Source organism: Ictalurus punctatus, chromosome 9 (genome assembly GCF_001660625.3).
Source record: "Ictalurus punctatus breed USDA103 chromosome 9, Coco_2.0, whole genome shotgun sequence".
NCBI classification, from domain to species: domain Eukaryota; kingdom Metazoa; phylum Chordata; class Actinopteri; order Siluriformes; family Ictaluridae; genus Ictalurus; species Ictalurus punctatus.
Window position 1 is genome coordinate 16,716,209 of NC_030424.2, and position 528,730 is coordinate 17,244,938.

At 38.4% G+C, this 528,730-nt stretch overlaps 18 protein-coding genes and 1 non-coding gene across 39 annotated transcripts; 10 read left to right on the plus strand and 9 right to left on the minus strand.

Moving 5' to 3' along the window:
- Positions 1-13,825: 13,825 nt before the first annotated feature.
- Positions 13,826-70,293, minus strand: col12a1a (collagen, type XII, alpha 1a). Of its 4 annotated transcripts, none has more exons than XM_017476262.3 (66): positions 70,137-70,293; positions 67,873-67,976; positions 64,466-64,582; positions 64,234-64,374; positions 64,018-64,071; positions 62,990-63,253; positions 62,331-62,495; positions 62,027-62,200; positions 61,632-61,922; positions 60,911-61,513; positions 60,115-60,393; positions 59,701-59,973; positions 59,186-59,455; positions 53,050-53,319; positions 51,280-51,546; positions 50,662-50,854; positions 50,395-50,519; positions 48,415-48,564; positions 48,202-48,321; positions 47,899-48,063; positions 47,394-47,540; positions 46,729-46,871; positions 45,722-45,851; positions 44,507-44,652; positions 43,518-43,647; positions 43,279-43,415; positions 41,134-41,263; positions 38,373-38,512; positions 38,145-38,277; positions 37,937-37,957; positions 37,707-37,846; positions 36,579-36,708; positions 36,100-36,239; positions 35,746-35,875; positions 34,599-34,741; positions 31,724-31,853; positions 31,478-31,620; positions 31,260-31,389; positions 30,711-30,830; positions 30,472-30,618; positions 30,274-30,390; positions 30,007-30,159; positions 29,858-29,932; positions 29,618-29,757; positions 29,374-29,497; positions 28,066-28,209; positions 27,778-27,942; positions 27,646-27,684; positions 27,387-27,525; positions 26,522-26,664; positions 26,252-26,361; positions 22,093-22,245; positions 21,579-21,656; positions 20,984-21,070; positions 20,474-20,527; positions 20,136-20,231; positions 19,788-19,841; positions 19,339-19,392; positions 19,042-19,095; positions 18,668-18,739; positions 18,485-18,520; positions 18,327-18,393; positions 18,039-18,221; positions 17,412-17,489; positions 15,828-15,998; positions 13,826-14,674 (listed from the first exon to the last, which is right to left on the minus strand). In XM_017476262.3, the coding sequence occupies exons 2-66, from the start codon at positions 67,940-67,942 to the stop codon at positions 14,523-14,525; spliced, it is 9,339 nt and encodes a 3,112-aa protein (XP_017331751.1). In that variant the 5' UTR covers positions 67,943-67,976; positions 70,137-70,293; the 3' UTR covers positions 13,826-14,522. The 4 variants fall into 4 exon arrangements, with proteins under 4 accessions (XP_017331751.1, XP_017331752.1, XP_017331753.1 ...); XM_017476263.3 differs by having other exon boundaries at positions 13,826-15,612; XM_017476264.3 differs by lacking the exons at positions 43,518-43,647; positions 44,507-44,652.
- Positions 70,294-70,891: 598 nt separating this feature from the next.
- Positions 70,892-75,327, minus strand: LOC108269438 (cytochrome c oxidase subunit 7A2, mitochondrial). Its single transcript, XM_017475315.3, has 4 exons — positions 75,253-75,327; positions 73,692-73,781; positions 71,220-71,304; positions 70,892-71,080 (listed from the first exon to the last, which is right to left on the minus strand). The coding sequence occupies exons 1-4, from the start codon at positions 75,268-75,270 to the stop codon at positions 71,022-71,024; spliced, it is 252 nt and encodes an 83-aa protein (XP_017330804.1). The 5' UTR covers positions 75,271-75,327; the 3' UTR covers positions 70,892-71,021.
- On the minus strand, positions 72,854-72,956 carry LOC124628536 (U6 spliceosomal RNA). The gene has a single exon (XR_006983109.1). It is a non-coding gene; the product is annotated as a U6 spliceosomal RNA (small nuclear RNA).
- A 5,468-nt stretch (positions 75,328-80,795) lies between the features above and the next one.
- Positions 80,796-86,848, minus strand: tmem30aa (transmembrane protein 30Aa). Its single transcript, XM_017476728.3, has 7 exons — positions 86,408-86,848; positions 85,899-86,012; positions 84,803-84,910; positions 84,622-84,709; positions 84,245-84,385; positions 83,042-83,254; positions 80,796-81,783 (listed from the first exon to the last, which is right to left on the minus strand). Exons 1-7 carry the CDS (start codon positions 86,654-86,656, stop codon positions 81,590-81,592), a joined length of 1,107 nt encoding a protein of 368 aa, XP_017332217.1. The 5' UTR covers positions 86,657-86,848; the 3' UTR covers positions 80,796-81,589.
- A 3,627-nt stretch (positions 86,849-90,475) lies between these two features.
- Positions 90,476-110,479, minus strand: LOC108270246 (filamin-A-interacting protein 1). 7 transcript variants are annotated; one of them, XM_053682521.1, is made up of 8 exons: positions 110,409-110,479; positions 107,912-107,984; positions 107,304-107,603; positions 99,189-99,474; positions 97,143-97,316; positions 96,737-96,915; positions 91,671-94,461; positions 90,476-90,956 (listed from the first exon to the last, which is right to left on the minus strand). In XM_053682521.1, exons 4-8 carry the CDS (start codon positions 99,465-99,467, stop codon positions 90,747-90,749), a joined length of 3,633 nt encoding a protein of 1,210 aa, XP_053538496.1. In that variant the 5' UTR covers positions 99,468-99,474; positions 107,304-107,603; positions 107,912-107,984; positions 110,409-110,479; the 3' UTR covers positions 90,476-90,746. The 7 variants fall into 7 exon arrangements, with proteins under 7 accessions (XP_053538496.1, XP_053538497.1, XP_053538494.1 ...); XM_053682522.1 differs by lacking the exon at positions 110,409-110,479 and adding an exon at positions 110,030-110,264; XM_053682519.1 differs by lacking the exon at positions 110,409-110,479 and adding an exon at positions 108,114-108,205.
- Positions 110,480-113,322: 2,843 nt separating this feature from the next.
- On the plus strand, positions 113,323-125,116 carry LOC108270105 (transmembrane protein 87A). The gene is made up of 20 exons (XM_017476446.3): positions 113,323-113,770; positions 115,527-115,584; positions 115,771-115,871; positions 116,791-116,907; positions 117,036-117,080; positions 117,335-117,382; positions 117,542-117,695; positions 117,807-117,868; positions 118,114-118,297; positions 118,384-118,483; positions 119,123-119,216; positions 119,327-119,398; positions 120,758-120,866; positions 120,958-121,016; positions 121,112-121,215; positions 121,424-121,497; positions 122,309-122,373; positions 123,148-123,209; positions 123,833-123,863; positions 124,005-125,116. Exons 1-20 carry the CDS (start codon positions 113,666-113,668, stop codon positions 124,044-124,046), a joined length of 1,686 nt encoding a protein of 561 aa, XP_017331935.1. The 5' UTR covers positions 113,323-113,665; the 3' UTR covers positions 124,047-125,116.
- A 1,156-nt stretch (positions 125,117-126,272) lies between these two features.
- On the plus strand, positions 126,273-142,099 carry vps39 (VPS39 subunit of HOPS complex). 2 transcript variants are annotated; one of them, XM_017476443.3, is made up of 24 exons: positions 126,273-126,888; positions 127,735-127,800; positions 127,902-127,966; positions 128,111-128,153; positions 128,340-128,434; positions 128,797-128,895; positions 129,016-129,108; positions 129,730-129,913; positions 131,069-131,189; positions 131,366-131,486; positions 131,784-131,913; positions 132,512-132,654; positions 132,762-132,902; positions 133,081-133,222; positions 134,591-134,677; positions 135,058-135,131; positions 135,750-135,966; positions 136,244-136,372; positions 136,482-136,584; positions 136,755-136,800; positions 137,152-137,325; positions 140,201-140,335; positions 140,552-140,643; positions 140,745-142,099. In XM_017476443.3, exons 1-24 carry the CDS (start codon positions 126,816-126,818, stop codon positions 140,824-140,826), a joined length of 2,655 nt encoding a protein of 884 aa, XP_017331932.2. In that variant the 5' UTR covers positions 126,273-126,815; the 3' UTR covers positions 140,827-142,099. The 2 variants fall into 2 exon arrangements, with proteins under 2 accessions (XP_017331932.2, XP_017331934.2); XM_017476445.3 differs by having other exon boundaries at positions 137,176-137,325.
- Positions 142,100-148,727: 6,628 nt separating this feature from the next.
- Positions 148,728-181,141, plus strand: galnt16 (UDP-N-acetyl-alpha-D-galactosamine:polypeptide N-acetylgalactosaminyltransferase 16). The gene is made up of 15 exons (XM_017477238.3): positions 148,728-149,089; positions 155,918-156,099; positions 157,212-157,310; positions 157,464-157,531; positions 161,926-161,991; positions 162,795-162,916; positions 167,859-167,946; positions 168,239-168,323; positions 169,978-170,081; positions 175,085-175,211; positions 175,305-175,397; positions 175,531-175,614; positions 175,738-175,861; positions 177,081-177,197; positions 179,860-181,141. Exons 1-15 carry the CDS (start codon positions 148,880-148,882, stop codon positions 180,001-180,003), a joined length of 1,713 nt encoding a protein of 570 aa, XP_017332727.2. The 5' UTR covers positions 148,728-148,879; the 3' UTR covers positions 180,004-181,141.
- Positions 181,142-184,433: 3,292 nt separating this feature from the next.
- On the plus strand, positions 184,434-242,603 carry numb (NUMB endocytic adaptor protein). 4 transcript variants are annotated; one of them, XM_017476160.3, is made up of 11 exons: positions 184,436-184,652; positions 218,609-218,748; positions 226,391-226,465; positions 231,831-231,863; positions 232,516-232,590; positions 234,838-234,978; positions 237,314-237,518; positions 239,044-239,337; positions 239,545-239,688; positions 239,821-239,982; positions 240,412-242,603. In XM_017476160.3, the coding sequence occupies exons 2-11, from the start codon at positions 218,623-218,625 to the stop codon at positions 241,137-241,139; spliced, it is 1,983 nt and encodes a 660-aa protein (XP_017331649.1). In that variant the 5' UTR covers positions 184,436-184,652; positions 218,609-218,622; the 3' UTR covers positions 241,140-242,603. The 4 variants fall into 4 exon arrangements, with proteins under 4 accessions (XP_053538522.1, XP_053538523.1, XP_017331649.1 ...); XM_053682547.1 differs by having other exon boundaries at positions 184,434-184,652; positions 239,545-239,982; XM_017476161.3 differs by lacking the exon at positions 231,831-231,863 and having other exon boundaries at positions 184,437-184,652.
- A 5,509-nt stretch (positions 242,604-248,112) lies between these two features.
- On the plus strand, positions 248,113-259,432 carry exd2 (exonuclease 3'-5' domain containing 2). Of its 4 annotated transcripts, XM_053682668.1 has the most exons (10): positions 248,113-248,481; positions 249,477-249,884; positions 249,965-250,221; positions 252,360-252,486; positions 252,662-252,954; positions 254,124-254,230; positions 255,042-255,177; positions 255,331-255,702; positions 257,752-257,840; positions 258,152-258,290. In XM_053682668.1, the coding sequence occupies exons 2-9, from the start codon at positions 249,498-249,500 to the stop codon at positions 257,831-257,833; spliced, it is 1,761 nt and encodes a 586-aa protein (XP_053538643.1). In that variant the 5' UTR covers positions 248,113-248,481; positions 249,477-249,497; the 3' UTR covers positions 257,834-257,840; positions 258,152-258,290. The 4 variants fall into 4 exon arrangements, with proteins under 4 accessions (XP_053538643.1, XP_017331652.1, XP_017331654.1 ...); XM_017476163.3 differs by lacking the exon at positions 257,752-257,840 and having other exon boundaries at positions 248,115-248,481; positions 258,152-259,432; XM_017476165.3 differs by lacking the exon at positions 257,752-257,840 and having other exon boundaries at positions 248,115-248,481; positions 249,477-249,869; positions 258,152-259,432.
- A 251-nt stretch (positions 259,433-259,683) lies between these two features.
- Positions 259,684-269,274, minus strand: si:ch211-168d23.3 (BRD4-interacting chromatin-remodeling complex-associated protein). The gene is made up of 12 exons (XM_047157671.2): positions 269,234-269,274; positions 269,008-269,050; positions 268,642-268,707; positions 266,917-268,398; positions 266,585-266,809; positions 266,016-266,475; positions 265,812-265,921; positions 265,599-265,651; positions 265,183-265,331; positions 264,909-265,003; positions 263,639-263,741; positions 259,684-262,046 (listed from the first exon to the last, which is right to left on the minus strand). The coding sequence occupies exons 1-12, from the start codon at positions 269,272-269,274 to the stop codon at positions 261,400-261,402; spliced, it is 3,474 nt and encodes a 1,157-aa protein (XP_047013627.1). The 3' UTR covers positions 259,684-261,399.
- Positions 269,275-275,426: 6,152 nt separating this feature from the next.
- Positions 275,427-282,812, plus strand: LOC128628788 (serine/threonine-protein kinase pim-1). Of its 2 annotated transcripts, XM_053682648.1 has the most exons (14): positions 275,427-275,524; positions 277,596-277,734; positions 278,146-278,208; positions 278,300-278,414; positions 278,742-278,838; positions 278,923-279,025; positions 279,112-279,252; positions 279,344-279,524; positions 279,837-279,931; positions 280,815-280,940; positions 281,241-281,291; positions 281,597-281,972; positions 282,062-282,238; positions 282,327-282,812. In XM_053682648.1, exons 2-14 carry the CDS (start codon positions 277,603-277,605, stop codon positions 282,488-282,490), a joined length of 1,821 nt encoding a protein of 606 aa, XP_053538623.1. In that variant the 5' UTR covers positions 275,427-275,524; positions 277,596-277,602; the 3' UTR covers positions 282,491-282,812. The 2 variants fall into 2 exon arrangements, with proteins under 2 accessions (XP_053538623.1, XP_053538624.1); XM_053682649.1 differs by lacking the exon at positions 280,815-280,940 and having other exon boundaries at positions 282,327-282,806.
- Positions 282,813-293,949: 11,137 nt separating this feature from the next.
- LOC108270096 (serine/threonine-protein kinase pim-1) lies at positions 293,950-299,440 on the plus strand. 2 transcript variants are annotated; one of them, XM_053682942.1, is made up of 15 exons: positions 293,950-294,266; positions 294,860-294,954; positions 295,062-295,125; positions 295,254-295,392; positions 295,801-295,863; positions 295,952-296,066; positions 296,394-296,490; positions 296,565-296,667; positions 296,754-296,894; positions 296,985-297,165; positions 297,488-297,582; positions 297,878-297,928; positions 298,232-298,601; positions 298,691-298,867; positions 298,956-299,440. In XM_053682942.1, exons 2-15 carry the CDS (start codon positions 294,891-294,893, stop codon positions 299,084-299,086), a joined length of 1,791 nt encoding a protein of 596 aa, XP_053538917.1. In that variant the 5' UTR covers positions 293,950-294,266; positions 294,860-294,890; the 3' UTR covers positions 299,087-299,440. The 2 variants fall into 2 exon arrangements, with proteins under 2 accessions (XP_053538917.1, XP_053538918.1); XM_053682943.1 differs by lacking the exons at positions 294,860-294,954; positions 295,062-295,125.
- A 4,999-nt stretch (positions 299,441-304,439) lies between these two features.
- On the minus strand, positions 304,440-312,371 carry LOC108270099 (ERH mRNA splicing and mitosis factor). The gene is made up of 4 exons (XM_017476436.3): positions 312,279-312,371; positions 309,678-309,765; positions 309,449-309,569; positions 304,440-305,004 (listed from the first exon to the last, which is right to left on the minus strand). The coding sequence occupies exons 1-4, from the start codon at positions 312,279-312,281 to the stop codon at positions 304,902-304,904; spliced, it is 315 nt and encodes a 104-aa protein (XP_017331925.3). The 5' UTR covers positions 312,282-312,371; the 3' UTR covers positions 304,440-304,901.
- Positions 312,372-314,934: 2,563 nt separating this feature from the next.
- ubr1 (ubiquitin protein ligase E3 component n-recognin 1) lies at positions 314,935-336,933 on the plus strand. Its single transcript, XM_017476437.3, has 47 exons — positions 314,935-315,059; positions 317,939-318,204; positions 318,556-318,634; positions 318,723-318,833; positions 321,008-321,135; positions 321,302-321,440; positions 321,556-321,618; positions 321,731-321,854; positions 322,208-322,315; positions 323,062-323,150; positions 323,249-323,347; positions 323,641-323,798; positions 323,889-323,988; positions 324,073-324,201; positions 324,432-324,612; positions 324,767-324,828; positions 324,966-325,076; positions 325,769-325,834; positions 325,936-326,037; positions 326,332-326,395; positions 326,566-326,690; positions 326,823-326,875; positions 326,986-327,088; positions 327,186-327,234; positions 327,768-327,922; positions 328,093-328,192; positions 328,287-328,390; positions 328,480-328,560; positions 328,917-329,098; positions 329,426-329,625; positions 329,716-329,809; positions 329,962-330,114; positions 330,535-330,632; positions 330,720-330,813; positions 330,922-331,070; positions 331,170-331,225; positions 331,317-331,413; positions 331,533-331,600; positions 331,758-331,905; positions 332,085-332,175; positions 332,303-332,439; positions 332,538-332,646; positions 332,758-332,811; positions 332,898-332,975; positions 333,495-333,665; positions 333,982-334,083; positions 335,871-336,933. Exons 1-47 carry the CDS (start codon positions 315,015-315,017, stop codon positions 336,010-336,012), a joined length of 5,217 nt encoding a protein of 1,738 aa, XP_017331926.1. The 5' UTR covers positions 314,935-315,014; the 3' UTR covers positions 336,013-336,933.
- A 1,658-nt stretch (positions 336,934-338,591) lies between these two features.
- prph2la (peripherin 2-like a) lies at positions 338,592-340,918 on the minus strand. Its single transcript, XM_017475628.3, has 3 exons — positions 340,338-340,918; positions 339,976-340,222; positions 338,592-339,628 (listed from the first exon to the last, which is right to left on the minus strand). The coding sequence occupies exons 1-3, from the start codon at positions 340,916-340,918 to the stop codon at positions 339,365-339,367; spliced, it is 1,092 nt and encodes a 363-aa protein (XP_017331117.2). The 3' UTR covers positions 338,592-339,364.
- Positions 340,919-350,253: 9,335 nt separating this feature from the next.
- Positions 350,254-351,021, plus strand: LOC108269659 (uncharacterized). The gene is made up of 2 exons (XM_017475622.3): positions 350,254-350,743; positions 350,846-351,021. The coding sequence occupies exons 1-2, from the start codon at positions 350,314-350,316 to the stop codon at positions 350,971-350,973; spliced, it is 558 nt and encodes a 185-aa protein (XP_017331111.3). The 5' UTR covers positions 350,254-350,313; the 3' UTR covers positions 350,974-351,021.
- A 5,440-nt stretch (positions 351,022-356,461) lies between these two features.
- LOC108269529 (transmembrane protein 179) lies at positions 356,462-360,331 on the plus strand. The gene is made up of 4 exons (XM_017475474.3): positions 356,462-356,833; positions 357,723-357,860; positions 358,439-358,517; positions 358,645-360,331. Exons 1-4 carry the CDS (start codon positions 356,532-356,534, stop codon positions 358,825-358,827), a joined length of 702 nt encoding a protein of 233 aa, XP_017330963.2. The 5' UTR covers positions 356,462-356,531; the 3' UTR covers positions 358,828-360,331.
- Positions 360,332-361,440: 1,109 nt separating this feature from the next.
- c9h14orf180 (chromosome 9 C14orf180 homolog) lies at positions 361,441-379,052 on the minus strand. 3 transcript variants are annotated; one of them, XM_017477137.3, is made up of 10 exons: positions 378,655-379,052; positions 377,028-377,058; positions 375,234-375,320; positions 373,578-373,701; positions 367,820-367,850; positions 367,569-367,677; positions 366,341-366,495; positions 366,123-366,240; positions 365,593-365,619; positions 361,441-363,905 (listed from the first exon to the last, which is right to left on the minus strand). In XM_017477137.3, the coding sequence occupies exons 1-10, from the start codon at positions 378,805-378,807 to the stop codon at positions 363,700-363,702; spliced, it is 1,041 nt and encodes a 346-aa protein (XP_017332626.1). In that variant the 5' UTR covers positions 378,808-379,052; the 3' UTR covers positions 361,441-363,699. The 3 variants fall into 3 exon arrangements, with proteins under 3 accessions (XP_017332626.1, XP_017332627.1, XP_017332628.1); XM_017477138.3 differs by having other exon boundaries at positions 373,578-373,698; positions 378,655-379,051; XM_017477139.3 differs by lacking the exon at positions 365,593-365,619 and having other exon boundaries at positions 378,655-379,051.
- Between the last annotated feature and the right edge of the window lie 149,678 nt (positions 379,053-528,730).

Genomic DNA, 528,730 nt, shown 5'->3' on the forward strand with positions numbered 1-528,730 from the left:
ATTACATTATCATTATGTAAGTGACTATATACTGTATATACTGAGTTTATTACAAACATTCTTAAATTAAAGCAGTCCGATGTTATTAATATATGATGCATACCTTCAATGGTATGCAACATTCTGATAATCTGTATGGTATGTTCATTTAAATTATGTAGAACATTATTCACTTTCTTGCTCTCTGTTCCATAATAGATTTTTTTGATTGCCTTTGCTTGTATTTTAACACTGTAGGAAGTGTTTGCTAACAGTGTTGTACATTTTTAACTGTAACAGTGACCCTGGGGTAACAGGGTAACACCTCACTGTACAAACCTACACAATGATTCATACCATCAAAGTAAAATGTAAATTTTAAGGGGAACATTCTCTCTACTTTATGTTGCTAGAGTAAACTAACGAATGTGTTCATCAGGAAACCATTTTCTTAAATCTAATTGCTGATAATGCGTTAGAGAGACAACTATTCCATCAGTTACACCTGAATAGTATGTGAACAGTACTCTTTTAAGTGAGGTTAAAAGAGTTGAGGGAGCAAAGATTTCTACTGTTTCTACAGATAACACGAGGCATGCACTGTGGTGCTGTGAAAGTACTTATATGTTTAAAAGTAATTACAATTTTAAACTATTAATATTTTAAAACATTTCTCTTTTAAATTTATATACATTAATAAATATTTATCAAATCAACCATTAATCAACCAGCCAACCATCTTTATGCAAGTTCTCACGTAATGGAGGTTAGAACAGATGCAAGGGCAGATAACAGCTTTATTATAGACTAGATAGGCAGACAAATCCAAATCATGAAACACAACCGTGGTCAGAACAGGCAAAGAGTCAGGCGAACGGCAAGATCAACATCAAGATCAAGATCAAATGCCATGAAACAAACCACGAGGACCAAAGGTTTGGCACGGTGATAACACTCAATACTTCGCAAAGTACATAGATACACGAGGGGTTTAAATACCAAATGTAATCAGAGGTGAAAACATAAGGGAAACAACCAATGACAATACAGGGGTGGAGACAGGACATAAACCATAACAAAACACACATGTCAAAAGTAAACAAAGTCAATGTCACTGAAACCCAGAAGCGCGCGCTCGTTGCGTGTTCCAGCACTTTGCACGAGGGGAAATCATGACACAAGTATTGAATATTAGCCTCCTTTGCTCTTACCACTTTAAAGTTACTTCAATAAAAAATAAATCTGTAATAAAATTGATGAAATTCAAATGAATGAGGATTATGTTGTTCAATTTTGCTAACACCACACATAGCTCTCACCTTTTCCTTTTTGTAACTGAGAGACGAGATATGCTTGAGTACATGTAATTGTAGTTGCTTTCACTCAAGCAAGATTTTGACTCCTTCAACTTTCAGCAGAGTAAGACATTGTAAGATTTTGTAAGTATTATGTTTCTTTGTTGTTGGTTACCCCCCTATTGCTCTCCCTAAATATATCACCTGCCATTTCCCACCCACCAACCAGCTCTTCCCTATCATACAACAGCTTCTTTTTGAACTGCTGCTCATGTGCTCATGATGCGACAACACACTTCATGCGACAACACAAAAAACTATCTGCCCTCTTATGCATACATGAGTATGTATTATTGTTAAGCAAATTATTTTGACTGCTCCTTCTATTTCAATCATCAAAAGTATGTTATCCTAACATTGTAAAAGTAGAGTTATGGTTCTTTATGTACATTAAGGACACGCCTTTGGTCTTCAATGGCTCTCAAGTACAGATGTTTAAATGTATGATATTTGTTGTGCATGCAAAAAGTATATAAAGGCCTGTGCAATAACCCATTTCCAGTCTAACTTTTCAGTCTAGATTTCTTACATAGTATATGTATTGGACTGAAACAATGCAAAATCATAGCTTCAGTCTGTGAAGGAGAAAATAAAGTGTATTACACAAAGAAAACTTGATGTAGTGTTATATCACTCTACCTCCTGCAATGCTGATGTACTGTTGGTGGCCGTATAGGCTGAGAAACGTGTCATAACGCCTCTCCCCTTGTGCTACATATCTGCCTGAATTTAATTGACTGGTATGTGTTAATATAATGTTTTTTGTAATAAAATTCTGCTAAACATTACTCACACAAAAAATGGGAACTATCATGATTAAATAACTTCTTGGGAAGGTAGACTGCCCTGTAGGTATGCAAGGTTGTTTTTTTTTTAACATTCAAGTAGCTGTCTTTTCCACTTCCTCACCATAACCCCCTCAAATACCAGCACATATGGGCTTGATTAAATTACTGGCAACAGCTAATCTGGCCCAGCCTTTCACTCCAGACAGATCTCTGTGGAAAATATGCCTCAAATTATTTTATTTATTTATTTATTTTTTAAAATGATCAAACTAAGGCCTTAAGCTTGAAGCTCAAAGACAGAGTTTGGTGATGTTACTGGTACTATGTATTGTTCACTTCAGTAGCTTTATTTACACATTAAAGATGGAGATCTCTAATGTCTCATAAGACTTTTACATATTGTGAGACTGTGAATGGAAGATAAGGATTGTAACTAAGAAGGCAAACAAATTTTAAGCAATTTTCAAATTGATTTTTCAGAACTGAGGTTTCCTTTTAACACTATTTGATGTCCCTTTAGAGGGTTCTTATGCCAACTATAAGTCAACCCACTGACTCCATCTAAACACATGCCTTCTTAACCACGCCTTTCAAGTTACGCTTTCCCAAATGTGTTCTAAGTAAACACATACAATTTGCTGGCTTGTACTCAGGCTTGTACATAAGGTAGTGACTAATTTATATAAATATTGAATAGGCATAAGGGTTTACATGAGAGTACAAAAAATAGAACAGATATGAAAGGTGAATGTCAAGCATGTTGCTATAAAATGTTGTAAAAATGTTGTTCTATATCTCCCCCTGTAACACTAGAACTTGAGCTAAGGGTACATATGCAAGGTTTAATAAAATATATGTGCTAGAAAGCTATACAGAGAGGGATGTAGCATATAGCTCATAATTGCACAAACAGCATTAATGACAAAACCACACAAGCAGTAATTATCTCAAGAAGTTCTTACGTATTCCGAGGTGTCTAACTGTGAAACAGGTACACACTGAAGGTCAGGGAAGATAAAAGCAACTGCGGGATTCTGTAAGGTGGAATGTAAACCAAATTCTATTCAGATTGTGTTTGGATAGAGTGCACTGTTATAAAACCATATCCACAATCCTATTAATCAAAATACAATTAAGGATTTGGTTTTGTGTCTAAAAAAAAATCATAAACCATTTAATAGTTGTGCTTGTCATATGATCTGATCCCAAAGATTGTAAGTATCCATCATATAATTTCACATTTAGTTTCTAAATATTTGTCTCCCTGTAGAGGTGTTTAACTTTAAATGAGTTTAATGAATAATGAAGTTATCCACATCAACTTAAAAATGCAGAGGGAATTTAAGATGAATTTTAAAAAAACTTAAGCTGATGCTTTAAATGGTTAATCGATGAACTTCAAAAAAAAAAAAAAAAAAAAGAAAACAAATAGTTTCACCCTGCATCATTTAGCAGCTGTGGCTCAGATTGTTAAATTTTATGATGCTACTAATAGTTACTTGGTAACTTTAGGGGAAATGAGGTCAGGGATTGGTTGTAAAAATAAGTTCCCAGAGAATATGGTACTACTCAGTAATTGGCTCAAATTTCTGTTGAATAAACGTCCTGTAGTCCTGATATTGAACAGGTTTAATCAAACTTGACCAAGCGATAGATAATTAGCTGTCTTAAATCTGATTCTTTTAGAAACAGCTGTAAGCTTCTGATATTAACTCATTGTGAATGCTCTTGTCTCCACCATGAAATGTTATGGTCAAGGCTTTAATGGCATAGTTAGGACATTTGTTATAACATATTATATGCTTACTAGAGCACCATAACTAATGTATAATATGTGACATAAGATTATATTGTCATGTAAGGTTGTATTGTCATGAGATACATATGAATATCATAAAACATTAACGCTGCAAAAAATAAAATGTGATATTGTGATACACAATTCAGCCATAACATTAAAACCACCTGCTTAATATTGTGTAGATCCCCCTTGTGCCACCAAAACAGCTCTGACCTGTTGAGGCATAGACTCTACAAGATCTCTGTAGGTGTCCTGTGGTATCTAGTATCAAGAAGTTAGCAGTAGATACTTTAAGTCCTGTAAGTTGTGAGGTGAGGCCTGCATGGCTTGGACTTGTTTGTCTACTACATCCCACAAATGCTCGATCGGATGGAGCTCTGGGGAATTTGGAGGCAAAGTCAACACCTTGAACACTTTGTCATTTTCCTCAAACCATTCCTGAACAATTTTTGCAGTATGGCAGGACACATCCTGCTGAAAGATGCCACTGCCATTAGGGAATACCGTTGGCATGAAGGGGTGTACTTTTTCTGGAAAAATGTTTAGGCAGGTGGTATGTGTCAAAGTAACATCCACATGAATGCCAGGACCCAAGGTTTTCCAGCAGAACTTTGCCCAGAGCATCACAAGGCCAGTGAAATACACGCACACAGCTGTCCACATGATGTAAAAGAAAACATGATTCATCAGACCAGGCCACATTCTTACATTGTTCCATGATCCACATGCCCACTTGTTCTGATGCTCACATGCCCATTGTAGGCGCTTTCGGTGGTGGACAAGGGTCAGCAAGAGCACTCTGACCGATCTGCGTCTACGCGGTCCCATACACAGCAAGCTATGACATACTGTGTACTGACACCTTTCTATCATAGCCAGCATTAACTTTTTCAGCAATTTGTGCTACTGCAGCTCTTCAGTGAGATCAGACCTGACAGGCTAGCCTTCGCTCCCCATGCGCATCAGTGAGTCTTGGGTGCCCATGATCCTGTCACCAGTTCACCAGTTGTACTAACCACCCCATACTGGGGACACCCAAAAAGATCTGCTGTTTTGGAGATCCTCTGACCCAGTCGTCTAGCCATCCTAATTTGGCTCTTGTCAAAGTCACTCAGATCTGCTTCCAGCACATCAACTATTAAAACTGATTGCTCACTTGCTGCGTTATGTATGCCCCCCCCACCCCCCCCCCCCCCCCCCCCCACCCCTTGACAGGTGCCATTGTAATGAGATAATCAATGTTATTCACTTCACCAGTGATTTTAATGTTACTGCTGATCGGTGTATATGGCAACAAATATGTTTAATACATTAGCAAAATATGAATGGCAGATGAAATACATTAATGTGGGTGTATTTTAAACTAAGGTAAGTGGGGTAAGTGGAGATGCAATCAGTATTAGTATCAGTGCAATGCTTTCCTTTATAGTCTATAAATGTGTTAATAAGTAATCACTGCAAGTACATACTAAATATTTTAGTCTCTCAACAGAAGTTCAAGTCTTTTTTTCTTCTTGGTTCTGTTTGATAGCCTTATGGAAAAAAGTGTCTTTTCTCCATTGCTTCACCACTTCCTGTCTATCTTGCTTCTATATTTGGAGATAAGGCTTTACAATGTGAGTATGACACTTTTTTAATAGCTCAGTTTAGAAACATTTGTAGGTCTCACCACAAGACCTTTCCAGAACATGTCGTTCATAGATGCCTATTTAAACTTTATAAGGGCTACAGAATTAACCAATTACCAAAAGTGTTTGAACAGTCAGCACTTTATCTGGAAATGTTTTATATCTAATGATTTTGGTATGCCTTTTTGCATCTGGGAGGCCTATTTGTCATCTGTAAATAAATATTGTTGGATTTTCTTTTAAAAGGTATGATGAATTCAGTGGAGTTACAGTTATTAAATGAATATATGCATTGCATCCAATTTTTTTTGCATCCAAGATTCCAGTATTTACAGTGTTGTCCAGTAATATTGGCACCCTTGGTAAATATGAGTAAAGAAGGCTGTGAAAAACTGTCCTTAATGTTTAACCTTTTGATATTTTGTTCAAAGAATTCACAAAAATACTCTACTCTCATGGATATCAAACACTTGCAAACACGACACAGGTTTATAAAATAAATAAATAAATAAATAAATAAATAAACTTATTGGCGCTCATATGAATTCGTGTGAGATAAAATATATTTGAAGTATATTCCGTTTGATCCATCCATCCACCCATTTTCCATACTGCTTATCCTTCAAGGTTGTGAGGAACCTAGAGCCTATCCCAGGATGCATGGGGCACAAGGCGGGGGACACCCTGGACAGGGTGCCAATCCATCGCAGGGCACAATCACATGCACATTCACACACCCATTCATACACTACAGACACTTTGGACATGTCAATCAGCCTACCATACATGTCTTTGGACTGGGCAAGGAAACTAGAGTACCTGGAGGAAACCCCCGCAGCACGGGAATCGACCCCCCAACCCTGGCAGTGTGAGGAGAACATGCTAACCACTAAGCCACATGTGCCCTTTTCCCATTTTTTTGTGACTAGGAACTTCTGGGTGACTAGGAACTCAAACGTCTTCAGTTTGCGAGACACTACTGAACTTCAAATGGGATTAGGTTCTATGGTCAGATGAAACCAAAATATATAATGTTCCAGTATGCCAATGCCCATGTGCACAAAGCGAGCTCCATGAAGAAATGGTTTGCCAAAGTTGGTGTGGAAGAACTTGAGTGACCTGCGCAGAGCCCTGACCTCAACCCTACTGCACACCTTTGGGATGAATTGGAATGCTACTACATGCCAGGCCTCCTCGCCCGACATCAGTTTCCGATGTACATGCACTTTCCAAAATAGCAGAAAGACTTCCCAGAAGAGTGGAGGGTGTTAAAGCTTTTACTTAGTCATATTTTCATTAATTGTCATATAAAAAGCTGGATGGTCTGAGGGTATGATGTAACACTACTCTGAAATGAATAATCCTTACTGTGAAGATTTGCATGTTTTTTCCTGTATCTCTTGTGTCCAAACCAGAAAATTGTGGATGAAAGAGCCATTTCCTGGAACTCGGCAAAATTCGTAATAATAAAAACACCTGGATGTCTGTTCGATGCACTATTGTGCAAGATTAACGTCATTGATTATTTTTAGATTCTAAGAATGGCTCAAATTGAAATGTTTAAGAAAAGGAATTATAACAGTATTTGTCAGTTGTTACGCTTGAGATGTTCTCAGGAAGAGCTTCTTGCAAGGTTTCCTAACAGCTTATTGTTATGAAAGTGTTATAAACCTATAGTTATTACCTAAGTAAGCTGGATGGTCCAAAAACCAGGACCAAAACCAAGTGACCAGAGGGTCTGCTGCTGACTCACTGGATGACATTTTAGGAATGAATGCAGAGGAAGGGGGAGTTTTGGGGGTGGGGGGGGGGGGGGGGGGGGGGTGTATTTCACTGATAATATCTAATCCCAATTGCTGTGGTGAGATCATCTAAACATTTCTTTGTTGTAAAGAGCCACTAGTAGTTTTCCTAAATCACAGATGCTTCCTGTCTCTTAGCTAACACACAAAAGGCAAATTTATTCCACCTGTAAGATGGAACACTCTTATTAAATTATTTTAAAATGATTAACATTTTGTCTTTGATGGAACATACCAAATAAAAATACAAGTAAAAAATTCATAATTAACAGTAATGTGTATAGTAATGTTTGTCATTTAGAGTTTTTACACTCCACACAACCCCCAGATATGAGTGAAACATGAAGATCAGCTCTATGGGTGAAATACTTTTTGCAAGTTCACATGGGCCTTGTTTAAACTCAGAAAAATAGTTCTTAGTAATCAGGCCGTTAAAGGTATTTAGGTCAGAAGAGAAACAGGATAAGCGTGGGTGATAGACAGCTCAGGAAAATCTGTGCTCCATCATGATTATTCTATATGCTGTATAACTTTATAGCAAATTAACCATGATCCATGGTTATGAATTCAACACTGGATTTCTGACAAGATATTCAGTATAAGTTGAGGTTAAACAGAAAAAAATGATGATATGGGACAAACATGACAACACTGGATTGATGTTGGATTCTGGGATATAGATATTGAAAATTTGGACATGATTTTTTATTTTTTTTTATTTACAAATACTCCTTCAGACTTCAGGGAGTTCAGGACATATCTTTTTTTTTTCAACTCCATAAATGATGAAAATCAGAAATTTCTGAGGTGTCTGGAACTGCTGTGGGGAGATTTGCTTGGAAGATGACCTTTCAGCAGCACTCCCACAGACAAACCACCAGAAGGAGACCAAGAGGATTTGGGAGGAAAAAATGCTTCCTGACTGTTTTTTGAATTGTTTCCATGGCCATAATATGGATTTCCCATTACAATCCAAATGATCTACCACTGCTATCATAGTTTAGCCAGTTTAAATGAGATGTAACATTGTTTTAATAATGCTACATCACAACGCATAGGAACTTAATTTATGCTTAGAACATATGTAAATACTATTAGAATGATATTTAAGATCAGTTTCTATGTATCAAAGGCCATTAGGGTGTATTTATTCTTATTTTCTTGCCTTTTCATGTATTAGGCCTTTTCATACAAACTGCTATAAAGGACCTACTGACTGCTATTCACTCTGGATGGCTGGTCTTTTAAATCAGGAATGAAAGCTTGTCACATGAAAGTAGGTTAGACAAGGGATGCCTGTGATCCTCCTTTAACAATTTGGGGATGGGGGTAGGGTTAGGGGTATTTGTTTGAGACAGCTTCAGTGGCCAGTCACTTAGCAATGTGTTTTACAAATAAAGGTTGCAAAAGATTGACTCAGGGGGCTCAAAGAGGGTATAAATTCTGCTGCAGCCAAAGTAGTGGTCGCATTCTTATCCTAGAGAAACATTCTCCACAGGGAAAACTCAATGCCATATAAAGTCTACACTTATCAAACAGCAGAATTTAAAATTACCTAATTCTCCAAGCACATAGAAAAACTGGGTTACTTCCTACTGTTAAAATTTGAATGGGCTGAATTTTGGAAAGCAGCTAATATTGGCAAAAATCTTGTTTTGCCAAAAAAAAAAAAAAAATCTGCCAATAACATATTTTGACATACTTTTTACTTTAAGAAAGAAAAAATACATTATTACAAAATGGCATGGAAGTGTCTTTATTGATGCTATTTTCTTAGCTTGCCTTGATTGCATTGCTTAATTTAGTCAATCTGCCTAAAGTTTGGGAAAGCATCACATGGCCTTTTTTCAACTGTCCAGATTTGGTGAAAATGTGCCCACTGTAGCCTTAGATTCCTGTTCTTTGCTGACAGGAGTGGAAAACCAATGTGGTATTTTGTTCATTTGCCTCAAGGTTTGATGTGTTGTCGACTACCCAGCTGACAAAAAAGGTCCCCAGGACATCCCCTAAATGGCCTCTACAAACGTCCCCTGAACGTCCACGTGTAGGATCCTCTTGACATCCTACGGACATTGAAGGGGACGTTCACAGGACATCCATCAGCCATTCAGGAAGCTTAGGGGACTTTCGCTGAAATGAACACATTCAGTAGTGTTATGATTTATGTTATGACTCTGACGTCCTCGGAACATCCGCCAACGAACGTTATAAACCAGACCAAATGCGCATCTAATTGGACGACCCCTGTTTGCTGGGTACTCTGAGATGCATTTCTGCTCATCATGGTTGTAAAAAGTGTTGTTTTTTTAAGTGCCTTTCTGTCAGCACAAACCAGTGTACCTATTTTGACCTGTCATCAACGAGGCATTTCCCCCGCAAAACTGCCACTCACTTGATGTTTTTCGCACCTCCACTAATATTGGCATCTTGTGTAAAATCTAGAGACTGTTGTGTGTGAAAATACCGGGAGATCAGCAGTTTCTGAAATACTCCAACCAGCTCAACTGCCACCAACAATCATGCCACAATCAAAGTCACAGAGAACACATTTTTACTCAGTCTGATGTTTTTTGCACTGTGCTGCTGCCACTTGATTGGCTGATTAGATAATTTCATGAATGAGCAGGAGTACAGGTGTTCCTAATAAGTGGTTGGTGAGTGTATATTTATATGTTGGGAAGTGAATTTACATGATCTCTTTATCTTCATTTGTTTGCCCGCCAATATATATATATTTTTACCTGAAATACGTGAAACTGAAATCAACAGAGGCTGACAGACAGTTGGTAACGGTTTTTTTTATTTTTATTTTTATTTTTTTTTATAAACCTTTCATCTGAATCTTCATACCACAAATGAGTTTAGGACAATTTCAATACGTTTGAGTTTTTAACATACATGGAGGTGTTGTTTTATGTGTTTTATGTGTTTTAAAGTTATAAGCCTTAGGGTTATAGTCACTTTGATTGATCAGTGGCTGTTTTTCTATTCTAATATTAAACTCTGAGAGTCATTCAACACAGTATTTCTGATTTAAAAAAAAAAAAAAAAAAAAACATCAGCTGGCATGCCAGTTCTCACGTACTGCTTCTTTTCCATGATTCACACATGATGCCATGATTTGGAGTGAAAGAATTTTCCACATGGTGCTGGTTTGGTTAGAAGCATTCTTTTTGAGCTCATCTGAGCTAAAAGCAGCACATCAACAAGCCTTTTGAGCTAAACACACACTTTATTTGACAAATCTATCTAGTACTAAATAAACTGGCAACTCACCAACCAACCAATATAATAATAATAATAATCCCCATCACTGATTACAGCTTGTAGAAGCCACTAGGACAGGTTTGATGCCGTAATGTCTCAGAAAGTGCTGAAATAGGTAGCAAAAGAGCTACATATCATTCAAAGTAGACAGTTTGGAACAAAATTACTTTGTGAAGTCTGAACTTTACGGGCTGGTAAAATGTTGGAAAATAGCTCATATTAAACAGACGTAATTGATTGAGAGCACATGTTTCTGCGGGAACTTCAACAAAGACACAGACCTTTTTCACAGGCCTTTTTTCATTATCATATTTATTTTATTACCAAATTCAGTGTCCAACCCTGAAGATATGATGGAAAACAAATGTTCAGATGCATGTTTGTGTTATATACCCAGCAGTGGTTTGTGACCATAGATTTTGGTGGGGCAGGACAACATCATGCTTTGACTTACAGTCCCCTCTGTATTGCATCTGCAAGTATTGCACCTGCAAGGCTAATTCCTTTGTTTTTGCTATATTGGGTTTGAGATCAAAAGATTATAAATATGAGAATATGAGATGATCGATCAGAATTTCAGCTTTTATTTCCTGATATTTACAACTAGATGCATTAAACAACTTAGAACATGGTTCTAAGAACCTTTTGTTTGAACCCAGAAATTGTTCAAGTGATCAAAAATAATGGAACATGTGACTGACAGGTGTTTCTTGTTGCCCAGGTGTACCTTGTTAGATTGGTTGTTTAAACAATTAATACCTCTCAATTTCTACTCTTGATATGAGCCCTGGGTTTCACAGGCCATTTTGAAGCTGGGAAAGGAGGGAAAAATCGATCATATACATTGCACAAGGATTGGACATAGCCAATGCAACAATTTGGAATGTCCTGGAAAATAAATAAACCACTGGTGTACTGAGCAACAGTCACTGAATAGGTCGGACAAGGAAAACAAAAACAGCTGATGACAAAATCATTGTGAGAGCTTTGAATAAAAACCCAAAACAACAGTCAGTGACATCACCAACAACTTCCACAATGCAGGGGTGAAAGTATCACAATATGCCAGAGCCATATCTCCCTGCAGTTCTTGCCTGGTTTCCCACTGAAGTTAAGCAGGGTTGATTCTGCCCAGTACCTGGATATGAGACATTTTGGGGAAAACTAAGGTTGCTGCTGGAAGTGGTATTAGTGAGGCCAGCAGGGGGTGCTTACCCTATGGTCTGTGTGGGGCCTCATGCATGTATTTCGGATGAGACGTTAAACCGCGACCACTCTCTGTGGCCATTAAAAATTACACTAAAATTAAAATTCCCCCATTCTCTATCATGGGCCCCCTAATAATCAAAATCTCTGAATTGGCTACATGACTCTCTCCTCTCCACTAATAGCTGGTGTGTGGTGGGTGTTCTGGCACACTATGGCTGCCATCGCATCATCCAGGTGGATGCTACACACTAGTGGTGGTTGAGGAGGTCCCCCCATACTATGTAAAGTGCTTTGAGTGTCTAGTAAAGCACTATATAAAATGTAATTGTAACTAACTACAGTCCACCATTCAAAAAAACAACTTCAAGGGAATAAATATGGAGGCCATACAACAAGATGCAAACCACTTATCAGCAGTAACAACTGGAAGACAAGAATGGAATTTGCAAAGAAATATGGCCATATGGAACCATGATTAACCTCAACCAAAGTGATGTTCAAAGTTTGGAGAAAGAAAGAATCAAGACAAAACATTCAAGCTCATTGGTTAAGCACAGTTTAGTTATCATGACTTTGGCTTGCATGGCTGTTCCTATTCTTTTGCTCACTCAAAAATTTAGGTGATCTGCCATGAAAGGTTCTAAGTTGTTTAACACATCTAGATATATATATATAGGGAAATGAAAGCTGAAATTCTGATCTATCTTCTCATTTATTTATTTACTTATTTATTTTTTCCCCAAACAGTGTACAGCAAAACAAAAGAATTGGCCTTGCCATTCTAATACTTTCAGATAAGACTGTATCCTACAGGCTATCTAGTGAATTTTTAGAGCTTTAACTCTGTAATAGGCAGCTGAGAGTTGACAACGTACAGTCATCCAGCATACAGTCTAGCAGTATGTTTGAGTGCTTAAAAATGCTTTTTTTTCCTACTGTGTTTGATAAGTTGGCGTGATTCCCAAAGAGCAAATATCATTAACCAGAGTTGCCTGGTTTCAGCAAAATGTCCAGACAAACTCCTCTCAAAACCATGAGAAAGACCTCAGACTAGCCCAAATCCTCCACTTAAATTTTCAGTGAAGAAGTCCATTCTTATGTTCATAGAGTGCCCACATGTTGCTATTCCCATTTTTGCCCAATAGGTATAATAACTCTATAGAGCTCAATAGGGCTGTGAGCATGCTGCCACATGTTTCTGTAACATTTAGAATGGTGAGTAAATCAATGAAATATACTGTACATCTTCAGATACTCAAAATAGATAAAGAGAATTTCAACAGAATTTAAAATATATGGACTGCAATTGAGGGCTTTATGAAGCTTAACAATAATCTATGATGGGGCTCTGCCCCATCTGCCTCATATATTGTCCATATATACCAATGATATTAGCTTATATTACAACTCATTTTAAATGTGTTGAGCAAGATTATATAATTCTACACATAAAATAATTGTTCTGAAATTGTCAGTGTCCTTGATTAATTTACAAAATGCCTTTGATGGAATGTTTCAGTCTCATCAGAAGACATTCCACTGTGATGAATTAGGGAAGTGCCTTCACCTGTATATTGCTGGTAATTGTATGCATTCATGTAAATAGGTATTGAATAATTGCTAAATATGGTTTTGATGCACAAAACAGACTCTACAACTGTGCCAGAGGTTTGCATGTTACTGTCCATACTGAATTAGTTTGTCCTTATGATATCCATGATCTGGCTAAATAAATTCATCACAAGACTTGTAGTGAAAATAATTTGTGTGAATAACCTGTATCCCAAAACAAACTTTGACATGAATTCAGGAGCTGTATTCATGATTTTGTTCAGAAACCAAGCTATTTCAAGGTCTAACAGAAATTGTGGGATTTTTTTCTATTTAACTTTGTGAAAATTTGTTTATTGTTTGCTTATACTTGTTGTTTGCTTATACTTATACTTTGCCGGTAACTCTGTCGTTTCAGAAGAGATAGAACAGATCACTGACACACTTTAAACCTTTTCAGTAGTTTTATTGAAAAATGCCTCTTCTGATTCAGAAATAAATAAGAAAATAAGGCTGTGAAATTCACAATGTGCAGTTAAAATGCAAATGAGCAATTCTATGAACATAGTCTTGCAACAAATTCCAACTGCGTTTAACATTGATATAAAAAGGAAAAAACTATATTCTGATCTTAAAATGTACTTACTAAATATACAGCACAGTCATGCAATTCTACCTTTGGTAAAAGAAATGAGCTGTGAGTTGGTATACAACAGATAAATATTTAGAATAATGAAACAAAAGCCAGGTTTAACAAGGTTTTGAGTACGAGTATGTAATTACAACCAAAAGCCTTCAGAGTTGTGAAGGAAGGCAAAAAAAACTGCACTGTAAAAATTGAGTCGATAAACTTGAATGATCTGAGAGATTTCATTTTGTGTGAGTCTCTACATCTTACCTTTGATGTACCGAATACTGATCTCATGGTTAGTGCATTAAACAGAGCCTCATATAAACATAAAATGAACTTAAGTTACAATCACAAAATAAATTGGGGAGTGAGCACATGTTTTGCAATGATGGATTGAAGATCAACCTTACATCTACTTTGTTAAATTTGAACATGCATGAAGACTGATCCAATGCATTTAGTTTTGAATGTCCTTCATATGAATAAAATATAAAGATACTTCTTCATTGGTTTATGTTTTTATCCTTTTAGTTCCCTCTGTTGATAGCGATCGCTTCCCACGCTGATTTCGTAAACCTGGGGACTGAATCTCTGTCACAGTATCTTCTGATGGTTCCTCAGGGATTGGCACTACCTGGGGTTCAGGCTCAGGCTGGTAGGGGCCTGGTTGGAAATATTATTCGGCCAATGGAAAATATGCATTGTGGGTTTTAGTAACTACTATTTGGAGTTAAATGGAAAAAGTTAACTTGAAGCTGAGACGCGAGTACAGTCATTGCTGCTTCTATACCATGAGTCTAAATCTAACACCTGGTATAGAAAAAAGAAAAACTAGAAATTATAAATTCAAGTGGTCACATCATGTAAAATAGACTACCACTAGCTGTGAGCTACCTATGCTGTGAGCTACCTTTGTTACAGCACATCGAGGTATTATAGCATAAGATAAATCACAATAAAAAGACTCATTTGTGAATACAGCATTCTGCAAACAAAACCAAGAAAATCATGGCTCCGAAAAGCACATGCTATATTATTAACCTGAGCGGAGGCTGTATTCACCAATTAAAGCAACGTAAGAAAATAATAACAAAATAAAATATATAAGGTTATGTTGGCAGTCAGTATGAAGCAAGCTAAGAGGCACAAGCTTGATGACAGATATTAACCCATTTTAGAATACTGTGTAACTAAAATTAATTTACATGGTTTATATACAAATACCTCATCTGTTATTATCATTGCTGAACTCAGCTATACTCATCATGGTTAGTAGTTTTACATGCTTCTTCCTTAAAAGGAAGCTCACTCTTGCTGTTTCCTGCTTTGGAGTTCAAGATGCAACCAGGCCACAGGTATGTAGCCATCACTGTCACCTGCCTGATAAGAGTAGCAGTGCGCTGGTGTTAGTGGCAGTCCAGTCCAGTCTTTGGTTTGATTTGGTTTTAGAGGTGGTGTGCAAATGTTCATTAATCAAATCCATGGTTGTTATCCTTAAAAGCTTATTAGAAAGTGCGCTGATCTCTCAGACACAGGTTTGTTTTTTCAGGATGTCAATGCTTAAGGAGGACACGCAGCATACTATGCATACTATGCAAAACCTGAAAGGGGTTAAAGATGGTGTTAGTGCAAAGATACTGTTTGTTTGTTTGTTTGTTTGTTTGTTTGTTTGTTTTTGTGTGAAATAAACAACACACATGCCATTCTCTAATTATTCAGTCATGTTTCAAACAGTTAGCCAACTATGGTTTTTCTGTTAAAGACAATTAATGCATGCTAAATGCTCAGCTCTATTCCCTGTAACTGGCACACTTACCCTGGTATCCTCCTCCATTGTATGGAATTCCGACACACTGAGAGGAATCACAGTAACCTGGAGGTCCTGGTGGTCCTCTGATACCTGGAGAACCTGAGCGTCCTGATGGCCCACGTGGCCCATCTGAGCCTGCAGGTCCGGGAGGGCCGGTCTGGGATAAGCCTGGTGGTCCTGAAGGAAAGCAAAAAGCAGAAAATCATCAGAGACCCACTGACATCATACTTAAAATTCAACTGGAAGGGGAAGGGGGAAACTGGTTTCTAGCACTATAATTTAAATATTTTGACTGCTCAATTAAAATGGAGCAAGGGTGGGCAATCTCCAAGGATTTCCCCCCTTACTCCTTTCTGTCTAGACAGTGCAAAACCATGTTTGGAATGATTTCAGACCCCATTTTAGTCTGAAGTCAGCACATGTGTCAATGAGGCCCCCTGAGAAAACACTTCCTGTAACAGCTGGATTGTGACCCTTTGCAAAGGTGATAGTTGGGCTTCTGTCCTACTTCATTTATGGAGAGTTAGTTTGGCTGGATTTGTGCAAGAGGCTTTAGAGCATTGCCAGACATTTGCATTATTATTTGTCTTTCAGTGATAGAAAACCTGGGACCCTGAAAAGTACACAGACAGGGTGACTATGTAGGCTAAGCTACCTCAGGGCCCAAATGTCCTATTAGATCACTAGATGCTAAATCATATTTGAGTTAGAGATTTGTTGCTACAATTAAGCTTTATTTGATTGTTTGTTTGATTCAGCATGTAAAAATTAGCACAAGCACGTCTACATCATGTCACAGCAAATTTTCCAATTACGATATCATTATAGGTTCATAAAATGTTTATGTTTAGTCATATTATCATTTTTAAGTCATTAAGGAGCCCACAATGACATAATACTAAAAACAGTGGCCTGCTTTTATTTTGTGCTTTTCATGCAAGTCCAGATCCCCTGCTACTGATTAATACAATAAAAGTCTGCCTCGAGCTGTGTTTGAGAACATCTGTGTGGCCCTCTTAGGCAAGACTGACATAAATTTAAAAAAGAAAATGTTTTTCTGGAAATACTTTGATTACATAGCAGAAAAAAATTACGATGCACAGCTGGCCAAATTGAGGTTCATACGGTATAACTAAGTAAATCTCAGTCCTTCACATTCAGCGCCATCCTTGAGCTAGACTGCTTTGAAACAAGCAGACAATTTCAACTCCCTAAGGGAGAATCATGATAGAGGCTAAATGTACACCAGCAGCCACCGACACTGAAGAATGGTTCTCATAGAGGTCAGTGAGTAACTAGAGAACTATGTCCAGTTACGTTTGAACTGAGAACAGGCATGTGGCCTTATTTCCATTCCAGATATATGGTGTAGAATTGGCACTGAATATTTTGGAAAGGTAAAAGAATTAAACCTGTTGGGTTTATCTACTTCTGTTAGCTCCAAATGTACTAGTCTAGCTAGTCGATTTTGGGTTGTGAAATCATGTATCTTGAGGAAAGGGGATTTAAGTACTAATACCTAAATACTATGAAGTATCTCTTTTCAAAACTGGCATAGGAAATGATGCATTTTGTTCGCTGTATACCCACCAGGTGGTCCAGGTGATCCTCTCTGTCCTCGAGTGCCAGTACCTGGAGTGCCTCTCTCACCCTTCTCTCCTGGCGGCCCTGCAGTGTTGGAGGTCAGAAAAGATTCAACCAAAGATTTTCACAAAAAGCAAATAAATTAACATACATAGGAAAGGCACATTAACATGGACTGTATTAAGACAAAGTGGAGAATTTCTCTCCACTATGAATGGAGAGAAATTCTGTGCATCTATTAGTTCAATTAAAACTAGACTAGATGCTGCAAATCTAAATCTAATTTTACTTTCTACCCACCAACATTATCTAAGGAGAGCAAGTCTCTACATGTTAGAATTTTTTCTTTTACTTTTATACCACATGCAATATTTTACTGAGTAATAAATCTATAAATGCCCAAAATCCTCTCCAGCCACTGGACATTGCATTTACTTAACCACAACTCGACAGTAATGAATGGCATTTCTCCAGATATTTAAATGTACTTTGCACAACAAGAACACAGAAACTTAATGGCCCCTATCCTTTTATGGTCCCTAAACCTCACAAGTAACTCACAAACAGCTCCCATCACTGCAAATGTCATTACAGAAGAGAACCTTCCATCAATCTGCATAATAATGAATGTACCTATTTCGCCCTGAGGCCCTGGTAAACCTGGGCTTCCAGGGAAACCATTGCGTCCGGTTTGACCTGGTTCTCCACGAGGTCCCTGGTTCCCAGGAGGGCCTGGAGGCCCAGCAGGACCAGGATTGTTGCTGCGGTATCCAGTGGGGATCTGGTTGAACATCGTGTCAATTCTGCTCATTTGTCCTATGGAAAAATGAAGCATTCGTCATTATAGTAAAAAATTGCAACATAATGTAGCTGTTTCATCAATAAAACTGTTCAAAGAAGCTTAACAGAGTCACGACTTACTGTTAACTAGCTGCTCACAGACTTGTCTTGCAATGGATCTCATCATGTTTTGGGAAGTAGCATCTCCCTACAGAACAGAGGCCAAGCAAAATAAATAGAAATGCCTCATTGTGCTCAAACATCTGTTTTCTGTTGATATAAGTGACACCAACACATACCCTCTCACCCTTTTCTCCTTTAATGCCAGCGGGTCCCTGTAATTGATATGATTTACAACAGTCAATGAGGTGCACAATAATATTAGCTAGACATAGATATAAGACTAGTTTTGCTCCTCTGATTGAATCACAGGAATGAAGAATTCATCTCATTAAATACATTCCATCAGAATCTATACATACCGGAAGTCCTGGCTCTCCAGCATTCCCTGGTTTACCAGTAAGTCCTGGAATTCCAGGGTTTCCTGGGTTTCCCTGAAAAGATTTTTAAAAAAGTCTACTCATTCATGTGTATACATTAATAGATACTGAATATCACAGCATAGAGCAAAGAGAGATTTATACAAAATACAGTGTACAAATATGTAATTCATACTTCTGCTTAGTATGCACAAACATAAGATAGGTTGACCCAATACAGGGTGCAAGAACCTTCAGTCTTCGTAATATGTAAATGGAGATCTGGCACACTTGTAATTGCAGTAGACTGAAATAATTGGATTAAGAGGGAGACTCTGTACACACACAAAAAAAAACAAAGCCTTGATATTACACACCAGTTGTCCCGGTGGGCCTCTAGGCCCAGATGGGCCTTCAGGTCCCGCTTGTCCCTGTGCAAAAACCAAAGACCATCATAAACTGTGTAACATGAGCATGGAAACACCTCAGGGAAGAGATAATCCAATCTGAAGAAATGTTTAAACATGTCACAGAGAAAAGCCCAAGATAGCAGTCCAAGTTTAGTGAGAGCAGACATAGCAGAACCTATGCTGGATATGTAATCTAAAACAAAGCACTCAAAAATAATCTGTGTATTAAGCAGCAAATGGGCCTTCAGCTTAAAAGACTCTTACCCTTGCTCCAGATGGTCCAACAGGACCGATAGGACCTGGAGCACCGACAGAGCCCTGGAAAAGGATGAAGAATAAACATTGAAAAAATAGTTCCATGCAACAGACTGTAGTCTTAAACCCATAATTCACAATTTTAATGTGTTGATATTTCTTTATATGAGCTTCATTAACAAAACTGTAAAAACTAGTAACTGTAACAAACATGCACCATAACAACACATTATGGTTTCTTTATTAACATGTATATTGAAAGTGACATACAATTTATTCAGCGCTGTTGAGTATATATCAACGCTTCCTAATGTACCATGTAAACTTGTGTTATCAATCTTTAAGGGCTTCCCCAGAGGGAGAATCCAAAAAACCCTTGAGGATGGTAAATGAAACTTTTTTTTTTTTAAAGCGTGAAGACCAAAAATCAAATGGGCAACATAGAAAGAAAAACTTACTCTCAGGCCAGGTATCCCAGGGTCACCAGGATCTCCTTTTGGTCCAGGCCGTCCCTGATAAATTACAAAAGAAGAAATGTACTTTAACTCTCTAACAATACCTTTGCTCCACTCAATTACAAACCCCACAGTTCAAAGGGGAGACAGCTGAAAGAGCAAATGAGTGATGCCTTTGTTAAAATAAATGGGTCTGTAGTTCTAATCAAACATCAGGCCCAGGCAATACAATTCAGCACCTAGTATCATATATTCAATCTGCCTGAGAGATAAATTAAATGGGGGGTGGGGGTGGTGAATAAGTACAAAAAGTCAGTCTGAACAAACATCAGAATTGTGTGTATAACCTACTGGTTCTCCAGGAAGAGATATTCCATTAGGGCCTTGTGGACCTGGTGGTCCCATTTGTCCTGGGGGGCCCTGCTCTCCACGTGGGCCCATTGGACCCTGGGTGGAGAAAAGAGATGTATTGACCCACCATATTAATCAGATGTTTTTACTGTCCCACACAGGGTAAGATTACCACCAGTGCTATCTTGGTTATGTTTAAAAGACCTACACAGCCTACACAAATTAGTAAGGATTGGGTTTGTTAAGGGATTAACTTAGTAGGAATTGATTGTTTTCAGGGGTATTTGGTTCAGGACCAGGAAAATGGTTAAAACACACTAAGAAGAAAATGTGTTTACCACAGAACCGGTCTCTCCTCTATCGCCACGTGGGCCTTTTGTACCAGGACTGCCCTGAGAAAAGAGAAAACAGCCAGGTTCCTGAACTGAACAGCAGAGGATTTGAGCACTAAACCATATTGTCAGGAGGCCTCTTTAGAGTTAATATGCTGCCCAGTTTGCATTCTCAAAGTCATTACTGCAGGTTTGCAGAAATTTTTTTGCTGTTTTTTTTGCAGGTTTGGCTTGCAGCACCTCTTCTGATACATCTGTAAGCCGCCAGCTGCTAACCCACACTGTGATGCATGCTTATAAATATCACCATTGTGCTTGTGTCCAAGCACAATAACACAAAGAGGGGTTCCTTGTTTTATACCCCAGGACTTAATGCAAAAAGCAGAGAATACAATTACAGTATGGGCATTCCTGAAATGCTACACCTCTCTGCCTTCAGCATCAGAGGTTAAATTAGCAGCAGTAGCACAATGACTTTCAGGACTGGGCAATGAAACATGAATATAATGGGTTTACCGAAGGGCCAGAAGGTCCCGGAGGCCCTATGCTATCCTGAGCACAAGTGCAGGAGTGGGGAAGTGCTGGACATTTTGCTTCATCTCTCTGAAAAAGAAGGAATGAGAAATGCAGATAGTGCAGTTTCAATCATGTTCTAAGCATAAATAAGAAAAAGAGAACTTCATATAGAAACATCAGAAAGTTCACAAACTAAACTGCATTGTTTGCAATGAAAATAAATATGCAAAGGTTAATGTACTACAAAATTATGAGATGTAGACCGGCAGTGTTTTATTAATTTTTTAAAGCTGCAATTGCCGTTTTAGCAGATGCAACAGACTACAGAAACTTTTCATTTTATTTGCTATGGCACACTGTACAATAAACCCAAAATAACTTTACTGACAATAACATCTACACAAATGCAGTCATTTACAGCATGTGCATGATATAAAAATAAAACTCTCCATTTCCCTAAATAGAGTCTGTTGCAGGTTTACTGACTGACCCTGAAGTATAAGAACTACAGTAACATTCAAACTGAAAATAGATATACAAGACAAAGAAAGGAGCAATCCTCTTCATGGATAATCAATATTATGTATCCTCTTACTGTTGCTGGCAGGTCACAGCATTTGTCTCGACTTGTCCATCCCAAGCTGCAGACAATATCAAACATCTGGAGCTGGAACTACAAGAGAGAAAAAAGAGAACAGGAACGGATGTTACAGATGGCTTCCATTGAGCTCCAGGGTTTAGGAACAAAAAAACATGCCCACATGCACATCACCCACAGTGTGTAGGAAAAGAACACAAATGAGCACAGAGCAGCTCAGCCATCAATATAAACTGCTCCATTTGCAAGATCTTGCTTAGCCTCACTATAAAAATAGCAGGAGAATAGGACTGTAGAACTGAGAGACTGACTGTGTTTTATTATATTCTTAACCATTCCACATGTGATGACACATAGAAAGTGTAATAAATCCACAGTCTACAAAGGGATAATTGTACTTTCATGGAATTCTCTTATTTTATCATCTTTTCAGCAAAAAGAAGACATGTGGCTTAACTATCACACTGATTTTGCACAGAGCTGTATTAAGTATTGGGTATCTTGTACTTACTGTTGCTGATTGTCTCCTCATACCACCAGCCATTTTACCAAGAACTTCATAGCCATCTTTGGAGATGTTGCCAGACTCTTTGATTGGTTTCTCTTCAACTTCTTGGCAATCAATGTTCAGCTTGATGTTTTTCGGTGAAATAGTGATGTGAAGCTGCAATGTATGACAGTACAATTCAGCAAAGTACTTTTTTTGTGCAAATGCTGAATATTCCATTATAGACACAACAATCTGGGGGTCAGTTTTAATTTTTAATGCCACCCTTACAGATCTAGGTCAAAATGTGAAAGCACTACCCTTGACCTTCTTGTAAAGAACTTAGAAATACTACAGTAATATTAAAGTAAAATCCTGCCAACAACTTTATTTCCAATAGTGTTTTCTCCTTAACATATAATCATGTTAATAATATGTTATTCTCTGACATGAAACATTGCACAAGTGTTAAAAAAAAAAAATGAAAGAGAAATGCTGTCCTCAGCATTAGTTTTAAACTAAAAGGTTTAGCAGCTGCTATTTTCCTGTTGCATGTACAAAACTTGAGAGTTCCCATGCACTCTAATTTTCCAGATGCTTTTCTCCATACTGTTCTTGAGGTGTTCTTAAGGGTTTTTTTTTTTATTCTTTAAACATTTACTGTCAAGCACAGCAGAACCACATCTTGATATTATGCCTTTTTCCCCCCATTCTGTGGCTGGCCATCAAACACAACTTTCTTATACCACTACATTTTTCAGTTAAAAAGGCTGGCAAGCATCAAACCAGATTAAATTCTTAATTTGCATCAAACAACACCAAGCCACAAAGTTAGGTCATAGATCTTGGCAACATGTTATATTACAGTAATCATCTTTGGCAAGCAAACCCACTATTTGAATGCCCACTAGGAGAATGGTCTGAGGTTGGAGTTTGGATGTAGGCATCATTATGCATTATGAATGTAAGTCTTTTTACTATATATATATATATATATATATATATATATATATATATATATATATATATATATATATATTTCATTATTATTAAATGCATAGAAAGAAAGCCTTTTAATCTTTCAGATAAAGCTTTTTGAATGGACCAAATTGCTGTTTAAATGTAGACTGTAATAACACTCTTGGTACGGCTTTATACTATGCAGCAATAATTCCTCCCCCACCCCTTGCCTGCTACTGTGGGCATACTTCAATGCAACATGTGGTTTCATTTTGACTTTCTGCTGTTCTCTTTCATTCTGACTCCCCTGTCAGTGCTCCATAAGCCCTATCTGCCTCCATTTCATGATTGCTGGTCTGGCTGCCTACTTTATCCCTCCATCTTCTGAATTTCACTCAAAGTGAAATAACACACCCTGTATCGACCACCTATCATCAAATCAATTCCCCCTCAACAAGGAGTTCAACAAAAAGCTTGTATTTCCTTTGTTTGTATAAGTGGTTTCACAAGTCATTAAACTCACTGGTAAGTTAATATAAGCAGATCGATTTATAAAAGGGCACTGAATGGAATAGAAGAGAACTGTTCCTTGCTTTCTGGTATCGGACATGGTTAATCAGAAGGGGGCCTTTTAAAGCTTATTTGATGGCTCTCTGTCTCTCATTGCTTATTTTAAAATGAATGTGAATGCTGGACCAGTTTGTAAACCAGCTCAATGAATGGAAAATTGGAATCTCACTGAAGATAATAGTGAGGCAATTGTAAGATTCTGCTGGGAAAGCACACAGCCAACCTCTGAAGCTGCTCAATTCAAGAAACGTGAAAACTAGCAGCAACAGAGTCCAATATCTGAGCAGTGAATTGTTCTAGTCCTGTGGAAAATGTCAACCCAGCATTGGTTTGGCTTTGGCCAAAAACTACACGCCTGCAGTAAAACCTGCTGGCTTAAGAACAAGAGAGACCCTAAAAACTTCCCTAAAGATTTCAGTGGAGAAAAAGGTCATGAGAATAAGAACAGTCTTGCAAATATCATCACCAGGAGGTTTAACCATACACCCACCACAGTTACACTGTTAAGTACTATGTTACTCCGCCATAAAATAGCCTGACATGTCCTGTGTGTAATTTATACATCACACCCTTTACAATTTACTAGCATATTTGCAAATTGCAAATGGGAAAATTGTGCCATAACATTAGCTCCAACAGGATATTTCCCCGTTACCTAGGACTGTAAATGAAGCAAGCATTTAATTCATTTTACAGACATACTATGCTTTTGCCACAACCAAGAGGCTTTCCTGCTGTTTAACCAATCTGCAATCTTTTAAATACTAAATACAGGCATCTCACAAGATGATTTCTGTAGTAATACAGGGATTTCACATGATTAAATCTCTATGTAACAGTCGCTTCCACAATCCAGGAAAGTCACTAAATACACAGTAATCCACAGTAGAAAATCACAGGGCTCTGGTACTAGCAGTAGATCACAGCCTGCTAACCCACAACTAAGTCCCAATCTAGACTTGAATCAGACATTACAAGTTCAGAGGTTGTAGGAGGGACTGTAATACAGGAATTTAGCCTACCACTCAGGGAATAACATCAATTAAAAATACACTTACTGAGCATTTTATTAGGAACACCTGTAAATCTACTTATTCATGCAATTATCTAATCAGTCAATCATGTAGCAGCAGTGTAATGCATAAAATCATGCATGTACGGGCCAGCAGCTTCGGGCATTTGTTCACATCAACCGTCAGAATTGGGAAAAATGTGATCTCAGTTTTTTTGACTGGTGACACACAGGCAGGTTTTAAAATTTCCATAACAGCTGATCTCTTGGGATTTTCACACACAACAGTCTCTAGAGTTTACTGACAGAAACTCGACAGTAACTCAGATAACCACAACTTTTGCTACAGTTGTGGTGAGCAAAAAAGCATCTCAGAATGCACAGCACAACGGACCTTGAAGTGGATGGGCTACAACAGCAGAAGAGTAGAAGACCACTTTGGATTTTCAATTCTGTCAGCCAAGAACAGAAAGCTGAGGTTGCGTTGAGCACAGGCTCACCAAAATGTGACAGTTGAAGACTGGAAAAAACGTAGCCTGGTCTGATGAATCTCAAATACTGCTGAGGGACACAGATGGTAGAGTCAGAATTTGGTACCAACAGCATGAATCCATGGACCCGACCTGCCTTGTGTCAACAGTCCAGGAAATGTCGTGGAGGTGGCGTAATGGTGTGGGGAATGTTTTCTTGGCAAATTTTGGGGCATTAATACCAATCAATCATCACTTGAATTCCACAGCCTATTTGATTATTATTGCTGACCAAGTGCATCCCTTCATGGGCACACTTTACCCATCTTCTAATAACTACTTCCAGCATGACACTGCACCATGTCACAAAGCAAAAGTCGTCTCAAACTGGTTTCATGAACATGACAATGAGTTCAATATTCTTCAGTGGCCTTCCCAGTCCCCGGATCTGAATCCAACAGAACACATTTGGGACGTGGTAGAACGGGAAATTCGCAGCATGAAAATGCACCTGAAAAAACTTAAGGAACTGTGTGATGCAATCATGTCAACATGGACCAGAATCTCAAATGGATGTTTCCAAGGTCTTGTGGAATTCATGCCATGAATAACTGAGGCTGTTTTAAGAGCAAATGGAGGCCCTACCCTGTAATATTATAATGTTCTTAATAAAGTGCTCTTTGAGTGTACGGTTTATAAAGAATTACATTAAATGTCCAGACTGAATACTTTTTCCATTGGTCCTTAAAATTGATTTTACTGATCAAAATTTTGGGGGGCATATGGAATTCTATTTTTACATCCTATCCATCATTGTTATACACCTTTATTTTAATAATGTGAATAATAATAAAAAAATAATAAATAGTAAACTGTTTAAATCATGCCATAAAATCAATGCCTTCTGCAGGGCTAAGAATATCATAAAACCTACAACATGTAACAATACTAAACAAACAAAGAAAAATTAAATGAAATAATATTTTAAGATTTTTAGTGTTCTTGAAATTATTGGATACAATAAGACCTAATTCAAGTATACTGATGCTGTCGAGTTTTCCAATACACTGTGTGAAAGACACAATGATTTATAGCAATTACTGCATTTTCAATTTTCAATGTTGATCTCATGTAAAACACTGTCAACAATCTGATATAAAATAGCCCCTACCTTGTGGAAGCTTCCATGAAAGATCCTCTTAACTTTTTCATTATCAAAGGTAACTTTCTGGAGCTCGCCTCTAGTATCCTTGTTGTAGAATGTGATGACTTTGCTGGAAGCTGAAAACAGAAAAGTAAAGGCTTGGACAGATAGCCCTGCTCTAGATGCCTAGACAGACATGATAATAAAGATAATATAAAAACGTATATAAAGATGTAGGAAGGCTTTGCCAGGTATCAACAGACATGCAATATAATGAATGAAGAAAGTGGCACTTACGGTTAAGAGTAAGACCAACTTCAGGGTTGTTACTGCTATCTGAGATTTGCCACAAGTCAAATGCATCCTTGGGGGAATCAGGGAGCAACCGGAAGAGAAGTATGAGGGTGTATGATGGAGGCAGTCCATCTGGATGGATTTCCCTTGAAAGGAAACAAAAGACTATTACAAAATCTCAGGAAATCCTATATAAATAAATAAATAAATAAATAAATACTTAAGATGAAGACCAAATTCTTCATGATGCTACATTGTAAAAATGTAACTGTTAAACCTGTGAGCATATTATCGTTTCATGGAATGCACAATGTCAGCTGATTATTAAACGAAAACAGGATGCTATGTAAAGTCTCGTCTCTGGCTGTAGTGGATCTGCCACAAATCTGAGTATGGAAAATGGAAAATATGTCCCGCAATATATTCCCACCAAGAAAGGGGAAAAAAGGCTCCTTAAATAACATACAACATATTGAAAGTATTATCCAATTATCATCTAAAATTGCATAGTTGTCTACCCACTCACAAACACCAATTATTATGGACAAATTAATGTATCAAGCTTTGGCTAGGAACCTGGAGCAGCTTCATAAATACCTAAAGGTTTTTAATAGACTCAGTAAACATTACTTCCTTACCTCTGGGTTTCTAGATTGCTCCCACCATGATACATTTAGTATGGTTGATAATGTGATGATTTTATATGCATGCAGTATTTCTTTTCTCCACCTTATTTCCATATTTCCAGCAGCTACAAAGACTTTTGAAAAGCTACAAAAACTTTGAAGATTGTTAAAATAACAGTGGTACTTGGGAACCGTTGCAGCATGCAACAGAAGCAAATGCACACAGTTCACAGAGCTCATACTTTGTTGGTTGGGAGATGAATGCATCCTTATGAAGTCGGTAGGACATGAAACTGTTGAAAGTGCCCGGATCCATTGACACTCCATTCATGGCAGCGAAGCTTCGGTCAGTGATGTTGAAGGCCTCAAGCATCCTAAAGCCTGATTAAAAGAAGTTTAAAAACAAAGAATAAACACTAACTCACCAAAAGTAGCTTGGTGTTCAATAGCAGTATATGATTCTTCATAATTATCAGTAAGAAAATAATGACAAAGTTGTACCTGGTGATGTGAATCCATCCAGATAAATCAAAGGACATGCTATAAGAAGAGAAAATACCAAAAACACCATTGTCAGGTCATTCTAATGAGAAAATAAATGAAAACAGAAACGCATCTTAAAAAGTGTCATACTTGATGTTGCTGTTTCACAGATGACCGTAATGAGGTTGTCTTGTATCTTTGCGAATGCATCATAATCATCAACCACAAATATATGTCTTTCACTCGGCTTGCTTCCGATATTCCTTAGTTCGGTCATGTCCACATCTGCGACACCTACAACAAACACGCTAAATCCTACAGGGAGAGAAGACAGCATTGGCTTCAGAATCTCTTTCACTTGAACTTTCCTTACTACGTTCTAAAAATACAATCCCACTGGCAGGTTGTACAATGTTGGTAACACATCTATGCACTTACCGGATAGTTGCAGTTTGGCAGCACTCTTCTTAACATCATCCTGAGAGCGGCCATCAGTCACGACCACAAGAACCTTTGGAACGTTCCTCCTCATACCACTGTCTGAGGTGAAGACTTTCTCTCCCACATGTTTTAGAGCAGCGCCTGAAACAAACACAGCCCAGTTTTCTTATAAAAAGCTTAATAAGTCATAGCACTGAGAACGACAGCATACTGTAGGTATGTGGATCGATAAATTAGGATAATTGTATGGGAACCCATCACATGCATCAAATGAAAATTTCTGTCTAAATTCTAACCCGAAAATACTGAATTCAAAACGTGCCAGACAATGATAAAATCCACTAATTTAATTTTAAATTTTGTCCATGCTTTCAATGTTACTTAATCAAAAAAATACAAAACTCATTAAACGCAATTATTTTCAGAAAAAGAGGCACAAAGTGTTAAGAAACTCATGAGAAATTCACACAAATTTGAATAGTTTGGGCAGTGTGCTTGGATTTATTTCAATTTCACACAAATAAAGCTGTCAGAAAAGGGAATGAGCTCTCCTAAGCTTTAACTTTTCAAACAACAATCCTGCAAATGACTATAAATTAAAAAATATGTGAACAATGCTGACCATGATTATAAAAACATATAAGCAGACAACAAAGGTTATGTCAGTCCCATTAAATATTGAAATGCTTCGCAGTACATTTCAGTTATTGCTGGGAAGTGTGCTTTCATTTGTGCCTAGGAGAGGCATAAAAGGCCCAAAATGCTCATTCATGCTCAAACAATTTCCTTTTCAAAAAATGTTGTGCATTTCTAACATAAAAAATACATGTTCATGGGACTTATTGTATCTTACCATGTAACTTTAAGCCTTTTCATTTCATCACAGGACCATTTAAAACTCTTTCCATTCTCAATCTCAGTACATAGACATGTCCTGTGGAGCGAGATGCTAGTAACTCCTACGTCATGGGTTTAATTCCAACATACTGACTTTCACACCTTTAAAAATTCAAACCTTCAACCATATTATCATTTACTGTATATAAGAATATTAATAATTTTTTTCAAAAGAGCAACAACTTGTAGGCAGTAATGGCTCAGTGGTTAAAGTTCTGAGCTATTTACTGGAAGGTTGTAGGTTTAGATCCCAGGACTGCCAGAATGGACTTGGACCCTTGAGGGGAAAAAAACGTAGCTCTATGCTTGTACTGTGTCCTCTGTAAATTCTAAGTTGTTTTGGATAAAAACATTTGCAGAATGAATAAATGTTATTCTGTTTTATTTATGGTTCGCACAGACAGTAACCTGTTTTGGTGTTTCCTCCTCTGTAGCTGACCATCTGCACTGCAGACAGAGCCATTCCCTTGTCATGGTATGTGTTCAGCTTAAATTCTGTCTTGGCATCATCACTGTACTGCACAAAGGACACCTGTTTTCAGAGGGAAAAAGTAAATTTTCCACCACAAGCTTGGACAGCACTTAAAACCAAGTCAGCATGAAAGAGTTCGGTGCACACTGTTAATTATGAAGTTGCTGACAGCTTGGTTACCTGCATGCCTTCATGACTGACGACATCAAATGCTCCGATCATGCTGAACACAAACTGGAGCACTTTACTAAAGCTCTCATCTCCAATACTCCAAGAGCCATCAATGAGGAACACCAGGTCAGCTTTAGCACCTTTGCACACTGGATTGTGTAAAAATATTCAGTGCAGTGTATTAGAAAAATAGGAAGAAGAAACTGTGCACTAGAGGTTCATCAGGAAAATCAACGGTATTATTCTTACCCTCCAGGGCAGCAGGGATAGTAGGAGGTGGAGGAGGAGTTGGAGGCAGTGTAGGGGGTACAGTGGGCTTCACAACTAAGAGAAAAATTAAATGGTTAATAGATCTGGTATACAAGAGCATGGTTATATGTTAACCCAAGTTTACTTACGAGTGCGCTCTTTAGTGCTGACTCCAGGTCCCTCCATATTGGGTGTCTGAGTGTATACGGTGGCGTTGTACAATGCATCTGGGCTCAGGCCATCAAAACAGTACTGAGTCTGCGCAGCTGTTACGGTGACCTCCTGGGCCCCACGGTTAGAGGCTAAAGGGATGAAAGCAAGAGACGGTAAAATACTGAAATATTTTAGGCGGAAACAAAAACAAAAATTGTCAAACTTGGCAAAGCTTTGGCACTTTTCTAATATGTTGAACTTACAGTCAATGGGGTTAATTTGAATTCTGTAAGAGGTAGCAGCTCGATGTGGAGACCACCTTAGGCAGAATGAGTCATATCCCACGTTGTATGTTGTGAGGTCGGTAACGTTCAGGTACACTGGGAGGGCAGGAAAGTAAGAATATTACCATAAAAGTATCTTAACTTCAAAGTCATGTTTATGTGCTATTAAGTACATACAGGTCTTGCCCTGGCCGACCAGAGGGCCGCTCATGCCAGCGTCGTACTGGGCAAAGACCTTCACATCATATGTAGTGCCAGGCTCAAGGTTGTGAAGGATTTGCGTGGCCACATCTCCAACGAAAACCTCCTGAGTCACATCAGTACCTGTAATTTACAAAAATAGAAATATTCCTTAGTTTGTAATTAACAGGAAAATGTGACCAGTGACAGCACAATTAGACACAGAATTCGCTCACCCTCTTTTGCGTAGGTGATCTTGTACCCATTAACCTTGGCAGGTGCAGGGTCCCATGAAACACGGAAACGAGTGTACCATTCATCTGACACACGCAGGTTACGTGGTTCCATAAGTCCCACTATGGGTAAGACACAAAAGAACCAGACTGAAAATCCAAACAGTGAATAATTTAAAAGAAAGAAAGGGAATTAAGTTTATTGCTGCTTTTGTTTCCAGGTTTAGTGTAATTATGGTATTTGTATTCAGCCTCTTTGTTCTCAGTTCAGACGTCATAGCCATTTATTACAAATTTAGGAGAGGAGACATTTTTGGAGAAGAGCCATTCCTGAATGTCTGGCAGAAAGTTGTTGTTGACAGCTGTGAACATTGGGATTTTATTTTTTTTGTATTTCAGTCTGTAGTCAATGATTTGCTGTGTTTATTCCTACCAAAAGCTTTATTTAGCTGTATTTTTTCAAGGCATACTGGATATGTGTGTTTACTGTACGCTTTGGCATAAATGCATGTCTTAATGTGTGTGTGCATGTATATATTTCCAAATTATTACAAGTGTGTCCATCTCCAGAAAGCTCCCCTCCAGGACCATCTTGGTAAAATGCCATCACATTGATCCTATAAGGTGTGTCTGGCTGAAGGTTCTGCAAGATGACATTGTTTCTGTTGCCAGGAACACTTGTCTATAAATAAAATAAAATACAAGAAAGTTATCAAAGAGTCAGTTTATGTGCCAACTGCTATTATTACATGCTACAAATTCACACTTACAAACTCCTCAATGGGGTCCCCAGTGGTTGGTGCATAGCTGATGCGGTACTGCTGCACAGGTCCCACTGCATGTTCCCAGCTCACACTCAGAGTGTTAGTGGTGGGGTCGTAGACACGAATGTTCCTGGGAGCACTGCGTGGCACTACAACCAGAATCCAGTAAATAAATGTATAATTCAACAAATTGTACTTAGTGATTAGAAGTTGTTCAGGTCGCTGAATAAGCAGATCAAGACAAGAACTAACATGTTGTGCCGGTGTCTTCCACTGCAGAGCCCTCTCCATCTGCATAGAGTGCAACCACAGCAACTGAGTACTCAGTGTCTGGCAGTAGCTGCTCCAACAAGGCAGTATGGGTATTCCCTGGAATAAGGACCTACAAGGCAGAAAAAAATACTTAGGCTTATGGATGGGTAAAAGAGTAGCAACTTTACCTGAAACAATAAAAATGCATACGTTTGAAATTTAACACAAAACATTAACAGCATAACAAAGAAATGGCCAAGCTGATGATAGCAGATTAGACTCTTATAGGATAGGATATATCTGACACCAGCTTTTCCCCTCTCAATCAGGAAAGACTCAGAAAGATTTCAAACATGCCAGAACAAAACAAACTTTGCCATACTAAACTAAACATTTCACTAATAAACCTTTGCCTCAGAAGCTGTACTCTTACCTCAGTATGTTAATTATTACCCAAAAACCCAGTCTACAGCAGAACCACTTCTGAGGTAAGCTATTCATTAAAGACTAGGAACCTCTGTTGACAAAATTTGTTTGTGTTGACTTTGAAATAACTGTTTGTACTTACTGACATCTGTCTACCATCGTCCCATCCCCCCGCCCACAATTTGTTTTCCCATATGTAACAATTGCAAAGTGAGAAATGATACAAAAACATGGCTTTGACAATTTAACAACAAGGTCTGTGTTTGCCTAGGGCAAAAAAAATATTGTTTAACTTCAGCCATACTAAAGTTTCTTCAAAACACATGGTGCAGAAATAAGCATAAGAATAAGAGAACCAAGTGACAGCAGTTTCTAACAATGCCTGGAGACATTTCGTTTTCATGTGCACACAGCTTCACGGCTACTTACAGATACCTCTGACTGGAGGCAATTACCATAGCCACACTCAATTGTAAAGCATCCTATGCACAGCTAAAAACAATTAGAGAACACACACACACACACACAATATGCACATAAGATGTGGTCTTTTTTATGGCATGGTTATGTTAAAACTGCAATTAAAAGAAGATTTTTTTTTTAATCCCAAGGAAAATCCAATATGTATTAGAATGAAGCAACTTGCCTTTACTAGTTTAAATGGTTTTGCATTCATTTCAGTTGGTTTCAGTTGGACTACATGAAGCAGTTAGACCAAACACCAGGTACCAACTGAAACCAATTTAAATTTCCCATCCAGCTGGAACCTTTACATTTCTAAGATGTGGTTTCTACTGGAATGTTCCCTAGAGATCTAAAATGACCATATGCTGGAAATCCGGAGTAATGCCAAAGAACCTGTGGTATAAAAGTTATATTACTGTTACCATGTATCACTGATATTAAAAGACAGGTTAAAATAAGGTACTATTTCACCCCAGTGCGAATGCAACCGTGGACTATAACTTTTAATTTATTACATTTTCAAAAACAAATCTATACTTTTGCTACACCTCATTAACCTAGACAGACTTTTGCAAGCAAAAAAAGCTGTCTATTATATACGGTCTTATTTTTTTGCCATCCAATCACCCATTTAATGGTGATGGAAATGGCGTAAGTTTCTTGGTACTTTATGAAAAATTATGAAAAGATATCTTGCTCACTGACTGCACCCAGAAGGGAAATTATTTATTTCTACATCATCAGACAAAACATCAAGTGGAAAAGATCATCTGAGGTAGGAAAGTTGTAAAACTGCTAAATTACGATGATGTACCCAAGTTTCCATATAATACATCAAATTTAAAATATGATTTTCAGCAGCAACCATTTGGCCAAGCTGACAAGCTGTAAACTGTTGCAGCTTAGACAAATAGCAGAAAAATATCTGGCTCATTTTTAGTAGGTAACCTTTAGTTAACTTGTATGATATGTTAAAAATCATGTTTAATACAATTAAACAAAACATATGTAAAAGAACATGGGATGCTCATGTTAATTATAAGCAAGTAAATTTAATACATATTTACATATAAGGTCAACTACTTTCAAACTCCTTCTTGAGTAGTGTCCTAATAGGTTAGGTATTATTCAGGTTTTGCACAAGTCATCTTCCAGAAAGGTATGTTTACTTTTATACTAGTATGACAGTTGGATGCATTATACAACATAGTATAACCCCGTGAGTGATTGCTGAGGGGAAATTAAGCCTCAGAAATAAGCCAAACTATTATCTGGCAGTGTAGCTGAGGTCCAGTGTTTAATAACTCAGTATCAGTGACCTCCCCATCGATGAAAGGGACTCATTTTATTTCCCTGCTGAATTACAAATTTAAAAAAAAAAGCTGTCATACCTCTGTTGAACCTGGCAACCATTCACTTTCTAAAACAATGTCTCATTGACATTTAAAAAAAAAACCAAATACTCATACTGCTTCAGCACTCATGACTTGATGTTGTCAAGGTTTCAGTCAAAACGGAAATAGGCTGTGAATTTATTGCAAAACAAATGCAGCAGTGAGAAAAACGACAAATCTCTGGAGGCTAAATATGTCAGGTTTTGTCAAACTTAATGCAACGATTATGGAAAACTCACTCAAAGTTCTTTTTTCTTAATAATTCACCTCTTAGATTAAAAAAAAAAGGTTCTGGCTTCAGATAAGAGATGCGTGTCTTTTCATAATGTACTACATTCCCAAACGCCCGAAGATATCAATTTTGTGCTCAAATATTATAGTTCATATTTGTGTATAGCACAGCATTCCTTAACACAAACAATTTCAGTCATATGAGGATAAATCGGTTATTAGCTATGAATACAACACCCAAAGCATAGGAACTAACCCATAATTTGCCCAGCTGTCTTAAGTGAGATAACATGCAAAGAGGGATTTCTACTTTCATTTTATTTACTAGAAAAGCATATATGTAATATAGTCTGACTCACCGACTGGGAAGGACGTGTTCCTGTTAGAGGAGCGTAGACGACCCTGTACTCCTGGACGTCACCTGAAGCAGGCTCCCAGCGCACATTCAGTGTGTTTGTAGAGGGGTTGAAAACCTTAATATTCCTGGCAGGCGAGCGTTCCACTATGGGATATATACAAGAGTATAAAAAAATAAGAAGGATAGGAAAAATTTCATGCATCACTTTGGAAACAGTTTCAGCTGTTTTCATAAAGAATTATATCAAATAAAGCCAGGGAACTGCATAGCAATGCATGTAAGTACAAAGGTGTTTGAACAAAAAGGCCAAAAAAACAAAAAAACAAAATAAAAACCATAACATTTAAAATGGTATGAACACATTTGCTAATGTGTAACTTAAAGCATATGCCATCGGTATTTGTGTAATTCGGCAGTCTACCACATTAAGTAAACTGTGCTAAAGTCTGGCAATGACGGTACTGCATTTAGGAACACAGCACAAGGATTAGTACGAATAATAAACACAATTACACAATTCCGTATTGTAGCGAAATGATGTATAATGCTCATTAACACAAGAACATTTGGGGATCTCAGGTTTCGTTTCCGTGTAGATTGATTTAACTCATGAGGCTTTTATTAAAGATTACATAAGGGAATTCTTTCCAGTAACTAATTCCATGCTACTGAAATTGTAACTACAACAACACTGTTAATGTTGCGCAAAGACTGAAAGCAAGCACAGCAACAAAAACCCAACATAATCAAAATGTGGAAAAGAGCAGGGCACATTAAAAGCATGAGAACCATCCTTCAGGTTGTAGATAGTAACAGCAGCCTTTTATGTCCTTGCATCTCTCTGGGATTTCCATTTAGGGATGGAGATTATTCATGGTTTGTCTGAAGCTCTGCACAGTCAGTACAAGTTATTACAGACCATAAATTGGAATTCATTACATTCCATTCTGAGACACATACAATGGGCCAACACATGGAAAATTTCTTTAGCAGTAATCAATTCAGTAAAGCAGTTTTGCTTTTGGGGTTATACAGCATACTTATCTATAATATTGCAACAACTGAGCATTATTTATTTATATATTATAACAAGAACAATCTTGTTGTAATAAAGAAAGGCTAACATGCTAAATTATTTACAGACTCACATGTCTTTCCATTTTCAGACAAGCGTTTGCCCTCGCCAGCAGCATATACTGGAACTACAGTGACAGCATACACAGTGTCGGATTGTAGATTCTTCAAGACTGTGCTAAAAGTGCTTCCAGAGACTTGAACCTAAGAAAAACAAAAAGAAAAAAGAAAAGAAAACCAAGAGGTTCATAAATAGCCGTATACTTCCTATATGTGCTTGCTAATATCTAATATATGTCATGTAAGCATTGATGATTGTAACACTGAGTAGATGGAATGGCACGTTGTTTTTTTTGTTTTTTTATTCCAGAGAAAGAGTTAGACTTTTAATATGCAACTTGTGAATAGGAGAGGCCCTGTGTATATACCATATCTTCTGGTCCCCCTGGCACAGCATGATAGAAGATCCTATATTGGCGCACATTGCCCTCAGCTGGCTCCCATAATACATTCAAAGAGCTGGTGGTGGGATCAGTGACTCGAAGGTGACGCACTCCTCCCAGGGCCACTACAAAAACCAGGGTTCAAATGTTTATTGCAGTTTACACATTACCATTTACGATTGAATGCAGATATACGTATAATAATTAATATTGTCCACACTGTAAAAAATGAAAAGTTGACTTAAACTTAAAATTTAAAGGCAACTGGCTGCACATCTTTTTTGAGTTTACTCAACTCAAGGTTAAAAATTGAGTTAAGTGAACTACTTTGGTTAAAAGTTGAGTAAACTAAAACAAACAACAACAAAAAAAAAACTGTGCAGCAAGATGCCTTGAAATTTTAAGTTAAGTCAATTTTTCTTTTCTTTTTTCTACAGCACATTAAGACAATACAGGACACTTACATGTCTTTCCTTCACCAGATATGTCTTTCTCCTCTTTGGATGGATACACAGCTGTTACAGTGATGGAGTAGGGAGTGTCGGGAGTCAACTTCTGCAGATTAATGGTGTTCTTCTTCCCACCAATCTGAGTCTGTATGGAAAAGCAAGACAGCCACCTGAAAAAACATCTTCTCAGATAGCCATCCATTTGTTTGATAGATGTATTAGGAAGTCCAATTCAGTGGGAAAGTTTTACTCAGTCTCAGCACAGGGTGTTTAGATATCTTTAAGCAACCTTGGGAGAGTCAGCATGCCCCAGATAAGGTTATAAATGTGAGACGTTGCCTTCTGTCCATAAGCAATGGTATCTGTGAATTGTGCACTAAAGGGAATGCACTAAACAAAACTTTAAAAAAAAATATGTAAACATTTAAAGCCTCTAAAAAATTATTTATTTTTTTTTAAACTGAACTGATTTGTTTGCCGGTGCTTTTTTCTTGAACCTGAGATGGACACTCAGAAAAGTTTACAAAATCCAAACAGCCTCTGCTAAGATAATGTTGGGGAGCTGCCGATAGACTCTTCCCTCATACCCTTATCAACTACTCTGTATTTTGGACAGCTCAGGAATCCTCACAACTGCCCACACACGAGCATCTGCCATATCCTCTTCTAGTCCTGTATAAAAAAAAAAACTCTAACTGCTTCAATAAGGAGAGGTATGATGAACCTGCAGCTATACAACATTAAATCATTCTCCAATTCTTCAAGATGTTTGATAACAAAACTGTCTGCTGTTAATGTTACCTACCACAGTGTTAAACTACGTGAAGCTACTGCAGTCCATCCAAAGCTTTAAACACTCTACAGCTGATTAAATCCTTATGACAGATGCTGCTCAGTGTTATAGATCATCAGCCATGAGAAAATGCATATACGTATAGCGTAAAAGCCACTATGGTTGTTCCATGTAGAATTTTTTCTATTATTAGTATATGCTTGTTATTATAGGACATAATGGTGCTGGTTTTACAAATGTTTTAGTTAGTTTACAAAATGTAGTTAGTTTAAGCAAACCACTATGCATGCGCTCATGTTCCATAAATGATTCTAACATGAAATTATTAGATGATTTGAAAGGTGATTTACCGACTGTGGCCTGCCTCCTGCAGTAGGCACATATGTGATCTTGTAGTTCTGGACTTTGCCAGGAGCATGATCCCATTTCACTGTGAGGGAGGTGGTGGTGGCATTAAACACCCGCAGGTTCTGAGGAGGACCACTGGGAGCTGTGGAGGAAAAGAGTCAGATTTGATTCTGCATGTCATATGATAATCACAGTCTTGCTTATGTTTAGTTTGCAAGATCAAACTACTTACCAGCTGTAACTATCTGGGATACTAACAGAGGTGGAGAGAAAGGGAAAGAATAATGCTTGTTAAAACTTACAAGGTGTCATTTTTATGTATTATTATTATTATTATTATGTATTTTGTTATGAGAATAACAATTGAATTTGACATTTATAATGAAATAATGCTATTCATGTTTCTGCAAATGAATAAAGGAATAAATCTATTTGCTTACATGTGCGCTGGCTTCCAATGAGGTCCTCACTCTCTGATTCATCTGGGTAGATTGCAGTAACCAAAACATCATACAGTGTGTCTGGTTCTAGGTTTTCCAAGAGATGAGTTGTCTCCTCAGCACTCAAGATGTCCTAAAGACATGCAATACATTTTAAATGTGACTAGTCACATGCCGAACAACATAAACAATGTCACAACTTCACGGTCTCTTATTGGAGGTTCGTACATATACGTAGTTGTTCTCTCCTGACTTCGACCAGCCGATGCGGTAGAGGGCTACGTCAGGGGCGCCGTGCTCCCAGTGAGCCCTAAAACTTGTTAGAGTGACTTCAGTGAACCTCAGATTCTTTGGTGCTGGTACGACATCTACAACATTGAGGACAAAGAAGAAAATCAGTTCACATACAGGAAGAGAAATAAATGTTTCTATACAGGCTGATTTAATCACTTTGACATCATTTACCATAATCATTAGCACAAAAGGCAAATATTTCGGTTTTACTTCCAATTCACATGTTTTAGATTCTTGGCTACATTCTAACAATAAATTTTGTACTTCCACGATACGTATACAGTGAGGGAAAAAAGTATTTGATCCCCTGCTGATTTTGTACGTTTGCCAACTGACAAAGAAATGATCATTCTATAATTTTAATGGTAGATTTATTTGAACAGTGAGAGACAGAATAACAACAAAAAAATCCAGAAAAACACATGTCAAAAATGTTATAAATTGATTTGCATTTTAATGAGGGAAATAAGTATTTGACCCCTCTGCAAAACATGACTTAGTACTTGGTGGCAAAACCCTTGTTGGCAATCACAGAGGTCAGACGTTTCTTGTAGTTGGCCACCAGGTTTGCACACATCTCAGGAGGGATTTTGTCCCACTCCTCTTTGCAGATCTTCTCCAAGTCATTAAGGTTCGAGGCTGACGTTTGGCAACTCGAACCTTCAGCTCCCTCCACAGATTTTCTATGGGATTTAGGTCTGGAGACTGGCTAGGCCACTCCAGGACCTTAATGTGCTTCTTCTTGAGCCACTCCTTTGTTGCCTTGGCCGTGTGTTTTGGGTCATTGTCCTGCTGGAATACCCATCCACGACCCATTTTCAACGCCCTGGCTGAGGGAAGGAGGTTCTCACCCAAGATTTGACGGTACGTGGAACCGTACATCGTCCCTTTGATGCAGTGAAGTTGTCCTGTCCCCTTAGCAGAAAAACACCCCCAAAGCATAATGTTTCCACTTCCACGTTTGACGGTGGGGATGGTGTTCTTGGGGTCATAGGCAGCATTTATCCTCCTCCAAACACGGCGAGTTGAGTTGATGTCAAAGAGCTCCATTTTGGTCTCATCTGACCACAACACTTTCACCCAGTGGTCCTCTGAATCATTCAGATGTTCATTGGCAAACTTCAGACGGGCATGTATATGTGCTTTCTTGAGCAGGGGGAACTTGCGGGCGCTGCAGGATTTCAGTCCTTCACGGCATAGTGTGTTACCAATTGTTTTCTTGGTGACTATGGTCCCAGCTGCCTTGAGATCATTGACAAGATCCTCCCGTGTAGTTCTGGGCTGTTTCCTCACTGTTCTCATGATCATTGCAACTCCACGAGGTGAGATCTTGCATGGAGCCCCAGGCCGAGGGAGATTGACAGTTCTTTTGTGTTTCTTCCATTTGCGAATAATCGCACCAACTGTTGTCACCTTCTCACCAAGCTGCTTGGCAATGGTCTTGTAGCCCATTCCAGACTTGTGTAGGTCTACAATCTTGTCCCTGACATCCTTGGAGAGCTCTTTGGTCTTGGCCATGGTGGAGAGTTTGGAATCTGATTGATTGATCGCTTCTGTGGACAGGTGTCTTTTATACAGGTAACAAACTGAGATTAGGAGCACTCCCTTTAAGAGGTTGCTCCTAATCTCAGCTCGTCACCTGTATAAAAGACACCTGGGAGCCAGAAATCTTTCTGATTGAGAGGAGGTCAAATACTTATTTCCCTCATTAAAATGCAAATCAATTTATAACATTTTTGACATGCGTTTTTCTGGATTTTCTTGTTGTTATTTTGTCTCTCACTGTTCAAATTGACCTACTATTACAATTATAGACTGATCATTTCTTAGTCAGTGGGCAAACGTACAAAATCAGCAGGGGATCAAATACTTCTTTCCCTCAATGTATGGAAATGACTTGACAGTGAATTACATTTTTATACTTTTATCCGAGCTCCATTAAACACTTCTCTTTTTTTTCATTTTCAGGTAGAGGTTCAACAGTCATTTTAATCACTCTATACTGAATCATACTATATAAGCTTATTTGGTAATGTTTTTTTTTTTGCTGAAAAATAATTTTATAGTAGTCCATGTATTGACACTGATTGAGATGATGTAATGATTATGCTGAAATATGAATTGTTTCCAGTGTTTGTGTTAGTAACTGCCATTATGTAATGTCTCAAAATGACCTGTCCATTCAATATGGGAAATAATTTTTCTAAGCCTTCAGTGGAGATAAATGCACATAGTTTCACACACTGTTTTATAGGTCTTTAAGTGAGACTGACACAGGTAGTTTTGACCGGTAGTTAAGTGAAGCTTTATCCATAAAACGATACTAAGTTTGCACTTGAAATATATGTGAATAATGTTATTTAAATCATTTCATAAAATAACTATATTTAAAATAACAATATATTTTGATAAACTGTCATGTGAACATTTAACATTTGAGAGTTTTACTGCAATAAATCCCTCAAAATCATTACATACATTTATCTAAAAAGCATTTCTGTGATATGCAAATGAACACATTTAATGATTTATATGACCACTTGCATATTTACAAGAAAACCCGTGTTGATATACACTACATGCTTCGTTAAGACATGAGCAAAGGAAAAAAGTTTTATTCAATTTGACATTTACTCTTTTTACTTGAAATCATTTATGGTGTTGTAAAATCCAGAGTACATTACTAGGCATTCACCTGTGATGGCCTGATTGAGCATTGGGTTTCCGGTTCCAGAGTCATATACTGGAGTGACAGCCACGTCATATTCAGTTTGAGACTTTAGATTATCCAGGCCCTGTGTTGTCACGTCTCCTTCCACTTCAAGCTGCATATAAAGGGATTTTAAATCAGAAATTTTAGGGTTAATAAAACCTAAATAAAATGAGAAATCTTTTTTGATTTCCAGTGGATATAAAAAGTCTACACACCCTGGTTAAAATTGCAGAAACAAAGTTAAATCATGTTAGATGTTGAATGTGATATAGTTACCAAAAAAATAGTGAACTGAAAAACAAATAGAAAAGTTTTAGGGGGAAAAAGAAAGAAAAAAGCTTACAATAACTTGCTTGCCTCTTTAAGTCATACCACAAGTTTCTTTGTTGACTTGGATTTGTGCTTTGGGTATTTATCTTGCTGGGAGGTGAACTTTTTCTTCATCTTTAGCTGTCTAACAGAGACCTGCAGGTTTTTTGCCAATACAGATTGGTATTTGGAGCTATCCATGATTCCCTATATCATGACTATAGTCCCAGTTCCATCTGAACAGAAGCAGCTCCATACCACCACCATGCATCTCTGTGGGTATGGTGTTCTTTGGGTGATAAGCTGTATTGTTTATGCTCCCTAACCCTATTGTCAATTTTGGATAGACTTCCTTTTCTTGGTAATGTCACTGTGGTGCCCCATTTTCTCTACTTGATGATGGTCTTCATGGTGTTCCATGGTACATCTAATGTTTTGGAAATCTTTTTGTACACCTCTCCTGATTACTACATTTCGACAATGAGATCCTGTACATGCCTTGTAAGCTGTTTGGGGAGCATGGCCTCAGCAGACAGATGCAACCAAGTCAAGAAAATCATACAGAAACAGCTGATCTACATTCTTTCTTTATATTTATTATATTATATTATCTTTATTATATCAGAATCACTTCACTGATGACAAGTGTATAATAATTACTTTTGAACATGAGAGTGTGACTGGTTAATTAACAGTGAGCAGCGTCACCTGCCCCATTATAAACTGATGTGCACACTTATTCAACCAGGTTATAGGTTTTTTGTTTTTTGTTTTTTTCCCCAAAATGTTTCTATTTGTTTTTCACTTGAATTTCATTGGTTGCTATATTACATTCATTTTTTTTTTTACATTACAAAAATGTGCAATTTTAACAGTGGTGTGTAAAAAAATTTATAATCCATCATAGTAATTACCTACCAACATTACAATGAGAAATAGGGTCTAACCAATTGAGAAAGATCTGCACATGAATGCACATAAAGGCTTACTAAAAGTCAGAATGGCTGAGAAACTAGGAGTGACCATTTGTTGAAAATTTTAGACAAATTAATCCAAAGCTGAAGCCTTTCGGCTTTGAAAGACGCACTTCCTGCAAAACAGTTTGTCCTGAGCTCTTAATCCAACTTCTTTTTCCAACTTCTCAAAGGCTTTTTGCAGGACCTCAGTTTGAAAGAGGGTGTTTACTTCATATTTTCATTCAAGTACTAAGAGTAACAAGCAGTAACATGCTCTGATTTATGCCTCAGGATGTAGAGTGCTTCTCTGAAAGCATGGCGAAATAAAAAAGTTTAGCAATAAAACAAAAAAAATGAAAGAGTCCTTTTTGTTTAGCATTGGTTAGACTTAGAGTATTTATTTATGCTAGTCACTTTCATAATAGCTAGGTATTAATTATTATATTTCCTTTTCATCTAGTTCTGTTTGTCTCAAATTGTATCTGATATCATGTACCATTTTTGTTTTACAAATATGACCAAGCAATTTAAATGTGGTCATTCAATATTATACAAATGAAGTTGTAAGAAAAAAGAAAAAAGAAGAAAAGGCACTAACTTTAACCTCCGCTGCAAAAATTTGTATCTTATGAAGCACCTTTGTAACATATGAAGTAAGCTATGCAACTTTGAGGATATGTTTGACAAACACCAGGTTTTTGTACTGCTTTTCACACAATATTTTCACATTCTTTTTTGCAGATCAAAATCTTGAAGGGTTATTGAGAATAAATAATTCCTGAGGAACTACATTTACTAACAGTCTCGGTACCCTTTCATCATGATAAGATATCTGTGCCAGTGTGATGGGCAGTGAGCTCACCTCTTTACTCTCGCCTTCGGCAGGTTTGTAAGTAATTATGTATTTGCGTACAAGCCCAGGTGCAGAGTCCCAGTTCAGAAGCATGCTGCTGTGAGTCACATCCATTATCGTCAGCTCGCCGGGTGGAGGCAGCGGCACTACAAGTGGGCAAAAGATAAACACAAGCAAAGAAGAAATGAGAACCTCAAGACCATGCCAAGCATCCCTGCTTGGAGCCAGCATGCTCTAGCGCCACCTACGGGTCACCCCTTCAGCAGTGAGAGGAGAGTTGGTCACTTCGCCATTCATGGTTAAGAGTGTGATGGCGTACGCTGTGTTGGGGAGAAGCTTCTTCAGCTGGACATCCGTGACCTTGGCTTTCACACGCATCTGTGAAAGTTAACCACATCAACAGTGAAAGCAGTGATGGTTACTACAGAGCAGCTATGGGATAAATCCAGGAGAATTAGTTAGAATAACTGGTGTAACAAAATGCATGTCCTCCCTAACCAAGGACATCAAATTTAACCCAAGAAAGGCTTATGATTCAAATAGTGAAATGTAATTAATTTGTGAATTGCAAGGATATAGCCTTCCAAGAATACGTATTTTACCTAAATCAATTTCAGGTACAAGTATGTCTGTCTATGTATAAAGGAATACGGTGGGTCCTTGGATCTTTAAATGTAGTTAGACAAAGTATCAGGAACTGTTTCAGATACAAGCCAACATTAATATTAAAATCTGATTTATTTCCCAACTTCATTAAGTAACAGACAGCTTCTTGGAGGCTTATTACACTAACAGTGCCTTTCTATATCCCTCAAAGAGACAATAAAATTTGTGGGGTTTTTCTTTTACACATTTTACAAGCAGTCTGTACAAAATGTGGAGCGATGGTATGGCACTGATAATGGCCTACAATGTTTCTATCTCTTTACTGTCTTTTGAAAAAGGAATGACATTTCACAGAAGTCAGTGAATGTTTTGTCTTTAAGAACTCTTTAATCTTGAAGAACTAATCATCAGATTGGCAGCTCTACTCTGACCATCGATTTCACTTTGTTCAGTCTAGATGAAAACACACAATCTTTCTTCTGCTATGTTGAGGCACTAAGTTAGTAAATAGTACTAGCTAGTAAAGACTACTATGTCCACAGCATTTGATGTAATGAAAGAGCATATTTAAGAGCTCTGTCTTGACTGTTGTGCTGTAGTGGGGGTAGATTAAATGAGGCGCAGATCATACCTCTTTCTTGGTGCTGGGTTCAGTAGCATTTATAGCTGAGTATTGCAATTTGTAGCCAGTAGCTCCTTCGATTTTCTCCCATTTCACCTTCATGGTGGTGGAACCAACTTTGTAGATGGTCAATCTCCTTATAGTATTTAGGGGCACTACAGAGGGGAACACATCTTTTCTCTTTTTCTTTAGATCCTTTGTCCCTGTCTAACTAAACCCTGAAGCTGACAGACGGCACAGCTGGGCCAAGGCACACATTCTGCATGATGGTTACATGGAGGACAATGAATGGATGGCAGAGAGGATGATGGATGAATGGCAGTGGATTTTGCATACTTACATGATGGGTAATGAATGATGATGACAGACAAACATAGCACGCATTAATACCACACAGAAATGGCAACATTAAAGCACAGCACAGGCTAAACAGTGGTATATAAACACAACGGATATCAAACACAAAAGGCAGGAATATACCAATGACAGATTGCTGTACCATGCAGCATCATGCTGTATATATTGATAACATTCATTGCTCTGTGAAGGGAATGATGATGGTTTGGTTAGGATAAAGTTCACAATATCAAGCATAACACAAAACCAACATAAAAGCAACATCCACATTCCACTGTACAGCTTTTCATAACATTTTATTAGTCTAAACAATATAAAATTGTTCTAGAAAATCCTTAACGAAAATAAATAAGTTACTATAATTTCTAAACAGTCTACATGGTTTACATCCATATTTGACTGGAAATATGCTCAAATATGGCATTGCTGTGACAGCATGATCAGATCACTCAAATAAATAAATTGTTAAAAATGTTGTCTTCAGATTTAAACAACTGACCATAAATTGGATTAAATGTGCTTTTGAGAATTTCTCATTTTTTTATATAAGGGTAAACTGTCTAAAAGTAGCACTACTAAAATCTGAATGAAAAGCAAAAGATTTGCTATAGCAGCAAACAGTGGTTCACATTTAATAAAATTAAATAAAAAAGGGGAATCTAAGCAAAAGCCTGAATAATATTTCCAATTTGAAAGAGTAACCCAATGAGGATAAACACCAAAGTAGAAGAGATTAAGTAAATTGCATTAATCAGAATTTAAATTGTCATAGATCCATTTTTATAAATAAGAATAAAAACTTTGGCTGAGGCTTTGGCTCAATTCTTTTCAAAAGCCATTTGTGGTGGAACTAAAGTTGGCCCTTACATGTGGTTTCTGTGCCGCTCAGGGGCTCACTGCTCTCGTCTCCAACCACAGAGTAAACATTCACTGAGTATTTGGTCAGTGGATCGAGACCTTCCAGCACCACAGTATTCTCATTGCCATCCACAAACATCTAGGACAGGGGGACACAAAAGAGAAAGAAAAAAATACAGTTACCAGAAAGTCACCAGACAAGCAAGTGACACGAGTCCAAAACAAAGAATGTTACTTAAAGCCACTACTGACAATTTAACATCAATCGGAAATCAATTAAAAATATACCAGAAAATACTCATGCTGCATTGAAAATCCTAAATACCATTATGCATAATGTGGAGGTGAGATATGCTAAACAATTTCAGGCTGAAGCTCTAGTTCAGTGAGGTTTATTCTGTAGCATTTTAGAGTCCAGGGCTGGTGGTCTGTTGGATATATAAGAGCCAAGTCATGTGGACAGGTGTAGACTATTTTCCTTTTTCTGAAAAAGAACAAATGCTCTGTGCACAAACCCTAATGTCTCAAGCCTTCCCCGTGCTATTTATGACTAGCTACAATGAGATTAAGTGTAATAATGAATGAATTAATGAAAACTTGGAGGGTCTTCAGAGAAACTCTTGTTTCTTCTGCCAGTAAAAGTGGAAAAATACCCCCACATGGCTTGCCCAATTGAGGAGGTAAGTACTACTCCAACAAGCAACGCACATAAAACAATTTGGGAATTCCCAGCTCTCCCTTGTAAACTTGTATACTGGTCTGCATAATGGCTTTGTTCATGCTTCACTGCACTCCATTTAAAGCTCCATTGATATTGAGTAAACTCAGAGTGAGTCTGCAGGATTCAAAATACTTTTGTTTGCTTTTTTGTACTGATGCCAATCACTACTGACAATCTGCTTTAAGGTAAAGAATGTTTTTGAAAACTCTCTCAGTTTTGTTTTCTTTCAGAGGTAGACACGTTTACTCAACACTCAATAGTAAAAAGTGGATTTTCTTGGAGATGATTATGATACCTGCAGCGTTTTTCCTCCAGAGACTGGAAAGTACTCAATGCGGTACTTTTCAACAGGGCCCTCAGGGTCATTCCAGGTGGCACGGAATGAGTAGTAGGTTACATCAGAAGTCTCTAGGTCAGTGGGTGCCGTTGGTCCTCCTCCTGAAATGGGTAATGATGACACTTTTGACATTTGACTACTTTAATCTCTGTATACACATGTCTGTCCCACTCTGTATACACATGTCAGGACTGTCTAGCAACCTGTTTTATTTAAAGACATGAAGGGAAAAGTATTCCTTACTAGGTCTGAGAGCTTTGACTCATTTCTGATATAGACTAAAATAAAGTATGTTATTATCAAATCGTATCTCAGTTACCCATGAGGCTTAAACCAAATACATCTAGCATGAGAGAGACTATGAGCTATCCTTATGAGAAATTTGGATGTGTGACAATCTCCCAGATTTCCCCTATTTCTTCTAATATTTTACAGCTGGATGAAATATCAAGATTCTGTTCACCATTTCTTCCTAATCACATAAAATGATCTGTTCCATCACAAGGGCTAATAGGCATAAATGGGTCTTTACAAAATGAATGTCTTGTGCCAAAACATAACTTAATACACCAGACTATGCTTTCTATATACAATGCTCATAATACAGCTGTCCTTTAAGTTACCTGGGCCTTTGACACTTGAACACAGGTTGTTTGCCAGATCGTCAACAATGTCCAAAAGAAAGGAGAAATCCATCACATTGTACATGTGGATTTCATCAGGATCAGAGGCGATGGTGCGTAACTCGTTCTCATCAGCATTCTTCACACCTACACACCCAAAGCATGTCAAGAACATTAGTTCCGTTTTGCTAGACCAGCAACCAATTAATTTACAAATTAAAGCCTACATGGAATATTCAGATAAAACACAGATGATTATAAACGTGGCTTGCATAGTTGCTTGCACATCTATTAAAAGTGGTAGGTGCACAAACCTGAATTTAAACTCAACTCATGAACTTAATAGTTAATTATAAATATAAATACTTAAAAGTAATTATATCTTTAATGCTGTGTTTTAAAGTTAATTAGTTAGTTATATTTATATAGTACTTTTCAAAGTGCTTAACATCATCTGTGTCGGAGATGGATCTCCTCAAAGGTAAAAAAGCAAAGGTTTTCTCACCAATAGCATAGAGCTCAATGCCACTGTCACGCAAATTTTGAGAGTTGGCAATAATGTCATCCTGCGATTTGCCATCAGTGATGAGGACTCCGATTTTACGGGAGTTTGGACGCATGCCCACATTAGCTTTGAAATTGTTCTGCAGGATGTAATTCAAGGCAAGACCTGTAGAAAAGGCAAAATACTGGTCATAATAACAATAATTAGACCTAAGCCTTTATAAAGCTTTCAGAATCTTTTAGCTCTGTCAAATTAATAAATGAAATGATAATTGGGAATATTATGTAGGTATATAAAAAAAACCTGTCATAGTGTTTCCTCCTTTGTAAGGCAAGTTGGCCACAGCCTCCATCAGTGAGTCTCTAGTTCTATGTGCATTCAGATGCCACTCAGTCTTTGGATCTCCACTATACTGGGCCAAACCTGTGTATAGAAATGAACACAATCTCCCACACCTGCCTCCGGATACACATCCAAATCTGCAACTTGAGAAAAAAAAAAAAAAGACACCCTTACCAATCTGGACACGGTCTGGGCCGATGTCAAAAACGCCCACCATGCGAGCAATGAATGCCCTGATGGTCTTGAAATTCAGACGTCCTATACTCCAGGAGCCATCAACCAGCAAGACGATATCAGCCTGGGCAGTTGTTTTGCACATTACATCTGACCAAGCAGAGGATAGAAATATTAGATTGTAAATATGCAGAGGTGCTGTCATTGCTACAATGTAAATTTAAATTTAGAAGCCACTTATGAGAAAGAAAATGTTGTGATGGGGAAGGGAGGAGAATAAAAAACAAAACAGAGCAAAGGGGTTTCGGACACCAAAAGAGACCAGACCAGCAATATAAATAGTTGTTTATTAATAATATTTTCTGTACATTATAAATGCATCTGATACATTATTTAATAATGACACATAACACTGACAATTAATTCTAAGATTAACATTGAGGAATTTTATAGACTCCATCATAACCAGCTGAAAGACCGATCTTCAAGAGTTACTTTCATTCCCAGAGCTGCATCTCATTTCCACTTCTGTAAGACACATGAAAGTTGTTCCACTGGCATGAGTCTTTCCCTGCTCAGGAAGAATGCAGCTGCATGGAGCTCAAAAACAAAACAAGCTAACACTGAAACCACAATGCAACAATTTTGTTTCATAATCTTGGCACAAGGCCATAGCCAGGGGATTGGGAGGACTAATATTTCAAAGTGTTTTTAAAAAGCTTAAAAGGCTTCCTGAGATTTTGCACACGTCATGTTTTCTGTATTTTGTGTTCAAGCTTTCCTGTTGTAAATAAACAAAACAATCAAAGGCTATCAAACAAAATAGATATCCCCCCGCCATTAGCAAAATATATGTGCTGCTTTCTATATAAATAGTCCCAAGTGCATAACACATTAAATGTGCAGATATATGATCCACAGTATTTCCTGTTATTTTTTGTTTCTTTTTTGATGATAATTACAAAGCTTACAGCAAGAAGTTACATATGTTAAGTTATATATTGTGTCATTATCTTAAAGTGCTGTCAGACTGTTTCTCTGATGGAACTAAATAATGAGATGTTGGCATTTGAGCAATCCAGGTGGAGATAAGACTCCCTTGAGTGTTTTAAGGTTACTCAGGAATTTTAGCATGTGCAAACACATGGCCTGCTTTCATCTCCTTCTGACAGCACATGATTTAAATGCAACATTATATGTTCAACAGCCAAGTACAAGACCCGTAGGCATATCATATCCTAATTTTTTTCCATTCCGTGCTGATTCTTTAAGGCTGGTGTCTGTTATTAAATGAGATGTAAACTCCTTGTGTTTACAGGACTGAATGTGTTTACAGATTATATTGCTTAGGAAGCATAATGTAAAGTATGCCTTTCTTCTAACTTACACATTTTTTGCTCTTATCTCTAGACTCACACCTCACACATGTTCATTATTATAATTATTATGATGATTATTATTATCTTATTATGACCTCAGTAACAAACATCAAGCGAAGTGTGAGTCTAAAAAATATGCCTCAGTCTTATCTTTGTTCAGATTTCCAGATCGTGCAAAAGCTCAGGCACTGGATCTGCTCCCAATTAGGAACTGCATTCCACACTCAGGTCATCAATCTGAGCTCAGAACTTTCAACTGCACACATCAGACTTCTTCTTACTTACACACACACGCACACACACACACACACACTAGATCATGTTTAGACTGATAACTGAGCAGGCAAGATTGTTTCATATCTGCTCATAAATTAAAAGCCGTCTGATATTAAAAAAAATTCACCATATGTAGTCAGTAGTACAGTTCCAGACAAAACATGTTGCGTAATGTGTACAGATAAGGCTATCAAAGTATTGCTTGTTGTTGCTCTGGTGATATTTATAACCACATGCAAATGCTGCACAATTAAAATCTAGATTTCTGCTGCCTCTAACCCTCTGCAATCATGTGTAATCTGAGTGGCTCAGGCAGTCACACTACCTGGAGGATTAATTGGAGGAGAAGTAGGCTCATCAGACAGAGTCGTCTTTTCTTCTCCAGCCAAGGGCATACTCTGTCCACCATCAAATACACCAAACACACTCACCGAGTAGTTGGTGCCAGCTCTGTGGTGGAAAGGAAAAGCATCTTAACTATCTTTTTTACAAAGAAAACAAATAAAGATACATATGAATGAATGATCCATAGACACCACAATGTCCAATAGCTCCAGGATGTGAGGAACGATGGAGAGATTTAAGCACTTACCTTAGCTCTTCCAGAACCACTGTGTTGTCAAAGGGTCCAACAAGAAGCTCTCCCAAGTCTATCTCATCATCAGTAGGGTGGAAGGTCACCTTATATCCCTTTACATCTCCAGGTGCAGGGTCCCATGACACCCTGAAGCTGGTCTTAGTGGGCTCAGATGTTTGTAAATTTCGTGGAGATTTGTATGGTGACACTGGAACAAAGATGGGATGCAAAATGAGTTGGTCAAACTGAAATGGGTAAAGAATTATACGTTAATATTTATGTCATATGCATACTTAATTTCCACCTTCTAAAACCTTGATTAGGTTTTATGAATACCATTCAGATAGCATGTATTTAAAACTATTATGTTAGGGTGAGGCAAAATAAATATTGCATTGCATTTATATTTACAAATAGAGACAACTCACTGACATCTGTAACATTAAGTGACGTGTTGTTTGTGAGTTCTGTTGTGGTGAAATGGCGGCTCTGAAGAACAAATAAAGAACCAACTATCTATCTAACTAATAATAATAAGTAAATAGTAATAATAACTGCAACTCTTTTGTTTTGCTTCTCCCACATTTCCAAGTAAATCCACTTAAGCCAATGATTAATGATGGGCAAACGTACATGTGGTTCCCGTTCCTTGCCTTGCTTTTCCATCTCCATGGCTGTAGACAGGAACCACTATGATTTCATAGGTGGTAATGGGCTGTAGGCGCCGCAGGACAATGGTTGTAGTGGCACCTGAGGTTTTGGTGACCATTGGCCTGGCTCCATCATGAGGCTTGTATGTCACCCTGTAATTAACAACGTTGCCTGGCGCTGGCTGCCATGTTGCCCGCATGCTCTTCTCGGTCTCCTCGCTTACAGCTATGGCTCTGGCTGCAGCTGAGACTGGAGAAGAAATCAAAAGCAATGTATAATTATTACATTCTGTGATGACCTGTGCCAAAACAATTTTATAGCCATAACTCTAATATTCAGTCAGGTACTTGACCACATTTTTATAAAACAAAGACAGATTTCATCTTCAGGTGCTGGAAAAAAAAAAAAACTCCCTGGAAAACCAAAATGGATTTCTGGTGAAAATGCATCTGCCAAAATGCCTGCAATCCAGCCAAAAAGACCATCCAGTAAGAAAACATGCATCAAGTGGTGCTTCAAGCCAAACCTGGGCATTCAAAGTCTGCCCACAATGTTCTCTTTCCATACAGTGACTCCAGGTCTCTGGTGTAGGAAAAAAGCCAAATTAATTGTCAGGGCCTTAAATGATTCACTGAATGCTTTCAGACACTGAATGCTTTTCCAAAGTGGGAGTTTTATGGGTGGAAAATACAACTTCCAAGTTTCTAAGAGCATGGCCTGACCGAAACAGACACAATATGTTACTGGAAAGACGCTGGACATAAAAGTGGGAAAAAGGCTGACCATGGACATGAAACACAGAACTCCCAAAGTGCAGTCAGTCATGTTTTGACTTTAATGTCGCCTGGCAGATTTGCTAACATCAATAAACAAACGGGCATGCACGGAGTTTTACATTCCTTAGGCTCATGTTCCTTTTATATGCTTTCCTCATTTTGGCCTGATAAGTGAAGTAAGCCAGAGAAGTGCTTTCAATCAATGGTGCATTTCTAAACTCTACATTGAATTGGTGACACAGAGCAGGTATGACACATTACATCAATAGTTCACACATTTCTACACCAAAAAGGTCACGCGCATGAATTACCAAAGTGGGTATGTCAGTGGCAATTCAGAACGAGCAGCTGTGCCAGAAACAATGACGTTATTCTTGAACTTGTGAAGGGAACCATAAGTCACACTCACTTTTTCCAGAGCACACTGGAAGACCGGACTAAAGTTTCTTAAAAATCTTAAGTCCTTTGTCTCCTGTATTCAACTCAGTCCTGTATCACCATGGTGCAACAGAATGCAAGCATTATCTAACTGAACATTTTTTCCTCAGCTGTAATGGTGTTTCAGGCAAGTGATATCTTTGTGTAGTTATGTCCTTTTTAAAATCCTAATTCAGATACTAATCAATCCTTAAAGAGAACAAAAAGAAGGTATCAAAAGAGGAAATTGAAACCTTGGATTTATAGGAATATGACAAGTTTATGATTTTATGATATTTATTTATTAGGTCAAAGTAGATACAGCTTTTTAATTCACAAACAAACGTATAAATAAGGTCTCAAAGTATATCGCAGTCTGAGATAGGAAATGAACTCAAAGTTGCGCATTCTCTGTTCTGTTCATTCAGTATCATGTAATACCGTTTCTTCGCATGTCCTGAGGTAAGCTCAGAATGAGAGGCCCCTCTCAGGCTAGGGGTGGGAGGAAACGAGTGCTGTTCCTCTGCTGGATGCATTATGCGGGTGGGAATGGACTTACCATCTGTGGTTTCTTCTCCCACCAGCGGCTCTCCTTCTCCAAGGCCATAGGCGGCATAGACAGAAACCTTGTAGCGCGTCTCTGGTGTCAGCCCCTCAAGCACGGTGGTGGTGACATCACCAGGCACTGTTTTTTCCCCAGCCTCATCAGAGAACAGGGATTTCCAGGTGACCCGATAATGGCGAACCTTTCCAGGTGCTGCTGTCCAGAAGACAGCAAAGCTGGACTCGGTGACATCCTTCGTGACCAAGTCTTTAGGAGAGCCAAGGACTGGGAACCAGCAGGCAAGAGAAGCAGGCAAAAATATTAAAAATAGATCAGTATAACATACAGAAATAGAGCTTTACAACAGAGGACTTTATCTTGTACAAAGGAGGACAAGCGCTTAATCAGCTTGCTTCATATGTCACAGAAAGATCATGACAATGTGATGAGTTGATGCTGAATCCACAAGCATCATTAATTCTAAACCAGTCCAGCTTAACTCTTTGACATTTTTACAATATAACATTAAATAATACCCCAAGAAAGCTCTGCAAAACTAATAACTCCGTCGGTCACCAAATCTTTCAGTATTCTATGCTCAGTGCTATTTTCCATTCTAATTCGACCCATAAAACACAAATGCTACTCTTTTTCACTCTCCCATTATACAAAGCACCCCACCACCACCCCCCCAACACACACACACTTTTTTCCCCTCACTTTCTCAAGGGGAAATCAATGAGAAGAGATTTAGGGTAGTGTTGACTGGATGCCATTGATTATTTGGCAGTATGTGGTGTCATGTATAACATTCTGACCACAGGGTGGCTACCTGTCTCCTACAGCCTTTTTTTTTTTTTACCTCCTACTGAGTCCTGCTCAGCTTACAGACACTCGCTTGAAGGCCATTTGGTGATTCAATTAATGGCTCAGGCAATAAACTACATGTTCCTACATCTGAGAATGTGTGATTACTGTATGGTGAAATTATTAATATAAGAAAGAAAGAAAAACCTACGGGTCCAAATAATAAAACCGAGACATGCAGTTTCCTGCTTTGCTCTTAGTGAGTGAAAAACCTCAGCATGTGGCTATTCATTTTGAAGTTTGTGATTGATTTTGCTCACTAGGTGGTTAGGTTTACTATGAGATATAATCCTGGTGTGGGATGTAATGAATTCTAAAAAGCACTGTTGGTGAATTCCCGGCTCTTGAGGCCCATCAGATATAAACGTGCTACGGCAACCGTAGCTGCCAATGTGTCTAGATCCAAACTTGGTCTCGCATCCAAGTGCAAATTTCTGACGTTACCAGAGTACTTCAGAGACCAAAGCACATGATAATGACTCCTGCAGACAATAGTCCTTTTTTCATAAATATTATATAGAAATAATTAAACAGTAGTGCATGTGATTAAATGCACAGGTGTGCTTTTTAGTAACTTTGCAGTGAAGCATTCAAAATCAAAGCAAATCCGAATTAACATACAAATGAAGAGAAATTCTGCAAAACACAATCATTCACCACACCAAGTAACCCATTTTCAAAAGCTTCAACCGTTTCTGAATGCCAGACTGAAATATAGCTGTTGGCACTGCTGTGGACATGATCAGCAATGAGATGATTCCTTTTGGAGAAGTTGTACTGACCAGCTGGAAGTAACACTTGGACCTTTTGTTTCCTCTTTTAACTGAGCACACATTTTCCCCACAAACAGTAAAAGCAGACCACGTCAGACTCATTTAAGACTTCCTGATTTATGAGAATCAATAAGACCACAGCAGGTCCTTTCTGTTTCATGGCTTATTCTTAAAAGACCTAAGCCCCCAAACAAACCACACAAATAACCAATGCATTCATGAGCCTGCCAAGAGCTCTGGATCAGCTGCTAGTGTAGTTCAAAAATCTAGCATTTGAAATGAGCACAGATGAACCCAAGATACCCATAACAACATACAAATCATACACAGGACTTCCAGATTTTGGAGACAGTATACCCAGTGATAATCACAACAATTCTGAACATATGAATTCATGTCAGGTTTGCTGAAATCTTTTAAAAAGGTCAAAAAAATCTATTTTAATCCAGGCAGAGGGCTGTGGGTTTGGGCTAAAACATTCTCCTCTTTCAGTCTCCTTTTTTCTCATTTCAGCAATTAATCACATGGGTGAAAACCAGACAGCCCTGGACTGAGGACTCAAAACCTGGCAAGGACAAAAAGCTGGAACCATCACAGCCCAGTTTCCACACAAATGGAGTGTGAGGAGAAAACTGAATCAATGGAAATATTGTTACCATATCTATTGTTACCAAATCAACATATAATAGCATCTTAAACACTTAAATTTAAATAACAATAAACACAAATAGCCAAACCAATTATTGTTAATCCAAGCAATGAGTAAGGTATTCAAAATAAAGTTTTAACAAAAGCACTGACCAGGTAAATATAGCCTAATAACATACACTCTTAGAAAAAAGTTTCCACCAAACAGTTTCTACTTGGAAACCTCTCTAACAAACACATACAGTTTTAGGGTAGGTTTACACAACAACGATGTACTAAAAACGGAAAAGTTTCACGTACAGACGACAACATTGTCAAAACGATATCCGTTCACACGCATCAATGAAAATGACTAAAATTGCTGCATTATGCATGACGGGTCAGTAGCTGGCGATGTCACTTTGTAAAGAAACACTATGCGCATACAAGCATTCATGTCAACGTCTCCGCCATATTGATCAGGGCAAGACTGCCCTATAAACAAATACAAGTAAATAGTGGAGCTGCAGTTTTTCTGCATAAAAAGCACAATAATGTTTACATTTCTCAAACGATTTCAAAGGTTTATGATCTACGGGGAGTACAAAAAAGTTCAGTCGTCAGTTACTTAGAATCTCGATAGTTAGACTTGGAAAATTATTCATTGTCATAAGGAATTAAGAAAACTCACTTGTTAATCATAGATTTGGCTTATTTTTCTTGGTTAATAAATACTGAGACGTCCCTAATGTAATATAATTTAATGTACATAAAATGTGCATAAAGTTTTTTTTTAATTGTGGAAATGGATTTTTCTGTCTTCAACCCCATCTTTTAGCTTTTCTTATTCTAAGTCAGAATTCTGTTAACAAAGCTTGTTCATTTTTAAATACTGGAAAAAAAAAAAAATCTAAATAGTGCAAATAGTGAGACACTGGCAGTCAGTCTGCTTTCTATATTTTATTAGCAATAAAAGGATACTGATATACTCCAAAACAGACAATTACAAAGATAATTATAATATTTTGAATACCCAGCGTCGGTGTAGATGTGGGTTAATAATTTGGCGTATGTAAATGAAGTACTCGCGCGCATGCATATAGACTGAACATGACGTCATCGTTTTTCACAGATTCTCGTTTTTGTACGTTTAACGGCATCGTTTTCAAAAACTTACACTTTGAAATCCGGCTTCAGTTTGCGTTTTCAGGCCCCAAAACAACGTTGTCGTGTTAAAGAAAAGCCAAACCGTTTTTAGTTGAAAAGATCCCCTAGATGGACAAGATGAAGGTTTTTACATTTAATAATTTTTTTCTAGAAGTATACTATAAAAAATGTAATTGCTTACATTGTAGTTTATAAAGTAAACTACAAAAAAAAAACTTAATTCAAGCCATGAATTTTCAGCTGCTTTCAAGAAGAAGCAAGGTCATTCAGACAATTGAGCAAGCTTAGTTCTATTGAATAACTACTTCCAAATGCCTTGGAATTCTTTTACATTTTAATACATTATCATACATGCCTGAAGCCATTCAGGTTTGGCTTTTCTTCCCCCTCTTTTTTTCAACCACTGCCAACTGGTAACAGTATTCATTTGTAACAGCAGTCAAATGGTCCTGTACTACAAGTTAATGAAGTGTGTTGTCCACTGGGGACCTATGTAAGCATGAGGAATTCTCCATACAACCACAAGAGCTTCTCACAGGAATTTTTCCTCATTGCACTGAATGTCTCTTGCCTCCCACAAAGAGTTCCAGGAAGTTTATGGCATCTAACACAAAGAACGCTGTGTTTGCTACAGTGACATTGAGGTAATGGGGCTTAGCATTTAGAGCATCATATAGAAATGAATCTTCTGACCCAGTCTGCAGGGGAAGCATCCAATACCGACTCAGCATAAACTGCAGTTCATCAAAACTTCTGAAATGTGTTTTGGTAGAGAGAGTGGTGAAAATATCAGGCACAGAGAAAAGAATGAAGGAGCAGTCTCAAACAAAGTTCCATGATACATGAAACATGACAGAATTCTTGGATTTCTGAGACTCCCATCAAAGGAGCTGGTTTAAATCTAAGAAGCTTCAGACATTCTATAACCACAAAGCCATTTACTTTTTAAACTATGCTTAGTTTGAGGGTTTAATTTGTGTAGTACCAGAGTCATGACTTCCTGGTGCAATAAAATTCATCCATGGTGAAAGAGATGCTTGACTGCTTGTTTCTCACACACTAACAAACATGGGCTGTAACTTATATGTGATGAAAACACCAATCACTAATATGTAATGCATAACCAATATGAAAACCAGAAGCACCAATATGTAATTCCAATTAAATATAAACTTGTGTAATATACAATATAGTAACCAACCCCTACCAAATCTGATTAAGACAGGTCAACATTCAGGATACATCACTACAAGTGAATGTTACCATCAATAAGAAATCTACTACCTGCCACCATTGAATCTATGTTTCTTTACCCTGTTGTACATCTCCTCTCCAGCTAGGTCTAGACCACCTAATGGCAAACTGATTATATGAACATCTGTCTGTAATCCAACACCAGCAACACCTACACAATTTTTCCCTTTCACCACATTCACTGCAGAACATAAGCAGGTTTGTGTGAAATCCCACTAGGAGAAACCCAGGGGGCATGCAGGGAAGTCCTTAGTCAGCCAAAGAGTCTCCATCATTTCAGCTGAGTCAGACATGACAAATCAGTGGCTGACCCTATGCTGTGGCCTCAAACAGAGGAGCTATTGTTATAAGATGACCAATACCAGACCTTGTTTGACCCTGACCATAACCTAATGCCATATAGGGCTGCTATATAGCTGAAACAGATGTCCCTATACCTCAGTATTTGTTATTTCAGTCTGGGCCATTCATTTGCAACTTCACAACCACAAATAAACAAAGCAAGTTTCACAGAGACCAGGGAAATTGCAAATGTGTCTAAAATAGAACTGCCTTTCTATAGAAGCTTTTGCAACAGCCAGAAGCAGGAACATGAAAATATGTGTTCCTCCAAAAAGAATACTCTCACTTTATGGGACTTACTCCATCCTAGATTTCCTAATAATTGCACATGTGTAAGGCAAACTGCCAATATGTTTACTGGTCAAGACTAAGACTAAATAGTATGAAACTAAGATTTCAATATATGCACACAACCCTGTGTATCTTCTTGGTTCCACTGGGGAAATTTAGTTTTTTGTGGTTTCCAAAGAAAATGTATATTTTTATTTATTTATTTGAGGTATTATTATCATTGACCTGACCATATTCAAGACTTGTGGTCAAGAGCAAGACAGAATGGAAAGAATATGTCCTCAACACTAAGAAGAGGCCATGATTATAATCGTGATTGTGAGATAAGAGTACAGTTTTGAGATTTTAGTGGCTTCTGCACAGCTAAATGCAATTGCTACAGAAGCTGGGTATATGTTTTCATCTGCTGCCCAATGCTACGTTATTAGGTGGTTATTTTCATCATCCAACCAACAATGACGAATAACTCAATGTCTTTTAACCCTCCTATTATGTTGGGGAAAAAAGTTACATCCATTATGTTATGGGTCAAAATGACTTCCACAGTTTAAATACATACAAAAACAGCAAAGAACAGCTTAAAACAGTAAACCTTTAATATGGCTTATCAGAGACAAGCCATAAGAAGAAATATTTGTATATAAGTTTATGGCCCTAAATGAGGAAAGTAAAAAAAAATTCAAAGAGAATTTTGAGAAAGAGAAAGAGAAAGAAACCACAGACATTAATCAGTATTTCAAACAACTCAAATGTGGAAATGGGTCAAATTGACCCGTAACATAACAGGATTGTTAAAGAAGACAGCCATCAGGTTACCTTTCATCTCTTACCTTCCAGTGTGGTGCCTCGTCCCAGAAGTGGATCTCCCAAGCCAGACGAGTAATGGGCACTAACAAAAATCTCATATTCCGTGTCTGGTAGCAGGTTCTTGAGCATGGCAGTTGTGGCATCTCCTTTAACAGAAATCTCTTTCCTCTCGCCACCTTCAGGCTTATAAGCTATGTGGTACTGAAGCACATTTCCAGGAGCAGCCTGCCAAGAGAGCTTCATGGTGGACTCTGTCTCATCAAAGACCCTCAGATTCCGTGGTGAACCCTTAGCTAAAAGAAAATCATCACTGTGTATTAATAAATTGATAACTAAAAATTTCATAGAGCTGAATAAGACTGAATGAGACCATGTATTTTTATTATACAAAGAAAATGCCATGGGAATTTAGTCCTGCTAAGATTTAATAGATTTTTTGTTTTTTGTTTATTGCCCCATAACAGTGTAAAACATACATAGTTACAGAAGGTTGTTAGAGAACCAAAACTGTGAAATCTCACACATCATCAGTGCTGACCTTCTTTGGTAGTGCCGCGAGTATCCATCGGGGCACCCATGCCAGATGCATATTCAGCATGAACAGTCACACGGTAGGTGGTGATAGGAAACAGCTCCTGTAGTACAATGGTAGTCTGGCTACCGTCAGTCACTGCCTCCAGCCTCTCTCCACCACTGATTGGCTCATAGAACAGCCTGTAGCGCAGAACAGCCCCTGGAGCTGCCTGCCATGAAACTCTGAAACTGTCTGTGGTCTCCTCAGTTACTCTGAGGTTACGGACCGCTCCCTGTTCTGTGTTGATCAAAAGTGCAAGTCAGTTGGATAAACGTGTCAGAGTTGTAACCTTAAATATAACCTTCAATTCGCATAAAATAATTTTTTTTCCGGAGCTTTCTATATTACCTTTACTGCAGCATAAACATAAGCCCGTACCTTCTAAAGTGGTCTCTTCGCCTGTTAATGGAAAGCTGTCTCCTTTATCATACTGGGCAAAGACATCAACCTCGTAGGTGGTGAGTGGAGTGAGATAAGGCAAGACGGCAGTGGTGGTATCACCAGGCACAGCCAGAGAGATGTAGCTGCCTGTTATATCAGCAGCTGGCCGGAAACGCACCAGGAAAGACAGTACATCCGTGGAATCAGAGACCCAATGAGCCCTGAAACTCCTGGACGTCACCTCAGAGAATGATAAGGACTTTGGTGATAGCAAACCTGGAAGAAAAGTTACAATATCATCAGTCAAATTAACTTGAGTTACAATAAAACATGTGAAAGTGATCATTTTGAATAGGTTTGAGTTGATTTTCTCTCTTATATGAGTTATTTTAGTCTTAATATTAAGGAATCGCAAAATTATACCACTAAACATAACATGTTGCTGTTTGTTGCTAATAAAGTGGGTATTCTGTTAGTCCAGAGATTTAAGGACTCAGAACAAAGAATTAAGGACTGAGCTGTGGGCATGGTGTAGTAAAACAGTGAGTTATAACATTTGTTATATAACAGTACCATGAGCTATAGACCTCTAATTCACAGCTGTTCAAGGCATGCTCTAGTAGGAGATTTAAAAATCAATGTCTCTATTTTGGACCTGCCAAAAGACAGTGTGGACAGCTGGACAAGATAGGAAATTTCCCAAACTGTAATACAGCAAGGTTTGTCCCCTCCCCCCACCTCCCTTCCAACTCCATACAAATCACTGGCTAGAGTAACAGTGATGTTTCCTTACTTTTCTTCTTGATGTTAAGGAGCTCCTGCTCAATCCTGAGGCAGATGGACTGTGTCAGCTCTTTAGAGATCCTCTCAAAGGCATCAAAGTCCTCCACTTCAAATACGTGATTCTCAGCAGGGGAGTTGGCAATAGCCTCCAACTCAGATCGCACTGCATCCTTAACTCCCACAGCGAAGATCTCCACATCTGTACTCCTCAGGTTGGCAGCAGGGTCTTTGAAGGAGTCAGAGGACTTGCCGTCGGTGATGAGCACCATGACTCGTGGCACACTAATACGGGCACCACGACTTGACACAAAGATCTTCTCCCTCACATAGGTCATAGCCTTGCCAGTGTTGGTGGAGCCTCCACGGTAGGGGAACGTGCGAATCGCCTTCACCACAGCGGAAATGTCATGGTGTTTATTGAGCGCAAACTCAGTGTGAGGATCCCTGCTGTACTGCACCAAGCTTATCTGCACTTTGTTGGCACCAATGTCGAAGGAATTGACAAGCACCTCAAGGAAGGATCTCACTTTAGCAAAGTTAGCCAGTCCTATGCTGTATGAACCATCAACGAGCAGGACAATGTCAGCTTGAATGTTAACATCCAGTGAACAGTCTGTAAAAATGAAAATGAAAAAATATTTTAGAACGCATAGAAGGACCTTCATGGTGGAATAAAATTGCTTTTCTATATTCTTATTAGAAGGTTAATGTGTAGTATTTGTTGATCTTACCTAATGAGACCTTGATAGGCTGGGTCTTCTCCATTGCCATCACTGGCTCACTTGGTGTAAAGTCTTTAAGGGCAAATAAACTAATCTCATATTCTGTTTCAGGGGACAGGTCCCTGACATTTACTGAGGTCTGGGTGGGTCCTGTGTACAGCTCCTGTCTCTTGCTTCCCGCAAGCATAGGCATGAGCTGCAACTTGTAACCTGTGATATCACCTGGAGATGCATCCCACATCACTCTCATGGACTTGGAGGAGATCTCGGTTACTTGGAGGTTTGAGGCTGGTTCAACAACTACAGAAATATATCCAAACATGGGGGTTGAAAGATACATATCATGAAGATGACTGTGACTTGTATATACATGTATATAGCTACTTTGTTGTGTTGAGTCGTACCTTCTTCTCCACTCGCAAGGGAGCTGAGCTGGTCCTCCACCCCAAGGCACACCTGTGTGATAAGCTGCTGCTGCACTTCTTTAATTAAGTCAAAGTCTAAAACACTGTAAACATGTGTGCTGTGAGGGGTGGAGGCTATTACTCTAATTTCGTCTTCATCTGCACCTTTGATTCCTGAACAGTAAACAAAGTGCTACATTGAATATAATGCAATTGGTTATGTTACATTTCATTAAGAGTTCTTTAATAAACAGCTTTGTAATCAACATAATATTCTAATAACATTACAAAGAGTCAGACATACCCAAGAGAAAAACTTCAACTCCAATGTTCCGTAACCTTCTGGCATACTCATCGACAGGGTCTTGTGATTTTCCATCTGTGATAATGATGGCCACTTTGGGAAAAGTTTTCCTGGCTCCCGCCACTTCAGTGAAAGTGTTTTTCACCAGATAGTCAATAGCTTCACCTGGTAAAAAAATTAAGATACTTGTTCATACCAATGTTCAACAGTAGTTCATTATGAAAGAATACAGTGCCATCTGTAAAATGTTATGCCATACTATAGCCATCCATTTTCTGTACTGTTTATCCTTAATGGGTCATGGGGAGCCTGTAGCCTATCCCACGGCACATGGGGCACGAGGTGGGGAACACCCTGAACAGGGTGTCAACCATCACAGGGCACAATCGCGCACTCACATTTACACACTGCAGACACGCCAATCAGCCTACAATGCATGTCTTTGGACTGAGTGAGGAAACCCCCAAAGCACGAGGAGAACATGCAAGCTCCGCACACACAGGGCCATGGTGGGAATCAAACCCCCAACACTGAAGGTGTGAGGCAAACGTGCTAACCACTACACCACCGTGCCCCCTGCCATATTATAAATGTTGTTATATGTAAAACATATGGCATATTTTGCTATCTAGCAGTGGTCTTATGCTCATATAACACACCTGTCATGGTGTTGCCCCCTTTGTAGGGCAGGTTTCTGATGGCTTGGAGGAGTTCTGCCCGTCTAAAATACTGGTTCAGGTTGAATTCAGTTCTGGTGTCTGAGCTGTACTGCACTACAGCCACCCTGGTCTTGACATCTCCAATGTCGAAGGCTCCTGCCACGGCTCCAATGAAATCCCGGATGTATTTGAAGTTTTCCCTACCAACACTCCAGGAGCCATCCACCAGGAAAACCAGGTCTGCTATAGCACTCTTTGAGCACTCTGGAGGAGGCAGAGGAAAAAAACACTTAATAAAAAGGCCTCGTTTAGTTATGCATCATTTAAAACTATGGTGAACAAGGGAGATTTTTGTGTGTGTGTGGAATTAACCATGGGTAAGCAAATAAATATGCATAAATTGTGTACTTCCTGGAAAATGACAAAAAAAAATCCCAAAATGTATGTTTATCCCAACTGAGCTTTTGTTTTAGCAACAACTCATTTCTCTATTTGATTATTCTAAACCCAACCAGATATGTGGTGTAGAGCTTTATGAATGGTTCTATTGAAAAAATCAGTATGAGTCATTAGTAAGCATGCTGATGTCAATCCTCTCGGCTCTATTTAACCGACATCACGCAGCTGTCTATGACACAAAAAAGTATTAAAAGTATTAATAAAATAATTTTGATACTGTAAGGCAAGAACACATATGGATCAGACCCAACAAACTCACTTCATGTGCTGGTTGTTAGGTTTTAATGACCTCATACTTCTATATCCATTAGGTACAAAGTGGAAAAAACTTTGCCTAAATGCCTGAATGTCTGAGGTGGGGGGTGTAGCCATGGTTCTAAAAAAGCACCTAAATTGAAAACCTGCTAAACTACCTGCTAATCACCAAGAGCAGATGGAAAAAGTGCAAAATATTCCAAGGAAGAAATAAAATGAAGTGCTTCTTCAGTGGAAAAACCACCAATGGAATCTGCTCAGTTAGAAAGGAAAAGGTTTTGGCAGTTGTTTGTCATAAATCTAGACGAACTTACTAATGGAATCCATAACCGGTTTCCTTGCAGTCCCACTGATGTTACTGGACTGAACTGAAAAAGAAAAATAAAGTCAGCTTTAGCGATGAAATCACACTTTTTCTGGAATGATTTTAGTTTACATTGAATTCTCTACCACAGTTCTCAATCAGAATAATTTGCCAATTTTGGAGGCAAAAACTGAATCTGACAGGATCATACAGTTTTGATACTTACTTGTTAATTGGCCAAATATAGGAATGCTTTCATCTACACCATCATAAGAGCTGATTGAAACAGAATAATCTATGTCTGGTGTAAGGTTTGTAATATTAGTGCTTGTGGCTGAGGCAGGAAGAGTGAAGTCTTTCAAATCATCTGGAAAAGAGAGAAATGAAATAAATAGAAACTAGCAGACACATACAAATGGCCGATCATTTTGAAACAGGATGGAAGACTGTTCACTTACCTATGTCTGATGTTACTTGTATTCTGTAGCTTTGTATTTGAGACAATGACCTTTTCCATGACATTTGCACTGTGTTTTCATTTAGAATTTTAAAATTTAAGTCCGATGGAGGCTCCACTGTAAACATAAGGGTTATATGTTAGCACAAACATTAATCAACACTAAAAGATGTGTTAAATAAATGCAAGTTATAAAGAGTATATGTTCATAAGAGCAATCTCAGCAATCCCAACAACAAACACTTCAAGGCTGAAGCTGATTCGTTCACTGTTGGGTAGGACGACAAAACTAACAATAGTGTTGGTGACAAAAAGGCAACATGACAACAAAAGAAAAGGTGAGAGAAGCCATTTTTGAGCAAAATGGCCTTTGCTTGAGTTGCCCAACCTAGAAACTTTTGGTCAGCAGTTCAAGCAGGAAGTCTAAACACACTTCATTCTAAACAGTTCATTCACCAAACCCCAGTGCAGACATAGAGTGGACCATCCAGTACATGCTATGTGCAATCAATACCAGGCATGCCCCTTTATCCATCAGTCAAATCGAATCCAACTCATACAAACGCAACACTCTCATTCAAGATATTGATTATACAATGGAATTCATGGTGTTTAATCAGGTCAAGGGGGCTCGTTCAGAAATTAGAACCATATGTTATATATACAATTAATGTGTGTATATATATATATATATATATATATATATATATATATATATATATATATATATCAAAAAGGCTTATGTAAACATTAACAGACAGTGCATCAATCCAGTATATCATCCATTGCAAACCATTAAAAAGAATACACAATATGTCATGAGAGACTCTTGTGTACTTCCTTTTCTTCGAGCAAGGTATACAGAAGACGGCATGAGGTGATGACACAATGCATAAATGCTCACATGGAGAGTACAAAGGAGAGTGTACATCATAAAAAATATATAATAATAATGGTCAGCCAATCTATAATATAAAGTGATGTCTAATTAAAAAAATAAAGAAAGAAAGAAAGAAATAAAAAAAGAGTGAAAGCACTCCTCCTGTGACTGGATCTCATGAAGTCACGCTCGTGTGTGTGAGAAAGTTGTTGAGGAACAACTTGATGATTTGGACATAAGTTTCCGTGTACATGAGGGACCACACATACAGAGACCATAATATATTTCAAAATGACATTCTTCCACAAAGGAGCTTTACATGCGGTCTATGCTAGCATTTTCCAAAGGAAAGTACTCTAACAGATGCATACCAGCAGTCTAACATCCAAGATCAAATCTGTATGGAAGCTAGACATGCTTATGTTAGTCTTCTCGACATAACATCCTGTGTGAGTGAAGGAATGGGGAGAGAAAGAAATAATTTATTCCATAAAACTAAATGAAAGCATAATATAATATGTGTTATGTTATAAAAATTGCTAATGGGTGTTAATAGATTTGACATTTGCTGGGCCAGTGGAACTTATAGGTTACTTCTATCCTTCTGTCTGAAACGTATAAGTATGTTTTAGGTCAATGACTTAATTAATGACCAGGTCTGCTTTATCCTGTATCAGTGCTTATTTTAGTATGCAATGATTACCTCTCCATGAAGAGGATATTCTGAGTTCCATGCAAAGACAACAGGAGGGATGGTGTTTGGTAGCAGGATAGGAGCATGCATTGAAAGGTGGGCAGTTGGTACATGGAATCTCAGAATATCATTCTAAAATACATGGTGGGAAAAGCCAGAGCTCACAAAACATCAAGTGCACAGGCAGACAACAACAAAACACAACCTAAGCAACAAACTTGAGATCATGGAGGCTGCTGGAAAGGTGGCTCACCAACCTGGCGCCTCAACCTCAAGAGGCCTGAGCAGATTCCCCTCGTGTCCGAACAGGCCCCATCTCAGGCCCCATCATGAGTCTTCGCTCATTCTCAGAAATCAAGCCGAGCATTCTTGCATGAATGAGGCGTCAAAACCATAACACTAAAGTCTTAACTAAGATGGCCGACATACTTGAGGGAAAGGGGCTCATTGCGCTTTAACAGATGTCAGCATAAAATGATGAATCTAAGTGAAGTTTCTGCGATCTAAACGGAAAAGTATTCCTGTCAGTAGCACACCGCTGCCATTCCTTAGAGAGCGTCTGGTCTGTGGCAATAACCTCTAGCCGGCACGCCATTCTTTCTGGCTTGCACCCGTTGCCAGGCAGCTCGGAAAAGAAGCCGGGGTCTTCATGAGAAGTCGGACAGATGCCAAAGTATTTCCGCAACATGTGCTGACATTAAGCATTACTGCAAATGAACTTTCCATATGGACTGCAACTCTGATTTTTTTTAATTGCCACAAAAAGCCTAAAAAAGACTCTTCGCTCTCTGTGGACTAATTTGGCCTTCTCCTCTTACATCTTTCCATTCTGTGTCAGAAAATATTTTGGAGAAGATATTTGATGCCTTCACTTAAAGATTTTCAAAGGAAAGAATAAAAAGTTTCTATTCTGAGTAATAAATAAATTCAACTTAATTTTAGCATTTTCTTTTTCCTGAAAGTCATGTTATAATTTTCCCCACAAACAATTTCTGTACACTTAACTGATACTATGTGGCTGCTTAAATTACACATCTATCCTTAGATAAAACAACTGCAATAGTTCAATAGTGAACACTTTGTATTAAATGCAACTGATGGTGATATGAGTAAATATTTTCGTTTCATTGAATAATTACAGATGTCCACAGTACAATATTTGGATGACATTTTTTTTATTGGTATTTGTTCCATCTTTCCAAATTTTTGTGAAATGAAATCCTTTTGAACTGCCACAAACAGCTAGCCCAGACTATTCCAGTAACTCATTAGACAGGAATTGACTTGTAAGTGGAGATTATTTGTCTGACCAAACCGATGACCTCATGTGTATGGTATTTCTTAAAACCACTGGTGGCCTGACAACTACCAAATCAAAGCTTTTTGTTTATATACAGTTTCGTAACATTCACTCACATCAATTTTTAGCTAGTTGATTTTTTGGCTCTTGTTCATTTTACGTAACTAAACTTGAGTGGCATATATTATGAAAACAAAGGAGGAAATAATGAAAAGAGGGAGAGAGAATTTTGATCTTATATAGCTCTGTAATGTGAATCGAATCAAAGTCAGGCCTTGGATATAAATGATTTATTTGAAAATACATCAATAATGCATGAGTATATTTCAATAAAGCAATGAATAAATAAAATAGTGGGCGGGGGGGGGTGAGAGAGAGAGAGAGAGAGAGAGAGAGAGAGAGAGAGAGAGAGAGAGAGAGAGAGAGAAACCCTTTGAAATGTGAAAAGAATACAAAAAGTTCAAATTGAGAAAAGTGAAAATAAAATGGAAGGTAAAGAGAGAAAGAGCGAATGCTGTGATGGGATAACCGTACCTTGAGCCTCCGCTACATTCAGTAATATTGCTAGGAGGGCAACAGTGCCCCACAACAACCTTCTCTTCATTTTTTAGCAGGGAGTCAGCAGCACATGAATTAATCTGCAAAGACAAGATTCCCATTCAGCTCAGAAAAGGAACTGGAATAATAAGACATTTCATGGAAAGTTAAGAGCAAAGAAAAAAGACATTGACATCCTGAGGCTGCACTGACTGTAGATCCAGGGCTTTGCAATTTCCAAACAGGAAATATGTGAAAAGAGTTTTCTGCTGGAAAATAGTTTACAAATGAATATGCAGACTATCCTCTATGACAGCTATGTGTGGAAATAAGCAGCAGGAGTCACACCACATTTTTCCTACTGAGGGCCAGATGGAAAAAAAAATAGACACAGGAATGGGTTACACTGGGATTTAGAAGTCCCTCCTTACATGAGTGCCAACAATGTGGGAAGAGTTGTGTTCAATTTATCCATTATTATATGGAGTTCCCAACTCATACTGAATATAGCCTAATGGAAATGTGATTAAACAAAGTTTTTGAAATAAACGTTAAGAAACATGTTTTTACATGTCTGCCAGTTTTGACATTACAATTACATCAAAATACCTTCTAATTCTTTTCTGACCCAAATATATATATATATATATATATATATATATATATATATATATATATATATATATATATATATATATACATATATATTTTTTAAAGATAAATACTTATGTAATTTTATTTTAAAATGAACCCATTTTGTTTTAACAGCTTGAATAGATATTGCTACAGCAGTTACCAATTGCTTTGTCCGAAGGGAAAGACTGTCATTCTGAAGCGAAATCATCCCTCTATAAAGAAGTCTAAACTCTTAGAACATAATTATAACCATTATTCCTTGCTGTGATTTAAATTTCCACCAAATCACAGAACCAAAACTAAGCACCACTTACCGCCCGACCAAGGGTGGGGACGCTCCACACCACTGAACTCCCCCACTTTAAACCACACAGACTGTTTTCAATAATCAAAATGAAGAAATATATAACAGGCCTGTTTGATTGTCACTATTGAGCTGCATTGCATTATAGCTGAATCCTATATTAGGGGAGTTTAAAACACTTGCATGAACCGTGCTGTGTAAATAAAGATGTTACATAATTTCTGTCAGTAGTTCTATTCAATAATTATTGCAACTTAAACACACTTCCTTCTCTTTTTGTTTGTCCAACCAAGAACACTATTTTTTTTAAAAAAACAATACAGTACTTACAATTTGTAATCCTATATAATGAACCTCATTAATATTTTAAAGAGAGAAGAAGAAGAAGAAGAAAAGGAGGCTGGTGCCTTTTATATATTCGGAATCACGTTAAAGACATGTTCAAATTAAGATTTTTTTCTACTTTAAATTGTTATATATATATATATATATATATATATATATATATATATATATATATATATATATATATATACACACATATATACACATACAATCACACACACACAACCACATATTTCATCCAGTCTAAAGGCTTTGAAAAGGCGCGCAGGCTTTGAGTATTCTCGCAGCTCCTCAGCGCCCCCTTGTGGATCTGACTCATAACGCTGAATGTTCATGTCCATTCAAGTTGAACAAAAACCGTAGTGACCTGACCTGACCTACACTAAACATTGGATTTTATTATATTTTTTAAATACATATAAGCATTAAGCATGTTAGTTGAATCCTGGAAGAATATTCCTCAAGTTTAGATGTTACATTACGATTGAATGGTCAAGAACAGAAAAAATATATATTAATAAATTTTCAGAAACATGATGCAAGAACAAAAAAAACACCGGTACCTAATTCCACAATTCAACTACCTATAGACGAATAATAATATCTCATATATATATATATATATATATATATATATATATATATATATATATATATATATATATATATATATCTCATATATATATATATATATATATATATATCTCATATATATATATATATATATATATATATATATATATATATATATATATATATATATATATATATATATATATATATATATATATTACACTTGCAAACAAAACTAAGCCAAATATTTGTCGTTTAAAATTCATTGTCTGTTTTCTAAACGTGTTAATTATGCTACTTTGACCGGGACAGTACGTACAGGACAGTAAAGGAGAAGGTAATTAATTGATGAGGCGGTAAAAGGGGAAGGTGGAATAAAATGAAAAAGTAAAGCTAATCTGACCTGGAGATGAGGATGAGGAGAGTATTGAGGAACAGTGGGCGCGCGCTCGCGCTGTGTCGCTTCAGTCCTGCTGGCCGCCGCGGTCTCGCGCGCCACAACCTCTTTAAGGGAAGAAGCCTGTTTCCGAGAGGGAGGGAGTCTGCTAGCACAACCTGCTACTTAATACAGAGGGGTTGTTCCCAGTCGACTTTTTCCACCCGTAGACCCTTACGAAAGGCTTCAAGAATGGCCTCCCCCCCTTCTCTTTTTAAGGGCTTTCAGACACGCAAGGCTTACTGAAATGTGGAGCAAATGAGCTAAGGGAACTTTATTGCCTCGGCTTTTGTTTCACAAACCACATAATGTCTTCGGCTAGTAAATAATACCTCCGATAGTGTAGCTTACTGTTTGGGCATCTTACATATCTAATACGCATGAACATAACCTATGTGCAATTTAGTTTTTTAAAATCCGTTTTAATAAAGTGTTACCAATTAAACTGTATTTGTGTATTAACTTATCAAAATGAAAACTTCACATCCGCATGTTAATCATCCACTGTGTGGTGAAGTTTATATCAAACCTCAACCTTCTTGTTCACAAAATTACATTAGCAGGCAAATAGGGTCCTCTAGAGGAGAGTTTGTGCAAGTTTTGTTTTCCTCTCAACAAAAATATACTGCACAGTTTAGTACAAGTTGAAAGATGTTGGATTTAGTTCGGATTACTAATGCATGATAAATCTCTATGTGAAGACATCGAACACACTTTGCAGAGAGAATTGACAATAGTTTATTACATAGTAGATATCCACAGAACAATGAATAAATATTGATCCTGCGTACACACAAAAAATATCTTCACAACTGGATAAGTGTCATTGAACACATCGATGAAGGAACTTCTTTATTCACTCTTCTTAGGCATTGCTGCTTGAAACAACTCGTACAGGACGTATCCAGTCCCTGTAGAGAAAGAAAAAAAAGCTTCATAATCCATTCATTCAGGAACCATTTACTCACATATCTCTCCATCAAGGTATTTGCACAGGATACCGGCCTATAATTAGAAACAGCGATAATCAGTTAATAATTTAAAACTCACCAAAGACTGTGAGGGCCATTGTTGCTGAGAACAGGAGGGCATCCTTGGGACCTCCCTTCAAGTGAACAGGCAAACCATTGTCCTCCTAGAAAACCAAAGGGTGTTTATGATCTCACACTACACTGGTATGCTTCATAGTACAGACTTAATGAGCACCGCTCTGTGAGCGCACATGGTGGCATGCAGGCAATGAGAAGCTTCTTTATAACTGCTATAATTACAGGAAATTAGACAGAGATGTTGATCTTATATCTCTTTCATTTCTGGCACCTAACAATTACAGAATACTTAAGGGCGTGTCCAGTAATGTTCTATGAATTCATGTATATCGGTGGCACTGAACTAATCAAGCACAAGATTCTGTCTCAATTCTCTGCACCATGTACTAATCGAAATGGAATAAGTTTATAATAGCAAAATCCAGCCAATTGAGCCCTGACCAAAGGAGAACAGGGTGTGTCAGCATCTAAAATGACATTACTGCAGTCAAAGAGCAGTAAGTGAAGCTTTCAGTCGTTTAATTTGCCTCTCATTTTGAGCATCACGTCACATGCAAGGATTAGTAGATTCAGCCCGTTCTACATACAAAACCCCTACAAGCAAATCACACATCTACTGTATCATACTTATCTGATTTCCTACAGAAAGAAAAAGAAAAAAAAAACCCCACACATACATACATCAATCCAAAAAAGTTAACTTTAGCAGTAACAGTAACTAATGAAAGAATGTCCTGCACTACATGTAATACCTGTAGTCTAAAAAAGCACAAACATTATAAAGAGTTTAAAGATTGTTTCACACATTAAAATGGCATAGTTTATAACCAGTGGGTCATAGAAAAGTCTCAGCCAAGTGAATATTCCTTTACATTGCTGAGCTATATACTAAATATTGATTGCATGTGCATTTAATTCACTAGTCTTGCTAAATCAAAATCCCTGACTAGAACCACACCAGAGCACCATTTTCCTTGAGAAATTCTGTTAATTTAAACAATGGTTTGATCAGGTTAGCCACTGAAGGCACAGGTAAAGTAAGAGATTGGTTGGCTATAGCACTGCTCACACTGAGAACTTCCACAATTAATATGAACTAACTTCACATTGACAGGGATACCCACATACAATACATGTAAGGATAAGCATTTCCAGTGGCTTTAGTAACCAGTCAGATCACTAAACACCGTACAGAAGTTCGCAGAGCTTTTTTCTGATTGTTGCGGCCAAAAATGCTCGATTTTGCTGCGGCTTTTTTCAATATCAGTGAGCTTTTTGTGCTTTTATTTTTTTAAACTACTTGAACTGGCAAAATTGCAATTGCACAAAATTGTTCATTTCTGTGATCGCAAATTCCTGGAGGGACTGACTCTCTTTGATCACTTAATAATAAGAGAACATCATGCAGCAGGTTAGAACAGAAAACCTGAGCATCTTCAGCAAATATCATTTCTTCAAATTGGATGACTTCCAGGATCATTCATTAGCTCCTGGAACTATGTTCTTTGAACCAGTCATTGCCACAGAATGTCATTGTGTCTCTCCTCCCCACCCTGCCCTGTTCACTGTATAGCGCACTGTTTTGGGGGTCTACCATTTCGTAGTTGTGTCCAAAATCAGAGTGGAGAATATTGGCCGAATGCTTTCAATCCCACGATTTTGCTTGTCATCCTTGTGAAGGGGCCACGCTAATCTTCACTGTATCGTTCCAATTTCAGTATATGTGCTGCAGTAGCATGAATAATTGAAGGAATAATTTCTACAGTGTGTGTAAATGTCTGTCTACATCACTGAACATCAAGACCAACAGTCAGGAATATGAAGACATCCTGAGGACTGCCCTAAACATTCTCTAAACACCCCCGAGCACCGCAGGTCCGTACCTCGACAAAGTCAATAAAGTGCACTATATTGGAGGAGCACCACAGGGATTATGGTGAGGTTTTGGACAGGGATTAAGAATGCATGTTTGGGCTTAAATGGGTATTTGCAACTAATATGTTCAAGATGATTAAATGTTAATGCAGACGTACACAAAAGCTTTCCTGTATGAAAACTGACTGGTACACCTTGAGGGAATCAAATGGCAGGAGTAAGAGGCACACAATGAAGACATCAGATGGCAATGAGAAGTTTCAGGACCAGAGAAAGGTATGCAGAAAAGTCTACATTTACGGCATTTAGTAGACGCCTTTATCCAGAGCAACTTAGATTTATCCCATTTATACAATTAAGCAGTTGAAGGTTAAGGGCCCAGCAGTGGAAGCTTGACAGTGCTGGGATTTGAACTTATGATCAGTAGTCCAACACCTTAACCAATGAGCAACCACTGAGCAAATTATATTAATCAACTTACGATCATTGTAGAGACAATGACACTGCAAGATTCACATTTAATATCAGCTGCCTTGATCACAGTACTTATTCAAGACTTACCGAAAGACAAGTCTCAACCTGACTGCCCAACACTCACCTGAAACATTTTCTGCTTGGCAGCAACTTTGTTTTCAACCTGCCTGAAAGCACTGGTGGAAAAAGGTCGACCAGCAACCTGCCTCAGAGTCTGAGAAACAACAGGAATCATGAATCAGTTAGTTGGGTTGATGTGTCAGATTATTTGTGTCAAATTATTTGTCAGAGACAATCAGATAGATCACACAAAGTCTTTAAACGGCTGAAGTCTTACACCCGTTTTATATTAATCTCAAGCTGCAGTTTAAATTATCCAAATGAAGTAGCCCCTTTCGCACTTTTAATGCAAACACCATGCTCATTCTATGCACAACCACAAATAACAAGAACTGCTTTTTGTCTCACAGTAAGCAGATCCCTGTCTACTACTGGCAACAATGAACTCTTTAATGGTTAATAAAAAGTGTGATAACAGTAGAAAGTAAAAGCCGTCTTTGTAACCTGGTAAAGAGCAGAATATACAGAGTATACAGCCGACCCCTTATTAACAGAAACTTTGCAATACAAATCATGTACATCATTTATGTAATTAATCTATGCGGCTCCTAAACAGCAATACTTTCTATACACGTGCACCATATAATAAATAACAGTATTTATATTATTACTACTACTCTCATACATCATATATATGATATACATACATATTTACACACACACACACACACACACACACACACACACACACACACACACACACAGAGTACTGCACAAAAGTTTTAAGTACAAACTTCTACATTATCAAGTCAGTACAAAAACATTAGTTTTCCAGTACAAAATCAAACGTTACAGAAAAATGTTCATATGCCAGTAAAGAAAGCGGCAAATTAAGTGGCAAGAGATTTTTCAGACAAGAAACACAATGAAGGCTGCTTGGATTTGCTGCATAAATAAGAAGCAAGTGCAACAGTCAAAGTCTACAGAAGAACCGTGTCTGGTTCTGCAAAATACTCAATAAAACTTAAAGCTGCAATAAAACTTACAGCTCATTTCCTTATGACACTGCACTAAAACTAGCTTAAACTACTTTTTATTATTTAATTTTTTTGTCACACCAAATATTGACTTTGCCTCATTTACTACTTTAATTTGTTTTAATTCTGTTTTATATTTCTTGCACATCATTTTAGTTTCAACAATCTGTTGTTTTAAATGTACTTTATAAATCAATAAACTAAACTACTGCTGTTGTTGTTGTTGTTGTTGTTTACTGATCTTTACGGTATCGTTTTAAAATGTAGAAACATTTAATTTCATTATTTTTTGAAGGCATGTTTGCTCTACAGCATTTCTTTGCATGTGCCTAAAACTTTTGTACAGTACTGTATATATTTATAAAACCGGAGTGAACCACAAACTCAGCTCAACATGAGCTAGTAAGTTAGCTAGCCAAGTTTAGCAATCAGAATTGAAGATGTAGGAAATTCTCAGCTCTCTAAGTTTATTTCAGAATAGACCGGTCGGCTAACAACTAAAAATAAATAAATAAAATAAAATAAAATAAAATAAAATAAAATAAAATAAAAATAAGCTGGTAATATACTAAAACAGATAGCACTTACCGTTAAGTACCTAAACATGATTAAAAGCTAACACTACAAGGACAAGGATAGCTTCCGGTTATTCCCCAGAGTTCTTAGCGAATATACAATGTCCGGTTTCCGGAGTATTTATGTGAGTGTCGCCGCCTAGTGGATCAAAGAGCGAGTGCATGCTGCACGCACTAGTCACTACCTTACGTTATACAAATAGCGAACTGAAAAGTCTGTAAAATAGGTCGCTAATATATAATATTTTATTATTTAATACTAAAGTTGATATTGATTTTCACACAATTCTTAAGTTATTTTTAAATACTAAAACCTTTTTTTTTTTGTCTCCTTGGTACATTCATTATTTCCTACTTCCTGTTTTAGCACTGCTTATTTTAGTGGCAATCTGACCTACTCATTTGCCATAAAGTCATAAATCCAAATGAGTTCAATGAATTAATTATATTTTTCCCAGAATATTTCTAATACTGTCATAGGCACTGTTCAGGAATATGAACTACCACCGCCGTTTGCTATACTGTGCTTGATTCAAACTTTAATTATACAGTATAACAAACATGAATAAGAAACGTAAATAACCTTCATCTCCCTTGAATAGATAAATACAAAGACATCATCAAATGTGATGAATTGTGTCTATACACTAAAGGGATTCATTTTAAGGTTGTGATAATGGTACAAGATCAAATCTGAGATGATGAGAACATTAACATTGCAGGGTTATTCATTGGCTGGAGAATGCTCCAACAGAGTTCCTTACACACTGACACCTGATTCAACTCACCAGTCAATTACCTGGTTTAGTAGGTGTGTTTGAGCATGAAAATCACTGGAATTCAAAGTTCAGTCATGCAAAATCTACAGGCACTGAGAGCTGTGGAAAAAGGTGACAGGGTCAGAAGAGTCATCCTTTACATATATTCTTGACAAGTGTGAGAATGCATGTGTGGTGTACACCAGTAGAAAGGTACCGGCCTGATGCTTGGCACTTACAATTAGTGGGGTCTGATGGCCCTGTAATATTGTGGAAGGCATTTTAGCAGCATGGTTTGGGTCCACTTGTACCCTCAAAAAGAAGGGTCACTGCAAATCAAAACAAAGTTGTTTTGAGTGATTACCTTTATCCTAAGATGAATCATTTCTATCCTGATGACAGTGATTTCTTCCTGGATGACTTCGTGGTTGTTCCCATCCATGAGGGCTCACTGAACTCAACTCAACTGTACACTCATGGGATAATTGGAACGATGTGTTAGACAGCATTCTCCACCACCAACACAACAAAAAAAACAGCAATTGAGGCAATGACTTTTGGAAGAGTGGAGTTCAATCCCTTGTGTTGTTGTTTTTCTTTAATTTCCCACCCACCTCTATATAGCCTCTGTTGTGTTCTCTTCCACACAAACAATAGTGCATATCAGTCATCAGTCATACAGTGGTGCTTGAAATTTTGTGAAACCTTTAGAATTTTCTATAAATCTGCATAAATATAATCTAAAAGTAATAATTTATAAAAGTAGATAAAAAGAACCCAATTAAACAAATGAGACAAAATATTATACTTAGTCATTTATTTATTGAGGAAAATGATCCAATATTACATATGTTAGTTGCAAAAGTATGTGAACCTTTGCATTCAGTATCTGGTGTGACCCCATTGTGCAGTAATAACTGCAGCTAAACGTTTCCGGTGATTGCTAATCAGTCCTGCACATTGGCTTGAAGGAATTTTAGCTCATTCCTCAATACAGAACAGCTTCAACTCTGGGTTGTTGGTGGGTTTATCACATGAACCGCTTGTTTCAGGTCCTTCCACAAAGTTTCTACTGGATTAAGGTCAGGACTTTGACTTGGCCATTCCAAAACATTAACTTTATTCTTATTTAACCATTCTTTTGTAGAATGACTTCTGTGCTTAGGGTCATTGTCTTGCTGCATGAATCACTTTCTCTTGAGATTCAGTTCATGGACCTATGTGTGTCATTTTCCTTTTAAACTCTTTAGAGATGGTTTTGTAACCTTTTCCTGCCTGATGAGCATCAACAACTATTTTTCTGAGGTCCTCAGAAATCTCATTTGTTTGTGCCATGACAGACTTACACAAACATGTGTTGTGAAGATAAGACTTTGATAGATCCCTGTTCTTTAAATAAAACAGGGAGCTCACTCACACCTGATTATCATCCCATTGATTGAAAACACCTGACTCTAATTTCACTTTCAAATTAACGGCTAATCCTAGAGGTTCACATACTTTTGCCACTCACAGATTATACAATATTGGATCATTTCCCTCAATAAATATGTGACCAGGTATAATCTTTTTGTCTCATTTGTTTAATTTGGATCTCTTTGTCTACTTTTAGGACTTGTGAAAATCTGATGATGTTTTAGGTCATATTTATGCAGATATATTGAAAATTCTAAAGGGTTCACAAACCTTCAAGCGCCACTGTACCTATGGCTTCACTATAATATAAAGTGTCAGCAGATACATTGTTTTAGTAGGAATATGCTTGTCATTTTGTGAGATTCATTTACAGCCACATACTAACTAGGTTCCTTGACAACACATTAAAGAAAACAAATTTAACACACATTATCATACAACTTGTGCTGAAGAATGAAGGAAGAGTTTCTTGACACATGAAACATGAAGGGTGTATTTTTGTTTATTAGGACTTTTTAAGAGTGTTAATAAATGATTTAGGTAATGCTTAAACCAGGCTGTCGGCACATCTTTCCCATATCTGATATCCTGGCAATGCTTCAAGGATACATCAACCCATGAGGCTAATTATAGCATTTAAATAGCTTTGTGAGAGACAGGAGAGTGGTTGGAACCTCTTGGCTGTCTATAAGAACAGAACCTGAGGGGAATCACATGTGATGTATGGATGTATGGAGTGGAGGTGGATTATAGTACATTTACATTTACATTATTCATTTAGCAGACGCTTTTATCCAAAACGACTTACAAATGAGGAACTACAAGCAAAGCGATATATCAAGCAGAAAACAATACAAGTAGTGCTACCATACAAGATTTTTTAAGTGAGTTCTAGAAAGGCAAAGTGCGCAGAGTAGAGGTGCAAGTGCCAGTGTAATTTATTTATTTTTTTAAGGATAATGTGGAGTTGGCGTTTTAGGGGTTAGTTAAGTGCTCACGGAGGAGGTGGGTCTTTAGCTGTTTTTTTGAAGATGGTGACAGATTCTGCTGTCTGGATTGAGGTTGGAAGTTCATTCCACCACTGAGGGACAGTTAGTGTGAAGGTTCTGGAAAGGGACCTTGAGCCACGCTGAGTAGGCACTACTAAGCATCAGTCATGAATCGAACGCAGATTGTGTGAGGGAACGTAAGCCTTAAGGAGAGTGTTGAGGTAGAGCGGTGCTGTTCCAGACAAGGTCTTGTACATGAGCATCAAGGCGTTGAATTTGATGCGGGCGGCTACAGGAAGGCAGTGGAGGGAGATGAAGAGGGGTGTGACATGGGTTCTTTTGGGCTGGTTGAAGAAGAGGCGTGCTGCTGCATTCTGAATCATTTGAAGGGGTTTGATGGAACTGGCTGGGAGGCCCGAGAGCAGTGCATTGCAGTAGTCCAGTTTTGATATGACAAGAGCCTGTACTAGTATCTGTGTAGCCTGTTCAGTGAGATAGGGTCTGATTTTCTTGATGTTGTACAGAATGAACCTACAGGACCGTGCAGTTGTTGAAATGTGGTCTGAAAAGGTAAAGCTATCATCAAAAGTCACCCCAGTGTTCCTGCCTGTCCTGGTTAGCTTGAGTGTGGTTGAGCTGAGCTGTACAGTGAGGTTGTGGTTGATTCAGGGGCAGGCAGGGATGACGAGAAGTAGTAACTGTAGAACCGTAGTAATACGGTTGTTTGCCAATTCTTGTGATCATCTTATGTTTACATTATTCTGTAAAGCCAAAATGTCATGTTTTACTGGCACCATGTGGGACCTTCACAACCTGCAATTTACTACAAGTGGAACTGCCAGTCAGTTAATTGTTTGCAGATAGCAACTAAATTGACTGACCTCTGTGTAAAAAGGCTTTGTGTGTGCAGATGAATGCTTAAGTAAATGTACATGTACTACCTTGCATATATCACTGTGTGTAGACAGTAGTCCTTTGTTTGCTTTTTCTGCAGCTATTGCTATGACGTTGATTAGAAGTCAGGTCATAGTTGCAAATTCATCGTTGCATTATCATCATGTTATTACTTTATTAATACCCGATTATTATTGACATTTTTGTACTTAATTGGAAAATTAAAGTGCATCATGTGTATTCCCTTTTGCTCTTTTTTCATACATTTTAATATTATAGGAAAACAATCATTATCTCTCTTATCATTGCCCAAAAATGATCTACCATCTGTCGTTAGATCCAATACAAATGGTCTCCTCAGATATCTGAACCTCGCACAAAAGGCTGAAATTTTCTATACTGTAAAAGATCAGATGACAGACGATTGAGGTCTCAAATGGTAACATGAGACTCTTGTTGATTGTGACTCTGCAGAAAAACAGCATGGTCTGATTTGAGCTGCACAGTCACTTGTCATGACCACAAAACTGAATAAACAGTATGGCATTTAGTTTACAAAGAAGAGAATGCATACGTCCTATGGACTGCTTTTACACAGTGAAAGCTTTAGACTACATGTCTCATTTCAGTTCAATTCAATTGTACTTGTATAGAACATTTAATGACAGATATTATCACACTGCAGCTTTACAGAAATCGGGAAGTAGATTTAGATGCCTAATGAGCAACCCAGAGGCAACAGTGGCACAACTTCCTGAGAAAACATAAGGAAGAAACCTTGAGAGGAACCAGATTCAAAAATTGAATTGAAATTGAATAAATGGATTATAAATCTTTACCGATCTACAGTTGTATACTATAAAGTCAAACAGTACTAAATGTGATGAAAGGATCTTCAGTGTGAGCATATTGTGAACAAGGGTCCTTGGATAAGCACAGGACAGTGTTTAGGAGCTCCCAATTCAGTTTGGTACATCGTTCTTTAGACACCGTAGCACCAAAGTATAGCATTATCTTCTGGATACAGCATCCAGCATTTTTACACATTTGCAGTAAATTCACATTACAACTGGATGCTCTACCATATCATAGAGCTGGATGGCATTCGAGTTTTGGGATGCCTTTTATCCCGGAGCTTCTCCATCATGTATGACAGAGTTGGTTAGCATGGCTTCACAATTCATGTTTAATATAACTAAAGTAACAGTACAATTACTTAACCTCTCTTATTTTTTTGGTCTATTACTTTCTTTCGTGTCATGACAGTTGATTTCCTATTCCTTTGTTTTTGTAATACCACCGTCTTCAGTCACTATGTTTTTAGCTTACACCTACAATAATCAATGACAATGAGCCTCCCATTGTATTTCTGTAAGAATGTGTTCTGCACATGAAATACAATTTATTCTAAGGTGCTCTAGAATGCCACTATTAGTCATAAAGTTGCATTGGTGACCTTTAAGCAATTTCTAAAGTGGATTTAAGAGGAAAACACACAATTCAAGAAATAAAATATATTTATTTGCAGACAGCCAGTGAGTCTACAGCATATCTTTGGAGAGAGGTAAGAGGAGAGAGGTACATCATATTCCCAAACAAGGGTAGAAGGTCCAAGTAGCACTCAGTTTCCTAAATAATGTTTAAATGCAAGACATAACATTTACAAACATGCATGCTTCCCAGATGATGCACAAGTGGACAATGACTCACATAAATTACTTATAAGATTCCTTCAGAGTTAGGACAACAGTTTGTGCACACGTGTAAGCTTCATGAATTTAATTGTAAATACTGTAACCTGTCGCATACTGGAACTCTTTAGTAGATGCACATGTTACAGAACAGTCTTTCAATTCTGAAATAACGGGAAATGAATTGGATTTTAGCGTTTCTTCTCATGAATCCATTACCACTGCACCATGCTGATTCATGTTATCTACTACAAATGCCTCAACTCCATTTTGCAGTGTTCAAAGATCTCAAGTTTCCTTCATACTAGAGCATAATATATTATTTAAAATCTGAAATGAATGTTACTGACAAACATTACTGAAACATGCCCTTCAAAAACAGTACATAAATACTCAAAATACAGAGCACATACACAAAAAATCAGTGATAGATCTATGACCTAAGATGTCCTTTTAGACACCTTGTATACATACAGGATGAAAATCTTGTATGAGAACAGGAAAAGGCAGAGAGCAAAGGAAGATTGTGCAACCGTGTGACAAATACTCAAATCACATGGCAATAAGCAAGTCCAAAAATCAGTCACAATAGTCTTGAGCCTCTAGTTGGGGATGTCAGCGTTGTTGTTGCGGTTGCCATATTTATAGTGAATAACCACGAGCACCAGACCCAGAACGAAGCAGATAGAACCCACAGTGATGTAAGCAATGCCCAGGAATGGGTTCTTCCCACCCATCCAGCTGATGGTGCTGAGGATCATGCGTTTGCGTCCCTCAAAATTAATTACAGGGTAGTCTGGGTTCATATGGTTAAGGAATTATCATCATGAACGTTTTCTGCATGTTAAATGGTCTGCACTTATATAGCTTTTATCCAAAGCGCTTTACACTGTGTCTTATTCACCCATTCACACACACACCAATGGTAGCACAGCTGCCATGCAAGGCGCTAACTTGCCATCGAGAGCAACTTGGGGTTCAGTGTCTTGCCCAAGGACACTCCGGTATGTGGAGTCATGTGGGCCGGGAATCAAACCGCAAACCCTACGATTAGTGGACAACCCATTCTACCACCCCACACTAGACTTACCTCTGTAGAGTTTTTATTTTGTGGAAATGTCAAATACTGCATGACCTGCTGCTCTTTTAATCTCAAGAATATACTATTTTTTGTAAAAGGAACATTTTCTCAAAGAGCTTTCATTGTTCAGCAAGTCATAAACAAGACTAGACGGGCCTAGCATTTCCAGACAGCAGTTCAGTGATCATACAAATAATAAGTCATTCAGGTCACTGTAAAAATGAGTGGTGCACTGATATGGAAACAGCTGTCTGATACACATAACTGGCTATATGCACTCAGGGCTAAAATAGATTTCTTTGACGTTTTGAAATGAATCTTCTGTCTGCGGTAGCACTGCTGAGACAGCAACGTCTGACATTTGTTTCGTTTTTTTCAGGCTTACAATAAAAAGAGTTTGGATAATGGTAGCTTGGGTGTTTGTTTCTATTAATTGGTATTTTCTTAGCATCATAGTAGTTTATGTATGACGAAGCATACAATATGATGCCTTTCGCCAGCTTACTAAAAGGAGCTTTGCAAGTGTTCTTACATCACTAATGAACATCGATGCTGTTCAATTTCTGGAGCTCATGCAGAGACAAGGTGTAAAAAGGTGCCATTGCCATTATAATGGATGAGCAAAAGGTCTATCTTGGTTATAATGCACAATATCCCATTCAAAAATTCCATAATTGTCTGCTACACTTAAAAAAGGGTAAAACTAAAACACACACACACACACACACACACACACACACACACACACACACACACACACACACACACACACACACACACACACACACACACACACACACACACACACACACACACACACACACACACACACACACACACACACACGTTACTTTTCCCCCCACTCTGTTGTCTGGCAACAATACAAAAAGTCCCTTGTATACACCTAGCATACTCTGGAACAGCAGATTTTTTTAAAGAAACTTCAAATCTGATACATAATCTGGAAGGATACTGTAAGTAATTTCCAGCGTGTAGTTCCCACGAGGAAGTGTTGGAGTCAGGCTGTCCCTATTCTTCTGGATGATGCGGTACAACTTCCTGAAGGTGGGAAGAGCAGCTGTTCTCATCCACACTATGAAGTCCTCATTGATGAAGCCATTGTTGTCAGGGTCCATAGGATCTAGCTCATAGACAGGCCTGTGCCAGCTGAGAGGTGGGGCTGTACCTGTAATACAACCAATTACATCACTTTCCAGTAGCAGTAAATAGCAGTAAAACAAAATGTTTTACTGAGCTTTAGGGAGACTTATGCCCTATGAACTTATTAAAACACCTTAAAGTTTTAAATTAAAATGTATTTTTGGCAGGATAATTAAAAAAAAAAAAAACACCTCACTTAGTGGTATACAGGGGAAAGCCTTGCATTACATGAGGTGTGAGGATTCGACAAATAACATCTTGTTATTTGACTTCTTTTTAGTAACAATTTAAACTGGTTAAGGTCACAGTGAATCCGGAAAACTGGGCATGAAGGAAAAATATACCCTGGATGGGACGCGATTCCATCACAGACCACCATGCACACACACCTTCACACCTCGGGGAAATTTATAGATACCAATTTACCTAGCAGCATATTTTTTCGGAAGAGGAAGGAAACTGGAAAACCCAAAGGAACCTACTATTATTATTATTATTATTATTATTATTATTATTATTATTATTATTAATCCATTTTCTCTATGGCTTATCCTACACAGGGTTGTATGGAACCGGTAGCCTATCCCAGGGCACTCAGGGCATGAATCCGGGGACACGCTGGACAAAGTGTCAACCATCACAGGGCACAATCACGCACACACACACTATAGACAATTTGGAAATGCCAATCAGCCTGTTTTTGGACTGGGGGAGGAAACCGGAGTACCCAGAGGTATCCCCAAAATACGGGGAGAACATGCGAATTCGGCACACACAGTGCAGAGGTGGGAATCAAAAACACCCAACCCTGGAGGTACAAGGCAAACATGCTAACTTCTAAGCCACCTGCCCCTCCCCCACCCCATATTATTATTATTATTATTATTATTATTATTATTATTATTAAAAAAGTTACAAGTGATGCCTAAGAATTAGACATATTTTGTTGTTCTATTAATTATAACATACTCTTCCCTCCCTAACATCTCATTAATCTCCAAGAGTTTCTAAATACCTTCAAATGCTGCTGTGAGGTTGTCTCCTGAAGGGTTCCTGAACTTAACATACTTGTCAGTCCACCAAGCAATGCCCTTCTTCACAAGAGGAATACGAGTTTTATTCCCATTGTCTTGCACATAATACAGCTCAAATGTGTCTAAGAGTGCACCAACAGACAAGAAAATAAAATCTTAGAGCTCAGCCTTCCAATTCAATTGTACATACATACAAATTAATTATTAATGAAAAAAAAAAATATATATATATATATATATATATATATATATATATATATATATATATATATATATATATATATATATATATATATATATATATATATATATATATATATATATATATTTGATCAAAGGTAGTTTATAACTGTATTACCATTAAAAAGACTGTTGGCAATAGCTCCACATGGTGCAATGGGCATGTTGTTATTTGTGTTGTATGGTGCACAATCCTTGGTGGGATTCTGTTCCAACAGATTAAGACATACAGGTTAAAACATCTTCAAACAAAAGACATTTAGAAACTAAAGTATTAACACCATCTTACAATGACTTACAGTTAAGGAGTATGTGTTTCCATTTAGTTGCCGGTCATCTCTTGACTTAACATAACGTCTGTGATTTTGATAGAAGTTGGACAGTCCATAGTACATGAAGACATTGCCCTAGGAGATCAAAATACAATTCAAACCCTCCGAGTTTGATAAAATACATTAATCGCCATGTCTAAAAATGTACTGAATATAACTCTGTGTAGCAAATACAATACGAAACACTACAGATATGTTTGTAAAACAAATTTACAAATTTTTTTTTTTTTACACCTGTCTCAAAGTAATCCATCAGTCAAAATATGTTTTCTGTCCAAAATTTCATCCCTTTGTTTAGCAATCACAACAACCACAAGTAATTAAGCATGTGAAATGCATGCTGAAACTGTCAAATGAGCTTACTTGCTTTATTCCTTGCCTCAAAACAAGTTGAGTTATCTTAAATTTACCTACCTAAGCAGTTTCTGACACTGCATGACTCATCCATATGGGTAATTTGGGTAAATTTGTTTTGCCCCTGAACCTTTCCTTTAAAAATTTTGACACTCTTCTTGATACACATCACAGCCTCCAAACTCACTCACTAACTTTCAGTAACTGCTTTAACCTAATTCACTTTGGAGCGAATCCTATCCCAGGAAAACTGGTACTGAGGTAGGAATACACACTAGATGGGATGCCAATCCATCCTAATGCTCCATGCACACATATAGTACATTCACTCACTCACTCACTCACTCATTAATTTCACACCTAGGCTCAATTTATCTTAGCCAATCACTATACTGGCAAGTTTTTAAGAGGTTGAAAGAAACTGGAGCACCCAGAGCAATCCGGCACAGACACAAGGACAACATGCAGTCAGTAAACAAAGCTCAGGATTGAACCTGGGCTGTATTGCTACCCGCTGCGACATCGCACCACCTCTACCTTTAAACAGCAACTGAATAATGCATGAAAGCCAAGGCCTGAGTGTTATGTTCATGGTCAGTTTTATCGATTACACCTAATGGACCTGGGACTAAAAATACCCAGCTGTAAATAAGATACACTTTAGAAAGTATCAAACTTCCATGCTTGTAGAAAAATGATACCAGTTTACCTCGAATGACTCTTTAAGTGTGAAAGGGACAGAGCATTTGCATGACTGGTTCAAACCAAAGGGCTGAGTACAGCTGAAGCAGGGACTGCTTTTTTCAACACCAGTGTAATCAAGCTGAAAAGGAAAGGAAAGAAACACACAGGTACAGGATGTTTTCATGATTTGCTTGTCACCAGTCAGGTTCTACAAGCTACACAAATCACTAGGCTTTATTTGCCTCAGCAGATGCAGAGTTTACACTAGAGTTGGATCACTTTTTTTTAAAGCAATGAATAAATACAGGGTTATATCATAATATAACAAAACATAGGGACATATTTTAGTGTGTCAGATTTACAGTGAGGAACAACAACAAACACCAAAACAAACTTAAAGAGTATTAACTTAGGAGGCTTAGGGGTATTTAGTGCTTAACGTTAGCCACAACTAAAGTCCTCCACCGAATTAAAACAGAATAGAATAAGTTTAAATGTTTAGAACATTTAGTTTAAATGTTACTTTAGTCGTACCTCGAACTCTTTGACGGTGTTGGACGTGACGAAAAGGCCAATGCCAATCGGGATAAAGAGGAGGCCGATGATGAAGAAAGCAGGCAGCACGGAACCGGCTGTAAGGACGGGCTGCCAGGCTGGAAGACGCTGCTGTTTAAAAGCAGTGTTATCCGGTTTCTTACTCTTCTCAGCACTCGGCCCACCTGCAGCGGCGGCTCCTGAGCGGTGGCTGTCCTCTTCCTTCACACTGTAACCGGACGCCATCATGGCTGAATCCGATCTCGATAAAATGTCCTGTTAGCTGGTACACGCACAGCAACTGAAAATAAATGACCTTTTACGAACTATGAAAGTTGTTGACTTTATGACTGCCTAGATCTAAAAGGAAGCCGTGTGAAGTAACTTTACCGGCTAAGGGGACTGCTTCTCCTTGAAGCTGTAGGCGAGTGAATAAGGAAGTGTTTTTAGCCAATAGTAAGACGTGTAGAAACGAACTCGCCCCGCCCACCTGCTTTCTCTGGCCAGGACCAGTAAAGAGTCAGGATCATACCCTGATGCTAATATGGGCTTTGGAAATTAATTCACCCTAATTGTTGAAAAACGTTTATTTACTATTTTTTGTTTGTCACGGACAGTGCCCATTAATTTACAGTATCAACTATAAATTGGCCCAAAAAGTCTCATTTTCATCTATAAGTAAAATGTTACTTTTAAAATTGTGACTTTTTTTAGGGCCTGAGCACAGATGATGTGAGGCCCTATTGGATCTGCTCCGTTTCTTCTTCTTCTTCTTCTTCTTCTTCTTCTTCTTCTTCTTTTCTCAAATGAATCGCATTTTACGAAACATTGCAGAGGCGTCAGAACCGGTGAAAATATACATCTGATAGGGGGTCCAGAATTGACAAAATGGCTCGATTGCGCCACTTACATCTTTCAACGATGTTCGCCTCACGCTATGTTTCACCTACTTGTACGAAATTTGATAAACATGTGTAACATGCCAATACTTACCAAAAAGTCTCTTGAACCCATGCCCTAAACTCAACCGGAAGTCAACCATTGTTTTTCTTCAATTGTTGCTCAGATTTGGCCATTTCCAGACCTAGTATTTTAATGAACTCATCCTAGAGATTTGGTCAGTCTCATCTAAAGGCCTTAACCATGTTAAATTTTGAAGCTTTTGACTTTTCGCTGTACGGCGTAGGCGTGGCGGTCTCACAAAGTTTGATGTTTCTGCCATGAAACAGGAAGTTGTTATAACCCAAACATACAATGTTTAATCTTTAACAAACATCACATATATGATATGAATCTGGGCCTGAGGCTATCTATATGCCAATATTCAGTTATATGTATAGCGCCACCTGCTGGTAACATGAACTGGCATGTTTTACGCTAACTCGGACATACAATGTTCAATCTGTGCAAAACTTCACGTTTGACATCTACATGCCAATATTCAGTTATAGTCATAGCGCCACCTACTGCCAACAGGATTTTATTTATTTATTATTATTTTTTTTTACATATTGATACATTCCTAACAAAATGTAAGTGCTAAAAACAATGGAATGGCATTCCCATGGCAGAGCAGCCGCAATGTGCACACGAGTATGTGGGCCTATTCATTGCTGCTTGCAGTTTTAATTTAATTTTAGGTTTCTAAGTGTTCGCTTTATGTCGCTTTAAGTTTGTGAACATGAATTAGTAAAACCTTCACCAAAGGTGAAGCTAGAGATAGCATCACAGCTCCACAGCTAGTAAGTCAGCATCATTGAAAATGAGAGTTCAATGTTTCCCAAACACAATCGCTGTTAAGATGATGAAATTATATCATTTTCTGACATTTTAACGCATTAGCTGACCTCTCATGAAACTGGTCAGTAGTGGTATTTTATGCAGCCAGCTTTAGTTAATGTTTATTATTAGTTAATAGCTAGTTAGATTCTAATTGCAGTTAGCTAGCCTGAGCAACACTTCACTAACTACCATAACCAGATGTCATTGGGCCTAAATTTACCTCAAATTAACTGCAGTTAGTCACGTATGTTAACATACAAAGTATATATTTGGTGATTAGATTTGTTGTTAAAGTTAGACTGTATTAGTTTTAGCTCAGTGTACCTAATAAACTGGCAGTTGGAATTGCAGCCCAACTTTGATTAGACTGATTAAACATTTATATGTGTACACCAAGATTTTGTTGAGCGCAACCTCAAGAGAATATTACAGTGTGATTTTTGGACCAACATTACTTAAGTAATTGGAAGACATTTAATTTAACATTATCTTAAGGTAGGACCTTTTTCTCTCTTTTAGGAGGTGATAGAGAAGTCTAAAGCAAGCGCTATCCCTATAGTCACTGATGAAGTAAATCTTCTGATGAAGCTGTTGAACAGATTTGATATTCTTATTATTTCTTTCTTTTATTTATTTAATACAGGAAAATAATACAACATAACCACATGCACCGCTACACACATCAGACTGGTCCATTATTATAAACAGGTATTCTGCTGTTTATTAAGGACATTAAAATTACCGGGCTCATTAATACTTTCCTTTTTTTTCCATTAGTTTTTTCGTTATTGCATCAAAATGCTGCACAGCCAATTGTGGTAAGACCTTGATTTATAAAGGTTTTTAAACATTGCATTTATTGGTTTTTGTTATCGAAAGAACATAGTCATACATACAATGATAAGAGGTAGAGGTTTGTTTTTTTATAGGCATTGTCATTTTATTTATCAATTTCACTCATTAATTTCAGCCTAATCACTTACCAGGAATTGCATAAAAGTGGCCTGCTTTGTGCCATCTTTCTCTCCCTGTAGGAGGTGGAATGAGTTTCTATGAAGACTGCCCATGCAAGGAAAAACTTATCCACCCTCTCCTTGGATATATTATATAATATATATGGATTGTTTATTTTGCACTATTGACCAAACTTCTTTCTTGAGTTAAATTGAGCAGTTGCTTGCACTCATAGATATTCACTCATTGTGCATGCTTATGTGAATGTTTTAACATAAGATATCATTAGGCTGTGAGTAATTATGACCATAGCGGCATGAGGAAAAAATATAAATTCCTCCAAAAATGAACCCAGAAAAACTGATTAACGCTGTCTCTCTATCACTCCCCAGAAAAAAATGCTACTGTAAATGAAGTCAACGTAGTAATCAACACACATTATGTGTTAAAATATAGTTCCTGCTACTGTCAGTCCCACGTAAACACATTAAAATAGGTTGACAGCATGGATTTGGTTGGAACTATTGAGAGCTACATGAACCAAGTGACTGTATTGCAGCGAGATCAAAGTGTGTCACAACTCTTTCAATGGCGCTGCCATTTGTGTCTATTTCACCCCTCCTAACCACCAATAGCAATGAAAATCAGCTGTATATCTTCTTATGTGCAAGTGTGCAGATCCACAAGGTAACCATATAATGTAGTGTTTGCTGAAATGGACAGATTTGGTACCCTGGCTAGGTTTCCTGCTCCTGTGGATTTGGCCCTTCAGAGAAAAGAGCAGGTGGAGGATTAAGAGCCAGCTCTGACCCAGTAGGAACTCGTAGAAGTGATTTCAGGGAATGGTGGATGTATGAAAATGGCTACATCAATCGGTCACTTAATGACTTTGATGAAGGTTTCAGCATCTCCTATTTTACCACAGTTACATACATAACTACCATCAGGTTATTGCTATCAGAACATTCGATGACCCTGAGAAATGGCTGAATCAGTGATATAGACAGTAAGGTAAGGTAATCATAGAGACAGATTGTTGCTATATGTTGAACAATATACTGTTCTATTATTTGAAAACATACTGTAAGTAAGTGTTTAGACTGAAATTATTTCAGAAATTTTGGGCTCACTAAAATGCCACTGAACCTCAAACTTATTTTCAGAGCCAAGTGAACACTAGGGTTGATATACAGTGGTGATGGAAAGCTTGTGAACCTTTTATAATTTTCTCTATGTCTGCATAAATATGACCTAAAACATCATTAGATTTTCACACGAGTTCTAAAAGTAGACAAAGAGATCCCAATTAAACAAATGAGACAAACATTTTATACTTGGTCAATTATTTATTGAGGGAAATTGTGCAATAAACACTGAAATTATTAGAGATTTTTGCCTAAATACTGTTACAAGTAAGAGTGACATACAAACTGTATCCAATATAGAAGGTAATTCCTTTGTTGTTCCAAAAAGAGAAACAACAAGTATGTAACTAACAAGTCTGCCAAATGGCATACATGTAACTAATCTGTATATCTAATTTTTCATACACAGTCCATTCAGCCTTATGGCTCTTTTTTGGCCTATATCCTTATGGGCTTATTTAGCTTTTTCCACTATTCTGGAGAGTTGCACTGCTGATCAATGATTTCTTCAGCTCAATACGCATAGACTGGCTTTCTCCTTTTGATTCCATCTTCATATTACTAGGGATTCCAAGAGCCCCAAGTACAGCCTTCCCAGTTTTCATGCCCCGAGACATGGGAATGCGAGTGAGCCCAGATCGAGCTGGTTGAGGGTCCAAAACAGGCTGCTACAGACAAAAAATTGGTGAAAAGGAAGACAAATAAATTTAGTGTACAGGAACTGTATGATTAAAAAGAATGGTCCAAGATTACCCATTCTATAGAAACTATTATATAGTAAATTTCAAATAATTGAAGTAATCTGATACATTTATCTGAAGCAACAATGTAAAATTTGTACACAAACTTTACAAATATGATTAAAGATACAGTAAAATATACAGTTTACAGTATCATTTCTGTTTAGAGGTAGGCCATTTGTAGTGGAAGAATTTTCTTTATTAATAAATGTTTGAATTCTGACAAATGCATGGTTCTGGTCTCTTGTAATGTCATTAGGATTTTTAATAAACATTCAGAATAAAGTACAGTATATAAACATATACACAGCATATATACAGTGTATTATGTCGCCTCATTATAGGGCAGTAGCTGTATTTTGCGAGTTGCAATATTATTAATTTAATATTTAATAATTCATGTACTCCAGGCGTTAAACCAAGGGTTTGGGGGGCTTAGGGGGGTCTCAGTATTATAATTTAATGGAACTATGTATTATGATGTACTAAAAGCCTACGGTCTGGCCATTTAATTGTAGTTAGTACAATTAAATCCTTAGGCCAAAAAAATTTCCATTATATCATTATTCAGAACTATAATCATAATTTCGGACATAATTTAAGTTCCTTTATTAAATGTTTCATATCAGGAACAGTACTTACCACAGAAAGTGTTGGTCTGGGTGGTGCATGAGTGACCTGCGTAATGGTGAGGCTGCTTGTTACTTTGCTTGATGCTGGTTTACTGATTGTGACATGACGCGGTGAGCGTAGCACAGTGCCTGTAGAAAGTTCTTTACTTTCATTTACTGCAGCATCAGCTCTGACCATGACCATCGAACTGTTGCTTTCAAGAGGCTTTTTGACTTGTGAGCCTAAGTGAATGTGAATCTTATTGTCCTCAGTGGTAATGATATTAGTATTTGAGTTACATTTTTTAATTGGTGTGGGGACCATTCGTTTCTCAGGAGTCACTTTAAATACTGCTCGGCCTGTGATCATTTCTTGAGACCCTGGGGAGCTGGATATATGTGCCAAGTTAGAAGTGCTAACCGGTATAAGGGATATGGGTGATGTTGGTCTGTCAATAGCTGGGGTCTTGATGCTCTCTGGGGACTTAGTTCTTGAAATAGTTGTGATGGTCAGTGGAGATTTCGCTGTCTCTGGACATTTTGTCTCTCTGGCTCGATCATTTGGAGAAACAGCATTGGAAGGAATGATTGTTATTTGTGGCTTTTGAACACCACGTGAGGGAGTGGGTATTGCAGTGCTAAAGATGTTTTCTGTAGGGGAGCTGCTGATCTGTAGGGTTGTCATGCTGTTCTGGTGGTCAGGAGTCAGTCGAATGTGTAATGGTTGGCCTTGCTTTTGGGTCATTTTAATTTCAGAATGTGTAATTTCCTCATTAATATGCAGAGGCTTTTCGGAAGCATGATTTTCTTTCTTCTTTATCCAAGGTATCCAGGATTTCTTTAATGTAAGGTCACCAGCTGGTGGAGGGTAGAGCTCCCTGACTGATGGCATTTCAGCAGGTTTCTTAAGGCTTCTCTGTCGAAGGCTGTTCATGATGTGGTTCTCTTCTTGGACAGATTTTTTGATGAACACTGCAGGAGTGTCATCATCATCAACTCTCTCAATTTCACCAGCATCAGTCTGCACTCCTGTTGATGTCATTGGAGCATCCATCATTCTTCTTCCATTGTTACTGGGTCTTAGGGCACGACTGTAGCGCCTGGTAATCTCAAGTTCTTTGGTAAGATTAAGAACTTCATTGCTCATACTCTTCTTCTTGTCCTCCTCCACAAGAAACTTTTGCTGTAGAACCGAGTAGTTTACTTGCAGTTGTGAAAGCTGGTCCTCCTTGTTCATGAGCTCATGGATCTTCTCCTTGAGAGCTTGAACATCAGCTTGCAGGTCTTTATTTTTGGTCTCTTCTAACTTGCACCGTCGCCACAACTCTGTTTCTTGACCAAATGCCTCTTCTCGCTCTACTACCTTACTCAAAGCTATCTGATTCCTCATTTCCTCTACCTGCTTTGAAAGGGAGTTTGCCCTTTCTTGCTCACTCTTGAACTTTTTCTCCAAAATATCATACTCATCCTCTGTTTTCATCAGATCTCCCTCAACAACCTCAAGCTGTTTGAGACGTTTCCTTAATCTTTCAATTTCCCTAGTCAGTTCTATAACTTTACTTTCATCTGTTATACTGGAATTTGAAAGGTTCCCTACTTCCTTGTTTAATACCTTGCTTGTAGATAACTTTCCTTCTTCTTTCACCTCATCGTTTATGTGTTTTATCATACAAAACTTGGAACTCAATCCTTTACACTTCTCTTCCTCAATGGTAAGCTTTTCCTTCAGCTCACCTTTCTCTTTGACCAAGGACGTTATTTTTTCCTCCATCTCTGATTTCAATTTTAGGAGCCTTTTACTTTCATCTATCAATCTCTCAGTAACTACCATAACCTTCTCCTGTTCTGCTTTAAACAATTTCTCCAGTTCCTCTCTCTTCCTTTCCTCAGATCTTATTTTCTCTGCCATGTCCTTGCGCTCATTGACCATTATTACAGTGACAGACTTGAGCTTTATTAGCTCCTCTTTCAGGAGCAACTCTGCCTTTTCCAGTTTCAGCTCAGATGATTCCACCTCTTTCATGCGAATTCTAACTGTCACTAGCTCATCTTCCAGTTCTTTTGTCAGGCCTTTTTCTTTATCCAGTGCACCCTGTAGCTGGGCACATTCCATCCTGCCCACATTGAAGGCTGCCTCCAGTTTCTCTAGCCCCATCATCCTCTTTTGCAATTTTTCCACCTCCAACTTTAGCTCCTTGTTGTTTACCTCCTCAGTTTGAAGCTTCCTTTTCAGCTCACTGCATTTATTCTCAGTTTTAGTGATCTCCTCATCCTTGCCCTCCATCTCCAAGACTATCTTATGCAAGTTCTCTAACTCTGCCATCAAGTTTGAGTTGCCACACTGCCCGTTGCTAATTTTATCTCTAAGCTCCTGCAGCTCATCTGCTGATTTCTGCAGAACGGCATTTGTCTCTTCTAGCTCCTCAATTTTCTGCGATAGAGTTGCTTGTTTCTGGCACATCTGCTGATATAGGCTCTCTTGGCTGGCAAGTTTTGCTGCCATCTCATCATACTGTTGTGTAAAGTTTGAATCCCTGACCTCAAACTCAACTTCAAGGTTCAAGAGCTTCTGTTTGTCTTCTTTTGCTTTGCCCTCAACTTCACTTAGCCTTTGCTCTTTCTCCTGGAGATTTTTGAGAAGGTCCTGAATTTTCTGGCTTTGTTGGTCAATTTGCTCCAGGTGAAGTTGCTGTTCGTCAACCAGCATGAGTGCAAAAGATTTTAACTTGTTCAGCTCTCCACGAACCTTTTCCAGTCGCGTTGAGTGTTCCTTTTCTTTCCGTACTTGATAGGCTTTTTCTTGTTTCAACAGCAGCTTCAATCTAAAACAGAGTGACAATACAAACACACTTAAACAACTGAAAACAGTTATCATAAGTTATCTACACACTATGGAAGTTTTGAATGTGTTGAGACATTCAAAAAGTTTTAGTCCTGGTGTAGAGATTATTCTAGGATAGATCTTTTTTTTTCTGGTACAAATGCTTCTCAAGCTTGAATGGAAACCCACTGGAGACCCAAACCAGCACAAATAGGCAGCTTTGCCAGACAAAAGCACTTCTACTCTTTCCCTCTTTCACTGCTGCCACCGTGACTAAAAATCCAAAATGCAAGTGAATATTTAAATAAGCACCCAAGCTTGGCTGTGTACACCATTCTCTGGTTCTCACAGTGTCTTTCCATGAGATAGATTTTTTTCCCCAGCTTGCATCTAATCATCATTGCACTGAAATAAAACATAAAATATCTGTTTTTGTTCCATTGTTTGAAAAAATTATTATTATGGAATGATAGTAAAAGGGCAACAGTGCATTTTAGTAATCTCTGATTGTAAGAAGCCTCACAATAAGCATTTTAATGTAGATATCTTGACATTCTAAGCAAATGATAAATAACTTTTACTTGTCAGAACTTACCATCTAGTTTCAATGTTCCCAAGATGTGTGCATGCTCCTAATTTTGTATATGACATGCATCTAGGCTTGAAGCCATCAGTCAGACCTATTACTCTGTGGGAAAATGCCTGTGACATTCCACACGTGCTATCATGACCATGATAAAGGGAAATTTGTTCAAAACTCCTCCTGACCAAACTGGCTGTGATGTCACGCTGCCCATATATGGCATAGCCTTAAGAATCTCTGCAGTGAAATACCTTGCAGTGGACACAGATGGGGTGGGACTTCAGCTTTTCCTGTCTAGTCTAATGATTTATTCTTTTTAAAAATCACTTGAGTACATCTCTTTGTAGATGTCATCTCTTACTGCTGTTCCTTGTTTGCATGTCAGCAACCAAATATATTTTGTTTAATGAAAGGGGAGCAATTCAAATTGCATTCAAAGTACATGGGCAGGGAAGGAAGTCAGCAAAGTGTGTATATTCACAGTGTCCTTATTCATTCTTTGACCATTTACACAACATTTTCTGTGATTATGTACATAATTATACTTAGACTTAGGCTTCCTTTATTAATCCCTAAGGGGGAATTAAGGTATTACAGCAGCAAAAACAAAAAAAAACAAAAACAAAACCACAAGACAAAAATGGACAATACAGTCAATCAATAAACACAATAATCTGAATATTATCAATTACAAAATACTGTGCAATTACCTCATTAGTACAATAACTCATACCATCAAACACTGCCACTCAATCCCTTAGTCCAAGCAAAGCATTCCAATGTATTAGTTAAGAGATATTACAGAAAATAACTAAAAATAATAAAAATATATCAAAATAAACAGCACCCATACAAATACACATATACACATGCCATACATACCACATACATTCCTATGCATATAAATACATACACAGATGTATACATATATACCCATGTACGTACATACCTATACATGCACACCTAAATACACACATCTATCCCTATAAATGCGTAGACATATACATATCCACACTATTCTTCACATACTTAAACTGCACATCACGGTTGTAAATAGAAACACTGCAAATGCAATACATTTTAGTTCAGTATTTTCTGGTTCTGCAATTCTCTAGAAGCCCTACACAGATTGTAAAGCAAAAACCATGATACACAAATCCCAAAGAGTTTATCTGCCTCCCTTCATAACTGAGCTGACTGATCTCACATGGCACAAATAAAAACAGGTGCAAATGTAGGAGCTGAAAAATATTTACCTCCAACATATGTTGAATTTTTGGGAGGAGTGCATGAATGTATGTGTGTGCTGGCAGTGGTGTGTGAGAAGGTGTGTGCAGGGTCCTGAAACATGGTGTTGACAGTAGCCTTTTAAGGCTGTGATTTAAAGAAATCATGGCACACTATCAATGCTTGCCCTGAAGAAGGCTCATTTTCACTGAGGGCATAGGAAATAAGTTGTCGTGATGTCCAAGAATTTTCACATCAAATTTAAAAAATATACCTTTTCCCTAAACAATCATATCAATCATATTCCAGGATGGATTCTGTACTGAACAATAAATTACTCCCAGATTGAATATGAAAGAATATTTATATGAGACCAAGTACTATATGAAGGATTTGAGTTACACTCTCTCTAATTTGGTAGCTGCACATGGCAAACCAAATGCTACAGCCCTATCCAACCTCTTACCTTTCTCTCTCTTGTTCCAGCAGGTTGGTGAAGTCATCACTCTTGTTCATGTAGTCGATGTGCTTGCGTTTCTCCACATCCAGCTCATGAACAACACGGCGATGGCATTTCTCAGCCAGTAATAACTGCTCCAGCATTCGCCGATATGCCTCTCTGTGCTTATCCTGAAGCCTGTCCAACTGAATGTCATGGACATACCCCCACAGGACACACAAATTTCAACAACAACAGTATACATTTACGTCAGCAGCAATAAAGGTTTGCATCCTGGCAGTCAAGAACGTATTACTTATTAAGCAATTATTTAGTTAACATAACACTGGTCCTACTTTTAGCAGCATAAATGTATATACTTATAAATAAAGTAAAAGAATAACTCAGAGCATATACTACATACATTACATACCTCTGCCATGGGCTTTTCATATACATCTTCATGGAGTATTTGGTTGCTGATGAGAAGTCCATCTCTCTGCAGGGCCTTCAGGGGTTTGGTGGGAAATGCTGAGCTATAATGAGACTCAAGCCTCTCTGGGCGACTGAGGCCAGATCTGAGTACCCAGATCACATCCTCTCGAGCCTGAGAAATTAATTTACTTTAAATGAAGTAGTTTCTGCTCACATTAATGCCAAAAATAAACTCATTAAGCAACAAAATCTCAAAGATCTCAGAATAATCATCTGCTGTATAACAAAGATCTCCAAGGGTCATGTTCAGTTCACTTTACTATAAGAGAGAAAAATATCTTGGTTGCCACTAGGTGGAGCTGTCGGTTTTTAAATGTTTTGTAATGGGGCAATGAGGATAGATAGATAGATAATATGGCCAAAAGTATGTGGACACCTTGGACAAACTGTTGCCTACAAAGGAAGCACACAATTATCTAGAATGTCTTTGCATTCTGTAGCTTTAAGATTTACTTTCACTGAGCTAAGAAGCCCAAACACGTTCCAGCATGACAATACCCCTGTGCATAAAAACGAGGTCCATGAAGACATGGTTTGCCAAGGTTGGTGTGAGAGAAATCGAGTGGCCTGCACAGAGCCCTGAACTCAACCCCACTGAACACCTTTTGGATGAACTGAAAAGCCAAATACATGCCAGGCCTTCTCACCAGACATCTTGCCTGACCTCAATGCTCTCGTGGCTGAATGGGCAAATCTCCACAGCCACATTCTAAAGTGTACTGGAAAGCCTTCACAGAAGATTGGAGGTTATTATAACAGCAAAGGGGGGCTAAATCAATAACAAGCACATATGGGTGTGATTGGTCAGGTGTCCACAAAATGTGTATAGAAGGCACTTGAAAGTATAAAGGCTTCTAATCAAAAGGGTTTAATGATTACATAACAATAATAAGAAGAAGAAGCAGAAGAAGAAGCAAACATGCAAATATCTTCACACTTTGCTGAAAAAGGATATACAGAGACCCACAGAAATCAAATGTATCAAATTTTCTGATACCCTGAAGAAGAATGTAAAGACATGATTACTGTAATACTTAATAATCGATGACCAAGACCATGAGCTTCATCTGCATGAAAAGAAATGCCAGAAAAATATTTATTAGTCCACTGCTGGCAGTAATTTTTTTTCTTCTATTTATGGTTACTGCTGCTTTCACACTCTGTTCCTTTGCCTCTGTAGCATAATAGAGCTGAGCAATAGCAGGAAGTCACAGTGTGACAAGGTGTTAATGGCTATCTGTCAGTACTTATGGCCCAGTTGGCTGACACTGCTTCTAAGGTTGACTCGGACTGGCATCAACACAGATAAGAGGAGGTCCAGCTAAACATACAGTTAATCTCTTAAATGAGAGGCTTGTCAGTGTTGTGAAAGAATCTTGCCAGCAAATTACTTTAAGAGTAATGCAATGTGGACCATTAGAGTCACGATGAAATGTCTGTATATGTAAGTGCAAAAAAGAATTTGTTTCATGAATGTAACTTCTCAGTGTATCTTGAATTATAATGTTATTGTCTCAATTGGAGGCAGAGACAGTTGCAAGTGCAGATTATAAGTGCAGATTATAAGTTTTAATAAAGACCTAAACAAAACAGAAAAAGACACTATGACCTTGTGGAAAAACACTAAGGCTACAAATAAACATGAACCAAAGACCATAAACATCGCAACAAAGACAACGGCAAAGAAAAACAAATGTAAATCAAGGAGTGCAGTGCAAACTTTGGCTATATACACATAGGTTCTCGTTAACATGACATGATTCAGGTGTAGGTGGTCATGTGACCATGATGCAGTGAGGTGCAGTGGCTGCTGGGAATGGTAGTCCAGAGTTCCTTCTCTGATTTTGCATGACAGTTATCAATTCAATATAGATGTTTTGAGTGTACCTGAATGATTCACTTCCTGTTCTAAATGTTTCTGGAGTACTTCAGCATCTTAAATACATACAGATAAATTGCAAGTAGTTGGTGGAAAAAACCTTACCTGGATCTCACCCTCCATGATTCCCAGCAGCTTCAGAAGGTCATCTTTTGACAGATCCTTCAGGCCTAATCTTTGGTTATCTTTTATTGTGGATTTATCCTCATTTTCTGACATACACATCTCCTCCTTTTCCTTCTGATGAACTTTGGCCTTGATGCTCTTCTCAGTGACCTGCAGTTTCATATCCTCCTCCTGCTCTTCACTGATCTCATGGATTGCATGGGGAACAACCAGAACCCCATTAGCTGGGCTGTCCACTCCATCTCCTTTGGACCTCATGTTGTCTCTACAGTTGTCACAAATAAGAATTTTCTTCACTAATTCTCTAAAATAGTAAATTCTTGATGATATTAAAATGTAAAAAAAAAAAAAAAAAAAAAAAAAAAAGGATATGGTGAAATACAGCATGTTTTACTGACAGTAGCAATGGCATTCCTAAAACAGAAGTCCAAAATTCCAAAGCAAACAGTAGGAAACCCAAAAGCACCCTTAGAATCAAGTGGAATAAAATCCACATCAAAAATACAGTTTTCATTATATCACTATTATTATATTTACATACACATTTTGACCATTCGTGATTTGTGATAAGAAAATGAACATCTGTAAAATCTAACGCTCATTAAAAAGTGATGTCACTGGTAGCACTTTAGCACTGGTCTCCTTTGTATTTATAAATCACATGTCTCTTGATGATTTTTTGATGTGCTAATTCATAAACATGATGCTGAGAGAGAGCATATTTTAAAGCAATATACAACCGCAATTCCAAAAAAGTTGGGATGCTGTGTAAAATGTAAATAAAAACAGACTGCAGTGATTTGCAAATCTCATAAACCCATATGTTATTTACAATGGAATAAAAAACATCAAATGTTTAAACTGAGTAAATGTACTATTTTAAGGTAATTTTGAATTTCATGGCCGCAACACGTCTCAAAAAAGTTAGGCAAAAAATAGCTGGAAAAGTAAGTGCAACTAAAAAGAAACAGCTGGAGGTTAATTGGAAACAGGTCAGTAACATGATTGGGTATAAAAAGAGTATCTTAGAGAGGCAGAGATTTTCAGAAGTAAAGATGAACAGAGGTTCACAAGTCTGCGAAAACTGCGTCTACAATTTGTGGAACAATTTCAGATTAATGTTCCTCAACGTAAAATTGTGAAGACTATGAATATCTCATCATCTACAGTACATAATATCATCAAAAGATTCAGAGAATCTCGAGAAATCTCTGTGTGCATGGGACAAGGGTGAAAATCAATATTGCATGCCCGTGATTTTCAGGCTCTCAGGCAGCACTGCATTAAAAACAGGCATGATTCTGTAATGGAAATCACTGCATGGACTCAGAAACACCTCCAGAACTCACTGTCTGTGAACACAGTTCGCCGTGCCATCCATAAATGCTGGTTAAAGCTCTATCATGCAAAGAAGAAGCCATATGTGAACATGATCCAGAAATGCTGCTGTCTTCTCTGGGCTCATTTAAAATGGACTGAGGCGAAGTGGAAAACTGTTCTGTAGTCAGACGAATCGAAATTTTAAATTCTTTTTGGAAACCATGGATGCCGCGTCCTCTAAACTAAAGAGGACTAAAGAGGAGCGAGACCATCCAGCTTTTTATCAGCGCTCAGTTCAAAGGTCTGCATCTCTGATGGTATGGGGGTGCATTAGTGCCTATGGAATGGGCAGCTTGCACATCTGGAAAGGCACCTTCAATGCTGAAAGGTATATACAGGTTTTAGAGCAACATCAGATTCCATCCCATCTTTACTTGTGAAAGACTCTGCCTCTCTAAGATACTCTTTTTATACCCAATCATGTTACTGACTTGTGCCAATTAACCTCCAGCTGTTTCTTTTTACTATCACTTACTTTTCCAGCCTTTTGTTGCCCCATCCCTACTTTTTTGAGACGTGTTGCAGCCATGAAATTCTAAATTACCCTTTTGTTTCCTTAAAATGGGACATTTCCTCAGTTTAAACATTTGGTATGTATTCTATGTTCTATTGTGAATAACATATAAGTTTATGAGATTTGCAAATCATTGCATTCTGTTTTTATTTACATTTATTTTCATTTTACACAGAGTCCCAAGTTTTTTGGAATTGGGGTTGTACATTGAATTGCATCATACCATTCACTTAGTTTAAAATAAGACTAAAGAGTACACATGTTCAGGTCCCAGTGAAATCATATGGCCTGTCATCTCTGATGACATTATGCTTGGATTCATCTAAACACACTTGCACAGACAGACAAAACAAAGCTATTTATCATTGCTTTGGGAGCTTTACACTTTCTTTCAGCTGGTTCATAATCTTTCTTTGCAGAGGAGTAATTCCTCGTGGGAGGGTGATAAAGGAACTGCGGCCAACAATGATGTGAAGTTTTACCTACCAAAAAAGGAATCAGCAACATGCTGAAACTTAAGTATGTTTAAATCCAAATGCATCAAGACTGAAGGCTACTTCACATGTGTAACTAAAAGCATAGTTCAGGCTTTCATTAAGCCCATTCAAACACGGGAGATTGAGAACATATCTGAAGAACAAAAGTCTCTTTGAATGAGCTGATAAAAGAGGAATTCAATACAATTTTTAACCAACATTTCTTATCTCTGTCAGTTCCACATGTTCCAGGTGTTGCCTGGCAGGGGTAAAGGCCATCTGAGCGAAGTTTGTTAAAGGTGATATGCTGTTAGAACTGCCAGGGGTGATTTCTAAAACTTGACTAAAAGAAACCTTATGTCCAGCTAAAACACTAGAGGCACACTCAGAAAGTACATAGGAACATTCTCACAATCAATGTCACTGAGTACTGGCCATATAACATAAAGATGGCAAGAAAAAGAATGAAAGAAAGGTGTAAATATTATTCAAAATGTGGATGTTACAGTATGTGGACAGTATGACTAAAGTTTATAAGCCCTTTCCAAGTAAGGTTTTCCAAAGTACAGTACTGGAAAGGTTTGCACCAGAAAACTGGAACCTTTTTGTTTTTTGGGTCTGTATGAAAGTAAGTAGGTCTAGTATCACTGTTCATTAGTCATTGGTCGCATATACCTTATGACACAGCATGCAACATAATAAACAAAACTCCAATTTTCTCCCCAATTTGAACACTTGCCAAATCTGACCCACCAGTCAGCTTTTCCTTAGTATAAGACAGGTACCAAACGAGGAGGGAGAAGACTAACAGGAGATTCCTATGAGAGATGTGAAGCCAGCCAATCATAACTTTCTCTCACACTGCTGCTCATGCTGCATCACAGGGCAGTGTAACACACTCTGTTAAAGTGCTATCGGCCCCTTTCCACATGCAATTGGCTTATTATTGACAGGCGAGAGGGAGCACAGCCAATATTGCTTCCTTGGCTTACAGATAGATAGATTACAGTTTTAAGGGATTGTTGTTGTATGAAATTTGAGAAAATGTAGTTGTGGAATGATATAAAGATGCGCAAATTGATTTAGTTTTAGCTGACATATACTGGATAACACAGAAACCAAACAGAATACAATCCATCATCAGAATTTTAACTAGATAAACACCATAATGTGGAAGTAACCACAAATCCTATTTAATCAGGCTTGGGCAGTTTCATATTCAACAGCAACAATATAGTCCTAAATTCAAACACACCTGGCACAAACCCTATCAAAGTTCTCCTCCCTGTTCCAAGGATAAAACATCTCGGTTACATCATCAAATTCTTAATACCAAATGCACTGAGCCAAATAAACTCTGTACACAGAATATCACTTTGGAGGAGGTGCTAAGTAATCATTGGGAGTCTGATGAAATGCTGTTGGAATTTTAATGATGTCACTTTAATTTGTACACTGAGGTGTCTGTTTCCGTCTTTTGACCAGAGAAAACTGGCCAGACAAGTCTGAAAAAACAGTGCTGTTTATAAAATGAGGGTGTATTAAATGTCTAAAACAACCACCAAGGTTAAGACAACCAGCCGAGTCTCAAACCTATGTTTAAGTGTGCCGTCATGCTCTGGTTGAGAACTGGATGGTCATTATAAAAGGACAGCTTCTCATGTTCATGTGCAGTAGCAACTTTAATAGGATGTTTTTCATAGTTTCTCAACATCTACATCAGCCTAAACAAGACCTTTAAGCCCTCCAAGGCATTTAACTATAGCAGAAACTGTAAAATATTATAGTTCTCCGGAATATGGAAGTGTATGTGTGAGGTTTTTTTATCATATAAAAAGGTACAACCTTCAATAATTTAGTCATATTAGACAGTTCTCAAAAGAACTGTTTATCGTGATCAACATAATCTAGGAATAAGACTTAATCTTCTCCTTTGTCAGAAAAATCTCTTTGTTTGTGATACTTCCTCCACCGTTGTTCTCACTAGAGAGTAAGAAATGTCACTTACTGATCACAATCACTGATCACCATAAAAAAATATGCATCCTATGGACATATAGTTAAGAAATTCATTTGCAAATCTGTTGGAGGATAGATGAAGCCATGTCTGTTTGCAGAAGTTGAATTTTACAATCCATATGATTACTGTAATGTTTATTACATTATTTTTAAAATAATACTGACTGATGAGTGTTTGTGTTCTTTTTCAGGTCTCTAAGCTTGAAGCTGGCATTGCTTTGTGATTCTAATTTGGCATCTGAAGTCAGATATCTAAAAGCCCCGGCTGCTGCCAGCAGATGTACAAATTCCACATTCCTGTGCTGCCATTGAAGAAATCAAAGCTTTCAGTGGACTTGTCGTGTATCTAAATAAGGACCTAGTAAACTGGCAATAACATTATTCTAGAAAATGTGAAAAGGAGCTTCAGAAAGTTCTCATGGACAATATTATTAAACAGCACTCAAATAAGGGGGGAGAATACAAAGCCGTAGAAACCATTCCTGTCAGCACAATTGTTTTGATAATATGCAGTTGGAAAGCTCATGGAACCAAAACTAATCATCCCCAGACATGTTCGCCTTGCAGGTTTCAAAATGCACTCTCCGACTAACGATAAGGAAGGGAAGTGAGAAGCAAGCAGTCATTCAAAAAGAGTTGCATGACAACCTGAAAGCAGCAAGAACAACAGTTACACAAAGAACGCATGAACTACACTGCAATCATCTCCGTTCCTAAACCACAAACAAAACTCCTCTACTAAAAAAGTAGCTCAGAAACACATATCCAGAAGACATACATGAACATTTAGACAAATCAAAACTCTTTAAGACAAAACATATATATAACTCTTTGCCAGTAATTCAGCTTATTATGTTTGGAGCTACCACTGAAAAAGTGAAAGATTTTCAGTGGACTCAGTGTATCTAAATAAGGGCCTGGTAAATTGGTAGCAGTTTAGTTCATGACATGATGTCTACAGTTAAGACATGGTTACACTTTCAGCTCTGCAGTCTCAGTCAGAGATGCATCTTTAAAAAAGATATGAACTAATCCTCTGAGGCTGTTTGACGGATCTAAAAGAATGTTTATTACCGCATTATAAACCTTTTGGTCATAAACAATCGTATTAATTTATTAGCTGGTTACCTCTATGTGTTTTATTGACAAGGAACTAGGTCATGGCTAGTCACCTGTCAAGAGAAAGAGGTTTTGTGTACTTTTTAAAAATTCCTTCTGCTCACTGTGATGTCATCTTTTAGTAATCTTTAGTTGACTAATAAGTCATTAATCTGCAACTGTATGAACAGTTTGGACTGTGCCCAATTACTACTGCAGTATACAGTGATATGCTTATTTTTATATTAGACATTAGTAATTCCTATAACTCTTTACTCTGTGTCACTGACATGACACATCTCAGACAGAATATCACTTTTCGTACAGGGTTTCACCCTACAGTGTCTTGTAATTATAGCTATATATATATATATATATATATATATATATATATATATATATATATATATATATATATATATGCACTCTATATGAGAATGTGTGTAACTTTGTGGGCATTTGAAAAGTGTCAGTTAGGTTTAACGTCATGTAGCCGTTATGTATAAATGCGAACATATAATTTACAATTTAATAATTTTACCCGGTATTAAACTGATATTTACTGTACGGACACTCAACAAGCCTGCTCCACTACATTATCACGCAACATTCCCTACACTCCTGAGAAAGCAGAATGCAGTAAATCACCTGTAAACCAATACTATACCACTTATACTTCTTTGGTTACATGACATCATATCATGGTCCTTTATAAGGCTGTTTAGAGGGGGTGGAGTTCAAGAAAGAAGTAAAGTTCAAGCTGTATTATTAATAGCAACTACAAATGACACCAGGCCAGCTATCTCCAAGCATGTCCAATTGCATGTGTTCTAGATCTCTCTAAAAATTCAGGAACCCATCAAGGCAACACAAATGCCTGCAGCTTAAGAGCACAGAACATCACAGAAAGCCATTTCTTTTTAAAGTGGAAGCAATTAGATGCTTTTTGTCATGCTGGATGCATATGGGTAACCTCGAGTATTCAATGTGCAATTTGTCTCCATCACAAGTTCTCATTGGTGAAAATGTTCAATATACTGTATGTGCAGCTATTCAGAAATAACCTTGCACTGGATATAAAGTCAGTGTTTTTTTTATGTTTGGTGCATTATATTTTATTCAACCCCAGATTCTACACATACCTTTGGAAATGTTTCTACTGTACAGAAGAAAATAAGTGACAAAATTTTACTGAAACCAAGATTCAAACTAAAGCTTGATAATACACATAAATTTGACCTGCAGTGACAAAATGTGCAACCAGCCTATTCAGAACTGTTCAGCCTGTATGTGTCTATGTCTGTTTCCAGGGGAAATATTATGGCCAGTTCTCTCAGAGAATGTGGAGGAGGAAATCATGAATTGACAGAGGAAAGACAAATGACCTGTGTTCACTGACCTCCCTTTAGAGGTGCAACACACTCACTATAAGCCTGATTTAAAAAACTGACTAAATTCACTGGTGTCATTTTCTTGGCCAAGAGGTATAGTCTGGTGTTTCCTGTCAAACAATGAAGAACAAAGGTCACAACAATGTGCCTGATAAATCTGCAAAACCACTGAAAAAGCAGTTTTATACACTAGAGAAACACCACTGCTTAATTCTTTTCATCTGTTGTGTTAGTGTTTCTGTAACATGAGTAATGATACATACATGAGTAATGATTAAGCAGGTGTACCATTCAGGTGAGTACAGACTATACAGGTGCATGATAACAGGTGAGATACTGTTTTTGTAAGTTGGGAATGCAAGCATGTCTTTATCTATTCGGTATAATATTTTATAAACTACCATAGAAAGCACATTAGTTTATAGTTGTCATGAAACTTTAAGCAGCTTCATATGAACCAGGTGTAAATGACAACTGCTGCTAAGTAAGTTGAGACACTAGGGAGCCAGTGCTCTACGCTTTCTGGCACCATGCACATGCTGAGTTTGAGTATCGATCCTGCTGTGTCCCTCCAGAATGCTGCACTTCCCAGAGGCCCCATTGCCCTGGATACAGTGTCACAGAACAGTCAAGCTTGTAAATTGTAAATACAGTGAGGGAGAATACGGCAAGCTATGTGAGCACCAAGAACAAAAAAAAATGATCGGGGTCTTAGCAATTAAGTCACTATTTTGTGATAACCAGCCTCAGATTATACATTATATCCCTGGTTTTGGCAGTTTCAGAGATCAGCAGGAATTCCTTTACACAATTCATACATTTACAAGTATTAGTGAATGTTCTCTTCAATGGTGTCATACTAATAAGCTAAAACAGAGCAGTGATCTCACTAGCTAGCTATTTCTATCAGCTCTTTGAGCTGAAAGAGAAGGGAACTTAGAGATGATGTAGATACTCAGACATGTGATTAAAATGAGAACAGTGAGAACAGAAAGATCCGTGAGATCCACTTGCATAAATATTCATTTCATAAAAAAAGATGTTGAGCCATTTGCATCACACAAGGATTTTGTAAAGACAATTTTCAAAAATGACACAAGACAATTTTTTTTTATCTTGAGAGTAACTTATCACTTATATTGAAATGGTGAATGCTAAATCAAATATAAGGAAGCATGTTTCCACTTAAGAATAATAATAAAGATGACACACTTACCCACAATGGTCCCTGAAATACAAGTGAGAATAATCAGTAAGTCCCTTGTTAAACAGATCCGTCTTATCATTAACATTCCTTGAGAACAATTACCAACATTAGAGAGCAGTTCAACAGTAGTTTTTCCCCATGCTCGCTCTCCCTCTCACTCTGTCACTTGTGTTCAATGATATTGTAATGCAACACACACACACTGATGCAGGTGTCTAAACCATCTCTGTCTCTCCTCTCAAGCCATGAGCTTATCACTGAAGAAGCAGCTGCAAGAGTGGCAACAATCCCTTATCTTCGTGAGGGAGACTGGATGAAAAGCAAACAAGAGCCAGAGTGAGTTACACAAGTACAGAAAGGACAGAAAAAGTGTGTCCTTCGAGAAACCCAATAAACGTAATCCAACAATAGAGGTTCTTCAGCTCAGTAGAAGATGCAGCTTTGTCAGAAATCCAGCACTATTACACACCCACACTCTGATTGTTCCCTTATAGTGAGAACTGGTAGGCTGTACTGATCTCCTAAGCTATATTTAACCACTTCTCTCTCGCTTATAGCTGTTAGCATGTGTGTGAGAATGGGGGCAGGACATGACAGCTGAGCCTTGCCATACTCACATCAAGGAATGTCCAATTTTGCCATTACACCCTCAGGTCGTCCGGGATCTATGGGAATCTGGTCACAGGCTTGCTTTTGTACACATAAAAAGGACAGCAAAAATGACAGATGATTACATTTCAAGCTTTCAGATCAGTCTAACACAGTATAATTTCAAATTTATCACAACCTAAAACAACATGAACCCTCAAAACCACTTACCATAGTCATTTAAGATATGCTTGAGGATTTTTTCCCCTTGCATAGTGCCTCTGTTTTTATATCTACTTTGCTGGAAAAAATAACAGCTACTACGCTCAAACTGAATGTGTATCCACTCCCTATTGCTTTCCTGTGTTTCATCACCGCACCCATAAAAAAATCCATCTATCCCACACTCTCTTCCAGAGTTTTGTTAAAATGGCCTAACACCATTTCCAGTTAATGCTAAGGGTTATTTCCAATAATCTACCAGTTCACACATTTATTATTGCTGTTCTTTGTAAATTCTTTTTACTTTCTCTTTCAACATAAACCTACTCACATTGACTCAAGCATCATATGCCATTGTGCAAATAAGCAACCATGTGTAATAGCCTAGACGTCAGGCTGTGCACAAGATTTCCATGGACACTGTGCAAGATCTAAACAAACATGATAAAATGGAGGGAAAAAAGAAAGAAAGAAAATCAGTCTAAATTTCTATCAATCACCATAATTTAAAAATCATGTCACTGTATCCCTCCCTATCCATGAGAAGTCTGGTAGTTTAGGAATACAGTATTTCAGTTTGGGATTTGGGATTCAATTTATGCATTACAACATGTGAAGTAAGGAGAAAAGAAACACGACAGGGCTATTGCAGGTAAAGAACCAACGCCAGGGTAGTGTGATGAGGCCCAACTCAAACCGAAGATGATTATTTTCCAATAACAGCACATTCCTACAGTTTTATTCATCTTATACTACAGCAGTTTGCCAGTGATTACATTTTTTAGTTATTAATGAACAACATATTGTGCTTAACTGTTTATGGTATTTATATAGTATTATATTATATACTATATAATATTATATTGGAACATCCATGAGACGGGTTAGTTTTTGTTATCTCTTATGCTATAGCAAACTATGTGTCTTTTCTCTTTCTCTCTCTCTCGCTCTTGAAGTTAATAAGACAAAAAACATTATCAAGAAAATGAAAAGTGCAAGGTCTATCTGTCTTGAAGACTCTCCTTTGGTGGAAAATTTACTGTTATAAAGCGTATCCCTACAGGAAGATTAATATCAATGACTGTTGGGGCTTTCCAATGTTCGTTTAGGTTGGGTCTCAGCAATTTTGACAAAACAAGAGCTTGTGGAAGCTCTGTGTTTTCTAAAGTTTATTTCGCAGGGCTTTCAGAAGTTCTTAAACTTGCAGTCCATACTGAAGTGAGGAACCCTATGCAGGGCACCTTGAGAAGAGTAGGAAAACCTCACAGCAAGCATTTGTAGGGTGGTTGATTTTGAAGGGAACACATTTTGCTGTGGGAATTATTTGTGCTGAAGGAAAACCTAGTGAATAGATAGATTTATCTTACCTAAATTTAATAAAACAGCTGAAATTACTGCCTCTGTAGGTAAGTTTCATGTAGGTTTTATTTTTTATTGCTACCTTAAGTAACTTTCCATAGTTTGGGATTTTATAATTGCTTCCTTCTGTTAATTAAAAATAAATCTGACTAAGTGAGCAGCAGCTTCTAAATATACACTAACCGAACACTTTATTAGGAACACTTGTACGCTTACTCATTCATGAAATGATCTAATCAGCCAATTGTGTAGCAACAGTGAATGCATAAAATTATACAGATATAGAAAAAAGAAAAAGAAAAAACATTCAGTGAGCAACAGTTCTGTGTGGGAAATACCTTGTGAATGAGAGAGGTCAACAGAGAATGGCCAGACTGGTTCGAGCTGACAGAAAGGCTACAGTAACTCAGATAACCACTCTGTACAATTGTGCTTAACAGAAAAGCATCTCAGAATGCACAACACATTGAACCTTGAGGTAGATGGGCTAAAACAGCAGAAGACCACATCGGGTTCCACTTCTGTCAGCCAACAGAAAACTGAGAATGCAGTGGGTACAGGCTCACCAAAACTGGTCACTTGAAGACTGGAAAAAAACGTATCCTGGTCTGATGAATCTCGATTTCTGTGGAGGCAGACAGCTTGTAGGTTCAGAATTTGGTGCCAACAGCATGAATCCATGGACCCAATCTGCCTTGTGTCAACAGTCCAGGCTGGTGGAGGTGGTGTAACGGTGTGGGGAATGTTTTTGTGACACACCTTGGGCCTCTTAATACCAGTCAATCATCACTTGAATGCCACAGCCTATTTGAGTATTGTTGCTAACCATGTGCCACAATTTATCCATCTTCTAATGGCTACTTCCAGCATGATAATGCATCATGTCATAAAGCAAAAGTTGTCTCAAACTGGTTTCATGAACATGACAATGAGTTCTTCACTGACCTTCCCAGCCACGGATCTGATTCCAATAGAACACCTTTGGGATGTTGTACAACAGGTGATTTGCAGCTTAAGGTGCACCTGAAAAATTTGCAGGAATTGTGTGATGCAATCATATCAACATGGACAAGAATCTCAAAAAAAAAATGTTTTAACATATTGTGGAATCCATGCCATGAAGATTCAAGGCTGTTTTGAGAGCATATACATATATATATGAAGAAGAAGCCTTTATTTGTCACATATACATTACAGCACAGTGAAATTCTTTTCTTCACATATCCCAGTTTGTTAGGAAGCTTGTTAGGGTCAGAGCACAGATACGTGATACAGCGCCCCTGGGGCAGAGAGAGTTAAGGGCCTTACTCAAGGGCCCAACAGTGGCAGCTTGGTGGTGCCGGGGCTTTAACCCCTGACCTTCTGATCACTAACCCAGAGCCTTAACCATATATATGAACTATTTCAATGCCGTTTTTTGCTATGAGGACCATCAGGGGGCCCCAAGAGTTTTAGAACAGATAGGTAAAAAGCATACTAAAATCATTTGGTGAAGAGGTTTATCTATCATGCAGTTGCAGGAGCCCCCTTGTGGTCGGAAAAAAACAGAAAGAAACTACTATCAGAAGAGCACGAAGAAGCGGCGATCATGAAATGTTTATCTGGGGTGGAAAAACGCAACAAGGAAAGCAGATGATGAGAAAAGGACCGAAAACAACTGTATGAATTAATGAATGCTAATTAATTAGGGGCCAAGCACCGAATGTCCAGGTCAGGTTCTTAGAGATGTGTACTCCAAGATACCTGAAGCTGCTCACTCTTTCCATGAGGGTCCTGCCCATCTCGAGTAGGGTGTAGTTCTGTTGATTGGTTTTACTGACGTTCAAGGAGAGACTGTTAGCCTGGCACCAAGCTACGGGTTTCTCACCCTTGTAAAAGTAGGCGGCCTCATCATTGTTGGAGATGAGGCCCAAAACCACTTTACCACTTTACGACAGAAGTGGACCTGTGAGAGGACACACAGTCATGTGTGTAGAGAGAGTAGAGCAGGGGGCATAGGACACAACCTTGTGGGGCTTCAGTGCTCAGTGTGATAGTGTTGGAGGTAAATTGGCTCATGCACTCTCACTACCTGGGGTCTGCTTGGAAGTCCAGGACCCAGTCACAGAGGGAAGCATTAAGGCCGAGGTTCCTGAGCTTGGAGGTCAGTCTGTGTGGGACTATGGTATAGAAGGCTGAGCTATAGTCTATAAACAGCAGCCTCACATAGTTCCCTTTGCCGCTGTCGGTGTGGGTGAGGGTAGTGTGTAGGACGTGAGAGGTATATATATATATATATATATATATATATATATATATATATATATATATATATATATATATAAGAACATAAAAGTGATTTTTACAAATTACAGATAATTTACGAATACAAAAACATATATATATATATAAATATATATATATAAATATATATATGTCCATCCGTTTTCTGTATCACTTATCCTTACTGGGTCGTGGGGAGCCTGGAGCCTTTAACGGGGAGAATCGGGCACAAGGCGGGGGACACCATGGACAGGGTGCCAATCCATCACAGGGCACAATCATACACAGATTCACACACCCATTCATACATCTCTCAAACAATTTAGAGATGCCAGTCAACCTACAATGCATGTCTTTGGACTGGGGAAGGAAACCAGAGTACTCGGAGGAAACCCCCAATGCACAGGGAGAACATGCAAATTCCACAAACATAGGGCTGTGGCAGGAATCAAAAACCAGTATATGTATGTATGTATGCATATATGTGTGTGTGTGTGTGTGTGTGTGTGTGTGTGTGTGTGTGTGTGTGTGTGTGTGTCTGTATACACACAGTATTAGGCACATGCAAAGAAATGCTGTAGAGAAAACATGTCTTCAAAAATAATGAAATTAAATGTTTCTATACATTTTTTAAAAAATACTATAAAAAGCAGTAAACAGTAATAAATGAAAGAAAGTAAATATTTGGTGTGGCGATCCTTTACTTAAAAAACAATAGTAGTCTCAAGTACAATTAGTGTAGTTTTATAAGGAAATGAGCTGTAAGTTTTATTGAGTATTTTGCAAAAAAAGACAAGGTTCTTCTGGAGACATTAACTGTCGCACTTGCTTCTTATTTATGCAGCAAAACCCAGAAGGCTTCATTATGTTTTTTTCTGAAAAGTGGTATCTTATGTAATATGCTGCTTTCTTTACTGCCATTTTTCTGTAACATTTAATTTTGGGCTGAAAAACTAATGTTTGGGAATCTGTAATCTGTTTTTGTACTGACTAGAAAATGTAGAAAGCATAAAATAAAAATGTATAATCATAAGTTTGTACTAAAATAAATTGGATGCCTAAGACTTTTGCACAGTACTGTACACACACACACACACACACACACACACACACACACATAATGTATGTATATATATATATATATATATATATATATATATATATATATATATATATATATACACACACACACAGATATATTGGTATGCGTATATAACCGTGTATATACTGTATATAACTAATGATACCTATCAACTGTTAATAATAATTATAATAACAATAATAATGTTGTGCTAGTTATTACTATTTTACACCCCCCACTTTTAACTTTCTTTCCTTTTGATATCAGTTTTGTTTAAAATGTTCCCTGCACTGGTTCAGTTTACTTAAACATCTGTGTAATCTGCACAGTACTGTAACAAATGGGTTCTACTGTATATCGTGTGGTTTTTAAGAGAGAGTTTGTGCTAAAATAAAATACCTGGCTGCTTTCTTCCAGTGTGTTCCAAATTGCCGTTACGCGTTTATTAAATATTCATGACGCAATACCCCGCCCACACACCAGCCCGCGCCCCGACCACCCGCCCACGCCACCCGGAAATGCTCCAGGTGTTATGCGACATTCAACCGCGCCGATGTAACTTGTGTTTTCAAAACGCAACGATATCTTGACTACTTATAAATTAGTGAACATTTTAACCAGTTTTATTATTGATTATAGTGTAAAAAAAAAAAAAAAAAAAACCTATTACTGCATATATCGCATATTTTTCATAATCTTATTTTTGTTTTCTCATATCTCCACACCTGTTCTCTTGAATTCTGCCCGGCAAACGCGTTGCTCTGCTGAACGGTGATTGGTTGATTCAGTGTAAACACACGTGAAGGCGACTGATTCGCGCTGTTCTCGTGGGGAGTAGAGTTGTACAAGCTTTGTGAAAATGGCAGGTGTTTCTGCGTTTCTTTCGTTGTGTTTGTTTTTATCATCGCTACGCCGTACATTCGGGGCGGAAATCTCTTTGTGGAGTATACAACTCGACGATGTGGTAAGTGTCACGATACGATATACACAGGAGGAGAGACGTGACAGGTTCATAGCTGGACACTTCGTTATGACAGCTGGTTAAGCAAGGTCCTTGAGCTAACAATGCTAACAACTAGGGTTTTCAGTGAATGTAATATTTCTGATGTTTAAAGGTTTATACACAGCTGCAGTGTAATGCGGGGCGACTTGTATAGATTTATTAGGCTTTTCAAATCAGTTAAACACATTAGTTAAAAATCAACACAATATTAGAGCTGTAAACTCTGAACAATTTCAAAGAGCTGTTTTAACTACACTGAAGTCTGAATTAACGCTGATGAACTGGAAGAAACCAAGTCTGCTTGTAGCAGTCGACACCTATGCTCTTCCTAGAGATCTACCTTCATCCAGGTTCCATCTCCAACCAAAATCTAACACACCCGTTTTAGTTGATCAAGATCATCTTAAAGCAATGATTAGATGATCAGGTGGGCAGGATCATGGTTTGAGCTAAAGTCTTCAGGAAGGTACAGGGTTGGTGACCACTGTGTAGGACTAAAAACATACAGCCCATTCAGCTAACTGAGAAACTCGAATAGAGTGACCGAAACCGCAGAATATTTCATAACACAACCCCAAGCTTAAAGCTAGCTAGTAGTGGAAACAACGACTCCATCAAGACACAGTAAATCATTTCATCAGTTCCTCAGACCCATATGCAAATTGCTTTCAAAAGCCACGTCATCATCATAACTATAGAGCTGCTACACTGCAAAAGCTGTAGAATTTTAATGCAGTGGGAAATGCTATTTTGAGTTTTGTTTGGTTGCTGATTTTATTGACCTTTGGGATGCTGACACAGGCAGTCAATCCTGTATATATAAATGCAGGCAAAAAAAGAAAATGACTGATTAACTAGTGTCTTTTCATGGTCTGTGTACACATTTAACTTCAGGAAGCAATATGCTAATGCATTTTGTCTCAGCACTGCCCTGTACAGGACTCTACACATAATGGTCTATATAGTAAATGCCAAAATTGAGTGAGGGACTTATTTCAAACACTACTTAAAGATTAAGTAATGATATATATGTGTGTGTATAAATATAATATAATGTAATATAATATAATATGCACAATGTTTCTCATGCCACTTAAATAAATCCACATGTACAAACTTGATTTATATCAGCATGCATGTCTGGGAATACATTCCGGCTTCTGGGAAGTTTAGCAGCCTTAAACTGCATGGCACTTTAAAGAGAGAGAATGAAGTAAACACAATAAATGATGTGAAAGTTAACAGTGTGAAGAGTCTTTCGTGCTAGAGGGTGACATGCAGTGTAGTTCCTCTATAACTTTTGATCATGGGTTCATTCATGAATTAGTTTCTGGTTTAAATCCAGGTTTAAACTGCACATCCCTGCATACTGGAAGGGTTCTGATAAATACTCTTAAACCAGGCTGTGTATTCAAGTATTTCTGCAGTAGGATGAATTAAGGACATCTCACATAGTCCTACCAGTTTGTCAACTTGTCTCTCGTTATTAAAGTGACTCATGTTTGAATGTACACTAGTTCACAAAAGACCTGTGCAAGCTTCTCACATTCTGCACTGTAGCGATTGGCCAAAACCACAAAACAAAAGAATTTTCTGTTAAAGGCTATTTTAGATCAGAAAATGCCATGGAACTTTTTATACATAACATCGTGTCAGACCTATTGTGTTCATAATCATAGTGCTCCATAAACGTAGTCTCATATTTTTTGTTTTTCAGCAAAATGAAGTCGTTTTTCGTAAGACTTTGTATTCCAACTCTACCATCTTCATGAAATGTAAGTGCTAGCGAAGTTGGCCATTTTGGAAGATAATGTTTTCTCAACAGAATGATTCTAAACTTCCCTGTTTAATGCTGTTTTACTTAGTCTATGAAGATCAGGTCTTTGAATTGTTGTAAAACAAGTATTAGTAACAATAATGTGGTGAATATTTCTAATAGTCTCTTTTCCTTTTTTATACAGTTCAGGGAGATTTGGCAGCATGTGAACAGAAAAAAATGGCGTTTAATGTTAGTTGGTATCTTCGTTCATCTATCTGTTACAATGAAGTATTCAGCACCCCTGTGAGTATGAGAACAGTGCACTTAAAGTTACAAGCTATCGAAAACTAAAGCTCTAGACTAAACTATAGATTATTTACTAGACTAATTTACTTCACCAGACTCTGTTTTAGTGAAATCTATGTCACTTTTTACATGTACGAGTTGTGCCAAATTGTGTAAAGAAATTTTAGTATATGAGTGCCATATTTCCTGAAATTGCAGACACGGGGTCATGGGGAATGGCAGCAATCAACATTCTCTATAATGTTGTCTCGAGCTCTAGTTTCTGAGTCTGAATTATATATGTATTCCTTGTCCTTTGTTTTTAAACATGCCAATGTGGCCTGTAGATTTCTTATTGAGTATTAAAATTAAATGTTGATAACCCTTGTGTAATGGTAAGAAAAATTCACATTGAAGTTCCTCCACTTTCTTGGCTCCTGTCCTCACACTATGTAGAATAGGCTGTAGTTATTGAGTGTAAAAAGTGCCTGACATTGCATTGTATTGTGTTGTATTGTATTGTATGCTCATATTTCATTTAGTACATGTTCTGGGTAGGAACTAAGAATGGAGATTTTCATGATTTCTTACAATAGGAAAAGAAAAATAGCAAAGGGAATGTTCATAACCTCAAAGCTCAATCCCTTAAACGAAAACCTTTAACTCTAAAAGATGTCACACAGGGTGGCAAAGCTCTGAATGATCATTTATGAGAGTACTCTTCTATAAAAACAGGGTGTGTTTGTGTGAAACTGTTTGGGTGTTTAATGACTCATTGTTTGTTTATGTTATAAAATATAATCAGTAGACTTTGGGGAGAGCTGTCAGTGTGAATTGTGAAAAGTCAGACAGGTAACATGAAGGAATACAAGGAACTAAAGGTAAAGGAAATTGGTCCTGACATGTTGACTGTAGCTCTGAAGCTCGCTCCCTGTAGGACACTGCAGCAGAGGCCATGTTTGGTTGGGATCACAGGCTAAAGGAGGACTGGAGTGGCTTCTATAGCCAAGGCTACGTCTACTATGAAAGCTGTTCAGCTCTCTTCACCCCTAAGGTCTGTGTGTAGAAGCTCATAATCTGCCTCATACCTACAAAAAATGAATTCATTTTTAAAAAAATAATATGTAACTGTTTGTTTTTTTTGACTGTATTATATTTACAGTGTTATGTATTGTATTGCAGATTTATTATAAAGAATTTCAGCCGTTTCTGTCTCTCAGTCCCCAAGTAAGTTCCTTTTATTCAGCAACATTTTTGCCTAGATTTAGGACATTTTATTTATTGACTGCATTTTTGTAGTGATTTCTTTTTGGTAAAATGTAGATAAAGTATATAAAGATATAATAGATACATGTAGATTGAATTCACAAGACATTTATGATGGGCAACAGTCTACCAGTCATTTTTATACTATCAACAGGTATATGTCCTGAGAGAGGAAAGTAGTTTGGCCTAACCTAACCTCTACCTATTACTTACAGGAGGGCAAGAGTATAAACCGAACCAGACATGTATGGGAAGATATACCGGTGAGATCTTTCTCACTTATACTTCACTCAAACCCTTTCATGCAATTTCTGCAGAACATGTCAGACATTTGATCAAGCTGAAGGTGTATACAATTCGCACAGTGTCTGTATGTAAATACCAAGGAGGGCTATATTTTGTGTTCTGTTTTTGTGTTACAGTACATTAATGCGGTTGCCAAGTCATGGTCAGAGAGTCCCTACATGTTTATTGTGAAGTTTGAAACATTACAAAAACCAGAAGCCAGTAGAGGGCGCAGAGAGACAGAGGATGGGGATGCAATCGGTGATCCAAAGGACCATTTATCAATTACAAGTAAAGTACATTTTAAACCTTTTTATAGTAACTCCTCTTAGCTTGCTAACAGTAACGGGTAAATGCATATCTGAAAAAGAAGCCTATGTGTTTGGGTGTGCATGTTTACAGTGATAGTAGAAATGAAAGGTTCTCATGACTACTCCTCACCTGCTGACTGGCCTCTAATGATGGTGAGTACATTCTGTCTTGAATTATGGAGTGTTGAATCATTTGAGACAGACACGAGGCCTTAATTAGGTTGCAACATCCCTCTTTTTCCACACAATTCCTATCACAGACGTTATATAGGCAATAAATATTTTTAAAGTGTTAATGTAATTATTTGTGGCAAGGCATAGCTAAAATAAAACTCCCAGGAGACTGTCAGTGAGGCCACGTAGCTGGTACTGAAGTTGTGTTCTCTGTGTTCTCACAGTTCTTCATGAGTATGTGCATTGTGTATGTGCTGTTCGGAGCTCTGTGGCTCCTCTGGCTAGCCTGTTATTGGCGCGACCTACTCAGGATACAGTTTTGGATCGGTGCTGTAATCGTCCTGGGCATGCTGGAGAAGGCTTTGTTTTACTCTGAGTACCAAAGCATCAGATACCACGGAACTTACAGTTAGTGGTGTGACATCATCTGGCTTTATCCACTACCTTGCCATTTAGTGGTAATTTGATAGATTTGTCCGTCTCTTCATTTTCAGACCAGAGTGCTTTTATCTTTGCTGAACTGCTGTCTGCACTAAAAAGGTCCCTAGCTCGGATCCTCTTGATCATAGTCAGTTTGGGCTATGGCATTGTGATGTGAGTATAACCAAAGTCTTTCTTCTAAAGTCTACCCGTTTGTTGACACTCCCAGACAGTTATTTTCAGTCATACAAGCCCAGGATCCTATCTACTTGAATAGTGCGAGATCCATATACAAGAAACGGATTGACAAGATGACCTTTTAAATACGGATTTGCCTAAAAAAAAAACAACAACAAAATGTTGCTCTGGTTACTGTGCATGCACATTTCTTCATAACTAACAGAGCCAAACATTTTATATCTGTGCATGTGGCAGTGTAAGAATTTGATAGGCCAGATGAATTTCTGTGCATGTCTTAAACAACAAGGTGATTGGCTCTTTTAACATAATACAACCCCAATCTTGAGTGTAACACAGTGCTCTTTTCATATTTTATACAATGGGATGTCTCTATTCGTACCATGTCTGGTATAACCCACACAACAGGCTGCTTTTTTATTGTGGTTTTAGTACACAGGTTTAGCTTCATGAGGGAGCACTCCCCAAAGCTGCATTTTGTCATTGTAACACAATACAACCTTGACAGTTAGCATGTAGGACTTTTGACTTCTTGAAAATGTTTGTTCTATGTTCCTACGTGTGAATAAAAGTCATAACAGCTGCGTTTGAACATTTCCTTTGTTGTTGGCTCAGACCCAGGCTAGGGACTACAGTACCCAGGCTAGTGGCTGTAGGGCTGCTTTATCTGATCTTTTCATCTGTGGAGGGCATCCTCAGGGTTAAAGGGGTGAGTGGCCTGACTTTGCATATAGATCCATTTCATAGATAAAGTGTGTTTAAATTTTCATAGAACTTATTCATGTAGGGAATATGTTTCTCTTGTTGCTGTGTTTACAGGGTTTCTATGGTACAGTGGCTCTTATTGCCAGTCTCAGTCTCTCTCTCACCGATTCCTGTGTCATATGGTGGATATCCTTTTTATGAGAGAAGTCCTGTCTTGATCAGTCCACACACTACAAACAAACATTTCATCATATATGTCATCAGTGTAGAGACAATAACTCTTATTTTGAACGCATTACACAATAACTGCATAAGGTTACAGGCAGGGTGTAAGTGGGGAACCCTGAATAACGTAGGGAACCCATGGAGTAGGCGGGAGCCCATTGCAAGTCCTTCTCCAAGAGTCCATGTTCTAGCCTCATACAAAATGTAGTTTAAATGTTTTGAATTTCAGTATGTTAACTATTGAGGCCTTTCTCAAAAGTCAGTACTAACTCTCATCACATGTTTGGTCAGTCACGTGGCAAGTGTTGGTCATATTTTTAATAATTTGCTATTGGTAAACTATCAGTTTAATTGGCCTTTTTTTTTTTTTTTTTTTTTATTCCTCAAATAATTAACATGGGCACTCAATTTCTGGTCTCTGCAGCTAAATTATCAATTTATTCAAATACAACCCCAATTCTGAAAAAGTTGTGACAGTATGGAAAATGCTAACAAAGAGGAGTGATTTGTAAATGTAGTTTGACTTGTAGCCTTCTGGTACTCAGCCCTATAGCCTTCTAGTACTAAACGTGGCCAAGAACTGCTTTTCGTTGGAAGAGGTAGATTGATTGACATTGCACAGTAACCACAGACGTTTCCCCATACCATAATGAATTATAAAATTTACTAGACACTAACTAGACAATAAATTAAATTACTTTTAAACATGTGATAATTTTGCAATATAGCAGGAGTTTTGCATATTGCCATGCCAACATACAGACTGACTGACAGCTTATAGTAAATGTAGTAATGGTTTTAGCGTAATAAACTATTGCTAAAATTGGAATTTTATATAGCAAACACAGACAAGCGGATTGAGACAAACAGTTGGTGGTCACAGTGCTGTTATACTAAATATCAGCACACTTGACATGCTGCTTGTCCAATCAGATTAATGGACCGGAGCTAACTTTTAGTAATGTGATGTAATGTGAACTATTTTTCAACCCAGTCACTAAATCTGGCTCCAAAGAGGCTAGAATCAGCAGTTTGTTTACCCCTGTTAAAAGTCTGTGCACATACACAGAAGTGTGGACAGCCAATCATATTGACGCCTTTAAGATTCTGAAGTTAGTAGACAAAAAAAAAGTGTGCAGTTCATATCAGTCATTTTTTGGTATAGCATTACAGGCTGAGGTTATGCTGCTTTTAGTTGATTTTCGGATTTGAAATCTGTTCTCCATTTTTGTGTTTGTTTCTTCTTATGTGTTCTCTAATTCTAAATTTCTGTCTGTTTGGCCTATGAGAATGTAATTGCCCTTAACTAGTGAATCGCACGTTTTTATCAGCCTGTCTCAAACGACTCGGCTCCTGAAGCTGCGCAGAAATGTGGTGAAGCTCTCATTATACCAGCACTTCACCAACACACTCATCTTCTCTGTGCTAGGTGAGGTAGATTTCTGTGTGTGCGTGTAAGTGAGCCAGTATGAGACATACTGTACATTATACTCTGTGTTCTGTGTATATATTATGTGCAGCATCAATCATATTCATCATATGGACATCCAGACAATTCAAGTTTGTGGACTGTCAATCAGTGAGTAGCACATTTACTTGGCTTTGATATTATGAGAAACAGTGTTGTGTCTTTCTGTTTGAAGTTCTGAATGTGGCGTGTTTTTGTTTTGTCAGGGCTGGAGAGACATGTGGCTGGATGATGCTTTCTGGAGGCTGCTCTTCTCCACCATCCTGCTGGTCATCATGGTGCTGCTACGACCCTCTGCCAATAGTCAAAGGTTAGAAGAATGTATTGAATGTGACAGATATAGAAAGTACTGCAACAGCAAAGGATTTCAAATGATAAAAGCATCACAACTTGTAGGCCAGAGCCAGTGCAGAGTTGGATGTCTGTGCAGTAAATAATATGGCTGAAGCCTCTGTCTGTCTGAAAGACGGCATGATTGTATGTGTGTTTTTAAATAAATAAGAATTTCCTCTATTTAGATTTTCTCACTCTCCACTCATTGATGAAGATGGTGAGGAAGACGCAAAGGAGCCTATGCTAAATGAAGCCTTCGGTAAGGTCATTATATTACTAAAGATCTTTAATCAACCACAGAAACAACAAAATAAAATAAAAATAAATTTACATCCACGATGAGCTGAACAGGAATCTGAGTCTACAGTGGGTACAGGCTCACGGAAAACTGGACAGGTGAAGATTGCAAGAAGACCAGGTAGAATTTTTCAAAAGCGTACCTGTGCACAATGTAGTCTCAGGTTCCTGTTCTTGGCTTTGTGTATAGGAGTAAAACCTGATCTGGTATTTTGCTGTTGTAGCCCATTCACCTCAAGGTTCAATGTTTTGTGCATACTGAGATGCTTTTCTGCTACCAAGAGCAGTTTTTTGAGTTTCCATAACCCTCCAGTCACCTCAAATCAGTCTGGATATTCTCCCCTGACCTCTCCCATTAACAAGGTGTTTACACCCACAAAACGAACCTGTTAATGGGTGTTTTTTTTTTGTTTTGTCACACCATTCTGTGTAAGCTCTGTAGACTGTGTGAAAATTCCAGGAGGTTTTTGAAATATTCAAACCTGCCTATCTGGTAACAACAAACATGCCATGGTCAAAGTCACTGAGGTCACATTTGTCCCCATTCTTATATTTGATAAAAATCTAAAATTGACTGAGGTTTCAAATCAGTCATGACACATAGCTTTTATTTTTCCCATTTGCAATAAAACAGTTACTGTTAAACATGTGTTTATTGCTGTTGCATTAAAAGGTGTGCAAAGTAAACAGTGCTGCATTTAAATTAGGTGAATATATTCTTTGGAAACCTGGTTCATTTTAATCTTGTTGCATCTATTGTTACAACATTTCAGAGGGAATGAAAATGAGAGGAGCCAAGTCTGAGGCAAACAGCAGTCAGAAACTCTTTAGCAAAGAGGTGAGAATGACATTTAATCTGAATATCAGTTTGATTGGTTGTACATCCTATAATCAGTATATTGTTTCTAAAAACCCTGGCAGGGAAATGTTCAGTCAGTACGTTAACATGGACAACAATAATCCGATATTAACCTGATTAAGACAATACTCTGATTAAGAAACTACCATGTAAACAGCGATTTTTGATGACCTTAATCCAACTAAAGGCATACTCGAAGTAAACACAAATCGAATTAAGACATGTGGAGTATTCCTGTTTTAGTCACATTATCGATGTGCATTATAGACATGTACACACCTTAATCGGTGTAAATGCTAATAGACGGCTTCAAGCAGTCGTCTATTAGCACATATAGGATGACAAATAATTAACTGCACTTGAAGCATTCGTAAAAATTAAAAATAAAACACACAAAACTGTATAAGGTACCATAAAGAAGACGAACTGTATGTTGATGCATGAAATTCTGGAGGGAACGTCGGACGGCGTGGTGTGGGGACGTAATGACGTGTGCCGTTAATCAATCTATGTTCTATAACATGTAAAACTCGTACATGAAAGGAACAGTCCAAAAGCAACTCATGTAAACACCTTAATCAGAATATTTTCTTATTCAGAATAAGGTCAATAATTAGATTATTGCTGTCCATGTAAATGTAGTCAGTGTGAGCAAATGACTAAAATATCTTTTCATGTTTGAATGGCCTTGGGTGGACCAATCTTTTAGAATAATTAGTGTGTTGCCATTAAGCCCTGATGTGTGTCCTGTAGAACTGCAAAGATGAAGACCTGAAATGGGTGGAAGAGAACATTCCTACAAGTGTTGTTGATGTGTGAGTAGACATCCACAAACAGGGCTTTACCATCTTAAAACAATAAGTAGCAATCTGTAACCAAGATAAAAGTAGAAGAGCAAATAATACAACTGCCAAGTTTGTTAGTTTTCTTCTCTTCTTAGTAAGATTCTATTCAAAAACTTTTTTTTTTTTTTTTTTATCTATCTTCTATAATCTAATCATCTTTATTAGGATGTACATACTGTAGATTGCTTCGAGTTTTCATTGCTTGATTGATTTGGATTTCATTTGGACATGTTTTATTAAGCGTTACAGTAACCTTAATTCCATAATTACCCTGTACTTTGAGTTGTACAGCTTTCTCGCTGCAAAAAATTGCATCTTAGCAAGTAAAAATGTCTTGAATATAGTCAAATTTATCTACTATTTCCTATTATATGATTACAATAAACCAAATATAAGATTATTATTCTATTAATATATTATTCTAGATATATTTGACTATTTTAAGCTTTACATTTTCTTAGTCTTTTGGCAGATCATTTAGATAATTTTAAGCGTTTGTTTGACTGTTCAAGACATTTTTACTTGCCTGCAGCACAGTAGGTGTATTATTGTATATTTATTTTTATGGTGTTGTACATGCCCCTTTTCTACAGAGCTTTTCCCATGATGTTGGATGACGAAGAGGTAGAGTGACCAATGTTTTTCTGTGTCTTGTATTCACGGTTACATTTTTATATGTCGTGAGCTTATGATCAGATATTTTACAGTGGAATCATTGCGCAAAGCATGCTGTGTTGTTTACATCTTCCCTCTTCCTTCTGTCAGGAATTTCTCAAAACCAAGATGGAGAGGTCCAAGATGGAATAGGACCATGGCAAAAGACGCATGATTGTTAGCTAGATAGTTAAGGACTTATATAAAATCACATTTTATATTATATAAGGCCTGTGACTGGAAGCAAATATTTAATATTTTATTTCTATGAGCACAAAAAGTGGAAATGATTCTTGGGCCAGCTCTGGAACTTCAATACATGCATCCCACATATTTAAAGAAGGCATCACAGCCAGTCTAGACATACACTAAGAGTTTAAATGGGATATAATTTGAAAATGTAAGCCTATGAGTGCTATGGTTATGTAGGCTGCTGTTAATAACCACAGAACCCACTGCTATGAAACTGTCCTCATAGTGAAATATTTTGTTTCTCTTTCTCATATTTTACATCACACTGTTGCAACAAAAGTCTGTAACTGCTTAGAAATGACTCTACAAAAGTTTATTAAAATCTGTAGAATTATTTTCATAGTAACTCAGATATGTTTCATACACAGGCAGGAATTACACAAAGATCCTGAAAATAATATAGCACCTTTTAAGACTCCTCAGTTAAGAAGACATTAGCAACACACTCTGCTTACATGTTTATGTGTGAGTTTATATTTTTGGCAAAAATTGCACAACATGCTCACAAATTGCCTTCCTTGTTTAGCTACAATTCAGGTGATTTGAAATAAGAATTTATTATGCCTATTAGTTTTGCATAAAAAACTTATGTATTGATATTTTTTACAAAAGAGAAGAATGTTATTTTATGCTTAAAGTATTTGTCGATATGGACCTTTTTTATTTTATATTTTTACTGGCTTAGCTGCAAACAGGTGACAAATGAAAGGAAAAACCAACATAAGTTGTCTTACTGTTCTTACTGACAGTCTGTACATATCCTCCATTGACATTCTCAGTCACCTGAAGAACAGTGGAAACTCTATTTACTGATGTCTTTTAGATCTAAATGTAGATATCACTGGCTGTAAAAAGCATCTGCACTCATTATTACAGTTTTTCCTTTAGTTTGTCACCCATCTGTAGTCTTGTGTTTACAAATCTCCAGGTGTGATTGAATTATTGAATGATATTAAAAGAGTTCATCTTTTGCCACTGTTTTTCTTGTAATCATTTACTTTTACTCATTTGGTCAAAGGAATTTATAATTGAGGAATAATCCAAAACAAGCGTGCACTCAGCAACCACTATATTAAATATACCTACCGTGTATCTACACTTATTGTCCATTTAAATCAGATGTGCCAGATATAGGTGGTTTTTATTATCTGCAAGTGCAGTGCCCTCCAATAATATTGGCACCCTTGGTAAATATGAGCAAAGAAGACTGTGAAAATTGTCTTTATTGTTTAACCTTTTCATCTTTTGTTAAAAAAAAAATCACAAAATTTCTCCGCTCTCATGGATATCAAACAATTGCAAACACAACACAGGTTTATCAAAAAAAAAATCTTTATGTATGCTTGTAGTGAGAAGAAAAGCATCTCAGAATGCACAAGAAGTCAAACCTTATATCTGGGCTACAACAGCAGAAAACCACTTGTTTTCACTTCTGTCAGCCAAGATCAGCTGAGGCTGCAGTAGGCACAGGTTCACCAAAACTGCATAGTTGAAGACCGGATTCCTGCTGAGGCATTCTGGGGTCAGAATTTGGGTATAAACATCATGAATCCATGGACACATCCTGCCTTGTGTCAACAATCCAGGCTGGTGGAGGTGATGTAATGGTGTGGGAATGTTTTAATGCCACACTTTGGGCCTGTTAATACCAATCTATCATTTCTTGAATGCCACAGCCTATTTCAGTAATGTTGTTGACTATGTGCATCCCTTCATGGTCACAATTTCCCCATTGTCTAATGGCTACTTCCAGCATGATAATGCACCATGTCACAAAGCATAAGTCATCTCAAACTGGTCTCATGAACATGACAATGAGTTCAGTGTTCTTCAATGGCCTTCCCAGTCATTGGCTTTCAATCCAATAGATATATTTTACACAGTGTAACTGGTTTTGGGTCTCTGGGTGGAACGTTTAGAAATAAAAAACAGTAATTAATACAACAAATAAATATGACAGTACACATTTACTTAAATGCGTTATATTTAAATGCTCAGAAAATGCACGTTGCACTGCAAGTGTTCCTGTGCTGCGAAGACGAGCTCTGAACCTCTGCATTGTAAACAGAAATCATCCTGAATGAGGAACGAGAAATTTAACCCTCGTGACAGATGACGTAGGTCACGTGCCTGTCACGCTGCGTGAAGCATCCGGAAGTGCTGATTTTCTAGCAAACAGTTTGCGCGATTAGTTAGTTGGATAACGACCTGTCAACGCTGAAACTTTTTAATTTGCGGTCACTGCCAGTTAAATCCGGAGAACGCTGTGTTAAAAAGATGGGATGAAACACATTAATTCGCGTAAGCAATGTGTTATAAACAGAGCAGCAGTTTGTTGACAGCGAGGTCGCAGTATGGCAGGAAGAGAGAGAGTAGCTAACTCGCGCTGTTTCCGCTTCTCGAGCTCCTCTTGTTAATATCTCACTTCTATTCAGAAACCAGGAAACACAGGACGATGGGCCACAGGACGTTAACCACTTGAACTGAAGTCCGCTGAGTTGTGGAATGTATAGGTTACCCCGCTAATTGCACTTAGCTAGCTAGCTAGGAGAGTTCCTTTGGATTTACTAGCTTCCCAGTGAGCAGACGTTGAAAAACGTAGCTAGCTACATAGTTGTGTTTCTTTGTCGTTTTTTGAAATAATTCAACAGTGTTATATGAGTCATCATAATGCATGACGCCTACGAGCCCGTGCCTATTTTGGAGAAACTGCCCCTCCAGATTGACTGTCTTGCGGCCTGGGGTAAGTATCACTTCGGGTCATTTCTGTTTGACAAATACTCAGTTTCATATCGTTTGCACAGTTTGCTGTGGGTCTGGGTTAGCAGCTTTGCGATTGCTTGATTTTTGTGTAAACAGAGCTGTCACTATAACTGATGCACTGAATCGACTTGGCTGTTTTTGATACAATATACAATCCCTCTTCGGATCCCATCCACTTTTTAAAGTCGTGGGGACTTGGTGGTTGGGGGTTCGAATCCCATCTCTCCCCTGTGTGTGTGCAGAGTTTGTTCTCCCCATGCTTCTGAGGTTTCCGCCGAGTACTCCGGTTTCCTCCCCTAATCCAAAGACATGCATTGTAGGCTGAGTTTCCAGATTGGCACCCCAACCATGGTGTCACCCACCTTGTGCCCCAAGTTCCCTGCGATAGGCTCCAGGCTCCCTGTGTAGGATACATGGTCAGAAGTGTGTTGATGGATTAAAGTCATGGTGGTGACTTGCGGAGAATTGGATCAAGCCTGAAATTTGTTTATGTTTAGTCATTTTCTTATTTGATCCAAAGCGGCTTAAAATTGAGATGGCTACGACTGAGCACTTGTGGGTTAAATCTCAATCGCTGTTTGAATTGAACTCGCCACCTTCCTTCCGATCACTAGCCCAAACCTTTAACCACAGAGCTGCCACTTCTCCTATTCAGTTTGGGAATAAGAACTTTTTGTCTAGTACCTAGAGATTTTAAACGAGAGACCTTTTAAAAACATTGCAGTCCAGGGGTTCAGTAATTATCCCTTTGTTGTGGTAAACAGTATTTCCTCAGTTGCAATTTCACTGAGATGACATTTGATGTTTCAAACTGTTGTTTATACAGAGGATTGGCTCCTGGTGGGGACTAAACCAGGTCATCTCCTCCTCTACCGAATCAAGAAGGATGCAGGTTGGTATTAGTTTCAGTTGCATTTGTTATTGAAATTTTGTCCCTCTACTTTTTTTTGTTTTTTTTCCATTTTTATTTCATGGCATTCTCACCTTTCACAGGCACAAACAGATTTGAGGTAACGCTAGAGAAATCCAACAAGAACTTCTCCAAGAAGATCCAGCAGGTATGCACAGTTCTCTGCAACTAAAATCTTAAAAAATACTTATGGTGTAAATGAATTGGGGTTTTTTTTTCTAGATTTTATTGCATTGAAGTCTTAAAGTAATGATTTCTCTCAATTCATCCTTTTTTTTCTCCAAAAAAACAGCTGTATGTTGTATCCCAGTACAAGATTTTGGTCAGTCTCTTAGGTAAGCCTTTTGCTTTTATTTCTCTTTTTTTTTTTTTTTTTTTTGACCCATACAAGTTTAACCAGTTTCTTTACCATCTTTATCAGGTTTGTGGTCTTTCCACACTTTTATTGTGGAACGTGTAAGTGTTGTATGCATTGTCTCAGTTAATTACCAATGTTATATTGTTGTTTTTTCCCCCACCAGAAAATAACATCCATGTCCATGACTTGCTCACATTCCAGCAGATCACTGTGGTATCGAAGGCCAAGGGTGCAACACTGTTTGCCTGTGACCTGCAGGTGTGTAAGGAGAAGCTATTTCAGTATAGCCAAATTAAGAAAATATACAGTTTAATCCATCATTATAATAATTTTTATTACTGTCAGAGCTGGATATCGGTTTTATATGTCCAATTTTAGTATAAAGTAGCCTGCAGTGTTACAAGAGTGACTTGATCACATGTTAGAAGGAGTACTGTACTGTACATTGCCAGAATATGCCATGGGCTAATAATTGAGTTAACTTTTTATATTTTTTTCATCCATACCATTTTACAAAATTTTATTGCATTACACAACAAAAATAAATGAGCCGTTACTGCTGTTTGTCGACATTTGTCTAACCCTGGTTGAGTATATACATTTTCTTTTCCCCATTTTAGCAGTCCAATTCAGGTGACGTAACGTTACGGATGTGCGTTGCTGTCAAGAAGAAACTTCAACTGTATTACTGGAAAGACAGGGAGTTTCATGAATTACAGGTTTGTTGGTGACATTGAAGCACTGCACGTATCTTTATATGTACAGATAAGCTTAAATCAATAACATTATATATTCATTTATATATACATATATAAATATATATATATTGTGTGACTCAGGGAGATTTCGCGGTTCCTGATATTCCGAAGTCCATGGCTTGGTGCGAAAATTCCCTATGTGTGGGTTTCAAGCGCGACTACTATCTGATCCGGGTAGGTCAAAACCCTAGAAGGGTGACAAATTAAATGAAAACTAAAATAATATGTCTTAGTAAAATGTTGGGCCACCACAGGCTGCCAGAACAGATTCAGTGTTTGTGATCCTACAAGTCTCTTGAACTGTACTGTAGGCAGGAAGATCATTCTTCCAAAACATATTTCCTCATTTGGTGTTTTGATGATTGTAGTGGATATATTGATATTTTGGGCCAAAATCTCCTATCGTTGTTCGTTTGGGTTGAGATCTGGTGACTGCAAAGGTGATAGCATATAATTATATTAATATACATTTTCATATTCATCAAACCATTCAGATCGCTCTTATCAGGATAGAAACTTTCCTCACAGGATAAAGGTGATCAGACAGAATATTGATTTGCAATGACCCTTATCTCCAAGGGCACAAGTGGACCCAATGCATGCCACCAAAATGCCCCACAGCATAACAGAGTCTCTAACATAACATAGAGGACCCCCCCCGTTTAATTTGTCACTTGTCTGTACATGCAGGTTATACATAGAAGTTCCAAAGCTCAACCTTGGATACAACAGAGACACATTACATGGAGTCTTACTTGCATTAAGTGTTACTTGCATCTACTTGCATCTTTCTAGATGGATGGACGTGGCTCAATAAAAGAGCTTTTCCCAACAGGGAAGCAACTGGAGCCACTGGTTGCCCCGCTGGCTGATGGGAAAGTAGCTGTGGGTCAGGATGACCTCACTGTTGTCTTGAATGAGGAAGGAACCTGCACACAGAAGTGTGCCCTCAACTGGACTGACATCCCTGTTGCAATGGGTATGATACAGATGTGCTACAACCTTGTTCTGTATTCATTCTTATGGAAAATTATTCTTCTTTTCTAGCCAGTTGTAGACATTTTCTCCCATAATATCACCCATGAGCTATACATACTACTACACTTGAAATGTTTAGGTGCGTGAAAGTCTTATTAGATGCGTTACTGAAAAAAATGTTTATTGCAGATCCATTGTCAAAACCTCCTACTTTAAAGAAATACTTTGGCCTAAATTCACAGTAATGCTTTACCCCAAACATAGTCATTCAGCAAGGATATGTTTGATACCTGAGGTCTTTATTTTGGCTACTAATGTTTCTAACAATTAGAGGAAGCTTGTGGTTACCAGTTTAGCATTGCACAAACTGCCATGCCTAAATCATCACACACCTGCATTAAAGGCAGCTGTTAATTGGTACATAATTGTTACAGTTTCTTCAAATAATTGAATAGGTCTATGTAAATGAATACAAATTAAAATGAAACTTTTTATAATAATTATTTTCACCAGTAGTTGTTATGTATAGGAATTTTGGGTTGGCATGGTAAACACCATACATTACTGAAGTATTGCCATTACTGCATTATTGGGCTGTATTATTAAACAAAATGCTTCTATAGAATATCCAGGCCTTCACACTTTAAGCCATATTTCACATGTGAGTCTATTGCTTCCCCCGGGTGGCCAAATTATTTTTTAAATGGGGAAAAAATATTTGGGAAAAAAAATACAGCTAATTATTTCAGTTAGATCGTACAGGAGAGTAACAGGCCCTCAACATTTTCCTCCTGACAATATGTGCAAAAGCTCTGTTAAAATCTCTCAAGCATGTATTATGTTGTGATTGGAGACATGCCCATTCCTGGCTTCAAATGGATTTTCTGCCCCATGGGACTGAGGGAATTTTATATTCACAGAATGGCTCCTTGTTACTTGCAGACTAAGATATATGTTTCTCAGAGTAGTTTTCGCATTTCAGAAGTTGCTTTTACAGCCACCATTTAGATTTTTAAAAAATCTAGGTCATTTTTTTGCATTAGTTGTGCTTTGATAGATAAGTCTATAAATGTGTTATTTGTCAAAATCTGAAAATCCTTAAAGATTTTCTATTTGTTTTCCAATCTCACACTGTCTTGTTTCTCTACACCTTTAGAGCACCAACCTCCTTACATTATAGCTGTGCTGCCGCGGTATGTGGAGATTCGCACCTTTGAGCCAAGGTTGTTGGTGCAGAGTGTGGAGTTGCAGAGGCCACGCTTCATCACCTCTGCAGGGTGAGACTTTCACATTTTTCAGAATAAATCACCACCATTTCTTTCTGAAGACTTTCATAGTGAATTTATTCTAAAACCATGCTGTCATCACCGCTATTGCATTACTGGAAGTCCTGACCAGCTTAACGGTGACATTTTAATGTTGTGTACATGCTCGTACTGCTTTTTGGTTACAGGCCCAATATCGTGTATGTTGCCAGCAACCATTTTGTCTGGCGACTTGTGCCAGTCTCCATAGCAAGCCAGATTCGGCAGCTCCTACAGGACAAACAGTTTGAGCTGGCTCTTCAGCTAGCGGTGAGTTCATTCTTCACAGTTAAACTTCTGCAAATATCTTGGTCTGAAAAGTCCTTCACCAACACTTACCTAACAACTTACCACGTTTTTTCCCGTACATTTTTTCCTGTATTAGAACTAAATTGGAAGTTAGGCTTGGCACATCATGAACATTGTAATCACCCATATGTGTTTTTTGAAATGTACGGCAGATTTCAAACTATTAACCTTTTATTATTTGATGCATTTTGAGAATTCTGTTCGTTTTCCTACGTTTTCACCAATTTTTTTTCTTCTTTCTTCCTTTTCCTTAAGCAGAAGATGAAGGATGATGCAGATGGGGATAAGAAGCAGCAGATTCACCATATTCAGAATTTGTATGCCTTTAATCTCTTCTGTCAGAAGCGTTTTGATGACTCTATGCAGGTGTTTGCCAAGCTGGGGACAGGTGAGGAGCAGGTGTATGTTAATAACAATGTCAGCCCAGTAAATTAAACTGTTATTTTGGAAACAAGGACCAAATGTATTGTTGGTGGGGTGTATATCATTTAATCACATGTATATCATTTAACCAATGGCAAGCACAGTACTAGAAGTTTTCATGTTTTTCACAGATTTTCTGTGTAATTTATATAAGCCAGGGTTCCCAAATGTTCCCAGAAAACCTTTGTTGACTAAGTGACATGTTCTAAATATCATGAAATGAAAACTGAAATTCTGATCTGTTGTCTCATATTCATCTTTTGATCCACAGTGATGTCAGAGACCCAACTAATCAATATTGAAATCCGTTGTCGATTATTGATATTATAGATTAGTTGTTGCAGCCCTAGTCATAATGGGCTTTGGAGATCATGTGCCATGTGCGCAATTTGTGTTGTGTGAGTGAAGCCATTCATGGCTTCATCTGTCAATCGTCCCAAGCCTAAGGGATCATTGAAAATATCCTGAAAACGTCCTGGTCTTAAAAAGTGTTAAAAAGAGTATGAATCCTGTAAGCCTAATCTTGATTTTGATGACATGCGATGTCCCATCCTCTGTTATAGATCCAACTCATGTGATCGGGCTGTATCCAGACCTCCTTCCCTCTGACTACCGTAAACAGCTGCATTACCCCAATCCTTTGCCCACACTCTCTGGAGTAGAGCTGGAGAGGGCCCACCTGGCTCTCATAGACTACCTAACGCAGGTCTGCACACACACACAGGGCATTACAAACTTTATGGAATGTTCTGTATTGAAATTGAAAAAATTTCAATTCCTTTTTACTAACAGTCCTTTATTTTATTTACACAGAAGCGCAGTCATTTGGTGAAGCAGCTGAATGACTCTGACCCCTCCACCACATCCCCGCTTATGGAGGGCACACCTACAATCAAAAGCCGCAAGAAGCTTCTCCAGATCATAGACACCACCCTGCTCAAATGCTACCTCCATGTAAGGCCACCTCCATGTACACATTGTGCGCGAAGCTGTTTTGCTTACCTCTGGTGCCAGACTCCTTGTCACAAAGTCACATCAGAAATGAACGTTTGCCTGTAGTGTGAACAGGGTTTGTGGGTTCCACGGAACAAAGTGATACTCTTGTGTGCTTATTACTTTGTTCTGTTTTTAGACCAATGTGGCCTTGGTGTCACCCCTTCTGCGTCTCGAAAACAATCACTGTCATGTGGAGGAGAGTGAGTATGTGCTGAAGAAGGCGCACAAGTACAGTGAGCTCATCATCCTCTATGAGAAGAAGGGCTTGCATCAGAAGGGTAAATTTAACATCACAAATGTTCTCAGCACAGCAATATTGTCATGAAACACCAGTTAGCACAAAACACAGTTTTTGTCATGTTTGAGGTCATATCTTGAGGTAAAGTGTATGATCTACAACCCAAAAAAAAACTGTAGAAAATACACATTCTCTATGTTTGCAGAATAAATAATCATATAGAAATGCATATTGGGTCCTTGCTGCAGAACCAAACATCTAGGGGGTGAAGCTGTACTTAATCCAACTCTTTCAATAAGCCTAACCATAGCCTAATCCTGACCCACACAAAAATGCACTGTACTAGTCAATAGCGAGCCTCTGGCATCTGTGAGCTCATGTATGTGGAAGAGGGTAGAATGCACTTTCCTCTAAGCGTGTTACGCTGTTCTGTGATGCAGCAGTTCGAAATGACGTGGTTATCTGGCTTCATGTGTGTCGGAGGAAACTTGTTTTAGACAAGTTTCACCCTTCCTGCTAGGTAGTTGTCATGAAAGAGGAGAGCTGGGTATGTGGGTGGTAATTGGCAGGTGAACAAACTGGGAAGAAAATGGAAAGAGATATTGGATTCTGTATTTTATTACTTTTTTTCTTTAGCAAGAACATTGTGAAATATAACACAGTGATTTAATTAGATTGTTCTTAGCCTTAGGCATGACTGAGTTTTCTTTTTTCAGTAGTATCTGAATTTGACTGTCTTGTTCTGATTACAATTACCATCACTAAACCTTCATTAGTTGCAGCTGTTCCGTTTGTTCGTATCTGGCCTTGGTTTAATCAGAGGATGCTTATAGACAGATTACAGACAGTGAAGAATTAACACCTAAAGGTCAGAACATCTAGTAAAAACCAGGCAAAAGATTAATTCATTCCACATTCATAAGTCTCATGTCTATGGTTTCAGAAGAGAACTGTTCCATGCATACATGCAAAAGAAGAATAACGCACAAGTATAACACAAATATATTTGAGTGGTCATAATGTTGTGTGTTTTGAATGAACTAGGGAACACGGTGTGTTAGAATGAAAAGCAGTCTGTGAAAATTGCTGTTACAAGGACACCTAGTCTCATTTTAACTAGATGTATCTACATTCCTAAATCAAAAGCTAGCAGTGAAAGATACTTGGTGATCATTCAAATCAGCTCATGTTCCTAGCTGCTGGAGCAAATTGTTCTAGCAAACTACAGACAAGATTGAAGGTATTGGTTCAGTCTCACATTGAACCTAGTGACATTGTTCTGCCTATTGCCCTTGAACTGCTATCAAGTCAGTCTTTCATTTTAGATACATGCTATAAAAACATGTTTGTCATGTCATGTAGTAGTAGTAAAATAGAGTGGTAGTCTAATGAAAATGGTGATCTGTAGCCCTGCAGGTCCTGCTGGATCAGTCTACTAAAGCCAACTCCCCTCTAAAGGGTCATGAGCGGACAGTGCAGTATCTCCAGAGACTGGGTGAGTGTTTATCACTCACCACTATACATACGTTTCATTTAACATCAAGCATTTGCACATGTTTGTCATATTGGGAACTCTGCAGCCTCATTAGATTAGGCATTGTTGTATAAGACCAAGACAGTAAATGGTTAAACTTCACTGTGATTTTCTGACAACCTAACAAGAAGAGTGTGACAGGACCCCTGTCTGAATTTAGAGCCATGCGCTGATTCTCTGGTACATTTCTGTCACTCCTTTAATTGGAGTTGAAATATAAGCATCAGGTTAATTAAGCTTCTGGCTAAATAAACAGTATGCTAAACCTAACCCAAATTTCACTATTTATATGTCCTCATCATCCATACTCACAGCCTGCTGCACTATGCTTTCCCTCCCAGGGGCAGAGAATCTGGGCATTATCTTTGAGTTTTCCCCATGGGTGCTGAAGATTTGTCCAGACGATGGCCTCAAGGTGAGAGCTGTAGTGGTTTGGTATTTTGTCTACTTTCGCTTCCAGGGTGAATCATTGTTCTTGGTCCTATAAAATAACATTTTGAATCAATTATATTAATATTGCTGAATGTATGCTGAGTGAATTTTGTACACAGTGTAATAAGCCTAACAAAATGCATTTTGGTGTGTATTTCAAGAGCAACTCCATCTAATTTCATGAATGTAACAAAACAGGATGGCAAAGCATATTCTACAAAAAAAAAAAAAAAAAAATTATTAAGGGCTTGGATTTAGTTCCACGTTGCGGTACCGTCAGGTTGCCCAGGGATCATGGCTTATGTTGTTCCCATGCTGACAAAAAGATCTTTTAAGTTGGTTTGACATGGATAATGAATAAATGAGTGTACCCGCTCATTTTGTCGGTTGTATTTGAGCTGTGAAAATGGCCAGCTTTGCCAATAGCTTTTGCCAGCAAATAAATAAGACAAGTGGTTTTCTGTGGGTGACCCACCCCCCCTCCTTCCCCCACTCACCAGTGATGACATGCAGGCAGCCAGTGACACAGATGGTGTTTGAACATGGGGCAAGAGGCCACTGGAGTTGCTCTTTAATTGTCTCCACTATGTTTTGGCAACAGATTTTTACAGAGGACCTTACGGAGGTAGAACTGCTGCCCAGAGACAAGGTGCTAGACTTCCTGAAGGAGGGTTTTAAGGAGCTAGCTGTGCCATATCTGGAGCACATTGTCTATGTGTGGGAGGAAACCGTCCCTGAGTTCCACAATGTGCTGATCCAGCTCTACCTGGAGAGATTACAAGTGCTGATGAAAGAATATCTCAACTCGCTGCCTGAGGGTGAGCGCTGATAGCTCCCTGATCGATAGAGTGCTCCTCTAACAGACATGTGATACTGAATGAGTTGGAACCGGATTGTGTTTAATCCAGTACTGCTGTCTTTTTCAGCTAAAGTATAAGACGAAATGCATCTTAACTTCAGTTCTCTCTAAAATGCGACAGATTATCGTTCTTTGTTGCGTAATTTTTTTTCATTTATGTGGCCTTCCGAAGTAACTAACAGAGAAACCTCGAGCGATGTAAGCTTGCTTATTTTCTCCCTTATGATTGTGAATAGGTGTCCCACCTGTGGCTGCAGGAAAGGAGGAAGGAGAGCTTGGGGAGTTACGGAAGAAGCTGTTGACTTTCTTAGATATTTCAAGCTGTTATGAGCCAGAGATTCTCATCAGTGACTTCCCATTTGATGGTAATTTAGCATTTGAGCTAACAGATTTCAGTGCAGTAAAGTGGTGATAAACATACCGTGAATCAAATATGATGCGTGTCTCACTTCTCCTCGTCTCCTTCTTCCTCAGGTCTGTTGGAGGAGCGAGCCTTGCTTCTAGGCCGCATGGGAAAACACGAGCAAGCACTTTTTATATACGTGCACATATTGAAGGACACGTACATGGCCGAGGAGTGAGTATGCCTGTGTCGCCGTATGTCTATAGCTATTTATCTTCCTAATCCAAAGGGAAGTGGTACATTTTTCATTATAATGGACTATACAGTATGTACATGTGTCTTTGGCTGAACTTATTTTATCTAGTCTTATGTGTCTCTGACTGTGTGTACATTTCCCTCTTTAGGTATTGTCACAAACATTATGACAAATCAGCAGATGGAAATAAAGATGTGAGTGTGTCCTCATGAAAGCACAGAAGCTTCACACATTGCTATAATAAAAAAAAACATGTTTGTATGTTGTATTTTCATTACATTTGTATTGTTTTTTCCCCCTCTGCATTTAGTGTTGCACAAATATTATGTGTATAATCTCCTACATTATTTAAATAAAGCCACTGATTGATTTAGGATTGATCCGGGAATGTTTTAGTGAACTGTGGAAAAAGCTTGTAAAGTTCTAGACTACTTATAACTATATTATTATTATAACACACAATCTTTGTCTGGAAAGCTGTTTTTTTATTATTATTATTATTATAATTATAATTGTTTTTTATGTTTCCCATATCTCAAAGTTAGACTGCTGCTATCTCCTCTGTGCAGGTGTATCTGTCTCTCTTGCGCATGTACCTGTCTCCTCCAGACGCACACTGTCTGGGTCCGATTAAGATGGAGCTGTCTGAGCCCCAGGCTAATCTTCAGGCTGCTCTGCAGGTCCTTGAGCTGCACCACAGCAAGCTCAACACTACTAAGGTGAGAATTCTACTAGCTTAGTACAAGGGCAGCTGTTATAGTCAGGTTTTGTTGCCGATCAGTCCTCATGGAATTCTTTGGGACTGTGTTTCTCCCTCTCATTAAATTTAAAACACTTTTTGGGGCTCTGCAGCTCATTATACTTCCTTGTGACCAATTTCTGTCCTTCACTGCAGCTGGTACTGGTGAAGCAAGAATTTTGCAGTCTAGCATTTTACCAGTTATGTTAACCCTATGTAGTGGCATTCCCATACAGCATCACATACAATATCCTAAAAAACACTATTTCCCAGCAAGACCCTTGTTGTTGGCTCTTGTCCTGTCCCTCCGCACAATCAAAAGCTGAACGATGCACAACAGGATATGACCGCTATAAATCATTAAGTGCATTAGGTTTCAAGTATGTGTGTAAAATACAGAGCATGAATCTGCCTCGAAAGGCTCTCTTGCTCATTTGTTTTATGGGATGTTGCTTTTATTTCCTCTGGCTGCTATCCAGAGGCCTAGCTCAGCAGGGCCACATGCAGGGACAGACCGTAACTTTGGATGTCAAGTGAGAGAATCAAGTAATTTGTCGCATCCAGCTGTGCGCAACATGTGGACTGTAGAGCCACAAACATCTGAGCTGCATCCAGCTTAATTACAGGAGCACTCAAGCATTTTTCAGGCTTATCTCTGTTACTTACACCGAACGTATAGTTACATAAGCAATAACTTTGACACCTTACTGTAATCAGAAAAGTCCGTTCCATAAGTATTTAAACAGTGACATAATTTCCGTAATTTTGCCTCTGTACACCACCACAATGGATTTGAAATAAAGTAATCAAGATTGAAGTGTAGACTTTCAGCTTTAATTCGAGGGGTTTAACAAAAATATTTCATTAGCTGTTTAGTAACTACAGCCATTTTTTCACAGTCCCTCTGTTTTCATTTTCATTTTGTCCCTTTATTAAAGCCGAACGTCTACACTTCTATCACATCTTGATTGCTTCGTTTCAAATCCGCTGTGGTGTTGTACAGTAGGGCTGCTCGATTATGATAAAAATCATAAGCATGATTATTCTGGTCAATATTTAGATCACAATTACTCATTGACTTTGTAAACATCATGCATTTATGGAAATGTTTTTTTTTTTTTTAAATAAATAAATAAAAACTTTTCATTGTATTTTTAATAGTTGATTTACTTGAATTTAATTAAACTGAAGAAAAATATGTAAAACAAAATTAAATAAGTTTGTTTAATTAAATGAAATTAAAATTAGAGGCGCACGTCACGCGATGCGTTTCAGTGAACTGCAGCGCTAGAAATGAACTTTAAACTTCCTTAACCAATGATATTCTGTCTCCTGGTTTAGATCAGCCTGTAATTTCAGCATGATCTCTAGAGAGGAAATTACCGTATTTAGACCAGCTGTCATGACACTAGAGGAAATGAGCTTTCCAATGACACCAAGCGTTATTTTGTTTTGTTCCGCATCGGACTCCTTGAAACCAAATTGTTTACAAACGGCTGAAATGGTTTTATCTTTCTTGTCGACCAAAGGCTCTCTTTTTGTCTTCTTTGCTCGAACTGAACTAAACTGGCCTTTTAGGGAGGGGTGAAAGTGCACCGCTGTAAAGAAAAATGGTGCACAGTTTTTAAAAAGACAAAACAAGAACATTGCTAAATGAAATGCGGCGAAATAATACTTTATCTCGATTATTTTGTCTTCATTCTCGTCTGAGGCCAAAATCGAAATACGATTAATCGCAATGTACAGAGGCAAAATTAGGAAAATTGTCACTGTCCAGATACTTACAGACCTGACTAGAAGTTCTTATCACTTTTAATAGATGCAATTAATGAAATGTGTTTTTGGTGCAGTCAGTAAATCTTTATGCAAAGCATGTTTTCCCCTGAATTGTTTAGTTGAATTTACACTCACTGTCCACTTTATTAGGAACATCTCCACATTCATACAGTTAACCAATCATGTGGCAGCAGCACATTGCAAAAAATCAGGCAGATACACGTGAAGAGCTTCAGTTAATGTTCACAATGATCTCTGTGACTTTAATCACGGCATGGCTGGTGGTACCAGATGTGCGAGTGTGTACGAGAAAGAAAGAGAATAAATCCCAGGAGATCAGCAGTATGTGAAATACTCGGACCAGTCCATCTGGCACCACATGCTCTGCCATGGTTAAAGTCACAGAGATCACATTTTTCTTTGTGAGGATCAGATTCACATGTGAATACCACAAAAGGAAGGTGTATGTAACCAGAATAGCTTTTTGCTGTATCTATCCATAAAACTACATAAAACAAGCCTAGGTAAGAGATCTCTCATTCTCTGTCTCAGGCTAATACCCTTTTTTTGGTTGTAGTTTTAAATTTGCATTTTGGAGTTTCATAAACACCTGCCTTAGACTCCTGTTCAAATTGTTTTGCAGGAAACCGACCTTTCATTCTGTTCTCAGTGAAGGAAGTGTGTCAAAATACATTACAGCTGCTGCGGGTCATGCTTAGGCTAAAAACGCTGGTTTCCCTAAGTGGTCTTTGTACCTTCTTTGCTTTAGAGCCATTAGTATGCTGCTTTTTCTTTTGAGACTTGATCATAAGCCAATTTTATAATTATAACATGACCAATATGTTCATACTGCCATTTCAGGATGCTGATTTTTATTATCCTGTATGTTCACAGGAAACACTTTTTCATCACTCAAAAACAATTATTTCAGGGTTGTTGTGGGGTTTTTTTGTTTTGTTTTTTAGAAGATTAGTATGTCTGGTATGCCTTAATCTTAGGCTGCTATTTATACAGCAGCTCTCAATGTCATAGAAGGAAGTAAATGTTGAGGTTGTTGTATTATCTTTGCTTATCACTAGGCAATAGACCTGCTTCCAGCAAACACTCAGATCAGAGAGATCCGTGTGTTTCTCGAGAGCGTGTTGGAGGAGAACGCCCAGAGGAAACGCTTCGACCAGGTGCTCAAGAGTCTGCTGCAGGCCGAGTTCCTCCGGGTAAGTTACTGGAGTGATTGAGAGACACGCTGCTTAGCTGAGAAGGTGTTTGTGAGCGTGGTCCCAGTTTAATGTAGTGCATTAAATCCTTTGTTTTTGTGTGTTTGTTGGGTTTTTTTTTAAGTCAGAAAATGTTTTAGGCAGGTTTTGGAGAAGGAAATTGTCAATGCATGTTTATGTACACCATATTCTCACCCTCTGCCACTGTGTTTATAGGTCCAAGAAGAGCGAATCTTTCATCAGCAGGTGAAGTGTATCATTACTGAAGAGAAGACCTGCCGGGTGTGTAAGAAGAAAATTGGAAACAGGTATGTCTGGGGTAATTTTGCTGATTTATTTCTTTATTTTCTGTCATTACATTAACAATGGTAATCTTCAAATAATGCATCTTTGCCTTCCATTTGCACAGTGCCTTTGCCAGGTATCCAAACGGTGTGGTGGTCCACTACTTTTGCTGTAAGGATCGCAGCGTGTGTCCCACAGAGCAATGAGACTTCTCAGCTGGATATATGTGACACACACCTCCATCTACTCTTAAGATTTTTACATTTGCGTTTTGTGCTGCACAACTGAACATGCCAGTGTATTGGCACAGTATAGCCACATTTGGCCATGAAGAAAAGTTACGGTACCTCGGACTAAACACTTTTTAGCCCTGCACTTGGTTATGGATGGAGACATTTGTTACAGTGAAGGCAAGATTGCTGTTGCACTCCGGCTTTGAAGACACTTAAGTCAATAAACAACACATACTGTTGAATTAAGCTTTCTTGTGAGAAATAATCGTAATGTCTCTCATCTACTGATATTTTATTTACTTCTATTATTTTGAAGCATGTTTCTGTCCAGCGTTGACATATTCCTTTGTGTAATAATAATAATAATAATAATAATAATAATAAAACACCTGTGTTTTATGTGTTAAACCAGTCACTATTGTGTTCAAGCCCATTTACACACAGACTGTTATGCTGAGTCAGCTTGCGTGTGCCCTCTGCTTCACTGTATTCGTTTTAGGATGTTCTGGTTGCAGAAGGGAAACCAGACACATGGGTTTTTTTCCCCTAGTTTCTCACACACTCTGGCATTTTTTTTTTTTTTTAGATTTGGTCTGATATATGTTGTAAGAGACCTCTTTGAGTCTCTACATTAACAGGCTTAATTACAACAGCATTAGTTCCGTGATTACAGCAGCATGGCACTTTTGTGGCTTCTACTTGGCTTTAATTTATTCTCACTAATGGACGATGCAAGAAAATAAAGCACTAATGATTAAAGTGGATCATTACAAGGAGATGTTGCTGTAAATGTTAATAATCTCACATGTGGAAAGGAGTCCTTGTTAAAATGTGCTTGAATGTGTTGCGTTTAATTTACCACCATCTTCATTCATCCTTTCCTCTGTTGATCAACCATGACCTAGACTGTTGCTATTGAGAGGAAAAGACAGTTGCTTTTGTTTCTAAGCAGTGTAACATATGAGGTGTGTTTGAGTTTAAAGAATGTATAAATTGTACTTTAAATATGAATGAGGAGATCTGGAAATGCTAATAAACCTGTCATGTGCAGTGTGGTGTCACAAGTATGTGAGTTTTTTTTTTTTTTTTCTTTATTTTACACATTTAATTTCACCCTTGAATTGAATTGACCCATTTTAATTAATGTTATATTTAAATTATTTTTTATTTTATTTTATTTTACATAGTAAAATTTCAATTGGCACAAACTGCTTTTTCACAAAAATAAAACATATAAGTGAATTCACTGTTACCTGACCTCCATGTTTTATTTGCAACAGCACCAGATGACGCACATCTGCTGGTAGGAGCATCTCCAGGCATGAGGTGTGTGTGTGTGTGTGTGTGTGTGTGTGTGTGTGTGTGTGTGTGTTTTTCCTGTTCCCCAAAGCATTCTATTCAAGGTCATTTAAAATAGTGTCTTCTGTATCTGCTGCTCAAAGTCAATATGACCCGTGAACACTGCTGAGAAGAAAACACAAGGGTTCAAACTTTGTTTTAGTGTTCTCCTACTTCACTTTCTTTCTACATGTTTCAGTTTTGAGCCTTTCCAAGGGCTATGTTTGTGTTGCATGTTTCCTGAATGATCTTTCACTCTATGAGCTGGACTGAGCAACCTCTGCTTGTGTAAACTATAGTTGGAGAAAGTTCTTGTTCCAAAAGCAGCTGCTCTGTTACTGCATGAGTCATACACAATAAGGAAGAACTAGGCAATAAAGAGAAAAAGCCTGTTCTTTATTACCCCAGCTCAGATGTTTGTTGGCTTGTCAGCATCATCTTGGTCAGCTTTGACATTGGCTAACGTCATACAGGCAGTCTATAAAAGATAGCTTTGTGGTTTTTCCACTGATGAGATGTGATGCCCCTCCCTTGTATTGTATATTGTCCTTGGAGCCTTCTTCGTCTAGAAGTGTCTTTTAAGCAGGGAAGCAGTTAGAAGGACTGTACTGTGTCCCAGCCCTCCAGTGGAAAGTTGCTGGGTGGAGAGAAATGGACTGCAGATGCTGCATTGTTCATGTGCCTTGTCATAGTATGCAGAATTCATCAGTATCAATCACATACAGTATAAGACAAAATTCATGGTTTTTTTTATGATCAAAATGTAATGCCTTTTTTCCACCTCTAGATGTCTTCTGATCTTTGACTATATCACATACTCACATGTTGGTGGGAGTGGGGGGAAATAATCTTTACTGATAGTGTTTTTAACAATCTGATCAAATCTAGAATTTTCTATTATAAGTGTACAATAAACCAAATATAAGATTATTAAACTTATTTTTAGACTATTGGCAGATAGTTAATTAGATAATTTTAAGCATTTATTTCTAGAACGAAGCAAAATTATTTGCCAGTAGAATAAGAACATTTTAATGAGGAACAATGTCTTAAAATACATTTAATAATCTTATATTTGGTTTATTGTAATCTTATTGTAATAGGAAATAATACATTTGAATATATTTAAGATATTTCACTTTGTAAGATGTCAGATTTTGCAGTGTGTACATTATTTCATGCATTAATTTCATGAGGAAACACACTGCTTGCTGCATGAAACATTTACCCAGAAAAGTATTTAACCAGTTCGTTTTTAATTTTTTTTTCCTCAGTGCTTGTCCTTTATGCATGTTCTTGTTTCTCCATACTTTCAGATGCTGAGTAGTTTTATGCTTCTTCTTTTTTTTTTTTTTTTCAAAGTAGACCTAATAGTTTCATTGGGTTTGTCCATTTGGAATCTGGTAATCTGGTCTTAACCTAAAGGCTGCTGTACACTGTAAGATTCTTATCACAGATTTTATTACCAAATCTTGTGCAGTGAGACATGTAATAAATGTACAAAACTTATAACAGTACAGTTATTGCACAGTGCAAAGCAGCCTTTATAAATACTGTAGTGGAAACGAGTGATACTATGTTGCTAATTTTTAGGTTTATCTATTGTCTTCTAACAAATTTTCAAACTGTTTGCATATAACATCATAATATTAAAACCAGCCTAGGATTCCATGCAGCAACGGCTGATATAATATGATATCTGGGCTAGGCTTCACAATCCCAAAAATGGATCTCTGTGGAACCAAACTCCAAGACAAACACACAGAATGGTGTGAAGAAGTGACCCTGGGACTGAATTTGTTCTAGCCTGTTTAGACTGTAGACTCATGCAGCCTGTCAGTGACAGGCATGTCAGCTGATTACACAGAGTGAAATGCCCATTAGATTTGATTTCCATTTGGGCTGATATTTTTCAGCCTGTGTGCATGTGTGTGTAATAATCTCCACGACATTATTCCTACTATTCCAGCAATGAGATGTTGTGATATAATGCATTGTACAAGCCAAATAGTTTCATTGCCAAGCTACTGATAGATATTTTTCTAGCCCTCAGTTCTAATATCACAACTAGCCATCAATGACTCTAAGTCATCCTCAAGTACACCAGCAGAAGCTTTACAGCTATAAATGCCATTGTGCATGTCATCAGATCTACTGTTCATTGACTGCAGGCTGCAGTGGATGTTAGCACATTAAGTATGTCCTTCACTGTCATTTATAGATGGTGTATGTTTAGTCAGTCTTCACTCTTCCTTTGGCTACCCAAAACCCCCAAGAGGGTCGTACAAGACTGCTGAGACTCACAATGACCTTTTTGTACAGGCCCAGCCATCCTTCACTTCAGTTTCCTTTTCAAACCACAAAGCCTGTGGTTCCTATACAAACCACCACCAAGTTTGAAAAAAAAAGATATTTTAAAAATTGCCTCCACTTGATTGTGTCATTCTGAAATTTGCCATCATTTTCAAGTATGGCTGTATCAATTATGACTGAAATTCAAAAACAATTAACAAAAGTGCTATTTTGAAATCAAATAATAAATGTTTTGAACAGTGAGGCAGTAAGAATTTAGACCATTTCGCATGCAACAGTACAGATGTTCACTGTCCACTGTACAGAGACTGGGTGTTTCCACTGTAGATTTCCATGGAAGTATGTAATTTATCTGTGAAAGCCAAAGAAGAAAAAGAAAAAAAAGTGAGAGATATGTGTAAAGTGTTTGTCTTTGCTTCCTGCTTTTTTTCTTTTCTTTTCTTTCTTTTTTTTTTTTTAAAGCAGAGTCTGAAATATCAGGAGTGGTTTGCTGAGGGATTAGGGGCTGGTGTGATATGGTACAGTTTGTTTGATATGGTACATGTTTGAGGCTCAGGAAAGGCCTTGGTTTAAGAGAAATGTCAACACGAGTAGCAGGGTGGTGTTAAGAATTGTAAAATTCCAGACACTCACTCTCTGTCAGTGTCTATCATGACCATTTCTTTTTCTATAAGGTCAGTCCATAAAAATGTGACTCAAAGATGGTGTGCCTGTTGACACCTGAACATTATCTCTTCCTGTATCCTGCACATCGCTTCTTCATTGTAATTATATGGCTTTCAATAAGAGACGACTTGACCTTCTTTTGTAAGCATTTAGAAATGCATGTGTAATGTAATGTGCATGCTAAAAGAACCTGGAATTATTAAGGATAGGACTGTATGATTCAGTATAGTAATTATGAAACAACTCATGATATTACAAGATACAGTTTCTGTGGAACATGAATAAAATATAAAATATCAATTTTATATGACTATGCCCTGCAGTGGGTTGGCACCCCGTCCAGGGTGTCCCCCACCTTGTGACTCGAGTCCCCTGGGATAGGCTCCAGGCTCCATACTACCCTGTGTTTGGTAAGTTGTACAGAAAATGGATGGGTGGAATATTATATGACTAAACAGTATATTTATGAATATATCTTAAAAGTCAACAGAACGTTCACCTCATTGCTGAACACATTGAGTATTAATGTATTGATTATTTATGTAATATTACTGCTAGTATTACACTCTAGCTATGAATATGATGGTGTTGAGTATTGGTAATTCAGCAGTTAAAGCAGTTAAATTGGTTAAAAATTTACAAAAATAAATAATTGAGCAAGTACATAAAAATCAGTGTTCAAAATTATATCCTTACCTTACCCCTATTTGCAACCGTAAGCTTATAACAATGATTTATGATTTGATCTGTCGGGTCTGATTTTGTGGGAAAGATTAGTTTGATGTCATTTTCGTGGCCTTTGATGTCAGCACACCTTTGCGTGGTTATGTCACGTCCGTAAACAGAAAGAAGAAGAGCCGGCTACTATATCGCGTGTGTGGGTGCTGAGGATGGTGGTTTGTAGCTTGTCCTTACAAGAATTGCTCAGAATTTAAACTTGTCGTCTCGATGGCTGTTTTTAATCTGGGTAGTTCTAAACACAAGCATTGTTTACATCTGAGGAATCAGCTGTTGTCAAAACCAAGACACTTTGATCTGCAGAGAGGCTGTAAGGAAAAAGGGAAAGTGACAGAGCCCGTATTAAAATGAGAAAAAATATCGGCATGGCTTTTGAGAGGTGGTGACAACCCCAAGATCTTAAGGGATTGAAGACTGATGCAGAGCTAGCTTTTTTATGCTGAACAGGTAAGACATTTCAGTGGCTCACTAGGTAGCTAACTAACATTAGCACACTTGTTCGCTTGGTTCAGCTAGGTATCGAGTTTCCTATGTTGTTGTTGTTGTTGTTGTTGTTTTTTGCTATAGTCAGTGTGGTAAATTGCACTTATTTTCTGCTAGCTATGAGAGAGAGAGAGAGCAATTCACCTCTACTCCAAGAAAACTGTATTTGCCGCCACCTCTGTTGTAAAGTATTGGTGCTGATATACAACCCAGATGAATACCTCAAACCATCAGATTCATCCGCGCAGAGGAACAGTGCCGAACTTCAGTACGAAGTTCAGTACTGCAGCTTTAAAGGTCTGGGCTACTGATCAGAAGGTCAGCAGGCTGAAAGGTCACATCCTAGCCCTGCCAAGTTGCTACCGTTAGGCTCTAAGGCAAGGCCATTAACCCTCAACTGCTCAAAAGGTGTTGTACTGTGTCTGTCTGTCTGTCTGTCTATCTATCTATCTATCTATCTTGAGCTTTGTTTGCTAAGCATCTGGCTGAAATTCACCATGTGGTGACGCAACTTTTAGGCTTCAATGGAAGGATGTTTACTGTGTAAATACAGCAGGCAAGTGCCACTCATGAGACAAAGGTGCCAAAAGTTGTCTCTTAGGCCACTCTTAAAGTAGCTCATTTTCTTTTTGGAGTCAGTCAGAATATGCTTAGGACTGAATCTAATTCTCTCATGTCTAAAACACATCTTGGATTAAACAGAATTTATTCTGATTCAACCTATCATTTATACCATGCTGTCAGTGTTTAACTTTCATTGGCATATTTAGTTTGTGCTGGAGCTGCTGAAACATCTATGAGGTATTAAAGTCTTTGTCATTGGAATGATCTCATCTGAACAAAAATAAGTCCAAAAGAAAGCCCTCTTGAATTGCTGAGTTATTTCACTAACTAACAGAACAAAGTTAGTTTCAATTTCAAAGAAGCCTTTCCCCAATGCGGGGGCTGCTCCAACCTCAGCAGTGCCTCATGTGAATGCACAGCTACATATACAATCTCCTGGTACTATGCGTGAAAGATGAATATGAACATGCTAAATTATATAACATGATAAATTACCACCAATAATTTATTATTAACCACTTTATGTTAATAGGTTCTCTTCTCGTTCTCTACTAACCAAGATCAATGTAACTGGTACAAAATAGCAGGAGTTATACAGATTGTATATATGTTTACATCACAATTTTTTAAATAAAAGGTGATATGTTAAGAAATTATTATCCAGATGGTTATACAGCTCAGTGACTCAAGAGGAAAGGAATAAAATTGCTTTAGTAAGTAAATTACATCTTCTTTACATACCCATGAACAAATAATATAATACTCTGGAATATGAAATCCTGATCCTGAGCTTGCCCTTGTGCACAAAGTCAGCTCCATAAAGACATGGTTTGCTAAGGTTGGAGTGGAAGAACTCAAGTGGCCTGCATAGAGCCCTGACTTCAAAACCCCACTTAACACCTTTTGGATGAACTGGAACTCCAACTGAACCCCAGTTTTCCTCGCCCGACATCAATGCCTTCCCTCAGTAATGATCTTGTGGCTGAATGGGCATAAATCCCCACAGCCCCAGTGCAAAGTCTAACGGAAAGCCTTCCCAAAAGATTGAAGACTCTTATAACAGCAAAGGGGAGACCAAGTCCATATTAATGCCCATGGTTTTGGAAGGGGGTCTTCATGGGCAGATTAGGGTACGATGGTCAGGTGTCCACAAACACTTGGCCATACTGTACCTCTTGATTTTCAAGCAACGTTTCTATGTTTTAAGCCTCACACAAGCATTTTAAATACTATGTCTAAACATCACAGCATGAAAACAATTTGCACGTTCAAAACCCAGAATAAATGGTGTCAATATTAGGAATGTAAACCTCAGGCTTCGAAGTGATACGATTCATCAGGTAACGATTCCGTGTGTAATGATACTGCTGAATCTGTTATGATACGATACAACATGATTTGATGTATAGTCTTCAACTGACCAACTTTGTTCAGATTCTGGGCCTACATACAGTTAATGGCAAATGATGAGCATGAATTAGGACTAGTTTTAAAAGGAGTATCAGAGTTACAGACAAACCACCTTGCTAGCCAGGTTAGTTTAAAAATATGAAACTGTTTTACACAACAATTGATTGATTCATGATTAAATTCAATCGTTATAGAAGTCTTATGAAGCCTTCTGCCACCAGTACTGTTATTCTGCGGTTTGGGACGTAGCCATTGTGTATTTAGCTGATCATCGCTTTGTGGGGAAGAAACAGACGAGAGTGCTTGAGCAAACACAAACGCATTGGATCATTCGGCGCTAGGACCGCGCGGCAGTTTCCACAGGGCAGTCAGGCTGGGAAGCTCTGGGCTGCGCGAGGCATCTCCGCACTTCAGCCCTTATAATAATAAGAAGAAGCGCTTCATCAGGAACGGAGCCGACACGCACCGTAACGTGCTGAAGCTCCGAAAGCCCTGCTCCTTATGGACACTCATCATGCGCAGGATTAGGGCCAACGCCATCGCCATCCTGACCGTCGCTTGGATCCTGGGCACCTTTTATTACCTGTGGCAGGACAACAAGCCGCGCGCGAGCCCTTCTTCAGCGTCTCAGGCGCGCGCCGTGGGCGCCAAAAGCCGCGGGCCGAAACCCGCCGCCTCGGGACGAGTGGACATCCGGCGAGAGGACAGGACTCTTCCGCTTATAGTAAGGGACGAGTGGACAGTGGCAGGGCTTTACTTTACCGCATTGCTTTAATTAAGCTGGGAGCTGCAGTGTGTGTGTGTGTGTGTGTGTGTGTGTGTGTGTGTGTGTGTGTGTTGCATCTTGATCACAATGTTAGTGACAATACATAAAGCTCCAGCTTCACTCATGCATGTGTGGATGGATGTTGCTCATACTATTAAAACGTTGTATAGGTTGCAAATGTATAAATCCCTATTTTAGTGTTAAATGATGATGAGGTTTGTGTAAAGATGCAGGTTCAAGTGCTGAACACTGCTGTCCTTTTCTCCATCGCAGCTAGATGTGAATTTGGGGGTAGTGTCCATTGCTGTTGTGGAGATGGATCAGGGGTGCACAGCTGCAGCCATGGTGCTAGAAATGTTCCTCTGGGCTCTGCTCATGTATGGTGATTTCCCAGCACTGAATCTGGTTGTAGTTATATTAGGTGTGATAGAGGAGAGGAGTCGCCAACCTGCAGGCGTCCGGCTACACTAGACCAGAGGTGTGCACTTCTACAGGACACATTCATCTCCAGCGCATAGCTCAACAATTTTTAACAAGCAGTTGAAAAATTAAAATGGCTTGGTATATATGGATCTGATACTGAGTAGCTGTATCAGGGCTAATACTGGCTGGATCCGTTGAATCAGGTTCGACCAACCCACTAAAATATTCATGTCATGAGCGTGTGTGATGTTGACTGACACGACACAGATCTTGCATAAAACATACAACACAACTTGTCTTACAGCCTGCTGATGTTGCACTTCTAATGTTTTGCATAACTTGATGCTTGTAGAGTGTTGGCTTGGTTACTGTCAGGATGTCAGAAGTGGATCAGTACGTGATATCGGTGTGTATTGAAAATGGTAAACGGTGGGGATTGGTGCATGACTAAAATCATTTGTCAATGAGAGATTCCGCTCGACAATGACTACGTTTACATGCACATCAATATTCCGATATGAATCGGAAATTTGGCAATATTCTAATTAGTATTGAGTCATGTACACCAAAATCCAATTGCCCGATTCAGATTAAGATACTCGAATCTTAATTTCGAATCTTAGCGGTTGGAATCAGATTCCCTGAATTCTGATTCCCACCCCTGGAATTTGACTATATTAATCGGAAATTTGTTGCATGTAAACACCTCATTCAGGAAATCCACTGAAAGGAGATAGATGCACATGCTCAGTTTGCAAGGAATTGTGGGTGCTAACAGATGCTTAGCTGCAGGCTAGGTATTTAGGAATGGCAACTCAGGCATACTTACATCAACCATATATACAGGAATATTCCGATGCCTGTATATAAACATCGTATTCAGAATATGGCTGCAGTCTGAATATAGACCGTGGAATTAATTTGATACAGGAAACTGTATACTAGCTAAGTGAACAGAATTGAAATTTAAAATTACACACCACCTGGCCCCCACTCATTTTGACCTAGCCTATTACAGCACTATGCGACTATGTATAAAGGCCAACCTGATTGATGTGTGGTTGCTAATAAGCTACTATTATAGTTTACTATTAGAACAGTGGTCTACAGTTTTGGATGGAGCCGAAGTGTTGAGTGACACGTGGTCCAAGATGAAGCCTCATCCTTGGTTTAGATATTCTAGGAGCAAAGATGTGTGTGGGCTACAGAACCACAACCGTGGTTTATTCTGCGCTTGACAGTTGGATGCCAAATTCATCAGGTGGAGAAGAATAAACAGTTCACCAAAAAAAAAAAATGTTTGCACACTGACCTTATCTTAAACCCAGATGAACAGCGAGCAAATAGTTATATAGGTTTTTCCCTAAAAGTGACAAAATGAGTACAGGTCTGTATTTAATGTTAATGATGCCTTGTTTCAGGAAATTCATTCGTAGCACATGCAGAAATATAGTACCACGATGTCTCCTGAAAAAGTGCCTGGAACTTGTTTTAATAAACTATGTCAGGAAATCTTCCAACAGATAAAAGAATACACGCATAGGTAGACCAGGCTTGGACTGGAATATCTCATTCAGAAAATCTTCTGTGAATTTGATTTAATCTCTGCCAAGAGAAATCAATAGTTTAAATGGAGATGGTTGCTATGTCTATGTGTGAAAGGGAAACAGAGGGAGTAAGAGAAATTTGTACTGAATCCTGTCTCACTGCCACATCCTTGAGCTCCATAGCAACAGAGCAGCTCTCTCACCACACCATAAACTGGATGCCATTGGGACTTGTGTCTCAGCATGACAAAGAAAATCTATTAGTCAAGCATATGCTTATGTGTGTTTACCTTTTGATCTGTATTGAAATACACTCTTCGTCCACTTTAATAAGAACATCTGTACAGATGCTCATTTATGCAGTCATCCAGTCAGCCAATCATCTGGCAGCAGCACAATGCATTAAATCATGCAGATACAGGTCAAGATCGTCAGTTAATTTTCATATCGAACATCAGAATGAAGAAAAAGTGTGATCTCTGTGACTTTAACCCTGGCATGAATGTTGGTGCCAGATGGGCTGGCTTGAATACTTCAGAAACTGCTGATCTCCTGGGATTTTCACACACAACAGCCTCTAGAGTTTACACAGAATGGTGCGAATAACACTGAGTGAGTGACAGTTCTATAGGTGGAAATGCCTTGTTGATAAGAGAGGCCAGGAAAAAGGCCAGATTGGTTCTATCTGCCAGGAAGGATATAGTAACCCACATAATCACTCTTTACAGCCGTGTGGAGCAGAAAAGCATCTCAGCATGCACAAAACGTTGAGGTGGATGGGCTACAACATCAGAAGCCCACATCTTGACCTATATCTGCATGATTTAATGCATTGTGCTGCTGCCACATGATTTGCTGACTGGATAACTGCATAAATGAGCAGGTGTACAGGTGTTCCTATGGAAGTAGATGGTAAGTGTATAGACACTTTTAAAAGCTAATATTTACTTGCCCGATTTTGCTTGCCTCACTCTAACTTTTCCTTACTTTTTTTCCTCTAGTTCTGTTTAAAACATGTTTGCTCTGACCTGGGATAGAATGGTGTAAACAATTGCATTCTATGCTACCCCAGTATCACAATTTTTTGTATATTGGTTATTTACTTGTTAGGTTATTGTTAGTGCTGGCTCAGTGGGTGAGGTTCTGAACTTAGCACAAAGTTCAGAAAGCATCTGCTGGGTCCTTAACCCTTAACCTCTCAGCTCAAATGTAACTCACGTCAGATAAAAACATCCGATAAATTGACACATGTAAATGACAAGGTTTTTACATGAAATGACACGTAACACTGCAGTGGGAAATTACTTGGTTATGGAATCTGCTGGAATATTTTTCTAATCAGATTTTCAGTCTAAGCCTCAAGCAGTTTATCAAACCAATGTAGATATACACATCACATGTTACACATACCGTGTTATCTCTGATGATGAACCTCATGAATACTAGTTTCACACAAGATTGATGGTGATACTATTGCTGAATGCTTTACTATTATACAAGATGCCGATGTTAATATCACACCCTTACTGCAGAAGTGCTTCATATGTCCTAAATATATATATATTATATATTATAGCCATTGCCTGATGATTAGTGTCCATGCTGTGCATCACCCGGTCTTGCCATGTGACTTCATTCTGAGCTGTGATCCAGATCAGCATGTCATCTCGTTTAATAAGATCTGTGTTCACAAGAGCCAAAAGAGCACTTGTAGCACACCATCCTCCTCTCTCTTTAGCCTGCTGCTTTGATATTTGATCTGCCTTTTTAGATTTGGCACTGCATGCACTGGCCTTAAAATGAGATGAAATGGCCTTTTACTTACTGTCCTTTACCAGCTGTTCTATTCTAAAGGACACGCTTATACACTGTCTGGTTTATGGCTTCTGGTTAACAGGACTGTGTTGGGTGTTTGCCAGTAGGGTGGGATTTTGTCCTTGTGTTAGAGCTTCTTTCTTTCTAAATATACCCACCCCCACCCCCTAGCAATTAATATGATTTGCATTTCAGTGCAAATTAATCTGATAAGATGTTTTATTAGCCTTGTGACTCTTTGTTGAGTGTTGATTTTGGATAGTATCTCTTGTGCGTTGGGGAAACTATGAGTCACACTGGTTACTGTTGTGGCTCCTTATCCGCTTAATGCTTAATAACTATTCAGTAGATTATTGTTTTTCATATGTCTGTTAATTTGTTAATATTTAACATATCCACATACATGATTTTTTTTTCCTTAATTAGCTGTTTGCTCTTTCCACAGCTCATGTCAGTGCATCATTTGCATTTGAGCTGATTTAATAGTGCTGCATTGCATCCTTTATTTGAATTTATTTACTCTGATTAGACTTAAACTAAGGTTTGGAGCTGGTTTTTGGATCAAGATGTGTATTTTAGGTGGAATGATGGACCGAAGCTAGGAGTCTAGAACCCAGAGCACTCATGCTGTGCTTGATTTGCTGTAGAGGTTTAGATTGGTATTTTTCGTATAGGCTCAGTCATTTATATTGCATTGAACAATCTATTTAAGTACACTTTATATGAAATCTGGCCCTACAGAGCTACAAATGGTTTCATTGGTAATATTCCATTATAGAATGTGGCTTATTCACAACATTGATTCACACATGGAGTTTTTTATCAGTTTCTCCAGAGCATGAATCTGAATTTTGTAATGCTTGAAAATAAATAAATAAATAAATAAAGAAATAAATAAAAAGATTTTAGTTTACTGAGTATTTTCACTAGATGGTTCAATGCGGAATAAGAATTCACCCCTGAGTTTCCTTTTTTTTTTCTTTTTTTTTTTTTTCTGTCAGGCATTATACATTCAGGTTCAGGTTTTGATAAATCTGATGTACCTCCATACTCTTCTTGACCATCTTAAACCAGTTTAGCCTTGATAGTGGCTCCTGTTCTCACAGGACCAATTCATTTTCTATCATTTAGAGCTCTCGTACAATTAATGTCGCTCGCTCATCTCAGAAATTCAAAGGACAAGGTGTTCTTTACCTGAGTTAATCTAAGTGAACGTTGTCAGTATGGTGAGCGCTTGCAGTCTGATTGTGCATCTATTATCTGGCAGCGCAGATGATACATGTGTATGGGCAGATGCATCTCATTATGGCTATTTTTGTACACATGCACCATCACATTTGCATGAACATTAAAAATTAAAATCTACATTTAGAACATTACTGCAGTTGGCCTTCTGGTTAGCAATTTGTACAAATATAGTTGAGACACAGTGCATTTCACTCTGTGCAGATGCGTTTTGCTGGAATTGACATTGTTCTCAGCATCTTTCTCAGTAGAAGAAAGATCAGACACCATATGTGGATCAGGATAGAAGACAGAAAAAGGACTGTTTGTGTGTTTCAGTGATGCGCAGATCAGATGCAGGGATTCTTCCAGCACTTGAATGTCTATTCATCTATAATATGGGAGATTATGAGTAAAAAAGTATCAAATACTTTTTTTTTCCACAGGAATGGAAAGTGAGGTCATAGAGTTTGGAAACTTGCATGTAAGTTAAGCTTTTTTCTGACAGATCGTTAATAACAGCAAACTGAAGAATGCTGCCTCTCTGTTTTTCTCCATCACTCTTTCTTGCCTTTTTGCACACACCCTTTTATTCATGCTGCCTTCACGTCTTTTCATCTGGCAGCTTATCGTTCATTCCGGCCCATTCAGTATCTTTCCCCACATTTATATAAATAAGATGGTGTCTAGACTGATATAATTATTATTGCTAAAGCATCAGAGTGCATTAACATTGTCAAACAATGTCAACGTATACAACATAATTATAATTCAGTTCAATAACTTCAACTGTAAAAGCAGTGCCACCAGCACGATGAATGATGTGTTTTAATTCATGATATTTACCTCGACTTAATGAGCTGCATTACGACCTGTTTAGAATTGCGTCATGGTTTGTGTCACACCATATGGTACAGCTTGTGTAAGTGTGCTTGTGAAAATGTGAAGTTTTGAATTTAAACTTGTTTTTTATGCCCGAGACAGAGATTATTCACACACAGGTTACACGTACAGTTTGTGCTGTTAATTAGCTCCTTCTGCAGCAGCTTCCTTCTGCCTATTAATGATGCAGATATTCATTTTTTAATAAAGGGTAAAACTTAAAGCAATCTTGCAAGGGATGCTGGGATTTCATGTTTTTGAATAATTTTTTAAATAGGAAATGTAGTCTTGCTGCGTTTAACACGTCCTAGTTTACTTCCTGTCAAGATTGTTATTGACGTAGTAATAACTATACCACATGAATGGCCACTTGCAGGACCAGGAGAAGATCTGGAATAATTATCTCAGCTGTTATGTGCATGGTGTTTCTGGTTAAATAAAATCTGATGAGAATATAATAAATCAAATCCCAAATGTTTTATTGCTCCTGTTTACTTTTAAAAACAGCTTTCAGTTTTTTTATTTTAAAAAAAGGAAGAAAAAAGTCATTGTTACATTTTGGTGCCTCCTGAGTGCCAGGTACAGTTTGCTCGATTTCTTTAACCTACACGAAGTCATCTAACAAACCATACTCGAGTTAATAGTGTTTGAATGGCCTTTGACATGTCCATGAGGTCCAATAAGTTGACATGAGAGTATTACAAAAGTATTTTAAAAAGTACTGGACTGTAGCCGTAGATATCATCTTCACTTAATGATGAGTGATGAATGGAAGAATTGCTTTCTGCTCCTCTGTCCATATCTCTTGTTTTCAAAATCCTTTTTTGTACTCACCCCTTGTCTCTCTCCCTTTCTCTGTCACTCTATCCCCCCCCCCTCTCTCTGTGTAATTTAGGTGACCCATCCTCCACGGTCTGAGCAGCAGACTCAGTTGTTGGGCAGCTTTGATGAGAGAGCCTATTTAGCCAGTAAACAGCTGAAAGCAGGAGTGGATCCGTACAAAGAGCATGCTTTCAACCTGCAGGAGAGTGACAGACTGGGAAGTGAAAGGGCCATCAGAGATACACGACACTACAGGTAACCTACATGCACTCGCGCACACACACTCATACACGTCTAAATGGCAAGACCTTGATCTCTCAAGCACAGTAAATATAATGCAGCATATACACACAAATCTCATGCACATATTTTCAGTAATGTTGTTTTTGTGAATAGTGTTGAGCTAAAATGTCAATATTTTTATCTAAACATTTTAAACATTCTAATTATTGTTAATTGCAAAAGTGTGGATCCAGAATAGTTTTTCTATGGGAAGAAAAATGTACCTTCATTTTGCAACTTATCTACCAAAAAACAAGTAATCTGAAAAAGCTATTTTAAATAGAATTTTTGCCATGAATGTCTCCAGACTTGAATAGAAAAGATGTTATGTTATAACAGATAAAAGAGGGTAAAAGAGGGTAAGCATATATTTCAACTGACAATTCAAACGCCACCCAGATTATACAAACGAGGCTGAACGCAGTTATAAAAGCAAACTCTGGACATACCAATGATTAGAAAACAGTTAGCCAATATGTCCCATTCAGGAAAATACATGCAAATCTTTTTGTGTGTGTCAGCCCCCCCACTTTAAATAGCTTAACATACTTTGAATACTGTATAGTACATAGTTAGTAACATGGTGTATGTTTTATTCATTAATATTTCATATTTCTGTACCTTGGAAAAATTGTGGTTCTGTAACCCACAAGAGCCAGAGTTGGTTGCATGTTGGTGTAGAGTCTTTTTATTCAGACTGATTAAAATTAATGGTCATGGTTATCAAGCTCATTCATTCTTAAAGCAAAAGGACAGGCAGATTTCAAAGAACAATTACATGAAAATGCATGATTACGATCTAGAAATATAATGAGTGTCTGGGACACCGAGGAAACAATGACACCATAGTGTGTGTGTGTGTGTGTGTGTGTGTGTGTGTGTGTGTGTGTGTGTGTGTGTGTGTGTGTATGTGGCATAGCCTGATTTGGATAGCTGCATAAAGCAGGTATACAGCTGTTCCTATTAAAGTAGCCAGTCTGTATGTATGTGTGTATATATAATTCATATATACACAATTCAAGTACAGTTAGTATAAAGTACTTCCATGGAGGACAGTGTATTATCACATGTTTCCTACATTTCAGGTGTGCCTCAGTGACATTTGACCCTGACCTGCCCTCCACCAGCATCATCATCACCTTCCACAATGAAGCTCGCTCCACCCTCCTACGCACCATTAAAAGGTAATAATCCTAGGTTCACACAGCCTATAATGAATAAGGTCTTGTACTAGTAGAGCATGTTAGTGGTGTTACTTTCAGGTATATTTGTAACACATGCATACACACACACACACACACACACACACAATGTCTCTCACTCCCTGTCTGCTTTAGTGTACTTATCAGAAGTCCACCCCATCTGATACAAGAAATTATTCTTGTGGATGACTTCAGCTCTGACCGTAAGTTCTTTTCTTCCATTTTATTCACTTTCTCTCTCTCTCTCACACACACACACACACACACACACACACACACACACACACACAAAGATGGATATACTAAAGTGATTACATTTCCTACCTATGCCTTCGGTATTATACTTTTATTTAATGGATTCCTAAATGGAGGAATGAATCTCACAATACCATAACAGAATATAAAGCACATCCAACTCTCCTTTAGTTTTGGAAAAGCTAAATAAGCTCTGTCGAAGACATAATATCCCGGAGAGTACGTTTACACAGACCAACATGCACAGATAGAAGCTGCTATTAATTCAGGACCTCTCCAGGCAGCTGTGGGAAAGCAGGAATATAACGGCCATCCAGTTCTCCTGTTAGTCATGGAGAATAAAACAAACTCAATCATCTGAGCTGATGCACTAGTGTAATTGTTTTCACATGGTATAAACATATTGTTATTTGAGGTTGGGAATCAGCATTTTCTGTTTAACAGAGGCTAAACAAGCCTGATGATCTCACTGTGTGTCACTTTCTCCACTACTTACCCATCAAGTACCACCACATACACCTCACACACTCAGGTATAGGATTGGCTCACTGCACGTCTTTGTTGCAGATTTTTATTGCAACATAGTACGTATGTATATAATTATGTGTGTCTGATTGAGTGGGTGTTTGTTTATTCATATTCAGTTTTGCTTACACATTATCCAGAAAGCTGTTATTGTGAGTTTGGCTGTGTTCACTGCTCAAATAAGCAGCCAAGTGGGATGTGATGGTAAGATTTTACCTGCCAGGCCTAGTGTGTGTAAGAGCACATTTACATTTGCAGTATTTATTCAGTGTGAGTTTACACCCATGGGCAGGTATGAACACAGTAAATGCATTTAAGTGTGGATTAAAACAACGAATCAAAGATGATGCAAGAGACCGTTATTGCGGTGAGAACATGACTGAACTTGTGAACTGTTAAAATTACACGTGTGATGAAAAATTAGAGGCAGATTTTCACACAAGTCATGAAAGTAGATAAAGAGAACCTAATTAAACAAATGGGACAAAAATATTATACTTGGTCTTTTAATTATTGAGGAAAATGATCCAATATTACATATCTGTGAGTGGAAAAAGTATGTGAACCTTTACATTCAGTATCTGGTGTGACCCCCTTGTGCAGTAATAACTGCGACTAAACTAAACTGGTAACTGTTGATCAGTCCTGTACATTGGCTTGGAGGAATTTTAGCCCATTCCTCAGTACAGAACAGCTTCAACTCTGGGATGTTGGTGAGTTTCTCACATTAACTACTTGCTTCCACAGCATTTCTACTGGATTAAGGTCAGGACTTTGACTTGACCATTCCAGAACATTAACTTTATTCTTCTTTAACCATTCTTTGGTAGAACAACTTGTGTACTTACGGTTCTTGTTTTGCTGCATAACCCACTTTCTCTTGAGATTCAGTTTATGGACAGATGTCCTGACATTTTCCTGTAGAATTTGCTGGTATAATTCAGAATTCATTGGTCCATCAATGATGACAAGCCGTCCTGGCCCAGATGCAGCAAAACAGGCCCAAACCATGATACTGCAATGTTTCACAGATGGGATAAGGTTGTTATGCTGGAATGCAGTGTTTTCCTTTCTCCAAACATAACTCTTCTCATTTAAACCAAAAAGTTCTATTTTGGCCTCATCAATCCACAAAACATTTTTCCAATAACTTTCTGGCTTGTCCATGTGATCTTTAGCAAACTGCAGATGGGCAGCAATGTTCTTTTTGGAGAGCAGTGACTTTCTCCTTGCAACCCTGTCATGCACATCATTGTTCAGTGTTCTCCTGATGGTGGACTCATGAACATTAACATTAGCCAACGTGAGAGAGGCCTTTAGTTGCTTAGAAGTTACCCTGGGATCCTTTGTGACCTCGTGGACTATTACACATCTCTTGGACTGATCTTTTTTGGTCGACCACTCCTGGGGAGGGAAACAGTGGTCTTTCATTTTCTCCATTTGTGCACAATCTGTTTGATCCAAACTCTTTAGAGATGGCTTTGTAACCTTTTCGAGCCACACTCTTTTTTTTTAAGGTCCTTAGAAATCTCCTTTGTTCATGTAATTGATACACTTCCACAAACAAGATCAGACTTTGATAGATCCCTGTTAATAAAACCGGGTGCTCACTCACAACTGATTGACATCCCATTAATTGAAACCACCTGACTAACCGCTAAGCCTAGAGGTTCACATACTTTCCCCACTCACAGATATGTAATATTGCATCATTGTCCTCAATAAATAAATGACCAAGTATAATATATTTGTCTCATTTGTTTAATTGGGTCTACTTTTAGGACTTCTAATGATGTTTTAGTCATGTTTTTGGCGATGTATATAGAAAATTCTAAAGGGTTCACAAACTTTCAGGCACCACTGTATACACGTGTGAAAATATATTGTTAAAGTATATTTTAGTGGATTTTAAATGTTGAAATCCATCCATCCATCTTCTACTGCTTACTCCTTCTTCAGGGTCGCAGGGGAACCTGGAGCCTATCCCAGGGTGCATCGGGCACAAGGTGGGGTACACCCTGGACAGGGTGCCAGTCTATCGCAGGGCACGATCACATACACACTCACACACCCATTCATACACTACGGGCACTTTAGACACACCAATCAGCCTACCATGCATGTCTTTGGACTGGGGGAGGAAACCGGAGTACCCAGAGGAAACCCCCGCAGCACGGGGAACAACATGCAAACTCCACACACACAGGGCCCCGGCGGAACCAAACCCCGGACCCTGGAGGTGTGAGGCGAATAAATAATTTAATATAGATCCTAATAGACCTGCATGTGTAGATAGGAGCTGTAGTGAAGTCTAAGGGCATTTGTAGGGTGTCAGGATTTGATCAAACTTTTAAATCTTGTTAAGGCTAGTCCTAATCCAGCAGCATGATCTCTGTACTTGCCATAAACCTACATGTGACCTGCACTGAGTTCTACAGGCAACTCGATTGGCTTAGAGTTTAGGAATGATGAGACGTTCCCACATTCACATACACCCTCCTTTTTCCATTTCTGACTCAGTCTTTCTGCTTTATGTCAGTCTAGTTCATGTACTTACTTATGTATTTATAGTTTATTCTTTTCCCACCCTGCCATCTTTGTCAGTCTCCTGTTGTTTGTGTCTATGTCTGGATGTCTTTTATTCCATCTGTAACACATTTTTAAAAATGGAAAATAGGACTTGTTAGCTATGGAAGAGGTGTAAAGTGTAGCTGTCAGGCATTATGCAGCATCTGTCAGTGTGTGAGAGTGAACACTTGACTTTTGCCTTCATGGTGATCCAGAGTTTACTCCTCCCCCTCGCCATCTGTCTGTTGTCCTCACTGTGTTGAGAGTGACATAAAACACTTATCCTCCCTCTCACTTGCTCTCAGTCTCACATGCAAAACATGTACACCCACACATCACTGTAGAGGACAAGTGAAGAAAGCTCTGGGGGGGGGGCGGGGGGGTATTATATATATAAAAAATGCTATGTCACATTGTTTATTATCCAGTAACATATTTATGTTTTTTAATCATAGTTATCTGTAGGTCAATTAATCATTCACCAAAATCTATCAGGGGGCAGAGTGGCTTAGTGGTTAGCACATTTGCCTTGCACCTCCGGGGTTGGGAGTTTGAATCCCGTCTCCACCCTGTGTGCGCAGAGCTTGCATGTTCTCCCATGCTGAACTCTGGTCCCCCCCCCCCCCCCCCCCCCAAGCTTATTGGCATTTCGAAATTGTCTGTGGTGTGTGAATGTGTGTGCAATTGTTATTGCCCTGCAATAGTTTGGCATCCTTTCCACGGTGTCCCCCACCTTGCACCCCTGTGTAGGATAAGTGGTATGGAAAATGGATGGAGTTACTCTATCATATGAAAAACTCAAAACACTGATATCATTTCTGTCTGGTGGCATTATACTGTGCTATTTTGGTTGTTGTTGTTTTCTTATGCTAATCGAGATTTAGAAACAGTTGCTGTAATTTAATGAGGCAGCATTTTTAAGCATAATGTATGTTTATAAAGACTGATATCACATTCATTAAATTGGATATGAAAATGTACGTGGTATCTGTTACAACCATCTGAAGCGGTATGTCTCAAGCGATATTTGTTTAATTGGTTTATTTGAATACTAAAAAAGATCAGGAGCACATGTTTGGAGCACCATCACTACATAAACACACCTATAACCAAAGACATTTAGGGGTAGGATGCATATGTGAGCTGCATACCAGCTGTGGGGGATGAGTGTAAGGGTATTATCTGTGTGTGTGTGTGTGTGTGTGTGTGTGTGTGTTTTCTGTGTAATCCGATGTCCTTCTTTCATTAGCTGAGGACTGCCAGCTGCTCTCTCAGATCCCCAAAGTGCGTTGCTTGAGAAATGAACAGCGAGAGGGTGAGTGTTTGGAGTGCAGAGGGTTCTACCTCTAGCATGAAGATCATATCCAACACCTTCTATCCAGCATAAAAATAGAAAAATATCAAAAACGGTCAATTGCGCCAACTTTTTTTTTTGTACCTAAAATATACAAGTAATTAGACTGCTACTTGTATTATTAAGTGCTTTCAAAAAACAGGCAGGACAATTACATGTGGTTTTATACAATGAGCATTTGGGCACTTGCACCAGTAAAGTAACTCTGAAATTCTAAATAATTCAAACTGTTAATCTGAAATACTGCCTGCAGGTCTGCATGTAAGGTGTCTCGCCTGGACTACATTAGACTTTGTTGCTTTCATTTCTTGATTATCAGTAGAAATGTAGAAGGACGTAACTGGAGCTGTGTGTTTGGCCTTTCAGTCAGCTGGCATTTGGAGTTTTGAGCGAAAAACTTTGGTGAAGTTAAGCAAGAATGTACTGCGCTCCATCAGCCTGGAAGTGATGGGCATTGGAATCTTTGCCCTGACTTTAACCCCATAAACCCCTTGAACTCATTGGTGCATCCAGATTTGCATTCCTCACTCTAATAATTACACACTTTTCCAATAGGCTTTACTGTAGTTTGTGAATAATTAACAGTAGTTACTAAACAATATGCTTTAAGATGAATAACTGAAAAATAAGCCAGGCATTTAAAGGCTTAATTAAGCCTTAAAGACTTAAAAATATTTGCTTTCACTACTTTACAGGTGATAAAGCACTACATGTTTAATGAATGACGTGCCCTTTGATGAAATGTTGTTTTGTGCATCGGGCAGGTTTGATCAGGTCTCGGGTGAGGGGAGCTGGCGCTGCATCAGCTTCTATCCTCACCTTCCTGGACAGCCACTGTGAGGTGAACACAGACTGGCTCCAGCCTATGATACAGAGAGTCAAAGAGGTGAGCACTTATGAAGACTTCAGTCAAACCCAAAGATATTTAGTCTATTTAGTCCAGGTTGTGTATGTGGAATGGAAAATTTGGAAACTAACACACACGCATGCACTCACATGCACTCACACGTACTCACACACTGTTGTGTAACCGTGTCAGGCGATAGCACTTTAACATTTTGTGTGTTAGGAGTCATTTATAATTCACAAATGGCCTCAGTCCAGTATGGCTTTCAGCTTCCTGAGACAGAATAAGAAAGGGAGAGAGAGCGAGAGAGAGAAGGCGAGAAAGTGTATGAACGAGAGAAAGACTGAGAGAGAAGGAGGGTGGATATGTGTGTGTGTGTGTGTGTGTGTGTGTGAGAGAGAGAGAGAGAGAGAGAGAGAGAGTGAATGTGTGAAAAAGAAAGCAAAAGGAACGAGAGAGTGAGTGAAAGAGAGAGAGATCGTTTGAAAGAGTGTGTGTGTGTGTGAGAGAGACAGAGAGAGGTGGATCTCATATCTCACACAGCTGCATCAGACAGCCTCAGGCGTTTCTCTCCTTTGTCAAAGTTAACTAAATCACCAGGAGGCCATTAGCCTCTCCAGTCTTATTCTCTAAGAGAATAGCTCTAGATACTCTAGATTCAAGATTCAATCTCTAGATTCAAGATATCCTTTCTCCTTTCAGCACATCTCAATAGTAATTTCATTCTTTTGACAAATCATCTAATATCCTGCATCAAGACTTTAATAAATGTGCACTGGGGAGCAGACTCTTCCCTTATCTTATATCACTGCACTTCATTTTGCAACCTCATGCAGATTTAACTGTAGTCTAAGCAGGACTAGAAACCAGCACACACACAACTGCAATGAGTTTTCCTCTATGCTTGTGTATAGTATAGCTCATGAATGTGATGACCATGTGCAAGTCCATTTGAGGGATTATGAGCATTAAGGCCTTGTCCATGGTGTTGTCACGCATGTATTGAGGTGCTGAAGCTCTGGTGTGCTTGTCCTGTTTAATCCAATCATTGTAACTCAACTGCAGGCCTGGGAAGAATTCATGTGGCTCTTAATGGTCTGTACTGAAAGACAACCTACACACACACACACACACACACACACACACACACACACACACACACACACACACACACACACACACACAGAGTCTGTCAGTACAGCTTGTAACATCCAGTCAAATGGAAAGAGGTTTTTCCTAACATCTCTGCACACATATATACCGAATAGAGAAAGGAAAGCATGCTGTTGAAGAATGGAAGATATTACTTATACTGAAGTAAAATGCAAGCCAGTGAGAGAAAAAGAGACGGATATAGAGCAGTACTTATAGTAAATAAAGTGTTTTTTCAAATCTACATCTTTTTGAATACCCCAGACAGAAATGTTTACCTATACTGAGAAGGAATAGAAAACCTGTTTAGTTCAAACTCACTAATAACGCAAGTCTAAGAAGAGTTGCTCAACCTTTATTTTTGTAAATTACACAAAGGTTTTTGTAAATTACACTCAGAGGTGCTGATTTAGTAAAAATTTGTGACATTTCTACCCTAAGATCAAAATACAAGGTGGTGTCTATGCAAAACGGATTAACTTTGCACTTACAGTGCAATTTCCTAATCTTTATCTTCAAATTAGTTTAATCAGAATGCATGTATTACATTTATGGAAGACCAAATGATACCACTTACTTACAAGTCCGAATAATGAGCAGGTTCAATTTATTCCTTGTCTCAAATAATATAGTGTCTCAATAATAAGTAGTTAATTCATTATTAAATTAAACCATAATAATCAGAAGGGTTTTTTTTTTTTTAAATGATGCCTCTGCTGCATTAAAGTTGGTTTCATGTTTACCTTATTAACATAATGAACATTAACATCTACATGTATTTGTTTTATGTTCCTATTATGCATTGAGCAGTTCTTGAATGAGTCTCACCACCTGCAATCATTGTTATACTCTTTCACTGTTTTTCTCTTCTGGGAGTCTCTGAGCAGCTATAAATTCAATGCAGCTATTAAAAACAAAGAGCACATATAAAAATTCTCAATTACATATTGTTTTTTCTTTTTGCTTGCTTTGCACAGGATGACACGCAATTCGTTTTTGTAAATCGATCCCAACACACCGACTAACAGTTCTCATTACTTGGCATCTTTGCAAATCAGGGCCTAAATCTGTATAATTCTTTTTTTGTTATGGTTAGACATTTCCAACATAGTCAAAACATCGGAAGTGTTTTAGTTTGCATCTTAGTTTGCAGGAAAACACAGAGAACCAGATGGTTTTTGGAAAGGTCTTCTCTCATTTCTCATGTCATGTCAAATCTTTATTGTAACATTGAATCATAATTGAGTTTTGAGGAAACTGGTTTTCTGTTCTTTTCTTAATAAAGAGAAACATGTCTGTTGTAATCGCACATACAATACAAATGTGGTTGTCAGAGATTAACTTGAAAAATGCGGGAGTGTTCCTTTAAACAAAATCAGCTTGTACTAGGATATAATTGACGACTTTGAGAGAGACGAGAGGGGGGAGACATAAAGAGATTCCGAGCTTCTTTTCTCTTTTGTTCAGAGAGCTTCATTAATTCAAGGTAAATTATTATTGCTTTCTGCTATGGTGCAGCTTTGTCCCTGTGCTGTCTCAAAAGCCCTCATACTCATACACTGAGCTCAGGGTTCAACAGGTTCAGACAGCTTACAAAGAATGACAGATTTAATTGAAAACACTTGTTGCTTTCATTGTCTACTCTGTGTACATACACAGTGCATTAACATAGCCATGCACAGTAATCCCATCCATGTTTTATATTTTATATCTAATGATATTTAGAGTTTTTACAAATTGCATTAAGTACGTGTCATGGAGTACAGTAGTGCATAAGCGTATACTTTTAATATAATTTTAAGCATAACATTTAAAATAGAAATTTTAATTCATTCATATTCAGTTTATCTTGGTCATGGTCGAGGTATACTGGAATACACCCTTGATGGGATGCCAGTCCATCGCCAAGCACATTTAATTTCCTTTTTTATGTTTGGACAATGATTAAGTGTTTACCGCACATAAGCCAATATGTTTTAATTACTTTTACAGTTCAGTTCTGTATAAAATCAAAAATGATTAAAATCCCAACCAGTAAAACAGAAATATTTTTATGTAACTGTCCAATCCTGACAATCTAACATTTAAGTAACACAACCATAAATCAGTATAAAAGTACCTGTTAGTGGGAGACTCACTGATGCTCAAAGCTGTCCTCTTCAGTGCACTAGGGATCGAGATAAATTTCATGAAGTCTCGTGTAACTTAATTGGTTTAAACACCTATATAAATTAAAGGAAAAATCTAAATAATGAAATAGAGAAACATAATGATTGCAGAGGCTTCCAGTCAGGTGTACTGTTTGACAAGAGAAAAAGATGTAAGTGACTTTGAAAGAATAGTCTCTTCAAGTGGGGAAATGCATGTGTGACACACACCAAGAGAATGGTGCAGGCCTGATTGCACAGTGGTTCTGTTATGTGGACATTTGTATTCTGGCATTTTAGTGGTTTGAGTCCACTAGGGTCACTGCAAATCAATATAATGTAATTCTGACTGATCACCTATGATGAAAAATTTCTATTCTGATAAGAGTTCTCAATAATGCCCCATTTCAGAGAGCACAAAGGCTTACTGAATGGCTTGATGAGGAAGAAATTGGTGTGTAAATCATATGCTATGACCTTCAGTCACCAGATCTCAACCCAAATGGACATCTAGGGGCTATTTTGGACCAACATGTTAGGTAGTGTGCTTCACTATCAACATCAAAATCTTTTGGAAGAATTGGCGTTCATCTCTCCAGTACAGTTTCAGAGACTTGGAACTGTGGCAACAAACATCGAATATGTTCTGGCAGTTCATGGCCGCCAACTGTATCACTTTACTAAGACACTCTATGTTGGTTTTCTTTTAATCTGTCACCCAGATGTAGATCCTCCTCCTGTACACGTTCAGATGATTGATTATACAAAACATTCAGGACCATGGACAGATCAAGAAAGGACCAATGTTCTTGAAGCCCAAAAATGGTGGATGGCTTTAATGAAGTTTTAAACAAGCAAACAGATGTCCACTTGGTGACACATTATTAAAGCTTTGCCTAGCTGAAATGGATGACAGATAAACTTTGAGCATCTCCGACACTCTTCTGAGCATCCTGCCAACAAGCATGTTAATGATGAAATATTACAGTTCAAAGTCTAATGCTCCGAAAGGCAGAAATGACCGCAAACTCACTTTTTGTTTACCTCTCACTAGTGTGATGAATGTGATGTACTAGATGAAATGTATGAACAATGTGTGGTCATGGGTGAGTCAGTGCAACCACTCCCTGAGGAGCATCTCTAGCAATTGTACATTTTTGTTGAAGCACCTAGGTTTATGGTTGCTCTACTGCTTATGGATACATTGGATACACATGGAGATCATGCCTTGATCTTGCCACACAGATGCTGAATTCAGCCAGATCCTGAACATGCAGTCTTTCTTGGGATTGTGGCTATAATACATACCATCAATCCCAGAAGGCATAAGCAATAACTACCAGTCAGTCTGAGTACAAAATGTGAGTGACAGTTTGTAGTATATCCTTGTAAAATGCCAGGCAATAAAGCGGAAGCATCGTAATAGCTTATTCACAAAGGCAGATGTTGTCAGAGAGCTCTGTAAAATTACAACCACCAAAAGGAGTTAGAAAGGAGCAATTACAGCTCCTGTTGCCCTTATATGTCAGTAGCTAGCTAATGGCTGACTTGTTTGTTCAGTTTTGTCATGGTTATCTACTTGGCATGTATCTCCTGTTCACTGGTGAAAAGCCTTTACTGTTTGCCATGCACACATTTTACTAGGTGGTTGTGGATTACTGACTCTCTCTGCATCCTCTCAGGATCATACTAGGGTTGTCAGCCCCATCATTGATGTGATCAGCCTGGACAACTTTGCTTACCTGGCAGCCTCCGCTGACCTCAGAGGAGGTGAGGGCAAGATTTTAATCTCAATACACAATCTCTCCAAGCCACAGAGCATTAACAGACCTGTTTAGATATGCATGGAATATGCATCTGGGCATAAAGGAATGATTATAGAAAACACTTACTTGTTTACAACTAATTACTTTAAATTTTCTTAGTCTAATCTATTACTAATGAGCTTAAGTTGCTGGTTGTTATTAGTTTAATAAGTTAATAAGTTAGTTAATAATTAAAATGTAAGAATGAGTTAAAGCCTGAACTGGGTCCAGCTTGCTCTCTTTCTCTCTGACTGCAGGGTTTGACTGGAGCTTACACTTTAAATGGGAGCAGATTCCTATTGAGCAAAAAATGGCTCGAACTGATCCAACTCAGCCAATCAGGTGAATCTCTCAATCCCAGAATGTGTTCCTAATGGCATACTGCACCAGTATATACAGTCATGTGAAAAAAAAAAAAGTACACCCCATGGAAATTGTTGGCTTTTTTTTTTTGGACATATTTGGACAAGCGAACAGTTGATCATCTTTGAAACAGTGTCTATTAATAACGTTGATATATTTGGACAAAACTACAAGGAAAATTAGCTTTTTCTATCATTTATTCAACAGAAATATCAATAGATGTGATATTCTTCTGTGGAAAAAAGTAAATACACCCTTGGCCTCAAAAGCTTGTATTGCCCCCAGGCAAATCCATTTCATCCATTTATTCTTTCTGAGCCATTTCTTGGTGGATCTGCTAGTGTGCTTAGGATCATTATGCTGCTGAAAGGTACATTTTCGGTTCAACTTCAACTTCCGGACAGATGGCCTCATATTATCTTCAAGCACTCTTTGATATGATGCAGAATTCATAGTTGAATCAATGAATGTTAGCTGTCCAGTCCCTGAGGCAGTGAAGCAACCCCAAAACATAGCATTCCCACCACCGTGCTTCACAGTTGGTATGAGGTGCTTCTGCTGAAAAGCTGTGTTTGGTCTGCACCAAAAGTCTGCTGTTTCTGTGGCCAAACAACTCTATCTTTGATTTGTCTGTCCAGAGCATATTATTCCAAAAGGCCTGGTCTTTGCCTATGTGCTCATTGGCAAACTGTAGTCTTATAAAGACTTTTTTCTGGCACACCTCACATGCAGGTCAAATGTGTGCAATCTCTTTCTGATTGTAGATGTATGCACTGGCTTGTGTGCACTTGATGTATGACACCAACAGTTGCAAGACAGTTACTAGCAGATCCTGTGATGAAATTTTGGGGGTTTTGGAGACTTCTTTGTGCATCAGATGGTCAAAATGGCAATTTTATGTGTCATTTGATAGTGTATCACCTTTATTAATAGTCACTGTTTCAAAGAGGATCAAATGTTTTCTCGTCCAAATAAAATAAAAATAAAAACACAAAACTTTCCATGGGGTGTACTTATTTTTTCACATGACTGTATGATATCCTATTCCTCATTGTAGTGTGCAGGATCTGAGTCTTATTATCTGACCTCTAGCTGTCCGCCAGCTTCACGTATGGACACAGTTTCCAGATTATGATTTACTGTGACCACAACATAAAATTTTAATGAGCAAAACAACAAATTATGTAAAAAGCAGTGGAGAAAGGCTTTCAAGTGTTAAAATGCTGTCTTTTCGGGATTTTATATTAAAACTGAAATGCCTGTGTTTCACTGTGGGTACAACACTGAGATAGCTCTGCCTGTTTACTTGGAAAATGTGTACAAGTAGTGTATAAATATAATGCATAGTAAGTCATTTGGAACACAATATTTCTCTTTCCCTTTTCTCTTTCTAATCTCCTGAAATTTCTCACCTACCCCAAACACTGGGAAATGTTTCAGTAACAGAAACCGTCAGGAGCTTTAGATTTAATTCATGTGGTTAATTCATTCAGCAAGAAGTTTCAGCTTCATATGGATGTTTGTTTGACAAGAGTGCAGTTAGTGCTGTTTGAGCTGTTTTGTCTACACACTGAAGAAAGTAAGCCATTTGCTTGTTCTCTTTTTCCAAATGCATGTGTCTTTACTTCTTTAGGACTCCAGTGATTGCAGGTGGGATCTTTGTTATGGATAAGAGTTGGTTCAATCACCTGGGCCAGTACGATACTCACATGGACATCTGGGGTGGTGAAAACTTTGGTGAGTTCACTGAGGGCTGTGTCTCACTGAGTGCTGTGTCCTGTTTACACTAGTGGGTTTTTGTTTTAAAACGGCGTTTTGAAATGAAAACCTTCCTCGTCCACACAGGAGTTTCCGCTGTGTTTCAGACACGATCTCTCTCCACACTACACGACCAAAAACGCATGTCATATGACATCCATGCACACTGGGCATGCGCATACAAGTGTAAACAGGAAGTTGGTGGTTAGTCCAAACCAGCGTTCCATGTAGGGCTTACACCGCTTAAAATGAGATTTGTTGCCGATTGCTCTAATCATAGCTTGACTCTTGCGCATGTAGGCAGCTGCAGTATTATACAATACGGAATTTAACTGCACAATGGCTGCTAAGAATGACAACAAAGCCAGCAAAGCTTGCGGTTCAGTGTCCATGTTGTTGTGTATACAATCAATGTAGCGTAATGGTCATATGGTAGAGGCTTGACGAATCAGGGAAGGATACGCAATAATCCAAAAGACCCAATCAGGGGGCTTGTTTAGTAGAGTCAAGGAGACAACATTAAACAGGGATAATCCATATTCAGAAGTCAGGAAAACAGGCACAGGTCAGCACCAGGAGACAGTGAGCATGGAAACGAAAACAAACAATATGCACGATAAGACTTCACCATGAGACAAATACACAACATGGTATATAAACACAGACTAATAATGGGCTTAACACTGAACACCTGGACACAGTTAGGAAACAAACCAGTGACAGGACAGAAATAGAGACAGAACTAGTACAGAAGCAGAAGCACATAGTAATTTAAACAAACATGAAATCGCCACACTCAGACAGTGCTACGCAGTGAATACGTTTACATGGACAGCAATAATCTAATTATTGGACTTATTCTGAATAAGACAATATTGTGATTAAGGTGTTTATATGAGTTGCTATTAGAATATTCCTTTCTTGTTCCTGTTTTACATGTCATAGAACATAGATCGATTAATGGCACACGTCATTACGTCCCCACATTATGCCGTCCGACGTTCCCCAAGAATTTCACGCATCAACATACAGTGCGTCTTCGTTATGGTACCGTGTACAGTTTTGGGTGTTTTTATTTTTAATTTTACGAACGCTTCAAGTGCAGTTAATTATTTGTCATGCTATACGTGCAAATAGACGACTGCTTGAAGCCATGGGCTGTGTCCCAAACCGCGTACTTACCTACTATTTAGTAGCCGAGATACATGTATTTCTCCTACTATATAGCAGGTAAGTACGCGGTTTGGGACTCAGCCGTGTTCTCTTGTTTGCCATAAAATGGTGGAGCACTGCCGTGTGTGATCGTGTCCTGTCACAAAATACGCTGAAACTCCCACACGACGTTAAAAGTGTGATTAAGGTATGTACATGTCTGTAATGTACGTCGATAATGCAACTAAAAGAGGAATACTCCACATGTCTTAATTCGATTTGTGTTTACTTCGATTAGGACTTTAATCGGATTAAGGTTATTAAAAAAATGCTGTTACATGGTAGTTTCTTAATCAGAGTATTGTCTTAATCTGGTTAATATCGGATTATTGTTGTCCATGTAAACATACTGACTAAGAGGGCAAATTTGTGACAGTTGCATTGAAGCAAAACTATAGGTGTTATTTTATGCTATTACTGAAATAAGGCATAAGATAGTGATGTGGTTGTATGAGTTGGACCTTTATGACTGTACTAGAATTCAGGAAAATACCATTTTGGATTTGTGTTTGCTAAAAGGGCTTCCCAGAAGGGATTACCTGTAGTGCAATGTAGGACCAAAGTGTTTTCAAAAATCCCAATTACCCTGAAAATATCAAGTGGTTTAAGACAGGCAAAAGAGGTGAAGCTTCAGTTCTGATTGCTGTGCTTATGTCTGATAGGTGAATTTGTCTTTATCCTATAAAGCATGATACAATTCTTCATTTGTATGAGCATATTTGTTAAATATGTTTATTTGTTATCTATATTTCCATAGATATTTAAAAAAATGTATACACCCCTGTAAAATGATGTAAAAATGAAACCAAGATAAATCATATTTATGACACCATATTTCTTTTCTACATTTATTGTGAAATTGCAACCTATAAATTAAAGTGAAAAACAGTATAAATGCACAATAGCCTGGTTGCATAAGTGTACACACCCGTAAACTAGTGCTTAGTTTGAAGCACCTTTAGATTTTATCAAAGCATGCAATCTTTCTGGGTAAAAGTCAGTCAGTTTGGCACATCTTGACATTCTTCCTTTCAAAAGCATTCTGTCTCGGTCAGATTGGCTGGGCATCTCCTGTGCACAGCCCTCTTCAGGTCACCCCACATATTTTCGATTGAATTTAGATCTTGGCTCTGGCTGGGCCTTTCCAAAACTTTGATCTTGTTTTGGTGAAGCCATTCCTTTGTTGAATTGGAGCGGTGCTTCGGGTCATTATCATGCTGAAAGCTGAAATTCCTCTTCATCTTAAGCGTTTTAGCAGAAGCCTTAAGGTTTTGCACAAAAACTAATTGGTAATTGGAGCTATTCATGATTCCCTCCACCCTGATTAAATCTCCAGGTCCAGCTAAAGTAAATCAACGCCAAAACATGATGCTGCCACCACCATGTTTCATCATGGGTATGGTGTTCTTTTGGTGATGTGCTTTTTTTGCACCAAACATACCTTTTGGAATCAGTCTCATCGGACCATAACACATTTTGCCACATGGTTTGGGGTGACTTTGTTGAGCTTGGATGTTTTTGTGGGAAAGGGCTTCCGTCTGGCCACCCTACCCCACAGCCCAGATGTGAAGAATATGAGAGATTGTTGTCACATTCAGGGAGTGGCCAGTGCTTGTCAGATATTCCTGCAGCTCCTTTAATGTTGCTGTAGGTCTCTTGACAGTCTCCCTGATAAATTTTTGTCAACCTGTTCTTGGTAATGTCACTGTGGTGCTCCATTTTCCTCACTTGCTGATGACGGCCTTCATGGTGTTTCATGGTACATCTTATGTTTTGGAATTTTTTTTTGTACCTCTCTCCTGATCAATTCCTTTCAGCAGTGAGACCCTGTACAGGCTTTGTAAGCTATTTGCAGACCATGGCTTCAGCAGTCCGATGAAACCAAGAAGATCAGAAGAAACTCCTGCAGAAACAGCTGGTCTTAATTTGGGTTTAATCAGAATAATTTAATTGATCTATATGATCATTACTTTTGAACATGAGATTGAATGTGATTGGTTCATTCTGAACACAACCACATCCCTAATTATAAAAGGATGTACTGTTTTTCACTTTAATTTATAGGTTGCAATTTCACAATAAAAGTAGAAAAGGTTCTGACATGATTTATCTTGGTTTCATTTTTTTTACATCACAAACACATGCCATTTTCACAGGGGTATGTAGACTTTTTATATCCATTGTTTAATACATCTCTGCATCTGTTCTTGAATAGAGGTACATCTGGAAGAAGTGTGTCTGTTCTGTGGGGCTTGATGATCTCTCAGGGGATATTTCAATTTTCAATTAATCATCCCACCATCAAGCCAATGTTAAATTTATAGGAGCTTCAGAAGTCACAAAATGTGCAACTGTTCCTTTCAGTGCCAGAAAGGGATAAAGACAGTAAAGATGCGCGTGTGTGCATGCATGTGCGTGCCTGTGCGTGCCTGTGCGTGCGTGTGTGTGCGGAGACCTCTGCTGGCTGAATCTCAAAAGCTAATCTTATTTCGATCACCTCTACTGATCTTAACCCTTTAAACTCCCAGGACCCATTGGTATATTTAAACTCCTCACTGCATTTCTTCTAACTACATTCCTCTATACATTTCACTGTAATTACCAAATAATTCGAAGGAAGAGTTAAATAGTATGCAGAGTACGGAGTTTAGGATATATAAAACTATTCCAGTATCTGGATGTAAATGAGCACTTTTCATTTTTTTTGTATTGTAAGTTACTATTGGACCACTTGTATTTTGGATATAGTGTAAATGATTTTGTACTTAATACAAACACTTGGCTATTCTAACTAAGCATGGTAAATACTGTGTTTTAAAAAAAAAAGTAAATAAAAGTTTATCCCTTAAATGCATGGATGTGGGTTAAATTTTTAACTTTCATATATTCATACATTCATACATAGTTCAGGTCATTAGTAAACCAGCACTTATACCGCACACAAATTTTTGAAACACGTCAAGAATAGGTATAACTGCTTATTATCAATAACCAAGTAACAAAATATAGTCAGTCACATCTACAAATTAAACGTGATAGTTTTGGGATTTCGGTATTGGTAGGTTGATCAAATCACAATTGATCAGGTAGAAAGGTAAAGAAATCAAATCTAAATCAGTTTTTATTGCAGAAAGCATTTTCTACTGACTAAGAGCAGAAATAGTATAAGCTCTAGTTTAGTCTCTAGTGCAAAACACGTTTCATGTTCAACTAAACTAATCTCCATATGTGGTTCATTTTTATGCTGTTTTTAATCAGTAGTTTTCAAAAAAAAAAAATTTCTGCCCATCCTGACTACTCTCTGTTCTCTCTTTTGTTCTCCACACAGCCGCATTCCTCCATTTTATTTTTACTGTAACAGTAGTACAGTAACAGTTGCCACATTTCCATGTTTGGATTTAGCTTAGAATTATACTCTCTTGAACTTTATCACGTTGCCCCAACCCCAACCACTGCGCATTGCCAAAAAGTTGCTTTACTCCCTATGACTGTAAATCACCTTCTCTCTACTAGCAAAAACAAAAGAATGACTGCTGGGAGCTTTGTCTCACTGCCATATATGAACACTACTTATGGCGTATTGTTATTATACTGTAGATGTTGTTAAGAGGGTGGAAATACTGTATGTACTTTGGTTTATGTATCTTCTTGTCCATCTTTTCATAGTCACACCACAGTACTTGTAGGATTTACCCACCTTTTTACCTCTAAATCCCTGATTCCTCAGCTCATTTCATCACCTTTCCTCTCTCTCTTTGGCTCTTATATAGAGCTGTCATTCCGGGTATGGATGTGTGGAGGCAGTCTGGAAATTTTACCCTGCAGTCGCGTGGGCCACGTTTTCAGGAAACGCCATCCTTATGATTTTCCAGAAGGCAATGCTCTCACTTATATCAAGTGAGTACTATCTCTTAATCCTATTTACAGTGACACTAGATACAGGGAACTTGCTTTAAGTGTTAAATGCTTGCATATGTTTGTGTGTTTTAGGAATACAAGGCGAGCTGCAGAAGTGTGGATGGATGACTATAAGCAGTATTATTATGCTGCAAGACCTTCTGCTCAGGGAAAGGCTTTTGGGAGGTCAGGCATCTTTATTTTTTGTTTTTCAAACAAAAAACACAGTTAGTCACGGCTGTTTAGTGTGAATGCATTGTTATAGTTTGAAATGAAATAATCCGATTTATCTCTTGCCATTTTCCACATTTCTTTGTAGTATTGCTGACCGACTGGATCTGAGAAGGAAGCTGAACTGTAACTCTTTCCGTTGGTATCTGGAGAATGTGTATCCTGAGCTCAAGTCAGTCTCAAATACCTGTAAAGCCCATTAAAGGCTGATATTCCAGTTGTATTTAGTAGCTTAGTAGATAAATGTGAGAAAAGGTGCAGTTCTCTTAAGGTTATATCATATTGTGTTTGTCAGGATTCCAGAGCAGAAGGGTGTATATAGTCTGCTGAAACAGGGTGGATTCTGCTTAGAGAGCTACAACAGAGACAGTCTGGGTCTGGCTGAGTGCAAGAGTGGCTCAAGTATACCTGCCTCACAGGTGAGTGTGTATGGGTGTGAGTGTGTATGTGTGCGTGTGTGTGTGTGTATGTGTGTGTGTGTGTATGTGTGTGTATGTGTGTGTATGTGTGTGTGTGTGTGTGTGTGTGTGTGTATGTGTGTGTGTGTATGTGTGTGTGTGTATGTGTGTGTGTGTGTGTGTGTGTGAGTGTGTGTGTGTGTGTGTATGTATGTGTGCGTGTGTGTGTGTGCACGGAAAACTTTTGCAGCTTTTGCTTTTATAGAACATATATTTATATTTTAATTTACATAGGTTAGCAAGACAATCTACATATGTTTATACATAGATATATATGTGTGTCATGTATTTGTCACATTTACGTACAGATCAGTGCAAATGTTTGCATCCCCCCTTGTTTCTATGGGGGAAAATACAGGCATGGATCTGTGTTATAATTGATCATTTCTATTTTACAATTCTCTTCTATAATAAAAATGGAAGTTGAAAATGAAATGTGGGTTTATCCTGCAACAATGTAACAATCCAAGGTACAATGAGCCTGTATAAAAAGTTTACAAAAACAAGTTTTACCAACATGTATATGACATCTCAATTAATATGAATTTTTGTTCTATAAACACCTTTTTGTGACAACAGAAATATAAGCATGCCATGTATATTTGTGAATATTCATAATTGTTTTTTAATTGCCAGGTCATAAAGGCCTGCCTCATTTTTACCTCAACTATATACACCACTTCTTGCTGCCCTTATTATCTCAGAATAATGTTTCTAATTGTTACCAAGTGAAACTTTTCAAATAAAGTCCTCTTGACTGAGCTACACTATGTAGCCAAAAGTTTGTGGACACCTGACAATCACACCCTTATGGGCTTTTTCAGCATCCCATTATAGGTTTAGTCCCTTCTTCGTTGTTACAATAACCTCCACTCTTCTGAGAAGGCTTTCCTTTAGATTTTGGAGAATGGCTGTGGGGATTTGCCTTTTAATCCATAAGAGCATTAATGAGGTCAGGCCACTCCCACTTTGACAATGTCTTCATGGACCATGCTTGTGCACGTGGGCATTGTCATGCTGGAACATGTTTGGGCTTCTTAGGTCCAGTGAAGGGAAAATGTAATGCTACAGCATACATAGACATTTTAGACAATTGTCTGCTTCCAACTTTGTGGCACCAGTTATAAGTATGTGAAAAGACACCGTTTTTTCACATCTTCTCTTTCTTGTTTTTGTTCAGAAATGGATGCTGGTTGAGCCTCAGATCCGCCAACATGACCTGTGCTTGACTATCACAGCATTCTCCTCGGGGTCAAAGGTCAGACTGGAGCCCTGCAGCCCTAAAGAGTCCAGACAGGTAAGCACATCAGGGGCTCTGTCATGATAAGTGATGGAAAAAGTACCCTAATGCAGTCAAAAATGCATGCACATGTATTACTAATTGTGCAGCTGTGAATAAAAATGCAAAATATATTTTAGTTATTAGTTTTTGGATAGCGCTCTTGGGTTGAGAATTTTTTAAGAGTGTCAGTTTGACTGTTTTTTTTTAATGATTATTCATTTGTGGCCAGCTGTTCCACTATTATATAAGAACATATCGCAGATACATCAGTGTAGTTTATGTTTCTATCACTTAGTTAGTGTTGGCGTGAACACATCAGTAATAGAAGCTTTAGCAAAAAAGTAGAACTTTTTTCACAGGTGGTCCGTGTTGCTAAGCAACTGGACATCCTTGAAAGAAATAATAGTTTGTATTGTCATTGCATTTCCTGTCTGGGGACATTTTCACTCCCAGTTCCTCAGTGTTTGGTGTAAATATTTAAAGCATAATGAACTGCACAGTTTTGTACCCTAAGCATTCTTTCTATTCAGTTGAAAGCATGTAAAAAAGGATGTAAAGCTAAATATCTAAATATTGATGTCATGTTAACTTAGTGTCTCATGTTGCAAATCAGTAACGATTAATTCCAGCATTTCTCTTGCAACTTTTGACAATCATAGAGGGTTATGTTCTCTTTCCAACCCAACTGGACCTGCAGCTGATCCAAGCATGATTTATGTCATTACATTTGGAGCTAATCATAGACCATGTGTGAGAATTTGTGTTCCTATCTATGGCTTTTAATTTGTGATCTTGTGCTCAGAGGCTATCACTCGGTGCATTTACATGGACAACAATAAATGCACAATTAACCCGATTAAGAAGATACTTTAAGAAACTACCATGTAAACAGCAATTTTTAATTACCTTAATCTGATTAAGGTCATGCTTGAAGTAAGCACTAATAGAATTAAGACGTGGAGTATTCCTGTTTTAGTCGCATTATCGACGTGTATTACAGACATGTACACACCTTAATCACATTATTAACGTCGTGTGAGAGTTTTCACTGCATTTTGTGACAGGACACGATCACACACGGCAGTGATTTTTATAATTCTCAACTAAACTAATGAAACCTCATTCATCACTCCTCAGCTCATTGTCTGATCTCTCTCTCTCTCTCGCTCTCTTTCTCTCTCGCTCTCTCTTTCTCTCTCTCTCTCGTGTTCTCTCTCTCTCTCTCTTTCTCTCTCTCTCTCTCTCTCTCTCTCTCTCTCTCTCTCTCTCTCTCTCTCTGACCTGACTTCTACTATGGATCTATGAGTGATTACTTTTCACTAGGACTTTCACAGAGTCAAAATGTGGCAAGTGCAAACTGCTAAGACTTGAGCCTTATTTAAAACTTGCTTTATTAAAGCAGGAATTATGCTTTGTTTTTGAAAGGGAGAGATATTGTTGTTGTTGTTGTTGAGAGAGGGTGTCTGAAAAAAGACAAAAAAATTACAAAAAACAGACATAATTAATTTGCTTTGCTTGTGATGGTTTTTAGAGGACACCTATAGAAAGTTTATCGTAAACAAATGCACTGTTCTAGTACATTTTTTCCCCACATGGTACAAACAATGTATTTGTATCCTAATAATGATGTTCCTCTACTAATTTGTTCCTGAAAACAAAGAATTAAAGGCACAAAACACACCCTGTTTTGTGTCTTTTTTTATTTTATTTTTTTACTTTCTTTGTAAATTATTAAATGGATATGTTTATCCATAAATATGGATTATCTATCTCATGTGTAGCACCACCATACAAATATGAATTCATTAAAATATCCACTTCACCATTCTTTATTTGTATATATCCACACATCTACAATACAGTGCAAAAGTCTTAGAGATAGTAAATACGTGTGAATGTTATGCATCTGAATGAGTGTTTCAGGAAAAGGGGGGGGGGGGTCTTCAGACTCCGCAGAATAACTGTGGAAAAACAGCCAGTCAGGTTTTCTTATATAACTGCACCTAAGAGAATTTACAGTTTTAAATGCCAAAGCATATCATGCTTTGATTTCATTTTTTTAACCATCACTTACTTTGTATACATAGAATTGAAAACAGTGTTCTGTGTTTTTCTTGCTTCAGTCATGCTTACAGTAAAACCAACCGAACCAAAGGTCTGTCAATATGAACTGAGTAACTGAGCAGCAGATCCAAGAGGAATTGAAAGACACTGTCATTAGTAATTAAAAGTGTTCTTACCATTTTAGGCAATCATTTTTCACAGAATCCTCAGCGCAATCAGCAGATTGCAGAACTCTTTTTTTTTTTTGTGTGTGTGTGTGTGTCTCTACAGAGTTCATTACTCGGCTTAACCAAAACCTGCTGCTTCACACAGCTGCCAAGAAACACACACACAGGCTCACACACTCTTGTATGCGCAGGATATTACAGCATTTATAGGTTCTACTTGGGTGAAACAACACATTAAACACTCACTCATACTCTCAGATTTTATTGCAGTAACAGGATGGTTATAAAATTGTAAATTGCATTGAATGTATGATGTCATTTTCTATTATGTAGACTGCAACATTTTCCAGCTTTGTGCATTGACATTAATCTCTGTATTATTTCATGACTGTCTAACCAATTTGAGTTACAACTGGGGAGATTTATTATATATTTCTGTCTAACAGAGATGGAAGCCGAGAGGTCCGGCACTGCAGCACTTGGTCAGCGGATTGTGTTTGGACAGCCAGCCCCCAGCAGGCCCGCCAGTTATCGCACAGTGCCGCCCCCAGATGGCCAGCCAATCCTGGGAGCCTCAGCTGGTCACCTGACTTCGAGACAGCGGGGTGAAGGAGCGCGAGAGGGAAGGAGTTTAGAAGGGTCGCAGAATCTTGCTTGCTTAAGGGCCAAGAGGAACGTCTGCACGCTGTTTTAATTTGACTGTGCTGCTTTGAGACAAGTAAACCAGGGCCATGTCCAAAAACCACTTTAGCAACCTTTACATCCTCTTCTGTCCTTATACCTCTGATCGTAAATGACAGGCCAGTGTTAAAAACAAAGTCAAATATAGAGAGTTTTATCTTTGAAAGCTACTTCTATTCAGTCATATTTGGACCTGGTCAAGGTTTACAACATAATGGGATTATCCATGGCTTACATGAGAAGGTTGTAACATTTAGTTTTTTTTTCCCCCTGTTGATTGCTTATGGACTCAAAGAGAAAGACTAGTTATGTATGTTTATACCTTTTACTGCCTTTGAGAACAGCCACTGAGCCCCTACCAGTATAATATCATTCCCTCATGTAGATCATTTGCTAAAGCTTATTATTAAGGTCAGTGTTTCTCTTGAATCAGCATTATTAAATATTTATCCATTCTGATCAATGAAGCCTTAGATAAATGGATAAAATACAATGCATCAAATGTACATACTTTAAAAAGTCATCTTTGGATCTTTTTTTTCCTAGGTACCAGACAAGTTTTAATATGAGATCTGTGCTTACAGCAGTTTTGAAAAACAAGCTTCACCGAGCTTGCCTGGTCCAGCAGGTGCAGCCCTGATGCATTGTGATCTTTGAGCCATGGTCAGTGTAAACATTGTTTACACTGGATACCGAGTTTGGATACCTGATCTCTGAAAAAGTAACCTCTGCAGAGCTGATACTTTGTTTGAGATTGGACATGTGAATGTAGCAGAATTTGAAAGTAAAGTAAAGATATGTATAAATCTGGGCTAACAACTTCATTTAGTTTAATGTTAGGTAACTTGCAAATCCTTATAATGAGTTTCAATTGTGCATGGTACTGTGAAGCACCGCAAAAAGACATTTGTGATGTCATATCCAAAGACCCTGTTTTTGTTTACATTTGTTTGACATTTTTGTAAATATTTAAACTTTTTTTTTTTGCAATCATGAACAAAATGAGCATTCTTGTAAGTTGAAAAATAAAGTCTATAGCCCAGAGAATTCATCTGTATTCATACTGTAAAGACTCAACAAACATTATCATTATTAGTATTAGTGGTAGTAGTAGTGATTTGTGATCATAATTATAATAGCTCTAATAATATGTTTCCTTCAGGAAAAGCTGACGGGTAAAACTGGACTTTTTACAATTTTAATAACTATGTTACCCTAGATATAACAAGTAGTCATTGTTTTATTTATTATTAAGTTATTTGTAGCTTTTATAATGATTCTAAGTTTGCATTTTGCCGGATTTGCTTAGTGCAGTTTGATATTTGGCCACTGGGTGGAAAGCTATCACCAGAAATAGAAGATTGATTTAATTGGGTCTGAGCTCCAACATCAAAGTCACATCAACAGATTCAGATTTCATTTAAAACTTCATGAGAAACAATTCAGCATGGTGTGTCGAAACTGCATTCACACAGTCAAGAAATGGATAGGTTTGTAAACCTCAGTGGTGTCTTAAAGTGCTCCGCTATTTACATTGCATTATATTTTCCACATGTGGCAAACTGATGGTATGTCTGCTTAACTCTGGTATACCTTGAATTTTCCCACTTATTCTAATCTTCATAACCCCCATAGTCCATCTCTTCTCACATAATTGTGCAATATGTCCAATAAACATCTTCCACAGTTATTTAAATAAATAAATAAATACAAACTTGTCCCATGATCCTGGCACTTTGTCACAGCTGGCTGTTGACACATTGGCATTTAAAGGTCACCTCAGAGGTCGTTGTGACCTATGGATCAAATAGACCTCAGGCTGTTTGGGTGTGTGTCTGGCTCTCAAATACAAGACATGATGCTAAATTTGGAATGCTACTGTCTCTCTCCAAAGCAATATGCAGGTGTTTTCCAGTGGGCACCATAAAACTTGATGCAGTCTGATTGATCACAGCTTGTCCAACACTGGACCCTTGACAGAAATAAGCTAACAGGGAGATAGTGAGAAAGCTAAAAGATGGAGAAAGATGGAGTGAGAGATAAACATCAGTAGGACTAGAACAGCTGACTGCAGCTGGACTTCAGTGACTACCTAGAAGTACTATATCCATCTTCTATACTGCTTAATTCTTTTCAGGGTCATGGGGAAAGCCTATCCCAGGAAGCATCAGGCACAAGGCGCGGTACTCCCTGGACAGGGTGCCAATCCATCGCAGGGCACATACACATACACATTCACACACCTATTCATACACTACAGACACTTTGAACATGCCAGTCAGCCTACCATGCATGTCTTTGGACTGGGGGAGGAAACCCCCACAGCACGGGGAGAACATGCAAACTCCACACACATTTTTTGTGCATATGTGGAACACAGCAAATGAACTCAGACCTTCAGAGGTGGTCTGAGTACGGTTTGTTTACGGTTCATTTTGTGGTCCACTTGATTTGTGCATTGTGAAACATAGTGGTCTCATTCCACTTCACATTTTGATTTATAGATAAAGAACTTGAGAGTTGCTGTCGATACGTTGTGCGAGTTTTCCTTCACCTAACAGAAAAACAACTCGTATGGCTTTTGGTGGGGTCACTGTAGCACTAGCGACTATACTGTACTCCAAAGTTGTTAGCCAGCAGTAATAATAGTATTGCGTCAGTAACAGAAACAATAGTTACTGTATAATACTCTTAGTATACAGTATGTTTGTAATATATGTAGTGTATGCAAGTATTTTGTCTACCGCCAACCACTCATGAGCTAAACAATCAGTAGCTCTAGAGCATGAAGCATGAGTTAATTTTGAAGGTTCAGCATCAAAAATGCTTCTGGTATTTCACTTCAAATCTGTTTTGTCTGCTCTGGTATTCAATCAAATCTGAGCATTTCTGACAAAATATAGCATCATGTAAAGCAACCATTTTGAATGACACTATTCAGTGTTACACATATTCGTTATTAAATTGTGGTAAAGGAGTTGTGGCATGAACAACTGAGATCTGATCAATGTTATCATTTCCAGAAAGAGGACTAGTTAGTTCCCTATTAGGTCCACTTTAACAGGACTGAGTATGTTTCTTTAAAATGAACTATATGTGAAAACACCCTAAGTTATAAAGAACAGCTGATTATTTTCTATGGCCAGTTTACTTTTAAAGTGTTTCAGAGGCCATGTGTAATGTGTCCACCCCTGTTCCACCGTTGAGTGGAACAATCTGCTTAAATGTAATGCATTCTCAACATTTTCAAGTGCTTTAGAGATTTTGACTGATTTTGTTTTGTAATAGGGAAAGAATACCAGTGTATGATAGTCGGATTTCAGAAGCCTGTGCTGAAACCACAAAGCTCCAGTCTGAGATAACATGACTGGATAACATGTTTAATGAGTCCAAGTTCCACATCCCAGATCAACAAAATGTGGATGTCATATACATACAGACAACATTGTAAAATAAATAAATAGTTAAATAATAAACAAATCATCACCAGTAAAAGGATACAAATACAAACTAACATACAAAAAGAAATAAATTTGCACGTTTGACTCACACCTCCAGGGTTGGGGGTTCAATTCCCACCGTGGTCCTGTGTGTGTGGAGTTTGCATGTTCTCCCGTGCGGCGGGGGTTCTCCCCCAGTCCAAAGACATGCATGGTAGGCTGATTGGCATGTCCAAAGTGTCCGTAGTGTATGAATGGGTGTGTGAAGGGTATGTGATCTTGCCCTGCGATGGATTGGCACCCTGTCCAGGGTGTACCCCGCCTTGTGCCCGATACTCCCTGGGATAGGCTCCAGGTTCCCCGTGACCCTGAAAAGGATTAAGCGGTATAGAAGATGGATGGATGGATGGACAAATAAAGCACATAATTTAATAAAAATGCAAGGTTTTACATAAAAACACCAAATTTGGAGCAGAAAGGGGTTTAGTATTTAGCTCCTCATACCTACGTATATAATAGTTTGCTAGTAAAAGTAATTTATTTACAAATAAATTAGTGATGTTCCAGTTCTCTTTAGTAAACCCAAATAAAAATTGCAACATATTTTCACCGATCACCGTTTTTTTTGTTTTTTTTTTTTTTTTTTTAAATCTCAGGCCAGGATGAGTTACTATTTACTATGAGCCGGGATGCCGATTAAGGGGCGGGGCGTTAAAATGTGGGCCGGTATTTAGATGAAAGCGTCGCTGACTTTGGCGGGTATGCGGATGCAGGCGGGGCTGACTGTGGCGGGTATGTGGATGGAGGCGGGGCTGACTCTTTTCAGGCTACATCTTATGGGCGGGACTAGGTAATAGGGCGTGGTGTTATGCAGTGTCCGGTATGTAGATGAGGGCGGGGCGTTGCTAAGGAAGGGCGAGGTTTGGTTGAACCGGGCTACCAGCGGCAGTGTACCGAGACAAGCAGGTGAAACGTCGGTGTAGGATTACTTTCCACTGACGGACGTTAAATTTTATAAACCGACGCGTATATATTTGGAACTCATATATCTGGTGTGATTTCGCCCCCTCCTGATCGTGATTACGGATAGGCCGAACTCTGCTAATTTTGTTGAACAGGTAAGTGGACTTGGTCCGGACTGGCCAAACTCGCCGCCTGTATGGAAAGAATGATGATGATGATGATGATGATGATGATGTGATTAGCCAACTAGCGAGCTGTTTAGCCAGCGGAAGTGTTAGCTAATCACACACACAGGTCGACTTGTTGACCGCGGACACGCTGAGTCCTGGCCGCTCGGTAGCTCTTATCCGTGTAGAGTACTTGGTTTGGCTAAAACACACGCGAGTGTGTGGCCATTATTTGGGAAGCTAACTTATCCGTGTAATAGAACTGGGTGCATTAAGCTAGCTGGGGCGTTTCGTTTCTTTCGCGAGTTACAGCTGCCAGAGACCGCTAATTTTCTGATTCACACGAAGAGTACACTTGCGGATGTCAGTAAACATCAGCTAGCAAGCAGCAACCTGGACTCCATAACTAGGCTTTAGTAAAATCCAGTATATTAGCTAAGTGAGCTAGCTGGATCTGTTCAGCACTAAGGTCCTGCTGATGGCCTGAAGACGGTGAAACTACTCAGTTAGCTAATGTAGCTGAATAACTGTGTATATGTAGCTGCTCGTCTAGATAGATTGCTTTTTGACGTGAAGGAAAGTTTGCAGTGACAAACCAAACCATCTTCATTCAGACCTCTGTGCTCTTCCAATGCTAGCTAACTGAACTAGCTTACCTCACCTGGCGCAGTACAAATCTTTTTCTGCATAACTTTACTGCTTGGTGCAACTTAAATGGAACATAAATGACAACACTTGAAGAAAATAACCGGATTTGAGAAGTATTTAATGATCTTACTAGTGTCTGCTAGCATAACTCGTACCAGCTACTAGAGAGTTTATTTTTGAAAAACAGAAAAGTGTCAGGGTTTTTTTCCCCCTAGCTAGCTTTTCTCTCACCTGCAGTTTCTGTCCTGATTTTGTGAGAGCTTTTGAAATCCAATTGATGGTGGATTAAAGTACATGCATGCTCCAGATATGATTACAAGTTTGCTACAAAAGTCTTAAGAGATGTAGGTGCCGTTGAACACAATACTGTTTACAGACAGCAGCAATGTGGCGAGTTTTTGTGTTAATTAATTACTGAATTCATTAAGTCCTAATGCTAATAGCTTTATGTGAAGTCTGTCACTGAATTCCTGTTGTCTCGTGTTACCAGTCTTCATCTGTTTGGAAACGTCATTGCAACAACCCTTGCTATGTTTACTAGTCAATATTTTCGCAGGAAAGCTGCTATCCAAAAGCAATGGCGGTGTACAGTATATGGCCTAGAACTTTCCGGAGCAAGCTTTCAGGAGATAAGAGACACTCCGGCAGAAGTGTAGTGTTTCAACAGGAGAAGAAAAATAACACAACTTGTCTCACAAGTCTGTTAGACCCACACACAAAAGTGTTTATTTAAAACCCAGACGCATGGTCTAATCCAAAACGGGCTAATATGGTGTATTAATGGACTGAAATGAAGAGACTCTGATCTGCTTCGCTCTGCTAGAAATACTGCTTTAGTAGAAGTTGAATGGTGCGCTCATCAGTTAATGATTATCACGGCAGAAATCTGAACTCTGCCCAAGCTTGTGTCCCTCAGTTGACAGCTTCAACTGCAGTTTATCAGCGGTTATGTATACCTGCAAAGATCTTCAGCAATCTGAGCTAATCCAGTCAGATTGCAGATTCCTGACAGACTGTTTATATGTATTCTGAACTGGACACTCTGTAGACAGTCCTCATTAATGCACACGGTACGTGTAATCCAGGCCAAGTAATGTCACATGTATACTTAAACATGTTTTATTGCACCAGGAGCACCTTGGGATCCAAAGACACGTGTGCAGAATAGAGCCATAGATTTATAAAGTGAAAGTAATCAGACGCTTGTTTACATGGCTACACAGTGACTTGAAAGTCTCCGTACACTTTTTAGCAAAATGTAACTTTTTATTTACAAATCATCCTCATTTCTTTATAAACACATACGGTGTCGTCTCTCCCAACTTTGGCTTCGACTATACACGGCACGTTTTTTTTTTCTCGTGGTAAGAGTCTCTGCGTTCCAAATGGTGTAAATCTCCCTCCGAAGGGCACTTTGAAGGGAGAGTCATCAAGCTAGTCATGCTGTAAGATTGCTTCAAACTGAATTTCCAATAAAAATGACTTAAAAATCGAGTTCCGAGTGACAGTTATTAATCGTTTGAAAGTATTAGTTTTTTGATTGTGTATAATGAACAAGAAATTCTGTAGAAGTAATCAGTTTTAATGTTTCATGATTGATTTAGCCCCATACACTGATAATTGTAATAACTACCTTAAAGAATTATTGCTTTAACAGAGACTTGACTTGACTTGAGACTTGACTTGGACTCCACCTCAGAGACTTGACTTGGACTCCACCTCAGAGACTTGATTTGGACTCCACCTCAGAGACTTGACTTGGACTCCACCTCAGAGACTTGACTTGGACTCCACCTCAGAGACTTGACTTGGACTCCACCTCAGAGACTTGACTTGGACTCCACCTCAGAGACTTGACTTGGACTCCACCTCAGAGACTTGACTTGGACTCCACCTCAGAGACTTGACTTGGACTCCACCTCAGAGACTTGACTTGGACTCCACCTCAGAGACTTGACTTGGACTCCACCTCAGAGACTTGACTTGGACTCCACCTCAGAGACTTGACTTGAGACTTGACTTGGACTCCACCTCAGAGACTTGAGACTTGATTTGTACTTGGACCTCAGAGACTTGTCAGGTGTTGTGTGATGTTTCCCGTTAAAGTCCATCGCAACTGTTCTACAGCTTCCCGTTTAAGCCATGATTATGATTTCAGTACATTTCTTCTTTTGTCAAAGGCATTCTTAAAGACTATCTGAAAATAAAATAATGTAAACAAAGTATGAAAAAGGTTGGAAGACATTTTGCTAAACAGTCTTCATTTCCTATACACACAGAGCCTTTTGGGACACCGTGTATTATTCTTCTGTTTAATGGATTATCAAAAATATTACCAACCTCCTTCAATCGAATGAAAATTTCATTCAGATTGGCATCAATTGGTTTGCTCTATTCTGATTGAAGATCTTTTTTTTCCCCCAGTTGCGCTATTAATAATCAGGTGGATTATTTTACAGATTATTGGGTTGTATGTAAACGCAACCAGTGCCATGGTAATGGACTGAGAAAAGTTAACCCTGTTCTTAGTCTTGAATCAGGAAGAAGCCCCCATTCTTTCTTATTTGTTGGTTCTGGAGGTGGATCATTCGGGGTATTAAAGCCTCCGAGTGTGCATGGCAGCAGTTTAGCGAATAGTGACATGAGATGACGCTGTGATGAGTACTGTGAGACATACTGAGACCTTCCTGCTGCCCACTGAGCCGGCTTCAACATGCTGACTGGCAGACGTCACACACTCGCGCTCCGCTGTACAGTGATGGTGCAGTCCTGGACTAGTGATTTGATTTGATCTTATTAACACGACTTACATCAGCCGTTTATTTTTGTCTGCTCATTGGCATCAGTAGAGGTCGTTTGCCTCTACTTTGCATTTGGTTTCATAAGCAAGGGTTTGCTTAGAAAATATCTCGTCAGCCTGCAGAATTAAGTTCTTAATCATGTTCTCCGAATCATTAGAGCTTATATAAATAGATGGGTGTATAAATAAGAGCTGTGCAAAGCCTATGTGCTCAGCGCTGCTTGGCCAGTTTTTGCTTTTCTCGGTATTTACTGTTGGGATGGACAAGAACACACAACCAGAGTAGTGTCCAGACTCGCCTAGTTAAATATAGGCTGAAAGACAAATGAATAAGCCACATGCTTAAATGCTCATAAAGAGATTATGTTGCAACACAAAGTCTGGGCCATAGACTTCGTGTGAAAGAGCGTTAAGGTTGGTGCATTACGATGTACTGTAATGGTTTTGAACATGAATGAACTGGCCAGGATCCTGAGTGACTAATGACCGTGACACACCAGAACCACAATACTCAATCTGGTTTTCTCAGAGACACCAATCAGACCTATACTGTCTGCACAGGATTTCACTTGATTTTGTTGCGCTTTTGTGTGTGTGTGTGTGTGTGTGTGTGTGTGTGTGTGTGTGTGTGTGTGTGCGAAATTTATGACTGTAATTTTTTATTTATTTATTTATTTTGTGGATACTACTTGAATTGGTGAAATTGCAATTGCGCTAAATTGTTTTGCCATGTCTTTTGCAGTGGTGTTTGTTGGCAAAAGAGACCTTTTAGCTGTACTCATGTTCGAAGCATGCAAATCGAAAAGGGCTTTGGCTGAATGCGCGTTGTGATGACATCACATGACGCGTCTTGACGATAATCTGCGGTAATTTTGTAAAATTGCAAGCTCCCCTGAAGTTTATGGCGTTTGCTTGATTTTGTGTTCATTTCTGTGGCTGTAAAATCCAGGAGGGACTGCCTATAGCAAGACTAAGGAATAAAATTCAGTTTTACTATTTGAATATAAAAGATTGCAAATTTTTTAAATGACTAGCTTATAGAGATCAGTTTGTACTGAATAATGCTTTCCCACAATACAGTTATGCTTTTTAAAAACAATTTTAAGTTAACAATATTTTGTATGTCTCTGATCACTGCCTTGTCTTCTTCACTGCCCTTTAATGACATAAGACTGGGTAAGATGAAATAGAAAACGAAGAGTAAATCAGAAATTTGTCAGTTATGACCTTGCTTGTGGTTATAGATATTCCAAACAAGCTCTCACTATTTATCATATTCAGGAAGGAGGGATAAGAGATAAACACAACCCATCTGTGTCTTTTGTCCTTGCTCCAGGTTCCTATATTTCTTTCTTTTTTTTTTTTTTTTGTGGAACAGCCCACTTTCAAATATAATAGTAATGAATGTAATTTATTCTGTTATTAGATGTGTAGCAATATGATAATATAGTTTATAACATTTTAAATTCTGTGTGTCGATGCTGGTTAATGAACTTTTACTCTATCATACTGCATGAAAATGTCAAAACTAATACATCAGACATGATCTTTCAGTTTCACTGGCTGCAGACAGACAAACGATCCACAGCTTTCTGAAATTAAACGGGATACCTTGTGAAAATGTCCAGCGTTCAAAATGGGGCCAAAATATACCAAAGTTCAAAAGTAAACTAATTTAAAGCTACTTTGCTGTTAGTTTTTTTTGAAAGGATATGCACATGTATGACACGATATAAGAAGCAGTCATGGCCATAACATCGTAGCAGGTACTGACATGTCCAACAAGCGTCCTTTTAAAGCATTAAATATATTAATTTAATTTCACTGAAATTTTTTTTTTCTGGGTTCAACAGTGGCCTGAAGACACAGAGCTCATGTTTCTGGAGCTTTTTGCTGACTGGGAAATATAACCACTGAGTTTTTACTTTAAAAAAAATAAAATAAATAAATATATTAAAAAAAAACTATATATATATATATATATATATATATATATATATATATATATATATATATATATATATATATATATATATATATATATATATATAATTTTTTTTTTTTATAAACTTGCCTCAAAGTAGCATCTCACATTTTCCACAAACCATGTCATTAAATAATTTAACCCCCCACAGGTGCCATCTTGGCAGATTAATAACATTTGGAGCGAGTGCACGATTAAATTGTAATTTAATTTTTTTGTGCAAAATTCACACTTCAAAGTCACGTTGTGTAATCAGCATCTAGCCGCATGGTGTGATTTCCACAGAAAACTCTGGTGTAGACACAGTCGTAAGCTTTGCTCGTGTCACATGAGGGTGTGTGCTACTTTGGATTTAGTTCCCTGGTAACAGCAGCAGTTGCTGGGTGAGCTGTAGGGATCAGAGCTGTCTGCTCCTGCAGTGTGTCCAGATGAACATCTTTCTGATGTGTAAACGTTAGCTATGTGCAAAAGCACGTATTTATAAGACCGCCTGGCCTGTGTGTTGTCTGGATGACTAGTCGAGAGGAAGCTCTGTAAAGCCCTGTATCATTAGGCTGACTTAGGACCGTATCCACCCGACAGTCTGACACATGGCTTTGAATGTGTTGACTCGGCACACAGTCCTTGTATATCTGACACACAACGGACGAGTCATCAAATAAAAAAATAAATCGCTGATACCAACTTTTGGTGCTGGAGTACCTGTGTATTTTCCCAAACTGAAATATCTGATCTAACTATATATAGACGCACACGGGTGACAAACTAAAGGAAAATCTCGTCACAACTGTATCCACACAGCACTCAGTCATTATATTTCATGATGGCTAAGTAGCTACATCCAACTGAAAACATGGAACAAATCACACACTGCCCCTCACAACTGCTTGTAAACATCTGAATATTTGGGTATACCATTATGTTCAGTGTAGTTGACCTGAAAATGAATCGAACCTTATTTGGATTGGATTTGTTCATTAGGGAGAAGTCTTTAATACATTTTTGACACATCTCGTCAGTGATAAAACTTTTCCGGACAGGAATTAAATGACCACAGGTGGAGTAAGTTTTAAGTGGTTTGTATTTTCTGTGAACTTTCTTGGATTTTATTTTGTTTGTGCCTTTTTTTTTTTTTTTTTTTTTTGTGGAAAACTACTTGGATTGGTGAAATCGTAGTTGCACAATATAGTTTTACACGGTCTTTCACAGCGAGGTTTGTTGGAAAATGAGACCTTTTAGCTGTACTTATGTTCGATGCACATGAATCAAAGAGGGCTTTGGCTGAATGCACGTTGTGATGATGTCACGTGACTCATCTAATCTAATGCAGATCGAATATCTGCAGTACTTTAGAAAAATTGCATATTCTGGAATTTGCTTGATTTTGTGTTAATTTCTACCACTTGCCTTCCTGGAAGGTCTCATTAAAGTAGCTATGAGTAAAACAAAACTGAACTGTACTGAACTGCTATTGTGATTCCAATACTGATGATGCATTATCTGAATAATTAGAAACAAAAACAAATCTAGATTTAAAATAACTCACTAATCCGGGCTCCCAGGTGGCTCAACAGTAAAGTGTTGGCCGTTCTGTCAAGAGATTATGAGTTTAAATCCTGAGAGTGACCAGGAAATTGGCTGTTCTTGCTAGGTGGGAGGGATGGCTCTCTCTCTCTCTCTCTCTCTCTCTCTCTCTCTCTCTCATCACTGTGACACTAGCCAATCACAGGCTACTGTGAGCGGAAGAGGATCGAGCTAGCTCTTTCCTCCATGTGTCTTAGTCCGCCCTGTGTCACAGCATGAGCAGCAGTTTGAGATGATGATTTTTGTGTCTCAGAGGAAGCGTATTAGACTTGAACATGCTTTTTTAGACTGTTTGGTAGCTGGTGTTTGATTGGGAAGAGTTGGCTGATGGGTGGGAATTGGCACGTGAGAAAATGGGGGGGGGGGACTTGCTAATCAACTAGCTGGCTGTTGATGCCTGGTTATGTAGTCGATTATTCGGACCCTGTAAACATGGGGTTGTTTTGGGACAAGCAAATAACCCAACAGAAGGCGATTTCCTCGACCCCACGCTGTCTTGAAATCTGTTCTCTTTGCTGAGTCATGGCTCGCTCAGACCATCAAATCTGGTCTATTAGTGTAGATCAGGAAGTAGTTTTATGTAACAGAACAGTGTGTTTGTGTGCTGTTTTGCATTTTGCTACTGTGGCTTCTTTCTTCTTCTTTTTTTGTGAACTACCTCAAATACTGTGTATAACCATGCTGTAAATGTAAAGATATTATATTTCTGTGAAATTGAAAGGCAAAGCCTCTTAATATTTCAAATGCATTTCAATAACTCCTGAAATGTTACGTTTATAGTCTTGGAAGTCAGGCTTTATGAAAACCATCTGTGTGCATGTCTGTTAATTTGAGACCAAGCCACTTTGACCCCTTGTTAAGAAACTACTGTTGTGACTCCAGCCGTCTCTGGGGAACTCTTTCTGTCCCTCAGTGCTATGAAGTGGCCAGTTTGCATTCATGGTGTCCGTCAGTGATGACATTTTCAAACCTCAGAAAATGTCCACATACATGGGAAGTGTGAGACTCTGCAGCTTTTTTGGCATCTTGATTTCGGGTGTATGTTGTAACATTTCCTGATTTTATAATGCTTGTTTAGTCATGCCTGCTTACCGCCAAGAAAGATCTGCTGTTTTGTGGGTTTGTTATTTGGAAAACGAGAGCTTGTCCCGGTCAGAATTCAGTAGTATGATTGTTGTTTGGTACGTTATCACAGTTCTTTTCAGAGCTCCACTACCGGTTCACCCGTGGATGATAAAGCATCGGACCTCAAATTTGCTGCCTTTTTTTTGTTTTGTTTTGTTTTTTTCCTGCTCACTGAGTGACTCTCCATTAATTTTTGTATTTATTTATTTATTTATTTATTTATTTTTTTAAAAACATCTATCAATTAATTCTTAAACTTGGAGAGGAAGTTTCTCTGAGCTGATGGTATGCATCAGAACCATTTACATGCCATCTGCCATTAAACTCACAAACTGCAGCAAGTTTTATTGGCTTTATTTGACTGCAGCTATTACAAGCTACAAAGTGGCAGTATTCCAGGACTGAAGTCAACAATAAACACGTTGTTGCCTATGAAGCAGAATCATTGTTCCCTCATTAGCAAGAGTAAATGTGAATTGCAGGTTGGGACTAAAGTGAGTGGGGCGGTGGAGGCTCAGTGGTTGAAGGCTCTGGGTTACTGATCAGAAGGTCAGGAGGTCAAGCCCCAGCACTGCCAAGCTACCACTGTTGGGCCCTTGGGCAAGGCCCTTAACCCTCAATTGCCAAATGTTGTATAAATGAGATAAATGTAAGTCGCTCTGGAAAAGGGTGTCTGCCAAATGCCATAAATGTAATGTAACTGAAGCAGTGTTGGACCACATGTGCCATAGGATTGGTCTGTGGAATCATCTGAGCCAATTGTTTGGATTTGTCTCTGTGCTGTGATGTTTGTAATTTGCTTAGACTCGAGAGAATCTCAATTCAAATGTCACTTGTTGTGCTGTGTGGCACACCTGTGTAGAAAATGAATGGTTGTATCTCGCGTAGACACTTGCTAGTGTAAGCAGAAGGTAAGTTATAGCTGTGTGTTACATTCTGTAGCAACACCTCAGGCTAACAATAAAGTATTCTTATGATTTAAATCTAAGTATTCACATGTCTTAATGTTGTTTTTGTTGTGATCAGTTATACCCTAAAGCTGTTATGGTTCCACAACACAGTCCATCACAGTCTGTTTTTAGGATTGTTTTTGTAGTATCGATCACATCACAACTGATAAGATCGTTTGACTTAAGCATTGACTTTACAACTTGGTTATAGTTAGTATTGAACCTTGAAATGATTGTTGAACTTGGTTGTATTGTCGTATTGCATTGTAGATACAATTTTGGGAAGGATTTTGATTCTGCTAAGAAGAGTGATCGTAGTTTGCAGTATTTCCATCCATCTGGCATCAGGTGACAATGAGTAATATGCAAATATCTGCTTGCCTAATCATGTTATTAGACACTCGTGGGAAAGTTTGAGTTATATACGGTGCTTTTATTAGAAACCACCCTTTTTCAGGAGACTGTATTTTAAAGGTAATTTTGTAAAATCCAAAAAAGCTTTACAGATCTTTATCTGAAAGGGTTTCATGTTTTTCATGCTTGTTCAATGTACCATAAACAATTACTGCACATGCACCTGTGGAACAGTCCTTAAGACATGACCAGTTTACAGGCTGTGGGCAATTAAGGTCACAGTTACAATAACATAAGACACTAAAGAGATCTTTCCACTGACTCTGAAAAACACCAGAAGAAAGATGCCTAGGGTTCCTGCTCACCTGTGTGAACATGCCATAGGCCTGCTGCAGGGAGGCATGAGGACTGCAGATGTGTCCAGAGCAATAAACTGCAATGTCTGTAATGTAAGACGCCTAAGACAATGCTACAGGGAGACAGGAAGGACAGCTGATCATCCTTGCAGTGGAAAATTACATTTTAAATTTAAATTACAATTACACAGCAAGAACTGACAAATCTGGTGCAGTCCATGAGGATGAGATGCACTGTAGTACTTAAAGCAGCTGGTGGACACACCACATACTGACTGTATATTTCTTTTAATATTGACCCTCCCTTTGTTCAGGGACTCATTATTCCATTTCTGTTCGTCAAATGTCTGTGAAACTTGTTCAGTTTATGTCTCAGTTGTTGAAACTTTTATTACAAATATTTACACATGTTTTAAAAAAAATGCTGGAAATAAAAGCAGTTGATTGTGAGAGGATGTTTCTTTTTCTTTCTTTTTTTTTTCTTTTTCCTGAGTATATATTCTGCCATATCCTCTACAGTTCCCTCATGTCGTTGTCATTGTATCACCTTTACTGAATTTAGTACTTTGACTTCACATGGTTCAGTGAAGAATATTTGTTTTTGTTTTTGTGCTTGTATGAAGAGAAGACTGCATCTCCTTTGCCCAGTGCTTGTGTCAAGAGATGCTCCTTGTTAAATGTTAGGTTAATAAACATAGCTGAATATGTATTTCCAGTTGCCTTGTGGACTGAAAGCTGTGTTTGTGGCAAGCTTTAGTTAAAAAGACAACTCTTAAAGCAGTTTCTGTGGTTTGCATACCAAGCTCCTTGGGATATGCATGGGTATTTGAATACCTGGTTAATTGTTTGAGGTGGCGATGTTGGAATACTGAAATCACTACTCGGGTATTCGTTATGCTCCGTGTTTCCATGAAGTCAGTGAGAAAAGATGAAATGGAGAGGATGCGAAGAGCAGCGCTGTCATGGTGTGCATCAAAATCATTTGTCCTTGGAGTGTTTTCATTCACTGGTTTAGTAAATATAACGTGGAAGTGTCTGCACTGATGTTAAGATCATTTATAAACATGATTATACAAAGCTTGTTAAACCAGAGAGGTTTTCCAACCCACAAATATCCAAGTGGTTATATCCTTTTAGTGGCAGTTATAACTTTTTTTGGCTGTTTGTTCATTCATTCTCTGTATTGCATCTGTCACACACAAGCACATGTGTCATGAGGAGCGTTTATAATCACAATGGAAAATGATACTTATGATTACACCTAATTAAACATGCTCCTTTCGAGTCATTCACTCTTAGGGATATCTGAATAATACAGTTAAACAGAAGAGACATCCCTCTAAGCTACAAGCTCTTTTCTTAGCACTTAATCGAGACAGTTCATACATTGTCCAGATGTTCCCTCACTTCACTGACCATCCTAACCAGGGAAGTGCACTCTCGCCTCAGTGTGCTCTCCCTCACGTATGGATACTGCGAGTCATGTGTGAAAAATGTGAGCACATTTTCCTTTTCGCAAGCAGGAAGCAGTAGTGTGCTAATGAGTGCTCGAACACTGGTTTGCGTCAGACATGTCAGGGCTGCCCGTGGTCATCCAGAGAGAGTGTGAGAGTCAGTGAAGCGAGTGGGTGACTGTGTGTCCACTTTCACAACTGGCTCAGGCCTTGTGACGTTGGTGCTCCACTGAGTTGGCTGTAAGTGAACCGTGCTCTCACTGCACCTGCACTGAGCGTTTAGTTTAGATCTCCACCAGCCTGTGCACACTGGGTAGTCTTTTATTATTTACTCGGTCTCATTTATTTGGAGTCATTTCTATTTTGTTCATCTCTGAGCTGTGCTTTAAGCAACGACAGCCAGCTTTCTTGTGAGACAAGCATGGTTTTTTTTTTTTTTTTTTTGCAAGACACACACTGGCGTCTTTCAGCTCACTCCAGCGAGGGGAGGGTGTGAGTAAATGTGAGACAAAGATGTACAAGATCGGTTCTTTGAATGCATGTCGAATGCAGCGTCACCCGAGAGGAGAGTGTTAATTGCTACACGCTTTGTTGGGCCTCTTAGAGCGGTAAGACTGGCCCGATAGGGTGTGATGAAATCTGTACTGTTGGCTTAAGTCACATGGTTTCTTATTACCTGTGTACTCGGTGTCCTCTTTCACAGAGGAAGTGAAATCCTGCAAGTGTTAACTTTTTAGTCCTGCATCTTCACTTAGGGAACCTATTTAAAAAAACAAACAAACAAAAAAAAATGAACAATTTTTAACACGTATTGTTCAAAGTGTGTGTAGAACTAGTTCAATTTATCACACATGCTTATGCACAGTTTTATGCAATAGACACTAATAAATCCCACACATACTAAATTGCCCTGCTTGTGCATGGCCATTCTGATGAAATAAAGAAACATTCCTAAATTGCTTATAGCATGGTAAACTTTTCCCGCTTGGAGTACTGCTTGTTACATATAACATGGCACACCTCTCTGCTTCACAGATAATTAACGAGAGACACTTTTACACTAAGTAAAGAATTTTTTTATTTTATTTAAATTTTCAATTAAATGTTATAAATGCTCTGTCCAGGAAACATAATAAAACCCGCTATTTCCAGTAGCACCTTACTGAAGTCACATTGTGCTGTTCTGTACAGTGAGAGAATTGAGTGTTTCACCTGGACATTCCATGTTGACGACAACATTCAAGAATTTACCTGTATGTTAAATGAGTAGCCTTACAATTCCTCAGAACTAGCTGATTTTTATGGGTATGTCTGTGCAATGGCCCAGTTACCTCTGGAAAACCTCCAATGGCATGAAAATCCCCCGTTTTTCCATGTCTTTTCCACTGCCGTATTTGGGAGTATTTCTCTCCAAAAGTTGGGCGAAGTGCTGGCAGATCAGCTAAAACTGCACTGGGAAAGCAAAATTGGCCGACGAGTCACTCCTCATCGTCAGCAACGAGGTTCCTGCAGTCCGTAAAAACGCTGCACAAAGCTCCGAGCCAAATCTTCAAGCACAGCGAGATCATCCCAGTCTGTGTCAGCTCAGTCAATCTTCAGCTGTGCCTTTTAATATCATTTCTCTTGACATTTAATCTGTCATGTCCGTGCTTTGTTGTGAGAATGTGCTAGTTATGCTGACATGATTAAGTGAGATGCGAGTGCCTCGTAATCAATTTACCCACGATTACTTTTCACTACATACGCATGATCAGGAGTAGTTCAAAATATTCTATATTCTATGTGCAGTAGTGTGCGTATGCACAGCTCACGCACAAAACAACGTGTGTGCTTGGTTAATTAACCAGACCCTTGGTCCATGATTAAAATGATGCTATGGAAAATTGCTAGGCTTTCAAGAACATATAGCTACAATAGAAATTTATTGGCCAGCTCTAGTCTCTCTTTCTTGTTTAAATTCCTTGACGAGGTCACTTTTAACACCTCCTTAATGAGGAATGCAATTTTCGGTTCATCATTTTTATGACGTGGTGTTTACAGGAGAATTCCACGATTGGGATGTCGTTCAGCTTTTGTAACTCATCTAAAAACGTTAAAAATATTTATTTATTTATTTTTGAATGTGATTTTGTTGTTATCAATAAAAAATGTAACTTTTACAGTACAAATATTTTTCAACATCAAATCTAAGAAGATGTATATTTAAGCATTTTATAAAAATGTTAACTCATCTCAGACAACAATATCTCTCATGTGGCTGTGGCTGCATTTTGCGCTTATATTAGTAAACACATTGAGGGTTTGTTTTTTTGTTTTTTTTAAATTTTGGCCTAATTAGGATTTCAACATGGAACAAAAGGATTAGATACATTTATCAATCTTGAGAATAACCATATTATGTGAGCTAAATAAATAACGAAATAAAGGGGAAGGGAGGGACGGTGCTTGTGGGATGGGATAGTAAGACAAAGAAAAGAAATCCAACAAATTATATAGAAAAATTACACACAAATAAGAGATCCAATTTCTTTACGTTTTGTTTAAATACATTATCCACTTCTTCCGTATGTTTAGAAACTGATGTTCCTTCAATTTTAAAGCATATGTTATTTTTTCCATTAGCCGTATTTCTTGGATAATATGTAGCCATTGGTTCTGTGTGGATGGATCTGATTTGTACCAAAAAAAATTTCCCCCCAGAGTGGAATTAGCCAATACAAAAAAAAGTGTGGTTAACTAACATCCATGAGAACATTCTAGTGATTTATTTTTATTGATTTATTTTTAAACAAGTAATTTTACTTTCAGTTTATAATTTGCATAAAAGGGCTGTACATACAAACTGACCTTGTCAGTGAATATCACACTATTATTTCAAATGAAGGAAAACAAAATGAATGCATACTTTTTCTTCTTCCCATGACCTTCAGGAAACTTGAATGATCTTGAACGTGACTCTGTTGAACATGCGACTTGGGGACTGTTCCATATATTTCATAGGGCTGAGTGTGAGTTCAGGTAACAGGGTTGAGTCAGTGTAACGGGTCACAATTTACAATGTACATCTTTCATTACATATAATGGGTGACTTATGTAAAATGATGTTTCAAGCATGAGATATTAAACGGATTCACACGTTAATGCAACGATAATGATTTTCAGCATTTTATGATTATAGTTCAAGGTAAAAAAAAAAAAATGTAGGTGTAGTGAGATGGGACATTTATTTGAAATATGCACATAGGTTTAAGATCTTTTACTTTCCCATACATATTTGTGATACTGATGATCAGTGGGCCACAAATGTATTATAAAAGAAATGGCTTGAATGAACCCATATTTATGCACATTGTAGTTTGTTGTGCTGCAAATACAAATTTTTAATTGATAAAGAGCACATTTAAAATGAGGGTTCACAAAAGCCTGCTGTTTACTGATCTAAACGTGTGCTGTGGACACTTTTTCTTTTCACATTCAACATTGCCATAACTGTGTTTTGAGCACAACTCTTGCCTCTGGATCTGTTCGTGCTGTTGGCGGAAATGACCGACAATCCCTGAATAAAGCATGAGCTGAGACTTCCCAGCAGGCTCCAGTTTCACCACTACACCGACCCGGTCCCTGTGAACACTGCAGACTAGTGCTCTCGTTCGACCTGGAACTCGAAAGAAGGCTGATGCTGAGAGTGATGTTATCATGTCTTTTTCTGAACTGAATGTGCCAGTTTGGCTTATTATCTGTAGCCATCTGTAGTTTCAATGCTGTTTTTATTTGGTTGAATGGGTTCACTATTAGTCTCTCTCAAAGTGTTAAACCGGTTAAAGACTTCTGAGAAGTGTGTGTGTTCTGCCAGTTTGCTGAACCCCTGAGGTGACAAGTGTTAATTATTTGTGTATACTTCTCATGATGCATACACATCGCATGCTAGGGTTTGGAAGCAAAATCATTTGTGTTTATTGGTTATACGTGTTTCTATAGGCTCTGTAAAGGAAGGAGATTGTTGAAATGAATTTGATTGATCAGAATATCACTCTCCTCTTGATAAAGCAGATGAAATTAAGCGCAGTGTGAGCACTATGCCATGAGTAACCATAGCCAGCGCATGGAGCGTGAAGTGTGGTCATTTCTGATGTGTAACTTATACTGGCCTTCCTTCATTCATCATGTACGCTGTCATTTATGGCCAGGGTGTTCGTGATTTGTTTTGTTACAGTGGAGGAATTTGCAATCCATCATCAAAGTTAATAAATAAATGTGTGTGTGTGTGTGTGTGTGTGTTACTTGCAGCAAATGTGCTCTTTTTGGTGGATAGTTCAGTAATAAAATCTTTATTACTGCAATAAATTGGCTAATTATTATTGTACACACACAAACTTCTACCGAAGGTGTCCATGCAGTTTATTTTACAGTTTAACAGGTCTCTGGCCGCAAAAGTTTGCCAACCCCTTGGTCTCCATCCTGATTCCATTGTTCTCATAGACAGCAGATTGTGATCTTATTCCCTTGCACTACTTCTCACTGGAATTCGATTCTCTGTGTATCTCAGGGCATAAGAAGTGACATTCGAGTCTGTCGAACTGTTAATATTGTGTGCGTTTTAGCCAATTCAGGGTTTTTGATATGATTCGACTAGGGATGTGAAGGTGAGGAAATTTTCCCACCGGCGTGTGACAACAGCTCACCTCACTCTCCTCATATGATTAATCAAACCTGACGCCTGCTGATCTGTGCTGCGACTCCGACTCCTTCAACTCGCGCTGAATTGATCTCTAACGGAACTAAATGATTTTTATTACTATTAAGAAAAGCAATACGACAGTGGGGGAGGTGTGCCGCCGATCACCGTTAGAGACCCGTAACACTGACTATCGCAGCAAGCCTAGATTCTACATTATAGCTGCACAAAGCTATTATGACATATTTCAAGCACGTACACACACAGAGCTGACTGGCCGGGTTCGTTATGGACGCATGTCAGCTTTTTTTAAGGCAGCATGATTAAATTGGTTTGGTATGTGAGCTTACGTAGATGTGCTGATGGTTGTGCAACGTTCTGTGGAAATATGGCTCTGAAGTAATGCCGAGGTTTTGTAAATGTGCCCTTCACGATGTTAAGGGAGCAGTTCTAATCTATGCTCAGCCACAAACGTAATCTATCACTAAAATACATGCTGTTGTTTAGCACTATCACTCTTTCAAGCTTTCTTTTTTTTTCGTTTTTATGTCAGACTATTGAGTGTGTTACTAGAAGGAAATGCTATGAAGAACCAGTCACAGAAGCTCTGTGGTCAAAAGAATTCAGTGGTATAGATTTCATATATTATAATTTGCAAATGTTGTGGCATAAAATATTGTCTTTTGAAGCTGATGTTACATTCACATTGGAGTGAAGTGAAACGTTCAGCTTTGGAGGCACGTCACTGAAACAGCCAGCTTTGTTCTCCAGAGTTGTAAGTTAGGTCCATGGCCCAGAGGAACAGACATGAAAATATTCTGGCTATACTGAAGATTTTGGGCCTCTTTGTTTGTGATTCTTAAACTTAATTAAATTTCTAAAAATTACTTTGTATCCAAATTGTTTAGGACATCATAATTGGTTATAAATACTTGTTTTTGTTGTGGTAATCATAGTTTCAGTGTGTAGATGCTACTACAGATACCACTGATCCAATACTCAGGATTGGTATCGTGCCAGTAACAGCAAAAAAATTGTGGATTGTGGTATCCGGGGGGGAAAAAGAACGAATTTGATCTGATCCTGTATGAAATGGAAAATATGAATTTGGTTTGGAAAATAAGTCATTGTGTGTTTAACTAAGTATTTTTATATGTATTTTTTTTTTTAAAGTACTTTAGTTATTACATAATTTTAAAGCTTGATAGTTTTTAAATGACAAAGTTGGATGGGTATTTATCCGCTCATACTGATGTTTTGGTATTGGAGAAGGAAAAAGTGGTATTGTACCATCTCTAGTTGCTGTGTTAGTTGTAAGTTTCTGATTCCTTCTTTTTAGGCTTATCATTATATCCATGATATGTTCAGAAGTATTGCCATTTCATGTCCCTGTGTCATACCGGTATTCACGTTCATACCCATAGACCTCCCTCCCCAAGTTTCTACCAAACTGCAGGCTGTCCCTACCGTATTACGCTGCACTGATTTCAGGGTGTGAGCATTGGCGTGACTCACGGTGAGACCTGTAGAACAGCTAATTGGTTGCCAGCCAGCAATACCCGCCTCTCATGTGCATATGATTGAGAAATTCTCAACTATTTTCTGCTCCCCTCACTCTCCTTGCACCACTCTCACTGCCAAAATCTTATGTGCAGGATGAGGAATGAATGGGAGGTGGGATGTAAAATGTGAATGTACCATAAAGAGTACAATGCCATGTTAAGAAGGACATCAAAGGCCAAAGTGATCCAGTTTGGTTACAGTCATATCACAGTATTGTCCACACATTTTGGCAGTATATAATGTAGTAGAATATAATCCTATTCCACCAGTGACCCAGTTAATGGTTTGTTCTACATTAAATGTGTTATTGCCATGGGTTCTCGTGAGAGTTAAAGGGTTCTCGTGTAATAATAGACTTTAGCCACACCGTAAGTGACCTTGCAGTTGAGCCTGTTAATAAATCACACATTAACAGTGCGTGTCAGATTATTGGGGCCTGCAGTGGGTTGCCTATAAAATACCTTAATCCTCTTTGACGTTATGTGGCCCGTGAATGCTTACACTCTCAACACATTTTCATGCTGTACTACTTACAAAGATATTGTACAATGTGATCTGTACAATTCAGCCCTGATATTCGACAAAACATTCGAATTCCTAATTACATTGAAGAAATTGTGATTGGTATTTTCTAGCACTCGAACACTGCTGTGTTTTTAGTAAGAATCGGTGGCGGTCAATGCAGCTTAAGACCATTTATTTACTTTTCTAATAACTTAAATAACAAATGTTAACATATTTCCTCCTCAAATCACCTGATTTAAAATCAAATTTGATACCTTAATAAATATAGTTTGGTTCAATGCATCAACTCTATAATTCTTTTTATGGTATATCTTCTCATAAATGGGAAATATCCATTTGAAATACAGGTGTGAAATAATTTTTCTTTTCATTTTTAATACCTCATAAATCAAAGTTTATGTTCTTTCAGTCATGTACCCAGTTGCTAAAAGTGAACTATAGCATCAGTAATGGGCATAAAAATTTAGTGTAGTAAAGTGTAGTAAAATATATGATATTTGTTTGTTGTACAATTTTCACCAGGTCATAAATAATTTTTTTTTTCAAAATGTGGACCTCCCCCCCCCCCCCCCCCCCCCCCCCAAATAAAAAAAAAAATGTTCGAACTGCTGCTAATACAATGTTGGTGGAAAGCACTGTCTGCCCACTTCTGCATGCATGGGCTCACAGACACTATATCAATGTTCCTGTTACTGTGATTTGATATAGGTGTGAAATGATTTTTCACAGTGTGTGCTACCCCGCCCTCCCTGAGAGCAGGACACGTTTCACTCTCTTGGACTCCCGGCCAAAGATGGCTGTGATAGGGTGTTGCGCCACTTGGGCAGTTGGACCATCTATTTTTGAAGTTAATGACATATACTAGACAACAATCCCAGACAATTTCATGGATCTGGCATGAATAGTTCAAAAGTAATAACTTATGGAAGTAATAACATGTTTTTTCTGTAGCACTCGTTTTTACAGTAAAATTTTTAAAGCCTCTATATCTCAAAAACGATTGCAGATACAAGCCTGAGATGTTGCACATAGCAATCTATATTACAGAATCAGCCATCTCAGAGGAATGAATAATGTCATTAGGGCTGCAACAACTAATCGGTAATTAAAATCGATGACATATTTCAATACTGATTAGTTGGGTCTGTGACATCACTGTGGATAACATGCATGAAAAGGCATTTCTATGAATAAAACACATCTGAGAAACAGCGGAGATCACAGAGTGAGTTGCTGTGGGGAAAGGTGCACGATCCAGGTCATCCATAACATGAGAATGTTTGTTTTATATTAAGCGCTTCAATCAAACTCGTAAGTGCATTAACGTGGCTTGTCGTGTCCGCTGCTGCGACACATGCGTGTGCTGTTTAATGTGTTCCAGACATGTTTTCTTCAGTGGAGAAATGACATTTTTGCCTTTTATATCCTTATCTGTAAATGTTAGAAATTCACGCCAGTATTTCCATTTTAAATAAAGCTTCGTCCTGACAGCGATTGAGTCTCCATTAAACTTCACCGAATGAGCGCGAGTCCACGCATGCGCGTCAATCAAACAGCGCGCAATAGAAAGGAAGCGCAATGACTCTGACTAAATTATTCATTTTGATCAAATATGATGTTTGATGCTATATTTAGAAACAAAAGTAATTGCGTTTTTTATGAGAGCAGTAACTATAATGGGGTTATAACGTGATTGTATATAAATGTAAGAAGTGTCATACATTTACAGAATAACGTAACATGTTACTGTTCGGATGAGGGAATGTGTGTGTTACTGCGGAACATTCAACCTCTTACCAGCTAACACTTAGTTTGAGCGTTTGTTTTTTTTTTTTTTTAGCATTTTTAATATAGTGATTTAACTTTTTTTGTTTTCAAAATATAACGTTAATATTTTTAAAAATGAAAAACATTTTAATACCTTTTTCATAGACTTCAGTTTGCACAATGTTTGAAGGACATCATCGGCAGAATGTGAAATAAGTCTCCTCCCCCCCGAAAAGAAATACAGGAAATAAAAATTGACCTTTTAATCCAACTCATCGATTGATCGAGGAAATAATAGACGGGTTAATCGATTATAAAAATAATTGCCAGTTGCAGCCCTAAATATAAATATATAATATCGTAAAAATATCCAGTTCCAGTGGGCCCTTTGTAAGGCATTGTTTGGCGAAGTAATTGTTCATCACAGAAACACTGACATTATCACCACCTTTGCTTGTAGTGGAAGTATTTTTCACCTCATCTTTTTGTCAGTGCTGCTGAGAATAAACTTTGAAAATGTCTCCAGAATCGTTGATTTCAGTAACAAAGGATTCCAAGCTGAATAAAGGATATAAATTCTCTGTGGAAGAATGAATTCACGGCTATCCGGGTGAGGCAACGTTAACTGACGTTAGCATTGATGAGAATCTAGATGTGTAATTAATTGATATGGTGTATGGATTATTTCATATTTAACACATTTCAGGTCTGATGCATTAATCGCTTTACAAAATAATAAAATTGTGGAAATAGCCATCGAGCCCTGCGGAGCACTTGTCCTGTGAAACACCAACAGCTTTTTAGTCTGAACCTGGAAATTTGCACTGAAAGCAGCTGAGAACAGCACCATTCATGACCTCCGAGCTCCCCTCAATGTAGTCTGCAGCAATGAAATGCTGACCACACACACATGTACTTCCTGTAAGTACATGTACTTCTGCACGTTACAAAATTCATAATTATGCTCCTCCCTCCTGATTGCAGTCACCTGTCGTTTCCTCTACTCTTCATCCACGGGAAAGCTGAGGTAAGGCTGTTTATGTTTAGGACTGTAACACAAAGCTGCAAGCACTCTGTCTTCGACTCGGACGTTATTATTGCAGCAGAAGGAAAGTTACCCTGCGGAGGTTAATTCTGTTAGCCAAAAGCGTAGAAGAGAGAAAAGGGCCCATTGATGACAGCTCTGTAACGCACAGGCATCACTCAGTGTTTGGATTTTTGTCTCTAAAGCTACGAACTCAGTGCCTCTGTGCACAACGCAGTGTTTGAGCATCACAAAATGACCACAGTTCAGAAAGTGCTTGTATCAAGGCTAATGGATTAAGGAGCTCAAACTGTGGATTCCTGTGCAATGTGGAGAAAGTAATATTCTCATGAGTTGCATATTCTCTGCATCTGGACATACTTAGGTTTGGAGGCAGGCTGAAGAAAGCCTCCAGTCATGTCTGTTGCCAACATGGTGGTGGATTCGTAATGGCACGGGCGGTCATCTCACAGGAGTCATTAGGTACGGTGATTTCTCTCTGTACTCGTTTTACAGGACCATGAGGTCGTTTTACAGGACCAGCTGCATCCTGTGGAGCAAACTCCGTTCCTTCATGGTGTTCCTACAGTCTAAGATAATGAGTCCCAGTAAAATAAATCGTTTTTCTGAACACCGTCATGGAGACAAATGCTTTCAAGGGCATCTTCAGTTAGCAGCACAGAACACACAGGCATTGTAGAAACTGGTATTATTGTCATTCGCTGCTGTTAGGATCCGCTCCTCGTGCAGATCTTCCGCTCAGGTCATGGACTACGTCTACGTTTACATGGACAGCAGTAATCTAATTATTGACCTTATTCTGAATAAGAAAATATTCTGATTAAGAAAATATTATTAAGAAAATATTCTTATTCTGATTAAGGTGTTTACATGAGTTCCTTTAGAATACTCCTTTCATGTTCCTGTTTTACATGTTATAGAACATAGAGCGATTAACATCACGCATCATTACGTCACCACGCCACACTGTCCGATGTTCCCTCCAGAATTTCAAGCATCAACATACAGTTCGTCTTCGTTATGGTACCGTATACAGTTTTGTGTGTTTTTAATTTTTTATTTTTACGAAAGCTTCAAGTGCAGTTAATTATCTGTCATGCTGTACGTGCTAACAGACGACTGCTTGAAGCCATGGGCTGCGTCCCAAACCGTGTACTTGCCGTCTGTATAGTAGCTGAGATGCATGTATTTCTCCTACTATATAGCAGGTAAGTATGTGTTTTCAGACGCAGCCGTGCTCTCTTGTTTGCCGTAAAACGGTTGAGCACTGCCGTGTGTGCATGTCGTGTCGCACAATATGGTGAAAACTCCCACACGTCATTAATAGCGTGATTTGAGGTGTTTATATGTCTGTAATACACATCCATAATGCGACTAAAACAGGAATACTCCACATGTCTTAAATCGATTTGTGTTTACTTCGAGTATGACTTTAGTCGGATTAAGGTCATCAATAATTGCTGTTTACATAGTAGTTTCTTAATCAGAGTATTGTTTTAATCAAGTTTATACTGAATCATTGTTGTCCATGTAAACGTACTGACTGTGCCATAATAAGGAAGGATGGAAGATGGAGAGATGGACCCTCATGCTTTAAGAGTGACTTGTTTGGGAGACTCATGTTCTTTAAGCTAGTCCATATCATATCAGATGTGGGATGTAACAAATCACAGGCATTAGATTAAAAATGAAATGCCATATGCCTTGTTTTTACAAGAAAATTGCATTTCCTCAACTCATGCATTTTAAATAGTGTCTTTTGATTTGCTGTGGATACAAAACAGCAAACCGTGAAATAATTTGATTTGGAACGATCGCGTCTCTCGGCTGTTGTTTCGACAGAGCTGATTCCGGCGTTTGATTGATTTTAACATGGCTATTCTCTGAGGCATTTCTCCTTGTAGCAGACGTGCTCTGATTACTATAAGATTCGTGATTTTCGACACAGCATCAGGTTTGCTTTTTCCTAATTGTGATCTGAATTTAGATCTTGGGGACAGTCGATGCAATTAACTACAATTAAGGCAAGGAGCTCTGAGGCTGACGGCCGCCCGCTGAGTATCCTCTCAGTTAAAAGCCAGAGAGAAGCCTTTTTAATAGCGCTCCCCATCTAGCTCCGTTTTAGCGTGGCCTTCTGCGCTCTCTGTCAAGAATGAACATGTGATTTTAATGTGTTTATAAAATATACACATTAATGCTCAGTGGGTTAATAGGTCTCTTTTTCCCTACTTACTTCCACACATGATTATTCATACAGTTTGTGAATATAAACACCTTGTGATTATAATGGCAATTGAATTGGCAATAATGTGTCATTTTCTTCTTCCTTACCAACCCTGTAATTTTTTTTTCCTCTCCATATTCTCTCAAATTCTTCTTTCCTCTCCTTCCCTTCTTCACATCCACATCGTTCTGCTCAGAGAGCGGAGCTTCACCGATTGTTCATAAACGTCAGGCTTCCACACACTATGGTACGACTTTGATTCTTAAGACAGTAATTCTATATTTGACGATAGCACTGATTCTGATACGCTACAGTTTAGTAGTATTAAATGTGTGACCTCAGAATCTGCGGTTTAGTTGTGAATGATGATGACATTGATAAGGACTATTTTTTTTAATTATCAGAGTTACAGGCAAATCTCTTTCTTAGCTTATTTACACATAATATAAAAAAATATTAATTTTTTTTTTACATACTAGTTGTCTTTTTGATAATTATTAGTTTATAATCAGTTGTAATCGTGATTGAAAGTATGATTGTTTCCTTGATTCATTTCCGTTGTTGCACTGTAAATTTTATCACGGGTGGGTAAGTTATGGACACAATCCTATTAATATTTTTAAATTTCTAGGTGGATCCTTGAAGTGATGCTTAAAGGCTGAACTGAATTATTGTCCCCAAGATTATTTAAGTTCATAGGCGTACCATGTGCATTTTAAAAAGCTTTGGATCCATTTCTGTTGCAAGCATGAAGTGATGTTTTGAGATTCTGTTTAAAATCTTTTCTACGTCTTTTATAAGTCGTATTTGGTTGACTGTCCTTTTTAATTTAAATGGCTCCCAGAATGTAATTGATATAAAATTGACATTTTTCTGTGATGACAGGAAGTGTTTTGTTTCTGTGAGGCATGCTTGAGACAAAAAAAGCAAAAAAAAAAAACAACAACTTCTCCTTGGTTCAGTATTCAGGCCTGGTTTGTCATTGATTGCACTTTATTTTATTTATTTTTTTTTTCAACATTTTGATGAAATGTATAAAGATAGACACACACAAAAGGGTGGTGAGCTTCACACAGATTCTGAGCTGTGTACAGTCTGTTGGGAATATTATATTCATAATTCTGTTGGCATATTTTTATAGAACTGTACAGGACTGAACTGAGACCAGTTGTGCCACAGTATTTATCTCAGAAATGACACGTTGCACCACACAATACATAAGAATAACGCTTTCTTTTACCTTTACAATCTATGGGGGGGTCTGTTTGATTGGTATTTTCAAATATGAGGTTTATAAAATAAAGTGGAGAATAAACCTGCCATTTTGACACGCATTACTATGTCACACACGTACTATTTAGTATATGCTATAATCTCTCCGTACAGGATTTCGAGGAGTTTGTTTGTGGTCATTGCGACCAAAAATGCTTGATTTTGCTGTGTTTTTTTTTTTGTTTTTTTTGTGGAAAACTACTTGAATTGCACGAAATTGTTGTACACGGTCTTTTGCAGTGATGCTTGTTACTCATGGTCACATGATGACATCACAAATCTTAGTAAATTCTGTAATCATTTTTGAAAATTGCAAGCTACTCCGTATATTGTGGAGTTTGCTTCATTTTGAATCACGAACTCCTAGGGGACTGTATAATTACTTATACATGCTTTAATACATGAGTTGTCTGTCTATCTATTATTTTTGATGTCGTAAGAAGTCAGGTGTAGTTTCACACGCCTGGTCGTTTGAATAGTTGGCATTTTTGTGCTGTTAATTAGAGAGATGGATCACTTAAGAGAGTCAATGTCTACATAATAGGTTTTCTCTTGTGCCCAGCACATTTCAGCACATAGTTATCCACTTGTACAACAAACACAAACATGAGGGAGTTTGATCAGAACAACTGCAACTCAACGAGTCTCTCCTCTCAGTAAGAACCAGAGATTTCAGGTCTCATTTGCATTGAGCAGTTTTCTGTCATATCGGGGTTGCGAATGCAAATATTGTGTTGGTATATAATGTGGAGCTTTTTCTCCATAATGCATTCAAGACTCAAGACTCTAGCCTGCAAATTCACATTCGCATTGCAGCCTGCATCTGAATCTGCCAGTGGCCAAAGTAATCACACTGTATATTGGAGTTGTAATGGAATCTGTCACCCGTTGATGAGGCGTGTTCTCCATGTTAATTGGACTTGCATGCTCTGGCTCTGGTGCGTCCGTTTTTGAGCGGTTCTGTGTGATTGGTGATTCGTCATTACTGCGGGAAAAGCCATGTTTTTATGTAATGTGACCTGCATTCGAGTTTTTCCACTTTTATGTAAGCTTGCATTGGCACCCGGAAAATTGGATTATTACACTAACAGCTTTCTTTCCCCATCCCCCCCCCGCCCCCCCACCCCCCCCCAAAAAACCCTTTTCATTCATTTAGTTGTGTCTGTGTGTATGTGTGACATGGAAATGAGCCATCATTAACCGTTTGAGCATGTTAGAAGACTGAAGAGAGTCCTGTATTCTTAGATTTTGAAGGAAGGGGAAAAACAGAAGAGTTCTCACCATCTATTTGCTTCAAACCCCTCCCCTTTTCTCAAAGGCTTTTTGTGCTCTTCCCCAGGATCCTTCTCCAGCGATTAATCAGTTTTCCATTCCTGGAGAGATTATCGTAGCTCTCCCATAACTGCCGAACAGCACTGCTCACTCGCTGTCCCACTCATCCCCTTCACCCTTTTAAACTTGCCTTTTTCTTTTTAAGTCCATCAGTTTCTTCTGCGTTCTTCATTTCTAATACACACACTTGCAGTAGCATAAGGTTTTAGTGATTGATGGATGAGCGAGTAGATGGATGACTGTGGGTGAGTGAGTGGGTGTCGGGCAGAAAGCGGTGCACAGGGTTCAATTCCCACTGGACTTGTGCTAATCGTCTCAGTGCAGCAGAGAGAGAGCGAAAGTAGTTGGTTTTCTATCCACGTGGGTTTCGGCAGATTTTGATTTTGCACATGGTGATAATTTGAAAAATGCTCGATCATAAGACATTTTATGCCTCAGCAAAGTGGCATATTGATGGTATAATAGGAAGGCGTTAACACAGGTTTGGAATAAGTAATAATGTAGCACTTGGGACTCGAATAAGTCAGATTTAGCTGAATTCAGAGTTAATGAAGTCCCCTCCAAAAGTATTGTTTTTATATATATAATATATATATGAATGTGTGTGTGTGTGTGTGTGTGTGTGTGTGTATATGTATATATATATATATATATATATATATATATATATATATATATATATATATATATATATATGAGATATATAGAGATATGTAGATATATATATATATATATAGATATATAGAGATATATATATAGAGATATGTAGATATATATATATATATATATATATATATATATATATATATATATATATATATATATATATATATATAGAGAGAGAGATATGTAGATATATATATATATATATATATATATATATATATATATATATATATAGATATATATATATCTACATATCTCTCTCTCTATATATATATATATATATATATATATATATATATATATATATATATATATATATATATATATATATATATATATATAGAGAGAGAGATATGTAGATATATATATATATATATATATATATATATATATATATATATATATATATATATATATATATAGATATAGATATAGATATAGATATATATATAGAGATGTTGAACAACTTGGAACATGACACCTCTGATAGCAGACCTTTTTAGGTGGGCAAAAGTATCAGAATGGCTTGAATTAAAGTATTATAGCGCCTAGTATTTGATTACAAATTCCTTGCTTGTACTAACTGCATCAATCCAAGTTCACACTGACGGCACCAAACTGTTGCGTTCTTTTTTTATAATTCTTTGCCAGGCTTGTACTGCAGCTTCTTTCAGTTGTTGGTTGTTTTGAGGGTTTTCTCTTCAGGCAGTGAAATACATGCTTAATTGAGTTAAGGTCTGGCGATTGACTTGGGCAGACTAAAACCTCCTTCTAGTTGTCAGTACACCAGTGGTTTCTTTTGTTTTCAGGACATTCCATGTTGTTGTATTGGCTATGCCCAGTGCTTGTGCAATGGCTCTGATTGATTTTTCCTCTTTCCTCAGCATCAAAATGGCTTGCTTTCCTCCCATAAGACAGCTCTCTGATCTTTGTGTTGGTTTGTCCTTTTTAACAACAAATGCAGTCTTCACAGGTGAAACCCAGGGCTCAAACCAAGAGTAGACTATTAATTGTTTAAACAGTCAATCTAACAGGGCACATCTTGGCAACCAGAAACCCTTGTCAGTCACATCCATCCATCCATCCATCCATCTTCTATACCGCTTAATCCTTTTCAGGGTCACGGGGAAACCTGGAGCCTATCCCATGGAGCATCGGGCATGAGGCGGGGTACACCCTGGACAGGGTGCCAATCTGTCAGTCGCATGTTCCAATATTTTTGATCACTTGAAAAATGGGTTAAAGGAAATGAAAGCTGCTATTCAGATTGTCTCATATTCATCAAACCCAAATGTCTTCAGTGTATAGCAAAAACAAAAGAATTGGCCTTGCCATGGCAGTACTTTTGGAGGGGACTTTCAGTTTACTGCGATTTTGTACTGAACAAACAACCACACAATTGGCACACAATTACTTTGTTTGTGAAATAAGGATTTGTTTATGTTTGCGATGTCAGTCATGTTCATTACCACCTCAGTGATCGGCAGCTGGTTACAAGATTCCACCCATTTTAGAGATCTCCCAATCATCATGTGTCCAAGAGGTACAAGCAAAGAGTGTACTGTCCAATAAACGTTGAGATTCCTTTCTGTGCAAAACCTCATTGTCTCCTGGGTGTGATGCAAAATGACATTAAAAGGCTATTAACCAACATGTGTAAATCTTTTGGTCCGATTAAAGCGCAGTGTATTTGAATCTACCATCGAAGCCAGCTGAAGCCGTGCTTGAGTGCTGCACCGTTCACTGAAAACGGTTCGCATTAAAATGAACAAACAGCACAATACTGTAGTGAAATATTTGATGATTTAATTCAGTTTCTGAAGAGTGACGCACATTTCTCCATTTAATATAGAAACATTGTGCTGCTGTATTGTAATGAAATTTTAGACGAGGCCAGGCTTCCCATTTAACGTTAAAGCAATCGCCTTTGATTTATTAAAGTTAAGGCATTAGAGTATGTTATAGGCTGAAATCCTCAGTCTGAGCTAAGGCTTGATTAAAATATATATATATATATATATATATCCCACTAATATATATATATATTAGTTTATTTACGTTTTTTTATAATGTTTGGCCGAGTTCAGCCATAGCAATGTCTGTCAGCTTTTCCCTCACTGCCACACAGTTAATCAAGCACTGAAAAGCAGACTACCAAAATGAAAACAGTCGCCTCTGCCGTGTTTTAATGTGCAATTATATGATAACTTCAATAAAGACTCTGTATCCATGTCAGCGCTTTGTGGTCTTGTATTCAAGTGCAGCAATTACTCAACAAAGGCTAATGAGCTGATAAAGATTCGTGTGTACACATTCTGATTCACACTAAAACCCATTTTAATCTCCGGTTTCCCTATGCACAATTCTGATCATTTGCTCTGGTTACTTGCTGTTGTTATTCTTATTATAACTATTAGCATATACTTAAAAAGATTGATGTTGAGTTTGATTATGTAACTGCAAATAAGGCATTTTTGAAGTTCTGCTAAAAATTTCCATGCACTGAGACCAGACAGATGCACCAAAGTGAATAAATGGAATTTGTGTATGTATGTATATGTTTATTGATTGATTTAGAATATAAATAGTGACCAGTACTGGTTCCTACCTAATCCTGTGGTACTGCTGTGTCCCAGTCACTCCCTCAGCCAGACCCCTCTCACACCCTCCAATTCTCTGAAAAGCCCCTTCACATGACTTGGCCTGCACCGTGTGTCTCCTGTTCCCATACAACCCCCCCCCCCCCCGCGCACTCATATTTTCACCCTATCTGTCTCTCTTCCCTTCTGTTTCAACTTTTGTTCTCCCCCCCTCTTCTTCTTTTCCTTTTTTCCTCCACACATGCTTTATACTCCCCTCTCATGCATTTTTGAACTTTCACACAGAGCAAATGAGAGACAGCAAAACACAGAGGGTCACGGTGAGTCTGACATGCAAGATGTGAGAAAGAGGACATGGACCAAAACATTAAAAGGGGCCGGGGCGGGGGGCGGGGGGCGGGGGGAGGGGGGGGGGGCGGCTTAAAAGGGTCATGGAAAGAAAACGAGAGAGATGGGGAAAAAAAAGGGTAAGGCAGATAGACTCATGGGAGCGAAGGGGCAAATAAAATTCAGTAGCAGAGATCTAGAGAGAAGAAGACGGGAGTTCACACACACACTCTCTCACACACACACACACACAAACACTTCTCCGTATTGCTGTGGAAACAAAGTGAGAGGCGCTCGCCCGGAGTCTGCACCGAGCACAGATATGATATGACCTAAATAAAAGAGAGAGGGAGAACATGGCCTGACATTAGTAGTTGTCTTTTTGTCCTGGATGTACAGAGAGAGGTGTAGCCTGTCTCTGTCTGTTTTCTCATTCCTCTTCTCCCCAGACTATTATTTAACAGGTGCTCTTTTTCTTATTGTGCTAAAATGACCCCTCACACACTCACACACTTCTGTTTTTCTGTTATTATTTAGTTTTACATCACCTTTCAAATATTTACCTGGGGTGTTTTCACACCTGTAGACCTGTACTTTGTTCTGAAACGGGGACTTAAATTGTTACAATGTTATATTTTCTCATTGGCTCAGTTCGCTTTCACAAGGCATTTCAAAGCATACCAAAATGTGTTTATGCAAGTCACATGGCTGTAAACTGTCCTCTCATTGGTCAGAGTGCACCTGTTTATGTTCCGGTGTTCCACCAAGATGGATAGATAGGAGCTCCGTGAGCTTATTGTGCCTTTCTCTTTAGCTGTAGTTATTATAATTGATTCGTTTGAGCAGGAATCGATGTTCCACTGAGCTATTAAAGCCCAAATCCTTGAGACGCTCACTAAACATCTTGTAAACCTTAGTGTTTTTGAAAGTTGTTGAGAAATATGTTGGTCAGACTAGATATGTGGTGCTTTCACACCACAAGTGAACCGCTTAAGAGTTCGTTTGCAATCAGGCAATCAAACCACCAAAACAGTCTTTCCGAGACCACCTGAACGAGGCCCGATTGTTTTGGTGCGGATCCGAGCACGATCCTAACCCGTGTTCATGTATGTCTAAACAAACCAAACCAGGGGATGAAACTAACGCTCCAAATGAGCCAGGTGTGGAAACCCCCTTTGTTTTCTAGGAACTTCAAAACCTTCTTTTTCATTCTGCTTTATTTAATTTGATAATTTCTAATTATTAATAAGTTAATGAAAAAATATTCCAAGAGTGATATTTATTTCTCACTAGGGCTGGGTGATATGAGGATATAGTTGTAGAGATAGTAGTGATATCCTGATGAATTCACAATTTTCTCCGATATCGTGGGTCTAATGACATCTTTTCCCTACATTTTGTTGCTTTTTATAATTTGTAATACACATTACAAACAGAAAATATTTAAAGCAGTTGATTGATTTTTTATTTATTTATTTTTTATTATTATTATTTATTTATTTTTTAAAAGGTTCCAATGTTAATGGAGTTTAATTCCCATCCTTTCAGTGCTAAAGCGTATAATGTTGTAGTCATTAAATAATAGTATCATTTAACCAGCATGGGTTTTTCAGTTTTACTATAGAGGCAGTGCTACGGTTGCATTGTGTCATTAGCGAACCTGCATAGTGTGATCAATATTGTGCATCATAGAAATGACTTTTAGTATCGTGATATGATATGCTCTTTTTGTCATGTCACCTGGCGCTGCTTGCAAATGGCTTCCATGTTTCATGGAAGCTCAAGGACGTGTATGGTAAGATTTCTTTGTCTTGGTGTGTGTATGTAGTAGAAATGTTTGTGTGTGTAAGATGACCTAATTTCTCTCGTGTTTCACTGGGCCAGCAGTGTGAGAGAAGAACATCCAGAGGTCGGGTCTGCGAGCAGGAGATAAGGAAGGAATTCTTAATGGGATGCGATTCTCATGCCTTCATGGGGACCCAGATCATACACATGGTTCTTCATTTTTAAAAAGACACATGACTCTCGTACATGAGCAGTGTTTTTCAAAATACATTCTTAGTCTCAGTGGAAACAGCGTCTGCAGTCGGGGGGGGGGATAAATTGAATTGACTTGCACTTTAATCAGCTTGACTGTTGAGTGGTTGTATTGCATTTTTGTGGTTTTGAGCTAGGAAATGGATGCTTGCAAACCTATGTGCTTGCAAGCTACGAATAAAGTGGCAACCAACAAGAAGTAACTAGATCATCAGGTTGTACTACTACTTATATATACACACCATAATGATATTAGATCTAATGCTGTATGTTTTCACTTTATATGCACAAAGTGCTTATGGTTTATAGAATGATTTCTAGACTCGTTTTAGCTTTAGCTGCCGCCTTGTTAACACAGGAACACCTCTGTTATGGGGCAAAGTTAGGGTGTACAACAATAAAGCATGCACGTCACGTATAAAATGTAATCAGTGGCTCGAACTGGGAAATCTGTTACAGCCGATGTGGTCAGTACTCCAGTGAATATATTAAGTGGTGAACTGAAGAGTCAAAATGCTGTGAATTCATGAGACAACACGAGTATTCTGCTGGTACCAGTCATTAGCATGAAGTCTCAAATCAAACTAACAGCTAAGTGGCAAATTATTGGGCTTCTAACATGAGCTGAAGTTCCAGGCAATTTGTTCTGACAATTTCTTGACTAAATAAACACAACAAAACTGCTGTCCACCTTTGTACGAAAAATATGCTTATTTATTTTGTAGACACATTTTGAATATCAGCCTTATTAAAATTTGAGCATTGTTTTCTTGACAGCTGATTAAGCTATTAGTTTGCAGGCAGAGCCGAAACACCTAATGCATGATAAGGTACCTGTCCTTAAAAACCTTTCTCAGTTTGAATGATGTTGGCATTGGAAGTGCGTGTCGAAAATGAAAGCAGCTCTCTAGAGCTCATTATAGCAGCAGGAATCGGAGTGACTCTGAAGTAGTGTAGGCAAATGCACATGTAAACGATGATTTTGAACTTACTCACATTTACAAAATTGTAGTTATATGTCTTCCCTGCATCTGAATACGGTTTGCTCTGCAATTTATTTGGAGTGATAAACTATGTTCGCATCCAAGTTGCAAATTGAACTTGCAATATCGCAGAAAACGTTGGTGATTTAAAGCTCCGTAGCCATCCCATGTGTTCAAGAGAACACAATCATCACTTCCTGGAGAATTATTTTCTGAGCCAATTATCCGTGCTTTGTTGAGGCAAAGTCACATGACTCTTTTCTTTGTTCTTTTTTTCTTTCTTTCTTTTTTTTTATGCACATCGAGGAATTTATCCAGTAAATGTGTTTCCATTGTAGTTCATGCTCATGGCTTCCTATAGAATAAAAAAAATGATCCGCCTCAACTGAGCACATAAGTTTTTTGTTTGTTTTGAAGATTTTATTCACATCTGGTGTTTCCATCCAGCTTGCTTATTTATTTATTTATTTATTTATTTATTTATTTATTTATTTTATCCGACATCCCAAAATTTGCATAAAAAAAGGAAACGTAGTCTGAATTCGTGAAATAAAGTATTCTATAGACTATGAAATCAATTGACTATGTGTTGATGTTTTAAATAGACAAGAACTGCCACTAAGTGGAGGAGTCATTAAGTTTTCGGATTGTCCTTCTGCCGGAGATTCTCATTAGGGTAATATCTCAAGAATGAGTTGTTGTTATATGGAATTTTTTTCATTACTAGCTGATGGACTGATTTAGATTTTGGAGTTGATCCAAATGGTGTCAAGGCCAAATGTTTGAAAATTTTCCTTCAATAGCTTCCTTCCTATTAGTCACACAAAGATGTTACTTGTGTGTTCATGCTCAGGGACTCATTTTTGGCTGTCTACCATTTTTGCCGTCGGCAAATTTCCGTCCATGTGTCCGTTTGTTCGATACTCAAGGTACTCATTAGCATGATATCGCAAGAACAAATGGTTGAATGCTTATAGGATTTGTATGGAATTATCATTGTAAACAGCAGATGAACTGATTTTTAGATTTTGAAATTGATGCAAACAGTGTCAAGGTCAAATGTCTGAAAATGATTTTCTTAAAAAGTTTGGCTTACATTTTAAGCGGGGGGGGGTGGGGGTGACTGTGATGTGAGTGATAAATTAGTGTTAGGCTAATGGTACATTGTGGTAGTGGACATTTCTCTTTTGTATGTATTGGTAGGGACTGTCCTTCTGTGAGCTGCTGCTTATCAGTGAGACAGAGTGTCTGCTTTAGAGCGACTGCCTCTACTTCACTTGTCTTTGTAACACCTCTGACTTGCTGCTGCATGTGCTTGGCTCCGTGTGCGTTTCTGTCTTGGTGTACAAATTGCTTGTGGGTAGACATGCTGAGATAAAGTACGTGTAGTGTAATTTAAGTCCGCACAGCTCTTGAATGAATCGTCTATATTTTAGCTTGAATTAAATTCCAGCCCCGGCATTCTGCAGGGGAATCAAAAAGTCCAGGATGTGGTTTGAACTTGGGCTGAGGTCAAAATGAAAAGCCCACAGTTCTCCAGCACAGTCTGTAGGTGTGACCACATGCAAGGGGCCCAGTAGAACTGAAAAGCTGTGTCTCCCAGTAGTGTGTCCCCTACCCGCCAAACCCCCAACCCGCCCAACTCACTTCCTCTTCTCTTTCGTCCAATGCAGGAGGAGGCTGAGTCATGAATAAGCTACGGCAGAGCTTCCGCCGCAAGAAAGACGTGTACGTGCCCGAGTCCAGCAGACCACACCAGTGGCAGACCGACGAGGAGGCAGTGCGCAGCGGCAAGTGTAGCTTCCAAGTCAAGGTGAATTCAAAAATAACTAAACAGTATGTGAGTGCAGCCAACACCACAGGAAATGCTAGCTCATGTTAAACATTTTTAGCTGGTGAAATATCCACACGTTAAATCAATAGTATTGAAATACAGTCAGTGTCATAATTTTTGGCACCCCGGATAAAGATGGGTGATGAGGGTATGCAAAAACTTGTTTGTGGTTAATTATCCTAATATCCCACTGAATATATTAGAGAAAGCAACCTTTTAAATGCAGTACATCTGTGGAAAAAAAACCCTTAAACTTTTTTTTTTTTTAACAAAACAGTGTGTGCATTTACACAGTATTTCACTTCTTACTTTTTTTTCTTTTCTTTTTTTTATTATTATAATTTATAGTTTTTAATTATTATTATTATTTTTTTTTTAATTCCACTTCATTTTTAGGAACCCTTAAGTGATCACTCAGGACTTCCTGTTTCACTAAGGTATAAATATGAGTTGAGACACAGCCCAAATTCCTTTAGCCATTCATCAACATGAGACAAAAGCTTGGTGACCTTCATAAATGTGCAGAAAGGCCAGCTATGGTAGGAGTTTTGTTCCAATGGCTATATGAGCGTTAAACATATGGGTAATCAGCCATTGTGATGCCGTCTTTTGCTCTGGCATTTGTTGTATGATCCTGATTTTTTTTGTTTCGTTTTTTTTTGGTCCCCTTCTCCCCTCTATATCTGACTGTTTTGATGGTTAATATGTATGGTGGTGTTTGTTTTCTACGCACCCACGGTGGAAACAGATTTCGTGTTTTCGGACAAATAAAATGATCCATCTGTCTAAATCAGGCAGTGGTGTTAATATAGCACCATACCTGAAAATGTTATCCACTGGTAAGGCAATATCTGAGAATTGTAAAACAACCAGAGCTGTAATTAACCTGCCTGGAAGAGGAAGTTTTTTTTGGGGTCGCCATGTTTTCAAAATCCACAGTTAGGTGCCATCTCCATGCCAGCAAGCTATTTGGAAGGCATGACAGAAGAAAGCATTTTCTTTCATTTCTTTCTTTATCTAACCATAAACTTAAGCACCTGGAGTGTGCGAGACATTACTGGAACTGATTTCTATGGTCAGATGAGGGGGAAAAAAAGAAACCTTTTTTGGAAACAAATGCACAAAGTGAGTTTAGTTGATGAGGAAGAATGGCTATTCAGAAAAGAACCTAATCCTAACTGCTCAGTATGGTGGCGGATGAAGTATCAGGAGATTTTAAATGAAAAATGCTTCTCCCAGGATGTTAGAATTGAGTCATGGTGGGATCTTCTAGCGAGACAATGATCCAAAACATGTGTCCAAATTAACAGAAAAATGTCCTCTGAACTAAACCCCATTGAAAAAGAGTAGAGTCCACAAGAGACCACTAAGACCCTGGAGAATCTGGACATATTCTGTATTGAGGAATTGTAACAGATTCCTTGCTCTTGCTTTTTCCTTAGCAGTTTACCGATATTTACCACGGGTGCCAATAACTCAGGAGCTGGCTGTATTTTTACAAGAGTATGTCACAATAAAACAGACCAAGACCTTTAAATGAGAAAATCCCGTTATGTCTGTAGTACAGTACAGAACCAAGACATACTGGCTAAAAGATGTAAAATAAAGTACAGCATGGCAGCCATACTTTTTCTTTAATGTACAATTCTAGTAGGTCAACATGTTCTGGCTTGGGGGAAGTTCAGAGATAATGAGTAACCAATACAATCAGCAATGCTGCATTGTAGAAAAACTTCTCTTTCCTGGGATAAAAGTAGCAGGTATAGATAGTAGATTCATTTGTGGTTTGCCATCCCACTCTCGTTGCATCTAGTTGCATCCCACTCTCGATTAAAAAAAAAAAACCCCAAAAACTTAATGATTTGTATATGATAAAAATAAAACAAGATTTATAGTATAGTACTGTGTAAAGTAAGTGAACACTAAGATGAGGCAAGCTGTTTGGATATTAAAATGGCCACATGCATCTCTAGTGAATGCAGTGATGATATTCAGGGAAAGTGCAGTACTTTGTGGATGGCAGTCAGTAGTATTGGTGGCTTCATTATTAAGTGATGTGAACTTTTCCTCTGTGTGTCTACCTCCCTCTCTCTAACTACCTGATACACTGTAATGCACCATGATGTCAATGACAACAATGTAGATGTCAATGATGGCACAGAGATCACAGAGCTCATATGTGTCTGGTGTTCTGTGCCTATTGATTAAGTCTGGAAAATTCAGTGCCCTCCACTAATATCGGCACCTTTGGCAGATATGAGCAAAGATGGCTGTGAAAAATTGTCTTTGTTGTTTAACATTTTTAATCTTTTATTAAAAAGATTCACAAAAATACTCTGGATATCAAACAATTGCAAACACAGCGCAGGTTTATCCCAAAAGAAAATATATTTGTTAAATATAGGTGTGCATTTATTGGCACTCCTACGAATTCATATGAAAAAAATATATTTGAAGTATATTCTCATTGATATTTTCAATTTTTTTAGTATACCTGGGTGACTAGGAACAGGAAATCGTTTAACCATGACTTCCTGTATCACAGGGGTATAAATATGAGGTAACACATATAGACCAAATTCCCTTAATCATGCATAACAATGGGTAAGAACAAGGAATAGTTGTGATGTGTGGCAAAAGGTTGTTGAGCTTCACAAAATAGGAAATGGCTATAAGAAAATAGCACAAGCATTGAAAATGCCCATTTCCACCATCAGGGCAATAATTGAGACGTTCCAATCAACTGGAAATGTTATGAATCAAACTGGAAGAGAACATCTGTCTATATTGGCTCAATGCACTGTGAAGAGGATGGAGAATAGAGGCTGGAGAATTGCAGAAGTTTAGTTAAGTTTAAAACTACAATCTGAAGTCACCTACATCACCACAAGTTGTTTGGAAGGGTTTCAAGAAAAAATCCTCTACTCTCATCCAAAAACAAACTCAAACATTTTCAGTTTGTCAGACACTACTGGAACTTCAAATTGGACCGGGTTCTATGGTCAGATGAAACCAAAGTAGAGCTTTTTGGCAATAAACACCAGAGGTGGTTTTGGTGCACACAGAGAGGTAGCCATATGGAAAAGTACCTCATGCCCATGGTTAAATATGGTTGTGGCTCTTTAATGTTTTGGGGCTGTTTTTCCTGCCAGAGGAACTGGACGTTTTGTTAGGGTACGTGGCATCATGGACTCTATCAAATATCAACAGATATTAAATGAACACCTGACTGCCTCTGCCAGAAAGCTTAAAATGTGCCGTGGTTGGTTAACTGCAGGACAATGGTCCAAAACATATATCAAAATCAACACACAAATAGTTTACTTATCACAAAATCAAGGTCCTGCCATGGCCATCCCAGTCCCTTGATCTGAAACCCATAGAAAACCTGTGGGGTGAACTGAAGAGGAGAGTCCACCAGTGTGGACCTTGAAATTTGAGGGCAAATCTTGGCAAAGGGAGATAGCACAAGGTATTGACTAAAGAGGTGCCAATAATTTTTGCACACCTATATTTCTATTTTATAAACCTGTGTTGTGTGCGCAATTGTTTGATATCCATGAGTGCAGAGTAATTTTGTAAAAAAAAAGAAAAAAAATTAAACAAAAGATCAAAAGGTTAAACAAGAGACACATTTTCACGGCCTTCTTTGCCCATATTTACCAAGGGTGCCAATATTAGTGGAGGACACTGTATGGTTTCGACATATAATAACATGATACACTTTTCCAAGTCACGTGAAGTCAACCTCCACACCTTTCCAAACTGCTGCTCATGCTGAATCACAGGGCAGCTGAACATATTCTGCATACATGAGCTAACAGACACCAGTGATTGATATTGGAGGGAGAGTATGCCATGCCATCCCTTCCACCCTGAGAGCATGGCCGGTTTTACTCTCTTGACTCCCAGCCACGAACGAATATTGCATCATAGGGTGAACGTTTTCCTGTTGAGTCACTCGGGAGCCGATTGTGATATCTTTAGCGTGTTGAACACACCATTTCAAAATTTCGTGTGAGCTCTTGTCACACCTGGGCGTGTTACTGAGTTGTCGCCTGTGTGTATAGTGAACTCATGTAAAACCAGTGTTAAATGACCACTCAATGTTTGACTGGTAGTGTACTCTGTCTTTAATATAGACCAATGTAGAGATTATAGTAACACAAGGTGTGTGTGTGTGTGTGTGTGTGTGTGTGTGTGTGTGTGTGTGTGTGTGTGTGTGTGTGTGTGTGTGTGTGTGTGTGTGTGTGCTTTTGCCGTGGCCCAGATTCCTATGCTGTTTGTAGCATTGTGCGCTCTCTCGCTGATCTTCCCCCGGCTGCTAATCATAAATTATCTCCACACTATTCATGTAATACTACTTGTATAATATTCCGCTGTCTTTAAGCTACAACGCTAGATCAGGGTTTCTGTGTCGAGTGAGGTACATTAGAAGTGTTTTAGCCAGCCTGGAGGGTTCTTTGCCTTTATTAGACAGGAAAAGTCAAATGCTGTTTCTGGAACAGCAAAGCACCTCGGCCTCTCCCTCTTCCTCCCCTCTCTCTCTCTCTCTCTCTCTCTCTCTCTCTCTCAGTGCAGCCTAACTTGCTAGTCTTGTGCTTCAGTTCCCCCCTCCCCTTTTTTCTCTCCTTCTTTCTCATTACATATTTGTGTTTCTCCCTCATTCTCTGTGGAACTGGTGTGGGTTGAAACGGTTTCAGTGTGATTAGTGATTACACATTTCAACACTGGAGTCAGGGTGGCAGCCATAAAGAAGGGAGAAATTCAGTGTTGGAAATTTAGACGTTGAAATGACACGGTGCAGCTATTTGTATGACGTCCTTAGTCATTAACATTTTCGCTGCAAAGCAAGCGGAATGGAAAAGCCCAATTCCAAGTCCAATTATTACACCAGTCCAGTCCAGTGCTCCCTCTGGGCTGCAGTTTATCCCTCCATGAGGCAGTCAGACTGCGGTGTGAGAACAAGAACTTGAGTTTTAATCCTTATCTTATTTAATGGAGCTGGTCCAGTGAAGGTGGACAGAATTAAGTATCGGACACCTCACATGTCCCGTATTTTTATTTTATTCCCATTTACATTATTATGCCAAAATTCTCCTTAGCTTTAGCTCAGAAGAAGAATGAGTGCCTGCTAAAACGGAGCAGCTGGAAAGTCGGTTGACGTCTTTATTTTTCTATGTGGTAGCTCGTAATTCTGTCCCGTTTAGAGTCCGTAGAAAATGGCCGCTTATGTGGCTATGGGCAGCTTTTTTTTTTTTTTTTTTTTTTTTTTTTTTTTCCCTTTTTTTATTGCACATACTCAATAACTGGTTCAGAGCCAGGTATAAATAGCAATGGCAGATGAGTGGTTTCTGTTTTAGATTGAGGCTAAACTTAAACATTAATTTTGCTGCTTTTTTTTTCTACAGAGAGTCACTCTGAAGAAGTGTGAATCAGAGACGGCGTGAGCAGTATCTTCAGCATGATGCTTTGGGTGTATTATGGATATGGAAAATAATCTTTTCTTAGATGGGGTTATTGATTAGATGATGGATAGAGATTATTATATAGGCTTCTGATTTATTTTATTCTTGAAAAATGTCATTATCGAAACATTTCTGATGGAAACTAAACACTGTCGTATCCCATACAAATTGCATATGAAATTTTATTTCAAATATTGACTTTTTTTTTTTAATACAGTACAGTATTTACAGTGCACTGTGCATTCATATAAAAGCACAGCTCATTAGGAGACAGCTCAGAAAGTCATTTAAGAGTAAATTAATTTTGTTCCATTTACCGAGAGAACTGCTTGCATGTTGCTGATATTTAACTCCAGGTTTACAATTCTTTGACTTGGCCATAAAAGTACTTGTTGGAAATTGGAAATAGCCACCCTTTTGCCATAGGGATTTCCATCTTATCATATCAAGTTACACAAATACAGTAGTTTAGGAAATGTGTGTGTAGATAGATTTATGGTGACTAAAAGTAGAACATCAGATCCTAAACATTTGACTGTTTCTTTTTTGCACATACAGTATGTGCTTTCTGAACATCCCATTCCAGATTGAGTCCCCCTTTGCTGTTATAATATCCTCCATTCTTCTGAGAAGGCTGTCCATTAGATTTTGTTGCGTGTGAGCATTAGTGAGGTCATGCAGTCAGGGTTCCAGTTCATCCCAGTGGTGTTCAGTGGGGTTGAGGTCAGGGCTCTGTGCAGACTACTTGAGTTTTTCCACTCCAACCTTGGTTTTGTGCACCGGTGCATTGCTGGTATAGGTTTGAGCCTTTTAGTTCCCGTGTAGAGGAAATCTTAACTCTACAGCATACAAACACATCATATACTTTGTGGCAACAGTTTGGGCAAGAACCACATATGGGTGTGATGGTCAGGTGTCTGCATTTTTATTGCTATAGTTTTTGTCAGTAAAGTAAAGTTATAGCATTTGATCAAGTCTAGTTAAGTGAAAATTGCATTGAATTATTCTAAACCAATTCCACTGACATGGATTGCCTAAAAGCAGCGACTATGATTTCATTTGCATTTCATTGAATAACATTAAATGAAATTGCTTGTAATTTAATCTAATTAGATGCTCAGATGTGTTTTAAAATGGAATGAAACAACTACCACTACTGACTTCATACCATTCTACATTTTAATAATAATAAAATGTTTTATAGTAAATAATCTGTATAGTTTATTAGAATTCATTATATTTACAAAAAAAAGAAAGGGGAAAAAAAAAAAGGTTTGGAGTCCTCAGTCCAACTCTGTTTGAGTTAAGTTAACCCAGTTTAATATTATCCTGAGATGACGAGCAAACACCTTTTGTTCATTTGGAGTTTACGGTGGAAAAGGAGTGATCACTCCGATCGTAAACGTTATCAGTCTCTGTCTCATCACCTACGGTAAACATCTGTAAGCAGAAGCCACGTTGTCGCTCTCCACACCACTGAATTACTTTCCGCGCTTACATTGGTGATATTTTCTTAACATAGACGTGGCATGATGTTCTAAACAGAACTTGATTTTGTTCAAAAGCTAATTTTTTGTTTAAAAAAAAAAAAAAAAAAAAAAGTAAATTCAGTGAATCAGTGTTTGATTTGTGCTCTGACAGCCCTAAGGGAAATATGTTAATCCTGGTGTTTTTTCATAATGGCTAAAAATATGTATGAACAAAAAAAAAATCAGTTTGTCATTGCATTGTGGCTCACTGAATGAAACCAAATTGTATATCACGCTTCGAGGTTCCCACCTTTTATGTCGTCTATACATCTGCATACGTCACCGTCTGAGAATAGTTGTAAGAAGTGTTGAGCTGGGTGGAGAGCAGGAGGTCATGGCGTTCTGTGTTCATCAAGGGAAGGGTTAGGACTTCCTCTCAGAACTGCATACACAATGGCAGTGTGCCTCTTTGCGTGATCTTTGTAGCCCCAAGAGACTTTGGGGTGAGGAACAGTGACTCATGAAGTAGAGCTTTGTCAGTGTAGAGGGCGCTGTGGCATGGCTTCCTCCTGCACAGTGTCTACTTCTTTTAATTTATTGTGAGGAGCAGGATGAGCTGAGGCTTCAAATGTAACTAATGTTGTTTTTTTTTTTTCTTTTTTTTTTTCTTCTGTCTCTTTGCAGTATCTAGGCCATGTGGAGGTGGAGGAGTCTCGAGGCATGCATATCTGTGAAGATGCAGTGAAGAGGCTGAAGACGGTAGGTGTCTACTACACAGAGCTCTGCTTTCCACGTCCTGTTTTTCAGAAGCCAGGACGTGTCCACTTCTCCCATCCAGTTCCTCTATATCCAGCTACTCTGTTCTTTTCCGGACTGTCTGTGTTTTTGCTTCCTCCGCCCCCACGCCTTTTCCTTTCCTCCCATCAGGCATCTCAGTCTCATTCAGCTGACCCAAATCTATGCAGCGTCTTAGAGCATAAGGTCACACTGTGTAGCACCTTTCCACCTGCACCACCCTACACCCCTAGCTGAGCCATCTATTTTGCTCCGAGATATCCGTCTGTGTCCAGTCCGTCATCCTACCCTCCTATAGCATAGCCTCTCAGGACACGCAGGCCCGCTTTTCCTGTTTTTCCCCAGTCATCAGGGATTATGTAAAGGGAGAGACATGCCATACCTCACACTGTGCTATCCATTTTCTGTTGACAAGAATTTGCACACCACCCAGAGATTAGAAGCTGATTAGGAAGGAAGGACAATATTGATTGTTGTCCGGGTAGGGCCATAGCTTGCTCTTTTTTTCACTCACTTCTTTCATGGATGCTCCAGGAAGGTGAGCAGTGAACAGACGATTTATTTGATTTATTTCTCTTTTTTTGCGGGAAAAAACCGACTCAGTTTAATAGTGTCAGTCCTGCAGGGTTTACGATGAAAGCTCTCTCTCTTTTACTGGTTAATGGGCAATGTGGCTTCTGGCCCAGCGTTCTCTCTCTCTCTCTCTCTCTCTCTCTCTCTCTCTCTGTCTCTCTCTCTGTCTCTCTCTCTCTCTCTCGCTCGCTCTCTCTCGCTCGCTCTCTTTCTCTCTCTATTTTTTCTTTCTCTATCTCTTTTTCTTTCTCTCTCTCTCACGCTCTGTGTCAATTTTCTGTTCAGTTCAGCGGTACTTTATTAGCATGAACGTTACAAATCACACAAGGCAGCAGTGTATCCCTCTGCTAAGATGATCCTTCATTCTCCGTATTTTGTTAACTGGCAGCCATTTGGTAATTTTAGTGTAATTTAATCAAAGAATATTTTTATGTTGATATTTTTGGCTGAGGAAGGAAAAAGTGCACCCCCTCATGCCCCCCCCTTCCTGTCTTCCTCCCTGTCGCTGTCTCTTTCTCTGTGTGTCGTGGTCTCTTTCTCAGGCCTCAGCCATCTTTACTTAAGCTCACACTTGTGACTGGGGAACTTCCTGTGAGCCTCTGATATCGCATATTATTGTGTTTATAAAGTTTGCTACTTTAGAGTTACTTTTTTCTTCAGTCTTTTGTTGCTAAAGAGCCCATTTGTCAAATTACCATCACACTGTAAATCTCAACTGGGTTTAGCTGCACAGGAACTAAACATTAAAAGGCATGGTGTACTGTATGTTTTGTCCCTTAACATGAACATATTGTCTCTTATAAAGTCTTCGTGTTTAGTTAGACAGCTATAAGCGTCTATGCAGTATATGTTCTAGTATAAGTAACGATGCAATCTGCCTTTGCTCTGTAGCATGGCCTTTATAGCTATTCCACTAACATATAAAACTAAAACAGAGCGAGGAGAAGGAACGTCTGGCCCCTATGCACTATAATGAGATTTCCTCTTACTGGAGCAGAGTTGCATGCTTCTTGGAAACCTGTCAGTCTATTCACAGAATTATCTTTATTGATGTCATCCTGCTTCATGTGTTGGCATGCAAACCTCTCCTTACGTGCCTGATGAACCTTGGCCAAGAACGCGTCTTGGGGTCGGGCAGAAAGAAGTTTATGGAAGGGCTTACCTTTAACATTAGATAAAGTTCTGACAGTCACACCCATGAGTGTTGGTGTGCCTGGGGGTTGTGCTCGGGTTGTGAGTTTTAGATCGAAAGTTTGTGTCTGATTGGAGGATTTGTGCCAAATTTAGTGTGTTGAATGAAACCTAGGATTTTTTTTTTTTAATCCTCTTTAGTACAAATGGTTTCCAAAATGTTCTCCATTATTTTTGTTGACTCCTTCTGTTTTTGCTTCCTTATGTTGTTTTAAATGAGCCACCTCAAGACCTCAGCCTGTTATAGGATAAATCCTCACTCAGTACGTTTACATGGACAACAATAATCCGATATTAACCTGATTAACAATACTCTAATTAAGAAACTATCATGTAAACAGCAATTTTTGATGACCTTAATCCGACTAAAGCCATACTCGAAGTAAACACAAATCGAATTAAGACATGTGGAGTATTGCTGTTTTAGTTGCGTTATCGACGTGCGTTACTGATATGTACACACCTTAATCACACTATTAATGGCGTGTGGGAGTTTTCATCGCATTTTGCGACAGGACGCATACACACTCGGCAGTGATCAACCGTTTTACGGCAAACAAGAGAGCATGGTTGTGTCCCAAACCGCATACTTACTATATAGTAGGCAAAATACATGTATCCCTGCTACTATATAGTAGGTAAGTACGCGATTTCGGACTCAGCCCACGGCTTCAAGCAGTCGTCTATTTTCACGTATAGCATGACAAATAATTAACTGCACTTAAAGCTTTCATGAAATTAAAAATGAAACACCAAAAACTGTACACGGTACCATAACGAAGACGAACTGTATGATATGTGAAATTCTGGAGGGAACGTCGGACAGCGTGGCGTGGGGACATAATGACGTGTGCCGTTAATCGATCCATGTTTTACATGTTATAGAACACGAACATTAATGGAATATTCTAAAATCGATTCATGTAAACACCTTAATCACAATATTGTCTTATTCAGAATAAGGTCAATAATTAGATTGTTGCTGTCCAGGTAAACGTAGTCATTGTTGTCCTCTTTCATGTATTTGCTTGAAAGTCTCATCCTGGCTGAACTTCGTGAGGTTTCAGCTCCTCATTCGCGTAATTAGTCACCATCAAAAAATAGCATGTGAAGAGGGCTGAAGTGTGTGTGTGTGTAAGACTGACTGACCGAGGAAGCGTTCTTTGCCCTATGATTCACAACCTTTAAGGAAGGAGACAGAGATTTGTGTGACATCACAGGCATGCAATGTGCCAGATGACGCATCCTGCCATGTCCTGCTGATTCTCATTGCACTACCTACTCCAAACAGTTTTCATCACTTCCCGTACCTGGCAGATTGCCAGAGCCCAGCTGGAGCCAGAATAGAAAAGAATGTAAATATGTTTTATTTTCAGTGGAACTGGAGATTCTCTATTCGGTAGAAATGTTGTGAGATATGTTAACTAGCAGGTCTTGTGATCTGATTGTGGATGTAGACATCCTTCAGTTTAATATTAATAATCCTTCCTCTTCTGTTTTCTCCTAGCTTTTTATGTATTCTGTCCTACCTTTCACAAGCTTCCTCTCTCTGACTCAGCAGTCAGCTTTTCAGGCATTTCCGTGACTGTTATTAGCATTCATAGTCATGTCCCTTTTTTTTCCCCTTGCATATGTGTTCTGATGAATGTCATATAAACATCTTATACTTTTTTTAAGCAGGTTATGTTCGTAATGACCCACGAAGAACCCTTTTAATGGCCTCTATGGTCTCTAACATCCCCTCATGTCCTCAACCCAATGACGATTATCTTTTCTCCTGTAGTTGTGTGTGAGACTTGACTCCCTGCATGACTCACACACTCATACTCTGTGTGTATGGCTAATGGTTCCTTAACCTAACCTTAATCCCCTCTCTCCATTAGACATACCATGCTCTTAACCACAGGCCCATTGTCAGCGTTTACAAGGTTAGGTCATACCGATTGACATTATGGGTGGTGCATTGGTTAAAAGCATGTAAGCTCACAAACACAGAGTCTGCAGTCCAGTAATCATTCAGCAACATAATATCATAAAATGAAAAACAGTAGAGATTCCAGCATCCTTGGTCTCGTTTCCATACTGTCTGCTAGCGCAGTGGACTAAACTGTAGGATTGTAAGTGGTTCTCCAGCAGTTTAGTCAGTCATGTGCTCGCTTCTGCCTTTGATGTAAGAGGCTACAACCACAGGGTCAGTGGACATCAATACAGTCCAGGATTAGGGGTGGGAATATCTAGACACCTCACAATTCAATATTGATTCACCGTGACACTGTGATTAAAAAAACAAATTCTTGATGCATCTCAAATTGATTTCTATGGAAGTCCTCAGAGGCCATGTATCCTTATTATTTTTTTTCTTTCTTGTTTTCTCGTGATCACGGCTTAATTTTTTGATCCTGACATAAAAATCTGTTTTCTCACGACGTAATTTTATGACGACAGAACCTCACGTCTCGTGAATGGGACCGGTGTTGTGTGCACGTTGGCGTCTTCACCAACGCAATCATAAATGAAATATTAACCCGCTGTAGAGATTTACTTCATCTCGTTGTGGAACTGCCAGCATCCTTCTCAAGTGACAGACAGTAATGTGGAAGTTGTCAATCACTGACAGACATAGAACTGTTTCAGCTTGAGTGAGTCCCTGATGCTGTGGGATCATGCTAAGCTTTTGCTGCCTCCAGAACAATAAAAACAGCTATTTTGCTATGTCGAACTCATGGGAAAATTAAGTTGTGGTCATGAAAAAAAACACCTTGTGTCGAGGCCACGAGAAAATTACGTCGTGATCGCGAGAAAACATGACCGAAAGAAAAGAAATAATAATAATAATAATAATAATAATAATAATAATACATGGCCTCTTAGGTCTTCCATAGATTTCTATAGGTTATACTTCATAATGGAGAACACTGGGTGTAATTTCATCTGTCTGGTTTTGGAATTTATTGGAATACTATATTGGAATTTCATTATACGGATCAACAATACCCTCAGAATAATGAAATTCAATTTATTTCTAGTCACACCACTCTGAGAACCTAGCACTCTTCGTGCACGTTCTCTTTAGATAATTAGACAAATTAACAAAAACATGGAGCATAAATGAACACCCCCATTACAGAGTCATGAGCTCCATTCTCTTTTCAAGGCCTCAAGACAAAATCGGGATGCGTTCAAGAATCCGTTCTTTTTCCCTGTCGGTGATGGTTTTCCCTGTTCAGTCACTAACGTATTGATAACAGTATTAACAATGCTAATATCTAGGTGATGCGTCTTCAACCGAAATCAACTACTTGTAAAGTATGACACTGAATGATGTAGGTGTTGTGATTGTGGCCTTGCTCACTAGTTAGAGGTTTGTGATTTGTCACTTTACTCCCTCGCTTTCTTTCAGCCACTCTTCTTAACCATTCAGATTCCTCCTCCCCATTCCACTGTCGCCCTATATGCACAGTCTTGTGTTACCTGAACACACAGGGCTTTCTTTAACGCTGTCCTGCCTTGTCCTGCCTTGTCCTCCCCATCCCCCAACCTCCCTTTACCAAATCTTCAATTCCAGGAAAGAAAGTTCTTCAAGGGCTTCTTTACCAAAGTAAGTTCTGCTGTATGGGAACAGAGTGTGTGTAAATGATGTCTTTTTTTTTATAAATGTGTGTTTGCTATACTCTTCTCTTTTTTTCCCCACTCTTACACTTGTTCAATCTTTAATCACTACTGGAACAACAGGAAAAAGTGGAACCTGTCTCCTTCTCTGTGTGTGTGTGTGTGTGTGTGTGTGTGTGTGTGTGTGTGTGTGTGTGTGTGTGTGTGTGTGTGTGTGTGTGTGTGTGTGTGTGTGTGTGTGTGTGTGTGTGTGTGTGTGTTGGTTAAGGGCACTTTTCCCCTCACTCCAGTGAACACCTGGGACTATCTAGTGTATTATGGCGTGTTGTGTGATTGAGTTTGCGGTGGTGCTGTCTCTTTACTGTTTTCCTCTGCCCTGTCACATGGCTTCCTTCACAGAACACACTGACTCACAACCTTCTTTTTCTTCCTAAATCCACAGTTCTGATGTTTCTTGATTGCAGGTTTTGGTTTCTGGATGAAGCGGGTTGTGTCTTCTCTGTTAATGTACAAAAATGTGAAGGGACACAGCGAGGGGAGGGGGGGAGTGGGGGACAGATATTATTCTGACTCGTCTCTTCAACCGTCTATCTTATTTTGTACTGTGTGCTCCTTCCCTCTTCCTCTCTCACTGCTTGTAGGCAGGGAAGAAAGCAGTCAGGGCTGTGCTGTGGGTTTCTGCTGATGGCCTGAGGGTCGTTGATGACAAGACCAAGGTAATTAAGCACTGAAAACTCAGATCTTCGTGCCACACTCTGTAGACACCTGTGCCTAAAGAGACACAGGCTCATCCTGAACTATTCACAGAAAAGTTTTTCACGCTTTATTACTCCAGTAAGACGTCATTTGGAGGACAGAGGTGGGTAGAGTAGCCAAAACTTTTTGTTACCCAAGTACAAGTAAAGCTACTTATAAAATTAATTACTCAAGTAACAGTAAGAGTAATAATGTTCATAATTACTTGAGTAAGAGTAATAAAGTATCCAACGAGAAGTTTACTCAAGTATCAAGTTACTAGTTACTTCAGATCTGATTAAAATGAATCCTGAATCTCTGACTACATGGAGAACTGTAAGTCACACCTCGCCTTGAACGTCTGTGTTTATATGATATAAAAACATGATATAAGTGTGTGTATAAACATGTGTTTATATGATATAAGATGAAGCAGCATATCCCAGTCCTGTGATGGGTACAATAATACACAACCTGTCATTTTCAACACAAAATCTCTCACACACCCCAAAAAACAAACATTTTTCCCAACAATTGGCTGTCTTTATTTTAACAACGTATTAATAACGCAAACTTGTTAACATCTGCATTTAAACAAGACCGAGATCAAAAGAGAGAACAGAAGAGAATGTGGGTGTGTGTGTGTAGAGAGTGAGTGAGTGGGTGTGTGTGGGTGTGGAAGAGCTTACCTTTAACGTGAGATGAAGAGCTTACCTTTAACGTGAGATGAAGAGCTTACCTTTAACGTGAGATAAAGATCTGACAGTCACACACGTGAGTGCTGGTGTGCCTGGGGGGGTTGTGCTCAGGTTGTAAGTTTTAGATCGAAAGTTTGTGTCTGATTGGAGGATTTGTGCCAAATCTAGTTGAAGGAATGAAACTTAGGATATTTATTTATTTATTAAAAATCCTCTTTAGTACAAATAGCCAACAGCATTTGATAAGAACGCAAACATTAAGCGGATGTTGCATCCGCATTCAGACCACTACAGTGTATCACGAGAATTGCGACCTCATTATACGTGATCTAAACGAATTATTAAAACTAGTTACATTCATTAACATTTAACAAGTAAATGTAACTAAGTAAATGTAGCATGTTACTACGCACCTCTGATGGAGGATAAAAACATTTGGGACTCTTTGAGCCTATATGCTGGTAACCATGGATTTCTCAATGTGTATTTTCCTGCAACATAAAAAAAAAAGTATTGGTCTCTTCCTAAAGTAAACACCCAAAGCTGCACTCAGTTTAAGCTGACACACATTAGTGCACGTGCCATCAGGCAGCATTCAGAAGCACAAACGTGTAATATGGTTATATTCTGCCACCTGTTGGTGTGATTTACTGTCGTTGGCCAATCAGTACGTTTACATGGACGACAATAATCCAATATTAACCCAATTAAGACAATACTCTGATTACGAAACTATCATGTAAACAGCGATTATTGATGACTTTAATCCGACTAAAGTCATACTTGAAGTAAACACAAATCGAATTAAGACGTGGAGTATTCCTGTTTTATTCGCATTATCGAGGTGTATTACAGACATGTACACACCTTAATCACACTATTAACAGCGTGTGGGAGTTTTCACGGTATTGTGCGACAGGACACATACACACACGGCAGTGCTCAGCCGTTTTACGGCAAACAAGAGAGCACGGCTGCGTCCCTAACCGCTTACTTACCTGCTATATAGTAGGTGAAATACACATATCTCGGCTACTAAATAGTAGGTAAGTACATGGTTTGGGACGCAGCCCATGGCTTCAAGCAGTCGTCTGTTAGCACGGACAGCATGACAAATAATTACTGCACTTGAAGCGTTCGTAAAATTAAAAATAAAAACACCCAAAACTGTATACGGTACCATAACGAAGACACACTGTATGTTGATGCGTGAAATTCTTGGGGAACGTCGGACGGCATAATGTGGGGACGTAATGACGTGTGCCGTTAATCGATCTATGTTCTATGACATGTAAAACAGGAACAAGAAAGGAGTATTCTAATAGCAACTCATATAAACACCTTAATCAGAATATTGTCTTATTCAGAATAAGGTTAATAATTAGATTACTGCTGTCCATGTAAACGTAGTCAGTGACTGAGCCACTAGTGAAGTGCATCAGAAGGTAAATACAATCATGCAAGTTAAAATAAACTGTTTTAACGATGGTGTAAAAGTTATCTGCGTTATCTTCTGCATCTTCCTTCCAGGATCTGATTCTCGACCAGACAATAGAGAAGGTTTCGTTTTGTGCTCCTGACCGGAACTTTGAAAGGGCGTTCTCTTACATCTGTAGAGATGGCACTACTCGCCGCTGGATCTGCCACTGCTTCATGGCCATCAAAGATTCAGTGAGTACTCTGATTTTCCTTGAGCATGCTGAAGGTAAATGGAAAAATGTAGTTACATAAAAACAGTCACAGAATCCAATCATGTTGTTCATGTATTACACATGACTTTCAGCTTCTGATTTCTTGTTGTGAGCTTTATTCAGTAGCTGCTGGCATGGTCCTATTCCTGACCTTTGTAATGAATTTGCAATTGACCCTACTGCTCTAAACCTGTTTCACAGAACAGTGCGTCTTGCCACAGCTCTCAGGACTATCCATATCCTGGCTGAGTGTGTGTATCACATAACTCTGTAAAAGTAGAAAGAGCGTCTCTGGAAAAAGAAAATTGTTTGGAGACTTGATAGGCACAAGTAGTTAAATACTACTTGAAATATTTTTTTATTTGTTATTTTTATTTTTTTTTAAATAAATGAAACCAGGCATATCTTATTTGAAGTTAGCATGCTGCACCTCCCAAAACACAGCAAGTTTGTTTTAATGGAAGTGCGTGTACCCAAACCCAAGCATTTATCACTGAGCTACTACTCCCACAAGACTAAATCTTTAGTGAACATTCAGCTGAGCAGGCTTTCACTTAATGGCTGCCCACACATCTTAACAAAGAGCCAAGTGTACTAATACTTTAATCTTTATTGAAAATACAGAGATGTTACCAGACAACAGAAGAAGCTTTGTAAATGTGTTTCTTCCCTGTGTGTGAGGGCAATAGCTAGGACATTCAGCTCCATTATGTTGTATCCTGTGTAGTCCGTTCACCTGCCTTTGGCCGATCAATAGCCAGCCCCATCGAGCCACCTGTGTGGCGTCTCATTGAGGTTTGTTTTTTTGTTTTTTTTTCTTTTCCCCTTGCCCCTTTTGTCTCTGGCTTGCTCATTAGGAATCTAAACCTACATCTGGATTTCTGTAAAGGGCTTTGTGGCCATATCTATTGTAAAAAAAAAAACAACAACAAAAAACGCTATACAAATAAAATTGAATTGAAATGTAGAAAGACCGTATTAGATTAAACACATTTACAATTGAGATTACATAAATTGTTTATATTGTTATTGATAATTCTATGAAACCCCTTATAGTCTTGATAATACGCTGACCTATATCTGACCTGACCTGACCTATAAAACTGTGCATCACATTGAAATAGATTATGCACAGTCCAGCTACATTAAATAGATGTAAACTTGCGTGAGGCTATCTGTATGTGTAATTGTTCGATCACCTCACATGCAGTACTGTCCATCTCTGAATTAGAGGTCAACCAATTAGCAGAGTTCAGCGAAGCCGATTAATCAACCAGTTAGTTCTTAAAATTGATACTGAATGAAAACATAACACTTAAAGTGATTTTTCTTAAGTTTATTACAAAAATAAACAGTAGTGACTGTAAACATGAAAATGTACTGTACTTTTTAACATGAAATATGTATGTGTGTATGTGTGTGTATATGTGTGTGTGTGTGTATATATATATATATATATATATATATATATATATATATATATATATATATATATATATATATATATGTGTATGTGTATATATATATATATATATATATATATATATATATATATATATAATGTGTGTATATATGTATATATATATATATATGTGTGTGTGTGTATATATGTATATATATATATATATATATGTGTGTGTGTATGTATGTATGTATGTATGTGTATGTATGTATGTATGTGTATGTATATATATATATATATATATATATATATATATATATATATATATATATATATATATATATATATATATATATATATATATATAAAATAAACATCAAAATTTGTCAGCCGCTCCTGCAGTGGACGCAACCGGGGAGAAACTGTGTGGGGGTTTTTGCCGATAACCGGTTATCAGTGCCGATTAATCGCCGAAACCGATCAATCGACTGACCTCTACTCTGAATAAAGATGAAAGGAAAATGCCAGTTCTGCAACTTCACAGCTGTAAAACATGTTACATTTCAGCATTTAAAACTGAAAAAGATGATTTGCTGTTTTGGATAAAGAACATTGCTTTATCATTCTTATTTATTTTAGTGACCTTCTGTAATCAAGTTACTCTTACAGATTAAATCAATAGCAGTTCACGTCACACTTGCCTTGTACCATTACATTGTACAAACAGTGAGGATCTCAGGTCTGTATGTAAAAGAAAAAAAAAAAGAAAAAAAAAAAACTATTTATTGTATTCCCCATTCATTTTCTGAAGGTATAATGGTAAGACAATCTTGACACAGCTAAAGCCTAGTTCATTAAGTGTGGTAACAGGAACTCTGTGCTGATCCGAGTGTCTGTGTTGTCTATGTTTCAGGGTGAGCGTCTGAGCCATGCAGTGGGCTGTGCGTTCGCAGCGTGCCTGGAGCGGAAACAGAAGAGAGAGAAGGAATGTGGGGTCACGGCCACTTTCGACGCCAACCGCACCACGTTTACGCGGGAAGGCTCCTTCCGTGTTACCACAGCAACAGAACAGGCTGAACGAGAGGAAGTCATGCGGCAGTTACAAGATGCCAAGAAAGGTAGATCGAGAGACAGAAATGGAATGCTTTCTAATCGAAGGGAGATCTTAGACCAGGGGTTCCCAAATCTTTGAGCAAATGACCCCGAATGGAGATTATGAATTTTCTGTCACTCCAAGCCTTGACCACCTTACATTTTTTCCACCTTACATCCTGTATTATAAATTCTAGTGTTATAATACAGGACTACTGTTACATTTGAACATTTTATATGAGTAACATATGTATGTGTAACATAAGTGACTAAAAACAAAGGAATATTCCTTACACCGACCTACCAGTCTAGTTGGAAGTGTTGGATTGTTATAGGAAAATGCTATACAGTGAGGGGAAAAAAGTATTTGATTTTGCTGATTTTGTACGTTTGCCCACTGACAAAGAAATGATCAGTCTATAATTTTAATGGTAGATTTATTTGAACAGTGAGAGACAGAATAACAACAAAAAAATCCAGAAAAACGCATGTCAAAAATTTTATAAATTAATTTGCATTTTAATGAGGGAAAAAAGTATTTGACCCCCTCTCAATCAGAAAGATTTCTGGCTCCCAGGTGTCTTTTATACAGGTAACGAGCTGAGATTAGGAGCACACTCTTAAAGGGAGTGCTCCTAATATCAGTTTGTTACCTGTATAAAAGACACCTGTCCACAGAAGCAATCAATCAGTCATATTCCAAACTCTCCACCATGGCCAAGACCAAAGAGCTCTCCAAGGATGTCAGGGACAAGATTGTAGACCTACACAAGTCTGGAATGGGCTACAAGACCATTGCCAAGCAACTTGGTGAGAAGGTGACAACAGTTGGTGCGATTATTCGCAAATGGAAGAAGCACAAAAGAACTGTCAATCTCCCTCGGCCTGGGGCTCCATGCAAGATCTCACCTCGTGGAGTTGCATTGATCATGAGAACAGTGAGGAATCAGCCCAGAACTGGATATTCCAGCATGACAATGACCCAAAACACATGGCCAAGGCAACAAAGGAGTGGCTCAAGAAGAAGCACATTAAGGTCCTGGAGTGACCTAGGCAGTCTCCAGACCTAAATCCCATAGAAAATCTGTGGAGGGAGCTGAAGGTTCGAGTTGCCAAACGTCAGCCTCGAAACTTTAATGATTTGGAGAAGAGATGAGATGTGAGCAAACCTGGTGGCCAACTACAAGAAACATCTGACCTCTGTGATTGCCAACAAGGGTTTTTAAACCAAGTACTAAGTCATGTTTTGCAAATACTTATTTCCCTCATTAAAATGCAAATCAATTTATAACATTTTTGACATGCGTTTTTCTTGATTTTTTTGTTGTTATTCTGTCTCTCACTGTTCAAATAAATCTACCATTAAAATTATAGACTGATCATTTCTTTGTCAGTGGGTAAACATACAAAATCAGCAGGGGATCAAATACTTTTTTCCCTCACTGTATACATAATATATAGCATTGCATTAAGGATATAATTAGGATTAAATATTATGCAGCAATCTCCTTCTGTACTAAGATTAAGCTGTGTCTCTCTGTGTGCCTGCAGACTCTGAGGTTGTCTCCGGGGTCACAGCAGGTAGCACAGCCAACACAGCTGCTGCCTCCTCTCCCTCGTCCTCCCCTCCTCAGCCCATGGCCACACTGGCACCTCAGGAAGCCAATCCCCATGCAATCCCTCGCCGGCACGCCCCTGTAGATGTGCTAGCACGGCAAGGCTCGTTCCGCGGCTTCCCGGCTCTCAGCCAGAAGACGTCACCTTTCAAGCGGCAGATGTCGCTGCGCATGAATGACCTCCCCTCCACTATGCAGCGCAAATCTGACTTCCCAATGAAAAACACAGGTTGGCATCACTAGGAGTCAAGCAGCCGCGCATAACCTGGTGTGAATATGAGTATATAGAATTAAGTAAATCCACCTCAGTAGTAATGAATACATTTAAAGTGTTGCAGTGTTTTTAGCTCTGATGTGCAAAATGCAAGCAAACTAAGTGCCATTCTCTCAGGATTTATTAGGAGTTGTTAAAGTTTGTGTTGTTTTGTTCCATTAGTGGCAGAGGTAGAAGGTGAAGGAGATAGCATCAGTGCTCTGTGCACTCAGATCACATCAGCATTCAGTGGCCCCACAGAGGACCCCTTTTCCTTGGTTCCCATGCCCAAACCTGCCTCCTCCCCACAATCCCCTGCTGCACAAGGTCAGCCCCATATATACTCCTATTCACTCACAATTCAACAGGAGTGCTCTTTTAACATGTCTCCTTTGATACTTTTCTTGCTGCTTATACATTTTTTGTTTATGGGTTTAATTCCCATGTTTGCTGCTTTAGTGAACGGCTCTGCTCCTGCCTTCCTGGCTCCTCCTGTCAGCGCTGCTGCTGCTGCTGCTGCTGCTGCTGTTATCCCTCCCACACTACCACCGCCTCTGCCTGCCAGAGATACTAACCCCTGGGCCAAGGTCCCCACTGCACCCCCGGCTCCAGCACATCCAGGTAAGTGTGCTCAGAGCCTGTGTTCCCCATCACCTAAATAGGGATGAGATAAGAAATGTCAGAGTCGTTTAGATGTATAGAGTATTGTTAGCGATGCTTATTCATGCTTGCATATAAACATAGTTTTGTACATTGGGAATTTGTAATCTAGCTTGTTTACCATCGTGGTGTAAGTTGATATCAAGCTAGCTTACCTTTATATCCATAAACAGTAGAAAATATAAAAGTAAAAGTTAGACAGTCCATCATCCTGAAATAAAATAGTCAGGTCAGGCCTTAAGAAACATCAACTGTAGTTTTTGTTACTGCTCGTTCTTTTGTTTTGTCCTTTCAGTTGTACTTGTCTGTAGGGATATCTGTAGTCTGATAGTTTACTCAAGTCCATTAAGAATGGTTTTTTTTTTCTTTTCTTTTTTCTTTGTCCTCTAGGAGGTGACTGGCCCAGTCCTACCCCTGCAGCAATGGCTCCACTTGCAGCAGCACCCAATGTCTCCCATAAGCGCACACCATCTGAGGCAGACCGATGGTTGGAAGAGGTGTCTAAATCTGTACGAGCGCAACCACCTGTAGCCAGAACCGCTACTCCTCCCATTCAGCAGCCCTTTCCCACACCTGTCCCCGTGGCTCCTGTGGCCTTCATGCCTGCCATGCCCTCTGCAGTGCCCACCCTACACCAGCCTTCCTTCCACGCTCAGGCACCAGCCTCTTACCCAATGTCCAACGGGCTCCCCTACGCCCAGCCAAGTGTACCTGTAGTGGGCATCACACCTTCTCAGATGGTGGCCAACGTTTTTGGTTCTGCTACGCAGACCCAGCCAGTACCGATTCCTGTGCCCATTCCTCAAACACAACTGCAGCCCTCACCGTTTTCTACTCCGCCGATGGCACAATTGGATCCCCGAGGAGTTAGTGGACCCTTTGGCAAACCTCCTGCACCCCCACCAGCAAATCCCACAGCGTTTCAGCCACCCAACGGAAACGCTATATTAAATGGCACTGATAGCTGGGCTGTGCCTCCTCTGCCAGCGGAGCACCCAGCTGATGCTTTTGAGGCCCAGTGGGCAGCGCTAGAGAACCGCTCACACCAACGCACCAACCCCTCTCCTACAAATCCATTTTCCAGCGAGCTTCACAAGACCTTTGAGATCCAACTGTAAACACATACTTATGGGGTTGGAAAGAGACCAAAACTAGCATGAACACATGAAGGAGATGCGTGAAGGGTGGTGAGGACATTAAACGAGAGGGCACCGCTTTGACATGCACACCACATTAGCCCAATATCTATCTCTCTGTCTTGTTCCCTTGCTTTCTGTCAGAATATCTGTAGTGTTAACTGTGAGCTGGGCAGAGGGCACAGGAGCGTAAGCTACTTCAGTGCAGTTTGGAGGCAATGAAATTTTGGTCATGCTCAACTACTATTCTCATTCTGTTTCTCGTGAAGTTGTGTCCATATTTCAGGTGGACTTGGGTAAAGAGGCAACTCTGCCTCTGGGCCTTAATAAACAGACTTACATTTGTATCCTCGCCATACAGTTCTACATCTTTATTATCTCAGTCCTGCCTCTGTGCCCAACAGTCCCACTCCCAGTCCCCTCTAACCAGAGGGGCGAACGACTACTCCTCCCATCAAAATGACAGAAGGACTATGCTTCCAGATTTGAGAAGTTTTCACAAACTTCCTAATCGGAAGATGAAGAGATGAGAGAATGCCAAAATCTTTATTTTTATGCATTAAGTATATTTTAAATAGCTTTGAAATATAACAGAGAAGTTGATCGTAATCTCACCAAAGGTGCAGGCTAGATACAATGGAAATGATTTTGTGTGTATACAGCAAATGGGCATTTATTATATAGATATATCTATAGAAATTGAAAAAGATATATTAATTATACATATTGAGCTCAAACCATAACTTTTACATGTTCTATAAAGCCAGAGAGAAGGGATGGATATTTGATTTTATTTTTTATTATTGCGATGCACCGCGTCCTATTTTGGATGTGTATTCCTCTGTAAATAATGAATCATTGCAGCTACAATCATTTTGGTCTTAGTGATGGGATGGGGAATTTACCATTGCTTTCACTCTTGCTCTGTCATTTTCTTTTGTACTTCAGTACTGTACTTTTTTTTTTTTTTTTTTTGCTCCCCCCCTCCCACTGCCTATATCTTAATGAATGTTTTAGGGCTTTGGGGGACTTTTAAGATGAATTCTAACACTATTTACTGTCAATCATCAGCCACTTGTTTTTATTTTATTTTTTAATGAAGATGTTTATTTTATATTGCACAAGCACTATACTGGGTGGTTGGGTTATACAGGTGAGATGGGTCAGCTAGCTCCATTGCAGAAACCTGAGGTTTAGTAATAATCTTCCCTCAATTGAGCTGATTGAATGATTTTAAATACTGGCTGCAGTGAGAGGTAGTCGAGACATTATTAAAGTGTCTGCTATTTTTGCCCAGCTCTGTTTTATCAAACCTGTGAAAGCCGTTGGTTCATTGTTTTATTTTTTTATTTTTTCCCCCCTCATTTTGTAAGTATTTCATTATTTTATTCCACTTCTGTCTGAAGAATTAGATCTAAAAGATTGAATAAAATGATGGTGGTAGAGGATGCTTGTGATTGTATTGGTGTGACCTCCAACTTCTTTACAGTCAACTTCTACTTTATCTGTAGGTGTCACATAAATATCAGAAGTCCCATTGTTTCATTAATAAAAGATGCACCAAGTGTGTCAGCAAGAGATTAATAATTAATAGCAATCAAAAAGAGACCCCAAAGATTTGGATATGATTACTTGGAGTGAATTTCATCATGCTGAAGTTTGTGGGCAGATGACTTGGAGATCTTGCTGTTGTCTCACAAATACCTCCCTCCGAAATTCAAAAATAAAATGGCAGCAATAACGCCACCGTGAGGAGCTAGCCACTGGAAGATGACCAAGTGGTCGAGGGTGTAGGTCTTAATGACTTTGTTACATTCCTGCTGTGTTCAGCATGGTCCTTTCACAATGACTCACCCTTCAGTGATACCAACCCCACTCCCAGTGATAACAACAACACTCCCTTGCCCAGCCACACACTTCCCACACCAAGGCCTTGGGAGAGTTTGGCAAATGACACATGGACACACAAAGTTCAAATGGCAAGATCTCTCATTTATTTCAAGAAAGGCATCATGCTTGATGCACCACAGAGACAATGGGTTAACTATTGATTGGCTAGGTGGAAGGGCATATTTGCATAAAACAGGAAGCATATCAACGTAGGACAGGAACAACTCCTTATACAGTGGGGGAAATAAGCATTGGACCTGTCAACATTTTTTTCAGTAAATATTTCCAGTGAGGTTATTCACATGAAATTTTCACCAGACATCAGTATTAACTCAAGAAATCTGGAAATATAAAGAATTCACAACATTAAAGTCCATAAATAAAGTTATATGTAATAAAGTGGAATGGAATGACACCCTAAGAAAAAGCTGTTCTCCAAGGCAAGGAACCAGCTGAAATCCATAAGTAATTATACCCCCTATCTGTGCAAATTAATGTCAGCTGGGTTTGTAAATTGATGGTCTATAAAAAGGCTTTTTGTTACCACGGTGTCACACAAGAAGCATCTTATGATGGGTAAAAACAAAGAGCTCTCCCGAGACCTTCACAACCTTATTGTTGCAAAACATGTTGATGGAATCGGATACAGACGTATTTCAAAACTTCTGAATCTTTCAGTAAGCACCTTTGGGGCCATTATCTGCAAGTGGAAGCAACATCACTCCATCAACCGGCCATGCACAGGAGATCCTCGCAAGATTTCTGACCGGGGAGTCAGAAGAATAGTCAGAGGAGTAGCCCAAGAGCCAAGGACCACTCGGAAAGAGCTCCAGAAACACTTGGAGGCAGCAGGTGCCATCGTCACAGAGAAAACAATAGGCAATGCACTCCACTGCTCATGCTCACCCTGCAAGACTCCATTACTAAAGAAAAGGCATGTCGAAGCTTGTTTAAAGTTTGCAACAACTCATTTGGACAAGCCTATGAAATACTGGGAGAGTGTAGTCTGGTCCGACGAGAGCCATGTTTGGAGAAGAAATGGCACTGCACATCACCCTAAAAACACTTTACCAACAGTGAAGTTTGGAGGTGGAAGCATCATGGTGTGGGGCTGTTTTTCATCACATGGTACTGGCAGACTTCATATAATTGAAGGTACGATGAATGGAGCCCTTTACCGGGAGTTTCTTGAGATGAATCTGCTGCCGTCCACCAGGATGATGAAGATGAGACGTGGGTGGACCTTCCAGCAGGACAACGACCCAAAGCATACAGCAAAGGAAACTCAATTGGTTTCAGAGAAAAAAAAATCAAGGCATTAGAATGGCCCAGTCAATCACCTGACTTGAATCCAACTGAACAACATTTAAAGACAATATGTTCAGAAGAATGGGCCAAAATCACACCTGACTAGTGCGGCCGATTAATTTCTTCATACAGGAAGCGTCTTGAAGCTGTCATTACAAACAATGGCTTCTCCACCAAATATTAAATAAATTTCAGTTAGCATGTTCAATAATATTTTCCTGTGTCATTCCACTTTATTACACATAACTTCATTTATGGACTTTAATGTTGTGAATTCTTTATATTTCCAGATTTCTTGAGACACTCATGTCTGGTGAAAATTTCATGTGAATTGCCTCATTGGTAATATATTTACTGAACAAAATGTTGATGTGTCCAATACTTATTTCCCCCACTGTATGATTTTCAGGAAGTCATTGGAATGATAGACAGCTCTCGCATTTGTTCTGTGATTTTGTAAAAATTATGTAGTGTGCACTCTGACTTAATAACAACGATACTAAAATAATCTGGTCGCATTTTAATGCTAATTAATAGATTGGTTGCGGTTTTTGCATGGTAGCCGCATTCATAGCAAGCTATGAGTAAAATGGCACCGAGCCATGGGCTAGTTAGATATCGGATGATAATGATTGTAGTATTTTTACGGAAGCCCTAAGTGGCCATGCATTATTACTTTTTTCTGTTGTTTTCTCATGAACTCGACATAACGAACTGTTTTTTCAGGATGTAATTTTATTGTGAGAAAATCTGGTGCTTTGTGAATGGGACTGGAGTTACATGCACATTGACATATTCTCCATCATAAATGTAATAATTGGCCCCTGTAGAGATGGACTTTATCTCCGCATTAAGAGAGAGAGATGTAAGCTTCTCAAGTGTCGGACACTAACATGGAAGTCGTTGATCCTGTAGGGATGAGGTATTTTTTAGGCCACCCTGGAAGTTAGCATCACCCCAGTTCCCTCGACAAAAAGCCAGTAGGATTTTTCCATTGGCTTTTGGATTATTGCAGAAAATAAACTCTGTGACCAACAAAAGTTTACGATTCTTACATGTTTCGTTCATTAAGATAAGATTCATAAGATTCCGAAGCCTATACACTCACCAGAAGTAAAAAAGCTAATGTTAGGCTATAAACGAACTACAATACGGTCGCATGACTTCAACGTCACCACCGCTACGCTTCTGACAACTCTTTCAATCTTTATTAAAAAAATAAATAAGTACAATTGGAAAATACAATAATTGATAAATCTGCAAGTTGGGAAGTTTGAGTTGCAAGAGTGCGAGTATAAACACAACGAGGCTGTAGATGAGATTTCCTGTTCAGCGTAATGACGTGTAATGTCCGCAACAACCTCTGTAGTCCCATTTAGCCACTTGTTAACACCCGTCTTTTTCAAGACACGTAAAGGCTTTTTTTTTCCCCTCTTTTTTTTTAAAAAAATCCTGAGTAGGGTATTACTGATGTATTTTATGGCGTAGTATAAAACGTGAACATATATTGAGCTTGTATTAACCACAGACCTTATTTCAGCCATTAAAAAAAAAAAAAAACCCCATTCAAAACCCCATTGACTTCGGGATGATGGATGTCCAGTACACAGAAAAATTAAGTCGAGATCACGAAAAAACAACTTTTGTTATGTTGAGATCACGAGAGAATTAAATCGAGATCACGAGAAAACACCTAAAAAAATAATGCATGGCCACTTAGGGCTTCTGTAATTTTTAAGTGTATTAAATGAATTACTTTTAAATGTATTAAATTTAGCAACTCTAGGACTAATATTGAATTTAAAGTTGTTTCATTAATATCCACCAATTTGGTACAGAGCAGGGGCAGACTGACCATCAGGAGAACCGGGAGTTTTCCCAGTGCGCTGCTTCTACTCAAATTTATATAAAGACTGAATGATAATAAGCACGTTCGGCTCACACCTCCAGGGTCGGGGGTTTGATTCCCACCATGGCCCTGTGTGTGTGGAGTTTGCATGTTCTCCCTGTGCTGCGGGGTTTCCTCCGGGTACTCCGGTTTCCTCCTCCAGTCCAAAGACATGCATGGTAGGCTGATTGGCACGTCCAAAGTGTCCATAGTATATGAATGGGTGTGTGGGTGTTTGTGTGATTGTGCCCTGTGATGGATTGGCACTCTGTCCAGGGTGTACCCCGCCTTGTGCCCGATGCACCCTGGCATAGGCTCCAGGTTCCCTGTGAACCTGAAAAGGATAAGCGGTATAGAAGATGGATGGATGGATGGATGGATGATAATAATAACAACATTGGCAGGTTTGACTCCATAGGTGAATGGCTCGCACGGTCGACTTGTAACTAGGCTAGCGTGCTCAGGCTCAGTGCAGTGATCAATGTCAAAATGTTTGAACAGACCAATCAGCGCAGCGCATCACATATAACTGGCCAATCAGGTGGGGGTTTATAAGCCAATTATTGTTGTGCCCAAAAATAATAGTCGTTTTTGTGGTCAGTACAATAATACAACGATACACTTAGCTATAGGGCAATTAGCTATTTTAATAAGAGGTCAAGAATACTTCTATGCATATATATGCCAGGTGCAAAATAAATACATTGGACTATCTTTCAGCGGATTATCATTTGCAGGGAAGAGACAGAAACAAACGATGCTATTTAGTGTAGAAAACAACACTGAAAGAATTAAATGGATCATTTAGAATATTTGTTTGCATATCAGTGTCGTCAAAAAATAGTCACAACATAATAGATACACTTATATAGGCTAGTGTTTAGTGTGTAATTCTGAATCTACTGCTTTCAAAGGATACCTATAAACAAGGTATCATTTATAAGCACGAGATTCGGAATTACACACTAAATGTGTGTAGGCAGAAGGATTTATTAGCAGTGAGCGTTTTATTTCGGGTATGTCACTTATGCATTCTCACTAAAATGGTGCATGCTAGTAAAGAGGTTTCAAGTTTGCATGTTGAATGGCATTGTTTTGTAATAATATAGCTGAATAATTTGTGAAAAGTCGAACATTTATTTTTAATTAATGAAGAGTGTTTTGCAGAAATAATACAATAATAAACATTACACCAGGGAATGTAGTCAGAAATGGTGGTGCAAATAAGTCTCAATGACGGTAATGTTTATTTACACTACCGTTCACTTGCACTAGAGTTATACTTTAGAAATAGATTTTTAAACAAAGTATTTCTTGTATGTACATGAACAAGATTAAATACAGATAAATAAAGTGGCATACATATATGTATACGCATATCTACAGTTGTTGCCAAGACCTAATGTTGTGGCGCTGATGGTTAGTACAAGTGACCTGATGGTAGGACACAGGTGATTGGTGAGGAAACGGAGAAAAAGAGGACTGAACAAGCTCAGCATAGTGCAACAAATGTTGTGTTTGGAGTTTGACGTAAGACTCTTTAGTGCAGGTACTTTTTCTTTTCTTTTTTTCCTTTACAAAAAAATTAAATGTCATCTTTCTTTAACTCTCTCTTTTGCTCTCTGAGCTTCTCTTTATTCTTGAGGTCGCTGTGGCGTTTATCGTCAAGCCCTCGGCGTTCAGACACCAAAGACACCTTGCATCTTGTTTTTTTTCGGCTTCTTCTTCGTCGGTAAGACAGTTTTATACTTGAGCGCCATCATGTCGTACTTTTATGTAACTTCAGCGGCTCCAGGCACGTGAGCAAAAGCACGAATCTCATTGGTCGGCCCCTTTTTTAACGCGGCGTGTCAAAAACCCGAACCCCTCGACGTTAAAAATATTTTTGCCACTTTGATGCCACGCGTTTTACTCCCATTGACCGCCATTTGGGCATTAAACGGACCATTTATCGCGCTGCAAAAAACGTCCCGTTGTAAACGGGTCTTAAACCAGGTCTGAGGCCACAAGTGTGCCATTTGGCTTGCCTTACCCCCAGCTAATTAAATTGGTAACTGAATTGCAGTGGAATTGAACAGGTCTGTTATGACCGGCCTCCACCTGTGGCGGCGCTGTTGTGTGCAGAGCAGACGGCGGTGTTTTGTGATATAGGGACAGAAGAAGACGTTTTGCAGCTGTTCATTATTACAAACAGAGTAAGTGTGTGCATGTGTTTGAATTGGACGCTCACAGCTCGAGGTAAGTAAAAAAATATATATGCGGTCTGTTTTAGACAATTAATAGAATATAAAACAGTTCATTGATAACGACGTTTTGACAATAAATCACTGTATTAACTTGACTTGCTTGCTACACCAACATACGTGACAGAATTAGCGAGCTAGCTAAGTGTCCTATTAGCGGCTACCGATGCTAAACAGCTGGGCTTGTATTTTAGAGCCGCGCTAAATGCTAGTAAACATGCTACATGTCGTGTGGTGAATATTACACCGCTTCAAGATGAATTAGTTTCAGAGTAGAAACACAGCTCCACACGACTTCAGCTTGTTTTACACCGCGGAGTTCATCTGGTTTGCCCTCTTCTCTCTCTCGCGCGCGCGCGCTCTCTCTAATCAGCAAGTTTTTTTGCGTGACCCTATACACTTACAGTATTGATGAAGCATTACTGGAAAGAGAAGAACTGTTATTAATAATCATATTGGTTATAATACTGAGTGTCTGTGTTCCAAGTCGCTCTCTCCCCATTCAGTCTCTCTGTCTCTCATTCATATCTTTCTCTCTTTCATATCTCTCTCACTTTAAGCATCAGAATGGGAGGGGAGATCTCAGTGACTTTAACCATGGAGTACTTGTTGATGCTGGAGGGGCTGGTTTGAGTATTTCAGAAGCTTCTGAATTTCTGGGATTTCGAGTTTAAAACCAAAAGCATTGAATGAGCAGCAGCCTCTATAGTCTGTGGTTGTTGGTAGAGGGAGAGTTGCTGTAATTGCTAATTCTGAAATCGGTATCAGTATAATCCAGCTGACCTCAAATTGGTCATAAAGGAAATGAAGCAAAAACAGAAACACCAAGATGAAATTCACCACAGAAACTATAAGATGACTAAGATGGCTTTATAAACACTTATTTGTTTCCTTGTGTTTTAGATTGTACGAGCATTGATTTGTGGTTCTGTGTTTTAACTTGGCATCTTAATTTTAAAACATAATTTTCTTTCTTCTTCGTGTCCTAAGGGAGCTGCTGCACATTACGAGATGTCCAGACAGAATACTCTCACTGCAGCAGTGGCAACCTTGTTAGGAGCCACACTTGGAGGACTGTTCCTGTGGCGTAGTATATGTGCACAGAAGAGAAAAGCTTGCAAAATCCCAAAGGACCCCCATCCGTTGCCTGTGGAACGACTTGGACATGTGGAATTGAGCAGCACTGCTGTTCAGCACCCACAGCAGGAGCTTGCACCACCATCGCTAGCACAAACTCCCAAACGTCTTTCGCTACCATCTATTGAGAAGCTACTGGAGGTGCCAGCGGTGGTGGTGAGCTCATCAGAAGAGTTTGAAGAACACTGGCCCTTGTTCCAGAAGGACCTGTCTGTCTTTCCTGTCCTGGGTTTGGACTGTGAATGGGTAAAGAGCATGCGTGTAAGAGGGGCATCTTCAAGAATTCAAATCCCCTGTTGTTAGAGACTGTTCTCCTTCACAAGGTGTTGTCTTGCCTTCAGGTGTCCATCAAAGGCAAAGCATGTGCGGTGTCTTTGCTCCAAATGGCTACGTACTCGGGCCGCTGTATGCTGGTCAGACTGCTGGCTTTCCGCGATGCCCAGCTGCCTCTCCCCAAAGGCCTGCTGCAGGTGCTGAGAGACTCTCACGTGCTGAAGGTGGGCGTTGGCTGTTATGAAGACGGCAAGCGCCTGGCCAATGACCACGGCCTGGCCCTTGTGTGTACGGTGGACTTGCGCTACTTGGCACTTAGAGAGAGGTAATTATTGCAAACTCATTCAAACCTAGTCATTAAAGAATTACTATTTAAGAATTCTACCTAAAAACAAAAAGTTATGAAATGTACCAGCATAACAATACTCTTTACATGCTGAGGATTAGCTAAGGATGGGTTTTGGGTTGAGCCCCCATCAAAGCTGATTTTATACATGTCAGATAACATTGGTATAATAATTGCACTATAATAATATTCTTAAAAGGTCATATTGATTCCTCCATATTTGATCACCCCAGAGAGCAAACGAGCATGACCTTTTATCTTGGTAATCGTGTTTTATTGGCTGTCTGCTCATGCAGGATCTGAGCTTGGGGATATTGAGGTGACAGCCAGTGAACTGCAAGATGAGAAGATTTAATAAGGTGTAATTTCCCCCATATTAACAGCATGATTCTTTAAAATCAGTTCTCATGAAATTTTCATAAAGGTACTTTATTTCCTATGCATATTAATGTTATTACAGATTTTTTACGATTGCTATGACAATCTTTTTTCAATACTTTTTAACAATTTTTCTGAACTCAATGCACCAACACATAATTGGCAAAACAGTTCATTTCATGGTCAAAATCACACATTGTAAACTAAACTCCAACACTAAATTTCACAATACAATAATACACTAATACAATAAACTGTCTACCAAAACACTAGCACATGTTCTCTTCCAACAGGAACATTTAGTCAGTCATAGCGCAATGTCATAAAACTCTCTCTCTCTCTCTCTCTCTACATATATATAATAATATATTTACTTGCCCTTGTCCTGGTACTCGTCTTCCTCTCCCTTGTGTAGGCATATTTCTTACTTTTTCTTGCGCTATATTGTTCCTTTTCCACACAAGATCAGCCCAAAGAGGTCCTCTTTTACTGTATACCATATGGTCATGTGATTGAAAGAACCTCAATACCAGAGTGTTAATCCTAGATGGGAATCAGCTGTGATTGATCTATTTGCATAACATCAATCAACTGTTTCACAGTAGAATTGGAATAAAATACAAGGGATGTGTGTTTCAATTCACAATGTGAACAGCTCTTCACTTTGACTTTAGCCTATAAGTTAGGTTTAGAACATGGTGTTATTTGTTCTGACATACAGTGTGAAAGTATTTGGAAATTTGGCAGTAAAAATCCATTGTTTTGGTCTTGGTTGAGCTTGTGTGTAAAAGAAGTTCAAGCATTTTAAATTTGTGTTAACTGTATGCATTTTGTGTCAAAGCAACAAAAAATGTTAATCGTGTAGCCTTTAGATGGATGTTATGTTAATGGTGTTAAGCGTTTAGGAAAACTGTTAAGTATTGAAAAAATTGTCATAGCAATCGTAAAGAACTGTAATATGGCAGGATTGATTGGCTGTAGTTCATTCCTTTTAAAAGATAAATTCTGAATAGCACCACTGGAATTCCATTACAATTTTTGTCCAGTCATATGAAGTAGGTAATCCTGTTTAATTCTGTTAGGAAAAAACAGCCAGTGAGTGTCTGCAAAGTCCCCCCCATGATCTCCAGTTTCCTCCTACCTTCTGAAAAAATGCAAAATACTTTGAAGTGAATATATGATTGGAATCCAGTCTAGAATGAAGATGTCAGTGAATAAATCTGATCTCATCTAATTATATTTATAATTGAAAATTTAAAGGTGTTTTCTTATATATTTTGTGTCACGAAGGGTACTGGGTGCCATAAGATGTCCCTTTATTTCCCCATAGGGGAAATACAAAATTAAACTGCTCCTGTCAAGAAGCAAAGTTTGTTACATGTTTTAACATATTTAATAAGTAATCCTGATGTTGCATATGGGCTTGCTCTTGTTTCTTGCTGTGGATATTGATCTGAATTAAAACTTGCTAAAACAAAGCAAAAAAGGGGTCTTGTTGTGGGTTTTTTTTTTTTTTTTCTTTTCCTTCTTCTCTCTCTCCTTCATTCACTCATTGCAACAAGTCACACTAGCCCTTTGTGGATGGGATTGAAGACCTCTGGTAGATTTAATTATTTAGTGACTCATGATTGCTCTGTCAGTGAACCTTAAAGTCAGTGCACAACTTTATTTCAGTTATACTTTCTGTATATGAAGCCAGAGATCCTTTTGTAATCAGTTGTGTCTTCTGAATGGTGAAGGCATGCAGTGCTGAATAATGGCCTGAGTTTGAAGTCCCTGGCTGCAGACCTGCTCAATATCCCCCTGGATAAATCACTTGGGCTGCGCTGTAGTAACTGGGAAGCTGAAAACCTGAGTCGGGAGCAGGTGGAGTACCTCCTTTCTTTTGTAACTCTACAAAAAATTTATTTACTTATTTATAACAATTTCCCTGTGTATTAACATATAACCATTAGTTTCATTTAAAGAATCATTTAAGCTGACAACAGTTTGAGAATGATGCCTCCTCTCAGACGATTCGTTTTCTTTGTATATGCTTTAGATGTTGTACGCAGCACGGGATGCTCAGGTCTCAGTCTCTCTGTTTCTCTACTTGCTGGGCCTCTACTCTGAGCCGTGCCTGCTGAGCGAAGACGGGACTGCCTTCTCAAAGCTGGCTGGCCGCTGTCAGGGCCTGGTGGATGTGCCCTTCAAGTGGCGCAGTGAAGGGGACGACGGAGAACGCAAGCGCCGGTGCCGCAGGTCTACTGTAGACAGTCCTGAGTCTGGTGATCAGCAAGTACCAGACCCACGCAGGAATAAGCGGAAACCTCTTGGAGTTGGGTATTCAGCCAGGTAGAGCATTTGCATTTTTTATATGCATCTCAACTGCCTCTGTAATTCATAATTCTTGAATAATTCCAATAATTCATACACTCACCGAGCACTTTATTAGGAACACCCGTATACATTGATGCAATTATCTAATCAGCCAATTGTGTGGCAGCAGTGCAATGCATATAATCATGCAGATACAGGACAGCAACTTCAGGTAATGCTCACAGCAGCCATCAGAATAGGGGGAAATGTGATCCTGATTTTGAGACAGGCTGGTTTGAGTAGTTTTATAACTGCAGATCTCCTGGGATTTTCACATACAGCAGTCTCTAGAGTTAATTCACAATGCTGCAATACCCAAGGTAACACCTTGTTGATGAGAGAGCTCAGTGGACAAAGGGCAGACCAGTTTGAGCTGACAAAGACTACAGTAACTCGGAAAACTACTCTGTACAATTGTGGTGAGCAGAAAAGCACCTCGGAATGCACAACATGTGAAACCTTGAGACAGACGAGCTACAACGGCAGAAGACCATGTCGGGTTCTACTCCTGTGGCCAAGATCAGAAAGCTGAGGCTGCAGTGGGCACAGGCTCACCAAAACTGAACAGATGAAGACTAGAAAATGTAGCCAGGTCTGATCTTTAACAGAGTGAATCCATTGATCCAGCATGCCTTGTGTAAACAGTCCAGGTCCAAGTGCGTCTCTTCAAGGCCACATAACCCATCATACCAATCTTCTAATAGCTACTTCCAGCATTATACTGCACCATGTCACAAAGCAAAAATTCTCAAACTGGTTTCATGAACATGACGATGAGTTCAGTGTTCTTCAGCGGCCTTCCCAGTCACCGGATCTGAATCCAACAGAACACCTTTGGGACATGGTAGAACGGGAGATTCACAGCATGAAAGTGCACCTGAAAAATCTGCAGCAATTGTGTGATAGTTATGTCAACATGGACCAGAATCTCAAATGGATTTCTCCAAGGTCTTGTGGAATCCATGCCATGAAGAATTGAGGCTGTTTTGGGAGCAAAGGGATGCCCTACCCAGTAATATTATAATGTTCTTAATAAAGTGCTCAGTGAGTTTGAAATTTCTTGCTCCTGAAAGATTTACAAAAAAATCCGTTTGTATCCAGCTTGATAAATGAGGTCCGCTGTGTACATATTTACCCACTTTCAGGAAATCCCCCTTGTATGACAACTGCTTTCTTCATGCGCCTGATGGGCAGCCGCTATGTACATGTGACAAGAAAAAAGCAAAGTGGTACCTTGACAAAGGAATAGGAGGTACATCACACACACTGATTTAATACTGACTAAATCTGTCAAGTTGTAGCCGAACCAGCAATCTTTCTCAAGAAGATTAAAATGATCTCGCAAATGTGTATATGGTTAGCTTCAATTGGTATCCCATTATATTGATTAGTGTTTGGGTCCAGTTTGTTAGAACATTGTAAAAGGTACTTTCTTTTCCCCCCCAATCTTATACAGGCTTTAATAGTATTTCTATGAAGTAAACTGATTGGATATGCAGTCCTGAATCAGGCTATGACCACAATTGCTAGGACCTAATTATCAAATTTATTTATTAGAGTACATGGTATCTGGAAACTTTCTGCTAGCTGTCTAACCTGGCTTAATGTTCATGAATAAAATCTTCTATTATAATATGACTAATTAAGACTGTACAATACGTTTGATCATTAGTGTGATATTGGTCTTTGAAATAAGTTTCATAAAAATCTTGCACTATGCAAATGAGGTCTCAAACAAAACACTATTTTCCTTTGAGGCTCCTGATGAGTTTTCTCTCTGGGTGTAGTATGATTTTATCTATACAATATAGCCTTAGTGCAAATTGTCTACCTGTGCCAAATGCATGCTTATTTATGAGTAGTTAAGCTGTTAACGAGCTATTATTTTTGCACTGCATGTTTTCTTACACCAAGGCTTTGGAGAATGCGATCTTGTTCTATTTGTATATGGCTAGAATGGCAATAAATCTCTAATTTAAAAAATACCTTTTCTGGGGTGCTTTAAAGCTTGTAAATCTACTGCATGCAGTGGTGTTCAGTGTGGCCTCTGTCCTGTTCCTCAGAGCTGGTCAGTGAGGAACCCTTCGTTGTGCGTTTGTTGTTTGAGCCCTCGGGTCGCCCTGACTCTCAGAAGGACTATTACCTCACGGCTAAAGAAAATCTCTGTGTAGTATGTGGAAAAGCCGAGTCCTACATCAGGTTTGTACTGAAGCAATGTGTGCTTTTGGGTATGCTTACTTTTGACTGAATATCAATACTCTGTCCTCCCTTTAACATGTACATACACAGGGGACCAATAGGATTTTTGTTCTTTTCAGTCTCACTAGACCTTTTGCCCCCTCTCTCTGTTAGAAAGAACATCGTTCCACATGAGTATAGGCGTCACTTCCCTGCTGAAATGAAGGACCACAACTCCCATGATATCCTGCTGCTGTGCACTTCCTGTCACGCGGCATCTAACGTGTACGATGGCTTCCTAAAACAGCAACTGGCAGATGAATTCTCTGCCCCACAGGGCTGTGAGGAGGGTGTAAGGATGCTGGAGGACTCTGATCGGCGGCGGGTGCGATCAGCCGCTCGTGCCCTTCTCAGTGCCAATGACAGTATGCCCGCTTCCAGGCGAGAAGAGCTCCTGTCAGTCGTTCATGAGTACCTCTGCAAGGAAGGAGAGGAGAATGAAGTCACAGAGGGAATGCTGCACACAGCTGCCAACTTGGAGACTAGGTGAGAGAGCTGTGCAACACACTACTAGATTTTTGCAGAGTACAGTCGGGTCTGTAAATACTTGGACACTGACTGAGTTATTGTTATCTCCGCAGTCTACCCACAGTGTAATGGAGTTTAAATTAAATAATAAATCAAAGAGCAGACTTTCAGATTTAATTTGAGGGGATTTACATCCAAATTGAGTGAGTGGTGTAGGAATTACAGATCTTCTTTTTTTTATACACGGTCCCCTCCTTTTAAAGAGACCAAAACTAAGTGGACAAACTAACAATCATGAAATTGTCATTTTTAATACTTGGTTGCAAGTCCTGAAGTCTGGAGGCCACGGACTTGACCAGAAGGTGGGTTTCTTTCCTGGTGATGCTCTGCCAGGCCTTTTCTGCAGTTGTTCTTGTTCTTGTTCTTGTTCAGTTTTGCCTTCAACAAATGAAATGCATGCTCGATTGGATTCAGGCCATTGTAGAACATTTCCACTTCTTTGCCTTAAAAAAAAAAAAAAGGTCTTGGGTTGCTTTCGAAGTATGCTTTGGGTCACTGTTCAGCTGTATGTCTAATGGGTTTTGAAGCATTTGTGTTAATCTGAGCAGATAACATCGCCCAGTACACTTCAGAATTCATCCTGCTGCTTTTGTCCGTAGTCGCATCATCAGTAAATACAAGTGAACCAGTTCCTCAGACAGTCATACATGCCCACTCCATATAATGAGGTGGTGCTTCAGATCCTGGGCAGTTCCTTTCTTTCTCCATTCTCCTCTCTTTCAATCATACTGGTACACATTAATCTTCCAGAACTGTGTTTATTAGATTTTTTATTTTTTTTTATTTTTATTTATTTATTTGGGCAAATTCTAACATGGTCATGCTGTTTTTGAGGCTTATCAATGGTTGGTCAAAATCTTGTGGTAAATCCTGTGTATTTACTGTTTTGAAGGCTTATCTTGATTGTTGACTTTGACACAGATACCTCTACCTGCTGGAGGGTGTTCTTGATCTGGCCAATTGCTGTGAAGGGGATTTTTTTTTTTTCTTTTTCACCAGGGAAAGAATTCTTGTCCTTGACCACAGGTTTTTTGTGGTCTTCCAGGCCTTTAGGTGTTCCTGAGTTCACTAGTATGTTATTTGATTTGGCCACACCTAATGTTTCTGTTATGAGTTGGTTTTGATTTTTCAGCCTAATGATGACTTGCTTCACTGGCAGTGACAGCCCTTTGGACTTTATATTGAGAGTTAAGAACAGCAGATAATACTGGTGTAAATGCTGCACTTAATCAGCTCTAGACCTTTTATCACCTTACTTGTACATGAAATGTTGAGGGAATAAAACACAGCGGAGCAGCCAGCGGTCCAATTACTTTTGGTCCCTTTAAAGGCTTGGTGGCTGTGGCTCAGGTGGTCGAGTGGGTTGTCCACTAATCGTAGGGTTGGCGGTTCGATTCCCGGCCCACATGACTCCACGTGCTGACGTGTCCTTGGGCAAGACACTGAACCCCAACTTGCTCCCGATGGCAAGTTAGCACCTTGCATGGCAGCTCTGCTACTATTGGTGGGTGGGGATGTGTGTGTATGTAAGAATGGGTGAATGAGGTACAGTGTAAAGCGCTTTGGAAAAAAGCGCTATATAAGTGCGGGCTGTTTACCGTGTGAAGGGTGGGATGGGACCACATAAGTGCTGCAAGTTTACCTTGTGCTGTTTACACAATTTGGATGTAAATACCCTCAAACTAAAGCTGAAAGTCTACTTTTAATTTACACCCAAACATACTGTAGGGGGTTCTTATTTATTTATTTATTTATTTATTTATTTATTTATTTATTTATTTAAATGTCTAGGCTTATCTTAGGTTCTGTGACTTCAAAACTTTGCAAGTGTTTGTATTTTATTTAAAATCAAATATAAATGAGTTATTTGAACAGTTGTCATAACTGTTTCCTCCTTTCACTATTATATGGAATTGTTAGTTGTAGTTACAACACAAAGGTTGGAGCCTTTGTGCTGCTCAAATGTGTTGTACGTTTTTATTTATGCTTCAGTGTAATGGTTTTCAGGCACGTTACAGAACAATTATCGACTTCTGTGCAGGAGCACTTAACAGATTTTCCCCCTACACTTGGATATAAATGGAACTAAACTAGAGGTAGAGGTTTCACAATAGTTTGTTGATTTTTGGCTTTTGTTAGAATGCAAATGACTTGAATTCAATAAATCTTTGATGTGCCCCCAATCAAATATAAATAGCTTTTTAAGGATAGAAATGTACAAAATAAGTGTCGTTGGGTGTTTTTAAAAAAAAAAAAAAAAAAAAAAAAAAAAAAAAAACTTGTGGGGGAACTCTTTAGCATCACTGGTGTATTTCTTCTTCTCTTTTTGTTATCTTTGAAAGACATGTCACCTGTGTGTGTGTGTGTGTGTGTGTGTGTGTGTGTGTGTGTGTGTGTGTGTGTATAGGATCTTTAACGAGAGCTATGTGCCACATGGGCTGAAGGTGGTACAGGCATACGCTGAGAGCGGACTGCGCGGTCTGATTGAGTTGGAGCGGCGCTGGCGTCAGCACTTCTTGTCCAGCATGCAGCCCAACTTCCTACCTCCACTGTGGTCTGTCGACCACAACCATGAGAAATACCTGCGCAAGTATGGAGAGGACCTGCTCATTAATCTGACCTGAGTACACACGCTCCACAGCGGTAGGCAGAGGCGGTTTGGGCGAGACCCGGATGGCCTCGTCCCCAACCAGTGATGGTGTGTCGTATATTTCTAAGAGATGGACTTGTACTGATCTGATATTGACTCCTATATGAAGTGAGCCTAGCACGAGTATTAAGACTCTAGATGAACTGGGAACGACCAACCACAGGCTCTTGATTGTGGGCTCACTGTGATGAGTTAACACTGATGACTAAAGGGATGATGAGAGTTAAAAAAAAAAAAAAAAAAAAAATTGCAGGAACTAAAATGTTGTATGTACGACAAAGTGGGAGAACAGTGCTCAACTTTCCATAAAATGAAACTTGTATATTTTTAACAGCCCAAACCTGCTCTTGATTTCTTAAAATAAATATATATATATATATAGGTTAAAATTATTGCAGGTTTGTGGTCCTATTAAATATTTTGTATAATTATGTGGTAAATCTAGGGTTTTGCAATATGGGGCTGTTGACAGTATTTATTTTTTACATGTTTTCACTCATATTTCTAGACTTGCAATTATGCTCTTCAGCGTATGTTGGTCTTTTATGATGGACTTGACATGATTCTAAACTTTACACCTTAAAATGATTAACTCATTCCTGTTTGTTAGAACTTTTTATCCTCTCTGATTCGTGACTGTTTATTTATTTTGCGTGAGGATGGTGAGTTTGTGGCCACACCCTGCTTGTGTAGCTTTTCCAAATTTCCGAACATCAGTCAGGACACCTCAAAGTGCACATTTTAGTGCATCTTTCCCCCTGACTGCTTTGACTTGGTGTATTGCTCATGATTGTAACATCGAGTGGCATTTAAAGTTCACCCTTTAACAGCCAGAGAGACAGCTCCATTAGCAATAACGAGTCATTGTGATTCTCATAATCATGATCTTTGCAAATGAGATTTCCACATTTGAGCATGCTGAATTTAATTAAAGAAACTACAGCTTTTTTTCTTTTATTTACATTTGTCCAGATGTAACTTCTTAAAAGCTGTTATGTTTCCTTAAATTGTTATTAAAATATATATATTTAATGTTAAGATGTCTCTGTGAGGTGCTGGTGAAAATGTAAAGAATGGGTCCTGCTCATCCTGCATCCCACACTGCTTTAAATACACACGTTAGACAAGCATTCCATTCACAATTTAACTTTTTATTATTTACAAAATCACAGTTAAATAAATAGTTTGTAAAAATGTATACAAAAAATTTTCTCTATGTTTCAAATGAATGACTAACATGACAGTGGGTCAAAAGAGTCATTAGTTGGGATTTAACACTTTAATTACCCTTTTTTTTATTATTTATTTATTTATTTATTTATTTATTTATTTTTACAATCTGGTACTGCAGAATTAAGGCCTCTTTGATTTTGGCATTAGAACAATCGGTCAGTAAAATGTGTCGTAGTCTGAAGCGGTGTCCAACACATGCTACCGTATTCACAGTATTTAATAAACTGAAAGCGGAGAATGAGTGGAGAAGAATGACATCATCCATTGAAAAAATGGCACCTTGTCACATTTAGGGCTTGTCACAGTTCGTAGGGTTAAGTGCATTATACTGTCACCTTTAGTTTTTGTGACTGTGAACTGAAACTTTTACCAGTGCATAGCATGTCTGGGAGCATGTCTAAATTGAAAAGTCAGACTGTATCGAACATAGTCATTAAAGTCTGTGGACATGTGGATATTTAACTTAATGGCACAAAGTCAATCATTAACTATACCTCTATCTGCTTAAGCCCTAGTTTACTGTTAAATCCCAATGCATCCATAGTTCCACATCCATATATTCCATACATCCTGAATATTTGCTTACAAGGACATACTGCTTCATCTTAAAATGTTTTTACTTTGTATGATATACAGCACTAACAAAATTTTAAGATTGTCAATGACCACACAACCAACATTATATTTGTACTTATGGATGTGGTGTTAACTCGGGTGATTTATGGAGGAGGGCTAATTTTAAAACATGAAATAAAATACCTTTTTTCTGTATCCTGATCAATTTAATTTGCAGCGATTACCCAATGATCCATTGATATTGCTGTTGTTTGTTTTTTAACATAATATTTTTCTAATGCCAGAATACAGGCAATGAACGGCTGGGAATCACGATACAGAAAGCAAAAGCGGCTAGAAGTTGGACTGAGGCACGACCATGTATTCAAGACCAACTGCTCATTATTGCTTGTATTTTAGAATATCTCTTCGAGCGTTTTTATCTCCTTGATAAACAGTAAGATGCATCACAGTTTTCTGCAGACAAAAAGAACACCTGCTAATATGTAACTGGAGTAGAACATCTTACTTTCGATAATCACTGATGCAAATATGAAGTGGAGACCTTCTTGTGTTTTTTTTTTTTTTTTTTTTTTTTTTTTTTTTTTTTTTTTTTAAAAGAAAAGAATCTCTTGAATGCAGTAATAAGTTTTGCTGGTGATTTTCAGAATGAAGTGTGTGTTCTTTGGGGATAAACAAGCTGACACGGACATCAGTATCCATATACTATACACTTGTAGTGTACAAACTTTCTTAAACTGTACTATATTATTTATAACCAAGCAAACTCTTTCCCCTTCACACATGAATTATCGTACTTGTCACACAAACGCACAGACATACATTCAGAAAAGACAACAATACACACAGGCACTCGGCAAATGCAACTGACATTGTCAATGTTGGCACAAATCAAGCACATTGGAAGCTTCCTTACTTAACACTAAATCCAACATTAAAAAATTACTGTGGCGCAGCTTTAAAAAAAAAAACAAAAAAAAAAACAGGTGCTCCACTCAATTTATTCACATCAGGACTCCCAGTCTACTCCTTTTAAATAATTAACGAGCTTTACATCAGGTCCATTTTTATGGCCCTCTTTGAGTGGGAATGAACAAAGTAAGAATTTAGCGTCTGTCAGACAGTGTTAGTTATACTCAGCTGTAGGATGGAAGCGGCACTTGTTTTTTTTGTATCGCAGATTCTTGTTCTGTGTATTACATTTCTCCCTCCAGCACACAGCTGATGCTCTGCTCCAGTGTGCAGGGCTGGAGTTTGGGTTTGAGACAAGCTGCTGGTCCCTGAAGCCGCTGAAGCTCCAGGATACTGTCTATAGCGCTCTGAAGGTGCTCACTCAGGCCACCTTCATCCCCCAACCCATCTGCAACATCCAGCTTGCTTCTTTTAAGCTGTGGCGGGTGCACATGCACATCTGGAAATGATCCCTCTGCTCTTTCAGATTTGTGCTCTGACTTTGTGATAAAATTGCAGACTGTCCTGTTATTGTCCATGCCGTCCACCGCTTGTTTCTGCTCTGAGCTTGTCCCTGTAGGACCGAGCAACTTTTCCTGTTCATTCCCTCCTCTGTTAGTTAGCTGCCCGTCTAAGGTGCGTTTATGTCCAGTGGGGATGTGTGGTTCATCACAGGCAGAGTTATGGATGACTTTGCGTGATCCTGACTCATGCTTGATGGTAAGGCGCAGCGCCCCCCTGCTCCTGGAACAATATGTTTTAAGACCTGGGGGTCTGTCTGAGTGTAGTGCCCATGCAGGGGGCGATGGGGGACTCGCTGAGGCATCAGAGTGGCGTGAAGGCAGGGTGCCGCGGTGCCATGATGCTTTACGCAAAGACATCAGGAAGGACTCTGTTAAATGAGTCACATATACACACATTATATTTCAGCTAACTTCAGTTTGCCTTAACTGTCAAGATTTATTTAGTCACTTTCCATGAATCCAAACAGGATTGTAATATATGAAACACTCGTGATTCTCACTTCACTTAAAGCCGGTAAAGAGCACCTCTAGTGCTGCAGATTGTATTATGTATTGAAATTTCATTCACTTTTAACTCCTATACCTCTTAAAAGTATTTCACAGCGTGTTTGAATTTTCTAAAGTATCATTCATAGGCACTTGGCACTTGGATGGCAGAAGCATCATATAATCTAATAAACGGCTTAAAAACATGTTGGTTAACAAAGGAAAAAAATGCATAATTGTTGAAGTGGTGATGTTTTTTGTTAGGAGAAATTTATTTGGCTTGAGAGTGGTGTCATGGCTTGAAATGCTTGAGGTGCAGATATGTTACACTTTCTAGTTTTTAGGAAAAATGGACAAGCTGCGGGGTTTTTTTGTTTGTTTTTTTTTTTTGAGAGAAAAGGAGATGCTGGGGGGGGGACTATGTTTATCGTGGCTGTAACACAAGTAATGACAGGAACTAGTTTGTCTTGTTGACATTCAACAACATTAAATCTTTACTGTAATCCCTTAAATGCACAACATTTCATTCATTATACGTAACATTGTAATCGTTGTAACTCATTTTAATAAATTATTATTTCTTTAGTAACTGCTTACAGGGATGGATGATGGAAGCAGGAAAAGGCAGTTACTAAAAATTAATCAAATGTATGGTGGACTAAGAATACAAGTTTTTTTTTTTTTTTTTTTTTTTTTTTTTTTTAAAAGGTGTTATTTAATTCAAGAAAACATTTGTTGATATGGAGAAGTCATTAACAAGATCATTACTTAACATTTATGGATGCTCTTGGCTGTTAGCACATTATAACAATATTTTTTACCACAGTCTTCTGGAAAGAGGACTTTGTGCTTTGTGGTTTCTCAGTAATATGACAAGCTGTGTGTTATCTCATTAACTTCAAAAGAGAGAAAAAATGTTCACAACGTTATATATGTAGCTGTTGGGTTCTTTAATAAATAATGAGTCATTGGCAAATTCCTGTGGTATAAGAGCAGTGTAAAAAAAAAAAAAAAAACACTTTAGGATGTGCTGTTATGTGAAACTAATCAACTGCATGTGGTAATACATCACACCATTCTGTTGTTGATTAATTTCCTGTAACAACACCGTCATGTTTTATTCTATACCACAGCCTGTGTTCTAGTGCATTACAACATCAGTGTCTATAACGGTGTTGTGGACAAATATTAGTGTTTTAGGTAACCCGACATTATTAAGTCATATAACTACTTTATATACAGCACCCATGTCTTTAAATATAATTACTTATGAGCTTTTATTTAGACTTATGCCACTTACTGTATAATGCTATGTTATAAATGCATTTATAATACAATATTCATAGTGTTTACTGTTCATTCTTTATATTCTCTTCCCATAGTTAACAGCTACATCTGCCAGGTCACCAAAATCAGAGGAAAAGATGCTGTTGCGTACATGTTAGAAGTAAAAGAGTACCTCAAAAGAGCTCACCTGGATCACCTCTTGCTCTGCGTCTCTCCTCCCCGAGTAAGAGTCGCTCAGACTGCAGGAACAGCCGTTCTAGCATCACCATTTCTGCTGAAGGACTTTCTTGCTGTACAGATTAATGACAAGAGCTGTTATACTGATTTACAGTGAAATACACCTTAAATACTTATTTCTGTCCCCAATCATTTCCTATTGACAGTCAGGTCTGCCAGGGTTTTAAAGCAGCTGTCATCAGTTTCTGCTTGTTCTTAGGGTGTTTTGCCTTCAGCACTTGAAATAGATGCTCAGTTGGATTCAGGTCAGGTGATTGACTTGGCCATTGCAGAACATTCTACTTCTTTGCCTTAAAAAAAATCCTTAGTACATATAAAAAGTGCTGTAATTCCTACATTGTTCACCCATAAATACTCTCAAATTATTTAATTTCAACTCCAGCATACAATAGGCAGCTACAACAATAACTTTGTCAATGTCCCAATATTTGTGGATCTTATTGGCCAAAATTAGGTGGACACCTCACCACCATACCCGTATCTGCTTGGCGAACATTCTATTCCAATGTTGGGCCACCCATTGCTGCTATAACAGCCTCCATTCTTCTGGGAAGGCTTTCTGCTAGATGGAACATAGTTGTTGGGATTTGCCACAAGAGCAATAGTGAAGTCGAGCAATTATGTTGGGTGAGGAGATCTGGCACAGAGTCAGAGTTCCAATTCATCCTGAAGGAGTTCAGTGGGGTTGAGGACAGGGCTTTGTGCAGATCACTTGAGTTCTTCCACACCAACCTTGGCAAACCAAGTCTTTATTGAGATCATTTTGTCCACAGGGACATTATCATACTGGAATAGGTTTGGGCCCCTTAATTCCAGTGAAGGGAAATCTTAGGACATTTGAGATAATCATGTGCTTTTAACTTTGTGGCAACAGTTTGGGGAAGGCCCACATATGGGTGTGATGGTCAGGTGTATACATATTTTTGGCCATATAGTTTATATGCAAAACTGTGGACCTGGTTGCTGGAAGTACATGACTAACTTTGTGTTTTTTTACTAGTCCTGTACTTCCTGCAACCAGATCCACAGTTTTGCATTGCTATGAACAATATGTGAACAACATCCACAATGGTTAATGGTTCTTGGTTTGAAAATCCTGGTTTGAGCGTCTGCTGATACAATATATCCTTCAAATGAACTAATAAATGTTGAAAAATTCCAGATATGGGAGGTAGGCACATTTCAGAAAGAAATGTAAATGGTGCAATGCTCTGACTCACCTGAGACTCTGTCAGCAAGAGCTGCCTGTATTTATTTAGCATGTCTGTAGTACATTTCAGCAGCAGCCCTGATACATTCTCAAACTGCTTGTCCACTGAACACAGACGAATAAGAAAGTGGCATATGATGTTCATTTCAAAACCACTTCAGTTTACTTTGCCTGCTATGTAGATAAAATGGCAACAAACTGGATTCTTGAACAACCCAGTTGTCAGGTTAAGTAATTATAAACTATAGTTTCAAGTGTAGAAGTTTGCATGGCTTAAGCCTAACCTATTAGTAGATCAGTTTGGCTGGGTAAGGCTCTGGAGCAGGTATGGTAGGGCAACAGGTGTCTCACAGCATCCTCTAGCGAAGTGAACCGAGAGCAGGTATTCGGATTAAGAACAGCGTCATAGTCTGAACAAAGCTGCTGCTTGATCCTGTGAATTTCACACACATGCATATACGAGCAATGTATTAGATAAGTTAGAACCGACTGCTCTGCAACTTTGACTTCATGAATAGTTTTCATGAGGTAAAACAAATTCTGATGTAAAACACGAGAACTTTTAATTAAATGATGTTCTTAATACTAAGAATATTTCTGTAAATATGCATTTCTGTAGTTGGTCTGTGACAATGTCCATAGTGAAAAACACCATACGAATAAAACTGAATTGAATTGAATACTAAGCATGTCTGTTGACCTCTGCTGCCGCATTGCTGGAGTGAGTCTTTCTCTTGCCATCACACAGGGCACCTAAAGAAGCAGGATGTGAATGAATCACTTGGACTGCTTCATAATTCACTATTTTTAAATACATTTATAAATACAGTACGTTATGCACTGTCCACTACCATTTTAATTTATCAGCTGTGCCCATTAATGAACAAGTCATGTGAAAATCATGCACTTTCACCTGAAGTGCAGTGTGGCCCTGGGTGTCCTCTGATGACAAGCCCTCAAAGCTGTCTTGCAGGTCCAGCGGGACTATTTCTTCATCGTCTACTACACCAGGAACTCTGAGTTCTGATGTGAACCAAAAGAGAAGCAGTTAAAATGATGTATTTTGCTAGTTGCCATTGCACATGAGAGTTTTCCCATCCAAGTCAGTCACACTTACTGCTTTGATGCATGTGCTGCTGGGCTTCATTAAGGCCAGACTCCAGGACTCCATTGAGGCCATTAGATACAGGAATGGGTAAATGCTGTTGCTCAGAAACGCACATCTTTTCCGGAGTTGAAGATGGACTCAAGCACAGCATGGATTCCTCTTGCCCCTGCATTTTGGCGCTGAGAACCACAAATGCTGAGGAGGGTTGTCTGTCTGAAAGCGGGGGTGTAGGAAACATGGTCGAGGGAGTACTTCCAGAACACTGGGTTATGGGTGGTGAAACTAACGTGTCACCATGCTCTGACCCAGAATGGACTGGAGTGGCGATTCCTCCACACTCGGACAGCACAGAGAGAACCTCAGATGAGGCACACACAGCCAGTACCATGGGTGAAGACTCTGTCTCACTAGCTGCAGGAGAGATGTGGCTGTCCAAGGACTCAGCAGAGGCTGAAGGATTAAGTGCTTCCTGTGAGAACATGCATTGAAAACATGACCAGTTTTAAATCCTTGTATATCCAAAGTATGACTAAGTATAAACATAAGAAAAACCTCAATAACCCAACAGCTTGGTTTACCGGTAGGGGATGGTGTATGAATGCTTGATTTGGTGGTGTATGGCCTCCTTCAACAGCTTGCTGATTCTCTGGGTGCGTAATTAGGTGTTTGGACAATAATGTGACAGGCTCAGGGGAATTGGTGCTCTCTGGTGGTGCCTGCAAAAGAGTAATGACTGGGGAAGGCTGTGTGTGCATTTTGGCTACAGCAGCTTGCACTGAAGCTGGAGGAGACAGTGTGCCTTGCTGGAACAGGTAAACAAAGAACAGGTAAATATTGTACAGTCATAATCAGGCTCGATAAACCACAACTAAAGATCTTCTAAAATGAAGCAAAACAATAGGGAACTTACTTGTAAGATACTCTGCAGTTGTTCATTTGTTGCATTTTTATCTGCTGCATTTCTCTCAGGCAATAGAAGCACTGGGGTCTGTGGAAGACTTAGCTGCTCCTCAGGGCCCCCTGCCATAGGTCTCTGTGCCTGGGACACAAAGGGCAAGCTTTGCACCACGGATGGCCCATTCACTATTGATATGGCGGTCATATCAGGGGCAAGTACACCGGGAGTGTTGATCAAGGTAATCTGCTTCCCTAAGGCAGGAGTATGGACAACACCACCATGCTGCCCCTGTGCATGAGCAGAGTAGGCCCCTGCTAGCTGCGCCGGCATCTGGAAGACAGTAGGAGGCGCTGACTGAAGCTGCAGGGGTCCGGAAAGGAGAGCGCCCTGTCTGAGTGTGAGCTGCCCAGTTGGGGTGGTAAACACAGGGCTAAAATTCAGTTGCCTGGGGCGTACAGTTACAATCTGTGAGCCATCAACAAGCTGTCCTGCCAGAGGGGCTGCGCTTGGCATTTGATTGTTTGACGTGCTGAGCAGTGGCCTAGAGACACTCGCAGACTGGTTTACAGATCCTTGACTAGGCAGTATAAAGTGGCTCTGGCCCTGAAAGAGACTCTGGGGCTGAATGACAATTGAGCCTCCTTGGTTGACTAGCTGCAGACTCACAGGCTTGTTGAGTGTGGTTGTAGACTGTGATGGCAGAGACTGCCTGGAGCCCACAGGAGAGGACAACAGGATATTTTGTGATGCAGCTGGAGGAATAAAAGCAAGTCCTGCAGATGATTTCTGCTCTGATGGTTTTGGGCTTATCTGCACCAATCTAGGCTGGATGCTGACTGGCAGCTTGGGTTGGATGGGCAGAGGGGTTCTTTGCAATATAATCTCTGGAGGTGCTGTTGTCCTAACAGCAGGGCTCAATGTAAGGCCTGGTAGGGTTTTGTGGATGATCATATTGGAACCCTGTGCACGACTCAGACAGAAGGATGTGTCCGAAGTGGGAGGTGCAGGAAATACGTTCCCAGGTAGCAACCCCATTAATTGGGGTGGTACAGGCTTGAGTGAAGGGCAACCTGGTCCCACAGCTAACAGGGATGGTTGAGGAGGCTCTACTGCAACTTGCGTGTCCCTGGGCAATGTTGTGACCCCAGAGATGCTCAGTGTTTTAGACATATATGGAGGTGAAGGTGGGGGTATACCAGATGGGTAGAGAGAGAGCGCTTCACTAGACTGGGCAAGACCTGCCTCTAAAGCCAGTGTGTGCTCAGTAATGTCAGCCTCCTGGAGACTCTGCTGTAGGATGTCACATGTCGCCTCCTCCTCTTCCTGTTGCTGTGGCACTTCCGCCTCAACTTGTGGAGGTTCGCATACCTCTTCAGAATCCTCTCCTCCTGCTGGTGAAGCCAATAAGGCCTCATCCAGGAAGGAGAGATCCACACAACCTGATATAGGTGTGTCATGAGAGCCAACATCGTCTGCCAACAAAGAGACAGGGCTCTGGGGAGATAAAGAGGTGAGAGAACAATTAGTGAGTTGTGAGTGAGTGAGTATGTTATCAGAGAGGGACAAAAGAAGCCAACTCTTGAAATCATCAGACCACTGTCATTAACAGTACTGACCAAATTAACAGCTAGTGAAATTAGAAGAAATAGGGAGACATGCAGATTACAATGATCAAAAGTAGAGGTAAAATCTTCTCCTTCTACTATTTCGTCAATGGGGACAGAGGCCCAGACTTACCGGCGTGTCTGTGAACAGGGACGGCTCCCCAGAGGAAGAATTAATGAGCAGGTCTCCACTTAGCAGCTGCTTGAACAGATAGGGGAGAAGATGACTAATTGTAGGGAGAGCTTTCATAAATCTCCCAAATTTCTCTCCCATATACAAATACAGACAGTTTACAAACATAGTTTAGAATTATTGATTGTTACTATTATGTGTGATTCTTTTAATACTGTTAATAATGTACTGCTAATTATGTAGAGAATTCTGTTCATGCTTCATACATGATTAATGATTTGATTCTAAATGGTGTAATGACACTACTTATTGAATATATACTTAAGTTACAGTTTGTCTTGTGTGAGTATATAGTAGATAGTGAACCTCTTTTGTCCCATGAAGGAAGTCATTCAGGGCTTGTGGGTCACTAGTAACACAAAACAAATACATGAATTATCTAAGGCAAAGAGCAAATTACTTCTTTTTCCAAATTATATATCATTAGACTAAAGCTTTGCATTTCCTTTGTAACCAGATCTGAAGCAATGGTCTAAGCTTGATAACAATTCTAATAATAACCTCTGAGCAAGGAGAGTCTGGTAGAACTTACCACAACACATCAAGTAAACATGTGCCATCTTCATCCTCCATTTCAACTGAGGCATGTAAAAGAGACAAGGGAGTAGCATTAAAAACGGTTAGAAACATCATAATGTAACAAATTCTGTGATGTATAATACATTTGATGAAATTTCCTAATTTAAGTCCAGTTACAGGAAACCAATAGTCTATTGTGCACCTGATTTATATGTTCCAGCATAAGCAATCATCACTGCACATCTTTGTTAGAGTATTAACATTGACAACCAACGAGCTACAGTTGTAATCCAAAGGTTTACATACACCTAGGATTAAGGATATTCAAACTCAATGTGATAGTTTCATGTTACTGTACTATTCCTGTGTTAAGTCAGTTAGGTTATTTACTTTATTTCCAAATTTTAAAAAAATCGCTAAGAGATTTAAAAAAAAAAATATTTACTGCATCAGATTTTGTATATTGTGGTAGTATTTGGTGGCATTGTCTTTTAATTGCTTGACCTAATGCTTGGGGTAGCCTTCCATAAGCTTCTTACAACACACTGCCGGACATTTTGATCATTCCTTCTGACAGAACTGGTGTAATTTAGTTAAGTTTGTGGGCCTCCATGCTCGGACACAATTTTTCTGTTCCATCCACTAATCAAATTTTCAATGGGATTCAGGTCAGGGTTTGTGATTACAACACCAGTACTTTCCCTTTTCTATTTTTAAGCTATACTTTGGAGAAATGCTTAGGATCCTGGTCCTGCTGGAGCACCTAGATGCAACCAAGTTTTGACTGTCACCATTTTATCAGTCCCCTTTCACCCCCACAAAATGATGCTGCCACCCCCATGCTACACATTTGGGATGGTGTTGTTCAGTATAAAAGCCTCAATCTTTTTCTCAATGCAAAGCGCTGCTTATTATGCCCAAACAATTCAATTTTGAATTGAGCAGAGAACACTATTCCAAAAGGTCTGGCTTTTTTATGCCAGTCTTATGCCGTATGCCTGTCTTAAAATAGTTGCTTCTTTCTTGCATGACAACCTTTCAGGCCATGATGATGTAGGAGTCTCTTAATGGTGGATGTACACACTTTGTTACCTGAGCCCCCAACTCATTCACTAGTTTCGTTTTGTCTTCTGGTTCAGATGAACCATTTGGACTAAAGTTCATTCAAATTAACTGGGAGTTAATTTGTACCTTATTCCTGAATTACATCTGTGAACAGTGTCTGTGTGGTCCCAAGATTTTTACATTTGCATACAACTGTTTGTACAGATGCTTGTGGTACCTTCAGTTGTATGGAAATTGCTCCAAGAAGGAACCAACTTGTGGAGGTCTTAGCTGAGTTGCTTGGATTTTCCCATGGTATCAAGGCACTGTCTCAAAAGGCAGGCCATTTTACAGCCACACCCAGTACGGTGCAAAAGTCTTAGGCACCCTATTTTTTAGTAGAAACTTTGTTATAGATTTTTATTTTATGACTTCTACATTATCGAGTCAGTACAAAAACATTTCGATTCCCAAACATTAGTTTTCCACTACAAAATTAAATGTTACAGAAAAATGTTTGTGTATCAGTAAAGCAAGCAGCATTTTAAGTGGTAAGAGACACTTTTCAGAAAGAAAAAAAAACACAATGAAAGCTGCTGGGTTTTGCTGCATAAATAAGAAGCAAGTGCAACAGTCAAAGTCTCCAGAACCGTGTCTGGATCTGCAAAATGCTCAATAAACTTACAGCTAATTTCCAGCTAAGGGCTCATGTGGTAGAGCAGGTTTTCCACTAATCGTATGCACCCTCAGTTAACTTCTAACCATGACAACTGGCCAACGAGAAGCGTTTAAAATTCATTACATCAAATTCCAGAATCTTCCTGACTGTTTAAAGAGACTGTCAACTTGATATATGTAAATTGTGACCCGTTGTAATTCTGATATAGTCAATTAAAGCTGAAATAAATCTGTCTCTAATCCTTTTTTTAAAACTCTGATTTAAACAAAGTAGACACCCTAATTGACTTGCTAAAAGAAATGCATGGTATTGAACATCTTTAGCCTATGTGTATATAAACTGTTGGCCTCAACAGTAACTAGCTAACTTAGAGGTTAGTTTGTATTTCAAACTAATAATACGTGTTTTGATGTAAATCTGAACATTTTTCATTACCAAGCCTTAAAAGCATCTCCTCAGGGCCCAGTCTCACACCATGAAGATTTTTAATGATCAAGGTCATTTAAAACCTCCATAAGTAGAGAAGTGGCTGGTCTTGCCGAATCTTAAAGTCTCTCATTTTTACTGCTCAACTGAGGGGATTCATCATTTCTTTTGATGTTTTACTATACAACTTAAGAGCTTAAGCAGCCACACACTCTCACCTCAGAAGATGGGGGCTCCATTAAAAGCAGGGGGATCGAGGGATGGTGGACGTCTCAAAGGCCACACATCAAGGACTGAAACCAGGCCTGGGAGGCCAGGCACGCTGGGTTTAACTTCCATAACAGGTACATAACTGTCTTCTGCGCTTAAACACATCGAACAACCGGCATCAGATCATTCATTTCATTAAAAGACAATCTCACAAGGGTACCATCTAGGCTACACGTTATTATGCACAAAGGCTCTATTAATCTACTACACAATTACATGCGACACACTGTGTTTGGAATTGCACTGAACAGATGATATCCAGACCATTAAAAAATAAATAAATAAATAAATAAATAATCAACCACCTTAAGATGTGGTGGGCCTATTATGGATGGCTGAGGAAATAAAACCAATTATAGCCTAATAAGGTAACTTAGACTTTGATCTAATATGTGAGGGGAGCTCTAGAATGCATTCTCCAGTACATTCTCAGTAGGCTAATAATAATGACATCCTGCCTTCAGGGTGCTATGTAAACAGTGTGGGCATCTGCTTTGGCGGAACGGGGACACGCCAGTACAGGACGATCGCCTTCAATTAAAACGAGCAGTCCATCCAACGCAGGCTGCTGCACGTCGTCTCTTAATTTTGCAGGGGAGGTCCTTTCAAACAGGCAGACCTCCTCCAAACAGCACTACATCGCATTTTTATTTACGCACCGCAATCCGCATTTGAGCCTGGTTACGGCGTGGCGCAGCGCACAATGAGCGCTCACTCCGCTGTCATCAGACGCTTAAAAGCATCGCATCGATATTAAAAGTGACCTGCTCTCGTTTTTAGTCTCAAAACGACACCTTGGTAATATGATGCGTCTTAATGTATCGCAATTCTAGGTGAAAATGGAGCGCGTGAGCGTAATGAGGGGATGCCGCTGATGCTTCTTGAGGAAGGGTATCAGAGAGGCTGGATGCTGATTCGTAGCAACAAAAAAAAAGGCAGCTGGAATAACACGCGTTGGGGTATTTTTTTTACGCCTGCACGCCAAGCCCATCTCGCCTCGCTGGCTGTCATTTCGTGATATAACTTGAAAGGCGAAGGAGAAAAAAAAAACTCACCGCTTCTTTGTGGGGTTTTATTGTCCTGTCAGGCGGGCCTCTGCGCCATCGATTCTCACTCAGTAGCCTTTTGAGATGCTGAGGCTGAGGGAGGAGTGTGAGGGGGGAGATGGGGGAGACTGGGCTGGGTGAGAAACACGAGTGTGAGGCGATCTGAACACAACGGTAGAGAGAGAGAGAAAAAAACAACCACAGAGCGGAGACCGATTGGTGTATCCTCATCAGCTCAAAACAGCGGGTCGAAGAGAAAGAGAGAGATAGAGAGAGAGAGAGAGAGAGAGAGACAGAAAAAAAGCACAAACTCTTCAAAAATACCGCCTGTGCAAAATGCAGTGACTGTGCAGTGACACAACGCGAATAAGGCACGAGAGCACAGGCACATACTGTGTAACACCACAGTGCACGCGCGTCTGCGGACATTAAAGAGCATTTTATAATATTCACACAACCTGCTTCACCATTCCACTTCACCATAGCAAATATAGGTAATAAAAACAGATATTTGTAATTCTGTAAAAATCCAGGGCATTAATGTAAATAGTGCATTGAAATGTAATTTAGATCTGGACACATCCATATATTTGCATATTCGAAAGGGATAATTACTAATGTTAAACAGCTTTGTAGAAGTAAAAGAAAATACAAATATAAGTACACATACGGTGTATTTTGATAGGAACAATTAAGTGTACACCTTGATAGTTATGCAGTTGTCTAATCACCCAGTCATGTGGAAGCAGTGCAAGGCATAACATCATGCAGATACAGGTCAAGAGCTCCAGTTAATGTTCACATCAAACATCAGAATGAAGAAAAAGTGTGATCTCTTTGACTTTATCCGTGGCATGAATGTTGGTGCTAGAAGGGCTGGTTTGAGTATTTCAGAAACAGCTTATCTGTTGGGAATTTGACCCACAGCAGTTTATAGAGTTTATGTTTGGTGCGAAAAACAAAAAACAACAAATCCTGTGTGTGGAGGGGCTGCAGGTGGAAATGCCTTGCTGATGGGAGAAATCAGAGGAAAGGAGAGTGCGTCCTCTGTATGCTGCAAATCCTAACCCCAATCCTATAATTACTTAGAGACATAAAAAAAATCTGAGGCTATCATGTGCACAGACTCACTGAAACTGCATAGATGAAGACTGGAAAAGACCAGATGACTTTTTTCTTCTAATTTTCAACTGTCCAGTCTGTGTGAGTCTGTGCCCATGATAGTCTCAGGTTCCTGTTCTTGGCTGACACGATTGGAACCTGATGTGGTCTTCTGCTATTGTACCTCATCCACTGCATGGTTTGATGTGTTGTGTATGAGGCGTTTCCACCCACAGAACTGTTGCTAAGTCAGTGTTTTTTTGTTTTTTTTTGCACCATTCTGTGTAAACTCTAGAGATTGATGTGTGTGAAATCCCAGGAAATCTGCAGTTTCTGAAATACTTGAAGCAGCTAATCTGGCACCAACAATCATGCCACGATCAAAGTAACAGAGATCACACTTTTTCTTCATTTTGATGCTTGATGTGACATATGCTACAATTTTCAAAGTAAGGCAAAGCTTAGTTGGCTATATTGAGAAAACTATGCACACTACTGTTTCTTTAAAATGTTCACTTATCACAAAACAGTTCACTGCTACAGAATAAATGAATAATGCACACTGATTCAGCACTTCCATTGAGAACTGTCAATTTGATATTTGCATGGTGCCATGTTTCTTTTCTGTAAAGATTTTCAGTATGAAAAAAATGTTTTCCAAATTCAATATTTTCTATTTGTTACAGGATTGGATTGAATTCCTTCTGGTTTTTTCTCCAATATCCGATTCACCAGTTTGTGCTGGTATCAGCCCAATACGGATCCTGGGTATCGGATAGGTGTCATCCATTTTCTATACCGCTTATCCTATAGGGTCGCAGGGAACCTGGAACCATGGGGCACAAGGTGGGGTATACGCTAGATGGGATGCCAATCCAGTGCAGGGCAAACTCACATGCTATGGACACTTCAGACATGCCAATCAGCCTACCATGCATGTCTTTGGACTGAGGGAGGAAAACAAAGTACCCTGAGGAAACCCCCACAGCACGGGGAGAACATGCAAACTCCACACATGCAGGGAATCGAACCCCCAGCCCTGGAGGTGTGAGGCGAACATGCTAACCACAAAGCTACCATGCTGTATGTATTATTACACGCACACACACACACAAATATTACACACACAAACACACAACCACACACACAAAACATTTCAACACAAATACACTTGTTCTAATAAAATAATAAAATCATCTCACTATTAGCATACCATTTAAAAGTTAACTGTTTTTATAACTATATTCAGGAAATAACAGGATATCATTCAAATTTATTTATTTATTTTATTTAAATGTAATATATGGGCAATTTATAACATCAAATACACAATATATGAGCAAATATGCAAAAAAGAAATGTGTTTTATTTATTTATTCATTATGATCAGGTAAAGTTTACTAATTACAGAAGAAATTTAACCCACTTACTGAAATTTAATACAAATATCCTGAAACAAAGTTAGATTGGATGCTTCAAACAAACAAACAAACAGATAAATAAATAAATGAGAGTAAAAGGAGAGCAGTGTTGTGTTGGTGTTCATTAGAAGAGCAGTATTTGAGCGTTCCTGCAGCTCTGCTGGGTTTTTGGAGTGAAATAGAATTGTAGAATTGTAGAATGTTCAGGTCGTCATGGCGATCGGTGTGCTAATATACTGCAGGGTCTGTCATAAGGACTGCTGAAGATTTGCTCATTTCTACTTTGGATACTTCATGTTTCACATTTCCAGATAGAGGTGAGATAGATTTCTTGTGTGTGTTAAAACAGACAGGTGTGTAAACACCACACACATTCAGCACACCACAGATGAGAAATATCTTTAGAAGACGAGTGTATGACTGTGTGTACAACTCTATACTAATATTTCATTAGAGAGAGAACAGCCCGTAGCAGCACAAATCAAATGGTGGATGGGATAGCAGAGAAAACATATCGGATATCGCTTCCTGTAACTAACTGGCGTTGGATTTTGGAAAAGAAATGTATTTTTGGAATGGGAAATGTTTATATAGAAATATACTTTACTTTTTTTATTCTATTTATACTTTAATATTATACAGTGCATCCGGAAAGTATTCACAGCACTTCACTTTTTCCACCTTTTTTTTTATGAAACAGCCTTATTCCAAAATGGATTAAATTCATTATTTTCCTCAAAATTCTATAAACAATACCCCATAATGACAACGTGAAAGAAGTTTGTTTGAAATCTTTGCAAATTTATTAAAAATAAAAAACAAAAAAGCACATGTACATAAGTATTCACAGCCTTTGCTCAGTACTTTGTTGACGCACCTTTGGCACCAATTACAACCTCCAGTCTTTTTGAGTATGATGCTACAAGCTTGGCACACCTATTTTTGGGCAGTTTCTCCCATTCTTCTTTGCAGGACCTCTCGAGCTCCATCAGGTTGGATGGGGAGCGTCGGTGCACAGCCATTATCAGATCTCTACAGAGATGTTCAATCGGGTTCAAGTCTGGGCTCTGGCTGGGCCACTCAAGGACATTCACAGAGTTGTCCTGTAGCTACTCCTTTGTTATTTGTCTGTGTGCTTAGGGTCGTTGTCCTGTCGGAAGATGAACCTTTGCCCCAGTCTGAGGTCCAGAGCACTCTGGAGCAGGTTTTCATCAAGGATGTCTCTGTACATTGCTGAATTCATCTTTCCCTTGATCCTGACTAGTCTCCCAGTTCCTTGGAGCTGCCACCATCATGCTTCACTGTAGGGATGGTATTGGACAGATGATGACTAGTGCCTAGTTTCCTCCAGATATGAAGCTTGCCATTCAGGCCAAAGAGTTCAATCTTTGTTTCATCATGGTCTGAGAGTCCTTCAGGTGCCTTTTGGCAAACTCCAGGCAGGCTGTCATGTGCCTTTTACTGAGGAGTGGCCACTCTACCATACAGGCCTGATTGGTGGAGTGCTGCAGAGATGGTTGTTCTCCTGGAAGGTTCTCCTTTCTCCACAGAGACACGCTGGAGCTCTGTCAGTGTGACCATCAGGTTTTTGGTCACCTCCCTGACTCCCTTCTCCCCCCATCACTCAGTTTGGCCGGGCAGCCAGCTCTAGGAAGAGTCCTGCTGGTTCCAAACTTCTTCCATTTACGGATGATGTAGGCCACTGTGCTCATTGGGACCTTCAATGCTACAGAAATGTTTCTGTACCCTTCCCCAGATCTGTGCCTCCATACAATACTGTCTCGGAGGTCTACAGACAATTCCTTGGACTTCATGACTTGGTTTGTTCTCTGACATGCATTGTTAACTGTGGGACCTTATATAGACAGGTGTGTGCCTTTCCAAATCATGTCCAATCAACTGAATTTACCACAGGTGGACTCCAATCAAGTTGTAGAAACATCTCAAGGATGATCAGAGGAAACAGGATGCACCTGAGCTCAATCTTGAGTGTCATGGCAAAGGCTGTGAATACTTATGTAAATGTGCTTTTTTTGTTTTTTATTTTTAATAAATTTTCAAAGATTTCAAACAAACCTCTTTCATGTTGTCATTATGGGGTATTGTTTGTAGAATTTTGAGGAAAATAATGAATTTAATCCAGTTTGGAATAAGGCTGTAACATAACAAAATGTGGAAATTTAAAGTGCTGTGAATACTTTCTGGATGCACTGTACATCTCTGAAGGACAGAGTTTAATATTTCCTGGTCCTCTGATGAGGTAAGAAACGCTTTCTCCTCTCACACCTTCAATACTGCAGCAGTAAAGTTCTGAAGCGCATCATTAGATGGTTAAAGTGTGTGTGTGCAGTAATCCATATAATCCAGCTGTTACATCATCTGTTACAGTGCTAAGATGCAGAAGGAGGAGTTGATGAGATTTATCCAGGACAAATGTCAGGAGTGTTTTTTGCACCTGGATCAACCTGAGCAACAGAAATCCTATTTCTTCTGGTCCATTATGGAGTACATCTGTAATAGAAATGGAGTAAGTGTTGGAGTTCATCACACTGTAAAAAAAAAAATTGTCTTCTCAATTAAAATCTCCAGTATCTGATTACAATAGCACTCGACTTTTTCCTGCTGCGTTCTGCTAGTGACTAAATCTCACTCTGCTGAACACGCTGCTCTGTCACGACTAATAAAGTCAAAATAATAAGAACGTGTTCAGTCGGAACTCCCTCAGAACTAAATCAGTGGCGTGGATAAAAAATATATACGCTGATGAAGCTAAAGTTTAATCAACGTTAAATATAATTTTATTCTTCAAACTCTAAAAGCCTGCTGTAAGCAGATACTTAAGAGATGTTCATGCTGTTTACAAACTTGATAAAAAGTGCTTGAATGAATAAACATGTGTTCAGTGAGACGTGAAGTTAAAGAGATTTTTCTTTTACAGCAAGTAATGATGTCCGAAATCTCCTCGCTCCTCTTCAAGGGCTACGGCCTTCTGAGGAGAAAAGTGAGTGTATCAGCATCACCTTCTGTCTGTACTGTGTGTATTGCGTTATTCAGTATCACGTGGACTAACGTGACACTTTCTGTGTCTCCAGCTGGGACGTGTGGAGAAACAGGAGGACTGGTGTATTCCTCTGGCAGTGCTTTTATGCTCCGCAGCTCCAAAAGATGAACTCAGAGAAGCCATTATTGAAATGGGAGACATGTTCGGTACGGATACACTCCACAGTAACAGCATTTTTATGGAATTAATACATCGTACACTACTCCCACTGTCCACTTTATTAGGAACACCTAATAATGTTCACATCAAACATCAGAATGGGGAAAGATCTCAGTGAATTCAGTGACTGTAACCATGGCGATGGTTGTTGGTGACAGTTTCGGTATTTCAGAAACATCACTGGCTGATTGGATAATTGCAAGAATGTGCAGGTGTTCCTAATGAAGTGCACGGTGGGTGTACAGTATATTATTAACTCTGGACTGGTTTATGGATGTAGATCCTAATGTTCATGTTTGATTTTCCATCTTCAGCATCTAGAAAATGGAGCTATGCAGCACATATCTGCTACGTGTTGGCGCAATTGGAGCTGGGATCACACCCACGATTTACTCTGATTGGATGTGACAGGTATTTGGTGTGTGTGTGTGTGTGTGTGTGTGTGTGTGTTTTTATTTATTTTCCGTATTTGACACATGTTTCTCTTTGCACCAGAATGCCAGACAGTAAATCAGCCCTGAGGGAGGCAATAGAGAGAACTGAGGTCTATGAGTACGTGCTGTCTCTGACCACAGGGTTCGGTCAGCCACACTTCCAGGTTGGAAATTCTCTTCTTTTCTGTTTCATGACAAATTGAACGAGGAGCCATCGTACTGACAATGAATGGTTCTCTATGTGTCGTAGGATTTCAAGTATGTTCACCCCTGCTACCTAACCGAGGCTGGACTCTGTGCTAAGGTGCTTGATTATTGCGAAAGAGTTGCTACAACGGTCCTCAGCTTCCCTCACTGCATCCAAGGCAGTGTGATGGAATTGGTTATATGGGTAAATGAGATGATTTATATTTGTGAAATAGTTCCCAGGTTCCAAATGTAAAATCTTCATCACCACTTGATGTTCCCTATATGTCTCGTAGCTCTCTGAGCGTTTGCTTCAAGAAGAATGGAAGAATGAAGCAGAAGAACCCAAGTGGCTGAAAGAATTTCACCAGATGCTGGAAGATAGAGCAGCCCTTTGTAGCTCTTCTGATAACCAGGAGCAGTGCAGCTTTGAGTCTGAGGAACCAGTTAACCTGCAGTTTCACCCTTCAGATCATGGTGCAGTACAATCCACACTAACTGTATTTAAGACTTCAAAATCACTTTGCAAGGTGTGGAGAGAGAGAGAGAGAGAGAGAGAGAGAGAGAGAGAGAGAGAGAGAGAGAGATGAAAATAGCTTAAAATACACTTAACTTACTTCCTGGTTCATCATTCATGTAATTTTCTATTCAAACTGTAATATTTACTCTAGATGCTCAAATTCAGAACACCGTACTCAGAGACAGGACGGAGTACTAACTGGATTATTGTGTGTGTGTGTGTGTGTGTGTGTGTGTGTGTGTGTGTGTGTGTGTGTGTGTTTATAACAGATGAGTTTGACTCACGGTACACTATGGGAGAGATGCTGGGGACTGGAGGCTTCGGCTATGTCTACGCTGGAGTCCATAAGGCTGATGGGAAACCGGTAATAAGGCTTTTATTATTGTAAACAAACACAAACACCAAATACTAGTTTACATTAGTTTAAATACTAACCGTTACTAGGGATGTCACGATACCAAAAATCTAGTAGTCGGTACCGGTACCACCAAAAGTACATGATACTCAATATCAAAGTTGATACCACGGTGTGGTATAAAAATAAAATAAAAAAAATTTAATTAAAACTCTCCTGGAGGACATCCTCCTCTGGCTGATACTGGCAAAAAGAGAGAGAGAGACGGGGATATGTTAGTTATCAAACACTGTCTGACAATGAGTGGAGGCTACAGTGGAGGTGCACTCCTAAACGCGCACGCACGCACGCACAAACACACATGCACACATGCACGCACACAGACACACGCACACATCCCTTATACTCTGAATGCAAGCATTAGTTTAAATTCACTGATATGGTGGCAGGCCAAAAAGATTTATTAAAAGCATGAACATTTGAATAATTATTAGTAACATTAGGCTACATTTTGCTGACAGGACACGGGCTGAATGGCGATGCATGGTGGCCCATTTGGAGGTTGTTTATAACATTGCAATGCGTTAGCGTCGTTAACAAATAACTGTCTATTGCAAACATTAAACGTTAGCTGGTTTCACGGCAACAATGCCAGCTGCCTCAAACATCCATAATATAGGACTGTCTTTCAGGTGCTTCACCAAATTCCAGGTGTTTCCTCACTTTGTTTGAAATGAACGATAGCATCGGTTACACACTGGCTTCAGAGCATCAAAAATATGTTTATTGTCATCCGCCTCGAATGTGAAGTATTTCCATATTCCATACCACATTTCCTCTCAACAAGTCGGGGCGGAGCTAAACTTCTGTAGTTTTTCCCGTGTGCTTGTAGGCGTTCTTCTTCTTCACCACTTGTGGACCGACTAAAACACTTGCGCGTATTTGCTGCCTCCTTCAGTTCCGGAAGAATCGCTACCAATCTACTGCAGAAAAACAAGTACCATCACGTTTTAAGAAGGTTGGTACCGACTTGGTACCAAAGTATCGGTCCTTGTGACATCCCTAACTGGTACTAACTAACACTAACAACAGGGATGTAGAATTCTCTGAAATATGTGGGGACTTTACTTCCTGGTGTGTGGAGCTTTTTGTTTTGTCTGAACATTTTAGCTGTGGATTTAGCTTTTTGCATGACAAGTTTTAATGCTGCTTTGCTGAACCCTAAAATGTAGTATGTGTGTGTAACTGTAGTAATTTTACTCATTAGTGTAACGATGGATTGTAGAACTGATTCATTCTGTTTCGTCCATGTGAACAGGTTGCTATTAAATGTATGGACAGAAATCCCTATGATGAATTCATCACCATCGTAAGTGAACTTACTTTACTTCTGAGATTCTGCAGAGAATCAATAAGGTGTAAGTAACAATCAGGTTATAGAGCAGAGCTACACAAAAATCATGCATCCATTTATTGGTTCCTGCGAACATCATCACAAACATCTCAGCTCTTAATCTCAGATTCACATTTTATCACCTTTCACTAATAATAGATATAATAGATGTCAATCCAAACCTTCTCCATTGTACCATCTCTACTTACCACAGTTTAGACGTAGTCCCACCATGCTAACCCAAGCTAACCCATGCAAACCATGTGTGTGTATTATTTTAGCCTGGAGATACACGCAGGCTCCCTCTGGAGGTGGCATTGATGGAGATGGTGTCCAAGCCTCCTGGCTGTGAGAATGTGGTGAAGCTACTGGAATGGTTCAAGATGTCCACCTTCTACATCTTGGTGCTGGAGCAACCCGTCCCCTGCACAGACCTTTATCACTACTGTAAACGTAACCGTCAATTGCCTGAACCAGTGGCTCGAAAGCTCATGTGGCAAGTGGTTCAGGCTGCTCATCACTGCTGTACCCATGGAGTTTTTCACAGTGACATCAAGCCTCAGAATATTTTGATCAAAACGGACACGCTGGAGGTGAAGTTGATCGACTTTGGCTGTGGCGACCTGCTGACGAACGAGCCCTACAAGAGCTTTTCAGGTCAGTTCAGTATAGATATGCGGATACAGTCACACTGTAGAGAAGCTTTTCTATGATGGTTTCTGCTCTCTCGGTCATCTTTCACTCAGGCACTCCGATTTACTCGCCTCCTGAGTGTATTCTCAACAGAGACTATTTTGGAGTTCCTGCTACTGTCTGGTCTCTGGGTGTGGTCCTGTTTTTCTTGGTCACTGGAAAGGACCCCTTCAATAGTGATAAAGAGGTTGTTAAGGGGAATCTGCGGCTCCATTCTGATCTGCCTGTCGGTAAGAAAATACACCAGCATCACCTTTTATGATTCATTTTACTTTGTGAGTTTAAACTTCTATTTTAATCTCATCACTGCTCACACAGGGTGTTGCGAACTGATCAAGTGGTGCCTGGAAAAAGACCCGAATCATCGGCCAACTCTCACACAAATCCGAAACCACAGGTGGTTTAAGGAGGGACTTCAGGACACGGTCCTGACAAAATTTCGACAAAATTTCACGGAGCTAAGACACGCTGTAATCGTCTAGAGTACAGGGATTATACTGGATCAGTACTGAGCTCTGGAACACAGATCACTCTACTTATGGGTTCACTGAGGAAATACTGATTGCTTTCCAGTCCATTTTAATCTATCTTTATTATGTTGTAGATGCCATGCTGTCCTGCTGACTAGTATCTGATAGCACCTTCATAACATTTAAATGTGTAGGGGTCCACTCACTGGTCCAACGACGGTATCCAATGACGTGGTAGAAGGATTTCCATGTGTCCCTGTCCTTTTGAAGCGATGCGAATATATTTAAATTCTGCTTAACTCTCTCTTAAATTAAATCTGACTCCTGAAACTTCGATCTTGTATTTATTTCTTGGTTTATATTTTGATACTTTTGATCTTCTATACTTGATTAATTCTAATTTATTCTATACTTTAAATTGTGCTTGTTCATTCGGATTCCGTGTCGACTCTCGCGCCGGTCATTTGCGCGGATCTCATGGTCACAAACTCTCAATGGTCATTGGTCTTGGTCATTAGCTAGAGGTAATTGATTAATACTATTTAGACAACCGCCCCATGCTTACCCTTTCCTAAATAGTACTTTATTAGTCCCCTTAGATAGTAACACATAGTTATAGTAACGTTATCTCTAGTCAGAGGTCATGACCACTAAAATCTACAGAAATAGACCAATAATATCTAAGTAAAATTAACTATATATAATCATGCCATAGTTTTCCTATGTGCATGTTAACTAGAGTAAAATTACAATAACCAGAGGTTTAGACTGCACCCTATTTAGACTTGGTCGATCAACTTTATGTTGTCCTAAACAGGTGTTTCATATCGAGCCTGTAAACACTAAGTACACTTAACTAGAGCCAAGTTGTCACAAAACGGGACTCGAGGCGGAAGCAAGTGCAGATCAAAGTCTTTATTCTAAGCACAAAGTCAATAAACATGAGCAGAGATACACGATCCGAAGCATGAAGCAAGATTTAAGGCATGAAACAGGACACAAGAACACGACCGCTTAGCATGAAGGTGGCTAACACATACATGATGTACTTAAGCATAGTTAGCTAGTTAACCATATATACAAATAATACTGCACGACGTGCACAGCAACACGAGGGGTTTAAATAACTCATGTAATCAATCTTGAATTCAGCAGGAAACAATACAGACACACCCTCGAACATCAACCAATAACTTAACAGGGAGGAGACAAAACAGAAGCCAAAACAAACGCACGTGTCCATTGTAAACAAAGTCACCAAAGTCCATATGTACTCTAAGAGCTCTGGTTCGTGCACGCGCATGCCCTCCGGCTCTCTGTGCACATCTCGTGCCGCAGCGCTGTCTGCAGGGGAGATCGTGACACAAGTCATTACCCTGGTCTCTTAGTTCCCTTAATTAGTAACACTTAATTACAATGATTTCTAGCCAGAGGTCATGACCACTAAAATCTACAAAGATAGACCAATAATATCTGAGTAAAATTAGCTTTATATAATCATGCCATAGTTTTCCTATGTACACGTTAGCTAGAAGAATATTACAGTAATCAGAGGGTTAGACTTCATCCTATTTAGACTTGATCGATCAACTTTATGTTGTCCTAAATGAATATTTCCTATCAAGCCTGTACACTCTAAGTACACTTAATGCCAACTTGTTAGCTTGTACTAACCTGATCGCAGATTTGCTGTAACAAGGACTTACCGCAATTTACTAGAGACAATAATTTCATAATAATTCAGAATATAATAAAGTCTAATAATTTATTTAACCAGGTATTACAACATCCAAATCCAATACTGCATGAAGAAGAAGACAGAATGAATAATGGTGCCAGGTTGTGATGTTGCCATGCTCTGTCTGTTTTCCTGTTCCTTAGTTAATGCCATGTCCTAGTTAAGAGTGTTTATACCATACCTAGTTGAGAGTGTTTACGCCATGCTTTAGTTAAGAGTGTTTATGCCATGTCATAGTTAAGAGTGGTTATGCCATGCCAGAGTTAAGAGTGTTTAAGCTATGCCTAGTTGAGAGTGTTTATGCCATGCCTTAATGCCGTTGGAGGGGGGTTTTGGCGCTCCGGGAGAGGCACCTTTGGAGGGGGGTTCTGTCACGATCTCGCCAGCTGATGGCACTGTGGCGACAACGTGCACGAGCGGCTTCAGAGTGTGCACATGCACGTGCTTGAAATGCGCGTGGATGTTAAGGCTGTGTCAAGTGTTGCCAGCTGTCAGCAATTAAGAGAAGGGTGACTGGTTATTTAAACCGCTCGTGTTGCTGTGCACATCACACGGAATTAAAGTAAAGTAAAGTAGAGAAAGGACTAATGGAGTAAGGACAGGTTGTGATGTTGCCATGCTCTGTCTGTTTTCATGTTCCTTAGTTAATGCCATGTCCTAGTTAAGAGAGTTTATGCCATGCCTAGTTGAGAGAGTTTATGCCATGCCTTAGTTAAGAGTGGAAGCTGCCCCCCCTTGCCCCCCCCTGCCCTCCCTTGCCCCCCCTAATGTCGCCCATGCTTACAAGGATGTATATGCTGGTCTTGCTTTTCGAGCCTCTTTCTCTCCATCCTGACCATTTCATGTGGAAGGGTTATCCTGCATATTCCAATTAGATCTATACAGCTTCAAGCGATCCTTATACTTCACAGCTTCAAACTACTTTTGGTCCTGCTTTCTCACCCCTCAAGTTCAATACTGTGTAAATGACACCCTTCATCTCCACTGAAATGACCCGATATGGCCCTTTCCATTTTGGATCTAACTTCTTCCTTTGTGTGGTCCGATCGTTCATCCACACCATGTCTCCAACTTTAAAAGGTTGAAATTTTGTATAACTGTTAAAGTAATACTCATGCCTGAGTCTCTGATCCATACTATTACTAAGCACCTCTTGAAAAACAGTTTCCATGTGCTCAACTAGAGTGGACCCATAGTTCTGTGGTTTCTCCAAGCTAGCACATACAGGGGAATCAATCTGCCCATGCATAGGCAAACGAATCTCCCTACCATGAGCTAGGAAAAATGGAGAATAACCAGTGCCAGAATGAAGTGTAGCATTAAATGGTAGTACAACTGCTGGCAAATTCTGGTTCTATTCACCATCCTTATTGAAGAGAACTTTGGACAACTGATCTTTCAATGTGCTATTGAATCATTCTACCATTATATTACCACGTGGATGGTACAGACTGGTTCTTTTATTTTTTATTTGTAGTCCTTTGGAAATGTCATGTATAATTTCTGATTCATACTGATGGGCCTGATCTGAAAATAGTTCCTCTGGAACCCCGTGCTCTGGTACATACTGTTCACATAACAGCTGTGCCACTGTGCTGGCTTGCTGATCTACCATGGAATTAGCATTGACATATTTAGTGAAGTGATCTTGTACTACCAAGACATGAGATATAGCTGGTAAATCTTCTGAATAGCCACCGCCTTTGTTAGGGGTTCCTGTGATTTAGATGAAACTACAGGAACTCTAGTCATAGTATCCGCATTAGTGTGTTTCTGTCCTTCCTTGTGTACAATCACCCATTTGTACGAGTCTAGCTCCATAGCCCACTAAATACTAGTTCCATAGCCCACAAAAATACTGAGACCCTGATAAAGCATCCAGACTATCATCCACCCTAGGTAATGGGTGTGCATCAGTGATAATTACTGAATTTAATCTACGATAGTCGACACAAAATCTGTAAGTGTTGTCTTTCTTCTTTATCATAACTACTGGACTCACCCATGGGCTATCACTATTTTCAACCACATCTTGTGCTTTGAGTTTTTCCACCTGTCTGTGAATTTCTGCCTTGAGAGCAGGAGATGTCCGGCACGCTCGCTGAGAAATGGGAGTGTCATCTTTGGTCCTGATTTTGTGAGTGACCTTGCTTGTCCTACCATAGTCATGCGCATGCTGACTGAAAACTTCAGAAAGGGAAGTTAACAACTGTTTCAAACTCTGTTTTTGTACCATGGACAATTCAGTACCAGAGAGATCTGGCAGGACAGACGATTTGGGTATCGACATTGAGTTAAACCCACAAGCATATTAACATTATTCACACCTTTGTCAATAACTGAACAATCATCCTGTTCATGCTCAGAGATAGAATGAAAAGTACCAATCTGAGTTCTACTGTGTAGAGAAATGTCATCAGATGAAGGATTGACAACTTTGAGAAAAAATGAACCCTTATCAGGTTTGGTAAAATTCCTTGCAAATCCTACTGCGGAGTCCTCAGGTTAACGAGGCTCGAACAATAAAACACTAATAAAATTCAGATCAAGAGTTGGTGTACCAATAACAAACCCCCTGTCCCAACAACCATGCTATGATTAAAGTCACAGAGATGATACTTTTCCCCCCATTCTGATGTTTGATGTGAAGCACTTGACCTGTATCTGCATGATTTTATACACTGTGCTGCTGCCATATGATTAGCATAAATGTGCACTTTATGTTCCTATTAAAGACATTTTTTGTGATTCTAATTCAGCAAACTGCTATTTTTAACTAGCTTGTAATTCAATATTTTATAGATGACAGAAAAGGACAGAAGAACAGAAAAGAATACAGCCTCCCCAGAATCCACCTTTAAAGGTTTGTTTTAATGCTCTCAAACTCTGTGCCCTAATGCTCTGTGGGTCCTTAAAAAAATTCCTCTAAAATGTTTTTGCTCATTTAAAGCCTTAATAGGTCTGAATTTGAATATAGCTCACTATGGAATTATATTTCAAACAAGAATACATCTTAAATGTGTTCAGATTGGGTAAGTCATCTTTTTTTAGCCAGAACTGATCTGTGGTAAAATTTGTGTTATTGCACATGTTCTGTAGCTAGAGCTGTGTAGTCTATGCCTTGGTATCACATTAGCCAGGAGCTACCAGGGAAACCATGTCAATAAAAAAATATATATAGCTTGCATACTGATCTTTTTTATGCCATAAAACTCCAGTAGCCACACATTAACTACATACCATTCCATAAAAGTTGGGATTTTTTCTAAAATGCAATAAAAACAAAAATCTGTGATTTGTCAAGTCTCTTGAAACTTTAACTGACAGCAGGACAAAGAAAAGAAATATTCTATAAACTTTTCAGGGAGCTGGGGCTGGTTGGATAAAATTTATGATAGAAATAAAACACAAGGGCACCAAATGTGGAGAAGGAGAATTTATTGAGAATAACTGGAACACCAGACTCAGCTTGTGGGATGTCACTCAAGAGAGATGGATCAGCAGTAAGATGTGCTAGTTGATAGCGAGTGTTCAGGTCTAGGCCCAAGTCGTACAGCTGTAAGGGGGAAAAAAGAACAAAGTTATACTATACTCTTCTCCTCATAAAAAGAGGTCTAAGTCAGACATTACATAGCCTCGACAGAAAAGGGAAGCACACACACCGACATGGAACACAGAATAAACTACAGTGGATAACAAAACAAATAGCCAACATTCATTTACAGTTTAAGAATCATACTAAACATATACTATTGACAAATAAAGAAATACCCATGATGGGGAAGAAAAGTACAAAGACAGCTAAGGTCCTTGCAGCTAAGTTATATTGTTTTTAGTGCTGTTACGATTGCGATGTGGTGGTGCCATTTTATATATTTTGGACTGTTGTTTTTATTTCTGTGTTCCATCTGGAATAACCTGCAGCGTGCAACAAGGAATCAATGCCTCGGTTCGGCTGTGTGTGTGGATTGTACGACTTTGTGCTCATAGTGCGCTACGGAGTTTCAACGCCTTGGCCTTGTGAGTGTGCACTCAATGACCATGGCCCAAAGGTACACTACATGCCAGCTTTTGAATTTAAAACTGAGCTCTTATTGCCTAGCAAAAGACTCCTACAGAATCTTTCGAGACTCTGGATTGCTACGTCCTAAACAATATATCCATCTGGGTTTGAGGCGCAGTTTTGCTGTCTCATCCTTTCCTGACATCTTTGTCCCTACCTGTCGATGTAAGACCAACAAACTGCTCCATACTGGTGTTGATCACAGTAATTCAATATTGGTTCCCCGCGTGGAGATTAAACCACTGACGTTTCCGCTTCAGATCCAGGTTTATGCCACATTATTCAATGCGTGGTCTGTGAATACAAGGCGCTACTTTTATCTGATTTTCTTACAGATAGAAAGCTGGATTTCTTGTTTTTGACCGAAACCTGGCATAAAGAAAATGATGGACTCCTGTTTAACAGATCACTCCAGCAGGCTTTGGGGTATTCAATATCCCGAGGTTATCTGGCAGAGGCGGAATTACTGTGGTTTACAACCTGAAGTTCAACATAAGCTCTGTGTCCGTTCCCCAGTTTTCATCATTTGAATGCCTGGTCTTGAGTATTTCTGGTCCTATATCCACCTTCATCGCTACAGTCTATAAACCACCTAAGGCTAAGACACATGCAGCTTTTATGTTAGAGTTTGCTGACTTCCTGTCAATGTTGAGAATGAAGTTTGACAGAATTCTAATTGTGGGAGATTTTAACATTCATGCGGACCGGAGTGACTCTGTGGCGGCTAAGGAATTTCTGTCGCTAATTGATTATTTTAGCTTCACACAGTTTGTAACTGACCCGATCATAACAAGGGCCATAAGCTGGATCTCGTGATTGCAAACGGCTCGTTTGTATCGCAGTTTTCATCTGTTGACATTGGACTGTCTGATCATTCAGCTGTCTTTTTTAATCTGGAACTGTATCATCCAAGTGAGCCTACCATCCGAACAGTAACCTTCCGGAAGTGGAAGTCTATTGATCAAACAGCTTTCTCCAATTCTGTTGTTTCCACCTTAAGCGATCTGCATCCCTCATCGCTGGAGGAGAAAGTTCTGCAGTTAAATTTTGCTCTTGCTTCTAATCTTGACTCTTTTGCTCCTCTAAGGTCACATAAGGTCACATTCGCCCGCTCTGCTCCCTGGTAGAATGACAATCTGCGCTCTAGAAAGGCTGCTTGTTGGAAAATGGACCGCAAATGGCGCCTTACTGGACTGAATGTCTGCTATCAAGCGTGGAAGGATCTTCTGGGTGATTATCGAGCACTAATGGAGACTGAAAGATCTTCTTACTTCTCTCAGGCTATTGTAAACAATCAAAATATTCCCAGACACTTGTTCCAAACCATAAACAGATTGGTTCACATTAATGCTGTTACCACTTTGCCTGTTCCTCAGCAGCTATGTGATTCTTTTCTTCAGTTTTTTAATTTAAAGATTGATAATGTTCGCAAACAAATTCCTTACACCGTGAGCAAAGCCTCAATGTACCTGTACAGAAATGGGAACCGGAAATGCCAGGAAGCGACGAACTGCGAATCACCAAGACACCTATGCGCCTCCTAAAATAAGGGTCCTTAAATAATAGGGTAGCTCTCACCTTATTGGTCTGCTGAAGTCATATAGCAGAGCCAATAGGATAGTTAAATAACTTATCCTCAACTGGTTAAAAAGGCTGAAATGTGTAGCTTTAAATGTGACATATCATCAACAGATTAAAATATATGTTTTTGAAAGACTCATAGTAAATAGTAAAAATAGCATTAAAATATTTTAAAAAGTAGTATTGATTTACCTGTAAATTACTAATATACAGTAATTTACAGGCAAATATTTAAAAGCTGTGTATTTTATATAATCACAGAAAAGCCATACTCTTCCTCCTTTTGCCATAAACCAACTTTCTCTCCAAAATTGAAACTATGCAATAAACCCTCTATAGCGTAAATCTTACATTAATTAATACTGTTGATATGCTTTCATAGCCACACATAAAATGGTGAGTAAAATTAAACTAGTCACTAATGATTGGCTAAAACAAACAGGTCTAAACCCCGCCCCCACTTCCCACAGAGTAATTTTCCCTATCAAATTTGAACTGGCCAATCAGAAAAATTCCTGCACTGAGAAAAATGTAAGGGATCAGGAGAGTGCAGAGGCTCAGAAACTTACACACACACACACACACACACACCCAGACATACACAGATACACACAGACACACACAAATATTAACCATTAATGTGAGGACCAAAAAATTTGTTTTATTAAAAATGATGATTATGATGATAATTAAGGTCAGTGGAATCGATTTTAAGTGATAATTTTGTGTGGACCGGGGCAAAGGTCCTCACAAGAAGGGTGGGATGTCAATATCTGGTCCTCACAAAGGGGGAAATACACAGAAACACACACACACACACACACACACACACACACACACACACACACACACACACACACACACACACACACACACACACAAAGCAATACATATAAAAGACTCAAACTCAGTTTAAACAAAACCATTTTATTATGGTGGAACAGGGATTTAAAATAAAATAATCCACACAAAAATAAAAGTAGTTCAAAATCACATTTTCATGAGGACAACTGGTTCTCAATTCCAGTCTTATGTATCACAGAACTGTACAGTTCAGTCTGTACATCTACTGGCCTGCTGAGCTTAGTCCCAACACTTTACTCTGCCTTGGTGAAATTAGTAACGGTCTTTAGTGTCATCTGCATATTAAAATAAGTGTGTTAGTTTAAGATTGGTGCTAAAGTATTTTTATTCCAGTTACCTTAACAAACTCATAGTAGTCACCCAGGTCTAGAATTGTGAATTATTTATCTAATTATCTGGCCATCATCCCTTACGTCCTTTGGAATTGTTTCCCCTTTCAAGTGACCAACTTCCCTGCCAAATTCCTGAAAAGTAAAACCTCTCTGATCAGCACATTTGGGACATTTTATTACCACCATGCTTCACTGTAGGGATGGTATTGGACAGGTGATGACTGGTGCCTGATTTCCTCCAGACATGACGCTTGCCATTCAGGCCAAAGAGTTCAATCTTTGTTTCATCAGACCAGAGAATTTTGTTTGTCTTTCGGATGCACCGTATATAAATTTTCCCTTTGATCCAGTCTTTGTTGTTGGGTTGATACGTTTGTGTGTCAGCTCGGTACCTAAGAGACGAAAGGCAGAAACAAAGTGACAGTGAGCAATCTATTTTGCAGTGACATTTATGCACAACAAATTACTTTTCTTTGTGTGCAGGTTATGCAATAGTGTTCCCAAAAGAGTAGTTTTCCTAAAGAATGATGGCATTTGCATAGTTTGAAAATCCAAGGTGAGTAACTGTCCATGCGTGGCTGAAAATTGGGAATAAAATCAATTCTGGTCTAGAGGAATAAAATCTGATCTAGAGGATTCACTCAATCCATCCCAAAGCCAAGGCATTGTAAAGAGAGACATGATGTTGTAACACCGTCCTAAAACCATGTTGACCAGACAGCAGACAAAAACAGCTAAACTGATCTCCTAGCTGCCTTTAATGTCACAATTCTGTAACTAAAAATACAGTAAAAATACAAAAGGCTTGTTTTAATAATGCAATTTATATAACACTACATTGTCCCATTTGCACTGTGAACACTGTGGATTTCTATGTATCATAGAAATCATTACTAATCAGGGTTTTAATACACTTTGTTTGATATAAATTTGGATTACATCTGAGGAGTAATTTAGCTTTAAATAAGACTAATCACCAGCACCAGGTTAGTGCCAGTGACAGAAACGGTAACAAGATCTAAAATTGTAAGTATGCAATATTTGGTAAATAAAAAAATTGTAAAGCAGATATTTTAACCATTCTTTTCCCTATAAAACTTTTACATCCAGCTTCAAGAACAGCCAAGATTATTGACATTGATCCATAGAACTGTACAATACAGAATGCTCTAATAATAAGCTAAAAAAATGTATATGAATTATGCAACCCCAATTCCGAAACAGTTGGGACAGTATGTAAAATGCTAATAAGAACAAAGAGGAGTGATTTGTAAATGTACTTTGACGTGTATTTAAATAAAAAAAACAAGATATCTGATGTTTGACCTAATCAACTGAATAGTTTTTGATGCATGCAACACGTTCCAAAAAAGTTGGGACAGGGGCAATTTAGGACAATTTAGGACTAATAGTGATGTGACAAGTTGAAATAAGAAGGTGATGTGAAACAGGTGAAGCAATTCATAGTATATCATAGTATATAAGGAATCATAGTATATAAAGAAACTCCATAAAAAAGGCCTAGTCCTTCAAGAGCAAGGACAGGGCGAGGCTCGCCGATCTGCCAAAAGATGCATCAGCGAATAATCCATCACTATGAGAACAACATTCCCCAAAGACAAATTAGTAGGATTTCAGGCATTTCACCTTCTACAGTGCACAATATAATTAAAAGATTCAAGTAATCCAGTCAAAGTACGTAAAGGGCAAGGCCGAAAACCACTTCTGAATGCGTGTGATCTCCGATCCCTCAGAAGTCACGGTCTTAAAAACCGTCATGAGTCTGTAATGGATATCCTGACATAGGTTCGGGAATACTTTGTAAACCTCTGTCAGTCAACACCATTCACTGCTGCATCCACAGATGCAAATTAAGGCTTTACTATGCAAAGCAGAAGCCATACATCAACACTGTCCAGAAGCGCCGCCGACTTCTCTGGGCTCGGTCTCATCTGAGATGGACAGTAGCACAGTGGAATCATGTTTTGTGGTCTGACAAATCAACATTTCAAATAGTTTTTGGACAAAACAACCGTTGTGTACTCCGGGCCAAAGCGGAAAAGGACCATCCATCCAAGCTGTTATCAGCGTCAGGTCCAAAAGCCAGCGTCTGTCATGGTATGGAGGTGTGTTACCCATGGCATGGGTAACTTTGCACATCTGTGAGGGCACCATTAATGCAGAAAGATATGTACACATTTTGGAGCAACATGTGCTGCCATCCAGAGCAGGACAACGCCAAACCACATTCTATCCGGATTACAAGCACATGGATGCGTAAGCAGAGAGTGCGGGTGCTAGCATGGCCTGCCTGCAGTTCTGACCTGTCTCTGATTGAGAATGTGCGGTGCATTATACACACACACACACACACACACACACACACACACACACACACACACACACACACACACACACACACACACACACACACACGCACACAGACCCGCACAAGCGCACACTTGCGTAACACACATATTACACATATATTACACACACAACGTTTCAACACAAATACACTTGTACTAATAAAATAATAAAATCATCTCACTATTAACATGCCATTTAAAAGTTAACTGTTTTATAACTATATTCAGGAAATAACAAGACATCATTCAACTTTATTTCTTTATTTTTATTTCAATGTAATATATGGGCAATTTATAACATCAAATACACAATATATGAGCAAATGTGCAAAAAAAGAAATCTGTTTTATGTAAGAAATTATTTATTTATTTATTTCTCCTCATGAGACTCCATAGTGTTTATTGTGGAACATCGAGCCTCCTTTCTGTTAAATAACATTGATAAGTTTATTATTTACAATGTTTCTGTAGTTATGAGCTTCATTATGATCAGGTAAATTTTAATAGTTACAGAAGAAATTTAACCCACTTTCTGAAATTTAATACAAATAACCTGAAACAAAGTTTGATTGGGTGCATCAAACAAACAAACAAACAGATAAATAAATAAATGAGAGTAAAAGGAGAGCAGTGTTGTGTTGGTGTTCATTAGAAGAGCAGTATTTGAGCGTTCCTGCAGCTCTGCTGGGTTTTTGGAGTGAAATAGAATTGTAGAATTGTAGAATGTTCAGGTCGTCATGGCGATCAGTGTGCTAATATACTGCAGGGTCTGTCATAAGGACTGCTGAAGATTTGCTCATTTCTACTTTGGATACTTCATGTTTCACATTTCCAGATAGAGGTGAGATAGATTTCTTGTGTGTGTTAAAACAGACAGGTGTGTAAACGCCACACACATTCAGCACACCACAGATGAGAAATATCTTTAGAAGACGAGTGTATGACTGTGTGTACAACTCTATACTAATATTTCATTAGAGAGAGAACAGCCCGTAGCAGCACAAACCAAATGGTGGATGGGATAGCAGAGAAAACATATCGGATATCGCTTCCTGTAACTAACTGGCGTTGGATTTTGGAAAAGAAATGTATTTTTGGAATGGGAAATGTTTATATAGAAATATACTTTACTATTTTATTCTATTTATACTTTATAATAATACATATGTTTATGTTCCTCCTCCATTATTTTCTGTTCTGATGAATTACTGGTGAATAAAATCTGGTGTGTCTGCGGTGTAACTGCACTTTCCCCAGTTTTACAGTTCAGTTATTCATTATTTATTTATTATACAGATAGAGAGAGTGGAAAAGCGGAGACATTCTCGCTTTAATGCAAATGAAATGTGAACATAAAAATAAAAATGCCTTTCAATGAATTCAAAATAACTTTAAGCACAGAAATAGCCCTAACCCTGTTAAGTGCTTTTGCAGAAGCTTAGTGAGGACATTGGCAGTGCTGGTGATGAAAAACTCCTCTGAGGGGTTTATACCTCATCCTGAAGAAGATCATCATTCAAACTGGACAGGTAGAATACTCTGAACCTCCTGAGCTCCAAACCTCACTGAACATTTAGCTGGTCACAGCCATGATGAATAACATTTCTTCCTCTGTTCGTCCTCGCTTTGTTTCCAGGGGAGTCTGATGAGAAATATGTCTCTGAAGGACAGAGTTTAATATTTCCTGGTCCTCTGATGGGGTAAGAAACGCTTTCTCCTCTCACACCTTCAATATTGCAGCAGTAAAGTTCTGAAGCGCATCATTAGATGGTTAAAGTGTGTGTGTGCAGTAATCCATATAATCCAGCTGTTACATCATCTGTTACAGTGCTAAGATGCAGAAGGAGGAGTTGATGAGATTTATCCAGGACAAATGTCAGGAGTGTTTTTTGCACCTGGATCAACCTGAGCAACAGAAATCCTATTTCTTCTGGTCCATTATGGAGTACATCTGTAATAGAAATGGAGTAAGTGTTGGAGTTCATCACACTGTAAAAATCAAATTGTCTTCTCAATTAAAATCTCCAGTATCTGATTACAATAGCACTCGACTTTTTCCTGCTGCGCTCTGCTAGTGACTAAATCTCACTCTGCTGAACACGCTGCTCTGTCACGACTAATAAAGTCAAAATAATAAGAACGTGTTCAGTCGGAACTCCCTCAGAACTAAATCAGTGGCGTGGATAAAAAATATATACGCTGATGAAGCTAAAGTTTAATCAACGTTAAATATAATTTTATTCTTCAAACTCTAAAAGCCTGCTGTAAGCAGATACTTAAGAGATGTTCATGCTGTTTACAAACTTGATAAAAAGTGCTTGAATGAATAAACGTGTTCAGTGAGACGTGAAGTTAAAGAGATTTTTCTTTTACAGCAAGTAATGATGTTCGAAATCTCCCCGCTCCTCTTCAAGGGCTACGGCCTTCTGAGGAGAAAAGTGAGTGTATCAGCATCACCTGTCTGTACTGTGTTTATTACATTATTCAGTATCACGTGGACTAACGTGACACTTTCTGTGTCTCCAGCTGGGACGTGTGGAGAAACAGGAGGACTGGTGTATTCCTCTGGCAGTGCTTTTATGCTCCGCAGCTCCAAAAGATGAACTCAGAGAAGCCATTATTGAAATGGGAGACATGTTCGGTACGGATACACTCCACAGTAACAGCATTTTTATGGAATTAATACATCGTACACTACTCCCAATGTCCACTTTATTAGGAACACCTAATAATGTTCACATCAAATATCAGAATGGGGAAAGATCTCAGTGAATTCAGTGACTGTAACCATGGCGATGGTTGTTGGTGACAGTTTCGGTATTTCAGAAACATCACTGGCTGATTGGATAATTGCAAGAATGTGCAGGTGTTCCTAATGAAGTGCACGGTGGGTGTACAGTATATTATTAACTCTGGACTGGTTTATGGATGTAGATCCTAATGTTCATGTTTGATTTTCCATCTTCAGCATCTAGAAAATGGAGCTATGCAGCACATATTTGTTATGTGGTGGCGCAATTGGAGCTGGGATCACACCCACGATTTACTCTGATTGGATGTGACAGGTATTTGGTGTGTGTGTGTGTGTGTGTGTGTGTGTTTATTTTCCGTATTTGACACATGTTTCTCTTTGCACCAGAATGCCAGACAGTAAATCAGCCCTGAGGGAGGCAATAGAGAGAACTGAGGTCTATGAGTACGTGCTGTCTCTGACCACAGGGTTCGGCCAGCCACACTTCCAGGTTGGAAATTCTCTTCTTTTCTGTTTCATGACAAATTGAACGAGGAGCCATCGTACTGACAATGAATGGTTCTCTATGTGTCGTAGGACTTCAAGTACGTTCACGCCTGCTACCTAGCCGAGGCTGGACTCTGTGCTCAGGCGCTTGATTACTGTGAACGAGTTGCTACAACGGTCCTCAGCTTCCCTCACTGCATCCAAAGCAATGTGATGGAATGGGGTATATGGGTAAATGAGATGATTTGTTTTTGTGAAATAGTTCCCAGGTTCCAAATGTAAATTTTCATCACCAGTTGACGTTCCCTATATGTCTCGTAGCTCTCTGAGCGTTTGCTTCAAGAAGAATGGAAGAATGAAGCAGAAGAACCCAAGTGGCTGATAGATCTTCGCCAGCTGCTGGAAGATAGAGCAGCCCTTTGTAGCTCTTCTGATGACCAGGAGCAGTGCAGCTTTGAGTCTGAGGAACCAGTTAACCTGCAGTTTCACCCTTCAGATTATGGTACAGTACAATCCACACTAACTGTATTTAAGACTTCAAAATCACTTTGCAAGGTGTGGAGAGAGAGAGAGAGAGAGAGAGAGAGAGAGAGAGAGAGAGAGAGAGAGAGAGAGAGAGGAAAATAGCTTAAAATACACTTAACTTACTTCCTGGTTCATCATTCATGTAATTTTCTATTCAAACTGTAATATTTACTCTAGATGCTCAAATTCAGAACACCGTACTCAGAGACAGGACGGAGTACTAACTGGATTATTGTGTGTGTGTGTGTGTGTGTGTGTGTGTGTGTGTGTGTGTGTGTGTGTGTGTGTGTTTATAACAGATGAGTTTGACTCACGGTACACTATGGGAGAGATGCTGGGGACTGGAGGCTTCAGCTATGTCTACGCTGGAGTCCATAAGGCTGATGGGAAACCGGTAATAAGACTTTTATTATTGTAAACAAACACAAACACCAAATACTAGTTTAAATTAGTTTAAATACTAACCGGTAGAATTCCCTGAAATATGTGGGGACTTTACTTCCTGGTGTGTGGAGCTTTTTGTTTTGTCTGAACATTTTAGCTGTGGATTTAGCTTTTTGCATGACAAGTTTTAATGCTGCTTTGCTGAACCCTAAAATGTAGTATGTGTGTGTAACTGTAGTAATTTTATTCATTATTTTAACGATGGATTGTAGAACTGATTCATTCTGTTTCGTCCATGTGAACAGGTTGCCATTAAATGTATGGACAGAAATCCCTATGATAAATTCATCACCATCGTAAGTGAACTTACTTTACTTCTGCAGAGAATCAATAAGGTGTAAGTAACAATCAGGTTATAGAGCAGAGCTACACAAAAATCATGCATCCATTTACTGGTTCCTGCGAACATCATCACAAACATCTCAGCTCTTAATCTCAGATTCACATTTTATTTTATCACCTTTCACTCATAATATATATAATAGATGTCAATCAAAACCTTCTCCATTGTACCATCTCTGCTTACCACAATTTAGCCGTAGTCCCCCCCATGCTAACCCAAGCTAACCCATGCAAACCATGTGTGTGTATTATTTTAGCCTGGAGATACACGCAGGCTCCCTCTGGAGGTGGCATTGATGGAGATGGTGTCCAAGCCTCCTGGCTGTGAGAATGTGGTGAAGCTACTGGAATGGTTCGAGACATCCACCTTCTACATCTTGGTGCTGGAGCGACCTGTCCCCTGCACAGACCTTTATTACTACAGTAAAGGTCAATTGCCTGAACCAGTGGCTCGAAAGCTCATGTGGCAGGTGGTTCAGGCTGCTCATCACTGCTGTACCCATGGAGTTTTTCACCGTGACATCAAACCTGAGAATATTTTGATCAATACGAACACGCTGGAGGTGAAGTTGATCGACTTTGGCTGTGGCGACCTGCTGACGAACGAGCCCTACAAGAGCTTTTCAGGTCAGTTCAGTATAGATATGCGGATACAGTCACACTGTAGAGAAGCTTTTCTATGACGGTTTCTGCTCTCTCGGTCATCTTTCACTCAGGCACTCCGATTTACTCGCCTCCTGAGTGTATTCTCAACAGAGACTATTTTGGAGTTCCTGCTACTGTCTGGTCTCTGGGTGTGGTCCTGTTTTTCTTGGTCAATGGACAGGACCCCTTTATCAGTGATAAAGAGATTGTTGAGGGGGATCTGCAGCTCCATCCTGATCTGTCTGTTGGTGAGAAAATACACCAACATCACCTTTTATGATTCATTTTACTTTGGGAGTTTAAACTTCTATCTTAATCTCATCACTGCTCACACAGGGTGTTGCGATCTGATCAAGTGGTGCCTGGAAAAAGACCCGAATCATCGGCCAACTCTCACACAAATCCGAAACCACAGGTGGTTTAAGGAGGGACTTCAGGGCACGGTCCAGGTGAGACAGTTAGAATAGAATCGACTAAATTACACTGAGATAAGACACGCTGTAATCGTCTAGAGTACAGGGATTGTACTGGATCAGTACTGAGTTCTGGAACACAGATCACTCTACTTATGGGTTCACTGAGGAAATACTGATTGCTTCCCAGTGCATTTTAATGTAATCTATCTTTATTATTTTTAGATGACATACTGTCCTGCTGACTAGTAACTGATAGCACCTTCATAAGACTTAAACATGTAAAGAAAAAAAATCTAAAAATATCTAAGAAATAAAGATAGATATCTAAAAATATTTAAGATAAAAGAAAGAAAGAAAGAAATCTAAAAATATCTTTAAAAATATAAAAACTATCCACACTCCCAGTGTCCGACTCGATCTGTTGAAGCACAAGGTTCTGCTGTGCCAGATGTTTGCTGCTGTTGTGTGTTCGAGTGTTTTTCAGGAACCAGTGATCAGTGACCTGACTCCTGCAGCTGTGATGGAGAAACAGATATTTGCTGCTGGTGTCGTTGGTGTCGCCCCAGCTGGCCTGATAGAATGCCCAAAAGTCCATAAATGGAGATGGTATGTCAGACAATGCGAAAGTGAATGTTAAAAAGTGCACAAAAAAAGAAGGAGGGAAGAGAAAGTGGGATAAGAAAAACTTTTGTGTTCTATGGTACAGGACAAAGCAAATTGGAAAGACATCTTGAGATAAAATATGCAAAAGAAACTGAAGTAGCACAAGCATTATCAAAAACGAAGGGGACAAAGGCACAATGGATATTATTTAGCAACTACGAAATAAAGGAAATTTCCAGCACAATTTTGAAATCCTAAATAAATGTAGTGGGGAAATTGTGACTGTGAGGCAGCCAACAAAAAAACACTAGTTTGCAAGACTACCTGCCATGTCAGCATTGCCATGGGTTTTTAAAAAGAAAGGAATTGTGGAAGCATAACCTAGTCTGTTTCAAAAATGCAGAAAAGGACAGCATTTCAAGGAAACGGAAGAGAGTCCAAGCTATAGCATATCGAAGTATACCATGTAAAACTGCCGTGTCTGAAGGTTGTAAATGCATCATTCTGAACATGCATCTTAGATGACATCTCTAATCAGGTACAGTCAGACACTCTCATCTGTAAATATGGAGAAATGATGTTTGAGCTCCACGGACAGAACAAATCACAGCACAATTACATCAGTCAGAAAATGTGGCTGTTGGCGAGGGTTATGCTGGCAGTAAAGAAGAAAAGAAAAGCTTCAGTAAAGAAGCTTAACCCTGCTGTACAACGTCTAGTCTGCCAACAAGATTTCAGCTAGTAGTATCGGCAGCAAAGGAAGCAAGTGGGTTTGATCCATCAAAAAATAGTTATGACACCCTGGCTCTAGCTTGTAAAATTGGGAACACCCTCAAAAAAGTCTGCAAGATTGTGATAGGTGAGAGTCTGATGAACGAAGACCATGAGGCAGGACAGAAGGCCAAGAATTTCATCAGTTTGCTTGACTCATTGCTTAACACATTTGTCTCAAAGCGAGCCAGAACCGACCTTGAACAAAACAAATGGAACAAAGCTGATATTCTTCCATTGATTGAAGATGTTGTCAGGTTGCACTAACACCTCAAAGTTTTGGAGGATCAGTCGAAAGAACAACTAACTAAGAGCTCAGATCCTGTGGCATGGAGAAATCTTTCAGAAAGCGTTCTAGCGCAAATAATATTGTTTAATAGGAGACGAGAGGGTGAAGCTGAAAAGCTGTTAGTAGAAACATACCAGAAACGAAACACAGCTCCACTGTATCCTGAGATCTTACAGAGTTTATCCAAACTAGAACAAGATTTAAGTGAAAAGTTCACAAGAGTTGAAATAAGAGAAAAGAGAGGCCGCAAAGTACGTGTCTTGCTCACCGACAGAATCCCTTGAAATGGTAATAAAATTCAGATCAAGGTTTGGTGTACCAATAACAAACCCTTACATGTTTGCCAGAATCGAGGCACATCAGAGGATCATACTCTCTCAGGAAATTTTCAAATGCCTGTGAAGCAAAATTCTTTGTTGATTCTCACATCAACAAAGCCCCGCAAACAAGTGGCAACTTTGTGTCAGCTCATCAACTTAGACCACCTGTACCAACACCCATGTTATGGTTAAAGTCAGAGAGATGACACTTTTTCCCCAATTCTGATGTTTGATGTGAACTTTAACTGAAGCTCTTGACCCGTATCTGCATGATTTTATAGATTGTACTGCTGCCATATTATTAGCATACAGTGCATCCGGAAAGTTTTCACAGTGCTTCACTTTTTCCACATTTTGTTATGTTACAGCCTTATTCCAAACTGGATTAAATTCATTATTTTCCTCAAAATTCTACAAACAATACCCCATAAAGACAACATGAAAGAAGTTTGTTTGAAATCTTTGAAAATTTATTAAAAATAAAAAACAAAAAAAGCACATTTACATAAATATTCACAGCCTTTGCCATGACACTCAAAACTGAGTTCAGGTGCATACTGTTTCCCCTGATCATCCTTGAGATGTTTCTACAACTTGATTGGAGTCCACCTGTGGTAAATTCAGTTGACTGGACATGATTTGGAAAGGCACACACCTGTCTATATAAGGTCCCACAGTTAACAATGCATGTCAGAGCACAAACCAAGCCATGAAGTCTAAGGAATTGTCTGTAGACCTCCGAGACAGGATTGTATGGAGGCACAGATCTGGGGAAGGGTACGGAAACATCTCTGCAGCATTGAAGGTCCCAATGAGCACAGTGGCCTACATCATCCGTAAATGGAAGAAGTTTGGAACCAGCAGGACTCTTCCTAGAGCTGGCTGCCCGGCCAAACTGAGCGATCGGAGGAGAAGGGCCTTAGTCAGGAAGGTGACCAAAAACCCGATGGTCACTCTGACAGAGCTCCAGCATGTCTCTGTGAAGAGAGGAGAACTTTCCAGAAGAACAATCATCTCTGCAGCACTCCACCAATCAGGCCTGTATGGTAGAGTGGCCAGACGGAAGCCACTCCTCAGTAAAAGGCACATGACAGCCCACTTGGAGTTTGCCAAAAGGCACCTGAAGGACTCTCAGACCATGATGAAACAAAGATTGAACTCTCTGGCCTGAATGGCAAGCGTCAGGTCTGGAGGAAACCAGGCACCACTCATCACCTGGCCAATACCATCCCTACAGTGAAGCATGGTGGTGGAAGCGTCATGCTGTGGGGATGTTTTTCAGCGGCAGGAACTGGGAGACTAGTCAGGATCGAGGGAAAGATGAATGCAGCAATGTACAGAGACATCCTTGATGAAAACCTGCTCCAGAGCACACTGGACCTCAGACTGGGGCGAAGGTTCATCTTCCAATATGACAGCGACCCTAAGCACACAGCCAAGATAACAAAGGAGTGGCTACAGGACAACTCTTTGAATGTCCTTGAGTGGCCCAGCCAGAGCCCAGACTTGAACCCGATTGAACATCTCTGTAGAGATCTGAAAATGGCTGTGCACCGACGCTCCCCATCCAACCTGATGGCGCTTGAGAGATCCTGCAAAGAAGAATGGGAGAAACTGCCCAAAAATAGGTGTGCCAAGCTTGTAGCATCATACTCAAAAAGACTGGAGGTTGTAATTGGTGCCAAAGGTGCTTCAACAAAGTATTGAGCAAAGGCTGTGAATACTTATGTACATGTGCTTTTTTGTTTTTAATAAATTTGCAAAGATTTAAAAAAAAAACTTCTTTCACGTTGTCATTATGGGGTATTGTTTGTAGAATTTTGAGGAAAATAATGAATTTAATCCATTTTGGAATAAGGCTGTAACATAACAAAATGTGGAAAAAGTGAAGCGCTGTGAATACTTTACGGATGCACTGTAAAAACCTATTTTTCACGCTATCGGCCATAGGCCAATAGTTTAAAAGCATCCGATAATCAGGGCAGATTATATCCTGTCAATCAAATGAGGGTGGGAAAGCATTGATTCCGTGCTGTGCGTAAAGATGTCACTTGTGTAGAATGATGACAAAACTGAGTTTGTAAACTTTGTACTCTCTGCACTGTTAAATTTTTACACTGGAAGTGAGCAGCAGGGAAGCGGGAGTTTCAGTATCGAGTCTAATTTTGTTATTATTTTTGCCTCACAACTCATGCGGCATTAAAACGCCAGTACACCTTTGAAAGATTTAAATGAAGATAAGTTGACAAAAAAGTATATATTGTGCAGAAAAATATATTTGTAGAGTAGTATATTTCATATCCAGTTAATGTTAATATATATAAAAAAAGTATATATTATATATTACCAGTTTGATGTCAATGATGGAGTAGAAATTTGTTTGTGGTGAGTGAATTTGAACCTAACAGGAGGTTTTTCAGAATTCAGTAAATTAATTCTGTTAATATGAATTGATAAAATTCAATAAATTAAGAAATCTTACTTTAAGATGGGGGAGTGGGGGAGGCGGAGAGAGGGAGCTGAGGCTGTGTGGTGATGGGGGAAGGGGAGGACACTGTGACTTCTCCACATACACTTAATATCACAACTAAATCCAAACTAACTGCTGCCAGATTATACTGAACATCTATGTTCCTTCACTGGTTAAAAAGGCTGAAATGTGTAGCTTTAAATGTGACATATCATCAACAGATTAAAATATATTTTTTTGAACGACTCATTATAAATAGTAAAAATAGCATTAAATAAATTTTAAAAAGTAGTATTGATTTACCTGTAAATTACTAATATACAGTAATTTACTGGCAAACATTTAAAAGCTGTGTATTTTATATAATCACAGAAAAGCCATACTCTTCCTCCTTTTGCCATAAACCAACTTTCTCTCCAAAATTTTAACTATGCAAAAAACCCTCTGTAGAGTAAATCTTAAATTAATTAATATAGGTGATATGCTTTCATAGTCACACATAAAATGGTGAGTAAAATTAAACTAGTCACTAATGATTGGCTAAAAACATATGGTGCTTTAAATTTTCCCTCCTGAAGGTCTAAACCCCGCCCCCACAGAATAATTTGCCCTCTCAAATTTCATGGCCAATAAGAAAAATTCCTCCACTGAGAAAAATGTAAAGGATCAGGAGAGTGCAGAGGCTCAGAAACTCTCACACACAAATTAATCATTAATGTGAGAACCAAAATAAGTTTTTATTAAAAATGATGATTATGATGATAATTAAGGTCAGTGGACTCGATTTTAAGTGATAATTTTGTGTGGACCGGGGCAAAGGTCCTCACAAGAAAGGTGGGATGTCAATATCTGGTCCTCATAAAGGGGGAAATACACACATGCGCGTGCACACACACACACACACACACACACACACACACACAAAAAGCTATACATATAAAATACTCAAACTCAGTTTAAACAAAACCATTTTATTATGGTGGAACAGGAATTTAAAATAAAATAATCCACACAAAAATAAAAGTAGTTCGAAATCACATTTTCATGAGGACAAATGGTTCTCAATTCCAGTCTTATGTATCACAGAACTGTACAGTTCAGTCTGTACATCTACTGGCCTGCTGAGCTTAGTCCCAACACTTTACTCTGCCTTGGTGAAATTAGTAACGGTCTTTAGTGTCATCTGCATATTAAAATAAGTGTGTTAGTTTAAGATTGGTGCTAAAGTATTTTTCTTCCAGTTACTTTAACGAACTCATAGTAGTCACCCAGGGCTAGAATTGTGAATTATTTATCTAATTATCTGGCCATCATCCCTTACGTCCTTTGGAATTGTTTCCCCTTTCAAGTGACCAACTTCCCTGCCAAATTCCTGAAAAGTAAAACCTCTCTGATCAGCACATTTGGGACATTTTATTTCCCAGCCTGCTGAGCTTGGCGGCGCAGCAATATATAAATTTTCTCTTTGATCCAGTCTTTGTTGTTGGGTTGATACGTTTGTGTGTCAGCTCGGTACCTAAGAGACGAAAGGCAGAAACAAAGTGACAGTGAGCAATCTATTTTGCAGTGACATTTCTGCACAACAAATAAATTTTTTTTTTGTATGCAGGGTATGCAATAGTGTTTTCCACAAAAGAGTGGTTTTCCTAAAGAACGATGGTGTTTTTGTAACAGATATAAGAAAAATAGGAAATAAAATTTATTATTTGTATTTGTGTTTTTTCATGGCATGTGTTGCACTGTAAAATATATTAATTTCGCCAAAATCCTTTGCCGTTATTTAATAGTTTGCTGTTCTTGGTGTTGGGAGTACTTTATTTGTGTTATAGCACTCTTTGTTAATTGGTAGCAGATGTATCGCGTCATTTCCGGTTTCTCGTCAGTCGGCGTTGAGTTTGCTGAGAGAGGTATGTACTTAAGCCAGCGCAATTATAAAGTTCGAATTTTAAACTTTAAAAGTCATTTCAAGTGCACAAACCAGTTTAATCATTTATAGTATTATTAGGATAGACTGACAGTGTCGTTTCTGCTGTGTATTTTACTTGTAAAATGAGTTTGTGAAAGATGAGCAAATTAGCACATTTTTCTCGTGTGTGTGTGCTAGCTGTCACCATTTTATCTTCTCGAGGTTCACGCTTACGTTATTTTCTCATGTTAGGTGTGTTGTGAAGATAAAGCCTGTATGACGACGTTTTGCTTTTTTGAACTCTAAATAGTTATGTGCATGTGTTTTGTACTCCCATTACCATGTTCAGTAAATGTATTATTTTAGTCAAGTTCACTGTATTAGGTTGTTGTGGTATAGGACATTTTTCATGATTGCTGTAGGTGCTTGTGTATTCCTTTCTTTCATAGAATGTATTTTTTTTTTGTTATGCGCCAGGTGACGATAAATGTGCATCAATATAATCTATATTTCGTGTTAATATGTATTAAGTTAATATGAAGTTAATAATATAATTGAATGTAATAGAATGCAAGGTAATGACATTTGTTATTTATATCTTTTGTATTTTATTAACATATTTTAAGTTAGTCTCATGTTGATGGTCAGTCGGCGTTGAGTTTGACTGAGAGAAATGTGTCGTGAAGATAAATCCTGTACGACAACGTTTTGCTCTTTCTGAACTCTAAATAGACGTTGAGCTTATCTGCGGGACGAATAAACCTGAGTTCAACAAGACACGACGGTGTCCAGTGTCTATTGTGCACCAGAACACAACGCAGTGTAGCCGGGCTAAGAAGGAAGGACCGGTTACATTTGCAAAGTTTGAAAATGCAAGCTGAGTAACAGTCCATGCATGGCTGAAGATTGGGAATAAAATAAATTCTGATCTAGAGGAATAAAATCTGATCTAGAGGATTCACTCAATCCATCCCAAAGCCAAGGCATTGTAAAGAGAGACATGATGTTGTAACACCGTCCTAAAACCATGTTGACCAGACAGCAGACAAAAACAGCTAAACTGATCTCCTAGCTGCCTTTAATGTCACAATTCTGTAACTAAAAATACAGTAAAAATACAAAAGGGTTGTTTTAATAATGCAATTTATATAACACTACATTGTCCCATTTGCACTGTGAACACTGTGGATTTCTATGTATCATAGAAATCATTACTAATCAGGGTTTTAATACACTTTGTTTGATATAAATTTAGATTAGATCTGAGGAGTAATTTAGCTTTAAATGAGTGTGACGATTTCCCCTCGAGCTAGCACTGCAGTATTGCAGCGTGCTTGGAAACCCGAAGCGTGAGCTTGAAACACGAGCCCAATGTGCAAGCCCTTAGCGAACGCATGCTTTTAGGCCTTCAGTGACATTGACTTTGTTTACTTTGGACACGTGCTTTTGTTATGGTTTATGTCCTGTCTCCGCCCCTGTATTGTCAATGGTTGTTTCCCATATGTGTGTTATCATTGTTTTCAACTGTCTTGTGTTTCATCCCTGATTACGTTTGTCCTTTGAACCCCTCGTGTCTCTTTGCACTTCGTGTAGTATTGAGTGTTATCACCATACCAAGTGCTAGTATTCTGTTCCTCGTTAGTTTCATGTTCTTTGACCTTGTTTCTCATTCTTCATTCTTGCCTTGAGCAGTTTATGCCTGTTTGCCAATCGCCTGACACATGTTTCTTGACCTCGCTATTGACTTCCTATTTTGGATTTGTCTGCATGTCTCTCTCTAAATAAACTCTTATCTGCACTTGCATCCATCCTAACGTTCATTACGTTAAAAAAAATGTGACAATGAGACTAATCACCAGTGCCAGGTTAGTGTCAGTGACAGAAACGCTAACAAGATCTAAAGTTGTAAGTATTCAATATTTGGTAAATAAAAAATTGCATTCTTGTCCCCTTATAAAGCAGATATTTTAACCTTTCTTTTCCCTATAAAACTTTTACATCCAGCTTCAAGAGCAGCCAAGATTATTGACAGTGATCCATAGAACTGTACAATACAGAATGCTATAATAATAAGCTAAAAAAGTTTATATGCCTTATGCAACCGCAATTCTGAAAAAGTTGGGACAGTATGGAAAATGCTAATAAGAACAAAGAGGAATGATTTGTAAATGTACTTTGACGTGTATTTAAATAAAAAACATATAAAGACAAGGTGTTTGATGTTTGACCTAATCAACTGCATAGTTTTTTGAAGGTCAACATGTTTATTTTGAAATTGATGCATGCAACATGTTCCAAAAATGTAGGGACAAGGGCAAATTAGGACTAATAGTGATGTGACAAGTTGAAATAAGAAGGTGATGTGAAACAGGTGAGGCATGTAAACAGCAATTTTTAATGACCTTAATCCGACTAAAGTCATACTCGAAGTAAACACAAATCGAATTAAGACATATGGAGTATTCCTATTTTAGTTGCATTATCGACGTGTATTACAGACATGTAAACACCTTAATCACACTATTAACAGCGTGTGAGTTTTCACTGCATTTTGCGACAGGACACGATCACACACGGCAGTGATCAACCGTTTTATGGCAAACAAGAGAGCACGGCTGTGTCCAAAACCGTGTACTTACCTAATATATAGTAGGTGAAATACATGTATATAGTAGGCGAAATACATGTATCTCGGCTAGTATATAGACGGCAAGTACGCAGTTTCGGACACAGCCCATGGCTTCATGCAGTCGTCTATTTGCACGTATAGCATGATAAATAATTAACTGCACTTGAAGCATTCGTAAAAATTTTAAATAAAAACACCCAAAACTGTAAACGGTACCATGAGGAAGACGAACTGTATGTTGATACGTGAAATTCTGGAGGGAACATCGGATGGCGTGACGTGGTGACGTAATGACGTGGTGACGTAATGACGTGTGCCGTTAGGCGATCTATGTTCTATAACATATAAAACGGGAACATGAAAGGAATATTCTAAAAGCAACTCATGTAAACACCTTAACCACAATATTGTCTTATTCAGAATAATTACATTACTGCTGTCCATGTAAATGTAGTCACTGTCTTAGAAAACCGTCATGAGTCTATAATGTATATCCTGACATGGGCTCGGAAATGCTTTGGTAAACATTTTTCAGTCATCACCATCCACAGATGCAAGTTAAGGCTTTACTATGCAAAGACACAAACACTGTGCAGAAGCGCCACCGACTTCTCTGGGCTTGGTGCAAACTGAGATGGACAGTAGCACAGTAGAATCGTGCTTTGTGGTCCGACGAGTCAACATTTCAAATAGTTTTTGGAGAAAACAGCCATTGTGATCTCCGGGCCAAAGAGGAAAAGGACCATCCAAGCTGTTATCAGCATCAGGTCCAATATGTACACATTTTGGAGCAACATATGCTGCCATACAGAGCAGGACAATGCCAGACCACATTCTGCCCTGATTACATGCGCATGGTTGCGTAAGCAGAGAGTTCAGGTGCTAGCATGAACTGTCTCCGATTGATAATGTGTGGTGCATTATGAAGCACAAAATAAGGCAATGAAGGCCTCATACAGTTGCGCAGCTGAAGAAATGCATAATGGATGAATGGGGGAAAATTCCACTTGCTAAACTTAACCAATTGGTGTCTTCAGTTCCCAAGTATTATTAAAAGAAAAGGTGATGTTACACAATCATCAGATTTTAAATGAGTGTATATTTTAAAAAACAAATTAAATTCACATAGTAAAACATCAAATAATGTGTTTTCAATATAGTACAGGGTGAACTCGGTTTTCAAATGACTTTTTTTCTTTTCTTTCATTTTTGTGACAATTTTTCACAGCCTTCTTTGCTCATATTTACCAAAGGTGCCAATATTAATGGAGGGCACTGTAGATATTTACAGCTGCCTTACTGCTTAAATAAGTGAAGGTTACTGCCACATACTCTTCGATTATCAGTAATAGAGCTGACAGTCTCACTGAATGCATTTTGCACTTGGTGATGCAGTGGGTAGAACTGCACAGAAAGCCTACTTACACCAAGCAGCTGAGGTCTGCCAGGTCATCGATGAAATCAAACAACTGACTAATGTCATATGTAATTGATGGACTGTTAGGATTCATCCTCTTTAGGTGCTCTTCATACATTTTACATACTCCTGCCCAAAGAAAACATCTCAGGTAAGTACAGAAGTAGCATATACAGTAGTGTTGTTTTCTCCTGGACTAATTTTAAGGTATAACACTGATCTAAATATTTATCTTACCTTCCATGCACTCATTAACAGATTCATAATCAGCATATGTCCTTCCTTCCGGTCTCTTGGTGGGCTGAACAAGTAGAATAGTATGGGACTGCAATAGAAGCCATTTTTAGACTGATGTTAGTAATATCCAGACATTAGCACAACAATAACAACAAATAACACCCTGAATGACTTCCATATTAATATTTACATTTAACATGAGATTTTCAATAAAGTACAAGGTTTATTTTGTAATGAAATTCTGAGTTGACTCTTTTGGTTTAAGCTTTCATTAACATGTTGCCCTTCTTTCAGTTTTTGCTATCGGTTTACTACATTACCCACAATACTAAAACTAAACTTGTAATACTAAAATATCAAAATGTAAAATACTAAAACTTATAACTTGATTTTCTGATCTCCAACTAGGAAAAAAGAAAACGCCAATTCTTACTCAGGAATTCAAGTTCAACATATGATGTCACATCAACATCGCTGATCACACCATCAACAGTAGATAAAATATCACTTCACTACTTTATATGGGTTTATAGTAGTATTTGTCTGTGTCTGTCAATTGACTTAGATCAACTGAAAGACACATTAGTTGGTTAAATCTATATCACTGATCTCACAGTTCTCTGTTTTGATATAGTACATCATAAACTCATTATTGTTAATATTAGCTGCCTTGTTGTTGCTAACAAAACACATGCTTTCATGGAGCTGTCCATCTTCTTTCCCCACTTTGTAGCTCAAATGCACCAAGCCTAAAAATGACAATTCCTAGTTCAGACTCCCAATCTTCCCACTTCCAAATTACACTACATGGCCAAAGGTTTGTGAACACCTGACCATCACACCCATATGTGCTTTTTGAACATCCCATTCCAGATATAATCCCCTTTTGCTGTTATAATAACCTCCATTCTTCTGAGAAGGCTTTATGCTAGATTATGGAGCGTTCCTGTGGGGATTTGTGCTCATTCAACCACAAGAGCATTAGTGAGGTCAAGCACTGATGTTGGATGAGGCGGTCTGGTGCACAGTCAGCATTCCAGTTTCTCCCAAATGTGTTCAGAGGGGGTTGAGGTGAGGGATCTGTGCAGTCCACTTGAGTTCTTCCACGCCAACCTTAGCAAACTGTGTTTATGGAGCTCGCTTTGTGCACATAGGCGTCATGATGAAACAGATTCGGTCCCTTTAGTTCCAGTAATTGTAATGCTACAGCATACAAAGATATCTTATTGTGTATGCAGTTGTGTGCTTCAAACTTTGTGGCAACTGTTTGGGGAAGAACCACATATGGGTGTGATGGTCAAATGTATAAAATCTTTTGGCCATATAGTGCAAGTTAAATGCAGCATTAGTCCTTGCATCATCTATGCCTAAAGAGAGTGATGCAGCAGTGCTTTAGGCCTTCAGTCCATCCACCCTCACCTCCTCATTTGTACACTACTCAAAAAGATAACCTTCCAAGTCAACACCAAGCGGTCATCTAACAGATCGCCAATTAGCCGAGCTGAGTCTTGTATAACTGCATTCACTATTTGTCTCCACTGGATTTCTCATTAACATGACACTGAACTTCACTGGAAAATGGTGAAAGAGAAATGAATCCCCTCCTCTTTTTATTTTTTCCATAACACAAAACCCTGACTGTTATCACCTATGTTTGATTTTTCTCTCCTATTAAATGTCATTATAACTAAACTAGCGTTGTCTCCCTGTGACGTCAGCATGGCACACAACTGCTACCTTCTCTCAGCAAACACACAGCACCAACCTACAAATAAGCACTGTATAAGAACAATATGATCATATTTTATGTGTGTCAGGCTGGACTTTCCCTTCATTTTTCATGTTCATTTATCAGTAAGCTTATATTCAGATAGTCAGTGTAATGTTACTGGTTCAATTGATACTGCCCTAAAGTGGGCTTGAAGTTGGACGTTCAATAACTGTCTCTAAAGTTACATATGACACTGGAATACACGTTTTTAACTTCATTAGCATTTGAAGAGAATGACATGTATTTCACTACCGAATGGGTTCATACACAAAATTTATCATACTTTAAAGCTCAATAGCATTTGGAGAGAATAAACTACACTCATAAAACCAACTGTAAAGTGTTCCTGTAGGTGTCAGATATGATGCACACCTTTCAGATATGTGATATTTATTAAAATACACTGCCAAATCATATCTAAACATTGTGTGTTCATTTTATATTAAAATGTTTGACTTTTTATTGCAGGGATATTATCAAGCTGCGTAAATGATGTGAGTAAATGAACTTCACTTCAAGAGGTTTTTTTTTTTTTTTTTAAAGCTTTCCTTTTGTATGGCCTGGAAAAGCTAAAGTAAAACTGTTGAAAGTAAGCGTTGGTTTGCAGTGAAGACATTCAGTAAAAACTGTGTCTCCTGTAGAAATATTTATATAATATATATATATATATATATATATATATATATATATATATATATATATATATATATATATATATATAATTAGCAGGATAGCTAAATATTACATCCATCAGCCACCAGGTTTACTCCCACTAGAAGAAGTGTATAATATTAAGCTACGTGTTTCGAAAAAAGAGCTTAATAACTAACCATGTTTGAAAGATTTGCTCCGGAGATCCGTAAACACAAATCGCCTTGGTTTACAGCAGTTACTTCTTCTTCTTTTAGTTTTAATAGCGGTTGGCAAGGAAACTTAAGGTGCATTACCGCCACCTACTGGACTGGAGTGTGGGCAGCAGAACAGCGGTTACTAAACTTCCGTTTATCTCTAATGTCAAAAATAGTCACTCTACCGCTATTGTTTGTTTCTACTACAATAATAATAATAATAATAATAATAATAATAATAATAATAATAATTATAATTATAATAATTATATATATATATATATATATATATATATATATATATATATATATAATATATCATTTTTTTTTACATTTTTATTATTATTTTTTAAATGTAATATTCGAACGTAGCTTCAGTTAGGCAAAACCTGGACCCTTCACGTCTCTTTCAAATACTATTCATTTATTCATTTATTTTGAAATTTCTCTTGTTGTTTCTGGAAATTTTCGTCATATGCTCCTTTCCGTGAGTGGACGCCCTCTAGTGGACATTTATCCCCATTTGAGAAAAATAATATTGGAAGTATAGATCAAAATGCATAGGATTGACTGATGGATAAAACCCTAGAAATTCATGTGGGAATAAAATCTTGTGTATATGGGAAGCCATCATCCAACAGTAAACAAACAGCTGAACTGTGTAGTAAAACGTGTTGAATGCCTGAAGAAAGTGTTTTTGGAGTTATGTTTAAAAAAAAATACATACATACACACACACACACACACACACACATATATATATATATATATATACACACACACATATATATATACACACACACACACACACACACACACACACACACAAAATTACTTTATACATGGCTTTGAGGAACAGATTATATACATTTATATAATTATGGCCAGGTGGATACTGAATTGTGTTCATGATGATATGTTGACAGTGACAAATAATACAGCATCTTAAAACACCTACCCTCACCCCCACCTTTAAAACAAATCCCTGCTTGTTTTTCCAGATATTAAGCTTTGGATTAAACCCATTTATTTCAAGTGATCAGTCAAACAGGCTAATATATTCAAGAACCTCTTTAAAAAGCCAATTTTGCCAATGGAGGGTTTTGATTTCTACCAATGTAAATAATAATAATAATAATAATAATAATAATAATAATAATAATAATAATAATAATGATGATAATATGGACACCTTTGCTATGCTACTGGAGTGAGAACCACTGGCTTATAAACATTATACACAGATGCCAATATACTAAGCACTACTTTCATACAGTAAACTACATAAAATTACTTATTGAAGCTCAGTTTATACACACTGTCTGTCACCTGGCTGGTAAATTTGGCATTTTGGGCTAATTCCAAGATGGACAAGATGGACACTATTTGTTACATACAAATCACACCTTATTTTGGTTGACAATTGATATTATTATTATTATTATTATTATTATTATTATTATTATTATTATTATAATAATTTTGGAGAATTGCATCTATAACATGTCTTTCCAAACTTGTTCCTTACACTTACTCATTTTTCCTGTTTTCAACACATTAACTTCGAGAACTGACTGTTTCTTGAAGTGGTAGTGGTTGCACAGATGTTGGATTACTGATTGGAAGGTCATGAGTTTGAGCAAGGCCCTTAACTCTCAATTGCTCAGTTGCATGAAAAAGAAAAATGTAAGTTGCTCTGGATAAGGGCGTCTGCCGAATGCCGTAAATGTTATTCACTTCAACTGTCTGTGGTTATAATGTTATGGCTGATCAGTGTATATGTCAGTTTATGTGTCATTATCATAGCTTCAAGGTTCAAAGTTTATTGTCATTGTGAAGCACAACAAAACCGTATCTTCAAGGCATAGATGAGTGCACACACAAACAACTGTAACAACCAACCCTAACCACATGTCCTCCTGACTACCCCCAAAGTAACATTTAACATAGTACTCATTAAATACAATGAAAGACAAGTGTTTCCATTCTGCCCTCCCTATGCATACATGCATGTCCATTTCCTTTATAAACCACACTTACTAGTCTGGCCATACATGAAATCACATTTCATCACCACATTTTTATCCCAAAATCATATTTTTTCTTTGTTCAGCGCAACATTCTGAGTTTGAAGATGACCTTTATATATGAAGTTTTACATGAGCATTCCTATTCCTAATTTGGAAAAGGACTTTCTCAAAAATATTGATAATTGTTGGATTTATGATAGATTTATATTTCGGAAATTACATCAAATACATTTAAGACCCATGATGGAAAAAAACCCCAATAGAAACCATCACAGAAATTCGAATGGTTTACACTACAAATACCATTACAAACCATCAGCTAACCATTAAAACTATTACCATTAGTAGTCCTTAATGGTATCCACTAGACATAACATGCCACCAATAGAAGGCAATTATTATTATTATTATTATTTGCTGTTGTTGTTGTCATTGTCTTAAATGCCCTATTGAACTGTTTTGCGTTATGTATTAGAGTTTTTTTTTTAATGTATTAGATACGTTTAATACCAAATAACAGCACAAAGAGATGCTCTAATAAAATTCATCATCGAAAAGCGCTGCTGTCGCAAACCCGGGCGGGCTGCGCTTGTTGTCGTAGTGCGGCTGCGCTTGTTTCGTGTTGCGGCTCCGCTGGTTACTGTGTTGCGGCTGCGCTTGATGTCGTGGTGTAGCGCACAGACTCAACATGGCGGAAGGTGAAGAATCAGTAAACGCGCTCCAGTTATGCATGGTAATAATTCAAATTTTTTTGCAATTCTTACAATTTTCATTAATGACGGATTGTTTCCTTTTACGGCAGTGTTGTGTTTGTGTGACATAAACTTCTCTTTGCAGGCTTGTTGTGCTTGATGCTTTTGCTTTCGGTAAACAGCTAGCTAGATGTCTAGGCAGCTAACGTCAACCTGTTCTAGTACAGGAGAGTATAGCTAGTCAGATAGCCCATGTAGCTAGCTCTGTTTTTACACAAATACGTTACATTTCATGACTTTGTTGTACATTGAGCTGGCGAGTGTTCATTATCCTGAATCTGGTTCCGATAGCCACATCTGTAGCATTAGCAGGCTAGCCAGCTTGCTATACTTAATCAGTAGCACGAGCTGAATAATATTAGTAAATCTCGCTGTGAAAATGTAGTTTCAGATAAGAGCACTTTTGTGTCTCATTACAAGGCTATTATATGTTTGTTTCTTCTGGGTATTCTGCAATATGAAAGACGATTGATAAATTGTAATTCTAAACTTAACCCCTGAATTGTAAAGCTGAGTATGCGAATAATAATCATATAGAAATCCTAGCCAGAAGGTCAGTGATATAGTTTTTGTTAAGGTGCTGGCAATTAGCTCATAAAAACTGCACTGATAAGTTAGTCTTCCAAGCAAAAAGGAAACGGGTAAGAGAGAAACGCATATCAACTTCTTCTGAAATGATCGTCCTCGAAAAAAACATTTAGATAAACAGAATGAGAGAATTGCTGTCAGGATGAGAGAAGTTTTCAGGCTATAACAAGAGTATACCTTTCTGCAGCCAGGGAATCCTTCAAGTAAATGTCACAAATTCCAACTATTTAAATATTATACTCATTATGTAAACGTGTACGATAAGATTTTGGCTATTTATTGCAGCCAGAGAGATTTTCTTCCTGATATTCATGCAGACAAAACACAGGTCATTAAGCTGAACAGATTTATAGGCCTATTTGCATTTGAGCTGCTGAGGGTTTAGGATGTGACATGTCATGTCAAATAGGCTAATAACTATAGATGCACCCATACTAAATTTCTCAGCCGATACCGATAACATTATTAGCGTGTGATTATTCAGAGTGATATCGGCCGATAACCGATACCGATAGTTCTGCCATTTATGTCTTCTTATAAATGAATATGTGACAGGATATGAATCATTTATTAATAATAAATTAATAATATGGGCCGCCAGCACGCTGTCCCCATGTTCTGAGCAAATCTCTGCTATGTACACAGCTTCTGTGTGTATGAAGGTACATATTCTCATATCTTTGGAAAGCTAAGATTCTTGTGATTCGACTGATATAAATCGTTTCGAGATACAGTCACAACAGCAGGTACAATCACCGTCTGTCTGTCAGACACCGATACACAAGCAAACATTTAGGAAACAGAGGCAACTCACCTCATATGAAGCCTCATAGTAATCCACTGATCAATAACATCCTGACAAAAACACTCTTGTTACACTGGCAAAGGTCCAAACAGTCCATTTATGTGAAAATATTTAGTCCACCTTTCAAAAGAGACCAATAATATATAGTAAGAGTCTTTAATATACACAGAAAGCATCCTTTTTTCATATATAGAGAACTGAGAATATCATGTTATGGCTCTTTCAAATATTAAAGAGATCCTTTACAGACTATTGATATTGTGACTTTTGTGGGAATAACTTGTTAATACAAGTGTAATATTGTCAGATTTGTCGCATCTGAAGAAGGTGCACGGTGTCTTCCAGGAAGCAGCAGCATGAGGAGATACAGTAGAGCCCAGGGGACTGAAGGCTGTGAGGGAGGGCTGATCATGTGTAGAATGTGTTATATATTCAGATATCAGTGATGTGTATGACCACTTGGTATGTTTTGTAGGTGATGAGAGACAGACTGTTTGATTTGCAGTTATACGCTGGCTCTCATTACCTGCTTCAGTTTTATTCTGGGGTCTCTTACCTCCAACTGTCAGCTCTCCCCACTCTAACACCTGAAGCAGCACCTTATGTTTGTGCCATCGACAAAAAGTCAGCTGCATTCATGTCACTGCTTAAGTAGAAAATAGACGTGCTAATTTCTGTTAATTGATTATAAAATAAAATTTGTTTATTTATGGGATGAAATATACTTGGGCAATTGGCAGCACACCTGGGCGCAGCACCACAGTACCACCTATATGTGGGAAACACTGAAATATGTTACATGCGACCAACAACAATAATAATAATAATGGTAATAATGTTTTATTTATATGGTGCCTTTCCACAGCTCAAGCACACTTTTAATTCCAAACTAACAGACATATGAGAAGAACAAGAAATGTTAGAAGAAGAGACACAGTATTGAATAAATAAATGTGTTTTAAGTTGTGGTTTAAAAGTCGAGATAGAGGTAACATTTTGGAGGTTTTGGGAGAGTGAATTCCAAAGTTTTAGGGCCATGATGGCAAATGATCTACGGAGAGGCAGAAACGTGGTACAATGAGTAGATCTGACTCGGAGGACTTAAGAGTCTGTGATGGAATGTAGGGATGAAGGCGCTCAGATAGATAAGGTGGGCCAAGTACTTTAATTATCATAAGCAAATACACTTATGGGTGTAATGTGAGTGGACCTAGAGGAGCGAGTGAGAACTTTTTTGAACATATTTTAATCTAGTTATGGAATTTGATGGTCGATCAATAAAAAGGACATTGCGATAATCCAGATGGGATGTGATGAATGCATGGACAAGAGTTTCTGCATCTTTAAGTCTAAGAATATGACTGAAGGCAAACTATATGATGGAGGTGATAAAAGGTAGTTTAAACGCAATATTCAGCAGCTGAGGAACATGTAAGATGATTCATTTATATGAATATCTCTCTTCAGAAATGGTGGGAGGCCTCAGACCGGCAGTCTGCAATACGACAGCATGTGGCAGAGAAGGTCCCCTGTATTTATTGCCTGCAGGCTGAATCCCAGCAGGTGGAAGAGGAGAAACGAGTACAGGAATGTATCCTGCAGCCTCTGGAGTACTTCCTGTTTGGGGAGGACCCTAGTGTCGGCCTGGAGAAACTTCAACAAAGAAACGGTGGCTCTTCCTCTCAGCTGTGTGGACGTGTTTTTAAAGAGGGCGAGACGGTCTACTCCTGCAGGTTGGAGCTGGCAAAATTCACATTTGCATAGAATTGACCTTTTAAAAGAAGCAGAAATAGGTGATGGAAAAACATCATTAAAATAGTGTTCAAACATGAGTTACTTTCAGGATTGAGTGTTAGGAATATATTTGGAATGGAAGCAGTGATTAGTAGAGTATCTTTGTCTGGTTAATGAACTTCATCATGCAAAGTGACTTCCTGTAGTATTTCTTTTTGTATCGATGTTATTTAAACCCTCAGATATTAAAGTGGGTAGGTTATGTCCAAGCCAGTAACACTTCATTTATGCAAAATATGTTCTATAAAACAACATAACACATGTTTTATGTTTCTTTTATTTGTCTTTAGGGATTGTGCAATAGACCCCACCTGTGTGCTGTGTATGGACTGCTTTCAGAACAGTGTACACAAAAAACACCGCTACAAGGTCACTTACTAAAACTCCTTAGTGTACTCCTTTACATGCTCTTAATGCTTATTACTGATATATTATTAACCTTCTGTTTTTCTCTTAGATGCACGCATCATTAGGAGGAGGTTTCTGTGACTGTGGCGATTTGGAGGCCTGGAAGACAGGCCCCTGTTGCTCCCAACACGACTCTGGCACCGCCATAGCCATGGAAACAGTAAGGCCTCCTTTTTTTTAGCTCAAAACTCATTTTCAGGCTTTTCTTAGGACACTGATTTTCCATCCATTCCTTAGTATGAGCTAACTTCCTGCCTTGAGGTCAGAGGATGATTACAAAACACACTATCCTTTGCTGGCCTGGGAAAACAGCAGGCTGTGTGATGCATGGGCATGCCTGTGCCACTAACAAACTTTATAATCAGATCTGATGAATGGCACATTATGCATGCCGAGGTAAATTTGATCTCTCTGTTACTCGTGTTCTTTTTTTTTTTGGTAGGAAATATTTTTGTGACATACATTCAATTCAAATGATCATATCAAGTAATCATAATTTGACTTTGTTACGGTTTAAAGGGGACCTATTATGCAAAATGCACATTTAAATGGTGTTTGAACATAAATCTGGCTCGGCAGAGTGTGTACACAACCACCGTACAATGGTAAAAATTCACCCACTCCTTTAAAAATTTTATTTTTTAAATAAATATATTCCCAATAAATCATAAACACTGTCTCAAGATGAGCCGTTTTAGAGTCTTCATGTACCCCAGGGATCAGAGCCACTGGAGACGCAGTGGAGAAGTTTTATTTTTGAAGAAAATGTGCCCCAAAATACCTTAAATAATTTTTCACCAGACTGCTTTGTGAACGAGGGTCAATACAAAACCTTTAATCTTACAGTGTGTAAAGACAACATTCACTATTGGCAGCAGCTAGGCTGAGCTCAAGCTTGACGATAGACATATAGTTATGAGCGTTTCCTTAGGGACCTTGTCTTGGAAGGAGGTTTTATTCAGTATGCCTGTCACTCAGCTGACTCGGTGATAAGATTATGGTTAGGAAGTTGTCACATCTGCCTGGAAAAGAGCAGGTGTCCATTGTACTCCATGACCTGGCTTTTGTCACAATTGTAACACCAGAATACGCATATTATTTATATATATATATATATATATATATATATATATATATATATATATATATATATATATATACACACACACACCATGACCAACATCCACTGACCCAAATAGCAGACATGGTAGGCCGTTCAGAGGCCTTTCATACTTGCATTTTCAAATCTCTCGCTCAGCTCTTTCAGTCTCATAAATAACCGTAGCATTTTTGGTTATTTTTTGATTTCGATTTTTGCCATCACAGAAATTAATGCAAAATCAAGCAAAAAATGTTCTAAATTACTGCAGGTTTTCTGCAGATTTGTGACCAGATGTGTCATGTGCTGTCATCACAACGCGCATTCAGCTCTCATTTACCAACAAACATCACTGCGAAAGACTGTGCGATTGCAATTTCGAGTGTTAAGTACTTTTCCACAAAAAAGCACAGCAAAGCTGCAGCAAAATCACAAAAAAAACCTCTGCGAAATCCTGTACAGACTGACATCTGTATGTTTTTCAATCTGTGGTCCTACGTTAATGATGTCATTTTCATTGTGATGGAGCATTTCTGGGAAAATGTGTGGGAGGATGAGTTAGGGCCACCGATATCTCAAAACTTACTATTTGTGTAACTATCTGGTGGTGCATTTGATGATCCCAGATTTACAGCTTGTGTAAATAGCTACCCCAACTTGTGGCTTTTAATAAGAAATCTACACTATATGGCCAAAAGTTTGTGGACACAAAACCATCACACCCAAATGTTGGTCTTCCCCAAACAGTTGCCACCAAGTTGGAAGCACGCAATTGTCTAGAATGTCTTTGCTATGATCTAGCATTATAATTTCAAACAAGTTCCAGCGTGACAGCTTTCCTGTGCACATAGCGAGCTCCATGAGGACATTGTTTGCCAAGGTTGGTGTGGAAGAACTCGTGTGGCCTGCACAGAGCCCTGACCTCAACCCCTCTGAGCACCTTTGGGATAAACTGGAATGCTGACTGTGCACCAGACCTCCTTTCCCAACATCAGTGCTTGACCTCGCTAATGCTCTTAAGTCTCCTAATTCTAGTGGAAAGCCTTCCCAGAAGAGTGGAGGTTATTATTATAGCAGGGGGGCTGAATCTGGAATGGGATGTTCAACAAGCACATATGGGAGTGATTTTTAGGTGTCCACAAACTTTTGATCATGTAGTGCATCACTGATGAGTCATCTTTGAGAGTATTCTGTAGTACATAGCTCTGTGTTGTGTGTTTGTGTGTGTGTTTCAGGAAGAGTGTGTGTTGGAGGCAACTCTGCAAGAACGTGCTCAGGTGCTCTTCCAGGCTCTGCTGCAGTACGTCACTGACCTGATGGTGTGGGAGGAAGGGGATGAGCTTCCACCAGAGATGGAACCTAGGTCAGACAAACTGGATTCTTTAAACAGTTCACTCTCAGGAATACATTCTTCTTTTTTTCAGTGATACAGAAGTGTTACTTGTACACTAAGTTTGTCAGTAAATATACTGCCTGTTCACTGATGTTAGAGAAATGTATAACATACTTGTATTTATTGTTGTCATTAGGTCAAAGGAGAACATGTACTACTGTGTGCTTTACAATGATGAGCACCACTCGTATGATCATGTGATCTACACTCTTCAGAGAGCCATCAACTGTAACCACTCTGAAGCTCATGCATACACTACTTTTATTGACAAGGAGGTACTATATTCCATACATGCAAATTTAATGCATTTTTAAAAAGTTATATGTTAATCATGCAACAACAAAAAATTCTCATAAAGGAGCACTTGTGCTTGTCTCGTCCCTGATTCAGGGGCGCAGAGCTGTCAAAAGAGGAAGCCTGAGCTCTTGTCAACAAGCCAAAGAGCTTATAAGGGTAAACAGTTTTATCATCTGGACGCAAATCCTTTACTCTATCCTTCATGGTCTCAGATGTTAGGACTACCAGAGTGTCCACTCTAACAATTTTCTTTATATTGCACCTGCAGTCCAGTTCAGAGCATATTACCCAGCAGCCCTTGCGAGTGGAGCTAATTCATTCAACTGTCATGGCTCATCAAACCTTTGCCCTCAGGCTGGTTACCTGGTTCCAGCAGATCATTGGCTACTCAGGTACACCATAATGATGATGTTATTGTTATTGTTGAAGCAAAACTTTAGTGCTCTGATTTCTGCAAGGAATTGGTTAACTAATAGGTACCAGTGGTTGTTTCTAAAATGGTTACTGTTAATTATTTCTAAAATGCACCTTTTCAACATAACCCCCCCCACAAAAAGTTTCACATGCTTCAAAAATACAGTGAAACAATTGGAGGTTGGAAACTTGTCACTGTACAATGTTTTGTTATCGTAGATCGTTTCCAAGATTGTCATTGCATTTGTTTTCCTTTGTGAATGATGTTTTCTATTCTTTTTCCTCTCTCTCTCTTTCTCTCTCTCAAACATACATCCATAAACACACTCAGTGGGCTTTAGGCAGGTGTTTTGCCAGGTGGCTCTGGAGCCCAGTGCTGACAGCAGTAAACTTTGTTTAATCAGCAGACTCATGTTGCGTGATGCCAGACTTTATAAAGGCAAGTTCGTAATCTGTGCTTTTTATGGTTTTTTAATATATATATATTTTTAAAATAATTATTATACTGGCTTTGATTAAAATATGATGCCTTGAAACTTTGTTTGGATAATATTATTTATATACAGTGCCCTCCTGAATTATTGGCACCTTTCATGAAAATGAGTAATCATGAGCATGTGAAAAGAATAACATGCAATAAGTGATATTTTGAGCTAAAGCATACAGGAATTCTGTACAGTTTTATTGAAACTTTTTTAAATAGTGCAGTTTCTTTCTGCAAAAAAACTTGTTTGGGGGCTCCTGAGTGTCACAGTAGAAAAGAGTTCACCCTGTTGTTGGGAGATCGAAGTTCGAATCCCGATGATGCCACCGTCGTCTGTGACCAGAAGCCCAGAGAGCAAAGTTGGGCATGCTGTCTGAGTAGGAGAGATGGCATACTCTTAGTCCCCTGTCAATCACAGCGACACTAGCCAGTCGTGAACATCTGTGAGCTCATGTGGGAAAAGGGCAGATTGCGCTTTCCTCAGATTGTGTTACGCTGCCCTGTGATGCAGCATGAGCAGCCGTTCAGAAAGATGCAGTTGGCTGGCGTCATGTATCTCTGAGGACGTTAGAACAAATAGTGATTGTTTCTGCTATTGTTTGACTGATTTTGTAAAAAAAAAAAAAAAAGAAAAGAAAGAAAGATTATTAATGTAATGTTAATTTATACTCATTTTTTTGCATGTCTCTTGCTTTTATCAGGAGCTCGCAAGGTTATCCACGAGTTGATTTTCTGTAGCCTGCTGATGGAGACTGAATACAAGAGGCAGTTTGCCATGAAATTCACAGAGGTTCATTGTATTCCTTCATGGATATAAATAATAGCAAAATTCAATGTAATACCCTCGTATGAATCATGGCATTGTTTTTTTTTTGTGTCCTTCCTCAGCATTACAAGCAATTACAGGAGGATTTTATCAGAGATGACCATGAGCGGAACATCTCCATTACAGCCTTGTCTGTACAAATCTTCACTGTACCGACTCTGGTAATTAAAAATACAACAAAACACTTAGTAACACGGACATAGATATGCACTTTATAATTTTTTGCCTTGAGTGTATGTACTGTTTATAAATAGTCCTCATTGTAATATTATATCTTTTCACATGGGAGTTACAGAATTGGAGGGAAAAAAAAATTATATATATATATATATATATATATATATATATATATATATATATATATATATATATATATATATATATATATATATATATATATATAAATATAAATAATATATGAAAGAATATTTAGTTTCTTTGTTTGTCTTTTAAGGCCAGACAGCTGATTGAAGAGGGCAATGTAATAAAGGTGATTATAGATACAGTCATGGAGATGCTGAGGGAACATCTGGACAGCAACCAACGCTTCTATTTTCAGGGCTATAATTCTGACAAGTTCTTCAGGTTCCAAGTGATATTCCGTGACCTCAAGTAAGCCTTTGGGTTGTGTACTAAATATTATATAAAAGACTTGTACTTTAGTAATTTTGTGTGTGTGATTACCCCCCCACCTCCCCTCAGGTACATTCTAATCAGTAAACCCAACATATGGACTGAACAGTTAAGAGGAAAGTTCCTGGGAGGTTTCGCTGTTTTTCTTGGATTCCTTAATTGCATGCAGGTACTAGTCATCAGATAAAGATTTGCCTAAAGTAGAGCTTAGGTAGTTGCATGACTTTTGTGACTGATTTTTTTCTTATGCTAGGGAATGGAGGAAGTCAAAAGACAGGTTAGTCAGCATATTGAGGTGGAGCCAGAATGGGAGGCAGGTTTTACCATTCAGATCCATCTCCGCCATATTCTGTCCATGTTTCAAGACTGGTGCGCCTCTGATGTAAGCATTGCTGTGACTCTTTGTATCCAGATCAGTTCTGTAGGCTTTGTAAAACACATTTAGTCAAATTAAGTATTGATTTCCCCCAAACAGTTTTCAGCTCCACATATTTTAAAAGCTGTGACCTGCTGACTAGTTAACACTTGTTTGACATAACATTTTGGAGAAGCAGTCATCCAGGGTCACTATATAATCACTCTACTGTGTGTAAAACCATGTATCTTTTACAGGAAAGAGTTTTATTGCTAGCCTTTCAGGAGTGTTACCGTGTGCTTCAGCGCTGCACCAATCAGCCCTTCCACAGTGAGCCCACTGACCACTACATGTGCAAGCACATCCTTCACACTCGCTCTTACAAAGTCTCTCAAGAACCTGTCTCCATCCACCTGCCCATCACCAGACTCCTGGCTGGTGAGCTTCTGGAAATGAGCTTGATTGATATGTTATTGTAGTTTAGTGCCATCATTTTTTTTCTAATGTCATAAAACATTATAAAAAAACAACCATTAGTATTCTTAGAACAGTCATTTAAACAGGCTAAGTTTAATTTTCTGTGTGGTTGCAGGTTTGTATGTCCTCTTGTGTCGGACAGGAGCTGTAATTCACCTCCCTGATTTTATGGATCCTGTGAGTAGCTCCTGTGAGATCTTGCAACTCGTAAAATATGTCTGTACCCCCACTCTCCTAATATGACCTGCCATTGTTATGCTTGTTTGTTAGCTTGGAGTTAGGTATCAGACTGTAGACCTGTGTATATTTTACAGGAGCAGATCGACTTGCCCTTTTTTGCTGAGTTCCCTCTGCGTTGTGTGGTACTAGCTGCTCAGGTGTCTGCGGAAATGTGGCGCCGAAATGGCCTCTCCCTAGTCAACCAGGTAAGATGATGTCACATACTGGTTTACCCTCTACCCTCCTTTCTGTGCTTTATCACTTATGAGTGAATTTATGTAAACAGGCAATAGGGGTAATTATGGACGAAGGGAGTTACAAAACAGATTCTGGTTACTTTCTTCATCCTCTCTATGTTAAAGAATGAGCTCTCATCCCCTGTATACTAAAAAAAAAAAAAACGAGCTCTTGAATAACAGAGAGATACTGTTTGTAGTGTAGGTTTATTTTGCAAAGAACATGGTGCTGTACTGCTGCTTCAAGCAAATGTGCACCTGCGACAGTGGACCATGCAGCTGAAAAATGACTGTATATAGGGTTTAGAACAGGCACAATTGTGACCACTTGTTTTTGTATACAATGTACTGCTAGCTTAAGTCTACACAGAGAGAAACCAAACAGCTTTGTTTTTGAACTGTATTATGCGATATATTAAGTATGTGACCAAGCCACTACATCTGCAATCTTGTATCTGATTGATGTCAGCATGGTTGAGCAGATGGCATTTCTAACATGGCAACTAATGCCATAGTGTCACAGTCAGTCACAGTGTGAAACTCACCACTTACAGTAAACTCAGCAATTCCTCATTAGTCAGATTAAATTGAACAAATTCCAACATTTTTTTTCCTCAAAACAAAATCCACCGATGTTGTCTTGACATTTGCTTTTGGTGTAGGTATACTATTATCAGGATGTGAAATGCAGAGATGAGATGTTCGACAAAGACATCATCATGCTGCAGGTGTGTACCAGGCTCCTCTAGTGTTTTTCCCCATAGCTTAATATGTGCAGTAAACTAATGAATAAATATTATACATATAAAACGGATATTTTTGCCTGCAGATTGCTGCTTCCAAAATGGACCCCAACCACTTTGTCATGCTAATTCTACTGAGATTTGAGCTCTTTGAGGTGTTTAATGGAAATTGCTCAAGTAGAGATCAGGTTTGTTTAAATTTTTTACATTAAAACTACTTCCTTACGATCTAGCATGCTATATCAAATTTGTTTGAAAAATATGCAGGTAATTGCACACAAGAAACAAGACGTAAATAAAACACAAATTTAGACATTATCTCCATATCCTAAACATACAAGGTCCCTATGAAATAAATTTTTTTCAAACATTGTCAATTGTAAAATGAATGGCATTAATAGGTTGCAATTTTATCTGTATAAATTATTTAAGCCCGAATGTCTAAAGTATTTTTCCTGATGGTTATGTCATTTTCTCTGTAGGACCTCCAGAAACAGTGGAACAGATTGACAGAAGAAATGCTCTTCCTGTTGATTATCATCACAGGCAAGTCCATACAGCACCGACATGCTTTCGAAAAGTAAAACACTGCTGCAGTATTTCCCAGTAATTTTGATCTTCATTGTATTGCTTAACATATTGTTTATTATTACAGAAGATTAGTGTTCACAAACCAGTTTTTGCAGAGGGATAATTATGAATTTTGGTTTACACAGGTGAGCGGTATGTCCCTGGAATTAGTAATGTGACTAAAGAGGATGTGACGATGAGGGAAGTGGTTCATCTATTGTGTATAGAACCTATGGCTCACAGTAGCATGGTTAAAAGCCTGCCCGAAAATGTAAGCAATCCTCTCGGTAACTTTTTTAAATTTAGTCAATTGTTGGCGATAGAATAAAAATATTGGTTTATGATAAAGATTGCCTTAATAGATCATTTAACATGATGTAATGATGTGCTTTTCTTATTCTAGGAAAATCAGGAAACTGGGCTTGAAACTGTTATCTCAAAAGTTGCCACATTCAAGTGAGTCAGTCTCATGCAAAATAGAAAATTTTTTTGATGGGTTTTCATGATGTTTGAATTTATTTTTTTAATGTAACTATTAATTTAATTTATTTTACAATCTTGTTCAGGAAACCAGGAGTTTCTGGTCATGGTTTATATGAACTGAAGAAGGAATGTCTTAAGGAGTTTAACCCCTTCTTTTACCATTACACCAAATCACAGCACAGCAAGGTACAGTGTATACTTAGTGTCTTTTTTTTTTTTTTTTTTCCCCCCTCCCTGTTTCCTGGTCCTGTCTTTTGTATAACTGTTTGCATCTTTATCTCAGGCTGAAGATGCACAGAAGAAGAGAAGGGCCCTGGAAGGGAGTGACAAAGGTATGGTTGCAGTACATGACTTGGCCATTCCAAAACATTAACTTTATTCTTCTTTAACTGTTCTTTGGAAGAATGACTTAGGGTTGTTGTTTTGCTGCATGACACACTTCCTCTTGCGATTCAGCTCATGGACAGATGTCCTGACATTTTCCTTTAAAATTCACTGGTATACTTCAGAAGTCATTGTTCCATCAATGTTGGCAAGTTGTCCTGGCCCAGATGCAGCAAAACAGGCCCAAACCATGATACTACCGCCGTCATATTTCACAGAAGGGATAAGGGCCTTTTAGCTTAAATGCAGTGTTTTCCTTTCTCCAAACATTATGCTTCTCATTTAAAACAAAATGTTCTAAAATTCAAAAGGTTTCATAAACTTTCAAACACAACTGTAGGTCTTGCATTAAGCTTAATAGATTCCTCAGAAACTAAGCCAGAATCATATACTAAATGCAACACATCTCTTCTGACAGTAGTTTCCAGTGTTATTCTCCAGAGGGAATTTTGGGTGATGCTAATTTTGTCCCTCCTTCCAGCTCTTAGGCCACCAGTACCTCCTCCCTTTACCCAGGCCTTCTCCAGGATAGTATGGCTGCTCTGCTGCGATGTGTTCGTCCATGTGCTGAGGAGAGTGTTGCAGAGGGCAGTTGAGGAGCGTTCTGCTCTGTGGACCGAAGCCATGATCCAAAGGGTATGTTGACGCTCATTGCTTTAATCTTATTCTCCTGTTTTGCACAGATGGTTATGTATGTACTGGTACAGGTAATTCTGCAATGCATGTTATTTGGATTCTGTAATCATGAATTTTTAGTAGACATTATAAGATTTGTGTGTGTGTATCTGTTTCTGTACTTCCTCCAGGCATTGCATCTTGTAGGCCAGGCTTTGCTCGAGGAAAAAAATCAGTTGGAGGCCTGTAGTGTTGAAGAAGTAACATTTGACTTCAGTCTCAAAGCTCGAAGTACGTCTCTCTGTCACTGGGGGGAAATGGTGGGTGAATAACATGGCCAATGCACTGCAAACATTCAACCTTCTTGTTGTGCATTTCTTTACAGAAGTTGGCTCAGATCATGGGAAGTCATTGTTCCATTTCCTATCCAAAATTAAGTCGCATCCTTCTCTTGAAGCTCACAATGACATGATAAATTGGACACTACAGGTAGAACCTGGTTATTTACAGTATTATTAATAACCTGGATATTTGGTAATCATGTAACTATGCTGTTTATTTCTCTTTTTTCTGTTCAGATGTTTGAGATTGTGAAGTGCCTTCGTGAGAAATCCAGCCCCTCTGCTTCATGTGCAGCACATCAGACCAAGGCAGAGGAGGTAGTGGGATTTCAGTGCACTTACTGCAATACATTAACTTTATCTGACATAATATAATCCACATTTTCTTCAGATTCATTGAATGATTTGAGATGGCTCATAATGTCAGTCAGTCATTAAATCTGTATTTAGGGTGAAATCTCAGTAGCACTGTTTTGCGAAGACTCCACAATCACCACTTTTTTTGCAGAAATGTGATTTCAATAGCGCAAGTTATTTTGCATTTCTCAGTGAAGTTCAATGGATACTTCCAATTGCAGCAGCCTCTGCTGCTGTAACGGCTGAAAAATGCAGCCGAGCTTGGATGCTGTCTTTTAGTTGGCTCTTCAGTAGTGTGCCTTGATGTGTTTGTGCAGAGCATTCATGACAAAGAAAAAGCAGAGCGGAAAAGGAAGGCCGAGGCTGCTAAGCTTCACAGACAGAAGATCATGGCTCAGATGTCTGCCATGCAGAAGAACTTTATTGAAACTCACAAGATGCTGTATGACAACGTGCCTGATAGTGGGATTCACGCCGAGCCAGTGGTCTCAACAGAAAGGTAAGGAGAAGTCTGCTCAAAAAGCCTAGGAATAAAGCCCTGATACTGGTCACAGACTCAGGTTTACAGTTGATTTCAGGCTTGTACTTAAATAAACTAAACTCTCAGTGCATCAGATGTGTGCTAAATGGCATCAATGAAAGTGCTGCCAAATATTTGCATCCTGGTTTTCTGACCCGAGAATCTTGAAACTAACCACTGGGTGTTTTTGTGCTGTTTGTTACAGAGACTTCAAAAAGCTGTAGATTTGGCATTATGATAGAAGGCCAGTAGTTTAAAAAAACAAAAAAAACAACAGGTTTAGTTGAATGTGTCCATTTTGTACAGCAGTGTAATGGACCTGGAGAGTCGTGTGGCTGTGGGGCCTAAGCAGGGAGTGTGTCCTACTGACTGGGAAACTCTCACCTGCATCCTGTGTCAAGAGGAACAGGAGGTGCAGGCTCAGGCTCCAGCTATGGTACTTACTGCCTGTGTTCAGAGATCTACAGTTCTCACCCAGTGCAGGGGCAAAACCCTCTCCCCAAAAGGTCAGTGGTGACATTAATACATGCATGAACCTTCAGTTTTAGATTGTTTGCTGAAATATATAAAACATTATTTGTTGTTTTGTTGGACAGAAAGCTCCTACCCCTTGTTCATGCCCCCTGATCTGTCTGTGGGCATACACACTGGGAGCTGTGGCCATGTCATGCATGCCACCTGTTGGCAGAAGTGAGTGCATGCTAAAAATATCACATTGCATATGCAATATGTTTGCTTGTTAAACAAATAAAGCTATATGAGCCTTTTCTTCACCTAGAAAAGTGAACACAAAAAGCAACTATCAAAAGCACTGATTTTTCTGCATCATCTCCTTTGTGCAGGTATTTTGAGGCGGTACAGAACACCACTAGGAACCGGCTGCATGCTGAGCTGATTATAGACCTGGAGAATGGAGAGTACATGTGCCCACTCTGCAAGTCTCTCTGTAACACTGTGGTCCCCATTGTTCCCATGGAGCCCAGCAAACTCAACTAGTATGACAACTCTGAACTACATTAAGGCCATTTTTACACATGTACTTTCTTTTCCAAGTGATTTTGCAGCAAGTGTGAAGGCTATCACACAAAAAATGAATTATTTTTGGATCTGAGCAAGTAGCTTCAATTGAGACTTCATTTGGACTGTTGATTTATGTCAAGAAACACCATTTACATAAATGATGCACATTCATAAGAAGGGTTGAATAGGTGTAATATCTCTCATTTTGCAAAAATTGTGCACAGTGTAAGTGGTGTATAAAGCAGGCAAAACATTGCTTAGAATGAAATCGTCTGTGTGACCCAGGATGCTGATGGAATATTCAGAGCAAGTGTAGAGATGCCCTAAATCTAGTTATTATGATTTGTTATCAGTATCTCTCATTCTGTCATATGAATTCTCTTCTTCCTGTTTAGTGAGAGTGCTGAGATGATTGGTCAGTTCCTCACTCTTCCTCGTTGGATACAAATAGTGCTCGCACGGATCAAGGGACTCCGAGTCCTTCAAGGAGCCGGTGAGAAGCTTTTCATTTTTGAGTAATGACGCAATGTAATGTTTTTCATTTCGAGCTTATTTAAATTATGGTTGTGTGTATGTTTAGAAAATACAACTGAGACAGGAACAGAGGAAACCGGGCTGTTAGAGGACATGCACACTGACTTCAGGTCAATCCTTAGCTTTGGAGTTCAGCCACCGTGAGTCCCACTCTACTCTCTTCTGCACAATCAGTTTATTTATGCAACATATGTAATATGCAGCATAACACAACTATCAGAATGTAAGTGTTGCTCTGTCTCTGTTAGGCCAAAATACTCCAGCAGTATAATGGAAATGCTGGTAGTGTGTGCCACTACAGTGCACAGGGTGGGTCTGCAGACAGCACCCAATGAGCTGTGCCCTCTTGTACCTGTCATGACCTGGAACACTTGTGCCTACACGATCCAGGCTACAGGTGAGATGCTTTTCCCATTCACGCCATCACTCTCCTTGTCCTCTGTAGAGAGTTCTGTATGTCATTTCATAAATTTCATGACTGTGATGTTCTCTGTAGAAAACATGCTCCAGGAAGAGGGAAAAACTCTGTTTGGATCTCTGCAGAACAGACAGGTTGGTTTCTGACATTTCTGAATGCATGTGTGTAGTTTCTGTCAGTTTTTTTTGTGATTATGTGGTGTGATGCAAGTGATGTGTATTACAGCTGGCTGGTCTCAAAGCACTGGTACAGTTCTCCGCTATTCAGCGAATGAAGAGCTCTCAAAGTGTTATTCAGAAGCATTTCACAGACATGATAGCAGGTAAAACTACACGTTCAGTCTTTCTGTGTGTGTGAGAGAGAAAATAATTGTTTAATTTCTGAATAGTCTTTTTAAACAATACTAAACTTGATTGCCATTTTCTCTTTGTCTTTCCCTAGTATTGTTACCTGTGTCTAATGCAGAAAGCACACCCACAATATTAGAAGTAGATTTCTTTACTCTCTTGGTAAGTGTTGAACGGAGTGTGTGTTTGGATGTTGTAATTATAATTAAATCTACAGTATATTTGAAACCGGTTTAAATCACATTTTATGTTGACTCTAGGCAGCTCATTGGCTGTTAATTCCATGAATGAGTCTTTAGAAAAAGTTGTCTTTCCACAGGTGGGACTAGTTCTGTCAATACCGGTATTGTACCAAGAGGAGAATGTTGACCTGCAGCCTTCAGCAATCAGTACTGTTTATAATCAACTCCATCTAGTGCACCTTGTCACCATGGCCCACATAGTACAGGTCCTACTATCATCACAGGGTAAAAAAAAACACACATGATTAAGTAACTTTCAGGTAGCTTATCATTGTGGATATAATTAAATGAAATCAGTAGTCGGAATTACATTAAGTATCTGTAGAAGTGTTTTCAGTGTGTGTGTGTGTGTGTGTGTGTGTGTGTGTGTGTGTGTGTGTGTGTGTGTGTGTTTGTTTGACCAGACTTGAATGCAGAAGCAATAGGAGGAGGAGATGCAGAGGAGGTCAGAACAGCAGCAGCCGTGTACTCTACTGTATCACAACACACTGGGGGGTGAGGCTGTCAAATAATCACATGAGCTGGCAGTGCCTTCGTTGTAAACATTTTCACACGTTTGATTACTCTTGTTTGTTTTTTTTCCTCTTCTTCCATCTCCCTTCCTCTTCTTCTTTTCTCTCAGGCTGAAGGCTGGTGTATGTGCTTCCATGACTGTAGACATGGTAAAGAGAGGTGTTCTACCCTTTCTTCGCTGTGCTGCACTTTTCTTTCATTGCCTTACAGGAGTGCCTGCTCCAGAAGAGCTGTCGAGTACTGCAGGTGAGTCACAGAGTCTTTCAACATATATGAGCACTTGATGAAACAATGGCAATTCAAAGATTTGTGATTAATCCTTTCCTCTTCCTCTTATTGCACAGTGTCCTGTGAGAGCCAGTTGCCTCTTTTGTGTAGTTACCTCGCTCTGCCCTGCAACCTGTTTCAGCTCTTCCAGGACCACCAAGACACTGCAACAGTCCTAATACAGAGGTATGACATGTCAGTAAATTTTTATATATTCCTCTTCATTTTATTTTTTCATGCATCTATTATCATGAAAGTGTAGACAGCAGCATGGTTTTCTTTGTGTCTATATTGCAGGTGGTGTGGGAATGAAGCTGTATCAAAAGGTCTGAAGGGAGAAATGCACATCAGGTTAGCTCACTCTTACTTCTCTTCAACTCCATGCTTTTTCTCTTGCACCCTGGAACTTTGTATGAATTTTTGTTTAACTATCACAGGTATCCACGGAAGAGAAACAGGTTAATAGATCTTCCTGAAGATTACAGCGTGCTGCTAAACCAGGCCAGCCATTTTAAGTAAGTGCATTGTTTTAACATGTTATCAAGCCTGCTAACTTATGATATGCACAACATATTAGAAGTCTTCAAGCATGCCATCCATATGTATGCAGACTGGTGACAGATTAATGGAAAAGATGGTAGCTTTGTTATGCTGTGGCATTTTGTTGGTGAAGATTAGATCCAATAGATCATCTCTTCTAGTGCCTTGTGGCAGCCTAACACCCTATTAAGACATTTTCTTCCTTCAAGTTTTTCCTTTAATTTATCATACATCAGTACATATAAATACGTATACAGTTTATTAGGTACACCTGTACATTCATGTATATATCTAATCAGCTGATCATGTGGCAGCAGCTTAATGCAAACAAATCATGCAGATACAGGTCAAGAGCAGAATGAAGAAAAAGTGTGATCTCTGTGTCTTTGTATCTGTGACCTGTACCTGTATCTGTTATTATTTTGGTCATTTGCATCAGATAACACATGGGTTGCATATAGATTAAGCAATTCACATGTCCTCATCCTGTTCAGGTGTCCGAAGTCATCGGATGATGAGCGGAAGCACCCGACGCTGTGTCTGTTCTGTGGGGTCATGCTGTGCTCTCAGAGCCCGTGCTGTCAGGTGCAGCTAGATGGCGAAGAGGTGGGAGCTTGCACGGCCCATGCTGCCACTTGTGGAGCTGGAGTAGGCATGTTCCTCAGGTGAGGGCTCGTCCACAATAGCTTTTGATGCACTGATAATAGTAAATTACTTTTCTACATAACAATAACAGAAATCATTATTGTTATGCATTTAGGAGGATGGTCTCTTATTTAGTTTCCAAAAATGCAGCATTGTGCATAAATCACAGGACTAGTTTTGCTAAAAAAAAAAAAAATCAGAAAATACATTGTGGTTTCAATTCAAAGAATTTTTTTAATTTACTGATCAATAATTGAGGTAGTATTGATTATGCGTATGTAGTGGTTATGAAAGGTAAAGGACAAATAAACCATGACCTCATATCTTAATGAACAGGGTGAGAGAGTGTGAGATTGTTCTGATGGCCAGCAAAACACGTGGAAGCACATATCCGTCTCCTTACCTCGATGAATATGGCGAAACAGACCCTCAGCTAAAGTAGGTCCTAATATTACAGATAAGATGGCTATTCTTTAACTGTTTTTTAAATTTTATTTTTTATTTAAATGATTATGTACAGTGAGGGGGAAAAAAGTATTTGATCCCCTGCTGATTTTGTATGTTTGCCCACTGACAAAGAAATGATCAGTTTATAATTTTAATGGTCGATGTATTTGAACAGTGAGAGACAGAATAACAACAAGAAAATCCAGAAAAACGCATGTCAAAAATGTTATAAATTGATTTGCATTTTAATGAGGGAAATAAGTATTTGACCCCCTCTCAATCAGAAAGATTTCTGGCTCCCAGGTGTCATTTATACAGGTAATGAGCTGAGATTAGGAGCACACTCTTAAAGGGAGTGCTCCTAATCTCAGCTCGTTACCTGTATAAAAGACACCTGTCCACAGAAGCAATCAATCAGATTCCAAACTCTCCACCATGGCCAAGACCAAAGAGCTCTCCAAGGATGTCAGGGCAAGATTGTAGACCTACACAAGTCTGGAATGGGCTACAAGACCATTGCCAAGCAGCTTGGTGAGAAGGTGACAACAGTTGGTGCGATTATTCGCAAATGGAAGAAACACAAAAGAACTGTCAATCTCCCTCGGCCTGGGGCTCCATGCAAGATCTCACCTCGTGGAGTTACAATGATCATGAGAACAGTGAGGAATCAGCCCAGAACTACACGGGAGGATCTTGTCAATGATCTCAAGGCAGCTGGGACCATAGTCACCAAGAAAACAATTGGTAGCACACTACGCCGTGAAGGACTGAAATCCTGCAGCACCTGCAAGGTCCCCCTGCTCAAGAAAGCACATATACATGCCCGTCTGAAGTTTGCCAATGAACATCTGAATGATTCAGAGGACCACTGGGTGAAAGTGTTGTGTTCAGATGAGACCAAAATGGATCTCTTTGGCATCAGCTCAACTCGCTGTGTTTGGAGGAGGAGGAATGCTGCCTATGACCCCAAGAACACCATCCCCACCGTCAAACGTGGAGGTGGAAACATTATGCTTTGGGGGTGTTTTTCTGCTAAGGGGACAGGACAACTTCACTGCATCAAAGGGACGATGTACGGTTCCACGTACCGTCAAATCTTGGGTGAGAACCTCCTTCCCTCAGCCAGGGCGTTGAAAATGGGTCGTGGATGGGTATTCCAGCATGACAATGACCCAAAACACACGGCCAAGGCAACAAAGGAGTGGCTCAAGAAGAAGCACGTTAAGGTCCTGGAGTGGCCTAGCCAGTCTCCAGACCTAAATCCCATAGAAAATCTGTGGAGGGAGCTGAAGGTTTGAGTTGCCAAACGTCAGCCTCGAAGCCTTAATGACTTGGAGAAGATCTGCAAAGAGGAGTGGGACAAAATCCCTCCTGAGATGTGTGCAAACCTGGTGGCCAACTACAAGAAACGTCTGACCTCTGTGATTGCCAACAAGGGTTTTGCCACCAAGTACTAAGTCATGTTTTGCAGAGGGGTGAAATACTTAATTCCCTCATTAATATGCAAATCAATTTATAACATTTTTGACATGCGTTTTTCTGGATTTTTTTGTTGTTATTCTGTCTCTCACTGTTCAAATAAACCTACCATTAAAATTATAGAATGATAATTTCTTTGTCAGTGGGAAAATGTACAAAATTAGCAGGGGATCAAATACTTTTTTCCCTCACTGTATGATCCTTGTTTAATAAGGGGATCATGCAACAAAGATACTTTATTAATGAGTTATTTATAACGCAGGTATTACTGATTTAATTTTACTTGTCTGTCATGCCAGCCGTGGGAATCCGCTGCATCTGTGTCCTGAGCGGTACAGGAAGCTGCACCAGATGTGGCAGCAACACTGCATCCTTGAGGAGATTGCTCGCAGTCTGGAGGTGCTCAATGTCATGTTCGCTTTTGAGTGGCAGATGCTCTGAGCTCAGGAGGAGGACAGTCTTTCTCACAATCTTTCAAATATCCTCTGGGTGCTTTTGCTAAGTAATGTTTCTGCTTTCAGCATTTAAAATCGTTTCCGTAAAAAGTTTCTGGACAGAAAATGGCAGCAGCACGAGATAATCAGAAGGGTTGCTTGCTTTTTAATCTTGTTTTCAGTTAATTTCAGCTTTGCATCCAGAAGCTTATTACTGTGAAGTGAGGAAAGACACATGCTTGTACAACTCCAGCTGTTTCCATGATTAGGGCATTGAGTTGTTTCTGTAATTTACGAGTAAAAAGAGTCGAAAAAAAGTGAGACAGCTTTCTAGTGTCTTACTTGTGTATGCACTTTTTGCAGAAAATGCTTCCTGTTACTTTGTGTAATTGCTCACCCAGTTATTATCCTCCTCAGCTATGGACTTGTCACCTTTTCTCCGTACTCTGTGAAAAATAGCATCACTGAGAATATAGTATAATTAATGCAAACATATGTACATTTGGCAAGTTATTTTGTCAATTCAACTGTTTACTTCTGGCACAGTGTAAGCTATGCTTTTCCACATATAACACACAAATATGTATATAAACATTAATAAATGATAAAAGTATATTTTACTATATAAATACAGCAAAACAAATAAGGGAAATCAGCTCTACACAAACATTTCCAAGTTGATAATCATGAGCCCAAAAAAAGCCAATACACGCAATATCTACTTGGTTCATACAGTATATATGAAATGAATTAATTTTAATAAGTTCAAATTCTCATGGTTGGGTTAACCTCTTTCACTACTTATCATTAATTTCAGAAGAATTAAAGCTGAAATTATTAAATGGTTTAATTTTGCCGTTGCTCGTTTGCATTGCTTGACAGTGCTGAAAGTCATTTTCTGGATAAATAAAATACTGTAATGAAAATATTCTCGTGTCCTTAATCATGGGGCCATTGCTGTGTTATAGACACCATGTTACATACTATATGAATTACCATACTACAGAATAATTTGACATTTATTTAAAAAATAATGTATGTAAATGTATAAATACCATATTATTTTTCTGAACAACACTATTTGAAAGTAGATATGTACTGATACTAAATTTCTTAGCTAATCCCGATAACCGATTAATCAGAGTGATATCGGCCGATACCGACAGTACTGCCTTTTATGCCTTCTTTTAAATTACTTATTAATTCCACAATTCTGAACGAAATGCAAATAAAACTTTATTCTCTCCATTTCAACAAGTTGTTTCACAGTAACTGGTCTCATAAACAGAAAACACATTACTCAAATTAACATTAACACATGAACTAAATTCTGAAGATTAAAGTAACATTTCTTTTTTCAACTTATTGAATGTTATTAATTCATATTAACCGAATTAATTGACTGAATTGTAAAAAACCTCCTGTTAGTGTCACATTCACTCACCACAAACAAAAGCATTTCTACTTCATTATTGACATCAAACTGCTAATATATAATATAAACTTTTTTTAGTTTAAAAAAAAAAAAGTTCAATCTAATCTTAACTGGATATGAAATATATTCTCCAAATATATTTTTCTGTGCTATATATATATATATATATATATATATATATATATATATATATATATATATATATATATATATATATATATACTACTTTTTTGTCAACTCATCTTCATTTAAATCCTTCAGCCGTGTACTGGCGCTTTAATTCAGTGCGTGCAGCGTGGCAAAAAAAAAATTGACTCGACGCTGAAACTCCCTCTACAGCATCCGGCATAAAATTTTAGCAGTGCAGAAATTACAGCGCTTACAAACTGCAGTTTTGTCGTCATTCCACACGAGACATGTTTACACACAGCATGAAATTGATTAGTTTTTTCGCCCTCTTTTGATTGACGGGATATAATCGGCCCTGATCATCTGATGTTTTTAAATTATCGTCCGATGGCAGATAGCATGTGAAATTGCCTTTATTAGCTGATACATCGGTGCATCTGTATTTGAAAGGTAACTAAAGTCCCAATTGTATATTATTCACGCTTATTTTCCTGTTCCTTTACCCAAACAGCTTGCATTTTGAGTCACGTAAGAACTGCAAAATGACATGCCTTGGCTTACATCAGATGTCTAACAACAGGATTGGTTACCATTTCGATAAAACAGTTGATTGGACTATAGAGCTACTATCAAAAAAAAAAAGAGCTACCTTTAAGTCCAACTGTTCATTAAGACCGCACAGGCTTCTAGTGTTTTAAAAAAAATTAACTGGTTTTCATCAGGGTAACAATGTACAACACAAAAGCATTCCGGCTTTACATTGTCTTCAGGATATGTGACAAATGAAATCCTCTGAACGTCCCGTTATCTCACATGATGCTGTATTTTCATTATTTAATTGGTTTTTTTTTTTTTTAGGTCTCTCCCTCCTCTCCCTCTGGATTTCATCAATATTTCAATCTAATTATCTGTCACTAGCATGCTCATGTTGTACAGTTCTGGATATATTTTACTGACATTTCTACCAAAATGTTATACACTGAAATAAGGAAGGCTTATGGATTAAAATTCTTAGTGGTATTTCTAATTTCTGCCACCGAAACCAATTAAGGTAAGTGCCCCTTAGCTTCAGTCACTTTAATTAAAAAATAAATAAATAAATAAAAGCATTTTAAAGCCTTCAAGTAGTGCAGTATATTTCATTCAGTGTTGTAGTATTTAAACTTGGGTATTAAAAAGAGGCTTTGGAGGTAGTTTCACACCAGCTTTCCTAGTTCAGCACTGAGGTGAAGGCACACATTTGAGATTAAATACAATTAATTCTGCTGTTCTAATTAATCAATAATGTTGAATTCACACTGTCGCATGGTGCATCTATCTTGTTCGTGAATTATAACACTATGAAAGCAGCATCTAAAATCTAAAGCAACATTAGAAACAACATTAAAATGAGAAGGAAAAAATCATGCTGCAGAAGGCATTCTCAGAATCACTCAGTTAACAGTAAGACTGAAGTGTGATCAGAGTGAATTTAAGACTTTATGTAGCATCAAGTCTCATGATAACTTGCTTATGCTTATTTGAAAAGTGAGTTTCTTCAGTAAGATGTTCTGGAGTCATTATGTATAGCTCCTCTTTAGCCATGTTCCTGTATCACTGGTGTGAGTGCTAAGCTCTCTGCTCACCTGTTATGCACTGAATAGAATTAAAATATCTGTGCTGTCCAGTTTGCACACTGTCCAGTCCAGTCAGAGGGTTAAAATCATTTTCTTGTTTCATTGGACTAGTATAAGAATGGAGAAAACAAGCTGTTCAGGCTGATAGTGATAGTTTGGACAAATGCACAGGGATAAGGTTAACTGACCACAGGTATTTGCTTTGTAGGAACGTTATCAGGACCGTAGTGTGCTATGGATGGCCTGTTTACATTGGGGTCCCCATTTTCAGCCTCAATTTGATTGCACTTGCCCAGGTTTTTTATGATGTTGAAGCTAGAGCGTGCAGTTTCTGCAAAGCTGTTCTTCAGCAGCCATCCTTCTGATTCAGACTCGGGGTCTCCTTGAAGCAGCACATTTTCCAGGGCTGTTTGCAAGTACCGGACACCAGTGAGTACAGAGAGCTGTTAATAATATAGAGAATGTGGAGAATGAGGCTGCTTTAGATTAGGTTAGTTTGACAATGGAAAAAAATAGGCGAGGAATGCTACATGTGTTATAAAGCTATAATACCAATATGTAGTCTCATTAAAATGGGGCATTTACATGAGACTGACCGAGACACTATATGTTCATGGTTTAGTATAGATTTTAGAGTGATTATTAGGAGGAAAACCATTTATGGTGGATTGAACATGCAAGTAAAGCACATTTATACATTCTTTCCTTGGTATTTCATAGAAAATGTCAATTGTAAAAAGGTTACTTCTAACACAAAACTTGATATTATTCAAAATAAGCAAACGCCAACCTCAAATAGCCAGATGAGAAGGACAATAAGGCCGATTGAGTGCATTATGTAGGTGAAATATTCCACCAAAGCTTGGTGACAGCCTTTACTCCATAAGTTGAGCTCCTCTGTCTGGTAGTTGTAGTTAAAGTGGGCTGAGTTGTTGGTGATTTGATACTGAATGCATGGTCGAGGTGAGTTGAAGTTACAGCAGCTGAAAGGTACCCCATCAACCAAGTACTTTCCTTCCACATTGCTGTGTAAACGGCTGCAAAGAAAATCACAAAACCAATATAATGTCAAATAAGTCAGACTTTCAGCATGTTTGTCTTAGTTTTAATCTTTAAAACTAAAGATAAGACTAAGTGGTGGATCTTACTTACTCCACCACTTCCCGCTTGGACATGTCGAGGTAGCGAGTGCTGATCCACTGAATCTGGAACCAGTCCCTGTGGCCTGCATTACCGCAACACTGAAACTGGAGCTGCAGCAGGTCAACAGTGCTTTTAAGGAAGCAACGGCCTGGTGTGTCTGTATCTTTATAGTAGCGTATAGCATCTTTTAGGCCGTGTGCTAGGGATTCCTTCAGTTCCTCATGCATGGTGTAGCACATTATTGCACCGACCAGCACACATAGGGTGAAGAAGAATGTGCAAATTATATAAGGGAGCATCACAAGCTTCCAGCGCAAGAACCTGTTGGTGTCTACACAGTCATAGCAGATCTTTCCTCCAACAAAATTTATCACACAAGCTATCAGCCCCACTGCAATTAGCATATCTGGTACAGAATGAACTTCCTGCCTAGCCATTACCTCCCTCCTCTTGTTGATCTCCACTTTTAGGAAAAGGCCCAGACTGAATAGGATGAGGCCCGTCACCACCGAGATCCAGTTCAGCAACCATAGCACCTGGGCAAGCCTGTCCCTCTGGGTTTTAGTGAATCTTACTCGTAGAACAGCCATTTTGGATAGCTTCCTCAGGTTTCAGTTTAGTGAGTGAATTTGATTTTGTAGGGTATTTAAATATCAGAGGAAACAATTGGGGAATTTAAAATCAGTTATTCTTGCTGAGAAAAAAAGTTACCAGGAAATATGGACATTACGCTGAAATATAAGTTCCCATCAAAAGCGAGGCATTTTGAACTGGGATTTGCTGGCTGCTCAGTGGTGTGAGCAAAATAAATGAAGGCTAGAAGCAAGTAGAATAATATAATGTCCATAAGAAAGATTTTGTATGGCCTTTTGAGAATACACGTGTCTCTTTCTCTCTTTGAGAAGCAGATGTCAGCCTGGGTTTTTGTCATTTCTTCAAGTGACCTGAAAGATGCTCACACAACGACAAAAGCGATAGAAAATTCAAGTTGCATGTCATTTTACTCTGTTAGATGTTGTATTTAATTTTGACAGTTTTTCTGTTCAGTTTTTCAGTTTTAAATGTATTTCCAACAATGTATCACCATGACAAAGCATATTTAGCTTAAAGACTGGAAATATCCTTAAAAAGGAATTCAGCTTCATAGTGTGCACTACTAAGAACTGACAAATTCTACATGAAATCTATTATTTTGCCTTAAAAACAATAATAAATGACAGTTCCTACATAAAATCTGCAAACGTTTAGCAGAGCAGATTAAACATTTGGCCAGACATGCTAAATTAAAACGATACTTACAGAATTGGTGGTAGTAGTAAACACCTTAATACTCACCCAAACATGTCTGCTTCCATCTCGCTTCATTTTTGATAACACTTTACATTTCAGATTGATTCTCTACTCTATGTTGGATGTTCTCAGTTTCATCGTAAGCACATGTTTACACGTTGATTGTTCAGAAAAACTGATGTGTCTGTGAGATATTGTTACAGGCCTAGGGCCTATAATCTCTAATCTGTAATCACTAATCAGCCCAGTTGGATTTGGCAGAGTACCTTCTGTCACCAATACAAATCTCACTGATGTACTGCAGTATATGCATGTAAGGCAAGTGATAGGAGTAGTGCTAGTAAGAGTGCAGGAAAGGCCCTGGGTTACTCTATGCACTGTCTTCCAGATCATAATATTGTTTATAGTATGGGGCATGTAATAATTTCTCAGCATATTTTAGCGCAATAACTTTCATAAAGTAAGAGTTTAATTACTCTTTAATTTATTTTACTGTATTGAATCGAAAGGAAACTGTACTGGTGTATAAAGTCTTATTTTGCAATGTTTTTTGTGTGAAAACAAACAAAAGCTAAAAAAAAAAATACAGTAGCAATCTTGAACAAGGATAATTGAGGGCTCTTGTACACCCTATAATTCAGTATAACAAAGTCTCTCTCATTGTTTCGGAGAAATTTTGGCCCCCTCTTCTTGAAAGATTGCTTCAGTTCATTTATGTTTGTTCTTAAGATCCCGGCACAGCATCTCAATGGAGTTGTGGTCTGGACTTTTACTTGGCCATTCCAGCACCTTGTTTTTTTTCTTCTTTAGCCATTCAGATGCTGATTTGCTGGTGTGCTTGGGATCATTGTCCTGTTGCATGACCCAATTTAGGTCTAGCTTAAGCTGCTGGACAGATGGCTTCACATTTATCTCAAGAACATTCTGGTGTAAAGTGGAGTTCATCATTGTCCCAAGTCATATGGCTGCAAAATAAGCCCAAAGGGTGTACTTTTTTTTTCTCACGACTATAACAAAATACCACACGATCAGAAAATTATTTGGAGAAATGGGACTATAAGAGAAAGCATTACAGTGAAAAGCACAGAAAACTGATTGGTCTTTATTTTCCAATTACCATAGTTTTAAATAAAGGGCTTTATACAATGACCTGATTAGTCTCGCAATCAGGGTTCTATTCCCACCTCTGCCCTGTGTGCGTGGAGTTTGCCTGTTCTCCCCATTCTTCGGGCTTCCTCTGGGTACTCTGGTTTTCTCCGCCAGTCCAAAGACATGCACTGTAGGCTGTCTGGAGTTTCCAAATGGGATAGGCTCCAAGCTCCCCCGCTACCTTGTGTAGGATAAGCGGTACAGACTGTTCCAGACTGATGGGTACAAGCACTGAACAATTTCTATAAAATTGCCATTCCAACCATTTCACTGGTGTACATACTCGATATGTATTTATTAACTTTAAAGATGCTTCATAATTCATAATAATGTAGTTATATGATGTTCTCCTGCTATGTGTTCACTGGGCACATTGAGTTGCCAGTTGTGAGGCTCACAATGCACTTGTCTTGTTCTTTTTATTCTGTGAGAACTGATTGCTTCAGACCCTTAATCTTGAACTTACCTGTGTGACACTTATTTATCCATGTAAAAATCCCCTCATGTATTAAACTCCTTTATGCTACATCCATATTTCATTTAATACCACACATGCCTTCTCTTCAACAGCCAACAGAATTGTTTACAGGTCTAGATTATTGGATTATTCTGACGTAGATAGGATTGAGTCCGAGAAAATGCATGCAGAGGCCCAGTCAGCAAATTTAGACACAATTCTCATCCCAGTGCTGGAAAAGACATTCACTTACTGGTGAGTACTGGATTTTTCAACACTATGAATGTTCAGCTGTCAGTAACATTACACCACTGAGATGAGTTTAATTCAAGAAAAGTATAGGAATAACCAACAAAATTTTAAATGTGCTTCAAGGTTTATTATTAATATTAACTCGTGAAATGACACTGCAATCATGTCATTTCTTTTTGGTATTAATCCAAGACAATCAGATTGATTTGAAAAGATCATCATTTGTACTTATTCTCTGGTATTCACACTGGTCATTCAAGTATCATCATGAACACCCTGACATATTTAAACAAAAGCCATTATTTCTCCAGTATTACAGCAGAAGTAGACATTTTGCATAACCAGGATAATGCTCAATACAGAAGTCCTCTGGAACAAAGCTTTAACAGACAACGATGTGGGAAGCATCACTCGCTGGCTCCGGAGTCTCACCACTGAAGGCAAGAATAAGCGTTGTAGGAGTATTCCTGTTAGCTAATCATGCTTGCACATCACACAATTTATGGCAATGACTTTGTGTTCTGGCTTAACTACGTATCTGATGACATGAACTTGAAGGTCAATGTGATGTGGACAAGACTCTTGCTAAGTTTAACTGTTGGCTTCAGTGTTCCATAGAACTGACCAAGAAAGAGCTGCTAACTCTCTGTAAGTAGAACTCCATAAAATGATGCATTGATTTCAATTAAGATAGCTATAAGTGAGCGATATACAGTATAGAAAGTATGGAGTTGACACTTGTCTCTCTGGCCCCAGGCTTTGGTCAGTGTCCTGGCCTGTGGATGTTTCTAGATCAGACATCCTTCACAAAATTATGTCTACTGATACAGAAACTTAAGAACCTGCTTTTATTGGCTCGCTGGGGTAAGTCACACACTTGTCCTTTTCATTCAGTTCATTTTAGCATGTGGCAGTCTTTGAAATCTTAAATCTATATAATATAAAAAAAAAATGGATCTATAGTAAGAACTGCTTACAATGTAAATCACATTTAGAAACAATGTGAAAAAGTACAAAGGACCTAAAAGACAGATACTGTATTTCTTGATCATTTTTAAGTTTTGCTTCTCCCTTCTCCTTGTCCTGTCTCAGGACACACATGTGTAATGTGTCAAATTAATGCTAAAGCTATGGCACGATGTGGATGCTGTAATCTGGGTCTGCAGACACTGAGACAACACATCCTGTTGGGAAGACTGGTACAGTGGTGGAGCTTCAGTGGACTTCTGCCACAGTACCCAGGTGATACTCTATAGGAATAACAGTGACCAAGAGTAACATTAACCATGATTGTACAGTATGTACATGTGCTCATGTCTGCACATTTGGACCAGTAATATAAAGAATGCACCATACAACATTTATTATAATGTTTTTGTACCTTTTCAAGAGACTCTTCACACATCCCAGCTTTTTAAGAGCTGTGGTCAGAGCACAGGGTCAACCATGGTTAAGGGACTGCCTTAAGGGCCCAACAGCAGCGGTTGACACTGTTGGAATTTTATCTCGTGACCTTCTGATCACTAGCCCACAGCTTTAACCACTGTGCCATAAGTCTTTATAAGAAATCGAGATTTTTATGACATGGAAATAAGAAAAGAAGATACATAATGAATAAAGTATGGGGGCATCTAAAAGAGAAGACATCAGTATTTATACATTTTATACTATTGCTTCACGTTATTTTTTTTAGTTGCCGATGAGTTGAAGCAGATCTCTCAGATGTGGCAGGAGATGAGCCAGCACCACAAGACAAATTGTCTGGAGCTGCGGTAATTCTCAGTAACAAATAGTCAAGTGCACTGGCATAGTATTTTTGTTCAACCCCCCTTATTTTCTTTCCCTTCTGTATTAAATAACTGTCTTGAAAATTTAACCATTCAGTAGAAAGGCCTTCACAGTTTAAAAACAAAAAAAAAAGGTCCTCTATGCTTTGTCTTCTTAGATGTGATATTGAGGATAAATATAGAGGGAGCTCCATTATTCAGGGTATGGTGGCTCATATGCACAAACAATATGGACCACTATGGGTTTCAGAAGACTGCACCTACCAGACTTACCCACCACCTTCACTACACTCTCTTCTAAAGCTAGTACTGGTCCCTTATACAGAAACCACATCTGCCCTAGCCATTGTATCCTTTTTCTGGTTTTCTAGTTTTTATCAAATGCTAATACAATTAGATTGATCTGTGGCACAGTTTAAGCCAGAGCATCAACTCCTGGATAGCTGGGATTTCAGTAAATTGAGTTGTCTTATTGTCAAGTTGAGAAGCAACCTGGTGGCACATTAAATAGATACTGCTGCCTCACTTCTCCAGGGTCACCAGTGCTTTCCTAAGCTTGGGTTATTCTCTGTTTGGGATTTTCATGTTCTCTGCACATACTTCCTCTGGGTTCTGTAGGTATGCATGTAGGGGTTCACTAAATTGCCTCTGAGTCTAAATGAGTGTATGAATGTGTGTGTAATTACTGTAACTGGAGTCCTACCCAGGGTGTATTCCTGTCTTGCACCCATTGTTCCCGGAATAAGCTCCAGTTCCACTGAAAATCTGTTAAAGCATTTACTGAAGAAGAATGAATAAATAAAAGGATGTTGGGTTCTATTCTATAACCTATGAAATACATTATTTTGGGATGGCGCTCTTTAACTCTTTATCTCCAGATAATGTATTTTGTTCTGGATGTGTCTAACATGCAGTGTAAAGGTGACCTCCTGGAGTCTTTCTGTCATACCTTTAGCATACCATCCAGCTTCTCCCAACAGATCTATGGATTGTGGCTCCTAGACCATGGCTTTGTATCTGTATGCCATCTTCAACCATTATGCTCATAAAATTCTAAAGCTATAACTTGTAGTCTGTCTGGGATAGACAGGTGCTTGTTATAAGTAGTCTTCTGGAAAGCAATTACTTTTTTCCCCCATAGAATTCACTTGGAAAGCTTTTGAGCCCAGAGAGCAGTTCAGCATGGTTATCATGTCACAGTTATGCTGTGTTAAGGACCTTGCTGAGACAGGGGCAGAGACAAGCAGCACTGAAGTACCTTTACTACACCAAGCCTGCTATAGAGAATACTCAGGATGCCAGACTGTATGTGGATGTGCTCATACAGAACAAGTATATGAAAATAAATCTTATTGACTGCCATATAAGTAGGTGTCATTATAATTAGGATTTAAACCATGGTATCCTCATTTCATCTTATATTCCAGAAAACATATAATAGTGTGCCATATTAAGATTGAGCTAGATCAGTCAAGTTTTCTTTTTTGTGTCATTTGGATATATTCTTTCAGCCATGTTGCTGAGGCTCAGATTCTGCTCAAACGGTGTGAACCAGGAAGTGAATATCTACTCGAGCAGTTCATATGTGGCTGTGAAAATCCCGATCTCTGTGGAGAAGTACTGGCCAGTGTATCTAAGGTGATACAGTAAGATGTGCTTTTCCTTATTGATTACTCATGGCTCAAAAATGACACTAGCTATTGTATACAGAAAATTACTTCGTAAGTGTCTATAAAACTAATTCACGGGTGTTATAAATTTATCATAGTTCAACTATTTCTTTTCCTTGCAGGATATTCTACATTTCAAATTATCGGAGAGACCAAATTCAAGTAAATCTGACAAAATAAACCAAAGAGATCTTGGTGATAAGGTTTCAAGAAATAAGTTTCATAGTGTAAAAGGTGAAATAATTTTATTCATTGAATGTTAGAGACTTCATTATTATAGGACCAACCTTAATGATCAAGAAATCATTTGCCCAAGGATTGTTTAATAAAGTAAATATGGTCATGTAAAGTTCTCAAGTTATCTTTTAATATTTTCAGGACATGCTCCTAATCCATTATCTGCACTGCTCTACCAGTGTCTGTTTAATGGCTCTCTGACTCCTAGAGAGTTTCTCAGACTATTTAGAGAAACTGTGACAGAGCTTAACTCATCAAAAAAACTTACAAGGTACTATAGAATACTATATTAATGCATTAATAGTTGATGGTAAAACAACAATATAAGAATAACTAATTAGTATTTATTGTTGTTTTTGCACGTTTAGGATGAGGGTGGTCTGGCCAAAGTACTTGAAGAAAACTAAAGAAAACAGGAATAATGTAGAGCTCCAGAAGGAAGAGCCAGAGTTGGAGTTGTTACAGAATGACAGCATAGTACACTATGCCTATGTATATCCAGTATAGCACACTACTGTACTAAACAATATGTCAAAGGAATACGTCATATATATATATAGTAACTGTGGTAACCTAATGTGTATTAGTGCTCTATTGGAAATACTATATCTAAAATAATATGAGTTTAAATACAAAGGTGATCATTTCTTTCTTTCTTTCTTTTTTTTTTTTAAAAAACACCTGGGATTTTACCAGTCTATTATCTTTATTTTCATTCATTGATTCATTCCTCTTCTTTATGTGTCTTTAGGAGGTTTGTGTGTCTCTAGCAGTTATCTCTAACTCCACATCTCCAGACAGCATGGAGTCTGCTTGCTCCTTCAGTTGTTCCCCCTCTCCACCACCTGCTGAGAGGAGACAAGAGGAGACCAGAGATGAGGAGTGTGACTCGCTTAACGACAATCACATGCCATCTAAAGCTCTTACCCAGTGCTGTTCTCATATCACTCTGACCGTAGGGGACGCTCCAAAGGCGATGCTCATCAAAAGCTTGCGCAGAGAAAGTGTAGATGAGCTGGTCATCTCTGAGAGTGAGTCTAGCTGTTTTTTGTGGATTGATTGCTTTTTTTCATTAAATATGCCATACATTTCTTCTGTGCTTAATGTTTCTGAATTAGATGCTGTTGAGGATGTTTTGACTTGTGCATTACCAGGAAATCTTGTAGATCCAGCTGAGCGTCACATGCTGGAAATCACACAGATAGGTATTTTAACATTGTTAAAGGCCTCTTGCTAGGCTCTTTATATGGTTCCTGAATTTTTATATATTGCAGTTTGCATTACATTTAACCCCTTAAACTCTTGGCTTAATATTCACTTATTAATATTAAAGCATATTATTCAATAACTACTGTATATTAGTAGCTGCAGTGAAACTAATAGGAAAGTTACACTTACCTGCTCATTTATACAATTATCCATTCAGCCAATCATCTGACAGAGCACAGTGCATGAAACCTGCAGATACAGGTCAGAAGCTTCAGTTGATGTTTACATCAAACATCAAAATGGGGGAAAAAATTATCTCAGTGACATGAGGCGTGGTTGCTGGTGCCAGATGGGCTGGTTTCTGTTGAATCTCTAGGGACACACAACACTCTCCGGTTTTTAGATGACATGAGTGGAACCTGATGTGGTCTTCTACTGTTGTAGACCATTTGCCTTAAGGATTCGTATGTTAAATGGTAAATGGTCTGCGCTTATATAGCACTTTTTTAACCTTAGCAGTTCCAAAGCGCTTTATACTGTGTCTCATTCACCCATTCACACACACACTCACACAACAATGGTAGCAGAGCTGCCATGCTAGGGGTTAACTTGCCATTGGGAGCAACTTGGGGTTCAGTGTCTTCCCCAAGCACACTTTGGCATGTGGAATCCTGTGGGCCACGAATCGAACCGCCAACCGTACGGTTAACGGACAACCTGCTCTACCACCTGAGCCACAGCCGCCCATAGGTTGTGCATTCTGAGATGTTTTTCTGCTCACCACGAATATAAAGAAGTTATTTGAGTTACTGTAGTCTTCCTGTCACCTTGGACCAGTTTGGCAATTTTCCTCTGACCTCTCATAAGACGTTTACGCCTGCAGAACTGCTACTCACTGCATGTGTTTTTGTTTTTGCACCATTGTGTGCAAACTCTAGACACTGTTGTGTGTGAAAATCCCAGGAGATCAGCAATTTCTCAGGGCCACTGTTTCCTTATTCTGATGTTTGATATGAACATTAACTAAAGCTCCTGACCTGCAGGATGTTGTGCATGATTTTATGCATCATGCTCCTGCCACATGATTGACCAACTGGCTAATTTTGAATTAATAAGCAGGTGTGTTCTTAATAAAGTGGAGTGTATAATCTGGTTCATTTTGTGTTTATGTTCTCCTCACCATCCATTTTCTTCAAAAATTTGACTGCACTAATTGGTTTGAAGGACTATCATTCAAGAGTAACATGCAGTGCACTTCTCAAATGGATTTATTGACAAATAATTAGTTTAATAAATAGTACAGCTTTGATCTGAGATATGTTTGGCCATGATATATAAAATGTACAGCAATAAGGACAAACAAACAGTGCCGTATAGTGCTGCAATCCCTGTGGATGGTGATAATTTTTTCATTCCTGATTTTGGTGAGCATTTACTAATAATTCACTTTTCTAATCATTCATAATCTCACCATGTTTTTATAGAGAAAATTATCGATGATATGGTCCAGAAGCCACATTCTGAGAACATTAGGGCAGAAGAGGACAGTGAACAGTTCAGTGTTTTATCTTCTAAGAGCATTTATTGCCAAGACTCCATTTGTGATGAAGTGTCTGGATCAAGGGGCTTTTTGGACCTGAAGCCTTTAAGAGTGAGTGATATCTGCTCTTTGTTAACAGCTGAATAACATGATAAATTATGAGTCATTCTTTAGTGGTGTTCTCTCTGATTGCTAGTCAGTAACTTAACTTAATTCATCGTGTACTATATTCTTTTGTATGGACTACAATATTTGTAACAACTGTATGACTTATCCTCTATTGAGTGCTTACGGTTTAATCAATATTCTTTGCCCTTTCTGTGTTCAGAGAGCATTACCTTACTTCAAAATTGAGAAGAGCCTCAGGTCCTTCTGTTACAATCCCCAGGATGCCATGGACCAGCCGGAGATCCTCACCTCCTGTGCACTTACTGAGACCATGCAGGACCTCCTGGAGCACCTCCATGAACAAAACCTCACACTGAAGGACGGGGAACCCAACCAACCATCATTTTTAGCGTCTCTCAGGAGCTCCAATCTGGTAATGGATTTTAACCCCGTGAGGCGTGGCTCCCGTCCTCATCAGCTTCAGATTTCTCTTGGAGCTCCACTGTTGCCACTCAGCCCTGCTGAGAAGACCAAAGATTCAAAATCTGCCAGTGAGAGCAGAAATGCAGGAATTAAGGAGGTAGTGTGTTTTAGGACCACATCAGAACGAGTGGGCGACTGTAAGCTGGGCAGCTGGTGGAAGCAGGCTCTGGAGACCAGAAGAGCCTCCACAGGACTGCTGCCTGCTATCGAGCAAGTCCCTGCTGTCACAAAAGGTTATACTTTGCTATGCAAATCCAATGAATGCCTGAAAGACTGATTCCATTGTTTAGGGTTTGTTTAGCTCTGTTCTATAAGCCTTCTTTTTACCTTTTTAGAGAAAAGACACTCTCTTGTTCTAGGATGGCCTCAGTCTCATGGGCTTATCAGAGGATGCAAACAAGAGGTTAAACAGGTAAGAAAATGTAATGTAGAAATGACAATGCACTCCATCTCTCACAGTTGATGTGTACTGGTGTTTGAAAGTTTGTGAACCCTTTAGAAATTTATACATTTCTGCATAAATTTGACCTAAAACGTCATCAGATTTTCATACAAGTAGATAAAGAAAACCCAGTTAAAAAATGAGACAAAAATATTATACTTGGTCATTTATTTATTGAGGAAAATGATCCAATGTTACATATCTATAAGTGGCAAAAGTATGTGAACCTTTTGCTTTCAGTATCTGGTGTGACTCTCTTATGCAGTAATAACTGCACTAAATGTTTTCGATAAAATGTTACAATCTCCATCCTGCATCATTTTCCTTTGTTATTCATTCCTTTATTCAAGCTCCACTTCAAGCTCCTCTTTTACTTTATTGTCTAACCGTACCTTTTTAAAGTACTTGAAAGTTTTTGAACCATATAGAATAGTCTACATTTCTGCAGAATATTACCTAAAACATCATCAGAAGTCCTAAAAGTACAAAGAGAACCCATAAAAACAAATGAGATAAAAATATACAATTTTTTTATTTACTGAGGAAAATGATCCAATATTATATAACTGTGAGTAAAAAAAGGTATGTGAATCTTTGCATTCAGTATCTGGTGTGACCCCCGTGTGCAACAATAACTTTAACTAAACATTTCTGGTAACTGTTGATCAGTCCTGCACATCAGCTTGGAGGAATTTTAGCCCATTCCTCAATACAGAACAGCTTCAATTCTGGGGTTTTGGTGGGTTTCCTCAGATTAACTGCTTGCTTCCTTAACATTTAAATTGGATTAAGGTCAGGACGTTGATTTGACCATTCCAAAACATTAACTTTATTCTTCTTTAACTGTTCTTTGGTAGTACAACTTGTGTACTTAGGGTAGTTGTCTTGCTGCATGACCCAGTTTCTCTTGAGATTCAATTTATGGACAGATGTCCTGACATTTTCCTGTAGAATTTGCTGGTATAATTCAGAATTCACTGGTCCATCAATGATGACAAGCCGTCCTGGCCCAGATGCAGCAAAACAGGCCCAAACCATGGTACTACCACCATCATATTTCACAGTGTTTTCCCTTCTCCAAACATAACGCTTCTCTTTTAAACAAAAAAGTTCTATTTTGGTCTCATTTGCCCACAAAACATTTTTCCAATAGCCTTCTAGCTTGTCCATGTGATCTTTAGCAAACTGTAGATGGGCAGCAATGTTCTTTTTGGAGAGCAGTGACTTTCTCCTTGCAACCCTGCCATGCACACCATTGTTCAGTGTTCTCCTGATGGTGGACTCATGAACATTAACATTAGCCAATGTGAGAGGCCTTTAGTTGCTTAGAAGTTACCCTGGGTTCCTTTGTGACCTTGTGGACTATTACACATCTTACTCTTGGAGTGATCTTTGTTGGTTGACCGCTCCTGGGGAGGTTAACAATGGTCTTGAATTTCCTTCATTTGTATACAACCTATTTGACTGTGGATTGGTGGAGTCCAAACTCTTTAGAGATGATTTTGTAACCTTTTCCAGCCTAATGAGCATCAGCAACTCTTTTTCTGAGAAATCTTCTTTGTGCCATGATACACTTCCACAAACAAGATCAGTCTTTGATAGATCCCTGTTAATAAAGCTGGGTGCTCACTCACACCTGATTGCCATCCCATTAATTGAAAACACCTGACTAATTTCACCTTCAAATTAACTGCTAATAGTAGAGGTTCACATACTTTTGCCAATCACAGATATGTAATATTGCATCATTTTCCTAAATAAATCAATGTCCAAGTATAATAATTTTGTCTCATTTGTTTAATTGGGTTCTATTGCCCTACTTATACAACCCCAACTCCGAAAAAGTTGGAACAGTATGGAAAATGCTAATAAGAGCAAAGAGGAGGGATTTGTAAATGTACTTTGACTTGTATTTAAACAAAAAACGAAGATGAAAAGGACCATCCAAGCTGTTATCAGCATCAGGTCCAAAAGCCAGTGTCTGTCATGGTATGGGAGTGTGTCAATTCCTATGGCATGGGTAACTTCTGTGAGGGCATCATTAATGCAGAAAGATATGTGCACATTTTGGAGCAACATGTGCCGCCATCCAGAGCAGGACAACACCAAACCACATTCTGCCTGGATTACAAGCGCATGGATGCATAAGCAGAGAGTGCGGGTGCTAGCATGACCTGCCTGCAGTCCTGACCTGTCTCTGATTGAGAATGTGTGGCGCATTATGAAGCACAAAATAAGGCAATGAATGCCCTGTACAGTTGCACAGCTGAAGAAATGCATAATGGATGAATGGGGGAAATTCTGCTTGCTAAATTTAACCAACTTGTGCTTCAGCATCCAAACACTTAATAAGTGTTATTAAAAGAAAAGGTGATGTTACACCATGGGAAACAGTCGACTGTGTTGCAGTCATCAGATTTGAAATTAGTGTATATTTTTAAAAATAAATTAAATTCACAAAGTAAAACATCAAAATGTGTTAATAATTTATTTTCAATAAAGTACAGGGTGAACTGAATTTTCAAATGAGGGAAATATGTATCACCCACACAGTGGCAGTGTTGGATTAATATTCTGAACATATAATCTATGTATTTCATACACGTATATAATATAATGTTTTCAAATCTATATCTAACGATATTGCATCTATGCAACTGCTTAATCGTTAAATGTTACTTGGTTGTTTATTGAACCACTAATTATGTTTTTTTTAATCCAGAGAATCTGCAGTGTAATAAAGAGTACTACAACCTATACATTCTAATAGGCAGAATTATATACTGCTGTACTGGATTAATAGAACCTCATTAAAGTATTTTTTCCTAAATCATGTAGAATGAAAACACTGAATAGCTAAAACAAGTAAGAATGTCCACCATATCATCGGTCAAATTTTGATAGATCCTGACCATTTATCTAGAAAATAACCAGATTTAGGGACTGAGATGTTACTCTTAACTGAACCACTGGAATTACCACTAACATTTTTACAATGTTTTTATAATACTGATGCTATAACTCTAGTGCATGACCTTGTTCTTGAGAAATCTAAAACCATTTAGAAATGCTGAAATGTTTTATGTTCACTTTTTAAATTTTTTTTTATTTATTTAATTTATTATTATTTTTTTAAATAAATATTTAAATGTTTAATGGTAGATACATTGGAATCCATAAATCAAGCTGCATGATGCATGACTCCAAGTGATATCAGTTTGATGTCACATGGATATCATTTGGCAAGGAGGGTAAAATAGCACCATTTATCAAATCCTCCACTTCATTTCTTCCACCTCACTGTAAAGGGCTGCTTGCTGTTATGATATGTCAGCATACATTTGAAGGGAAAAGCTGCTATTAGAGCCTTTAATCATGGAGTCTATTTGCTGTTTGATTTCCCCATAACCTCAGGCATAGATTAATGGGATCAGGATATTTTGGCACTGACTCCACCCACACATACACAGAGGAAATGAATTGCAGCACAATGTGAGCTTCATAAGCAAAATAAGCTTACCTGATTGTAGATGCCTGTAAATGATGAATCTCCTAGAAAAAAAGCCATGAAAACCCCTCACACGCCTAACAGTTTATACTTGCATAAAAGTCAGAATTATAACAGACATGTAAATATATTTCATTTTCTTCTTGACTACATGATTCGAACTACTTCGATTCAAATTTAATTAAACCCATACTCTTGAACTGTAATCTACTTTTAAAAACCTGATGAGTTAAATTGTGTTTTTAGGCTACAAAGGAAGAGTCATGCAGCAGAAAAGCTAAAGGTAAAAGGGGCAAATGGGTCAAACAATCCTGAGAGAGAAAGAGAGGACTCAACATCATATATGAGGGTATATATATATTTATTTAAATTTAAATTTATTTAATCTCTCATGACAAATGAATGTGAATGAAATTTTATGCTATACGTAACTTAATCTTGTCACAGGTGTGGATCAAATCCATCAGTGTCTAAGAGATTTAACATGTTTACTATTCTGTTTAATTAGCAATTCTCATTTACATAGTCCCCTGTTTTTTTTTCTTTTCCCAGCAGACAAATACTGCAGCTTCAGCAAAGACAGCTACAGCCATTGTACAGCAATCAATAATTCACCATGAACAATTATTTACATTAGAAAAAAATCAATATATGGTTCTGGTTGGCCTGTATGAAAATAATCATGACTAAAACACAGATACATATACTGAATATACAAACAGTAGGCAAGGCATTTATTTATTTATTTATTTATTTATTTAAAGAACGACTGCCAAATAGCTTCTTAATGTGTAGAGCTCTGATGAAATGACTTCTGAAATCTCTATCTTGATCTGGAAATGCTAGGATCTTTGCAAGTCTGCATTTTCTGGTTCCTCATTGGTTCCCTGATCATATTGTGTTAAATGATCTTAAGTCTGGTTCTACTGTCATAAAATGCAAACAGGATCCACTGGTCCACTGCTCAAAATATGATGTAAAGGAGATGCTCATTGGGTAGGACACTTAAATACTCTATTTCAGCTAGAAACAGAAAGCCAATGGCAGTTTCTGTCTAAGATTAAGTGTTTCATGTGCTGTTTTTTACCCTGATGATGTCCTAATTAAATGCTTTATTTTCACTGACTTGATAAACATTCTCATGGCTTAAGAAGTTATTATTTTGAATTTTTATTTAGACGTAAGCTTTGATTAGAGTTATGCTGTTATGCATAACAGCATTATGCCCCCTGTTATGCCCCCTCCATTTTCACTGAGTAGAGCTGAAAACTTTACAATGCACACATGTTTTTTATTGTATATTATATATTAAAATATGTTTGTGGACACTTGACCATTGCCACAAAGTTGGAAATGCACAATTGTCTAGAATGTCTTTGTATGCAGTAACATTACCATTTCCCTTCACTTGAACTAAAAGGTCAAAACCTGTTTTATCATGATAGTGCTTCTGTGCACAAAGCGAGCTCCATGAAGACATGGTGTGCTAAGTTTGAGGGCAAGAACATGAGTGGTCTGCACAGAGCCCTGACCTCAAACCCATTGAACACCTTTGGGATGAACTGGAACTGGGATGAGCTGCACCCAAGGCCTCCTTATCTAACATCAGTGTCTAACCTCACTAATGCTCTTGGGGCTGAATGAGCACAAATTCCTACAGCCACACTCCAAAACTCAGTGGAAAGTCTTCCCAGAAGAGTGGAAGTTATTATAATAGCAAAGGGGGAATAAATCTGGACTATAATGTTCAACAAGCACATATGGGTGCGATGGTCAGGTGTCCACAAACCTTTGGCCATATACACCGTAGTGTATATTCTTCTATCATCCTTAAGCTATTAACTGAAAAATAATACAATCAGCATCATATGTTGTAACTACAAGTGGAAAATAATATATTGTGCGTTAAAGTGTTACTTCTTGCTACAAAACGCGTTGTTTATTACTTTTTTAAATTAATTTTATTTTTAATTTTATTCTGACGCTGTCCTCCGGGTTCACGCCAGCAGAGTGGGACTGCGCATGTGCAGCAGTGGTGCCGCTCAGCTGCTTGAGCGCGAGCCGGGTGAAAATGGCAAAAAACAATTTTATATTCACGCAGTGCGTCTTGTATTTTTTGGCTTTCGTCTTTGGGTTTATCGCGGTAGTGCCTCTCTCAGAATATGCTGAAGACTTCGGAGGGAAATGTTTGCTCTTCACGCGAGGTATGTGGCAGAACGAGAACATCACGGTGTCCAAGCAGCGCTTCATGGTGGAGGAATGGGGACCGCAGTCCTCCTGCAGCTTCATCACCTTTGTCGGCGTGGCCTCCCTCGTGCTGGCCGCTGTTCAGGCCTGGAGGCTGCTCTTCCTCATCTGCAAAGGCCACGACGAGTGAGTCCACCTACATTTCAAGATTTTCTATACCTACTTTTCCACTTGTCTTAAATTGTGACTGGGATAGATGCAGTGGGGATGTTAGGGATGCACGATATGGATGGACAAAACACCAGATTGTAACGAAACTGGTGCAAGTTGCGATCGTAATATGCTTTACAATATATTAAAAGACACTGGTGGACACATGATGTAATTAAACATGGTCTTGCAATATTTTGTCCAATTATTTTTGCTTGTACATGTGCACCGTGATTCATCAAAACACACACAGGAACATCTGGAGCTGCTGTGACTGGTTAGAATATTCACAGCACACTAAAACATTTTGTTACACAATAAAACATTTCGTTACTAAGATTATATGCACACTGTTGTAAAATCATTATTGCAAAAGACAATTAAACCAATAGTGCTGAACAAACAATGCATTATGCTTTATATATATATATATATATATATATATATATATATATATATATATATATATATATATATATATATATATATACACTGATGGTTATGCCTTTTCAGAAAAAGGTTGCATAACACAGTAAGAAAGCGTTTCAGTACATTTTGTTATTTACAGCATCATTTATAACACTACAGATGAAGCGGCCTAATCTAGCATCCATGAACATAATCGATATGCAGCTGTTCAGTATTGTTAATTGTATATGTGATGACAGCACAACAGCATCAGTGTAATACATCAGTGACACTGATTAAGAACTTGGTGTGTATCTTTATCATTTTTTTTTATGTTTATTGTTAGACATAATGATTGAATAAGTCACAAAACATATGTTATTCTAATTTGTCTTCTTTTACAATCAGGCTTTGTATATGTCCTGCAGCTTTATGAACTTTTGCTTCATTTCCACAGCTCCATATTTAATGCCTTCTTAAACCTGCTGATCAGCTTGTTTGTGGTGTGCGCGGTGTTCCTGTCAAGCACCATCGTGACTGTGGGCTTTAACCTGTGGTGCGATGCTATTACCGAGGGGGGCAGCATGCCCAGCAGGTAACAATACAAGTGTATTTCTTCAGGGGATTTTAAGAATTTAGGGCTGCAATGATTTGTCAACATAATCAACTAAATCAGTTATGAAAATTAATTGACACGGCTTTCTACAGTCTAGGTATTGTTTGCGTGACCGACTTCAAAAGCTAGCATCAGCGAGCATAAACCTCTATATCTGGACTGTATGTGGTACACTACTGAAGCACTGCTTCTGCTGTTCCTTTTAGCACTGTGCTCAAGAATGTTTTCAGTCAGTACAGCAATGACGAATATAAAGAAATGTTTCATTTATACATTGGTAAGGTGTTGAAAGGTTTTTATTTTCATTTTAATGACGAAAAGAAACTGACTCATTCCGCATACAACATAAAGCTTGCTTGACAAGGCACTGCACCATTAGTCAGTAGCTATCTGGTATTATTATCAGAAGCAGAACTGGTCCGGTTCAACTCCAAGGTCTTAAAGCTTGATCATGTTTCACAGAACACCACTGCATAAATATGAACTTTAATCTATCAAATCCTGTGTAGTTTATATGAATGAATATCAGTAATACTTCGTTTATTTTCACATTGTAGCTGTGAGGAGTTACAGGACACGGATTTGGAGCTGGGGTTAGACAACTCTGCATTCTATGACCAGTTTGCCATTGCACAAGTAGGTTTGATCTGAACATATTAAACGTAATCAGTAGCACTGAGTATAGTACTTACATTTTATATACCATATTAAGGGCTTATTATTTGTTTGAATACAAAATACATGACAATATGTCCCTCTTTAGTTTGGACTGTGGGCTGCTTGGTTGACCTGGCTGGGTATCACATTCATGGCCTTCCTGAAGGTCTACTATAACTACCGTCAAGAAGACCTGCTGGACAGCCTGATCCATGAGAAGGAGTTCCTTCTGGGCCGTTCCTCACGACGCTGCTCTGACATACTGGATAAGAAAAGTTCCAAGATCTGATTCTCTCTAAAAGCACAGCACATGGTCCAAATGTCCGAATGTGATGATTTGAGATGAGACACCAAGCTGACATGCACCGAAATGAATAGTATTTCAGGGTTGTCTTTGCCATAGGCGTGTTGGATACACACTGTTAATACACCTAACACAGCTTCTTGACAGCCTGACCATGATCTGTGTGAGGTCGGTAAAACTGAATGAAACAGTGACACATACTATCTTGAAGCTTAGCCCAAAGACTTCATTATTTAAAAAAATATAGAGTTATTGACTTTTTGTTTGTTAACTTTTTATTCATTTTTATGCTAAATAATAAATATTACATTTTATGCACTTTTTTGCTTAGCTCTCTCGGGGGTCGGGTGGGGGGGTTGGGGGGATTGGCCAAGCAAAAAAAGTGCAAGAAATGTATATATATATATTTTTTTAACGTATCATGAAGTGGTTCCACCCTGTCCAGGGTATACCCCGCCTTGTGCCCCATGCTCCCTGGGATAGGCTCCAGGTTTCCCCGTGATACTGATGGAAGGATAAGCAGTATAGAAGATGGATGGATGGATGAAGTGGTTCCTAAGATCGAATGGTTTGCAACACTTTTGTGGCAAAGAGAACCCTGGCTCATTTTTGGTCCCAGAATGTAGAGATTACTTCAGCTTTTACAGTTATACAGGGGCTAAACATCTAAATGACTGTACTAACCATATAACGCTATAGAATTTTTGTGAACCCTGTTTACGCTACAATTAGTATAAATATTATACATTTCCAACAACTCTTTCAATTACCATTATATCTAATTATACTTTTACTCTACTAACCGCAACTTTATATTTTGGATACAAATTATTATACTGTATCTGCTATAAGGCTTGCAATCTGTAATATGATTCTCTTAGAGTCCTTGTGAGGAGCTCAGATATAAATTAAAAAGTTTTCAGGTAGTGTTTTCTATATACAGTATTTAATCTGTATTGGTTTACAGTGGGTATCTCTTTCCTTAGGTTCTGTTCTTACCATTTCACTATTATCTTTATGTATATGTATATACAGCAAGTGTGATACATGTGAAGACGCATACAACTCTATAGGCAGTTCAGTATAAAAATATGTACTGTATTACCTTTTTGCATCTTCTAATGAAAGACCATGGTGAACTCAATCATAGGACAATTTTCAAATTATACAAAATGGGTATTGAAGCAAAAAAAAAAAAAAAAAAAAAAAGGCATACATTTGCACAGTGTGTAGTCTTTCAACATTACTTTTTTCATGCAATGTTTAAGTATTTGCCACCTGAAATATTGCTGCATGCTGCAATAAAAGTGTGTCTGCATTTTCAATATAATCAGTTTAAAAATAGCTAAATAATTATTTTGTAACCTCAATGGTATGTTTTTATTCTGTGAGTTTATTAATTTAGAAAATGCATGAATAATGATTTGAGCATATCTTTGCAACATGCTAAACTTTTGTCCTCCATGTCCAATATAAAACACATTCCATATTTAACTGTGTCCTTTTTTCTTTTTTATGTTTGCAGTTTTGGGTGAATCTCCTCAGTCCGATATTGCTAATTGCCAAATATCAGCAAACTGTATTCTCAGTCGTGTAAGTGATTTTATCAGTTGTTTACGTAGCCAAATGTCAAAAACTTTCACTTATCATTTAAAACATGGGATAGGAATTAAGAGGATATCTACTTTGATTAGATACTTTTTTTTATGTTCTTGATAACTGCGATGTAATTCATTATCCAGTTACACGGTGAACTTTTGCTCTTTTCTCTAATACACTAAAGACCAAAAGAAAAGTGTTTTAATAAGGGGTTAACCTGCCACAAGCCACCAGAGCAGCTTCACTGTGCCTTGGTAATAGATTCTACAAGTCTCTGGAACTGTACTGGAGGATTGAACATCATTCTTCCAAAAATAATCCCTCAGTTGGCATTTTGATGATGGTGTTGGAGAGTGATATCTACCATGCTGTGTAAAATCTCCCATAGGTGTTCATATAACTTATATTTTATAGGTATCACTGCTCACAGATAGGTAATAAGTGAATAGAAGTTTGTAGAATGCATGAGAAAGTTTCCATGGAAGTTATAGATGGATAAGCACCCAATCACAAATTATGAATAATAATAAAAATATTATTATAAATATAGGGTTACATTAAATGTAAGATGAGTGGCTATGAAGCATACTGTATTTGAATGTTGTTGTTTCACATGAATATTTTTTCACCAGTTTATTTAAAACTTTAAATGCTATTATAGTGTTAACAACTAACATTTTTTTATCTACCTGAAACATGCAGTATGGGTAGTGTTGCTGCCTCACAACTCCAGGATCCCTGGTTCGATCCTGAACTTGTGTCTGCATGGATGTCCTCTAGGTTCCTCCCACTGCCCAAAACATGCCAGTAGATGGCTTGGCTAAGATAAATTGTCTGTAGGTGTGAGTGAATAAGTGTGTATGGTGCCCTGCAATGAAATGGCATACCATCCAGGGTGTATTCTTGCCTCACAGGCTTTGGATCATAAAAAGTAGTTATTGAAAGTGAGTGAGTGAATAAAACATTCAGCCAATGAAAAGTCGTAGCATACATCATCTCTCTGGTTTGCAATATAGTTTATTTGATGGCTTTTATTGACGACCTGTTACAGTGTGATTTAAACTGAGAGAAAGGAGAGAACCTTAAAAAGGCACTTCTATTAAAAGTAGACTCATACAGTGTCACTAATGAAAAAAGGGAGAGGAAACACACCCAACCAAATCAAACCCAGATCATAAAGAGAGCATGTGCTCTGTCTGATGAGACTTCACTGCTTTATAAATAAAGCAAATAAAGTATCAAAGGATCTATATTCAATTCCCTTGTAAGTGAACAGTGCCTAATATTGCCTTGAAGATTTGAAATTCAAGTACAAACCAGTTGGTTAAAACTTTCTTCAAACAACAGTACACATGTACAGTATTAAGCTGTGCTATACAACGGGCAATCATGCGCTGTATACTGTTTAGCTTTTTATGCATAATTATGTACAAAGATACATTCAGTGTAATTATTCCGCGAAAAGATTTTCAGACATTTTATGTGACCTAGACCGCCATTCATTTCCTCCCAAATATCTCACAGTGGTTTTATTTTTCTGCATTTGATAGTAGGTAATGAATGTGTTGAACTTTATGCAATCTGTCCTACATGTCACTGCTCATGATGTAATGGTACTCAAAGTATAGTGTGTACAGCTCCAGAACTCCGCCTACCAAAGAGCATGATTAAAGTACAGTTAGCTACAAGAATAAGAGTGAAAACACATCTAATGTCCGGCATTAATCTGCAGTAGGGACTCTTATGACCAAATGCTAATGGAATGCTAATTAATGATTGATGGTGAGGCCCAGTTAGTGTGTTGGAAACAAATGGTTATAGATTTTTAGGTAAATATTTTTTTTTCATTCTTAAATGAAAAACATTCATTAAAAGGGATTAAATATGATACATAGATCAAATAAAGTGAGAATATTGGGTATGTATTTGGTATAATCCCTTATGATGAGGATATTTTTACTAGCATTTTTGTAAAAGTGCTTCATCCATTATTATTGGCATATAATTAATGTCATTGTGATCAATTACAGAAAGAACATTTTATTGCTTGAACATTTGATCATAATCAGTAGTGAATGCCCATTTATATCTGTAAGGTTTAAGTGGAAATATACCATTAGCTTTAAAGGTTTGAAAATACTCTCATGATATAATTAAAATCACTAATGCTGAGATCAATTTAAAAAAAAAAAAAAAACATAACCAAAATGATATTAACTATAGAAAATAGTAGATAGAAAAAAATACAAAAATAGTCAAATAAATAAGTATTATATACATGCAACAGCAAAAAAATAAACACAACTGACAGGAACATAGAAATAGTTCAAATATACTAATTTGGATTTTTGTAAACTAAAAATTGTCCTTGCCCATTGAATTATGAAGTAAATCTGACTTGGCAGAAAATATGGCTGGCTACACTGTGAAACTGTCTTGTTTCACGTTTTTAGTAAATGTAAAAGATGGAAACATTGTGCTTAACTTTACACCATAGTCAATCATTTGTAACAGAGTTACACTGAGTACTGAGTGTTCATGATTCTATGTACATTAAAATACAATGTGCACAATAATATGGATTACTTAGGTGATAGTCATTAATATTTTCTATATACATGTGTAATTATTCAAAGCATATTGTATTAATAGTGAAATCAATAATAGTGTTTTGCATTCTATATAGACTGCTGCAAACTGTAGTAAATAAGAAAATAGGTGAGAACATTTATGGAGAAGCATAGGTGCAGCTGTGTGATTGAGTGTGACCTTCATATATTGATTTAAAGAATAATCAAAATCTAATTTTCAATTTTCTTCAACCTAAATCTAACTTTAATACATTAAGATTTTATTCAATGATTTTATATGAATATTCTTTAAATAGGTTGTAAGAGACATCGTTAGAAACATAAACGTGGTCTAAACTCAACTGCTACAAGCAGAGATATTGAAATGTATCTGCCTCTCAGTAAAAATGAGGATATGGCATTAAAGTCATAAAGGGCATAAGAATGCCATCTGTAGTTGGTGCGCAAAAGTTAACTGTTTTTTCATGAGTGGATTTAGAAGGCATTTTTAGTCCCAGGGTGTGGGGACCATCAAATAAAGGGTCTTATTTTAAGTAACCATTATTCCAAAGTTTTTCCATGAAACCATGATTCTTATCTCTTTAGTCTGTTCTGTACCATTGTCTGGCTTTCTGTGCTCATGGAAGCATGTGTAGAGAACAGTGATGCCACTGGTCATCTGTTATGCTCACTGCATGGTCAGCCAGATCCAGCAGCCCCACAGGATTTGTTTGAACCGCAGCAGATAGACAGCGAGTGCTGCCTGTAGTTCTTCACAGGCACGATGGGGCCGTCGGCGGTGTGTGCAGTACAGAGCTAAACCCAATGCTGAGAGCAGCAGGAACAGACATGTAAGCAGGGCCAGGTGGGGACGGCTCTGAGATGAGTCATATCCTGCAGACAACAGAGGTCACAGAGGTAAGGAGCAGCCAGTAAAACTCCTAGATTTTTAACTGGAAAACAAAGTGTAGTTGAGTGCAAAAGTTTGCATACCCTTTCTCTGAAATGATGAAAACAAGAAGACATTTAAGTGTGAGTTAGGGTTCACAGATTACCACAAGCAAAGAAAGGATCAAAAGGTGTATAATGTCAGGTCTGAATTTCTGAGTAATGGTTTCACTGTCCCTAAACCCATTTATATCCATCTGCAGCTCTGTGTGAAGAATACATGGACTAGTGGAGACTAAAGCAAATAGTGATACTGTAGTTAAAGCAAAACTACCAGCAGCTTTAGCTAAAAGGGGAAACAAAGGGAACAAAACCTGGAAGAACAGTTCCAAGGTAACTGGAAAATTGAGAATTTATATACACAGGTAAATGAGGCTAAATGAACCACACGTGAGCTTATTCAGTGGCTTGGGGAAGTGGGTGTGATTGTTGGCTGTGGACTCTGGAAGTTGATTGTAAAAGGCAGTTGCAACTTAAGAAAAAGGTCAATATTTTCTGTTTCAGGACAGTCATTACAGATCCCATTGTTTCCTAATTGGACTTATTCAGTATTCTGTAATTAGACATTATTGAAGACCATTTAAATAAATTGAATAAAACATGCCAACGAGGATGCAAACTTTTTAGCCACATCGTTTTCAGTAGAAACAATTAATACATTTTTTAAAATTCAACTTACTTTTTCCCCATTTTTTCACATACAACCTAGGGGATACAAACTTTTGCACTCAACATATGTAGCTTGAAATAATAAGGAAATACACTCACTGAGCACATTATTAGGAACATGCCTACTCATTTACGCAATTATCTAATCAGCCAATCAAGTGGCAGCAGTGCAATGCATAAAAACATGCATATACCGACCAGTAGTTTCGAGTAATGTTCACATCACCCATCAGAATGCGGAAAAAAGTGATCTCTGTGTTTTTGACTGTGGCATGATTGCTGGTGCCAAATGGGCTGGTTTGAGTATTAGTTTGAGACGTAGCCTGGTCTGATGAATCTTGATTTCTGCAAGGGCACACTGATGGTAGAGTCAGAATTTGGCATCAACAACATGAATCCATTGAACCCAACCTGCCTTGTGTCAACAGTCCAGGCTGGTGGAGGTGGTATAATGGTGTGGGGAATGTTTTCTTGGGACATTTTGGGTTAATACCAATCAATCAGTGCAAAGCAAAAGTCGTCTCAAACTGGTTTCATGAACATGACAATGAGTTCAATGTACTTCAGTGCCCTTCCCAAACACCAAAACTGAATCCAGTATAACACCCTTTGGATGTGGTAGAACGGGAGATTCGCAGCATGAAAGTGCACCCATAAATCTGCAGGAATTGCGTAATGCAATCATGTCAACATGGACCAGAATCTCAAAGGAATGTTTCCACTGAAGAAAGTGCTCAGTGAGTGTAAATTTCATTGACTAAAGCAATACTCAAACAAAAGGAAGATGGATGCTTAGGTCTATGAATTACATTATATAAATGCTTTAGATGCATGTTGTGCATTGAATTCCACAATTACTTAAAATGACAGTGTTGCTATTTGTGACAACAGAATACACAAGATGAGTTCATGCATCATGCACATCACTTGAATAATATCACTGTTCAATACATGATACACTCACCTCCTAAACAGTCATAATATGGAATGTCTGTGAATCCAAAATAATGAAAGAGGAACTTTAAACTTCCATTACTTAGATTCTCTAGGCTTAGAAAAACATGCCTAAAGACAATAACAGCTCGTAGAACAATATTCATCAATCACAGTGTAGTCATGCTACCATTTAAGTTGAATGCCTTATTAAAAAATGAAGAAATATAACAGGCCTACAAGCACAAACATGAAAGCACTATGTATCCCTAAAGAAAAAACAACTAGCACATTACACAGGACTATATATTGTATTCCTGTCATAAAGACAATAGCACAGACTACACAGTACCTCATTTGCATGTATAATTAATTGTGTGTGTAAATCATTGGGGCATGTAAATGTGCTCTTGAACCTGGTTGATTCATTAACTTCAGTCCCACAGGCAAAGTGCTGTCGCAACTCTTTAATTTACTTTACTCATTTTCTTCAAGTACTAGGTCTTAATGATACAGCTCTCACTTCAGAGTGACCTGCAGGTCTCCGGTTTAGTCTCTTACCATGAACAGTAATCTCTGGTTCGGTGAAACGAACACGCCTATCCGTTTTCCGACGCTGAGTTGAGGACGGCTCGTTGGTCCTCTTTAGGATGGAGATGGGGATCTTACTGTTGATGACCTATAGCCAGGGGTATGAAAATTATTCTTTCTTGGTGCATATACATATTATCTAATTCACTCCCTTGATAACCAACAGTGCAACTAACAAATATAAGTACCTTTGGTTTTGGAGTGTCTGACAGAGGATGTGGATCTTTTCTGTGCCAGAGCTCAGAATCTTTATGACTTAGAGCAAAACCGTTGAATGTATTGTTGTATGACTCAGGGGCAGAGGATGTTTTTGACAGAGCTGACACACACTGACCCAATGAGTCTGTGAAATGAGTTGTGTTAAAGCACTTTTAATCCATGATGAATGTCACAATGTATACAGTAACATTTTATAAGCAAAAGCTTTCCCTGTCAGATTTCTTAAAGTCATTTAACATTTTAAACTGAAGAACAATGATGTGCAGCTGCATTCAAATAATGTGCAAAAACCAGGGCTGTGTTTTCCAAAAATATTTGACAGCACTTAGATCATCACACAACTGTAGAGTGAGCATCACACTTTACACACTCACTAACAGTTAACATGATCTTAACTTTATGATGCTTTTTATAAAACTAAAGCTTATTTGTAACCTGAAGTGACTAATATAAGGCATATTGTATATAGTAATGAATGTGTGACTCTTCTATAGTTTCACTTAAATCCCAGCAAGTTCTCCATATGATGGCTATTTTCGTATTCCTCTTGTGAAAAGTTTGTGATTATATTTCATTGTAAGCAGCAGACTATGTGGCTAATATACACTCATTTTTCAGCAGGCTATATTCTGCACCTGTACTAAGATGCTGAGCCAGATGACAGGTTGTACCGAAAGCATTTTCTTAAAACAGCTTGACTCAGTAGCTAAGATGAACATAAAGTATATATTTTTATAACCATTTGGAACAGCATCTGGCATGCCTCCCAGCATAACAGAAATAAAAGAGGCATTGCAACCCTCCCCCCAGAAATATGACCTATATTAAAATAATAAAGAAAAAGAGAGGAAGAGCGGTACTCATAGTATTCAATTAAAATTTCTGTTTAATGACTAAATAATACTTAAAGTTAGAGCAATAGATGGACAAACCCCGTTAGTAGCAATTTAGCTCTAATATACATTTGGAATAAACATTTATAAGCTTTTTCGCATTTGTGGATATTTTCTTCTGAATTAAGTCCACCATAGTATACTGAATACATTATATGCAGGTTTTATATAATAGCATATTTTTGATAGATATTTTTATATATTGAAATGATAATAACTAGCATTATGGAACTTTAGTTTCAACTGAACAGTTACTGTAGTGTGATTGTTCATTAACTTCTTCCAGCAGCTTACTGTACCATACCTGAGTATTCAGTCTTGCCAATCTCAGCATAGACTGTGCCCAGAAGCTCCAGGCTCCTGGCTGTGATGGGGTGATCATTACCAAATGCTCGCTGGTGTATTTTTGTAGCCTAAAACAAGCAGAGATTATATATGTAAACCTATAATAATAATAATAATAATAATAATAATAATAATAATAATAATAATAATAATAGTATTGCCTCATGGTTTATTTATCAGTACTTCTTGCTGGTACCATGACATACATACCTTGCCACTATACTCTAAAGCAAGATGAGGTCTGAGAAGAAAAGAACACATAAATATCCACAATGTATTGTCAGGGTACAATACATAGTGCTGTGCATATATACACACTGAAGACTCCTAAGTTATCATTATCTGAGGCTCAGAATGTGATTGTGTGAGACAAACTCACAAATGGTAATCTCGTCATTGTCAAAAAACATTATTGGGCAGTCAAAATGGACACATGCAGTGGCAGTCCGGTGTATACTAGTATATGTATTTTTGTTCAAATGACAAACATGACTACACAATCAGGTGGACAAAAAACTCCAAAAAATAATATGATGTTCCTGAGCTTCTGTGAGGCACCCAGACAGATCTGTAATGGTAATCCACAGCCTGTGTTGTATCAGGGATAGGTCAGATTTGGCAGGAAATGTGCGTGCTTTAGGCAAGTACAAATAGTAACAGACTAAAGCCATCAGTCAAATATCTAAGAGTGACAAAGACTTACGTGTGTCCAATATTACATTCTACCCCACTTAATAGTATTTTAGTCTGCCAGTGGTTTCATTGCTATGTAGGCATCCTATTTAGTGAATGTGGTTTGGGACAAAGGTCTGAATACCTCACTGAAAGTGCATTACTTGGCATGAGATTAATCAGCAGTAGCTTTTACTTTCATAGGTATATAAAGCATGTAAAGCAAAACATAAAATGGTAGACTGTTCATAGTTTGCTCATGCTGATCATAATAAAATATGTAAAACATTATTTTGATGCTGAATTACTTTAGATACTTCAATTTAAATAATAAATAATAAACAAAACTTTAATGATTCTATTTGAGTAGTTCGCGTGTGGTTAACTTTTACCTGAATTATATTTCATTTAATTTCATTTAATTTCTACTCAAGTATGAATATTGAACAGGTGACAAAGAGTCAAAGGTGGTCAAATATTGCTGATACAGGCATCATATAACTTTTGGCAGAATTCAACAAAGGCCTCATGTCAGGTCATCCCTGAAAATATCCAGAATGATGTTCTTATTGTCCACAACTTTATACTATATATTAATAGTAAATAATACATTGTGCATGTATTGTATATTTATAAGCACCAAAAGCACCAAAAGAGAAGGACTGTAGGCCCACAGACAAAAATAGCATGAGATTAAAAATATCATTGTAGTAGTTCATTTATAAAGCCTACATCTAATCCATGGTGGAAACTCTGCTCTATGATCTGGCAGCCTAACACACAAATACCTTCTTTCAAAGTACAACAACAAGGCTATGCAGTGTCAGGCATGTGGTTCTATTTTAGTGCATGTGATCCAACAAAGCCAGCCAAACGTGCACGGTGATTCCAGCTGAGGTGCTCTCATAGAGGCCTTGCAGATTAGCTAGATTCTTATATTGTTGCACCTTCAAGCATTTGCATGTTTTATAAGTCACTTTGGATAAGAGTGTCTGCTAAATGACTAAATGCAAATGTAAATGTAAATGTAGAGACTGTGGAATGTGTGACCTTTGCCAGCAAACATTGAGTTGTTCTGTCCTTCTGAATGTAGGGTGACATATTTGACTAACACTGCCCCAGTCATTTGATATTCTAATTTATGTTACTTTAGGTGTGTTTCCTTAATGCAGCTTTCTGTCTTAGCATAAACAACTTGTTAACAACATGCATAGTCCCTGATACAATAAGACTTGTGACCTTCATGTACACATGGTATGCTGTCTTACTGCTGTCCATGGAGTACTGTATATCCTACTTTAAACTACAGGGCTATAGCCCACCAAGTCTGCACCACAAATCTGCTAATGATTATAGAGCAGGGGTGTCCAATCTTATCCAGAAAGGGCCAGTGTGGGTGCAGGTTTTCATTCCAACCAAGCAGGAGCCACACCTGATTCAATCAGTTGATCTTGCCCTTCCATAGACTCAGGTGTGGCTTCTGCTTGGTTGGAATGAAAACCTGCACCCACACCGGCCCTTTCCGGATAAGATTGGACATCCCTGTTATAGAGCATGATCTTTCTGTGCAAGGCTGATTTCAGAGTTGTTATTCCTTAACCCTAATCTAGTTTCACTTAGTAATGGATTGGTGTCTGTTTGCTTGGTTTTGGACTGTTCACCTAGGACACAGCACAGCTCTCAGAAGAGAATGCTTTCAGCAAGGGCATCACTGCTTGCCGTCATAGCACTGAAAGATTGAAGAAATCTGTTCATCCTGTGGGGGTTGAGCTATTAACAGTGTGTCTGTATATTCAAGGATGGCTTTAGAAGTCCTACAGATGTTTGCAATGAGCTAAACCTGAGCCAAGTGCTGACGATGTAGAACTTCCTCATCTATTTTTTATGTCAACTATTGAAATTTAGATGCAAATTGACATAAAACTGCAGGTGCAGGATGGGTTAACACTAAAACTGTCTCACACTGACTGACAGTGTTCCTGGAATCAACATATAGCTGCAGTGATAAAAATGTTAAGAACTAATGTTTTTGTGAATTTTTGATGAACACACCACATGGTTTTCCGACTTTAAAGAAAACCCATCCTTAATATTTTATAAGCAAATTTCGCTGAGCTGAAGTACTTATAACTGGAGAGTAACACACTGAAAATACAGTGGGGGAAATAAGTATTGAACGTGTCAACATTTTTTTCAGTAAGTATATTTACCAGTGAGGTTATTCACATGAAATTTTCACCAGACATCAGTATTAACTCAAGAAATCCACAAATATAAAGAATTCACAACATTAAAGTCCATAAATAAAGTTATATCTAATAAAGAGGAATGACACAGGAAAAAAGTATTGAACACGCTAAGAAAACACTGTTCTCCAAGGCAAGGTAAGGCAAGGAACCAGCTGAAATCCGTAAGTAATTATACCCCATATCTGTGCAAATTAAGATCAGCTGGGTTAGTAAATTGATGGTCTATAAAAAGGCTTTTTGTTAGCAAGGTTCACACAAGAAACATCTTATGATGGGTAAAAGCAAAGAGCTCTCCCAAGACCTTCACAACCTTATTGTTGCAAAACATGTTGATGGAATCGGATACAGATGTATTTCAAAACTTCTGAATCTTCCAGAAAGCACCACTGGAGCCATTATCTGCAAGTGGAAGCAACATCACTCCGTTATCAACTTGACATGTACAGGAGCTCCTCTCAAGATTTCTGACCAGGGAGTCAGAAGAGTAGTCCAAGAGCCAAGGACCACTCGGAAAGAGCTCCAGAAACACTTGGAGGCAGCAGATGCCATCATCACAGAGAAAACAATAGGCAATGCACTCCACTGCTCACGCTCATCCTGCAAGACTCCATTACTAAAGAAAAGGCATGGCGAAGCACAACTCAACAACTCATTTGGACAAGCATATGAAATACTGGGAGAGTGTAGTCTGGTCAGACGAGAGCCATGTTTGGAGAAGAAATGGCACTGCACATCACCCTAAAAACACTTTACCAACAGTGAAGTTTGGAAGTGGAAGCATCATGGTGTGGGGCTGTTTTTCATCACATGGTACTGGCAGACTTCATATAACTGAAGGTACGATGAATGGAGCCCTTTATCGGGAGATTCTTGAGAAGAATCTGCTGCCATCCACCAGGATGATGAAGATGAGACGTGGGTGGACCTTCCAGCAGGTCAACGATCCAAAGCATACAGCAAAGGAAACTCAATTGGTTTCAGAGAAAAAAAATCAAGGCATTAGAATGGCCCAGTCAATCACCTGACTTGAATCCAATTGAACATTTGTGGAAAAAGATCTAAAGATCAAGGTTCACAAGAGGGCCCCAAGATTTAAATACAATATGTTTAGAAGAATATGCCAAAATCACACATGAATACTGCTGCAGATTAATTTCTTCATAAAGGAAGCGTCTTGAAGCTGTCATTACAAACAAAGGCTTCTCCACTAAGTATTAAAGAAATGTCAGTTAGCATGTCCAATCATTTTTTCTTGTGTGATTCCATTTTATTACACATAACTTCATTTATGGACTTTAATATGTTTGGATTTCTTTATGTGTGTGGATTTCTTGAGTTAATACCAAAATCTGGTGAAAATTTCATGTGAATATCCTCATTGGAAATATATTTATTGAAAAAAAAATGTTGACATGTTCAATACTTATTTCTCCCACTATAAATGTACCTGTTTTTTCAGTGGGCGTGTACAACCTGAATCACTGCTCTTTGTTCTGTTACCTGACCCACTGTACTCAGGCTGAGATTAAAAGATTACAATGCAAATACCAACATCTATCCTGGTGTCCTTGGAAACATAATCTTACAAGGCCAATGATAAAATCTCAATAAAAAAAAGTTTAATTTCAGCATCAATTGGGGTCCTCTGCAAAATGATGTTAAATGTTACAATAAGGTTAAAGTCTGTAATCAGTGGCAACAGAGGTGGGCATAAGCAAGGACCTCTGTGTCCAGGTGTAAAGTATGTGGTGGCCATAAAAGTTCTCCCTGGTCATGTGAATCCCTTTGAGGAAACAGAACACCTATGTGAGGGTGCCCTAGTAACACCTGAAGCCTGGGAAGTCATATAACACTCGTCACTTACCTGCCTTTTTATCAGTCGATGCATTTGTGGTTCTGTCTAATCATCCATCTTACATGTCTTTATATATATTTTTTTATTTGGCACATGCTTCTGTCCAAAGCTACTTACAAGTGAGGTGCAATTCAGTACAAGCACATAACTGTTAAAGAAAGCATCAGTGATAAAAGCGCTACAAAGCTAGGTTTACACCAACTGAAACATCTCCAAGATAGAGAGTCAAATCTAAACATGAGCCGGAGTAGTACTACAAACACTAGTCCCAAAGCTGTCAATCAAACCATGAATGATGCAATCTGGCTACTGTAGTTGTACTTACAATAATGGTAGTAATATACAATATAACAATAATGCATTTTAGTGTTTAACATTTAATTTTATTATTATTATTATACACTTATACAAGTGTTTAAGCAAACTGATAAATATTTTGGCCTTTTCCAATTAGATTAGATCTAGTCTATTGCAATAAAATAATGTAATTTATAGCATTTCTTAATTTACTAAACAATTAATAAACATTTTCTCAATTCATGTATATGTATTCTTTGGCTAGATTCTAAATGTAACACTATTTAAAATGAGGTAATTTACACAAAAATGCTAATATATGGGTTAGTCAAACACTTTTGGCTGGTTGTGTATACTTAAATGATTTAGAAATACTAAAGAAATAAAACAGGAATATTTACATTTGCAGATATATTCAGGAATAAATATTTGACGAGTCCTGTGTATTAACAACAGCAATGTGCATAATGAGCACATTGTATGGTGAAGCACACAATAAGACAAACCAGACTCTAGTACTCTATACTATTACACACAAGACTGAATTCAACCAAATTCAGACTTCCTATTTTACAAATTAGTCTCCTCATATCCTTTTGAAGCAGAAACCAGTAAACCATGACTACCAGGGGAACATTCTCTGTTAATAAATGTACACTCAAACATGACTTTTTAAATTTAATTTGAAAGCTTTTCAATAGATTTCTATCAAAATACAAACAAAGCAGTACTTCAAATAATATAATAAGCTAATCTATAATGGAGCAAAATTGTATAGCATAGAACTGTTTAGCCAATATGACACATGAAAAATAAATTTTTTATACCCATCCTTCTGAATGACGGAAAATGCTATAACATTGTTAGGATTTAATTTTTTTTTTTTTTTTTTTACCTTTTACTCATGATGCAAAGTTGGGCCAGCCTCTCAAGATCCTGGGCCTGCGAGACCTGTTCTGATAACTCCTCTGGGGAGAGCCATCCTGGTGAACCCAGTGTACTGTCCTCCTGAGAGCCTACTAGACAAACATGCTGATTTAGAAAAGCCCAGACATTATGCACAAGAACCGGAACTCTACAGCGATCCAAGGACACACTACACAAGCGCAAGCGGGAACTGGACTACGCAGAAACCGAGAGAAAGGAAGGACAGGACACCTGATTTTGCCACACCCAGTTATTCAAATGTTCTTAAGCACACACAGTCACACACTTAGCAAACACTACTTCAACACTATAATGAAGGAAAGTAAGAGAAGAAGTACCGATAAAGGCATAATATTAAGAATATCGTAGGGTGATGAAAAACAAAAATATATAATATCTTTAAAAATAAAACAAATTACAGTTTTACAGTTTTTATCCACAATACCTGCATAATACATGCACAACATAATATTGTAGTTTTCTGCAGTAATACAAAATACAGACAGATAATACAGTATATACACATGTAAATATGTAATTACTATGCACAGTAGTCCAATAAGGCTTGAAAGGAGAGACTAATACAGTTAACTATATAAAAGAAACATAAAAGTAAATTTCGTGAACTTTAGTGGGTTGTCAAACTAGAGAGCTAGAAACAGCAGGTTTCTGTGAATGAGACTCAAGAGGCTGCAGGTCTTAAACCTAACAGTACTCACTGGAGTCCCTGTAGTAAAACATCAGTTCTGTCTACAGGGAGACAGTCAAGGCAGTGCAATTCACCAATGCTGAATCAGACTCCAGCATTTCCCAGACTTTAACGGCACTTTAATGAAATCATGGATAGAGTAGCCATTTATCTGTCTGAAGAGATGCACTTCCATTCTGAGCCCACACACCAGCTGTGTGCTGCTTCAGGAGCATCACACATCCAGGATAACACCATGCAGACATGCATCAGCAGAGGAGATGAATAGCTCCTCCCGCTCAGTAAATAAAGATGAACATGGGCTAAATGTACTGTTGCACTCTATAGGGAGTCAAAACCTTTGCTTGTTTATACAGGTTGTCACAAAAGTCTCCATCCATAGGGGAAACTTTTTAGCAAAATGTCTTCCAAGATTTGTCATACTAAGTTTATATTATATTTGTATTCAGATAGCCTTTAAGAATACCTTTGACCAAATAAGAATGTTTTAAAATCATTCTTATGACTGGATCGGGAAGCTTTCACAAGGTTGCGATGGATGTGCAATGACATATATAACATCAAATGTGTTAACATGAGTTCATCATGAGTGAGAGTGAAGACTACAGTGAAATAGCAATCATGTAGAGGATGTTTTGTAAATAAGAGTTATGTTTAGCTAAAAAGTGTTAATGCATGTAATTCTAATTAATGTTAGAAATGCATGCTCATCAACCTATAATAGCCTCGGCAAACAACTTCTTTATGGTTCTTTTCTAACTAGCTCTTTAAGTCATATATTGATGTTTCCCAAGGTATTAATACTACTTTTTAAGTAAGCTAAAACCATAATATGATACTATAGGACCAGAGTGAACTATAATGGACCTTGTGCAGAATTAAGCAGGGGCTAGATAAAGCATAAAACAGACTTGCCTGTGCTTCCTTGTAGAGCAGTGAGTTCGATCAATGCCACCTCATAGAACATCTTCTCTGCCTGAATGAACTGCAGTGCTTTCTCATCTGTTTTATATGAGTGAAGGAGCAGACTTGGTTATCATGAAGATTGCTGTGTTGTTAGAACACACAGCCAGGCCCTTTTAATCAATTAAAAGAAATAATAATAATAATAAAAAATTCACAGCTACTACGTGTGACCTGTATTGTTTCAATGCAATACAATTCTGTCCCAGGTGAAGCAATGGAGTTGCAGATCCATCTGAAGCTTTTCTGTACCTCACTGAGAGCTGTGATTGGGCAATGTTGTCTGTACCAGTCATTCTCTCCATAGAAAGACACAAAGCATGTGCTGGAACTATTAATAGACATGTATTTAAAAGTATATTTGTTTACATAGACAAAGGCATGCAGAAAGAAAAAAAAACTAAGCTAGTTGTAAAATGATAGAGTATGTGCTTGACAAGGAAAATATACTTAAAATAGATATGAATAGCCCACTTCACATGAGGTTTCTATTACTGGAAATGCTTCTGTTTTGGTATGACATGTTACAAATATAACTCTGATAACACACAAAATATATATAGACTGGCATTGTAATGTGTAAAAGTTCATACCTGTGCTATTCATAGGAGGTTGATTTACAGTGCCAAGTAAGAATTATTCCAGGTAGTTTAACAGTGTACCAGACTGGAAAAATTTGGCAGCAGGATAATTACAGCATCTGATGCCAGGGTAACGTCACTGATAATTCAGACATCCGACTCACAGGCAAACATTCAGAGCTAAACAACCCCCAGAACTGATGCTATAGCATGTTGGCAGGTACCAGCTGTCCTAAAATTAGAAATGTTATTACCCTGTGTTTAATCTAATATGTGAATCATTAGAGATCATTTGTGTCATTCCTGCCAAAGTGCTAATATGAAATGATCTTTTTTTTCTGGACTATGACATCCTGGATATTCCTTCGAGTTCCTGATATTACAATGAATCAATGGCTACCCCATGTGAAGCCTGATTAAAAGTGCTCTAAATATTGGGCTTCAAATGACCTTATCTCTGATCTAGTTATATGGCCAAGGCAGAGATGATATGAAAATCATATGAATATTCAGTTAATTTCATTAAAACCCACACACATGAACATAAAAATAAATCTTTCTAACACAGTCAAAGTAATGTATGGTCAAGGTTAGTTTTGTCCACTATATTAAGATCTTAACTAACTCTACTATTACACACTATCTACCAAACATTGATCAGAGTTCCTTAAAAATTTCCAAGAAATAACACAGCTAGTGAACCAGTACTGGACATAAAGAAATGATCCAGGGAATGAGGGTTGGCAAAGGTTGGCTCACTTGTTTGTTTATAGGTTAATGACATGGAAAGTGAAATCTTCTCATTTGAATGTTGTAATCTCGTAGGTCTTTTAACACCCAGGGTTATATACAGACATTTTCTATAGATCTGACTCAGTTTTCTGTTGATTTTAAATCAGTGAAAACAAATGATAAACTTTTGCAAAGAGAAAGAAGAGAAAACAACAACAACAACAACACATCAACACAGCACGGTCAAAAGCACAAAGTCTTCTGTGTGTCAAATACACAGAGTATTTTGTAGTGTTGGAGTGCACTGAGGTGTTTGCAGAGTTGTGTGTGAAGGATAAAATGCTTTAGGCCTTCATGTTATCAGAGTGGATGAGAAGATACCCAGATGAATGCTACATGTGCAACATTTCTTGACCTTTCCAGGAAAGGATACAATTTTTCTCATCGATGAAGAGTTCAGCGATCTAACAGAGAGAACAAAACCACACACAACTTGATCTAACATCGGCTAATCCTAACAGCTTATGATGAGCTCATAGATCTCAAAATAGTTTTAGCAACATTACTCTCACAAGAAAAATGTCAAAGTAAATGTAGCAACTCGAAATAGGTCACTTTCTACACTAGTATTCAACATTGCAACACTGGTGAATTCAGCAGGAGTAAGAAGCGTTTAAGAACTTGTTTATATGTGACCAGATTCTGTGTCATGCCACACATTCCTTCATGCTTGAGTTACTGTTTATGTACTGGCCATTTCCTGGGACACTTGGAAACTTTCACACAGACTATGCTGATGAAATGTTATCAGAGAATAGAGCTATTATTTGATTTAATGTCACCAGAAAGTCACTTTAATGTCTAGATTAGGCAAGGACCTGTTCATGTGAAGACAAGCAGTAATGTGATCTGTTGAATGGAAACTGCTACTGGATGGTGCTGGATCATATGGACCAGGAGCAGGGGTGGAAAACACTGTACTTCAATACTACACTTAAGTATTATTTTGGCAGATTTATACTTTACTTGAGTATTATTGAAATTGAATACTTAATTATGTTTACAAGAAAAAAAACTTCTCTCTCTTTTTTTTTTAATGGGCACCCTACCTCAATATAACGTTTCAATATGCTGAAGTTAGCAAATGAGGCATCTCCTCTGTCTCCCTAGAAGGTCAGAACTCCATGCAATTTGAAAAAGTATGCGGAGGTACATTTTGCTAATGTTAATTGGCTATATCTATCCAAGTTATCCTGTTTTCTGTGCTAATGCCAGTTTAGACTAACATTTATTAAAGTAGCCAACATAATCAGGTAGGCAGCAAGTCTAATTCCATTTACTTTTTTACTTTTTATTACTTGAATATTTTTAAAAGTAGCAACTCTTTTACTTTCACTTGAGTACATTTTCTCTAGATACTTCATTTTAATTGAGTAAGATATTGACACAATATCTATCTATTCACTTAAGTATCATTTCTCAGTACTCTGTCCACCCCTGACATTGTCTACAAGTCAGCAGTTACTTATCGTGACAAATAAACGAAATCACACCATAACACACATACAGTATGTTCTGAAATGTCAGTAGCTGTATGTACACACATATGTGGCATGTCTGTTATTAAATGTGAATGTTATCATTCCACACTTAACAATGCTAACAATGGCCTGTGATCTAGCTTGATTTATGTTAGTGTGCCATTAAATCAACAGACGCCGCATACCAGTCATTACTGTGGTGGTCCTGATTGCTTAAGGACCTCCGTTCTCTGAATGTGTCTAAATGCTGCGCATATTCTCATGCCTGTCCTTGTGCATGCAGACTGAGCCATCATGCCATGATGAATCTAGGTCAAATATGACATCTTTGAGGTGTGTATAACATTTACATAACTGTAGCAATTTAAGAGTAGAGATTCATATCACTCTGGCAAAGCAAGAGCTTATGATCAATACTATACTACACATTTGCCTCCTAATGTAGAGTGAGAGATGAATGCAGTTTATGCATCATGGTGCATTCTGGTGTGGAGCTCTGTCCTGCAGGCTGAGGCTCACCTGATGCAGGCAGTTTGGCAGCAAGTGAAAGCTGTGCACATGGGTCAGACCCAGCAGGCAGCTGAGAAAGCACTGCAGAGCCGCCCTGGAATCACCCTCCTGCTGGAAGCGCCTGCCCTGCTCGAACAGGCCCTCACGGCCTCCGTTCAGCATCCCTTGCTTGGCACTACCCACCTCCGTGCACAGCCACGCGCGTTCATGTAGCACACAGCAGTTACACCTCCCATCTGAGCCGCATAAGCTCTCAGTCCCATGTATGAAGATAAAGCACTGCAGGCATGTGGAGAGGAAAAGGGATGAAAAGAGACTGGAAAAAAATGCAAGAGCGAAGAATGAAAAGAGTGGGCGGAGAGGATCACAGCTGTTCTACTGCCTCGTCTAACAGCTATTCTGTAAGACTCAAGGTTAGGTAGCGTGGGCGGGCGACAGCGAGGGAGGGAGGTAGAGAGAGGGGAAAGGAGGGAGGAGGGAGGGAGGTAGAGAGAGGGGAAAGGAGGGAGGGAGGTAGAGAGAGAGGGAGGGAGGGAGGGAAGTAGAGAGAGAGCATGAGGGAGAGAGGGGGAGCTCTTTTCTGTCTCCACCCACACTTGCACACTACTAGCACTTGGATTTGCAACCTGACTGATAGGGCTTTTAGCCATACTGGTACAAATATGGACATGGTACAAATACGGATTATATTAAACATCGTGGGCTACATTCATTAGTTCCAAAGTTAAATATTACTTTAATTATGTATTGTTTTATGTGAGCAGGTTTTAGTTCAGTTTACAATATACTCATTTTTAGCAAGCATTATAAATTATACACTGATCATCTATAACATTAAAACCACTGACAGGTGAAGTGAATAGCTTTGATTATCTCATTACAATGGCACCTGTCAAGGGGGGGATATATTAGACAGCATATGAACAGTCAGTTCTCGAAGTTTATGTGTTGGAAGCAGGAAAAATGGGCAAGTGTAAGGATCTGAGTGACTTTGACAAGGGTCAGATTGTGATGGCTGGGTCAGAACATCTCCAAAACGGCATGTCTTGTGGGGTGTTCCCAATATGCAGTGGTTAGTACCTACTAATTGTGGTCCAAGGAAGGACAACCAGTGAACCAGCAACGGAGTCATGGTTGCGCAAGGCTAACTGATGCACATAAGGAGCAAAGGTCCAATCTGGTCCAATCCCACAGAAGAGCTACTGTAGCACGAATTGCTGAAAAAGTTAACGCTGGCTATGATAGAAAGGGGTCAGAACACAAAGTGCATTGCTGCTTGCTGCATATGGGCCTGCATAGCTGCAGACTGGTCAGAGTGCCCATGCTGACCCCTGCCCACATGTGAGCATCAGAACTGGACCATGAATAATGGAAGAAGGTGGCCTCATCTGATGAATCACGTTTTCTTTTAGATCATGTGGACAGCTGAGTGCATGTGCATCACTGACCTGGAGAAGAGATGGCACCAGGATGCACTATGGGAAGAAGGCAAGTCGGCAGAGGCAGTGTGATGCTCTGGGCAAAGTTCTGCTGGAAAAATCTTGGGTCCCGGAGCTCATGTGGATGTTACTTTGACACATACCACCTATCTAAACATTGTTGCAGACCACGTTCACCCCTTAATGGCAATGCTATATCCTAATGGCAGTGGTCACTTTTTTCAGGATAATGCATAGTGCGAGACTGCAAAAAAATGTTCAAGAATGGTTTGAGGAACATGACATTCAAAGTATTGACTTTGCCTCCAAATTTCCCAGATATCTATCCAATCAAGCATGTGTGGAATGTGCTGGACAAGCAAGTCCAATCCATGGTGGTCTCACCTCACAACTTACAGGTCTTAAAGGTTTTGCTGCTAAAGTCTGTATCAGATACCACAACCCAAAAGCAAACATTTGATCATCTTTGAAACGGTGCATATTAATAAAGTTAATATACTTGAAGGATGCCACAAGGAAAATGTGCTTTTGTGAAACATTTATTCAACAGATATATCAATAGATATGATATTCTTCTGTGGAAAAAGTAAGTACACCATTGACTTCAAGAGCTAGTACTGCCCTCTTTAGCAGAAATAACTTCTTGTAAGCATTTTGCATAATTGTCTAGCAGGCTTGCTGGAATTATTGACCACTATTCCTTCCGTTGCAAGATGTTTGAGGGTTTTATTGCATATGCTGCCCATTTCATATCCCCCTGCAATATTTAAATGTGATTTCATTCCAGGCTTTGACTAAGAAATTCCATAACCCTCCATTTCTTCTTTTTGAGCCATTCCTTCGTGGATCTGCTAGTGTGCTAGGATCTTTATCCTGTTGAAAGGTCCACTTTCGGTTCAACTTCAACTTTCGGACAGATGACTTCACATTATCTTCAAGCACTCTGTGATATGATGCAGAATTCATAGTTGAATCAATGAATGCAAGCTGTCCAGTCCCTGAGACAGCAAAGCAACTCCAAATCACAACATTTTCACCACCGTGCTTCACAGTTGGTATGAGGTGCTTCTCCTGAAAAGCTATCTTTGGTCTGGGGCAAACATTTCTGCTGTTACTGTGGAGAAACAACTCTTTGGCCATCTTTGATTCATCTGTCCAGAGCACATTATTCCAAAAGTCCTGGTCTTTGCCTATATGCTCATTGGCAAACTATAGTCTTGCAATGGCTTTTTCTTGGCACGCCTCACATGCATTTCAAATTTGTGCAATCTCTTTCTGATTGTAGACACATGCAATTTGACACCAAGAGTTGCAAGATAAAAATTTAGTCTTCTTTGGGGACTTTTTTATTTTATTTTATCAGACGGTCTGCTCTTGGGCTGAATTTGCTGGGACGACCAGTCCTGGACAAATTGGCAGTCGTTTGAAATCTGTGAAACTGGTATACCGTATGATTTTCCTTTCTGAAATGATGTATTTAAAATAATTTGGAGACCTTTTTAAATCCCTAGCCAGACTTATAGGCAACCCTTTTTATGAAGGCCTAACAGAACTCTTTAGATCTTGGCATGATAACACCACACACCTCAATAGCATAGGGAACACCAGACGCTAGATATGAGAGTGGTATAAATAAGACAGGTTCCACCTGCACTCCCTAAGCAGGTTCTGTTCACTGCCAACCAAAGTTGAAACCCTTATTCTAATTTTATGGATTTGAAGATGTAATAAATGTAGGGGTATGCTTACTTTATCCATGTGACTGATCTGTTTTTTGTTCATTTATATTGTGAAAATTACTACAAAATGTCAATTTTATGTGTCATTTGATAAAGTGTATCACCTCTATTACTAGGCACTGTTTCAAAGAGGATCAAATGTTTGGTTGTCCAAATATGTCAAAAAAGTCAACAATTTCCATGGGGTGTACTTATTTTTTTTACAAGTGTATACACACACACACACACACACACACACACACACACACACACACACACACACACACACACACACATTCCCCTCTGAAAATATTGGAACGGCAAGGCCAATTCATTTGCTTGTGTTATACACCAAAGACATTTGGGTTTGAGGTCAAAAGATGGATATGAGACGAGAGTATAGTATTTCAGCTTTTATTTCCTGGTATTTTCATCTAAACCACACAATTTTTAGGCAAGCAAAATTATAGGAACAGATGAGCCTTGAAGTAAATTAAAGTAAATAGCACTTAATATTTGGTTGCATATCCCTTGCTTGCATCACCAAATTATTGGTTTCTTCTTTTGTAATGCCTGTCCAGGCTTTTACTGCAGCCTCTTTCAGTTGCTGTTTGTTTTGGAGTGTTTCTTCCTTCAGTCTCCTCTTCAGGGGAAATGCATGCTCAATTTCAGGTGAAATGCTGCTCAATTGGGTTAAGGTCTGGTAATTGACTTGGCCAGTCTAAAACCTTCCACTTTTTCTACCCCGGATAAAGTGCTTTGTTGAGTTGGCTGTGTGTTTTGGTTCACTGTCTTGCTGCATGATAAAGTTCCTCCCGATTAATTTGGATGCATTTCTCTGTAAATTGGCAGACAAAATGTTCTGTAAACTTCTGAATTCATTATGTTGCTACCATCATGAGTTACATCATCAATAAATATTAGTGAGCCTGTACCAGAAGAAGCCATGCAAGCCCAAGCCATCACACTACCTCCACCATGTTTCAAAGATGAGCTTGTATGTTTTGAATCATGAGCAGATCCTTTCTTTCTCCATACTTTGGCCTTTCTATCACTTTGGTAGAGATTAATCTTGGTTCCACAACTTTTGTGTCTCATCTCTGTATTTCTTTGTGAATTCCAATTTGGCTTTCTGATTCTTACTGCTAAAGATTGGATTGCATCTTGTGGTATGGCCTCTATATTATGTCCCCTATATTTCTATCATGGAAATCTTCAAACGGTGGATTGTGATACCTTCACCCCTGCCCTGTGGAGCTTGTTGGTAATGTCACTGACTTTTGTTTTGAAGTTTTTCTTCACAGCTCTTACAATGTTTCTGTCACCAGCTGCTGTTGTTTTCCTTGGCCGACCCATTTGGTGTCTGGGTAACAAGAAACACCTGTTGGTCACATGTTCCAATATTTTTGCTTGCCTACAAATCGGGTGTTCTGATACAAAATGTGTTATGTTCTATGCTGTTTAATACATCTACATATAAATACCAGGAAATTTTAAACTCTCTTCTCATATTCATCTTTTGATCTCGAACACACATGTCTTCAGTCTACTACAAAAACAAATGAATTGACCTTGTTGTTCCAATAGTTTCAGAGGGGACTGTACATTTTAGACAGCAAGGCTAAGGCTATTTACAGTCATACTCTCTAATCACCTGCAATCACCTGTCAATAATGAGGTCTGACACCTCACCTCCCCAGCTTTCAATCTCACCTGTCAATCATCTGTCAATTAAACCCCTGAACCTGTCTGAGAATGGTTTAATAAATAAAATGGACTGAAATATACTTGGGCGGTTGACAATATATCTGGGTGTAGGGACAAAGTACCACCTATGTGTGAGAAACACTGATGTGATAAATGTTTAGCAGCCAGGTTACTATGATTGAACCCCGAAATCTACGATCTGCATAATCCTATTGAACACACACTCAGTACCTCTGAAACACACACACATAAGTAGCATCACACTTTCTCTTTCAGTGTCCTTCTGCCCAAAAGGAATGGGAATAAGAGAAGGAAGAAGAAATAAACTTTGTAGCGTAAAAAAGAAAGAAAGAAAGAAAAAAGGTCTAGGTGTGTTTGGTGCTGTTTTTATAATTCTGCAAAACTGAAAATGTTTGTAGCAGTCTCATCAGTACACTGCTTTGAGAACACAGCAGAGTCAGTGTAAGAATGCGAACATGTGAGCTTTTATTTATTGTTACTTATGCCTTTTGGCACTGTCAGCGATCAGTAACAAAACTTTGCAAACAAAGTGCAGCTCTTCAGGTTAGTCATCACTTATCCTGCTCAGCATCTGCTGAGAGAGAAACAAACCATTGGACGTAACATACAGGTATGCCCATGACCCTTTTTACTCCGTATTCACACCCTCCCATTCCTGGGCTTGGGTTACTGTCTGTGTGGCATTTCTGTGCATGTTCTCCCCATGATTTTGTGTGTCTCCTTTGGGTTATCTGGTTTCCTTCCACTTCCCAAAAAACATGCCAGTATGTGGACTGGCTACACATTCAGTAGCTGTGAATGTGTCAAGTGAATTTATTTATCATTTGCACAGTATTCCAGGACATATGCACATCGAAATGTTTGTGTTGAGTGTAGAGTAATCTGCTCCCATAACAGTATTCAACAAACACACACACACACACACACACACACACACACACACACACACACACACACACACACACACACACACACACACAGAGTGTGAGAGAAAGAGGTAGAGAGAGTGTGTGAGAGAGAGAGAGATAGAAAGAGAAAGAGAGAGAGAGAGAGAGAGAGAGTGTGTGTGTGTGTGTGTGTGGGAAAGAGAGAGAGAGAAAGAGAGTGTGTGTGTGTGAGAGAGAGAGAAAGAGAGAGAAAGAGAAAGAGAGAGAGAGAGAGAAAGAGAGAGAGAGGAAAAGAGAGAGAGAGAAAGTCTGGCATCTTTCCTATGACCAACAAACTCCATAAACTAGTGATGGGAAGTTCGGATCATTTTACTGACTCGGAACTTTGAATCTCATTCAGCAAAATGAATCTTTTTTCAAGTCATTTAGTTCATTTCAGCAGAATATAATTAATGTGATCCATGTTAAATTCCCAACACATCCAGTACTTAATAAACTATAGGCTAATGCAGCCAAGGCCAAATTATGAGAAACAGAAATGATTAATTAATAGTTTAGCATTAGGTCATCAGATCTGAGTCGTTCTTTCTTTTGTCACGTCTGTTCCCCCGAAACAGAAATGATTAGTTCACGTCTCGAGTCTTCGGGTTTGAGTCATTCGTTCATCACATTTCCGGTACGGCATGGTGTATTGTCTATGCAGCGGACACCGGAAGAACGAACGACTCGAACCTGAAGACTCGAGACATGAACTAATCATTTCTGTTTCCGGTACATAACCTATGGGGATGTTGCAGCGCATGCGCGGACAAAAAAATGAACGAATCACTCACTGAGACAACTCGTTGTTCCCGAGTCAAGATATTTAAGATTCATTCAAAATGAACGACAGATCACTAACATAAACAGCCACTTCACATAACATGAGGAAGTCCACTTACTTAATTTCACAGAACTGAAGGTCCACAGAGGACAAATAAGCAAAACAAATTTCATGCATCCCACGAAGCACAAGATCAAATTTGATTTATCTTCTCTTCCATTTAATCTTTTTATTTTCCATGAAGTATCTGCACTCATACATATTATTTCAGCATCAAACTTTTCTTGTGTTTGCCAAAAACTCATGCCATGCTGCGTGAAACTTCTGTTGCTTGCTCTTGTTGTGTTATTATTTTTAATCACTATTCTGGTTGTAGCTTGATATGATGAGTTTACCTGGTGTTTGTGGTTCTTACTTGTTCTGAGTCGTTTTGTTAGAAATTTTCATGCTAGGCCTCATACTGGCACCTGACGTTACCATTCTTCTCAATGGCAGCGGTTTAATTACAAATAAAGCACGTCGGCTTCCTGCTTCACACAGGCAGGATGAACACGAATCTTTCTAGTCCATTCTTCTTAAAATGAGCGGTTTTCACTATCGACTTTTCCTTTCTTGGTACTGAGCAATTTTAAACATGCCATTTTACTTTGTGAACGTGATATTAGTCCTCTGTTGCCAATTAGCAAAACGTCTTTTGACTAGCACAAATAGTCTGTCTAAAGTACCCTTGTGTCATAGGAACTGATTCACAGGCTTTGTGATTGGAGGGGAAAAACAAGCGTGCGCAAAGTTTCACAGTTTTTTCGCTCCAAGATTTTAGAAAACAAAATGACGATTTATCAATGATCTGATACCAGTCACTCGCTCATTATTGGGACTCAGGACTAGAAATCTTCTTTTATTAGTATGATTTGGTATGATTCAGTAAAAGTTATCTTTGTTCTAATAACTACACCTGCTGTATCCTAATTGTTGTCCAGGTTATAAGTGCTTCATCAGTATTTATGTTCAATGGCACTCTGTAGCATGTGCAAGAAAGATTTTATCCTGTTATGTGCTTAACAACAACAACAACAACAAAATTGTAAGAACTCGTCAAGCTAACCAGTGTTATCATACAAGTGAGCTAGTTAGCCAGCTATCTTGAAATAAACAAAAGGCATCATGCCCAATCGTGGTAAAGTGGTTACTGATGCTGACTGAATGAATGTGAGTCAGGTGTCCAGTTGGTAAGGTAATGTACTAAACATGCATTATATTTTAGTGACAGTTAGGTAAAAGTTGTTGGATGACCAATGGAAAATTGAATACGCTAAAAAAAAAAAAAAAAAAAAATTCACCAGAGTAAGCCTTTTGTAAAAACCATTTAAGTAAAAACCATTTAAGTACCCTTTTTTTCCCGAAGAGTGTAGCATATAATGCAGCTTTCGATGTCAACCACTGGGTGACTGGGTGAATTATGAGGAACTTTTGGGCTTTGCAGTTCATAGCTGTGAAGTCTGTCCTCAACGAATAAACTGTTAAGCCGTATCCTACAACTGGTATAGCTAGAGTGTCAGTGGCTTGAACTCAGCTCTAAGTAGGAGTATTTTGTTGATCTATTTTCTTCCACACCCAGGTACCTGCATGAATTGTTGATCTCCAAATTCCTCTTTACTCTTTGGTCATTTAACTGGATGTTTTGATTTTTTTTACTAGCACGATCAAGATCAGCTAGCCAAAAATCTAATTCCATATTGTCCTGCATTGACTGTGAATGCTTGAACATTTGTGAGGGATTTTTTTTTTTAAGTTATCCATATATAGTACAGAAAAATAACTGTACCTTTTGGTTACTTCAAATACAATACCTTGGACCCTTTTTTGTATTTATAATGCAAATGCAAAATAAGGCATAAGGTTGCAGTATTGGCACATGAGGAAATGTAAGAAATAAAAAGTAATATTTTTTTGACTGTTTTGTGAATCCTCCTCTACCATGAAGGCTCTTTGGGGTCATACTTCAGCATTGTTTTCTCGTTAACCTCATCAGTTATGACTGTGTCTGTTGTTGAGTTCAATGAGTCTCATGTCATGTTTTCAAAAGGTACATTTGCTTAGAGGTATGTTTGCTACTGTACAGTTCTAGTTAGATTTACAGGTGAAGCCTCTCTGTTGCAACAGGTCCTCTTTCAGTCACTTTTGAGTTGTCTTGTTTGGGTTAGTGTAGTGACCTGCAATTAGTGATATTTTGACATCTGCTTGGATAGACCTGAGATCAAGATCAGGTTATAAGTATTGATGGCAAGAGAAAGGTTCATGAAATGTTGAAGATATCCTATCCACCCCACTGTGTTGAAAAATTATTAATTTCTGGAGGCCTCAAGTGCTCACTAGCAGCCTCTAGTGGTCGAAAAATTGAGGCCTGTGTATTATGTAAAACTGACTTAAATAAATGATAGCACTGCATATGTAACATTAGTTTATGCTGTGTTTCTAGGTTATAGATGGAATCATGTCTGTAAGATTAAAATCAATGGAATGATAGTGTGCTTATAGTGAACTAGACAGTGATAATGTTTCAGTGTTTCTTCCAGAAAATGTCACAAGAAAAGACAGAGAAGTAAGGGTTTTTTTTTTTTTTTAGATGAGGGTTTTGTGGAACGATGACCTTGGATACCTCACCTTGTCCCCTGTCTGGTCAGTCATTGTTCACTTAGTCAGTCATTCATTTAGCATTCCTGTTTACGCTATTTGTTACTTTACTCTATTCAAGGTTATGGCTTGGATGTGCTATCTCTGAGGCCAGAACCAGTACTGAAACAGTTACAGTGCTACAGGCTACCTAATCAGATTCACACCTTTCTCTCCAGCATGGATGATTGTGTGATTGTTTGAAACTGGTATATCTGTCATATTTTAATCATATCTGGAAAGTTATTATTTCGTATTGGCTATCAGCATGTGTGTGTGTGTGTGTGTGTGTGTGTGTGTGTGTGTGTGTGTGTGTGTATATATATATATATATATATATATATATATATATATATATATATATATGTATATATATATATGTATATATATATATATATGTATATATATATATATATGTATATATATATATATATGTATATATATATATATATATATATATATATATATATATATATATATATATACACACACACACTAACATACTATACTTCCTCATATTATTCCTTTTCATTATTCATACTCCTTCTGCTACGTCTTCTATTCTTACTTGTATTACTGATATTCCTCTGACTATTTTCACTTATCCTATTTTCCTCCTACTACATCTATTCTTTTTTCTTCTTTCCTCATCCCACTAATAGCACTTGCAATCAATGTTTTTATTATATAATGTAGTAATGACTGAACTTAATTCTAAACCCTCAATATTTCTTCATTGAGACAGTCAGATAAACTGTTAATGCCATTCTCTATACTCTAGCCTCATCTAGTGGACATTTAATCCCGCATTGGGATTCAGTGAAAATAAAAATATGTATGGTAAAAAGACTTTCACTGCCTTTGTTCAAAATGATTCACAATATAGTGTTTCTTCATTTGTCTATTCTTTTTGTAGCATGTCATCACATGTTTTGAAACTGACCTTTACTGAAGATAAAGTGATCATCATGGGTTATTAATCTCAAATTGATTACTAAATGTCTCAGCAAAAGTTCCAGCTGCTGAAGCAGGTGAAAATGAAAAAGGAGATAAAAACAAATATGCCAAGCTGGGATACAGGCCAAGCTAATGAGCTCCCCTCATAAATAATCTTTTTTCATTGTAGCTGGAATTTTGCAAATAAAATGTATATTCTGCATTAATGTCTATTCTGTTCTTCTATTTCACAGCTATAGATGGCTACAAAAGGATCAATATATCACAAAAACAACAATAGAGCCTTCAATGTCTAATTTAAGCTCTCCCAATTTCTCCACCGCCACAATCCTCCTGTCAATACTAATAAGCACACCCTCATCTCTATTTGCTTTTGGAGCAATACAGCATGTGCTGATGAGGGCATATGTCCTCACACTGGACAAAGAGAGACACAGGTGTCTGGCAGTACCATTCATACCACCTCTTTAGAACACCAAGGGTCACATCTTGGTCACATCAGACACAGCATCATTATCATTAAACACCTGTGCCTCTTTGTAAGTGGTTTTACTTTCTAAGGAGAATCACAGTGTGAACCAGAATGCATGGGTTAGTGAGTAAAATAATCCTATTACCATGATGTTAAGCCTCTCCATAATCTTGCTAAGTTCCAAATTTCGAACACAGCTCTATGAGACAACGAAATAATGAATGTCAAGTGTCCATGAATGCTTCACAGAACAGGACATTCCTCTTAATCCTATCTATTAATGCTTACAAAGTGATGAAGAATACGATCATGCAGAACAGTCTACATTTAGAAGGACCCAATTTGTAAGACACAGCTTCATCACTGCTGAGTGATAAAAAGCAGTGCCTGCAGCTCTGTCCCTGCTTTCGTGCTATCCTTTTCTCCCTTCTTTTGCATTACTGTGCAGTTGGGCGGTCTCACTCTGTCTGCTTCTGGCCTGTTAGACTGACTGAGTGGAAAAATAATGATGGCCATATGAAAGGCTGAGTGTGTAGAGCGGATTGTGTGTCTCCAGTTGGAGCTGGAGCTGAAATGTGCCGAGCAAGCGCCTGCCAGGACTGCCAGGTGTCTGAAATCTGTGATGATATGGAATGCTCAAATGAATGCAGAATGGATCACACTGAAGCTGAGCAGCTTGTTTGAGCTGTTATTTAAAGCCCTTTTTCTGACTGACCTCAGTTCAGCCCTCTGATGGCTCCTTCATTGTGACAGGGCAAATCATTATACAAATAATGTAATTATTAGAGTCGGTCATAAAAAATTAGACCATCTTATAAAGTAAACATACATAAAATAGAATAGACCATCATTTCACAGTCTGGCTTCTGGATTGACATAAGAAAAAGGCATCTAGTTAGTGGTTCTTATTAAACCTAGTAGAAATGTTGATATCATATAGACTGTATGTCTCTTTAATATTATGTTTTAGAAATGACCTTACTCACACATCACATATGTGATTCAATATGTAAATGTATGAGACTTAAACCTGTGGTTCAGTGAAATAACCAGTTCAGCTCAGTTTGGTTCTTCTTTTTGGAAGAAAAAAATGATATATATATTTCCCAGCTGCTGTGAGTCACCCTGACAATCCTGTGATCTTAATGAAGTGCTTTGTAAGGATCAGAAATCTTCATATAAACCAACTCAGATATGCTGAACATCATTAGGCATGGACAAAGTCTGACTAGACAATGACTGGTAAGAGCGCCAGCCAATCAGCAAAAAGAAAGCATGTGCATAAGAGTGAAAAATGAAACAAAATGTGAGTGAGAGAATAAAAAACTTCAGGTCTGGTGGAGTTTTAACTTTTTTCTTGCTCAACAGGTAAAGCATTTATTTGTTTTCTAATCTAGTGGGAAGCTAGGGAATGATGCAGAGACAATTTATTCTCTCTGTAGAACTGCTAGTTAGAAAATCATGGCTTGTTATGGCTAACTTGGTTAGTGTGCTAACATAGGCCTACTAGTGGCTAATAGGTACCCTATGTGTGTTTTTATAGGGGTTTAAATCATATATTAAGGAGAAATTGGTGAGTCAGTTGCTTTCTCTTACGTTATTGTGTGCATTTTATTTACATATCTTTGTATTTTATCTTTGTTTTAGCTACCTTGCTAGCATTGACACAATAACGAGTGTTTTTGGTGTGTTTTTCTGTAGGATACTTATTTTTGGGTGAGACTAAGGGGATTGAGGCTTTTTTTTCCATTTATGGATCTGTGTCTTTTTTATTTTCTACACTGTTTTATATAGCATGATAATGCTAGTGGTGGGTACTTCATGCTTGTCTGTTCTTTATGTATTTATAAATAAGTTATATTGGGTGAGTTAATCAAGCAAGAATAACTGAGTTTTAATTCTCATAACACTTCTGTAAATCTGAGGGGAAATGATAACAGCAGATAATTATATCCTCAGTGGTGAATACTGGGGATGCTTTCCCAAACCACAGTCTTCTCTACTAAATATTGTGTTAGTCAAAATGATGCCATTGCTGATTAGGTATCCTATTTAGTGTGTAGAGTGGAGTTTTTGATGTAGCCATGATTTCTCTTTGAATGTGTATTGCTTGGCACTAACAGCCATGAGAAAATTGTACATTTAGCAGTTTTAAATTGTGCATCACTTAAGAACATAGATTCTCCCATAGCTTCAGCCCATTTCACTGAATTACCCCAGCCCATCGTATTCCAATGCATTTGCTTTGATAAATGAGTTTTAGATAGAAGCATTCAAGAGGTAACACTCTTAAACTGTTCTTGCCTCTTGCATATGAGAGCAGTTCAATTGCTAAGGGAATTAGCTCACATTGCAATTGGACTCCAATAATGGTTCTGTAGCTTGGGGTAAATTTCTCGGCTCTGATTGCAAGATGTTTGGAAGCAATCTGAGAGAACAGTCCAACTGTTCAAACACTGCCACACTCATGTATTTGCTTTTAGGGAAAATATAGACAATGCATTGTGTGAATGCACACACAAAATAGGACTTCATTTTGACACTGACAATATTGCATGTGTTTGTTTTAACTAACACTGACAAATAATTGTGACAATCAATTAGATAATATAATTTTTTATTTTACTTACAGTATTTATTATTAGCCAATATATTATTGGACATGTTTAAATAATGAGACTAATATTTGAGTAGTTGAATTATTTAAAAAACAAAACAATAAATGTATACTGAGGGGACTCATAGAATGTATTCAAAAGCATCATTGACTGCAATATTTTTGGGAACCTGTAATAGATGGATTAGGCATTAGGCAAAATTAAATGTAAAACAAATTGAACGGTGATGCACCAGATAGTGTTGCACCCTCACAGTTCCAAGATCCCTGGTTTGGTCCTGAGCTCAGGTTAATGTCTGTGTGGGTTTCCTCCAGGTTCTCCAGTTTCCTCCCATTGTCCAAAATGTGCTGCTAGTTGGATTACTGACTATAAATTGTGTGTGTGTGTGTGTGTGTGTGTGTGTGTGTGTGTGTGTGTGTGTGTGTACTGACTCCATAGGGAAAAAAAGTGGTTTCTGAAGATGAATAAATGAGCACAAATCAAATTAGAATTAAACTAAGAATAATAATAAAACTTAGGTTTGAACTATGATAATGTGATCCTTGAAATGGTTTGATGTATAAATATAAAATAGAATATAAATGATACATTCTGTAAATAATACACATTCTGTTATACACAAATATGCCCACTGGAAGTTTATTTATATGGGTATTGGGTAAAATTTCCCAAAACTGAAGCAATACACCCCTTCAGAATGTATGTATGTATGTATGTATGTATGTATGTATGTATGTATGTATGTATGTATGTATGTATGTATGTATGTATGTATTTTAAGGAAATTTGTTTCTAATTTATTTTCCCTAAAGATTTGTTGGCATATTCAGGTGTGTTCTCATCTTGTTGATTCTAACCTCATATCCAAATATATTTCCACACATTCCTCTGTTTCTGATTTTCAGTCTCCATAATCAAAAATTCTCTGAAATAATATGTGATGCATGATGAGTGCCTTTTTATGAGGCTAAAACAAAATCCATAAATGTTAGACCTGGAACCTAATTACATTTCTGAAACATGCTGCTAGGCTGCATAAAATATCAAAGTTGGAGGACAGAGCGTATTGAAATCCTTATTTTAATCTAGTCATATGATTAAAGTCTTCTGCTATGAAAATAATGCCCTGTGGTTACATTTACAGAGGCCTTTTCTCAGTAAGCACAAAAGGTTAACTGTCTCACTTGATTCTTGGACACTCTTATGACCAGCATCCAACTTCACGCCCCACAAACTCTGTGTGTGTGTGTGTGTGTTCATTTCAAAAGCTGGTACAGTGCTGTAGTAAGTCAATAAGCAGAGGTTAAAGGTGAAGGCTTGGCAGCACCATCTGTTCATGGAACGCTATAAATGCTGCAAATGTTTGTGTTCTCATCATCAACTCTCCTCCTACTCATTGGCCCTCACTATTGTTCCGGTATCCTCGAGTGAAGATAGTTGGGCTATTAAATTTAATCAAGCAGAGAATTTCATCAGTGTTTTCCCAGGACACAGAGGCACTTGAGGACTTGTTAGCCACAAAATATACAGTAAATTTCACATTTAAAATTGTTTGACCGGAGGCTTGTTCAGTAGGACAGCTGAGGTATCAGGATATGACATTAACCTGGGCAATGGAAAATAATGTTTATTGATCCTGTAGTTTCTGCTATTTAATTTCATTTTCCATTACACTGACTTTTATGATTTAACACTTGTGAGACAAGCACATTATAGATCTGCCTTTATGGAAATGGAAACAGACAAGGGAATACAAATGTGTCAACTTTTAGAAGCGAAGTGTCGATATTTTGTCACCACCTTATAACACAGTGTCAGTATAACCTATGAAAATTATTGATTTCCAGCATTACACTTTACTTCATTAGGAATTTGCTAAAAGGCTCTCTGCCCCATTTCCTGTTTAGACCATTGGATCTAGTGCTAGTGGGTACCTGCAGCAGTACTTTTAATTAAAGATTTTGTCTTTGTCAAGGAGATGACAGAACTTTAGTTTGCTTGATGAAAAGTAAAAAAAAGGTAAAATATATCAACTGTATCAGTCTTAAAACCATTAATTTCATGGCATTTCATGGCAAAAAAATTGGTTCAGGCTGCCAGGAAGTATATAGCAACTCATATAATTGCTTTTTACAACCGTGGTGAACAGAAATGCATCTCAGCATGCACAACACATTGAACCTTGAGGTGGATGGGCTGCAACAACCACATTGGGTTCTACTCCAGCCAGCCAAGTACAGGAATCTGAGGCTATCATGGGCACAGACTCAGCCAGACTGGACAGCAATATATTAGAAAAAAAAATATCACCTGGTCTTTTTCCAGAATTCAGCTGTCCAGTTTGGCAAGTTGTACATTCTGAGATTGTTTTTCTGCTCACCACTGTTGTATTTACTATAGACATCCTCTCAGCTCAGACCAGTCTGATCATTCTCCTCTGATCTCTCTGATCAACAAAGTGTTTCATTCTGCAGACCCTTTCTTCACATAATGTTTTTTGTTTTTCACACCATTCTGTGTAAACTCTAGAGACTGTTGTGTATTGTGTTTGGAAATGAGACAATTTAAAGATAAAAAGTAAGAGACCAATATGATGATATATGAGAATGAGAAGATGACAAACATTGAAATAAACATCTAAAAAGAGTCTAGTATATTGGCAATATATTGCTGCATGAATCATTCTAGTTGTAGTCATATCATTAATCATTGCAAATTTGGTTTCATTTAACAACATGGCTTCCACTCTCATTACAGAAGCTTATAAAGTAACACTTGGTCCAGCACATCTTATTATTTTGCATTTAATTGTTCTATATTTTTCACAGAAAGTTAATTGCATGCACAACATAATGTAGTTATGAGATACTGAATTAAGGTCATGAAACTGTAATGTGCACATACAATATAAGCAATTTGTTTTTTTTTTTACAATTTTAATTGAATAAAAATAGTGTTTTTTGATACACCTTTGATATTGGGCTTGAATGGCACTCCATAGTTTTTTGAATGTATTTACACTACAAAATAAATATTTCAGCATGACATATTGTGGTTACCTAAAAATGTAATACTGCTCCAATCTTGAGCTGATATCAAAGAATATGGGCCCTTACACTAAAATTCTGTGTAACTGAGACACGCCTCTGCTTTAAACACCCTCTACCAGACATGCAAATCCCATGCAACTGTCTGTAGTTATATCTGTGGTCAGAATACTTATGTGAACAATTTTGGTATTAACTCCTCACTATGCATGGGTAACTGTAATGTGTGGTAAGAGGCAGACTGCAAGTACATAAACTCATTATGCTTATTAGGGGCAAACCTGTAATCATTGTCATAATCCATAGCATTATATCAAGCACAGGCATCTAGCATCAGATAATCAGACAAAAAAATAAAACACAAACAAAGAAAAAAAAAATCATAAACAAGGGAACACAGTCTCAGAAATACACATTCAGTGACGAAACTTTGCAACCATACAAACACAAAGAAGGGAACAATAATCAAAGACTAAACAGAAAACAGATGGACACAATTGGGTGACCCAGTTATTGTCTCCACTCGGGTGGAGACAAGACCAAGAAGTAAAACCAAAACATATCACGGTAAGAGCATGGGTTATACATATTGTGCAGTGAAAGGCATGCTCTGAAGGGATTTGTGACAGTAACATGGCCTACTGATTGTAGCTCATCTGTTGCTACAGATCATTGTCTACCCCATCCATCACTGGAAAGGGGCCACCAGAGGACCACCACTGACCAGCTATTATTTAGGTAATAGACCAGCTTCAGTGCAGCAGTGATACTGACATAGTAGTGACATGGTAGTGTGTATTGTTCTGATATGGTATCTCCCTACTGAGAACAGTCTAGCTACCAAAATTCGCTAGTCAGCAGCAGTCCTGAGATCGGAAACAGACACTGCTGGAGATCTAGAAACAGTTAACACCAAACGTGAGTTATAGTCTCTGAATGTACACCTGTAATGTTCATAGCAAGTGTGTTCAATAAGTGTTCATAACACTTAAAAAACTACAACAACTCTGCTATGCCTCATACCAGTACCACTCCAATGTCAGTGTCCCTGCTGCCTACCACCCAAATAATATCTGGCCACTGGTAATCCTGTTATGGTCCCATTCCATTGATGGATGGGGTAGAGCGGTGAATAGGAAACAGTGTTGTAGTTCTGTAATTGAGTGAATACTATTACTGTATTTCTGCTGTAGTGTCTGGATTTCCTGGCATCATAAAAATGGAATCTGCCATCCATTCTTGTCATGTCAGTATCTGTTGCTGACTCTCTTGCCTTTTGTGTTGCTCGTGGTGAAAATTGAAATAGGATTTAAGTTTTTCAATGTTCCTTTTACATTTTATCATATTAAAAATTACACGTAGAAATCAAAATGGGTAGAATTGAAACCGTGGCAAATTATCTGTATGCATAGCTTCCTGCTACAAGACTACAAAATATAATACATGGGACATTAAATGAGATGTATGAACTGTTTAGTTTTTGCTTATTCTATAAAGGTATCCAAAAAGCGGGGTGGGGTGGGGTGGGGGTGCTCATTTTTGATTTCAGGAGGTACAGCCTCCTGTTCCAGTTAATATTAATAGTGCAACAGGGAAAACTGCTCTGAAGCAAGAATACCAAATGCAAAATTTGCAAGTGTGGGATATTAGTGAACATGTTTAGCTGTTGAGCGGTAATCTATGATGGTGGCAAAATATCATCCAAATACTGAAGCCAAAATACGTTTGTGAGTCAAGAAACCAAGATACTGAAGCTGTTTTGATACTCAGGTAATATGCACCAATACTTTACCAAATGCCACTAATTCAATTAATACTTCACATGTACATCCTGTTACACTAAATAAAAAACACTATGCATTGCTATTGTTTATTGAATTAAATAGCATTGTTTTCGCCAGTGCACTATAGAAACAACATATTTATATTCACAAGAAAGACTACAACTAGAATATCCCATTTTTAGTTTCTGTAGGCTACAGACAGCAGTAAAATATAGATGAGGACAGCAGTGCATTCCCTTGGGAAATCTTGTGATTTGTGTAGTGGAGAACAAAGAAAGGCTGAATGCAACACTTCCTGCGAAATGCATCTTCAGGTTGGACATGATACTCCTCTTGGTGTCTCTCTCATGGAAAAAACTCAGGAGGAATAATCAAGTGGAGTTTTGTCCATAAATTAATAGAATCACCACCAGGCAATGATCTCATGTATCAAATGTGTTTACATTTAGTGCTATGGGTGGGTTTAGGTCAAAGCTTTCCACACAGTCCTCATTTGTAGGAAATCTATGTTGCCATGGTTCATTATAATTCAAAGTGTATTTTGCAAGGTTCACAGATGGGAAAAACATCTGGGTGGAGAAGTGTTGCAAAGTGCTCTTCATTTCCCCTGTCTATTCTTCACATCATGGTCACATTTTGACCATTTTAAAGCAATTTTGATTTAAAATGTAGCTAAACCATGGATATGAATTTAGAGAGAGTAGTGTTATGGAAATGATTGTCAGTAAAAAACAAAAACAAAAAAAGCACCTCCCTATATGACATCTATTCATTTTACACAGCTGCTCCTATGAATGTGTTAATTAAATTATTGGTGTGTGTGATCAAGTTAAAAGATGGGTTTGATCATCCAGTAGCTTTTGTTAATTACCATCTGTACATATGTTCTAGCTTCCTTATGAAACAAGTGAAGACACCTCAATGTCAATACATATCAATCCCTATTCAAGTATATTATTTATGGAAATCTGAATAGCAATTTCATCTCCTCATAAAGGCTGCTGTTTCCTTGAAGTCCAGTCTCTTTCTATAGTGTCATTTCAAATGAAAACAATTAACATGAATGGCACTTCATTTTATATAGATAACTGTTATAAAAGACAATTTTACTGAGAGCTCATAAAAGGCCAATTCCATCCATGGGAATGCTGACAGATTCTCCTTTAGGAAAAAAATGTGCTCAGCATATTGTAAAATCCATGATAATTATCACACAATATTAGTTTGGTCACTAGAGGCTCATGTTATTTGGTTTTCCAATTTCAGAAAATATGGTTATTCTAAAATTTCATGCACATTTAAGTACTGATTTGGGCCAGTTTTTCACTCTATATTTTGACATTTTAAGACACTCAGACATGTTTTAAGACATCAAGACTCACTTTTACTTGTTTAATATCAAACCGATTAGAATGATACTGCTCTAGTCTAGTTAAAACATACTATATATATACTATTTATTGTATACTTTGCTATATACTTACCATGATTCAGAGAGAAAGAAAGAGAGAGAAGAGAGAGACAGAAATAAAATGTGAACATCTAGGCCACCCCAGGAAAATACCTTTCCCTATAATTGCATTCCTCCTTCTGAGGTCACATGATGCTATAAGGCACAAGGCTGAATGGACATTACAGGAGGAAGCTCAAATGCTATTACTGCAGCTAGACAGAATCAACTATAGCATTGTATGAACCATGCTGTGAGTCTCTCATCTAACACCACCATGAAATAGTGGGAATGTGGAAATGTAGCTCTTGGTCAGCTGGGGAGCTTGTAATAGTGCAGTGAGAAATGTGCACTTTGCCTCAGGCCCCATGTGAACTAAACTTATAATATGAGGAAATAAAGTGTGCCCCTCCATTCTGGTAAAAAGCACAGGCAGATAGAATAGGATTCTGTCACAACAATAGGCCACAACTGTCATATTTGAGAAAGAGAATAACTAATTATTGTCAAACTGAAAGAAAGTTAGCAAGAGATGTGGAGATGGTGGCAGGATGCAAATTATGGATACAACGATGTACTGCACCTTCTTCAGATGCTTGGCAAAAACAACATTAGTTGTAATGATTATAAATGAGCACCATTTCCTGTTTGAATGGGTAATGTATTTTAAAAGCATCATGTTAAAGGCCCAGTTGCACTGCACTCCCTTAATACCATAAAACAGTTACTGAAAATGAATGAATGAATAACATTCTTGCTTAGTTTCGTTCTTTCTTGACATGAAGAGGGCAGACTCCTCAGCTGAAACCAGAGCATCAGGTTCCAGCCTGAAACCTGTTACAATTTAATGCTTCTTGAAATTTGAAAGAATACCTTTATAGTGTCTCTTTATCACAGCTTATTAAATAAAGGTGAAAACTGGTACATTACAGTTTATGCTTTTGTCATACCTTTAACTGGAATACCAAATGAATACTTTTTTGTGCTTTTATAATCTACAACTTGTTTAAATTGGGTATTACATTATTCACATAATTCATTCATTCATTAATTCATTTTCAGCAACTACTTTGCAGTGGATACTAAGACTATCATGGGAAGCACAGATAGCAAGGAGGCAATACTAGGATGGGACACCATCCATCGCAGTGAGGTATTGCATGTCCAGTCTATTTGTTACATCGCAGGAAGCCTCATTGCTTCCTGGATGATTTACCTCACTGGTTAAGCTGTGACAATGGCTTAATAAGTTTACTTAGCAGGCAGCACAGAAATGCCACTGTATATCATAATGACACATAGCATAAAAGGTTTCCATCTCTCCAGGTTTCCCTCTATTGTGTAGGAGTATAGATAGTGGCCCAGCAAAAGTCTGCTTTAAATGGAAAGCAGTCTTATTTTTATGATAGAGCCACCTCATGTTACAAAGTTATATTATGAACCATTGTACATAGGTCATTGTCATTCTATTCAACGTAAACTCATGGTTTCCTCCCAGGATTGGTAAGTCCTTCACAATAGGCTTTAAAAATTATTTACTTTTTTAAAGCAGGAAAGTATATTGACTAAGCATTTAAAGGAATCTTTATCTCAGAGTGATCATATCGCCACAGTACTGCCTAGCAGTCCAAGTGAGATCCATCGTAAAGAAATTCAGACCACGCTTGGCACAAATGGTGGGAGTGGATTACCTTTAATTGACACTTCAATGACACTTCTGCACTAATTGAAAGTTATGAAAGTTAAAAGTAATAATATTATCAAGTGGATACTATTTAGAAAGAAATCCCATTAAGGAAAATGACTCTTTTTTAATAGAGTACATCTCTATATGAATTGCCTGGGCTATTGATTACACAGTACACCTCTTCTTCATATTCACTGTGTAGAATTTTCCAATCATACTGACCAGTGAACAAAGAAAAACTTGGATAATATTGGGGAGCATGTAATGAATACCAAGAATGCAGTTTTCTTCATGCAGGTTCATAAGATACTGTGTATACTGAATTCTTATCAGAAAGGTGGAGTTCATTTGCACTGAAAATTCTGAAAGCCCTGAAAAGCCCCTGCCTGATTGTCATATTGTAGAAGATGAAAATGCAAATCCATACATTTATCCAGGATGTTAACTGTGGAGCACATAGATAGGACTGTGATAGATGTGCTCTAAAAGGCACTTTCTTTGAAATGTACATGGTACTGGAGAAATAAAATAAAAATAAAATTGTGGTATAAGTGGAATGGAGTGGAGGATGTGATACAATTTCCACAAATACTCTCTCTCTCTCTCTCTCTCTCTCTCTCTCTCTCTCTCACACACACACACACACACACACACACACACACACACACACACACACACACACACACACACACACACACACACACACACGCACACACACACTGGAATGCTAGGAATATCACTGTACCATGTACTTTAAAGAAGGTGAGATGGGAGAGGCACTGAGGGATGTCATTCTTATACATGTTGAAGTGATGTGAGAGGGATTACACCTCAGGCTTTATAATAGCCCATACACATCCATGCAATTACCTCTGAGCAGCTAAACTGCCACGATATCTCAGTGTCTTTGAGAAGTGAATGTTATGGCTGTGCCACAAACGCGCTGTCTTTTGTTTCACCTCCTCTATCCCATCATCCTGATAGACTGCACTGCAGGACACAGGCGCTGAAGCAACAGAGACATCACTGTTATCACTCGCCTTTTCACACACACTGTGACAGGCAGATAATAACCTATAACATAAAAAAGCTCAAATTCCTCCCAAAGCCATCCTTCAGTTTAACAGACCTAAAATCTTCCACAAAACAAATGAGGTTGAAAGAAAGGAGAAATGCTCCATTATGGCATGGAGGGGGCAGAGGACCGTTTTGGGATGGCAGGAGACGAGGGGGGTGCATTTGTGATAGGCGGGACTTTATAAAAGCTGCATCCCTGTTGTGCTGACTGGACGCTTATTGTCTCAGTGCACAGCTGTGCTCCTGATGTGAGCCTTCATTTGCAGACATTATGCTGCCACATTGCTGCCATCATTCCACAGGCCATGTGCAATAACAAAGAGATTCACTGTAGATTTTCAGGTTATTGAAGTGTGACTTTTGGGTCTATATCATGATTAGTTCATATGATATATTGACTAGAAGAGAATGTTTAGAAAAATGTAGTTTTCAATGAGGAAAGCTGTACACAGAAAGCTGTTCCTGTCACTTTCATTTGCTTTACTTTTGCTTCGTGTCCACTCAAATTGCATTCAGAGCTATTATGAGGAAAATCTGGAAACCAGTGCCATATGAACTGATTGACCTGTGTGTGAGAGGAAAATAAATAAAATGTGTGTGGAGTTCTCTGGTGAGCAGCAGGCAGCAGGCTGATGGACAGCAGGGTGATAGCAGGAGACTATAATGTGATTACTGCTATGTGCTGCACCATGAACAACAGCAATGCTGATCAGATTAGGAAAAGGACACTGGGCAAACTTTTCAAAAACCAATGATTTCATCGCTCCACAGAGACAGTTATTCCACTTCAGGCTCAATGGATCACGTGGACTCCTCACCCCCTCTCTGCTTTCTACCTTATATACTCTGTGGTAGAAAATGGGCCAAGGTTCTTTTTTTTGCTGCAGAAATGTTATGAATAATTTAAAGTTAAGATCCACTTCATGGTAATACACCTAACACAGCTTCTTAACAGCCCCCCCAAAAAATCAAAAGGAAAAGATACTGAGCATTAACTTATAGCATGAAGACCCCCATTAAGTTATGTGAACTTATTTCTTCTTTTTAAGTCCAATTGCCATGGCAAGTTTTGGATATTGAACTCAAGTTTATAAGTTTTCAGAAATTAAACTTAAAATAATCCATTGTCTTGACTAGTAAAACTTGTACGTAACTTTCTGAGTTGAAACAAAGATTATATTCAAGTTGAGTTTACTCAAGTTTAACCACCTGAAATGTTTTACAGTGTGACACTTTTTGCGTAGCACATTTTTTTTTGCCCCATAGTCACCCAAGCAAAACATACAGGACCTTTTGTATTTTAATTTAGCAATGAATAAAAAGTTATTGCATTTATCCAACACTTTTGTGGCAAAAAGGACTGTGTCCAATTTTTTTTGTGTGAAATAACTGACCATCTGTGAGTTTGTTGCTGACTGTTGAATCTTTATGGTCTACAGTATATGTGGAGTGGAACTGCTAGCAGATTCAGTGTGGATGCGTGGTGGTAATGAATAAGATCATCAGTAGATTGGAGTGGTTAGATTCAGGGTTGTTGTCTGGGTGCTTAAGCTTGCCTATATTGTAGAATTCACCCCTTATAAGACTGCTTTAAATCCAGCCTGTGTCCTTTGCTGTCACACTATTCCTGATATCAGGAAAGCCCTCTCGAAGGAGCAAAAGGAAACAGATTTCATAGTAGATTCAGTTCGAACTTGATATATTATATATATAGTTAGAACTCTCTTAGAACTCTCTTGTCTACCAATAACCTCCCTATAACCTAGCACCTAGGCATTAGTGGCATTGCTGATATTAAAAAGAGAGTTCATTCATATCTGTCACCTTGCTTTATTGAATAAAAACACCAGTAGGCAGATAAACAGATTATCGTAAATTCCCCTTAGAAAGCACCATGAGCAGTTTCTAATCTGATCTTGTGCTGCCACTGTCTGTACATGACCAGCACACCTGTAATTGCCTGTTTCAGAAATGACAAAGTTCCTTAGATGGAGCCATGTTTGGTGTAATTCTTGCTTGCATTGCATTGCTGTGTCTCTCCATCTCGCTCCATTTCTTCTCCCCTATTTCTCAGCATCCTAGTCCATTAATGCCAAGTCACTCTTCGCTAATCTAGCAGCTGCTTGGGTGGCAGATAGAGCTGATTAAGGAACATATGAAAGGTTAATTAGAAAGCAGGGGAGTAATGATACCATGTCCAAGCACACCAAAAAGAATGACAATAGTGCTCCCCCATAGAGATGTTAAAATTATTATGAAAGACATAAGGCATTTCCCCTGAATAAATGAATCGTTAGCTTGCCCTTTTCTCCATGGGACCATGCAGTCTTCAGTTATAATCATTGAAATAATAATTAGCAGCATGGGTCCACAAAGCTTGTGTAGAGATGACTGAATATGGTGATGTGATGGCCTAATTAGGAATATCAGCTTGGCTTACCAAGTGACACATTTGTAAGAATTTTATTTATTATTAATTTGGATTTATAAAAAGGGAGCCATCTTATTTTAATATTAATTTTTATTATTAAAGTAATAGTAAATGATTATATAAGTTTTAGGTCAAAGCCAGTGAGATGGTAGAGAGAAGAACCCTCAATTATCAGTATGGACTACTTGGTTTTGGTTTGGTTTTTTAACTTTGTGTTATTATTTTGTCTTCACTAATTCATCACACACATTCAATTCAATTCAATTTTATTTGTATAGTGCTTTTAACAATGGACATTGTCTCAAAGCAGCATTACAGAAACAGATAAACACAGGATACAGATTTTAAATGTGTGAATTTATCCCTAATGAGAAAGCCGGTGGCGATGGTGGCAAGGAAAAACTCCCTAAGATGATATGAGGAAGAAACCTTGAGAGGAACCAGACTCAAAAGAGAACCCATCCTCATCTGGGTAACAACGGATAGTGTGAAAGTAAAAAAAAGTTCATTATGGTTTTTACATGAAGTCTACAAAGAATTGTAAAATCAACCTCCCATCAGTCATCTTACCTTTTGGAAAGTGTATTTATAGTATCTACTTCTTAAAGACATACGAATGCTCTATATGTCAAAAAGTAAATTGAATGCTCTAAATTGAATGCTATATGTCAAAAAGTACTGATGCATCAAAGCGATTAAGCATTATTCCAATAAAAATATTATTTATTAAATTTTTAAATGTATATAATTTTTCTTAATCAGCTGCTTATAACTTAATTAATTGATTAATTGCACATCTGACAGCCATTTTTTCCCCTCAAAATAAATGGGATACTCAAATTTTCATTTATAACACTGTTTTGAAGCCCTATGTATTTGAAGTGTCATGAATGTGCTTTTAGTAAAAACATGGTAAGAAATCTCAAGATAAATACTGTATAAATACTCAGTATAAATACTTGAGTAGTCAATCCATATTCATGAAATGTTTCTCTTTTATGTCAAGACAAAGGTGTTCTGTTATGTCACCTCACTAGTTTTGACACAATCTTTATTAAAGATTTATAGACAATACTTATACATTTTTGGATTTGTCTGCCTGTCTCTCTCTAAATAAACTCTTATCTGCACTTGCATCCATCCTAACCTTCATTACGTAAAATACGTGACACTATATAGGTACCCTTCAAATTAAATGTTAACATATATTTCAACATAACTTGATGACAAGCTTTATACAAATTCGAATAAAGCAAGAACATCAGATTTCAAACGGCATGTTTCCGACAGTGCTTTTGGTATATCACAAAATGAAATTCAGCCTTGTGGTTAATTCAGTGTTTCAGTGCTTCCACAATTTATACCCCATCTACCAGAAGCCTTTAGATATTAACATTAAAAATCTTTTTTTTCATCTTAAACACTAGCACTAAACACTGCTGAAGACTAGCATCCCAAGTTCTCAAAAAAATTTAAATAAATTAGAGAAAACTACATGTATGAATAATTAATTAACTGTTAATATATACACAGCCACCCTTTGAAAACATTGCATGTTTATGAGAGTTTTAGCTCATTTTCTTTTGTCCCCAAACTGGTGAGAAGGTATAATGTAGTTATCAGATTCAGTGAGGTCTTTGGTATATAAATAAGCCCATTTTATTCTGTCTGCTCTACAGGACTCCAGTAATTAGAGAAAAAGAATGAAGCATAGGAAATTCTGGCCTAATATTGATTTAAAGAATGAGGCAGAAGCAGGAACATGAAGACAATCTGGATAAGATTGGCCCTCGCTGTGAGATCACTCCCAGAATTCATTACTGAATTTACACTGATAAAAAAGATCCTGCTAACTGGGGTAGGATATGGCAGTGGTCCAGTCCTGAAGATGGGCTGATAATAATCTCTATAGAGATAAAAATCTCTATATCAATATATAATACAACATACATACAAAGCATATACAAAATATGACTAAGAAAAAAAGGGAAAAAAGAAAACTGTTTTGAATCTCCAGAGGGAACCATAGACTTTAATTCCCAGCAGCCACTGCACCTCTGCATCACGGTCACGTGACCAACCGCACCTAAATCTCACCTGGTTAACGAGCACCTGTGTGTATTTAAGTCATGATTTGTATAGCACTGGATCTGGCTTTGTTTTAATTAATGTTGTCATCTTATGCTCTCTCTTCTTCTAGGTCTTGGTTTATGTTTGTTTCCCTGTTCACATATGCTTAGTGTCTTTTGTGTTTTGCCTGTACTTTTATTAAGCTTTGAATCTGCACATGCATCCACCTCCCTCTCTGCATTCATGACAAAGAGTGAAAGAAGAAGAATGTTAAAATGGAGATTAGACAAACTAGATAATTGACCAGCATCCGCCTCCATCTCCGCATTCATGACAAACAGTGAAAGAAGAAGAATGTTAAAATGGAGAATAGACATTTTTATCAATAAATTATATTAATGATCCTCTGATCTTTTTAAAATTATTTTTATTTTTGAGGTTGTTTGGCTCTATAATTATTTCAGCATTGATGGTGGTATGGTATATTGTATTTTCAATCATTCCCTGAAAACCCATGAATCCTTCCTTCTTGATTTCATAATGCAAATCTCATTAACAAAATTTAATAGTCTTGATTGATCTCCATGGTCATAAACATCCCTCTAAATGTACTGTAAATAGCATTTCAATTATGCAATAAATCAAGAATTTAATTTAAAGGAGACAGTAAACAAAAGCACATTTTTCTTTTCACGTCTTTGCAGTCTGCATGTGTGACTTGTCATTGCTACTACAAGATAACATGTGATTCTACAAATGCTGTTTGTCACATCGAAGCAAGCAAACACCCTGTCCCATCTGAATAAACATTCCCACTCAGGCTTCAAAATGTTCAGCTGCATTTCACCTTGTACATCTTCAACCATATGCATAACATATTGTGTAAATAGAAATAAACAAATATTCTATTCAAGGCTGCATTCATTCCCAGTGGGTCACATTCTAATGTAATATCTATCAAACACATTGTAAAAATATATTTTATTCTATAATTCATAAGGTGTTATTTAAGGCCATATACAGAATTGCTGGAACTGTCAATCAAGATCAAAAGTTGTAGGCTGGTGAGTTGAATGTTGGTAGGCTTGCCCTGGAAATGATCCATTCTTCCATGACTATTGATGACATACAGTATGTACTACATTAAATGTCTCTCTTATAAGTTACATGTACATATTTTTTTTATATGTATGAGTTGCCATTGGTTCCATATAGAGTTACATTAAATAATGCTTCAGTAATTATATAAATATAAACATGCATCAGTCAAACCTGCTTGGGTGATTTTCAGAGAGGCTTCTGTTTGGCCTGAACCTGGCTCTTCCAGGGAGAGAAGTGAAGGTTTGGTTACCGGGAATGTCCACCCCCAACCTCTGAGCAGCTACCTAACACCACATCATGCTGTAACATAATTAAATTGTGGATTGTAAATCAGTATGTAAAGAGTGATCAAACAGGCTTGGGTTTTGCCTCTGTCCTTCCTGAACAGCAGTAAATCTAAAAATGAAATGGAGTTGGAGCACGACAAAACCCAAGCAAGTGGAATTAATCAGAAGGAGTAATGCAAATAGTAAGTGAATACTAAGCAAAAAAAAAAAGCTCTTATGTTTCAACTGATTGCTATTACTTGGTAATTCATTACACGTTAGTCCTAGATCTGGCTCACTCAAAACCTGCTACTGATTTATTCTATTCAACCCATTTTTACCAGTTTTTCAAAAAAAAAAAACAAAAAAAAAAAGAACAGGAAAAGAAACCTTGTCACCTCCAGTTATACTTCATTCAGGTCTTTAGAAATCGGTCTGGTACTGTAATGGCAATATATTCTCTATAAGTCTCATATGAGAACCCCTTTCCAGACTGCACTGACAGAATACTGACAAGACTAATAAGACAAACAGCGTACGATCAATAGTGTATGTGAGACTAATATCCTCTTGGCCTGGGAGTTCTAGTGTTTTCAGGGCATGATTAGACTGAGGAGGCAATGATGCAACCAATTGGGAATTTATTGACTTTAGAAAAAAAAATCTAACTTCATAAGAGATTCAGGTACATAAAAAATCAATATTGATTTGCCTGGAAAAAGAGCAGGCAAGAGGGAGTGAGATCAACACATGGAGATCTATACCTAGAGAATATTCCAGTACAGTGTCCTTTCTCTGTCAGATTCCAGCCTAACCACCTCAGCCCTAATTTCACTCAGCAGCCTTAATATATAATATTAAGGAATATTAATATTCCTTAATACATAAGTATACCCCATGTGCCATCCCCTCAGAAACAGCCAATAAATCAACCATTACTCACCATAGGATCCTCAGTGTCCACTGGTATCTGGACGCCACAGAGATGCTCTGAGCCACAGCAGAGCTGGAGAGTCAAGGACAATGACCCTTGATCTCAGTCTCCATGAAAGGTTCAGCTTCATACTGCTAAGCAATAAAACCAATAGGATTGTTGCTTTAATACCTTAGGTCTGGAGAGTGGGTTCAATTGTTAGATTAGGGCTTACTTGTAGAATGGTGAGGATTCTGAATCTGTGAAGATACATGGTCGAGTTTTGAGGTGATGTATCAAAGTATCAAAAAAGGAATTGCCCTATGGATAGCAGGCCAATTAGTTTAATTTGTAAAATTCAACTGAATCAGAAGAGATTTTAAAGATTTTTTATCCTGTATACTATACAGTTAACACAGTTCACAATCGTTTAGTGTTGTTGTGATTGACAGAGGAGAGTAATTATGCCATCCTGCCCACCCAGAGAACATGGTCAATTTTGCTCTCTTAGCTCCCAGTCATTGTGATTCAAACTTAATTTCCTGACGACAGGGTGAACATTTTTCTGTTTTGCCACTCAGGAGCCACCATACAGTATATTCTTGAATAGAAACCCACCAATTAGGGCAGCAGCCTACATTTGATTTAAGGTTATAAGCATTTACCCTCACATATGGTTTAGTTATACCACTTATCTAATTTTACATTGAATACATTGAATATTTGCTAATTATTTTACTTGAGCATCTAATAGTCTACCAAAGATAAAATGGTCTGCAAAAGATAAATAAATAAACTAATTAATTAATTAATTTACATTTCTTCAAAAACAGACTGTTAGAGATGTATGAATTCTAGACATCTGAGATCATATCTTTTAGTGTAGCCTGGAAAATCTGTGTGAAGCATACATGCTTGTATAATGCCTAGAAGAGTGTGTATAGGCATATGAGAAAAACCATCCTTTCACAAACCAACTGCGGTGTAAGCTGCCCATTTAAATCACCTGTGCTTGTGTTCTTGAGTAAACAAGTGCTCTGAGAGACAAAGGCTAAGAGATTTTATAGGCAGTGTTTTTCTGGACGAGGCCTCCATTCTAAACAATAATGACTTTTTAATGTGAAGCTGTGATTACATTGTCATGGTGAAATACGGAGGCCCTTGGACTGCTTGGAGATGAGGGGGCCACATGTGAAATACTACAACAGCATAGATTACGCCACCGACCCAGGTGAACCAATCTTCATAAATTCAAATCTAATCTTTGTGAACCCTAGCCATGTCAAATGCAGAGTGTGCTCAGTGTTGTTCTCAGTGTGTTTGTGTGTATGTCTGTGCCAATGCTGGACGACAAATAGTCAAAAGCAAGGATGTTATTCTTGATGCAATTACACACTACCACATACACTGATGAAGATAAACAGATCTGTCACATTCAGCAAACATCAATCATTCAGACTGATTCCAAATGATATTTGCTATTGCAAAATGACAGACTCAAACCAGAAAGAGGACATGGAGACATCACCTAAAACACACATATACACATATCTTAATACACAACAGCAAAAGGGAGATAAATGACAACAGCATGTGAGGCAGGGAAGGAGGGTGCAGATAGGAACTGAAAGATGTTCCACAGTAGCTGAAAATCACAATAAAGCATCCTTCAATCTTGATCTCATTTTGCAGCACTGGGAAACATCGATCTAAACGCAAACACCAGTCCTCTCTAGGAGGTGTCCATGATAACAGCTTTAAGGCTGCTCATTTCTCCTTTCTATGCCCATGATGCAGATGTCATCTGAGAGTCACATATCAGCCTGATCTGTGGATGTTACGACTCCAGCAGCATGTCACTGACCTCTATCACATGCTTGAACAGAAATAATCTCTGTTTGCTAGCAAGAACTCAACTGAACCAAGACATTTTTATTCGTGTCACATGGCTGCAGGCAAGCCTGTCTGATCTCAATAATTTCTGCGTAAGTAGAACAAGACTTGTGAAACTTGTGAAGTGAATAACAGATGATATTTTAAAAACATTTTCTCTAGTCATGGGTGTGATGGAATTATATTCAGTGATACTATGTGCTATATGTGGGTTCAGAGTAAAATATTTTCACAGCTGTGCTACTTATTACGCACACTCACAACAGGAACATTCAAATTTCCAGTTGGTGAGAGCATAAATTATACAGCTGGAGCTTAATGATGAGTTATGATGCATGGACTCCTTGATGCAGTTGACTGCCACAGATGGTGTGTGCCTTTACCCAAAATAATCTACACAGATCATACATTAACCTTTTCATCTGCAAATGTTAACCTTTGTGCAGTTGGCAAGTCATTATGTATGCTTATTAAGTGAAATGAATAAGTAAAGGCATTAACTTCATCATGGAAAAAAGAAAAACATAGCATGCCAGCTTTAGATTTGGGTGTGGAATCACAACAAGTAATGCATCCACAATACCACAGGGATATAATGATGTATGGATATAATGCTGAAGAAGCAAAAAAATATGTCATGAGAACATGAATATACACATTTGTAAAATAAACAAGGCACTATTTCAGCAATCAATATAATACAAACTGTCAGAGGAACATTGTGTTAACAGGAAAAAAATTGCCACATGAAAAGTGATAGACATTTATGTCACATTATGGGCTTGGGATAAGGCAGGAGGCCTATGGGATGTTAATCTATTAGTTGGGAATAGGGCATCCAACATAATAAAAGATCACAATATATGTATGCTGTCCTTTACATAACAAGTGGGATATTTACTGCGCAGAGAATACTACAGATCCAAGTGTACGGTATCATTGCTGCACTGACACTATAATATATACTGTACTACTACATATCCCCACTGCCTAACACAGGCCAGCCTGTGATTGAATTAACCAATGACAGGTTGCTATCTTTCTGCATTGTACTGGAGCAGTGTACAGTATATCATTGTAAAGAGCCTTCATATAGAGAGCTGCCTCAACATTAGGTCAGTCAGCAGACTGATGAGGTCTGAATAATTAAACCTTGATAATATCCAACTAACCATAGGAACTGTCTTACCTCTTTTTGGTCAGTCTTATTTGTTGCTGTCTTATTAATTTGAGTCACGCATCTGCTAGTAGACAAAGTCAAAGTCCAGATAATATACCTTCAATCACTCAGGTTCCCATTTTGCCATGAGGCCAGCCTGTCTCAAGGACTTCAGGGCCTTCTGCATAGGTTGAATATGTTGCTGCCAATCATTTATTTAAATAATAATAATGTATTCTAAATATGCAGCATCATATGCACAGTGGGCCACAGAATCTGGTGCATGAACTGCTGAAACATATTCAGTGCTCCAAAGAGCACAGCAGGAAGGGTACCAAAGTGGAAATGTAGATAGCCATTTCCCCCTGGACTTTGGAGATAAAGGAATCTACCAAATTTCTTTGGTTAAATCCAGTATCAAATAAAATTAAGCTCACTCATCCAGGAGCTTGTCAGTACATAATGAGCTCCAATTTTTAAGAGCTTTCATATCACATGGCCATTATTACTTCTGATAATTCACCTCAATGATCCACTAATCACTGGCCAAGCCATATATTTAATTTGCAGCCAATATATCGCCTCTTTCTAAACCCTGCTATGTTTGATATTCATACAAAGATGTGTCACAATGTGCATCACATAACTTTATTCTCAAGACTTCGTTGTATAGTTAAGAGTTCTTTGGTTTTCTTAAAGGGGCTCTTTTGTAGGGTTCCACATAGAACTGTTAGGTATTCCCCCAAAGAGATACCCTATAGAGCTTTATATAGAGCCTTTTGTTAAATGTAAAATGAAAACAATTCTGCTCTGAAGTTAAGCCAATAAAGCATTATCCTGAAGGTCACAATAAGTTACAGCTGTATGTGTTTTGTGGTCCATATATTGCTTAACTGGATTGGTTAAGTAGCAATGAAAAAATAATTAATGTTTAAATATTTTACTATTTTGATACTACACAAAATAGTTTTTAGGGGTTTTTGGATAGTTAATAGTGTCAAAAAGTATTCTACTTGTAATTTTCCAAGTAGAATCCCTTCAGAACAGAAAACACTCTGTTATTGGATTCTACTTTCCAGGGTTCTCCCAGGAGGACAGGGTGAAGAACCCTTTATTTTTTCTAGATGGATTTTTTAAGAGCATACATCATCACTCATGATTTAGCCTTTTATTGTGTTTATATAATTAGGCTGCTGCTTAGTATTCATATAATTAGGCTACCAATTGGTACAAATAAGTATAAATAATCAGAAGACATGCTGCAGGCATTTTATTCTAAGATGATAAATTTTCTTTAGGAACATGGTGAAACTTAATTTTAAACAATGTTCATTCTCTGGGACTATGAACAAAAATTGAACTGGGCCATGTATTATTTGATTATGTGATTACCACTCCTTTTATTCTAATTAAATTTCCTACTTTGGAAAACTAATTGTCTGCTTATCTAATTATTTACTGTGTACAGTGTACAGAGAATATTACTCTGTAATATTTCTAAGGTAACTTGATTTTAAACAGGTTTTGCACATATACCATGTCAGTGTTGTCTTCTGTGTCAGTGAGGTGCAGAGTGGTGGTAAATTGCTGTGGCAGAGGAACACAAATCACATTCTGCTTAGGGTCCCCAAAAGGCTACGGATAGCCCCCACTATGTAGTTTTAATTTCAGTGTAAATATCTTTAATAAACAAAAAATTCCATAAAATGACTATCCCAAATCACTTAAACCCCACAGACAAGTGGTAGCACTCCCCAGAGTGATCCATGGACACTAAATGACTTTCTGAGTCTGGTGAAACTGGTCCTCTCATTAAAAAATCATGTTAGCTACACCATTTCTAATTAAATAACAAATCACCTCTGAGGCAGTTTGGTACTACCTCAATGTACAGGCAGGTTATGAAAAGACATTTAGCCCTAGTCTGCAATCTACATTACTATTACTCAGTATGATGATCTCACCAATGATGTCGCATTTAGTAGATGCACAAAGACTCCAAAAGGTATAACAAAACATAATGGATGAAATAAAAATTAAATAGGGGAATAAAAAGAGAAATAAAAGATTATTATTATTGCATCCTGAAACAGCATGATTTTATTAGAAAAATCCCTGTAGAGCTGCAAGAATCTTGAAAATATTTAGTGTGAACAACTTTCCAACTTCTATTTGAAGTCTGATGTTTTTATTTTTGCCATATAATGGGGCTGATATATTTTTTTTTCAACTTTTGATCGTTTAATCAAAGCAGTATCAATGAGTATTTCAGCTGAATACAAAATCAGCATCACTATAGTTTATAGCTTGTCAGCATTGCACACACTCAGAGGAACAAAGAGAGTTGAACCCTGTTAGTGTCATTCTAGATAGCAGAAGAAAAAAGGGGAAAAACTGTGAGAAAAGCAGCTATCCAATGCATTACCATTCAGGTGAAGATAATAGGAAGTGGCATGGCAACCCCAAAAGGTGACAGGGGAATTACATGTTCCAGTATCTTGTGAGCCCCATCTTCAGGCCTGTGCTTCAAATGAGCGTTGTCTCAGTCAGTGTCACTGACCAGTGGTTACTGGTACATTTTTCATTCACTTAGTCTCTAATTGAAAACTGTATGAACTTTGATACGGTTATATCTCAGGATACAGATACAGTGAAGGCATACAAATATTTTTGTTAGTGGAGGACATCTTGATACTTTTATAGTAAGATGCTTATGTTTGCTCCTAAGGTAAACATCCATGATCCCCTCCTGCAATGTAAGTATTGACCCATGTGTCTGGCAGACTGTAAGGGGTATCCCTCTGGCACACTAGTCATTCCTAATGGCTGTCTGACCTAAATATTCTTGTGTCCTCAAGTTTTGCCCTGACAACCCACATCTGAACTCTGATTGGTGATGAACACTCTGTGAGAGAAGATATAACCTTTACTGGTTGAGGACGTGACATCGCTAATATGGAGCTTAAGTCCAAGATCACATTCTAGAGAGAAAGTAAATGGCTTAGAAGGCTTTGACATCAGGAATGAGTGAGTGAAAGTGAGGTTTGTGGTTGTAAAAATGCCTTGATAAACAATATATTACTACAATCCCAACTGCTCTATTTCCATACAAATCAGCATGATAAAGGCAGACTTCTTAGTCTCTCATTAAAATACACCATCCTTTGAGTCATTGGTCCACACCATTGTTAACAATTTCTCCCTGCTCTATTGAGAGCTGATGACAGGGACAGAGTGACAGAGAGACAGGGACAGTACACTGCCATTGCTGGCAGCCACTGATAAAAACAGATTATTAGAACCAGTCATTTAACTAAGGAGATAAACTCTCCACTGATACTATCACTTTCCCTATACGTACTCTTTCACCACATTTTACTATTTATACTTAATTTAAGATAACATTGTACATGATATCAGTTAATTCATTTTATGCTGGGAAGTATTTAAATTGGAGGTGAAAATAAAGTCAACCGAGGTGATAATGACTGCATTATTGTAAGAGAAAGCAGTCTACATTAATGTTGCCAAGGGCCAGGGTTGCCAGGTCTGTGTGACAAAACTAGCCAACTGGATAGTTAAAACGACCCCAAAGGTCATAAAATCACTCCAGTTCTCAACATCCGATCATCCCAAATCCTAAATCAAACTCCAACTGTCACTACAGTTGCCAGATAATATTTGAACACATATTATTATCCAAAACGTAACATTATTTGACACATTTCAACAATAGAAGCAATATTGAGACCATGCAGTTTTCCTGCTTAGTTCTTTCACCCATGTAAGGTCCTAAAATGGTCGCATTTAATTAAATATGATGTGATATATATATGAGGAGCACTTAGAATGAGTAAACCAAGTGCATTTATACAATAAAAACTGCTGTTTTTTTTTCATATTTATGTACTGTAGTTACAGTATTTTATTTCTAGTGATACACCATTGCATGTGTCAATTCATTCCAATGTAATTCTAAACACATCCCACATAGGCTATATAATTGTTGTTTGCATTAAACAAAATTAATCTACTGTTTTCCTATTTGGTAATGATATAATAGATGTAATGTAGCCTCAACTTGTGGACATTAGGAAATTAAAAGTAGGCCAATTACAGAGGAAAACTGTGGTTATGGCAACTAAAACAGGACAATAGACCAGGAGACATCATCACAAATCATGTCAAAGAGACAGATGATTCTGTAGAGATGACATCATCTTCCATTTTTTCCCCAGTATCCCCTACGTGTTTGTGCATGATAGACATTTCTCTTCAATTATTTAGCACTGCCCTGCTTCTTCCGTTTGACATCCATGATAATTTTACTCAAACAGATGAAATATACCAAAGGAGAAATGGTGGTTGATAGTCAGCATGGCTTGCATCACAGGGCCAATAAGAATTTTTTTTTAAATAGTTCATAAAATAAATGGCTCAGGGGTCTGTGGAATTCTTTCTGATACATAAGGAATGCAAAATGTTGTTAGGATATGTACAGAGCCTAGACTTAACATTATTCCAGAAAATTGTATGAAAATCTTGATCTAATGCCCTGTGGAAAATGAGAGCCTACTCATAGTCCCGATGTTTCAGACATGTTTTCACATGTCTCATACAACATGCCACTCACTCTGTTCCTTGAAATAAGCCTGCACTAGCAATCATCACATTCAAATGTTTCTCACTTTGTGTATAAAGAGGATGCAGTGAGGACACCAGTACTGTGCACATCAAATACACACTGCTGGCTATAGCATATCACATACAGTGGATATAAAAAGTATACAGACCCCTATTAAAATTAGGGTTTTGTGATGTAAAAAATGAAAGATAAATCAAATCAGATCCCCCCTTTTAATCTGAAATAGCAACCAATAAAACTCAAGTAAAAAACACAGAGAAATGTTTCAGGGGAAAACAACAACAACAACAACAACAACAACAAAAACCTTACAACACACTCGGTGCACAAGTGTGCACACTCTTTTGTAATTTGGCAAATGAAGGGCAACTGCTTCTGTAGGATTTTCTTGACATCGTCTTGGTTTCATCTGACTACTGAATCCATGGTCTGCAAACAGCTTACAAAGCATGTGCAGGATCTCATTGTCAAAAGGTTTTGGTCAGAAGAGAGGTACAAATGAATTTTGTACCTCTTTTGTACAAAAACATTAGATGTGCCATGGAACACCATGAAGGCCATCATTAACAAATGGAGAAAATAAATCACAGTGACATTACCAAGAACAGGATGTTCCTCCAAAATTGACAAAAAGACAAGACAAAAACTTAACTGCCAAGAGACCTACGGCAACATTAAAGAAGTTGCAGGAATATCTGACAAGTACTGGTCATGTGACAGCAATATCTCATATTCTTCACATTTTGTTCTTTTCCAGGTAATGGGGTAGGGTGACTAGACCACCCTTAAGAACAAAATAAAACAAAAAAAACTCAAAACCAAAACAAAAAACTCAAAACCACCCTAAATCATCCTAAATCATCTGGCAAAATATGTTATGTTCTGATGAAAAGAATGCAGAACTTTTTTGGTATAATTCAAAAAAATATCTTTGGCATAAAAACAAAGAATATCATACCCATAATGAAGCACAGTGGTTGTAGCATCATGCTATGGGATGTCAGGCAGCAGAGACAGCTGTTAGTGTGGGTTAAAATGCTTTATTTTAGCTGACAAATAATTCCAAAAACACAAGGCAAAAACATGGTCAAAAAAACACAGACAACTACTGGCGAAGAGCAAACAGACTAATGGAGACAAAAGCAAAAATCCTTAACCAGGAAAAAAAATGAGAATCAAGAACCAGATGTACAATCACAATAATATACTCTACACCGAGCAATACTTCACTTGGGTGAAGAGGAAGAAAAACCTCACCTTCCAGCATGACAATGACCCAAAGCACAAATCCAAGTCAACAAAAGAATGGCTTCAAAAGAAGATTCAAAAGAAGACCTAAATCATATTGAAAACATGTGGAATGACATGAAGAGGGCCGTGCATAGGCATTCCCCTTACAATTTGATAGATTTGGCAAGTCAAAAATAGCCAAATTAATGTGTGTTAAGTTGATAGATTCTGGCCCAAAAAAGACTGAGTGCTGTATTACAAGCAAAACGTGCTTCAACAAAGTATTAGGTAGGCTTCCAGGCTATTGTTATTATATGCTTGCAGGTTATTAAGTTTTTCTTTTTCGTAAAATGTTTCTATATGTTTTTCACTTGAATTTTAAATCACAAAAACCTTCAATTTTTAAACAGGGGGGTGTAGACTTTTTAAATCCACTGTACACTATAGGTCAGTATGGAAAAAACACTATGGATATAAACAGTTTTAAAATACAATGGATGTTTATGAACATAGAACAAAAGGTTTAAATGTCTGTAGTGTACAACTATCTGGTTCTCATTTTGCATTTAAAACTTCATTTGTTTATTTAATTGCATTTTTATTGTCTTAAGGTTTTTATTGCAACCATAATCATATCACACAATAAACTTGATTTGTGCACTCAAATGCTCCATGAATGCACTTGAGGCCTTGCCTCAGTGAATTAAATATGTTAAATGAGAACTGTGAAAATTATTAAAATACAGAGGATGTTAACAATAAAGTATGAAGGCTTTTACTCTGAAGCACTATATAGTGTAGAAAGACCAGTGGAATATTCTGGAAAAACTTTTCCAACTTTTCAATAAATGTGTGGTTGTTTCTGCTTATATTTATTAGTGAAATATTTTTAAAATAAAATGCTGTTGGCTACTTTTGGAATATTGCAATAGTCTTAAAATACGACAAAAAAGCAACACTTGTGGCTACATAATACTATATTTCAAATTCCTCTTGTTTGGAAAGGATACTGTGCTCACCATCTTCTCAGCCACTGATGCTAAATAAGAAAAAAGCTGGCTATAACGTTGTAATTTTCTCTTGTCAACTAAATGACTTTTTTTTTTTTTGACAGAATTATTCATTTAAAAAACAATTATGATGCATCATACTTGCTTATTTCCTTCCTGCACAGAAAGCATTTTTCTATTTTCTTTTTAAAATGTAAAAAAATAAATTAAATCCTATGGTACAACTTCCATTTTTGTATGCTGTACCCAATTTAATGTAGCATTCATTGGCACCCACAGGTGCAATAATAGCCTCTTTATGCTAACTGCAGTAAAAGACAGAAGGCAGCCTGCGGTCATGGCAAAGCACCAGTGAGCTGTGTAATGGCCAGTGTTACCTCAGGGAGGAATGGGGAATAGACTCAAATAAAAGACTCAGGTACGCTACAGGACGAAAATATGGAACAGAGTAGTGATTTTTTTTTAACATTTTAAATTATAATACAAGATATTTATTGCCATTTAGTTTAAGAAATGTGTTCTCCAGGAAAATCCTTGGGTTGCTGTAATGTGAACATTCCTTATATTTGTCTCACATTTCCATCAAACTTTGTACAAACTCTTAATTCAACAAAGCTGATCTGAATGTGAGAACCAAGTGTATACAACAAATGCTACATTTGAAATGCAAAATACTGTACAAACTCATAAAGAATCAATTACTTGTACACTGCTGTTGCAGACATTTAATGCTGAAATGCATCAGTTTATTATACAGATGCATACTGCAGACATACAGTACATGATTGTTGATGAAAATGGTTGAAAAATGGAAAATGGGAAAATGGTTATAGGTAATATTTTGGAACAAGATTCAGCTGTGGATTTGTAGGTCTCAGACTAGATTTCAGTATATCAGGACAGAATGGACTGACACACACACACACACACACACACACACACACACACACACACACACACACACACACACACACACAAGACACACACACACACACACACACACAAGACACAGCATGGTGAAGGAGAGTTCTTTTCCTTGCCTTGGGTTAGAACTCATTCAGCTGTGAAATTCAATATGAGGCCAACATTCGGATACAGCCGCTGTATACAGCCTGGCATTTGGACTAGTCACTGCCACACGAGCTGTGAATGTTCAAAAGAAATGCTATGCAATGTCAAAGGAAAAAAAGGGAAAAGGTTTTGAGTCACTTAGACAGTGTTTTTCCATTCAGCAGAACTGTGTTTCTTTATTGATGGAAACAACTGCAACATTTATTAAATCCTGGCAAATGGATAAAATAAACAACAGTTGAATAAATATGCCCCAAATCCAAATCTCTCAAACAGATGCAGTAGACATATCACACACCATTTGGGGGGGGCTAGGTGTACTCTACCTATTGGGCAAGGATACTCTACCTCATTTAACATACCTGATTTAACTAATTACCAAGACTTTCATAAGCTGAATTTTGAGTGTTAGAAAAGGAAAGACACAAATTTCTGTAGACTTGTGGGTTCTAGGACCTGGGGCTTGACTCCCCTGCAATATGGGATAGAAGGCAAAAAAGAATGAATTATTGAGAAGTTTTCGGGGCTGAAGGTCAGAGATTGGAGACGAAATTCCACTTTATTAAAAATGTATGTTTGCTGAATTGTCTTCTCCATGCTGTGTGCTGAGCCGTCGAGATATGTTTGTATCGATCCCACACTGCTCTGCTGATGGAAAAAAAAAAAACCTTAAAAGAAATACAAGATGGCTTGGGCTGGAAAACAAGCAAGAGTCAAAATGGGCATGAGCTACTTTTCACTAATGTGCAGTTTTCACAATGTGTGTGTGTGTGTGTGTGTGTGTGGGGGGGGGGTGGGGGGGGGGGTATTATCTGGCTTTCCTTTAACCCTAGGAAAGAAAATTGATATAATCATACACATTCAGGTGTGACAGTGATCTGGTATACTGTGATAAGGAAATCTTTGAAATGGTTATGCTATTAAGGTTATGCTAACCCCTTAGAGACGGCCATAACTATATTTCTGCATTGGTTTGATAAAACACATAATGCTGGCAGCAGGCTTCCCTACCAAATAATTTAATATTTGCAGCATTATACCTTTTTTTACTATCCCCCAGTAGTGAAAATGGGAAGTTGTAAGCAGAAACCCTGATATAGCAAAAACCACTGTAGTGATCTATAGACTTACCACACCTTTATTTCCACTCTTTATATCCATATACTAAGTATCAGTATCAGTATCAATAGCACTAATAAGCATTGTTCTAAGTCTTAAGGCTTATAGGACAGTCTTAAAGCACTCTTAAAGCAGTCCTCTCTCTAAGTATGCCTTGGGAAATAGCTATAAAGATTCAAATGGATGGCTCAGTAGTTACTTAAGTGCCCATTCATAATTGTGCAGGTCAGATCAATTAGACCCCAGAGTAATCTATGCACATTTGCTCCTATCTCTCTCTTTTTCTTCGCTATCTCTGTGTAGATGAGTTATTTTCTACTCCCTAAGTCAGAGTCATCAGTGCCACATTAGCTGCTGTAGTACACGACTCATTAGAGCAAAGGGAATAAGGAGCTTGTTTGGGGGGGGGTGGGGGTGGGGGTGGGGGGGGCTGTGAGGACAGATCTCTGTACACGACTAGGATGACAGTTGTTAAGTGGTGTGTAGAAGTTGATGCAGAACCTGTGATGTATATGTTTCCTTTAGGACATGCAATTACTCAGTTTGCAATTACTTATACAAAACAGTGAACCAAAAGCCAAGCGAGGGCTGTTAAATGGTGCTGAAAAACAAAAGTGATATTTGTCGAGTTTGCCGACTTTAAATCACAATTCATGAGGAGAGGAGAAATGCAAGTGTGGCAGTGTGTATTATCTGCAATCAAACAGTTATGACTTTGATTAATGTTATTCATTAGGTACAGAGCATTGGACAGGGTTAGAGGGAGAAAGGCACAATGAGAGGCACAGAAAAAGGAAAAAGAAGAGATGAATAAAAAAATGAAGAGATGTTTGTTGCAGAGTATAATAAAAGTTGATATGCCCACAATAGCATTTGAGCACATATTTAATTATACTAACGTGCATGGAAAGAATTTTTCAAAGCATTTATTGTCACCCATACAAGAAATATGAAGGGGGAAAAAAAGTTTCTTTAGGGACAGATGACCACAAGGGGGAGACAGTCATCTTAGATGGACTTGCTTGTTACACAAATCTATCTACACTTCATATGACACCATTCTCACTATATGACAGGATATGTCTTTTATTGATGACTGATTATTGATGTTAGACTGTCAGAGAAGAAAGGTTATGTTCTCTTAATTTAAAACGTGAACAATTTGTCATATAATTATAAAGCCCAGCTTCAGAAAGAAATGCAAGTCATTCTGTGAAGCAGCAGGTTCTATCAGATTCCTTATAGCTTGGCTATACTGTAGACTGAAAGAGTTTTATGCAAATAATGCTCCAATACTAAATTTTTCTTTAAATTGAAAAAATATTCATCTCGGTTTTCCTTGGATTGTGACACAGTCTTCATGCCACTGATTTTCTCTAGCAATATGTATATATGAAATATGTCTATTTGATCACCCCGTGACAATAAGGGACAGAAATTGAAAGCCTTAGTGACTACACAACCCTAAAGCAATTTATTGAATGAGCAAATGAAAGTATGACAGTGGAAATCTCAAGTGCGATTGGTGGTTACAGGATGGGAATTGACTTCATATGCTGACCACGTACACAGCCTGGGAGGAATAATGTATACATGAAGGAAACCATATGACACAAACCCTCTATAAAGAGCAGCCAGAGATACAATTTTAGATATCAAAACAATTTCAGTGAATCAGGTTAAAGAAATGAAAAATAAGAATTATGGATAGGTAACTGGGTTCTGGGTAAAAAGTAGGACATATTTTATTAAAATATTAGAAATATCTTCACTGAGTACACAGTTGAGAATAAAGGAGTGGCACCTGCCTTTGGAAAATAAAGGGTTTTGTCTTGAAGAGTGGATAAATCAGTCAGAAATCAGAATGCACCTTTATTCAAGGATGTTGTCATTATAGACCAAGAAAAAGAAAAGAAACACATACAACGGAATACAAAAGTGATTTCAAACAGCATGCATCCAGTGTGGGAATATCGTGCTGTATGGTGTTTGTTACTTTCTTGAACACAGAGGATCAAAGTTTATGACGAATGCTGGTAGAATCTCAGGAGTGTCAGGTTTAAATAAATTGTATCTGTTGAATATTAAAATGAATTGACTACATATATAAATATGACTTACAAATACAAATATGTCAGTGCAAGTGCATACACATAGACCCTACTGGTGACTGAACACCCTCATGGATTCTGTTATACTGATCCTGAAAAGACTGCCCTTCTTCCAGTGCCATTTTAATTATGAGAACAATTTGGATAGAAGCATCACAGAAAGTAAGAAGCTTGATTAAACAGATGATGTCTGCTGGTTGCTTCTGATTTCTTGCAAAAGCTACAAGTATTAGGGGTTCACATCAAGAAGCCCTGGCCCTGAACTCACACTCAGATGTGTGCAATGTTTATGGTGAGTGAGGGGTAAAGTGATGTACGTGTATGTGAATGTGTTCATACACTCCATTGATTGATTCATTAGGTGGATGAAAGATGAAAATGTGGATAATTCAGACAGCTACATCACCCGCTACTGAAGGATGGATAGCACGGTAGGCAGTGATCAATTGCTTAATTAATCGATAAAATCCAAAACCACATCTATCAATCTTGATAGAATCACATGTTTGCATTCAGAAGCATGATTGAGATAAATTGATTTATTTGAAAGTTATTTCAGCTAAGCAATGGGGATTCAGTGCATTTAGCATGACCCTGTAATTCCTCCAAGGAGACAGCCATTGTGTCTAAGGCACAGCTTTGCAGCTTTCTGAGCCGCTTTGTTAAATAGCAGGCTTCATTCACGGCACAGTAATCCTACAACAAAGAATGGGCCAGTAATCCGAGCACCGTAAGACTCCTCCATTTCTTACCAAAGTCGATCTGGAGTACTTTAAGTGTCTGGTGTATTATATGGACAGAGAGGGGTGAAGAGACTGGAGTGTGTCTGAAGGCTTTTGTGACAGTCTGAGGACTGGATTGCAATAGGCAAATCCCATAAATTTTAGACATGCAAGTTCACACAGCCTCACAGACACAGATGAAAATGCACTACATCAGTAGATGTACACAGATACACAGATAAAAAAAAAACCTCTGGATATTTAAATACATTTCGACACCACATGTGGTGGACCATATGACAGGTGGGGTATGCATCAGTCATTTTTCTTCCTGCCGGAGGGGAAAGGAGGCTGTTCTGTGCTAAGGGGAATTCCCCTATCCCTGATTATGGGTAATTTGTCTCCTTGCTAAGGACACACCAGGAGCCAGTCTCAGCTTCCATCACTGCAGTCAGTCAGGCAGCTCTAGTTCAAAGGACATGCTTACACCACATGGCTATTAGCACTGGAGTGAGGCCAAAGACTGCCAAGAAATGATACACACACATGCAGTTTTTTTTTTTGGCTTGATAGCTATACTTTGCATTAAAGAGCTATAATCGATCATGTTCCAGAAATTTTATTATAAGGCACTATCTGACAATTAATAATACAAATTTTTTAAAAAAGCTATTGAGCCACAAAAATCTAAAGTTGGATTATTTTTAAAAAAAAATGTTTTTCACATAGCTCATTTCACAAAAATAAAATCTTTAATAGAACCTAATTCAAAAGTCTGACTGACATATTCAAGGAAAAGATCAACAGGGGGATTAGAGGTTAAATATATCAAAATGAATTACCCCAGTGATAACATAATGCAAAATCTTTCAGCATTAGAGTTCTCTAATTCTAGGAATTCTCTGGAAACTTGGAAGATGAGAAACAATTTGTGACCCATGAACAAAATCCACCTCCCAAAATATGGCTGAATGTGGCATTCTGTCCTTTTACCTATAGGCATATTTGCATACATTTACATATATGATATTTGGCAGACATCTTTATCCAGAGCGAATTACTTTTATCTCATTTATTCATCTGAGCAGTTGAGGGTTAAGGGCCTTGCTCAAGGGCCCAACAGTGGCAGCTTGGTGGTGCATAGATGCCAGTGTAGTAAGCCAGGCTTGAGCTGCTACACCTGAACACTGCTTTCCAACTTTATCATCTTCTGCCAGTCTCATATATCAACAAACAACCTCTAATCCTCTTAACCTTTCATTTAGAAAAACAAGCTGTCCGGAATTGCAGTATTATTGAACCAGTGTCGGATATTAATTTATTTCCTTACTAGAATGTGCTAGATCATCTTTGTACTATCGGACTGATTTTGCCTTGTCTCCAACACCTGGAAGCTTCTAATTGTGACAGAGAAATCACTCACGAGTGACTCATTATAGATTTCACTCATAAATCATTTTCATTTTAAGCTTACTTATGTTCTGTCAAGGTAGGACATTACTGAGTTTAAGCATAAAATACAACCAATCTGACTTATACAGAGGTGTCAGTCTGACCTTGAGTGTCCTGAGTGGTGGTGGTGGTGACAGCTCCAGCACTGAGGTTTATCATGAGTAATTAATGCTCTCTCGTCTGTTGCTACATCCCACCCCCTTCTGCTGTCTCCTTATTCTGCCTTTTCTTTCTCCCAGTCAAGCTCTCTCTCACTGTTGAACTTTTGCACTCTCTCATAATCCAATCATATTCCATCTCATGTCTAGTCCTTCTTGCTATCCTGTAGTTTTTTTCCCTCTACACTACGAATTTAGCTACTTGGTATTCTGCATGCTCTTGCTCCTCCATCCTATTCCCCACCTTTAATTCTGTGTCAGCCTTTTCTGTTCTTTTTATTACAGACATGTGCACCTCTTTAACAATAAGGGAAAATATGATCCACATTACTTTTACTACTCCCTAAAGTGGGTTGATGAAACATGAGAGAATTTATCTTTAATATTGTAGTGATACTATGGAGTTGATTAAAAATCTTTCTTTCTTGAACTGCACAGTTGTTCAGGTACAGTAAAAAAACGATGACCAAACTCAACCCAGCTTATCTGTTCTGGTAAAACTGTGGTCTGAATTCTTTTTTTGTGCTTTTCCCTTACTCTCATAAACCTTCATGACTAAAAGAGCCATGAAACATGCATTCCATTTCCATATTTGGGGATTCATTCGACTGGGGTAAAGACATGGAATATAATCCAATCATTTTCCATACCTCTTATCCTACACAGGATCACGGGGAAGCCTGGAGCCTACCCCAAGGTACAAGGCAGGGGATACCCTGGATGGGGTGCTGACCCATTGCAGGGCACAACTGCTCCTGTTCACACACTACGGACAATATGGAAATGCCAATCAGCCTACAACGCATTTCTTTGGACTGGGGGAGGAAACCAGAGTACCCAGAGAAAACCCCCGAACCACCGGGAGAACATGCAAACTCCATGCACACAGGGCAGAGACAGATTTTGAACCCCGAGCCTGGAGGGGTGAGTCAAATGTGCTATCCTCTAAGCCACCATGCCCCCATATTTGCATTTTTTCCAGCAGCAAATTCCAGATGAAACATGAAGGCAACATCATACCTTATGAAACCTCAAATGAGAAGCAGTGTTAAGTGCTTTAGGTCACTTAGAATTGACCGTCTGGCCTTTCTAAGGTTTGAGTGTGTCGTTGGGCAGCCAACAGCTTTTATTTTGACACAAGGCCATTGACCTCGAACTATAAAGTGGCACAGAGTGCCACCTGGAATCACAGTCTGCCCCTCCTGTTGCCCTGTGCCACCTGCAGCCTCTGCTCTTCATCCATGGTGCCAGCTGTTCCTCTGACCCCTGCAACAGCAGCTGGTTTCGAAGGATTGTATCCTGTGATTAGTGCTGAAGCCACTGGGATCCAGGCCAATGCAGAGAATTATAATTTCTCCACTTTTCGCATATAATTTAAAGATTTTTAAAAATTTATTTGCTTGTTATTACTGATTTATCTGTTTCTTATTGAAGGAGAGAAGCAAAAACACAGAGCAAATGGCACTGTGGCACTGTGTAAGTGTGATTGATTGGGTGTGGGTTTTTTTTAGTCTGTTTGAAGGAAAACCCATTTATCAGATGCAATCATTCTACTCTTACTTTGAGCAAAGGATAGTCCAACAAAAAACATCCTGACCTGTAAAAGATTATTTTCCATGTCACTGATGCAGACCCAAAACCAAAGATGGCAATCTCCCAAAGAAGTGCAAGTGAGTGTGTGTGTGTGTGTGTGTGTGTGTGTGTGTGTGTGTGTGTGTGTGTGTGTGTGTGTGTGTGTGTGTGTGTGTGTGTGTGTGTGTGTGTGTGGCAGCAGGGAGTCACAGAGGGTGAGCACATTTTCATATTCAACAGATTCAGGCAGGTGAAAGGCCATAAACACATGACTGCATGAATAAACATTGTGTCTTGTCCTGGCACAATTATTCCCGGCAAGCAAATGGTGTGAGTGATGCGGTCCCTAGTGCACGCTGAGCCACTGAAGCGCGTAGGAAATTGGGTTTTCCACTTGGTCAAAACTATCATGGTGGCACAGTAGAGTGGAGAAGCACCAGCTTTTTTTGGACCAAATCACAGTGGGGTACCTATTATGTTATATTTCAGTGATTACGCTAATTTAGGAATGGGAAATGCCCCAAGATTTTGATTCTACTGATTAATTAGCAAAGCTCTGCAGTTTCAGAATTAAATCAACAGACAATCACATATTCAGCAATAGTCTTTAAAATAGTTTATGTATAAAACTAACAAGTCATAAAAGCAAGGGCCTTTATCACAATGAGAAGGTCATTGTAGTCATAGAAACCAGGTAAAATCTTCTTTATTTAAAAAGTGTTTCACAAAAAAAACTATTAACTAAAGTAGTACACAGTCTTGTTCATAAATTAATATGTAAGTTATTGTTACTGTTACTGTTAGTTATTCACTGAGGACTTATTTCAATCTTATGTGCAATTCTACCTCAACAGGAAGATGCTGCTAATTGCAATACAAAACTCTCTACACTGATCCATTTACCCAAAGTAGTAGTAGTAATACAGATTCAGAATCAGAACCAGGCTTTAATGGCCAAGTACTGTATGCTTACACATATCCACTAATGTGGAACTGTATGCTTCCACATATCCACTAATGTGGAAGGTGTTGGGGAAGATGAGATAGAAGCAGAAGAACATTGTGGCACATGACCAGGAGAGAGAGAGAGGGGCAACACCTGGCCAGAGTGGGATCACTATATTAAATACTATACTGTATACTAACTGAGATCACTATATCACAAAATGCCAATTTTCATACCAAATTAAATCAATACAATATCCAGGAAATATCTGTAAACAGTGTCACACAAACAAAATAAATTTGCACCTGAACAGAAAGGTTGTTTTTTTTTTTTGCCCAAAATAGACCACCCAATGATTACTTACTTTTACAAGGTAGCATTGTACACTCACTTTGCTCATTAAGCAGGATAGTTGGAACTGATATTGAAGGCCTTTGAAGGCATTTTGTGCATCTAAGAGCAAATTGTCTTGAAAGAATTGCTTTTAATATTAATGTTAAAGTGCACCTATTATGCTTTTTTTGGGGGCAGCTGTGGCTCAGGTGGTTGAGCGGGTTGTCCACTAATCGTAGGGTTGGCGATTCGATCCCCGGCCGACATGACTCCACATGCCGAAGTATCCTTGGGTAAGACACTGAACCCCAAGTTGCTCCTGATGGCAAGCTAGTGCCTTGTATGGCAGCTCTGCTGCCATTGGGGTGTGTGGGTGTGTGTGTGTGTGTGTGTGTGTGTGTGTGTGTGTGTGTGTGTGTGTGTAAATGGGTGAATGAGACACAGTGTAAAGTGCTTTGGAACCGTTAAGATTAAAAAAGTGCTATATATAAGTGCAGACCATTTACTATTACATTTTAAACGTGCCTAATTTTGTTTTAAAGGTCTCATACAATAGATTTACATTGCAATGAAGACCAGAGGCGGGTTTTTTTTATATGCCTATGTAGGTTTGTACAGGAAGTAAGTATGGAATTACTAACGGCTGTTAGTAATTCCATACTTCAGCTGTTCTTCTTTCTTTTGGGAGGCAATAGCAGTTCTTTATTTTGGGAGTCAATAAACCCATTTGTCATGCACTTTGATTTTTGAAACTTTGCAGACTTTTTACATTCACAAACAGCTCTATAACACACTACATGAAAAGTAATATCTGAAAAAGCACAATAGGCACACTTTAATATAAATATTGCTATTAACATTGATTTTCCTCATAGCATTCCGCTCACTGTAGAAACTTCTTTTTTTCTATTACTACCTAGTTGGCATTATTTTGTGGAAATCATTCCTTGGGACAGCTTCAATCACAATCTCTACTTTTATTCTCTGAATGCCAACCTGCCACAATACTTAGAAAATAGAAAAGCTGTTCTCTCTTGTCCTGCAAACATAATTTCTGCTGTGAATTGTTGACTGTGCTCATGCTAACATTCAGCATTTGAAATTACTGTCTACCAGCACGTACAGTATTTATACTGTTTTGGTCGCTGATCCATGTACAGAATTTACCTGCACACTGTTGATTGATTGCTTGACTATTGACTTTGTCTGCTTTCCACATGACTCGACTGCGGCCGAGTCAATAAAGAAGTACATAGAACCGGTTTTGAGAAACACATGCAAAACTAGCTACAAAACATACATATTTTGTAACATACATACTTTGTGAAGTTCTTGTTGTTCAGTAAGATTTACCATTATTGGGAAATGCACCTGTTTCTGTACCTTAATTCACAAACAAATACAGAATATCACATAATGGTAAACAGAATATTCATCTACAACCCCTGGCAAAAATGATGGAATCACCACATTTAGAGGATGTCCACCCGTTTTTATTTTTTATTGTTTACTTTGTAGCATATAAACAATGGTTAGACTCAAAGATATGACATATTTTTTTGTTTAATAGCTGAACATTCTGGCTTTGTAAAGCATAGCTCAAACAAGTGAAATTAAATTATTTTAACTAATGGCATATTTTTTCCCAGATCAAGTAGAGGAAAAATTAAGGAATCACCTTGTAATTTGCATGTCTTAAACAAATACCAGTACAAGGCTAAAAATGCTAATTAGTCTGCAGTTAAAAGAGAGTGCTTACAGACCTTAACCTTGCTGTCAATTGAAACAATGGAAAGGATGATAAAACTCCTTCAAAAAGGAAATATGACATGGAGTGTGGCAAAAGATGTTGGTTGTTCCTAGTCAGCTGTGTCTAAATTTTGGTGCAAGTATAAACAAAAATGCCTTAAAAATAGAAAATGCACAACAAAATAAATTAAAAACAAATGTTTGTGACAACTGTAAGAAATCGGATGAATGAAATGGAATTTACATATAGAAAAGCCAAACTAAAACCAGCATTAACCACATAAACAGAAGAAAACAAGTTTACAGTGGGATAAAGAGAAGCAATAATGGAGTGTGGATGATTGGATGAAAGTGATAGTGATGAATCACAAATCTGCACTGGCCAAGGAGATGATGCTGGAACTTTTGTCTGGTGTCGTTTTAATGAAACATATAAAGATGACTGCCTGAAGAAAACAACCAATTTCCCCACTCATTTATGATATGGAGTTGAATGTCAGGTAAATGACCAGGGGAGACCTCAACAGTCAGTGCACAGGTATACATTGATCTCAATCCGATTGAAAATTCATGGTGGAAATAAAAAAAATAATAAAAAAATAAAAACAGTTCATGACAAGGCTCCATCCTGCAAAGCTGATCGGTCAACCGCTGTTCAAGAAAGTTGGAACCAGCTTGATGGAGAAAATTGTTTTTCATTAGTGAAGTTCATGCCTCAAAGAATTCAGGCAGCCATAAAAGCCCTTTTTTTTATTGGTGATCAAATCATTTTATCCTCAACATTGAGTGATTCCATAATTTTTCCTCTATTTGATCTGAAAAAAAAAAAAATTGCCATTAATTAAAAGAATTGAATTTATTTTGTTGGAGGTATGTTTCACAAAGCCAGAATGTTCAGCTATTAAACAAAAATAGTTTTGTGTCATATCTGTGATTTAAAAAGCTGGGTGAGCATCCTCTAAGTGTGGTGATGTAGAACCCCATCTGAAACATCTGCAAAATCTGCAAAATGAAAGTAGATGTGCACCAACCAGCACAATGCAAACTAATGTCCCAATATATTTCCATCCATCCATCTATCCATCCATCCATGTTTTTGTACCGCTTATCCTACACAGGGTCACAGTGGACCTGGAGCCTATCTCAGGGAACTTAGGGCACAAGCCAGGGCAGCTTATCGTTAGACACAATCACACACACACTTATATTCACACACTACAGACAATTTGGAAATGCCATTCAGCCTACAGTGCATGTCTTTGGACTGAGAGAGGAAACTGGACTACCCGGATGAAACCGGCAAAGCACGGGGAGAACATGCAAATTCCGCACACACAAACATCTACACCAAAAAAAAATGTTGAAAAAATTCTCTAAGATGCAGCTGAGGTTATGAATGGGCATGCAATAAAAACAGGACAAAATGAAGAGATCACAACTTGGAATTCTATATAGTTATTTAACACTAATCACAGCAAATCAGGTTTCTGGCCTTCTACTGTGTAGGTAATGCAACAGTGAAGCAGCATTACCACCTCCTAAGCTGTTATTAAGGATTTAGATTCACCTAAGAAAATATATTTCATGTAATGATTTGTCTGCAGTTAAACTGTAAGTGAATGCAGTCATTCAATTACTTGACTTACGAAGACCCAGACTGGCGTTCATGTTTTTGCTTTTTAGAGAAATCACATACAGTCAGAAAGACTTATCCATTTCCCTGCAAAAAAGATGTAATGTCTCACCTGTAAGGGTCAAAGAACAACATCTCTCTCTCTCTCTCTCTCTCTCTCTCTCTCTCTCCCGCACATTCACACACACACACACACTACCGTCTCTGTCTAGTGGGAGTAGAAAGTAATAGAATTGCTCAATTAGGTGCCAAATGGCTTTCTGAGGACCAGTATTTTACCTCTAATACACTGTAAAGCTGATAAAGGGGCACAGAGGCAAGACAGGGAGTCACCAGACATAAGCTTCATATAACACTGATTTTATCACCTGCAAAATTCAACACCAAGACACCCTGATGCAATATGAGATCTTCTATATCTCAATAAGAAAGCACAATACAGGTCATTGTGTTCTTTGTAGCAACCATTGTAGCAACATCAGCCATATTCAGAGCTGGGACTGAATGGGAATAAAGGTCATTGGCATGCAGGTCCTGATTACCTGTCTGAAGACTGGTCAAGTCTGGAATTGGCTGGGACACACTGGACCACAAGAGTGGAGATCTATTCTGAAGTCAATTTGCAGCATCATTTCCTGGCCAAGCACCTCTGCACACCCTTGGTGGTCTCATAATGGATGCACAAAGGAATAACTCAAATCCAGATAAAGGAGCACGTGGAACTGAAATTGAATAGAAGCTTCTTAAATTGTCCTTGTACTATATGTTACTTATTTACATAAAACGTTCCAGAGGGCTAAACTACTGAAATATCGAATGCATCAAATTTCCACACACAAATATGACAACCATTTAATCTTGCAAATAATTGTTATTGAAAGATTTAGCACATGAAATTCCAGAATGAACTGCAACTATTAGAACACAGTCTCCCAGTGATACAGTTTCCTCTGAAACCCTGGTGTTTTCCCAATAGAGGCACATCTCACACAGATTACTGCTATTACAGTGACAGCACTGATGTTTGATCAGAACATCTTCACTTCACTCTGTTTGTAACATGTTGTGAGGTGTACCACCCAAAGCACCCTCTTTCAGCTCTTCTTTTAGGCAGCTATTTTATCTTTACACACCATGACATCTCGTTATTGAGGAGAGCTACCCTGGCATTCAAAGTGAAATCAGATTTGATATTTAGCTGATTGAAAACCCTCTAAAGTTTAGTAAATGGCTCTTCCACAGTTTCCTAGGAGACCTATTATGCACCTTTTTACAAGATGGAATATAAGTCTCAGGTGTCCCCAGAATGTGTCTGAAGTTTCAGATCAAAATACCCCACGGATCATTGATTATAGCTTGTAGCTTGTATAGATCATTATTATACAGCTGTTTTCATGTGTGTCTCTTTAACTGGATATAGGATGTATATAATATCCTACCTCAGTATGTAAATAGACAGTTAAAACATATGATTTAACATAAAAGTTCAATATCTAATTTCACATAAGCTCATCTTTATCACAGTCTATTCATTCAATTATCTTCAGTAGCTTCTTTATCCTAGTCAGGGTCACAGAGGATCCAGACCCATTCCTGGGAACACTGAATGCATGGCAGGAATATGCCCTGGATGAGACATCAGTCTATGGCAGGGCACCATGCACACACACATTCACATGCACTCACACCTAGAGGATATTTAGTGTAGGCAGTTCATCTCCTGGTTTTTGCGTGGTGGGAGGAAACTAGAGAACCCAGAAACGAACATGCACAGAAACTCCACAGAGAGGGTAACCTGACCTCACGATCAAACCGAGGATGCTGGAGCTATGAGGCAGCAAAGCTACACATTATCCCTCTACGATACCTCACTATCCATTATGCTTAATTAATTGATCTTGATTAAAATATGATTAATTGTGCAGCACATTTATACTATTCCCTTTGAACAACAATAGAGACACTAAGGTTTAATGGCATACTCTGAGGCAAGGATTTGCTGTCAACAAATTATTGCCTGTCAATGTATGGCTTTATTTCACTTTCAATTACATGTGACTGTTTTATATGAGTGAAGTAAACCCTGAGTGTTCTGTATCATAATACTTTTACAATTTGAGCTTGATTTGCATTAAAACTTTGCATTACAGTACTGCACCCCAGTGCCATACCGGTTTTACAGCATCTTCAGTCGTAATTTGCTTTCAGTGTCCATAATATATGTTTTTAAAAATGTGAAAACTGTGACTGTGGCTGATTCTGGTTTATTTGAACATCTCAATGAGGGCTCATGAAAGTGTGTTCCATATACTTTTTACACATTTTTGATAAAAGATGAATTAACAGTGCCAAGTTGTGTCTAAAAATTAAGAAGAATGAGTGCAAATGCAGTTTATCATTCTTACCACTGCTATGCAAATAAATCCCAATGCTTATAAATCTTACACTCCTTTCTCTCTGTTGCGGGAATAATGTTATACACTGTAAAAGGGCAGAGTCTCTGTAAATCTACAGAATAATGGCATAAAAAAGTCCTGACTATGTAATTTTATGTAAACAAAAACAAACAAGAATAACTATAAATGCTCAAACAGGATGAGCCTTACTTCATACATTTTGATGTATATTTCAGATCTCATCAATACCTTTGAATAAAAGAGAGGTTCCTAGCATTTTGAGTGCTCAGGGAAAACAATTGGATTGAAAAAGATGCAGATAAGCTACTTTAGATGACCTTCAGTTTGAAAGGGATGAAGGAGACATGAAAGAGGGATAAGAGGGACTTCAGGTGCTCTGTCCAATCATAGTACTATGCATAAGAATCTGGGGACCATTGCTGCATCCCAAGTCGCCTACTTACTGTATACTCGGTATACTATACACTAAACGTATGCACTTTTTTGTGAAGAAAAAGTACATAATTTTGACTGTGTAGCAAAAGCGTATGCACGTACTGGGACAAATTAACACGTCATGTAATGGAAAGAACATTGTTGCCTAGTTACTCATACTATCAATGTAAACAAACTCCTTGTTGCATTTCAGCTTTTCTTCATTCTTTATTCCTGATATAATTTTAACTATATAATTTAATTTACCATTCTCTTGATTTATTTTTATTTTAACATTTAAGTTCTTACACTTAATCATTGAAGACGCATTGCCGATGTTACACTAGTCCACCAAAATCGTCATAAAACTCCTCCTCCCTTACGCAATTATTAACTGAAAAAGTATCCACACTTCAAAAATCTACCGGAAATAGTAGACCATACATAATGATAATGAGTCTTTATTGGTCATGTATACATTACAGCACAGTGAAATTCTTTTGTTTGCATACTCAGCATGCCAGGAAGTTGGGGGTCAGAGTGCAGGATCAGCCATGATAGGGTGCCCCTGGAATAGAGTGGGTTAAGGGCCTTGCTCAAGGGCAACAGTGGCAGCTTGGCAGTGCCAACAGTGGCAGCTTGGCAGCACTGGGGCTTGAACCCCTGACATTCCAAGCAGCAACCCAGAGCCTTAATCGCTAAAGTCACCACTGCCCCCCCACCTGGGATACTGGTATACCGGTATACCATCCGGGATACTCATTTCAACATACTATGATTTGGGACATACAAACTCTAATATTGTATACTTTTAGGATAGATAGTATGTGAATAAGGACACAGCACATGTTTGCACAGTCTCAGTGTCTGAACAATTAGAACTCTGCACTCTAGTTCCCCAGCTGATCACAGGTCTGACTTTGGCTCTGTTTGGTCAATGAGGAAACATATACTCAAATTAACCTAATGATTTATTAGTTACCTTTCTGACCAGGGGCAGATTAGTAAACACTGAACCTATGCATGTAAGCCTGGCCAGTAATCCGTCCTTGTCTTCGACATTTCTACTGTGGATCTTATCCATAAAAATCCCCTGAAATAATGTAAAGATTGTGCAGTATTTGAAAGAAATTACAGTTAAAGGTTCAACAGAATGAAATAAAAGTTATTCAACATCTGTAGTTTAGTAGAAGCTCTTGTTCACCTTCAGACACATCTCAGCTGTGAAAGTAGCAGGCCTTGTTAACAGCATAGCAAAATTTACTGCAGCACATTTCCAATTCATAAGGTGGGAATCGCCAGTTTGTGATACTCCTCTGAGGAGCTCTAAAGCAAAACCATTGGCTTCATTATGTCTACTCCTACATCAAACCTGCTCTCACGTCCATTAAATATGATTATGAAAAATGATTTACATGCCAGTGTTGCACAATAAGGGAAATGTGTAAGGGTTCACTGCCTAGCATGAACAACATGATGAATTTGCTCTGACTAAACCAGGAGGCTAAACTAATTAGCTTGCTAATCCTATCGACGCTGTGTGGCTTTCTTTCAGAGAAATATATACTGCCTGCTCCCATAATATCCTGAAACCATAATGTATCAAGTCTTTACAGGGTATGCCAAAGCTCCTGACGCAAAACGAGGCCAGAGTGAAATTCAGACAAAACAGGACAGATTAGTGTTTTGAAACAAGATGTATGAATACCTGTCAAGTATTGTGGGCTGTTTACTGATGGAGACAATGCTCGAGTGACAGCTGAGGTGAGAAACAAAAATAAGTCTTGTGCCATTACCTTTATTCACCCATGAACAGACTATCTATTCTAAAACATTATATAATGGCAACAGTTAATCCTCTCAATCAGCAAGTGCAATGAATTATCAGCCGTGCTCTTTCACACACAAGAACACAAACAAGGAGAACAAGTCACATTGAAAGAAAGTACGTTCTTTTTCTCATTCCTGTTGCTCCCCAGCTGCACTAGATAAATCATCAGGGAGAGTTGGAGAGCAGGGAGTTTTCTCCTCCTAGAGCTGGCTGTTTTGTTTGTGTGTGTGTGTGTGTGTATGTGTGTGTGTGTGTGTGTGTGTGTGTGTGTGTGTGTGTGTGTGTATATTTGTGTAAAGGTATGTGAAGGCCAGACTAAACATGTTGCAATTATAATAAGGCCCCACGGCTCATCCAGCTTCACTTTTACAGCACAGAAGTGAGTTGTATTCTCAGTTGCACTATGCGCCATCAGTAGCACAGGGTCCCAACACTGTAACTGGTATTTCTTTGATTTGATAAGAAGGATGGCAGTGTTTTTGCTCTTGTATGAACATATCAGGCAGAACTTGCCTCAACAATTGTGTGATAAGTTGCTGGTAAGATGCTGGATATGCATTACTAACTCACTAGAGTTCTCATTTTCCCACATTTTTCTCTCCTTTTCTCTCACACACCAGCATGCAGTTAGCAGTCAATGGAACAATTGTTGATCCATTCTCTCCATTCTCTCAGGCCCTCACGTAGTGAAAAGGTCTGTGTGTGCATTGGGGTCTCGTACACTCCAGCCTTTTGTAGCAGACCAGTTCTAGGAGCCAGTGGTACCATGGAGAGGCTTATTCAGGTCATAGAAGAGTAATAGAGTGAAACCCACTCATATCCTGCTCCACAGAGAAGACATTTTCTTCTTTCATGTTTCTTTTCAGTCTGGTAAGACAGACTTGCATTCACTATCATGGTGTTAGTTTAAAAACTGTTGTGAAAGTAATTCTTTCGGTATTTTACATGTTTCTCTGAACAGATCTGATTAACTCAGTTGAAAAGGGATAATTGGAAAGTAGGGGCTCGAATTAGAATTTAATTCAGAAGATAAGTAACTGAAGCCAAACTGTAAGAGCAATTCAGGTCACTGATTGGTCAATGGGTCAATCAGAACAGAATTGTCCTGATAATGGATCAGGCTATAATTGCTTTTCTACTAAACAGTACAGCACAGCAGTCTATCAGCACTGTAGTGCTGATGTGGCTTCTTTCTCTTTTTAAATATCTTTTTTTTTTTCCTGGAAGATTTAGGAAACAGTTTCTCAATGTTTAATGTTAAATCATCATATTTAATATTTTATCATCATATAATCATATTTACTGATACTGATATTTAAATCAATATTACATTATTACATGAAAATGGCCATCTTTAAGTTAGGCCAAATTCAAAAAGGCTTATTTGTCATGTGGCAGAGTCAGAGATGGACGTTTGGAGATTTTCTTTGAAACACTGGCAAACAGGTCCAAAAATGTGAAACAAAAATGGTAAACTGAAACAGGCAAGAAGTCATGTGATCTACAGGCAACATTGTGAGGAAAATCCAAAAACTGGAAAAAAAAAAAAAAAAAAAAAAAACAGAGAGCAGAACCAGAGAGCAGAACCAGACTCTCAAGTCACAAAATGTAGGGTTTGGTAAGTTCAGTTATGAGCACACAGTATTACTTTAAAACCTGGTAAGAATCTGTACATAAGTCTGTTTATATAGGGTATGAGTGTAATTGGGAACAGGTGTGCGTGATTAGAACTCGGGAGACTGTGATGTGCTGATGGAGTGTTGTGCTGGGGATTGTAGTCTATGGCGGCCATGTTTGTTGCCTGCAGTGTGTTCTGGGAAGTGCCATTTCTGGTGGAAAATCAAAGAAACTCCGCAACATTTGGAGCTTGCAATTTTTAAAAATTACTGCAGATTTCCTCAGATTTGGTCGAAGACGTGTCATGTGATGTTATCACAACACACCATGTGATGTCATATATTTACGTTATATATATATAACGTTTCCAAACGTTAATTTTCAAAAATAAACAACCGAAAACAGACAATTTTTAAATAAAGGACAGACAATTTTTAAACACCAAAGCTGTTAGATATAAGATTTAGATTTAGACATTTCACCCTCTCTAGAAGAAAAATATTATAGTAAGATACTCCCATAGGAATATTTTGCAGCATAGACTGTGCTGCATCATTCCACTCCGTGCATATTTATTTCATGGCATTGATTGCTAACCCAACACAGCTTCTTCAGAGAGAATTCAAGGCTATGTCCCAAACCACATAATGTGCACTTATTAGTATGCCTAAATAGTAATGACACCACTGATTTACTGACATGCTATTTGGCACGTAGAACCCAAATATCTCTGCTTAGCATTGTATTTTTATAAGCTGATCTGTGTTCTCTGTATATTTTGTTATCTAATCTGTGTATTTTGTTCTCCTGTCTGTTAAAGAGCACATTAGCTAAAACATAGAGGAATAAATATGTACACTGAGACAAGCAGATACCTAAAATGACTCAATCTTGCCCTATACAACTGAGTTTGATATTCAAAAATACAGTGAAACAAACAAACACCTCTGATTAGTCACTAGCCAATTTACAGTACAGTACTATCTGACTATCTAACTATCTAGCTAAACAACCACACAACTGGTTAGCACATTTAGCACAGTAGTTAAGGTTAGCTTTTCATTAGTTAATGATTAGTACATAACCTAACTCATCATTCGTCCATGATTATTTATGTACTGTTATTGTAAAGCGTTACCAGAGAAACCTTAAATTCGATTATTTTGAAAGCATCTTCACATCACAGATGTTTTTCCACATTTGGCTTCAGACCACACTGCTGCAGAGTAACAGACTTAATTTTTTTGTGCTCAACAGGAGCCTCATGAATAAAACAAATCACAAATCTACACAAAATAAACTATATGCTTGCCTTCATGTCAAAATATGTGAACTTCAAGTAGTCTTTTCTGTTTCTAGTAAACGGGGTTACAAGGAAATTATTCCCACACATATCCTTTCTAGCAGCAACTATTGCTATTCTGTACAGCAGGTTACTTAATGCTACCTTTCAAGCAGATGCTCTGCAGCCACAGGGTTTTACTGCAGAGGAAGGGGGGTTCAGACGAGTCACCCAGGGTCCAGAGAGAGAGAAGCTGGAGCTTTGATCCCCCTCCTAACCTCAGGCTGTGTTCACCTTGTGCACAAAAATATTACCATAATTGATTGGCCTCCCATATGCATCAGGTTTCTGGGTGCATGCCATACCTTTGATGTACAAGTATGTGCCACATTCTGTTGCATCTGAGCTAGTATCAGTGTGTCTGACTGCCTGGGCTCAATGTGGATTTTCCTTTTTAATCTTTTTCTTTCTAAATAATTGCTAAATGTAACTAAATGTAACTCGTGTGTGTTTGTGTAAATATCGCATTTTCCAGTGACAGGGGAAAAAGCTATGGTTTTGGATAAATGCAGCATTCGTTGTCACTGTATTTATGGTTTGCTTAAATGTCACATTATAATATGCAGAGAATTAAATGGTGTTGGATTTCACAGGCTAGAACTTTATTTTATGCTGCATATAAAATAAGATCAAATTGCCTGTTAATTTTCCTTCAACCCATGCTCTTTGAAGCACGATAGATCTGGGTTCATATCCAGCGCACCTCTGGGAAGGCTTCAGGTTGGTTGAGATGCAGGAGAGATGGCGTCTATTCCCTAACTCCGCCGTCTGTGAGCAGCAGCAGCTGATCCCTCCATCTCTCTCCTGAATGATAAAGCCTGCCCGAACTCTGCTGTTCTTGCTAACAGGCAGAACAGGGAACATTAATACACTGTACATGCATTATTGATGGAGGCAAGGAGCTGATAAGCTTATAGGAGCTGCAGGCTTCTCTCTTCTCACACCGGTCCAATTAAACACAGCCCAATTCATGGCCTTGTAAAGCTCTGGGTTGGTGACTTGCTGTGTACATAAAAACAGAAGGATGTGGGAAGCCACACTTACACAGAATCCAGCATGTGGGACCAGTATGCACACACACGTTTTCACTTTATCCAGGGTTATCATTAATGTCCATCCCCCCTACAAACACACCTAGGGTTGAATGAGTGGGCAGTATTCCCATTGGACCCTGGTTCCTCCTGACATGCTTCACTGACATCTCCTGCATGGCCTTTGAACCCAGAGGACATTACAGAGGCAGGTTCTGAGACAGTGAGGAAAATAAGTATTAGCCGCGTCAACATTTTTTTTCAGTAATCCATTTTTCCTGTGTGATTCCGCTTTATTACACATAACTTCATTTATGGACTTTAATGTTGTGAATTTCTTTCTATTTCCTGATATCTTGAGTTAACACTGATGTCTGGTGAAAATTTCATGTGAATAGCCTCATTGGAAATATATTTACTGAAAAATATCTTGACGTGTCCAATACTTATTTGCCCCACTGTATGTGTGTACACACGTGCTTGGTGCCCGTTATTTGTGGATAAAAATGCATAAATCACAGAGTGTGCGGAAGCCATGGGTGGCTATTATAGAAAGCTGCTAAGAGTCATGCCTGGGGGCAGATTAGACACAATGGGGAGGGGATGGGGTCTCTTTAAAGTGAGGAAAGGGCAGTCTCAGGGATGGACCAATCTTCACAGTAAAATGGCCAGTGTTATGGCTTATAGAGTGCTGATTAGGCACATTTTCTCCCATAGCTTTGTCTCTGAGAAAGCCACATGTTGAGAAAAGCGAATATTAGCAGTTTACTCCTGGAGGGTGTAGTTTAGCCAAGCAGTGATCTGAAAGGATTTTAAAAATGTATGAAATTAAATTGCAAACAGGTGCATAAAAGGAACACTGCAGCTCCAGCACTACATTCGCCTCATCTGTGATCTTTAACAGTCACACCCAAAGGACTTCGCACCAGAGGTCCATCAGTAAACCAATTCAACTTGCCTTAGCCAACATAAAGCAACATATTGACAAAGAATTTAAAATAGACCTGCCATACACTGCTATAATACTTTGGTCCTTTGATGTTATGTGGAGAAGGTGTTGTCCATCTTCAAACAGATCAAAACTTAGCCTTGACAGTCTAAAGCAAATATGACCCAAGGAGTCAACATTCTGAATGACTGCTGTCAAAATATGTGGAATGACTATTAAAAGGTTATAGTAAAACAAATATAGGCAACCCATGTATAACTTTACTTTGTGTTCCTCATTCATTCCAACAAACTCAGGCAGTCAAGTAGCAGAAGGGAACCAGAGCAATGATTTCCAACATGGATACATGGAGAAAACAACAACATTATCGACCAGGTGTTTTATATATATATATATATATATATATATATATATATATATATATATATATATATATATATAAATAAATCAAATTTGAAATGTGCATATATGTGTGTGTGTGTGTGTGTGTGTGTTGGGGGTGGGGTGAAAGTGTGAAATTGACTTTTCCTCCCTGGTGGGGAGAGGTAATCACTCATTCTGAGTGGCAGGTGTGTTTATGCTTGGCATGCGTTATGCTGTGGCCTTGCCCTTTCTGCTTCTTAAAACACACACACACACACACACACACACACACACACACACACACACACACACACACACACACACACACACACACACAAATACACACAAATACGCACACTTAAATACATACAGTTGTGCCATGATGTCTATAATGATGTGTTCATGTGCTCCACCAGACACCAGGAACAGGGTAAAAAAAAAGGAACCAGTTGTATATTAAATTTAAATTCTGTATGCTGTATATTTATGTGTTTATATAAATGTAATGTGTCCATGCTTATCTGAGACCCTGTCACACCTGCACACATGCCAGAAAAATACAGCATAAGACTAAAACTGTACAGTGTACATTAAACTTTTCCAGAATATACACAATAATATAGAAAATGAGTGAGAGAGAGGCAGGAAAAAAATAATAACCAATTGTTTTTTTTTTTTTTAAAAGAGCAACAAAGAAGAGATTTCACAAGCCAGCTCAGCTCTAGCAATAGTGCTGTAAAGAGCACTAGCAAAACTCCTGGCTATGGAGTCCTGGGAAACATTAAAGATCATTTTAAGAGAGATCACATCAGGAGCACAATGCCTAAGCCAGAGTAATGGACTCATCCACACTGGTCTAAGGGGTTTTATGAGCTAATCTTCAGCACAACGATCTTTTTACCTCAATGGCCTTTACACATTGTGATGCAGGGTCCAAACCAGTCCTCAGACCACTGAGTTTACATTCATAAATGACCTTGTCTTAGAAAATATCTGCAGCAAATAACACAAGGTGACCTTCTTGTGTAATTCACACAAATGATACAGAGAAATGACTGAAAAAGCTTAATTTCTACCAACCTTGCCACCATACGTCATTTTTAATTAAACAAAACATCACATGATCAAATGATCAGCAAACAAAAGAAGCAGATAGTGAGAGGGAGAAAGACAAATTGTCCCATTATTACTATTTTCAAAGAAGAGAGGAAGAATGTGCTTTTGCCAGACAAATCCAAAGTCAAACGGAAGAAAATGCCAATCCAGCATCTTGGAGTGAGCAGGTTTCGAGATTACATAGATAGAGGAGGGTGTTGCTGCTAAAGAGAAGATAAATCACTGCTAATATGGATTTACAAGAGAGACATGTTTGTGGAGCTGTCTTTCCACTTCCTTGCCCAACAGCCTCCATCCAGGTTCAGGATTGAGCAGCGTGTTCACTTTGCAATACACTGCATACTGTTATACAAAAGGTCACCTGTTTATTCATTGGTTTTCTTTGCTGATTTCCATTTCATGCTGAACAAAAGCATATGTTTATTGTGGATGATATGTATTCCCTGTCCAAAGCAGTGCCATCCTCCTGAGACATCATATTTCCTGCCTAAACGGTGCAAATCTCTGCATCGATTTTCAATTTGAGGCTTGTTACGTGGTCAGTGTGAGATATATAATGCGGTTGCACACTATCACCTCTGCTCAAGTTGCCCATATTTCCAAAGGTGCATAAAAGAATGACTATGCTGGAGATGAATATGTCTCTCTGCAAGAATGACCAGCTTCACCAGCTCTATATCACTGACTGCCAAATCAGTTTTCAATGTTATCATGTACCATGAGGAATCAAGATTCTGCCTGAATAATCTTTTACATACTTTCATGTATGCATGTTTCTGCTGAGTTCACATCCTTAATCTCAGTTGTGCCAAACTGTCTTTATATGCACACCCACATATACAAAATTCGCACACACTTGCATCTTGTAAATTCCTTTCAAATTGTAGGATATATCCTGAATATAAATGAAGTCAGCTGGCCGTATAAATAATAATTCACAGCCATAATTACAAAGCTGCTCTCTTGTAAACTTGTCAGCATATCCTTCACCTTCTTATAACAATCAGTTACACTAGCTCTAAAGTATGCACATTACTCTCCTCCACACAAACTCAAATCTGCACTTAGCATTCCCATAGCTGTTTCTTCTAGATGCTCAGCATTATGGCTTTGTCCATGCATGTCAATGGAAAATTGACATTCCCAACCCCCTACCCCCCACCCCGACACTCTCTGCTTATAAAGCATGTCTCACACTCTCTATACCTCTAAATAAAAACAGTGGTGCACACCACACCTCGCACCTATAATCTAGGGGCATCTAGAATCTTGCAGCTGGGGAGTGGTTTACAGGTTTCAGTAAATCAGAGGAGAATAGGCAGATTTTCTCCCCCTCTTTACTGTGCCAATTTCCCAGCCATCAGTGGGGGGAACAGCAGGCAAACCTAGCTTATGAGTCATTTCACAGCTTAAAATGCTTCATATGGGTAGACACATTGTCAAACACAAGTGAAAGGGATGGCAAAAAATAATGTCCTGTATAATGTACTTCTCTGCTTTAAGGTCGCCTATGCCACAAAATATGAAAATAAACATAGCTTGAATGTTCCGTATCCTGTGAGATCAAGTACATGCATTCAAAGGAAAAGGCTATATTTTTTTTGTTACACCAACAAATCTTGATTAGTGTGCATTATATGAAAATAAAGTCAGTTGGTCATTGAATGAAAGACACAACAGTTGCTCCTCTAATGTGCCTCTGGAGTGAGTGTTTGTGTGTGTGTGTGTGTGTGTGAATAAATGTAGTTGGGTGGTCCATAAACCATCAAACCTGCTCTCTGGGTCAGGGTCAAAGTCCTGAACACTCTTCTGTGTTCTGTTTAAAATTATAATTGTAATGCCTGAGAGAGAGAGAGAGAGAGAGAGAGAGAGAGAGAGAGAGAGAGAGAGAATCTGTCCATTCCCATTCGAAATGGCATTTTGGCCTCCAGCTGGGTGTAATTTAGCGAGTGTCTGATTATCTTCTGGGTGCATACTCCTTGTAATGGGCCATTCCTGCAGATCTCATTCACTCTCAAATATTCACTCACCTGCTGAGATTTTACACTTCTTACGACCTCTGGGGGTTACACATTTCATAAAAGGTTATTGTATTTCACATGACAGCAACTCTGCACTTGTATTTTTACATGGTAAACCAGCAGTAGTTCTAAATTTGACCTGTCAAGCTTCTGTCTGAGTCCCTGAGACCAACAAACTGAGGTGATATTAAGAGGCTCAGATCATATTATTAGTGTTAAGAAGATGCTAAAAGCATGCTAAAAACACATATAACAAAAATATGGCCCAAAATGGCCCAGCCGGCACTTTTTTTAAACACAAGCTGCTCATTCATTTCAGATGTTCTTTGGGAAAAAAGTATGCTTAGAGGCAGATATGCAAAAATAATAGCTGATGCATAAACCTTGAAACAAATGAAAATGATGGCTACAAGAAAAAATGATGGATCAATGTTTTTTTTTTCATATTATAATTTCATATGGTGTCATTCATCCATAGCCACTTTTCATGACCCATTTTCCTGCAATTGATTACGGCTTGGGGATAGATACATTTTGTGTAGATTGCTCATAAATTCTGAACTAACTAGAGGAATTGCTTTTATAAATTTGGAAAAGGATTGACATAGTTTAACTTGTGCAAATATCAGCAATTCAGATTCAGTCAAGGAATATGGCCTATATATTTATTTATTTGCTCTAACTGTAATTAAATATGGCCTGTGTAAGTTTGGGAACATTGTTCAACACTTATAAGATCCAGGCATCTAAAGCAGTAATGCATATGTAAAAGAATAATTGTGAAGGTTGATATTAGTTTCACTATACAAGGTGTACAGTATGTTGTAACATTGCATGTATGTAACTTTGCATGCTTAGACACAAACTCTATATGTACAGTGGCAAGAAATTGTATGTGAACCTTTTGGAATTTCATGATTTTCTGAATAAATTTGTCATAAAATGTGATCTGATCTGACTGGTGTGTCTAAAGTGTCCGTACTGTATGAATGGGTGTGTGAGTGTGTGTGTAATTGTGTGCCCTGCGATGGACTGGCACCCTGTCCAGGGTGTACCCCGCCTTGTGCCCGATGCTCCCTGGGATAGGCTCCAGGTTCCCCCGCGTCCCTGAAAAGGAGGAAGTGGTTGAAGATGGATGGATGGATGGATGTGATCTGATCTTCATCTAAGTCAAGGGTATTGATAAATATAATGTGCCTAAAATAATAATAAAAATTTTTTTTTGATCTTTCAAGTCTTTATAGAGAACAACCAAAAAAAACCTCATAGTACTTATGGAAGAAGTATGTGATCCCTTGAGTTAATGACCTCAAAAAAGCCAACTGGAGTCAAGTTTTAGCACACCTGGAATCTCGTTAAGAAAATGAGTTGGGTGTGGACTACAGCTACTTTGACTGATAAAAACCCCTCAAACCTTTGGAGTTTGCTCTGCATAAGAAGCACATGCTTATGTGAACCATGCCTCGCCAAAAAGAGCTTTCAGAGGATCTACGATCAAGAATTGTTGATTTACATAAAGCTGACAAGGGTTACAAAGTGATTTCAAAGACTATAGTTAGGCAAACATTCTACAAATGGAGACACTTTGGGACTGTTGCTACTCTACCAAGAAGTGGGCTCCCAGTCAAGATGACACCAAGAGCACAAGGAAGACTCATCAGTGAGGTAAAGAAACAACCCTGAATGACAGCCAAAGATTTGAAGGCATCATTGGAACTGGCTAACATCTCTGTTCACAAGTCTACAATACGTAAAACATTGAACAAGCAGGGTATCTACGGCAGGACACCACGAAGGAAGCCACTGCTTACTTAAAAGAACATTGTGGCACACCTGAAGTTTGCAAAAGAGCACATTGACAGTCCACAGCAGTATTGGCAAAATGGATCATTATACATCTGTACTGTGAAGCACCAAGAGCTTCTTAAGGCAAAGATAAGGAATGTTCTTAAATGGCCAAGTCAGTCACCTGATCTCAACTGAAGGCGGCTGCAGTAAAGGCCTGGCAAAGGATCTCAAGGGATGAAACTCATCATTTCATGATGTCCATGGGTTCCAAACTTCAGGCAGTCTGCAAAGAATTTGCATCTAAATGTTAAAAATATACTTATGGACCCAAGGGTACCTGTTTCCCTACTTCTATTGTGAGCCAAGACTCTGGAAAATGTAGTTCTTACACAGCTGTCTTTATATCTATAACTAAATGTCATGGAACTTAACCAGTCTGGTAACAGAGAGGCAGAGAAAACTCGACATCTTCTGCCCTCATCCTCCTTAACCTGTCTGCTGCCTTGGACACTGTGAATCACCAGATTCTACTTTTCCAAATGTTGGGAGTGGGAACTGTGCTCTGGCCTGGTTTTCCTCGTATTCTGAGAATTGATCATACTGCATAGCATGGAGAGGATTAGTTTCATCACATCACGGCCACAAATTGCCGCAGGCATCAGTTATTTATTCTAAATCATTGGGCTCAGTTATCAGGTCTCAGTGCTTCTTTTAACACTACTATGTTTGTTATTTCTCAACGATGAGAAAAATCTAACCTGATATACCTGGTGGTGAAGAATGCCCCTCTGTCATTGACACCCTTAATCTTGGTGTCATTTTAGATTATGGATTTAACATGCTTAATGGCATTCCATCAACTACAAGATTTCTTCTTCATAACATCAGAAGAATACAACATTTTCTGACTACAGTATTTGTGTAACTGCTTATACAAGCCATTACAATACAAGCCAAGGTAGACATGGTAGTACAAAGTAGTAGACTTGACCACTGCACCTCTCCTCTTGCTCTTCTCCCTTCATGTGCCATATCTTCTCTACAGAGTATCCTCCCCTCTGCCCACCAAGTTTATAACCTCCTGAAGATCTTTCATGTGACTCTCCCCACTGAGATTGCAGCACTGGCTTCCTTCCTTGATGCGACAAGACAATCAACTTCAGAACTGTTGGCATTCCAGGCATCAAAGAGCTCTGCACCACATGCACCCTGGTTCAGAAGTACACATCTGCATACCAACTCAATTTCAGGGTGCATGGACTGGCGTGGTCTAAATACACTTGTAATGCAACATGCCACGGGTGTACTGTCCTGCCTCCTCATTGGTGGAATGAGCTTCTCCTTTCACTCCAAAAAGACCTGTGTCTGTCTGTATTCCTTCTGCAATGATCTAAACACCTTCCTTTACAGGCACGATCTAGGATAACACCTTTCTCTGAATATACATTGCATTAATTGTCCTTTGTATTACTTATTGTTTTTTAACTTATTTCATTAATATTCATGCATTTAGGTTTTAAATTGTTATTTCACTAACCATTGCCTTTTATGTTATGTATGCACTTTGGTGATGGACTGGTGTCTGATTCAGTGTGTGTCACTGGTAGGATAGGCTGACACAGACCAGGATAAAGTGGTTACTGAAGAAGAATGAATGAATGAATTTCAGTCTGAAATGGTCTTAAATCTAGACCACTGTAGCACTTGTACAAGTGAGAAATCGTATCTTGGTTATGAATCCCTGAAGATTCACTTTGCATCCCTGCTCCATTTGTAAGTTTGCACATTTTATCAGTCACTCTGGGTAATATTGTCTGCTAAATGGCTAAATGTAAATCTAAGTCATAGATTGATTGTTGATTATGTCCTTATTATGTCCTATGCGCTATGTCCTTGGACTGGACTTTTAATTGACATACATGCTGCTATTGGATACTCATATTTTACTTATTTGCACAATGCACTCTTGTAGCACCCATTAATGATGAATATATAAAGAAAGATCATGTTACAACTCCTCTAAAGAGAAAACAGTCTAGAATATGCTTTTAGAAATATTTGGAGTAAGTTGCAAAGGCACTTAATAAGTAGGTTGACACAGTGAGATGAGACAAATGTTCACTCACTGACCCAGATAAGAGCAGCATAATTGAGCAAGATGGGTTAGAATATAACAGATCATTAAAATGACAAGAAACATGTTCAGACAACTCATACAAACCCCGGGTGAGCACTGTTATCTTAAGCTAAAAATTGAGAAGATAGCTGAGATGCAAATATAACTGTCTACTATTATTATCAGAGGAACAATGCTACCAGTCATCAGTACATGAAAGAACAGTAATTTCGGGTACCACTGTTTCTTCATACAGATGCACATGGATATCTCACTTTGCATAGCCGAAAGTTAAGGGTTATACATTTTGTGAATCATTGCTGTTGAATTCGTGCTTCTTGAACTCAGTGAAGTGATTTCACGATCACACAATATGTAGGCCACATTCCTAAAAAAGACATCACTTTGGACAAAATAAGATGCTAACAAATAATGGGATATTTAAATGATTTAATGCAATCACTGATGCTAATGAGAAGTCATGCTCATGTGATTTTGTTGTGCACTGGTCTATAACAAACTTAAATGTCACATGCGATCACATGTGCAACACCCTCTGTGAAAGGCCTTCATGGATTATTTGGAGTCTCTCCACAAATATTTAAATGTCAACTGTGCATAAACACTTTCCAATTATCATTGTCAAGAGGCCCCCGCATCAAAGTATCCTCTGTGGAACTTGGCGGTCAATAGTCTCCCTCTGCCATCAGGAGACACTCTGAGAGTGGCAGACTGAGTGACTGACCCACACACACACACACACACACACACACACACACACACACACTCTCTCTCTCTCTCTCTCTCTCTCTCTCTCTCTCTCTCTCTCTCTCTCTCTCTCTCTCTCTCTCTCTCTCAAAGGAAGGAGCTTTAGAGCTGGAGCTAAAATTGTGCTATTTTCTATTAAATATAATATCTGCATAATAATTGCAGCTCTGAAACATTTTTTGAAGATCACATTTATTATTTATGTTGTTTAATTAAACCCTGTTCCATAAGTCCATAGAAACAAGCTGGATTGTTAGTTAGTTGGTTAGTTAGTTAATTAGTTATACAGCTAAAAGTACCAGAACATTCAGTTAATATTTAACAGTTTCTAAGTTTAAGCTTGTAATATTTAAAAAATAACATTTCTTTAGTAATGATTTGCTTCACAATACATTTTTTTGCTCACACAGCACTCCTATTTGGACAACACAAAAAAAATCCATAAACAACCATGATCACTAAATCATGGAAACATTAGTATTAATGTTCATACAACAAAAAATGTTGCAACTGTGTTGTAGGAACGTTTGTAAATGTCATATATAAACCACTGAAATCGACTGAGAAATTGTACGTTCTTGCAACCCAAACAAACTAGACCCAAAAATGACAAACATTCTGCTAAATTAAAATGGTTAGCTGGGTAGATGGTTTACTTTTTATGACTACCTGGGGTGAACATGCTCATTCAAGAGCTGTGAGTAAACATGCTTATTAATCATTTATTCATTTAATTCCAGACTATGACTGCTTACTTTTACTTTAGGAAAATTTATAGACACCTCTGTTGTCTGCACCTCATTTTCTTTCACTGTCAGTGTTTAATTAAATCTGACCTACACATTATATCACAACTGCTCAAAATAAAAAGGCTATAGAAAACATCATTGTAGAGAGCATCAGTTTCAAAAAATGAAACAGCTTATGCGAATAAAGAAAAATGATCCAGTAATAAAAAAAAAAAAGTTAATTTTTCTAATTCTTCTTGCTGGTATACTCTGTCTCTATTCTGTTGTTTGTATCCTGAGGCTAATTGCTCTATCCATTAGCATAAATACCATCCCAGTGCCCTGTAGTGGGGATGATGGAGTCCCAGCCCAATTACTGAGAGCAGGGTGAACTACTGTACAATTCTGGTTCTCTGAATGGGTTGCATGCGTTGGAACAAGGACAGAATTAAAAGTGTGATGTGACACCAGATGTGAACCAACCTACAGCAGCAAAAACTGGGTTGTTTTTTTTTACTGAGCAGCCACATGTTGATAGATGCTAACACCCACACTGGTTGCAGAGCTTGTACCCAACTTCAAACAGACACATAGCTCAACTCCCTGAAACAAGCTCTTGTTCTGCCCACAAGCACTAGTACTCTTGTTCTTTGTGTATCGTGCTTCACAGCGATTAATATGGATCCTAGACCTCAGTGTGAGAACACTTTTTAGCCTCGTAAGATAGGGCTTGACATAAGACACGAGCTTGACATGAGTTTTATCTTGAGATTCTGACATTGTTTTCAACCACATTCCCACCTTTTATGTTTTGACCCGTAGTGGCACTGTATAGCAACTAAGTTTAAAGTGGGCCCTCAGAATTTGCGTCTCATGTGTTCCCCAAAAATATAGTGCACAAGGGTGTTGTGGAACACATTTTACATAAAAGGTAGGGGAGGTCTCATTCAATTATTAGTCTTAGCATGCGTTAATGTGGCTGCTACAAACATGTCAGCTGAAGACAATAACACTGCAAGAGCAAAGAAAAGGAAGGACGATTGTGACATTGAATGAAGACCAAAAGAAGATGACAAGTTAATCTCGAAGAGGTGTTAGCAAGTTTGAGGACGATGAAATTCAAACATTTCATGCCATTGCTTTTGTTGGACACGGTACTGTTTTTACGTAACTGGTATGTGACCATGTCAGTCAAACAAGGGGTAGGGCTAATCACAAATATGCCATTATGCACATTTCAAAGTGAGTAAACAAAGCCAGTATTTTAAGAAATATGAACGTATTAATACGTTTGTAAGGCCTTGAGGAAACAGAGTATTTTTGGATGAAATATAGCTGTGTTTGAAATAGACGGCAGCTGCTTGATGTCTTGCTGTCTATTGTGTCTCATAAGCTAGTGTTATAGAAGGCCATTTAACTGAAGGGTGTGCTAAATTAGATGGAATAAACTATTGTTGTGAACAAATAATTTTGTGACTACACCAGGAGTTTTGCATATATAGAAACACTCTTTGCAATTAAACCATTATATATTCAAATGTTTGTGTGCTAATGTAAAGATGTAGAGTCTTAGATGTACTACAAATAACTATGCAATGTGCAAACCGTGATCCATGAGTGCCTCTGTAACTGCCATCAAATATCCTCACGTACCGCCATGGAGAAAAGGCAATCTCACATGGTCCATATAATTTAAATCATATTTCCTCAGTTTTACAAGGGAGGAACAGCATTTCTTTTACATCCGGCATTTTGGCAAAGATTATATTTTGTGGCAGAAAGGGTTTATGCACCAGAAAAAGCCCGTCTGCATGTCCAATATCCATGAGATTCTCTTGAAAACAGTTATAAGTAGAGCAGGCATGCTGCCAATTATTTATCTTTTAAAAACCCCATCTGAAGATTCTGTTTATATGGACATGAATTTAAATGGCTGTATATAAATATATACAGGATAAACCTTATAACCATATAAACTTTAGCATTATGAGCATTTGTTTTGTATTATATGATAGTGTAACTTTCACATATTTTATATGCCAAATGTCCCTACGTTCCAGCCAAGTCTATTCAGAAATAATCTAATTCCAATGTTAGAAATACCAAGGATGTAAACTGTCCCACTCACCTTAATCTTGTGCATTGACAGTATTTATATGAAGTGAAATCATTATCTTATCCATTATGCAGAGAAGTCTATTCAGCACTTCTATAACAGGCATATCATATACTGTATATACCACTGAAGCATTGTCAGTTATCAATCTGGTGCTTTTGTATTGTATCCCAGATTCTTTAATAGAGACATGAGCCTCTCATGGATGAAGTTATTTTCTTTCTTTCTTTCTTTCTTTTTTTTGCCACAATCCTTGTTTACATGGCTGATCAATGCCAGTATGGATTGAGCTATTGTTCCCCTGCCCTGTGCACACCACAATGATGTACTCATCCAAAGCCTTATTACAATTATCTCTTCTACACAGAGCACAGCCATGCGAGTCCTCCTGTATAAGCGTGGCCTTCTTTTCTCTTTGAGGATCCCTGTATAATTTGTTGAGAGCATATTTGGGAGGCAACAGAAGAAGCAGAGGAGTTCAGACACACATCTGATCTGGCATGAGGCCTGAAAGCTGAGACGATCTCAGCCAGAATGGGAGGACAACCAACACGGGTTCACTCAGGGTTTTATTATTTAACCCGTCTCAATTCCACAGTCAGTCTGTCAGAATTGAATAAGGTGTTTTTATTCTATCCTATTTCATTACCCCCAGGTTTGTAGTGGACATGACTAGTGTGCCATTACTGGTGCCTGCCCACTGCTATAAGCTAGTATATGTTTAAATGTGAGGCTCTCCAGTGCATGTGTGAGTGACAGTTTTATGATTTCAGTGTAAACTAAGTCACTCCATGCCTCTCGCCCTCGCTGTAACCTTGCCACTGACAGCAGCACTGTGTGGCACGCTCAGAGGGAGGTTTGGAGGAAACTGAGCACTTCCTTGGAGATTGCTTTTCAATCATATCACATCTCAAGCTTGAACTCACATGCATATGCCAAATGTACACTCCCCCTTACATTGTAGGTGCTCACACTAGAGTTATAGTCAAATGGATGAAAGTCCCAAAAATGCTCCTTACTCAGTCTTTGGGGTCATTAAGGCATTGAGTCGCATCTGAATCTGATGTTTGCACAGAATGCTGCCTTCTGAGGAGGCTTCATGTGGCTGATTTTTTGAGGACAGCATACATATCCTTTGTTTATCTTCTATAAATCTGTGCATCAGCTCAGGTGCAGCAGTTAGTCATACAACACAAAGGAGAGGGAGCAGTTTGTGTAATATTTTGTAAGTTAATTTTGTTTTGGAAAGAAAACTACAGTTTCACAAAATGCACATAGTCAGCTTGTTTGGAATGAAAGTATCTTAAAATGACCAGCAAATGCATTTTAATCATAGCATCTCTTTGACCAAAACATGGAGTGGAAGAAGAGTTATATTGGCCTGTATCAGTGACAGCATGGAAACTGCTGCTCTCTGAACAGTGACTTGCTTTTTATGTATAATGTCTTTCTCTCTCTGTCTCACACACACACACACACACACACACACACACACACACACACACACACACACACACACACACACACACACACACACACACACACACACACACAAAATGCAGACCAGGTCTGTCTTTATGAAACAGAATTATAGCTGTCTGCCTGTGTCCTTTATCTATATGTGCTGTAGATTAATAGGCAGGCAGCTGATATTTCTGTCGGTGTTTCTGTCATACATGCAGCAGTGTGTGGTTGTGCAACCTGTCTTAAAGGTGCTGCAATTGGTTTAATGATCAGAAACTAAAAATTTCAAATGCAATCCAGCTGTATTGAACGCATATAATGTTTCTACAAAAAGGGTGGACCTCTGTGGCTGTTAATTATCTTGCTCATGCATGACAGGCCATATAAGTGTTAGTTATAAATGAACTGATGGAGTAGGAAATAAGCCTAGATTAGGATGGAGTTATTGATAAATGATAGAAAGTTTGCATTTGACCAAAACATTTGGTTGTTCTTTGGTTGACTAGAGTAATCAGAGATATTAAGTTCTTGAAACTGAAAATTGAAACACCAGATGGCTTTGCATTGTTGGTTTTCAAACAAACTGTAACATTATAGACCACATAGCTAGCACTGCTTGAAAATGGTAAAGTGGCTAAGTTTGGCAGAAGTTAGCATCATCGCTAACATCAGTTACAACAGCTTTAAAAGGTTATAAAACAATCCTCTCTTTTCTGGTATATCGTTTGTCTCATCCTTACCAAAATATTTCAAACACCAAATTGCATCATATTGCAAGCTACTCTTCCAAACAATGTCTGACATATTAAACATGCATAAGTGACACAGTGGATAAAACATTAAACCCAGGTGACTGAGTTCAATCAATTATCTATGAACGCAAATACTGTTTAAATAAGAAAAATGGCTTGCCACCTAATTAAGCTGCTAGTATTAGCTCACATCGGCTATTATTCACATGCGATTATTTCCCTCATTAATTTCTTAAACATTAAATTCTTAATTCTCATGATATCTTCCTTGAAGTATTACATCTCAAACCAACCTTAGGAAACACTATCGAATAAACCAGAAAACGGAAAATAAAAAGGATTCACATCAATTTGCAAAATGAATTTGTGCATTCCCCTCATTAACCTCATTATTATAAAGATACACTGGGGGATTGTAAAGATAGAATTCAATATTGAGCTTCTTTAAAAAGGCCTTCTTTTATTATTCACAAGCCATCTACTCTCTATAATATAGAGCCACCAGTTCATTGAACACTGAGCTTGTAAACACATGCCATTTTTGATAATAGAGGAAAATAAACAATAAAAGGAATTGGATTAGACATGGCCAGTGGGTACATGCGGCTTTTAAGCTGCATCTAAAATGTACCTTCATTAATATACAAGAGTTTTCTTTTGTTTGTTTGTTTTTTTGTGCCTTTATTTTCTTCACTGAACTCCCTGCTGTATACATAATACAATATTTTCCTAGAAGATGTATAACAGATGCCCTGTGATGGGTTGACACCTTGTCCAGGGTGTCCCCTGCCTTGTGCCCCAAGTCCCTTGAAATAGGCTCCAGGCTCCCCGTGACCCTGTGTAGGATAAGAAGTACAGAAAATGAATGGATGTCTAACAGAATTTGTAAACATTTCAGGTCAATTCTGTTTTACTAGAAATACATCAGTTAAAACTTGAACGCCTTCCTTAAGACTCTCGACCTCCTTCTAGCCACTTAGTACTGATCTAGGGTTTGATCTGGATAAACAGTTCACTAGGACAATCATACCAACGAGGGTTAAGAAATTCACTGAGGAAACACTGCAGGACATATGCAACGTAAGAGGAAATTGTATCCACCTCCGCTATCCTCTCTTGGGTTAAGTTGTACAGACTTGTGTGATGATAGTAGTCATTATAACACAATCGATGCTAAGTGTATTTCTATGCTTCTGCCTTTGTGCATCATCACATCTGCAATTATCCAGACAGACAAAGTCACTCAGTTCTGCTTTTAACATGTAATTCTACTTGCAAATAGTCAGTGCAATTTTCCCATTCTCTCTCTCTTTCTCTCTCACACACACACACAAAATCTGCATAAAAGGTATAATGGGCAAAGCACTTACCACAAAGTGCCTTTATTTAAGCAAAGTCTCTGAGCCTTAAAAAAAAAAGAGCTTATAATGAGAGAAAATTTTGATGTAAGAATATTTTAGAGTACTTAATGACTGTAAAGTGAAGAGAACAATGGAAGACAGAATTACTTAAAAACCCTTTATATCCCCAAAAATATCCAATATCCTCATGTAAATAGAGAAGATGTGAAAAATGAGTGGAACTGTTCTTGCACAGTCACATGATTCGACTCATTAACTAATTACATAAGTCATGATTAGCTAAATATCAAACTGTGCACCGCTGTGGGCTTACTACTGAGTCATATGATTATAAATGGTAAACACATGTCTTTTTTTTGTTCCTCAGGACCATCTATGGAGGCACTCTGTATGTAGTGTGTGTTATGTGTGCAAGCACCCAGCCATCTACTCTGATAAAGGTCAGGCCTGGCCATGATGGATGGCTGCTACTGCTGCTTTAATTTGAAATAAAGAGCAATAAAAAGGACGTCTACGCTGACGGTGAGCAGCCTATGATGAAGGAGCCATTTGTTAAGCAAAGGTCGCTAGCTCCCCCTCTGAATGCGACATAGCCTGATAGGAGAGTCAGGATCCTGAGAAACAAAACTGTGGAGAGGCTAAAGGTAGAAAGTGTTAGGATGAAAAAAGGTGCATGAAGGAGAGATAGAGAAAAGGCACTTAAAATTAACATTATCGTATTTGGACATAAGTGGTGTAAAAGCTCTTAAGTAAATTAAAATAAAAGGTGAAAGGGCACTTAGAGGAAAATTGTGTAAAGGGCAAATATACCTACCAAAGGAGAATAGCACAACTTAAGTGATTTTAAAACAGATGAGCAGGGTGAACCCTGAGGCTAGGAAAAAATGAAGACAATCATGCACATAACTGGGAACAGGAGAATGGGGTGAAAGGCTAGGCGATACCAAGACAAAGAATGTTAGAATAAATGATGGAAGGAAGCAAGTGAAAGAGGTAGACTGCATGACAATGTGAAACGACAGCATAATCTTAAAGACTGCAGCCTCTCATGGGAGCTGTGCTAGTCAGCCATGTCCTTGTGCACAATTTGAATGCAGAGGGCAAAAGCAGCAAGATAAAAACGACATGGAGACAGGAGCCTTACTAAGGCCACTAAAAGACAGGCTGTGTTAGCGGGTGCTTAATGCCACAGGAGAATACACAAGACACTGATCTGCTGTACTCTAACAAGTGCTGCCATTGTACAATCCTCGACCTACTGTAGCGTCTCAGAGTTTATAAGAAACTGCCAAAACAAGAGCATTACATGTCTCTCTGCACAGCAGGAAGCATTTATATTGAATGCATTATTCTCAACTCTTAACCTTTCTGTACTGTACAGGTCAAAATGACCCATTTTTAAAGTGGTATTAAAAGTAAGAGTGATATTAGATGACAATTTTATTTTTATTTATTTTATTTTTTTTCTACTATGAAGTTTATATGCTTGACATAATTTTGATATTATTTATGTACTGTATATAACAGACATTATAGATCATGCTCAGCTCATTTTGCAAAATAAAAGTTTATTCTTCAAATAAAAGTGAAAAGTGAAAAAAGATGCCACAAAGCATGATCTCCAAACATGTTTTGCCCTGTTTCCATCAATACTATCCAATACTGTGTATATTGCATATGTTTATTCATTAATTCATCTTCAGTAACTGCTGTATTCTGGTCAGAGTGACAGTGGAACTGGAGAATATCCAAGGAACACTGGGCGAGAGGTGGGAAATACCATCTACACACAAAAAATATGAGACCAAAAGTGCGTGCACACCTGACCATCACACCCTTATGTGTTACTTCCCTAAACTGTTGCCAAAAACAGAACAGAATAGGATGTACACTCATTGAGCCCTTATTAGGAACACCTGTTTACCTACTCATTCATACAATTATCTAAATAGCCAATCAAGTGGCAGCAGTGCAATGCATAAAATCATGCAGATATGGGACAGCAGCTTTGGGTAATTTTCACATCAACCATTAGAATGGGTAAAAATGTGATCTCAGGGGTTTTGACTGTGGCATGATTGTTGGTGCTGTTTTAAATATTTCTATAACTGCTGATCTACTGGGAGTTTCACACACAACAGTCTCTAGAGTTTAATCAGAATGGTGCAATGAAGAAAAAACATCCACTGAGCGGCAGTTCTCCAGACGGAAATCTCTTGTTGATGAGATAGGTTGAATGGCGAGACGGGTTCAAGCTGATAGAAAGGCTACAGGAACTCAGAGAACGCATACAGATTGTAGGGTCAGAATTTGAGGCCAACAGCATGAATCCATGGACCCAACCTGACTTGTGTCAATAGGCCAGGCTGGTGGAGGTGGTGTAATGGTTTGGGGAATGCTTTCTTGACACACTTTTGGCTCATTAATACTAATCAATCATCCCTTTAATGCCACAACTTATTTGAGTATTGTTGCTGACCATGTGCATCCTGTTACGCCACGGCGAACTCACGGTCACAGAGCCAACAAGAATTACATTTCCCAGCCACGCGTGCGCTCGAGTTCGCCGGAGTACTGAGTGCGAACACCTGTGTTACACCCAAGGTTGTATAAGCCCTTGTTAGCGACAGCATGTCGCGAAGTAAACGCTCAGTACCCTTAACGCTGTCGTTGTACCAAGCCTTAAATCTACGCATTGGATTTTCCCGGTTTATGGACTTACTTCTCGTTTTCAGATTACGATTCCCTGGATAACCCCTTTTGTATTGTTTTCAGACTTCACACTTTGTTGTGATCCTCATCTTCCGGTTGCTGACCTGCCCGCGTTTGTCTCCACTCTCGGTAATGTAACAGATTACTTCGCCACACTTCCGCAGCGGGTGCCCCGGAATGGCTGCGCTCTTATTATGAAAAAAACAGAGCGATAAATGTGCAACAGGCACAGATAGCGCATCTAACCGAGAGATTGAATAGCCTAAGCAGTTCCGGGGGGCAAACCGTGTTTCCCCCCGTTGCTGACATCTCTCCACCCTCGTTTCCCCTCAAGTATGCCCCATCAGCGTCCACAGCGCCTCTCCCAGCTACGCCGGTTGTGCACTATCCGCCATTACCTACACCGGAGAGTTACGCGGGAGAGCCGGAACAATGTAAGGGCTTCATGCTTCAGTGTAGACTGTTTTTCAAAAGCCACCCAGAGATGCCGGAAGTTCGCAAGCTCACACACTTCATGGAGTTACTCACGGGACGCGCCCTGGAGTGGGCTATGGCGGAGTGGGAACGAGGAGACGGTGTAACAATCTCGTTAGCGGATCTCCTCTCTCGATTCCAACATGCCTTCAATCATTCCCCTGACAGCTGGGAGACCAGTCAGGAGCTCCTTACGATCACGCAGGGCTCACGTGATGTGGTAGATTACGCTCTGGATTTCTGCACCATTGCTGCAAGAAGCGGGTGGAACGAGCCAGCCTTGAAGACCGCGTTCCGTCAGGGGCTCAATCCCAAGCTGGTTCGAGAGTTGGCATGCCGGGGCGAGCAGTTAACCCTCGACGAGCTCATCAATCTGGCAGTACGGCAGGACCGTCTCCGCCATACGAACCGTCCCGCGCTGTGGAGCCCTCTTCCACCAGAGCCAGCCCCTCCAGCAGAACCGATGCAGCTCAGCCGAGCCCGGATCCGCGGGGAGGAAAGAGAGAGGCGACGTAGGGAGCTGCTGTGCTTCTATTGCGGTGAGAACACCCACGCCGTTCGCCAGTGTCCTCATAGTGGGCCCTGGCCGACCGAGGGGACCACAGCCAGTCCACCTCGTCGCTCCGAGGTGAGTCCTATCCAGTTACGTAATTCTCATGTCTTTGTCTTACCTGTGGTGATTGGATATTCAGGCCAGTCTTTTGTACTTACAGCGCTCATCAACTCCGGAACAGCCGAGAACTTCGTAGATGAGCGGACGGCGCGGACTCTCGGCCTCCCCATACGGCCCATGCTTCAGCCTCGTGAGGTTCAGTCCATCAATGGGTCCCCAATAGGAGGCGGGGACATATCACACTGCACAGCGCCAATCAACCTACAAGTCAGTGCCCTTCACCATGAGACCATCGTCCTCTATGTTACAGTTTCCACTAGGCACCCCATCATTCTCAGTCTCAAATGTCAAAACCCTCAGTTTTCGTGGGAGGACAAACAGGTTACCAAGTGGTCCCCCTACTGTCTACAACATTGCCTGACGGGCCCTCCGGTTCCTGTGGCCACCACAACAGTGGAGAGTCCTCTAGCTCATGTCCCTGTCACAGTCCTGCCAGAATATCGTGACCTCAGCGAGGTGTTCAGCAAGGAAAGGGCAAGCGGTTTACCACCACACAGACCCTACGACTGCACCATAGACCTCCATCCTGGAGCTAGCCCACCACGGGGCCGAGTATAGCTGCTCTCCCGAGCAGAACATCCGGCCATGGAGGAATACATTCAGGAGGCTCTCCAGCAGGGGTATATTCGGTCATCCACGTCTCCTGCGTCTGCTGGGTTCTTTTTTGTAAAGAGAAAAGGGGGGCCTTCGGCCACGCATCGATTATCGGGGTCTCAACCAGATAACAGTGAGGTACCAATATGCCCTGCCTCTAGTGCCCGCAGCCCTTGAGTTTCACGAAACTAGACTTACGCAGCGCGTACAACTTGATCCGCATTAGGGAGGGAGACGAGTGGAAGACGGCCTTTAGCGCCACCTCCGGGCACTACGATTACTTGGTCATGCCGTATGGGCTCACTAACGCCCCCTCAGTATTCCAGAACCTCATCAACGATGTCCTGAGGGACATGCTGGGGCGGTGCGTTATCCCCTGTATTGATGATATCCTAATTTACTCGACATCCTTTGAGGAACATACCAAGCATGTCCGACAAGTGTTGCTCTGCCTGGTACAATATCAGCTGTATGTAAAAGCTGAGAAGTGCGAGTTCCACCAGCGCACTCTTTTCTGGGGTATGTCATTAGTCCGAAAGGGGTCGCCATGGAAAAACGCAAAGTTCAAGCGGTGGTGGAGTGGCTCACTCACTGAACCATCAAGGAATTGCAACATTTCCTTGGCTTCACGAACTTTTATCGGCGATTCATACGAGACTTCAGTAAAATAGCACGACCCCTGACATCCCTCCTGCGGGGGATACCTCGGCGACTCCTTTGGGACCCCAACGCCCAGGAGTCTCTGGATAAGCTTAAGCGGGCATTCACTACGGCCCCCATTCTCCGACACCCAGATCCTTCTAGACCTTTCGTCGTGGAAGTTGACGCATCTGAACCCCTATGCTATGAGTGTAGTGAACAGATCATATGGGGTAAACCTGCCGCGCACAAGGTTTATGGATTTTCAGGTTAGATGAGATTGAAACGTGGATTATTTTGTAGCCTTCTCCCTTGCCTGGATTTATCTGATGATTGAGAGTGATACACAGTCAGTACACAGTTAAGGATGTGTCCCAAACAGAATACTACACACTATCAATAAGTAGTATATCTAACAATCTAATAGTGAGTTAGCTGCTTAACTTTAGTTGAGAACAAAGAATTATCTTGTATGAATGTTGGTTAATTTCCTCACAAGCATGCTTACAGTTTTTTTTTTATATTTTTAAATGTTCACACATTTGTCCAGTAAGATAATACTGAAAAAGGATAACATTTTTAATGTAGGATGCCTCATGACATTGATGCAGTAGAACCAGTAGCACTCTAGAACCAGTACATCTCATCATGAGGCGTCATCATGCAAAATGTTGAAATCACCAAATGCTTCATGCTGGTTAATAAGTGGCTTGACTCTCTGTGTGGAGACACCATGATCAATTTGGCCCACCAAAGCTAATGGCTGTCATTGCATTAGACTCAGGCTTTCAGAAATGGTTGGTGGAAGCCAATTTATTTGCTGTCAGCAAGAGACACACAAGCAAGCAAGTCATCCATTAGCAGCACTAATCAAACAATATAAACCAAATAAGGCTGTCCTACGTTTACCACATGGATACTAATGACCTAAGATGCCATCACTGGGCTTGATGGATGGGTCAGGTGGGGTAATTTACACACTGGGCAAAATAGAGGTGTAGTTTTTGATGCTGTTTTTCCACAAGAGAAGATGATTGAGTAAGTTAGTTATTTAGCCGTAAAGAAATGAATGCCATCAATGCATCAGTCAATAGCTCTCCAAAAATATTCAGTGCCATATTGCATTGGCTGCTTTACTTTTTTTTTTTACCTAGTCACCTGAGAGGGGTAGCAATATTTACAGTTATATTTTGGTATTTAATTCAATATGTACAGATCAGAATCGATATTTAACTGAACTGTGTTATTGTAATGTGTCAATGGACTTCTAATATATCTAAACATTGATACAAGATTTTGATTTGCTCTATTGATCTGGCTGGTCTCCACAATAAAAACTGCTTTTTTATTTAGAAAATTTGCAGCTTTCATTAAAAAAATAATAATAATTAAAAAAAGGACGTAAATGATTAATTTTCATGACTGAGGTTAAAGGTCGGGTTAGGTTTAGGCATAGCATTAATTAGCTGCATTAATAATAATGTCAGTGGAAGGTTCTCACAAGGATAATAAGACCAATGTGTGTGTTTGTTTGGGAGAAGAGGGTGAGAGTCTGAATACCAATGTCAGGTATAGATTTTTGAGAATGAATAGATGTAGATCATTACCCATTCATAACTGTTTGATGAAGAAGCATATTTACATCAACATGAAAATTATGTCCCTGAGTGTGGAAAAGTAGAGGAATGAATAGTGATAATTAAAAGACTAGTCAGATTATCACATCTCTCCCAGTAAAACAAAAAAAAAATAGAGATTATTTTGCATTATTTTGCTCTGTCAGCTTTCAAGTGTAATTAATAGTCATATACAATACATTGTGGAATATTAATCTGTGTGTGTATACAGTATATAGGTAATTGTGAGTGTGTATTATATGGTGTCTGAATACTTATTGGAAGATTAATATTGTTCACTCCAACTCTTCTGAATCCTACTCCTACTTTTATAGTCACCAAATCTGAAGTCTTATGGACTTGACTTTATGTTTGTGTGCAAAAACACTATTTACAGCAACTCATGAAGAAAAGTGCAGGAGAGGCCTTAGCTGACTCAGATCATATTTAGAAGGCAGGGACTACTTTCTTGGCATCAGGGAACATATATCGGTGCTGTATAGGGGCTAAAAATTATGTCAGAAGATTCACTTTATGAAATAACAAAATAGGCCTTCTCCTTACTGGAAACAAAGTGTATTTGAATCGGTCATAGGATTATGTAAAAGCCAAGCAATCATGTAGTATGTACTCGCTTCCATGGACATTTCCTCACTGGGACTAGTCAGCTAGTATGGATGGCAGAATGGCTGGATGATAAAAGTAACATAGTAAATTAGCCACGTTGGGTCACAGTAATGACCAAACATAGTGACAACTTTGTTATTGGTACTTGGCAAGGAAACAAGCACAGAGAAAAAAGTTTACTAGTTCTACATTTACTGCAGAACTATGGCTGCATACATATACTTTTCAATTTTAATCAATACACAATCACTTTTGTACATTCTTTTGAAGGTCACCAGTAATTCTGGATTTCAACATCTCCTTGCAACTTTTTTTTATAATAGAAATAACCAGTTATATTTTGCATGTTTACAATTAAACATACAGTACAGACTGCAGCATTACATTAAAGTGCACTTATTTTGGTTTTTCAAATATTACCTTTCATGTAGTGTGTTATAGAGCTGTTTGTGAATGCAAAAAGTCTGCAAAGCTTCAAAAATCAAAATGGACAACAAACAGAGTTATTGACTCCCAAAAGACGGAATCAATTCTGAACAGCTGAAACGAGTCATCAGTAATTCCAGACTTACTTCCTGTAAAACCTACATAGGTTTGTAACAAAAAACCCCCGATCTGGTCTTCATCGCTGCACTAACTGCTTTGACACGCCCTCAAACACTACAGTTGCACTGAAAGAGTTTGATTACTGGTGTCGCCAGTACGCACTTTATTTGGACCATCTTGCGCCTCTGGATCACAACTTGTAAGTATGATTAATTATTTATGAATAAATTTTCTACCGAGTGTTCCAAATGCGTGGTTTTGTGTTGTACATGTGTATAGCCAGTGTTCAGCTGTTAGCCTGTTAGCCTCTGCTAACCGGCTAACTCACATTATTGCCAAACTACATATAAACTCACCACTGAGAAACAACCTGTTCTCGTCGTGCTTGCAATGGTGGTTGGTGTTGATCTTCCGATGTATCACTATCAGACTCGGGCTCATATTGATATTGTTGTGTACGTGCATGTTGTTAGCTGTAGCCTGTTGTAGCCTCTGCCTAATAGGTGCGCTTTAACTGAAATCAGTTCAATATTGGGAAGCAAACTATCCAAATGTCTAGCAGGCAGTCACTAATAAAGCACATTTTATTATGTCATTTGAAATCTGATCTTTGATTATCAAACACATTCAGAATTGTTACCTTCTTAAAATGCTGACCATAGAAATAATAAAAAATCAAAAGCTTTGTTAGCCCAAGGTGATAATAAAAAGCAAACATGTTTGTATTTGACTTTGTCTGATCATGTTCTTTATATTACATCTGCACAAAAATAATATTAGCAGACAGTCAGAGGGTCCTGTTCATTTCTGCCTTTTGCAAAAAATAAAAATAAAGACTCCATAGAACAGAATTCAAAGTAGCTTTGGTTGTTCAGCTGAGGAAAGAGAGCACAGAACATGATGGGCAATATTAGGGGACATGATGCCTAATATAAAATAGATAACACATGGTCATTATGGGAGAGAAGCCAATGTTAATTCAAGGCCATGTCCAGCAGAGCATCTCAAAAACATATCATCCAACAGCAAATAAAAATTTGTGGTCTTGTATATGGTCTATACTGTGCTACACTGACACTACATTGTATTATACATGCTTCTCTGAGCTTTTTGTTATGGAAAGTATCTAAATCTTGTTGTATCTCATTAAAATCATTTATATTTACTGTAATTACTCCTTATTCAATTATTCATCATTCAACTATCACTGCAGTAAACAGTGACACTGATTTAAGCTGCATAATTAATCACATGGCCCATGATAACAGAGAATAGGACAGTGTTTTCCTTCCATAGTCATCAGCCCTGCACTTTATCTTATAGGTTTTATCATTCACTGTCCCCTGCACGTGGCTAGACCCGTGTCCTCATCATGATTATCACTCATTTACATGTAATAATATGGCCAGGGCTTGAAGAGAGGCTCACTGAAAATCTTTATGCAAATCATAATTAACAGTAATTAAACAATTGAATGCAATCTATGATTCTGAATAGTTGGCCATTTATGAGGCCTAAATTGAATCTAATGATTTGACTACAAGGGATTTTGTAGAAGCAGGCAATTAAAAGAAGGCCTCTTCTATTGAAAATAAATGGAAAATCTAGCGCAATTCTGGACCACTGCCTAACACATCTGCTCTAACTCATAAAGGGATAGACTTACATGATTCGTAGAAATATCCAGTGGTCCATAAAGGAAAAACTACAACCCAAATTTCCTCCAACAAAATGTGCACAAGAAGGCGAACTAGCTAAAACCTGAAATACTGTTTAGCTTCTATTTCTACCGCTTTTAGGTGTGAATTTAAAAGTGTGTACTTTATAGCCAATTAACATATAACTTAGGTGCAATATCTTCACTGCAGTGTATTTTAACGGATAATGCACATGAAGGTCAAATCAATTCAATGGTACATGACGGAGTCACAGTAGCTTTTTTTTCATATCACACCCTCTTTTTTCCCATGGCATCAAATCCCCGCTAAGACACTGGAATTTCAAGCATTAGATTTCATAAGAAGAAATGCTAGAGTGGAACTAATGGGATTAGGGCTATTTCTTATCCATGTTTTCATGATATGAAGAAGACTCCTGCAGTAATTGTGCATCTGCATGCGGGTCCATCTGAGACTTCTTCACTAATGACATTTCTGCAGTTCTGTTCGCAAACTGATATCTGTTTTGTGCAGCATGTAGGGAACAGATTAAATGGTATAGTATTTGTATTGTAAAATATGAAACAATTCTGAGCTCACAGGTTAAATAAGCAACACTGCAGTGATTGAGGTGCACTGGTCAGGATTAGTGAAGATCAGAGCTCTAATGATTAAGTAGGTTTTTTACTCATTGAACCTGCCTTCCATTCCTGCCCACAAAGCCACGCCCCCAGAATCTATGGTGACCAGCTGGAGTTCAGTTATAGTTAGAATTGTCATAATCACTTTCAACCAATGATCTAGGCTGTTTAAGGGTATTGTCTTACTTCTTAATGTAAATGTCTTACTTCGGTATGTAAATTAAAAAAGTACCTAACATTTTTGTACAGCATTATGGGCAATAACATAACCTAACTGGCATTGCTTGATCAGAGACCCAAGTACTTGATATAGCCTACATACAACTCATTAGCAGAGTTAACATCTGCAGTCTTTTTCATAGCAAAATCAATATGTTAAATATATCGGGGTGGTTGTGCTTGCTTTCAGAATCCGAGCTAGGACATAAGCATCAAACAGAGGACTTCAGTATTGCTCTCTCCTTAGCATGTGTCCATTTATTTATTTTTGACATACCATTACATTTCAATTATCCAAAATGACATATTGTCTAATCATATTACCCAAGTGATATTCTTGGCAACTAGGTTTATGTCATTTTATCCTTATCTGTGGTTTTTCTGACTAAGCTGTTCATTGGCCATATTGTAATACTACAAATGGTAAATGGTCTGCACTTATATAGCACTTTTATCCAAAACGCTTTACACTGTGTCTCATTCACCCACTCACACACACACCAATGGTCGAAGAGCTGCCATGCAAGGCGCTAACTTGCCATCAAGACCAACTTGGGGTTCAGTGTCTTGCCCAAGGAGTCATGTGAACCGGGAATCGAACCTCCAACCCTACGATTGGTGGACCACCTGCTCTACCACCTGAGCCACAGCCGCCCCGAAAAACAAATACAAACAAATACACAGGTGTTTTTTGCTTCAAAATTGTTCCAGCGTGCCTTTACTGTCCTGTTTTTCTTTGTAATGAGCTCGCATGAGATTTTTAGCTGACCATCACTACCAGTGTTAACATCTTTAAGTGCACAAGAGCTAGGTGGCATTACATACATGTTTTTGGAAGTTTCACCCAAAACACTACAGAATCAGATTATCAAACACCAACAACAAAATGTAAATGCAGTGAAATCAAATTTGAATATGAATAAAAACATGGCTAAAAACAACAGACTTTGATTACTCCTGGTCAACCAGGTATTGATATTACTAGCTCAATGTTGGCTCATGAATGTCTAAATATATTAAACTCACACCGCATTTACTCAAGCATGGATCTAGGTGAATCGTTTCCCACACATGGTAGAGGACAAACATAGAAAAATGGAGGGGGAGGAGAATAATTGAGAATAGTTAATCATGGACAAATTCATTCTGAATATGAGAGCTGTAATAATTGACTTAAAAATGGAGATAAAAAAATTATCGTGTAATTAAATCTATAAAAGGCTGGATCAGGAGTTTATGAATTTCTTATTTGTTGTCGGTAATTTCTATTCTGCGGTTAAGAATGTTGTTTATTTGTATGATATATAAAGCAGAATAAATGTTATGCAAATTCAATAGCATAATTAATATTGTCTTACAACGTCTACAAAATCCCACGCATGGTGTGTATTCTATTCTCTTCTTAATGGCCTATTATATAAACCAGTGGAGAGAGAGAGACAGAGAGAGAGAGAGAGATGTTGTTCTTTGCCCCTTACAAGTGAGACATTACATCCTTTTAAAATTTAATCCTAGTGGGGGGAAAAACAAAAGCCAATAAAAATAAATAAAGCAGCAGATTTCTACTAAGAATATCATATGTGCATCATAAACCTGATTACAGATGGACGCATTATTGTACAGAGTTTTGGAGGTTTCTCTGAGACACGCAGAGGTGTGTCTGTTTCTGTGTCCACAATGTGGTGTTCTGGTGTGGTGACAGATAACAGACAGGAGGGGGAGGGTGACATTAGTATTCCTGCATAGTAGTCTGACCCCTTATGATCAGCCCTTTGCCCCAAACCACAGCACTCCCCCAATTTCCTCTACTACTAGTGGAAGACCCCAACGTCCCCCTGAATAAAATTATTGATGACTATATCACTCTGCCTGTTCCACGCTGTTTCAGTGGTGCGTTTATGGATATAATGCTGACAAGGGGTATGATAATGGCTGTCACAGATCAGCATGGCAACTGTTCAACCTTCCGAGCACAGAATAAATTGAGTCTCACTTACTTACACTGCGTAACAGGGTCAGAGAATAAAACAGGATGAGTGATGCACATAAATTACAATACAGAAGATTATAGTTTGATGTTCAAGAAGTGGGGAGATGGATAAGATAATAGATTTAAGTTTTCACGCATACTGAGTTACTGAGTTAAGCCTCAAACGCTGAGGTCTGGTGTTCAGATCTCCTGCTGTCGGCTGCGTTCAGGGGCTCCTCTGTGTGTATGTGCATTTTTTCAGGCCCATGAGCTGAGAGGAAATTAAGGTTGTTACCACTATTCCACATAAGCTATACAGTCTGGGCTCCATCCCGCTTTCCAATTTCTATGTTTCTTGTCAGAGTAAAAAAAAAAATTATACCTGAAGCACAAAGGTCAAGGTTCAGAGGTTCTGTACACTACCCTCGTCTGTGCCTATAACAGCAGTGACACTTATTTGAACATTCTGCCTGTGATTGCCTATTTCATCTAAACAAACAGCATCCCAACCCTGTTAATACGATTTGGAGCCGAAAGTGGAACACAAGGGGAAAAGGCTAAAAAGTGTGGAACAGAAGGACACAAAAGGATCCTGCCACAAAAAAAAGACAAGGAACGCCTGCACTGGGTTACACCAAATGAGATTTTATTGTTCTAAACATAATTTTCACAAGGACTTTCAATGAATTATGCATTATGCACTAATTACAATGTTAATAACTCTCACACCTACGTGATCTCACAGCATCAAACAAGGTCATATGAAAAGTTTGTTTATAGGCAGTTATAATAATGAGTGTAGGAGGTTGTTGAATAGTTTGATGTCTGTCTTCTTATCATTGCTATCAACTTATCATCACAACTTACGATTGTAAGAAGTGTTGATAAAACCAAGTTTCTAACTTATAGGATTTAAATAGTTTCTTTGGGTTCTTTAATGTTATGGATGCATGCATAATTTTTTTTTTTTTTTTTAGGCTGAGCACAAGTACATGTGTTTTGGTGCTCGTTGATACCAATACTGATACAGAAACGAGTAACCTACTTAGTCTTGGATGACTTAATTAGTCATCATGGAACATTTTATTTAGCTCTGTTCATGTTGGTTGTTGCCATTTACTACTACCAACAATTTCCTTTTCTTGAGTTAGATGTTTAAGATGTTATGGCCTTTAAACGTCATCTTTATTAGAGAATGCAAGAGCAGTATTCACAGTTGAGTGTCAGTTGCCATGAATTGCATCTTGACTCGCAAGCAAAATGTAGACCCTGGAGAAACTAAGCATGCTTGTTTCAATGCTCAGGGCTCGCTGAACTGAAGTGCAGTCATGCGCGATAATTTCTCTGGATGCTTACTTCACTGTGTTCACAACTCGCAGCACCTTACGTTTGATTTTAATGACCACACTTGCTGATACTGATTTTCATGTTTAGATTTGGGGCCCTAAAACTATTTAAGATATTGCTTTAAGGCATAATATGGTGTCTACCTCTTCTTGATACTTTCACAAAGCACAGTTTGCTTTACTTTGTTTTGCTGATCAATCATGAGATCTCCAGATTGTTGGCATTTCGTATCAATCAGGTGTTGTTAGGAGAGTATTTTGTGTGAGTATGAGTAAATGAGCCTGGTATCGGAGTGATATCTGATACCAGTATCATTACTAATCAACACTGATGGAAGGCCCATATACAATAAAGCTGTACAAACCTGAAATGCAAGATAGTAAGAGATTCCCCAGGCAAACTGAAAAACACAATATTAAATGGCAATGGTGTATAATAAGAGAGCATTAAACAGAAAAATATGTCTGGGGAATCTCTTTTAATGAATGAAATTAGTCTTTACTCGTTAATAATTAAACACTGTACAGTATTGATTTTAAGCAGGTCCACACACTGTAAACTATAAAGCTTTTTAGTTTACCATCAGGGAATTGCTACTGCATAAGTAATGTCTCATAGGCCAAGGAGGCCAGATTAGACCTCATCAAAATACCCCATATATATATATATATATATATATATATATATATATGTATGTATGTATGTATGTATGTATGTGTGTGTGTGTGTACGTATAATATATTACTCAGCAAAAAAATAGAAATGTCCTCTCACATTCAACTGCTTTTATTTCCAGCAAATTTCTTAACGTGTAAATATTTGTATTATCACAAAAAGTTTCACCAACTGAGACATAAACTGAACAAGTTTCACAGACATTTGACGAACAGAAATGGAATAATGAGTCCCCTGAACAAAGGGAGGGTCAATATTAAAAGAAATATACAGTCAGTATGTGGTGTGTCCACCAGCTGCTTTAAGTACTACAGTGCATCTCATCCTCATGGACTGCACCAGATTTGTCAGTTCTTGCTGTAAGATGTTACCCCACTCTTCCACCAACATGGTTACATGTAATTTTCCACTGCAAGGATGATCAGCTGTACTTCCTGTCTCCCTGTAGCATTGTCTTAGGCGTCTTACATTACAGACATTGCAGTTTATTGCTCTGGACACATCTGCAGTCCTCATGCCTCCCTGCAGCAGGCCTATGGCATGTTCACACAGGTGAGCAGGAACCCTAGGCATCTTTTTTCTGGGTTTTTTTTTTTTTTTTTTTTTTTCCAGAGTCAGTAGAAAGGTCTCTTTAGTGTCGTAAGTTATTGTAACTGTGACCTTAATTGCCTACCGCCTGTAAACTGTTAGTGTCTTAAGGACTGTTCCACAGGTGCATGGGCAATAATTGTTTATGGTTCATTGAACAAGCCTGAAAAACATTGTTTAAATAAATAAATGATGTAAATGTTTCCAGTTCTTTTGAAAGAACTGTTCACTTTGTGCTTTTTTTTTTCTCCAGTAGCCATGATTAAAGATCATTCTATATATTAACTCATTTGCAGGTGAAATTTTTAGAAAAATAAGGCTCTTGTGTTTTAGCTAACTATGTTAGCAGTCTGCTGCCACTGTATACTGCCACTGCTGCCAAAAGTATAAAATGCAGCATGTTCCCCAGTGGGCCACCTGTCTTTTTTTTTTTTTAATGGAAAAGCTAAGAGCCAGTTAACATAGGTCCACAGGTCATATTTGGCGCTGGAGTTGGCCTTTAGACAGCCCTGTCATAGGCCTATATGTGCTTTTGAGAAGCTATACTAGTGCAAGTTTTGAAGGTTAAAAATCCATGACAGAAAATGCTAATTTTTGTGGGTACACCTAAACCCTAACATATTCAGGCTTAAAGTCAGCCTCCTACCCTTCACACTGTGTTTAAACAATGCTGAGGCAATAATCTGCATTGAGTAATAACATGCATGAAAAGTGATTTAGGGCTTCAGTTCTTAGTTAGTCCTTGTGCCAGACAAGATGCATGCAGGAGTTTTATTATTGGACATATTAATATCCTGAACATGTCAACCTTGTAGCCATTTGTTTAAATGAAACTCATTGCTCTCCTTTCAGTAGGAACCATTTTTCTTTGTCCAGAGATGGATGTATGCATTTAGAATAGTGAAACCATACTCCTGTGAAGATGAATGTGAGCATTTTTTTAAACAATGGGTGATGGTGTAGAAGACTGGTGTCTGAAAATTATACATTTGCAAAAGTTCAGTATATATTATATTTTTAGCCTGTTGTTAAGAAGATGTCTGTGTGTGGTATAGGGATAAGACTGAACATGCAGTCAATGGTTGAGATAATAATTACATTTGCCTGAGGTGTAAAGCTGTGTGAGGATTTAAAGAAAAATGATCTTGCTTAGGTAAGGGATGCAATGAACAATACTGGGAATCAGCCAAGAATGTTATCTTTCCTTTCAAAAAATTAGCATAACATGCTATGACTACTTCTATAGCTTCTGTTCTACAACACATCAGGCTTGTGGACTAATAAACAAATATTCAGACTCATTCTGCAAAGTGAGGCAGAGGGAATTTATGATGTCAGTGTTATGGATCAGAGGACAACTGGAAAACCTGTCCACTAAATAAACAGAAGTGAAAAAGAAGTGAAAAATAAACACTGTGGATTTATATCCATGACATACAACCCACTCGGGTCACTGCAGTCAAGCAGCCCAGGCATTAGATCACCAAGACTGAACAAAAATGTAAGGCCCATAATAATACCCATAATACAGTTTCCTATTTACCTTACAAACAAATAGTTATCACCTAAACAAATAATTTCTTTCATTTTATTATTATAAGTCAACATACACTTTATGGCTAAATGTTTGTGGACACCTGACCGTCACAGCCATACGTACCTGTTGAACATCCCATTCCGGATTCAGTCCACCTTTGCTGTTATAACAACCTCCACTCTTCTGGGAAGGCTTTCCACTAGATTTTAGAGTGTGGCTGTGGGGATTTGTGCTCCATCAGCCACAAGAGCATTAGATGTTGGATGAGGAGGCCTGGGGCATAGTCAGCGATACAGTTCATCCCAAAGGTGTTCAGTGGGGTTGAGGTCAGGACTCTCAAGTTCTTTCACTCCAACCTTAGCACACCACATCTTTATGGACTTTGCTTTGTGCATGGGGCATTGTCATGCTGGATCAGGTTTGGGCCCCTTTGTTCCACTGAAGGGAAAATGTAATGCTACAGCATGCAAAGACATTGTATACACTTGTGTGGTCCAAACTTGGTGGCAGTAGGTTGGGGAAGACTAACATATGGATGTGAAGGTCAGGTGTCTATATACCTTTGGATATATAGTGTAGTTCCTAGCTGATTATGCAGTATGAACCAATTTCATCGTCATTAACTTCAACCAAAAAATACAACAAACAACATATATCAAAAACAAATGTTTCTTGCAATCCTTCAATTTTGTATGGACAAGTATGTGTAGAGGAACTGCAGAAAATGCTGAACACAAATTATATTCCCTTGGAAATAATCTTGGAAATCATTCTATTCATTTTGTTTAATCTTTTTTTTTTTTAATCTTTCATATCCTTTTTTTAATCTCTCTAGCTCTCTCAAAAAATGCTTGTTTAGTGGATTTGATTTGTGTATATCAAGCAACAGCAAACATATTGGCTACAAATATTTCTGTGGCACATAATCAGCCATTAATGATAATGCTTCTTATTGCTCAGTTTTTAATACTTCCACTTGCACAGGGATTGTAAGTGGATTTGTCTTATCAATAACATCGCAGAAGCCATTCCCCTCAGACAAAGGCACAACAGGTTGGAAAATGCATTAGTGCAGCTCTAACGCATCATCCTCCATGAGAACTAATGAGTATCGTCTTGCAGGCAAAAGAGTATTCTTTTAGGATTTGCTTCCTCTCATCTGCCCATCCAATAATAAGTCCTTTATTAAATAGATCCAGGTATGTGATGGACAGGAGCCGATAATCCTCTAATTCATATGTAAAGTTCTTAGAGGACATGTCACACTGGAAATGTGTGGCAGAACTTTCAAAGAGACAGTGAAGAGTTTTCTATGGTTCTTCATAAGACTTAAGTTTAAACTGGTCTATTAGACATGACAAATGAGGAGAAACATCAATTGGATTGAAACTCTGTGCTGTTTGTGTTCACGGTGGTGCAATGTTTCATCGATATAAACATGTACTGTTATGTAAATGACATGTTCTTGACATGTGCTTGCAAATTCATGCCAATCCACATGACTCAATTTGTATCAAGGTATATAGGTTGAGGTTAGTGGTAGCCTGAAATGTCACCTTTGCTCATTCCAGTGCATAGGCCCTTATAAACTGCACAGGTTGCACAGACATCCACAAAGCAGAAGAATGTAGTTGCTTTAATGATTTGTTTGATTCTAATGAATATTTTCTTGTCTTTGGTGCTATGTCAGTGTAATGAGCAGCCAACTGTGACAGCACAAAAGCAACATGCTTTAAACCAGAACAAAAACAAAAATCTATTTTCTGTTTGAATGAACAAACCTTATTTTCTTAATATTGATATTATAACTCAAATATTAAAGAAAGGATTTATCTGTTCCGCCCAGCGAACTGAGCAACAGCACAATCAGTGCTGTATCACATGAAGTGTGAAGACAAAATCAGGGACTGTGTGAAACATAAAATGGATCAGATTAAATATAGGTAGATGGTATTATATTTAAACAGCATGAAAACGGATATGTTTTTGATTGAACCAATTTGCATTCTACACGATTAAATGCTGGCCTAAAGCTATCCCATGATTTCTAAATCTTCACACACACACACACTCTCTCTCTCTCTCTCTCTCTCTCTCTCTCTCTCTCTCTCTATATATATATATATATATATATATATATATATATATATATATATATATATATATATCTGTCTATCAGTTTACAAGTCAAACAACATATGAAAGTCAAAAAGATATACAGTCACTAGGTTGTGGACACAGAGAGGTAGCTTCACTCCCAAAAAGCATGCAAGAGTTGATCCTCCATATTTACATATTTGTTTGAATTCACCTAATCTGTCTACAGAAGAGAGGTATTGTGCACAAAGCGACAGGGGCAAAGCGCTAATCCGAGCGTTACTGTTCCAGACTCTGGCCCAAGCGAGGTGTGGCTATGGAGATAAACGGAGCCTAGGGGATTAAAATCTCCTAAATGTACAGACTGGTTAATTGAATCCTCTCTGGGGACATGCTGCTCCCATGGATGAGTTTATAGAGGAAAAGTGTAAGGGTTTTTTTTCTTCTGTAGAACGGGACACCTGGGGGCTGTTCAGTAGGTCACACCATCAGAACGGCAAATCCTATTCCCTCATTGTTTCTCAAAGAAGGATGATGAGCTGGGGACTCAGTCTTTCTAACATCAAAAAGTAGTGAGGGTGTTAGTGAACATAGACAGTCATTATGGCAAAGAAATGTGATACAGTGTGGTGGCCTTTATGTCTCTGCCAGTGACGGAACAAACCTGCCTCTAGGGCTGAAGTGTGGGGGGAAGTCTATTTGATCAATAATTAATATGAATATTAGAAAGCATTTTTTTTGTGAGACAGACCATTGAACATATCCGTCATCCATGGGGAGAGAGCAAAGCAACCTCTCTATCGCTGATTCCACCTCACGACCAGCACCCCCAGGTTAAAGACATCAAATCATCCCAAAATGCTCCATTAACCTGAAAAATGATGACACCTCTAGAAATACAGTGTCGGTATCTTGTGAGCCATAAATGAACACATGCGTATAAAGTACATTTTCAGCAGAGACATCACTGAGTGGTTGCTTTGAGCTGTGAGAGTTATTTCACGGGTTTACAGGAACTAGGTAATAGATTAAATAAAACAAAAGAAGCTACACAAATGGCTTGGTTGAATCAAGCACCTAAATATTCAGTGCATTCTGTCTCTCCAAAGTGCAGACTTCCCAAGTTCATTTGCATTTTCACAAACATTCACTCTCATTTAACCCAATGTCTAAAGAGGGAGGAATGAAAGAGAGGGGTTTACAGAAACAAAACAAGATGCATGGAACACATTAGGGATGTCTACTGGGAACAGTATGACCCCAAGAAAACACTTTTTTGCTAAATAATATATACCCATGGTAGTTAACCTTATCTTAAGTTAAACTTCACCTTACTTGTTAGGATTTTCACAAAGACCCGCAAAAAGCCTGAGCACCACTGAAGACATTCATAAAATTGTGTGAGAGGCCAAAAAATATCCAATATTTCAAAGTTGTGATTGAATAATTACTCACAGAATATTAATTAGTGAGAAAAAAAAGCCTTTTTTTTTTTTTTTTTTTTTTTTTTTGTTAATCAGATTAGAAACGCTTACTTGCTTCTTGATTAGCAGGTTATTTAAATGCCTGTGGAGTGTGATCCATTCCAAAGCTAATAGTCAGTATGCTAATATCGAATTGAAACAGGAAAGAGCTCGCTCAACAGGAGAAAGGAGAAACAGCCAAATTTGTCCGTGTTTTTAAGTGCTTTGATCAAGTGTGAAGTGAAGTGTGGAGGTCACTTCAAAGGCAATGTTCCATAAATAGCTTTTTATTGCATAGAGTTTGTAATGGATGAGGCTTTCAGTCAGGTCTTTCGGCTTCTTTTGGGGTGTTTTAAATATGACTTCCTGGGTCATATCTTAGATTATAAGCAATTTCACAGATCATCCTTCAGCTTTTCAAAATTCGCCGTATTGTTCCATCATGTGTAAATAAAATGTGTGTTTTAGATCAGATCTCAAGCCTTCTAGGTGCTTAACAATGCAGAGAAGCAGAGAAAAAAAGCAATATCCTTTCTCAGAGTACTCAAAAGTGACCATATTTATTGTCTCTAGTATTATACCAAAGAAAAAAAAAGATTACAATATTTGTATTTATTCTTTCATCTGATATTTCCCTTAAGAAATGTATACAATAAATTACTATAATAGTTAATGTTTGCAGCTCAGCCATCTGGTGGCAGTGTTCCAGTTCAGTCTAATCAGCGCTCACTAGTCCCCACCAGTCCTCTATAAACTGGTGGCCAGACAAACAAAGGAAACCCTGACTCGCAGTACAGCTGCCAGTCACAGTCAAATTCATCATGATGCAATGAAGTGTCACACTGGGCCATTTCGAACAATGCAAATACAAATAATCTACAGTAAAACATAGAGATTAAACCATTTATGTGCAACATGTACTGTTTAAATTTCCAGTGTATTACCATGAACATGCTGAAGTACTTGAAAGCAGTACTGACAGCATGCTGTTATTAGCTGGTACACTTATTTAATATTGTTAATATTATCATCATTACTTTTATTTTAAAGCATTGTCAATGAAAACAAAAATTCTGATATTAGTTCATGCAGTATATGTTTTGAAATAAAATTTGAAGTAATGAGCTAGGTATAATGAATGACTTCCTCTGCTTAGTTTACCTGAAAACCAATGAAGAAACAGTAATAGCATGAATGTCAGAAAATTCTCCTTACACTGCATTTTGCACCAAGCAGAGAATCAGATTTCATGCATATACATACACGTGAGTCTCTGAATGGTACAAACACATTAGAATACATTAAAAGTAATTTTAAGAGGCTTTCATTACCTTCTGAAGGAAAGTAAGAGCTCATCTGGACTGTCTCAGATCTCAGTGCTACAATAATTCTTCATTTTCTTTGATAATAATATCTCATAGTGAGAAAGACCATTTAAATGTTAATGGTCGGATTTCCTGCACCATGCAGTTATTCATATCTCTCACTGGGAGTGCTGAAACCATGATCCGTGGGTTAAATCCACAACAAGCTTTTCCATCCATATATATATACACAGTATATTTCTTAATGATTGCTGGAATGTATTATGGTATATCAGTTGATTTTTATGAAGACTGAAATGCTTTAGAGAAAAACAGACTGACTTTAAATTTTATGCCTCATTACTGCTATGTATTATGAATTATTATGTATCATGCACAATCAAAATTTATGACATGTAAATTATATTTGTTTAATTTAAATAGAAAATTTTATTTATAGACATCAATGAATATAATCCACTAATGCGCTTTAGTTTCACACTATTTAAAAAAAAAAAAAAAGAAAAAAAAAGAATGAAGTGTTATTAACCTAATTTTAACCAAATTTCTATGCAGAATATGGAGAGTCAACTGTGAAAATTGACTGACATCAAAACTCACTGTTGTATAAAATAACTCCCGACCTGGGCAGTTCAAGGTTAGTGCGCTTTAATGGCTCCACAACCCCATCACCTCCCAAAGTGAGGCCACTCTAATGAGTCTCCTCTCAGCCTACAGCCTTCCTCCAGAGGGGGTAAAGAGGCCATCATGTTGCTCATTTTCACACAACATATAGCAATGACTTTCCTCTAATTGTGCCTTAGCTGGCTCATTTGTTTTGGTCATTAACATTCAGCATGAGATACACACTCCATCACACACAGTCATACACATACACAGACACACAAATAGATACCTGTACACTACCATCATCAGTATAAGAGCACAAATGCCAACAGGAAGTTTAGCTACACTTGTAGCTTTTGTATGTTTGGAAAAGCTTTCTGAGACTCCCTTAAAAGTGAAGAATACAACACTGTAAACATGTGTGTATGCACACACACACACACACACACACACACACACACACACACACACACGGTAAACCAACATCACCACATCACCAACATACACAGCCTACATAGAAATACTGTACACAGAAACATGTTCAAAAGAATAGACTGGTTACAAACAAGCACAAACACATACCCTGTGGGGACTGTGTGGCTGCTGTTTGTAGCATATTTCAAAGCATTAAACACCAAACCTCTGTGAGTGTGGGAGAAAAAGACCTTTAGTAGGCTGGTATTAAAAACTGATGGACTAATGATATGCAGATTGTTTATTGACTGGCCACTGAATGGAAATGAGAGATGACGGGAGCGCTTGTCAACTGTACCACTCCTGCTTTAATGACTGAATTTTGGAATATGGTTTGAATATGATGTGGTGGTAGCTGGGGTTGTAATTAACAAACATAAACAAGCAGTTAAAAGAATAATGAACTATGTGTGCTGCCTTGCCTAAGTGTTTAGCAGTAATGGGCTGGCATAGAAGAGAAAAATTCTAGGAGTGCCACACAAGTGCTCCGTTAATGCCCACTAATGGCTTCAATTATGGTCAATTGTTGCTTATTCAATATGAACACAGGGTTCCCTGAGTTTCTGACAGTTGACACAATGATGACATTTGCCAGGTGCTGTTATATATGGTTATATGTGGTTTTCCTATATGGTTTCCAATAAACAAAGCAATTTTCATTAAATATGATGTTGTAAGGACTGAATATTGTTAACCTTTATAATGTTGGTCAAACAATATATTCTGTACTGCTTTTAACTACCAGCATTTCCTGACCTCTGTCTGTAAATGTTAATAGGCTAGTACGGCTCGTACTGTAAACGTATTTCCATGAAGTAACTTGTATTTGCACCAAAAGGCACAATTTGAAAATATGAGTTTATCACTATAGACAAAAAGTAGCCAAAGTTGCATTTTCTGGACCTGATTATATGTAGAATTTGCATGAATTCAAACAACTGAGGGAAATGGATTCTATTCCATTTCATACTAATTAAGTTGTAATACTAACCCCAGCTTTATATATATATGTATGTGTGTGGCCTGAAATGTGGGCCCATGTTGATGTTTTTAGAAACACTCATAAATTCATACAAACAGACATTATGGTGAAAAACAGCATATAGAAAAAACTTTATTGTTGTAACTAATGTATATGCCTATCATCAATACATTTTAAATTAAGTAATGTTTACAAAGAGAATCTGGAATTGAACATAATCTTGCATTGCTAAGGTTTCTATATTGCAAATGTACAAAAGCTATTTTATAAAAGCTGTTGATGTTTCCTCTTTAAAAACAGTTCTTACTGTGTTGTGGGACCTTACAATATTTTGCCTGGGGTGGTTCTCAGAATGAGGATGTCGTCGCTGGGGATAGCATTGCCATTTCTCATGCAGTCAAAAAAATCCTGAAGATTCTTACAGATTAGTTTAATATGTTGTCCCATGTTTCATTAGGTTTGATGTATTACCAGATTTGTCATGCCAGTTAAAGGCAAAAGGAAAATTCTTCACATATTACAGTGCAATCTTGTGACTTCTGGGTTTCTTTTTTATGCACTACATGCCAGAAAGATGTCACATGAGAATGCATGTGACACCAACTGCAACAGGGTTTTCCACTTAATGGCCTGGAGCTGTGGGTTGTAGAGGTATCCTGCCTTATTAAAAGAAAGAAAGAAAGAAAGAAAGAAAGAAAGAAAGAAAGAAAGAAAGAAAGAAAGAAAAGGCACACAAAGTTTGGTTACTTACAGAGTCATTCCTTCTCAAGAATGAGCTGTTCTTGTGAACCATGCCCTGATCAAAAGAGATTTCAGAGGCTCTTAGAATAAGAATTGTAGATACGGATGAACCTGGAAAAAGCTGCAAAAGCATTATGCCCTGGGTGTTCACCAATCCACATGTCATAATTAGAGTAACACTGAACAAGAATGGTGTTAATTGAAGGACACTGATGGAAACATGTGCTTTTCAAAAACACAAAACTAGGTCCATGTACAAAACCAACAAAACCAACTACAAAACCAACACTACAACCTAAGCCCAGCTGTGAAGCATGGTGGAGGGAGCATCATTGTTTAGTGCTGTTTTGCTACCTCAAGGCTTTGACAACTTGCAATCCTTGAGGGAACAATGAATTCAAGAAATTATAAAAACAAACAAACATAAATAAATAATCTTGAATTCACACATGCACTCAGTGAAGACCCATTACATGTTTATTGTTACATTTATCCTTTCGCAGATATGTTTATCTAGAGTGACTACAAAACATACTAGAGAACTTGAGAAAGTGAAAGATTAACTCTGGTTCATAGATATACATAATGTATATCCAAAAATTTGATGACTGACACTGTGGGTCTCCAAAGCAATGCCTGTACTTGTGCCACGTCAGTGTGTTGACCATGCCAGGGCCTTATGAGGATCCATACAGTGTGTGGCCACATGTTCAGATCTTCCTGCTTTTTGTACTTCTGCAGCACAGAGACCCAATCACAGACAATGGGGAAGTAATCCTCTTATGGGTAGATGTAAGAAGCCAAAACTCCCCATGGAGAAATACAGCACATCGTGTCAGATAGAAATAGCTCTCTACAGGAGGAATCTGTGGCTCTATATTGGCACATCTTTGTTTTTCAGTAGCGAGATAAACATTAATAAAATACTAACATTTGAAATATCATTGATTTATTCAACAAAGAGACACTTTATCTCCAGGTAGAAGTAATGAAGCCTGTGTGGTGCCACATTTTTTTTTTCCAGTGGAGAGGAAGTTATTCCAACCTTTTCGCAACACAAGGGGAAAAAAATAGTATGAGTGGGGAGAGTAAGGCATGTTGTCAGACTTTTCACTCTTTCTTACATGATAAATTACAATAAAATAAATGTCATAGCAAATGAAGCCTCAATGTCATTCTCAGTGCCAATATTTTATGACATAAAATGTGAAGCTCACCCACTTGAATGTCAAATATAAGAAAACTGTGGTCACCTTAAGGTGACTTTAACCACATGTATACAGGAGAACATGAACATCAGAACATGAAGTCACAAGCTATTTAACAGCTATTTAATTTTTGAGTTACAGCCTCTGGTGTTAGAGATACGATCAGTGTTGGCAGTATTTCCGAGTAGGCTTGTAAAGCATTTTCCCCATTCTTTATTAGAAATAAATTTAGTATTTTTGCAAAATGCATATGAAATAAAAGAAAAAACAGTAAACTAGTTCTACTGTATAAATGTATGATGTGCATCAGTTAACTGGTTTAGTCATTCCCATAAATATTCTTTATTTATGATGGTATAAAGATGAATGACAAATATAGGGGGAAAAATACATAAATACATACATAAAATGTCTTAGGTGTTGGGCCACCGTGAGCCGACTGAAAAACTTCAATGCACCTTGGCCATGATACAAGTCTCTGGAACTAAACTGGAGGGATAAACACCATTCTTACAAAAAATTCCCACAATTAGTGTTTTGACGACAGTGCTGAAAATCTCCTACATTGTGTTCCTTTTTATATTATTTAAATTATAAATGAAAAAAATTCCCTTTGGTGTTCATTGGGCTAGAGATTTGGGCAAGTGGACACAAACCATGGCAGCAAAAGAAATGTTTATGAAAATTGTGTGGTTTCATTTAGTACACTGAATGGTGTTATTTATAAATATTGGCAAAGGCATTCATACTTTCGGAGTTTAATGGGTTTTTTTGGGGTTTTTTTTTTTTTTTTTTAAAGAGTTTAGGAATTTAGGATTTATTGACCCTTTTGAATAGCATTGCATTGGTTTTGTCATGCAGATGTTTCAACCCTAGTGTTTACTTACCTGGAGAAATTTCAAGCTTATGACAACCTGGGTAAGTCATGGGCTGTGGGGACATACATTGGAGTAAAGTAGTGTTCAATAATAAAAAAAAAATAATAATAAACTGACCGCCATTTTCACATGCCTATAGCTAGACACACCAGATTATTACAACTTTCTAGCTTAGCAAGTGATTTGTTAACTAGCTTTTTGAGGTTTTTTGCCTGCTATCACTGAGTAACCTTCATGCAGATGTTTGATTTGTGGTGCATGAGTTCACATTTTGTTTCTAGTCGTCATCTGAGCTGGTAATCCTACTATACTGTAGTCAAATGAATCAATAGGTTAATCTCTTGTAAGTATCCAGTGCTTGCTCTTCATTGGAACATAAAGTATTCCTTCCAAAATATGGCCCAATATTAAGGTTTGGTTTAAATCATCATGATGGACACTTTAGTGGATCATCATTATTGTGTATAATTCCCTTGTTAGCTGAGTGCAAGTGTTTCATTAAAAAAAATACCCTCTTGCATAAAGGACTGTCTTACAGAAACATTAACATGGCATATTCAATGAAATATGTCAGTGTAAAACCCCCCAGAGACAGAAAGAAGAAGAAAAGCAATAGTGTTCCATAAAGTGGAATGAGAATGCAAGGCTTATTAGTTGTTGTATCAGATTGAAGTTAATTAAGTGTTTTATGTGAATCAGGTGTGTTACAGCAATGGACTCTGGACTATAGATTTATGGGGTTATAGATTAAAGGGTATGTATATACACTGTAAGTAATCCACATTATCCTACCAAATCACATTATCCTACTAAATTGGTAGGGTCGTGCAACTAATTGCAGGTCTACAATCTGCAATCAGGTCTACAATCATATCTACTGAAAATATAATTGTTTTTGATTTAATATGGTCTGGTAAATTAATTTGAGAGTATGTTGCATGACTACAGACTACACTGGCCAATTACCTTTCAGAGAGGTATGACTACAGGTTTTCATTGCAGAATAACTGAAAATCTAGTTTCTGTCCACTAATATTTTTGGATATTTGTTTTTCATTTTTAACAAGCTAGATTTTCAATAGTCTAATCATCTGAGTGCTGATTAATAAGGTCTAATAGCCCAACACAAGAGGCAACATTTATAAGATTGTAGATGGAAAAAAATATGCGGTATTGGAGTTTCTTGCTACACGTATTACTGCCACCTAGTGTACGGATGTCCAAGCAAATGAGGATTAGTCTAGCAAGCACCAAATTAGTCAGTGAAGGACAAACTAATTAATTCATCTCCAGTAACTGCTTAATCCTGGTCAAGGTTAAGGGTGCAATGGATCCAAAGCATATCCTGGGAAAACTGTGCAAGGTGGAGAGACACCCTGAATGAGACACTACATTCACACTTAGGGGCAATTTTACATAGGCAACTCACCAACTGGCAGGTTTTTGTTAAGGTGTAGGAAACTGGAGAACCTGGAGGAAACCCATGACCACACAGGGAGAACATGCACTGAGACCTGGGCTCAGGATTGAACCGGGAAACCTGGATCAGTGAGCTGGCAATGCTTCCCACTGTGCCACAAAGTCTGACCATGCATGACCATGATTTGAGAATACTTGTTAACACTTCTTTTCATGAGCTTCCTGAACTTGTTCTTATTTGTCAAATGTCACTAGAATACTAGCTCATCCCCATCTGACAGATAAACTGCATGAATCTATAAGCACACAAACCATTTATAATCAAACTAAGTGCAAAATCAGGGTTTGATTGTCATAGAGCACAAAAAAAAAACTGTCCTCAGGATAAATATCTTTTTTCTTTTCTTTTCCTGTTGGTTCCAGTGGCAAGAAGTGTGGCCTTTTACCTTATTATGGTGGATGACACTGCACCCTGCACTGTGGCAGTTCTATGGAACATTCCTTATTTTTCACTAACAAGTACAGACAGAGTTTTCAGCTAAGATCATATACAGTAAATCTGTTTTACCAGACACAATCTATGTTTTCCTGTACTACAGTCAACTTATTACACTCTGCACATTGCACTAATAATTTTTTGATAAATGTAATTTTTGTTTAGTTAAATTATTTTGGTGTAGGACTATGGCACTATATTAGCTGTAACTATCTGATCATGATATGAACACCATAATATTGTAAATCTCTATCCCAATTTCATTTGCGTGACCTTGATCAACAGGGATTGATCACCACAGGAACGAGTTGACATACTTGTGAAGGTATAGGACTGTACGACACATGGTTTTATGGCACAAGGCTTAGGTAATGCTTTACCTCATTTACTCTCCCCAGCACTGACAGACAAGGTGATGTCTTACCAAAAAATGTGTCACCATGGGCAGCTGCCATCATGCTGCAAATAATTGTCTGGTCCACTCTAGTCAAACCCCCTGGGGCACTATATAGCCTCTGGCTATTGTTTTCAGACAGGGTGAAAATGAAAAAGAGGCAGTAAGAAATAGAAAAGAGGGAGAGAGGTGACAGAGTGAGAGAGAGAATGTTAATAAGGAGATGATGACAAATACCTGTTTGCATGGGAAGATTGACAAACCGAAGGCTACAAAGAATAGGACATTCCCAGAGCTTTCTGATTTTACAAAGCTTTCCAGGGTGACAGACTAGCTATTTATTTTGCATCAGCACTAATCCTGGCAATGCAAAATGTATTTGCTTTGCTAAAACCACAGTCATCAGTCATACTCCATAAATACTTTATACAGGAAGACATGAACCACTTATATTAGAGATAGAAAATGTCACATCAGTGATTTAAGAACCTCCTGGTAATTGGTGTAAGATATTTGGATTTATATGATACTTCACAACCTTAGGCACACAATAAGGCTTTGGCAAATGTTGTAAACCTTGAACATCCAACAGATCACCATTAAATCTATTATTAAAAACTGAAGGAAAATGGCAGAACCTCAACTCTGTCTAGAGGAGGCTGTCCACCAAAAATAACCAAGCAGCCAAGGGCAACTGTCAGCGTAATGCTACCACCATCTTGCTTCACTTTGGGGCTAGTGTTCTCAGGCTTCAATTGTTCAATAGTTAAGTTTTGGTCTCATCTGAGTAGATCACCTTTTTCCACATGTTTGCTGAGTCTCCAACATCAATTTTAGCACACCCCAAACAGAGTTTCATATGGCTTGCCACCCTTTCATAAACCCCAGCTTTGTGGAATGTCCAGGCTGTGGTTGTCTTGTTATCCTTGGACTCATGGTTGCTTCTCTAAGTAATGCCCTCCTTCCTTTTTTACGAACGTGTAGTTATCCATTTTTTAATACAATTATCCATTTTTAATAATGGATTTATGGTGCTCCAAAGGATGTTCAAAGTTTGGAATATATTTATGACGGCATTTTATTATTTTTTATAATATTTTTATGATTACATTCTGGAGCTGCCACTGTGTCTTAGTACTTGGTTAGTGTGACAGTCAAATTGATTAACACAGATATTTTCATACTTTCTGTAATACAAGGGGACTGTGATAATGTCAACATATAATCACATCCTCAGAAAAAAGAATGACCAAGTAACGAATACTCAAATACTGTTGTCATCAGACCAAGAACCAGAAGTTTTGCTCTGTTCACCATATAAAAGGGCCACCATATATTGTGAGAATACCATATTTGAAATAGCATATTTTAAAATTACTGAAACAAAATACAAAATATTAATTTACAATGTAAATAACAGGTTCTGCCATTTTATATTACTATACTGAATCTTTGAGAATCTTTCCTGAGCCTTAGCTGAATTACAGAAACACTTTCATCTTAATCTTACATTTTTATGGGCTTGCCAGTGTTTCAGGGCCTAAGGTTGACTCACAGAAACATTCTGACATCATTTCTGAACACTTAGCTAAAAATGTGCTCTTGATTCCTTAGTGGTTTTACAAGCTTATCCGACTTGGCACTATATCTGTCGCTTCTGGCATGTCTGTTGCCCAAAGCTCTGCTAAACAAGGCCAAGGAAAGGGGGCTTTTAGAACGTTGCTCGTTCACTGCCGATGTATAAAGATTTACAAGTTCACTTGTAGCCTGAAACATTCTTCCAAACAGAAGCACTTTTATGTTCGTTTTTACACCTGCAATTTTGTCAGTAAGAGAATGTGTAACAAAACGTAAAAAGGGTGTCAGGGGGTCAAAGTGCACAGGGTACAACCTGAGGCAGTACCTAAGAGGTGTTAAGCCCTTTCTCTTAGATCTCCTAGAGGGAACGCGCATAAAACAAGTCCAAAACACCACCCGTTTCCACTTCATTTGTATGCCGCCTCACAGCAGGAGCTCAGCACAGAAAGCCTACTAGACACCAATCAGCTCACTTTGAAGGTATCGGTGGAAACAAAGGATGAAAAACTCACGATTGGTGATGTTATTGAGGCAGTTTAGCTTAATTATAGGTCCCTCTCATGCAAGGAGAAACAGGCACATCTGGCACATAAGTCTGCAACCAACATACATTTTCTAAGACTATGCAAATCTCTCTCTCTCTCTCTCTCTCTCTCTCTCTGTCTCTCTCTCTCTCTCTCTCACTCTCATACACACTCACAGACAGACGTTATTTGCTGCTTACACAGCACTCTTTCTTCACCAGAGACTTTTTACTGAGACCCAAATCCTCACTGTAATAACAGGTTTGCAGGCTGAGTGTTATTGTCCACCATATGGCAAGCCTTCTGGCCTTGACATACTCGGCACACCAACGGCTAGATTCATCTTCAGTCTGATATAAATGAGGAACAAAGTTCACTCTCAGGACCACACACACCTACACACCACATCTGTAAGCCCTAAATGCCAATGCACATACACTCTCCATATGTAAGGACCGAGTGCACTCATTCACTCCTGCACTCATTCACTCCTACACTCTAAGTGGCAAAGCTACAGAGGACTGAAAGGACAAGTCATGACATACTTCTTTTTGGTATAATGAGGGCTGCCAATGCATAAATCCAGGAATCTCTCTCTCTTTGTTGCATTCTCTCGTGCATTCTTTATCTTTCCATCAATTACAGACCTATATCTCACAAAACCACTTTTTCATAAACCTGCTAAGCTGAACGTACTGTGCTATAATTATAAGTTGTTGGCACCTACAGTGATTTTAAATCCACAAACACATTAAATCAAATATGTTCATGTAATTATGTGAGAGTTACAGTAAAACTGGGGCTTTGGGCTACATTGTTGGGAAAAAATAAATCAACATGCCAGATTTAATATAGCTGAAAACTCTCTTAATATGCTGATGTAGAACATGGTTTCAGGCAGCCCAGTGGAAAGCAACATATTTTTAAGTAATTATACAAATCATTGTGGTCAAATAGGTTGATGTGCTTATGCATACTTCTCAGAATGTTATCTCATAAATATGAGTTGTATAAACATGGAATAATCTAAGAACATTCAGTACTATTGAAAAATGGCCTTTAAAGCCTATGAATACATCAATCTAATCAGTTTTATGGTACGCAAAGATGCTGCTGTGCACTGCAGAAGAATACTGTGAAAATAAGATTCAGGGCCAAGCTCTGGTTTTAATTGGTGCTAGTCATGGCTGTGAGTCTTTATCTCTGCGAAGATGCCTTTCTCTTCCCTCTTGATATCTAATGTCTGACTCAGACTGCTCTGGTGTATGCATGGCTCATGTCAGAGTCAAGTGAATTCTCCAGTCAGCAGGTTGATTCACCTGGCAGTTCTATAGGAAAGTAAAATGGATGGGTAGGCATGTGTTGGCCTTCAATCTCCCCAGCAGTAAGTACAAAATGAAAATGTATGACTCCCTTTATTTTGCACCTGCACAAGCATCTGCTGTTTAGTGCATTTAGCTGCACAGCCTCCCTCCTAATGCAAGTTATAAAGCATGCATGACCTAGAGGAACACGTGAAGCTACTCAAAGGACAAATCCTTTTCTCAAAGAAGTTTCTATTGCTGTAGCCTCAACATGAAAGTATATACAAGGACGATGTTCCATCAAGTTCAGCATCTAGAGAGAGGCCACAGAAACCTACACTAATGGTTAAATGTCCCTTAAGGCCCGGTCATGATATCAGGCCTCATGATTCAATCACACAAATGATCACTATGTGCTGTATTCAAGCTTAGAATGAGTTCTGGACAGTAAACACAAGGACATAACCATGAGTTTTGTCTACAGATGCTGAACAGCAACAGAGATCAGTTCCCATTAAGAAAAGTAGAATGTTTTACTACTAAGTGATCTGAAGAGCTAGTTTTTGTATGAGAACATACATTAACACAGTGAAAATGTATACTATATAACACCCACCCGAATCTTCCACATGAAGCTCATTATCATTATAATACAAGGAACAAAGCTGATATATTGAATTCTTTCATGCATAGCTCACAAATTAAAAAGGACAAGTTTCATTGTAATGCATATCTTCACAATCAGACAAAACAAAACAGATGCAAAAAAATAATAAATTCAGACACACACTCAAATGTGTTCCATTAAATATGGTAGCAACTGCCAGACAAATGTTCCCATTTACATCAGCAGGGTGCCTGAACACAGTGAAGTGGTAGAGGCCTGACATCAGTATACAGGGGTCTATTCAAGGAAAATGTGCAGGGTATAAGCTTATGTACTATACAGTGACCACGCCTGAAATTGGAAGAAAGTACTGAAGCATTGACACACAAGCACAATGTCAAAGTACATCATTTGAATAGAAATATGTAGTAGTCTATTCCATATTAAGTTTGATTAAAGCACAGTATCTGGTAAATCACAGGACAACTATTATTGTCTTAGAGACAAGAATAATTTTGCCTTAGAGACAAGAATAGTTTTGTCTTTGAGACAAAAATAGTTGTCCTGTGTTTTATAGAATTTTTATTTGAGCTCCATTGATTAAAGTCCTGTTTGTTTACAGTTGCCTTCTGGTCCTACTGGCAACAAATTTCTTTTCATCTCCTGACAGTTCACATTTATTTATGACAAGAAGCAAGATGTGCTACCAAAACCACACCATCGTACTGAGCCTTTTCCATAAACTTAAACATATACAGTATCTCACAAAAGTGAGTACACCCCTCACATTTTTCTAAATATTTGATTATATCTTTTCATGTGACAACACTGAAGAAATGTCACTTTGCTACAATGTAAAAGTAGTGTTGTACAGCTTGTATAAAAGTGTAAATTTGCTGTCCCCTCAAAATAACTCAACACACACCCATTAATGTCTAAACCGCTGGCAACAAAAGTGAGTACACCTCTAAGTGAAAATGTCCAAATTGGGCCCAATTAGCCATTTTCCCTCCCCGGTGTCATGTGACTTGTTAGTGTTACAAGGTCTCAGGTGTGAATGGGGAGCAGGTGTGTTAAATTTGGTGTTATCGCTCTCACACTCCCTCATATTGGTCGCTGGAAGTTCAACACGGCACCTCATGGCAAAGGACTCTCTGAGGATCTGAAAAAAAGAATTGTTGATCTACAGAAAGATGGCCTAGGCTATAAGAAGATTGACAAGACCCTGACACTGAGCTGCAGCACGGTGGCCAAGACCTACAGCAGTTTACAAGTGTACAGGTTCCACTCAGAACAGGCCTCGCCATGGTCGACCAAAGAAGTTGAGTGCATGTGCTCAGAGGATGTCTTTGGGAAATAGACATATGAGTGCTGCCAGCATTGCTGCAGAGGTTGAAGGGGTGGGGGGTCAGCCTGTCAGTGCTCAGACCATACGCCGCACACTGCATCAAATTGGTCTGCATGGCTGTCGTCCCAGAAGGAAGCCTCTTCTAAAGATGATGCACAAGAAAGCCCGCAAACAGTTTGCTGAAGACAAGCAGACTAAGGACATGGATTACTGGAACCATGTCCTGTGGTCTGATGAGAACAAGATAACTTATTTGGTTCAGATGGTGTCAAGAGTGTGTGGCAGCAATCAGGTGAGGAGTACAAAGACAAGTGTATCTTGCCTACAGTCAAGCATGGTGGTGGGAGTGTCATGGTCTGGGGCTGCATGAGTGTTGCCGGCACTGGGGAGCTACAGTTCATTGAGGGAACCATGAATGCCAACATGTACTGTGACATACTGAAGCAGAGCATGATCTCCTCCCTTCGGAGACTGGGCCGTAGGGCAGTATTCCAGCATGATAACGACCCCAAACACACCTCCAAGACAACCACTGCCTTGCTAAAGAAGCTGAGGGTGAAGGTAATGGACTGGCTAAGCATGTCTCCAGACCTAAACCCTATTGAGTGTGGGGCATCCTCAAACGGAAGGTGGAGGAGCACAAGGTCTCTAACATCCACCAGCTCCATGATGTCGCCATGGACTCTAGTGGCAACCAGTGATGCTCTGGTGAACTCCATGCCCAAGAGGGTTAACACAGTGCTGGAAAATAATGGTGGCCACAAAAAATATTGACACTTTAGGCCCAATTTGGACATTTTCACTTAGGGGTGTACCCAATTTTGTTGCCAGCGGTTTAGACATTAATGGCTGTGTGTTGAGTTATTTTGAGGGGACAGCAAATTTACACTGTTATACAAGCTGTACAGTCACTACTTTACATTGTAGCAAAGTGTCATTTCTTCAGTGTTGTCACATTAAAAGATATAATCAAATATTTACAAAAATGTGAGGGGTGTACTCACTTTTGTGAGGTACTGTATACATTAGTGTCTTAAAAATGGTAGTGGTAATGGCAGTGGTAGCTCTGTGGTTAAGACCTTGGACTGTGAAGATATTGTCCAATGTTGGACTCTGAAGGCCATGAGTTCAAATCCCAGTACCCCAATCTGTCACTGCTAGGACCTTGAGCAAACCTTAACCCACAACTGCTCAGTTGTATAAAGGAGATGGATGCGAGTCGCCCTGGATAAGGGCGTCTGCCAAATGCCATAAATGTAATGTAAATGAAAAAATCAATTTCAGCGATAATAGCATGTCAAAGAGCTTGAGATGCAGACCCTCAAAACAATTGGAATCAGTTATTCATGTTTCATAAATGCTGCCATCATAGACAGAACAAGACACATTGAGGACATCTCTTCCATAAATGAACACACTTAAACTAATACACTAACATTCAAAATAAGGAATGTACATATGCTAAAGCCATAATGAATATACAATGTTAAATAATATCAGTTAAGGAAACAATAATGTAATGGGTAAGGAAAGTGTTACCCATATGGCAAATGTCTCAAACAATAATATGGTTATTCTACCATAATTTAAAACATGTCTAAGGCTTAGTTTAATGATGAGTGGGATTATTATATAGATTAATTCAGGCCCTCAGTGTGAAACATCATCCCCTGGACACAGGTGGACACAGCGTCCCTCATTTATTCCAAGTGTAGGGTCACTTGAGTTCAGACACCATTAGTCAGGTGTGACAGCAATAATCATACTGCAGAATTGCTCTTCACTATCAAACAGCTTAAGAGACTGATAGCCCATGCTGCAGAAATCTGCTTGACTCACTTTTGTTGAATCTGAATTCTTGAACCTAAATATCTTAGGATCTGTATTTGGCATTCATTTCTTAAACCTGTCGTATTTTGCTGACATTTTGGGTCAGAAATTAAATATCTTCATGCTCAAGGGCAGGAATAAAAACTGATAAGGCTATTTAAGACAAATAAAGGTACTTGTGCACTGGGAGATCCCAGACTGAGATAAATGATTTCCTCTTGATACCCATCTGTTTTAGTCCAGTATGTTCCCAGACCACTGCAGCTATTACTACATAATAAAACACAGGCTGCAACCAGTGGAGGATATTTTACAGCACAAATCAGTAAAAGCTATTTTATAGTGGGGTTTATTAGCCCCTCACTATTTTTGGTCACTTTTTAAAACCTTCACTGCTGAAAATTATGTTCACTCTTGGTCTTATGAACCAGTGACAGATTTACAGAAGATAAATATATACTTGCTTTGCACGTTGAGAAGGCAGCCGTAAACCTTTTTCTTTAATACCAGTGTCCAGGAAATTTAGAAGTAGCACCATTTATATCTAGCTTTGAAATAAGTACATGGGTATATTTACAGTTAGCTACTTAGGCTTCTCACTACTTTCTTTCTCTCTCTTAGCTATTATAAGACACAAGATTCTTTTATTGCCCTTCAATGGTATTTTGTACATTGTTTGCTTTGTACGGCTGAACAGTCATTCATAAACAGTACATTAAGCAATAAAGGACAGGACAGAGTTCGTGAGTGCAAATTTAGCAGAGTATGTGCAAATGTTGCAATAGTAAACCAGTAGCCAGTAAACCAGTAGCAGCAGTAGTGATTGAAGTAGATGTGTAACAGTAATAACTATCCATTAATACCAATATAGTGCAGAGGTATTGTCCAGACAGAAAGAACCAGAGGTTTGCAGCAGCCTCTGAAGTGAAGTTATGAGTTGAGTTCTCTGCTAGCAGAAGGAAGGAAACCATTTCTGAATAGGGTTGTTGTAGTCATCAAAAGCTACATCTTTCACCAAATGGGACGTGCAGAAATATGAGGTGGGCTGGGTGGGATTGGCAAGATGACATTTTTAAAACTCTTTTCTGGATGGATTTGATGTACAGAGATTGGACTCATGGAATTTCATGTCTGATCATTTTTGAGACCTTGGGCACATGTGAGTATGTGAGTCAGAATATAAAACAATCTTACTAGGCTGAACAGTGGTTGAAGTCACATTGTCTCATCACAGTAATTTATAAAGATTTAGGTCACAAAAGAAGATGACATTTACACACGAATAGGCTAATTTTGTAAAGACTGAGCTTTATGCAGCTGCAGCGATTGGTACAAGCTCTTGAAATGGCATGATAAATGCAGTGTGGCAGTGTTCGATTACATTTCTAATCCTATGCAAAGGTCATTGGATATACAAAGATTTTATGTGTGCATGTGTATGCATGTACCATATGTCTAGACATCCACAATGGGAGAGCAGGTGATGATAGGATGAGCAGACATGATGAACAGGTGATAATGACACAAAGTGTGTTAGGTTAGAGGTCAACTCTACTCACTCTCAGTCTCTAATGATTGATGGGTCTTGAGTCTTGGTTGTCATTCAGCTTATGAAATCAATTAGACATCATGTGGGATTGGGATTTTAATTTTTAAAAAAAACAGTGACAGAATTCAGATTGATCTTGAGTGGTGCATTTCTTCCTGTAATATGAAATAAAATGGTATTTATACACATACAGTGAGCCAACCAGTGGGATGCTAGTGGTAGCTCTTTCTTAGCTAAGCTGCCTGTAGATAAAAAAGGAGCAATCATAAGTAGCTGTGCAGAGTTTTTCAGTGTTTATCTTTTTTGCCTTTGAGAGACAGAGAGAGAGAACAAGTTCAAAACCTACAGAAACTATTGAGCTTTCTGCAGCAGAGTGCTTGCAAATGGAAACAGCATGGATTCAGCATTTTAATAGCAGCACTTTAGACTTCAAAAGTGCATTGTCCCCAACTGATAAACTGGCTCACATCATTGCAAAGTGTTTGGAGAATTGTGGTTGCTCTCATGAAGGCTTTCACTTTCAAGAGTGATATTTACAGTGGTTTTTAGGGGAGCAGCATTTTTAGACAAATGGCAAAACTATCCCCTGCAGCAAACATTTTTGCTGTTAAAATTACAAATGACCTACAGAATGCTTCTGTAGAACTACAGTTCAAATTCATTTAAGAAGCTTTTCTTGCTATGCCATCTCAGTAAGGTCCTTAGGACCCCTGGTGGTCCAACAATAATAACAGGTCATCTCCTCAGCCTTATGGACAGATGGTGACATGACCGACCCCACTCCCTCTGTGTACAAGGTCAAACCCCCAACCTTTATTCTTCACTTCTCTCCTGGGTCCCATTGTTCCTTACATGGCTTTCTTCAAGACATGCTCCACACATGCCACCAAGGTGATGAGGAGGTACTGACCCTGTTTAACCTATCTCTCCTTTGGGAAAAAGGCTGGATTAGTTGAGGAAAACTGAAATGGGAGAATTAACAAAAACATTAAGTGTCTCATTTCATTTGAGACCACACGACCACATGGCTATGTGTTACTTCAATTTGGTCAAACATATTGGACTAGTTAATTATATCATGCAATCTGACTAATATTGTGAATAATGTGGAAAAATGTCTAAAATATTAGTAAAAAAATGTACAGTTTGTCAGGGTAGCACCAATGGGTGCAGAACTACACTACCAGCATGTCACTAATCACTCACACCTGTTTTCTGTTACCAGTTGATTAGCACCACTATTTAAGTTTGTTTTTCATTGCTCATTTCAAGCTTTTTGGTGTGTTGGTGTGCCTCTCGCCACAGTCTCGCTTGTAGTATGGCTGTTCTTGCCTTGTATCCACAGTTCATGTTTATGGTTCTTGTTTTCACAGTTTTTGATTAATTTGTTTGCACTTTACATAATTTATCTGTACTTGCATCCATCCGCATTTTCTACCAATCCCTGACACAATTCATCTCCTGAAATTCATTTAAGTCCTTCATTTAATGCAAATGCCCTCAGGATAGTAAACACAGCTGTCAGAGCATGTGTGTGGTTTTCAATAGAAATTTATGTTCCATTTATATTTTCATATAGTTTGATGAGAATCTCACAGTTTCCTTCCTACTAATTACTGAGGGGTTGGATGCAGTAGTTTTATTGGTTTATCATTTAGCACATTAGTATACCTATGAAAGACGATGTTGCTCAATCAAGGTGACTCGCAGCTTAAAATATTAAATCAAATTAACAATGTTTTGAAATACAATGTTATTGTATTTACATGTGGCTTGGTGGTTAAGGCTCTGGGTTACTGATCGGAAGGTCGGGGGTTCAAGCCCCAGCACTGCCAAGCTGCCACTGTTGGGCCCTTGAGCAAGGCCCTTAACCCTCTCTGCTCCAGGGGTGCTGTATCATGGCTGACCCAGCGCTCTGACCCTAACATGCTGTAATATGTGAAGAAAAGAATTTCACTGTGCATATGTGATCAATAAAGACTCATTATTGTTATTATCATTATGATAAAGTACAGTAAAAATACCAGCTCATGCTTAAAATCATCTTTTATATCATTTTATTTATTTTTTTCAAAGTTTTTCTATTCTAAAAAATAATTCTAGTGTTGTTCATTGTTTGTTGAACAATGCACATTTCCAAGAAAACTTTGTTTGTATATAAAGTAACCACTGAATCAGTTATTCAAGTTAAATGGTAAATGGTCTACACTTATATAGCACCTTTTATCCTTAGCAGTAGCCTGCCACCATGAGCAACTTGGGGTTCAGTGTCTTGTCCAGGGACACTTCGGATGTGGAGTGATTGGAGGGGCCAGGGAGTGAACAGCAAACTCTGCAATTAATGGACAACCTGCTCTACTACCTGAGCCACAGCAGCCCCAAAGTTAGTTCTTTGTGCCTTGTGATGGGTTGGCACCCTGTCCAGGGTGTCCCCTGCCTTGTGCCCCGCGTCCCCTGGGATAGGCTTCAGGCTCCCCGTGACTCTGTGTAGGATAAGCGGTACAGAAAATGGATGGATGGAATATTGCTTTTATTTTATTTTTATTTTTTTAAGCAAACCACATCCCTAATAAAACAGTCAGGGACATATATAAGGTTTGGCTATGGTAAATACCTTCCCAGTGCACAAATATTTTGTTGTATGGGTAATGCCTGAAAGATCAAGATTTACTTTCTAAGTTCTTTTTATGCATTTCAGCCCGACTCTTTTTTGTGGTGATTGAATGAGTCTGACAATTGCCAAATTCAGCCTTTCTGACTGTGAAATGTTGCAAAAAGCCTGGGTTATTTGGGGTTGGACTCCAGTTGTTCATAAAGATTATAAGAGACGTTCTGCTTAGAGACTTGTATCCACAACAAACAAGCAGATACAGATTCATTTCAAGAAAAAATATAGAAGTAACCAGACATCCTTGTAAAACCCAAATCATCTAGTACTGAGCCTTGTGGGAACAATAACTCCATTACCTATATAGGCAAAATTAAATTTAAGAGAGCTGATGATATTCCCATATGCAAAATGGACTCCTCAAGACTTGAAATAACAAAGAGGGACTTTTTCATGTCAGTATTATTGGCAATATTTGTAAATTGCTCCAGTTTGGCACAACTAGCCATCATCACTACAACAAGCACAATCACAGCATGTGGTAAAATCAACACCTCAGTACTAAGTTAAACATGTAATATTGCTTTACTTCATTTCTTAATTTCTTGCCAACTGTCTGTGCATCAGCTTTGCCAAGACTCTGAGACAAAACAATCATATTGAAAGATGTTGGTGGCCTAATTACCAGTACATCGCAATCTGCCATCTTCAATCAATGCATGGCCAGTTCTGGAAGAAAGAAAGCCATTAATCCTAATCCAGAATAAGAAGAGAGCATTGATATGCTGGTGGGACTGGACATATTGATGGCCAGGATCAATGATCTATGATCAGATGCAGTGTGTACCTGCCAGAGGGAGAAAGATATACCCGCCCGGAAGCTCCATCTATAAGGTCCTTTATCAGATCACTTCAGAGGAGGAAAAAAAAGAAAGAAATATTTCAGCTCCTACCTCAATCCAATCACCCGAGACTTCTTCCCAGCCAACTTCAAGAGCTTTGTGTATGCAAGCTGCAATTAGTGATATAGTCAATAAAACAGTAGGAGGCTGTGATCACAATAGCAAGTGGGGGAGGTGGGGAGTTCAGGGTTGGCACACAATGACACCATGCCAAGACAGAGATACCAAGAGTATCATGCAATAAAAACAGCCAAGTATTTTTGTTAAAAGGTATTTAAATTTGGAAGAAATGGTGAGCACTTGGTAGTTCCAGGCAAGTGAATAAGCAAAGGCAGCAAAATAAGCCATGGCTAAGAAAATCAATCCTTCCACAAGTGAGAAGCCATTAAGATGTGATTTTTATACCTGCACTTCAGCACACACTGTAAACTTGTCCTGAATATTTATGGCGGTTTTAACTGTCCACCACATCACTCTCTGAGGTGTCACAAAGCAGCTGTAATCAAGATTTGGAGATGAGTCCCATTCCATGGCTCTCTATCTCTCCTCACAGTTGATAACTCTGCATTCTGCTGTGCATGTAAATGCTCACTTTCTCATTCAGTGTCCCATGCAGTGCAGGAAACTTGTACGTAGATGATTGCATCTCTTATAGATATTACAGTATCTCACAAAAGTGAGTACACCCCTCACATTTTTGTAAATATTTGATTATATCTTTTCATGTGACAACACTGAAGAAATGACACTTTGCTACAACATAAAGTAGTGACTGTACAGCTTGTATAACAGTGTAAATTTGCTGTCCCCTCAAAATAATTCAACACACAGCCATTAATGTCTAAACCACTGGCAACAAAAGTGAGTACACCCCTAAGTGAAAATGTCCAAATTGGGCCCAAAGTGTCAATATTTTGTGTGGCCACCATTATTTTCCAGCACTGCCTTAACCCTCTTGGGCATGGAGTTCGCCAGAGCTTCACAGGTTGCCACTGGAGTCCTCTTACACTCCTCCATGACGACATCACGGAGTTGGTGGATGTTAGAGACCTTGTGCTCCTCCACCTTCCATTTGAGAATGCCCCACAGATGGTCAATAGGGTTTAGACCATCACCTTCACCCTCAGCTTCTTTAGCAAGGCAGTGGTCGTCTTGGAGGTGTGTTTGGGGTTGTTATTATGCTGGAATAATGGCCTGCGGCCAAGTCGCCGAAGGGAGGGGATCATGCTCTGCTTCATTATGTCACAGTACATGTTGGCATTCATGGTTCCCTCAATGAGCTGTAGCTCCCCAGTGCCGGCAGCACTCATGCAGCCCCAGACCATGACACTCCCACCACCATGCTTGACTGTAGGCAAGACACACTTGTCTTAGTACTCCTCACCTGGTTGCCACCACACACGCTTGACACCATCTGAACCAAATAAGTTTATCTTGGTCTCATAATCCATGTCCTTAGTCTGCTTGTCTTCAGCAAACTGTATGCCAGCTTTAAAGATGTGCATCATCTTTAGAAGAGGCTTCCTTCTGGGAGGACAGCCATGCAGACCAATTTGATGCAGTGTGCGGCGTATGGTCTGAGCACTGACAGGCTGACCCCCCCACTCCTTCAACCTCTGCAGCAATGCTGGCAGCACTCATACGGCTATTCATTGAGGGATCCATGAATCCCAACATGTACTGTGACATACTGAAGCAGAGCATGATCAGTATGCAGTATTCCAGCATGGTAACGACCCCAAACACACCTCCAAGATGACCACTGCCTTGCTAAAGAAGCTGAGGGTGAAGGTGATGGATTGGCCAAGCAAGTCTCCAGACCTAAACCCTATTGAGCATCTGTGGGGCATCCTCAAACGGATGGTGGAGGAGCACAAGGTCTCTAACATCCACCAGCTCCGTGATGTCATCATGGAGGAGTGGAAGAGGACTCCAGTGGCAACCTGTTAAGCTCTGGTGAACTCCATGCCCAAGAGGGTTAAGGCAGTGCTGGAAAATAATGGTGGCCACACAAAATATTGACACTTTGGGCCCAATTTGGACATTTTCACTTACGGGTGTACTCACTTTTGTTGCCAGTGGTTTACACATTAATGGCTGTGTGTTGAGTTATTTTGAGGGGACAGTAAATTTACACTGTTACACAAGCTGTACACTCACTACTTTACGTTGTAGCAAAGTGTCATTTCTTCAGTGTTGTCAAATGAAAAGATATAATCAAATATTTACAAAAATGTGAGGGGTGTACTCACTTTTGTGAGGTACTGTATACATTAGTGTCTTAAAAATGGTAGTGGTAATGGCAGTGGTAGCTCTGTGGTTAAGACCTTGGACTGTGAAGATATTGTCCAATGTTGGACTCTGAAGGCCATGAGTTCAAATCCCAGTACCCCAATCTGTCACTGCTAGGACCTTGAGCAAACCTTAACCCACAACTGCATATCTTCAAGATATATTTTGGCTTAACATCAAAACAATTCCCTTTGTCATATCATATCCAGAGTGGCACATTGGTGCAGCAAGCAGTACTGCCATCTCATAGCGCTGGGGTTTCTAGTTCAATCCTAGGCTTGAGTGACTGTGTCTGTGGTGTTTCTTTATTCTTCTCATGTCTGCCTGGGATACCTCCAAGTTCTCCAGTTTTGTCTCACCTCCCAAAATCATGCCAGTAGATGGATTGTATACTCTAAATTAGTCCTGGGTGTAAATGACTGTTTGAATATATGTGTGAGGGTGTCACATCTGAGACGTATTCCCACTTATAACCAGTGTTCCCAGGATAGGCTCCAGATCCACTGCCACCATGAGCAGTATAAAGCAGTTACTGAAAATTAATTAATTAATTAATATGATATACAATAATGTTAATCATGCAGTGATCTAAATGTTTCGTAATTTATACTGGTCACATTAATATTGGCTAGTGATATGTACCCTTATCTGTACCTAAGGATTAATTAGTTTGATTTTACAGTGTAGAGGGAGTGTCCTCGCATCTTTTTTGGCAATAATTAAATTATTTATAGTAATACAGAGTACAGTGATGGAGAACACTCATTTGTAATGCATACATAAACAATAAATAAGTCTAACTAAAAATATTCCTAATAATAGGAAGTAAATAAACAATATATCTGGAAAAGAACATGTTATTTGACAAGTATTGTCAGAAGCCTCTACCTCTATTTTAGTCCTGTTTGAGCTGTCCTGTTAAAAGGTACTTGTTAAGCCATCACAATTTTCTCAATCATGCTTTATTGATTTGAAAACTACCAAAGCACTGTGCTTTAATTAGGAGTGCACATGCTCGTGTGGAAGAAAAGGGACAGGATCAGCTGACCAAGATTTAACAGCAGTCCCTAATTGTACCGATATCTGTTTTGTCAACCACAGCCTCATCTGAAGAACACAGAAAAACAAAATGAGCTGATTACTTATGGAGGCGAATTTACTGTATACCTATAAATGCAGAAAAAATGTAGAAAGACTGAACATTTTTTGTTCTTTTCTAAAACAACAACCGATATTTCAATCATTTTTGTAATGTTCTCACCATTCTATCAGTTATAGCATTTAAAGATTTCATTCTGACTGTGATGCAGGAGAATCACAGACATTCTGACAGCCAGTATCTACAAACTGAACTGATTAGGCTTATGTCTGTTTCACTAAGGGAAATAACTCTGCAGTAATTTGATCAATTGTGTGAGTTACAGTTAGCTAGACATTTTTAAGGCATAGTATTTATTAAACTGAATGCGTAAACAATGTGCTTTTGCAGAGAAATATCCTACAAAAGATTTATTTTTTTAAATGTTGTTTTGGCTAAATACATTCATGGATTGAGGTGTTGTTTGGCCAAAGCCCAGTTTTTCATCTTTGTTGGCTGTTTGCCAGAATTCAGCCACAGCATCATCCAATGGCTTCTCCCAGAACACTATATATTTCTAAAAAGACATTGATTACATAGTCCACAAATCCTGATTTATATCTGCTTCTGTAATCTTCTGAGTCTGCTATAAAGTTATCACAGCAATAAGCTCACTCTATATTTAATTCTCTCAGGCTTTAGAAATTTCATTTATGTCACTCTTTTGTCCCACTGCACACACTTAATACTGTCAATTTGCATTCACTTCCCTATGCAGCTTCCCAGAAAAGCAAAGCTCAGGAATAAGTAAATTAATCGATGATGATAAAGGCACTGAATCAAACGATTCTTCCTAACAAACAGCTCTTGAAATGCCTGAGGGTACAGAGGAAAAGTTTGCCTTCTTGGTCTCTGTGGGGAGACGCTTTGTTCCAGCCACAATAGTGAACATCTCAGAAAACATCAAAGGAGCATGGAGTGTTTTCAAGCCCCCACACTAATGAGAGAAGACTGCTCTGTATGACTGTGTATACATGGAAGGGATTGTACTGTTAGGATGTTCAGACACTGTACAGTCAAGGGTCTGCTTTTAATTCACGTGTAATCAGCAGTGTGTGTCGTATTGATGGAGGAGAAAGTGAAATAGCTTCGTTACTGAACGCTGAGTAATTTCTTCATTTCACACATTCAATTCAAATTAATGTGGAGCAGGTAAATGCAATAGAATGAAAAGCTATTCATCACAAATATGTTGATGAAAAAATGAAGACCGAGCAGAAGATACTTCCAGTCATTTTGGAGGACAAGTAATTTCGCTGAATCCTGTACTTTCTTGAACAGTGTGATTGAAAAAAGGACAGTTGTGCATACTTACAGCAATCAAATAAAAATAAGGTCAGGTTTACCTTGAAAATCATTCTCTGTCAAGGGAGCAACACTGAGTTTATTTATCAGCACAAGCCCTGCTAGTAACGCATCACCAGGCACTGCAACTAGCCTTGGTATTTACTATCTGACAGGGTCTCACTAATATCATTATGGATTATACAGTAACTGTGCCCTACAATTTACTGCGTTTTACGGCTTTAGGATTGCTTGGTCTCCTTAGTCCATAAACGTGAAGGTAGATGATTCTTCATGGACTGAGAGGCAGGAACATGGCTTTACCTCCAGATCAGCATGTTTTTAACCCAAGGATACAGTTGGTGCATCCCATACCCACACATCTCCATTCTTTCAACAGAAGCCGTCTCCACTTTAAAAGGGCAAAACTGAATTGATTATTGATTCCACCACCCCATATTAGCATAACCAGTGTGTGTTCCCATTAAAGAAAATAAGAATTCATAGATTTCATGCTACCCTGCTATGCATACCACCTGCCTTTTCAAAAGACTCTTATCAGAAATTCATGAAATAGCACGTCTAATCACATTAGCAGGCAATTAATATACAAAACTATATCCAACCATTCACAAATGATCTGGAAGTCAAGGTCAATAGAGTGTTGTTTTTTTTTTTTTTAACAATTAACGACAGGCTTAGCTGATGCTATTCCCAAAAGAACATCTACCATGGGGTGTTGGGGGATTGACCCTTGTTATTCTATTAATATTAATGTATTTTTGCTCTAATGAACATGAGTGCAGTTATGGGGCTGAAGAAAGTGGAGTCTTACTGCTTGTGCCAAAATAACCCCTCCACTATCAACGAGAGACTAAGACTTCCTATTGAAACAAAGGCTCTGATATTTAAACTCCTTGTCCTTTTGCTTCCCTTTACTTTATCTGCTAGGCTGCATGAGCACATCCTCCCCCCATCATTAGTTTTTATGATAATTCCACTGGAAAAAACCATGGCAGAAATAATTATCTTGATTATTCAGGATAGATTATGTACTGGGGGATTTTGCAGACCCTCTCATCTTTGGCTGCAGGGCATTTCATTTTCCCCACAAGTGGAAGTAATTGTAATGAGCGGATGTTTAATTATTATTATTTTAAATACAGACCATTCTAATGAAGTGCATATGATTTGCGCATACGCTGGAGCTGAGTCCCTATCTATTCACAGTCTTTAAAAACACATCAAATGTAGCTTTATTTTAATACGAATAAAAAAGGCCTTAAATGCATGTTAATAAGTATGAATTTTCTTTTATGTTTTTCAGTCTGCTCTTCTAGACTAAGCATACAATTTGGTAGCTTATGCAGTACAAATCCCAGGCATATATGTTTTAAAACATGGACAGAGAAAAAGATTGGTGTATCGAGTTTGGCTTGATATATGGCAGAACCAGATTTGTCAAAAAAATGAAATCAAATGCAACATTAGACAGCATGGTTCTCCACGCACACAGCTCTCCACTCTTCTACTTATGCAAACAGCTCAACAACATGGAAGGTAGGTTCTCCCCCAGTATCTCTAGAAGAAGCAATAGCACCAAACAATAGCCAAGTGTAGAAACCACAGGCTGATCCTATCTGCTATTCTCTCAAATATTAAGAGGAGAAAGCACAAGGGCAGCAGTCTCAAAGGACAGCATCTATTATTCATCTAAAGACCTTATGAATTAGAAATGAGATAATCTATCTGTATATGTTTTACATCAAAAACAGTAAAAAAACATTGTTGTCATTAGTAAAAATTGCTCATTTTATTGTTTATGATTCAACACTCACTCAGTGTAGAAATGATTAGCAATGAAAAATATTAATTCAGTACATAACTTTTTTAAAAATCATCTGGGTGATATGTAACTTAATTTGTAAGTGTATTGTTTTTGGGGGTGTTTTTTTTTAAACAAAATGAGAATATGCATGTATCTGATTCTGTATTCCATTAATTTACAAAAATAACATTATTCTGGCATTTATTTTTTGTTCATTTTCTTAAATAAGTTAACTTCAGTGCTACTAGTGCTCACTGCTACTAACAAATGCTTCTGAAAATCCAGCCAAGCAGCAAATACATTCATCTGTTAATTAATATCCACATTTTAAGCCTGCCAGTCTATGAAAATGAAGATGTTAGATTGTACTTACACGTTAGCCAGTGCAAAGCATAATTTGATATGAAACATTACAGCAATATTAGGACTAGATTAATTATCTCCCATGTGATTAATTAACCATAAATCCTTATAGTGTTCAAGACCTCTGTTCGATTCTGTGTTGTGTTATGATTAAAAGTACCACAACCCTGACTGAATATATATTTGCGAGCAAACAACCTCCCAGGAAGACTTCATCATGTAGACAGTGTCCATTCATCACTGGAAAACACCCTGACAAGTGGTCGTAAGCGGCGCTCTGAGGTGCCGAGCTATGAAAACTGCTGCATCCCAGAGCAACACAATCACCATAACTCTCTCAGTTTAGTACCACAGCACGGCCAAGCTCCAGTCCGAAAGTCTGTTTGCGAGTAGGCAGATCACCTGGACCAGGGACAGTTGCACATACCTACAGCAAGGGATATGTGCAACACCAGGGAGATCACAAACAGACTTAGGTTCTGAAATAAAATTTTAAATTTCACATGGATGCTGTTGGCCTAAAGAGACTTAAAAATGAATAGGACAAAACAAGGTCTAATGGAAAAGTTGCACAAATAAACTTGCAAGCAACCTTACAAGCTAGCGACTAACACAGGCATTTTTTCTCCTAGCAGGTTTTACTCACTTCACAGCATTTCTATGATTTCACATGGCATAGCACGGCACAATTACTAATGAGCAAATGTGGCATAAACTTCATAAAAAGGTCAGTTTATCATCCTCATTTTTGTTCCATATTTTGCCCTCTTTATTGAGTTGTCGGACGTCACACAAGTGTCCATCTGTTTGCCTGCTCCAAAGGGCAGATGTCTCTCACCCGAGCCTTTTATCTTTTCTGTGTGGTGTTCCTTCCTTTGCCGCAGGTACTCTTTTAATCAGTGCAATGTACTGACAGTCTCACACTCTCCTGGTCCCTATGTCACTTGCATGGGGACAGTTGCCCAGCTCAGCAGCCCAATGGTGGCTGACCAACGCATGCTGGCTTTGAGACATAATGAGATCAGACAGGATGCAAATGTGTACCAGCAGGAGAGGAGAGAGAGCACAGAGTTAGAGGTGTGGTCTGGGTTGCCAAGTCATTATATTGGAAATATTCAGTAACATAGCAGACCACTGGGTGATATTTTTATTTTGATAGTCCAATTTAGACAATTAACAGACCATCTATAAACATCTATAGACTCTAGAAGCAATGTCAAGCTACATCTGTAGATAAACCAAGCAATGTCAAGGTATATCTGTAAATAGACTATCAACAATGTATCATTCTATCAGAAGAATTGGTTATAAGAAAGGTGAACTGCAGTACACCCATTTCAATGAGTTCAGAAGCAAGGAAATTACTCCCAATACCTAACAGGGTTGTCAAGCTCATTCAAACTGTGCATGCTACCTCACCTTTTATTTTTTAGCTCTCTAATATTAGATAGTGATTTCTTTTAAATTAATCTATATTGGGAAACATAGCACAATTGACAGGTCATTTATTTCCTCTAAAGACACAAGAGCACCATTGTAAACAAGTTAACTATGAAATGGAATTATAATGATTAAGCTAAGAACACAGCTTGCATAAATAACCTTCACATTTTACCTTAATTATTTAGCTGGTAGGGCTGATATGATTAAAAGCAACAGTTAATATATGCCGGTTATTTGATCAATTATTGTTGAATCACAACTAAATTGAACACAGAAAATTCATGGGCTGTTGCTATTAGCTGTGAATTAGCATAAAAATTACTTTGTTATGTATTGCTAGTGAGCTAAATAAGCAGAGCTAGACTAGCTGCTAAAATGAATGCTTAGACATGTTTTTTGGAGCGCTACCTCTACCATGACATAACAAATTAATAATGGTTAGATAGATTGGAAGTTTTCCAGATGAATCCACCATCAACATCTAGGGAAATATAAATGGAAAAGGGAGTAAAACCTTGAGGTAATGCAAGAGCCCAACACACCAATGGAAAATTTTATTCATTGTCCTTAGCCAGTCATCCAGTTTGGGGTCATAGTGGATGAGGAGTCTATCCACTGGTACAAGGGATGCCTAGATGGGATGCCATTCCATCACAGGGCAGAGTTACTCCCTCCTTGTGGAAAATTTAGAGTTGTCAGAAACTCTACAACAAGGGTTCCTAATCTTATCTGCAAAGGCCCATGTGGCTACAGGCTTTCATTCCAACCAAACAGGAGTCACGCCTGATTCCACTTGTTCAAGTAGTTGATTGCGGTCTTCAAACGTCTATTAGGCAAGTCTGGCTGGGATGAAAACCTGCAGCCACAACAGCCCTTTGCACATAAGATTGAAAATCTACAAGTGTTGTTTGGTAAGAAAGAGTGAAACAGGCATAAGCTGTGCTGAAACCTCCTCGATATAAAACTTGCTATAGACAGTAGTTAAACATTTGCTAGCTTGGTAGAGCATAAACAAATATTAGCATTAATTAATATTAGCTAACTTAATTCACTTTCAGATCTGAAATGTACACTCTCACTGTAATTTATGGGTTAGAGGTATAATAGAAATACAAAAGATGCATCCGTTTTGTAATCAAAAGTTAAATGAATTTGAGATGTTAAGAAGACAATGCAATAAACTATTTAAAACATAAAATAAATGCAAGTAATCCTTTCAACACTATAGTAGTTATCACAAGATTCAAGAAGTTGTGAGAGAATACTATTAGATCTGCATATATACATAAATCTGTTAAGATATCTTCACCTTAATGACCAACTTGGCAAAGCTGTGAAAAAGTGACCTGTCTTTGTATGAAGCCAATTGACTGTCAGTTCAGTCTCCAAAACTCTCTCAAAAGTCTTATACCCTGAGGGATATGGAGCACCTCAAAGTTACAGGATACATGAATGCTTCCAACTCAAAGGAATACAGACCTTTTTCTTTCTTAGTATGAGACGTTACGGAATAGACAGTCTTCCACACAATTCAAATATAAAACCTTAAATAGTCCCATAGAGTAATACCTTATTCTCTCAACTAGACATTTTGGAATTCTTAGAAAAGAAGTCAAAGAAAAAAAGCTCCTGACTTGCTAATACCCTGCTGATATTTTTAAATATGTCTGAAGACTGAGTCGTACACAACAACCTATGTGCATTTTTAAATAAATAACTTCTGTCTGTTCCAGCCCAGTATGACTACACTTCAACATGCTAGAACCATTGAAATACTTGTATTATTTTTGCATTAATGTGTAAATCCATTTAACATCTCATACTTGAAATATCCTTATTTGAGTCACTCATTATAGGTTATGTAAAGAGAACATTATTATATGCATTTTTGAACAAGTCACATGTTCAACAGTAAGTTGTGTCACCCAAATTTCTTGAAGATCATGGGAAGAAGAAAATTATATATATATATATATATATATATATATATATATATATATATATATATATATATATATATATATATATATATATATATATATATGTGTGTGTGTGTTACCTAAATTAATTTATAACTAGAAAGTAAATTATTAATTTTAAAAAATACATTATTTATAAATAAATCATTAGAATGTCCTTAATGCAATCATGTTCTTAGCATTGATTCTGGGTAACCACATTTTGTGAACTTGCTAATTCTCTTCTTTAAAAAAAAAAAAAAAAAAAAAAAAAAAAAAAAAAAAAAAAAAAAACTAAATTCTCTTCTATTAAACCAGGTTGAAACTCATTTAAGAGAAAAATGCAGCCACTGACAGCAAAGAAAGATTGTAAAGATGAGATATTGTTGCCTGAAATGGGTTAGCATTTTTTTCTGAATGATTATATTCATGCTTTCTTAGATTCAATTTTGAAGTGTTAAAATAATGTTTTTTAAGAGTTAAGGGCTGAGTGGTGCCTTTATCATGGAATCACCCTAAAATGGTTTGTCCAAAAAATACCTTACACTATACTGCACATAAAGACTGACTGCAAAATTAAATTCAGTCAATCCTTTTTGAGTTGAAATAATATAAACATTGATGGAACTTTTTTTTTTTTTACCTAGTAAAGAGATTCTTCCGTGCAAACCCAGGCAACCGTAAATGCCATGTAGAAATACCATATGTAAAGTATTGCCAGTGGATAATACTGAGTGATTTGTGTTGCAGTGCTGGAGTATGGATCTTATATTCAACGAAAAAAGGCAGTTAAGGTCTGAAGCACAGAGCCCGGTGATACTAAAGTCTCTGTGCAGAGAATGTGGCAGACCTGTATGCCATATGTTCAGTAAATGCAGGCTCAGGTAGCTTGTCACATTCTTGCAGTAAATGGGCCAATTCCCGCACATTTAGCAGAGCCATCATGTCCAAGTGCGTGCTAGAGTTGTATTAGTGTCTAATCTAGTGATGTAAATGGGAAAAACATGCCAGTCACACACAGTAGCTCAGATGGTGTTCTTCTAGAGAAAATGCCTGAAAGCTGTGAACCTCCCTTCAGCATTTCTGTTCCTTTTCAGCAGAAGACAAGCAATAACCAACACAAATATATATTTATAAGTGATAAGGTCGTGGCTAAAATACATAACATCAGAGTAAATTGATGCAATCGGTCATTGAGCAGTTTGATCTTTTTTTAAACTGTACTTTTGCACTTTTGTGGTGTAGCCTATAAATAACTTTCTTATCAGTACCAAGGCAAGCATTATCGTTGTTATTCAGGTCATGTGAGTTTTATGGGTAGAACAAAGATGCAGAAGCAGGCTTCGTGCCTCTCAGAACAAACATGCTCCATGCTCAACACCTATCTACAGCTGATGTGAAATAAGGGAAACCTTTCCTCACAACAACCTGTAATATAACTTAAAGAATAAGACTTTGGCTCCATTTCAATGCTCTTTTCAACATGCCCTCATGAACTTGCCCTCACTATTTCTTCTTATGAGAAACTTAAAGGGTGTTACGTTATTCTCTAACTCATTTCCTCTTTGGTTCTGAAAAAGACAGCCTAAAGCCCTGTTCACACCGGGACGATTTTCGCAGCATGAAAAACGGTCCGTTTAACACCCCAGTGGTTGTCAATGAGAGTGTTCACACCCAGGCGTAAACCTCGTGGCGTCAAAGCGGCAAATTTTTTTAACGTTGAGGGGTTCATTGGTTTGTTTTTTTGACGCGAAATGCCAAAAACTGGCCGACCAATGAGAGTCGTGCTTTTGTTCATGTGCCCGGAGCTGCTGAAGTTACATAAAAGTACGACTTAATGGTGCTTAAGTACAAAACTGTCTTACAGACAAAGAAGAAGCCAAAAAAGAAGACAAACGAGATGCCAGCACTCAACATTTTAGTGAGAGTGCGTAAGTGACATACCCGAAATAAAATACTCACTGCTAATAAATCCTTCTGCCTACACACATAAACAACGTGTCCTTTGAAAGCAACAGATTCAGAATTACAGAATAAATACTATATAAGTGTATTTATTATGTTGTGGCTGTTTTGTTTTTTTTGACGACACTGTAATGCAAGCATATATTCTAAATGATCCATTAATTTCTTTCAGCGTTGTTTTCTACACTAAATATCATTGTTTGTTTCTTTGTCTCTTCCCTGCAATTGATAATCTGCTGCTTGATAGTCTATTGTATTTATTTTGCACCTGGCATATATATGCATAGAAGTATTCTTGACCTCTTATTAAAATAGCTAAGTGCCCCATTATTCAGTCATTGTATTATCATATTGAGCACAAAAAGGACAACTCATGTTCAACACTTCATCAATTTGCAGGAACATTAACTTTTTTGGGTACAACAATAGTTGCCTTACACCCACCCCCTCCCAAAAAAAATTTATTTAAAAAAAATTAAATAATCTGGGTCTTCACATAAGTATATGAATAATATTGCTGTGACTTTTATATAATTCAAATCATTACTTATTTAAAGAGAGTATATTGTTTAAAATGAGAACGTTACGGATTTACCTTTAAAGAAGTATTTGTTTCAGTGATCAAATCACCAAATACCTTAAGTGTATACCTTAAGTGTGAACGGCTTAAAGACATAAATACTGGCTCTCTTCTTCTTCTCAGTGATAAGCTGGTGTCAGAAAAGGAAAGTTTTGCAGCGCCACCTTGTGTACCAGGGTATTTCTGCTTTTCAATAAGCGCCATCTACTGTCAGGGAGGGAATTTGCACTTTTATTCAGCGTCTCCCGTATTTAACGCCTGGGTGTGAACACAAAAAAATGCAGCGAAAAACTAACCGTTTAGCGTGCTGCAAAAAACGTCCCAGTGTGAACAGGCCCTAAGCTGTTTATAAGTGTAAGCCAGAGCAATAAAATCATTTAAAATAAAATAATTTACTTTGGAAGAATTTTAAGACTTAACATTTGATACCTCTGAACTGGGCTTTAATTAGTAAACTACTCCATGTTTTCACCTATTAGCAAACTTATTAACCATTTAACCCATCATATTACTGGCTCAGTTGACCTGTACAACTCCTTCCTCCACTTTTTTGAAAATAAAATAAAATGTATTTTTTTAAAGTAAGTGTATTTTCATTAAACTCATCAGATGTTTCCTTGAACTAGTCTGTTTGTGACCTAATTGCTCAAACTAGCTCATCTACTTGTCAGTTAGATCCAGCACCTAGCTCACTTCTTAAAATCTGCCTATCTTTAATCTCATCTCCTATTGCTCACTTGATCACCTGTTCTGTTTCTTCTGGGTCTGTCCCACTATCATTAAAAACAGCTGCGGTCACTCCTATTTTAAAGAAAACAATGTTATATTCTACTGTTAGGAAAAATTTCAGACCTATATCTAGTCTCCCTTTCGTTTCTAAGCAGCTTGAAAAAGTAGTCGCCTTGCAACTAAGCAACCAGATTATCTCGCTGCTACCAATCTTCTTGATCCCTATCAATCTGGTTTTCGAACAGGCCACAGCACTAAAACAGCACTGTTTACATATCTGCTCGCTCCATCTCCACTCTTCCTCTGGACTCACTGAAGGCCTGTATTGCTGACATTAAAATCTGGTTACATAGCAACTTCCTAAAATTTCATGTAAAGTCATGTAAACGCTGCAATCTAATTGCCCATTTCAGATTAATACCATATTCTGATTCCCACCCCAGTACTATGCCTGTTTTAATCTGAAATTTGTTGCATGTAAACACCTTATTCAGAAAAATCCACTGAAAGGAGGTATATGCGCATGCTCAGTCTGCAAGGAATTGTGGGTGCTAACAGATGCTTAGCTGTAGACTAGGTATTTAGGAATGACATACTTACAACAACCATGTATACAGGAATATTCTGGTGCCTGTATGCATATAAACATCATATTCAGAATATGGCTGCAACCTGAATATAGACCTTAAATGGAATTTCACATGCATGTAAACTTGCTGCGTTCGAAATCGAGTACCATGACAGCATCTACTGCATTCGATTCAGTGCTGCCTTCAGTAACTGTTTTATGAATACTGAGAATTCTGACAACACTACTCCTTTGGAGTACTGCATTTCACCTACTGTATAGTAGGGTAGTAGGGATATTCAGATGCAGGCATTGATTCAACCAGCAACAGCACCCTTAATGATTTAAGCACCCTTAGTGACTTGTTCTTTAGAATCACAACCAACTGTGGGAAAGGGCTGAATAAACAGGCAATTATGAAACAATGAACAGGTGTGCAGGATCAACCAATTACCCTACCACTTCCTCTGACTGCTTCCACCCCTTTTTCCATATTACACCACACCCCTGCCTGCTACACATAGTTTACAAAAATGAATGCCTTTCCCTTTAAATAAACAGTTTTTCTGTCCCATAAGATAATGCACCATCTGGATTTGTTAATTCTCTCTATCAACTCTAAATCATGATTTTGTGGTGCATGGCTGGAACCATGGCAGTAAATTTAATATACAGTCTGTGGTGTGAGAATCCTAGAAAACAATGTGCTAACCACAACTGTCTTTTTCCCTTTCCTCTGTCTAATCTATTACTCTCTATTTTTCTCTCTCTCTTTCTTTACTGCTCCCAAGTGTGATCACTTTTGTCTGTAACTCAGTGCCAGTCTCTCTCTCTCTCTCTCTCTCTCTCTCTCTCTCTCTCTCTCTCTCTCTCTCTCTCTCTCTCACTCTCTCTCTCTCATTTCTCTCATTTCTCTATGCCAGCGCACAGCAATCTGTCTGGCAAAGGATAATTTCCCATGTTTGATTGGAATACTCTTCCATCCTGCCAAAACCATGCAAAAACCAGAGACCATGAGAGACCCACTTAATCTACCATGATCTATAAAGAAAAAAGGACATTTAAGAGGATATGTGATTGTTTTATGTAGGCTTCCTTTGGTTATTCATATATTACACATATGCCTATGCACTCAGACCACACCTTAACAGGATCTATATTACATTCATGTTATTATCTCTTATAAGGCTTCCTCATTTCCACTTCATCCCCAGTAGGAGCCAGTAGCAAAGGATGAGACCACCTAAGGGCTGACAACACACATCCACAAACAACAGCGCCTAACTCTGCTGTTAACAATGCATGATAAATATTCCAGTGCATTGGCAGGACGTGCCCAGTAGCTAGAAGCCATTCCACCCTGCACTGTCATTAATTGCAAAGGGGTCCAAAATGTGGGATGTGAAGTCGTGCAGGCCTGGTTCCCTCAAGCTTTTAATTAACTAAATGCATGCACACTTTCTCCCCATTGATCATGGCTTAGGGGATTGATTATTTCAGCAGTGGCGGACAGAAGAGGCAGAGCACGACACATCTCCAGGTGAGCAGAACACCCCTAATGAGACACCTATGCTGAGCAAAAGGTAATGTAATGGTCCCTGAGTCTCAGCATTACTACATGGTCATGTGGAGCTGTGATGGTTGAGAACCAGAATCTAAAGTCATTGAGAATGAGTTTTAATCCAGTATAGTAATTTAGACTAAACCATGGGCTAATCATTTTGAGTTGTGCGTTGAATGTAGGATTCGGATTTATGAGATAATTACTGAAGAAGGGACTCAAGATCGGAAGTGTAGCTCTAGATTGGCTCTTTTAAGATGATACAATTCTATTTCTCACTTCCACCATCTGCCACACTGCAGTCATGTTAGAGTTAGTAAATGTCCTTGAAGCACAGAGGACATCCTGAAAGAACAGGGACGATGATGGTTTGTAGCTCCCAATTGGACACAGTGTCATCTATGCCCTAGAATTTCTCTGTAGGAAGTGCGCACACACACACAAGCTCACTTACTTATACGTGCACCCGCACACATACCACTCCACTTGTGATGCCTCCTGACATGACTGAAGCTGATGGGAAGCCATCCTATTTTCCAACTTAAATGAGGCAAGCAGAGTTATATTTGATCCTCAGGTTTTTGGGGATAGAGTGTGAGTGAGACAGAGAGTGTGAGACAGAGATAGCCTTGTCCTTAGGCACCAGCAGACCTTTTTATGGAGACAGACAGGCTGAAATTGGTGGGCTAAATGAAGGTGGATAGGGTGAAAATGGAGTAATGTGTCAGCTCTCTTTCAGAACAGAGGGAGTGTGCTCACAAAGTGTTTTCTGTTGTCTGCTTATGACTAATGTACTCATTTATATCCCTCCTTCACCTGGATTTTAAACAGAAATAAGTCCTTTTGAAGAATTAAACACATCTTTTGAAAGCTTATCTTAATAATGCATACTAATCCTCCTGTTATTTTAAATCTGGATGAACATATTGGCCAAGGTTTAGACCTAATTCTGCACCTCTGTGTAGTTGGCCCACAAATACACAATGTCTAGTAGCTACAAAAGCAGACAGAAAAATGAAAGAAAATAGCAGAAATAAAAGAAAAACCCCAGGAGCTAGTATGGTGTACCTAAATAGTTCTAAATCCTCCAGCTTGCTTTCAGCAATATCACAGGCTTTGGCATTTTACTTGAGGAGGAGATAAACGAAACCACAATACAGAATACAGGATCAGTAAGACTTGTCATAGCTAAAAGGTATGACATAGCTTTGACAAGTTCTACTGATCCTGTATTCTGTACTGAGGTTTAGTGTGGAATTGATGTCTGGCAAAAAAAAAAAAAACAACAACAACAACAAAAAAGATCTGTGTGATAGTGATGTGCTGTATGGTGGAGGTTGGAGGTTAGTCCTCTGAGATATATGGCACAAAAATGTCGAAAGTGGGAAAGAGGAAGAAGAGAAAGATTGAGTAAGTGAGGGAGCTTGTGTGTGTGTGTGTGTGTGTGTGTGTGTGTGTGTGTGTGTGTGTGTGTGTGTGTGTGTGTGAGAGAGAGAGAGAGAGAGAGAGAGAGAGAGAGAGAGAGAGAGAGAGAGAGAGAGAGAGAGAGAGAGAATTAAGTGTAAATTTGGACTGCTCCCAATGCTGACTTGTAGGATGGTAGGATGAGTGTAATAATAAGATTGTGTTATGTAGTCTGGGTTTGAGAGTCACAGTATCACTGCATGACTTCCAGGAAGTCCTGGAAGGCAAACCCAACAACAGCCAGACATATACACAGACATTCACTCAATATATACTCCACCTACACCTTCAGAATGAAGTGCCTTTGGCCAAATGCAGTGACACACTCATGGACCTTCCTCCAACAGATGGGCTTTTTACTAGGACTGTTTGGGTAAAGCACTCGCTTGAGGGGATGGCAGCTGTCCCTCCTAAATTCTGAGATCACCCTTTCCTCTCTATTTTCCTCAGTGTTTCTCATTTCCCCTCAGAGGTCCACAGCAAATGCAGTTATGGCCTTCTCTTAGCTGAAGCATAATTTATTGAATTAAAGTGTGATGTAAAATGTATTATGTTGATTCCAAGCCTTTTAAACTGTTTGGTCATTCTTACAAGCCGTCATACCTCTTATGTCTAATCCTTAGACAAAAGTGTCACCAATGAATAAGTATTGAAAAACTATAACTTCTGAATGCCAGGATATAAATCTGGGGTTTGTTCTTCACCAGACCCAGCTGCGGGACACTGGATGACACGGTGTAAAGTAAAATTTCATTTGTGGAGAATCCCGATGGAAGTCTCTATCGCTCACCCAGTGCTCAATAACCTTGAGCTCATATTTCTCTGGTGATTTAAGACCTTACAGCGCTGCCCTGGGTTTTAGTTCTGCTCTCATCCACTGTCTAGAGCTACGTCTGCAGCACACATTATTTATTTCATCCAGCTACAAGCCACGTAGTGACACATGGGCACAGGCCAATGCCCCATCCATCTTCAGGTTAAATATGTGTCAGCCAGATCAGGTTAGAGTGTGAAGAGCCAGGTGAAGAATGTTACAGATTGGCAGCACTGGGCCCATGAATCAGCCTGTCCTGCCTCCCAGAGAGTTCAGGGCAAGTTTTGTTTGTTGTGCTCTTCTTGTCGATTACGCCATCATGTTGATTAATGGACCATGTAGAGTTAGACGAAAACACGTCCACATATCATGAACATGATAGGTTCAACAGGGTGGAATATTGATAGGGATTTTTTATTACACAAACTACAGCAGTGCAGAAATTGTATTGTATTGTATTAGAGGAGTGATTCATTCACTGTAAGACCTGTTGGGTCGAGTAGTGCTGGATTTTTGAGGTTAACCATATATAAGGCTATTACAGAAATTACATAAGCATCATGGTTTTGAAGTGAAATGTGTAAATAATAAGCTTAAACAACAAAATTCTGCTCTGTAACAGATAGCATGTTGAATTTGTTCTTGCATGGATGCACAGCGCTTGTGGATGAGCTAGTCAGCTAGTCATTTCAGGACATAAAAGATATTGTATGTTATTCTCCATCTGGTTCTACTTAACCGAATCAACAAAGGACCTAAAAATGACTATAAAAGATGTCAGAGTGCCTCATAATTAATGAAGTATACTGACAGTGTGTCGTGTTTGCATTTTACCAGTTTCATTCTCTGATCAGTGGGATTTTTTTTTTTTAAATTCTTTTTGCATGGAGAAACCATTAATCAATTTCAAGGAGAGAAATTGTAAATCAAATTACTCATGCAGAATTCTTAACTGGCAAAACCGGGTCAGTATTTCAGAAAATTCTTCTTAATATATGCTTTTGACAAGTTAATATTAAAGTCACGTAATACATAAAGTTTTAGTGAGGAAATAATTTATGTTCGGAAGTGTGGCTGTGAAGGGATTGTGGTGGGTGGGCATGTTTCCCCTACTTCTTATTTGGCAAGAGAAAAAAAAATTCATGAAAAATATATGAGCGCCTATAAGAAGGTGTGTGTGTGTGTGTGTGTGTGTGTGTGTGTGTGTGTGTGTGTGTGTGTGTGTGTGTGTGTGTGTGTGTGTGTGTGTGTGTCAATTAGTGTCTGCTTCCTGACAAAATCTCACACAATTAAATGGATCTTCCAGTTTGCAATATATAAATAGATAAATAAATACAGGAATAGAAGCTTACTGGCAACTTCCTGTACTACGTTTGCTGAATATACATTGTTTCCTTAAAAATCACACCACAAATTATTCTTTAAGGATATTTATGCTCCATCTGCTTTTCCATGGGTTATCATATACTGCCTGCAATTAAATCCTTAGAAGCTGTTAAACTGTTAAACAAGATTCACTGTTAAACAAAAGAGAATTCTGTACATGCCACAGGAATGTGTTTTTGCCAAGTAAGATCCCAGAGGACTACTTTTTTATTTACTAAGACTAATTATAATGCAGAACATGCATCTCCAGCCTCTCCTTTGTAATTAGTACATTCTGCAATTAATTCCTAAACTACATGCAGTTAGAGCATAGGGGGGTGTAAAAATCTAACTTAAATATGCATGCAGCTCTAAAATGCAGCAGGAAAAATATGGAATATACTGTAGATGCTGCAATACATACTGCTGCAACATACAGCAATGCCAGATGGGATTTCTGCACACACATATATCATGTCATGTACTTTAAATTAAGCAAAGTGTAAGTACCTCTCAAAACACAAGGTTTTTTTTTTTTTCAGAGACAGTTTACTGAGTGCGTGTGTTCCGTTGTTTGAGATAAAGGTTCTAGTGGTAGCTGTTGTTGTTTCCCCTGACAAACACTGAATTATTCATTGTATCAGTTCTTATTAAATTACTAAATTTACCTTCTGGTTCTCCATCTCACATCTGAGATCCACCTATAGGTGAGACATCTGCACAGGTCTGGCCAGACAGTTCATTTATGAAGAGGGCCCCACCCTAGGTTTTCATTTACATCAAGGTTTCCACTACCAAAAAAAAAAAAAAAAAACATCTATCATAATGTGCCTGGCATTGCAGGTTGTACCGAATTACTAAATATAAAAGTTCAAAAATATCTTTTTCTGTGATGCAAAAACATCTTAGTAGATCTAACACAAGTATTTTCAGTTTCTGTGGTTGTTTTTAGCCACCTATTACTTAACAATTTTATCATTTGCCCTTTTGTAAATTTGCACATGGTTCTTGTCCTGTGAAGCAGAACTAGAGATCTCAAGATCAAACTACTAAGATATCCTAATTTTAGACAGAGCACAGTGGTACAGCAAGCAGTGTTTATGCCGCTCAGCTCAGGTTCCAGGGTTCAGTCCTGAGTTGCAGTCTTTGTGAAGTTTTCTCTCTGTGTCTGTGGAGCATGGATGTTCTTCAGGTCCTCTGGTTTCCTCCAGGAGGAAAGCCCATGTGTGAATAAGTGTGTGCATGTGTGCGTACCTAAATAGTTCTTAATTCTCAGGTCCCCATTCTTCATATTGTGCTGTTGTGTGTTTTGTGGGCAGCCGACAGAGAGACATGGTAAACCACACATCCGGTAGAAACACATCTAAACATTTGTTTGACACTTTTGTATTTTGATTTAATCTAGGTAATCTATATAATTTCTACACAGAAATAATTTCCCCCATCAACATCAGTAGCCACTGATATATTTTGTATACAGTAAGTACTTCAAGGATATAGATTAGATGTTTGAGGAACTTTATACAGTCTTTAACAAAGCACTGCATCATCAAATTGCCATTTTCCAAGTCATTATGCTGCAACATGAAAACATACACACAAAACAAGCAGCCTACAACAAGCTACACGGAAATGTGCAGTAATTTAATCTCTGACACTTGGACATCTTGTCTGTTATGCAGAGACTATTGACTGCCACTGTGTGTAATTAAGTCAGCAGGCCTGTATTGGATCAGTTTGAACAAAGTGCTGACATGTCGGTGTATAAAAGAGCATTTGGCAGGTTTGGCACTCCCCTCCAGTCCTGAGAATCAACCTGTCCATCACGTCAATAATCTGATAAAATTCATGTCATTGTGTTGCCTCATTTCTTCCCTGGCTATGTCTCCTTTGAGTTCACTATAGGTCATCACATTTACTTCTGTTACCTGTTGTATTTGTTATGTTTTTAAAATGTAGAAATCATCAATGATATGAACCATTAAAACAATGTATTTCATAAATCAACAACAACATGGAAAATATCTCTATGGCAGCCGCCTCATTTAGTAGTGTTGCTGGAACTATGCAATATGCAAGCAAACTTGTGATTAACATGACAGTCTAGACTCTAGAGGGCACACTGCCACTTAAACTGATTGTCATATCCTGTATTTAGGAAGGCATCCAATGCAATTTATAAGATAATTAATGCCTGACTGGGATGAGCTTTGATTTCATGGATTTGCTCAGGTCAGTGTGGGCTGTATTGATGAGCTACAAAGCAATGCAGGACTCAAATTGCTATGCAGATCTTAAAAGCTTATTGAACACATTTGCCACTCTGAACATGTTCACTAAAACTAGCCACTCAGCATTGGGCAAAATGAAAACACAATAGTGTCACCCAAGGTTGTGGGAAATTGTAGGTTTGTAGGTCAACGTGGCTTTTCTATTTAGTGGTACATTGTAGAACTAGTACTTATACTATGTATGATTTTCAGTACTGACATGACTTTACAGTGGTGATCATAAAAGTAGGTTAAGTACAAGTTCAAGTGGTTTTATTGTCATTTCAAGCATATACAGCTGGTACAGTACACAGTGAACTGAAACAACATTAATCTAGGACCATGCTGCTACATAAAACAACACACTAACCATATGAGACACAGAACTAAATAAGATCTACAAACATTCTACATAAAGTGCACAGGCAGACGTGTGCTAAAAACACAGGACAGTACAATACTACTAAAACAGGACAATAGGCACAGTAAGTGACAGTGTAGCGCCAAACAGTACACAGTTTTAGTGTAAACCAAGCAAAGAAGGAATGCCACAAAAAAAAAAACTAGAGGCACACACAAAATCGTGCTCAAGATGTCATTTCATGTGACAGAGAAGGAGATATAAACAGCCACCGTAAACTAAACCAGCTTGGATGACAAAAAAAAAAACATGGCTGAGGCTGGTTTAAATTAGAACAAAGAGTGCTGGGGTAGAGTCACTGAGTATCACTGAATAATGCATCATTTATTTGATATGCTTCAAATATACACAATGGAGGCGGGGACTGAATACCATCATCGCTATAAAAAAAAACTATTTTTAATTATTCATCAAATTATAATGTTTTAATTTTATTTTTCCTTGAATTGTGAAGTGGTCATCTGACTTACTGGTTTTCTGACTTATTTGTAGCTCACCTTCAGCCATAGGAAGTGACGTCGCTGCCTCCACAGTTTGCAGTGAAGCCATTGTGTGATTATCGGCAGTGTCATACTCATAATTCCCTGTGGTGTGTAATTTCATTGGAGCCAACCTCGGCTGGCATGGACACAGTTGCCTATTGTTATGACCCTGTTTCTCTATTCATGACCTTGAGCCACAATCATAGTCCAGGACCTTGCAAATAATGAAATATTCACATATTCACACCCCCCACCTCTACACACTCTCACTCACTCACTCAAACACACACACACACACACACACACACACACACACACACACACGCACACATATAATGGATAATCAGAACCTCTTTTGCCCTGCAACCAAGACTGAGCCTTTCTTACCAAAACTACTGCTCTTGGCTGCTTTTGGTGAAGAGTTATTGGATATTTAATTATAATGTTATTTATGAAAATATTCTCTCATGGATTTCATTTTCTTATGATGATGTACCAGCTATTTTCCGCTTGAGGTCAGATATGCAGAAAATAAAATGTAAATCTGGATAGGCTGAAGAAATCCAAGAATTTTCAGCATGAGGACTTTTTGTGTGGGGAAATGTAGGATACAGTGAATACAAAATACAGGCATTGGATGCTAAGGATTTTAATAATCTCTCCATGATTCTCAAATGGAAAAATACCAAACGAGGAAAAGTGTTTCTTATTCAAAGCCGCAATCAATACAGGTCAAGCTGCCCAGAGCTGACAGAAGACATTAAAGTTGAGCTTGACCATAACTAAACCTGACTCAAGAGGTAAGGGTCAGGTAGAGATCTTATCCCCCCACAAAGTAGCCTCAAATTCAAAGACACATAGCACTGGCCTTGCCTCCATTTTATATCGCACGCATCCCGGTCTAGAGGGAGGAGTAAACAACTAATCAGATTGGGGAATATTCAGCTTGCCTAAAAACTGCATTAGCACTCAACCTGCAGTGGTAATTACATCACTAGGTTAATATCAGCATTCACTCTTTCCTAATTTAATTCAGCACTGAGCAGGAGAGAGTGGCTGTTAAAGCTATTTGATTGAGTTAGCTGCTATCACTTTCAGCAATTCAGCAATATTTCAGCAGAGTTAAGCGAGTGATTCACACACCCGTCACATCCCTGAGGAAATTAAAAACAAATCAAACATGACGAGAGAAATAAAAGAACCCAAAAGACATCAAAATAAAGCATTCATCAAAAGAATAATGATATTCACATTTTAGCTGTTAGAGTCCACTCGTGTCAGACCTCGTATACACATCCAATGTATATAATGATTCAAAAGCATTCTCCTTCCTGATCCTTTTGCTCAGATTTATGCAACTAGGAGATATGACTCTCAGGGGATTTGAAGTGGTTTGAATAAAGGTTAATAATAAATGAATTATATTAATTATTACGTTTGTAAAATGCATATATTATTACATTGGTAAAATGTAAATAAATACAACTGACATAAATATTATTGATATTGAATTATCATGTTATTCATGTTAATTCATCATATGACTTCATTTACCACTAATATAAACCACTGAATATTCTCAATTAGAAACTGAGCACAGTTTATTTTTGTATAACACAAAAAGTCATATGAATAATTCCCCAAGATTGGGGGCACAGTGGCTTAGTGGTTAGCATGTTTGCCTTGCATCTCCAAGGTTGGGGTTCAATTCCTGGCTCTGCCCTGTGTGAGCAGAGTTTACATGTTTTCCCCATGTTTCGAGGGTTTCCTCCATGTACCCTGGTCCCCCCCCCCAGTGAAAGACATGTGTTTTAGGCTGATTGGCATCTCTAAATTGTCTGTAGTGTGTGAGTGTATCTGTGATTGTGCCCTGAGATAGGTTGGCACCCTGTCCAGGGTATCCCCTGCCCCTGGGTAAGGCTCCAGGCTCCCTGTGACCCTGTGTAGGATAAGCGGAACAGAAAATGGATGGATGAATGGATGGATGGATGGATGGATGGATGGGTGGGTGATCAGGGTTGTGAAAGATACTTTGAAGGAGTATCAGTGGCTGAATTTTGAACACTGTCCTAAATGTGTTTAGTGACATATTTATGTTAAAATTCATTTTAAAAAAATATCCATTTTCAGAATACATTTTGAAAAGGCAGATATAAAACCCCTAAGTCACGCTATTCCTTCCTGGGTGATTTTGGAGGAATCAAATAGAGGCCAGTATCACTGTGTCAACAATATGTCAATTATATTTCGTTACAGCCCAACCTTGTACATGAAGACATTTCTGTTAAAATGTAGCCATGTAAATTCAGCAAGTAACCATATTTCTCAAATGGATTAAACATTACGCCATAATGCTTTCAGTGAAATTGATCAGTAACACTGTAAATTATGATACAATACTGAACAATAATTCATCAAAAGTCCTTCATCAAAGACTTTATTTCAAATTCCATAGTATCTGAAGGAGATGAATGTCCATCCATTTTGCATGGATACTGTCTATAGATATTTATCATGCACAGACATATTCATCAGTATTGAATTAGATTCAGAGCAGAAATGATTGATTGGAATGTGGACAGATTAGGGGGTGAGAACAGACCATCCATCCGATGAGAAAATCACTGCAAACTGAATTCTCAACAGAGGCAGAAAGAGAGCAATGGGTGGTACCACAAGTAAAGTGAGGCAGCATGTTCATTTCTAGCAATTGCTATCTCTTTCCATGTTGTTTACTGCTTCCAGACATCTATGAGTGTGGCATGCATGTGTTATGAATTTTTCATGGTATCCCATCTCTGACAATAGACCCTCTCCTGTGCCAGCACTGTGGAGCTTGCAAAAGCCTGTTCCAGACCGACCCTCCTTCCCCTCACCCCCAGGCTGTAGCTTTTCTGAACTTGAACCAGTGTCTGAGATATTACAGTAGTCCTGAGCTCATTCTACAGTGTACAAATATTTATGTCTATTTCCCTGGCAGGGGTTTAGAGAGGTGTTTGGAAAAGTAGTGGCCACTGAAAATAAAATATTCGCTTTAAAGGACACCAACAGTCTCTGTTGCGGAGCTCTGCCAGGTCATGTGTGTGAAATGTGCATGATGTAAATAACCTGGAGCACTCTGAGAGCATCCTGAAAGCAACTTTATTTCACGTGTCAGTCACTATTGTTCCAATTGCAGCAGGGAAATGCATGCTCTGAGAATAGAGAAGAGCCAGAAAGTGGCCTACAGCATGCTTCATCAATCTGTGATCACATCCAGTGAGATGAATTCTGTAGAGGGAGGAGAGGAGGAAATAGAAGGGGGAAATGAGTGAGTGATGGAGGTACCTCCCCTTGTAGTTCACTTTTTTCAGAAATAGAGACGCTAAAGCCAGGCTGATTGTATTTTTCCACTGTTTGGCACTATGACAATTTCTATGGTCCAATTTTTACCATGTGCTGTGATTACCACAGGGACAAGATACAAACTGTTGGTGGGTTAATTCTTGTGATTTTTGTAACACAATGGGTTTAGAATAATTATAAATCATTAATTTTGTTTTATTGTGATATGTATGAACTTCACCCAAATAACATACCTATCAAGCCCTCTCATGATTTCCCACCTTTACTGGTAAATCATTTGAACTTTTTACATTGATGTGATTTATGTGGATTGTGGCACATTAACGATTCTAGTAAGACTTGCTTGCCATCCATATTCATGAACAACTGTGAGGGGAGGAAGAGGAGGGGCAGAAGGGGGATTGGGATGGAGGTGAGGGAATATCGATCCTGCCAAAACTCTTACAAGCACAAGCTTGAATAGCAATTCTGCCCAAGGCAAAAGTTCAACAGTCTGCAGCTGATTGTGTAAAAATATAAGACTAGAGCATTTGGGGCAGAAAATTAATATCATTCAGTTCCATCATAGGCTGAGGAAAAAAAACATTTATACGGTCGCTTTGTTAGCTTTGTGATGTTAGCACCCCTAACAGCTCTATCTCATCCATTTCTATAAAGGAAGCTTTGGGACCTCAAGTCTTATTAGCCATTATGCCCTAATCAATGAGCTGTAGCCCTACACCAGCTGACAGCTAATTAAAGGGGCACGGCATGTTTTCTGCTGTCCCACCAGCCAGGTAACCAGTGGTAATTAAACCTGGAAAGAAATATCTGCTGAGAGCACTGCAAGCTTGGAGACAAGCTACACAGTACAAAATGAATTGTTTTGGCATCTTCAGAGCAAGGGCCTAATTTGCTCTTTCAAACAAATCAATACAACTATTTCATCTCAGGCACTAAAACGGAGCAACAAACATTAAAACACAATAAATATATCCTTTGAGAGGAGGTCACATTAACCTCTTCGGAAAATTATTTGCAGTAACCCCAAATATGAAAGCTTTCTTGACTTTGAATTTTCCTGACTCTCTTGCATGATGGCTTATCATCAGTGCACAGAAAACATGCAGCATTTTGTACAACCTGGAATTATTACTTTTTTCAATCTGAATGTTTTGGCAAAATTGTGGCAATATCTCTCCAGCAGGTCCCGTGGGATGTTCCTGATACAGCTCTACTGGGGACCAACCAGGGAGCATTGTTTTAAGGTGCCCAAACAACCTCACCTGGCTCCTCTCGAATCGGAGAAGCAGAGGCTTGTCCTGGATTATCAAAGCTATCCTCACCCTACCACAGAAACTAAGCCCAGCAGTCTTGCAGAGGAACCTCATTTCCACCCACTATACTCACCACTTTATTCTTTCGGTCATTACCCACATTTCACTAAATATATATGAGCCAATTTACAACACAATATTGCTTAAAGGTATATAAAAAATAATAAATAAAAAATACAAAATTGTATTTATGTATGCTAAATGTAAATACTTGTAATTGTTGGCATTCACACACTTGATGACATAACTGTCATCGAAAGTTGAGGACTTGCTTTAAATAAAAATCCTTGGCTGCTAAGTGAAATGTTCAAACATTCTGCTTCAGCAGTATTTAATGAATGTCTGAGGTAAGGATCAGGCAAAATTACACTTAGGCCTATAGTAGAAATATGGCAGATACATAAAAGAGCATCCATTAAATTTATCTTTGTGATTTTAGTGTCTTGTGGGATTTCTTGTCCATGAACTTGTGCTATAAAGCATAATAATTAGCTCTCGCATATGCTATCAAAGCTGCCCACCATATCTTTCAATATTCCTGCCTGTTTTCAGGAATGACAGAAAACTTCCCATGGCCAATGGCCAATGAATAAACTGCACTGTTTTTTTTTTAAACAAATTTCTTATTTACTGTAAATGTTACTGTACTCATCAAAAGGCAAAAGCTACTTCATGAATCAATTCATAAATAAACACGTACCTTAAATGTCACTCATGCAGTAATATAAAAAGAAAATACTTGTGATTGTTCCACTGCTTCTGATCATTTTAACCACTTAAGCCAAAAGCATTATCAAAATGATTCAGGTGAACCCTGACTCCAGTCTAAGCTGGGTATACTGAACACACAGCCATTTCTGTTTCCATCAAACCTCAGATTTTTTTTTCTCCTGTTTTCTTCTTGACCAGCCATGAATAAAAATGAGACAGAGGAGATCTCCTACCTGCCAGCTAACTCATATAAAATAATAGCAGGATATCATGAATCCTGCCAGACCTGCTTCCATCACAGGAACTGTTGCCACAGCATGAGTCAGGCTACCACTTCTCAGCATGCAACGCCTGTGTTTCAGTGACTATAGAGATAGGATAATAGAGGTAGTATAATTGATGAGAGGAAAAGACAGAGGGATTCAAACTTATGTATATAATTATTCTACAACATCTAAAACTATTTAGTATGAGATATACACAAAAACAGAAGAAATCAGTATGGGGTAAATACTTTTTCACAGCACTGTATTTTAAATGGATGCTTCTTTTACAGGAGCATATTGTGTGATTGTGTGTTATTTGTGTGTCACACAAAGAAAGAGACACATTTATATATTTATTACTGAGAGAGAGAAAGAAAGTGAGAGAGAGAGAGAGAGAGAGAGAGAGAGAGAGAGAGAGAAACAGACGGTGTTTATCCTGTCACTAAGACAGCAGTGTCACAGCAGACAGATTCGAGAGCCTGACAGACAGCACGCCTGCTCTGATGTGAACTAGATCTAAGTCAGCAAGAAAAACATCTCTACTACTGAAATGCAAATGTAGAGAATATAAAAGCAAACTGAATTTGTGCCCACAGAATCTTACTATATATAAATGTGCATCGCTGATTCGAACACTATAGCACAAAGTACAGGCCACGGAAACATCACTGAACTATGGCCTATAATTGTAGCCATACACACAGACATGCATTTACATGCACACACCTTATCTGCTGAAATTGCCAAACAGGACTAGATAAATGAGTCATTTCTTTTGCAGTCTTGTGCGGATGTATCACTGCAGATATAAGCATTATTGTAAACCACCTTGTCTGTCTGATGGCTGAAATGAAAACATTTTTCTATACTTGTGAACGAGAACTATGGCTTCTAAATTCAAATAGAAATTCTTCTCAGTACTGTAAAACCTGACAACAGTTCCTGATGTTTATTTCATGAATACGTCTGTAGGTGTGCGTTTGAAGGACATATTTCTCATTTGCTGTGCTGAAAGGAGTCCATTAAGTGAGGCACCTGCAAACAAGTCTGTAGCTTTGGGCTGTGATTGAAGCTACTGATCAGCTGAAATTCACACAGTGAGTCTGTGGTGAAAACCTGTTACGAGGTAAAAACTTGTACTTTCTTGTCATTTTTGACTATTTTTCAGTGTAGACAAGCAATTTATCGTGACAAGAGAGTTACAAAACAACCTTCTCTGTGTTGTCTGGTGTGGAAAACCATCAAAGCAAAGAAAAAAATCTAATGTCTTGGAGAAAATGGGCACCAAAAAGACTTAACTGGATTGACAAGTTTAACTTGTTGCAGGGCAGAATGCACAGAATAAACTCACCTGTTATGGAGCACAAGGGCACCATTTGGAATTTTGTTCCCCCTGACAGGTTAATCCCCCAAATCAGATTGAAGATGGTGACAATTCCAAGGGCCCAGAGTAGATAGGAGGCCAAGCAGACTGTCTAAGGTTCTGGCCCTTAGATAGTCTCCTTGGCCTCCTGTCTACTCTTGGCCCTTGGAATTGTCACCATCTTCAATCCTATACAGTCCCCTGATGGACAGAATACATACAGCACAATAATCACTAACCCTCCCCAAATCAGACCTAATGTCACATGACTTATATAATGGAAATTACTGATGTCTGTCGTTAATGTCATAAGACAGATAGGAAGGAACAATATGCAAGTTAAAACATGGACAATATTGAAACATGCAATATACAAAGAGCTATTAAAAACAAACGTGTTTTTCTTAACAAACTATTTCCGCATGATTCATTGATATATATATATGTATTTAAGCCTGTCCTTTGTATACAAATCCAGTCTTTTTAAGGGTATGGCATGTACATCCTGTAGATGGAACACAAGCAGCCTGACAGTTAGGATGCAGTATAATTCTCCCACACCATCTAAAGTAGCTATTCATGCCTATGGCACACCTAAGCTCCATTTCTACCTCTGTAAATTCCACTTAATTTCAGTTTTTATTGTTATCCTAAGGGGTTGTAACATACATGATGAATGTCCCCATAACCTTGCCAAAAAATCACTGCTAAGTCTACAGCTGAGATGGGGCAAGGTGGCTAGGGTAGGTCCTCTAAGCCAGGCTCCTGCCTGAATCCTTTGGCCCCTTTTCTGGCTCAATGGGGTAGAAAGGAACACAAGTGGCCACCCTGCCATCCTGGAGTCCCTCTCCAACAGATGGCAGTTGCTGGGAGCTCAGGATAGGGCTCAGTCAATGAAACTTTATTGGAAAGAGGGCTGTGCAAGGTAAGTGAATGTCCTCGGACAGGCTAATTAAAAGGGCTCTTTTTCATTAGAGGAGCCCATCTGTTAGGAGCATTGGACCTGATGGAGTAAGAGTCAGTGTAAGAGTAGAAGCAAGTGCTGGCATGAAATCACATATTTGTCATGTGATTTGGGGTCTCATTATGGGATTTGAGAGAGTGCGTTGTGATTGGTGGAATCTATACAAAAATCAGCATTATGCATTATTTTATATGCAGAAGTCAGCAACTTGGCTTAGGTAATTGGAATGTCTTTGGAAAAGTTGATTGCCTGATGCTCTTGCTATGTACAACATGTTCTTAGTGTCAGTAGAATCAATAGGTAGCACTAGTTATTTAAATTTGTATGTAAATTTGGAATGATTTCTGAAGGACACAGTCATGGAGAAAATACACAACAAAGGCGTCTTCAGGAAGATTGTTGTCCTGCCTTTTCCCAGTGTCAACAATTCATAAAGTATCACCATTAGACTGCCTGCTCAGGCTGACATTATACAATGTGCTAGGATATAGCTGTCAAACTCAAGGCCTGAAGGCCAAATGTTACTTGCTGCCCTGAAATTTAAAAAAATCACATCTACATTGAGTCAGCATTGCATGGCGATTTCATGTGTTCCATCTAAAAGCATGATTCAATGTATAAGTAAAATAACATTTATATGTACAACTGTATCAGTAAGGCATGAGAGAAAAGGACAGCTTAGATTTGACCAGCTGTATTTACAACACAGTTCACTTAAAAACTTGATACAGTGGGGCAATCAATGAATTATGCATTTGTGTTTATTCAGTACAAACCCTCCAACAAACACTTCGACCCCAAAATGCTGAAAAGCATTTACAGTGAAGCAAACTGCAAAAATTTTTTATCCTTTTTATCCTATAATTTCTTCTTTGCTGCTACAGTTAAGAAGTTCTGGCATGAATTAATACAATTTATATCATTATGAAACAAAAATAAATATGATAAAATTCTTGAGCGTAATCAGTTTATAGAATAGATGCACTTATAATGTGCTGCAAAACAGAATAATGTTAGTTTATGTCCCTTCAGTGTAGCCAGAGGCAAAAAATGAATTTGGCAGCCTGGATCTAAGTAGTGACTGAATGACAGTGATAAACTATAAATGCATCATACATGGAATATATAATAATCATATAGCAGTGTGCACTGCTGCTAAATGATTAAATAGTAAAGTAATTGACATGGTAGAGCCAAAGATACACTGAACTACATTTCCCATCAGGGTGCCATTACGGCTCATGGCCTTGCCTCGGACGTCACTACGCCACCCGGCTCTACTTCAGACTTCGTTTGTTCATTGTTGCATTCACAGTCTTAAACATAATTTTGCCAGACCATTTAGGTCTAATTTTGCTAGGGTCACTTGTTTCTGGCCACCCAGCATGCTCCTCTCCTGCTTTACAATGAAGCCCATTGGGGTGTGGGAGAGGGGATAATGATGAGGATGCCCCAGCCTGTGTGACTGCTGCCAGGTTGCTGTCAGCTCCGATCAGTTCTGTGGTTGCTGTGTGTCTCCATTACTACAGACTCCTGGGTGGTGACTAGGCAAACACCAGACTTACACACACCAGACCTGTCAGACTGATACACAAACAAGGCCATTGTGTGTAGAGCAATTTGCAAGTGAAATTCTTTAAATATGTAGAGGAACTGTTTAAAACATGAAGGTGTCTGGCACTGGCTTGTGAATGTTCTTCTGATATTTTACTGTCTGTTTTAGAATTTTCATTGATGCTTCCCAGATAGCAGCCAATGAGGGCCACTTCAGGCAGTGATGCGGCACTGCTGGCCTTCTTTTGGTCCGGGCCAAATGGAGCCTGAAGTGGCACACATTTAAAATAGCGAATATCCCAAATCACAAGTTGGCCTTTTTTAGGCAAAGATGAGGTTCTCATGGCATGTGTAATCTGGATGTGACCCTAAAGTGGCCCATGTGGTAAATAGTGAATATGGCCAAAATAACACAACCTTTGGCAAAAATGTGGCACATGCGGCATTGTATTGGCTTGCTTGTGGCCCAAACCTGGCAAACAGGAACGGACCACCTAAGTGCCATCATTCCATGTGGTATGTGGGCCGGGTGAAAGTATCGTGTGTGGGCCAGATCTGGGCCACAGCAATTTTGCCATCTGGGGTTTTGGACCATCACTTTGTTTCACTCATGAAGTGAATTTACACAAATGAGATCCAGCTGTAAATAATACAGATCCTTATTATTGCTGTTTGGCTTAACTGATTTCTTGGAATCAGACATATTCTTTATCCACAGGGTCCATGCATAGGCAGCCTGGGCAGGCATCCTCTTTAGGCTGTTAATTTCTACAGTGGTTTTCAAAGCATCTGCTTCAATCCCTGGAGCATCACCATCTCCCAAAACTGAAAGCCCGTTCCATGACCCCAAGTCCCATGAGACAGCCATGCCTTAAGCAGTGGGAAGGACTGGTTGGGAACTGCTGGATAATGATGTGTGTTTGTTAAGGTTTGTCAATAGTTACAGCACCCCTGAAGGCAATGAGAAGCAATGTGTTAAATTTCACCCACATACTCAGGTAATTTAAGGTCTCTTTCCAAACCAGCTTGTTTTAATTACTTAGAGTAAGTGGCAG

What these genes read in the sequence shown, in the direction of transcription:
- col12a1a (XM_017476262.3), bottom strand. Translation starts at nt 67,942, where the DNA reads ATGAAGAGAAGGTTGTTGTGGGGCACTGTTGCCCTCCTAGCAATATTA. An exon ending in GCCTATCAAGGTCTCATTAG is followed by an intron (nt 61,514 to 61,631) that starts GTAAGATCAACA and finishes TCATTTTTACAG; the next exon opens with ACTGTTCACTGGATGTTAAC. An exon ending in GGTCGGCCAGGGCAAGACCT is followed by an intron (nt 30,391 to 30,471) that starts GTATGTACTTAA and finishes CTGCCCTCCCAG; the next exon opens with TGTACCTGAACGTTACCGAC.
- LOC108269438 (XM_017475315.3), bottom strand. An exon ending in CCAAGCAGAAAATGTTTCAG is followed by an intron (nt 71,305 to 73,691) that starts GTGAGTGTTGGG and finishes TTGGTTTTCTAG; the next exon opens with GAGGACAATGGTTTGCCTGT. An exon ending in AATGGCCCTCACAGTCTTTG is followed by an intron (nt 71,081 to 71,219) that starts GTGAGTTTTAAA and finishes CTTTCTCTACAG; the next exon opens with GGACTGGATACGTCCTGTAC.
- tmem30aa (XM_017476728.3), bottom strand. Translation starts at nt 86,656, where the DNA reads ATGATGGCGTCCGGTTACAGTGTGAAGGAAGAGGACAGCCACCGCTCA. An exon ending in GAAACACATACTCCTTAACT is followed by an intron (nt 84,710 to 84,802) that starts GTAAGTCATTGT and finishes CTGTTGGAACAG; the next exon opens with AATCCCACCAAGGATTGTGC. An exon ending in TGCCAACAGTCTTTTTAATG is followed by an intron (nt 84,386 to 84,621) that starts GTAATACAGTTA and finishes GTGCACTCTTAG; the next exon opens with ACACATTTGAGCTGTATTAT.
- LOC108270246 (XM_053682521.1), bottom strand. Translation starts at nt 99,467, where the DNA reads ATGAGGTCCAAAGGAGATGGAGTGGACAGCCCAGCTAATGGGGTTCTG. An exon ending in TCATGGAGGGTGAGATCCAG is followed by an intron (nt 97,317 to 99,188) that starts GTAAGGTTTTTT and finishes TTAATTTCTCAG; the next exon opens with GCTCGAGAGGATGTGATCTG. An exon ending in CTGGAACAAGAGAGAGAAAG is followed by an intron (nt 94,462 to 96,736) that starts GTAAGAGGTTGG and finishes ACTCTGTTTTAG; the next exon opens with ATTGAAGCTGCTGTTGAAAC.
- LOC108270105 (XM_017476446.3), top strand. Translation starts at nt 113,666, where the DNA reads ATGGCAGGTGTTTCTGCGTTTCTTTCGTTGTGTTTGTTTTTATCATCG. An exon ending in ATGAAGTATTCAGCACCCCT is followed by an intron (nt 115,872 to 116,790) that starts GTGAGTATGAGA and finishes CGCTCCCTGTAG; the next exon opens with GACACTGCAGCAGAGGCCAT. An exon ending in CAGATACCACGGAACTTACA is followed by an intron (nt 118,298 to 118,383) that starts GTTAGTGGTGTG and finishes CTTCATTTTCAG; the next exon opens with ACCAGAGTGCTTTTATCTTT.
- vps39 (XM_017476443.3), top strand. Translation starts at nt 126,816, where the DNA reads ATGCATGACGCCTACGAGCCCGTGCCTATTTTGGAGAAACTGCCCCTC. An exon ending in TCTCCAAGAAGATCCAGCAG is followed by an intron (nt 127,967 to 128,110) that starts GTATGCACAGTT and finishes CCAAAAAAACAG; the next exon opens with CTGTATGTTGTATCCCAGTA. An exon ending in GCAGTATCTCCAGAGACTGG is followed by an intron (nt 134,678 to 135,057) that starts GTGAGTGTTTAT and finishes TTTCCCTCCCAG; the next exon opens with GGGCAGAGAATCTGGGCATT.
- galnt16 (XM_017477238.3), top strand. Translation starts at nt 148,880, where the DNA reads ATGCGCAGGATTAGGGCCAACGCCATCGCCATCCTGACCGTCGCTTGG. An exon ending in GAGAAATGAACAGCGAGAGG is followed by an intron (nt 161,992 to 162,794) that starts GTGAGTGTTTGG and finishes TGCATCGGGCAG; the next exon opens with GTTTGATCAGGTCTCGGGTG. An exon ending in CTCCGCTGACCTCAGAGGAG is followed by an intron (nt 167,947 to 168,238) that starts GTGAGGGCAAGA and finishes CTCTGACTGCAG; the next exon opens with GGTTTGACTGGAGCTTACAC.
- numb (XM_053682547.1), top strand. Translation starts at nt 218,623, where the DNA reads ATGAATAAGCTACGGCAGAGCTTCCGCCGCAAGAAAGACGTGTACGTG. An exon ending in AGTGTAGCTTCCAAGTCAAG is followed by an intron (nt 218,749 to 226,390) that starts GTGAATTCAAAA and finishes GTCTCTTTGCAG; the next exon opens with TATCTAGGCCATGTGGAGGT. An exon ending in TCAAGGGCTTCTTTACCAAA is followed by an intron (nt 231,864 to 232,515) that starts GTAAGTTCTGCT and finishes CACTGCTTGTAG; the next exon opens with GCAGGGAAGAAAGCAGTCAG.
- exd2 (XM_017476163.3), top strand. Translation starts at nt 249,498, where the DNA reads ATGTCCAGACAGAATACTCTCACTGCAGCAGTGGCAACCTTGTTAGGA. An exon ending in AATGGGTAAAGAGCATGCGT is followed by an intron (nt 249,885 to 249,964) that starts GTAAGAGGGGCA and finishes TCTTGCCTTCAG; the next exon opens with GTGTCCATCAAAGGCAAAGC. An exon ending in AAAACCTGAGTCGGGAGCAG is followed by an intron (nt 252,487 to 252,661) that starts GTGGAGTACCTC and finishes TATATGCTTTAG; the next exon opens with ATGTTGTACGCAGCACGGGA.
- si:ch211-168d23.3 (XM_047157671.2), bottom strand. Translation starts at nt 269,274, where the DNA reads ATGGAGGATGAAGATGGCACATGTTTACTTGATGTGTTGTG. An exon ending in CCAAACTGATCTACTAATAG is followed by an intron (nt 265,004 to 265,182) that starts GTTAGGCTTAAG and finishes GTCTGTGTTCAG; the next exon opens with TGGACAAGCAGTTTGAGAAT. An exon ending in CAGAGCAAGAGGTGATCCAG is followed by an intron (nt 262,047 to 263,638) that starts GTGAGCTCTTTT and finishes CTCATTTAACAG; the next exon opens with AGTCCTTCCTGATGTCTTTG.
- LOC128628788 (XM_053682648.1), top strand. Translation starts at nt 277,603, where the DNA reads ATGCAGAAGGAGGAGTTGATGAGATTTATCCAGGACAAATGTCAGGAG. An exon ending in ACTCTGATTGGATGTGACAG is followed by an intron (nt 278,839 to 278,922) that starts GTATTTGGTGTG and finishes TCTTTGCACCAG; the next exon opens with AATGCCAGACAGTAAATCAG. An exon ending in TGATGGAATTGGTTATATGG is followed by an intron (nt 279,253 to 279,343) that starts GTAAATGAGATG and finishes TATGTCTCGTAG; the next exon opens with CTCTCTGAGCGTTTGCTTCA.
- LOC108270096 (XM_053682942.1), top strand. Translation starts at nt 294,891, where the DNA reads ATGAAAAACTCCTCTGAGGGGTTTATACCTCATCCTGAAGAAGATCAT. An exon ending in TTTCCTGGTCCTCTGATGGG is followed by an intron (nt 295,126 to 295,253) that starts GTAAGAAACGCT and finishes CATCTGTTACAG; the next exon opens with TGCTAAGATGCAGAAGGAGG. An exon ending in TCGGCCAGCCACACTTCCAG is followed by an intron (nt 296,668 to 296,753) that starts GTTGGAAATTCT and finishes TATGTGTCGTAG; the next exon opens with GACTTCAAGTACGTTCACGC.
- LOC108270099 (XM_017476436.3), bottom strand. An exon ending in TGTTAATGAGTGCATGGAAG is followed by an intron (nt 309,570 to 309,677) that starts GTAAGATAAATA and finishes TTCTTTGGGCAG; the next exon opens with GAGTATGTAAAATGTATGAA. An exon ending in GCAGACCTCAGCTGCTTGGT is followed by an intron (nt 305,005 to 309,448) that starts GTAAGTAGGCTT and finishes TTCGTCTCTTAG; the next exon opens with GTACCGAGCTGACACACAAA.
- ubr1 (XM_017476437.3), top strand. Translation starts at nt 315,015, where the DNA reads ATGGCGGAAGGTGAAGAATCAGTAAACGCGCTCCAGTTATGCATG. An exon ending in ACAAAAAACACCGCTACAAG is followed by an intron (nt 318,635 to 318,722) that starts GTCACTTACTAA and finishes TTTTTCTCTTAG; the next exon opens with ATGCACGCATCATTAGGAGG. An exon ending in AAGCCAAAGAGCTTATAAGG is followed by an intron (nt 321,619 to 321,730) that starts GTAAACAGTTTT and finishes TTGCACCTGCAG; the next exon opens with TCCAGTTCAGAGCATATTAC.
- prph2la (XM_017475628.3), bottom strand. Translation starts at nt 340,918, where the DNA reads ATGGCTGTTCTACGAGTAAGATTCACTAAAACCCAGAGGGACAGGCTT. An exon ending in TCCAAGCGGGAAGTGGTGGA is followed by an intron (nt 340,223 to 340,337) that starts GTAAGTAAGATC and finishes TTTTCTTTGCAG; the next exon opens with CCGTTTACACAGCAATGTGG. An exon ending in TTCTCATCTGGCTATTTGAG is followed by an intron (nt 339,629 to 339,975) that starts GTTGGCGTTTGC and finishes TATTATTAACAG; the next exon opens with CTCTCTGTACTCACTGGTGT.
- LOC108269659 (XM_017475622.3), top strand. Translation starts at nt 350,314, where the DNA reads ATGGACCAGCCGGAGATCCTCACCTCCTGTGCACTTACTGAGACCATG. An exon ending in AGTCCCTGCTGTCACAAAAG is followed by an intron (nt 350,744 to 350,845) that starts GTTATACTTTGC and finishes TTACCTTTTTAG; the next exon opens with AGAAAAGACACTCTCTTGTT.
- LOC108269529 (XM_017475474.3), top strand. Translation starts at nt 356,532, where the DNA reads ATGGCAAAAAACAATTTTATATTCACGCAGTGCGTCTTGTATTTTTTG. An exon ending in GGGGGCAGCATGCCCAGCAG is followed by an intron (nt 357,861 to 358,438) that starts GTAACAATACAA and finishes TTCACATTGTAG; the next exon opens with CTGTGAGGAGTTACAGGACA. An exon ending in ACCAGTTTGCCATTGCACAA is followed by an intron (nt 358,518 to 358,644) that starts GTAGGTTTGATC and finishes GTCCCTCTTTAG; the next exon opens with TTTGGACTGTGGGCTGCTTG.
- c9h14orf180 (XM_017477137.3), bottom strand. Translation starts at nt 378,807, where the DNA reads ATGCTGAACGGAGGCCGTGAGGGCCTGTTCGAGCAGGGCAGGCGCTTC. An exon ending in TGGCAAGACTGAATACTCAG is followed by an intron (nt 366,496 to 367,568) that starts GTATGGTACAGT and finishes CTCATTTCACAG; the next exon opens with ACTCATTGGGTCAGTGTGTG. An exon ending in ACCAGAGATTACTGTTCATG is followed by an intron (nt 365,620 to 366,122) that starts GTAAGAGACTAA and finishes TTGGATTCACAG; the next exon opens with ACATTCCATATTATGACTGT.